Source organism: Pipra filicauda, unplaced genomic scaffold (genome assembly GCF_003945595.2).
Source record: "Pipra filicauda isolate LSUMZ 115617 unplaced genomic scaffold, ASM394559v2 scaffold318_size846807_pilon, whole genome shotgun sequence".
NCBI classification, from domain to species: Eukaryota; Metazoa; Chordata; class Aves; order Passeriformes; family Pipridae; genus Pipra; species Pipra filicauda.
Genome location: NW_024104441.1, coordinates 1,350 through 469,813, shown reverse-complemented (window position 1 = coordinate 469,813; position 468,464 = coordinate 1,350). Strand labels below are relative to the sequence as shown.

Genomic DNA, 468,464 nt, shown 5'->3' with positions numbered 1-468,464 from the left:
AAAAATATATATTTCAGTATCACATTTTCTCCTAATAATTTCTTAATGTTTGAAAAATATTCCCATATTTATCACGTGCCTGTGCTCCCAAATATTGAGGTCTCTTCCCTTCACTCTGCCTGCCCTACCCAGTGCTGTGTGACTTTGATGCACCCTTAGTGAAACTGTGATGGAGCTTCAGTGCTTGTCCTGCTGGCAGGACCAGCCAAGTTGCAAGCAGAAAAAGCAAAATAGTCTGTGTAGTCTTGCACAGGGATAAAATAATCAGATTAAACCTCCAGACTGGCTCCTTAAAAAGTAAAATAAATCCTTTTATAACAAGTAATAATTCACTTCTCATAAACTTGTCAGCACCAGCTAGAGCTCAGACTCTATATAAACATACGTACATCTTGGATTAATTACACTTGCCTTCAAATTCCGTACAAGGATAATGCAAGAAAACACTGAATATTCTGATGGTTGGTATTAGTGAACACAATCTCTTGTTTAAGGGGAGCTGGATTAATTATCTGGAGTAAAGCTGTTGTGTGTTGTAGGAGACACGCAAGCCCCCTCAAGCTGGGCATGTCCCACACCATTACACCACTACAGACAGGTTCAGAGCCTTCTACAAACAAGGTGAAATCCTGCTCTTGCCCTTTTGCTTCAGCCTTCTCAAAATAAAGGCCTTACAGTCCTACCAGTCTCTCCTCCAAAAGCAGCTGCTTCATCCCCAGAGTCACATTAAATCCTCCTTTCTGTACCTGCTCAACTTTGCTGTGTCTTTCATGAGCACTGTGTGCAGGTCTGGTCTCCACATCCCAAAATGTGGGCTCATGCTGGTTTTACACAGCTGAAAAATGATGCTGACTATTTTGACTATTTCTCTGACACTTTTCTTTGGGGTTTTTTTTGGCTACCACATCATTGTGAACTGAAGGCATCCAATCTTCATTTTAAGACATAGAGAGATGAAAAAATTCCCACTTCCCTTTTTCTGTTTCTCCAGTGACTGACCACCCTCATTGTAAAAAACATGCATAGTTTCACATTTTAAGTGTTCTATGTTTGACATTCAAACTTTGTTTTTCTACCCACTACTTTCTCCTGTGGCTGTAAATGTCCATAAACATCATGTAACTTTGTGCATAATGTACACAAACCTTCTGGATTTTTCATTTTACCAAAAGAAATAGTAACAAAAAACAAAGTGATCCCAGGCTTAGCTACCAGGATGCAGAGATCCTTCAACACAGCGTGCAAGATGAAACTGCTTCTCCTGTCTCTCTTTGGTTTTCTTCCTAGGCAAGTGCTAAACCTCAGAAACCAAACTTTGGTTCTCTAACCAGTCAGTTTGCTTATGACAGTAAGCAAGACTTAGTACGCATTTTTGTTAGCCTATAGAGTTAGTAGTTTGAGTACTGTATATTTCAGTAAATCATATAGGACTGTCTATCAATAGTACAAAGACCAGAGAAAAAAAAAAAGCTTTTTGAAGCTGACATATGTTACCTTGACACTGCCTTTAGTCCATCAAAAATATTTTGGATAATTCTTGGAAAGATACTGCTGCATTTGTTGATAAATTTCAAAGTATCGCGTTGGGAGAAACACCTGTATAAATGTCCACATTTTCATTGCCATAATTTAGTTTATGAACACAGAAAACACTGATTCTGTTGGTAGCAATTACAATTTTTCAGGCAGTAGAAAACATCAACTTTAAAGTGCCAGATTTTGTAAAACATTTGTCCTAGCTGTTACCTAGATGTAAAAAGAAATATCTCTGTTGTGTCATACTTATGACGTAAAATGGCACATGTTTGAATCTAGATAGAAGTAGTACCTGTGACATAAGATGTGTGGGGTGACCAGGTTGTTTAAACTACCCTGAGCAACACTACGTAGCAGATGTAGAGTTTATGGTTCCCACATCAGAGAAACCCTAAGCAACAGCACTTTGGTGTGTAAACAGGGGATATTCAAATAAGGACTGAGCTAAGCAGTTGGTTCGTTTTGGTTGTAGTTTAGTTTCTGCCCCCAGCACTGAAAACTTTACATGAAGAACTTCTCCACTGAGCTTGGTGTGAATTCTGGGCAGAGGGAGCTGGTGGAAACAGACCTTTGTGCACATCCTGCGGTAGCCAGTCACTCACTGGATAGCCCTGATCCTGCTGGATGGCTCTGTCAGCGGCAGAGTTCATGGACATTGCTACTAAATAATGGTAAAAGGTTTTTAGATTGTTTTGTTTTAAGAGAAGAAATAAAATTAACCTCCCTGTGAGTTGTTCAAAGACTAATCTAAATCCAAAATATCAATTACTGTCTGTGTTTTCCAGCAGAACCTGTTCAAACACAAGTTTGTTGAAGTTAAGGGGTTTGTCACACCAAGAGCTCTGACATTTATTTCTTTCTTGAGCCTTTGCTCATGAATCTGGAGCTGCCTTTTGCTGTATGTAGATCCTTGTCCCCTCCCCACCTTCTCACATTTCCACCTGACACAGTTCGGGTCATGAGCATTTCTCTACTGGATCCCAACCTGTCACTCCCCAGACACGTATTGCTCTGTCACTGTTGCTACAGCTCCTGTTTTCACATCTTCTGTTGTCACCTTTGTCCGTTGCCTGTTATTAAACATTTCTCACACTTGGCATTTGCCCATTTGTCATACATCTTCACCAGCTGCTTGTTAAATAACTGTTGCCCTTCCCAAAACTTCACCTCTGAGGTTTTACCCCAAATTCATTACCTATCTCTCACCCCATCTTGCTTAACTCCCCCGGTGGGGCACCTTCAGCCTCCTTCCAGACTGAGCCTCAATCTCTCCCTCCTCTTGCAGTGCCTGATCCCTCTCTGAAACAAGAGTAACAGCGTCTTTGCTCTTTGGCCCTCTTTTATTGGCACCACAAGAAGCCATTAACACATCTTCCTGTCTGTTCCCAGTGTTTGTGCCCTGCTCTTTAATACCCACAGATCCACCCCATGCACAGAAATGCTGTACACAAACAAGGGACAGTACTACAGTGGGTGGTACATGAAGGGCTCATTCTACCAGCTCAGCATGTTGTGTTAACTAATTACAAGTGTTAAAATTGCAGTATTAAATGTAAATTGCAACAGTAATAAATGAGCTTTATCCACCAAATCCCCAAATTTTTATATTTCTCTCTGAAAGCCCTTTTATGAGACCTATTACAGCTGTTAGCACTTGTTTTAATTAAACTCATAACGCAGCATGAAGCTCAGTTAACCAGTTTTTAGTTTTCAGAGAAAGTCAGTAAGAAGTTGGTATTGCATTTTTCTGTCATGCTTCACATCCTGTGCTTTGGGTACATAATAAAAATGTTGACAGAGGATTCTGTATCTCAGGGGAGGATAAGGGAGACATGAAACTTCTTACTTCTAGGCTGTTTTTTCCAATTCAGTTTAGATTCTTAAATTTTATAAAAGTATTTGCTGTTTGACTGCATCCTGGATGTCTTCATTCAAGGAAACGGGTGGTCTCAGCATCTAAGCCAGAGGATTATAAGGCCATCTCACCATGTTCAGATCCCTCTTTGTCAGTCTCAGTAAAAAACTGATTGGTTTGTAGAGCTGAAAAATGCTTGCTGCCTTCAACTAGGACTTAAATCACATCTGCATCGGACACTGATTGGATGGGTGTTCCGTGTACATGCTGCTCCTGAGGGGTTTTTTTGTGACTTTAATTCCCAAAGCTATCAGCCCAGAAGAGTTGCATTAGAAAAAGGAAAAGAAGAATGCGGTTTTAGAGAATGCAACGGCACTGCCTTTTGTTGCAGCTGCTTCGAAGTGTCTCTCCATTGACACCTAGTGTCCGTACGGGAAGATCTTCATAGCCGTGCTGGCAATATTTATCTCTAAATCTTTAAAGATCTTTCAACTTGTGTAGTTATTAAGAGCTCTTATTGATCAAACCGAGTCAGCCAGGAGATGAGACCGATGGTGCAAATACAGCAATCTCACTACTCCTGACAGTGACATCAGTGACATCCATACATGACTATGTTCTGAATGGCTCTAGGAGCCCATTCATTGCTTTGCAGTGCAAAAATATTATCCTTTTATAAGGTGTCCTGTGAATATATGTAAAATACCTTCAGTCTCTATCTCTTTCCTCACAGCATCATTGTGAACTAATGCATATTTAATACTAATTTTAGGAAGTATAGTACTTTGTTGTCAGGCATTATTCTATTCTTCAATTAAAGATGAGTCTTTTTCATTGATAGAAATCTCTTCATTGCACTCCATTTTATCACTAAAAGCTATTTAATAAAGAAGTGTCTTTATTTTTACAATAAGAGTTATATTCATACTTATTTATTTATACTGTAGAAATCCCAAGTGTTTGCAAAAGGATTCGTTGTTCTGCAAATCTTGAACTGTGAGCAATTAATCATGTTGTTACTGTACACTTTGCTCCATGAGCAACTCTGCCTCTGCGGTACTTCCTCCTGCTCCTTCAGTCAGCCTGAAGTGCTTATGTTGGGGTGTGCACGCAGGGGCTGTGCCAGAATCACAGCCACACCGATGTGGAAAAGTCTTTCCCTTCCCTGAAAACTCTCTGTACATTCACACTTTGATCATTTCCATTGTTATCTGTTTACAAAGGAGGTAAATTCAAATAAATTCTGTTATGAAAGCTTAACAAGATACATTGTCATATTTGCATTGCAACTTCAGGAAAAGATGACTGGATCAAGGATGCACAGCAGGCACAGCTTCTGTCCATCACTGATTCTGTGTCGTCAAGGGGCTTGTGGACTCCATCATTTCTTGACAGTGTTTTGTGATTCATTCCTTTCCAGCCTTTCCTCAAACCTCCTAAAAGAGCTTTCTCTTAAACTGGTGAAATAGGTGGCATAGAAGGATCTTGTCCTTGCTGGCAGGTGGAAGCTACTAACGTGCAAATAATAGATCTTTGCCTTGAAACAGCAGGAAACCTGCTGAAAAAGAGCTAAAACAGCCTTGAACTTCTTCCATGAAGGTCAGAGGAGAGTGAATCAATATTTCCCATCATTTCTGGAAAAGGAGCTGTCGTCAGTTTCTACGGACAGTCACATATTTTCCCTCTTTCTCCTTTCAGTGTTCTGTTATTTAAAAATACTCAACAGTCAGAGTCTGTGTTGAAAGAACTTGCTGAATCAATACATCCAGAATAGGAGTGACAGCATCACTAAGATGTGTCCTGCTTAGATTATTCATAGTTTAACTATAAAGCAAAACATGTGATAATGAGTAATAAAGGAATGTGACATAAATAATTTCATTCAGAGCAGTGCATTAGTGGGGGCACTGGTAAAGCTGCAGCAGCAGCAGCCAGAGCCCTTAATTGCAACTGCTTATAATTAGAGTTACAAATAGGTGTTTGTGTCTGTCTTTGCCGTGATCCTTCAGTCACCCCAACTTTTCATCCTCGGTAGGACCCAGTGCTTCCATCAACCCCAAATTTTCCCTCCATGGCGTCAATGGAAGGAGGCAGCAGCCGAGAGCATCGCGTTGCTGTGGCAACACAACCCACTTCCCCTGGGACCGCGTTGCCTCGGCGACATCAGGCGGGCAACACCGGCGGGTTAAATCGACTCAGAGCAGCTGCCCCCTGAAAAACAGGACAGCCCTGGCCTCGGGGAGCATGGGAGACCAGAGGTTCATCTCACCAGAGCCTGGTGAGTGTAGGACCCTGCACTGACAACGGGGTCTGGGTCAGGAGAAGGTGACTGGTGTGTGTGGTTCTTTGCAAGTGGTGAGACCAGACTACAGCCCAAAGGAGCTTCCCATCACCGTTTAGTGTGTTGAAATAAGATGGCAAGAAAGATAATGTCAGTAGGAGGGGATTAGCTGAAGGGAGCGAGTGCTGAGGCCTCTGTCCTTGGTTTGTATAATCAGGACCTGCAAACATCCCACAACATCAGAAGTTGTTTTCTCGTGTTACACAGTGCATCTATGAGTGGAGGTAAGCTTGTACATGGATTTTAGGGTTGTCCAGTGCTGCATTACACTGTGTCACATTCAGTACCCAGCATCATGTAGGCAGCAGATTAAAAATCAATTTACATAGGCAAATGCCTGTGTTAATGCTGTGAGCACAGAGCCTCCCACTTGTGTGTCTGCAGGCAGGCCAGCAACCAGCCCCAACCCACAGGAAAGCACTGACACATTCCCAAGAGCCCACAGACCCTCTATCACAATGGTGTTCTCAGATATCTGTACCAAACACCTTCTGGGGACTTCACTGGAGCCATCTGTGTAACTGCCAGTGAGGTGAGGGGGTTCAAAGTTTGATGAATGGATATCAGTTATCCACAGCACCTGAAGAGCTATTTGAAAAGCAGGAAGATGGTAAAGGACAGAAGAATTTGCAGAAGATAGGTAAATTCCTTGTGATTTGTCTGTTCTTGTATTAAGAAACCTCTTGCCTACTGTAATTAGCCCTTGAAGAGACAGCATCTCTGGAACACAAGCCTCTGTGTCCTGATTTTTTGTGTTAGCAATGCTTTACTTTTTGTTTAAGACTTACACTAATTCTTGCAGAAGAACAGAGCCTGCTCTAGGGGGTCTAGCATTACTTTTTGCCTCTGAAAATATTACTGTCTGCTGCAGTGCTATGTCTCAATGATGTTAACATATCTGACTTTAAGTAGACATTCCCTGCACTTTCAGCTACAGCCCTGCTCTTGCTCTATTCTTTGTATTTCTGACATTGGCCTTACTCTCTCTCAGCCATTCTGTGTGTATTTTCCACACAACATTAGCTGTCTTTCTTCTTACAATTAGAGCTGTGGTTAATCATGTTTACAAAGGATTTCTGAGCTGTGGGAAATGTTTCTCAGAATGTGTGGTTTTGCATCGTTTAGCCTTGAAAGGATGCTGCCTCCTCTGACCTCTTGCTGTTTTTCTCTCAGTGACTCTGGTAATTGCATCAATAGCCTTGGGAGTCACATTTTCCTTTCACATCTAGGAAAGATCCAACCTTTTCATACCCTTTCCCAGCTGAAACACATATCCGATCCCTCCTATTCTCTGTGGTTCAACCACATTAGCTTTTTTTCTGCCTTCTGTGCATACAGTCTTGTTTTATTCTTGTCTGGAATAAACTCTGCTACTTTTCTGGATCATCATTTCCACCACTCTACTTTTCTATGATCTTCTCAGTCTTCTTCTCCTCCCTGTATCAAACACATTTCTTATCTTCTCCATCAACATCCTTTACAACCCGTCTTCAGTCGAGTCCATCAGCAGTCATTCTGACAGCAAAGTCCCCAAAATTCTGACAGCATTTTGACACCATATCAAAGAGACATGTCAGTGGTTTTTCCACACCTCCCCACCACAGCTGGGCAAGAAACTCTCCAGAAACATCTGCAAAGGGAGTTTGGGACACAGAGACCAGCACAGTACCACATGCTCCCTCCACTTGAGGGGATTCATCTGCCGTGCTTCACCTTATGTTTAAAAGCAAACTGCCTTGAGGAAGACCTTTTTTTGCTTCAGAACACTGAGAAAATCAAAAATGACAGCCAGGAATGCATCCCAAACCCACACATTTCAGATTCTGATGTTACCTCAGAGCTACTCAGTCCCCACACTGATGCTCCACATTATCTGCACTTGTGGGGGGGGATTCCCTTTCAAACTCATGTCAGCGATGTCAGTTCCTTCAGGTTAATGTGCAGTCAGCAAGAAACTGGAAGCAACATGCAAAAAAACCCCCTCTTTCCTTTCTCTCTTCACACCTCTTTAAAGAGGAATGGTTTTTCTGAGTCACAGCTAACGCAAACCTGTTGGAAAAGATTCAGCCTAGAATTATACCACGGCTTAGAGGAACATGAAAGACCATTTAGTGTTCAAAGTACTATTTTGAATTATTAATCAAGCCCTCTGTCTGGCTTAGCTCAGTCAGGTCCTTCTTCAGTTTTTGTAGAGTTTATTTCTCTTGTCATCCTGAACAGTCTTTGACGTGCAGAACACAGGCTTGTTGATGAAACGAGAAGACTGCCGGCAAAGTTTGGCTCTGCCTGTGCCTTTGCAGAGAGATCTCAGTGCAGGGGATATGCAGTGCAGTTGTTCTTTTGTTCATATTTAATCATACGAGAAAGAAGAATGTAATTAAGGCCTGTCTCCCTCAACCTCCTCCTTTCCTCAGAGTATTTGAACTCTCTGAGAAGAAGGGAATGTAGCTTTTTCTGGCAGTGAAGTGCATCCCAGAGTGGATCAGGAGTGAATCTGCCCCCATCACTCCACAGCTGGCAGTGTTTTCCTGCCAAGCCATTTCCCACGCAAAGGAACATGGCCATTACAAACAGCATTGCAAGTACCAAAATCAGATCAGAGCTGGAAGCACAGTGTTTGCTCTTGGTTTTCTTTGCATGTTTGACAGCCCAGTCAGACTGTGATTGCTTCACTAACCCCCTCAAAAGCTGGATGATTTCTCTTTATCTGAAAACACCCTTAGGCGGTTACTAGATTTGAGGATGCAACATTAAATGGAGTTTGGCTCAGAAATAGACTTTTTTCCTTCTATTTAGCTATTTTAGCCATTTATTGTCTGTTTAGCTTTGTATCTCAAGTAAACTCACTTCATTTACACTCTAAACCAGGGTTTACTCTAAGCACAGGGTTACAAAAGATTTGCTGCCAAAGAATCCTGAAAATTGCAAATGTGTCATTGGAAAGGGTGTTTCAGGCTTGCAATTTTGGTTGGCCTTGGGCTGAAATGAAACTGTAACAGCAAAGACAATAAAGGACTGGAAGGGGCAGAGAAAAATGAGTCGACCCACCCGACCCCAGGACGGGGACTGTGTGGGAAGGAGATTCAGGATACTGACAGTGAGGGATGGTGTTTGACCAGACCAGGGAGAAACATCCTGGGCCTGAGCAGTGCCAGAGAGCTGCAGAAAAAAGAGTCAATGAGAAGACAGTTGATTGATGAAATTGCCTGAAATGAGGAAGGAGGGAGGAGGCTGTAATATGTAAACACTTTAATTGCAAAGTTGTTTAATCTGAGAGGTCCTAGGAGCTGACAGAATAAGTGCTGTTGCTCCTTCCCAGGCTGTGTAACAGGCACAGAGACTGACAGGGAAAGTTTCCACTTAGTGCCAGGGATATTAGATTATAAAAATGATAAAAGTTTATCACAGAAGCAATAAGCTGCTATTCTCTCAAGACCTTGCTGCCAAACTTTAGAAAAAACATTGTGGAAATCAAAGCAGAGCTCAAAAGGAAGAAATCTGCTACAGAAAAAATGCTGATTTAAATCACCTTTCAATTTGCAAAATTGTTTTTACCTACAGAGAGGCTTTAAACAAGGGGAAAATGTATTCCAGTTGCTTGGGATCAAAATCCAAGTCTCACAGACACACAAAGAATAGTCCAGAGGGAGAAGCCAATAATTAGCTGCTGAAAAAAAATGCATGGCAAATGAGGGATTCAATAGGGGTGCAAAGTGAAAAAAGGACGAAAGAATAGAAAATGTTCTTGCAGTAGCAAAAGTGCAGCTAAAATAGAGGATTTGATGATGTGAGGAATAAGGAAAAGGTTATATGGGAGGATTTCTTGGGAGTTAGCAAGTCTGAACGTTGCACAGTGACAGTGCTGGTGCTCAGAAGGAAAGTTGCAGGAAGGGTAGTTTAACTTAGGAAGAGCTATTCCCATGGTGGAAAAATATGGGCATTATGAGTTCAGGAAAGTGGAAGTTAAATAAAATTTAAGGATACAAAAATATGGAAATAGGGGCCAGTGCTGGGTGCCCACAGTGGGAGTTTGTCCAGCTGCAGCAAGGGCCAGCGAATCCCCCAGGGAAGCAGAGCCAGGAGTTGCCAGGGATGGCAGCCAAGCATGAGCCAAGAGCCTGGCCATGGTTGGGGGCTGGCTGGGGGGCAGTGGGGCCACAGCCTGGCACAGGAGGGATGCAGAGGGAGCTGGTCCAGGCTCTGATGCTCAGCATCCTGCCAATCTCATGATCCTCCTTGTCTGCTGCAGACGTCCTTTGCCACCCACTCCAGGGATGGGGCAGCCCCCTGCCTTGCAGGGATTATCTCCATCCAAAGCAGCACATCTGAAGCTTTAAAAAAAACCAAAATAATTATTAGTTGCCTTTAAACTGAGATATTTGACAATCAAAGAAATAAACAATGAAGGCAAAAATGACAAACCTGAAAATCTGTTATCATAATTCAGGAAAGTATTTGATCAAGTGCCAGACATGACAGGTCTGCTCCAGCTGCAGTTTTCTGCAGCTCAAGCAGAGGAAAGCCATGCACTCTACCAGTGGCTTTCAGACTGAAGCTGTATGTAGGAACAAGAAGTGATGGTGTCTCACGTTAAAGGACACAGTTGCTTTCCCAGTTATCCCTATCACAGGATTCAGCTTCTGCCCACAGTCAAAAGCAAATAGTTTAAAATACACTTTGAAATAGGCCAGTATGCTGGGAAAGGTCAAATTTTTGCTGGAATTTTGAGCAGTACATATTTTTACAGGAAAAGACCCAATAAAGAAGGTAAAGTAGAGGAGGCAGCAAGCACTCACTGTATCAGCAATCCAGGCTCCCAGGCTGCTGAGGCAAACAGCCCTCAGGGAAATGAGATTGTACTTTACCTCTGACATATATAGAATAACAGATTTCTCATTCATCTCTAGATTCATATTGAAACTGATTAGGCAAGAGCTACTGGGACAGGAGGAAAATCATGACCAAACCCTAGAAGCAGTATTTGTTAGCCAGATGAAGTCTCAGGGAACACTCTTTTGGATATGAATACTCCAGTCATTGGAAGGAGTTAAGAGACATTGAGGTTGACTCTTCCATGCTTCCGGTAAATGAAAACCTATTTATTTATTTATTTATTTATTTATTTATGAAAATAAGTTGCTTTTAAACATTATTTAGGACAAAGAAGGTCCTAGAAAAGAGTCACCAAGAATAAGTAAAATGATAAATAGTAAATAAATTCTTAAGATCAGATTTTTTTTTAAGCATATTTAGAATAAATTTAAGTTTAATTTCATGGCATATGACAGGAAAATCTGATATCTTATGAAAATGAAAATCAAGTGGTAAAGATCATTATTTTTAATATACGAGAATTCAGGAGAACCATTTTTTTCAGTAAGGTAGTTACATATTGTAGCCAAATGTGTACTAGTGCTGTTTACTTACTTGAAAAAGCTTTTATACTTGAGATACTTTGAAGTAAACAAAAAAGATGTAACAATTTGTCAACTGTTACATTAATTAATTGTATAAAGAATAAAAAAAAGGAAATCCCAGAGAAAAATAAGAAAAAGTCAAATGTAGAACCTTACAAGAGCACAAGTATTTAAAATTTTGAGAGGCACTTGGGTTGGCATCCTGTGTTCAACAAGCTTACATGTGAAAGTTAGTCTTTTTTCCCCAAAATATGTCACCCCCTTGTTCCCTCGTAGCCCTTTATGGTGTCTTAGAAAGTGCCATGTTCTGCCTGAGCTGGATGTTGCCCTTGAATCCCAAGGGGGTCACATCTCTGCCCACACGAGCAGTAATTTATGACCTGGGTTTAAACACGATGAGCCCAGGCTGGTTGTGATGAGCCAGGGCAGGTGCCAGGTCACTCCCATGGAGAAAGGACCTTCAGCCACATCACCAGGAGAGGTTCCTGTTATTTGACACAGAAAAGGCTCAGAAGGGCTGGGGCAGATCTTGTGGACAAAGTCCACTGCATGGAACCTTCATCCTCTAAATGATGCAGACAAAGCTCAGGCAAAGCTGCCCTGGGGCGTTGGGTCACTGAGTGACGACACGCTGGCCATACGTTCCATGGATCTAAGAGTTTATGAGTCTCAGAGTTATTTTTCATGTCCCATTGGAAGCCTCTGTGTACCTAAGGAAGCTGGATTTCCCATTTTCATGACCAGGTCACCCAGGTGAGTTTGGCAATGCATTCACATTCCTGAACACAGACATCTCAGGAAACCGGTGACTTTGGAAAGATTTTCCCCTTCCATGTCAAATTGTAGCAAATTTCAGAAGTGACACACAGTTGCCAAAGATCTTCCTTCAGGAAATACTCGTGGGCAAACATTTCACATATTTCAAGGTTCCTGGCAATCTTGTTTCAGGGAATGTAGAACAGCCATGTGACTAATGTGATTATCAGCTCTGTCAGAAAGAAAAATTAGACACGAAAATCAAGATGAGCATCTTCCATGGACACCTCACTTCAAGATCTTACCATTATTCCAAGCAAAGCTTTAGCAGGTGAGCTGAAGTGTGAACAAAAGGGACACAAAGCAAGAAGACGACCTAAATGCAGCAGGCTGGGCACTGTTAGTTTTGCCATCACTACCAACAGAGTCAGGATGGAGAAAGGGCCGTTGGTCTTTTGTTCAGCAAAACAGTGCTTGTTTATTGATGGTGTAAATGTTGCTAGGCTACGTGGATTAAATTAAAAACCTTTCCTTTCCCATTGTGTACACCACCTTCAGCAAAGAATGCTTTGTGAATATAGTAAAAGTTGTGGTTTTTTCCCAGATCATTCAAATTTAATTATAGAAGGACCTGTAGAAGACAGATTATCAGCCAGCTACTCAATAAAGAAACTTTTGAGCATATTTTGTAATCAATACCCATTTTATTAACCAGCAGTGCCAGTGCCCAGAGGAAAGTAATAGAGAATAAAATAGAAAATATCAATATGGCTGATAGAAACTATTATATTTTCATTTCAAAATGTAGAATTGGAAAAAGGTATAAAACAAGGAGAAAGGAGGATCATTGTACAGGAGCTTTGTACAAGGAGAGATTAAACAAGACATCAGCTTGGAAAAGGACCCAATGGAGAAGGGCTCAGAAAGCTATAAATTATTTCAGGAAAGTTGAAGTGGAACAATTTTACGTTATTTTTCACAAGACAAGATTTAAGAGACACCAGTGAAACCATCATTCAGGCAATCTGAAACAAAGCAGTGCATAATTAAACAGTACCACTCACTGCCATTGGATACTGTAGAGGCCAAACACAGGAAGGTGTCCGGGAGGTGATTGTATTGAAACCAAGCCTGGAGCTCTGGGTGTGGATAAAGCCTCCAGCCTAGTAAATCCCAGTCTGTGGCTGTGGATGACAGAGCTGGTGGTGGCACCCTGGGGAGGTAAACCTGGGTACTTTGTGCCCCTTCTTCTCCTCACTGGGGGCAGAGATTTGGGCTGAGAGACCCTTGGTCTGAGGCCCAATGGCCATTCGTAGAGACATAGCCTGCTTTTATCTTTTCCAGAGAGAGTAACCTTAGCTGTAATAAATTCTAGTTGCTGAGGGAGTGGGGCAGAGGACCCATGCTTCACAATCCAGTTCCCTTTGGGACATTTCCCTGCAGAGCTTCTCCACCTGCCCCTGTACCCGGAATGGGAGCGTGGAATGAAGCAAGGGGAGAGATCAGCACAGACCAGTCTTTGGGAAGGGAAGGGCTGGACTCCCAAACCAGCAGGCAGCTCCGGCATCCCTGGATGTGTTCACACTGGTGAGCAGGACAGCTACACACTGTGTTTTGCGGTCATTAATGAGAGAAATGCCAGGAACAGTCTGTGCTTTTAGGGAAAATGATGTATAGGTGCTTCATCCCGTGACCTGGACCCATGGGGAAGAAAATGGGGAAAACCCCAACAATTTATCGTAACAGAACTCATTAACATCACAAGGAATTGCTCATCTCGGGAGAGACAGACATTTCACACATGTCACTCTGCCTCATCCGTGATCCCCTGGTAGACACAGATTCACCCCAGCCCAGGGGAAACTGAACTTTACAGTCCCGATGGAGCTTTTCCTGCATGGAGGGGAGGTGGTGGTGGGGGGCAGATATGGATCTGGGAAAGCCCAGCTTCCTCCACCTGGAGACAACGGGGCTGTGGGGAAGGACAGAGATCGGGAAGGAACGCAGGGCTCTCTGCCCACACACATTCCCCGTCCCAGCAGTGGCAGGTGCCGGCCCATTTCCCGGGGTGCTGGCAGAGCAGGAGACCCTGCTCCAGCCTCCTGCCCACCGCAGCTTCAGGCTCCTTTCCAGGAGCAGCTCTGCGGCAGGAGCCAGGGTTCAAGCACATTGCAGAAGCTGGCCGTGCCTTGCAGCTGAGCACGCCTGCTCCGATGGGAAATGGGTGGTCGGGCTGGGAGAACAGAGAGTTCCCTCCACCGAGTGATCTCCTGCCGTCGACTGCCAGATCCTGAACTTTGGCTCCGGCCAGGAGGCAGTAAACGAAGCAAATAATTGCCTGGCAGTGAGTGATAGGGAGTCAAGGGTGAGCGGGTAGGGAGGGGCGGGGGATGAGCGAGAGGATTATGTTTCAGAGGGAAGTATTTTTTTAGGATTTGTCTATGCAGGCAGTCAGGAGCTTTCCTGAATCACATGGACTTAGCCCCAGGAGGAGGAGGACTCGCTGTAATTTTACACCTTTTCAGCATTTCAGCTGGTTCTGCTGAAATCTGTATAGGGATTAAAGATGTGCAGGGACAGAGAATTAGTTTCCTTGCCTTTCCTCTGTCGGGACAAACATTCAAGGTTAAATAATAATTTAGAATTTTTTGATGGCATGAGTGGTGAGAGGAAGGAGCCAGCAGCTGACAGTAATAAATAACTATTAGGAAACAGTATTAGGAAATAGTACCAAGGAGAAATATTGCTGCTGGGATATGCTTTCAGCTTTGGGAAATCCATACCCAGGCAGCTCAACATTTACTTAGGTATCCAGAGCTTGTGTGCAACTTCTCTCAGACCCAGAGCAGCAGCAGTGCTGGGGGAGAAGCCCAAGCTCAGGTCCCCAGAGAAGAAGGGAAGTCAGCTCATTGCACGGATAAACATCTCAGGCTTCCACTCTCAGTGCCAAGAGTTAGCAACAGTGTCGTGTCCTTCCGCAAATCGACACTCAAACTGTCACCTGCAAAGGGAAGTGAAGTTTATATATGACCTATTGCTGTAACTTTGATACTGATCTTTATGGCCAGGCTTCTAGTATGTCTAGGGAGAACCTGTGCATCATAAACTGCTTAAACTGAACTGTCTGAGCTTAAACTGAAGGGTCTGAATTCAGAGAAAGATGTTAGCAAAAATCCTGTCCCATGTCCACTTAACGTTTACATTTTTACCAGGTTTGAGAAACACTTGAAGAACTATTCTAACAGATTGAGGTAATGGAAAAAGTCCTCAGTTTTACACACAAATCTCCCTAAATTAGAAACAATTTTCCATTTCAAGCATCCAGCATCAGGCAGCCCATTCCTCCCCTTCACTGGGCAGCTTCCTCAGGGCAGGGTCTGCTGGGCAAAAAGACAAAGTGTGGTGTAAAATGGGGTCAGACAGAGCCACGCCTGGGGCCACAGAGCCCGCAATGTTGTGAATGAGCACAGCCACCCATGATCTGAGTACCCAAAAGGCATCCTGGAGAGCAGAGAAGAGGCAGGAATCCCAGCAATCCCTACACCCACCCTCCTGGGAAGCCCCCGGCTGCAAGGCAGGCGTCTCCCTGCCATTCTCTGGGTCAGGAGGAAAAGTCCCCAGGACACAGCTGTCAGGGCAGCCAGATCTATTTTCAATCAGGACAGTTGGGCAGTGCTGTCAAAGCCCTTCAGTGCTGAGCACACCCGATGACACCAGCACAGTGCCACAGGGTACGTGGGTCTGAGCCACTGACTCAGCAGGCATTTAAGTCCATGACCTGTACAAGCCAGCAGTGTGGTCACACGTTGTGGTTGGAAGCAGGATGTCATGAGGAACATGGGCCATGAACATGTTTGTGGCAAAGAAGGCCACCAGCCTGCTGGGCTGCTTTAGGAAGAGCATTGCCAGCAGGCCGGGGAGACGGTCCTTCCCTGCACTCACCACTGGTGAGGGCACACCTGGAATGCTGAGTCCAGTTCTGGGCTCCTGGCCTCCCCAGTACACAAAAGACATACTGGAGCAGCCCAGTGAACCACCACAGAGACAATGAAGGGACTGGAACATTTGCAATAGGAGACCAAGGGAGATGGAATTGTTCAGCCTGAAGGAGGCTCCATGAGGATCTTACCAACGTGTATAGATACCCGATGAGAGGGAGTTTAGGAGACAGAGGCCAGGCTCTCCTCAGCAGGATCCAGTGGTGCTGAAATACATGAAATTCCACTTAGACATAAGAGAGAACTGATTTTCTGTGAAGGTGATTGCATATCAGAGCAGATTGACCCAAGAGGCTGAGGAGTTTCTGTCCTTGGAGATACTGAAAACCCAGCAGGACACAGTCCTGAACAACCTGCTCTAGTGGGCCCTGCTTTGAGCAGGAGGGCTGGACTGGACCATGTCCAGAGATGCCTTCCAGCCCCAATTCCTTTGTCATCCTGTGAACTGTACAGTGGTGAAAGCCACTCTTTATGCCTTCCATAGCACACTCTACCAGCTCCCATCAACCAGCAATTTAGGAACATCTTGTGCCAAGGCTTTGCAGCCCCATCAGTTTTCAATAATTCTTAAACTGTTCTTCCATAATTTTTTTTGCATTCAGTTGCAACGACCTATATAGCTTAATTGTACACAAGATATAAAATGTACTTTTATTTTAAATGTTGCTTGATGTCCTCACTGGACAGACTATGTCTTGTCCTGTGAGAAATATGAGTAAATGCACCCTCTTCACATTACTCACCATTTGTAAGATATACTTTGCAATGTCCTTTCCAAACTGGAGAGTCTGTACTGTGTGTGCCTCCAACAGGCAGCTGCCTTTAATTAGCCAAATGTGATCAAGACTGACTTGCCAGGGATACTCCAAGGACCTTTCTGTCACTATAGCAATGCTGAGTGTGCACAAAAGCCACTTGCACGCAATGGGCAGAGAAATGCAAGCACAGAAGATTTACCTATCATTAATTACTTCTGGAATACTTCCAGGCACCTTGAATCACTGCTGAAAAAATCACTTGCATCAAAACAGAATGGGACAGGGATTTGTACAGCACAAAAGTATTGTGGAACTCTACACTGATTTTGATATCGCAAAACCAGATGCTACGAGCACAAGCAGCAAAAAGGCAAATATCATTGGTATCCTTTGCTGGTACCTAGTGTACCAGCTCTTACTGTGTGCCCCTAAATTGCAAATAGACTGCCTGAATTCCCACAACAATCTGGAAAATTAGAAAATAACATTTGAATGCAAATCTGGGCTTCTGAAAGCAAAAGAGTCCTCAGAGTGCAGGAAACTCTTTTTCTGAGGATGCACACAGAAATGGCAGGGGCAAAGAAATGGCAAATTTTGTATGGCAGAATCTTTAAAGACATAAGCAGATCTTTAAACATTTCCAGAGCGTCTTGGCTTCAGTTTTTGAACAAGCAAGCAAATATGTCTGATGAGCCTTTACAAATCTCTTCTTCTCCTGCCGCAGCTGATGGAAAGCAGCCCCTCATCCCTGATTGTCTCTTGCCATATTTTACTTAGCTAAAAGCACCAAATGAAATCAAGTATGTTAAACAACAGAATGTTATCATGCAAAACACAAAGCTCTGCAAAAACCTTGGAGTGGGGAAGAGTATAATTAGGATAAGTCAAATTGGGAAAAGGAAAAGAAATATTTAAAAAAAATATTTAAAAGGATAGTTTGGAAGAAGGAAGAGAGTTTATAGTTACTAGCAACAACTGAAGTATTAGAGAGTGTGCGGAATATTTCAGTCTTCCAGAGCAAATACTTCTTAAGGCCACGACCAGTGGGGCTCAGCTGGTGACAGCAGAGCCAACATAAGTGCTGGGCACCAAGCAAGAGGCAGCAGCTGAATCCAGGGCATTACTAGTCCCTGATTTGGTCTTCAAGAATTATATGTTTTTCATGGTCTGCAGCACTCCAGACTGATAGGACTGACATGGGAGGGAGCACTAACCACAGTGCACAGCTCATCACCAGGCCTGGGGAAGGCTCCTGCCTTCCAGCTGCCTCTCTGTCATGAAAGAGAGGTGAAACCTTTGCAGCCCAACTTGGAAAGCTGCAAGTGGCTCAAGTGACCCAGTGGCCTGCCAGCAGCAGCTGCTGGGCTGGCTTCCTAACCTCTGACCTTGCCTTTGGACCTTCTGGACTGTCCATCGCCCTGGCAGCCCCGACAGCCACCTGCTGGGCACCTGCCTCAGGAACCAGCCTAGAGCAGCATTTACAACCAGGATTCTGCTTCAGCTCTTCCCAGGTCCCAGGGAGGTTAGGAGCTCAGCAGGATGCCTTTGACAGAGCAGCTGGAATGGGCAGCTTTAAGCATCAGTGTCTGGAATTGCAAGAAAGAAGAGGCACATCTGTCCTCCCAAGAGGTGTCAGTATTTCTGAAACATGTAAGTAAAATAGAAGGAAAAAAATCCAGCTTTATAACATCTCTTAAAGCTGAAAGTTGCTTCTAGGTATCACAGTCCCAGCATCAGTAAGGGGCCAAAGCAGCCCCCAGAGCAGTACAGGGTAGTGTTTGATGGTGAGGCAGCACAGAGCCACTAAAGCAGACTTGATCTGCTTGAAACTAGCTTGGATTTAGTTTCAGTAAACCCAAAATTGTGATTAAAACCATTTAAGAGGTTCATGCCCTTTAATCACCACTTCTCCAAACCAGTATTAGCTCAGTGTTCACGCTTTAAGTATTTCATTCATCCATAGCAGCAATGACTGAGGAGGAGCAGCAGCCACTCCTGAACTCCTGAGCAATGAGGAATGGGGAAGGGCTGTAGTGGGTATGGCAGCAGCAAGAATGTGGAGGCAACTCCAAGTGGCTGAGATTTTGCCACATCAGAGGTCATCCCATTGATTTCACACCCCACACCCACATTGTAAAACACAAGATGTGGACTCTGGGGAAGGTAGGTTCCATTCTGGTCCTTCCAAAGAATTGGGAAGGAAAGTGGCATTCAAGGTTTCTCAGCAGAACTGGGTGGGAAGTTTTCAGGGCTGACCTTGCCTGTGGAAAGCCAAGGTGAAAACTGTGTCCTCGTGGTACAGGCCAACAGATCATGCCAAGTACTTTCCACAAAGTATGTGTTATTTGGTCCAAGCTGTGTTATTTAGTGTGTTGCTTTATAGTTAAAAACTTGCACCCCTGACACAGAACCTACCGGGACTCGTATGACAAACATACCCAGTGCAGAACATTTCTTTCCAGGGCTCATGTCAGAAATCCAAAAGCTAAAAGGCAAGGGGTTAACTATCAAAGTCAGCACGACACAGCTTATTTCCCAACTACATCTCAGAATTAAGAATTGGAAAACTTTTGCAAAACTAAGCATGTATGACCATGCAAAAAGTAAATGAACCTGAGCACACATTCTAGCCAAGCAGCAGTTAGCTTTATTGAGTTCCAATAACACTGCATCACAAACAAAAGAAATTAAAAGTTGTTTTTTGCTTCTCAGTATTAGTCATTTCTCAAATGAAAATGGGATTATGTTTAATAGTATTAAGAGAAAAACAAGGATCAGGAGAAAGAATAAAGTTAGACAAGACTGCAGAGCCAGCAACCCCTTCAATGTGTCCCCCTTGTGTCAGAGATATTCAGCTCTTGGATATTCTTGCTGTTAAATTTTCTCAGATCAATGTAAAGAATTGAATCCTAGGATACAGTACTTGATTAATCAAATATATCATGGGTCACTATGAACCGTGCTGTACTTTTGAAATCACATTTGGGCTATCTTCAGTGGGACAGAGAGGGATTTCAGAGAAAAGTTCAGGTTAATCAGATACATTTCCCCACTGGCTGCCTCAGTAAAGCTCAGTACAAATGTTAAGCATGATGCATTTCGTGTCCTGGTTCCACAGAAAAGATCAGTGTGCAAGACCTGATATGGTACCTGCAACACCCCCTAACCCACTGAAACGTAGCTCTGGCCTCCCCTGCTGAGTTCTGTGTTTGCTGCTGTACATTCACAGAAGATTAAAACCACTGTCAACAGAGAAACAGCCACAACTGAAAAACTACAGGAGATGAGAACACTGGCTGACATTGCTTGCAGACACCAGCATGTCCAGCTGCTGACATATGCCCTGAGAGTTAAGTACCTGCTGCCAAACAATTATTTTAAGGAAGTTTTTCAGTGTTAATAGCTACATTTTTCTTCAGTAAATAAAGAATTACATTTTAAGATGTGTCCCCTTCTTCCATGAGGAAGTACTTAAGGTAGCGTGTGTGACAGTGACAGCTGCCTGTTGTCAGTGTTACTGCCGTGGTACATTGGCTCAGAAGATGGTCTATCACCTCTAACTCCTCAACAACTCTGTTTCAGAGCTACAGCTTGCATTTCTGAATGGCACATAGCACCACCTAAAGAATGTGAGGAAGGCAAAATGGTATTAGGCAAACAATCATTCCTGAAATGTTAAGTGATCATTCATTTATTCCTTTGAGGCAGACTTGCACTCTTTTCCTTCTCCTCTCTCATTTCCAGACTTTCTAGTCTTCATAGACTGGGTGCAACCCAGTTAAGAAACTTCATAGCAACTTCAAAACCAAGGAAACACGCCTGGAAAAGAGAACAGAACAAATAAGGATTCTAAAAATCTATTCCAAACAAGGTTTTTGAAATGCAGCACTTTGAACAACTGATGTGGCTGATACAGAAGGAGGAAGGATAAAAAAAAAAATCTCGGACCAGAGGCAAGAATTCTACTATATCCCTCTACACAAAGGCAGAACTTTGACTCCAGTAGGCTCATTATTTACTGAAGGGGAAGCCAGTCCAAACTTACTGCATTTTCTACAGATGGATGTAAAATCAGTAGAGAAAAACTGTCAGAGAAAGTCAACAAAGGGTTTAATGTAAAGCTTTAGAGAAAGGTTTACTCGTTTTTCCTCCTAGACTAAAGTATATTTTTAGAACCTGGACACCAACAGCCAAAAGTGCCTGCAGTGACAAGAACCTCACTGAAATGATACAAGAGTAAACAGCCAGTCATGTCCTTTACAGGAGGCAAACATTCACTGTGAGTGGCCGAGTCCCCCAAACCCACCCAGAATGACAACGTACTCACCGCGTTAGCAGGAAATGCCCTGATCATCACAGCTGTGAAGCCCTTATACAGAGATGCAACTCCTTCCTCTCTGATAAGCTCCCTCAGCACATCTCTAAAGCCATTTGGGTATTTTCCTGCAGGAGCTGAAAGGGATGCACAACACATTAGCCAAGACGTGTGGCAGTCACAAGGGCTGAAGGATGTACCCTATGTAACAGCCCAGGATTTTCAACAAGTTCATGCTGTTCGTACTGTTACAGCAAACAAACAAACAAGACAGCTCAGTAAAGGCTCAGTAAACAGGAGATAGGTGCTTACCATCACCAAAGAATTTACATCATCAAGTCATTGGGAGAGGAAAGAAAGGAGAATAACTTTTCTCAGGGTTGGAAGTCTGAGCTGTTACTTGCACTGCTGATCACAGCTCTTCCAAGAGCTGCAGTTAGATGATAGGAATGTCAGATATAAAAACTGATGAAGCTGGTTGATAAGAAACAGAAAATTATCCTATTACATGTCCCAGCTAAGGACAGCAACAGACTTCAAGTGAAAAGTACAGGCTGTTTTAATGTTGATATTACACAGATTTGCTGAGGTGTTTTTAAAAAATTACTCTGCTCAAAGAACAATTTCTTCCTTCTCCTGACACCGTTCGGGGAAGTACTGCCTCTGCCAGCCCTCTGAGCAGGTACTCCACAAACCAACCCAGTTAAACAGAACCACCATGAACCCACATCATCCACACAGCAGCACTGGGGACTGGCTCAGTGGAACAAGGATCAGCGCTGGGATGTGTTTCACTCTCAGCTCTTGGTGCAGTACCAGATCAGCACAGCAGCCATTGCTCATAGAAGTAGTTGTTGAGTTTCCTGCACTAGATTATCATGAATTGTGACTCAGTAGAAATGGTCACTGTCCAGGGGAGAGCTGAGCCCACAGAGACTATGAGCAGCCTTAACAAAACTATTCATTGACAGGACTCTCAGAGAAACCAACGAAACCAACGAAAAATCTGTCAAACCTTGCTGAAGTGCAAGGCCTGGGGTCGTCCTCACTATAATTAGGACACAGATATTAAAGAGCAGAGCTACCAGTCGAAAAACAATGTTCCCAACAAGCCACACCCTGTTACTACAAGCTGCAGATAGCACAGGCTACAATTTATACAACTATATCTGATGTGAAATAACAAAACCTCCCAGAGAATTACATTTGTAACAAAACCTCCGTTCTGTTATTATGAGTTCTATGCTTAGGTTTCAAATCAGGTACCTCAAACCAGGATCATTATATATAAGGGAGGCAGAAATAGAGAAGTGCAGCCTGATTTGCCAAAAATTTATGAGGAAACCAAGTAAAAAGCTGTGAACACACTTGGGTTTTTCATGAACTTGTCTCAAGCAGCGCTTGGACGTGCTACTTCCTAGACGGAATCTTCCATCATTGCCCTCCATTCCCTGGAGCACCACACTGAGCGTGGCCATGACATGCTGGCATGGAACTTACCAGTCTGGAAACGGGATTTCAGCACGTCTGGTGGAATGGCAACTGCCCAGTTGAAGATGCCAGCCAGGCCCCCAGCAAAGAGGATCCTTGGCACACTGAGGTCACTCACACTGCGGCAGGATAGGGGTGGGGCGGGAGGGAAAAGTGAAAAAAAAAATTAAAAAATGGTGAAGGGAAAAAAGTCAAACTCATGTGTTTTGACTAAGATGACAATCAAAAAGACAGCCTGGCTGACAGCCAGAAGGCAGCACAATGCTGCAGACAGAGTGCAGTATCTGAGCAACATTTCTAACAATTAGAGCCCCGTGGGCAAAATGGATCAACTCCACCCTAAAGGTTCAAATCTTTTCATTCAGCACACACACAGATACTCTGGGGAAAAAAAAAAACAACAAAACAAAACTAACCAACTAACCAAACAAAAAACCCCCCAAAATCCAAGAAAGCCCCCCAGCATTTTGTGCATATACAGGGTTGAAAGTAAGAAGATATACTCTAAGTATTCCTTACTTGGCCAATAAGATCCAAACTAGAATCTGAGAGAACTCAGAATATTATTTTAATTGTCAGTTAACCCCAGACCAAAGCAGTGCCACTCAGAAGGCAAGCAACTTTTTTTTTTTTTTAATTTGTTTTGATGATACTGCTCTAAGTGTCTTCGTAACTGGGGAGATTAATCAGCAGAGTCTGGGAAGTCCAGAAAGTGATGACTGTGAGATTTCACTGACCTCTTTCCCTCAGGGGTCAGAATGTTCTTCAGCCACTCGTACGTCATGAAGTACATTCCGCTGGCCGGGACGTCTGGTGGGTAAACAACAAAGGCTGTGAGGAGTGGGAAACCAAACGAAGCCCAGAGGCACAGCAGCCCCATGCCAGCCCAGCAACACCACTAAGTACATCCAGATTCCTATTCTGAACCTCTTCTACAAACAAAATAAAATCTTCTGCTGCCCTAGAGAGAGGAGTCTGAACTTTCCCAGGGAGAGCAGGTGCTCAAGGCAAGAACTGGGAAAACATCTTTTATGTCAGCAGCCTTTCAAGCCAGGCTGTAACCTGTCTGCTGGTCATTAGACTAATGATGAAACAGCTCTAAACTGTCCTAATTACTGCACAGTATATCAGAGTTTTCAAGAGTTTTGCACACTATTAGTTCTAATGGTTCTATTTTAGGATTGTATTTTTGCAGTTGATGGGTCTTGTTCTGGGTTTTTTAAAGTTACTCCCACAGCCCATTCTTAGCTCATGCCTAAACTGGAGAACCAGCCTTTGGCTAGGGACACTACCAGAGTTACCCTGCAGGCTGCTACACTTCCGTGAGAAGCAGAGGATAGAACAAATTCCTAAACTAAGACAACAAAATACAGAAATTTCAGCTTTTCAAAGGAGGAATTACTGAAATACATAAAGGATTCAGGGTCTGGCACAATTACTTTGTTGTTGTTGTATTTGAGAGAGGGGTCATGACATCCTAGTCCAAAATAACCCAGACTTAAGTGGGCAGAAAGCATAACTGCTGCCATCACATCTTTTAAAGCAGCCAGCATTACATAGCAACAGTCACAGACAGGCACAATCCTTCTCTCAAGGAGAAAAAAAAAAAAAAAGGAAGAAAATTTTAAAAAAAGCCCACTTTTGTGTTTTTCTCTTCTCTTTGTTCTCTCTGCTCCTCTCCTGAAGTCTCTCATTCCTCTTGCCTTCTCAGATCTTAATTACTTCCTATATCCCTCTGATCCTTGTCATCTAATCTCTTCCTCACTCACTGAGAATCTCATGTTTATTTCTCAGGCCCTTTGAGGCATTGGAGTAGCTCTGCAGACTGCAAAAAAAAAAAAAAAAACAACAAACAGAAAAAAGGGGTGACATGGCCCTTCTAGCTGGCTAAAGGGATGGTGAGATCTACCATACCATGTCAGACTTCTTATCCTACAGTCCCCCCCAGAAGGGATCTGAACAGTTCTGTCTGTTACCTCTCATGAGGGTGAGCACCGTCCCCTTGTACACCCCGCGAATCCCGGCCTCGCGGTACAGCTGCTTGGCACAGTCCAGAGAGCCACTGTACTTAGTTTCACCTGTAGCTGCCTGGATCTGAAGGATTAAAGTGATAGTTTCTGACTAGTGAAGGTTTCTGGCTGATGCACAATCATCCACCTAGAGTTAGAAAGCCATATGCATGTTTCCAGCAAGGAAGGAGCACATACTCGTTCCACAGGCACTCCCGCCTATGAAACCTCTGCCTCGCTTCCTCAAGCAGCTCTCTCACATTCAAGCTGAGGATATGTTTACTGTTCCATGCAGAGAATAGATTCTCCCTTATTTTTCTGCAATGTAAACTTGAAACAGTTAGGTAATTCTACACTGACAAAAAGTACTCTTCAAATAGTTCAGGGAAATTCAAACAATTTGCATGTGTGTAAAAGCTTCCATGATAATATCCTGTCGGTCAGAACTAACATGTGACCACTCATCACCATATTAACAGAGTTCAGCATATTTTGAAATAAGCAAAGCTTCCCACATCTGCTAAAGATGGCATTTCACTTGTTTGGGTTTACATTTTCCAACAATACTTTAAAAACCCTGGAGGAGGTGCGGAGCTAACAGCCACCCAAATGTCAGAACACTGTCTTGAAATGCATTCCTTAGCTATGTACTGGGAACCATCAAAGTAACAGAAAATCTTTACACCAGAAAGAGTCTTATGATATAGAAGGTTCGCACTTTTTTTAGAAAAAGTTTCATTCAGAAAAACTGGACTTTTCCATACTTTGCAGTGGACTGAGGCATCCACCGATGCCTCATAAAACACCCCACAGCATAAGGCTATGTAAAATGAATAGAGTGCTCTGTAAAATGAATAGAGCAGTGAATGTGTACTTAAACTGTCACAGTGAGTTTGTTTAATGCTTCTTCATGACACAGATGCATTAAATGACAGTTGTCTCAGTCCTGCTAAAAAACAGAGCAGAGTAAATGCACTAACCGAAGAAATTCCTTGTATGGAAAGACAAGACCCCGAAAATTAAATTCCCATTACCACCATCCAATGCCTTACCTGTAAAAGGCACTTGATTCTCTCTCCTGGAGCCATGATTACTGTAGTGAACACTCCTGACAACATGCCAGCAGCAAACAGCTGAGGATATCTGCCTCGAGGAAACAGAAAAGACCCTAACACAACACAGTACACAGGAAACAAAGGGCAGAAAAAGCCCTGCATCATCAGATTATGCTATTCCACATGAACTTGGCAGTGGAACTTGAAACACATCCTCTGCTTTTGATCAGTGCAGAAGTGCCTCATCAATGCATAATTAGAGCTAAATGTTTAAGATCTCTAGGATTCAAAGCTCTGGTTCCCACAGCAAACCACAACTCAGCTCTTCCACTGTTATGGGCTAATATTCCTTCTACTTGCATTTTTTGCTACAGCATTCCCCATTCATTTTTATTCCCAACAGTCTCTTCCTTCTCCAGTCTCCTATATTCTTCTCAGTGACCCCAGATTCCACACATATTCCTGTTTTTGCTGCCAGGAGCCTCCCTTCTGTAAGCTCTCACTCTCTCACTCCTTCAGCCTCTGCCATCATCGAGTCTGTCCTACCAACCTGCCATTATCCCACACATTCTGCACCTGCTTTCATGTGACAAAGTATCGATGCTAGAAATCCCTTAAACAGGCTGAGTTTCTCCATCACAAACTTATTTTTACATCCAACCTCCTGCTACCTCCCCTCATAAGATGACCTAACATCTCATTGTAACTGAATTTCACACCTCTCGCTTCTCTCCACTTGCCCAAGAGATGGCATTCTATTCCAATTCTTACTCGTTTAAGAGTAAAGACTCCTAAATTCTCATTAGATCTTCCAGACCATTCAGTCCTCCCTCACCACTCCATGTGCACCTCCCGCTACAAACGAGCTTTGAGTTTTCTATCTCACCTTGGGATTATTCAGCCCCAGAAAAGATGGGAACCTGATGAGCCTGTCCTCTCCTTCTTCCTTCCACAACTTCCTTTTAAAATCAGCATGGGTGAACGATGACCATCTTGCCTGCCTCTAGACCCAGAACCACAGCACTAAGGGTCTGCACCCACAGTGCAGCACAGCTGGGCACAGTGACAGTTCCACCCTCTATTTATTCGTTCTCTCCCACTGCTCTACTTCAGAGGAATTCTACATAAAGACCCAAAAAACTATGCTGCCCTTCCCCAGCTTGCTCCTTAAAACTTCCCTTTGGTATCGTGTGTATAAAACATAAGGCACTGAGGTGATCAGGCTGCTGGAAATCAGCCCACGGCCCATTTGTTTCCTTGTGTTGTCCACTCCTGACTATTTCCCTGGCCTTACCCTTCAGCCTTTCCTGCACGAGGACATCACTGTGGTAAAACAGAGGGTAAGTGAGCAGTGCCCCAGCACCTCAGCACTGCTTCCCTCCAGCCATCCAGAGCAGAGGGAGCTTGCTCTGTGTTGGCTTGAGCCAGGTGTGCTCACACCCCCTGGGCAGCTCCTGCACAGGCAAAGCTCCAACAGAAACCAAACCACCCCTGCCCAGCCCACCACGCCTGGCTCCACACAATGGACTCCTGCTTTCTGACAGAGCTCCTACCTAGCACACAAATAATGGAATAAAATGTTGCTAAGCTACAGCCCAGTTCCTGTAGAGCCGTAAATCACAGCTTGGCAAAGACATTATGGGAGTATGTCATGGGTGAGGGGGTTTTCTTCATGCCCAAGTTGGTTTGTAGAAAGCCACACGAAGTTTTCTCAGCTTCCCATTGCTTTTCCAGAAGGTTAGACATGCCTGGGAGGAGGGCTGCTCATAAACACCTCTTTTCAGAAATAATAGTAAAATACTTCTATGGCTGTTCTTTTATCCTAATGGAGGGACACAGCAAGAGCCACAACTAATAGGGAAAAGAGATTCAGGGCTGTGAATGTTGTCAAGACTGCTTGACCATGAAGTTATTTCTCCCATAGTTTCTGTTAATAGCAAGACTGTTGTCAGGCAATAATTATATAACTCTCACTTTACTCATCTAAAACAGAATTATTCCTTAATGGCGCCTTCTTGCGTAGAAAGGGAATTGCATCGCACCTGCCCACACACTGTCTGTTTTTAGCCTGTGTTATCAATCCCACGCTTCCAGAAGCATTAAAACACGAGTTTTTTATTTTCTAGGATGATATTTATAACCTAGGAGAGGAGACAAATTTACACCACAACTCAACGTGCGACAATACAGCCACAGCCTCAGGATGCCTTTCCCAAGTGCCTGATTAACTCAGGAACTCACGTCAAAACGTCATCGGGTTTTCTCTGTTGGAGTCTTTTTCCCAAGCCAAATCCAAAGAAGCACACAGCAAACATGGGTGTCACTCCGACAATAGGAGCTGCCATTCCTCTATATAAGCCTCGGATTCCCTGCAAGAAACATTATCACAAGAATTACTTGGTTTTGCATAAACTTTGCACACAGTTCAACTTGTTGAGAAGCGGAAGGCGACAATCCAGGATAGGATCAGTCAAACTGATCAGAGGGATAATGGTGCCTATTGTTTATTTGCAGTTATACATGTTTACTGAGGCTCAGGGCCTGCTGCAGAGGGAAATTATCCTTCCTGGGAAACACTAGCACCACTGATGTCCTTCTATGGCAACACCCATCACCCTGTACATACATCTCAAGTATGAGGAAGTGAAGTTAAAAGCCACATGAATAAAAGTTCTAATAGATTATGTCAAGAGAGAACACTTTGTCTCTCAGCTACATACAAAAATACACCTGTGTTTTATTGGTAAGTTGTCAAATCCCGATAGTGAACCTGAAAATGTTGAATTGAATTCACTCTCTAACTAAAGGGAGAGCCAGGGAGAGCAGCCTGAATTCCTTCACTCCCCCCATGAATTCAGTTTGGAATGGGTTCAAGAGCAAATTGCTTTTTCCTTCCTACCCTAAGTCAAAAGTTTTTCACCACACATTGTATTTCTGATGTTTTACACATTCCTCATGTTCCCCTTCATAGACTACACAGATGAAAAAATCCTAATGCAGATCCCAGCAGTTGCATTTATTTCATTTCTCTTGCCTTTGAACCGAACTTTTTCTAATAAAAAGTAGAGTTATCTTCCTAGATACTTCCTCTACTTGCCTTAATTTTGGCAAGATGCCCAAATTAAATATTTGCTGGTCTGTGCACCCCTTTCTTCCCATTGCCCCAATAAACCAGCGCTGAGTTTGTACAGGCACAACTGGCTCTGCAATGAAATTGCACCTGGCTGACAGAGACCAGCCACTGCTGCTCAACCTCCCCATGAGCAATGGGAAGGAAAAGACTGTGGCAGAGAGGTTTAATAGTTTTCATTATAGAAATGGATGAGTATTGAGTAGGAGTGGAGAAGCAGCACTGCTTTTGAACTTCCCATCACAAGGCTATTATTATGGCTCAGCTCTGACGTCTGTGCTGCAGCAGGGGTGTTAAAAACTGCCAGGGATTCAGAGCTGGCACAGCATTCCACTCCTTTGTGGGAGAGACCAGGGAAGCAAGATTTACTTTGGTTATATAACAACCTGTTAATACCACAATGAAAGTAGATTTCAGATATGAACCAGATCTTTCATTTAACAGAGAGTTACCTAACGAGATCCAGTGGTTAGAAATTAGACTTCAGGCACAGCCATTGTTTCCAAATAGCTACCAACAGGTAAACAGCTGCAAGGAAAACTTACAAAACAGAAAACTGGGCTCTGTGTTACTTAAAAACTTTCAATCAAGGCTGTGTGCCCCTCTAAAAACAAAACAGATTAGTTCAATCACATAATATATATGATTTAGGAGTGAAAACCACTGTCCACCTTCTGAAGAAGACTGACAAAACTTCTTTACTTGATCCTCTGCTCTCAAAAAAAGAAAAAGAGAAAAAAAATCTATTAATTAACGATCCTCTGCCTTCTTATAGATGACATAACACTTTATAGAAGAAAGTAAAAGTACTAGTTGTATACACAAAAGTCATTAGCTACTTCAGGATTTTTCAGAGATGACTCCAAATAACAAGTAAGATTCCACCAAAGACAATAAGGCCAAAAAACAACTGCCAACATTCACTCCAGCCTATACTCTCAGATAATAATATCATGCTATTTTGAATCAAAAACATTTCTTAGCAAAACAAAGAGACATGTACCTGGGCCACATGGATGCTAAGCATTCCCCAAGCTTTGTAATCTGCTTAAAAAGTTTTAATTAGAGTCAATTCAACTGATAACTCAAGAATTGTATGGTCTCTGGGGTGAAACACTCCCACACAACTCCATTCCTGAGACATACAGGAACAACTGATATTTTTGGCAGGTGTCACAGTACCTCTCCAACAAGAGTCTTTCTGAAGCAGTCAAAGGTCCCAGAATAGAGTGGGGGCTGGCCAGGCTGTGGCTTAGGCTGGGTTTGCAGTCTGACCTAGTGAGAGGGGGAGGAAAACATTACTTTATTAAATATTACTGTCTAAACTTTGATTCGGAGAACACCTCTGACCATTACAGAGTATGTTTTGTGACTGGCCTTGAAGGTATCAACAGAGAGACTGACATCGTTTTAGCCCTTTACAGAAGAGAAGAGATTGAATTTTAATGTACTGAATAGTTAATGTATTTAACTAATTAATTGCTGGGATGACATTAGGATGACAAACCCAGCTCCTTCTGGACCTGAGTTGTGCCCCTACAGGGTCACTCCCGGCCTCCCTCTGGCCCAGGAGACCTGGGCCCCGCCGCAGCACGGGGCCGGTGGGAGCATCCCAGCTCCTTCCAGTGGCGGGAACACGACGCTCTTTTCCCGATTTTTCACTATAAACCTAAGGGGACTGAGGGGATCCCGCGGCCTCCGCGCCGCCAGGGGGCGCCCTGCCGCGATAGGCGCGTCCAGCCTAGCCTCCCGCGGCGCGGACGGAAGCGCAGCGCCGCGGTGCCTGCCGGGAGCTGTAGTCCCGTCGCAGTCCCCGCGCCCCCCCGCGCGGTGCCTGCCGGGAGCTGTAGTCCGCCTGAGGCCGCCCCGCACAGCACCGAGCACCGTCCAGACCCCGGCCCCGCACCGTCTCACCTTGATGGTGTCCAGCGGGTGCCCCACGAACACCAGGCAGACGCCCCCGAAGCCGCCGGCGAAGAAGTTCTTCAGGGGGCTGATGGGCTGCGGCTGCTCCGCCATGGCGGCGGTGGGCGAGGACACGGGACCGGGTGAGGAGCGCGGCCGGGACCGGGGCCGGGGCGCTGCGTCCCCGCCGAGCCAGTGCCGCCCCTCGGCGCCGCGACCTTTACCCCAGTGCGGGGCACGCCGGGAGGCAGGCGCGGGGCGGGCGGAACCGGGACGGTGCGAAGGGTCGCTCCCCGGCGCTGTCCCCGAGCGCTGTCCCCGAGCGCGGTCACCGGGCTCTGTCCCCGGGCGCTGTCACCGGCCGAGCCCGCGCCGGGGGCCGGCGCCGCTCCCGGGGGCGCGGGGCCGGTTCCCCCCGCCCGTCCGCAGTGGTTCGGCCGCTCCCCCCCGGCCCCGCGCAGTGGCCCGGCCCGGCCCCGCCCCGCCTGGCGGAGGTGACGCACCGGGCCGGCGGTTCCGGCGCGCAGGAGGAGCCCTGGGGCCGCTCCGCCGCCCGCCCGGTAAGTGCGGGGCCGGGCCGGGCCGTGCCGGGCCGGGGGTCCCGCTGGGGCTGGGGCCGGGGCCGGGGCCGGGGCCGGGGCCGAGCCCGAGCCCGAGCCCGAGCCCGGAGGGTGGGACACGCGGCCGCCGCTCCGTGCCCGGCGCTGAGCTCCGCGCTCCACCCGGGAGGAGCCGCAGCCCCGGCGCTCTCGGGCTCCCCGGAACTGTGCGGGGGCTGTGCGGGCTGTGCGGGGCTGTTCCCCCTCGGCTGCTCCCGCCAGGTTTTCCTGCGCTGTTCTCCCACGAGTCTGCAGCGCTCTGGCGGTGCGGGACAAGCGCGGGGTCTGGGCTCGCCCGCATTCCTAAAGAATGGAGCCGAGGTAATTTCTGTGGGCTGAGCACCGCTCTGCCCGAGCCCGGAGTGTCGTGGGGTACTGAGGTGCGTGAAACAACTGGTTAAAAGCGGTAGTAGGTTAGAAAGGGCAGGGATGGAATGGATTAGATGAGTTGGGAAGGACAAGGCAGTCGTGATAGTGTGAACCGAGACTGGAAAAGCAGGAGGAGAGTGTGGATGTTCACGAGGGAGTGTGATATGGCTGCAAGGAGGTCCCTGCAGAGTCATCTGTTAGAAAAGGATGGAGGATGTTCTGGGTTCTCCATCTTGGGATGAAAAAAATCCTGTCTAAAAACTCAATGGAGAAGGAATGGTGAGGTGTGCACTGCGTGTGCAAGGAGACAGGTGAGGGCGATCCACAGATTATGGGTTTGGGTGACAAAGATGAAGATGCAATTAGCATTGTTAGCCAGCATGGAGCTGGGGCTTGTGGATGGTTTCAGGGAAAAGGGAGGGTGTCAGCCCATTTAAAGGTTACAGGGATAAATAGTTCAGGAGGCAGAATTGAGTTGCACTTTGTTTCAGATAAAGAGGTGAAAGAAGAAAAAGCCATCTTAAATGGCTGTGAAATGTCAACAGAAAAAGAGGATGAGCATCCTCCAAAAGTCTTTCTAGAGGAATCCTACAGGGATAGGCACAGACGGAAAGAAATCAGAAAAGAGAGATGTAGTGGGACAAGGTATGAGGTGGGATGACATAATGCCACTTGTGGTGGCATATTTGAAGGCTTATTGTTGCAAAAGACCTTGTTAAGAATTGTGTTGCAAAGCAGGAATCAGGGAGAGGGCATCTCTGTTGGAGGTGATGGAGAGCAGAGAGTAGGGGTGGGTGTGTTCCGGAGCTTCTGCAAGAGGGGACTAAATTGTATCAGTGTTAGTGAAGATACAGAAGTATCTCAGACAAAGCTGGGCCTCATCCTCCCCTGGGTAGGAAAGCGATCTAAATATGGTTTAAAATTTTAGTGTCTGATCTTGGGGATTATAGTGATTATTTAATCTAAATACTCTTTGGTTTTTTGATCCTTTTACTTGAGCTTAACGTCTTTATTGTCTCAAAAGTTCGTGGTATCAAGTATTAGCTTTGTCCTGTTTACTTTGTATTCAGAGTTTGCGATCTGAGCACTGGACTGAGTGTAGGTGAGGTGAGTTCTGTTCCTGGTTTTCTAGTATCCTCCTTTGCTTTGTCCTCAGAGCCTTCCCTCTCCCTTCACGTGCGTCCATGTGATTTTCAGTTAAGCTGGAAGTGAGCTCTTCCCTGGAGTGCTGGGGCAGGAGGCACAGAAGTCACCCAGTCTGCAGGTTGTTTTCTGCTTGATAGATCCATTTCCCCATTTGCCTGTGCAAAGCATTCCTCTGTTCACAGAGCTGTGCTGGTGGCACAGAGGGATGTCTCTCCTCCAAGCTCTCCCCGGTGACTGGTGTGGAACTGGGAGGTACTGGGTAGGCCTTTTATTCCGCCTGGATATCTACAAACATCTCACTGCTCGGATGTGACTCGCCATGTGTTGGGATAGCAAATGGACCCAGTGTTTTGGTGGTTTGTTTTTTTTTTTTTCTCCAGAGTATGGGATGATCTGAGTGAGTTTGGGAAGTTCCCTGACCTGTGAAATTTGGTCAGGCTTTGTGATACTCTGAGGTTGGCTGAACAAAGCTGTTGCACACTGGGCTGTTGATGGCATGTTCACGGTGGGTTTAGAGTCTCAAATAAGTTATTCCTTTTAGCAGGTGAAGATCCATCACTTCTTTTATGCAAGAGATCAGTGTCAATACAGATTAAGCCCTGAACTGATGCATTAACTCTGAGTGGGGTAGAGGGAAGGACAATATAGGTTTGCCTTGTGTCTGCCAAATTAGATTTCACATCTGTCTCCTTCCAATATGGAGAGACTGTGTGTCTGTTCCTCTGAAATGCTATGGAAAGCAGTGCTATAAATTATTTGTGTGCTCTGTGTGTTGTGGATAGCTAAGGAATCAAGAGGCAAATGAAAGGAATGAAGACCAGAATTCAGGGGATAATATAATTAGCTGCTAGCCTTCATCCTCTCTCACTGGAGGTTTGTATCTGCTGAAATCACTGCAGCCCCTCAAATTAATTGTACATCACTTCTCTTCCTGGTTATTCTCTGCTGCCTGGTCAGGTTACTGGAAACAGAAAACAAATTAGTTGAGGAAAAATAATGAAAATATATGGTTGAGATTTCCTGTGCTTTAAAGTCAGGATTCTCAAAGCTTTATTATGGTTTCCCCAGCAGCTACAAATTGCAGTACTGTGGGAATATATCTGAGCAGCAGAGCTAAGAACATAGTAATGCAAAATGGGAACATGTATAAGGAACTAAATACATGGTGCTTGCGGAAAATAGAGCTTTGATTTTATGTATATTTTTATATGTGAGATTTGGTTGCAGCATTGTTTTAAGTATTCTGGATTTAATATAGTCTCTCTAAACTAAATAATTTGGTTAAATGGAAATTTATGACTAAATATGAGGTGACCAAAATTCAAGGTTGATTTTTTTGCTTTACTGCTGAACCTTTTCAAACTCAAATTCACATGGTTTAGTTACACAAGCAGATTTGTAGTTCAGATAAGTATCAGATATGTAAATTTTCCAATACAAGGGAGAATCTATTAAAAAAAGTTAGCTGTTCTGATTCTTCTTGAATAGCAGCTGTCAACACTTAAGCATAAATTTCTATGTTCAGAAGGTAATAAGTGTGTATTGAGAAGGTAATAAAATGAGAGAATTGATTTTATTTTCCCCTTCAGATGTAAGGCCCAAGTCACATGGCATCTAGTAGAACCTACTGAAAGGGGTGAAATAATTCCACCATTTCTTTTGAGATGGTATTGCAGACTGTTAAACACATACACTGTGTGTATGCGAGACATCTCTACTTCTCTTATTTTCTAAAGTCCCACCTAATGGCTGTGGTTCTGAAGCAATATGGACTTGCATAGGGCATCACAGGTTGCCTTTCTAGCTACTGTGGTCATAGCTGAGGGGTTGGTGTTTCTCCTGTTAATGAAATGCATAGGATGCTGTTCTGCAGCAGTTCAGGCTGTTGATAAAAAACTTTGTCATAAATTCAGTTGTATCTCTGAAAAGATCTGTAGTGAAGGTTATGCAGTCAGTCAGTTTGCAAGTGTCAGAAGTCTCGGGGCCAGCACTGGGGACTAGGATTCAATTTAATAACCCAATCTCCAAGGATTTGGACCTTGCCTGTAAGACCAGCCTTGGCTTTGAAGGTGCAAAGAGTTGCAATGGATCCAAACCAGGGACGTGCACAGCAGAATCTTCTTTACCTGGGCCACTGGCTCAGCCCATTCATGGCTGTTTGATCACATGTATGATGTTGACGTGGCCTCTCTTACAATTTCTTAGGCACAGAAAAAAATTGTTTTTCCTCCCTTAGGAAACAGAGCTCAGATGAAATCAAAAGAACGATAAAGTTTGGAGGAAAAAAAAGAAGCTGCGGTCGCTTTCCTGGTCTGCAGTTTGGCAGGGCATTAAGATGTCCGTGGACATGAACAGCCAGGGCTCTGACAGCAATGAAGAGGATTATGACCCTAATTGCGAGGAGGAGGAAGAGGATGAGGATCCTGGGGATATTGAGGATTATTATGATGGGGTAGCTAACGACGTGGAGCAGCAGGGAGCAGATGCCTTTGATCCAGAGGAATATCAGTTCACCTGCTTGACTTACAAGGAGTCGGAGAGCACTCTGAATGAACACATGGCCAGCTTGGCTGCCACGTTAAAGGTGAGGAAAGGTTTCTGCATTAACACAGGTGTAAAACAAGTCTGCGATTGAACAGGCAAATGCTGAGAATACAGTTTGTTATAAAAGCTCTGGCAATATTACTGTTACGGGGGGTTGGAGGAGCATTGTTGAAGGTCCCTTGTTCAAAACTGACTCAAAGGTTTCCATTTGTTACATACTGGTTTTGGGGCCTGAAAAACCTTCCTTAATGAATATTGATTCTTTTTTTTTTTTTTTACAGAGCTGAGCTTCATGACCAAAATTCCTGAGTTATAACTCTGCATTAATACAATGCAAAGAGGATATATAGGAAAAGAAACAAACCAAATCATAGATGGTGCACCTGTGTTTGAGGAGATAACTGACAAATAGGAAGACATGCTAAAACTTTGTCATTCTAGCAAAAACACCTTTCTTGGTTGTTTCTGAGAGAATAATTGTAGACTTTCAGAGACAGATCAGCTGTCATGCCAGGTATTAACCCTACTGTTGCAGTGACAGCAATTCAAGTACAATGAACTTGCCACCTCTTGTAGTGACTAATTCATCACAGAAGAGCGACCCTCTGAGTCAGCTCCGTGGTGTTATAAGACTTTTGTGAAATTTTCTTTCTCTTTTTGTAACTGGTTACTGTACTGCACAACAGCCATAAGAGGAGGTTCCCTCTCTGCCCCGTGTACTTCAGTCCCAGAGCAGGTCAGAGGAAAGCAGAGTTTTAAAACTTCTAGATGTTGACACTGGGTTGGAATTGCTGCTGCATCTACTTTCTAACAAGTCTCCTGGTGCTTATTCTGGACCAACTCCTGAAAGCAGGACAGGTGACTGCAGCATGTAAAAAAACCAAAAAACCCCGTGTTGGATAGGTTTTGATTCCAGTTAATTTTATCTGAATCAAACATAATATAAAAATGAGAGGAATCTCATGATCTTTATTTTCAAATCAGTGTCCTGGAGAAACAGTATAACTATAAAACCTGAGGACTGTGAACCCATAAACAATAGGCTCTACAAGGCACCCATAATTTGTCCATTTCATGATCTATTGTGCTTGTTCACAGAATGTAGCACCTCAGAAAATGAAGTTTTACTTTTTCTTGCTGTTAAACTTGTGTCTGTAATTACTTCAAAATGTGCAGTTTGAGCTCTGAATGCCTGCAGTTCTCTACAGATTGTCAGAAAAGGGAGGCAACAGGAGAGTACAAATGAGAATAGTTGGTCAGCACTTCTGATCCAGCTGCCAGTTGCTCTTGGTTCTTAGAGATTAAGTAAAGATTTAGAACAGCTTTTCTGCTCCTGACTGTTTGCCTTCACATGGAGCACCCTTCAAAGAGGTGACCCCTGCCATATTGTTCTCTTGAATTAAATTACCAAAAGCAATACTTTTAGTCTTTAAAATCAGGCCTCCAAAGTTAAAATAAACTTTCCAAAAGTTCTGAAGGTCTCATTGAGCAAATATAGCTGCCCAGATAATACCAACCTGCTAGCTCAAATCTTACCCCAAATATGACCTCGGGAGAGAATATTTTAGATGCCTTTTATATCAAGAATATGCCTGCATATTTACTTTTAAAATGAACTGCTACACATTTTGCTTTGTGCATGAGAAGATGAATTTAAATTTTGGGTAAAAACTTGAAAAGCTGTAATCTTGTAAACCACACACTAAGGCTTTAGCTCTTGACGTGCCACATTAACTCTCTGTTCTCTAGCAACAGTTGTGCAATAATTGCACTTTTCTTGGAAATCTGTTGTGTGTCTGCAGCACGTACCTTTTGTTTCCTGGCATACTTTCTTACAAGACTTCAGCAACCCTGTCTCTTCCTTCCCCTCTACCCCCAAGGAAACTTGTGATTTTGTTAGTTTTCTGAGTAAAAGCAATTAGTGTTGAGTTAGCAAGTACTGAGAAGAAGGAAATGGAATAGAGCATGTTGAACTATTTGTTATCATTATTTTCCATGAACTTAATGGATACAAGTAAAAAGGGGCAGACTTGTCTAAGAACTTTATTAACTTCCTTTTTCTCTTGATTTGCTTGAGCTCCAAGAACTATGTTTTCTTTTTAGACTATCTTTCACCATGTCTTGGGTTTTCTTGTATAGTGATGATTTTTTTTTTTTTTTTGAAGCCTCTAATTAATTTTGTTGATTTCACCTCCTTTACTTTTTTAATAGGCACTGAATGTGGAGGACAGGATATCTGAGAGATTTGCTATCGCGAGAAATTGGCAGATTGATACGATTCCCTAAAGCAAAGAAAAAATAAATGCAATAAATGGCTCAAAGCCATGTTTGAATGTTCTGCCACTGCGTTGCCATTAGGTGATTCACTTTCTGAAGGCTAAATTGGAGGGAGGGGGATTGTATCGAGTGTGGTTTTGCTCTGTGATATATTGTCTACGCACTTTAAAGACCAGAAATAGGATTTCGGAGCTTTAAGTCTTCATACTTGCAATCTGTGCTGTTCTTGGCTAATAACAGTCTAAATAAATAGTATTTTATTTGCTCTGCTCATTAACCCTCAATGTTTGGTTTTCAGACTGTTTTGTTCAGCTATTTCAGACTGATTGTTGAATTCCTGTTATTTAAAAGCATTGAGGTAAAGGGCGATCCTTCTTGGAAACGTTGGCTACCTGCTTTGATTCCCTGTGAGTCACAGCTGACCTTGTTCTCACTCCTGCTGAAGGCAGAGAACTGAACGAGCCTTGCATTGGCTGGTTGACTTCAGGTCAGGTGTGAACACCCTGTGAATGTTTAAAAGTTTGCATGGAACACTGAAAAAGAAACTCTCTTGAACAAAATGCTTGTGCTTTATCTACCCCAACAAGAGACAAAATTCAGTTAAAATCTGAAGTCTGATAAAAGCATGAGACCCTGCATGTAGGTAGATGGATATCCTTGTATCTTTTACTGTCATAGGAAACTTACCCTGAATTCTTCTGACTTGCTTTTTATCAGGTGGGGAATTCTGAATAGGAAAATTAGTGCAAGCAAAGTAGCAGTAGACTAAACGAGCTGCATGGCAGGCCTACAACTACAGTAGTGGTTATCCCAGCACCATATAGAAGCTAGAGGGACTTTGTAAGTGTTCCTCTGAAAGTTTCTCCTTGTTTTGGTCTTAATAAGTACTGCAAGTTCATTGGTTTTAAAGGAAAATAAGTGGAAATCTTTGCTCCTTGGTTAGTGCAGTTAATCTAAAGGTCTGTGGAGGGTTCGGTTAATACCCTGACTAAAATTAGGACAGGCTATCTGTGTTGAAACATGCCAGATGAAAATCTCAAACTAGTACCCAAAACTGTGGTTCTCTGACCAAAAGGCCTGTGAATTGAAGTAGATAATTTTTAATTCCTCAAAAGGTCACTTGACCACGGTCAACACTCGTGAAGGACAATGCTCTTGAAAGCAGAGTGACCTGTATTGCCTACAGACCAGCAAAGGGATTTACAACAGTCCGTTTTAAAAAATAAATGGAAGATACAGTATCTTTCAAAAGTAATGAATTAAAATTGTATAGTAATAAGTTTATTTTTAAGATAACTCTTGTCATTGACCGATTGTGGGTCCTGGAGTGGCATATCAGTAGATGCAAACAGTGCGATACTCAGCAGTGATGCAAACAAAGTTGACCTTGTCACTGACAAGCAATTAAATGTGTGATGAGGTCATATTGTTTTTGTTTGTGAATGACACTTCCTGGCTCTGCTGAGGGTCCCCATATCAGTCTGCAGTGTCTGTGATGCTTCACATAAGTGGCAGTAGTTTGTCTGTTTCAGTGATGAGGTGGATCTTTCTAGTGTTTACAGTTTTTTTTAACGTGTGGTATAAACCACCAGATAAAAAGTTGCAATTAGAATTTATGAAAAAAATGTTACCTTAATTTTAGGTCAAGCTGATTGTCAGTCATGAGGAAGCTATGATATTTCTGCACATCTAGCAAAGAAAGACAGTTGTGTTGTTTTACAGACAATTGATACTGATGTAGCCTTTCCACTAAAACCAAAGGAATTGTAAGACTGAAGAACTTATAATTTTCACTTTACTGATGTGAGTAATCTGCTAATATTTACCAGACAGCAAAAAGCTTACTTCCCTTTCTTCTTGAAATAACAGCTTATGATGTGGGATTTTTTAGCCCTGTCCCTTGAATAATAAATCTTGGTAGATGCAAAAAATATTTGATATCATGACATAAGTCTGAATCTATTAATCCATGTTATCACTACTGTTCTTACAGAGATAAACCAGCTTTCATATACTCTTGCTCACTGTACTGACATTACGTCTCTTAGTGCAACCAAATTCGTATTTGCTCGTAAAAACACAGCCCTCAGAGACTGCTCCACACGCTCAAATTGCGCTGACACAGAACAGTTAGTTTGTAGAGCTGCCTGGTGAATGCTGGCAGTGCTCCTTTTCAAATACCATCTTCAGCAGATCCAGAGTCATGTGTGTGGGGACTGGCAGCCTGTGTGAGCGGCTCTTCCCGAAGGAGCCAGCGCTCGCCTAACGCACGTTCCGTGTGGTCACAAACCGTCTGTAAAGAGCCAGATGTGAGGACACAGATGTGCATGTGTGCCTCGCTGTATCACTGTGCAAACCCTGACCCAGAGTGTGCTGTTGGGTGCTGCTTATCTGAACAAACCTGCAGTGCTGCATAGTCATCCTTTTGGATGCCATAATGACTTCATGAAACTTTACGTGACATTAAATGACAGTATTAAAGCCTGGCTGTGCCAAAGTACCTCAGGTACAGGAGAGGGGTTCAAGCCCCTTTAAGTATTAAAATGCATGTACATAAGAACAGGGTTTCAGAAATTTATGTTCAAAGTTGAAGTCCATAAGAACCAACATTGGTAAGTATTAGTAAGCAGTAAATATTTCAGTATCATGCATTATAAATGGTAGAACCTGATAGGCGATTTTGACTTCTCCACAGAACCCCTGTGGTGCTGTTTGGCAATGATAATTTTGAAGTACCCTTAAACCCTAGATTAGTCAGGACTTGCAGGTTTATATCTATACTGTGTTCTTTGTTTTAATACCAAGCCAACATTAGGTGGGACTTCCACCCTGAAGCTGTAACCCTTAGGAACAGTCATGTTTCAGACGTACCTTTGTCCTTTACCTGTTTTTGTTTCCAAACAAAAGGATCCTGGAAGTTCTGCTATGAGAAAGCTGTGTTGTTGCTTATCAGATCCACAGTGCCAATATTTCAGTAGAATCAGGAGGACATGAATGTGTCTGTAACTCTCTACAGTGTGAAGTTTTTTTGGCTCATAAAGGTGTTTTTGTTTTTTAAAAGTAACTTCTGTAGGCTTGTGTACAGGATAAAAGAGCTGGCTGGAGAGTCCAGACCTTGCAACCTTTGACAACTTCACGGAGTCATGTGAGGAGAGAAATCAGTTTTGTTACTGCCCAGGACTGCTGAAATTCTCAACTTGATTGGCAAAATGAGCTACAAATGTGGAGGGTGATTATAACCCACACATTTCTTTGTGATTCACACCTTAAGTGTATCTTACAGCCAGTATGACTCTGCAGTGAGCGAAAAAAACTCTGCTCGCAGCTGTTGATGAGTATGATCTTGGTGGGAGGTAGAGGCAAGACACAAGTCATTAAAAATGCCAAAACAATCTTTCAGTAACTGTTTCATGTTGCAGGCTTGCAGCTGGACAACATGATCACAGGAGCAACATGAAGCAGCTGAACACATTGCCAAATTTGTGCTGTGCCTATTAAGGATGGTGCAGCAGAAACAAACTGTGTTGAGCACTGTGAAACAGTGTTTTACAAAGCAGATGTTCCTCCTCTTTGTCTTTTTATAACAACAGGAAAATGCCCTTAGAAGTTGGTGTTGTCAAGTAAAGGACTGTCTTATTTAGAACTGAACATGGATTACTCACTGCAGAGTTACCAAAGCCCTGCTCCACTGTGGCTGTGGGCACACACCAGTGCTGCCCAGTTTGGGTTGGCTGCCCAGTGTTCTGAGCCACTGGTCATGACTATGTGGATTGGGGTTATTACCTGACCTTCGCTTCCTCCCTGCGCATGCTCCACATCATCCTTTGTCAACCAGAAGGAATTGTCCACTTCTCCTGTGTTTTGTTGGGAAAGCACCTCGACAGGGGCTGTGCAGTGGGGTTTGGCAGCGTTGAGGGAGCACAGGGCAGTGTGAGCTGGGCACTGATGCTCTCACACTGTGTCAAACTAGAAAAAATAACTGCAATGAGGACTGCTGGGGAGTCTCATGTCAATCTTATATCTGTGTGCTGTCTTACAGCTTTCTTGCTGCATTTCTTTCGCTCTAAATCTCTCAAAGAAGGAATCTCGTAGCTGTTTTGTAATAATGCCTTCTGGCATACCAGTTTGCTTAAGTGTTTCTTTTCTTTTAATATTTGTTTCTGAATTTTCCCAGGAAGAATAGCCTAACAGCTTGAGAAATACGTATGTTGAGATTTCCTAGCTGAGTCCTACTGATCCTGTTTGTTGGCAGCTGCAGCTGAAATTGTTGCTGTCCTGTGTAGGAGAGCAGATGGATTAAAACAATGTGTAAGTGTGGAGAAGGAGCTAGAATTTAACCCCAGATCCCCTTTCTTCAGTATGTGGCCAACTAGGTCATGCACTGACAGCTTCACAACCATGGTGTAACACCAGCAGTATTTGTCATTGCCAAACTGCACTCTGCCTCCTAAATATGCATCTAATCTTGCAGACTGATACCAGGTCTCTGCATGCCAGCAGGTGAGTGACAGGGAACAGATTAAAACCTTGTGATGAAGCAGAGCTCGTGTAGTGCTGTTTGTCAAGACCTTTCCATGGTATTGAGAGTGCAGCTACAGACTCTAAATCACACTTCTTTCCCTGGTGCAGCCTGCAGTCTGTAATCAGGAGAGGGCCTGAAATGTCAGACAAATTGTAATCAATCCTATGTGTGACCTAAAGGTGGATGGCTTTTTCTCACCGTTTTTTTATTTTGACTGAACCTAAGAAAGAATGCGGGGATGTGATTTTGTATTAACTTTGTCAATTTTTCCTGATAAATGAAATGAATTTAAGTTCAATTTTGAGAACGACCTTCCTATGCTCAGAAACCTGTAACAGATATGGAAGACTTTGCTATAAAACTTTGAAAGCTTGGGGTATTTATGGCAGGTGATGTGAATCACATCTCAAGCCCCTGCAACCTCCTGAGCTTTCTACTAGGATTGCATTTTGGAATTCTGCTTAAAAGAGAGGTAGATCAAAGCAAAGGAGAAAATGTGGTCCAAAAAAAACTTTTGGTTGCCCTTTCATTTTTTTATTAATTCCTTATATTTTTGCAATTTTCTGAGAAATCCTCCAGTAAAAACAGGGCAGTCGTGTAGTTTTTCCAATGGGATGTGAAGGGGGTCAGATCTACTTTCCCCAAGAGAAACGATTGTAAAGTAGAATTTTTTCCATTTGTGGGTCACTTTCCTTACCTCAGTATCCTGAAGGATACCTCAGTGTCTGAAAGGATTTTTTTCTTCAGCGAAATTACTCAATACAAATTATGGTTTCTCTTTAAGGTGTTACTCTCCCGCCAGCTCAGTTCAGTCTCTATTTTGCTGTAGTTTCTCACCAACAGAAACAGTTTCAGAGGCTTTTGCTCTGTGTGTTTTTACTGTTGTAAAGAATTTCAGTGTGTTTTTAGAGGTTTTGATGCAATGCACAAACTAATAACTTTTGAAGTTCATCCTTTCCTTGTAGAACTCACAAAAACTATTTGTGGATTAAAACAAATGCTTCTCAAGATTAATCCTATTTGCTTAAAGCTTTTTGTATAAAAACCTTTGATTAGGCAAAATACAAGAAATGGAAACTACATTTCTTTATGCCAGGTTTGTGTTCCTCTTGGCCAGACGTTTCAGTGCAACCCTGATCTAACAGGAATTGTCAGCTTGGTGCAAAGCCATGGGATGTCAGCTCCAACCAGATCCTATCATCTCCAACTCATTCTGAATTGAATCTCTTTGAGAATCACGTGATGATCATTGTTTTAAATTCCTGATACTATATCTCTGCAAAAGTGAGGATTGAAACACACCTCCAAAAAATAGGCCATCCCTTTGAGAAAAGTGAAATGAACTCCTGAGATATGCATGTGACATAAATATGCATGAGCAATTTCTGTCGAATGTAAGCTCTACAAAAGACGGTGGTTTTTTAGCTTTTAGGAAACATTTCTGTGTGAATTAACAACTGTCAGAGTGGCATGGTTGAAAAGATTTTCCTGCTGTAGAGGGATGAAGCTTCCACTCTTCAAACAACTTGGCTTATCTGGAGAACCAAGTTGAGACAGTTGTTTTAGAGCCCTCTAAACTCAGCAAAGTACCTGCAGAGATTCTTTACGAATTCTTTTGATATTGTCTTGTCTTAAAGAGTGCCAGACTCTTTTCACACTTCAGAAGTGTGAGAGTTTTGCTTATCTTGGAGGGTAAAGAACCCAGGAGATAAACAGAGATAGAAATAATAATGACCAAAAAAAGCCTGTGCAAAAAAACCTGTGCACTACTCTAGAAAATGGATAGATGTGTGTTTGATGGGATGGCATCACTACTTTATTCTACTTTCAGAATCTAATTTTGTCCAGCACTATGTAAAATTTTCAGACTTTTTTTAAAACTCTTATAGAGTCTTTCCCTTATGCAGAGCAGCTTCCTCTTGGCACCCTTGCTGTGTGCATAGGCACTGTGCCCCCTTTTCCAGTACACTGATCAACATTAGTGTTTGGTGCCCATTTCTGGCAATCAACAGCCCTCTATCACTGGTTAGTCAGAGTTAAGCTGGTGGAAGTTTGGAAGAGGCTTCTGAGGTGATCAAGTTCCTGATTTAAAACAAAGCTGGAAATTGCAGATTGGATGAGATTCGCTCCATTCAGCTTTGCTGCCATATCATGAAGAAAGAAGCCTGGTCTTCACTTGGAAATTTTCCAGATTCACATTGGGACTGAGCTGATCTTTAATATCATAAAGTTTTAAGCTGGTGGTGGGGAAATGAAAGTGGGGAGAAGAAAAAAATTTTTAACATGACTATGGCTTTCAGCTTCTACACTTTAATAAGTCTAATTCCAGATAGAGGAGTTCTGGAGAAGTCAGGCTCTGTAGAAGCATTGGCACAACTGATCAATTGCTGGCAAAAACTGAAATAGAAGTGCAACATCTAGAATATGCATTCCCTTCTGCATTGGGGTCTGTAGAAGTATTTTACTGACACAATCTGCTGCCAGCAAGACACCAAGTGGGCTGAGTCACTGCCTGTTTTGGTTCTTAGCATTCTGAAATGGGAGTAGAAAGGTTTAAACAAAGTAGACAATTTATCAGAGGCATAATGTTTTTTTTTATTTGTTTTGTGTCTGAGGCCAAGCATTATTGTTCCTGGATAAACTGAGATTCTTGTGGCACCTGGTGACTGAGAGGGGAGTTCTTTCTGAGATTTCTTTTAAGTTTGAGGTCTGTCAGTGTATGAAACTTCTGGCTGTCCAGGAAATGCTTTATTGGACAGTATCAGCTTTGGTACATTCCTTCTTCTTACTGTAAGGTAATGAATTATGTACATATGGACCGAACTTCTGGTTGTAGTGGTATTTTTCTGCACTCAGCATGTTTTGGCTCCTGATTACAAAGAAATATTTGAACTATTCTAGGGTGTTATTGTGGAAGAACTGGCTGACTTGGTACAATCATTCAGTCATTGTGAATGTACAGTCATTGAAGAGGCTCGGGGTGCACTTCTAATCAACAGAAACAGGCTTTTGTTAAACACTTGTTTTTCTTCTCATGCTTGTTTTCTGGAATCTCTTCAGTGCTGTTGGCTCCTGAAGATGTTCACGTTTGTCTTCTGAATTCCCAGCCTTGTGAGCAGGATATAGGATGTGGTGAGACTCCACTCAGCAGGCACAGCCCCAGTGTCGTTAGTTGTCTGCTCCTCTCCCATCTCTCTTTCTTACAGTTTGAATGTTATCTATTTTTAACATGTAAGAACTAGTACTTCCATGCCAAGGAGACGGTGGGTATGTTGCTACAACTGTCTGACTCTGGGACTTCTGTTTTTCAAGATCACATGTGCTGCAATCAGGTAGTATCAAAAATTTTTCTTCTTCAGATCTTTTATGAAAGTGGTCTCGTGTTATGAACCAGACTTTATGAATTGAAAATGTTATACTCTTGCATGCTTTTGTGATGAAAGTAGTAAAATTAGCACTACAACTGATCCAGTCAGTGCTTCCACTTGGATCAAAATAGGAATGGTCACAGATACTTTGTTATTCTTCTAGATCTGTTAATCTGGCATCTTTCTGGAGCGCTAAGTCCACATTTTGCCTGACACATACCTTGGCTCAAAAGTATTTGATTGTTTTAGGATAGGTTGTTAGATTTCAGAAATGTGTGTGCTGGTACTTTTATTTCTCTTTCTCTACTTCTTCATTCTTGAATGTACTTGGTTCCTCCTCAGGGAACAAGTAACTTCATGGAATCGTGATGTCGCAGGAGATGCTATACCTCAGGCTCTGAAAATCCAACGGAAAAATAGTAATTTTTATATGTTACAGATCAACCTCCCATTTAAGTCTGGCAGTTTGTTTTCTTTTGTCAGGATGGCAGTTTTTCCTTACTGCTACTGAGAAATAGCTTCACTTCTGTTAGAGAATGATTCATTACCATGTGGTTTGCATTTGTAGGAAGCCAGTCTTGTAGAGACCACATTCCTGATGCTTGTTTGTTTTACAGACTCAAATGCAGATGTTTTCCTTGTACAAACAAGTCAGAGGTGTCTGTCTGGGTCTGCCAGGCTGGGGGCTTAAGATAACAACCAGGCTGGCAGTGGCACTTGATCTGTGCAGACTGTGTGTGTTGGCAGCAGCAGCCCTATGTGCCATGCTCCATCTCATCACAGGCTTCTGTGTCGGGAGGGAGGGAGAGAGGGCAGCACTGCCTGGCAGCCTTTGTTTTCAGGGGGTCACATCACATCACTGGTCAAGTTGAGGAAGGTAATACGGCAGATCTTGCACAGCGTGAGCTAATGCTGCGGTTCTTCTAGAAAAAGGATTATTCGTACATTGAAAATACTCTTTTATTACTGGGATTTCTTAGTGGCCAGCAAAGTGGGCACATCAGAATGTAGAGATGGATAAGAGTCAATTAAACACCCTGTCTGCATTGTATGTAGGGGCTGCAGTGGTTTAGCTTCCTGAACCAAAGCTGAAAACGTCCAGCGCTGACAAATGCCAGTGCAGGACTGGGGCAGTATCATGTGGCAGCAATAGGTCAGTTGTGTTGTGAAGCTGCACCTCTTCAGCAGGGTGGACTTGGAAGAGTAATGACTGTGCTGCCCCTAGATTTGCAGAACCTGAGTGTTTTGTAGGAAGAGTGACCAGTGCTTGTGTTTCCTTCCAGGATTGTGTTGGTGTTGCTGTGTATCTGTGTTACAAGTACATCCGATCCTGCGAATCACTTGTAGCAGGATTCAAGAGGGCTTATGGCATTTCAGCTGATGATTGGAACTGACAGCTTCTCTAGGGGAAAAAAAGCACAACTCTTCCTGTACCTAGGACAGAAGGAGTTGTATTTTCTATGTGCATAGTAAAAATGCTTTGGTGATAGTTCATCTTGGAGTGCAGGAGGCAGAGCCCTTTTAATGTCAGAGAGTGTTTGAATGTAGAGTGTGCAGGCTCTGAACTTGCCCAGGTGCTTCCTAGCATGGAGAGGAATGAGGGGACATGGATCATGAGCCTTCTGAATTCCCCTGGAAGAGCTGTATTTGCAAGACACCTGCTTTGTTTGGACTCCAGGGCCTGATAAAGGCATGAAGGGGTCAAGGGGCAGGTTGAAGGTCCAGCAGCTCAGCAGATGTCTGTGATCTTGTTGGGTACAAGGCTTTTTGTGCAAGCAGATAAGTCCCTTTTCTTCTGAAATAAACTAATACACAGAAGTGAAGGAGAACTTGTTTGCTTGTGCCCTTGTAGCATGACTTTAAATGTCATGTTGCAGCATTCTGGAGGGTGCTCGGGCTAGCGCGGACTGTGCTGGTGCTTGCCAAGAGTCCACGTAATGCAAGCAGCTCTGCATGGAAGCAGTCCCTGTCACAGTAGCTTTCTATCTTCCTGTTCCAATCCAGTATGTAACTTCTCTGCAGTGAAGGGCTAGGAAAATGTTTTGTGTTTTCCCTATACCCTTTGCTGCCACAGCATCCTTGTGATTGCAGCCTGTTGCTGCTTCTCCAGCTCAGTAAGTAGTATCTGTCTGCCCTGAGGTTCTGACTTTGCACATTTAATGAGGATCCTGATCCCAGTCTGATTTGGGCCTCCCAAGTGGTGACCACAGTGAGGACTCAATGTGGGGCTTCCATGAGCAGTTAAGCTAATCCAGTGAATTCTCGATTCCTTCCTCTCTGTACTGTTGTAACTAAGTATGTGAGTTAGTTGGGGTACATCCACGCTTCATTCCAACTTTTGTATTGCAGATGTACTGGCTGTGAGCATCGTGCCTGGCAGTTTAATGTGAATTGAGTATCACTGGGATATTGTACTGAGTTTGTACAACGTAGTTTTAAACGAAAATCATAGCCCTAAGCAGAGGTGTGGCTTCAAAATGTACCAAACTTGACTTTTTTTTTTGTTTCCTTTTATTTTCCACTTAGGTATCACATGCTGTTGCAAAGCTAGTATTAGTTAGTTTCCACTGGCAAATCTCAGAGATTTTGGAAAGGTAAGTGTAAATAGTCTTATCTCTTTTGTGCTCAGTGCTTTTTTCCCTGGCTTTGCAGAAATGCTCAGGGTGCTCCATAGGTGTGTTTTTGACAAGTATCTTTGGACCTGAAAGCAGGACATGTGGTCCATTCCAGAGAGCAGAGGAAAAGCACTGATTTGTTGAGGCTGCACTGCCTGCAAGAAATCTGTAAACAGGGGAGTGGTGGTGAATGTCTTTCAGTTTGAGGAATTACTGTTATGCTTGGAACCCTGTAGATGCATTTATCTTACATTTTGAGATAACAGATTGAGAGTACTGCATCTATTTTTATTTGTTTTAACAAATAAAAAGATAACATATGTTCTGCTTTGAACATAGAAGCCATAAGTCATAAAGGAGCACCGAACCTATGCTGATGTGGTCTTTAGCAGTACATCCACATTGAAGTTTTTTCTCCTTCTGACATAAGTGATGTTTTTTTTCCCAAGCTGACTAGTATTTGGAGAGCGGGAGAAGATGGTGTGAGAGAACTGAGAACTGCAGCCCCCTTGCTTGATCAGTGTCACTGTAACAGTCCTCCAACTGATTTCAGAAGCAGGGTTCAGACTCTGCCCAAACATATGCGGGAAGTGTATCCAGAGGCACTGCTGGCTGGCAGCCCCTTCACTAAATACTGGCTCAGAACTAAACGTTGTCTGAAAATAGAGAGAACATCAGCCTGACTCATTCTGCCATGCCATTTTTGGCCCTGTAGCCAACAACTTCATCCAGAGAACGTATGGAAAATGCATCTCGTGTATGGATGTAGTTGCAGCATCTTTGGTAACTGTCTCATTGGTTGCCTGAAAGCTTTTCTCTGGAGGACAAAGTGGGTGAGATTCCCGCAGAGCAGCTCAGGTGATCCTGCAGATTAACTAATGAGATTTAAACAGGAGGAAATTTGGGGAAGAGTTTATTTCCAAAGCTATGGCTTTGCAAGTTGTTCTCTGGTTGATCTAGTCCTCAGACTTCTGCCTTGGTACAGTGACATTATAAAATGAAAGCTCGTTAGTACAACTAAGAAGTGCTAATGAGCAGGGGGGACTTACAGCATGGTCACTATAGTGATGCTGCTATTTCTGAGTTCATTGATATAAACATTCCTCTGCAAGGGAAATCACAAACAGCAAAATGTGTTTAATTCTAAGGCTGCTGATAGACAGCTTCATACGCTTAAGGGGTGCTAATCTGTCACTGAGGAAATACTTAACTAGATAATAAACTGGAGTTAAAGTGAGACTTAACCAGGCTAGCTTGATTTTTACAAAGGAATAAGAGACAGACAGGAGCCTCACTGGAGTGTGTTATTGTGGACAGTGCTTAGGACTGCTCTAGGAGTGTGGATAGAAAATATTAGCTTCAAAAATAAATGTTGTGAAAAAATAATCATCAAGAAGGATAAGGAAAATGTTAATCCATTACCAGGAGAAGTATTATTCCTGTTTTTGAAGAAATTATCATAAAGTTTTGATGAGAGCTCAGCTCTCTATATGAGAGAGCCTCACACAAGACACATTTCAATTTCCTTGTTGAAACCTACCCTACCATTTGCACAGAGCCAATTATTTATTCAGGCAAGAAGGATCAATTTAATAATGCAGAGTGTATTCAGAAACTGATTTGATCATTCTTCAATTGCCTTTTCAGGCACAAGTCTAATGCTGCCCAGTTGCTAGTAGAAGCACGAGTTCAGCCCACCTCATCCAAACATGTAAGTATGATAACTATCTCAGTCTGTTCCCTTGGCAGACACTTCTGACCCCCCTCGTGGGGGATTGCATTACTAATGGCATAGTCTGTCCCATGTTAACCCTTTGCAAACTCAGGTCTGATACCCTAATTCAGTGCTGAGTGTACTTTTTAATGAGAATGCCTTCAAGAGATGTCTAATATTTAAATAGCTGCTTTGCTATTGACTTGCAGGTAGTGTTCAAGAATTACTTTCTTCAAGAAAATTAGGATCATTTTTTGACTTGAGTGATGGTACACAATGGAAGGAGCACAGTGAACGGGCTTGGCTGCCTCTTCCAATTCTGTTCTCTGTAAAAGACACTCAAGGGAAGTTTTGGCTGCACAGAGTGAACAGAGCTTGTCTGTGGCTGGAATAGAGATTTTTTTTTTTTTTTTTTTTAATTTTTTTTTTTACCCTGCAGTGCTCAGCTTAGGGATGGTTAAGCCGAGTCTCCCAGTGAGTGGTGGTGCTGCTGAGCCAGTCAGTACTGATATGTAACCAACAACTTGTGTTTTGCAGCCAGGGCTACACAGGTCTTCAGATATTTCCCCCCACCCCCTTTAAATAGAAACATCCTGTCGCATGTTACAGATTTCATTCGCGGTGGGTGTCTTGGTGCAATGCACAGTTACCCCAAGAACACATTGCTATGTGTCAGATTTTGAGTGATAAAATACTACATCTGGGAAACACACGTTGGGCTGGGGGGGAGGGGAGATTTTAAAAGCCTGGTCTGGCATCTGAGCTGTCTTGTAACTAGCAGACAGTGAAAATACTAAAAGAGCTGACAGGAGTGACTCAAAATAAATTATCTGCCTAGAGTCCAGAAAAAAAAAATCTTTGTTATTTGACATACCTGCAATTAGTCCATATATTTTCAGATATGTCTGAATCTTTTGTCAGCTCTCACTTAAGTACCCCCCACTGCAATGGTAATTTCACTTTGGGCAGAAAGATATGGTTAAAAGGTTGATTTGAGTCTTCACAAACTTGGTTTGTTAGGCAATTCACTACAGTCTATTTGTGTGTGCTAGGGCAAGCTGCTCTGTGCTTTGGCTTCCAGTGCAGAATAATGATATTTTGGGGGCAGATGCTCATAGTGAGTGTCTGTAGAGGGACTGACTCCACAGGGAGAAGCTTTAGTGAGCTCAGAGAGGCAGCTTGTGAGGGTTTGAGGTAGCGCGTGTGCTGTTCAGGGTGAGCAGCTGATCCAGGCAATCAGTGCAGTTTCAGACTCAGTGAATCTTGTTCTGGTCCATAAGTGAGGCCACTTAGAACAGTCATATTATTTCCTTTTTCACGTGGCCATGCCATAAATCAAGCTCTGTCAGTCATGTGGCTGCATGTTGTGCTGCTGCTCCTCCACGTCTCTGGCATACAGAGCTTGGCATGGAAGCCGATGGCAGTCTCACACCAGCTTCTTAACAAGTGGCAAAGTTTTCAGTAGACAAAAAGTGATTATATGGCTTCTCTGTGAAAGGAAAAATTGGAACATAAGCTCCTGCTAACAGCTTCGTAGAGCCTTGTTTTTGATGAAGCTGTGCTAGACCTGGTTCTGCAGGTCCCAGGGGTGAGCAGAGATGTATTGAAGGCTGGATCTGTTGTCTGGGGATTAGCTCTGCACTACCCAGGGGGAGACCAGACTGCTTCTCAGTGGTTTGGTGAAGCAATAGCAGAGTTATGCCTGATTTGAAACAAAGCTTCTTAATCCTTTTCATCTGAAGGGATGATGGCTGCTTTGCCAAATGTAGCATTGGCAGAAGAGAAGAGATAGAAAATGATAGTCTGAGAATTCCCTTTCCTTTCTGTATGAACACTTTACATGCTACACTTTCAATTGCCTCTCCTGTTACCCAGAATTGTTGTCCAGTAAAAGGACATTGCTAAGCCTGCTTCCAGCTATAGCTTCTCTCCAAAGCCTGTGGAACAGTGATAGTCTGGTCCAGCTAACAAAGAATATCAGTAAATCCAGGGAATGCCTAATAAAAGGATGTATTTCTTCATTTTTAAAGAAGACGAGAGTAAGAACCAGAAGAGTAAAGGTGAGTTCTGGATAGCACTAGTTGAGAAGCAGGAACAGTTCAGTACTGTCAGCCTGTTGTGTTATGAGTTTAAAGAGGTTTTTGAGAAGGACTGACTGTTTGGGGCAGTGCAGCACCTCAGCACACCAGCTGCTTATGAACCAGTTCTGGCCTGGAGCTCCCCTGAGACGTTGTCACAGCGAAGATGAATGCAGTTGTCTGTGGATGAGGTGAAAACACTCTGGGAGAGCTGGGATGCTTTCACTGTAATGCTGATTTGTGTCTCTCCCAGGCAATGGTACATTCCTCCCACCACTGCGCAGTGTGCATGCAGTTTGTCCGGAAGGAGAACTTGCTCTCTCTGGCTTGTCAGCACCAGTTCTGTCGCAGCTGCTGGGAGCAGCACTGTACAGTGCTCGTCAAGGATGGTGTTGGAGTCGGTGAGTTCAAGGTGGACATGGTGCTGGGTCCATATTTGCCATGCTGGCCATTCTGATGAGTCAAGAACATGACTGTAACAAGTTAGAAGCTGCAAATCTGCTGCACCTTGAGTTTGCATCTGTGATGATGTACTGTTGCAATGCCCCTGGAGTGCTTGTAGATGCAAACATTTGTTCCCTTTGTCTTGGGTAGAAGCCAGTAGTTGCCAGAGTTGCTTTGGGCTTTTTGTAGCCTGTCTTTCATGCTGGCATGGCAGTAACTTACAATTTGCTGATTTAAGTGTCTGACCTTGTGAATACTGATTGAAGCACTTACTGGTTCTGGGTACACATGCACCCTGTCATCTTTCGCTACAGACAGTTGGGCGTCAGCTTTTCAGCAGCCCCTGATTTGTTTCACAGTTGTGTCCCTCTTGCCACAACAACAGATGGCACCTAGGAAACTGTTGAATGCTCTCTGTGCATTCACTCCTTGGAATAAGCTGCACTGTGCTAAGATGTTGCTTTCTTTTCTTAGGGGTCTCCTGCATGGCTCAGGACTGCCTGCTTCGGACACCAGAAGACTTTGTGTTCCCATTGCTGCCTAGTGAAGAGCTGAAAGACAAATACAGGCGCTACCTCTTCAGGGACTATGTGGAGGTAGTGGGTTTTTTCATTTTTAGGATACCCTGGCTCAAATCACCAATGACTTGCAGAAATTTTGTTTCAAGTGTCTTGCATTTTTGATTAGAACTGCAGTAACTGCAGCAAAATTGTCCTCAATAGACATGATGTGGCAGCTCCTGTAGGACAGCCTCACTGGCAAAATACTCTAGCAAGTTGCCAAAGTAAATTCTGCTGTAAGGTCACCCAGTAACTCCTTGGCTGGTGCTTCAGAATTCTCGGAGTGTTGCAGCTGAGAATTTCAAAACTTTGATCTGATTTTTTAAGTCCTTCTTGTTCTTACATAAATATTTTTAGGTTCTGAAAAATAGGTCCCTCATCTTAGTGTAGCCCAGCTGAATTGGCTTGCTCAATTACATTTTATATGAGGTATTTTGAAATTAAAGCAGCAGTTGTTAAGGCTCAATGTGCAGGAGTGTTCTGGTGACTGGCAACACTCAAGAAGCAGCGATGCAGTACAAAAGAGGGGTGTCACCTCACCTCAATAAAGTTACCCTTTGGGAAGGAATGGCCACCACAGAAGAGCAACTAAATAGCCTCTGTGAGATAAGGAGAGGATGAGAAAAGAGCTCAAGTGGAATAAAATTGTTTGTTCCTGTTGACTGTTAGTGGTGTCTTAATGGTTGTATTGCTGTGCTGACTTGGTCTGTAACCCTCCATTTGAATTCCGTGTTCTAGAGAAGCTGTAAGTAACTAATAAATGTCTTCAGCATTAGGAAAAGGAGGATCTCTTCTGTTAGCCAAGACCTGGTGACAGTTGTCAGTCTTTTTCAATAAGAAATAACTGACTTGTATGGTTTTGAGGATAGGAGTGTTTAAAGTTGAACAGATTTCTTCTGCACCCACTGCTGATCTTACCCCCTTGGTGTGCCCACAGAGCCATTACCAGCTGCAGCTGTGTCCTGGTGCAGATTGCCCTATGGTCATACAGGTACAAGAGCCAAAAGCCCGGCGAGTGCAGTGCAATCGTTGCAATGAGGTCTTCTGGTAAGGAACAGAGAAGGTTAAAAATCATGGGGGGAAGTGTGTGCTGTCCTCAGAGCTGCTCCTTTTGCTTGCCAGCAGCTTTGGTGTGTAGAAGCATGTTCAATGCTTTGCTAGAGTTGTTTGTAACTTGAGTTAGCTTGAGTAATTGGACACTTGGGGTCTGACTTCTGCAGGTGGTCAGCTGTCCCCTCGCTCCCTAAACTCCTTGGAAGTTGGGTTTCTGGCAACCAGGGAATGCAGGGCTTGAATAATCAAGGGGTTACAAATCTGGCATTCTCACATTTTGGCTTGGTTACAAATTTTCCTCCAGACATAGTGACTGATAGAGATTCTGGTAGTGAACATGGAGTCCTCCCTACTACCTGCTGGTATTAAGATTTTAAGTTTATGACAAGAGTTTGACTCCCAGAGTGTCTGGGAGACATGTTTTGAGACTCATGTGAGAATACATTTCTGCTGAACAGGAATGCTAATGTTCCTTGTCTGATGGAAGTGGATGTAGGACCAGAGAAAAAAGGTAGTTTGCAGAGCTGCTGAAGTGTCTTCTGCTCCTGGGTCTCTAGAATCACTGCTGAGAATGTCTGTGGAGCATAATGAAAACAGATTAGAGAACCAGCTTACTGGAATCTCCATGCAAATGGTCCTTACTCACCTGGGGCTGTCAGGTCATGTTAATGCGAGTACCTGATATCTGCCACTGGAGTCAAGCTACTTGTAAGTAACTGGTGTGCCCCAGGCCTCTGCAGTCATGTTAGAGGAAACATAGGTTCTAGGTAAGGACATGTCAGCCCTCAGACACATGACGTGTCAGAGAAAGCCTCAGTTCACTTTCCTCTTGACTCTGGTTTCTGCACAAGAGGGTGGGGGAGATGTTCAGCCTTGGTCTTTGCACTCTGGTAATACACAAGAGCATTTGCATCCCTTACTGGGCCTCCCAGATTTTGGTCAGGAAAACCTCAATCCTTGAGTCACTTCCTTGGAAATCGATGTGTCTTTCTCTTTTTTTTCTCCCCCCCTTAAGCTTTAAGTGTCGGCAGATGTACCACGCGCCCACGGACTGCGCTACCATTCGGAAATGGCTCACCAAGTGTGCGGATGACTCTGAAACAGCCAACTACATCAGTGCTCACACTAAAGATGTAAGGCCAAGCACCTGCGTGTTATTTCTTGTCCTCTAGCCCTGCCTGGGAAGCAGGATGCAATTCTATACATACATAGCATTGTGTTCTGCTTTTTCACGGGCTACAAATTCTCACAGCTCCCTAGGGACTGTCAAGAAGCTTCTGTCAGAAGCTACCGTCATATGTGAACTAATTATGTTCCTATGCCTGTGATATAACAACTGAGTGCCTTGGGAATGCTTTGTGTAGGAAGCCCAGCTGCCCTTCTGCAGTAAGGACCTGGTGATCCTTATTCCAGACCTGGTGTGAATGTTGGCAGCTAGGTGTGCTGTCCTCCCACAGGCAAAAGAATTGTGACTACTTTGAAATGATCAGTGGAGATGTGTTTAAAATGGAAGGAGAGGGTGTAGTAAGTGTGAAATCAGTATCAAATAAGGCATCAGTGGTGTTTAAGCCTGAATAATTGTGGAGTACTGTGAACTGGAAGGTGAGGGAGATAAAGTCATGATTTGTCAAGCACAGCAAAATGAGGTAGTTGAACTCTGTAAATTAGGCATCAGAGTATTTCTAGTAGATTTAGATCCAAGACAAAAAAATAGTTTACACATTATGCACCCTAGCCTACCTATAGAATTGACTTTAAAATTTATAGATATACTACCTTTATCCTCTAAATTAGCTGTTTGAGATTTGAACTTTTAATGTCTTGGGGATTTTGTGACCTGACTTCAAAACAGTTCTTAGCTGGCATTGAGCTACCATGGCCAGTGACAATTGTGACAGTGCTGATTAGCCTGTCTAACAGTGCTAATTCAGTTGTGTTAGATTTCAAGTTCCCTTCCTTCTCTGGAGAAGGTGTCAGCATGTGATGGCAGTTTCTGCTATCCTCACTTGTAGAAATAAGGTTCTGTTATATCAAGCATTCTTCTGGCATACATTTTGCCTGACGTGAAAATTTATGAAAAGCAGCAAAACTCACTTCTTCCACTGTACCTGTGCAGGCCAAAAAATGTAGCTGGACTCTCTAGGGTATCTGTGCAGTAAGGATGTGTGCAGCTCTCTATGGTCAGCCAGAGTCTCTACCCCTAGCTGAGTTGTCATCTGTAAGTGGCTGCTGAAGGCAGGATATAGTGTCGATTACCTGCAGTCCAAGTAGCTGTGGAATCTACTGTAATACATGAACTAATTATGTCCTTGTGCCTGAGCAAGTGTTAAGCGGTAACTCAGCAAGACCTCCAGTCTTACAAGGAGTAACAACAGCAAATTTGTTTTCTTGAGCAAATAGTTCAGTGCTGCAGTGTAACTCCCCTGGCTTTGCCTTTCTATCTTCTTTTAAATGGAGCTATCAGGCAAAGTGTAAATGTTAATATTCTCATATATGTGTATGCATATTTAAAAAAAAAAAAAGGCAGAGAGGAATAATCACACAAGTGCTGTCATTCTTCAGAAGGCTGCTAGAGACAGTTGGATCTAACAATTGCTTCTGTTTCCTCAGTGTCCCAAGTGCAATATCTGTATTGAAAAGAATGGAGGCTGCAATCACATGGTGAGCAATTCCCTGAACACGTCAAACCTCCCTTGTTCTAAGCGCAATTTTTCCCCCCCACTTTGCACTAACTAGTGCTTCTTGTCTCTTCTTTTTCAGCAATGTTCCAAATGCAAGCATGGTGAGTTGGATTTGGAAGCAGTTTTCTCTGCAATGTTTGTCAGTGGTGATGGTCTCTTCTCTTTTTTTGTGATAGGAAAAAAAAATTTGAACATTCACTGAAATATTTTCCCCCTAGTAAAAGGTGAACAGGACATTAGTTACAGACTTCTGTGTGATAGTTTTTTCCCCACTGGCTGTGATCTCAGCTGGGTTCTGATTCAGTGCTGGTTTGGCTCCTGCCCCTGACATGTCCATTGTATAGAGAAGTCTCCAGAATATTAACAGTGGAATCCATCTCAGAAGAGAGTATTAAATGCTTTCCATGGAATTGTTTTTGTCATCAGCTGAAAATACTGTCAGAACTGAGCCATTTACTCAGATGAGCTTAAGGTCTTCTTCTTACTGATGGAAATAATGAGCTTCAATCTAGATGAAACTGCAGGAGCTGTGAATTTTTATTCGTAGCTGTTGGACTTCTCAGTCCGCTCCTGTTCAATTAACAGCCTGAGTGTCTTTGGCTCACTGTGTGGTCCTACAGTGTGACAGCCTGTTTTTGTACTTACTTTTTCATGGCAGAATTAATTTCTATTGCCTTGTAGCGAGACAGTTGTATTCAGCCCTCTGAGTTAAGTGTGCCACTAGAAACTGTTACACTATCAGAACCTTATTGGGAAGATGATTAAAGATTACTGTCCTCTCTCATTTCCTTTGCTCTGGGGTTCTCAGCAGCACTGGACATGCTTTGATGGAGCTCTGTGACAAGGGTGAGCAGGCAAGTGCCACGGTACCATGGGAGCTAGCTGGTGAAAGCTGGTGAACTCTGGAAATGCAGACTTTGATTTCTTTACCATGAGTAACACAGAAGTGATTCTTATTGTAGCAACTTAATATCCATCTTTTTTCCTTCCCAGTAGAACACCCACAACCTCTCTCTGAAATCAGAAAATTGTCACGTGGGTTTTGCTGTTGCTCTCTTTTCTTCACTTTCTTCCCAATTCAGCAGCTTCTAACTTTGTGTTATAAACCCCTGACATCTGACATTACCTGGGTAGTTCCCTTCTGAAGAGAACTGAGGGAAGACTTTCTTTTGCATGAGTTAGTTCACTTTTGGATGTGACTGTTTGTTTTGTTTAGACAGAGGTTTGCATGGGGCGGTGGGCCATGGTGGGGAGGAGGCAACTCACAAAAAAGACTGCAGCCTGCCTCTTCTTTAACTTGGAGTGACAGCCTGTGCAGGTTGCAAGTATGATTCTGCCCAGTGGTCTTGGTGTACAGGATGCAGAACTTCAGGATTTACTTTCCACAGTTGCATGGGAGGCCGTACAATTAAAATCTTCGAGGCAGGCTGGTATTTTTGGCTCACTGTTGAGTTCTGTTATGTAAGATGATACAAAATGTGTATGTTTCTTGGCTTAGCAGAAATATCTGAAAACAGATGGACTGTGTCTCCTGAAGCTTTTCTTTCTCAGAGGTTTTTTTCTGTGCCTCACAGTGGGTTTTTTTGCTGTTTTCTGCAGACTTCTGCTGGATGTGTCTGGGAGACTGGAAGACTCACGGCAGCGAGTACTACGAATGCAGTCGGTACAAAGAGAATCCTGATATTGTAAACCAGAGTCAGCAAGCACAGGCCAGGGAGGCCCTTAAGAAGTACTTGTTCTATTTTGAGAGGGTAGGAGACATCTCCTTGGCCAGAGCTGCTGTAGCCTTTTAATGCTCCCTGCCTGGTGCAAAGGTCATTGCCAGCAATCTCCGTGCAAGAAACTGCCCAGAGAGAACCCGTGCAGAATTTTCAGGCTCTGTTTTTCACTCAAAATCCTGCCCTGTGAATCCCTTTCAAACCTATAATGTCATACCTAAAGAAAATCATATTTGTCCTATGTTCCCCTGTGCTAGAGAAAATCAGTATTACTTGTATGCCACTGTATCCTTTACCTGCAAGCTGAGTGCTGCTGCAGTAGATAGATATTGCTCCAATCATTTCCTTCCAGGACTGGGGAACTTCAGTTCCTTGAAATCTGTCTTTATAGAGACAAAGAACTAAATAAACTCTGCCATGTTCAAAGCTCCATGTGCTCTAGCAAAGTTTTACTAAAATTTCATGTAATCACATTTTTAAAAGTTGCATCTCTGTCCACACAGCAGTCTCCATGCACCTGGCCATGCACAGCAACTCTACAGCAGCATCTGTAGAAGAGAGTGTGGTAGAGGTTAAATACTGGTGCATTTCAGTTTCCCCATTAAAATGAGTTTATCCTTCACAGCATGAGCCAAGTCCTGTGGTAAAATAAATATGTTCATTCCTGGTTCTTCAGAACAACAGGCTTTGGGAAATAGCCATGTTTACAATGTGCACATGGAAGTTGGATTTCACTGAGCCTGTGTTAAATGTTAATTTAAACTCTTAACCTTTCTATAGAAATCCTTTAAGTAGGGAAATCGCCATGTCTTTCCATCTTGTTAGGCACAAGGTCGCTGTGTGACCAGAGGGCATTCCCACTCGGAGGAGCTGGGATTGCTCCCTGCTCTTTGCTGCTGTCAGTCTGTTTACAGCCTCTGCCACTTGCTACTGGAGGTGCTGCCTTGCCGTTCTTTCCCACAGCATGTCTTGCCTTGCTGGACTCCTGCCCCACTCCAATTTCTGCTTGCTAGAGCTTGTGCTTTTACAGCAGTAGTACTCTGTTCTCATGCCATTTTTTCTTTCCCTGTCTCCCCACCCCTTGCAGTGGGAGAATCACAATAAAAGCCTACAGCTGGAGGCACAGACATACCAACGAATCCAGGAGAAAATTCAAGAAAGAGTTATGAACAACTTGGGGACATGGATAGACTGGCAATACCTACAAAATGCTGCAAAACTACTTGCAAAGGTGGGTAATTTTGTCTTGTTTGCGCAGAGAAAATACCGGCCAGAATGCTAAATTCATAGTACTGATTAAGGAAGGAAATTTAAGGGTTGTGGGTACGTGGGGTAGTACCTCTAGTCTAGGACGTGAACTAGCCAAAAATCATCTGGTATTGTGAAGTTATGTTTCACAGTGTACAGAGCTGCACAAGTTCTTCCAAGGAAGGTGTAGGAAATTCCACCATGAAGTGTCCAATTGTCCTTGTTAGGAGGTAGCTTCTTAGCCTGTAGTGACCACACGAATGTGACTCTGCTGACTTCCAAGTCTGAGACTCTTGTCCTTTTCTCTCTCTTCCTTCCACACTTGGGCAGTGTCGTTACACCCTGCAGTACACATATCCATATGCCTACTACATGGAGTCTGGTCCCAGGAAGAAGCTGGTAAGATGTTTTGCCTTCTTTTTTGCTGATAAATTTTTGGGGTGTAGCTGGCAGCATGCTGGGCTGAATTCCAGAGCCTGGCAGTGTCTGAAATATTAGTCCTGAGTTTGAGGTAAGGACAGGACAAATAGGCATTTTTGCACCTTCCCTCTTCACTTTGAGTTGACCAGCAGCTCTGTCATCTGATGCATTACATTATTTTCCCAGGGGACTTCACTGCACTTTCACTAACAAGCCATTTATCCAGAATGTTTTGAGGCTGGAAGTGTGCGTTTGTTCCTTGGTAAGATTTATCACAGTGCTGTGGGCCATATTTCATATGAAGAGCTGCTGGAGGAGAGTTTTTCTAGCCTTGGATCAGGGTGTAGCTTTGCTTTTTATTCCTGCTGTAAGTTCCTTTGTTGCTTGGTACATCTCATGGACTGGACATGTACAAAAATAACCCTGAATTCACTGAAGAGTTTTTTGTTAGACTCGGCTGTTCTGTAAAACCTGTTGTAGAATCTCTCCTCATGGGATCATGTGTTCTCTGAGGCTGTGGACAGATGTTCTTTTCTGGATCTGACTGTGCCAGTGGAACAAGTTGCTGCTCCCAGCAGCGGTTAACAATCCCTCCACTCTGCCTGCAGAGCTGCTCATGGGAGTGTCTTCTGACCTGTTTATGGCAAAATGAGCTGAGCTAGGAGATACTTGTCACTTGCAGTGTTTTTAGGCTGACTGGGTTAATTTTGAGTGATACAGGTTGGGGAGTGCTTACACAAGAAACTCCCAGAAGGGGTGATGCTGTGTAGCTGAAGGTGGATAAGGAGGAGACACAAACCTGCTCTGCCAGCAGACCTGTCAGCAAAACACATTTGTCTGCTCCTCAAGTGTGGTGTGTGGTATGAAACTGCTCCATTAAACTAGTTTCTTGTTGCTGTCTCTAATTTTGCTCCTTGCAGTTTGAATACCAGCAGGCCCAGCTGGAAGCTGAAATTGAAAATCTCTCATGGAAGGTGGAGCGAGCAGACAGCTATGACAGAGGGGTGAGTGTTCTGCTTGCTTGAGCCTGCTGGCCAGATTTTGTTTGCTGGGCTTAACACTTCTGCAGGAGCACTAAGGTAGTCAAGTGAGAGTTCTGAGAAACTAGATCCAGAAACCACCCTTAGGCAGCAGATGTTGTAGAAGCGGAGTGCTCACTGCTTATGGAAGGGGAGGGCGGGCTGCAGGGAGTCCTGCAAAGTGAGATGGGACATACAGAGCTCTGGAAGAGGCTCCAGGTATCCCTCTGGTGAAGAGCAGATACCTTAAGTGTGTAGAGGTTTAGGGAGAGCAGGAGCCAGGCAACTGCAGAGGGAGCCCACATCAAAAGCAAGAGGATCTGGGATCTTGTGATCCAGAGTGCGTGTGAAGTGTGACAGTTGGTGCTTCTCACGTGGAGTGTAGTGTCTCCCTGAGGAAAATGAGCTCTTCTCCGGAAAATGTGTGCTGACAGTTTGTACCTTCTGTTTTACCAGGACTTAGAGAATCAGATGCACATAGCAGAGCAGAGACGGAGGACCCTGCTGAAAGACTTCCACGACACATAAGACAGGAGGAAGTGACGAAGTGCAGGGGTGAGAGCAGCGAGTGAAGTGATGGCAGCTTCACTGGGATAAGCAGGCACTGCCTCTGGGAGAACACGGCCAAGGACAAAGCCACCCCTCCCCTTGCAAGTCAGACACATGCAAACACCACATCTTAGTCCAGTTTGTTCTCTTATCTTTCTGTTTCTGTTTCTGCCAGGCTAGAGGCCAGAGCTCAGATTGGCATATTTCCTGGGCCATTTCCCTCCTGCCTTTGATGGTTTCAGAAGGGGAGGGAGTTTTTCTCTGAATGGCTGTTAATAGTATTAGATCGTTACAGTTTATGTAATTTTCAACGGTTGTACAATTATACAGACAAACCTTAGAATAACACACAACCCTTTTTAAAAATAAATTGGCAGTGGAGTGTTTTTCCTTAATCTGCTTGTAAATTTAATGGGCTTTTCCCCCTCTCCCTCTCCCTTCCTCTGACCCAAAAATCCTCCTAGGCGCTGAAGGAGGTTACAAAATATCTCAGCTAGATTTCCCGATGCTCCTTTAACCAGGGCATTGTAGCATTGGCATTGCATGAGGAGAGTGGCCGGTGTTAAGGGTGGCTGCTGCTGTGTCTGGCCCTACAGTACCAGCAGTGGCTGTTATTCAGTATGATTACATGGGACATCTCTTGTCTTGTAAATCAGCTGTGCAAAATCCAGCTACACAAACAGAAGCAAACAGAGGAATTTCAAGGGACAGACCAGGTTAACACTGGGGGATATGCCTTGAGTTTGAGAGAAATTGAGAGAAATCAGATTCTGCGTTTGATGGATTTTAGGTCTTCCATGTAGATTTTTGCTTTACTTGTTTTTGTGGAGAGGATGTTGTATTGCCAAAGCGAATGATGAGGGACTAGTAGCATACAGTTGTTAATCAAGGCTTGGGGCTTTTGCAGAGTGAAAGAATCCATGTTATAACAGTGCCATGCGGCCTGGTAAAGATTATTTGTGCCTCCTGGGTAGCATGGCTGAGAAAATTTGATTTCGTTCATTAAAATGAGACTGAATACCACTACATTATGAGGAGGAAAGATTATGTACAACACACTCCCTGGCACGTGTTGGCAATGTGGACGGGCACTTGAATTCAGGTGCATTACTTGTGCAGAGCCTGCACAAAGCCAGGCAGAAAATTAACTAGCAAAATTAATTTATTTGTATATTAGTATTGATGCTGGTGGGGACTTATCAGAAAATTGATTGTTAGGAGCATGTGGAGCTTTTTTTATTAACATTCTTTTTTTAATGTAAAATATACACTAAAATAAAAATATGAAAACCTAGTTCATCTTAGTAGGGGTTAACATGAAAAAGATTGCTTAAATGCTGATCCTTGCCTGTCTGCTGCAGGAAGCAGGCCACATGTTAGGATTTCACAGGCATGTGTGTCACCTGCACCGGAGCTTGTTGTTTGCAGCCAAAAAGGTGCAGCCGGAGTCTGACCTGAGGAAATCTTCACCTCTGTGGGGAACTCACTTCCATGCTGTATGTGGAAGTGTTGCCTTTGATCTATCCCCGTATTGTTCTTATGCAATGTGACTTGATAAAGATTAAACTGGAGGGGGGAAAAGTGCTAAATTTCTGCATGTCAGAATAAACTCACTCCACTGTTGGAGCCTCTTTCATGTGCCTGAGACACATAATCCAGGTATTTGCAGCAGGTATAATTGGGCTGATGGATTTTATCAAGTGATGCATCAGTTTAAAAAAGGAGTAGCTGCCATAGGAACTAATCCTGTCGATCTGCTTGTTGTACACAGCAGAAAATTTCAAACTGAGAGGCCTTTTCCTTCCTCCCTTCCTTCCCTGGCGGGGGATGTATCATCAGGGAACAGGGGAACATACTGCGAGGAGTGGGATTACAACAGAAGAGGCTGAGGGTAGGGAAGGGTTTTGGAGAGATGGCTGGAGCCAGGGAGTGGGGCAGGGAAGGGAGTCTGGTTTCTGGGAGCAGCACTGCTTGCTGTGCAAGAGATCTCCATAGCCATGGCTCCTTGTGTTCCAGCTCTGTCCTGTTCTGGCTCCCCTTGAGGCTGGAGCTGTAGAGGTAGATATGTCCTTGCTCCAGCCACTGTCTCCTGACTTCATTCCCTCTGCACCCAGCAGCAGCCTCTTTGTGCCCTCCTCTATATTCTAGAAGTCAGTCTCTTCCTTCCTCTCCCAAATGATTGTCAGAGTCGGGGCAGGCTGCACCCACAGTAAAGGTTTGCTGAGACCCCAGCAGTTTGCAGTGCATAGAACCCATGTTTAAACTGTTCTTTAAAAATGTAATGTGCAAAGTACTGATTAGGATAAAAGCTGGTGTTCTTGTTGTCAAACGTAACTATCTTAATACCTAATCTCTTTGCAGAACAGATATGTGGAGTTCCCTAATCCCAAAGAATTATCACTTCTGTTACATAATTGTCCAGCTTTGAGCTAGATGAGAATGGGGTTTTGTCTCTCTCCCTCCCTGCCTCCTTCCCTCCCTCCCTCTCCCATGCCCCCACGAAATGCTTTGCTATGAATCCTTGTTTGTTGACAAGCCAGGCTGTATAGCTGTGGCGAGACTTGCTGAACAGGCTGCTGAGATGCTTGGCTGAAGAATAGTAATAAGGATTGCACAGTGCACCCCCTAATTCTTTCAAATTTTCTGAAACTAGAACTTTGTCAACAGTTCCATTTATTTTTAAACAAAACAAAACACCCTTTCTGAAGGTGGTGAAAGTCCTGGGTTGCATGCACAGATCCTGTTGCTGTACTCTGGGAAAACAACAGGACTTGCTTTTGCAGCCCAGGCAGGGCAACTTCTGTATTGGTGTCGTACAGGAAGTTGTGGACTCCAGGACAAAACCTGCAGAGCACAGGGGCTGCTGGCTCCACGTGTAAGGTGGCTGACACAGCTCAAGAGGCAGGTGTCAGGAGGGAAACAGGTTCTCAACACCCGAAGACAAGGCCAGTTTCTTCCCCTCTAATAGGTACATGGCCCTCTTTGAGTCAGCAAGGTTACATGGATGTAGGTGAATAGAAAGTGGCTCAGGAGCCATTAATCCTGAGGTACAAATTTCCCTTTGATGCGTTACTGCTACAGACGTGGAATGTTTGCTCTCTTTTTTCTTTTTTGCACTTGTTTCCAGCTCCTGCGCCAGCCCAGCGCCTCTCCATCCTTGCATCCGGCACTCTTTTATTTCGGCTTCGCTTGTGTTGGTGCACTGGCTGTCTCATCTCTGATAGTCCTCAGGCTTCCCAGACTGTAACAAAACGTTTTCTACTGATACCGTAAACTGCATGACTGCTACCCTGGGTGCGGCGAAGGTGCCGTGCCCGCCCGCGGGTGGGGCAGCAGGAGGTTTCTGTACAATAGTCTTGCACTCTAAATTTTAGACTTTTTAAGCAGGTGGAAAAAAAATAGAACTTTATTTTTAAATGAGGCACTTGTTCTGGGAATTCCTTTCCTGGCCCCGATCTGGTTGGGGTTGTTGGGCTGTGTGTTTGGGGGTTCGGCGCTGCTGCCACCCCTCGCTTTTCTTCGCAGGCACCGGAGAGGGGCAGGGGCGGCGGAAACCGCCCGGGAGACGGTTGCCAGAGGTGTGCCCATGGTTTATTTGAAATAAATTGTGACTTTCTAACTTTGGCGGTGTCCTGGCTCTCCTTGGCAGCGGGATGGGGACGGGGTGGAGGGGGGGTGTGGCTGCTGTCGCTGTCCCCGCCCCGCGCTGCCGCAGCGCCCGCCGGGCCGTTGCCGCGGTGACGCGGGGCCGGCCGGGCCGGGGCGATGGCGGCGGCGGAGGCGCGGGCCGAGGGTCCCCCGCTGCCCGGCCCGCCGGGGGGCCGCCCGCGGCCCGTCTGCTCCCGGCCCTACTTCCTCGTCCTCATGGTCTTCGCGCACCTCTACGTGCTCAACGTGCTGGGGCTGCTGCTCTTCGTGCACCTCAGCGCCGGCGAGCCCGGCGGGCCGCCCGCCGCCCCCGCGCCGCCGCCGCCGCCGCCCGCCCGCGCCCTCCCGCGCCTCGAGGGCATCAAGGCAAGGCTGCGACCCGGGGGCCGGGGCCGGGGCCGCTCCTGGGGCCGCTGCTGACGGCTGCTCTCCCCGCAGGTGGGCCACACGCAGCGGGTGGAGCTGGTGCCCGGCAGGGCCCACAATGTGCGCACCCTGAGCCTCAAGCCGCTGCTCTTCGGTGAGTACCGGCCCCGCCGGGGGCAGCGGCCGAGCCCGGCCCCGGGCGCGCCGGTGGCGGGGCGTTTGCGCTGCCCGCGCTGCCCTGACGGCGGAGGGAGGGGGGTGTGTGTGTGTCTGACACCCGCCGCTGCCTTACACCCACTCGGGGGGAAGCGACTTCTCGCGTGTTTGCATCACCTCCCTGTGCTGCTGCTCCTGGGGGCTGCGTTAAAAACGCTGTGGTTTCGTTTAAGGTATTTTGATACGGTATTCCCCGTATGGATACGGGATTACTTGTTGTGGATGGTCCGCTTTGAAGAATTTGGAAGATTAACCTTTCCAGGTTTTTCAGATTCCCTTTAAAATACCCGGAATAGACAGCTGGCAAGGACCTCGAAGAAGCTGTGCAGTATTAGGAAGGGGCAAGAGATACCCAAACTTTTGGTAATAAATTATGAAAAAGCAATTTAGTGTTGGTGCTTCAGCACTGAGGAAATGAGTAACAGGGGAATTGATAGATTTCATGTCCTCCACCATTTTGCATCCTGTTCCAGATTTATTTTTGGCTGCTCTGATACACAACCACACGACATCCGTCTCTGAGATATTTTAAAACCTTCTTTACCTTTCTGTGATTTTTTTTGCTATGACTGGTAAAGTCTCATTAATTGAACTCTGTGTTCGGGAAATCCACTGAGAATATTCAAATTAATTTTTGGGGGGACAGATCATTACAAAATTTCTGCTACTGCAAAGTCAGAGAAAACCTGTTGTCTCTGAAAAGACAGCATGAAGAATCTTTCAGATGCTTTCTCAATAATATAAATAGAGGGTTCTTTTCTGATTCCAGAGAGATTATATACACTGAAAGCCTGACCATAGGTTTCTTATTAAACTCCGTTAATGCATTAAGTATCTGGAAAAACTTTACAAAATTCTTTTGTTATTTCTACATAGGTGGTACTCATGGTTTTCCAATTTCTTGGTGGATTTCTGTCTGACATTCAGGAAACAGATACACCAACCTGGAACTGATACCCCACAGCATCACAAAACCAGTGTCAGTACCAGAACCTCAGCCTGGGGCAATCACTCTGGTTTTCACTCAGGAGAACTTCTGTTTCCACCTTCCCTGCCCCACCAGTACCACTGCAGTGAAAGAGTTGGTCCTGGCCTGCAGGGAAGGTGCTGAAGGTGATAAAAGGCAGGTTAGTCCTGGCAGCAGCAATCCCACAGTTTTTAGCTTGTTGTTCCAGCACCTCCATTGGTTCTGAGGGAAGCTTTGCTCCCTGAGGATGCCATCACACAGCGACAGACATTCACCATTTGAGATGCCACAAGAGCCTGTTCTCCTTTGTCCTCTGATAAGGACTCCCTTATTTAGAAGCTGCAAGTTGCAAGACAGCTCTTATCTCTTGGATGAACCTGCCAGGAGCCAATTCTGACTTTAAAAGACTTTCAGAGACTTCTCTATCTATGCAAACAGTACCAATCTAATTCAGCTGGTTTTTAAAAAACTAATTTATTTCATCTCTGTTGCTTAAATTAGTGGAAGTTTGTCTTTAACTTGGTTGCATTTGATAAACGCAGAAGTCCTTAGCAAAGACTGTTGCGTTTCTGGGGATTTAAGACAAAGTGCTGTGGCATATGAGAGCCAATTTAAGGAAGCAGTGGCTGGTCTGTGATCCTTGCTTTCAGCAGAGCAGACTGCAGTGGGACCACAGCAGCAGACACCCATTAATGATTTAATGTGAGCTCTGGGCTTTGGGGCATGGGCTGGGCACCGTAGGGGAACTTGCGGTTTGTTTTTTAAATGTGAGTAAGTCACATCTGCATCAAACTGAAGCTTTCATTTCATGGAGCTATGAAAAAATGCCTGCCCTATTTTTTTTCCCCCTCTGGCTACAAGGCATCATTTCTAAAGCTTGTAAGTCAGACCATCTGTGCACTTTTTAGTTGGGAAACACTAGTAATCAAATAACCCTATTAATGGAAAATAAATCAGACAAAACCTTTTCAACCTTCAGAGCTTTTATGTGTTCAGTTGTGTTTTCCAGACGCAGTCTGTTCAGAAGATACTGCCGTTGCAGGGACCACCTGACAGCAGATTCTGTGGATTGGGCAGCAGTTTGTAAGACAAGGCAGTGGGGAGGAATAAGAATAGGAAATTTGGTTGGTTTTCTTCCAAGCCTCAGGAAAGAGAAGTAATCACTGCACAAATGTCAGGGCGCAGCTGAATTCCAGTGTGAGTGTGTGAGCTCTCATTCCAGCCCACATTGGTGTGAGGAGGAGCCCAGGCCGTGGATTGTTGGTGAGTTTTACGAGCACAGGGAGGCAAAGTGTCTCCATCAAACCAGGCGGCGGCCACAGCCGAGACTGCAGGCGGCACCAGCGGGGCAGAAAACATTCCTCCAAAAGGCTGGTTTCCCCCCCCTTTTTTTTTTTTATTTCGGTTTAAACCAATATAGAAAACTTTCCATGGACAGTGCTTTGTTAGGCAGTAGAAATCCGACTCGTGAGGGATTCTCATTAGGGGATTTGCTGTTTTCTGCTCTGGGGTCTGGAGCACAGAGCTGTGGCTGTGGGTACCCTGCAGGGAGCGACAATCCTGCTGGGGTGAGAGTGAGCTGCGGAGGACTTGGTGAGGCTGAGTTTTCCCACCTTTTCTGTTTCCCTGTGTGCAGCTGGAAGGCCAGGCAGCTGTGGAATGTTTCTCCTCTGCTCCTATGTCAGAACTGCAAGTAGCACCTTCTGTGCTGTGGCTGGGGCTCACCTCCCAGTCCCGAGCAAAGCTGCTGATCACACCAAAGCAGAGCTTTTAACAGCTGATGTCTCACTCGCACTCTGCTGTTTCTCAAGGCTCTTATGATATCCCTGGTTACTGGAATCTTCTGATCCAAACTGAATTTCTGATGTTGGAAAATGGTTTTCCCTGTTATGCAGAAACCCTCAGCTATCTTTGCTCTGTGCCTTTCCTGCTTGAGAATGGCTGTTTCCTTTTACCTGTGCAGATGCTCATGAGTTCTCAGTGCAGGAAGCTAAAGGGACAGCCTGAGTGACTGCTCAAGAGCAGAGTTTAGCGTGCATTTTTTAAGGGTCTGGGCATTGCTGGGGTGGGTTCTTCACCCCCTTAATTTACCTCAGGCTCTTCAAGAGTAAAGTATTTGCTCCATTACATAAAAAGTATCACTTAGCAGTCAGGGCGGCTTTCATGTAATCTCTGGATAGAAAGCAAGCAGGCACTGGAACAGCATCAATGTCTCAGGGTCAAATAGTGAAGCTGAAATACCAGCTCTGATGGCGAGAACTAGAAGGAACTGTTACTACAGGTCTTTCTAGTTTGTGCTCACCTGCAGAGTTCAGTTTTGTTGTGATGTTGGATCCTACACAAAGCTGTCCATCACACGTCCTGGATCTGCAGAGCCTCATTAGAGGAATGTGTTAAACTTGCATCCTTAAGCTCTGTCTTGGTAAAACAGGGATCTGTAGTGAGGCCTATCTGTGCACTATGACCGCTTCGAATCACCTAGAAATACTGACTGTACATCTCCAAAGCACCACTTGCCAGGGAAAGGAGTTTTCTAGCCATAGGGAAGGGAGCAGTTTCTTATTGTTGGAATTGAGATTTTTCAGACCTTCCGTCCCGCCTGTTCAGGGCAGCGGTGATGTTTCCACCTCCGCACCGCCTGGTGTAGGTTCCTGTTCCTCTTCTGCCAGGCATAGGCCTTGTTCACCACCACCTTGTCACTCTGTACCTCGCCACTTACAACAAAGACCCCAGCATGAGTGCCCCTCATGATGTTGTGGGCGCAGGTGGCATCAATGTCCAGCCACTGCTGGAGCCTGGAGGGGATTTCAGTCCTGAGGAGTGGGCCATGCTTCAGCACCTCCACCCTGGAAGGGTCCAGGTCAAAGTCCGAGATACTCGTGGTTGTGTTCTTCCTCAGGATCCGGATTTTCACTGCTGCAGGGGTTGGAAAAAGAGCTCTTAGTTCTGTTTGCTTTTCATAGCTCTCACCTACCTAAAAACAAAGAGTCAGCCCAAGGCTTCTCTGCTGTCTCCGTAATATGGGGACAATCTGCCCAATTTCTTGTAATTGCAGTGAACTTGTAAAAGTTCTCATCTGAGGTCAGTCCCCAGTACTGAACACTGTTCTTAGAGTCATAGAATTGTTTAGGTTGGAAAAGACATCTACCATCATTGAGTCCAACCATTAATCCACCACTGCCCAGTCCACCACTAAACCATGTCCCCGAATGCCACATCCACATCTTTTTTAAGTACCTCCAGGGATGGTAACTCAACCAGTTCTCTGGGCAGGCTGTTCCAGGGCTTGACTACCCTTCCAGTGAGGATGTTTTCCCTAATACCCAATCTGAACCTCTCCAATGCAACTTGAGGCCTTTTCCTTTTGTCCTACTGCTTGTTACTTGGGAGACTTCCTTCTCACTCCGTTTTCCTCATGAGAGTAGCAAAGGTTTATCAGCACCACTGCATGGGCAGAAACCCTGTGGGAAGCACAGGCATAAGCAAGCAGTCCTGGTCTCCTGCAAACTGAGTTTTCTCTGAACTGAGATTTCAGGAGGTGACATGACTGACAGCAACCTGGGATTTGTAACATTTTTTTTAATTATTAAAAATATTTTTATATGCATGCCTGAATTCAGGGCCATATATTGAAAACTTCCTCCCAGCTGACTGAGCAGAGCCAGTGCTGCTGCCTGCTTGGGCTAGGAGAGGAAGAGTCACATTACTAGAACAACAGTATTGAAGTTTGAAGTAGCCAGCATGGATTTTGCTAAAGGTTTTTGTGGACATTGATGGAAATGTTGATCTCAAAGGCAAAACCAGAGTAGTGCTTATTTTTAGCAGCCACAGACCAAAACCTAATCAGAAATAAAGCAGGTCTTCACCTTTGGTGCTGCCTGGAGCCAGGCGCTCTTGCTGCCTCACAGGTAAGGTGGGACCTGAAAATACCTGACATCTGCTGTAAAAGCTGCAATTCCTCCAAGTCAGTATGTTGTGACAAAGCCATTTTCTGTCCATGCCACTGCTTGGCTGCTGAAGGGAACAGCAGCAATTGAGAGGAAGAGGAGGGTACTCACCAAAATCATTGGCACAGAGGCTTTCCAGGATCTCCCTGGCAGTGCTGGCCTCCTCAAGCTCGCAGTCCTTGCAGCTGGCTCGGGGCACTGCTGCAACAGAAATTTGATTATAACACCCTTGTCAAGCTTCACTGGAAAACACACAATGAAATTTTGAGGTCTGCAAATGGTGGCTTGCTGCTTCCAAGTGACACTTCTTCCTGAGCTACCCAGGCCCTGCAGAGACATCTCAGACTGCCAGGGTGGGAAATGTTAAGCTCTCCTTCCTGTGACTGCAGCAGGTCCCACTTGTGCTTTGTTTAGACTTCTGTGTGTTGCTGCATTTTAAAGCAGCAATGAAAATGCTTAATGAGGATCTCCTCGCTAGGATGAAACAGCAAAGCCAGTGCTGTAGCCAGACTCCATCCAGTGATGCTGAAATGATGTTGAAATGTCTGTTCTCCCCTTAACTGCTCTTGAATCTACCCCAGTGTTCATCAGTATCTGGGTGTTTAATTTAGTCTTTCAGACAGATTTTTTTTTTGGTGTAACTCATGTCTGCAGAGGCTCATGTTCCTATGTGATGTTTCCCAATGTTTAAAGAGAAGGCTTGCAAAACATTTCTTTTTGCATGTTTTTAAACCCTGGACACAACTGAAAGATCAGGGCTGCAGCTCCATTGCTCTGCTGGAAGCACATCTCGCTGCCCTGCCGGGAGCCTGCACTCTATGAGCTCTCCTGCTGTGCCTGGGCTGGAGGCTTTACAGCCATTCCTTCCCCCTGCCCCAAACCCTGCGGGGTATGATGGCACCCAGGGAGCTAATGAATACAGCAGAGAGAGGAACAAGCCACAGTCAATGTTATGCTAATTTTCTAGACACAGTTCCCAGAGAGAACAAAACTACGATTTGTATTTTTTTTTAAAAAATACAGCTTAAAACCAGAAATATTCAGAGTAGAAACAATTCATAGGATCATCCTTTTGAGCTTTGAGTGTTACATATGGGAAAGTACGTGAGGAAAAAACCTCTTACTTCTCCTGCTGGAGGCATTTTCATCCATGGAGACTGCTGCGATGCACAGCTCATGATCTGCAGGGAACTTGTTGCAGTTCAGGATTTCAGGCCAGGGGTAGCCGTAACAAGCCATGACGGGCGCGCAGCTTCTCTTGACGGCTTCGCAGAGGCTGCGGCAGGGGTAGATGAGCCTGGGGAGGGGATGGGGGTTCAGCACCTCCAAATGCCTGGCAGCAGGCTGAGGGTGGAGCCCTGGCACCACTGCTGTCCACAGGGCTGTGTTGCACACTGCAGTGCTAGCAGGCAATTTGGGGAGCTTTGATTTTTTTGAACATTCGCGTCCAGGCAGCAAACAATGAATTTCTGAGGACAGGAGGGATGAGGTTGTTCCATACCGGCTGCTGTCAGAAGCCCTTTGCCCCACCCCAGCCCCCAGGGATCTTCTCTAGTTGTGTGAAGGCTGCTTACCTTTACAAGTGCCTAATCAGATACCCAATTTCCTTAGCAGCTCTGTACTTTGAGGGCTGCATCTCAGAACTGGGGATTTCCCTCTGCTGCTGGAACTGTTGGGCTGAGAGACATTTTTGGGGCAGGAGCTGGGGTGAGGGGCTTCATGGGAGGTAGGAGGTGATGATGGTGGGTACCAGCAGCTACTTTGGTGTGCGAGGGGGTGGCCAGGCAGCAGTGCCTGGGGTGGGAGAGCAGAAAAATCTAAAGGAGGGAACATAATATTTCTACTTCTACCAGATGAAATGCTCATGTTTCGCTTTCACCCTGCTGAGTAGTCCAGTTGCCCCTTGCCAAGAGGGACAGCACGGCTTCTTGGGGACTGCACTGATCACATCATGGGCATTTTCTGTCCAGAGGCACATGCAGTTGTGCTCTTGGGGAGAGTTAACTGTTACAGCTGAAATAACTTGTAAAAACATCTTACCTGTCCAAGCAGATTGGTGCAAAGAGGGAGCAGAGGAAAATCCTTGCATCTGGGTGGCACTCCCTGGCCAGCAAGGGCAGCCAGCTGGAAGACTGCTGGATGACTTCTGTCATGGTCTCATGCTCCAGCAGGTTGGGGATCCTCATCTCGGAGTAGCCGATATCGTAGCACAAGGCCATGCGGTGTGGGATGGGCATGCAGCTGGAGGATCTCCTCAGGTAGCTCGCCCAGGCTCCCGGAGAGCCCCAGAGCAGCAGCCACACCGTGAGACCCAGCAGCCATGGGCCACCCACCCTCGAGGGGTGCCTGCGGTGGGCTGTGACCATGCTCAGAGCGGGAGGATGGGCAGTGCACCCTGGACTGAGCTGCTCCTGACTGTGAGATGCCTTTTATAGCCTAGGAGCCACCTCTCTGTCAATCCATCCTCATTAAGTGCGGCCCTTTCAGAGCCCTCATGGGGAAGACAATGCTCCAATTTTTGTTTGCCAGCGGCCCCGATTGTTTGTATTTTAGCAGGGGTTTGGCTTAGATCAGCAGGTGTGGAAATGAGGGCAGTTGGGGAGGGATGAATGACTTGGCCCATGTGTCTTGGGGCTCTTTCAGCCAAAATTGAATCTCTGTTTGACACCAGTGCTCCAACCCATCCCCTTTCTCTTGCTCCAGGATTAGTCATTATTTCATAAACCCCAATGTTTTCCTCTCTTTTGTTTTTTGTGAAAGCAATCAAGTGTTGCTCAAAGTCAATTAGGAGGCATTTGTTTAGCTGGATCTATTGTTGAACAGGCAGGGAGATAGGATGGTCTCACAGCCAGAAGTTAACTGTTTAGGAGAGCTGAGGGCAGAGAGGAACTAATTTGCAGCTGTGGAGCCAGGTTGTTTGCGGATGGGATTGGCAGCACTCAGCTGGAAACCCTCTCACCTTGCAACCTGCATGACAGCACGCTTTCTGGTTAACAGAATTCCTGCTTCCTTCTGAAATCCTGTTACTACCACTGAAGAGCAGAATTGTCCTTCCTCCAGCACATAATTAAGATTCCATAATCCATCATTATTGTAGCCCAGTCTGGGGAGCTGGAAATAGTGGGGGTGCTGGTTGCCAGCACACACAGTTCATTTGGACCTGGTGCTATGCCACGAGGTTCAAACTGGTCAGTGGAAGCTCCAGCTCTGAAACATCCTCTGGCACAAGGACCCTGCACTGCCTGTGGCGGAAATTGCTTCCTGGGAGGGTGTTACAGATACAGCTGGCTGCATTGTGTTCCTGGGGCTTCCCAGGAACAGCCCATTCTCTACAGTGCTAGTTCTAGTCTGTACTTAGCAAGAAGCCAACTGCTTATTGACAGCTTGAGCCGATACGGTTGATTTCAGGTCACGGAAGTAATTAATTTTTTTCCCCCATTTGAGGATTGCTGCCATAATTGATCTATAATATGTCTTTGGCACATACCTGCAGGAGCTCCAGGAAGCTGCAGTTTTGGAGAGCAGGACCTTGGATCTAGGAGCACTGAAGCTGTCCTGTGTTGGTGGCTTTTCTTTCCCTTTTCAAAAATCTCAGTAGCTGGTAACAAGATCACCACAGTAGTGACAGATACCAGCCAGGAGGATCCTCTCAACCTTCTGGGCCACAGTCTAACTCTGGAATGGGACCTTGCCAGCACTTTCCAAGTATACCATGCAGCTAGAAATCTCCTCATGGTCATTGGAGGATTTCTCTGCATTTAAATTTGCTTGGGATCCTGGAATTGCCTGATTGCTGCTGGGTTTATGCTGCAAAGGAAAGCTGGTAATACCTGGATATGGAGTGTGGCATCCTCCATGTGCAGTATGTTCCCCTTTAATATTGCATTTGAAGGCCATTTTTAGTGGAGGATCAAGAGAATGAGTGGGGAAAAAGTTAGAATTTTTCTCCTTTCTGTTTGAGTTTTATAGTAGAGCACTGGACCATGCCCCCCCAAATTATATGTGCAAAAGGTATTTGGTTTTGTGCAAAGAACAAGGAAGCCTGAAACCTGGGCTGTCACCACTGCCCACTGTAAGGATTTTTGGCCTCCCTTCCTGTAAAGCAGCAATTCCCAGACTGTGATTAACATGGCACCTTTGAAATGGTAATATGCAGTGATATGCACGTTTGTTCACTCCTTTGTCCATTGTGGTATGTGTGAGAGAGTTTAAGGGCTTGACCTCTGCATCCAAACATTTAGGAACTGCTGCTGTAAAAATACCTGCCTCCATCAGCTCAGGTGTGTGGCGTATGCTCTTTGAGAGCTCTTCTGGTAGAAGGGTGGATGTCTTTGAATGTCCCAAACTTAGGCAATTCTTAAATTACACCTCACCTCTTTTTTTTTTTTTTCCTGAGTCTCCTGCCAGTGGTATGGGATCCCACTGTAACAGTTCCTCAGTCTCTGTTGGTGCTCACACTTTTGCTTTAGAAATTCCCGACTTCCTGACAGAGGAGGAGTGCAAGCTCATCGTCCATCTTGCAAAGCTGAAGGGGCTGCAGAAGAGCCAGATCTTACCAACAGATGACTATGAGGAAGCCATGGAAATGATTGAAATCAGCCAGATGGACATTTTCAATCTCCTGGACCATAATCAGGATGGGCAGCTGCAGCTCAAAGAGGTAGAGTGTTGGACAGACCAGGGGTGGTTTGCTGGGCACCCTCCGACAGGTCCCCTCCTCAGATGGTCTCTTGGTTACTCATGTGCTTGGGTAGGGCAGACCCCGGTGTATACCAATCAGTATTTGCTGGATTTTATGTCTTAAGGCTTGTGCTGGCCTTCAGCATGGAAGTTTCTGGGGCAATGTGCAGTAGTTATCATGCTATTGGGAGGTAGCAGCGGTCCTTGGCAGGACACATGTGTTTTGAATATGCTGGATAAAATGTTCCTTGTGTTGTGGGTTGCCTCTTGCCGGGTGTCCCAGGAAGTGAGTTTGTCGCCTGAGCCCTGCTTTGTGCAGCCTGTGGGAAACTCCCTGTGTGAATTCACAAGCCCCAGCAAAGCCACCCTTATTGAGGAGCCCAGGGGGGATAATGAGCACATTGTCCACAGCTCTTCAGCGCCCTTGCCCTTTATAGGAGGGTGCATCAGGGCAGGTCCTGGCAGTCCAAGGATGTCCCTCCCTAGGCTCTCATTTCAGGTGGAGCCGGGGGTCTGACTCATCCTGTGGGCCACAAGTGTTGCAGGGTATGGGAAACTGCACCAGTCACAACCCAGGGCAAGGCTCCTTTCTCTGGAGCCTGCTGGGAGCTCTTCAGGATCCTGCATCTCTCTGCACACATGAAAAGGAAGCATTTTGTTCCAAGCCCTTATCTTGGACAAGGAAAAGCATTCACTTTTATCATCAATAGCTTTACTTTCCCTTCAAGAGAAAGAGCTGTGCCCCCTCCACCTCAGGGCTGGTTAACCAAGTCCCAGCAGTCATTTGCCATGACCTAAACTGGAAATAACAGCACTCACCAGCCACACTCTGTGTGTGGCTGCCAGATGGTTCTCACCACAGTTGTGTTTCTGCGGAAATGTGCCGATGCCTGGCTGGCTCTGCAGAGGAGAGCCTGCCAGGCCTCACACAGGGAATCTGCGGGGGTTTGGGAGTACAAGAAACCAGTGCCCTGTGTTGATCCATTTATGAATTTCAGGTGTTGACCCACACTCGGCTTGGGAACGGCAGGTGGATGACCCCTGAAAACATCCGTGAGATGTACACAGCAGTCAAGGCTGATCCTGATGGGAATGGTAAGACCAGCTTTTGGGGAATCCCTGTTGCCCTCAGCACGTTGGATGCCTCATGCAGCCATGTGGGGCAGAGCAAGAGCCGTGTCCCTACTCTGGCCTGTTTCTCTAGCTGAGTTCTGCAGAGGAAAGTAACACTGCTTTAGAGACTTTCTCAGGAAAGTAAACTCAGTGTAAACCTGATATCGCAGCACTCCTGCCCCTGCATCACCAATCTAACAGCAGACTGGTCCCACCACCTGGGCTTGGGTCTTGCAGGAGCAGCACCAGAATACAACTCTGCACTCCCTCTCCCCTGTCACACCTTCCTTGGTTTGTGCCCCACAGTAGCAAGACCTTCGGGGTGCACTTTTGCTCCCCTGATCTGACAGACTGCTCTGGCTCTGACTACAGAGCTCTTGTTACCTGGGATGCAGGTGTTAAGACACACCTTCCACGCCCCCCCTTGTTTTCAGGGAGGCTTCTGCAGCAGGCTGGAAGTCCCATGTCACTGGCAGGGGAGGGTGGAATTAAGTGGCGGTGAGGATGGTCTTGTCAGCGTTTTTCGCTGACTGCCCTCTCTGCCACTGCAAAGTCCCTCCATGAGGCCACTTCTGCCCCTCCTGCCCCTGGTCTCCCTAGGGCTCCCACACTGTCCGGATGAGCACTCTAACCTCTGCTGCTCTAATTAGAGTGGCCTCAATTAGGCAGCACTCCATTTCCTAATCAAATTAAGTGAATGCACAGGCTCTGCACGCTCTCTTCCAGTGACCTGGCATTGAGAGCTGCCCAGGAGGAGCTGCTTTGGAGTTGAAACAGTACCAGTGTGAACGCATAAATATCCGGAGGGCACCCCGTGCCCTCTCCCCCAGGCTGGTGGCATTCTTGGCAGGGGTATGACTGAGTCCTCAGTGGCTTTTCCACCGTTCTGGACATTAACAAATGAAAGGTCCAGTTAAAGGCCTCTTGGCAGGACCTTGCTTCCAGAGTGCTGCTTCCCTCTGTTGTTAGATTGGTACGTGACACTGAGGGACCAGGTCACAACCTGGATGTGGCCCTGCGTCATCAGACCATGGGGAGTGAGGGGAAATGGGGACAGAGAGACACTAGGAATAATAACAGTGGATCATTTGGTCGTGACCACTGACACCTGAGGAACTGTCCCAGGCTGACCCTGGTGGCTGGTCCTTCCTGCTGCCAGGGGGTGCTGTGCCCAGGGAGCAGAGCTGGCACCCAGCAGCACTGGGTTTGCTGCCTGAATGAGCTCCACTCCCAGCCCATGGTGTGTGCTGGCTGCTGGGCAGCACAGGGCACAGCACTGCACACTGGTGTCAGGACCTGGTCCCCAGTGTGAGGCTTCCCTTCTCCAGAAAGAGGAAACAACAAATTTGAGGACTCTTCTGAAGCAAAATAAGGCAAAAGTCCACCCCTTGCTGAGTCCAGTTGAGTGCAAACAAGAAATACCTGTTTTAGGAGAAACCGCTTTTTAGCTCTCACTTTTCTTTTACTTCCACCTAGGCAAGATCATACCCTGATGTATTCCTCACTCGTGTTTTGCAATTACACAAATGCAGGAGAATGTACTGCTTGTTTTGAGTTTGGCTTTTTTTAATTAGCCCACAAGATCGTGTGGAAAATTTGTTCTGAGGTGTCCCATTCTGTCCTTAAATGCGTTTATTTAAATATCTAAGTAACGAGCCCCAAGACACTGGGTGGCACAGACTTTTTTGTGTATGTTAGAACTGTAGTGGGCTGTTTCTCTCTTTCGATGGATTGGTTTGTGTGTTTTAGGAGCTTTTTAAAGTTCAGAATAGTGCTTTGCCTGTCCCACTTCTGACCCTGCACGGTTCACGTTGGCAGGTTGCTGTAAGTCCTCTGCTGCAGGCGAGAGCCTTGTTGGGGCCCGTGATCCCGAGTGTAGGAGTACAGAGCCTGTGGTGGGCACAGGACCCTGATTGGGGTCTGTTTGAGGAGGGTAGTTTCTGCAGCACCCTCAGCTGGTTTTTCTTCCAGTACAGGATGCCAGAAACTATTACCTGCACCAGAGTCAGGCAGCTTTTCCTCTGTTCCTGTAGGTGTGCTGAGTTTGGAGGAGTTCAAACAGTTGAATATCCGTGATTTCCATAAGTACATGGGAAGCCAGAAGGTGAAGATGAGTGACCTGGTGCGCAACAGCCAGCACACCTGGCTGTACCAGGGCGAGGGGGCACACCAGGTCATGAGAGCCATACGGCAAAGGTAAGGGCCAAGCAGCCAAGGGGTGGCTGGGTTTGGGAAGGCACGAGGATCACCTGTGCTGGGAGAGGCAGGGGCAGACTTGCTAACATCTACATTTCCTAATTGTGTGTAAGTCTTTGGAGTATAAAGAGCAGTTAACACAGACACAAAATGGGAAGAGAAGGTTTTCATTAGAACAAGAATTTGTATTGTCCCGTGGAAAGGGAAAAAGAAAAATCAAACCTTTCAGCATCTCCATTCACTTTTGGGAACAGCCCTATAAAACCAGGAAGATTTGGCAGTATATGAAATACTTCATTCTAATTAGTAAATGAGCTTACTGGGAGAAGCTGCCCATTTCCAATGCTGTCTGGGCGCCAGTAGTTGCTGTCATTTGCTTTAGTTACTCATGCATTTCACTGAAATCTGTCTTAGCTACTCAGAACTGACTTTTTAACAAGCACGACTTCACCTAGAATAAGCCAAGTTAGTTCAATTCTCCAAGCACACATATTGTAGGGCAGCTCACGGCAGATGGGAGAACCTCTTACCCTTCCCTTCATCTCAGATGAAACCCAGCACTCAGACCAAATCGTGTAGCATTGGTGAGTTTCAAATAGTTGGCTGGAGACTCTCTTGTTCTTGTGGTGCTGGTCCTCACCCAGAACATGGGTGGGTAAAATCTGTCCTGAAGCTTGAAAATGGCTGTTGGCCACTCCTTTTCTTCAGCGCATTCCAGCGGGAGAATGGGGTCGCATATTGCCTTGATTAGAGCAGACTGTGGCTGCCACCTTCTCCGTGCCAACCAGCACACACACCATGTATCAGCATTCCACTTGGACGCTCCTCAGTTGGCTGTTAGGAGGATGTGAAGACACAGTGCTGAAGGAGGCTGTTAGTCCTCCCTGGGACCATGCAGTGCCTGGAGGGGCTTTGCCATCCTGCCCAGGTGCCGTGTTCTCCTTGCACCTGCCCCAAGGGCTTCACTGGTCCAGATTCTCAGAGCTCTGAGTGTTCTTTGGCAGGTCTCAAGACGTACCTGCTTACCTTGGGGATGATCTCAGATGTAGCAGTGGAAAAATCCCAGAGCAGGAGGGCTCCAGTCTCCTTGGTCACTTCCAGTGCCCCTCTGCCCTGGGGGAGGCTGCTGCAAAGGCAACAGGGAAAGGTGAGTTAGGTGACAAGACTATTCCTAGAGCTAGTCTCTCGTTCACTCTCAGCAGGGGCCCTGTGCTTTGCTAACTGTCCCTGAGGTCTGTAGGTGGTGTGCAGGAGTCCAGAGAAGTGATGACACATGAAGGCTCCAGGGACACGCACAGAAAGAGAGGATCTTGCTGAGCAAGCAAAGACTTCCTGAGAGCAGTCCTGCTGGAGATGCATCCTTCGGTTTTGTTTTTTTGGGTTTTTTTTATTAACCTTGACAAGGGCTTTCTGACTGATACTGATGGACCAACAGATCTATCAGGACTATCTTTGTTTGCTAGCTAGTCCCGTCCCTCAAAGACATCAGGAGCCACTGACCTACTGCCTGTAAACAAAGGCCTTTCAGAGTCAGGAAGCTCCTACCCAGCCGGTGACAAGAAGATTCTACAGTTCCCACTAGCAGGCAGCTATCCCCTTTAGCTGTTTTCTGAGCTCCCAGCTACAACAAGAAGATGATGGCTGTCACCTCCTGCAGTCTACCCCTCCCAATAGCCAAGTCTTGAAACAGGCCCATACCTTGGCATGCAGCCATCCGTCTCTCCGGTCTGTTGGGGAAGGGGGTTCTCTTTCTCTAGATGTATTCACTGCTTGGGAGTAGCATCTGACCAGGCTGAGGGTGCTTCCCGCTCACCTGCCTTGCTCTTCCCCAGGGTGATGCGCCTGACTCGCTTGCCCCCCGAGATCGTGGAGCACAGCGAGCCCCTCCAGGTTGTGCGGTACGACCAGGGAGGGCACTACCATGCCCACATGGACAGTGGCCCCGTGTTCCCTGAGACTGCCTGCAGCCACACAAAGCTCGTCGCCAACGAGAGCGCTCCTTTTGAGACCTCCTGCCGGTAAGCTCTGCCCTGACACAGTCTGGAACGCGTTAGAGAAGGGGTGGGGAGAGACATCTCACTTTGCCCCGCATGGGACTTGGTGCTTGGATTATGGGGCTCACAAACCAGCTCAGGAGATCACTGGCATAAAGGGGTTTGAAGGAGAAGGCAGGCAAATCCTGTGGGTCCTCGCATGGAGGACAGAGTGATGTGCAGAGCTGCTGGGCCATCCCCACCAGAGCCTACAAGCGCACTCTCACTGTTCTGGGTGGGGATTTTCTTTGTTGTCCTTGTGTTATTCTTTGAGAAAAGCTGATGGTGTAAATCATGTGCCTTGTTATGTCTTGGAGGAGCTGCTATATGTATGGTGGAGGGGCAGGATGTGGAGAGCCCCTGTGCCTCTCCTCCAGGTGTTCCAGGTGTGCCCCCTGACAGCCTCTTTGTCTTGCAGGTATGTGACTGTGCTGTTCTACCTGAACAATGTGACTGGGGGAGGCGAGACAGTCTTTCCTATTGCTGATAACAGGACGTACGAAGAGATGGTAAATGGACCTCACCTTCATGTTACCCCTGGGGATTCTGAGTCTCTCTTTGAATGTCTTCATTCACTGTGACTGCAGAAGGGGGCTGGTGTGTGAGGCTGCTGAGCGTTAGGGAAGCTGTGCTCCGCTTATGGTCTTCTCCCTCTGAGGCCGAGGGAAGAAGCACAGGGCTTTGACAGCTGCAGCTCTCCCTGCTCAGAGGTGTGAGGGGGAGTCTCTTGGCCTTGCTGCCACAACATGAGTCCTACTTGCTTCTCTCTGAGCACGTTTCCTCAGACTAAGCCTTGGCAGGTATGTTGTGCCCCTGCCAGGCGATGTGTTAAGGAATGGGCAGCTGCTCAGAAACAGGTTATGGACCTCCAGGGGACTGAAACTGGCTACTCTGGGTGGGTTGTGAAAGCCCCTGTGTCACCCTTGAGCTGTCCCTGTGGGGCAAGGAGCAGGGTGATGGCTGGTAGCAGGGATAGCCCAGTGCATGTGCCTCATTCCAGCCCCATTGGCAACACCTTCCCTGTGGTTCCTCCCCAGTCTTTGATCCAGAACGATGTTGACCTGCGAGATACTCGGAAAAACTGCGACAAGGGCAATTTGCGAGTGAAACCTCAGCAAGGCACTGCTGTTTTCTGGTACAACTACCTGTCCGACGGAGAAGGTATGGGCTTGTTTCAAGACTTGGCTATTGGGAGGGGTAGACTGCAGGAGGTGACAGCCATCATCTTCTTGCTGTAGCTGGGAGCTCAGAAAACAGCTAAAGGGGATAGCTGCCTGCTAGTGGGAACTGTAGAATCTTCTTGTCACCAGCTGGGTAGGAGCTTCCTGACTCTGAAAGGCCTTTGTTTACAGGCAGTAGGTCAGTGGCTCCTGATGTCTTTGGGGGACGGGACTAGCTAGCAAACAAAGACCTTGGCTGCACTCGCCACCGCCAGCTGCCTCCCATCCTGCTGTGCGAGCTGAAACTCCTGCTGGAACTTGGTCTGCAATTCAAAGTGTGTCACTGATGTGGTGTTGCCCAAAGGGGTGGGGAGGGGAGGTAGACAAAGGCACAGCCATCAGCTCTGCAGCACAGGCAGGCAGGGGCCACCCCACACAAGGCTTGGGGCTGACGCCTGCTTTGTAGCTCAGCCGCAACCCCGTGGTATCTGTCCTTGGGGCTGTTTTTGTCATGAAGCACAGTGTGGTTTGCCCTGACAGGCTGGGCTTTGACATGAATATTCCAGGCTGCTGGTGAGCGTGGCTCCAGAGGGTTTCGATGGCAGATTTTGAGCTGTGGTGGGAGGAAGGAGTATAAACTCCCAGGGCCCCTGGGAGCAGCCCATGTTTCCATCTCTAGAAAATCCACAGAGAGGAGGTCACAAGACCAGTGTTTGGGCTGTTGGGTGAGAATATCAAGACCATCAATGCTGCGAGTAGAGCCCTGTCGTGTTTTTATGAGCAATTTGTTCCTAAATGGAAAGTAGCTGCTGATGCAAGTCTGCCACAGAAAAACCATGGGACCTCTGTAAAGAGAGGGTAATTTAGAACTGCTGAAATGCAGTCTCCAAAATGGCTATCAGCCTCTGACTTCACAGGCCTTCTACCAGCAGCACTCATCTCTTCCATGCCAGCTTCCCTTTTTGGGAAGAGTTGAGAAAAACACCTGCTGTGATGCAGAATGCAAGAGCCCCCTTGTGCTGAGTGGAGATGTGGGGGCAATGAACATTTTGTACCCAGGAGTGAACTCCTCATAGGCACTAGGTTGGGGTGGCACTAAGATGGAGGGGTGCTAGGAGGAGCTACTCCTGTAAGATGTATCAACTCAAATCCAAGCAGGCACTGCGGGCAGGAAAACCGACATCAGTGTTTGCTGGCCAGGTGTCCCCGCACGGTCCCGGCTCTGCCTGCCCTCCTCACCACCTCCTACCAGGGCTCTGCTCTTTTGCAGGCTGGGTGGGGGAGCTGGATGACTTCGCCCTGCATGGAGGCTGCCTGGTCACCCAAGGCACAAAGTGGATCGCCAACAACTGGATCAATGTCGACCCTAACCGCCGGCGGCAGCAGCAGTTCCAGCAGGAGATGGAGCGCTATGCGGGGGCCGATGCGGGGGCCGGGGCCGGAGCCCCGGGCGAGTGGACAGTGGACAAGGCCTACAGCGGGGCGCACTTGGAGCTGTAGGCGCGGGGGGCCTGGCCGCGCGCACGTGGCCTTTTCCCGCGCTGTGCGGGGGGGCGGGGCTGCGGACCACGTGCGCGGCGGGGCCGCGTCGCGCGCCAATAAAGCGTGCAGAGACGGGCGCCGCCTCCGCGTGCTCTGGGGGCGGGGCCGCGCGGCTCGGCCAATGGGCGGCTGGCGGGGCCGTGGGGGTGCCGCCAAGATGGAGTCGGTGGCGCTGGTGGCGCCGGTGACGGCGCTGGAGTTCGCGGGGGACGTGCTGCTGGCGGGTGAGCGGCGGGACCAGGACGGGACGGGGTGGGCGGTGGGAGCAGCAGCGGCGGCGGTGGCTGACGCGGTGTCCTGCAGGCACAGGCCCGGAGGTGGTGGCGTTCCGGCTGAGTGGAGGCGGGACGGCGGCGCGGAGGAGCGTGCTGCGTGAGGCCAGCGTGCAGGGGCTGCGGGCCGAGCCGGGCCGCGGGCCGGCGGCGCGGGTGGCGGTGTTCGGCGGGCGCTGGCTGGCCGTGCTGGCGGTGCGGAGAGGGGGGCCGGGCGGGGGGCCGCTACTGGCGCTGTGCGGCGGCGGGGCCGCGCGGGAGCTCGGGGCGCGCGTGTGGGAGGCGCGGTGGGCACCGGGCGGGCGGCTGGCGCTGGCGCTGGGCGGGGGGGCCGTGGCGCTGTACGAGTGGCGGGGCGGCGGGCGCTGGCTGAGGCGGGCGAGCTGCGGCGGGGCCGGGGCGCTGCGCTGCGCCGTGCTGGCCGGGGCGGGCTGGGAGCGCCTGGCACTGGCGGCCGGCACGGCGGCGGGGGCCGTGGTGATGTGGCGGGCGGCGGCCGCGGCGGCCCCGCGGCGGGAACTGCGCGGGCACCGGGGCGCGGTGCTGGCGCTCTGCTACGCGGCGGCGCGGGGGCTGCTCGCCTCCGCCTCTGAGGACCGCAGCGTGCGGCTCTGGGCCGTGGGCGATCTGGGCGGCGGTGATGGGGACGGCGCCTGCCTGCTGGTGTGTTACGGGCACGGGGCGCGGGTGGCCGCCGTGGTGCTCCGGGGATCGCTCCCGGTCAGCGCGGGGGAGGACGGTGCCTGCCTGGAGTGGGGAGTCAGCGGCGATGTGCGGCGGGAGCGGCGCGGGCACCGCGGGGCCCTGCGTGCCCTGGCCCTGCGCCCTGCCGGCGGCCGGCTGGCCACGGGCGGCGACGACGGCGGCGTCCGGCTCTGGCGGCCCCGGCGGGCGACGCCGGCGGCTGTGGCGGCGCTGGGGGCCCCGGAGCGGCCGCGGGCTGTGGTGCTGGCGGGGCCGCGGCGGGTGCTGGTGCTGGGCGAGGCGGGCGGGCTGGCGGCGTTCGAGGCGGCTCAGGGGCGCTGGGCGCCGGTGCTGCCCGCCCCCGCCGCCGGCGGGACCCGCGCCGTGCTGGCGGCCGCCCCGCTGCCCGGCGGGGACGAGGCGCTCTGCGCCCTGGCCGGCAGCGACGGCCGCCTCCTCCTCTTCGTCCTGAGCAGCCCCGGGACCGCCGCCTCGCTCAGGCTGTTCGAGGGGGCCGTGCTCGGCCTGAGCTGGGCCCCCCGCCCCGGGCTGCCCTCCGCCACCGCTGCCACCCTCCTGGCCTCCGGTCCCGAAGGGGAGATGCTCTGGCTGGACGTCGCGCACCGCCCCGGGCAGGCACCCTGCGTGCGGCTCATGGGACGGTACCTGCTGCCCCCCTGCAAGCAGCGCTGGCACACCTGCGCTGCCTTCCTGCCCCAGGAAGAGCTCCTGGTCTGCGGCGACCGCCGGGGCTCCCTTCTCCTGTTCCCTTGCAGCAGCTCCTCGAGGCGGGCTGCAGAAAGCACCGGCATTGCCAATGGTGTCGCTGACTCGGTCGGTGAGGACTCTAGCAGCGAGTTGGAGCTGTCTTGCTTGTCACACAAAGGGGTCCTTCCCCTGGAGTCCCCGTTGTCCGTGCTCTTTGGGCTCCACGGGAAGACAGGGGTTACCTCGGTGACCTGCCACAAGGGCTACATTTACAGCACTGGCCGTGACGGTGTCTACCGCCAGCTCCACCTGCGGGACCAGCAGCTGGAGGTTCTGCGGAAGCACAGGCCCTGCAAAGGGCTGCAGTGGATCGAGGAGCTGCGCTTCACCCCAGACGGGGACCTGCTCGTGCTGGGCTTTCACGCTGACAACTTTGTGGTGTGGAGCAGCAGGACTAGCGAGAACCTCCACTGCATCCCCTGTGGGGGTGGGCACCGCTCCTGGAGCTACTGCAGCAGCCCCTGGGCTGAGGTCTTTGCCTTCATCAAGTCTGGGGATGTGATGCTGTACTGCTGTGAGGCTGAGCCCTGCGAGCAGCAGGTGCTGCTGGCATCCCTGCACGGGCGGGAGATCACCTGTGTACGGCGTCTGGGGGCCATGGAGGTGCCTGGCCATGTCGCCCTTAACGTGCTGGTCACCAGCAGCGAGGACACCACGGCCTGTGTCCTGGCACTCAGTGAGCGCTCTCGGGCAGCCGTGCCCCTCGCTCGCCTCAGTGACCACATTTCCAGTGTGAGGACGCTGGCACTGGCCGGCCCCACGGGACCTGGAGACAAGGGCTTTGGTGAGGAGGGCTTGTCTGCCCTGCTCTTCTCTGCGGGTGGCCGGGCACAGATCGAGTGCTACCGGCTGCTGTGTGCTGGGGACCCAGAGAGTGCTGTGGAGAGCCTGGAGAGCGCTGTGGCCTGCCAGGTCATCCATGTGGCCTCCCACCGGCTGGACGAGCACTGGGAGAGAAAGAAGAACAGGCACAAGCTCGTCAAGATGGACCCGGAGACGAGGTGATGCTCAGGGACTACTTGAGGCAGGGTTAGTAGTGATTATGACCTGGGAGGGTGATGAGAACCACACTGGCCTCCACTGGGGTACTGCTCTGTGCAGCTGCAGGCTCAGCTGAGGCAGACTGGGCCAGTGTGGCTTCATGTGTGCATTCCTGGTGCCCTGTGGCTCGGCCTTGAGGGGCTTTTGTGGCTAGGGAAAGGCCTACTCTTTCCTTGTGCCTTCTCCGAGTGCTCAGAGCTGCATCCAGCACTGGGCTTGGGCTGTTCTCGTGGGCCATTCACCTCCCCAGGGCCACAGGTGTCACCAAGGCATTGGTGAGCATTGTATCTTTGCTGCAGGTACATGTGCCTCTCTGTTGTACCTGGCACCAGCACCAAGCAGCTGCTGACACCCTGGAAGTTCCTGGCTGCTGCCTGCAGCGATGGATCAGTCCGGTGAGGAGCCATGGTGCAGCCTGGCAGGGAGAACAGAGCTGGGGCTGATGATGGAAGCAGAACAGGCTCTACGTGGGAAGCCGCTGCCATGGGTGTGGCCTGTTCTGCACAGGGAACAGGGCAGTGCATGGTGGGAATTGGGGCAGAGATGCCAGGAGCTCCCTCCTCCCACAGCCAACTGTCCTCTGCTCCATCGCAGGGTCTTCGGGCTGCTGGAGGCTGCTCGGAATTTGGTGCTGGTGGCAGAGTCATTTCACCACCAGCGCTGTGTGCTGAAGGTGGAGGCGTTCCTGCACACAGGGACAGGAGGGGAGAGGTGAGCCCTGAATGCTGGGCTCTGGGGAGAAGCATTTCTCCTCATAGGGATGGCAGCTCAGCGAGAGAAGGGAAGGGAGGAAGTCAGGGAGGCTGTTCTGCCATTTCCATAGATCTTAGTGGGGACCCTCAGGGCTGTGGCCAGAGGCTCCCCCTACACCTCCCTTCTAGGAGGCACCTCCTGTGCAGTGCAGCCACTGACGGCAGCATCGCCTTCTGGGACATCACCAGCCCCATCACGGACGCAACCGCTGCCCTGCACCGAGCGGAGGGGGAGATGCAGCCCCTGGGTGGGTGTCACTGCCAGCAGCCCTGCTCTGCCGCCTGAGGGTGGCCACACTGGTGGCTCCTCTGCTCCCTCTGACCAAGGTGAGCATCACTCTCCTGACCGAGCCTGTCTTCCCAGCCCTGGGTGTCCCACTGCTCACCATCATGGCCCACAGCTGCGGTGTGAACAGCCTGCACGTCAGCAAGGTGACAGAGGGACAGTACTTGGTGGCCAGTGGCAGTGATGATGGCTCCATCCACATCTGCCTGCTGGAGGTGGCCCTGGGCAAGGGCGAGGCCGCAGCAGGGACCTGCCTGCAGATCCTGGAGCGAGTGTCCAGGCCCTGTGCCCATGCTGCCCACGTCACGGGTATCCGGGTGCTGCGGCCGGACCTGCTGCTCTCGGCCTCAGTGGATCAGCGCCTGACACTGTGGCGCTGGGGCCCGGGGGGGCTGGTCCCCCTCAGCACCACCTTCTTCCACGTGCCTGACCTGGCTGAGCTGGACTGCTGGGAGGTGGCGGAGGCCGGGGGGGAACTGCGGTACTACTGCGTGCTCTGTGGGCAGGGCCTGGAGATGCTGTGCGGCACAGCCCCCTCTGAGCCCTCGCCACTAGAGGCTCCCCAGGAATGGGCAGGTGTGCAACACATCCCAGTCCCTGCCTATCTTGGGAGGGCGCTCTGCCCATCACTGTAGCCCCCAGCCTGCACACTGATGTGTCCCCTCCTGAGGGGATGGGCATGCTTGGCTCCTTCAGGGGCAGCACAGCTGCATATGGGGTGCTCAAGGCCAGTGGTCTCAGGGGTGAAGGCAGATGTGACCCCTCCTGGAGGGGCCTGTGACTCCCCAGGCAATAAAGAACTGGGGTTGTCAGCTCCCTCTGCCTGGGAGAACCTTCTCCCCAAGGTGTGAGGGACCCATGTCCAGGCTTTCCAACCCTGGTCTCAGAGAGGGACCTGCTGAGGAGGGTGCTTAGGGCCCTGCCCAGCACTGGGAGCTTGAGGGCAGCAGGAGGCCAAGAAGGGTCAGGTGCTGGTGGGCTGCAGCCTGATGTGCCAGCCCTGACCCTGCAGTGCTGAGGATGGTGCTGAAAATGCACAGAGACACTGATCCCCTGCTGTAGCACCCTGTAGGGTGCCCACACATGCCCCCCCGCCTTCAGAGCAGCCTTTCAGTACTGTGTCAGGCCAAGTGGGTTCCTGTGCAGCAGCAGGACCCAGGACAGTTGGAGCAAGGGAAGGACAAACAGCTCTGAGGTCAAACAAATGCAGTGTTTGTCCAGCAACAAGTGTATTGGACCCCAGTACTGGGGCTTGGGCCAGGTCCTGACAGGAGCCTGGAGCCTCAGGAGCTCCCTGCCAGCACGGAGCAACCTTCAATAAACAGCTTTGAGGGAAGTGATGTTGGTGCCTGGTTTTGTGGTGACTGGTTCCTGGTGCCACCTCCCTCAGTGTTCCCAGCACAGTTTGTGGGGTGCCACAGGAGCCCTCCCTTTTCCCTACACACTGGGCACAGCTGCAGGGAGCATGTGGCTAAGCCCCAAACACCACAGACGCTGGGAGGGGAAGTGCCTGCGTATGCTCAGGTGTCTCCTGCCTGGTGCTGGGGCAGCCCCTCACCCTGCTGGAGATGGCATGCCCTGTCCTCCCCTAACAGCACATTGTCCAGGTGCCTGTCACACCATGGCACAGCTCTTCAGGGGTGGCTCAGATCTGGCTGAGAGGAGGGAGGTGCAGAGTCGCCAGCGCGCTGTGGAACACATCCCTCACTGCTCCCAGCAGCCGGAGGCGGGCAAACATCTGGTCAAAGAGGTGAGGGAATGGCTCCTGTGGGGAGAGAGGCAGCAACTGGGGTTGGTGGCCAAACTGCCCCTCAGCAGGCTGGCCCTAGAGGCACTGCTGCCTCTCCACCACGGCTGCCTCCCAGCTGCAGTCCAGCCATAAGGCTGCAGGCTGGGACACCCAACTCACCCCCAGGACATGCACCCGGTTGTAGTAGGAGCTGAAATCCATGCTGAGCTGGATCAGGAACTTGCATACCTGCAAGGCAGACACATTCTGATGGCACAGCAGGTTCTGGCCAGTCTTGGGCCTTTCCCCACCCCAAGCACATCAGGAACAGCCCCAGGGGTGTTGCAGTCTCTTCCCTCAGCACCAGCTGTGTTGCTCACGGATGGGCAGCACCTGCTGGCATGGAGCTTTGCCCTGGGCTGGGACTGTAGGAGCAGCACCCATGGGTGCTATGGCATGTAGCACTTACTGTCTCTGTGTTGGCTGTGATCCGGATCCCCTTGGAGGGTGTGGGCAGCTGTGCTGCCTGCTCCAGGACTTCAGGAAAGGGCAAGAGATAGTTGAAGAGCAGGAGCCATTCACCCTGTGAAGGGATAATGTGTTTAAGGGCCAGATCCTTCTGGGCCAGTAGCATCCATCACTGGAGCTGAGGGTGTGCAGGTCCCCACATTCCCCCTCTCAGTACTTACTTCTTCTCGGAGGCAGGAGAAGTTCAGTTCGGACGCTGGTGGCAGAGGTGGGTATGTCCCTGGAAAGAAGGGAGATTGTTGTGCCTGGAGAAGCCCCCGTGGCTCCAGAAGTGGCTGCTAGAGGAGGGTGGCAGGGCTGGTGCTCACCCCGCTCCACAGCCCGCTGGAAGCTGTCGAAGAGCGTGGCCAGGCGGGCACAGTTGTACATCACAAAGGCACCGCTCTTGGTTCCCTTCGTGGAGATGCTGCTGTTCTCCAGGTCCAGGGTGATCTGAGGGCACAGGCAAGTCACAGTGCAGGCTGCTCAGTGCAGAGCCACTCTGCTGTTCCCACGGCCTGCCAGCCCTGGCTCCCTGCACGCTGCTGTCCTACCTGGCTCCGGTGAGCAGTGCTCAGCATCTCAAACCTGATGGCAGCCGCTGTCAGGGTATCAATCACCTCCCTCCAGGCCTCATCTGGAAAATGAAGGTGGCATCAGTTGGTTCCATGACACCCCCAGGCAGGACACCCCAGGTGCTCCTGGAAGCTGGCGACCACCATACTTCCCCAGCCCCGTCCCCCATCAGCACGTGCTGCTCTGTGCCAGTGCCCTGTGTGTTTAGGTGCCTTCCCCAAGCAAGGTCAGCACCTGGCTCCATCCTGGAGGGGAGAACCCTGACTGGCTGTGAATTCAGAGATGAGGGGGAGACTCATGGGAGCCATGGAGATGGGATGGAGCTGCACCTGTGTGTGGAGCCACAGAACAAACCCTCACCTTGTGCAAGCTCCCCATACTTCATCACTGAGGCTTCATACATCTGGCGCTTTCGGAACCTGGGAGAAACACAGACACTCAGAGCTAACCCCTCTGGACTGAGCTGATCCCAGAGAGGACCCCAGGGCTCTACCAGCCTTCAGGTTGCTCAGGGCTTCCCAGCTGCAGCAGTGACTCAGCTAAGCAAAAGTAGCACAAAAGCCCCAGGAGCAGAGCAGAGCCAACCACACCCCAGCAGGCCCCTGGGCTGCTGCCTGGAGAGGGCTTTTAGGAACCACCCAGCTTCTGCCACTGCCTTTCCTCTTAGCAGCCTGGAGAGAGGCAGAAGCAGCACTGCTGGAGAAGGCCACTGGGGAAGGTACCTCCAGTTCTCCTGAAACAGCCCTGTGGCCATGGAAAGCAGGATGGAGGGAGTGCACAGAGCTCTCTGTGTGCCAGCAGCTCACTCAGCCATGACTGTGGGTGCCTGGGTGCCCACGGGGCCAGAGCACAGGGAGCCTTGGCAAGCAAGGGAGCAACAGGTGCCTTGCACACCAACTCACTGGAAGTACTGGTCTGCCCTGATGGGTGATGAGGGGTTGGTCATCTTCACTGGCCCACAGACAAGGTGTTTCTGAAAGACAGAGGAGAGGCTGTCAGAGATTCAGAAGCTCCACCAAAATGCACTGCAGGAGAACTGAGTGAAATCCAGCCCTGCTCTAAACCTAGTCTGGAGCACAGGGATACCAGGGGCCACAGTGAGGAGGGTCAGAGGTTGCTCACCTGCAAAGCTGTGTGGGCTCCCGGGTCCAAAATTCTCCAGAGCAGATCCAGCTGCTGCTGCTGGAATTCCTCCTCACAGTTCACCACATGTATGATGCTGCAGCAGCTACTCTGGCCCTCAGCCTGCAACAGAGCACAGCAGGGAGTTCAAATGATATTGCCTGGCAGAAGGGAACACCACCTGGGAAGCAAGAGGCAGGCAATGCCACAGGGTCACTCACCAGGCACTGCTGAACAGCTTGCTGCAGCTCAGCCAGGGACCTCAGCATCCCCTCTGTCACTGAAAGATGGAGGGACACAGATTGGGACACAAGGGTTTGCCATCCCCTGCCATCCCACACCATCAGGTCTGCCCCAGGCTCAAACCAGACTGAAGGAGAATAAGTGGGAAAAGAAAGGAAACAGGCCTTTCACCCATTCCCCCCCCACTGCCACACCTGAGCTGCTCTACATGTGAGGCTCACCGAGAAGCACATCCAGGTTGGGGTCATAGCCCACCAAGCCCTGCTGCTCCACGAAGCTCTTCAGGTGCACTTTACCGATGACACCCTCGGGCAGCGTGGCCGTGCCCGGTCCCTGCTCACAGGCTGTGTTACAGGGAGCCCGGCCCAGCGCTGCCTTCAAGGCCGAGACAGCCTCAGGGAAGGACGAACCACCGGAGCTGGAGGGCCAGTCGATGCGGAGCTGTCGCAGGACCTCCGAGCTGCCCTCCCGGGCGAGGGCAGGGACCAGGCGCACGCCGACCCTGCAGGAGAGGGCGAGGGAGGCGCTGGCAGCGGCGGGCGAGGGGCGCGGGCAGGGCGGGACGGGGACACTCACTCACCCCTGGGCGCGCAGCAGCTGTGCCAGGTGGTCGGCGAGCAGGACCGGGCGGAGGTGGCGCGGCTGCAGAGCGCCGGGGCCGCCCAGGGCCGAACAATGCAGCACCACGGGGCCCTCCTGCGCCCCCGCCGCGGGGAGGGCTGGGCCGGGCAGCGGGCCCAGCAGGCGCTGGAAGGCCTCAGGGCGCCGCACCTGTACCGCCAGCCCCGCCGGCGTGTCCCGGCAGCCCCACAGCGGCAGCACCGCAGGACCCCGCAGAGACGGCACCGCCGACACGGCCTCGGGGGGCACCTGCGGGCGGGGCGGGGTCGGCGCGGGCGGGGCGTGTGGAGGTGACCCCGCCCCGGCTCCCAAACCCCGCCCCTTATCACAAGCCATGCCCCCAGCCCCCAAATCCCCCCCACACCGCTCGCAGGTCCCACCCCCTCCCAGTCGCCCCGCCGGGCCTACCTGTCCACCGGGAAAGGCGGCGCCCAGCGCGGCCCGCGGCGCCAGGAAGTCCCGGTGCCGCAGGTTGCGGGCGCCGCTCTCCTTCACCCAGAGCGCGCCGGGCCGCCCCAGCGCCTCGTTCAGCGCCCGCAGCGTTGCCGCTACCCCCGGCCGGCCCTCGCCCGCTTCCATGGGGGCCCGGCCGGCACTCCCGCCGCGGCGGACTGGAAGTGACATCACCACCCCTCGCCCTCAGTTCCCCCTGGCGGCCGCCATGTTGGGCGCGGCGTTCCCGGGCGGCCATGTTGGTTACGGGCAGAATGGACGGGCGGGGCGGCCATGTTGGGGGAGCGGGTGTGTGGCCGCCATGACCGGTGTGGCGAGCGGCGGCGGCCGCCATGATGGGAGTGGCGGGCCGGGGTCATGCCGGACAGAGCCGGAGCGAGCGCTGCACCCGGGTACTGCGGCGCCCCGCATGGCGCGGGGGTCTCTGCCCCACACAGCCTCACCCCAGCACGGCCATGGTGCCACCCTGAGGTGCTGAGGAGGGAGTGGTGCCCCCTCCTCTCCAGGCTGGAGCAGCCCCTGGTCCCCAACACTGGGGCGTGGGAACTGAAACTCCCAGGAACCGAGCGGGAGCAGGAGCCAGAGGCCATGCGGAGATCGGACAGGCTCAGGTTGTCCCTTGGCTGTCCCCGGGCTGCTGAGGACAGTGAGGGGCCCTGGGAGAGGGTCTGGCAGCCTGGACAGTGACAGGCAAGGCGGGGGTTTGGATGGGCTGGAGGATGTTTGGCAGACTCCATCCGTGGGCACCGTGTCCCTGGCAGACCATGGCTCACCGCAGGCCCAAGGGCTTGGCTGGGCTGTGACACGGTCGCCGAGCAGCACCAGCAGCCCCTGCCAGGTGCAGTGTGTCACCACAGTGGGCTCTGTCATGTCCCCAAGCCTCCCCAGCAGGAAGGACAGGCATGAGGAGCTGCTCTCCCACCCAGCACGTGAGCAGTGTCCTGCTTATCAGCCCCAGGAGGAAGGAGGTGGCAGTGATTATATCGAAACCTCGTGGTCTTGATTACATCTGCAGAGCTAAGGGGCTCCATGGCAGCAGTCGTTCAGCCACAGATCTGGCAGTGCAGGGCTCACGGTGCTGCCCAGCTCCCCAAACTGCACGGTGGGGGCTGCTGAACTGGGGACAGGGCAAGGGCCCAATGCACCCCCAGCCTTTTGGCACCAAGCCTGGCTGGTGGGGAGGAGGGATCCAGGAAGTGCTGAACCCTGGCACAACACAGCACGCATCCCAGGAGCTGGGGACCTCCCTCCCTGCCCTGCCCTTCCTGCCCTCCCCATGAGGCTGGGGCAGGGGGGGGGGGGGGCTCTACCCACAGGGCCCAAACCGGTTCCTCCAGGGCTTGTGTGCAAGGGGGAAGGGCGGGGGAGCAGGGCGAGGACAGATCCTGCTGCATGGGCTCTGCCAGGAACGCAGTAACTCGTTCTGGGGCCCTGCAGGCAGCTCTGATGCCCCACAGCCAGTGAGCCCCAGGGCAGGAGTGGGGACACATCCCCCAGCTCAGGGGTGGCTGCGTCCCCCAACAGTGCAGGGCCATGCCATGGTGGGGTGCTCCCTGCACCACCCACAGCCAAGAGGTGATCTGAGAATCGCTGCTCACACCAGACCAACTGCTGACTGTCTGCAGGGCAGGAGCCGCCTGGGACCCCTGGCTGGCTGGCTGGGGGGATGTGCTGGACCTTGTGTCACTACTCACAGTGGGGTCCAGGCTGGATCCATCCCCATGCCCAGTGTCCCCGCAGGCAGCCCACGTGGGCCCTGGCAGCACGGCAGCCTGGGGAGGGCTCTTGGAGGTGCTGAAAGAGCTTTGGACAGACACGACATCCCGATGGCTCTCTGGCTGCCCGCTCAGCGGGAGTGATCGTGTCATTCCAAAGCTGACTCTCTCGGGGGGACAGATCCTGCCCGCACCTGCTGGCACTGGGGGGCTGTGGGGGATGCCAGGGAGAGCTGGCGCAGGCAGGAAGCTTGGCAGCGTCTCACAGCCTGCACCGCACCCGGCGCAGGTGCCCACATCCACCCTGTGGGCACGCTCCTCCGGTGGAGAGTCCCCAGGAAGCCAGCTGCTATTTTTAGCTGTTGGGGGCACAAGACCACTGGAGAGCTTCCAGCCTAGTGCAGGGGGCTGAGCCTCGAGGCTGGGCACCAGTGATCCCCCATTCCGACACCAGCCCCCTTCTCCCAATGCGGCTCCACGCGCTGCCCCAGTCCCAGAAGGGGTTGGAGTGGGACAGCAGCTCTTACCCAAGTGCCCGGCCCGGCGTGCAGGGGTGGGATGCAGGTGAGGGGGGGGCGGGAGCGCGGGTAACGAAACCCCAGGGCAGCTGGGCACAGCAGGGACAGCTGCTTTTGGGATTCCGTTGCCCGCGCCGGCGCCGCGGAGGGAGATGGGCAGGGACACCACCGCCATGCCACCTCGACCCTCGGGCCGTCGGTGGGATAAAGGGGGGACAGGGCGACTTACCGGCGGGGACCGGGGCGGAGGAGCTGCGAGGAGTCGCCGCCGGGCCGTTGTGGCCGGGGTTGCCGGCAGAGGCCGGGGTTGTGCTGCCGGCTCCCCCCGCGCCGCGGGCCGGGTGCCAAGGGGAGGGCGGCACGGCCGAGCCAAAAGGAAACGGCTCCGAACAAAGCCCCAGTGGGGCTGGAGCAACTAGTGCCAGCCCGGCAGCCCCCGACGGGGCCCGGAAACACGAGCTGTCCCCGAGGGACAGCACCTGCCCCGGCACCTGCACCGGCAAAGCACCGGCACGGCCCCGCCAGCGCCTCCCGGCCCCGGCGAGGAGCCCTCGGCACCCGCCATGGGGGGAAGTGAAACCGCGTGGGGAACCCCAGCGGCCCCACGCGGAGCTCACGCGGTACCGCCCGGGGGTTCCTGGGATCCTGCCCTGGCCAAGGGTGTGGGGACTCCTGACGCCTCCAGCACGGCACGGCACGGAACGGCGATGGGAAATGTTCCCCCGACACTGCCGGGGAGCCTCCTGGTGACCCCCGGAGTGTCAGGCTCCGGCTGGTCCCGGGTGGGTGACAGAGGTGAGGGACGTGGGTCCCTCGCCCTAGGGCATCCCCGAGCCCGCAGTGCCACCGGCCCAACCAAGCGGATAGCACCAAGCGGCACCGGGAGGTCCCGGTGGCGGCTCGGGGGTTCAGCCCCGACTGGCAGCAGCCGCCCGCAGTGGGGCACACAGGGGGGCCGGGGCGCCGTGCCGAGCCTGGGGCAGCCCCGGGGCACCGGCGGGGCCGGGCCGGGAGCGCAGCCGAGCCCCGGTGCCGCTCCCTCCCGCCGCCCGGGGAGCCGCCCGCTCCCCTCTCACCTCCGGCCCCGCAGCCTTCGGCGCAGCAGCCCGGGCCGGTCCGCGGCCCCTCCCGCCCCGCACCCGCCGTGCCGCTCCTGCCCCGCTGCCGCTTTCGGTTTCGCTCCGGCGCCCACCCGGGGCTGCGGGTCGGGACGCGCCCGGGTCCGGGGGCGGCGGGTGTGTGAGTGTCGCTGCCCCCCACCCCGCCGGCCCCGCGGGCCGGGAAGGACCCCGGGGGGGAACCCCGCGAGCCCCGGTCCGACCCCGCTCCCCCGCTGCCGCCGCAGTCCCGGCCCCGGCCGCCGGGGGGCGGTGGCGGCGGGGGCGGGGCCGCGCGGCGGTTCCGGCGATGGCGGCGGCGGTGCTGCGGCTGCTCGGGCCGGTGGCGCGGCGGGCGCCGGGCAGGTACCGGCACCGGGCACCGCGGCTGCCCCGCGCCCGGCGGCGGTGCCGGTGGAGTCCCCTGGGGTGCCCCTGGGGTATCCGTAGGCCCCGCGTGTCCCAGCTGCTCCCTGTCCCCGCAGGGCGCCGTGCCGCGGTCACCGGCTCACGCCGGCGGACGACGAGATGTACCAGCGAACGCGGGTGACGGTGCTGGAGCCGGAGTCCCCCAACATCATGTTCATGGAGGGCTACAGCAACCGCGGCTTCACCATCAGCGGGAACGTGGTGGTGGGGCCCTGCGCCGTCCTGCCCCGCAGCATTCTCCAGTGGAACGTGAGTGCCCGGCGGCGGGGCCGGTGCCCGCACCGCATCGGGGCGACCCCGCTCAGCAACGGTCGTGTCCTCGCAGGTTGGCTCCCACCGGGACATCTCGCACGAGAGCCTGTCGCTGTTCCGGCTGCTGGAGCCCCACATCGGTACGTGGGGCAGGAGGGGCGCGGGCTGCCCCCTCTCTGGGCTCCTGTCAGGGCTGGTGGTGCCTGCAGGGAGGGCAACTCTGGGCCGAGGCAGCCCCAGTGCCATCCTACCCACCCTTGTCGTGTCCCGGTTGCAGAGATCCTGGTGCTGGGCACGGGGGACAGGGTGGAGCGGCTCCACTCTGGCATGCTGAAGCAGATGCGGGAGTGCGGGATCGCTGTGGAGGTACAGGACACGGTAAGGAGGGGTGAGCACAGGCAGCACCCCACTGGATGGGAGGGCAGTGGTCACTGGGAGACTCTCCTGGGGACGGGCAGGAGAGAGGGGGTCGTGTGCCCTGTGGGGAAGAGCTGCTTTCCTGAGCGCTGGAGCTTCACTCACTCCCTTTTCTCTTCACAGCCAAATGCATGTGCAACCTTCAACTTCCTAATGAGTGAAAAGCGTATTGTGGCTGCTGGGCTCATCCCTCCACAGGGCATTTACCAGGGGATGTAGGCACTGCCTGCCACGGCTGTGGGCTCTGTGGTGCTGCCCCTGCCTGCCTGAAGCCCCCGAGGGTCACCGCTCCCAAGGGAGACGTGCTTCAGACTGGACTGTGGAGCTGCTGGGTGGGTGGTGGCTCTGCACACAGGAGGGCTGTGAGATGGGTGGGCTTGGTTCTGGCCTGCAGTCCCGGCTTCTTGGCCTCCCTGCCCAGTCTGGGCTGGGGCTGCAGGGCACAGCACATGGCTTTACTGACAGCACCACTCCCACAGCCTTGCCAAGGTCATGTCCCATGCCTTGGCAGCAAGAAGCCCCGCTGCAAGGCAGGGTGGAGGCTGTTGGTGTCAGCTGCACACCCCCCGGGCACATCTGGGGCTCCACAAGATAAATACATGTAAATGGGAAATACAAGGAATTGTGTGGTGGTTAATGCACAGCACAGCGAGGCTGTAACATGCTAATGGGGCATGTGCTCACCCCAGGCACTGGGGTAGTGCGTGGTGCCAGTGGTGCCACGTGCCAGCAGCTACCTGAGCACAGCCACCATCAGCAGCTGCTGTGTCCCAGCTGGTGTCTGGGCTCTCCCATGGGGCTTTGTACCACCCCACACTGCTCATGTCTCTTGTGCAGCCTCAAGCTGCTGTCAGTCCAGGGGTGCTGCATCCCCTCTCCTATGATGCTCAGCTCAAGCAGGGGACATGAAGAGGGTCACTGTCCTGTCCCCCTACCTTGCACTGGTTCAGGTCAGGGATGCCACTCCTGGAGAAGGGGGTACATGTACCCAGTGGCAGCCTTGTGCCCCAAACCTGCCATCTCCACAGGGCCAAGGTGGGGGGATGAGACTGCAGGCCCAGCCCTTCATCAGGCAAGGGGTAGCTTTGTTTAAAGAGTTCATTAATGAGTTTCTGACACTGACACCAGGAGGTTGTAGTTTAAGACTGTTTTTGGCGTGTGTAAATCCAATTTGACGTCCCCAAACCACTGGGAGCGGCAGTAGAGATGTGTACATGAGTGGGACACACACAACTGGTACAGGGGAAGAAACAAAGGGTGCATGTGAGAGGACCAGGCATGGGAAAACAAAGGTCTAAGGGCCTGGTGTATGTAGGCAGCTGCACTGCAGAGGCAGGGCTGTGTGAGTGGGTGTGCACACACATACACAAGCACCCAAGTGCTTATCATTGCAGCAGCTGGACTGGGAATGGGGTCCTGCAGCACCCTGGCTGCTGCCACAGCTGGGTTTGGCAGCTCCCAGGAGGAGCTAACAGCTCTGTAAAATCATTTGCTTTCTTGCCCAGCAGCCACTTGCTTTCTGCTCTCAGGAAGGATTTTTAAAGACCCACACTGTGTTATCCACTTAGCCCTGTCTCAGGGCTGTCCCCTCCCTGTTCCCATTCACATGCACACAGTGTCCCTTCTGGGGTCATCAGCTGCTCCTGAGGCTGCTGGAAGCAAAGAGCCTAGGAAGGAGACCAAGGGACATAATGAAGGAAGAGGGGCTCTGGGCTGACACCAACTCCACATCTTTTCCTCTTTTATTGTAAAACATGGCAAACGTGTGCAAGGCTCCAGCCCAGGATCACAGCTCCTGGGTGGTGGGTGGGCCCCATAGGTGGTCAAAAAGCAGCCAAGGGACAGCGGGAGCTCCAGGCAGCCCAGAGTAATGGCACTTCTGCAGCAAGAGCGGCTCCCGCATGGGGCGGCGCAGGGCTGAGTGGCACAAGGACAGACACAGACGGATCTCCTTCAGAAGAGGCGCTTCTCGTACCTGTGAGGGGAGCAGCATGTCAAAGAGCGCTTTTACTGACCCACCTAATGCAGGGCACAGACCAAAGGCACAGTAAGAAACAGCTCCTGCCAGCCCACAGTGGGGAACAGCCCCTGCACCCTGACGCTGTGAGAGGAGTGCTGGCCCAGGCCAGACAACAGGCTGTGGATCAGCTGGGCTGCACAGGGAAGCCAGCGGCACACCAAGCCAAAGGCACATCAGCTGAGGCACAGGATGGCTGTGCCTAAACCCCCCAAAAACTCCAGTGGTACACGGGTCCTGCCAAAAGCACTTACGAGTGAAGGCCATGCACCCCTCCTTCCACCTGGGCAGACGTCGTCCTCTTCTCAAACTTCAGCTCTCCCGAGTACATCATGGCTCTAAGGGGGAAGGACAGTTGTCACAGGCCAGGCAGAGTCCAGGGAAGACAGTGCTCTGGCACATGCTCAGCTGGAGCAGCTGGGACAGGGTCACTGGTTTCTCCAGCTGCAGCCAAAATGGTCTTTGCTGTGCTCCCAAGAGCCAGGCAGGGTACGATAACCCCACCATTTCAAGCCTGGCCAGCCAAATATGCCACAAGAGACTACACTCCTGCACCCCTGGGGCTGGCAAATCCATGACACAGTGCCCACTGGAGATGAGGGAAGAGGGCTACAGCGAGGTCAAACCACCCAGAACACAGCACAGTGTGGGTAGAGCTGCTTGGGGACTCCAGATGGCAGCACTGTGACCTAATGAGAGCACAGGCACAGGGAAGCACTCACCGGACTTGGGTCAGGCTCTTGGCACCAATATCCTGGCAGGAATGCTGGATCCCAGCTATCAGGTATGGAATGAATTTGTGGATAGAGCCCTTGTCTTGCACCGCGCCAGAGACCCCCTGGGCCACTTTGATTTTGTCTGTCTCACTGCATGGGAGCACAAATCAAGGATGTTTGTGAAGCAGAGAAGCCCCAAAAGCTTGACCTGTTGCCCCAAAGCACCATCTCTGACCTGAAATATCGGTTCTGGCTGCCCAAGTTCTTGTCCATGGCATCTAGCGAGCCCATGCCACGGTATTTCTTCAGCCTGATTCCATCCGAGAAGAAATACTCGCCTGGGGCCTCCGTGGTGGCAGCCAGGAGAGATCCCATCATCACTGGCACAAGAGATCACCAGGGACAGCACGTCAGCAGGAGTGGCCAGGAAACCCTCAGGCCCTCTGGGCACAGCACTGGCTGCACCCCCTGCGCCCCCAGACACCTGCAGGTAAACACCCTTGCACCCATATGGAAACACTTCCTAGGACACTCCCTGCAGTGGTGCTCACCTGTGGATGCCCCGAGTGCCAGGGCCTTGGCGATGTGCCCAACCGTCTGGATGCCTCCATCGGCGATGACGGGGACGCCGAACCTGCGGGCGTACTCGGACACCTTGTACACCGCGGTGGCCTGGGGGCGGCCGCACGCCAGCACTGCGGAGAGAGCGGGCACAGGGTCAGCTCCACGCACAGCCACGTCCCCTCCCCAGCAGGCCCTTCCAGGCTTCCAGCACACACATGCTCCAGCACTCAACGCACAAATCCCTGGATGCTCCTTTCCTAGTTGAGTTGCGAGAGAAGCAGATGCCCAGGAGGTGCCTGCTGGGACATCCTCACAGCCCTCTATTCCAAAAAGCTGTGGGTGACCTTGGGACTGGGGTCTTTGACCAGATGCCTGGGATCAGCCGAGACTCGTGGGGTCATCCTGGTGCACGGCAGACATGTGAGGAGCTTGGGAAGGAAGCAGAGCAAACTCCAAAAGCCCCTCTCCAGAGCATCCCTTGCATGTAACCATGTTCCACTGCTTGCTCCCTTCTAGTGGTAACAGACCCAGTGGTGCCAGTCTCCATGTACCCAGCAGCTGTATGATGTGCCTCTTGCATGGAAAGACAGCTGGCTGGGAGAGAGCTCGTATGTCTGTACATGTATATATATATTTATATATATACATAAATATATATGTATATATATATACACATATACACTGCATACACACACAAACACACATGCAGCAGTGGAAAAGGAAACGAGCAGAATGATTTGATAATAATTTATGTTCCTGCCCTGCAATGTAGCAAGGAGTTCGTCAAGTTTAGCTGCCCCATGAGGAAGGAGTTATTAGCTTTGGATTTACTCGTTCTTCCCAGTCGGTAGCAGTTTACAGGCTTCCTGTTATGTGAGGAAAACCAGCACAGGGCATGTCTTGTAACACATTTGTCAGCCACAGGCATGCAAGAATGCTGAGATAAGCTTCTCTCAGGGAGACTTCCCTTCCCCACAGTTAACTGGAAGCCTTTTCTCCAGTCACGGTTAGTCCCATACGTGGGGTAAGATTAAGGCCATGCAGGATTAGTACTTTGGAGCGTGAACTCCAGGTGTGGTTCAGCCTGCCTGGCAGCAGCACTGGCAACACATCCCTGGCAGGGGCCTGCCCAGGCCGGGGGGCTGCAGTTGCTCCACTCCCAGCACTCAGCAGCAGCTGAGGGAGGGAAACCAGACTCCAGGCTGAGATCCTGAAAGAACGGAATTTAATCAAACAGACCCGTGTTCCGCTCAGGCTCAGCCAGCCAGGGAGAGGCTGCCAGCTTTATCATCAATGCCCTTAAAGAGATGGTCTCTCTCGGTGCTGCACTGCTGAAGGCCACACTGTGGCTGCAAAATGCTGCCAGGGTAGAGCTGGGGAGAGAAACACCTGATTTTGAAAGGTTTTGAGTCCAGGGTCTATGAGACTGTGCCGATGACAGTGCAGGGCCTGAAGAAACCTTGCAAGAACAACCATGGAGACCAGCCCTTTAAGGCACAGCTTGGCTCAGGGCCCCTGGGAGCATGACACCGTTCCGACCGTCCCAGTGCCCAGCGCCACAGCCTTGGAGCGCAGGCTTCCCAAGTGGAGTTGGGAGCACACACATAACACACGGTCAGGGTGAGGGTTTGTCTCTTTTAGTGTATTGGCAAAGAATGGCCCTACAAGATCATCTGCTAGAGAAAACCTTCCAGGATCTGCAACAGAAACCTTTCCCTTTTGTGTGTGTCAGAACTAGGAGAAAGGACAAAGCCTAAGGCTTGGCTTGTTGGGGGCTGCTCGATCCAATAGCATCAGAGGAAAATGGAGCAGAGAATGCTTCACCCTGTGCTGGGCAGGCAAAAGCCCCTTCTCTCCACAGGAACCAGTGGGGAAAGCTGCATTTCTGGTTCGCAGCTGCCAAGGTGGCCAGGCACAGTGACATCCCTCCGTGACCCAGGGGAGCCAGCTCCAAGGGAAGCTGGGCCAGAGCACAACTTCCCCACAACTAGGGCTACATTTTAAAAATGATTGAGGTCTGCTCGGGGATCACCTCCCAGCACTGGATCAGCAGGAGCATGCCTGGCTAGGGATCTAGAAGGGTCAGGCAGAGAGCCCAGTCAGGCTCCTAACTGGATTTTAGGGTGGAGAGTGGACAGGCCTGAGTTCCCTTAGCTTGGACAGTTCAGACTCTGCTTTAGGAAATCAGAAAGGCTTCTCAGCTTTCATTTCAGATTCAAAACCAGTATCCAAAGCCACAAAACCCCAAGTGCATCTACAGCTAAATTATTCTCAAACAAGCAGTAGGGCCATGTGCAGCCAAATCAGGGTCCTGCTTCAAGACACATAATTAGGGTTGGGAACAGGGCAAGTGACTTACTATAGGTGCCCGTGACAGTAGAAGGGCATTTGGGGCTGTGGGACTTTAGGTCTGGAGGGATCTTTGGAGCAGCTAAACAAAAACAAACACACACATTTTAGAGACAGAAGAACAGCAGCAGAACAAAGGACCCCAGCAGTGACCCGTTACTGGGCAGAGCATACGGTGTGGGACAGAGCTGACTTTGCAGACCCTTCCTAGCCCGAGCCAAGCCAGAGGCCAGATCCAAGCCATCCAGGCCTGGCTGTGCACAGCGCATGCTCGCCCTACCCCAGCGGCCACCCAGAGAGGTGACCCCCTACCCCAAAAAGCCAAAGCTCTTGCCCTTAAGAGGGGCAAAAACCTGGGGAGCTGCAGTCAAGAGTTTTGCAACCACATCTCCTGCGAAGCGCCACATTCTACCCCTGCTCTGCTCCTTCCCCTAAACCAGCACCCAATCCCACCCCCCGGGGCAGCTGGGAGGCACCTCCACAGACATTCCCCTCACTGCAGACTGGGACGTGCCTCACTGGGGCCTTTGCCTCAGAGCCAGGACAGGATATGAGTGTCCTGGCTCTGCTCTGGTTATGGAAGTGTCAGCCCAAGGATACCACTGACTCCCTAGAAAGGTGACCCAAGACAGACTGTCCTGACTGGGAACCCTGGCAGCAGGCAAAGCAGGAAAGCAGCACAGCTCCAGAGCTGCTTGCAGGCTCCACACTGGAATGGGCAGAGCTAATGCAGCCTCTTTCAGCCATCAGCTGCCCGCTTGCTGCCTCCTGTGGCAAAAGCCAAGGAGAAAAGCAGAGAGGGGCTGTGTTCTTGGGCTGCAGCACCTTGCTGCACCACCTCTCTGCACCCCACCTGAAGGGTTCAATACATGAGGACTGAGCCTGTCTTCAAGGCAGCCTTTCTCCATGCCCTGGGATGCCCCTCTTGCCTTTTAGCCAAGGGTGACACAGCCTCTGCCCCACACAAGCTGTCTAACTGCAGAGACAATGGTCAGAAATCCCATTCGGAAATTGCAAAGGCATCGAGCCCAGAAGATCAATAGTCAAGCATCACGCACACTGCTGCCAGAGGGAAAGGGAGCACAGACAGCCCGGTGCGCTTCACCCATCAGCACTGGGGACCCAGTAAGCCCTTCTCCCTGCAGAGCTGCCCACCAGCCCCATCCCACACCAAGCCAGCAGCTTCCCCTGAGCAAAGCCACATGTGCCACACCGGCTCTACTCAGTCTCGGTCAGTACTGGGAAATGCCTTTGCTGCTGCTGCCACCCCAAAGGTTGGACCCAGGTGATGAGAACGTCCTGGACAAAGGGGGTGAAAGATGGCTTGCTTTTGGACACTGCCCTCACAATGGGAGAATACTCCATCCCAGCCATGCTGCTTTTCAGCAGGGAATTTCTAATTAACAGGTGTCTTCAGCCTATTTAGGAGATGGCTGATCTCTCTCACCTTCCTGTGTGATGCAGATGGAGCCACTGCCCATCCCGACCCTCAGGGCATCGACCCCTGCGTCAATGAGGTTCTTGGCCTGAGCAGCAGTCACAACTGTGGGGAGCAGAAACTGGTTTGAAGACAGACAAGCACACTGGCACACAACAATGCTCTGCCCCAAGCTCCCCAGCTGGCTGCCAACACCCCCTGCCCAGGGCAACAGCCTGTGCTGGAGCCAGGCCTATCTGGGACCAGTGGTGAGTTTCTGTCCCAGCTGTCCCCAGTGGGTGAGGTGACACTGGACCTTCAGGCTACTCTGCAACACGCTTCCACCCAAAAGCTGAGGCAGCAGAGGTCATGGCATGGCACCAAACACTTTTTGGGCCACACCAGGTAGAGAGGGCATAGTACAGGGTAACAGCAGCACCAGGGAAAGACAAGGACCGCTGGGCTCTGCTGTCAAGGGGCAGGGAAAATTGCCATTAGATTTCCACATCGAGCAATACCCATTATTATGCAAAATTTTAAACTGGTGTGTAAAGCTAATGTGTAGCATGCTACAGAGGACTGTAGCACACTGTGCTGCAGAACAAAGGTTTCCAAATATCTGCACCAGCAGGGTACTGCCCTGTGGCTGCAGAGTGGTCTTGCTCTGTTCCACAAGCCAGAGGAAACCATTTTAAGTTCACAGACATTTACCAAGATGACAGTTCCATTCATATCCCTGCAGCTCCTTCTGTCAAAGAAACAAACATAAAGACATGAACAGTCTTCAACACATGCCTACCGTTTCCTCCAATAACTTGCAGGTTGGGATATTTCTCCTTAATATATTTTATCATATTGATCTGGAAGATGGAGTTCCCCTGAGAGGAATCCTGCAATAGAAAGAAAACCAGTTTCAACCAGAATTTCTGCAAAAGGTTAAAAGTTACAGCTCCAGAAGAGCCTCAGATCTTCATTCTGCTTGCTGGGGTCTCTGCTAAGCTGTGTCAAGGGGGCAAAACGACTCCCCAGATGGGGCACAGAGGCAGAGGAGAAGCTGCTGCCAAGATAGGAATGTACCTTCCCCGTGCAAGGCAGTTTATTGTAAAGACTTCAGTAATATCCTTCATGTTTAAATCCTGTGGCTTCTACAGATGGCAACAAGCAGAACATCTGGCTTTGGGTAAGAACCATCTGGCTCTACCACCAGGACACTGACAGCCCTGTCTCAAACTACAGGTGAAATGGAGAATGTTCCTTGTGAAGCCCAGAAGGGCTGGCAGGGGGAAGCATCTCCCTGCTGTGCAGCAGGGCAGCTGAAATACCAGATGTCAACCACTGAGTGCTCAGGCCCTGCCAGTCTCCGCGACCCAGCCAAATCCTGTCTGTTAAACATTTCCCGCTCAGCCATGCCCTCGGAGCACGGTGGACTCACAAGCTCACAATCGATGAGAAAATCATGTGTAAATACAGACAGCGATGATTGTGCCTGAAAGCTTACGGGCCAGGAGGGGAGATCAGCAGAGCAGCTCTGGGCTGACCACTCCTGAACAGCAGGTGGCTAAGAGAATAACACAGCAACAAACATTAGGGCTGAAGGGAAGCTGTAAGAAGCTGAATATTCAAAACTAGTCAGGAACATCAGAGAGGCTGGTGGTAGAGTGCAAGAGGCATTTGTAGAAGATTCTGTATTAACTGACAGGGTTTCTCTTCTCAGCCTTCAGGGCTTTGATGCACCCTACAAAGTCCCTTGAGGTCACGTAAGCCCCCAGGCAAGAGGAATCCCTCTAATTAGAGGATTCCAACCTGAAGAAGACTGAGAGGTCAACAAACAGCCATATTCTAACACAAAAGAGCATGTAATAAAGACAGTGAGTGCCATGCTGCTGCTGCTGCACTGTCAGAGCAGTTCATTCACACCAGGCCCTCAGCCCACCCTGGGTGCTCACCAGCACAACTGCGTCCACGCCCGCCTGCACCAGCAGGTCCAGCCGGTACTTGTCGTCCTCGTGGGTCCCGATAGCAGCTCCGCAGAGCAGCTGCTTCTTGGAATCCTTAGATGCCAGAGGGTAGTCCCTGTTCTTTTTGAGATCAGTACGAGCAATTATAGCCACCAGCTCGTCATCTTCATTAACAATTGGCAGTTTGCCTGGAAACAAACAGAAAGAACATCATTGCAGGTTTCTGCAGCAGTCGGACGTTAGCCCGGGTCAGTGTGGCAGACCAGGGGAATCAGGCAGGCAGCTGCTACAAGATGGAGATTCAAAGAGGTGTGTTACCCAGCCTTGCTTGGCCATGGATGCCAGCAGCCCTGGCTTGGGAAACAGAGCATGACTTTTCAGGACTGGAGAAGGACTCAAATTGACCACGGAAAAAATGCTTATTTTTTAATAATTAGACCCCCCCACACTGTTAAAAGTCAAACCACCAAACCCTAACAGAACTCAACTCAGTGCTGAAATGTGAGGGCCAGGATAGAAAATGGAAGACGTGGCTGGACAGCAAGGCACTCTTCAGCCCCTGGGCTGCCAAGAATCCCTCAACTCCAAACACATTCGAGATGAAGGCATGTGAACTCTGCACCCTGGCAGAGGGCTGCAGGCACTCTCCTCACTGTCCCCTCCTTGTGCTGGAATGCAGCCTTCCCATGTTCCACCCACACACGGACTGCGTGCCCACAGCCACCCACTGCCCTCCCAGCCCGGCACTCCCATCACTCTCCCTCGTGCCGACGGTCACAGGTACCTTTTTTACTCCTTTGCAGAATTTCATTTGCTTCTTTCAACATTACACCAGCTGGGGCCACAACAAGATCTTCCCGCTTTGTCATAATCTAGTGGGTGGGAGAAGATAAAAAGTCACAAGAACTCCTTCACACCGATCTGAAAATACCAAACCCCTCTGCCCACGTGATACGCTCCACAGTAGCCGTGCGGGAGCACTCCACACACCACAGCAACACGCCTCCAGAAACACAGGAACAGCCTCCAGTGTACTGTCCCCATGCCAGTGGTGACATCAGGACCCAAGCCCATCAGTGCACTGAAAACAGGAGATGATAGAAGGGAAAGCAAGCGAAGGGAAAGCACATAGAAACAAGGGACAACTCTCAGATGATCGTTGTTTGGGATGTCACCCAAACAGCCCTCCCTTTTAACGGAGCACAGGGAAATAAGGGCTGGAGACACCTCTAGAGCCTCATGTTGGTCTGGCAGAAACGTTACCCCCAGTCTCGTTTTCAGGAAGCATCCCCAGCACACAGGCTCTGGAAGGGCTCTGTCAAAAAAAAAACCCACTGCGGGCAAAGTCAATGGGGTAAAAGTCACTTCAAAACCAGGACAAATCCAAACACACTCACCCACGCTCACTCTGACAAACAAGCACCAAAACACAGTGGAATGCCAGGGGCAGTGCTGGACAGAGGCTGGAACAGGGGAACACCTGATGTGGTATACAGAAAAACGCTTTCACCACGACAGTGGTCGAACACTGGAAGAGCAGCCTAGAGGGGCAGTGAAATCTCCATCCTTGGAGACAGGGACACAGCCCCATACAACCTGCTCCAACTGAATCTGCCTTGAGCAGGAGACTTGACAAGAGACCGTTATGTCCCTTGCCAACCACAGCATTCTGTGATCACCAGGTTCACGTGGGGTATCCTCATGAAAGGCTACTCAAGAAGGCCAGGCAAAGCTAAAAGGGAACACTTTCTAACCCTTCAGGAAGGTAGATTAGTTGCACACAACAAAAAAAAGAGGGAACATTTTAGTTATTTATACCATAAGAACAGACATTTTGCATCAGGGAAGAGGTTGACTCTGCCTGCATCCACCCAAAATGCTGTCTGTGATAGAACCCATATCTCAGGAAAAGCCTGAGCAGTCAAAGACATATCGTGATACTCCCTAACCCTGTGGGATCCATGAGCTTCCTGTGCTACAGGAGACCTGTGTGTTTAACTGGATGGCAATGAACAGCTCAGCAAGACAACTGCTGGACTGCAAGTGGAGAGGAGATTGAGGAAACCATTCGTTTCCCTGGCCTTGCCCATTGACAGGGACAAGCACCAGACACTGACAGCAACAGGGCTTCCATCTTTGCAGTGCCAAATGATCCACATAAGAAAGAGGGGAGATTCTTATCTGGCTCCTCTAAATGGGCAGCACCACTTCATAGGGCCATGTGCACTTTTATAACCTACTCCTGGTTTACGATTCCTGTATCAGGTATTTGTAGGCAATTGCAAACCAAACAGGGATGAGCATGTGATACCAGGTTTGGTCAGCAAGAGCTAAAAATACTCGTGAGTCAAAAGTAAAACATGGCCAAGAGGCACCAGTGGTGTAACCTGACAGTGCTGTGGATCTACAGTTACATAGCCTGTGTGACAGATCGCAGGGAACGTTCTCCTGCACGAGAGGAGTCTGACGGGGCAGACTTATGAAGGCCACTCTGCCACTCTGCAAGTTCAGAGGCTTATTTTAAAGAGCAAGTAGCCCAGATGAGGCACACAGGGAAAGGCAGTCCAGAAAATGAAGCTCAGCACTTGGAGGGCTTGCTGGGCACAGTGCAGCTGTTACAGCCCTGGCCAGTGCCAGACTGCTACACAGGATCACAGCCAGCAGCCAGGAACACTGGCAATTAATTAGTGAAGCAAGGGAGAGCACCAGCTGCAGGGAGGATGGTTTCCACATCACTGAAAGATAACCCCTAGGAGTCATACAAACTGCATGGTCACTCCACTGTGTCTGCACTGCAGGAGTCGCTAAGGGAGTGCAAATGAGGGAGACAATCTCCAGGAAATACAGTCACAGATGGATCTGCAGAGCTAAGGTAAAGCTGCTCCCTCCCACTTGGACAGCATCCTCACAGCCACACACTCACCCTTCTTATCACAAGCCACACGGTTTCCTAAGGCAGTACTCACACCCATCGGGTGCTCACAAGCCCTTCTCACCTCACCGAGGGGCAGGTCATGCTCTGACTCTTTCAGGAAGTCAATATCTCTAGATGAGATGATCCCAACCAGCTTGCCCCCCATCTTCCCATTGTCCGTGATGGGAATCCCACAGAATCCGTGACGAGCTTTTGCTTCAAACACATCTCGCACTCGATCGTTGGGGCTCAGCACCACGGGGTCTGTGATGAATCCTTGCTCATATTTCTGAAAGGAAGCAAATCCAGCAGCCAGGTTGAGCAGCACTGCCAGGCTGACCAGGAGCAGGGCACGTGCCTGGAGGTCACTGCAGCCCCTCACTCAGCTCCACAACCACCCAGCCTGACCATGTGCTCACCAACAGGATGACTCCCAAACCAGCACCAAGGCTCACCCAAATAGTGTTAAACCCCAAGAGTTTCCAAGCTAACATCCTTCCTGAAATGATGGGGAATATTCCCACACCAGGAAGCCTGGCAGATCTCAAATCCCAGGCTGCGCAGGGACAGCTCTTGACACACAAGAAGAAGGTTGTGCAGGCAAACCCTGGCAGCACTACAGCTCTGTAACACCAAGATCTGGCACATTTCAACAGGGTCAGACCACGCTGCCCACCTGCACGAAGCACCACTGCTGCCGCCCCAGCCACTCACCTTCACCTTCCGCACTTCGTTAGCCTGGAACTCCGGGGTGCAGTTGTGGTGGATGAACCCTATTCCCCCGGTCAGCTGGGGACACAAAGGCGACTGTGAGACACTGCAATCCCCGCCCGGTGCCGCACCGGGAGCGATGGAGCCCCCGGGCCGTACTTGGCCCCGGGGCGGACACGCGGGAGCCTCGGGCAGCGTTTCCAGCCCCGCCACGGGGCCGCACTCACCGCCATGGCGATGGCCATGCCGGCCTCGGTGACCGTGTCCATGGGCGAGGAGACCAGCGGGGTCTTCAGGGTGATCCTCTTGGTCAGCGCTGAGGTCAGGTCCTGGCGGGGAGGCGGCGGCGGCTGAGCGGCGGCACCGGCCCAGCCCCCGGCCCGGCCCCCGGCCCGCTCCCCCGCCCCGGCCACTCACCACCTGGTCTGCCGTGAAGTCGATGTACCCCGGGAGGATGAGGAAATCGCTGCGGGGTAACGAGGGGAGACGCGTTAGCGACCGCCTCGGCCCCGCGCCCCCGGCCCCGGCCCCACAGCCACGCCGGCCGCACTCACTTGTAGGTGAGCCCATCGCCGCAGCTGAAGAGCTGCTGCGCCGTCAGCCCGTCGTCGGGCACGTATCCGGTGCCGCCGCTGATCAGATAGTCCGCCATGGCCCCGCCGCGTGCCCGCCCCGCCACACCGAGCGCACGCGCGCCCCGACGGCCGCCGGGGCCAACCCGGCTGCGCCCGCCCCGCGGAGCGGACAGAGCGGCCCCCGGCAACGGCCGGCACCGCATCGCCCCCTGCCGGCCCGGAGGGCCCCGCACCGCGACACGGCCCTGGAGCCCGCCCAGCGCTGTCGGCACCGGGGACACGCCGGCGACACAGCGGGCCCGGGTGACGCTCTCAGCCGCCGGGAGTTCCCCCTGAGCGTCTCCTCAGCACCGGCCCCGCGCGTGCCCAGCCCGGTGCCGCCGGGTCGGCGCGGCCGTTGTGTGCTCGGGCACTGCAGCCGCGTCCGCGTGTCGGGGGAGGCAGGAGGACAGAGCTCCGGGACAGCCCAGCACAGCCCTGGGCGCCGTTCCTTGGCTTGGCTGACACAGCGTGGCCAGCGCAGTGTGACACCTGCTACAGCACCGCCTAAGAAAGCCCAGCAATGGGTGATGCACACAAACACGGTGGGGTGGGAGCTGAGCCCAACACCAGATAGTCCAGCAACTTCTGCAGGAAGATGAGAATGGGCCTGTTGGGTCTGTGGTGGATGCAGAGCTGGGACACACCAGCAGGACCCAAAGCAACTTTGTAAGTCAAAGTGAGCTGCAAGAAGGATGAAAGTCAAAAAGTGGCAAGCAAGGCAGGTTTGGCACCAAGAGGGGAATGAAAGGCACGAAGGAGAGGGTCCAAAGCGATCCCAGCTAGGTATTATCCCCCTCTTGCCAAAGCCCCGAGGCCAGGCTGTACAAACAAGCACTGTGAAGAGGATGGCTGCACATGGGGGACTGTAGTGTAGCACCTTCCTGTCTGTGCTGCAGGTGGTGACTGGAGGCAGGATTTTGGAGAAGAGCAGTAGCAGGAGTAGGGAGGACTGTGCCTGGAATGGAACAGGCAAAAAAACACAGATCTGCCTTAGAGGACCCTTGAAGGAAACAGCAGTTGTTTCTTTTCCAGGATGAGATGTTCTCATGCCTGCAGGTCTGTTGGAGCATCAGGAAAAGTATCTGTACTGCAGGTTACAGAACAACTTCCTTCTCTGATGGCTGGTTTCCTTCTTGTGACATTCCAGATCTGGCCTCAGAGCAGCACCAGGGACAGAAGACAACCAGACCCCTTCTCACCCACTGTCCTAGGTAACCCCTAGTCTAACACTAACCAGTTCGGGGACTAAAGAATGGTGCTCCTGTGCCTGCAACTGTCCTACTGCAGTAGGTTAAATCCTTGTCCAAGGATCAGAAATCAGCTTCAAGAAATGTGTAACTCATGTTACCCAGCTGTAGGACACAGAAAATGTAACAGTGACATCTGCTCAGGTCTCCTGAAATACTTGGAAGCGAACAGGCTTTTTATCCTGCGAGGGTCATCAGTCACGTTCAAGCCTCTAGTTTGGACCAACATATTTTCATCTGAGGAAGGTTCTACAAAAGACAACATGGAGTTTAGAGAAAGACAGTTAGGCCAGTGACTTTTACGGAGGGTGAGAAGCCCCAAACAAGTGAACTATCTATGGACAGGAGGAGGACTCCCAAGCGACTTGTTTGGTCTCAGCAGCAGTGATCTGCAAAGGTTGTGGTCTCCAAGCTACAGTTGTTTCCCATGGGATGGTGGGTTTGTCTGTAGCAGGAAAGGAAGGTGCAAGCCTCAGCATGAGGATGTTCCCTTTGCTATGAGAAAGGGTACATGTGGCTTTCAAGGCCGCCCCAGAACTAGGAAAATGCAGCCCTTGCACAGCAAAGAGCCAGTGACAAGGATCTGCAATGGCCCTTAAAACTTTCAGCCAAGAGTGGTGGTGATGATATCGCCAACATCAACACCATCTCCTTCCCACAGCCACCCAGTAACAGTGCTTTGTTGTTATGTGACATTCTGAACTCTATAGGGTAGAGTATACAGCAGACTGTATTCCACCCTGCTGTTACCTCTGCACATAACTCCTGGGCTGAATTTCAGCTAAGAGCTCACTTCTCCTATCCACACACCAATGTCCCACTGGTTGCAGTTTGCCTGAGCTAGGGAGCTGGAAGAAAAGCACCGTCCTTTGCAGAAAATAAAAGCACCTAGGCCCACGCCACTGAAAGCCGTTCCCCGTCAAGGCACCAAGATGGTTATCCCAGAGGCAGGGATCAGAGCCACAGCGTTCCCAAGGAAAGCGCTGCCTGCCAAGGACACGCACTCTCGAGTCAGCATTACCTGTCACAGGATCAGCACAACAGGAGGCATCGTGCCAGACCAAAATCAGGCTAACAGGTCTCTCTACCCTTATTTAAAACAAAGACAGGCTAACAAAGGCTTGCTGAGCCTACCTGGGCGGCACACACTGATCTGAGCTACAGCACGGGCACAGCAGTGAACAGGCAAGTTGGCTTCTGTTCCAATGGAAACATCAGACAAAGTTTAATGGTTCTCAAACAGACTACAACAAAGGCTGCAGGGAAAAACATTTTATTTCCAAGCAGATTACAAAGAGCAGAGAATATAAGAGTAAAATTAAATTAAAAAAATAGTTGAGTGCATCTCTTTAAAATGATTTGTAGTGTGAGTTACTCACGGGGCAAAGCTACTGGAGAGTTCTGAAGGTCACTTTGCAGGATGCCAATCACATGTGCTGTTTAGACCTGGGTCAACACAGGAGGGACAGACAAGACGTATTTTGCATATAGGCTGCACACTCATTATCAAGCGAGGCTCTGGGCTGCAACTGGACCCTGCCTTTCCGAGACATCCCCTCCACCTCGTTTCTCTCCTGCAGTTCCCTCAAGTTCTAGACATGGTTTATTGCTGCTGTAAGTGAGTTCAATCTGCCTCCCCATTCTGATGAGCTCCAATGAGAAGGAAGAAGCAGGCAAACGTGTCTGCCATGCACAAGGTTATACAGGGAATGTGGCTGCAGTGCTGAGGGCAGAGCTTCAGCCACACAGCAAAGGGAACCGACAAGTAGGGGGCACAGCGAGTGCTTCAGAGATTTGGGGGCAGCATGTCAGCTAGACTTCTGGAAGAAGATTTGAGATGCTCCTTAAGGTAGGAAGAGACTCAAGTGGAGAAAAGCTCCTTCCTATGCATTGGCACCAGTGAAACAGAAGAGGCTGAATCATCATGATAAGGTGCATTCCCTGTAATATCTGAGGAGCAGCTCCAGCAGTAAGATGGGCAGAAAAACCCCATATAGGGTGGAAGACAGCTGATATCCCACTTTAACAGTGATTTAAGAGTCCAAGCACTAATTCCAAGTCAGTTACTATGAAACTCACACAAGAATGCAGTTTGGCTGGACTGTGCAGAGTCAATCAGTGTCTAGCAGCACTCAGAGCAGCAGGAGGATGTGCAACTACAGCACCAGCAAGTCTTCCACCCCCTGTATGCTAAGTGGACTCTTTTCTACCACTTCTGGATCTGCTCTGCTCTCACAGCATAAGGGGCTTGGAGGCCTCATCCCTTCTACTGTAGCACACAGTAGCCCTAATGCAGCTGAGAACAAGGCTGTCTTAATTTCTGCCCCAGGAGCAACAGTGCAGAAGAGGATTCTTATCTAGGGACCAGATTACATATTTTTTATTGCCCAAGGCAGAACAGTTCAGGGACTACTTCAGACCTTGTGACCCATCTAATAAGTCCAGACCTCTAGGGGTGAAGAAGCCAATAGATGAAAGCCCTATTAAGTTACTTGGACCATTCCCTTTACTCACCACTCTAGACAGAAGAACCACTCTCTAGTCTGCTCGTTGCTGCTTCAGCCATTACCACTCAGAAGAAATGCTTGAACTCTTGAAAGCAAATGAAAATCTAATGGTGCCATGGACAAGCGTGTTAAGAGGCTACAAGTTTCCTAAAGAAAGCAACACTGTTAGTGTCAAGAGCTTGGACAATACATGAGTCTCATGTCAGAATGTGAGGTGCTTTACAACAGTCAGTCACGCTCTGATTTCCATGGTTCCTTTCATACCCTGGCAACAAGATGGGCACAGTTCAAAACCAACATGGTAGGGTCTCTACCTTGACTTCTCAGCTCTATTTGTTTAGAGATCAATGCATTTTCAGCCTGTCTCATACAAGGCATGGGGCAGGGAGAGTTCCTGTTGAATATATACACGCATACAAGAGCGAGCAGTTTGGCACTCTCAGAGCCGAGGGGGAATGCCCTTGAAGCAGCAGTCAAGCTGGTTATAGGAAAGTGTTAAAAAGCTATTTTACATGTTTGACTGGGAACATTTCCCAGAACTCGGACAGCAACTCTAAGCCGCAGCACTCTTCTGTGCTACTCTGTGCACGTATTCCTATGAGCCCCTACAAGGGAGCAGATCATGTTCTTCACTATCAAAGAACATAGTATTTATATTCTAGAAATACTGTACCTTTTAAATTAGCTCCAGAGAGCCAGACTAGAAGCCAGGTCCAGGAAAATAATCCTTAAGTCACAGTATATCGATTGTCTCTAAAAATAGGGAATGAAGTTAACACAGTGGACATTCTGATGAGACAGTACGGAACAGTACAGCAGTCCACTTCTGCCTCAGCAGATCCCTCTCCTATGTACATCTGAACAATGAGAAAGTAATGGAGACACTTCAGTCCATCAGGACAAAACCAATCATCAGGAGATCTCCACAGCTCACCATGTGCCAAGTTTCCCTGTTACTAATCAGTATACTCCAAGATCAAGGAGAACTCTTCCCCTACAAAGACTTTAGATCATCCTGAAGTTAAGGGTTGTAAGGAAAGTGCACAGCCTAGAATTTTAAGGTAACACGGAATCCTGTTTCCCCAGAAAACTCAGCTGAAGTACCTGTTTCATCCCTAACCTGCAACTGCCCCAATGTTCTGTCATGTTATTGCAGCTTCTGGCAATTTTTAGACTAAGAGGTGACTCCCAAGGTCACCTAGTGAAGCAACTGGTACAGGGTGTATCTGACAGATGGTTTAACACCCACTGTACTTCTGATGGAGACAGCCAAGGCAGCAGGCTTTGCAACTCTGCTCAGAAGATGGGACAAACTGCCCAAAAGAAAGGGAAATCCACCCTATGCAGGCCTGTTGGGGACCCTGAGCAACAGGCACATGCAACTGCTTGAAATAGTGGGAGCCTGCCCCAGCAATGTCCTTAACCTCTTAAATTAGGGCCAAAGATGGACATTCCAGTCACTAAGATATGGTGAAGGGATTAGAGGATTCTGACAGCTGAAGCACTACTGATGATCCCAACAGCCACTCTGCCACAGGGGCAATGATGGATCCAAGCAGACAGCTGCCAGCACTACACACTACTCAGGCACCATCTTCCCAGTTCACCCACTGGGACCTGGGCACCAACCCCAGGCTGTTCTCCCCTGGCCTACCTCTGAGGGCAGACACTGAGCTAAGAGTCTAAAGTAGAGTGCAGGTTTTTTTACAAAACAACAGTGCATTGCTACTTCATCTCTCTGCACTTATTTGAGCACAGAGTCCTACAGAGGGAACAAACTGCTCATACTGACAACTAACTCGAGCACACGGGCTTCCTTGGGAACACCAACGTCAATACGAAGCATCAGGGGCTTGGGAAGTCTCTCTAAGCGTGCACGCCTCAACACTGCTCACGAGCACAAAGACAGGAAACGTTATGGCTACTCTCATTTACACTGTGCACAACCAACAGAGAGGGCAGACCTTCCTTCTCAATACAGACAGGTACTGGTCAACAGAGGCTTCAGAAAAATTGCTTGCTTGTACACAAGTTTAAGTTCTTTTACTGTAATATATATTTAAGTATTTACCTATGTATTTTGGAACAGGGAAGGGACATGAGGTGGAGAAGCAGGGAAGACAAGTTCAAGAAGCAGAGTCATCTCTCTGCATCCAAGAAGCTGGTGGCACAAATAACAAGCCTGGCAAGTGATCTCCCATTTCAAGCACAGTTGGCTACCCGCTGGGTTCAAAAGAGCAGACTATTTGTTAATGATATAAAATATCGCAACCATTTAAGATGCAGCAAGGCAAGGCTACAGGGCTGGGGTTTATGATCATGAACGATGCCAGGAGCTACACAGCTATGTTAAAAACTGTGAAAAGGCTGTTAATAGCAGGAGTAAGCCATATGCTGCTCCTGGAAGGCCTTTTCCCTCCAAAGCCCCTCCATCATGCCGTTGGTGTGATGTATTTGAAAAGGAGAGGGGGACTTTTCTAGGGGTAAAGCCACAGAACATGAGGACAGTCTGATCTGGTCTCACAGATCCCATGTTCCTAGCCTGGCACTGAGCTTCCATCAGCAAGCAGACATTCAGGTCCTTCAACAGAAGTGTATGCCCTTCTACCTTCAAAATTTGTAGAGGTGAAAGAAGTCCAGCAGAGCTGAGCTGGAAAGCACAAACAGGGATGAAAACAACCAGTTTGCATACTGATCTTTGTATAATGACCCCCCACCCTCACAGCTCACTCTTCCCCAAATAAAGACACATTGTTCAATGGCATGTTGAAAAGACGTGCTCGTCATTCTTAATAAACAACTAGAGTAAGAATACATAAGAGAAACAGGGTGGTATCTTTATATGATACACAAGTGTATGTTACAAGAATTCCATCAGGCACAGAAGCCTCAAGGTTTAAGGCCTCAATGTTAGGCCAAAAAAGAAGAGTGTGGTAAAGTTTGTACTTTTAACATCTAAAAATGTCACTTAAAGGTCTGAATAGAAATTGTTGGTTTGTTTTTTTTTTTTTGTATAAATCATAATTGCAGTTCACTCTCTCCTCTTTCTTCCAAGATATCAGCAAATTAACGTCCAAGCACAAGAAAAGAAGATGCCTGCCTCTCCTCCACTGGCTGAGCAGGTCCATCCATCATTCTGTGCCCTCTAGGCTGCACGTGCTCCAGGGAGACAGAGGCCCTGGCCAACCAGGCCAATCCTGTAGTTCATATTTTCTACATCATAAAAAAAACCCAGAGTCAACCAGCAGCTTTCCACAGCTCCCAGCTTGCAGGGGATATGCAGCCTCCAATGGTTCCAACAGTTTGGTGTGTTGGGTAGGATACACAATGGGTAGGTTTTCCTTTAGATTCTTTTAAAGAGAAGAAGCCTAAAAGGGCTTCATAACTACACCAATAAAAAACCAAAAACTTAGGCATCTCCTTTAGTGTAAAAGTCTGTACAATTTCTCTTTGCTTGTCCCTCCCCCATCACCCTGCCCCACCCCTTCTGAGCCACAAAGGATGCCTTAGTGCATGGTGCTGGCATTAGCCACGGCAAGAGCTTCCTGAATCTCTCGTATCACCAGGATCCGGGTGAGCATCTGCTCCATCTGCTCTCTGCTGATCGGCTGGATGGAATACCAGATAGGGCTGTTGGGGGCCACCACTGGCTCCGGTGTCAAGTAAAAGGTGTCATTCCGGCCTTTCACACTCTGGGGGCTGTGTGAGGAAGATCAGAAATAACCAGACTAACAGAATGCCCTAGAACGGAGAGACCACCACTGTCCTCACCCCAGGCTTCACAAATCCTGACAGTGAACATCTGGCTGATGAGATATAAAGGTACAGAGTTACACCTAGAGACAACATTGGTCCCAAAGTTTTAGGCCATGCCAAGCTTAAAAAGCCATGGTGATGACTACAAGAAAGTAATTTTTTTTCACACTGGTAAATATAACACACACATGGCTTTAGGGGTCTTTCAGAGTGAAGCAAGAATGGAGTATTTTCACATTCAGGCTACCTGCAGATCTATTTGTGCAGAGGAACCTTTACATTAAATATCAGAATCATCACAGTTTAGAGGCGAGTCCTTTGAGACTCCCTCCAATCTCTGTAGCAAGTCCTCATTTTTGTTCAGAAGATGATTTGAATAAGACCCTAATCTCATCTCCAGTAGTGGATGCTCCAAGATGACTTGCAACTCACAGGCAGAAGAGCAAGCTCATGCCAACACAGCAAACCTCCAAGTATAAGATTAGGGGCAGCCAGTTCACAAATCAGGATTTGTCTCTTTTAAATACCCCAGAAGTTCAACTTACATGCCATCAGACTAAAACCCACCCTTTCACATCAACACCCTCCCCATTTAAGTAAATTTATGCAAACACAGAAACTGTGCCAGCAATAACACACAGTCCTGAGAACTAGGCCAGCCACAGGGTGCAGCTCCCCAGTCAGAGCAGACAAGCACCACACACACAGACAAGAGCTCTCACCATTTGAAGAGGTAGAAGTCATACAGCTTTATCGGACACCTCAGAGGGTTCTCTGGATTCTCTGTCTGCTCTGCATACATGTCATCTGTAACTACAAACCAGCCCCCCGGAATTGTGTCAGACTGTGTAAGGACAGCACACTGAGCAGTACCATACAGCCTCAGCACTCTGCAGCACCTTGTCACCATGCAAGAGCTAGCAAGAGACATATGGCTGTTCCAGGGCAGAGGCACCCGGCTCTAAATGCTCAAAGCATTATATGGAGAGCTTGCTTTATCCCAAGGCTACTGAAGTTCACAACCCATCCATATACTTCTTTCCATCTCTCCTCTACCAGTGCCCAAAATGAGGGAACTCTCTCTGAGACTGCAATACCTCAGCTACATCGTGTGCTTTTAAGAGGACAGATTGTACTTACATAGGGGTTCTGGTATGGGTTCACATGAATCAAGGTAAGAGAAGCCCTCCCAAAGAATTTTCTCCGTATCTTCATAAGCACTTACACCCAATAGCCTCTTTGCCCATAAAAAAACAGAAGTAACAAAAAAGTTATCCTTAGTTCTTGACGAGTCTCATATGCCTGAGGTAAGGTATGTCCCCAGGCTTATGATTAGAAGGTACTATGCTCTCTTGGACCAGAATACATGGAAAACTCAGACTGCTGGGCTGAAGGTAACTGTCAGAGCCTTGGATTCCCTACCTGCAAACATCTCCAGGTTCATCCACTTCTTCAAGCCCAAGTAAGTAAAATATTCCCAAAGAAAACTCCTAGACACTACCTTTCTGTCCTGTCTGGTGCATGCCTGGAGCCTTCATATAGCGGATACTCGTGCTTTTATCCTTGGGATTAGAAGGGTTCTTCTTGGTCTGCCTCAGCACCTTGGAGAAGGCCAGCTTCATGTGCTGGTCTACTGTTTTCAACAGGAAATATCTGAGCAGCAAGAACAGAGCACAGGACATTTAGAGGCAAGGTAGTTATCTTTTGTCATTGTGAGCAGGCTGAAGCTCAAACCAACCACTGAGTTAAAGGCTTTTCCAGCAGCAAAGCATGCAACAGCCATAAATTAACCCATGATTTCACCCTGACCCAGTGCAGCAGTTCCCCACCAACCCTGTCAAGGCGTCTGAAGTTCTTTTATTCCCCAAAATTCCCAAAGACTTAAGTACTTACTTTGTATTGAAAAACATCAGTGTAGTGAGCAAGGTGGAAGGGGAGTGAGCTCCAAGCTGCTTACACTCCCACAGCATTTCCTCTGTTACATGACTGGAGAGGATGTAACCTGCAATAACCAGAAGTCAGCATCATGCCAAGATATAGACACAGTGTGAACACAGGCAGCATTTTATAATCTGTAAGTATTGAAGAGCATATAAATCTTAAGGGAAGGAAGAGGAGGAGATTCTCACTGATGTCAAGATTCACTGCTGTGCAAACAACTTTTTAAATAGCTGGTACAATTAGGATATAACACTTGTATACATACATCAACCTCTAGTTGAAGAGAGTGTGCTTCTGCAACAGGCCTTTACATCCCAGCCCATAGAGAAACAAATACTCACTTTAACAGCTTTTAATTAATGGCTCAACTCCAATGCAGATGCTCTTAATCCAATAATATGTGAGAGCAGGCAGGCCAGTGTAACAAATCAGCTCTTGGCCCTGTGCACAGCTTTAGTCAGCACACAGTGCCAAGTGATGTATTTGGACACGAGTAATCCTTTGATTCTCAGATATTTTTTTTTTCCTTTGTGTAGAAGAGAAATACTATACTCCAAATACACAGATATACAGAAAAACAGACAGCACTATGAACTCCAGGGCTTGTGGAATGACAAAGCACAGATCAAACAGCCAGAGTGAAAACAAAAGGATTCCAAAACTCATGGTGCTACTTAGTCATCTAGCCTGTAAACATCAGCTACTTTTCTGAACACAAGCAACAGCTTCTTCACTGATGCCCAATCCGAACAAAGGGAATGAAGCAATGAGAAACCACGTTTCCATGCTCTGAAAATGCAATTCTTGATCTAGTTCTCATATGCAACTCTGTCAAAATCTGTCTCTCCTGGAACTGCCCCGCCACCCCCACTGCCATCATCTCCTGAACACAAGGTTGAGCTGCAATTGATTGGAGGCTCTAAACACTCATTGTTTTTTCCTTTGACACTCGTTGGTCCTGCAGACAGTATCCATCTGGCTCCATGGCACCATGACAGTGCTGTATTATCTCCCAAAATAACAATACATATTAGAGGCAAGATGTACTAGTACTTCAGATGAGGAAGCCTGATTCAAATCAAGGATCAGCTGGCTTCCAAGTAAGCCAATCTCACGACACTACAAAATCCCAACAATCTGCCTTCTGATGGGTGACAAGTGATAGACAAATAATACTCAACAACAGTCAGGGCTAGAGCCTGACAAGTGCAGTAACCCCGGCATTCACTGCAGATGCAACATTTTTCTCCATGACTAGCACGAGCTGCCCTAGGGACAGCAAATACTTCAAAAGGGTTTCTATTCAGACTACACTCAAGAGGTAGGTTCAGTTTAAACATTCCAAACTCTGGAAAGTTTTGGAGTTCTTAAACAAAAGTCCTTACCAAGAGGTGAAACGCGGGGCTGTATGTCCTTGAGAACTTCATGCAGCCATTCAGTGAAACGAATATAGTAGAGATCTGAGAAGATGTCATCAACTCGGCCGTTTTCAAAGAGATACTGTAAGAGATTCACAACACGGTCCAGTACAGTGGGAGCCAGTGTGTTCCTCAGACCAGACCTTACCCTAAAGGCCCATGTACTCAGTTAGTCAAGCATTTTACAACAGAGCACTGAAGACTAATACATTTTACTTGAAGAGTGAGGACAGTTGCACCAAGGCCAGTACAGGGTAGGTAATCTCAATTACTACCATGAGAATGCCAAAACAGAAAAAGGAAAAAACATCTTACAAAGTGAAGCTGTTTGGATTTCACCTTTTACTTCAGGTGTGTTCACTCCAAGTTATTTCACATGACTGCTCTTTGGACACTACTTTTTCATGTTATTGACAGAGATGTTCAATTCCCCTGTCAGTTTACCTCTGTTCCTGCAGCTCTTCCAGAAAGCACTCTAGCATTACCAGCTCAGATTTCCCACACCACAATAAGTTCTTGCCTGTTAAAACTTCGACTAGATTAAATTTTGACGACTCCTTCAAACATCATCCAACCCTCCTCCTCCCGCTAAAAAAATTAAAAGGATTTATTATTCTCACCATGATACTGAACTCAATTATTAACAATTCAATTATTAACAATTTCACTCATAGGTGAAAGCACTGCTGCGCACTAATGACAAGTCATCTGAGGTTTGGGTTTGTTTGTTTGTTTGTTTTTAAGCAGAGATACTTTTTTCATATAAAATTGTTGGGAAGCTTAATAGAAGCCACAGTCTCCATTGTCATAACCAAGAGTTCTCCCTATACATGCTGACAACATGCATAGCCCTGCAGCACACAGAGGTGTCCTTTCCTACCTTCTGAATACACAGGAAGATATAGTAGAGCACATCTGGATCGTAGGGTTCACCATCACCATTTCGAGCTTCTCGTGTCATTAAGCACAGACCGTAATTCAGCTCGGCCACAGCTGAAGAGATGAGATCTTCCTGGAACCTCAGCAGCTGACGCCCTGGAAAAACAAAACAAAGCCATATTATTTAAGCCATAAAGCTATATTATTTCCCAATATTTCAGGAATGATTTCCTGCATCTCCAGCTTTCCCGTTCTATCTGGCAGGTCCAGTACTACCTCATTCCCCCAGTATAGTAAAGTAAGCTAAAATAAATCAAGATCTTAGGCTGTCAGATCTCCTAAAAGATAAAATGGGCAAGAGTTTAACAGCAAGATCCTCTGCCCTGCCAAAGACATGACTATTGCCTTCTATTACCGTGTTCACAATGAAATGCTGCCCTGCAGCAACATGAAAACAGCAACTCTATGACTGCTCTACCAGCTCGGCTGGCATTCACAGCCTGTTTGTTCATCCATGCACCACACTCCAGCAGTGCCTTTTTCTACTGCTACCAGGTGCTCAAGGGGGCTCAGCACTGAGCTAATATCTCCCCTGAGACATGTCCTGTGGTAGTGGGAGCACACTATAATTAGTACTGCCAAGTAAATCAAAGTTTAGATTTAAAAACAATCACTGACTAAACAAAAGTGTTTTCCAGAGCAGTAAACACCTAACATTTTAGTCATTCCTAATCCTACTTGAAAGGAAACAAAGGCCATGTTGGCATGACACTTACTTCCAATAGGTGCTAGTCTATTTTGAGCTTCTTTTTCCAGCTCTGCATTCTTGGTCTGTGCCCAGCTTTTCCACACTTCAAGACCTTCTTCTGGCTTCAGAGAGTTTGGAAGTAGAAGTTCAGGTGAAGTCTGCGGCTGTGGCTGTGGTTCAACTTCAGCAACCTGAACAGTTTGAGCCTATGAAAAAAGCACTTCAGTTTACATACACCCACTTCAATGTGCAACAGCTGGACAAAAAACAAGCAATGCCACAATTATCTCTAGCCCCAGGACACCAGCCTTCTGCAACACTCCTCTCTAACAAAAGGAGTTAACTCAAGGAACGCAACTTTTGTTGTCCAACCTGAATTGCTGCTCAAAAGAGTATCTGACTCTCCAAGAACATTTTTAGTTTGAACCGGCACATCTTTCTTCAGCTAACTCGTCACACTGAACCACCACTGAAGTCCATCTCACCACAAGAGTGGCCCATAGCCCCTCACAGACACAGCAGCTGCAGAGACCGCCAGCCCCTGGCAGGGATGAAGAGGAATGTGCCATCAGCTTTCCTAACTGCTGCTCCACACCTGGACTCCCTGAGGAGGGTTCTGGGTACAGCCACATGCTGTACATGGCTGGCATCCCTCCCCACTCAGGCTCTCTTCACTATGCAGTACATAACAGGCACACAGAATAAATACCCTCTGTTCTTATCAGATAAGATTAATTCATTTGTAGGAGATCTAAAGCAATTAGACTAGAACACCAGCATCAAAACATCAATTCAGTTGTAATGCAATGTTCTCAAAATACCAAATACTGGTACAACCCACTATTGTGTGAATACACAATATGTGTGAATACAACCCACTATGACTGATTACAGACCCTAAGACATCTCCAGACCCTTTGGAAGTTTACTTTGCAGCAGGACCTTAGGTCACTAAGAATTACTACCTCAAACTGAAACTTACTTGTCAGGCAACCAATGGCACCGACCCAAAGCAGCAATGAACTCTCCAGCTGCATCCACTCTGCATTCTTCACTACAGCTTCTCAATTCCATGCCACAGAAAGTGTTGTGGCTACCTCAATTGAGGGCTTTACAGACCTTAGTCAAGCTCTCACTGGCATCCTGAATATTACAGAGATAGCAATTCTTACATCAGGTTTTACTTTCTCCTTCTTAAAAGCTACCCCAAAAAGATACATTTCCTTTGATACTGCCAATTGTCAATATTAGTGAAAGTTGTTCTGACAGCACTAGAGACCACAAGAAAAATGGCACAGAGACTTTAAATACCTTTACCTTACTTAACATAAACAAACCAACCAACCAACTAGCTTAAGAGGCAAAGTCTGCAAGAATCTCAAGACTGGAGCTTTCCAGCTGCCTCTGGTTGGCTTTTCATTTCCTGCATCAGCTCTTACTAGCTTTTTGCTTATCAGTCCCTGCAGCAGCAGTGTGTAGTACAGCTGCAGAGACCGAAGGGACCAAGCTTTAATCAAGGCAGATGGCGACAAAGTTTAAGTTGTGAAGAAAAGCCTCTGTCTTAACGAGGACAGAGTCCAAGGGTGAACTGACACCTTGTTGTTGTAGGAGCCAGGACTGAGCCTCTGTTCTCCTCCAGAATGGTGCTCCATTACTCTCCTGAGAGCTGAAAGCTTCCCAGAGCCAAGCCCCTCCTTCAGCCCAACCCAAGGGACAATCTTCTCCCTGACCTCACAGACACCTTGTCCAGTATGAAGGTTGGACACAGTCTGGAGTTAATCTGGCAGTTGCTTCTAAACCGACTTATATTTTCAACAAATAGAGCAAAATAGCTGCAACTTGCCCAGGTCCCACGGAAGCACAATGCCAGAGGATAGTACAGGGCAGGCAGGCAACTTCCTTCTCAGTTTCACAGCTTTGAGAGGGACAGCTCCCAAAAGTTTGATGTTCACTTGTAGTAGTTTTATGGGCCTCTTACAGGAAGAGTGCATCCCTATGGAATTGCCTCTGTATTTAGAGGCTTATGCCTCTTACACCTCACACAGTACAGAACTGGGATCAGAAAACTGTCTGATACCCAAGAATTGCAGACCACTGTACACAGGAATACACAGCATCAGCAGAAACTTTACAAGTAACCATTGAAGAAATTATGGAGCTAATACCTCAGAAAGACTCCTAAGAATGTGGGTCATGCTCTTAAAAGACCCTACAATAAGTCTAAAAATCCTATTTAGGAGAAAGGCAAAATGTTCTATCAATTTAGTTTGTTTAAACAACTGTAAGTGATGAAGTGATTTCTGAATTACCCATAAGAGGAAGAGAGGAATTACAGAAGAGTCTTTGAATGTGACAAAACAAACAAACAAAAAAACCCAACCACAACCCCCCCCCATGCATTACAAGATCCATAAGCTGTAGCTTAAAGTACAGCTTTATAAAACAGGGTATCCATGATCTGAAAGTTATCTGGAGCTGTAGGGAACCCTTTTTGGTGAAGACCTCAGTGGGCTGTAGCCCATGATCAACTTAGAAACGATCAGACATGACTACAGAAAGCAATCCTCCTTGTCTCAGCGCTTACTGATAAAGCAGAGGGCACAGACACCTTTATAAAGCCAATAATGTTATTTATAAACTGGAAAGAATTTGTACCAACAGGTATGCTAGCAAGCTTGGGTATTTTTGCCCTCATCCCATTCAGCAAAAAAAGGCTTTGACAGATCAATCACTTTTCACTTTCTGGTAATAAAATAAAATAAGTTACATCCATTTGCACACATAAAAGAGACCACTAATAGCCCCAGTTATTCAAGCTTTAAAAGTCAATTCGAAATAATCTATGGCTTAAAGTTGGCAACAAAGTCTTTAAAAACACTAACAAATTTGGTTGCCACGTTTGCCACAGATTATGAAGAGGTGCTTACTTGCCACTGCTTGTTACTGTGCTCTTGAACACCAGGCACCTACTAGAAGCAGGACATGGTGTTATAGACAGCTACACTTGATCCGGGAAGTTTGCTCACAACTAGTCAGATTTTGACACTTTACCCGGGCACTAGTGTCACATAACAACAAAGTAACTGATAACTAGATGACTAGTATATATTTGCACACCTTATTTGGCTGCAATCATCCCTGCCTGTCCACTGCAACCTCTGAAACAGCTCAGGAGAATACTGCAGACCTGCCATGAAGAAGCTGGCAATGAGCATGTTATCTATTTATTTACACTACGAAGATCAAAACTGTACTTTCTCTTGGGAAGTTTTGAATCCTATAACTATTGACCAACATTAACACATTGCTGCAATCTTACACCTATCAAGTACCCTATGCCATGCCCAGGCTACTGGGACAATCACATCTCTGTTTCCCAGACACTAGCTGTCTGTTGACACGATCCCTCTCCACAACATTTGCAAGTTGTTAATCACCTGAGACCAAGAAGCAGTTTTAACTTACTGAGCAAGTGACTTGTAGTTGCTGCTGCTGCCCTTGCTCTTGGGGTGTGGGCTGCTGCTGTTGCTGCTGCGGGTCCCATATGTGCACTGTCTGTGCCGTGTTCTGGTATGTCCCTGCCACAGCCTGCACTGCCACTGGAATGTGGATGTTGCCATTCATAAACTGTGCTGGAAAGATTGAATTAGCAAGAGTCTGCACCACTTCCTCGTGAGAGTTCTTCACTACTGAAGTACTTCCCACCATCTTATCCTTGTCGTCTTCCAGCTTCACGGTAGCCAGTGTCGTTGGTGAGCCACTGACGTGGACGGCATTGTAGGCCTCCTGAGGGATGGCAATGTGGGTTATGTTTTGCTGCTGAAGGTCACCACGTGGCTGAGCGGAGTAAACAGGGATGGTCCAAGTCTCTCCAGTGGGGCTAGTAATGGTCCCAGTGGCACTGTACAGGTGGGCACTGTCCACCGTTAACAAGTCTGGCCTTAAAGAGACGTAACTTTGCTGCTGGCCCTGAGGAATGGCCAGCACTGTGGCAACCGGCTGCCCTGAAATAGCATATGACACAGTAATAGGCATATCCACTTTACGTTTCTTCACTGGCTGAAGGACACTGGCAGAGCTGATCCGCCTCTCTCCCTCTCGTGGGGAGCCTTGTTGAGAAGGTGGAGGTGACAGTGCCCCGACTGTTTGGATCTGTATCTGCTGGCCACCAGTAATGGCCTGTCCTGCCACAAGCTGGGCCTGGATCTGCTGGTGTTGTATGTGTTCCTCCTGTAGCTCTGCAGCCTGGATCTGTTGGGCAGTCTGCACATGCTGCACTTGGATCTGAGCCGCCTGCAGCTGCGATGGGCTGGGGCTCTGAAGAGATTGACTCTGTATTGTCTGGGATGCCTGCTGCTGAGCCTGGCCTTGGATCTGCACTTGGACCTGTATTGGCTGCTCCGAAGCCTGATGGACAGAGAGCTGCGGAGAGAGCTGCTGGGCGGAGACCTGCTGCGGTGACTGCTGGACCTGGACCTGAACCTGCAATGACACCAACCCAGCAGTTAGAGATCAGCAAACGTCAGCGATTCAACAGAGACAGTCCATCACCGAAGATTCACGATTCCATACATTAATCCATGAGTAAAGATCTCAGGAAAATGAAACCAAGTTATTCCAGAAATGCCTGGTTGATAACAGCAATATAGTAGATGTGTTTGCTCAGCATTGCACAAGACCACACTTCTCAGCACAGACAGAACAGCACATGAGCTACATCTCCACCCTCAAAGCTCTGTGGGCTCAAGCCAATAGATTGCATCCCTGGAAGCCAAAAGAGTCTTTCAGACCTATCTGCATTGCTAAAATGTTATTTCAGCACAGGCCTTGCAATAGCAAGACTTTAAGGTCACACACATTACAACTGCAGGAGCTCACCTCATTCTTACCATGCTCTAAAGATTGTTTTACTACTTCCCACCCCGGTCCCCAGATGGATGCAGGATCACTTACAGGCAGTAAGAAATATGGGTAAGTCAAAAACAGCAGTTGGCTCTTTCTACATAAAGCACAGGAATATTACGTCTAAACCAGCCACTAATAGTGACACCACACAAGCAGGTGTCCACACAGAAGGTTGCAAGTTCAACCTCAACCTCTGTCATGCGCTAAGGGCCAACACCGTAGCATTTGTTTTTTAAACTTCAGAAGTATTTTTTTGGCAATTATAATTAAAATCAATCTTTTTTTTCATTATTTACTTATTCCATTTAATACCATTTATTGTCCAAACTACTCAGTTGTATTTTCTAGCTCATGCACTTACACAATGAATAACACACACAAACATGTGGACTTGATTCCAAACCAGTTCCTTTCATTTTAGGGAAAAAAAAATAAATCACACCCTCTCACATCAATGGTCATTTGTCCAAGGTCTGTCACAATATCTAGCAGCAGCCCAGGGGTAGACTCAAAGCCAGGAGTCAGAGGTGAGATGCTTCACATCTCAAGCCCCAAAACCAGCTCCGTTTGTATCTTCACTCCCGGGGTGCTGAGGTCTGAGCTCTGCTCTCCTTTCCAGACACTTCTCCACTGCCTCACATTTACACAGATGCTTCGTCACATCTGCCTTGTCCTAGAAGTGATATCCCAGGTTCCCATGATCATCTGCTTCTCCAGGCTTCATTAACACCTTATCTTAAGGCAGGAAATTAATTACTCAACACCTCTCTCCAGAGCCAACACGGACTTATTTAGTTGCAAAACTGTATCTTCCTACTCACGCTCTCTCACCTTTTTCTACCTCACTCCCTGGAGCTGGGCAGGCTAACACGGCATTTGCACAGAGATGCCACACTAGTCAACCTGACAATACTAAAAAGAACTACCATGCACATCTGCACTGCACAGAATCTCACTTCCCAACATCACTTCTAAGAAGTCTTGAAAAATGTTAAGGACTCATTTACAGCCAATTAAAGAGCTGCTAAGGAAAAAAGTGAGGTTGAAAAATGCACCACTTGCGAGCCAGTTTTATAAGTCACCTCCTGTTAAGAATTAATTTATTTCCAGGAAGAATAGGGTACAGTTCCTTCTGGGAACTATGTGCAGTATACTGTAATCCTGATGACGTGGACTATCTATAATAATTTCCTGCAAGGTAACAAGAAACACGTAACCTTATGTCAGCATGACAGTTTAAAAAGCTGCATCAATGAGTGATCTGATCAGGCACTCAATTGAAAAAGAAAAGTCATCTATGGGATGTTTCCTCCATTCTGTTTGATATCATACTGCCTTGCATCATGAGTACTGCCTTGGGCAAACAGGCCCAAGCATGGATCCCAGGTAAGAGTTCAGTTTAAGAAAGTCATATGCAATCATATCCCTAAGGCAAGTATTCTCTAAAATATTCCATTTAAAAAAAAATCACTAATACAGTCCTTAGGATTAACTTAAGTCCTTGTTCAAAAGATTACCTGGGAGGCAAAGGTCAAAGACTGCACAAACTAAATGCATTACTGCACTGATTTATTTTCAGTTTCAAACCAGAAACACTTGCTTTATCTGCTAGGATTCAAAATCACAGAAACAGGTAAACACATCATTTGCCCTGTGCTTCTGCAATGTTTTCAGAATTTGCACAGGTTGACTGAGAGCACCTTAAAAGTACCCCCACCTTCTTTCCGTACACAATTTTATATTACAGTTCCTGTTAGTGCCGTAACATATATAAAGGAAATAATTTTTTTTATGCTAGCAGTAAGAATTCAAAGTCTGCTCCTGCACCGAAACAATTTTATCACAAGTGCAATTAGAAAGGTAATGGAATAGGTGAAAGCAAGAGGCATCATCAGTAAGAGGCCTGGTCTAAGAACAAATGTGACAAGAGAGCATTTGCTCCCTTCTGCTTTTGTAGAAGAGATCGTTTCAGTTTGAAGGGACTTACACGGATCATCTTGTCCAACTGCCTGGTTGCTCCAGGGCTGACTATAAGCTACAGCTCTGTTGTTAAGGGCCCTGTCTAAATGCCTCTTAAATAAGGACGGGTCTAGGACAACAACCACCTCCCGGAAGCCTCTTCCAGTGTTTGACCATTCTCTTGGTAAAGAAATGCTTCCTAATGTCCAGCCTAAACCTCCCCTGGCACAGATTTGAACAATTAACCATTTCAGAGCCTGAGCCTAGAAAGTCACAGGCAACTTCCCTCACTTTCAGTAGCTGAGCAGTCATGCCCTGGGGCCCTATGATAGTCCTCAGGACTAAATCCTATCGCCTACAACTGGGATGTCTTGCTATTGCTTTAGGGCCAACCCTGTTATTGTTAACACCCAAAGAATGAGTCCAGACTCAAACAAGATGAAGAAGTCAGACTCTAGAATCACTTGAAGTTCTCCACGCTGCAAACTGCAGACATCATGCTTCTGATGAGACTCTGCTCCTATTTAAAAGAATACTGGAGTTCTACCTACCATGCATTACACATCCCCTGTGAATTACATCCATTTTTAACAACTGTATCTTGCAGTAAATCCCTCCTTATGTTCAAGTAGGTTGTACCCAGGAGTGCTAAAAGCATTAATTTCAATTTTACAGGCTTCACCCAGTCTGAGATCAGAGCTTCTTACATTGACCTCATTGTCCTTTTTTTCCTCAGATAGCAAGTTAGACAAAGAATTACACTAAACTTCAGCAGCAGATGATTTTTTTAAAAGACTCTGTACAAAGAGGAATGTTTTAAATTTACAGGCCAAGACCAACAGGGAGGACCTTAAATCTTCACTTTATGCTGAAGATTAAAGCAAAACCGTTATGCTCAGAATTCCTGGGTTATACTGGTGCAAGACAGGAACATACCAAGTTACCAGTACTGAAAAACTACTTATTGCCAGAAGTCTGGATCCAGCAGCATGAAAAGAATCACTTCCCAGCAGACTACCATCACACAGAAATGCCTTTTCACCATAAAGTAACTAGAAGCTGGATCGAATACTAGCTGACTAGAGAATCAAAAGCATTAGAAATCAGCTCTGTATTGTAACAGGAAGGCAGCACTAAATTTTTAAGATTTCCTTAAAGGAAATTTACTGTCACATTAAGATCAAAAACATATTCTGTCCTCAACTGAGCACATGCAAAGAGTCAATAAGTAACTCCACGAGCATGAGAACAGCTGAAGCCTGGTTGCCAAAACTTTTTTTCCTCATGGTTGATAGACAAACTTTCAAGTAGGATTCATAACACATCTGCCCTGTGCAGATTCTCTGCCCAAAAAGGAATCAAACTGCAGAACTGCAGTTCTGAAACAATTGAGATTTCCTTTGCTTGGTAATTCTTTCATCTGTGGACTGACTGGATAACCTAACTCCAAATGAGCACATACCAACCCTTTCCTGCATGGATTTTCTGATATCTAGCTTGCCCTGGAGCACCTGACATGCTCTTAAATGCCTCTTTTCACAAAGAGATCTTGGTTTCTGAGGCTACATTTACAGTAGAAAGTGGTAGTACACACCAAGAACAGACCTCAGAGCAAGACTGAAGACATATTAACAATGTCCACACTATACATTCCAGAAGACTATTTCAAATTTAGGTCTAGTCTTGCCCACTAGCCAAGCTTGACAAACAAACGTCGAGACACGAGATGGTATCTTCCAGCTTAGTTTCAACTGGAAGGAACTCAAAGTGACAGGCTCCAAATGTACAAGAGGTAAGAAGGGGCAGGTGGCCAACTTGCTATGAGAAGCATGCTCCAAATCCCCCCCAGAAGTAATGTGGGTGCATCTCAAACTTCCCAAATGAAGTCAAACACTTGGACAAAAAGTTATGAGAGCGTGAGAAGAGCAATCTCAATTTTTTTAGCCCAATTTAAGGACAGAAGGCCTAAAACACACTTTCTTCAACAACAGTCCTAAGCTAAAGAGAGTTCAGCACTAAAAACTAACACTGTAACAAAGAAATCCTTCTAATATTACAAAGAAATCCTTCTAATATTACACCAGAAAGTGTATGTGCAAGTACAAAACAGATTTAAAGTATAGAGTAAGTGAAAAGACTGATCAGTGAAGTAGCAGGAAATGTTGGAACTTGTTATTTAACTACTTTACAGGAAGTCCTTTGCTATCTAAGTAAACAAGGTCTACAGGAAGGGTACAAGCTAGCTTTTCAGAACAACTGCCAGATAGATTTTTCACTCCAGATTTTTCCTCTGCTCATTCATCAATATCAGAGAGAATTCCATCAGCCAAATTGGGGGTGTTTGAACAGTTACAATATCACGATTATGCTGTCAAGCTGTACACTGGGGAGGGATTTAGGCCTAAGACAGTTAAAACAAATGAACCAAGAACCTCTCCAACAGAAGCCTGCTCCCATATACAAGTAGGTGCTACCTTGAAAACACCACTCTTGACTATAACCACTCTTTGAAGTGTCCCACTCAGCCCAAGCAAATGCTAATTAATACCTGATGCTACACTAAAAACATACTGGCATGTTTTTCAAACATAAACAAATAGGAACCCTACCTCCAAGTCTTAACTGAAAGGTATTTTACGTAGGCATTTAATCATTCCCTATACAATTCTGTGATTTGTTCACCTGTACCATCCTCCCCTCAAGCCCTGGCCAAGAAACTCTTGCCACCCAGACATCAGCCTGTTCATAAAAAGCTGAAACTGAGGATCTTCCCCATATGCTTCCCAAGCAAAGATGCTTTCTGCCCTCTGATATTACTTCAGTTAAACCTTCTCATGGAAGAGGCACAAGAGGTTCACTGACCTCTGCAGAAACACCACATTCAGTAAGCAAGTCAGCGCTGACACCTCTTCCCCCTGGCATCATCAATTCGTGGCCTCAACGCACAGGACCAACAAGCAACAATCTCATCAAAGGCAGGGCTGATAAAACTCTTACCTAACTGGAGCAAAACACAGCCCTTCCCAGCCACCCCCTGATGCAGCACAGGTTATGACAACTTGACATATTAAACTATTTCTTAAGATCACTAATGGCACCGCTGTGGTACTGGGTGTGGAAGGAGCTCCAGGACACTTGAACTGTAGCACTGACTAGTGTATATAACCCAACAGTTGCATCCACTCAGCCTTCAAAATAAACATTTGGCAACACTCTGTTGAACCTTTTAGGCAAGAAAATCTTGAGGTGGCAACTTCTTCAAACAGGAAATTTATTTTGCCAGGATAAATAAAAGCAGCAAGCAGTCAAACACTGTCTTTGATTGTCCACAGCAAGTAAAACCTAGGATGAAACCTGAGCACTGTCTCTCACTAGGATCATAAGGTTGTCATTAGCACTTGCGACCGTGAGGTCATCTGACTGGTCGTATTATTAGCCACCTTTAGCAGCACGGTCACACTGCCAGACATAAGCACAGTCATTCAAAGGGTCTTCCACTGATCTGCAATTGGATTAGCAAGAACTAAACAGATTATCAAGTCAAGTACTGGGATGACACAAGTTTAATCAAAAGCTAAGAGGCTTCGGCAGATGACCAAAATTTGTCATAATACAACACAAGCAGTATTTTAGCAGAGGGAGCCAGCTGGACCAGGTGTACTGCTCTACAGGAACTGTCACTCCCCAGAGCTACAACAAAATCCAGCTTTATTCAGACCCTGTGCTCTGCCACTGCTGCCACAGTGACAGTCCAAAGACAAGTGAACACTAAATCATGGGTTTAACGTAAATCATGTCTCAGTAACAAATCCTGATAGACAGAAAAACACTCTTGTAAGGGGGTAAAGACATTCTTCTCCACTCTATTCTTGCAGAAAAACTTCAAGATAATTCTGAGCTAGCTGCTCAAATACACCTGAGTCCAACTGCCCTGCTAATGCACAAAAGCTGCAGCCATATCTAGTACCAGATGTGCCACAAAGTGTTCTGGGGGGTTGTAACACCCTGAAGTGAGCAGCGGGGTAGGCAACACAAACACTAATTATGATCTGTACTGACAGATGGGAAAGCGGACATCTAAAAGCAGAGGCACATCAAAACCAAGTAGGAGATAGTAGACAACATTCTTTAGGAAAAATTGCTGAAATCTTGACTTTCATCAGAATTTTTTCACATTCAGGGTACAGGCCATTCAGTTTAAAAATCAGGAACAGGTGCTGGCAGCAACTCTATGCTTATTTCCAAGAAGGCCAGGTTATTTTTCTCTGGAGCATATGATATATGACCTCCCTCTCTACCTCTGTTACTAGAACACTTGCAAGGGTCAAGCCTGAATTTTGAGTAGTTCTGAAAGGAGGCAGCAGCAGGAAAAAAATGAGGGGAAACAGAAAAGAGGTTCCTTTTGACTTTTACAATTGGTTTGGGGGCCTTCCACATCTTCAAGGTTGAGGCACTCAAAAGCCAACCCTCCTAGTTCTTCCACTGAAAAACAAAACTTCTTCCAGAAAACATAGTAGCTGGCAGAACCAAAACCACTCTTGATCAGTTTTAATAGCCTCATGCAGAGATCCAAGTCATGCCTGCAAGACTAGAGGCTTTTGTTGTTCAAAAGCCTTTCAAGACAAGTTACTGTAGGGCAACAGGTTACAAAAGTTCCAGTTAAGCATTCATTTACTCAGTAGAGAGTAACTGGAGATGAGTTACCAGTGAAGGAGGTAAGTTTGTCTTTGCTGTAGGATAAAAGCACACAAGTGAGCTGTTAGCACAAGTCTACTGCACTGCACCAAGTTCACACTACCTTATCTCCAGTCATTTGTGACTCCATACCCTCATTTGTTGTAAAAGAAGAGCTCACAGCTTTACATTCTGCTACAGAGGGCAGAAGTGTATCCAAATTACAGCTGTAGACAGAGTTCAGCTGTTTGGAGATATATCATAAGAAAACCTTAGTTCTGCCACCTACGAACTCTTCAAATTACAAAATGTGTCTGATGACAAAAGCAGTTATCTTAAGTTATACATGTGGAGTTTTTTCCCCTCTGGTGTTGGATTTTCTCATTTAATATTTAATAAAATACCTAATGTAATACCTGCTAAAAAATGTAATTAAGACAACTCCCTCCACTGTGCAAAAGGATGATCTACCTTGATGCATGTGCATATATGGAGTTCCTTTCCTGAAGCGTATCATCCCCTGGTTCATATCCTAAGTTTACTCCCTTGCATTTCCCCCTCATTTAAAAGCCAGTTCAAGAAGGACAACTTTTAGAATGTTCAAGTAAAACCACTTAAAAATAACTGATTTCATAAAAAGAAAAAAATCCTGAAGGCAAGTTAGATCCCATGGCCACCCTGAACAACCAGATAGTCAGACAGGCAGAGGAGGGTGGTATTTATAGCAGCTTCACAGCACAAGGCTTCGGGAGTTGTGTACACGCCAGAACTGCCGACCATTTCTCCAATCGGTGACACCACTCCATTGCTATGTACGCCGCTCCTCCTACAGCGGGGCACGAGGGAGGCACAGTCGAGAGAGAAATTTACTACCACATTCCTTAAATGAAAGGAAAATAGTGCTATCCTATATAAAGTTAATTGGTCCTGCCTCTTAAGTACTTGTCTGAGGCTTCAGGTTAGGCAGCAGCTGGCTCTGAACACTACTCCATGGGTTAGCAAGTCATATATACATTTAGAGATGATTTCGGACACTTACCTGGACTTGCTGGGGTTGCTGAACCTGTATCTGCTGCTCTGGCTGAGTTTGCTGCTGGATACTGGTTGTCACAGGACAAGCAAGTTCAAGCAAAGACCCAGCCACCTCTGTGCTGTCCGTGTAAATGCAGTTGCCACCCTGCTGATACACCATTGTGGTGGTGGCCGTCTGCTGAAACTCCTGCAGAGCTTCTGGCCCCTTGGAAGCCAGGGAGTCTAAAAACTCCTTCATCCTGTGCTGGGGGATCGTTCGTGCCTTCACACGGATGTATTCTTCAAAGGAAATGGTGTTCTCCAGAGAATTATTCATATTGCAAGGTCCTCAGGGTTCCTTTAAGGAAAGAGAAAGTAAAAGTCTTAACTACAGCACTCCATTGACACAAGGATATTCCTAACTCCAGTAACTAATTTCTCATCGCAAGTACTGTATGAAAACTGGCAAACATGCACAGCCAGATGCCCAAGACAGATGCTTTAGTTTTATGAGGCATCTTGTGCTACTACACATTTCTCAGATTAACCCTTGGCAGCTCAGGGGAGTCTGAACGATACCCAGGTGGGACTGCAGAACTATTCATGGAGCTCACTGCCTTGTAAACTCTCCCAGCTCTGTACCTCACCCAGACCAGGCGAGTCCCGTACCACACAAATCCAGTCGCACATTCCATTTGTTTGCAGCATGCACTATTAGCAACAGAGGCTCAGAAATCAATATCTGTGGCCCTGCTTTGCAGCCACAGAGGTGGAGAACCGAGCAGTATGTTCTATCCGGCCATGCAGTGCTATTCTAGGCAGCTAATGGAAAGCACAAGGGAAGAGCAACAGATGCAGCATTCAGCCCATCGCTGTTAGGACTAGGGCAGCCTTATCGATTTGAACAGAGCAAGCAAAGGAGAGTGCTGGAATCAAGAGATTCCTCATATAGGGAACTACACACACAGAGAAGCAGAGCTCTGGAAATGACAAAGGCAAAGGCAACAGCATCATCAGTTCTTGATCTCCTTTTAATATGGGAAGAGGTTAACATGAAACATGCCATGTATGAAGACAAAAGAGACAGAAGTAGTAATCAGATGACCAAGGAGGAAGTGAAAGCAAAGAAAAAACCACCACCACCAAAAATGACTCCACCTGAGAACGTCAGACAGCTCTAGGGTATACTCTGACAGCATTCTTCTCTTATTGACTTATCTTGTTTAAACCCACAAATTGTTTTTGCAGTGAGTATACTGGTTGTTTCTAAGGCACTAATTAGCCTTGATAAAGCATAAATAGATTTGAGCTAAAACATCATCAGATACTGAGACAGTTGGGAAAAGAAGTGAAACAGCACAAGATTAGGACTAGTAGAGGTGATTCAGCACTACTAGATCAAGCTGCATAAAGGAGGAAAAATGGACAGACATAGCTGTGTACATTATGACAGTAGTTCTAAAGAGAACAGGTACAAAAGCAGAACTTTATGTATCCTTTTACCATGATTTAACAAAGCAGAACCAAGACAGAGATACATGGTTGAACGTAAGACTGCCAAAGCCTGTGTGGAAATGAGAGTTAGCTCTAGGCTTTCCCTGGCACTCAAGCAGACTGCACAAGTCCAGCTTCAATCATCATCAAAACCTGGGAGAGCTGGAGCAAATACTAACCCCTTTCTGTATTATGTGTCAGCAGTCCAAACTCATGGCAGTTTTTGTTTACATGGAGGTTCATGGCTAGTGCATTGGACCAGCCTCACAGGAGAAAAGAATTAATATCAAAGGTAAGGGGAACACACATGAGGCAACTTACGTTCTAGCTATAGTTTCTGGACTCACTAAGCTACATTTGTTGCTGTATGAGATTACTACAGAAAATATTCTTAAAATACGCAGAAATGTTTAGTAAAAAGCACCAGTTAACAGTGTTCCCTTAGCAAATCCAACAGCTCTGTAAATATCAGCATACAGAAGTTCCTGTAGAGCCCACAGCTGGACAGAAAAACAACTCTCCTGCCTTTAAAAGACACTGGTCTGACACATTTTCAAGGCAACTCTGTGTGACAGAGCCAGTAAGACTGTTCGCTCCTCCAGGAGTACTAAGTATTAAGAGTACTTTACACCACTATAGGACACGTTAATCTTTTCCCAAGTGTGAAACCAAGGGAGAACAACATTGTTAATGCATCTGCAATGACTCAGACAAGACCCACACCAAGTCTTGTGAATGTGTTTTGCATCTAACTGTGAGATGCTGTTACACGCTCTGAGGCTGGAAAACAGATTTTGAGTGATTAACTTGTCCCAATTTTTTACTTGGAACTTGCAAGCACTTGACTTCAATATTTCAGCGAGGCTTTCAGAATAGCATCATCATTTTCCATGTCCACCCTGAGGAGCACCAGCAGACACAGCTTTGAGAGGGAAGACTCTTCTGAGAAATAAGCCTCAAGGATGCCACGCTGGGAGCCCAGATGTGAACATCACAGGTGCTGTTTGAGATCACAGGCTCTCTGGCAGCCAGCTGCTGCTGAATAGGATGGGCTCACCTCTCCCAGGTCCTGCCTTCTTCCTTGCTCCTGTATTGGTGCTTATTATGTTATAACAGCTCAGGGGATAGCTATCCACCTTCTGTTAATCTTATCAAAAGAAGAGAGGGGAGAGGTCAGCAGGGCCGCTGTTTCCAACGACAGCTATCCATTATCCCTCACTTATGCTTTTGGAAGTCCAACCCTTCTGTCACAAGCTGCTCACGGGTCCATCATTCTCCTGCATAGCAGAGACCAGAAGCCACAAGAAACCCAGAAGCACAAGCAGCAAGCCCAAAGATCAAGGAGAGGTCCACCACCAAATCATCACCTACCTCTTCTAACCACCAGGAAGCAGAACAAACAGCATAAATTTCTTAGATACAAATCCTCAACCCTGCTCAGCTGCTCCATCTTAATTAGTTCTTGTTAGCATCAAAATCAAGAGCCTACTAGGTCAGTCTTCCCCTACTAGTAAATCTTCCTCTGTCACAAGGAATCTTTCTTTTCCTCTCTCCTAGCATGCAAAAAAAATCTTCCTTTATATGTGCTTTAAGTTACCACACTGAGAGCCACTAATACCTCAACCAGTGAGACTCCCACCTGAGTCCCTGCAGCGCTCCAAGTTCGAGGCATGGACCAGAGCCTCACTGCAACACGAGGCATCTGCTCCTGCCCATGAACAGCAGCGGGACCTTCCCTGGGTTTTCTCCACAGCTCTCCCACTCTGGCAATCAGATGGGAGTTACAGGCCCGGCAGGTAACAGTGCAGCTGGACTAAGCTTCTCTCAGGGTCAGTTACATCAGTTTTAAGGCTGCTTGGGGTTATTTAACTAAAAGCACTGAACCACTCAAAACTGCACTTCACAAAACTCTACACAGCAGCAGAGGTACCAGGTCTGGAGGAAGACTGAGGAAAGTAACACTGCACTCCCAGAAATTTTACTTATTAAAACTAAACCCACCTTATTTATGACATTTACAGCATTTATGACAGAAAATCTCTGTAAGGCTCCACTGTGCATTCAACAGACTTTTGTAGGGCAACATATGCAGCTTGTTGCTGCAGTTGTCACTTTTACTGTTAGTTATTAAAACACACTAATTTGTGCATTCCATTTATCCCACAGCCACACACTGGAAACTGCAAACGCCTCAGCAGATCTCAGCAGCATGTTTTTAATACTGCATTTTTAAATAAAAAAGAGCATCAAGGAAATAAGTTTCTCCAATAAAGGAAGGTAACTTCTCTCTGTGCAGCATAACTGCATTTTTTTCAGGAAATAAGTTCAAGAAACTCTTTGAAGATCATGAGCACATACGGTTAGTTGATAAAACTTAGATTGAGGTTACTGAAAACACACACACAACTTGCAGCATGTGGACAATCTGGACTCACCAGTCACCATGTTGCATGTATTTCTGCTGCTCTTGTCCTGAGCTCTTAGACTTGTAACGTTCTGGAGAAGACAGAACAAAGAAGCCCTTTCCATCCCCAGTTCCTCTTTCTTTATTAAAGCCATTTTATTTTTAATATGTATTCCATTAAGAAAAAAAAAATAATCAGGAAAGAAAGATATGATCATCCACGCAGCTAGTAGCTCCTGCTAAGGAATTGCAAGATGCCCAATTCCTAACCATCGTGGTGAGCGTTACTGGGAACGAGTGTGTGAGCACATCTGTCACAGGGCGCCGTGCGGCGACAGGCGCAGCACGGCCGTGACACCGGAGTTACTGGCAGACAGAACTTAGAACAAGGCAGCAGCAGTGACCGTATCCAGAGCCCCTCCTGCTCCCCCCGCAGGTGTTGCCGGCGCTGCCCCGAGGCTCGGGACAGACGGGAACGCCACGGGCCGCTCCGCCACCCAGCCCGGATGAGCGAAGCTCCGCATTCAGCCCATGAAGCATTGGCCGCGGCTCCGCCGCTGCCCTGCCCGGGCGGGGGATACGGAGCTCACGGGCCTTTCCCCGCCCGCGGGGACCCGGCGCTGCCCGGGCCACTCCCGCCGCCTTTGTTTCCCGGCGGGGCGGCCGGGCCGGGTCCGCGGGCGGCGCCGCGACACCGCCCCCCCCCCTCCCCCCGCCGGCAGGAGCCATGTCGGGGGCTCGACGGGGACGGAGCCGCGCACAGGCCGCGCCTTCCGGTGCCGCGCTGACCGGGGGGCAGGATGAGGGGGGGCGGAGGGAACGGGCCCGGTGCGGGGGGGGACACATGGAGACAGGAGCAGGGACCGCGCCCCGCGCGCGCGTGGCCGAGCCGCGCGCGCCCCCGCGGGCCGGGGAAGCGCGCGCGCGGCAGGCGGGGCCGCCCCCTCCCCCTTCCCGCCGGGCCCGCGCCGCCCCCGGAACCGCCGCCACCTCCCCCACGCACCAGACGGGAGGCCCCGCCCGACCTCGCCGCCGCCGCGCGCCCCCCCAGCCCGCCGGCCCAGCTGCGCCGCGGCGCGACCCGGCCCCGCCTCACCCCGGCCCCGCCGCCGCCGCCGCCTCGGCCCTGAGTCTTTTCCCCTCACAGCTCCCTGGGCGCCATCTTACATTCAACCCCCCGCAGCCAATCAGCGCGCGGCCCCAGCCTCGCGAGAGCACAGCGCCCAAGCCCCGCGAGAGCTCGACGCCATGGCCCGCCCCGCGCCTTAAAGGGGCCCTGCCGCGGGGAGGGCGCGGCCGCGGTGGGGCGCCACTGAGCGCGGGTGCGCGCGGCCCCGAGGACAAGGGAGTGACACGGAGAGACGTGGGGGGACAGGGACAGGCCCCGGCCGAGGCACCGGGGGGACCTGCGGCGATACCGGCACCGTGCGCCCTTGGGGCGACGCCGGACGAGGGTCCCCACGCGGCCGCCCCAGTGCTCCGCGCCCTGCGGGGGCGTCCCGGCCGCAACTCCCGCGCAGCGCCCGGGGCGAGACCCCCGCGCCGCCCCGTGCGGAGCGACGCCCCGGTGTGGGGGCTCCCCGGGGAGCGCGCTGAGGCTCGCGCGGCCGGTACTGGCCCTGCCCCTGCCCTCGGCGGTACCGCGGGGCGAAGGGACCCCGTGGGGATGAAGGGTCCCCCGCGCCGTGGGGCTGCGCCGGGGCTGCTTTAACGTGCCCATGTGCTCGGCGCGACCTCCCCGGCCCCGGCCCTGCTTAAGGTGGCCCGGGGAACCGGGCAGGGCCTCCCCCCGCCCACGGTAGGGCCAGTGGCACGGGCACGGGGCTCAAGGGACGGGGGACATGTCGGTCCCGCGGGGGCACCCCCCTGACCCCCAGTCCGGGGCCGGGCAGGGGCCACTCCACTCGAGTCCACCTTAAGGGGGGAGGGCGCTCGGGCGGTGTTTGTACACAGTGCGCACACCCTGCCTGCACCCCTGCTTCACCCCCTCGCACCCGGTCTGTCCTACCTGCACCCCCCGGAACCCTTCAACATCCCACCCCGACACCCTCGACCCCAGTCCCCCAGTCCCGGCTGGGGGAGCTACAGCTCCCGTGGGGACACCAGCGCTGCACGGCAGATGGGAGCAGCCTCCGAGCCCCAGGAACAGGGGAGACCCTCCCCAACCCAGCACCCCAAGGCCGAGCAGGTGAACAGGAGGCAGTGACAGCGTGGAGACAGGGCTGGGATTTCTGTTTATTGAGGCAATGCTGTGGGGTGCCCCGGGGGGCTGCATCAAGGCACGGTGGCACTGGGGGTGTGCAAGGACCCCCGGGGAAGCAACACCACGGTGGTGTGACAGCAGCAGTTCCCTCAGGCCTTGCCGGGGTCCTCCTTCAGCGTCACCGTCCGGTTGAACACCATCTGGGGAGAAACAGAGGGTCTGCTCAGAGCCGCATGGTTCTGAGCCCCATGGCTCCAAGCCCCTCTGTCCCAGCCCCTGGGCTCACCTTCCCCTCCTTGCTGTCGGGATCCACAGAGAAGTAGCCCAGCCGCTCAAACTGGAACTTGTCAAAGGGTCGGGCGGAGAGGACAGAGCTGTCGACCAGAGCATTGTGCACCACACGCAGGGAGTCCTGGCAGGAGAAGACAGCTAAGCCAGCAACCTGACCCCTCTGCCCCCTCCACAGCCCTTTTTTCCCTACCCCCTCTTCCACCCAGAGACACAGCAAGGCCTTGCCCCAGGAGGGGTAGGGTGGGTGCCTCAGACGTGGGCACGGGAGGTCCCCAGCTCACCCCAGGCCCATAGCCCCAGCTGCTGCCGCTACTCACAGGGTTGAGGTCACTCAGAAAGCCACCAGGCACCTCCGATGGGTCCTCGGGATTTTTGTGCAAAAACCTGTCACAAGACAGAGTCTCATCCCAAAGCTGCCAGACAAGGGGACATGGTGCCGCTCATAGGACCCCACTGATGCCAAAAATATTCCCCCCAGAAAGGGCTGGGCAAATCCCGGCAGGGCCTGCTGGTGCACAGCCATGCCGCTGCTCCAGCAGCACTGCTCTTGTCCCTGCCCCTGCAGGCAGTCAGGCACTCACAGCCGCTCGTAGAGCCGCACTTCACACACCAGTGGCTCCGACACCCAGTGGATGAAGGCTTTGGGCTTTTCTGCCACGTCCGACTTGGTGCAGGTCACCTCCAGCTCAATCACGCGCCCACTGACGTCCTGGGGGAGAGGAGATGAGCTGGGCTGTCAGGCAACAGTCAGGCAGCAGCCCCATCCCACAGGACAGGCCTGGGGCTGAATCCCCAGCCCTCCAACTCGAGGCCACTTTGCTGCCCACTGTATGAGGCACAGGGCTGGCAGGGAGATGCCACACAGGCAGCCTGAGCCCTCACTGTGCCCACAGTGCCTGGCACAAGATGACCAGCACTGCCGTTCCCTGCTGGAGCATGACCACATCCTGACATCCCACAGCCCAGCCTCATGTCACCAGTGCCCCGAGCCACCCACCTTGATGACATTCTGGACGGCGATGACGTAGCCAGCGTGGCGCAGCCCCACCGGCTGCCCGGGGGCCAGGCGCTTGTAGCCCTTGTCTGCCTCCTGCGAGAGAGTTCATGGTTGCAGGAGGGGTCTCAGCATGGTCAGCAGGTGCCCCCTGCAGCATGTCTCTCTATCCCCACTCCTGCTGTCCCAGGGATCAGTGATCCCAGGGCTGCTTGAACTCTCAAGCTGCTATGGGACATTCCCCAGGGCACAGGCTGGAGTGGGCACCAGTGGTTGGACATGTCCTAGCCAGGTTGAGGGCAGCCCATCAGAGCTGCTGGCACATTTGGAAGTCACAGTCATGTGCTTGACACCTGCCTGTGATCTGTGTGTGCAGCACCAGCACCGACTCCAGTGCTGCCAGGCTCCTGCTGTACAAGCCATAGCTCCGGGAGCAAGGGCAGAATGGCCCAGTGGGCCTGGCTCACCTCCCTGAAGTCCGTCTCCTCAATGTAGATGGTGGGATGCAAGGACACTTTGTGAAAACCCCGGCTCTCATCGGCTGGAAAGTTGGGCACAAGGACCTCAAGTGTCTAGGGAGAAGGAGAGGGTGAACGCTGATCTTGGGGAATCCCACTCCCACTCCAGCCCACAGCAGTCTCACCTTTGGGGCAGGGAAGTTGGTGATGGTGACCTTGAGGGGCTCCAGGACGGCCATGGCACGGGGGGCCTGCTCGTTCAGCACCTCCCGTGCACACGCCTCCAGCAGGTGTGGCTCCATTGTTGCCTGGGCCACCGTCACACCAACCTGAGGGGACAGCCTGTCATCACTATGCTGGCCAGGGAACGCATCCACCTGCCCTGTCCCACCCCATCCCAGGCACCTACCCGTGCACAGAAGTTGTTGATGGCCTCGGGGGGAAAGCCTCGCCGGCGCAGGGCTGTCAGAGTGAAGAGCCGCGGGTCATCCCAGTCCCTGGGAAAACACAGGTGTGACAACCAGGCATGTCCTGGGTGAGTCCCATTCTGGCTGCTGACCCTGCTTCTACCTCACAGCACCCGTCTCCACCAGCCGGATGATCTTCCTCTTGGAGACGACGGTGTAGAGCAGGTTCAGGCGCCCGTACTCCCACTGCACAGGGCAGTAGACATCCAGCGCGTTGCAGAGCCAGAAGTAAGAGGAGCGCCTGCAAGGGAGGTGCAGGCACAGCCTCGCTCAGCCCCACGGATACTGGCAGCTGTCAGGATGCAGCCAGCTGCTCCCAGGTCTGGCTCATCCCTGGGCCATGCCATGCATAGTGCTCACCTGGCCTGGAACTCTTTGGTGCAGAGGGAGTGTGTGATGTGCTCGATGGAGTCGCAGAGGCAGTGTGTGTAATCGTACGTGGGGTAGATACACCTGCAAGGCAGACTGAGTCAGCCCAGGGCAGAGCACAGTGCTCCTCCCCTCCCAACACCTCCCCACTCTCAGGAGATCCAGACCCACCACAGGCCCTCCCTACCACTTGTCCCCGGTGCGGTGGTGTGGAGTGAACTTGACGCGGTAGGCAACAGGGTCCATCTTCCCATCTTCCATCACCAGCTTCATCCGCAGCGTGGCCTCCCCCTCCCCAAACTTGCCCTTTCGCATGTCCTGTGGAGAGGGGGAAGCTGTCAATTGAGCCACAGATCCAGACCCACAGACATGCAGCACCTGCCCCAGTCAGAAATACCTCAAAGAGCAGAAGCGACTCCTCCACGGGCCGGTCCCGCCATGGTGAGGGTGGAGGGTTGTGGCCCTTGATCTCCTCGACCTTCTGATGGCAGACGTAAGCCTGACCCCTACGGAGGGGAAACGCTGTCACCAGACACAAGTAACCCATCCCCTGGGTGAGGAGGAGCCCCAGCTGTGGCACAGGACATCCACACCATGCTGGCACATCCCTACTGCCCCACATGCTCACCTGCGGATGAGCTCCAGGGCCCACGTGTAGAGCTGGTCAAAGTAATCCGATGCATGGGTCACCTTATAGGGCTGGTAGCCTGTGGGGATGGGGGAAATGGAGCAGGTTGGAAGCACCTCAAAGGCCCAGCTGCAAGACCTGCATGCAGAGATGTCCCTGGCACCTGGCTTGATCCTGCCCTCCCCAGCCCGAGCCGTACCCAGCCACTCCACCATATCCCGGATGGCCGTGAAGTACTTCTCCTCCTCCTTCTCAGGGTTGGTGTCATCGTAGCGCAGGAAGCACACGCCACCGTTGGCCTGGGGATGAGGGGATGATGAGCAGCTGCTCCCCAAGGGATCACAGGGCCAGGCCAGCAGCCAAACAGTGAGGGAAGGCAGTGGCCAAGAAAGCTTGGTGCTTTTTACCTTGGCATAGCCAAAGTTGAAATTGATGGCCTTGGCATGGCCAATGTGCAGGATCCCGTTGGGCTCAGGAGGGAACCGTGTCCGTACCTGCAGGGAGAAAGGGGACACCTCTGTCCTTCAGCAGGAGACTCTTCCCCTCCCTGACAGTGGTGGCACTGACATGAGCCCCTGGCAATCCCACAGAGCCCCCCATGCCATGTGGGTGCTGTCCCTGGCCATGCCCCCTGTGAGCTCTGTGTCCCCCAGCCACCCTGGCAGTGTCACCCACCGCTGGGCTGAGGGACGTGGCCTCACCTGCCCGCCTGTGATTGCCAGGTGCTGCTGCAGCAGGGCCATGGTGTTGGGTGTCACCACATAGCCCTCAGTCTTGTAGTTCTCTCCTGCAGGCAGAGATTGCTCAGGGCTGCAGCACTGTCCAAACTGAGCCCAGCCCAGCAGCTGGGGGAGAAGGACACAGGACCAAGCCAGTGCCCCACAGCAAGCACAGAGCTAGGGGAGTGGCCCCACACACAGCAGTGGCTCCTCACACATACCTGGCTTGTGGAACTTGAGGGCTTCTCCCCGCAGCTGCTCCAAAAGTGACTTTGTCTCTGTGCCCACATCACCTGCAGGGAGATGGGGCTGAGCAGGGGCCTGACCGCAGCTTTCAGGGCCCAGCTCAGAAACAGGCCCTAGCAAGAACCAAGGAGATGAGGAAGCTGCCCACAGGAGGACAGTCTCTTACCATTCTCCACCACGGCCACCTTCTGCTTCTCCACCGGGGCCAGACGGGCCTTTGCAGCCTGCAGGGACCAGCACAGCATCCTGAGTGCCCAGCCCTAGCATGCACCTTCCCCTCCTGGCCCAGCCTGCTGTCCCCAGTGCTCCCTCAGACCCATGCCCATGGTGGCAGCTGAGCCCAAAGCAGCTATATGGGATCCTGCCTGGCCATTTAGCAGGAAAATAACATCCAAGTCCCCAGCCTCCTCTTCTCCTCACCTTTGGCTTCTTTTCCAGGTCAGCTTCTGTCTTTGGTCCCAGCAAATGCAGCACCTGGAGAAGTGAGACACCGTCAGGAGTCAAAAAGGCTCCCTGTGTTCCAAGGTCTGGAAATGTCCTGTCCAGCTGCCACCCCCCTCACCCTGCCTGCACCTACCCAGGGCAGGCTTCCCCAGCGCTGGGCCCTCCAGGGAACAGGCTGGTGGGTCCCACACCAGTCACAGCACCTCCAGCACCCCCAGGGGACCTCAAGCAGCACCTGACCTGTTGCCCTTGCACCCACCTGCAGGTCCACCTCGTTCTTGATGGTCTTCCCATCTGCCCACCGCAGCCGGTTCCGTGCCTCCCCTGTGGACAGGGCACCCCGTGGGCAAGGGGCATGGCCCAGCCTGGGGGAGCTTCAGCCAGAGCCGCTGATGCAGAACAGCACAGCCAGTGGCCAGAGGCAGCCTTTGCCCCTAGGCTGTCCCTATCACAGTGCACCACGGCCCTGCCCGAGTGGGGGATGTGGCAGGACATCTTCCTGCTGGGCTGCAGCACAGCAACACAGCAACTGGGGCAGCCCGTGGCAAAGGGCTGGCTCACAGGATCCAGGGGAGCAGGCAGTGGCACTGGCAGGCAGGCACGGGGACGTGGCAGCCACCAGTACCAGGCAGGTGCTGCCCTACTGTTCCCACTCACCCATCAGCAGCCCCATGTTGAAGTGGTAGCGCTCTGCCAGCAGCTCCGCTCGGTGCTCGCTGATTACGGCCTCCACCTGGGAGCAGGATGGGGACACCAGGATGAGCGAGCTAGGCAGGAGTACAGCACTAGGAGCCAGTCCAGTGTCCCCTGCACTGTCTCCGCGGGGTCACAGCCCCACTCACCGCCTCCTCGATCTGCTCCGGGGTGATGCAGACCCCCACGCCACAGGCTTGCTCGAAGTCCGCTGCATCCAGGGGCTCCAGGGGGTGGTTCCTCACGTACTCCAGAGCGGCTGGGGACAGAGCAGGGGTTAGAGCAGGGCCCTCCTCGCCGAGGCCGGGCGGGGTCTGGGGCCGGGCAGTACCATTGAGCTGCAGGTCCGTGAGGATCTCCCTGCGGGCGATGTAGCCCACGAGGAAGCCGAGGTGCTTCGGGTCCTTGAGGCGGGCGGCCGCGTTGTACAGTAGCGTTCCCGTGGCTTTGTCCAGCGCCGGGCCCAGAGCGCTCCGAGCCTGCCGCCACCCGGGGGAGGGTCAGGGATGAGCCCCGGAGAACCGGCGGCACCGGGGCGGGGCGGGGGTAGGATGTCAAGGGCCGAGGCCTTTCGGCGGGGCTGGGAGGAGGCGGGGCCGGGGGGTCCAGGGAATGACAGTGGGACCTGGGGACCGGGGTGACACCGGGGATCGGGGTGCCGGGTCTCGGGGTCAGGCACTGGGGTGCCGGGGTTGCGGGTTTCCGGGGTGTACCGGCATACTGACGCGTACCGGCATACCGGGGTGACACCCGGGACCGGGGGGCCGGGTCTCGGGGGTGACACCGGGTACCGGGGTACCAGGTACCGAGGTGCTGGGGTAACGGGTTCTTGGGGTGCCAGGGTTCCGGGATTACACCGGGTATCAGGGTACCGGGAACGGGGGTGTGAGCCCGCGGCGGGCGCACCTGCAGCACGGCCCGGCGCAGCAGCGCGCTGAGAGCCCCGTTGCGCAGCGTCTCCCGCGCCTTGGCCTCGCTGAGGCCGATGCCGGTGAACAGCCCTAGAGCCTCCTCCGCGTCCTCTGCCGCCATGGCTCCCACGGCCGCCGCCGCCGCCATGCTGCCGCCTCCGCCGGTGCCTGCTCCGGGAGCGGGGCGACGCTCAGCCAATCGACAGCGAGGGAGGTCGGTCCCGACCAATGGGAGGGGGGAGCCAGGGCCGGCCGGGCCAATAGGCGCGCGGGAGGCGGGCCCAGCGCGCGGAGTGTTGCATCATTTAAAGAGACCGGCGGCGGCGGCGGCCACGTGGGGGGCGGGGCTGGGGGCGGGGCGTGTGCCCGCCCGGCCGGTTCTGCACCGCCGGTGTCCCCGACGGACATGCCCAAGGGCCCGGGGCGTGGCGAGGATCGCAGTGGCTGCCCCAGCCCGGTCTGTGCGAGGCCAAGCCGGCCCGGTGTCCCTCGGCTTCCTACTCCCGTGTCCCCCCAGCTGCCCCGGTACACCCCTCAACCCGGTGTCCCCAGGCTCCCCTAGACCGGTGTACCCTTGGCAGCCCCAGTTCAGTGTGTCCTCCTGCTCCCCCGGTCTGATGTCCTCTCCAGCCTGGTGTCCCCAGCTCTTCCCCGTGCCCCGCCAGCTCTCCCAGCCTGGTATTGCCTGGCACTTCCAGCCCCGTGCCCCTCCAGCCCGATGTCCTCCCCAGCCTTGTGTCCCCCCCAGTCTCAAGTGGCCCCCCAGCCCGGTGCACTCCCAGCCCAGTGTCCACCTCCTCCCACTCCCACCCCAGCCCCAGCAGCAGCAGAGACCTGAGTGGTTGGGGAAGGGGTTTTATTGGAAACACTGTCTGGGAGGAGGCACTGGCAGGTCCTGCCAGCCAGAATCACTGGACAGAAGGGGGTCCCACACCACGGAGGGAACAGAGCCATTGGCCGGCCCCAGCACAGAGCTACAGCTCCATCCTGGTGCCAGGCACTGTTTTTGTCCCCTCGGTGGCTGCCTGCTCCCTGCCTGAGGCTGGCAGTGGCTTCAAGCTGTAGCGGGCACTGACGTTGGTCCCTGATATGCTCCGGTACTCGCCCATCTCCGTCCGAACGGCCTCATTCTGGGTGATGGTGAGCAGAACTGGGACAGAGAGCGTCACCTCCTTCCGCAGGACCTGGATGCTGAGCGCTGTGCGTGGGGGAATCTTGGCCGGCAGCTGCACCTCCACGCGCTGCCGGCGGGTGCTGGACTCGCTGTGCCCTTTCTGCACTGTGAAGATGTTGGAGGCTTCCACAGTCAGCGTGAAGGAGAGCCCAGCTTTGAGGCTGGTGGCATTGCTGAAGTGGAAGCTCTGCCAGAGCGTGGTGCCGTACTCCCGGCTGCTGCTGGCTGCCAGCGCCTGCTCCGACTCTGTCTCATTCACCCCCTCGATCTCATCCACTAGCACCTCCCGCTCCTCCTCCACCCGCTTCTGCTCCCAAAGAAGACGTGCCGAGACCAGGGGCCTCCCGGGCCGCAGTGGGCGCAGGTGGGACAGCCGAGCCTGGAAGTTCAGCTCCAGTTTGTAGTCAGCGAGATACTCCCCGGGCCATGCCAGGCAGTGCCAGCCACCCCGGCCAGGATTCTGGTAAAGCAGCCAGACTCCTCGCTGCACCACGTGGGAGGCCACCCGGTCGTTGAAGTACCCATACGCCAAGTTGGTCTCCTCTGTTACCACCTTGAAGGCGCCTTGGAAGTTGGGGTGCTCGTAGAGGGTGATCTGTGGGTCCCCCAGGTCGTGGTGAACGAGGCGCAGTGCTGAGAAGCTGTTGGGCCGCTCCACAGAGGGGTACTCGCCCTCCTCAAAGGCATGCGGCTCCCCCTCATACTTGGCATCTGTGTAAGCGATCCAGGGCTGCCCCACCACTTTCAGGGAGGCGATGCAGTTCCCAAAATCCAGCTCATGCAAGTCAGGCACGTCGCAGGTGAACTCCCGGCTCAGCCCCTCAAAGTTGGCACGCTCATACACCGTGATCCGGTTCATGGTGCTGTGGTTCATGCACCTGCCCCTGCGAGGGCACAACGCAGGTCGAGTCCCCTCCTGTGGGGTCACGTGGGTGCTACAGGAGACCCGTGGGGAGAGCCCAGCCAGCAAAAGGAACCCCTGGCACCCCTTTATCCCCTGTCCTTTTCCCACCTCTGCCTGGTCCCAGTGCTCTCACCGTCTGTGCCAGCAGCACCCTGAAGCTGTGCCTTTTAGGAAGTGGTGGCGGGACCGGGGCGTGCTGCAGCACGAAGCGCAGGTGATGACAGTGCTCGCCCCCACACCCCACACCCAACCCTGTCCCTGCTCTGGTGTTGGGGAGCCAGCCAGGCCCCGCACTCCGGTCGGTGCACTGGGATGCCAGTCAGTCTCGCCAACCAGCCCTGCCGGAAAGTCCTGCTGAGCCCTGGGCATGTGGCACTCCAGCACTAACGAGTCACCACCAATTATCAGTGATGCTTCCGCCCTGCCCGCACTAATTATGGTGTGCGTTGCCGGTGGGGCAGGAACTGCCGGCTTGCCCCAGCGGGGTGAGAGGGTACTGTGGTGGGGTGAGTCAGCACCCCGAAACAAGAGCCTCTGGCACCATGGTGCTCCCAGGCACTGGACATGGACACCTGACATGACACTGCTGCTCCAGCCCTGTGCCCGAGGATGGCTGGGACAGGTGGGGACACTTTTTCCCCCTGTCCCTTCATGGGCAGGACAGCCACACACCTTGGGGTGGCCACGGTGCTGCTGGAGGTGGGACACTGGGTATGGCAGGACGCCAACACCCAGCCAGGGCCCAGGGATGGCTATCAGCCACTCCAAACACAGCATGCCAGTGGTTTCCTTGAGGCTCCATGTGGGTTCCCATGGCACAGACTGGAACTGGCCTCCCTGGGATCTGCTGGTGTGAGGCACAGGGCACGTGCACCCCGCTGGCTGGCAACCCACTGGGACAGGGCTTAGGCAGCTCAAGGGATCTGAGGCAGATTGAGCCTTTGGCTTCTCCTGGCTACATGCCCAGGCCCACGAGCTGCCTCATCCCCTTGTCCACGCAGCCCTCTCCAGCCCAGGGCTGTTCCCGTGGCACAGGGCAGGGAGCCCCGAAGTCGACACAAGTAGCTCCCGGTGGCGTACAGCTGGATCCTGACCGACCCCCGGTGACAGTCAGGACTCTCAAAGCCTCTGGACCGAAATTTGCCCCTTGGGGCTGATAAGCAGGGCCAGCCCTGGCTGCATGGAGTGCTCCAGTCCCACATGTGAACTTGGGTTTGGTACAACCTGTGGGCACCCACATCCTGTGGTGGAGGAGGATGGAGACCCCACTGCTCCGGCAGCCTGTCCCCACCATGTCACCCCAAGAGAGGAACCCAGCTGTCTCTGAACCCCTGAACCCTGTCCCCCTCAAACCTTTGTCCCCTAAAGGCCAGTGCCACCCCACATCTCACCGCCCAGCTGCCCACTGCCAGTGCCCCTCTTCCCCTGCCTGCAGTGCCAGGGCTGCCAGGGTCTCCCAGTTTATTGCCAGATGTCGGGGCGGTTGGGGTTACACCAGACAAACGCTACGGGAAGCAGTTAGTGAATGGGGGGCTGTGAGGGCCGCGGGCAGGGGCCGGGGAAGGGCTGTCCCACTCGCTACCCCGGCCCGCGGCCTCCCTGCCAGCCCCCCGGGCTGCCACGCTCCCCCTGCGCCGGGGACCCCTCCCGCGCCCCGCAGCCGCCCTGGCTCCGCGGCCCCCGGCTCCCCCCACCTCGCTGTGTTCACCCCCCTGCAGCGAGGCTGGTGGCCGGGGTGGCACGGGGGGCACGGGGCAGCGTGGGTGGGAGGCGGTGCTGGCATTATTGCTATGGCGGGCGGGAGCAGCGCGACCCTCCCCACGCTCAGATCACAGTCTCGAAGAGCGTCGCCTTCTCCTTGGGGGGCTCTGGGGCCAGCAGCTTGGCTTCTGCCTCGGGCGTCAGGTACTCCAGGTGGTGTTGGCCCCAGATCGGAGTGGTCAGGAGCTGCCAGCGCTGCGGGGACGCTGTGTCAGCCCCCGAGGGTGGCAGCACTGAGACTGCCTGGACCCAGCTCAGTGAATCCTCCACAGTGCACAGGGAGGGGACCGAGATGGGGGAAGGGGCAGGTATGGATGGGGATGGAGGTCAGACTGGGTCAGGGAGGGGATTGAAATGGGATTGAGAAAGGGACAGAGATTGCATAGGGACATGAGGCAGTGACGGGATTAAGAAGTGATGTCATCAAGGATAGGGTTTGGGTGAGGTTGGGAGTGAGACAGCCACGGGGATAGGAATTTGATGGGAGTGAGAGCGATGAGGATAGGAATGGAACTTGCATGGGGGCCAGCCTAGGATGGGAAAGGGATTAAATGGGATTGAGAGAGGGACAGGGATTGCATGGAGACAGGATTGAGACAGTGATGGGGGCGTGAACAGGACTTGGCTGGGAGTAAAGAGAGATAGGGACAGAGATGGTATTCACACAGGATTAGGACTGAGATGGTGATGTAAGCATAGATGGGATTCAGGTGAGATTGGGAGTGAGACAGCGACAGGGATGGAATTTTGATGGGAATGAGGCAGTGATGGGGACAGGGAAGGGATCTGGCTGTGGATGGGACTGAGACAGAAATGTGGACAGTGCTGGGATTTGAATGGGGCTGGGACTAGGATGGGGACAGGACTGAGAGAGGGACAGGGTTGGCTGGGGTGGAGAGAGAGGCAGGAGGGTCCCCACTGTGCCACCCTCACCTCGCGCAAGGAGCCTTTGCAGCGCAGGAGCTTGTAGATAACGGTGCAGGGGATGCAGAGCATGGAGGAGAGTGCCAGGACCCAGCCGATGGCTTCCCCCCACCATGGGTACACGTACGTCTTGTTGTAGGTCAGCGGCTTGTAGTTCACCACGTGGAACACAAAGACGCCCTGGGTGGGGAGTGGGGGGTGAGCTCCCGCGGGGCAGGGGGCTGGTGGTCCCCGCCCCCCACGCGTGTCACCCCGCGGCCCCCGGCGTGCGATCGCGCCCCACGGTCCCGACACGCGTGTGCCCAGAGCAGCCGCCGGGGGGCGCTCCGTGCCCGCGGCACAGCCCGGGGCAGCGGCACACCCGTGTCCCCACCCGTGTCCCCACGCACGTCTCCACATACGGTGCCCCTCCTTGCTCACCACGCAGACCAGGGGTGTCACCACAGCCCAGCACCACTTCATGACGGGCAGGGGCCGATAGCCGATCATACGGGCCACGTCGTCCATGAAGCGGTCGGCGCCTGCGGGGAGGAGGGTGTCAGCAGGGCTCTGCGGGGCACCCGTGTCCCCACCCCCACCATGTACCCCTTGGCCTCACCATAGACCCAGGCAATGACCACACACTCCCAGAAAGCCTGCCACAGCAGCGTGATCCCGCTGGCCGAGTAGTTGTCAAAGAGCTGGAACACGTACATGCCGCCCTGCCGGGAAGGCGCCCGTGTCACCGGTACTGTGCCAGCTGCCCTGCACATCTCCACACCGGCGCTGGTACAGCCTTGCTAGCACCGGTGCCTCACCTGGCATGGACACCCTGCACCGCCATGGGCACCCTGCTCCCACAGCACCCCCACACCACAGGGACCCCCATGTCATGGGCAGCTCCACTGCTGGGGGGGCAGCAGCCCCAGGGAGCTCCCACCCAACACTGGGACCCCATGAGAGGTGACACCCTGGGAGCAGGTGCAGGTGCCTGGTGTGGGGCTGGCTGGGCAGTATCCCTGCCATGTTCCCCACCTGTGTGACCATGGAGAGGTCAATGAGGCAGCAGACAATGCAGCAGAGCGCAGCAGTGAGCTCACGGCGCAGCGAGCCAGCCCCTGGCTGGGGGAACAGGTCCAGGATGCCCGTGATGAAACCCTCCACGCCGACAAACTGTGGCAGAAAGTGGGGCTCAGTGGGGGCGTGCCACCCATCCTCTCCCTGTCCCCCTCCCTGCCCACCACAGCACCTGGCTGTCCAGCCCCAGCACAAGGAGCATGATGAAGAAGAGCGTGGCCCACAGCGGGGACAAGGGCATCAGCGTCACAGCTTTAGGGTAGGCGATGAAAGCCAGCCCGGGACCTGCGGGAGAGCGGGGTCAGGGGTGCCACTCAAGGGGTGACGCAGGGGACACAGTGCCAGTCGGCATCTGCCGCCCGGCACTCACCGGACTCGGCCACCTTGGAGATGTCTACGCCTTGCTCAGAGGCCATGAAGCCAAGCACGGAGAAGACGACGAAGCCGGCAAAGAAGCTGGTGAGGCTGTTGATCACGGCCAGGATGTAGGCATCCCTGTGGGCAGAGCGGGTCAGGAGCTGCCAGGGGGCGCTGGGGTTCACACCGGGGGGGGGGGGGGGGCGGGGGGGGGGGGCAGTGGGACACACAGCAGGGGGATTGCATGCAGCTGGCACAGCCCTACCTGTAGCAATTGTTGTGGAAGCGATTGTAGCTGCCCAGCGCAGTCAGGGCGCCCAGCCCGATGGCATAGGAGAAGAAGACTTGGGTGCCGGCATCAATCCAGACCTGAGGTATGAGGGAGGGTGTAGGGGGATGATGAGGGTGTCAGGGGAGTGTCCAGCACTCAACCTCCTCCTGCCCTCCCCATTGCCCTCACCTGTGCCTCAACCAGCTTGGTCCAGTCGGGTTTCAGGTAGTAGACGATGCCACCCAGTGCGCCAGGCAGTGTTACCCCATGGACCAGCAGCAGGATGAGGACCACATATGGGAAGAGTGCCGTGAAGTAGACAATCTGCAGAGCAGTGGGTGCCTGTGAGACTCCTGGAGCCAGGGCTCTCTGCCATGTGCCACAGGTGTCCCAACTGGACTAAAGCTTGTGAATGCTCCCAGCGACTGGTGGCACCTCCTGGACAGACATGGGACAGGGGCCTTGCACCCCTGTAGGCTGTGGCACAGGAGGGCCGGAGCCAGCAGTGCCAGCAGTGCTGTGTGCCACAGTCCTGTTCCCCCATGCCAGTGGCCTTGATGAGTGTTCTCCCCCTGCCAATGTTACCTTCCCAGTCGACTTTACACCCTTCCAGATGCAGAAGTAGACAACGACCCAAGTGGTGACCAAGCAGAGGATCATCTGCCAGTTCATCTCCCCCGGCTCGTCAATGCCCCCAGAGAGCCGCAGCACCTTGTTCCTGCAGAGTGGGGCCATGCTGAGCACTGGTGCGACACCCTCGGCCCCAGGCAACACCCTCCTGGTTCCCACACTCACTCCCAAAACTCAATGACAGGTGAGCGTTTGTTGGTCATGTCGGCGCAGCTGAAGTTGGAGGTCCAAGTGCTGGCAGTGGCATTAGTGCTGACATTGTAGCAGAGGTCCAGGTTGAAGAGCTCCGTGCACTGGTCCGTGTTCCAGGAGTGGCCACAGGTGGCCCAGGGCAGGGTGTCCGTCAGTGAGTGCACCAGGTAGAAGAGCCCCCACACCAGAATCATGATGTAGTAGGAGTTGCAGAAGAAGACGATCACCATAGAGGCGATGCCTAAACCTGCAGCACGGGGAGATCGGAGCCCGCAGGCAGCTGTGGGCACCTGGCACCCAGCATGGGGTGGGATGCGGGGTGCTGGCAGGGATGGGGAAGGACAGAGGAGAGCTGATGGGGGACAGGACAGGGGGAGCTGGCAGCCCCGGGCAGGACAGCAGGGAGCTGGCGGGAAGAGGACAGGGGGAGCTGGCAAGCCTGGGCGGGACAGGATGGGGTGGGGACAGCTGGCAGCATGGCACAGGACCAGGGGAGAGCCGGCAGGATACTGCTGAGGTGGGGACCCGGCAGGCCCCGGGATCCAGCAGCGTGCAGGCAGGGAGCCACAGGGGCAGCAAGGCGGGCAGGGCACTGCAGAGTGCCATGGGGCACAGGTGCAGGCAGCTGCCACCCTTAGCTGGGGTGCAGGGCGGCAGTGGGACGCGGGCAAGGTGCAGGGGAGCAGGCAGGGCGTAGGCAGAGTGCTGCCGGCCCCAGCAGGCTACGGGCAGTTGAGACACAGTCAGGGTGCCGGGGGCCCTGGGCAGGGTGCAGGGGCCGCGGGCAGGGTGCAGGCAGGGCACGGGCAGGGCGCGGGCGGGTGCGGCGTTACCCGTGAAGAGGGGGGCGATGTTCCAGGCGGCGATGCCCCCCTGCTTCATGAACTGCCCCAGAGCCACCTCCAAGAAGAAGATGGGGATGCCGCCCACGAAGACGATGAGCAGGTAGGGGATGAGGAAGACGCCTGGGGCCGGGGGCAGGGGGCCGGCTCAGCCGCCGCCTCCCCTCCGGCCCCCCCTCTCGCTCCCCCCCTTCCCCGCGCCGCCCGCCCGGGCGCAGCGAATGGCGAAGGCGCCTCCGCGCCCTCCCCTCGCAGCGATGTAGGTCAGCACGGGCAGGTGGTGGGGGGCTCCCACGGCCCCCCGCCCCGTGAGTGACACTGAACACCCGCGGGGTGGCCCGCGAGCCCCTCGGAGGCGCAGGGCGAGCCGGCCCAGCGTGGGGTGACCCCCACGCATACACTCCGCGGGGGGAAGGGGGTGCCCCCCGCGCCACGGGGCGCACCTCCGCGGCGTGGGGCGAGCACGGGGCTCACCTCCGCCGTTCTTGTAGCACAGGTAGGGGAAGCGCCAGACGTTGCCCAGCCCCACGGCGAAGCCCACGCAGGACATGATGAAATCCATCTGCCGGGTCCATGTCTCCCGTTCGGGGGCGGCCTCTTTGGGGGGACCGGGGGGTCGCACCAGCGGTGCCGTCACCGTCCGCTCCTCGCCCGCCGCGGGGGGCTCGGCGCCCTCCGCCCCGCCGGGGCCCTCTGCTGAGACCGGGGGGGTGTGGGGGGATACCCACGCCGCCGTCACGCGCGCCCGTGGGGGTGGCGGGGGGGGAAGCACTTCCCCCCCCCGCGCGCCCCTCTCCGCGCGTATGGGCGTGACGTCAGATGTCAGGCCGGCGCGTGACGTCACAATGCAGAGCGGTGACTCACCCCGCGGCGGCGGGAGGGGGCGCGCCGCGGTCGCGCGTGGCCGTGGGCCCCCCTCTCTCCCCCTCCCCAAGCTCATTCCTCCCCGGCGCTCCCCGCTTACCGGAGCCCGTGGGGGCCGCGGCGGCCGCGGCACTGGCGGCGGCAGCGGCAGCAGCGTCGCGTCGCGGGGCGTCGGGCGGCTGCGGGGCGGCCGTGTCGGTGGGGACGGGGGGCATGTCGCGGGGGGCCGGGGAGCGGGGGCGGGTCGGGGGCGGCTCCGTGGCCGAGGGGGGCTCAGAAGCAATCCACGAAGCACTTGAAGGTGAGTCGGAAGAACCTCATTGAGGGCGGCGGGGCGCGGCGGGGCGGGCCGGGCCGGGCGGGCGGCTCAGAGCCGGGCTGCGGGGCCGGCGCCGCGCGGCCGCTCCGGGGCTCTCTGCGCCGCGGCACCGGGCGGCGGCGGAGGCAGCGACCGGCCGCACCGCCCCCCGAGCCCCATTGGCCGCGCCAACCGCCCGCGGCTTGACGGGACTTGCAGTCCCGACGCTCTGGCACCGGCACGGGGGCGAGGCGGGGGGCGCCGGGGGACAGAGCACAGCCGAGTGGACACCGGGCACTAGGGACAGCGACGGACAGAGTGGCAACGGGGGACAGGGGGACTAGGGAGAGCGGGGAACACCAGGGAGCGGGGCGCTAGGGACAGCAAGCAATAAGGCACACCAGGGGACAGCAGGGAGGGGGGCACGAGGGACAGCAGGCGACAAGACACTGTGCGGGGACGAACAGGGGACGGAGCACTTCAGTGCACACCAGGACTTGCAAGTCCCACCACACCAGCACCAGGGCACAGCAGGGGACACCAGGCACTAAGGCGGCAAGATCGCACCGGGGTCACGAGACAACAGGGTGCAGTCAGTGGCAGAGCGTAAGGAGAGGCAGCAGGCACCAGAGGACACTGTGTCCCTCCACTGCTGTAGAGTGCAGCCGGCAGTGGAGGGGACCAAGAAACACCGGTCCCTGTGGGACATTAGGGGACTGCGACCACCAAGTCACACCAAGGGATACAGAGCACAAGGGCACCTGGAGCAGCAGGCTGCTGGGAGTACCACCAGCACACTGGGGCCATGGTGCCCTGGGGGGAGGAAGGGGGCCTTGCCAGGGACCAGAGGTCCCAGGGGACAGCAGGCAGCAGAGGCGAGTGGAATTCAGTGAGTTTAATGAGCGCAGGACAAACCCTGACCTCCCCCCGTCCCCCCACCCCCTAGTGCCTGGCCCGGCCCGCACCCCCGGGGCAGGCACCCCGTGACACCCTAGTCGACTTCTTCCATGCTGCTGTAGGATGGGGCCGGGCGCTCGGCGGGGCTGGCGAAGCGCTCGGGGAGGCCTTCCGCAGCCAGCGGCGGGGCTCCTTCGGGGGCCAGGCCGGATCCGAACGGCACTGGGGGCAGTCCCTGCAAGCAGAAGGTGAGCATGAGAGGGAGACGACCAGGCGCGTGAGAGGGAGACTTGCACCCTGCCCACCCATCTCCCTCCCTGCTCTGGGGGGGCTGGAGGGGTGCCTGGGGGGACACAGCCCCTTGGGGTAGAGACCCCATGCAGCATGTGCAGCCCCAGGGTTTGGAGAGCAGCAGCTCCCTCACAGCAGGGCAGGGGGGAGCAGCATGCCCAGGGCCCCTGGAGGCAACCCCAACCTGCCCGCCCAAGGAGAGCCAGGCCACAGCACACTCCTGCCCCGGGCCTGCTGTAGCCAGTGCCGGTTGGAGGAGAGCCCCACAGCTCAGCACAGGCAGCAGCAAGGGGACACAGGCAGGCTGCCAGCACCTGCTGGGGGCCCGAGGAACAGCGCAGGACCAGAAGGGATTTCCAGGGCTGAGAGCACCTTTTCGGGCCTTGCCAGGGGCCACCCACCGCCGGTGAGGGCAGGCAGGTGCAGGCAGCAGCTTGTGGGCCCCAACCCCACGGCGCCAGCGCCAGCTGGAGCAGAGGTCAGCCCACCGGCGCCGGGCACTGACTCAGCCCCACGAGGCCAGCACCGTGGGCGAGTGAGGGAAGCCGCCGAGACCCAGGGCTGCAGACAATGAGGCGACTGTTCCAGGACAGGCACCTCATGACCACGGCACAGCCCTGCCGGGGCTCCCTGGCTGGGACTGGCTTGGGCGGGGAATAAACCACGGCACATGTGGAGGAGGGGTGTGGGACAGAGGTGGGGGGAGTTCGGCTCAAGCCCCAACCTAAAATGCAGGTGAACCCCTTCCCTGCCAAGCATCCTTCCCAAGCCAGCCAAGGGCACTGCCAGCAGGACAGTAGCAGAGACGGAAAAGAAAGTCACAGGACTCTGAAGTCACCTTGCACACCCAAATATGCCAGAGCTGTCTGAGCCACGCTGAGCCAAGGGCAACACGTCTCAATGTCAGACACCGCTGAAGCTGCAGCCTGTGCTCCAGTCCCAGGGGAGTGCCTGCTGCCGGCCCCGCTGGGCACCCCACGCCCTGCACGTGTCCCACAGGGCTACCGCCCCACAGCTGGGACCAGAGCCCAGCTTGTGCCTCATGGCACTGGCAGGCAGAGCTTTCCCTTGAGCCTGCTGCCACACAGGGTGCACCAGGCACCCGGCAGAGCACAAGGAACAGTCCTGGTGCCAGCTGGGCCACAGAGTGGCCTCAGGTGACCCCAGTGCAGGGTCCCTGCCTCTGTGTGAAAGTTCCAACACACAGGACAGGGATGCTGCATCTCTTTGGAAAACCTGGCTTTATTAATGCACTGAGATCCTACCTGTCCTCCCCGACCCCACGCCTCTCCCGTAGCATGGGCAACCAGTCCCCTCACAAATGAGGGGCTGCACCACACTCCCCTTGCAGAGACCAACATCCCCAAATGCTGACAGCCCACAGCCCCAAGGACTAGTGGGAGCCAACAGCCCAGAGGCAGGTGCTCACCATGGGCACCCCAGTCCAGATTGCCAGGCTCCCTCCCCAGCAGCTGTCCAGGGCTGAGCAGGGAAGCACACAAGCTCTCAGTGACAAGCCCATTCAGCCCCAGCACAGGAGTGCGGTGCACACAACTCCTGGTGCGCAGGCAGTTGGCATCAGAAGGCTCAGCGGGAGGCTGGCAGGACAGACTGGGCTGGCCAAGGAGCCACGGGTCGCGCCAGCCCAGAGGGAACTCTAGACTCCTGCAGCAGCACAGTTGAGAGGGGCGGCCAGCCAGGACCCATGTCAGGGCATCCTGCCCTTGCTGCAGCCTCTCGGCAGGTCTCCAGTTCCTTCTTGGGAGCCAAGCAGAGATAGTCGATGTGCCCATGGGGGTCCCAGGTCCCAGCTGCGCTGCAGCAGCAATGTCCCTTCCTGTGCAGCAGGTAGCCATGAGGTCTGCCCCACTCCCAGTAAGGGAGGGCAGAGGAGCTCCTGGTTCTGGGCTGTGCCTTGGCAAGGCAGCGGGCTGGCCACACAGCCCTGCCAGCTGGCACAGGAGATGCCAGAGCAGACAGGCAGGAGCCGACGGCCCCATGCTTCCCTTGGCGAGTCCTTCCCGGAGGTTTCTGTCCTGCTGCCCGATGTCTTGGTCGTGTAGCATCCTAGGACGGCGCGTGCCCTGGCGGCCCTGCTCCTGCAGCTGGCCATGCGCCTGTGCCTATCTCCAGCGAGGCTGGTAAATGAGTGGGTAGAAGACATTCAGGAAGAGAGCCACAATTGCGGCCGTGGTGGCCAGGACAAAGTATCTGATGCAGCCTTCATCAGGGTGCTGGGGGGTGCCCGGACTTCGCTTCTGGCCACGGGGCCTCCAGGAGTTTCTTGAAGGCCTTTGGGGCGCCTCAAGCTGCAGCTCTTGTTCTTCAGCCTCCAGTTCCTGCCAGATCAGAGAAGCCTGCGATGTGGAAACCTGCGTCAGCACTTGGAGAACACAACGGGCAACACCCCTCTCCATCCCCCGGGGCAGGCGGCCGCCTGCAAGCCCAGCCCCGTGCCCAGCCAGCCCGCCTCCCCATGCAGCACCGTCGCGGTCACGCCCGCCCCCGCGGCTCTTCAGGGTCTCCGGTGTGTGGTGCTCTGGTGGGTGGCTCTGCAGGAGGGAGCATGGGCAGCTGCCGGGCAGGGTCTTCATGGGACTGCAGGGAATGAAGCAGGCAGCTGGATCCCGGTGGAGCAGATGCACTGGTATTGGGTCCAGGTGGCAAGGGAGCAGGCAGCAGCCAATCACAGCCCAGCTTCTGTGATCCCAACAGGATCTTTTGGATGACAGCCAATCCAGAGCCAGCTGCGGCAGCAGGAGCAGGAGGTGCAGTCACAGCACAGCCAGTCACAGCTCTGCTTTGGTGGGTGGGAATGCTCCAACAACCAACTGCAGCCCAGCTTCCAGGAGGATTATCCACAGGCAGCCAGTCACAGCTTGGCCCTTCATGTTGGTGATCGTGATCATGCAGAGCAGCCAGTCGGGGTGGAGGTCTTTGGAGGGTACCCCGTGCCTGGGAGGGTCCAGGTGGTCCAAGGTGCTCTGGGACCTGCTGAGCCCCGGTGGGATCCAATGCATCCCATCACTGCAGGGGGATCCAGCGCTGCCAGGGGCCCACTACCACGAGGGGACCTGATGAGCCCCAGTGCCATGGGGCATACGGTGAGCCTCACTGCCAGCTGGGCCCCTGAAGGCTCCCACTGCCGGTGTGTGAGGAGCAGCACAGCTCTCCTGTTGCTCAGGCCGCCCCCAGCAAGTGGAGCTGCTCCAGGACACGTGCAGTCCCCCAGGACAAGAACAGCTCAGGCAGGTGAACACCAACATGCCAGACAGCCCCCCTGGCCTCAGGGACGGGCAGCTCCTGTCCCCAGATGGCAGAGCCAAGATGCCTAACCACCACCGGGTCAAGGGCTCCACGAGCCAGACAGACAGGGGGGCCAGGCCAGAAGGGCCCCTCAGGGCACACACGTGCAGTCATGCCAGAGATGAGCTGAGCATTGTCCTCAGATCCTGTGGGGCCACAGGAGTGCCAAGCACAGAGGGAAAGTCTGCAGCACAACGATGCAGGGGGACTGCCCAGGTGGGCACTCTACTGTGCCCCAGCCTGGGCCTTTCTTTGACATTCACACAAAGACCAGCCCAACCATTCCCTGCCACTGCACACTGAGAGCACCCTGCAGTCTGGCCCAGCCCGGCTCCCTTCCTCCTCCCCTCCCTCTCAGGCCACCCAACAACAGTTTCTCCAGCAAGTTTCTCTCCAGCACCCTGTGAAGGCTGCCAGGCCTCTGGCTCAGCACTGGCATTTGCCTTTTTTGCACCTAGCTTGGCCCCGAGCTGGGCCCCAGCAGAAAGTGTCCCCCACTCTGCCTCGAAAGTGGCTGCAGAGGGCAGGTTCTCACTGCTCCCTGACACAGCCAGCACCTACTGCACTGCTCACAACCCTCCTTCAGTGCAGACCCCGGCGGGGCTGGGCCCTTTCTGCCTCTTCCAATGCCCTCCCCGCAGCGCTCCCACTCTGATGACGGGAACCAGCTCTCTCGTGATCTCTCAGGACAGGGACCGTACCAAGCTCACAGTGACGATAAGGCAAGACAGGCTCCAATGCCTGGCTGGTGCAAGCTCTTTGGTACCAAATGGGTGCAGGCACTGCACCGCAGCTGTGCCAAGGTTCCGTGGGTGTGGACAGAGACGGGCCACGCCCTGCACATGGGCACCTGGGCACGTTTCAAGGCTCTGTAGCTCAAACAGTGTCGAAAGCGACACGAGTGCTCACCTGGCTGGCAGCAGCTTCGGCAGAGGGGGTGCGCTCAGTGTGATGGTCTGAGGGGTGCCCTGGCAGGGGTCTCTCCACGGGAGAGTTCCTCCGGCGGTAGAAGAGAACATATGCGTATCTGGTCACCACCTGGCTCTCATCCACGGTGGTGACGGTGCTGTCGTCAAAGAGCCGCCAGCCTGAGAGGAGAGAAGGGTTAATCCAACAGACAGGTCACACCTGCAGCAGCAGGGGAGTGGAAAGGGTGGCAGATCCTCACCTACGTCGCTGCGCTGGCTGTTCTTGTCGTTGGGCAGGCGGGCGTACGCCGTGTAGTGCCCCCCAATCATGCCTCCGTAGTGGTTGATCACAGCGTACAGGTCATACATAGGCAGTTGCTGCTCACCCTTCCGGCCGATGCAGAACTTGCTCAGGTCCAGGCTCCTGAGGAGAGACACAGGGACAGTCAGGGGTAATCAGCGTTAGGCAGGGAGAGGCCATGCTGCAGGTCAGCACAGGCAGTGGCCACGTCATCCCCCAGGCCCTCACCGGACAGGGAAGTCCACCATGTCATTGATCTTGTCCCTCCAAATAAAGCTGCGGAAGGAGAAGCGCTTGAGCTGGATGATGAGGACGTTGGGCAGGCGCCACAGCATCAGCTGCTTGGAGGCCTCGCGGTGCTGCTTGCACTTGGGGCAGTACCTGAAGGAAGAGTGTGCTCGTTACCGGCATGGGGAGAGCCTCAGGTCTCGCAGCACAGCCCAGCCCAGCCCCAGGGTCCCCACATGTGGGGCTGGCAGAGGGGATGCAGGAGGGCTCAGCCTTTTCCATCAAGGGCAGGCCAGCACAGTCCTGCAGAGCACTGGCACTGCTCCCTGCTGGCTTATGGCTGCCCTCCCCAGTGCACAGGGAAGGCCAGCCCAGCGCTCCTGGCTGCCAGAAGAAACAGTATGCAGGCCCGAGCAGCTCCTAGGAAACCCCCGTTGCTGCCTGGGCCTGTGGGCTGGAACCCACCCTGCTGCCTTCCTCACCACGCTTCCTCTGGGGCCAGGACTTCGGGCTTGGTGAAGAGATTGAGGCACTGCTCCAGGGTGAAGTGACCAGCCCGGGCTGCTTCACTGGCTGAGCCTGGGTCCTCCACACACTCCAACTCCTTGGATTCCACCAACACAAACTCCTTCAGGCGCTCATTGTTCTTCCACACCAGGGCGAGGGAGCAGTTGTCTGTCAGCTCCAGGGGTGTGTCACCTGTGAAGGGGCACAGACCTCACACACTTGGCCCTACCAGGCTGGACCAGGCACCCTTGCTGGGGCTCGGAGCAGTCTTGTCCATCCCAGCTCAATACAGAGATCACACAGTGATCCCAGAAAGGTAGGTGTCTCCCAGCCAGGTTCACCATGCCAGGGCAGCAGAACCCCTTGGCCAGCAGGGCGCAAAGCTGGCACAGCCCATCTCATCAACAGCACCCACACAACCAGCACTGGGTGTGGGCATCCCACTCAGACAAGAGGTGACCCAGAGATCACAGACCCCCTGTGGACACAGGTGGTTGGAAGGAGTTGACTATTTGCTGAGGAAAGCAGGAATGTCATGCCCAAGAAGAGATTCCAGGCAGAGGCTGTGTGCAGCAGAGCCCTTCCCTCCCCTGTGTCAGATGCAGTTTTCACTGTCCAGTCTGGGCCGCCATCACCTCTGGGTTCACCTTGTGCCAGGGAGGCTGTGGCACCCTGGCCAGGCAGATCCACCAGCCTGCCAGAGGCTATAAGGGATGAAGGTGGTGGTTTCCAGGGCTCACCTTTATCTTCAAGCTTGTATTCTCGGTTGGCAGCATCGATCTTATTGATGTAGAACTGTGTGGCGCGGGCACTCAGCGAGTCTGAAGTGTGCTGGTACCCAGGGATGGCAGCTGTGAACAGGCAGGGACAGATCTGTGGTGGCACTGCCTGTCTGCCCTGCGTAGGGGCCAAGAATTTGCAGTGCCCCCACCCCCACCTCACATGCTATGGCCTTGAAGGGACACAACCACGTGCCCTGTGTCCTTGACTATTTTTAGCAGGCGCCTGCCCCTGGCAAGCTGTGCTCCTCTGCCTGCCTTGCCCCTTCACTGCACATTGCTGCCATCCTGAGATGAGTGTCTGGAAACGTGACAGCCAGGCAGCCGAGCGCGAGAGGCTGGTCCCATGCAGCTGAGTCAGAGCGAGGGAAGTGCTTCGCTCACAGCCCCCGGGGGCTCACAGCCCGCACCAGCTCTGCCCTGCTCCCACGGGACTCGAGATTTCTGCCAGCCCCTGCCTTCCCACCCCTCCCACAGCAACACAGTGCTCCAGCCTCTCTCCTCATCAGATCTCTGCTCTACTCCCTGCACCTTGCCAGGGCAAGGCAGAGCGTGGGCAGGAAGGCATTTCAGGTGAGGCAACACTGCCAAAAGACAGCTCCCATGGCCTCATTTGTGTCCCCAGGAGTCTCCAGAGCAAGCTCTCAAGAGGAGAACACATGCTGTGGTGGGAGGTCACCCCAAGGAGGGAGAATTGCCTGGGCTCCTGGCACAGACACAGTTAGCACTGCAGCACCTCTTACCTTCTGGCTTGATGGCTCTCTCATAGGATGGCTCCTTCTCACAACAGCTGTCACCCTGTGACTCCATGTGCTCAGAGAAGCCCGAATCCAAGCTCAGCAGGGAACTCCTGGCTGTCAGAACCTTGCTCCGGACAATGCCAGTGTCCCCCATCTCCGGGTGTAGCTCAGGCACAGCTGGTGAGAGTGGGGGCTCCTGCAGGAGGCTGGAAGCCCTGTCCCCCTCCCCCAGCTCAGAGGCAGAGGTGGCTGCTGCACAGCTGCTCTTGGCCGGGGGCTCCAGCTTGTCCGAGTGCAGAGGCTGCAGCCCCTGCTCCGGTGACATCCGTCCTAGCTGGAATGGAGGCTGGAACACGCTGACTGAGTACCTGGGCAAGGAGGTGGGAGTTAGAGCTGGTCAGGCACAGGGCTGAGCTCAGCTCCAGGGCAGAAGCACCTTCCTACCCTCGACTCTCACCTTGCATAGCCCTCCAGCAGCTGGGCCAGGCGGGCATAGGTGAGGCGGGACTCCGGCACGCTGATGAGGAAGGGGAAACCGATGTTCTCGGGGCGGCACGAAGCCTTGTGGTCTGGCCAGTGTGTTTTCTGACATGCCCTGTAACACGTATGGCCCCTGCTGAACCCAGCAGCCATGACCAACCTGGGCAGGAGCAGCATAGGGCCAAAAGGGGTGTGCTAGGGATAAGGGGAGCACCGCAAGCCCACCTGGTTCCCTCCCAAAGGCCAGACCCATCCCACCTTCTCCCATTAGGCCACGCTCTCCCATTCAGCCTTTCAGAGCAGGAGACCCTCCCCCCCTGCCAGGCACCAAGCCAACTCACACATTGCAGTAACCGACTCGATAGCACCTCGTGCAGCGCCTGAGTTTCTCATCCTCTGGCAGCTGCTTCTTCTGGCAGGCTGCACACTTGGCGACGGGACCGCTGGGCACCTGTGGACGCTGCAGGAGAAAGAACCCATTGGACAGGGAAGGGCATGGCAGCCTCAGTGGGCATCCATTCTTGCTGCAGCTAGTCACCCTTGTGTGCAGCTCTGCCCTTCTGGCTCAGTCCCACTTGCGGCTCAGCCTCCCTGCATGCCTTCCAGAAGTCCCAATATCCCCTCTCACCTGCTGGACCTGAAGCTCCACCACCCGCTCCTTGGCCAGCTCTGGGGACAGCACCTCGAAGCAGAGCAGCAGGTCTGTCGGCAAGACCATGTCTAGCGAGTTGGACGGCAGGAACATGCGGTGGAAGTGATTCTTGATCACCTGCCAGGAAAGCAGTGGAGCATGGCTGTGTGAGGGCTGCCCCACATATCCCCTCCTCAGACAGCCACAGACCTCAGCCCCACAGTGAGCTGCGGGAACAGCAGCAGCTCAGGGATGCTGTCCTCAGCTCATCATCTCACCAGGGAAAGAGGGACATCCCAGGCCCTACTGCAGTTGACCAGCCCTCTGGAGCAGGGATCTGCCTGGCAGCACCCTGCCCATGACACTGCCACCCATGGACAAAATCCATCCCACAGACATGTTGGATATGGGCAAGTGACTGTCAGTGGCCATACTCCCTGCAGGGCTGTGGGAGCCAGGACACCCACAAAAGCAGCCCATGGCTCACTCCTATGTTTAAGCACTCTCCCCAGCTTAAGCACTCTCACCTCTGCCAGGCGCAGGTTCTCTGGTTTCACACGCACACTGTGGGCCACTGACTCGAGCACCTCCATGGCACTGGAGTTCTCCTTGCTGATACTCACGAGGAACTGCCACCGAGAAAGTGCCACATCAGTCACCCCACACCAAGGTATGTGGGCCCTTACTTAACACAAGGCTTAGCCTGTTGGCACAAGACCAGCTGGCTGGGGCACCTCCAGGAGCCTTCTCAGGCTCCATCCCCAGGGTAGGTGGTGTCCTTTACCTTGATGGGCTTCTTGTGTGGCTCTTTTGCAAAGTAGTAGACAGTCAGCACCTTTTGCTTCTGTGGGAGAGGCACGGGGAGGTACAGGAAGGGGTCAAAGGTGATAGACACCTGCAGATGCAAAAGCACACTCAGTTGTGGGAAGTCCTCGTGGCTGAGATCAGCAGGGCAGCACATCCAGTGGATCTGAGATCTAGCCTTGCCCTGTGTGCTCTGAGGGTCAGGAGCCTGCTGCTGGCACAGCATGGACAGAGACCGAACATCCAGAGCTGCCCTACCTTGGAACATACTGGGCACACCAGCTTGGATTTGTACTGGCCCTGGAAGAGGTCTACTATAAACGAGTCGTTCCTCATCTTGTGTCGCTGCCAAGCCTCCTCAGCTACCACCTGTGGGGAGAAAGGGCTCAGCACCTCGATAAACCACCCAGGCTGCTCTCCCAGTGACTTTGGGGAGGGACAACCTCACCTCATCGGGCCTCCCATCCGAGTCAACAGTCTCTGTGTAGGGCTTGTTCTGGATGCGGTTGAGGTCCTCGTGCAGGCCATCAAGCAGGAAGGCCATGAACTCCTGAGCATCGTGCTGGGCATAGCCAGTGAACTGGCTGGCCTTGCTGGCCACAATTGCCTGCAGGGAGCACAGCAGTCAGGGCTGGCCAGCAGCCCCCCGGCAGCACTGCCTGCCCCATGCACAAACCCTGGGTGCACCCACCCACACCCACCCAACTCTCTGTGGCACTAGCAGGGCAGGCAGGTGCCCACACAGGAGTTCTGGGGACTCACAGCAGCTGTGGAGTGCCAGTGCCAGCAGCCCTACCTTCAGTTTGGAGGGCTGGAAGGCATGGTGTGTGCCCTTCCACAGCGCCCGAAGCAGCATGGCAAAGCCGATGGCCAGGCGTCCCCCCGTCCCCAGAGGGTTGTTGTAGTTGATTTCCGACTCAAAGGACCGATCTGTAAGAGATGCAGGAGTGAGGGCACAGCATTTGAGTGGCCAGGCCCTGCCGGGCTCCCGACGTGGGCTCACCATGGAAGTAGTCACGCAGCTCCCGGGTGTTGGACAGGGACTGGATGACACTGTTCATGAAGCAGGTGTTGCCCAGGTTCACCAGCCCTGTGAAGCCAGGCAGGCAGACCTTCTTCTTCTCATCCTCATCCTCATCATCCTCCACACTCTCGGCACTCACCGGGCTGTGTGTCATCGGTGGCACCATGCACGTTGGTTTAGGCTGCCAAGCAGAGGCAGGTGTCAGGGTGATGTGCTCAGGGGGGTCTCTCTGGGAACACCACAGGAACCCAAAAGCCCAAGAAACCCCTCAGAGAGGGCTGGAGCCATCACAATATCTCCCACCAGGACTGGGATAGACAGGCCAACTGCTGCCCCTAATCCTGCCATCTACGACTGAGGAGTGCCACCTCCTCCTCCAGGAATACTTTGCCAGTCTCCAGAGTGACACTGTGGAGGCGGGATCCCTCTTTTCTCCACCCGGGTCAGATCCAGTGTGGCCCCACTCACCGATGGGATGTGTGGCTCTTGCTTCACTGCCACATGCTCTGAGGCTGTACGGGCTGCCACACCATCCAGACCCCCATCTTCCACACGTGGCTTCTCTTTGTCACTGGTTCGGGCCTCCTCCTTGCTGGACAGGGGGTGTTGGTTACTGCCCGGAGGGTTCTTATCCAGAGGGGTAGGGCCTGTAGGCATGGCAACCTTTGCACCACCCACTGCACCTTAAAAAGGGGGAAGGGTGGGCCTGTGGTTAGCAGCACCGCGCACTGCCCACGGCGGAGCTGAGCTGCTCAGTCCATGCTCACACACAGGCTCTCTCCTACCCCTCTATCCCATGAGCAAGGAGAACAGCAGTGCCCTTCCCCTATCACTGGGCTTGCCCTGCCCCACACCCCTCCTACCTGCACCCGCTCAGCCCCTCTCCTTCCCCACAGCCCCATGCTAGAGGATCCAGCACCAACCGGCAGCTGCCAGTGGTGAGGAGAGCCTGTGCCCCACTGGGGTGGCAGGCAGGACAAGGCAGGGTGCAGACCTCGTGTGGCTGGAGCCTCCAGCCCCCCCCAGCGCTGGCTCTGGCGTTTCTTCAGGCAGACATCGATGCGAGACACTGTGAAGTTGTATGTGCACTGATCCGGCTCAATAAGATTCCTGCAAGACACGCAGCAAGTCAGGGATGCCCCAGATCCCACAGCAGCCTCAGACATGCCAAAGCCTTTGCAAGGCAAAGCCATGGCCTCCAGGCAGTAGGGACACTGCTAGCACTGATCCCGAGGCAGCCATGGCAAAACAGGGTGGAAACCCTTGAGCCTGGCCTCACTGAGCACACAGAGGGCCCCTTTCCTGACAGACCCATTCTGCTTGGCTCCACATGCCCCCTCCTGCTGCACATACAGTCCAGAGCACACACTGGCTGGTATGGCTCTGTCCCCAAGAGCTCTAGAACATGTTGGGAGGGAACTGCAGGCAAGGAGACACTAGGATTTCCTTCCCTTCCTTGCCTTTGAGCCAGCACACAGCCAAGGCAATCCAGACTTGGGGCACTAGCGCAACACGGTGTAAGGGAAACGCCCAGGTGCAGAAACGAGCATTCCCTGCACAGAGCCACCATCTGGGACTGGCTCCTGTTCCAGCTCTGCACTCTCAGCTCCCTTGCCCTGGTGTGGATTAGAAGGACAGGAACCATACCTGAGCTTCACCTGCCACCGGAACACTGTATGGGGCCCACAGCCAGAATGGAGACGAAGGAAGTTTGTGTCACTGCAGAGAAAATGGAAGTGAGCAGAGGTGAACAAATAAGTAGCCAGCTGCAACCAGGAGATCTGCAGCAGCCTGGCATTATCCCGAGGCAAACTCGTACCTTGTCTGGAACACCAGTGTGAAGTCTTGTTCCCGGAAAAACACTTTGGATGTCTCCTTGTGGATCTCCTTCACATAGACGTGCACCACCACCAGATCATTGCCCTTCTCATATGAGTCATTCTTGACAAAGGACAGGCTCACAAAAGGCTCTGGCTCTAATCAAGGAAAGTCAGGGAGAGAGACGTTACCTTCCTTGCATGCTGAGACAGTGCTGCAAGCTGACCCAGAAGAGGTCCTGAGCAGATGTACCTTCCTGACCAGGCTCATACCATGGGCTCTGGCCACTCACCATCAGCTGCTGCTTCCAGAGCCACATCATCCTTGGACCAATCCCTCTTCTCACCATCTCTGCCCAGGGGAGGGGAGGCCACTGGGACAGCCTTAGAGCTCTCTCCCAGCACAGGTGTGCAGTCCCGGCCCCGCAAGGCCTCAGCAGGGCTGCCTGGCTGCAGGACTCTCTTCTCCACACAGGTAGCAACATGGTGGGGGAACACCTCCATGGTAGCCGCAAGAGGTGGCATCTCCACTGGAACAGTCTCCTTAGCCAAAACCACAGCCTTTCAATACAGAAGGACACAGTGAAACACAACACCATCACCCCTGAGCTGCCCTGGCCCACTCACCTTGGCTCCTGCTAGCCAGGCAGGCACAGCTCCACACTGCCCACTCCCCCCCCACATCCCACACCCAGCTCAGTCCCATTAGCACCACAGCTCAGTGACTGCAGGGCCCTCACTTTGCCCTCTCCTCCACCACAGCCAGTTCCTCACATCAGCCCTCAGAACCCCGGAACCCATCTCAATGGCAGGGACAGGTCCTGCATCCCCTGCACAGGGGCAGAGGCAGCAGGGGTGCCCCATTCTGTCAGGTCCTCAGGTACCTTTTCCAGTGGCAGTGCAATGTCCGCCAGGGCCGTGGGCGCATCGACCTGGCTGGCTCTGCCGTTGCGGCGGCTCCCGGCCCTCCCGCTGTGCCCTTTGCCGGGCTCTGTGCTCCCGGTGACTCTGGCATTTGGCTCCTCCTCCGTTGGAGCTACTTTGAGGTATACTGCCCGCTTGGCGCTGGGGCCACTCTGTGTCCCTGGGCTGGCTGGGCTTTTTCCTCCCAGGGCCTCGCTTCTTCCCGGAGCACGCTTGGGGTTGGAGGGCTCCCGCCGGGATCTTGGTGGCTCTGTGCCTTCAGCTCTCGGCTCTTCAGAGATCAGCTCTGCAGAAGCAGCCTTCTCTTTCCCATTCTCCCAGCACGTGGCCCCTTTGGCCAGCTCTTTGGATCCATCTTTCCTTCTTTTCTGTAAAAAGCCGTGCAGCACAGTGGGAAGGTATTTAAGCAGTAGCACCTTTCAGGCTCTCTGCCAGCCCCTCACCCTCACTCTCCCTTCCCAGAGTGCACCAGGACTCTGTTCCAGAACCTGGACACTATGTGGCAAGCAGAAACAGGAGCACAAAGACACAGTCCTCCCTGGGACAAAGGAAGCTGGCTCATGCAATCTGTGGATGCAAGATGTGCCCCACATTCCCCCTGGGTGGTTCAAGAGCAGGGAGCTCAGCGCTCACCCAAGCTCCCCAGCGCTCCATAAGCTCCCTGAAAAGGCACATCCTCCCCTCCTCACCAGAAGCGAAGACCAGGTATGGAGTGGGATCTTCTTCTGAAGCACAAGCTGTAGAAAATTGCCCTTCTTGCACTGGAGCTTGCTGCAGGAGCCCTCAATCTCCTCGTAGAACTGACAGCTCCACTGGCGCCCGTCTGTAAACAGAGGGGAATGGGTACCTCAGGCAGTGCTCCAGGCAGCTGTCACCTAACCCACAGCCCCCTTTCACCTGCCCCCAGGAAGAAAGAAGCACTCATTCAGAGCCAAGAAGGCTGCAGGCAAGCTGCCACCATACCCCAGGAGCCTTCTAGGGCTCCAGCCAGCTTCCCTGAATTTGCTTTGTACATCTGGCTGGCCTCCTTCCCAGAGGGAAGGCCCTGTGCCTCCTTGCCCTCAGGGGCACAGTCACTTTTCCAAAGGATACCTCGGGGCTGACTCATTCATCCCAGCAAGCAGGGGACAAAGACACACCGGCGCAGCAGTGGGCACTTGTTCCCTTGGCACCGAGGGCAGCTCCTGCCCTCCTCAGCTCTAGAATGCTCTCCTATGGGCCCTGTCTGCTGGCTGAGGCTGTGCCAGCTGACAGCAGGGCACTGCCTCTGGTGGAAAGGTTTGATGCCTGCCTGGATCAACCCCGTGCTTGGCCCAGAGCTGTGCCAAGTCCCAATGGAGAAATGCCTGCAGCAGTCGCTCCATTCCCATACCTGGTAGTTTGAGCACACAGCCTGTGTCAGAGAAATCAGCATCTACATCCTCCACCTTCAGAGCTCCACTGCCCAAGTTCAGCTTGACAATGATCTCATCGGCATTCTGTTTCCAGTCCAGTAGCAGCTCTAGGAAGAGGGAGGGAAGTGTCACCCACTTGCTGGGGCATGAGCCTGAAGTGCCCACTCCTTGGCTGGGGAATGTGGGCCTGAACACATGCTCGGTTAAGGAGGTCAGCACAGGGAACACAGATCATGCCGATTAAATGGGACCTGCCCTCGTCAGACAGGCCACAAACAAGAGCACGTGTTGCGGCAGGGCAGGTGAATCCCAGTGGGAACTGGAGAGATCAAAAAGGCAGCCCTGCTCCCGGCATTGCCACATGCAGCAGTGGCAGCTGGGAAGAAGGGGTGGCTCCTGCCAACGACAAAGCAATTACTGCTTTCTCAAGGAACGAGGAAGCCACAGAATTACTCTGGGGGATTCAAAGTGGACTCTGACCACAATCAGAAATTGCCACTTCCCCTTTGCATATGCAAACCAAGCAGCCCAGCTGCAACCATCAAAGCACTGTACTCCTGCCAGGTGAGCATGGCTAACACAACTGAAACACGGGCAGGTCGGCCAGCCGGGCAAGTACACTGCACCTGGGGAGACAACTGTGCAGCAGTGACACCCTGCTGCAGGCAGAACTTCCACTGTGTGCCTGTCAGGCTCCTGGTCTGGCCTTGTGATGCCCTGAAGTCATCAAGACAAAAAGGTGATTTCAATCACCTTGATTTCATGGAGTTTTGTTCTACCCTCTGTGGCACGAGAATGGTCTACTCTGGCCTCAAAGCAGGCTGGACTGAGACAGAAACCAGCTAACCCTGCCCACAGGGTGACATGGCTTGGGATCTTCCCAGCCCAGCACAATGTCCTGCTCAGAAACAAGCAGGACAGGTGTCGGCAGCAAGGCGTCCCAGGGCTGTGCTCAGTGGCACCACGACACCTGAGTCGGAAGCAGCCTGCCTCATGCCTAGGGCCTCTTCCTTGCAGGCAGCCCTTCCCAACCACGTGCACCTTTCTCCACCCCTGGGAAGGCCATACCCTGTTAAGATAAACGCTGAGGCAAAGGAGTGCTCAGGTTAGCTCTGCTCAATGCCGGAGCATTGGACCAGGACAAGGTGAGCGCTTCAGATCCCTTGGCAAGGGCACTCCATGGCCATGCACTGACAGCTGGAGCACACCTCGACTTACCCTCCTCTGAGTCCTTCTCCTGGGCAGTCTCAGCCTGCTCGAGCTCAGGGCGAGACACTGGTGGGCGAGAAGCAGAGCGCAGGCAGGTCTGTCATTCTGTCACCTCAGAGCATGAGCCAGCATGCTGGCACCCAAAATTGTACACATCACCTTCTTCTCCCTTGAATCTGTGTGCAGGCCTTTTGTTCTGCATGTGCTGCTCATTTCCCTCCACTGCTTCCTCACACTTCTCCTTCCCCAGAAGCCTGCCTGCAGCTCCAGGACAGCTGCTCTGGGCCACATCACCAGTTTAAGCAGCATCACAGTGAGAACAACACAATACTGCATCACACAGGTAGTGCTGCTTTGAGGCACATCTCAATGCGGAGCCCAGCTCAGTGCACCAAGCCCCAGCCTCCAGCTGTACAGACGGGTCCTGTCTTGATCTGACAGAAAGAACCTGGTGTTTGGTTGTGCTCAAACCAACTCTGCTGTAACCAGAGAACCACATGGCCCAGCTGCACTTTAACATTTCCATTCCTGCACAAGCTGCCAACATCCACAGCCAAAACCTTCTTCCAGATCAGACTGGGGAACCAAAACAACCTGACATCTAATCCCTGCTCCCCACAGGATAACCTCTGATACCTAGAAGTGTCTCAGGGCCTGCTCTACCCCCACAGGATAGTGAGCTCTGCCAGGCAAGAGACTCAAAGCGATAGCACCTTGTCCCAGAGCAGAAAAACAGCGGCAACAGGAGCTGTGGTCTCCACCCCAGAGTGCTCAGAGAGCTGTCACTGCCTCCCATGACTGGTTACAAACCAGTAGGAAACCTCTGCTGACCACCACAGCCACTGGTGTAAAGGTGCCAGTGGGGCTGGCAGTGTGAGAAGCATAGTGGCAGCAGTGCCTGGGAGATCTACAGCTTGCCCCAGCTCCTCACCACCCCCACACAGAGGGGAGAGAGGCAGCAAGGCCACCCCTAAGGAACCCTGCCACGTTCCAGGTACAGCACACCTCCCACGTCAGAGACGGCGCTGTGCTGCGCTCTGCACCATGGGATTTCCATCAGGGACTGCACCTGGATGCTCCAGCACAGACCTCAGCAGGCGTTCGTTTACCTTGGCCTACAAAACACCCTGTGATTTTGAGGTTACAACAGTCATAACGGAGCAGGCACAGAAATCAAGCAGCTTTCCAGGGCCACAGGCACACAGCCACTCCCTGCACCTGAAGCATCATTTTTTTCATTGGCTACATGGCAGTTACAGAAGGAATTACTCTACAGCAACTATTTCACCTGAGCCGCACCCTACCCTGACTCAGAAGCTAAAGCACTAGCCCCACCCGCAGGCCCCGTACACCCAGTCCCCACCTCACAACATCTGGCCTCGGCAAACCTATGGGAAAGAAGCAGCACTGCCTCCAGCTGCAAGAGCACCCATAGGCTTCAGTCCCATTCCCTCTGGATCAAGGCAGGTCACACCCAATCAAAAGCAGAGCCTAGAAACAACTACTAAGACCAACTCCAGACTTTAGCTAACAAGGCCCAACCTTCCTCACATTACTGAGGCTAAGGAGTGCCCAAAGGAAGGAGGCTACAGGTCCAGGGAGGACACTGTGTTGAAGAGGATCTCATATCACACGGGTTGCCATAAGCTGCAGGAAGTGATTAGTCAAATCTGCTTATCCTGCAGCAGATGGCTGCGAGGCTCCCAGGCTGCAGGGCCGAGACACCACGGGCCTGCTCACCACAGCGCTGACGAGGGGCTCTCACCTTCCTTGCTTTCCTGGTTGGCTCGATCCTTCTGCTTCTTCTTGTTGGTGGCATCATCCAAGCCCCGAGACACTCTCCTCTGGCCAGGGGCATTGGTGCTGCTGGACATTTTCAGCCGTTTGGAGGACACAAACGGCCCGCCGGGGTCGGTAATGGAGTCTGGGTCAGGGGTGCGACGTTTTCTTCCTGGCCCAGCTATCTTGGCGACTCTCTGTGGTCAAACTCTCTGGCAAGGAAGTAGTGGCCTAAAGAGAGGAGAGAGCAAGCGTGGCAGCAGGAGCAGGTGGAGAAGGCCCAACAGCATCAGGATTTGCTCTTTGCCCCAGGGCCAGTGCCCTCACATGACTTTCACTGCAGTGTTTATGGGAAGCCCCACGCAGGGCTCAGTGAGGAAACCTACCTCATCACAGCTGCTACAATGCTTACAGCCAAAACCATGGGCCTGTCAGAGCTCCCAACACACAACCAGGGGTCTTCTGTATGTGGCACGCATTAAAAACCTGGAAAGCAATTGTCATGCTCATGGCCCCCACTATAGCAACTCTGGCCCAGAGGAGCTGCTGGCGCTAACAACACCCAGTGGCACAGTTGAGGGCAAGGACACAAGGAGGCCTGGATTTGCAAAATTGAGCCTCTGGGGTTAACTAGGGCAGCCTGCAACACAGCTTGGAGCGACAGCTATTTCAGTCAAACAGTGCCCCTGTGTAACAGGGCCAGAACAGGAGCCAGTAACGCCCTAAGAAGGAAGAAAGGGGAGCAGCAGGAGCAGGCCCTGGGACAGACTCGAGTGACAGATGACAGTGAAGCTCCCTGGCAAAAGCAGGGCTCCTCCCCCCTTCGCCCACCAGCTGGGAGCTTAACCAGCATGACTGCACCTTGCATATTTATCTCCCAGTCAGTTTACAGACAGCGTCAGCGGGGCCTGGCCTGGAAACAGGACACCTCTACTCCTCGTGCCCCAGGGATAGGTCAGGCTGGGCAGGGCACGCAGGGCGCTCACCCCTGCCCCGTCAGACATGCCCTCCCTGCAAAGCCAGCTCCCCTGAGGTGTTTGGGAGCTGCCGGCCCAAGGGCTGGTCTGTTTGGCTCAGCAGTTTCACCCTCAGGTGTTCACAGCTTGGACACAGGAAAGCTGGAACAACCCACTGAAAACAGTCCCACTCGAGGTTCCTCCGTGCAGGCGGTGAAAGCAGAGAGCTGGGAAGGTTTCCTCCCTCTCTGCCCCGGCTGCACGCCCTGCCAGCGCTCATCAGCCTGAGGTGGTTTGCTGTGGGGAGACAGACCCAGTGGTGCGGATCGTGCCCACCCCCGGGTGCCGGCAGCCTGCCGCAGCCCCCGGTGCGCTGATTCACACACCTCCCACAGCCCGGCTCCCGTCTGAGGACATGGAGCTGAGCCTCATGGCATCTCGGTCTAGCCCAGCTCCACTGAACCTGACTCCTTCAGTGGAAGGCAAGCCGTGCCCTTGGGAACACCCTGTTCTCCCTTTACCCGTGTACCCAGCACAGACCCCACACTCCACACGGGCACAGGCGGAGGCAGGGGGCACATCTGAGGGAGGTGCTCGGTCAGAGGGAGGAAACTGCCAGCTCTGTGCTGCGGCCCCATGTTGCCAGGGCATTTTTGTTCTAGAAACGTTTGAGGCAACAAGTAGCCACAAATGTGGAGTTGTAGCCACAAGCTATGAGGGATCCCAGAGAGAAAAGCAGTCTTGTCCTGCCCTCAGCTCCGGCAAAGCCAGTCCCACAACAGGCACTGCACCCAAACTGCTTCACTTCGGGCCAACCTGTCCCCACAACCACAAGTGAAAAGCTGAGTGCAGCCCAAGCACTGGGCACAAACTTCTGCCACCCAAAATCACCTGGAGACTGGAATGCTGAGAAGGGCCCAGCATCAGTCCCAAAGAGCTTGAAAGAGTGGGGGGGGGCAGCAGCATCACCCTTAAGCTGCTATACACACGCTGCGTCTCCCCGGGATGCAGAAGCACTTATGACTGCAGAAGGAATGGGAAAGGGCCCCCATAGCAGGAAATGTGGCTGTGATTTGCCAGCCTGGGCCTCTGATGGCAGCTGCATGCTGCCACTCAGCTCCAGTCCCCAGCGACACCCAAACAGGTTGGCTACAGATGCTTCCTGGTGCTAAAGAAGGTAACCCGGGCTTGGCAAACACGTGAAAGCATTTTTTGCTGTATTTCTTTTGCATCTCAGGTGAAAACCCCAGGAGGAGTGGGAGACAAGCAGCACTGACTGCTCTGTGCAGGGCCAAGCGAGGCTCCATTGCCTCCTTCCTGCACACCCAAAAGGGTGGCACAGGGTAACTGCTGGGCAGGGTGACCCCTGAGGAGGGTCCTGGACGCTGAGAAAGGACAGGCCTCTACCCAGGAAGGGGTGAGCAGGAGAGGCAGGGTTGCGTGCCTGCTTGTCACTCCCCCAGGAGAAGCCTGCTGCTCTCATGCCTCACTGAGTGCTCTGCTCCCTCGGGTCCTTTGCCGACAGTTATTCCTCATGGCAGGCAGGAACCAAGGGGGCTGGAGCTCTGCCCAATTCCAGCTGCCAGACTGATGGCAGCCTGGGGCCACTGCAGGCACCTTGGGGTTTTGGCAGAGGTTATTCAGGGATTAGAACAGGTGAACGGGAGAGGTTCTGCCTCTCTGCCACCAGGAAACACATATTCAGGAAGGATGTTCGGCCCTCGGTGCGCAGGGCACGGAGGTTTTGGCACCACTCCTGTTGGCACACCAGGAGTCACTGCAGGGGAGGGATGGCAGAAGGCCGCCCTGGCCGGATGCCAAGTGAACCTCTGGGAAGCACCTGATGAGCTGGGCACTCCTACAAACCCTTACTCAACCCTCCGGACCAGGGGAGCCCAGCCATGCTGCTGCTGGAGGAGGAGGTGCTTCCCTGTCCTCTGCTCTCCCTGCCTTTGCACCAGGGCGAGCGCCGATGTGACTGCAGGATCCAGAGACCAGCCAGAGCAAAACTGCTCTCTCCCAAGTCTTGCCCCAGATCAGCTTCCCAACCCAGCTTGTGCTGGGACTGCACAAACATTTTCACTGGCCAGAGCAGAGGGAGCAAGAGGCCAGGGAGAAGGGCCACCCCTCCTCACGGCAGCACCAGACTGCGTTGGTGTAAACACTTGGGGCAGGACAGCAGAAGGTGTACGATGAGATGCAATTTGCACCTCATGTCTGGGGCACATTTAGCACCTGGTAGGAAGAGGCTCCCTGATTCTTGCTTGCAGCACTCCCCGAGTGCCCAAAGGCCTTTACAGGGCTAGCTGCACAGGTTGGCTATCCACTCAGCCTCATCCCTCCATTTACTTTTGGCTCCTCTACGTTCCAAAACAGAAATACATCCCTCATGTGCATTTTTGCCACCTTCTGTTCCTTGTTCCCGAGGGACAGAAATCCCAAGGCTCAAACTCATCTTTTACTTCAGTTCCTTGGCGTGCCTGACACACGGGTGGAGCCAGAACGAGCACAGAGCGCCTTGGGGCAGCTCCTCCATCCAGCACTGCCACACAAAATGTTTCCAACCCGTGTGGAAATCACCATGTCCCCAACACACCGTGACAGCAGCAAGTTCCGTGCTGGGTGGGGAGCCCGGCAGGCCCAGCTCCCCCAGTCTGGGGGATACAGAATACAAACACAGAACCACAGAATGGTTTGGGTTGGAAGAGGACCTTGAAGATCATCCGGTTCCAACCCCCGCCGTGGGCACGGGCAGTGATGAGAGCGGGCAGACAGCAGCCGGCAGGCGCGCGGCCTGCCCTGCGCCGCTGCCCGGCCCCAGGCACGGGGAGAGAGCACAGGACGGTGACCGGCCCGCGTGCACGGACGGCCCCGGCGCTGCCCCGGGCGGGCAGAGCACGAGGTCACGGCGGCGGCTCCTGCCCGGGGCTGCCGCGCTCGGCCTGTCCCTCCGCGCCCCGCTCCCGGCGCGCGCCGCCGCAGCTCCTGCTGCCCCCATGCCCTCCTGCCTCGGGCTCGCCCCAGGCCGCCGCCGCCCCCCGCCGCACTGGCCCCCTCGGGCCGCATCCCGGCCTCACACCGCCCCTGGGCCCTACCCGCCGCCGCGGCCCCCACCCCGCACCGCCCCGGGCGCCGCTGGCAGTGCGCGGGCCCCTCCGCCGCCCCGGCCCGGCCGGCCCGGCCCGCCCCGCACTCACGGCCCCGCCCGCCGCTCCGGTCTGTTTGTGCCGCGCCGAAGTTCCGAGCGGGCCGACAACGGAGACAGGCCCGAGCCCGTGACGCACTTCCGGGAGCCGCCGGGCGCGCCCACGTGACACAGGAGCGCGGCGGCAGGGGGGTGCGGTCACGTGACGCGCAGTGGGGGCGGCCGCCGGCGCGTTCCCACGGCAACGGGGGGGCCCGATCCCGGCCGTGGGTCCCGGGCCGGTCCGTGGGAGTGCCGCGTCTGATCCGCAGTGGTCCCAGGCCGGTCCGTGCCAATCCGAGTGTGTCCCCAATGTCACAGCCAGCCCCCGGCCCCACCGCCCGACTCCGAGCCCCGCAGCGCCCCAAGCCTGCAGACGAGCAGCTTCCACCCCGGGAGAAGCCGCCGTGGGCCCCCGGGGAGGACACGAGGCCCACGGCACGGGGCGGAGGGGAGGCGGTCTTGCTCTGTAAATTTATTCACACGGGGGTGCCCCGCAGCCCCCACCCTGCCCACCACTGCAGGGGCAGGCAGAGGCTGGGGGGCGAGGCTGGGGGCTCCGGCGGAGAGGTGCAGGCCCCTCCGGGGAATCACTGGCAGGTGTTGTAGATTTGGACCTGCTGGTTGATGGTGTCCAGCACCTCCCTCATCCTGGCCTCTAGCCCACCAAGCTGGGCTGCCTTGGCATCCAGCACCCGCTCGTTCCGCTCGTACTCCTCCTCCAGCACTGCAGGGACAGGGGGGACATAGGTCAGCCCGGCACCCTGCCACTGCAACCCCCCGCCCTCCTGCCCCAGCCTCACCTCGCAGCCGCTGCAGCTTGCCCTGGGCATCCTGCAGCAGCCCCGCAGCCTCATCCCGCAGCTGCTGTGCCCGGCTGCCCGCCTGCCGTGCTCCCTGCGCCCGGTGCTCCACCATCTCCTGAGCCGTCCGGTACCGGTCCCGCAGCGGCCCCTCCAGCACCTGGTGGGCAGCGAGGCTGGTCAGTGGGACCCTCGGGGTACCCCTGCTGCCCTCCGTGCCCCCCAGTCACCCACCTGCTTGGCCTCGCCGGCGCGGTCCCGTGCGATGCTCGCTGCCTCCTGGGCACGCGCGGCTGCCAGGCTGTTGTTGGCACGTTTCACCTTCAGGGCATCCGTCTGTCTGTCCAGGAGCCCAATATGCTCCATGGCGCCTGCCAGCTGCCGCTCTGCACTCCCCGTCTGAGTCTGCATCTAGGGAAGAGTGGCACAGGGGACTGGTGTGGTCAGACCGCCCGCACAGTGGGGATGGGGCCCTGAGCATTGGCGCAGGGCTGTGGTGGCGGGGACAGGGCTCTTACCGTGCCGAGGGTTCTCTCGCTGTGCTGGATGTCACCGGCAGCCTGCTGCAGTGCCTGCTCGGCCATGCCCTGGGCCTGCCACGCCTCCTCCAGCGCCTGCCGCACTGCCTCGGCTGTGCCCCGCACACCCTCTGCCCGCGACCTACAGCCGGGTGGCAAGGCCTCAGCACCAGCCTGCGCTGGGGGGCTCTGGAGGGACTGCACCCCCACATCCCTGGGCTCACCTGGCCCGCTGGGCATCCTGCAGCAGCTGCCCAGCCCGACGCACATCACCGGCTGTCTGCTCCAGGATGGCGTCCACGCTGGCCAGGCTGCGCACTCGTGTCTTGATCTCCTCGGCCAGGCGGTGGATCTGGGCCGGGGCGGCCGGGAGCGACAGCTCCAGCACCCGGCTGGCCACCACCTCGATGCTCTCAGGGTCAGCCCCCTCCTCTGTGGGTGGGAGCAGTCAGTGTGTCCCCTGCAGCACCCCAGGATTGAAGGGACAGGCAGACTGAGCGGCAGAGGGAGCAGAGGGCAGGGGACAGGAGATGGTTGGAGGGCACAGGATGGTTGGGACAGGGCAGAGACCATGCAGTGCAGTGTGGGGCAGGGGTGGCACAGCCACAGCGTGGGGACCATACAGTGTGGTGCGGTGCAGGATCAGTGCAGTGTGGTGCGGGTGCAGAGCCCCACAGCACAGGGCATGGGGCCCAACCCTCCCGGCATGCTGGCACTCACGGCTCAGGAAGGCCTTGACATGGCTGATTAGCTCCCGCAGCTCCTTGTTGGAGCTCTCCACTCGGGCCCTGGTCTGGTTCGCCTTGTCCAGGGCTGCCTGTGCTCTCATCCGAGCCTCATCCGCCTTCCCCTTGGCCTCGGCCACCTGAGCATGGGCAGAGACCCTCGGTGCCAGCCCCAAGAGCTGGGGCGCATGGCTGTGCCGCCTGCTCCCACCACCGCCTGTGTGCCACACACCTTGTGGGAGAGCTGGGCCATGTCGCTGCCAGCCTGCCGCAGCTCCTCCTGGGCATGGTGTGCCCGGTCCAGCGCGCTGTCAGCCTTGGACACGGCTCCACCACAGCTCAGACCCCCACAGCGTCGTCCCCCATCCTCATCCTGGCACCCAGCACCCCCACAGGGGCTCTCAGCGCAGGGCACATTGCCCACCACACCACAGACCTGCAAGGCAGTGCGGGATCAGGGCAGCTCTGGGAGCCATCCCCCCGGTCCCATCCCTGCATCCCACCTTCTCGTTGAGCGTCTGCAGGCTCAGCGCCTGTGCCCGCTCTGCCAGGTCCATCAGTGCCCGCCGACTGGCCGCGTTGTAGCGATTAAAGTCATCCCGGTGGCTGGCCAGGAGCTGCTCCGTGCGGTGACGGGTGGCTGCCGAGGTGCTGATGGGGCTGGGCACGGCGCGGGTGGAGGCATCCGCCCGGCGCTCGGCCTCCCGCGACTCCCCAAAGAACTGGCGGATGCTGTCATAGGCACCTGAGGGCAGCAGGGGCACTGTCAGACTGCCGGCCACAGCCCCACCACCCCAGCCTGGCTCTGTGGTGTGGCTCACCGAGGAAATTGGAGGTCTTGAGGGCATGTAGCCGCTGCTCCAGGTCCTGCAGGCTGTGGTTGAGGGAGCGGGCACCTCGGTCCACGGCATTCAGCACGTGGCTGGCATTGAAGTTGGCGTCCTGAGCAGCCGTCAGCTCCCCCTCCAACCGCGTCAGCCTCTCCGTTGCCTCCTCGATCTGCCGCCTGCAAGGGAAAGGGGTGACCACCCGCCCCTGGGGCCACCTTGGGAGCCATGCCCAGTGCCGGGTGCTCACCGCAGCCCCTCTGTGGCATGTGTCAAGTGGGCAGCAGTAGCAGCGGTGGCATTGCGGGTGGCCACCACGTCACGCACGGTGGCCAGGTTCTCCTCCAGCCGTCGGAAGGTGCCCTCGAAGGCGCCGGCAGCCCCGGTGTGCTGCAGGAGGCTGGCCCGCTGTGCCAGCGCCCGGGCACGGGCAGCCAGGTCCTGCACCACACGGTCCCAGTCCCCGAAGCAGGGGTGGCAGGGCTGACAGGCAGGGAAGGTACCAGAAAACCCTCGGGCACACTGGTCACAGCGGACTCCAGAGATGCCAGGCCGGCAGTCACAGTGGCCGCTGCTGCGGTGGCACTGGGCACTGGCTACACCATGGGGGTCGCAGTCACAAGCTGCAGGGAGAGTGGTGTCAGTGCGCCACGGGTGGTACCCGCTGTGGTCCCCCTGCTGGCACCAGCTCTCACCTCGGCACTGCTGCCGCGGGTCACCCCAGTGGTTCTCCTGGCAGTCGGTGCAAGTCCGGCCCCCAAAGCCTGGCCGGCAGGAGCACTGCCCTGTGAACTGACAGACAGCGTGGCTGGGGCTGGCACTGCTGCAGGGCACTCCCAGCCTCATCCCATCCCCCCGTCCTTTATCCCCGTTGTGTCTCACCTGGTTGCAGGCAGGTGACAGTGCGTGCTGGGGGTGGCAGGCACAGGGCTGACAGCCCTGCCTGCTGGCCAGGTTCCAGAAGTTGGGACTGCAGCGGTCGCAGCTCTGACCCTCCACGTTGGGCAAGCAGTGGCACTGCCCACTGTGCCTGTCGCAGTGGCACTGCTGGGGCCCACAGGTGCTGGCGTCGGTGCCCAGGGGGTTGCAGGAGCAACCTGGAACCAACAAGCACTAAGTGGGGACAGGGATGGGAGGAGGATTGGGAGGGGATGGGGACAGGATGAGGACAGAGATGGGGATGAAACAGGATTGAATTGGGGAAACAGGCAGGGATGGGATGGCAATGGATAAAGGTGAAGGCAAGTTGGAGAAAGAGAATGGGTAGAGATGGGGTGGGGACTGGATGGAGCTGGGAGGAATGAGAGCAGCATGAGGACCACTGATAGGGATGGAATAGAGATGTGACAGGGTTGAGATAGAGATGGAATAAGGATGGTATGGGGACAGATGGATGACAGTGGGAATGAGATGGCAGTAGGGACAAGAATGGGCATGGAATGAGGATATAGATGGGATGGGACAAGTTGGGCATGGGGACAGGGATGGGGCCACAATGCTGGGCCTGGGCAGAGGAGACAGCTGAGAGCTGCAGGGACCCCACAGCACTGTGCACAAGCAAGGGCAGCCATGGGTGCACATGGTCCCAAGGGATGTGCCAGACGCTGGGGGCAAGTCTGTCTCGATGTGGCAGTGGGTACTCACGCCTGCAGCTGTGCCGTGTGGCATCTCCGTAGTAGCCGGGCTGGCACTCGGCGCAGTGTGGCCCTGCCGTGTTGTAGAGGCAGCGCAGGCACTGCCCCGTGCGCCGGTCACACGCCTCAGGGTCTGTCACGTCGATGTTATCGTGACACTGGCAGGGCAGGCAGCGCCCACCGGGCTGCAGCGGGTCTCCATAGTACCCAGGGGCACACTCATCACAGCGGGGACCTGTGGGCACAGAGCACTGAGCAGTGCCAGGGGGTGGGGGGCTCCCAAGGGCACTGAGCATGCTGCGGGTGCACCCACCTGTGTATCCGGGGCTGCAGTGGCAGACAACCTGCTGGGAGCGGCTGTCCTGGTAGCAGGAGGCAGCAAAGTGGCGGGGAGTGCTGGGCCCGTCAGGACAGGGGCAGGGCCGGCAGTGCTGCCCAGAGCCCAGCGCTGGGTTCCCAAAGTGCCCGGCTGCGCATCTGTGGGCAGGAGGTCAGCAGGGGCCGGGGCTGCTGGCAGCACCCTGCCCTGGTCTGGGCACATACCCCACCTACCTCTGGCACCTCTCCCCATCTGTGTGGTCACGGCAGCGCAGGCAGCTGCCCGTCCCAGGGTCGCAGTTCTCAGCGTGCCCATTGCACTGGCAGGGCCGGCAGAAGGGGAAGCCCCAGTGGCCGGGTTGGCAGCGGTCACAGCGTGGGCCATGGGCACCCTCACGGCAGGGGCACTGCCCTGTGGTGCTGTCGCAGACAGTGCTCACTGAACCCTCGTGGCTGCACTGGCACGCTGGAAGGCACAGCACCCACGGTGTCTGCCCCTGGGCTGCAGAGAGCATCCCCTCCCGGCACCCCAGCCCTGGAGTGCCCAGGCTCCTTGCCCAGCTGGCACTCACGTCGGCACCCGCCTGGCCCGAAGCTGAAGGTTCCTGGGGAGCAGCGGTCGCAGCGCCGTCCCATGACATTGGGTTTACACTGGCATTGCCCACCCTGGGGCTGGCACTCAGCACTGAGCGAGCCCTGAGGATCGCAGAGGCAGGCTGCGGGCAGAGAGCAGGGTCAGTGTTGGCTGATGTGGGATAGGGCTTAGGTCAGGGCACAGGGCGGTACTCACGCAGCGCCCCGTCATGCAGGATGGCCGAGAGGCTGTGCAGGAGGCTGGAGCAGGGCTCGGCCACAGGCGAGGGCCCTGCGGCGTGGAATGTCTGGGCACAGCGGTACCGCTCAAAGGTCTCTCGGTGCTTCATGGAGTTGGGATCACCCGCAATAAACATCTCCAGTGAGGAGTAACGGGGCAGGAGCACCAGCTGGGGGGCGAGTCAATAGGATGTCATGCCCCTCTCTTCCCATGTCCCCCTATTGCTGCATCCTGTCCCCCTCAAGGGTTGCTGTCCCTCATCCCACTGCCTGTCTGTCCCTCACCGAATCAATAAGCACACTGGCGGTCGGATCCTTCCGTGCAGCAGCACAGCCCAGCTCCAGGCGGATGGTGTAGGAGACACCCTTCTCCAGACAGACAGGCTGGGGCAGCACCACATACCTGGTGGCGGCAAAGCAGAGCAAGGGCAGCCATGTGCCTCCAGTGAGCCCCAGCACAGCCCAGCCCCAGCAAGACACTCACCTGGCACCAGAGGGGAGGCTGGTGGAGAGCTGGTCATCGGCTGGGATGGTGTTTCCACAAGGGCTGCTGGCAGAGACAGGGCTGGGGCGCAGCACCTTCAGCCTCACCTCCTGCCAGGCCTCCGGGTGCTGCCGGAAGAGAAGGGGCAGTGTCAAAAAGCCTCACGGTCTGGCACTTCCCACCACCGCCTCCCAATTTGGAAATACACTCCATCACAGGCTTCACCATGTGGTGCTCACCTGGGGTTCATAGCGGATGATCACGTCATACTCGGTGGAGAAAGGCACGTCACTCACATGAAACTCCAGCCAGCCACCTTCCAACATGCGGGCAAAACCTGTCCCCGTCCATGAAGCTGGGCGGTCTGTGGGGGGTTCACGCTCCACCACCGAGCCCTGGTGCAAGTGGGGGTTGTGAGACGGGACACTAAAAATTGCCTTGGCCAGCAGACACTGCTCTGCCCTGGACAGCAAGGCAGACCACCGCTGGCTTGGGGACCCTGCAAAGGGGCACCCACTGCCTGATGTCCTCCCCAGGGACACTTTCATGCCTTACCTGATGCAGCCGAGCATCCTCAGCCTCGTAGGTGTAATGGTCCAGATTGATGTGGTAGAAACCAGGCTCCACCTGTTCACACTGTCGTCCCATCACGTGGCTGCGACACTGGCACTGCCCTGTCTCCATGGCACACCTGGTACCCCAGCAGCACCATCAGCCCTGACACTGTCAGGGATCCTCCTTGCCCCCTGCATCCCCACAAAGACTCACAGGTTGTTGCGGGCACCTCCCACATCGCAGTCACAGGGCCGGCAGCCCTGGAGGTCATGGCTCAGCCCCCAGTGCTCGGGCTGCAGAGGGCAAGGGTGTCAGGGAGTGCCCAGCTGTGATGCTACAGCACCGAGAACTGTGCATGGGCCCCAGTACAGCCCCACTCACCAGGCACTGGTTGCAGTTGTGCCCCGTCACCAGCCGCTTGCAGAAGCACTCCCCGCTAACAGGGTCACACCGGCTGCCATCGGCCACCGTGCCACGGGGGTCACAGTGGCATCCTGCACGGAAAGCCAGCATTGTGCAGCTATGCCAAACCACACACCTGCCCCCAGTGGGTGCCACCCGGGTACCTACGCTGGCAGCCCTGTGGGTTTTCGGTGCTGAGGCTGAAGAAGCCAGGTTTGCAGCGGTCACAGCGGGGACCGGCCACATGCTCCTTGCAGCGGCACTGCCCTGCAATCAGCCCCCTGGCTGGGTCATCAGCTCCGTCGCACAGCCCACCGTCCAGAGAGCCCTCAGGGTCGCAGTCACAGGCTGGGGGCGCAGAGAGAGTCAGCACCGTGACCACCATAGCACCACCCTGCAGAGCCTGCCCCACATCCACACCCCCTGGCACTGACCTCGGCACACCGCGGGGTCCCGCAGGTCCTTGGTGGGGTCCTTGTAGTAGAAGGGTTTGCAGAGGTGGCAGCGGCGGCCCATGGTGTTGTGCTGGCAGTCATCACACACGGCCCCGCTGGTGTTCCCCGTGGCCAGGAACACGGCCATGTCGAAGTGGCACCGCCGTGAGTGCTCGTTGCAGTCGCAGCCTGCAGGGACAGCACCGCAGCATGGCATGTGGCACCCCAGCCCCCACCTGGCAGGTAGCACCTGCAGTGCCAAACCTCCTCAGTTTGGACTCCCCTTACCCTGATATGCAGCCACCACAACCTCAAACCTCCCCAACTACAGCGTGCAGCACCCCAAAACCTCCCAGCCTGTCTGCAGGATGCCACTCTCCACTCAATCACATCCACCATGTAGCACCCCAAAACCCCTGGCACAGTGCAGCCTCCCAGCCCCAACACCAGGATCACTGTGCCAGGAGTTGGTGCCAGCGTGGGCACTCACGGCGACAGGCGTTGGTGCTGGAGCCCTCGGCCGGGCGCCAGGGCAGGTCGTGGTAGAAGTCCTCGCAGCGCTCGCAGTTCAGTCCCTGCGTGTGGTGCTTGCAGACACAGCGCCCATGCACCTGCCGGGATGCCATGGGTCAGGGGCTACGGAACTAGGCAGCACAGCTACCCAGCTCCAGCAGGGCACACGAGGCTGGCTTGCCCTACCATGCCGTCGGCGGTGGCAGGGGCCCCACTGAGCGGGGCGCACTCAGAGGCATGCCCGTAGCAGAAGCAGTTCCCACGCATCACCAGCTCGTAGAGCGCGTAGTAGTACTTCTCCCGGATCTCCCGCCGCGAGTCCAGCAGGTCGTCCCCCAGCGTGTGCAGCTTGGTGAGGTTCACCCGCAGGTTGGTGACACGCAGCAAGTCTGCGGCAGGGAGAGACCTGTGTTGGCATGGCATGGCTGGGCACATCCATGCACACCTCACCTCTGCCGGGCACAGCTGGGCTGGGCTGCGCATGGCGTAGTGGGCTGTGGGCGGTTCAGAGGAGCTGGGCATGGCTTGGGCATGGCTGGGGTGGGCTGTGCACGGCATGGGGTGTCTGTGCAGGGCTGCTGTCCAGGCTGGGCTGTTGTGGTTTTTTACAGCACAGTGTATTGGCCGAGGGCTGTGCATGGTTTGGCTCACAGGCATGTGGTTGCATGCGGCCAGGTTGGGCTGTATGTAACTGCGGGGGTTCAACTCCCATGCACGTGGCTGTGCACAGTCTGCCTGTGTGTGGGCCAGGGCTCTGCACACCCCAGCAGAGCCTCTGCAGAGGCTGGGACCCCATGAGTGCAGAACAATTCCCTGGGGACAGCACCTTTATGGTGCTAGGGTGGTGGGACATTCACCACTGGGGGTTGTGCCCAGGAGACAGCTGTCCCTGATGGATGCAGCCTGGAGGCCCTGGCAGGAAAGGACAGCTCCCCAGAAGTGCAGCTTCCCAGAAGCCCTGCCCTGCAGATTCCTCCCCTCCTGCTCCCAGTCTAAATTTAGCCCTGGGTGATTAACCCACTGCATCTTGTGCCCAGCATGACTCCCCATCTTGCACTGCGGCTGCTGCTCAGCACTGGGTGCAGCCATGGCACAACCATCCCCCTCCACTTGACCCAATACAGCCTGACCTTTAGCTGCTCCCACAGGGCAGGGTGCAGGAGGGGCCTGAGCTGCCGCTGGATCAGGGCTGATCGGGGCTGGATCAGGCCCTGACCCCACTGTGAGGCTCAGAGCAGGGAAAGAACAGCCAAAATAGCTGCGCCCAAAATAGAGCAGCCAGGCAGGAGCCCAGGGCTGGCGACTCACTCTGGATGGAGGGGCTGTAGGGGTCCCGGATGGGGATGGCAGGGTCCAGCACTCGGTAGATCACCTAGGGTGGACAGCAAGGTGGTGAGGAGAGAACAGGAGGTCCCTCAACCCTCCTGGAGTGCTGCCGGGGCCTCACCTCTCCCTCAGTGGAGGGCTCGATGTCAGAGTAGCGGGACTCACAGACGACATCATCGATGCGGCGTGGGGGCCCATGGGGGACGTGGGGGAAGGAGGCAGCGCAGTCGTAGGCGAAGTAGCGATAGACCTTCCAGGTGCGCCCAAAGTCAGCCGAGCGCTCCACCAGCATGGCCGCAGGGCGGAAGGTCTGCAAGACACCCAGGTGGGACGGGGGCCAGCCCCACAGCCCTCAGGGGCCTGTCTCATCCCATCCCAACCCAACCCAGCCTGGGTACCCTAAATGTTGGGACCCACCTTGAAGGTCATGATGAGGTGGGTGAAGTGGAACTCGGCCTCCAGGTCCAGCTGGATGCTGACGTGCTCCACACCTGGGGATGACAGGAGTGATTGCTGGGAGCACCCACCCATGGCTCCCTGGGGCTCGTCCCCCCCACCCGGCCGTGGTCCAGGGGTGCGGCCGTGGCCGCCGGCTGAGTCACACTTCCTCAGCGTGGGAGGAAGGGAAAGAGAGCCCCCCGGGACAGGACAGGATGCCCTGCCACCCCCACCCACGGCTCACCATTCTCCGACTGCCACCAGGCTTTCTTGGGACGGGGGGCGAAGCTGGTGACCACGTTCTCGATGCGGTGGCTGTTGGTGTTGGTGCGGGTGTCATAGGGCCGTCGCGAGTCGCAGATGAAGCACTTTTTCTCCTCCTGCGAGTGGGAGGCTCAGCATGTGTCCTCAGCCCTGTCCCGTGACCCACATCCCCGTCCAGTGCCCCCAGTCCCCGTCCCACTCACCTGGAGGTGGCTGACAATGCAGTAGGGCTGGGGCCGGCGCAGCCCGCAGGTGGAGGTGGCACTCAGGCTGGCGGCTCGCCCCACCAACAGGTCCCCGGTGGCCGGGTAGCAGCTGCCGCGGGCACAGCCCTGGGGGGAATCAGGGGCCAGCCCCCCCCCCAGCCCTGCGGGGCGGCGGGTGGCTCAGGGCGCCGCGGGGCAAAGGGGGGGGCCGGGGCCGTGGCTCCCCCCGCCGCGCCCGGGGCCCCTTCCGCGGTCGCCCGGAAACGGGGCGGCGGGGCCGGGCCGGACCCCGGCACCCACCGGCCCCGCTGGGCGGGGGGCGCGGACTCACCGGCCAGCAGAGGCAGCAGCAGGAGGGCGGCGGGGCTCCGCTTCGCCGGGCTCCGCATCGCGGGGCGCGACGGGGCGGAAAGGGGCGCAAAAGGCGCGCAAAGGGGGCGCTCGGCAGGTGCCCGGCGGTCCCGTCCCGTCCCGTCCTGACCCGCCGGTTCCCGTACTCGATCCCGTTCCCAGTCCCGTCCCCGGCCCCGTCCCGGTCCCTCCCGGCCCCTCCGAACTGGGCGGCAGGCGCAGCGCTCGGGGCTGTGCGGAAAGCGCGGGGCGGATCCCGGCCGGAGTGGGGAGCGGGGGAGCGAAGCGGCCGGGACAGGCGGGAGAATACAGGAGGCAGGAGCAGGGGGAGGTAGGAGGCAGGGGAAGGCAGAAGGCACCGGACACAGGCACACACAGTTCAGGGCTTTATTTGCAGGCGCGCCCGCGCTATAGGCGCCTGCGGAGTGGACGGGACCTCCGAGCTCGGGGACCGGAGGGGGCTGCGGGGCAGGACCGGCCCCCGGCCCCGTCGGTGGTCCCTAGCAGGTGGCATAAGCGTTGGCCCTCTCGCGGATCTCCTGCAGCAGTCCCGAGACCTGCTGCTCCAACTCCTGCAGTTGTGTCACCTTTGCTGCCATTGCCTGCTCGTTGGCCCCAAAGCGCTGCTCCAGGTCTGCGGGACAGGGGACATAGTCATGGTGCAGCCCACCACCATGTCACCAGCCCGCATCACTCCTGGGCCACCAGGTGGAATGGGCCCGGGGGACACAGGGAAATGCACGAGGAGATGGTGGAGAATGTCCCCTGCCATGTTCTCCCCCTCACCTTCCAGCTTCCTCTTGCTGTTGCTGGCCTTGTCCAGGAGGTTTCGGGCCTCTGTTGTCAGCTGTGTCACACGCTGCAGGGCCCCATCAGATACCCCATCCAGCACTCTCACCCGGTTCTTCAGCAACACGTAGCGCTGCGTCACGTGCGCCAGGTCCTGGTGGCACAAGGGCATGATAGTGAGGCTGAGCACCCCCAGCACTCCGTCCCTACTTGGTGCCACACCGCGGCCAAGCAGGGCTGGAGCTCACCTGGCTGAGTGTCCCCGAGGTGGAGGTGGCACGCTGTGCCCCGTCCTTGGCTTGCTGGGCCATGTGGCGAACATTCCGGCCGCGCTCCTGCAGGGTAGTGACGCGCTGTGCCAGCTCCCGCAGCCGCCGCTGTGCCCGTGTCTCCTTGCCGTCCAGGGCCTGCAGCTTGCGCTCCGCCTGGGCAGGCACGGACACCAGCTGTGGCAGGCATGGCAACTGCCATACCCATGGTGCTGGGCCCACTGCCCTGGTGAACACATGGCACCCGCCCCCCACCATTCACATTCCCCCAGTACCAGCCTCCCTATCTATGATGTGCCTAAGGCATCAGTCTTGCCGTCCCCAGTACCAACCCTATTGCTCCCAGTGTGCCCCCACAGCACCAACCTGGTTGTCCCCAGCATGCCCAAAACAGCATCCCCACTCCCAGCTATGCTGGTGGAATTGGCTCCACTCCCCAGCTGGTGCCCCTTACCTCCCTGGCTTTATTCTCAGCTGCCCGGATGGCATTCCTGGCGCTCTGCAGGGCACTCCCTGCTGCCGTTGCCTGTGCCCGTGCCACCTCCAGCGCCTGCTGTGTCTCCGCCAGCTCATCCCTCACACCTTCTGCTCGCTCCCTGTGGCAGCATGGGCAGCTCCAGCCCCTGCCAGGGCTGGGGGACTGACCCCATACCCTGCCCACCTTGGCATATCCCCCATAACTCACCTGGCCTCCTGTCCCTGCGCCAGTAGCCCCTGTGCCATGGCCAGCCCCTCTGCCGTGCCATTGAGCACTGCATCAACCCCCTCCAGCTGGCTGATGCTCTCCCGCATCTCCCACAGCAGCTCCTGGATCCGACCGGGGCTGCTGGGCAGGGAGATGTTCAGCACCTGCTGGGCCACCAGCTCGATGCTGCCTGGGTCAGCTCCCTCCTCTGCAGGGACAGGAGAGGAGAGTGGGCTCAGGGCGGGCACACTGAGCCCCACCATTATCACGTGCCCACCTGATGCTGGCACTACCTGCCAGGAAGGCCTTGATTCGACGGATGAAATCCCGTAGCTGGGTCGTCGCCTCCTCCGCGCGGCTGCGGGCAGCCTGTGAGCGCCCCAGTGCCTCCTCCGCCCAGCTCCGTGCCCCCCGTGCCAGCTCCTGCACCTCCTGCATCTGGGGGGCAGCCGGCTGAGCGGGGGGCACAGGGAAGCCCCAGGGAGGGGGCATGGGGGTGAGCAGGGGGCATGAGGTTACATACGCGGGGACAAGATGGGGGCCTGCAAGGGAGCATGGAAGGAGGGTGCAAAGGGACATACAGAGGATGCAGCAGTGGCCCAAGTGGGCACACAGGTGGCACAAGGGACAGTTGTGAAGGGGCATAAGAGGGACACACAGGGCTAATATCCTTGGGGGCATGGAAAGGGCACAAGGAGGGCATAGAAGGGGACATACAAAGGGACATGGAAAGGGCACATCAAAGTGTCATGGAGAGGGCACAAGTGGGCCATGCAAAAGGGTCACAAGGGGACCCCAGAAAGTGTCATGGAGCCACCACTCCTACCTTCTGTGCCACAACACCCAGCTGCCCTAATGCCACCTCCAACTGCTGTGAGGCATTACGGGCGCTGCTCAGGGCTCGAGCTGAGATGGGCAATGCCCCTGTACAACCCGTGCCACCGCAACGCCGTGTGCCCTCACTGTCCCGGCACAAGGCTCCTCCACAAGGTGCGTGCTTGCAGCTCTGGTCTCCAGGTGCCCCACATATCTGTGATGATGCCAATGGTGCAGGTGGCAGCTCAACACCACATGGGGAGAGACCTCCATGCCACTCCCACCAGTCCTGCTCTCACCTTCTCATTGATCCTGGCAATGCTGAGTCCCATCACCCGTTTCTGTGCCTCCCGCAAGGATTTCCGTGCCGCGGCTGTGCCACGGCGGAAAGCATCGCCCCGCTGCCGCAATGCCCGCTCAGCTGCCCGCCGTGTCGCCTGTGACCTGCTCAGCTTACCAGCTGTGCCATTGGCCACCACCTCTGCCTGCCGCGAGGCCTCCGCCGATGCCAGGATGCTGCGGTAAGACTCTGAGGGTGCTGGTGTCAGGGTTTGGCCAGGATGGCTGCCACCAACCCCTCCAATCCTTGCCTGATGCTCTTACCGCTGAATCCAGTCGTTGTTACGGTGCCGAGGAGGATTTGGAGATGGGAGGTGGTTCGGTTGAGACCCCCCAGCTTGTGGCTCAGCCCAGCTAGCTGGTCATGGTGCCGCACATCTGCCTGCGCCAACTGGTCCAGATGTTGTTCCAGCTCTTGGAGGTGCCTCCAGAAGTTGTCCAGCTCCATTCTTTGGGTGGGGATGGGGTCTTAAACTTTTTTGGGGGACAAAAGGAGGGTCCCCCCACACGAGCCCAATGCGCACACTTGCCTGGTGCCGTCCAGCTGCCCGGGCAGTCCACTGAGGAGGGGGCTACTGGGGTTGTCCGCTTCGCCAAGCAGTCGTTCCACACGTCCCAGGGCCTCCTCCAGCTCCCTCAGGCGACGAGGGCTGAGTGGGAGCGCGGATCCCCCCTCCCTCAGGGCCTGCACCTGCGCCCCAAGGCGCCGCAGCCCATCCTGCAGGCTGCCCACGGCCGGGTCCCAGCGCTCGAAGCAGGGGTGGCAGGGCGAGCAGTGGGGGAAGGGCTCCTGGTAGCCCCGCTGGCAGCGGTCACAGTGCAGCCCCCCAAATCCCAGCCGGCACTGGCACTGCCCGCTGTCCTGCTCGCACTGTGGGCTCTCGGCACCCAGCGGCTCACACTCACAGGCTGCAGAGACAGTCAGATGTGTGTCCCGGCCTCCCCACAGACACCCATGCCCCCAGAGCGGCACCATGTTCCCAGCATCCCACCATATTCCCCTGTGTCTCTAGAGTCCCATCTATGCCCAGGGTCTCCTATGTCCCCACAGTCCCACCATGTACTCAGGGTCCCCTGAGTCTTCCATGTTCCCACAGACCCCCCATGTCCTCAGGGTCCCACCATGTCCCCAGCATCCCACTGTGTCACCAAGGTCTTCTGTGCCCCCAGGGTCCCATCATGTCTCCAAGATCTCCTGAATCCCTTGTGTCCCCAGTGTCCCACGTTCAGAGTCTCCACCCATGTCCCTAGAGTCTCACCATGCACCCAGATTCCCCCCACAGCTCCAGCCCCTGGAGTGTGCTCCCACCTCGGCACTCCTGCTCAGGGTCTCCCCAGTAGTGCTCCTGGCACTGGGAGCAGACGCGGCCCCCGAACCCGGGCCGGCACTGGCACTGCCCGGTCACCTGCAGCAACAGTGCTGTGCTCACTGGGTGGCTCACCAGGCCCCGGGAGGGCACTGGAGCCATGCCAGGGTGCCAGGGAACTCACCGTGTCACAGACAGGGTGCAGGGCATGTATGGGGTGGCAGTCACAGGGCTCGCAGCCCCCTGGACCTCCCAGGCTCCAGAACTGGGGTGCACAGCGGTCGCAGCTCTTGCCCACAACGTTGGGCCGGCAGGTGCAGGCTCCTGTGCCACGGTCACAGGCACAGGTGCCATTGGCACAGTGGGAAGCCAGTGTGCCCCGTGGGTCACAGCCACAGCCTGCAGGAAGGTGGGCATCCACTTGGGGCTCAGCAGTGCCCTGCTGGCCCCAATACCCCAGATCTGCCTGGCCCCAAAACCCATGCACAGGCCCGACACCCCTGATCCCAACACCCCCACCAATTCCAGTCCCTGTCCCCTGCCCAGCCCCAACCCAGGCACAGCCCCAAACCTCACCTGGCCCTGACCCCCAAGCCCCAAACCCCCCAACACCGCAAAATTCTGCCCAACCCAACTGCCCTGCACAACCCCAATCACTCCACACCCAACCACAGCCACATCCCCACTCCAAGACCTTGCTTCAGCCCAATTCCCCTAACCCAAACGCCTCAGAGCCCCCTGCCCCGCTCACGCCGGCAGCTGCGCTGCAGGGCATTGCCGTAGTAGCCAGGCTGGCACTGGGCACAGTGAGGCCCAGCAGTGTGGTACAGGCAGCGCAGGCACTGCCCCGTGCGAGGGTCACAGCCCCCCGGGTCGCTGGTGTCGATGTTGTTGTTGCACTGGCAGGGCCGGCACACGCCCCCCTCCATCTCCGGAGCCCCGAAGTAGCCAGGGGAGCAGCGGTCGCAGCGGGGCCCTGTGGAAAGTGAGGGCTGTAGGTACTGGGGTCCTGCAGCTCCAGTGCTGGGTGGTCCCCGTTGCACCACGCCCGCTCTTCCCCTCACCTGCGTATCCAGGTGCGCAGAGGCAGACAATGTGGTGGGTCTCCTCGTTGGCGTGGCAGGAGCTCCCGTGGTAGTGCCGCGTGCCAGGGTAGCCAGGACAGGGGCAGGGCCGGCACTGCTGGCCCGAGCCCAGCACGGGATTCCCATAGTAACCATCCTGGCACCTGCAAGGACAAGGGATGAGTGCCCAGTGGATCCATCACAGCCATCATATACCATCCCACCATCCCATCCATCCCATCTCATTCCATTGTATCTCATACCATCATATCTCATCCTATCCCATCCCATTCCATCTCAATCTCATCCATCCCATCCCACCCCATCCCATCCCATCCCATCCATCCTATATCCAATTATATCCATCCCATCCCATCCTATACTACCCTACTGCATCCCATCTCATCCCACCCTACCCCATCCCATCTCATCCCATTCCCCCATTCCAAAATATCCCATACCATCATATCTCATCCTATCCTATCTCATTGTATCTATCCCATTCCATGCCACACCACACCACACACCACACACCACACCACACCACGCCATGCCATGCCATGCCATCCCCTCCCCTTGGCCCTGGCCCACCTCTCGCAGTGCCGTCCGTCCGTGTGGTCGCGGCAGCGCAGGCAGGTGCCCGTGCGAGGGTCGCACTCCTCAGCGTGCCCGTTGCACTGGCAGGGCCGGCAGGCAGGGAAGCCCCAGTGGCCGGGCTGGCACTGGTCACACTGCCGGCCCACGGCACCAGACTGGCACCGGCACTGCCCGCTCACTGCATCACACAGTTGGGAGACCGAGCCCTCCGGGGAGCAGATGCAGGCTGTGGGGCGGCACGGCTCCAGTCAGGCACAGGGATGCAGGGACATAGGAATGGACAGACAGACAGGCAGGGGACCAGCACCCACCCCAAGGGCTGTGGCACAGAAGGGCTCATGTGGACACACAGGTCCACAAGAACATGAGTGGACAGACAGCCAAGTGAGTGCCAGGCAGGACAGCATCCACAGGGGGCTCAGGTGGATGGATGGATGGCTGGATGGATGGATGGAGGGGGGAACTGGGATGGGCTGCAGGACAACAGAGCTGAGATGGACACATGCATGGATGGACAGATGTACAGACAAGTGAACAAGGCAGCGAACAGAGAACTGATGGCTGGACAGAGACAGACAGGAGGGACAGGGATCCCTGGCAGACACAGATCCCACCACTTACGGCTGCATCCCTGGGGCCCGAAGCCGTAGCTGCCTGGGGCACAGCGGTCGCAGCGTCGGCCGATGACATGGGGCTTGCACTCGCACTGCCCACCCTGGACCTGGCACTCGCTGCTGCGGGAGCCCTGTGGGTCGCACTGGCAGGCTGCAGGAGCAGGACCAGCATGGGGCCAGGGCTGCCCTCTCCACACCTGCCCACACCTGCCTGCACTCTGCCTGCACCTTCCCACACCTACCGATGCCCTGTCACTGCTCTCCTGCCCACTCTGCCATGGGCATGGCCACATCCTGACCCACTGCCCCGGGCAGGGCTCCACCTTGCCCACTCCTCGGTCCCATCCCCGCAGGGTCCCCACTCACGCAGTGCCCCGCCGTGCATCAGGGCTGAGATGCTGCAGACCAGGCGGGCGCAGGCCTGGGCCAAGGGGTGTGGGGGGGCCATGTGAAACACCTCCAGGCACCGGTACCGCTCCAGCTCCTCCTGGCGCGCTGCCGCCTCCGCCCCGTGGAAACCCGGCAACTCCAACACCCGTGGCAGGAGCACCAACTGCGGGAAGGGGAGAGGAGAGGGGGCTGGGGGGCACAGACAGCCCCCACTGCGGGACCTGGCCCCTGCCACCAAGATGGATTCATCTGCCCCAGGACAGCCCTGATCCTGCTTGGCGGCTCAACCACTCAGCTCCATCAACAGTTGAAGTTCCACTGACATCCCCAAATCCAATGATACTCCCATACTAATTCCTATCCCCAAAGACTTCCTTATACCCTTCCACACTGACATCTCTGTGCCAACTCCAACTCTATCAAAATCCCAGTCTCATTGGTATCCCCTTCTCCATCAACATCCCCATCCCATCTTATCCCATCCCATCCCATCCCATCCCATCCCATCCCATCCCATCCCATTCCATCCTCATTCTACCTCATCCCCATCCCCATCCCATGTACATCTCCAGAGCGGGGTCACTGCCCACCCCAGCCTGTGGTCCCCCATCTCTGCCCATTACCCTACCCCTGCCAAGCCCCAGGCATGGGGTGCAGTGGGACCCCCCTCACCGAGTCAATGAGAATGAAGGCGCCAGGGTGGCGCTGGGTGACACCAGCCCGCTGAAGCCGCATGGTCACTTCATAGGGGGTGCTGGGCTCGAAGCAGAAGGGCCGGGACAGCAGCACGTACCTGTACAGAGTCAGGTGTCAGGGCATGGGCGCAGCGGGGCCATGGGGACAGAAAGGGGACAGCAGCAGGACCTAACTGCCTTCCTTGTCCCTGTCCCCATCCCTCACCTGTGTGGTAGGATTGTACCTGTTTCCATCCCATCCCCATCCCTCAGTTCTGGGAGTGTGGTAGGGCTGTCCTTGTCCCTGTCCTGTCCCAATCCTTGTCCCCACCTCCATCCCACCCCATCCCATCCCACCCCATCCCATCCCGTCCCACCTCTGGCTGTGGGGCAGGCTCTCACGGTACACCTGCTCGGAGGGCAGCAGGTTCCCACAGCGAGGGCTGGTGGGCAGCACCCGGGAGCTGACACTGACCACGACCTCCCAGTCCTCAGCTGACTGTGGCGACAGGTGAGGCAGCGTCAGGGCTGTGCCGTGTCGTGCCGGGCCGTACACACCGTGGCCACAGCTGTGGCCGTGCTCACCTCAGGCTCGTAGCGGATGAGCAGCTCGTAGTCCATGGGGTAGGGCACGTTGTCCATGAGGAAGGTCAGGCCAGCCCCGTCCCGCACCCGGGCGAACCCCAAGCCTGTCCACGTCACCATGTGCCCAGCACCGTCCCGCACCACCTCCTCCACGTCTGGCTGGGCAGGGCACCGGCACAGCTTGGCCCAGGCTCTGCCCCCAGACTGCCCCTGCCCCACAGTGCCCGGCTGTGCCCTCTCCCACCACCCCAGGGCTCACCTTGGGGGGCTGCTGGCGGCTGCGGCGCAAGGGGGTGTGGAGCTGGGGGGCACGGGGGGAGCTGCGCTGGTGCCGTGAGCGTCCCTTCCGCCCCCCTGACTCCCTAGTGTTGTACTCCAGACAGTCCTGAGGCACCTCTGCCCGGATGGCACCCTGCAGGGACGGGGTCAGGGGATGGCGGCCATGCACAAGGACAGCCATGCACAAGGATAGCCATGCACAGGGCATGGTGACAGCCACATGCATGACAGGGTGACAGCCATGCATGGAGCATGGTGCACAGTGACAGCCATGCACAAGCACAGGGACCCCCAAGGAGACTCACCGGGAGCTGGGGGTGGCTGTGGCCATGGCCGGTGGCTTGCTCAGCCTCATAGGTGTAGTAATCGAGGGGGGCGCAGAAGAAGCCGGGTTGTACCTGGTCACACTGCCGCCCCATGATGTGGGGACGGCAGGGACAAGCCCCGTCCTCCATGGAGCACCTGGGGGCAACCATCCTGTCCCTCAATCTGTCCTCCTGTCTGGCTTTGTCCTCATCCATCCATCCATCTCTAGGGATGGAGATCCCTCCCTCCCTTACTCCATACCAGTCCCCTTTATCTTCCCAGCCCTGTCCCCATTCCTCCACCAATGTCCCCATCCCTCCCCCCATGTGTCACTCCCAGCCCTGTCCCCACTCCCATCCCATTCCATGCCCCTCCAGGTGCTGTGCTAGGCCCCACCGGTTGCTGTAGGCTCCCCCGAAGTCACAGGCGCAGGGCCGGCATCCCCCCAGGTCGTAGCTCAGGCCCCAGAACTCAGGCTGCAGTGAGGAGGGACATGTAGGGATGTGTGGGGCCAGCCCAGCCCTGGGGGTAGCCATGGGGCTGGGGAGAGTCAGGGGCATGGTGCATGGTGTGGGACAGGCTGGGGCACTCACCACGCACTGGCTGCAGGAGCGCCCGGCCACGAAGCGTTTGCAGTAGCAATCCCCACTGATGGGGTCACACGGGGAGCTGCCCATCACCGTGCCCCGCGGGTCACACCGGCACGCTGCCCCCCGCACATGCACGTGCATATGTGGGAGGCTGCCATGTGGGACCACAGCCCATGGGCTTCATGGCCGTCCTTCCCCATCCCATGTCCTTTCATCCCTCACCCCTCCATCCCCATCTCTCTGTCCCCATTCCTCCATTCATAGTCCTTCCATTCCCATCCCTCCATCACACATCCCTCCATTTCCATGTCTCTATCCCAGATCCTTCCATCCTCATCCCTCCATCACCATCCCTTCACCTCCATCCCTCCATCTCCCTCCCTCCATCCTCATCTAACCCATCCCCATTTCTCAATCACCACCCCTTCATCCCCCATTCCTGCCTCCTCAAGCCTTCATCCACACCCCTCCATCATCCCTCCACCCCCATCCCTCCACCCCACATCCTCCCACATCCATCCCTGGGTCCCAGCTCACGCTGGCAGCCCAGTGGGTCTCCATGGCTGAGGCCGTAGGCGCCGTGTCGGCAGCGGTCACAGCGGGGACCGGCCACGTTCTCCTTGCAGCGGCACTGCCCTGCGATCATGCCCAGCGCCACATCTGTGTGCCCGTCGCAGGCGCCTCCGTCCAGCGAGCCCGCTGGGTCACAGTCGCACGCTGCCAAGAGAGAGAGACCGTGGGGAGCTGTGGCTGCCAGCACCAGGAGCCATGGGGCCAGGGCTGGTGGCAACAGGAGCCATGGGGCCAGGGTCCCAGGGCACTCACGGGCACAGGCAGTGGGGGCGCGGATGTCAGAGCGAGGGTGCCGGTAGTAGAAGGGTTTGCAGAGGTGGCAGTGGCGGCCCATGGTGTTGTGCTGGCAGTCGTCACACACGGCCCCGCTGGTGTTCCCCGTGGCCAGGAACACGGCCATGTCAAAGTGGCACCGCTGCGAGTGCTCGTTGCAGTCGCAGCCTGTGGGGACGGCACCATGGCACAGCATGTGGCACCCTAGTTCCCACCTGGCAGGCAGCACCCCCAGTGCCAAATCTCCCCAGCCTGGACTCCCCTTACCCTGATATGCAAGCACCACAACCTCAAACCTCCCCAAACTACAGCCTGCAGCACCCCAAACCCCCTGGCACAGTGCAGCCTCCCAGCCCCAACACCAGGATCACTGTGCCAGGAGTTGGTGCCAGCGTGGGCACTCACGGCGACAGGCGTTGGTGCTGGAGCCCTCGGCCGGGCGCCAGGGCAGGTCGTGGTAGAAGTCCTCGCAGCGCTCGCAGTTCAGTCCCTGCGTGTGGTGCTCGCAGACACAGCGCCCGTGGATCTGGGGGTAGCACCTGGCTCAGTATGGCTGCTGTGTCCTATGGGCACAGTGCCGTGCCGGTACGTGCGTGCATCTCACCATGCCGGGGACGGAGGGCGTTGGAGCGCCAGGTGCCGGGGCGCAGTGGGCAGCGTGGCCATGGCAGAAGCAGCTCCCGCGCAGCACCAGCTCATCCACAGCGTAGTAGTACTTGTGCAGCACCTCCCGTCGCGAGTCCAGCAGGTTGTCCCCCAGTGTGTGCAGCTTGGTGAGGTTCACCCGCAGATTGGTGACGCGCAGCAGGTCTAGGGGGGCGTTGCTGTCAGGACCTGCCCTGGTGCCAGCCAGCTCCACTCCCCTGACACCCCCGGCCACACACCCTGGATGTCCGGGCTGTAGGGATCTGCCACAGGGATGGAGGGGTCCAGCACCTTGAAGATGACCTGTAAGGAGGAAGGGATGGGTGATCCCATACTACCCAGACCCCCCGTTCCCCTCTGCATCACTCTGTCCCCACGCACCTCCCCGTGGCTGGAGGGCTCAATCTCAGAGTAGCGCTGGTCACACAGCACCTCATCCACAAGCCCTGAGGGCTGGTTGGGGATGCCAGGGAAGAGCTTGGAGCAGTTGTAGGCAAAGTAGCGATAGACCTTCCAGGTGCGCCCAAAGTCGGCTGAGCGCTCCACCAGCATGGCCGCAGGGCGGAAGGTCTGCAGGACACTGAAATGGGACAGGGGCCAGCCCCACAGCCCCTGGGGGTCCATCCTGTCTCATTCCACCCCATCCCAGGCACCCCTGTGCCCAGACACACCTTAAACTTCATGATGAGGTGGGTGAAGTGGAACTCGCCCTCCAGGTCCAGGCGGATGCTGACATGCTCAACGCCTGGGCAGACAGATGGCTGAGATTGGGGAAGACCCCCATGGCCACGCAGCCCCAACGCGCACACACATGGGGCAACCCCACTAGTGCCCCAGCCTCACCATTCTCCGACTGCCACCAGGTCCGCTGGTCGTGGGGGCCACTCAGGTAGATGACGTTCTCAATGCGGTGGCTCTCAGGCAGGGATGGGTCCCGTGAGTCGCAGGTGAAGCATTTCTCTGAGTCCTGTGCCACGGAGCAGCACCATCAGGGATGGGTGACTGGAGGCTGCACCACTGCCCAGCTCTGTGGGCCTGTGCTGGAGCTGTGCTGGGGCCAGGTGGGCTCACCTGGAGGTGGCTGACGATGCAGTACTCCTGGGGCCCATCCAGCCCGCAGGTGGAGGTGGCACTCAGGCGGGCAGCTCGCCCCATCAGCAGGTTCCCAGTGGCCGGGTAGCAGCTCCCGCGAGTGCAGCCATGGCTCAGGTCAGGTTCCTCCCAGCCCCCTACTGCCAGTCCCCCTGCTGCAGAGAGCATGAGGGCACAGGCTGGGGACTGTGCCAGGGCCCCTGTGCACCCCCAGCTCCTCCGTACACTCACCCCACCCCCAGCCGTCCCATCCCGTCCCATCCCTGCATCCTGACCCACTGATGCAGCACGAAGCTCCATGATCCGGAAAGGTGCTGGCAGCAGCGCTGGGGCCTCGTGACCAGGGCAGGGAGCAGGGTGACTGGGGGGCTGGGCTGCCTGTGCTCCTGGGGGCCTGGGCAGCCCCAGGGCACCAAGCGGTGCCGGGGGGAGTCAGGAGCCGGGTCAGGCGCCTGTTAATCCCAACAGGGTTTAGCGCAGCCCAGATTCCTTGCTGCAGTGGCAGTCAGGCCCTGGCTGTTGATGGCCAGGGAACATTGCCATTGCCACCACTCCCACTGCCCAACACCCTCTGCCCAGATCTGAACCACAGCACCGTAGGTACACAGCGTGCCACTGAGCCCAGTGCTTACCCAGGAGGATAGCGAGCACCAGGAGGTCCATGGACAGCCAGGGGATCAGCCGGGGGGGACACAGAGATGGCACTGCTGCAGGGTGCAGGATACGGCTTAGCGTGCAGGGCGTCTGGCGCCTGGCCGCTCCTGGCTCTGGCACAACCATGCAGTCCAGGGGGCAACCCTCCCACCCCAGCATGATGGTGCTTCCTGGGCACAGCACTGGAAATCGGAGTCAGGTGGGACAATTGGGTCCCAAAGTCGTGTCCCAGTGCATGGCCCTGGGGGGCTGTGGCATACAGACCCGGGTACACAGCTGTGCTGCACACCCCCTGACCTGGCACAAACTGTGCCATGCCCCATCCTGCCCAGCTCAGGACGGATCCATCCTTTCGAGTGTCACAAGTGTCCTTGGGGGGTACCAGTGCCGGGCCAGGGCCAGCCTGGGAGGGGAGCCAGGAGTGCTGGAGCCGGCTGGGCGAGGGCGTCCCTGACGCTGGCTGGGGTCCCACTGTTAAATTTAGGCTGGAGCTGCCTTTTGTGCTTCCTTCTCTCCCGGTACCTCCCGCTCCCAGCCTTGCAAGAGCTGGATCAAAGCCTGGCCCCGGCTCTGCCCAAACACATCTCTCCTGTCCCTGCACGGAGTCAGCCCCGGGCAGGAGGGCTCGGGGCTGCGGCGGGAGCTGCAACACTGTCCCAGCACCCACCCCGCTCGAAGCCACGCCAGGGCGGTGGGTGAGGTGGTGCAGAGCCACGTGCTGGCACGAGGGTCCCCGAGCCGCGCGAACCCCCGGTACCTGGTGTCCTGCAGCGTCCAGCGGGACCAAGGCCAGGGGCGAGGGCGAGCAGGACTCGCTGCCCCCGAGCTGGGTGTGCAGAAATGAGCCGGGGCAAGGGCAGCGATGGGATGGCGGCTGGTGGCCCCCCTTCCCCGTGCACGATTCTTATTCAAATGGGCTGCCCGCTGAAAGGGACGGCGGTCTCCAGGCTACGGGAATGTCACTGCCGATTCCTTCTGCCTGGAGGCCCCTGCCGCCTGCCCGCCCGCGGAGGCCCGGCCGGCCAGGCGTCGGCAGCCCGGGCACGCCCCGGCCCCTGGGCGGCACGGTGGGCCCCGCCGGCAGACAATAGGGCGCCTCGAGGGCCGGCGAGCCAGAGACACCGCGTTCCCTGGGCTCCCGGCACGGTGTGGCAGGAACGCGCCTGCTGCCACTGGCAGAAAGGCGTGCGGGGCGGCATGGAGGGATGGGTGCCTGATGCTCCAGGAACCGGCTGGCACAGCTGCGCAGGGGTCACAGCACCGTTCTTTGCCCCACCTGGGGATGCCCCGTGGCTAAGGCACAGTTACGCTGCAGGGTGGAGCTGTGCCAGACGTCTGCCTCACCAGGAGCTCACCCGGACACAGGCACCATGCTGCTGGCTGGGAACATCCCTCCCAATGGACCCAGCCCTCCCCACCGCCACAGCTCCCTGGGCAAAGTCCAACATACATCAACCCCAGGAAGTGCACAGCAGGAGTGGGAGTACCCAGCCCTCCTCTGCCAAAAGACCCCACAGTCCCTTCCTTGCGTGCTGTCTCATGCCAGTTGCTGGCACTCAGGCTGTGCCATGGGGCTGTGCCATGTACCAAGGGCTGTGCCGCGAACTGGGGCTGTGCCGTGCCCAGGGGCTCCCCTCCGGCATGCTGGCTCCTACCTGTGCCTGTGGGGCCTGGGGTTCTGGGTGGGTGGCTGGTGGCTCAGGTAGGCTGCAGAGTCGAGGGCCCACTGGGCTCGGGCTGAGCTCGGCTGCTGTTCCTGGAGGAGGGCAGCCAGCGCCTGTCTCCTCCTCCAGCAGCCGTGCCAGGCAAGGGGAGGGACCTGCCCGCACCGAGCTTTAGCCAAGGTGAGGCAGAGGCCAGGTACACACTGGCAGTGGCCCATGCATGGCACAGCAGTGCCCTGTCCTTCGGCTGGCCAGGAGCTGGCACAGCATTCCCACAGGGCTGCTGTGCCCAGTTGTGCAGCACGTGGGTCTGCTGAGACAGGCAGCCCAGCTGGGACTCGCCCTGCACTGCACAGGCCCATCTGTGCCTCTTCAAGGCACATCTCCAGCAGCGGTACCGGGAGCCCTGGGGCACATGGCAGCCAACTGAACTCCCCCAACATCCATGCCGGATGGATCCAGTTCCCCCCCGAGTGCTGGCACTGTGGGCACCACCATGCCCCACTCACCCTGTGCTGGTCGGTGCTGCTCGAGATCCTTTGGACTGGCTGGGCTGGGCACTGAGCCGGCAGCCCTGGAGCCCTGCAGGGAGCACGGCTGTGCACCGGGGCCAGGATCCACAGAGAACTCACTGTCACACAGGGATGGTGCCTTTTATTAGCCAAGGCCGAAGGAAGGAAGAGGAGCTGTGTATCTCCACACCAAGGCCATGCTCTGGCCACCCGCCGCCAAGCAAGGTCACAGGCAAACAAAGAAACAGCTCCTGGCCATAGGAGTGCCAAAACCCACGCCCCTAGAGACACTCTGACATAGCCAGGCTGGTCCCACACGCCTCAGTGAGACAAGGGATGCCGTGGGCAGTACCCTGCCAGCTCCCCATGGCTGTGCTTTCAGCAGGCACTGGGAAACCTGGAGGAAGGACCAGGCTGTGCCCAGCAAGGCTCCAGCAGTGCAGGCTGGTGGCCAGGCATCACCACCTCATCAGCTGGGAGAGCTGGTGGAAGATGACCTGATAAAGAGCCATTAGCACTGGTCAGCATGTCTTCGTAAAGGGATCTTGCCAGGCAAACCTTATCTGCTCTAAGGAGATCCGAAGAGGCCTGATAAAGGGACCTGATAAAGGCGACTGTAACAGGATCTCTGGCCGTGAAAAGCAAAGTTAAAGTGGGAGGGAGGGATCCTCAGTGGCATCTGAGAGACAAGAAAGGTGTCTCAGCCCGTGTCCAGGCACCTCCAGGCTCCCTTAAAGGCTGCTCTGACTTCCCATGCCAAGCTGCAATCCCCTTGGCTGCCCCAGAGCTGAAGGTGTGGCCATGTCTGCCCAGGGAGGTGCCCTGTCCCGGGGCAGCTCCACTGGCTGGAGATCTGCCGGCAGCCCTCCATCCCCAGCATTTCAACGTGCTGAGCATCCCCTCTCCCCTGGGCACCCACAGCCTGCCTCCACCAGCACCTTCCAGAAGCCATCAGGGCACTCTTGCAGCAGTGCAGAGGGCCCCCCCCATCCTCGGCAGAGCCCCCGAGGTCCCGGGGCAGTGTCTCACGCCTGCCCAGCCCCACTTGGACCGACTTCAGTGTGCACAGCAGGCGGCCAGCACTTCCCTGAACATCCTTAGTGAGCAGAGAACTGCTTAACCGCTTCCCTTCCCCAGGAATGAGCCGCGGCACTGGAGCTGCTGTCTGCCCAGGACCACGATCCCACCACCATTAGTGCCGGGTCAGCGCACCGGCGGCCCTGCGACACAAACCGGATCCAGATCGCAGGCCGGTGAACAATGGCATTTCTGTTGAATTAGCTGGCCAGAGGGTCCTGGTGCAGAGTGGGCAGATCCAGAGGGAAAACGCAGGATGGGCAGGCAGGCTGGGGCTGGCAGAGCACCTGCCAGTGCAGTGCCAACCTGGCATGTTTTCTAGGAACTAACCAGGAATGTGGATTTATCCCAGTTTACACCAGTTCAGCACCAGTGGCATTCATATGGAGCATCTCCCACCCCACCCGCCTGGAGTATTTCCCACCCCAAGCCAGGCAATCCTTAATGGAGCTTGAGTAATATCAAACCTCACTGGGGGAATTAGGGAGAAGAGCTGGGCGTGATCTGCAGCTGAGCGTGCCCCATGCAGCAGCCAGGCATACAGGAGACACCACTCCATGGAGCTGACATGGGGCCGGGAGCAGGAGCCCAGGGAGGAGGAGTCTGTCAGGGCCCAAAGAAAAGCCGGACACACTGGGTGGTTCTGAGCACCATTTTACTGAAGGGCTGGACACCTGCTAGGACTTCATAACAAAAAGTTCACTTCATTTAAGAAAAACAACAGTCTGTTTTTTGTCCCATTCCCTCTGAAGAGCAGAATACTACTAACGCTGTCTTTTCACTAAGCAATGCCATTCCAAAATATACAACACAGAGTGTGGAACAGCCCAGCCTCATATTAACATTAAATATTATTAGAACTTCGGAAACATTCTACACAAGCAAATGAAACAGTAAAAAGTTCACTCAAGAACAAGATGGTCAGTTGTAAAATCATCATACAAAGTTTGTTACTCGCCCTTCCACAGGCTGCAGTTGCTGCTCCTCAGCCATTGCTTGGGATCCCCAAACACCAGGGAATGCCGCCAGTCCCAGCCAGAGTGGGTCGGTCATGCTGCGGGCGTGGAGATGGCTCTCTTGGAGATAATGGTTGGCAGAGAGGAGCACGAGGGGCCAGGCAGTGCCCACCCAAAACCCCCGTGTCCCTCGGAGTGGCTGCCGTGCCTCTGCTTGGGAAACCCTACTCCTCAGGAGTGGGGCACTGGGAACCAGGAGGGACGGTGTCACACACCGTGCCTCCCCCGCCATGAATGCTGATGCTTTTTGTCCTGACCCAGGCCTGGGCAGTGCAGCGGAGCGGGGGCAGGAGGGGAGGTATTTCTGGGAGTAGCTTTGCAGCACCTTCTCTTTTAAAACAGCACCATGTGCCTGTGTCTGTGGGAATCACCAGACACTCACAGGGGCTGCCTGCAACCACAGGAACACAAGAACAGAAAGGGCTAATTAAGACAACAAGGAGAGAATCCCAGAGGATAATAAGGCCTTTAAGGGACTCCCTGGGGAAGGTATTTCAGATGCCACCCATGCGGGGCCAGATTGTGCAACCGATAAAGGATGGAAACCAAGGGTTAGGAGTGGCACCTGCTGCAAAAGGACGCCCCTCACCTGCAGCACCAGTGTAGTCTGTCAGCAGGGCAGGCTCTGTGGCCAGGCAGGGGTGGAGGGGAGGCAGTGGTGTGGACACTGCAGCTCTGGCTCCTCCATTTGCACATCTCCCGCAGCAGACACAGAGCTGCCTGTCCAGGCGTTGCCAGCGTCTTTAGCTTCCCCTAAGCTTCCCGCTTTTTCACCAGACCTCCTTGATGTTCCTAAGAAAAGGAAGAGGTCTGGCCTCAGCACCACAGCTTTGGAGGCAGCAGCTGGCCAAGCTGCAAGTTCCAGCAGTGTCACATCTATAGACAGGGTTCACTCGACACCAAGGGATGACCCAGTGATGAGGGCCGGCTCTCACGCCTTCTGGGAGAAGATCTCTGTGAGGCACCTGACACCTTCCTAACGGCACCCAGCTCCAGGCAGGAATAGGCTGCGAGGAGAGGGAAACCCCAGCATGGTGCTCTCTAGCACAGAGTCCCAAATATGAGGGCCCACGAGTAACCTGCCCTGCTGCCCTCCCCACAGGTGGTGCCAGCCCACCCAGCTGGCAAAGCCAAGGGCTGCAGCACTGTCAGGAAGGTGCCAGGTGTTCCAGAGCAGCTGTCCTCTCCTCAGGCCACCTCAGCTCCCAAAAGGCCATCCCCAGGAGTAAACAGGCCAGTGCCATTCTGAATTCTGAAAAAGAAACCACACAAACCAACCAGCCTGGCTGAGCAGCCGGTGCTCCACAACTCGGCACCTGCCAACCATGGCTAAAACTAGGATTCTCCAACCTAAACCTGCGCTCTTGCCTGAGAAGCTGCCCAACTCATGTCACGCTGCCTAGCTGGAACTGAGAGACAAACCCACTCTCTGTCCCCACTCATCCCTTGAGTCATGGCCAAAGGCCCAGCTCCCAGACAGGGCAGGGAATTTGGATCCAAGGGGGAAGAACAGCTGAAGTGGCTGCACCTCCCACATGCTGCCAAAGTTTGGCCACGAACACAGCACAAGTCACAACTAAAAGGGCACAACCCCTGTGCTCAAGCCCAAAACCCTCCAGTCCCTCCTGCCATAGCTACAGCTGAGGTGGAGAAGTGCTGCTGGTGTTTGAGGAGGGCCTGGAGGACAGGCAGCAAAACGAGGGCAGCTGTGGGGCAGGGCCATGGAGCCGCATGCACAGCATCACCCACTTGTGCCGTTCAGCTCCCAATTTCCCTGCAATGCTCTTAGCTGGCAGCTGGCTGAACTCCATGCAAGGAAGCACCAGGCAATGAGGGCTCTCAGCCCACTGCCCCCCAGCCCTGTTAGTGTGAGCTGGTCTGAGAAGTGCCAGTGAGGTGAGTGCTCCCAACGCTCCAGAGAGCACACCTCCTCCTCGTACTGCAATACCACTAGTGGACTGCCAAGCAGGAGTAACAAAATAATCCCTTCTTGTTTTGCAGAAAAGTGCTTAAGAAATTCTGTACAAGGATTGCTACAGCAGCTGGCTCAGGGGGGGATGCAAATAGTTTAGAAGCAGCAGCACCACACTACAGGGCTTGCAGGAAAGAGGCTAAGGAGAAACTTCTCCAACTAAAAGCAGTGGCAGATGGTGAAATCTGATCACAGTGGACATAAGCTTCAAAACATTTCTACCAATTAACATTGTGATTTCAACTGGTATCTGATGTCAGCTTCCCCTTCAGCTGCCTGCTGGACAAGCTGCTCTCCCCACAGACCTCGCTGACGGACATCTGAAGCATGCAGGAAGCTCAAGGGCCTTGCCTGGTGGAGGGGAAGCATAAACTGCTTCTTGGCAGCTGAATAAAAGGAGAAATGATTTCCAAAAAAATCAGTCGGAAGAACAGCCCTTTGACCGCTGGCCGAATCATTTCTAGAAGCGACAGTGGCACAAATCCATGCGTTAAAAGCATTCCTAAGAGAGTCTCCAAAGCTCTCGGCTGTCATGGTGCCCAGAACAACACAGGCCAGGTTAGGCACTTGGATTCAAAGTGACTAATACAGAAACAGGTCTGGACAAGGTGCATACCACACACTCAGCAGAGACCACAGCGCTCTGGGCAACACATTTCCATGAGCCTTGCCAGTTACTGCTGCCACAAAGTAACATGGGGCAGAAGGGACCTGTGGGGGGAGATCTCTGGTTAGATCAGGTCTTGGGCAGCCCTGGTTTGATCAAACCCTTCATCTTCCCTAAACACCAGACAGCAGTGTCCATGGCACAGCCCCTCTGCAGCCTCCTGCACATCAGTGTTGCAGGCCCAGGACACCAGGAGCATCCACACCAGGAGCATCCACACCTGGGCACGAGTCAAAGGACAGAGGAGCCAACCCCCACTAGGCTGAGGCACTCGCTCTGCCAGCACCAGCTGACAGGCAGCAGTCACTGGCATTGGCACTAGGGGCTGCAAAGCCCCCCTGTGAATAACAAGCTGCAATCCTCTCGGCTGAGTTCCTGAAACACCTACCAGGGGTAACAGGTGACATCAGGAGGGTAGAGGATGGAGCTCCAGCACTGCCCCATCGCTCAGGGCCCTGTGGTCTGTCAGAGATGCGTAAGAGAGCTGACAGAGACAGGACTGGTGATGGGCAGGTCTCTGAGCACAAAGCTATGGAGTGCTCACTTCCCTGGCAGGAGTCTCGGTGACACAGAGGTGTTTCCCAAAGCTTGCCTCTCCCTGTGGAGCAGATCACCTCTTGCTGGTGGCCTGGGAAGGATACAGGGCAAGCCGTCATTACTAAGTATGTGCAGCACTCAGCTCGACGCTGGGAAAGGCATGGCAGCACTAAGGCTGGATGCTCTGCTGGATGTGTCAAGCAGCAAGTACAAGCCAAGTCCTTGACTGGCAAAGACCCAAGCTGTGAAAGACAAGAGGTGATGGAGAAGAGTGGGGAGGCAGGCAGCAATGCAGCTGGGGGAAGACACAAAGTGAAGAGGAGGGATGTGGCCTGCTAAGTTGGCCTCAGGTGCTCAACTTCCTGCTCAGGCTAGAGGAAAAGCAACCTCGACCCAAATTCAGCCTTGTTGATGCACGTTGTTTTCCCCAGAGGAGGCCAAGCACTCAGCTGGGACGTCTGTGCCACAAGAGCAGGCTCCAGACACAGCTCTTGGTGCCCTTATAAGGGTCTGGGAACAGGGGAAGCTGCTGAGCAGCCTGACAGACAGCAATACTGCAGGCAGGAGTTCAGAGCCCTCCTCGGGAAACAGCCAAAAAGAGAAACGCCAGTGCAGGACTTCAAGACCTGGCATTTGAGAGCGTGGGAATGAGAAAGGTCTGAAGGAGTGGGAACAAAAGGGACAAAGCAATTTTTGGCCAGTTGACAGTGATGGAGGGTCCCTGCTCATCCAGCATCAGGTCAAGAGAGGGGACTCTCTGCCAGGACATTTCAAAACACAGAAGCAGAAAGAAGTATTTCCTCCTCCTCTGCTGACAAGCAGCGGCATTCACAGGTCAGTCTCAAACACTGCAAGTTATGATCTCTGACAGCAACTCAGAATCTAAGTGTGGGGTTCAGGACCTGCAATCATGCCCTGAATCATAAAATCACAGAATAGTCTGCATTGGAAAGACCATCTTGTTCCAACTGCCATGCCATGGGCAGAGACACTTTCTACTAGACCAGGTTGCTCAATGAAGAACCTCCACCCTGCTCTACCTGGGTGAGAGGGGAGAACACAGACGCACCTTGGAACACTCAAATTCCCTGCCCTACTACCCCATTATGAACCTTCTCTCTTCTCTCCATGCCATGGTCTTCCTCTCTGAGCTGGAGATCAGACATTGACCCCTTTTACAAACCACTGAAATCCAACCAGGTGCTCGTGGGGGCTTAAACATAAGGAGCTGGGGCTTCCCTGGGGAGCTCATCCCTTCAGCCAATGTCCACAGAGATTACTAGGTCAGACAACTAGTATTTTGAGCTGGTGAGAGAATGAGTGGATTACAGGCTCACTGCTGCAGAGATCTGAGCCAGGTCCATGCCCAGCTCAATGCTGCTTCCTTTCCCCAAGCCACCAGGTTGCCCCTCCTATGTGACAGCAGCAGCACCTACTGCTCCAACGAGGTGTTTCTCCTGGAGCTTGCAGATCCCTTCCTGTGAAGCCTGTGATCCCATCCGACAGCATGCCCCTGGTGCTGCAGCGGTTCCACAGTGCCTCCTGGGGACAGCAGAGCTTTCACACCTGACACACACCTCCTTGCAACATCCCTGACGGCACAGCAAAGCCGCTCCCATCACAACACAGTGCCCACCTCCCCTCCTACTGCTTCACCCTCACAAACCAAGAGAAAGCAACTCTCTATGTTTAAGAGCTGGCACGTGTCCTCTCACCTCTTTCGCTTTTCTGCTTTAACTCAGGCTCAGATATCCCACTGAGCTCTGAGACCGGCAGGATGTAGCGAATACATTCAAACACAGCCTGTGTCTTTATCATGATTTAACCCAGCCAAAACCAACAAGTCTTCACTACCGGCATCTAGAACCTGCTCCTGAAACACCCAGCAACAGCAATTCAGTTATGTGGTGGGCAGGACACTTTACACAACTCCAGCCCTTTGGCTTTAACAGTCACAGTCCATGTTTTACGGCTGTATCTGGGATACAGGAGAGTGGGGCAATGCTGGGTGCTGAGGAGGAATCGCTCTTTGGAGGCAAATCCCTACCATGAGTTCAGAACTTCTGCTACCAACAAAGGGAGGAGGCACCTTCAGACGTCAGGCCCCGTGACACTCCCCCACTGCTATGCAGAGGTAATACCGAAAATAGGATTAAACCTACCAGCTGGTAATTCTCCAAATTGCTTGGCATTCTGGAGACAAACGAGTGGCTATAACGTTGCTGCCTCTGAGCTGCTCGAGGGAGCCCAGGACAGACTGTCACAACACTGAACCACAAAGGAATCCTGGCACCTTTCAACAAAAGCCTGGCTGAAGGGGAGGGGGAACAAAAGCTATTGAATCCTATCCCAGAGGGATGGAGGAAGTGCATCTTCCCACAGTTCCTGGGCCATATGCACATATATGGATATATAGATATATAGATAATAAAGTTATAAAATTTGATCAAAATAAAACCAGTAAATGTACAGCTTGAAAAAGAGCAATATCACAGTGCATCGATGTCATGAGAAAGTCCCATGTTCTCCCCTGCACGAGAGCTCAGCCTGCCACGTCCAGGGAAGCTCAGCAGGAAGTGAGCTCTCCGGCCTGCCTGGCTCGCCGCTGGCCGGAGTCACCATCCCGTGTTCCCAAACAGGGGTTTGGACTTCTGCAGCCAGTCCTGCACAGCAGTGGCAGACAGGCAGAACAGCACGGGAGCAGCTGCTCTGCCTGCAGGTTAGTCGGCATGTCAGCACCAGAGACACAGAGCTGCTCCCAAACTTCTCCGCGCTCTGGTGCCAGGCTCCTATTTACTTACTTACAAAAAAAAAGTGACAGTGAAGAAACTCAGGGGACACTGTGAGAGTGGGACAAGGGCTGAATTCGAATCACGGGGGACAGGTTGACCCTAAGAATCTTCTGTGCTCTCCTCCTCACTTCATCATCAGAGGAAGAGTTGCCCACCTTGATGGTCCGGAATTTCAGTAGGTTCAAAGTGCTCTGAGCCTGTCTAGTTTTCTTTTGGACAGGAATGGTATTTGCTTTTTTCCTCTGCGGTGCTTCTCTTGCCTCTGTGGCTCTTCTCTTCTTCTGCCCAGCGCTCTCCCGGTAACTGCTGCTGTCCTTCCACTCTGTTTTTCCTACCAGAGCTTCCTTATCTTTGATTTTCAGGGTCTTGGGCTGCGGTGCTGTGGTGGAGCCCTGGGATGAGCTGCCTGTGACCCTCCCGTTGAGAATTCCCGAGGCCTTGCAGGCGTTGCTCTCCTGCAGCACTCCACCCTTTGGTCCCTTCAGGAGGTTTAAAGCGTGGGTGGCAGAATCTGGTGCTTTCTTCACCAAATGCTTGTACCCCTTGCTTTCAGTTATTTTAGTGCTCTTGCCTGAAGGAAACTGCCTTGGTGGACTGGAATTCTTGAGAAGTTTAAGGTCTGAGGGCGAGATCCCAAGCCGCCCTCGCGTGTATTTGGACTCCAAACAGGACGTCGTGGTTTTCAGTGGCACCAGGGCTTCCAGAACCACAGACAGTCTCACGGCTGGATACACGTCGGGATACATGTTTGTAGGGAAGCCCACTGCCGCTGCCTTGGATGTGCCAGACCCTGTCTGCTTCAAAGAGTTCAACAGGAGATTCCTGGAATCCCCTTTGGAGACAGGCTGAGCGGAGACTTTCAGAGAGCTCACGGGAATGCTGGTGGGTGAAGCAGACACCTTTGCCATGGCTGTGGTGTTCCGGGCCGGACTCTGCGCGGACTTGGTGCTGACACAGCTGTGTGGGCTGCTCTCCTTCGTCTGACTTGGGGTGTCTGCCGTGCACGAGCTGTACCCGTACACATCCTTACTCCTCAGGATCGTGGGCTGGTAGCCCTCCTCCTTCAGGCCCTGGATGAAGGCCACCAGCTGTGTCTCTGTGTCCGAGAGGTCCTTGGACATAGGGTTGAAGACTCGGAGGGCCTCCTCCAGCACTTTTTGTCCGGCAGAGGAAATTCTCGACCAGGAATGGACAGCTTTTTCTTCCTCATTGTTCACTGCAATATTCATGGCATTAGGCAAACAGGTGCTTCAAAAAGGTCCAAATTACTGGAAAAACAACCCTCGACACCTCAAAAGGAGAAAGAAGATAGTTAGCTTAAAGCAACTGAAATTATCCCATGTTTCTAAGCAGGGATCTGAAACCATTAAGCCCAGGCGTGGCTGATCACAAACACCGGGTCATATTCTGGGCATAACCCAAGACAGAAGCATCATCAAGAAAATCCTGTCACTGATTTATCTCTGAAGTAAAATTAAAACATCTCTCATAGAAATCTCCAGCCTAAATAAAGATTTCAGGAAATCCCATCCAATCCATCCCAAGATGAAGGATTTCAACGATTAACTCAGCAAAATCTGCAGCTTGTTTCCAGTTTGAGTTTGACCCACCCCAGCTTTGGGTGACCAGATCACATTTTCCCTGGGTAAAGTAGTCCCTCATGGAACCCTCTCCCTGCACACACACCGAGAGCAGCACCACTGACCCATCTCAACACTAAGAAACCTGAGCACCTCAACTCCATCCCAGCGTCAACTCCAATTTCTCAGCTTCTTAATTGATGCTGCTCAAAAAATTGATTCTGAGTCCCTGCCAAAGCTGCAGCTTCCTCCTGGAGACCTGGCAGCAGGGCTGGAGGCTGTTCCAGTTGTGCTTCATCGATGCTGAATGCCGTGGCAAGGCAGCACCGCTCCTTGCTGTTCCCTTGTTTGAACAACGGTCCGCGACTTGCTGTCACAGCAAACTGGTGTTGATCCAAGGGCACTCGCTGCCAAGTGAGGAGGAAGCAGGAAATTCAAGCAGGGCGGTATGAAGGAAACACACATCACCAGGGCCAAGTGCACAATGGCCTGAGGGACAACACTGGGATCACGCTTAGGGCACTGCGCAGCTGCCTGCCCAGCACAAAAGCACCAATTATGGCTTTAAATAAAACATAGGCACTGAAGGGCAGTCCAGGCAGGACTTTGGGATGCACCCAAGAGAACTCTGGTGGCCTCACGGCTCTGCAGCTGGACGCTGTGCAGATGAGGCATAAAACCTTTAGCTCCATTGACAGCTCTCAAAATAACAACAAGGATCCAGTTAAAAACTCTTTTCAGAGAAATGCAGGAGGTGTCAGAAACACTCTTGGGAGAGGGCAGTGCATAGGGAAGGAAGCTGTGATGGAGAAGTTAGTGCAGACAGAGCAAGGAACTACTCGTGTCCCACGCTCCCCCCAGCACTCCGGTCTCCCCACGGCCCCGGAGCAGAGCCCGTGCTGCCGCCAGCTGCACAAGCAGGGGAGAAACAGGAGCCAAGAGCAGCCGCAGAAGGGGAAGCACAGGTCAGTGGGGGAGTAAGAACCTCCACATGACAGACTAATCTCAGTCAAGTGCTCTGCAGACGTCACGGCAGAAGAGGGATTTGGAGGAGGATAATGCAGTCGGTTCTGCGGCAGGCGGGGGATCTCCCACGGAGGAAGGGAGGCAGGCAGGGAAGGGATCCCACACAGGCAGGCGGGAAGGGATCCCACAGAGGCCCAGCCAGCATCATCACCACCTTCCAAAGGACCAAGCCAAGCCAGCAAGGATGTCACGTTAATCCTGATCTGGCAGGGAGGGACAGACCAAGGGAGAAGTGCAATAGCATGTTCTCAACAGGCTGCAAAACAGATCATTTTGGGGCTGCAGCAAGCCCAGGAACAGCTGGGACACCTGAAGGGGTATTCTGGCTGTGACACCTCACGGTGACAGGACTTCCCAACATCCCTCGGCTGGGTCCGGTTTGGTGCAGTGCCGGCTGTGCTGGAGGAAAGCCGGGCACGAGCAGGCACACCCCGGACACGCTGTTCCCTCAAGTAGGACACCACTTGGGGGGCCGGGGGGCCACAGAAACAGCGCTGCCGGCACAGTGCACGCAAAGCGCTGGCAGGGCCCTCCCGCACAGAGGGTTCAGAGGCCCGGCTGCCCGGGCACGGCGCTGGAGAAGGGCTCTGCTGTGCTTCTCCAGGGACACCGGAGGAAAACGCCGGCTACCAGCAGGGCCGAGACGCGGGGCTGGGGCTGCATGTGGAGCTGGAAGCCGGTGCGCAGTCCCAAGGAGCGCTCGGCGGGGCCGCCGGACCCCCGCTCAGCCTCTCCTACTGGCCCGCCCCTCGGCGGAGGCGATGCCTCTGCCCGAGCGCCCGTCCCTCGCTTCCCCTGCACCCTCCCCACGGCTCGGCCCGCCGGCCGGAGGGACCCCGGGGCGGGCAGCCCGCGCGGGCCGGCCCCTCCCTGCGGGGCTGCGAGAGGTGATTGGTGCAGACAGCGGGTGCGGCCCCCGCGCTCGGCCCGCGCCGGCTCCCGGGACCGGGGGGGCGGGGGCCGGGGGCGGGGCCCTCAGCGCCGCGGCTCCGCCTCCAGCGCCCGGGGGGCAGCGCCGGCGGGCGGCTCGGCAGCGCCCTCGCCCGGGAGCCGGCGCGGGGCCCGGGCCCGCCGGCCCCAACCTACCGGCCGCCGCCAGACCCGCGCCCGCCGCTGCGCCGCGCCCGCCGCTCCAACATGGCCGCCCGCGGGGCGCCGGAAGCGCCTCCGGCTTCCGCTTCCGGCCGCTTTCCGTGTGGCCGGGACCACGCCCGCAAAATCGCGGCGCGCGCTCGGCCCCGCCCCCGCGGTGTCCACGGCAACGGCGGGGCCGGGCCGGCAGGGGGCGCCCCGGCGGAAGCACCGCCTTCACCAGGTAACGGGGCCGGACCGGGCCCGGGCCGTGAGCGGCGGGGCCGGGGCTGGGACCGGGACCGGGGCCGGGATCGGGGCCGGGATCGAGACCGGGACCAGGACTGGGCCGTGAGCGGCGGGGCCGGGACAGGGGCCGGGCCATGAGCGGCGGAGCCGCGCAGCGGCGGCGGCGCCTGGTGCTGCACGTGGACCTCAACAACACCGTGGTGGTGGCGGACACGGTGACCGGGCAGGGCCCGCGCGCGGCGCTCAACACCTTTCTCAGCACCGTCACCTGGGGCCGCGCCGGGGCCGCCGGTGAGCGCCGGGGCTGTGGGAGCGGGGGGAGCCGGTGTGGCGGCGGCGGCGGGCTCTGAACGCGCTCCTCTCTTCTTGCAGGCAAGTGGGAGTGGCTGAGCGACCGTCCGTCCCTGTGCCCGCCGTGCCCCGGCGCCCTCAGCTACTGCAGCGCCCGCGGCCGGGACCCCTCCTTCACCGAGGCCGGGCCGGGTCGCCGCTTCCGCAGCCTCCACGCCCGCCACCTGCAGCTACTGGAGTGGCCGGGCCGGCCGCACGACGCCTTGTCCGTGCCAGGAGAGCCCGGCGAGCGCTACCACCTGATCCTGCCCTCCTTCTTCCGGCTCCTGGACACGCTGCACCGGAATGGCCGGGCCTTCGCCGTGGTTTTCAGGACCTTCGGCACCGACCTGCCCCGTGCCCTGCAGGCTGTCAGCAGTGCCCTGGACGGGCAGCACCCCCAGTTCCCCACCTTGCGGGACGTGGCGGTGAGTGGTGCCCCGAGGGTCGGGTGGGATGGGGAGGGGCAGCCGGGTGGTCCCACGGAGCCCCCCCGTGCCAAGCTGCTCTCCAGCCACTTGGCCAGACTGCTTTAAAAGCACCGGTTTCTTGGGATGAGGCTGTCAGCTGTGGGGGAGCACGTGTCTGTGCAAATCCTGTGTGGGAATGGTCTCCTCTTGGGGTATCCCGGGTTGGACAGAGCATCCCTTCTCCTGGGAGGTGGCTGCTGCAGCAGTGCAGGGCTCCCTGGCTCAGAGCTGATTGCAGCTGTGCTCTCTGCCCTCCCCCTGGAAGCACACTGGGCAGGAGCACTGGGAATGATCTTCAGGAGATGTTTCACTTATTTCTTGGAGCATTTATGGGGAGCAGAGAATGAAACGGGGGCAGTGTGCAGCTAGGAGGTCATTCTTTTCCGTCCCTGGGAAGGGGATGACTTTTGGCTGGGGGTGGTTCCACACCTCCCCTTGTCTTCTCCCCGGCACTGTCCTCCCACACTGCGGTGGTGGGGAGTCTCCACCCTGCTTCTTGGTGTCTCTACCAGTGCATGAAACAACCTGTCTGCTTTGGAAACCTTTCCTCCCTTGCTTTCTGTGGTCCTGCAGCTCCCTGTGGACCTCACCCCTGGCCAGATCCGCTGCAGCAAGCGGGAGGTGGTGCTGACACGGGGCGCGGAGCGGCTGGCCACCCGGGAAGATGGAAGAAAGCTTTACAACTATTTCAGCTCCTTTGAGGGAATCGGAGGCTTCCAAGACCACTTTGACTGGTGAGAAACAGGGCACTGAGGAAGTGGATTGGGCGTTATATTGTCTCCTGTGATTCTCTGATCTTCTGAGATAGCTCCTAGTTTTGAAGTCTTTTTGGTTTTGGGGCCCCTGTCACTTATGCACTCCCTGTTTTTCCTGTGTGTAGCCTGATGGGGCTGTCATACCTTTTCTCAGGTCTCCATCCCCTGGTATACTCCATGCTTTTCTCCAAACAACCCCTGATTTGTCAGCTTGGTGCAAAATGCCTTTCCCAGGAGGCCACAGCAGGCAGCAGGATGGGACATTCTCCATCCCACTTCCCTGGCTCAGAGGCTGCCCTGAGCCTGCAGTACAGCCTGCAGTACAGCCTGCCTTTGCCTGGGAGCTGTCACCCTCTCACTCCCTGACTGCTTCTTCTCCTGATAACTGTTTCAGGTGGGCCAGAAATAATTTCTGTTCCCGCGGTGGGAAGCCCCTGTGGATAGACCCCCACGATCCTGATGTTCACCACATCTTCATCGATGACAATATCCGGCTGGATGACGCGGACACCATTGTCCACCCACAGGTAAGTGGCTGAAGGCCACACTGGGGGTGACCCTGGTGAGGTCAGGCATGTTTTGTGTCCTTTGCATGAGCCTGCAAAGGGGGATTGAGGTATAGCCCTGATGTCACTGCACCCTGTGGCACCAGCATGGCAGTGGCCTCAACTCCTGCCCATTTCCATCTGTAAGGAGACAGTGCTGGGGGGAAACCTGCAGCAGCCAGTGAATGGTCAGCAGTGTTTGCCAGGCAGCCAGGGAGTTACGAGGCATGACATGCCTTGTGGACATTCCCTTCCATACAAGCTCTCCCAGGTTGTAGTTTTGTAGCTGGTGGCAGTTGTCACTGCCTGGACAGACCTGTCAGGAATAGGGTTTGGTCTGTGCTGTGCCTGGTTCAAGGGAGGTATTGCAACAGCCCCTGTGTGCAGCAGCTGCTGCCTGGATGTCTGCAGCAGATAGAGAATGGCTCACACAGCTCCACTTGCTGCATTTCAGCCTCAGGCTGTTTCCCTGATCAAGGAGTTCCTCCTTTTGCCATCAGTAGCTGGTATGGCTGGTCGGTTGTGCTGCTCAGCTTGTCTCAAGAGCAACCCTGCAGCCCAGCCCCAGGGCTGCTCCCATGCCAGATCACATGGGTAGGATCCAGTTATGGTGGCAGCAGGCCTCGTGGGAGTCTGGGCAGCAACCGAGCATCTTCCCAGCAGGGCTCATCCTCACTGCTGGGACCTTGTTGTCCTGCAGCCGGGATCTGTAGGTTGGATGCCATCTTCCCCTCCTCTTCCATCACCAGCTCTGCAATGCTGTCCCCATGTCAGTGATGGTGACAGAGCAGCACTGGAAGTGAAACAGATTACCAGGTGGCCTTAGGCAGAGCCATGGTGAAGATCAGAAGGTGAAGTCCCTGTTCCCTCCTGTGGCACCCAAAGGAGAGCTGTTGGCAGAGGTTTTCCTGGGGTTGGCTGCTCCACAGAGCTGTTTTCTTCCTACTGCGTGGTGTGTTCCTTTAGGGGAGCACCAGCAGCATATGTGACAAGCTGTTTTGGAACCAAAAGCATTTTCTATGAGGGAGGGGAAATCTGGAGAAAGTTCACCTTGTGCTGCTGGAGTGGAGATGGGATCCCCCTACCCTCTGACCCTGACCCATGACCAGCATGGAGGTGCCTGGCCAGGGGAGGACAGGGGCACCACAGGGCACATGTGCTTCTGCCAGGCCCTGCTCTCCCCGCAGGTGTTCTCGGAGCAGGGCAGCAGCAGCCCCAGGAGTGCACCCACCTCAGAGCTGTATGACGTGTGCCTGGTGCAGACAGACCTGCTGGAGGCCATTGCTGATGAGGACTATTTCCTGCGCTGCGTGAGGAGGTGCGAGGAGAACTATGACCGCTACCTGGCCTGCATGAAGAAGGACACTCCAAGCCGTCAGTGGGATGGACAGTGATACCACCTCGTGGGGCCAAGGGGCTCCAGAATGGGACACCCCCCACCTTCTACTACGCACAGGCAAAGTCCTGGGCTGGGCTCCTGCTTCAAGCTGTTCCCTCTCCAATGTGCAGTGTGGGCGTTCAGTCCTACCAGGAGCCTCCATGCCCAAACACAAGTGTCCCGGGAGCTTGTGTGATGGGATTCCTGGAGGAAATGGTTTTCCATTCCTTGGCAGCGGTGCCCAAGGTGCCCTTCCTGCATGAGGGCTGGGGCTCACCGTGCCCCTCTGCTCGCCAGGCAGGTCCCTTCCATCCCTTGCACCATGGCTGTGATGCAGCCTCGCAGTTCACACCTCCCTTCCCACTCCTGTGGCGGTGACTGGTGTGGAGCAGGTGCCGGCGTGAGCACAGTGTTATTGGCAGCACCCACGGGTGCCATTTCTGGTGTGATGTTCTCGGCGGATGCCCTGTCACTTCTGCCTGTTTTTAAAGCAAACCTTTTTAGCTCATTTCTGTGTGAGTTTCCTGCCTGCCCTTGCCTCTGCCTGTGCTGGTGGGTGGGAAGTGCCTTTCCTGGCATGTTCATTTGCCTGGCTCAGCCAAGTGGGGACAAAAGTGGCGGTGGAGGGTTTAAGACCCGTGTGCATCTTCCTGACGCTGCTGAGAGACTGTGGCAAGGGTGTGCTCAGAGTGGGGCTGAGCTCATACTCTGTCCCTGCAGCCCTGCAGCAGTGACGGGCCGGGGGGTGCTCTCCTGGGCAGGACGGTGGGTTCTCAGCTCTGTGAGCCCGGCGCTGTGTAGCTCCAGCACCGGCAGCGGGATCTCTCCAGCTCCTCTCCCTGCGGCGGCTCCGTCCCGACGAGGTGAACGCGACAGGGGCACGGCGGACTGGTGGCAGCGGGAGGACCGGGCGGAGGGGAGCGGAGCCCGGAGGGGGAGCCAAGGCGGGCGCGGCGCCGCCCCCACCGGCAGCGGGCGGGCCCGGAGCGGGCGGTGGCGCGGAGCGGCGGGGAGAGCGGCAGAGCGGGCGGAGAGGTGAGCCTGGTCCCAGTCCCTGTCCGTACCCCTGTCCCAGCGACGGGGCGGCGCAGGCAGTCCCGGTACGGCGGAGCGGTCGTCCAGGGGTGCAGGCGAGAGCCTGGGGAGGGCCGGGGATGCGGGCAGCGCAGCGGGAACCGGGGAAGCGCCGGGGGTGCGGGCGGTGCATCGGGAGCCCGGGGAGCGCCGGTGGGTGCGGGCTGCGGGCAGTGCCCCAGAGCCCCGTGGGTTGTGGGATGCAGGCGGGAATCCGGACAGCGTGCGGGCGGTACGCCGGGAGTAAGAGCATCGCGGAGTCTGGACTGTGCACTGGGAGCCTCGGAAGGTGCGGGCAGAGAGAGACGGGCGCGGAAGTCCCGGTGGGTACAGGCTGTGTACCGGCGGCCCAGGGGAGTGGGAGCCCGGAGTGTGGGAACTTCGGGGAGCAGGAGTACCAGTGGGTGCGAGCAGAGAACCCCAGGGAGTGGGAGCCCAGAGGGGGCGGGCGGGGAGCCCCGGGGAGCGGGGTCTTTCGCAGCGCCGAGGGGAGCTGGCTCGCTGGGGCTGGGGGAGCGGTGCATGCCTGGGCGCTGACTCGGATGCTCTCCCCGCAGGAGGCGGTGGGCAGAGCCGGGCCAGTGCCGAGTCAGGCCGGATGGGCGACACAGCGAGATCAGGACCCGGGGACCCCCGGGGCGGCTGACCAGGCCCATGGCGGCGGGCGCGGGCGCCTTCGCGTGGGTCACCTTCCCCTCCATGCCCACGCGGCGCGTGTACTGCAGCGCCGCGCACCGCGACGGGCAGCTCTTCGTGCTGGGCGGCTGCGGGGGCGGTGGGCGAGCCCTGGGAACGGCCGAGGTGCTCGACCTCCCGGCCCAGCGCTGGACCACGCTCCCACCCCTGCCCACGCCGCGGGCTGGCGCTGCTGCCCTCGCCCTGGGCAAGCAGATCTTGGTGGTGGGTGGCGTGGATGCGACGCAGAGCCCTCTCGCCTCCGTTGAGGTCTACCACGTGGATGAGGGCAAGTGGGAGAAGAAGGCGGCACTGGCTCAGCCCTCCATGGGCATCTCAGCTGTGCAGAGAGGTGAGGGATGGGGAGGGTGCCTGGCTGCAATCTGGAGAAGTGGAGATACAGGAGTCAGGGATGCTCAGGTGGGATTTGAATCCCTATGCTGTTTGGGATGCTGCATAAGGCTTTCACCCAGCAGCCAAACTTGCCACTTAATAGTAGGATCATGCTCCTGCCCCAAAAGACAGCCCACTTGCAGCCCAGAAATGAGCAATACAGACCCCCTCCAGGTATGGTTGCCTTCCCCAGCTGCCCTGGCTGTGGGCCATGCTGGGTGGCTGAGCACTCTGCTTGAGCACTTGGTGTGCTGTGCATCAAACATATTGTGACTCCTGCCTAAAGTTTCCTGAGCAGCCTTGGAGCCTTGGCACAGTTTGGCATGCTAGGAGCCAGGTATGTGGTGCCCAAGTCTGCTTCCTGACCAGGGATGCTGTGGCATGGCCCAGGTCGCAGTGGGCTGAGCAGGGCAGAGGGGATGGCAGGACAGTGGTGGGAGCGGGCAGGGGTGCCGGCCACGCTGGGAGCAGGAGCAGGATTTGGCAGAATGACTGTGTTGCCATGGTGTCTCCAGGGAGATGGTACTGCTGAGAATAATTAGAGAGGATGGCCTTGTGCTCTTCTCTGTGTCTGATGGATGGCACAGAGAGGGGGACAAGAGGGTCCCATCAGGATCAGGGCATTGCCAGGCTCAGGCCTGGCTACACCATCCCCTAGCCACCCTGGAACAATGTGTGCCCGTGGGACTCCGCACTGCCTGTGCTACCAGCCCTGGAGGGCACAGGGGCACTCCCAGCCCCATGGTGCTGCCCACAGATCTCCCTGCCTCAACACTGCCTCTTTTGCAGACGGGGCTGTTTACGCACTGGGGGGAATGGGTGCGGACACCTCTCCCCAGGCATTGGTCCGTGTCTATGAGCCGGCGAAAGACCACTGGCAGCCCCTGCCCTCCATGCCCACCCCGTGCTATGGGGCCTCCGCCTTCCTGCAGGGCAACAAGATCTTCGTCCTGGGTAGGTGCTGCTGGGGCAAGCTGAGCATCCCCTGTGTACCTCCACTGCCTCTGGGTCACGGAGTGACCTAGTGCACCCCAGGGCAGCTCCATGCTGCCCAGCACTGCAGTCAGGGGGGCCCCTCTGGCTTGCTGAGCCCACGCTGGGCTGCCCAGCACTGCAGTCAGTGGGGCCCCTCAGGCTTGCTGAGCACAGTGATGGTGCCAGCTCAGGGCACCAGCAGCCACAGCATCTCCTCTGTGCACAGGGGGCCGGCAGGGCAAGCTGCCCGTCACAGCCTTCGAGGCCTTTGATCTGGAGACAAGGAGCTGGACACGCTATCCCAGCGTGCCCAGCCGCCGCGCCTTCGCCGCCTGCGCCATGGCCGACGGCGTCGTCTTCAGCCTGGGGGGGCTGCAGCAGCCAGGGCCACACAACTTCTATTCCCGTCCCCACTTCGTCAACACCGTGGAGATGTTCGATCCCGCCCAAGGTGAGCTCCATGTCCCTGAGTGGAGTGGAAGCATCACCTACGTGTCCAGGATGACTCCTTGGATTGGTGAGGGGTGTCTGCACCTGAGGGACATGATTATGCAGGCTCTGAACATCAGCCCCTTACACCCATGTGAATCCTGCCCTGTGCTCCCTGGTCCCAGGGAGTGATTAACCTGGGGCTGTCGTGGCATCAGTGTGTGGAGAGGAGCCCCAGTGTGTGATGCTCATTCCCTCTCACCCCCAGGTGCATGGAGAAAGCCAAACCGCACCATCCGCATGAGGGAGAAGAGAGCCGACTTCGTGGCCAGCTGCCTAGGAGGAAGAGTGGTGGCCGTGGGTGGCCTCGGTAATGCTGGGGGTAGGCGTGTGGCCATGTTCCCATCCCCATCATCTGTGGCATATCAGTGACCTGCATGACAGTGGAGAGGTTGGCTGTGAAAAGCCACGGAGGTACTGCAACACTGTCTGCATCTGCATCCCTTTTGTGCCCTTCAAGTTCTGAGAAGACCCTACTGCCCTGTCCCAAAGGCTGCCCCACTGAGCCCCTTGCTCCTTTCACCTCCAAACTAGGCTTTTTCCAGCTCATGTGCAGTGTACCGGGCTCACAGCCCACAGTGGCTCAGCCCCACTGTGCAGGGCTGCAGCACTGCATCCCTCTCCCAAGAGAGTTGGGGAAAGGTTAGTGCTGTCACTCAGCAGCAGGGATGCAGCAGGAAGGGCTGTCTGGGGAGCCTGGTGCCAGCCATAACACCCCCAGCCCTGCAGTGAGGGCTGCCAGACCCCTCAGGCTCACCCAGGGTGAGCTGGGCAGGAGGAGGTGATGGGGAAGGCAATTGGTGCTGGCTGAATCCCTGCGGTGTGGCATTGTTCCTGAACCCTGCCGCTGCTGGAGCTGCCCTTCCTTATCCCTGCGGAGTGCCGGCACAGGGTGGGCAGAGCCAGCAATGCGGCATTAATGCCAGCAGCCCTCCCTGTGGGGATTTGGCTAATCCTCTTGTTCCCCCACTAATTGCCTCTGGGATCTCAGAGCCCCCGCAGCCCAAGGCTCCTGTTGGGATATTAGAGGCATGCAGAGGGGGAAAGGCAGACACTAGGGGGTGTGTGGGGGGAGATGCAGGGGGTTCTGATGCCATTCTATCTCCCACAGGGAACCAGTCCTACCCACTGGACTCAGTGGAAGGGTTCAGCCCCTCACAGAAAAAGTGGGAACCACTTCCCCCCATGCCCACGGGCCGCTGCTCCTGCTCCAGCTGCCCAGCACCTGGCCTGCTCTTCCTCATCGGTGGAGTGGCCCAGGGCCCCAGCAGTGCTGTCGAGGCTCTGTGCCTGCGTGAGGCGCCCTGAGTGGGGCCCTGGGAGCCAGCCCCAGCCAAGCACCAAGTGCCTGAAGACGGGGACAGGGTGTGTGAGCACCCATGCCTGCGAGTGACCTGGCTCCAGGGAACTGCAGTCCCATGACATTGGACATGAGAGCAACTGCAGTTTTGGAAATCCCTCTTGGCTCCTGTAGTGCTGTGGTGATGGAACCCAGGGCAAACTCCTGCCTGGTGGGACGGCCATGACCAGCAGTGTGGAGGGAACGGCGGTGGCGGGACTGTCGCTGGCCTCACTGCCCTGTCCGGCCCCGGCCGTGCCGCGGCGTGTCCGTACCGTGTGTGTAGCAGTGAGTGCTGTGTCGTCGTAGACCCAGTCAATGTCTCATGTAGCACAGAGGTGCCCTGTAGCTCAGTGCCTGGGAGGTGACGTAGCACCTTGAATAAATGAAACACGTGGAATTTTACCCCACAGGAGTCGTGTTGTCCGTGGTTATCCTACTCCAAGCAGAGACATGCTGCAGCCTGTCAGGAAAACCCCTCCCAAGGGAGAGCCCAGTGAGCCTTTCCCTGGCAGGACCTGTGCTGTGGGGTGGGGATGGCTCTTGTTCTTCTCCCCACTGCCAGGGTGAGCAGAGCAATGTGATGTTAGGATCTGGCCCCCTTTTGGAGAGGGGGAGCTGGGCAGTGGCTGTCCTGCATTGGCACAGCCTTGCTCCTGCTTGGCCTCTCCTGTGGTGGAAGGGGCTGCAGGGGATGAAGGCAGCAGCAGGAGAGGGGCTTTGCTGGAGAGAGCTGAGGTGTGAGCGAGGCAGGAAATGGAGATGGCTGCCAGGATCCTGAGAAATAAGATGAGATGCCTAGTGTCAGCTTCTGGGCCCCATCCAGCACCACGGCCCAATCTCAAAGGATGGACTGCGGCTGGTGTGTGGGAGAGTTGGATCCAGCTGTGGCCAGCTCCCCTATGCAGGGACACCACAATCCTGCTTACAGGCAATTGGGAAGTGAAGGTGGTGTCTGTGGGTGATATTTAGGGGTGTACCCTAAACACAGTGAGACCAGTGGGGGGTGACCCCCAATTACCCAGTGCTGTGGGCTCACATGAGCCTTGCTGGTCTTGGCTCCGTCCAGAGTCCTGCACCCAGAGCAGAGAGAAGCAGTAGTGGATGCAGGTGAGGGATTCGATCTTTAACTGGTACGACATTAGAAAGATCTCACAAGTCCGGGTAAATATCAAGCACAGATGCCTGACCTTTCAGAGGAGACAGCTGGCATGATCCTTGTTGGGCAGCAGGGCCGTAGAGACAGAAGGCTGAATCCCGTCGGAGTGCAGCAGCATCCGGCACACTGCTGGGGCAGGCTGAGCCGTCTGCCGCGGGCGTCACAGCGTGGGGAAAGTTGGAAATGATTCAGAAAAGAGCATTCACAAGATGTTTTCAGTGCCACTGCCCCATTGCTTCTGCTGCCCACCTGGCAGAGTAACCACAGGGTCCATCCTGATGTGCTGCGTGGCTGTTTGCGTGTGATTTGGGAGAAACAACCTGGGATACCTGGGCTGGTGGTACCTCAGCTAGAGGCATCCCTGCATCTGCCTTGGGTTGCCATAGAAACCACTACTGTGCCAGAGCCAGCATCAACAGTGAGCCCCAAATTAAAGACTGAGCTGTACCTCAGCATCCAGGAGGATGCTCTGGCAGCGAGGGGAGAAGGTCAGCAGCTCATGTTATGAGGGGAGGCTGGACAGAGGGACCCCCTCTCTGAACACAATGTGCTCCAACCTTCTACGAATATTTCACAGCACTCCCTGACCTGTGCTCAGCCCCATTGGGCTGGTCCTTCTCAGGGTCCTGGGAAGTGACAAACCCCTCACTGCCACCTCGCTACTTCTCCCCACCCTGCCAGCCCTTTCCAGAAGTCACCAAGGCATGCAATAATTCCATTCTCACTAAAACTTTAGTCATGGGGGACCCTAAATCATGGAGCTGCACTGGAAACACAGACTTGATTAATAAGCTTTTCCCTCAGGAGCATCGCATGAATGGGATAAATCATGACGCTGAGTCACCGGCAAATTGACATCCCTGCGTGCCAAGCTCCCTGCTGCTGATGGGGTGCCCTGAGCTCTTTTCCAAATTCAAGGCGATGGTGGCTGCAAGAGCCAGAGGATGCTGGAGGGGGAAGCTGCAGTTCGGGAGCTCATCACTGTTGTGGTGTTTTCAGCAGCGAAAGTGGCCGGGACAATGGCCAAGGTCATCTCAGGAATGGAGAGATCTTCAGGTAAAGGGATGAGGGTCCTCACCACTTTTGGAGACTGACACATTATTAACTGAAGAGCTCCCATGAGTTTTTAACGAGATGTGCTATGAAGAAAAAAAAGTCGAGGGACGTACCAAATATATTGCCGTCTATCTCCTGGCAGCTTCTGCTAATTTTACTGAAGGAAGGACTTTAAGTACCTGGCCACCCTCCCTAACGCTAGAAGCACAGGCTGTTACTTCAGATATAAGGAGACCTACAGTGCCTGGCAACATGGTTAATCTCCCCAGAGTGTGTTTTGGATGGGGGAGACGGAAATGGAGGGAGCTGTCAGACCTATAATTAAAAAAATATGTTTCTGTATAGAAATTTCTTTTCGTTGTCAGGAGAGATGGAAATACAAAAATCTCATTTATCATGTTCCACAAACTTGGTAGACGCTCATGCCAGAAAGCTACAGCCACATCAGAAACAGGAATAGCTCCCTATAATTACATAAAATAACATGTTGAGCCTTATCGTCGGTGAGCAAAGCACGAGCAAATCCTTTTCTGAGGGTAGTGGAAATACTGTAAATGGGTACAGGGCTCTACAGTCTCTTCTGCAGGGAGATCTGGGCCAGCTTTCCAATTGTAAGCAATAAAATGATGGAAAATCACCATTATCAGTGCAGGGCCATATAGGACCCGGACGCACAGCAATGCTCTTGACAGCAGTGCCATTCACTGGGCTGTACAACAGAGTCATAGGCAGTGCAGGAGCAGAACAAGGCTTTTATTTACTTAAAAAGTGCAATAATCATCAATATTCCTGTCAGCTTGGCTCTCTGGAGGAAGGTTTACCTTCCAGTCCACAGCCACCTTGGACAGCCCAGCCATTATCCCACCCCTGAATCACGATCCAAGCTGTGATTCCCCACTCTGGTCCTAGAAAATCAACTTGTTGGATGCTCCTCATGCATCTGAGAATTACCAAGTTGTCTTGCTAAATCCGAGCTATTTAAAGCAACCCTAGTGCTGTAATGCCAAGCAAAAACAATGCAGATAAGTCACTCCAATAAGTTTTTTATGGGTAAAAGACCAGAATTTTTATTTTCTTTTTTAAATGAAAGCTCTGTTTCTGTGGAATTTGATTAGGAAACCAGATATACACATCAGGAAAACCATTATTTTGACACTTCTGAACTCCAGGCTGCCTTTAATATGAAAGGCAAAAGAGGATAAAGGGGAATGCAAGTATTTCCTCTGATCTATCCATGACTTAATGTCTACCTTATTTTTACAGTGATTTAGTGCTTATGGAGTATCTTCAGAGCCAGCAACAAAACATTTTAACTAATATTGGGATAGTTTTGAATTAAAGGAGGAAAAATCAGGCAAACAAGTGTGCCTGTTTTACATTCTTAAAGATGGAGGATACAGAAGCACAAGGGAAAAAAATCCAGTGAAACCATATTTGAGAATCTTTCTCTGGGGAATGTTTAGATGATGGGTTATTTTTGTCATACTTCTAATGGGTGAAATTGAATCATTCTGCATTTCTGCCAGAGATATTTACACGAGAGACCACACAGTCTCTGGGTATGAAGGAAATGAGCACTGTGGCTGCTGTTCTCCCACGGGAGGTGCCCTCAGTGTCCCACACTCCAAGCTTCCTCTTCCTCCCCATGCCCTGTGATGACTCCCTGTGCCCAGGATTATGCTCCCAGGTGAAGGGCAAGAGCTGGCCTGTGGAGAGACTGGAACTGGGGTTGATCCTGGGTCCATGGCCATGAGCTGAGAGCCAGATACCCCCACCTCTGAGGTGAAATCAATCCCCAGCTCAGGGTGACCCCAGGAACCCTCAGCCTCAGGGAGAGATCCGGGGACCCTCAGCCCTGGGGTGACCCCAGGGACCCCTCCAGGACCCCAAGGCCCCTCAAGCCGTGGGGTGAGATCTAGGGACCCCCAGACCTAGGATGAGATCCAGGGACCCTCAACCTGGGGTGACCGAAGGCACCCTCAGCCCCAGGGTGACCCCAAGACCGTCTGCCTCAGGGTGAGATCCAGAAACTCCCAGCTCTGGGGTGAGATCCCAGGACCCCAGTCCAGGGTGACCCCAGGGAACCCCAGGCCCACAGTGAGATCCGGGGGCCCTCAGCCTCAGGGTGAGAGTCAGGCACCCCCAGCCCTGAGGTGAAATCCAGGAACCTTCAGCCCCAGGCTGAGCTCAGACACCCCCTAACCCTGAGGTTAAATTCAGGAACCCTGGGCTCTTGAGGCCCTCAAGGCCCCACAGGGTGGGCAGGCCCAGTGTGTGGCTGCCCCAGGCCTGTGGAGACCCTCAGACCGGGTCTGTCTTGGACCTGCAGGGCTGTGTCCTGCTGGGCTGTCCCCCCGACCACAGGACACAGGAGACGCTGCCCCAAGCAGGGCTGGTCTCTCCCTCCACGTCCTTCCTCCCTGCAGGGCACTGTGGCGCCATGGCGGCCACCAGCGGGGACAGGCCATGAGGGCCGGGGCCATGTTGAGGGCCAGGGGCTGCCCGCCAGGGTGTCAACCCTGAGAACAACATGAACTTCAACGTCTGGAATATCAAGGAGATGCTGAGCATGCCGACAGCCATGGGGTGAGTGGGAGCGTGGAGCGTGGGTTGACGGACAGGGGACGGGGCATGAAACCAAGCACATGGTGAGGGTGATGGTGAAGAGGTGAAACATGTCCAGAACTGATCTATGGCTGATTATGGGAGGCTGATGGGAGTTCATTGGTCTCCCCTGTGATCCTGTTTGTGCCCCCAGCCTGCCAGGAACTGCCACAGATCCACCATTGCTGGGGATCTAAAAGCTGACATTGTCTGGAAGCCATACCCTGGTCCATTCGGGGTGTATTTGGTGAAGTCCTGTGACCTGTCCTTGTGTCATTAGATAGGTTAAATTTTTCTGTCACCTGTGCAGAGGGCAGATAAAATGAAGTGTGATGTGCAATATTATTACACATTATGTAACTTGAAAATTATTCCATATCCTGCATTTATACGCATGGCTTGTTTTTTTCCCAGCAGGAGCCAAAGAGCAGCTAGAACTCCCCACATCTACAGCCCATAGTGAAACAACAAATATTCAGATGTAAACATCTGAAGGGCAAATATGTAAGACAGGCTGCATTTTGTACAGCAGAGCATCACCTTTCGTATCACATGACTGAAAAAGACAGCAGGATTTATCCCCTGTTTGACTCTGGAGAAGTTAATTGGTGAATTTGGTGCTCTGAGCCTCTGTTAGTTAAATAACCCACTTATATAACTAACTTGTTCAAATTCACAGTTTTAGTCATACTGTCTCTTTGGCCAGATGTTACCACAATGATGGATGATAATGAAAGCATAATAGTCATTTCCTTGCCAGTTATAAACATGCTTGTCATAGATATGAATTAATTGAATTTTGCACAGATGTAGGGGTCAAAGGGGAGCCAATTCAGGGAAAAATTGTGTTTATACCTGTCATAGTTTTGTCTTTATAACTGTGCATTACTTAATTCTATTGCGTTCTTGGTATCTGCAGATTTACTGTGCTTGTTTGTTTGTTTGGGGGGGTTGTTTGTTTTCATGAAGTTGTTTCTAAGTAGTTTGAAAACCTGAGACTTTCTTTCTGGTCAGAGACTGAGCAGGGTAAATTTAGATAAAATATAAAAATTACATATTATATACAAAATATATAATTACATTCTCATATTATATATGACATATTTTTAAATACATAAATAATTCAGTGGAGTCATGCAATAGGAAAGGAAATGAGTGGAAGAAGTACAGGTGCCTGTTTGGAAAGGGATCACTTGAATTCCTTCCTCCTCCAAAGTATCCTATCAGCTACGAATTCTTCCCTTTTAACTCGTTTATTAACGCAGGAAGAAAATACATACAAGATTTTAACACCCACTCCTCAGCATTCCACATTCTTTACAGGGTCAAATAGGGCATAAAACATTACTGGAAATGCAGCTGGGTTTTTGGAGGAGTTAAGAAGGGGGAGAAGTTCTCTGAGGACAATTAACTTTTTCATAAGGAAAGAAGAGTGTCCCATAGTAGTGTGTGAATGTGTGTGTGTATTTGAAATAGGGGAAAAAGGTGTGGATTATTTTTCCCTGGCTTATTTCTGTTACTAGAAACCTTTCCCATCACAGCAGGGTATGCTGTATAATCCCCAGAATACTGTCTTGCAGGGAGCTTCAAAAATGAAACATAAAATCAGCGTATAATCTAGGCAGAGTATGACTCACTCTGTGAGTTCTTTGCAAGTTTGAGTCAGGGTGTTACTTCTGAGAGCAGCTGCCACCAGGTTCCCAGGAAATGCAGAGCTTTGGTGATGCATTGCCCTCACGGCCACAGTTCTGCACAAGCCCGAGACTGCTCTGGGTTTTATTTGTTGTCTGTCAGCCACGCACGTGCTTCTCTGTAACCCTGGCAGCCTGAGAAATAGGGTGGGGGGAACCAAAGTCCCTCTTTCACCTGGTTTTATGTATGAATGTTGACATAATAGAGATCTTAGAAATTTATCAGAGGGAAGGTTGTCTAGTTGGACAATAATATCAGGGTGCCAGTTACTTAAGAGGGTGGGAGGGGGCCACACGACAGCTGTAATGGAAAAGCTTATGCTCAATTGAAGTGTATTGACAAACAACACGGTTTTTGTGGATCGAAATGCCAGATTTCATTAGGGAAAGTGCCGTGTTACAGCAGCGCTGCCGCCTGCCCAGCCAGGAGGGCTGATGGAAAAAGATCGCAGAGAATGCAAGAACAGCAGCCACAAAAGCAGCGATGCTTCAATCAGCCTCTGATCGACTGGATAAGCATCACCAGGGTGTGATGCTGAGGTACAATCTCAAAAACCATAAATACCTACCTTGGCCAAGGGGAGCTCACAGGGAAAGAGACACATCTTGCCTTAGCCTTGAGCTGAGCACAAGATCTACGTTCAGGCTATTTGCTCTTGTAGTGCTACCATGAGAGTGGCAGTAGGGAACTGGAGTCAGCATCTCTGCAGGAGCAGCAGAAGCCAAAAAATCCACTACTGTTAATTAAAAAAAGACACTGCAATAATAATAAGGAAGCTCATTAAAAATAAATTAAACCGTACAGCCAAAAGGGTTAAATGCTTGCCTGAGACATAAAGATTATTTAGACTTGTTTATTTAGATTTGAAATTGAAGTTATGAGAATTTTCTTGTTCCATGAGAAAACAAGTAACTTGCTAAATGCATAAAGGCTAATCATATACCAACTTCCAAATACATCAGAAGCAGAAAGCCTGCCAGAGAGTATGTAAGGCCAAGAAACTATGAAAATATTAAAGAGGCGTTCAAAAGGGATGCTGGAAGTTAAAGCCTACTTGGGTCACTACTCTCTACGGCTTATTTCTGCTGTTGAGAATAACTTCCAAATTAAACAACCTCATTCAATCCATTATCCCATGAAATTCCATCCTGCATCACAAGGTTGCATATTTTGAAGTTGCCTTAAGGTCCCAGAATAAGCAGAAAACGAAGGAGACAGCCAGGACAAAGACCAGGAGAGCAGCTGTAAAATTCCAGAACCTCTGAGGAATGAGAAACCAGGGCTGTAAGTGCAGGCTGGAAAATGGCTTCAGACTGGAGTGAGGGGTGCAAAAAATCCCCCCATCTCCAAATGTCTAATCTTAATATGTGTGGGGATGCATTTTGTGGGAGCAAAAACGGCTGCTCCGTGGAAATCTCAATCTCCTCCTAAGGAAAGGACCCTGTTGCAACTGACAACCAGCTCAGGACAAAGGGCTTATGTGGTTTCCAAGGTGAGGGACGTCTGGGCAGTGTTGAATCACAGCTGAATGAATAATAGAGTGGCTCATAGAAAGTAAAAATGACCTTGAGGAATTGAAACAAGACCAGACAGACTTTCAGCCTGAAATCTGGAAACTGGAGGCAGTGTTTGAGCTAAATAACTGAGAGGGATTTTGTTGTGCTTAATGCATTAGGGTCAGTGTCAGATTATGTTTGTAGAAATTCCTTTTAGGATATGGTGAAAATGATAGGAAGCAGAATAATAATTTTCTACTGCGACTGTTCCCAGCGAAGAGATGGCAAATGGCTGGAGGCTGCAACAGCAGCTAAAACTCCTTTATTTAAACTCCTCCAGTTCCCCTGCACCCAAAGCCAAGGCTCATCCTTGCTCATTTGCTGGGCACATTGGCAGGCAGCAGATAGTGAGGATGAGAGTAGCATAGCAGAGCTAGAGACAGTTCCTATAGATACAGGCTAAAGCCAGGAGGAAGAGCAGGTGAACGTCAGCTCCTGGAATTTCAATTGGGTTTGTTGTGATTCAGCCCTGGTCCCTAAATGAGGAGGACCAGAAAGGGCTGGGAGATTTGCTGGAGGGGAATCAGGAGAAGAAAGACTTGATGACACTGATCCTACTCAAGGTTGCTACCAGGAGAAAAAGATCTCTTCTTTGGGAAGAGGCTTTACTGCACTTTGAAGAAATGTGTCAGTAAGGTGTAAGTGAGCTTCACCCACAGCACTTGGGAAGAAGAGGGATGTTGGCACAGGTTCAGTGGAGATGACAGAACCACAGAAAATCCCTCACAGCAATGTTGCAGATAAATGTTATGTTGCAAATTATAGAAGTCTCAGATTGCTTTTCCAAATGACTCTTAAACCTTGGTGTTGGCACGTAAGGATGGATCCAAACAAGAGAGTAAAATTACCAGTTTTTAAAAAGACTGATAAGGCCTATGACAATTTATAGTTATGAATTTTTAGTTTGTCAATGTCACTAGAACATCCAAGATACACAAGAAGAGAGTATTTGTTGCATAGTGTGTTTCTGTTTGGAGAGGCAGAACCTTTGAATGAAAGGTGAACATTTGCATATGGTTGTGCTAAAATATTTAGAGTGGAAATCAGAACTTAGAAAAATGAAAGAAGTTCCTAAAAGATCTAACTCCTGTCACAGAGGGAGAATTCTAACTGACAACAGGGAAACAGAGACTGTGAAGATCTAGTTGACCCCTCAGATATGCAGAAGGCTGCAGATTTTTTAGATCACGCTCACATCACGAGAGAGGGTTGGAGCTGCCAATATTGCAATACCTGGCATAAAGCTAGGTGGAAAAAAGCAGTCGTTCCACCAGTCAGCAGCAGATGATTTACCATTTTTTGAGCTGACAAGAACGCTTCTTACATATCTAAAGCTGGTTTTGCTTTGGACACACATGCTAGTGCCAATACCATAGGAGTGTCATGGGCACAAACACACAGAGGATTTGGGGAATGGCTCGTGTTAGCAGAAAGCTAAAAGCTCTCCTAAGGTAAACTATTGCATCACTGGAGGGACTGCTAACTGGGATTGCATATCTAGGATGTTTCCTTGCTCTTTATAGGGAAGAGTTTATATTTAGGACAGAGCATGTATCCCTGCAGCTCAGGCATCCTGAAGGGAATGGTCAGGTGGTAAGAAGAGCTGCAGTTGCCTGATCATGGATCTGATCCCAGATCTGACCATGGTTGTCTGATCTCTCCATCAGAGACAGGACTGGGCCAACCATGGCTAGGCTCCTGGCTTGCCCAGATGGTCTTGTTAGTTAATTAATTGCCAGCAGTGTTAAGCAAGGGAGAAAGAAATCCATTGCTCAGGGGAATGAGTGTATTCAAAAGGGACATCTGTTTTGTCTCCTCCCCTAATTTGCAGAAGTGCCATCATTCCTAAAGCAACTGCTGAGGTAGTGGACTTAAGACAGAAAAACTGGGCTTCAGAGCAGCCAGCAGCCACCTTTGGTTGTAGTGGAGAGTAAGCCTGGGAAGTCATTTGGCTCATAAAGTCCTCTCAGCTCAATACTCCTCAAAATACTGGTCATGAAACCCTTTGTTACAAGAATCTTGTGCTTCAGGTATTAAGTGATGTGAAGGATCTGAGAAAACAAGCACATTGTGGGGTGTCATATTCACCAGTTGTAGCAGACACTTTCAAAGGGGGGTTGTCAAGACAGTAAAGCACTTAAGGATTATAAAAACCCTGCCTTAAACTAAGAGGGAGGTTTTTTGGCGAGAAGACAGGAGGATTTAGAAAACTGGTACAGAAGATGTGCTACTCACATTGCAGGCAGGGGCTCTGCCTGTGTGGGATCATGGCAGCCCATGTGCTCACATCTCTCCCCGACATCCTGGCTGTGGATTAAGAAAATTTATTTTTTTTTACAAAGCTTAGCTGAGATGGAAACAAGAAGCTGTGCTAGTAAAAATTATATTCAGATTTGGTGTCCAGAGAGAGATCAAGGGAGAAGTTTTGAATTCAGAGAGATTCATCAGGCTTTTTGAGAACCCAGAAACCCATACCTCATCTATTTTTGCCTGCGGCTCAGTGTACTCGGTTAGCTTAAAGCCAAAAGTATTAATATGATATTGTCAGTGACACCACTATATAATGAAGAAGGAGACTGAGCACTTCAAATACTGCTGCTAAATCCCTTTCCTGTTGTGTCTATGATGTTTGGGCTCCTTCCAAAACTGGGGATTAACCAAACACATCACTGCTAATAAATGTTGGGGTGATCATCTCTTGTTATACACATTAATTACTCTCCCGTTCTGTTTCCTTTACTTGTATCATTTGATATGAAAGAAAAACCGTAAGAGACTTTTTCATTAATTTTGGTCTCTAATTCCCAGCTCCAAAGGCAGCAACAAACCCCTCCTTCTTAGTAGCTCAAAAAAACCAAGAACTGAGAATATAAACCTGGCCAAGCTTTTCTTGTGTTTGGACCTAGCCTAAGCACTCTGCCAGACCTTGTGGATATGGAGCAATGGAATAGCGATAATTTAGACTGAAAGAGGGTAGATTTAGATTAGATGTTACAAATAAATTCTTTCCTGTGAGGGTGGTAAGGCCCTGGCACAGGTTGCCCAGAGAAGTTGTGGGTGCCCCATACCTGGAAGTGTTCAAGGCCAGGTGGGATGAGACTTTGAACAACCTGGCCTAGTGGAAGGTGTCCCTGCCCATGGCAGGGGCCTTGGAACTAACCGATCTTTTAAGTCCCTTCTAACCCAAACGGTTCTATGATTCTATGCGAAAAATGAAAGAAGTGTGTATTTTTGCTAACAAAAAATTGAAGGTAGCCTCCAACACAATGAGAAGCAGTGCAGCTGTGCAGAGAAACCCTTGTCTGAGGGAAGGTGGTCCTGTGCCGTAAGCCTAGTCCATAAAGAAGGAGATGACATGTCTCTGAAGAGGAGTACAATCAGAGCAACACAGCACAAAGTCAAGGCTAGCTGGGAAAGATTTATTTGGGCAATGTCCAGGGAAAAGAGGAGCACTTTTGAGTAGCGTGTTACTGTGTTTGAAATATTTCTAACAACTCAGATCAGTTTGTCCAGACATACGCTACCTATTTATTTGTTGTTCAAGTGTGTCAGACTTAAGGCATCTGGAGAATAAATGCCCAAGAAATGTCAACTATTAGTCATAAAGTTTTATTCTGTTGGAATAGCCTTCCAAATACCCAGCGCCTGAGTTACAACAGAATTTATTATCCAGAGTAGTTGAAAGAGAGAGACCCAGCACTGGCTAGGAGCAAACCCCAAGGTGTCTCTTTAGCTAAGACTGATCGGCATGGCAGGTAGGATGAGCTGCCCAGTCCTGGCTTTTTTAGTTTCCTGTCTGCAGGACTTGCTGGAGAAATACCTTCACCCCTGCAAGGTGAATGTGGAGCTACAACACTGTGTTTGTGTGGATGTGGCAGTTTAAGATAAGCCAGTTTGTTTATCTTAGAATTAAACCTTATGCCATTATAGGAATGGTTCTTTCCGAGTGGAGAGGGAAAATTAACATGTTGGGGTGGGCCATGATTGAGCGGTTCCAGCAGGCCATGTAGGGAGTTCCATTTGGCCTTTTAATTCCTTCAGGCTCATTCACACCCCTCTCCACCCCATTTCAGGCCTAACAAGTGTTCCATGAGGAGCAGCACTGCCAGTGACTACTCGAGTTTGAGCGACTCTCAGCTGCTCTTCGGCTCCCAGTTCTGCCCGGAGAACGTGCAGTCGGCAGCGGCACTGCTGGAGCTGGGCTCGCAGCCGGGACAGCAAAACTCCCAGGACGTGAGTCTCGCTCTCCTTCAGCCCTGTTCAGGCACACAGCCACCATTCAAAGTTAATGGAAAATCCTGAGACGTCAGGTGGTAACATTTGCAAGTGTCAGTAACTGCTGGAATCAAGTTATCTTCTTGCTACATATATATATTTACTGTGACAAGACAAAGTAGTAGCCTGGTAGGATGAAAACCTGATATTTATAACAGATTACTATAAATTGTTATTGAGATAGGTATTATTTTCTTGAATCACATTTTGAAAGTTACTAAAATAATATGAAATTATTCTTGAGCTAAAGTCTTTAGACCACCTACCTAGCCAAGCTAGAATATTACATCTATTGCTCGTTGAAAAATGCTGTGTTTCTCTTCCTTAGTTTTCTGCAAGAATGACAGAGCTGCTCAATATTTATTTCCTTGGACTGGCAATGACCTTCCTGTATTGTTGTTATGGGAGATGATGAGTGATTTTGGGCTGGGGTGAAGAGCTTCTATGCTTAAAATCTTTCTCCCAGAGCACATGGTTTCTGATGTTACTAGGCTCACTGAAATAGGTCCTGCGTTGCTAACAGAGAGCACCAGATCTGAATAAATACACCTGAGAGGAAAGATTAGGAAAGAGCAGTGGTGCCAGCTTGGTGGCCCCAGGCTGTCCTTCAGTTCCAGATGCTGTCTGCTGTCCTCTGCATTTTGCTGAGGAGCAGCTTTTCATCAGACACAAAAAAGGAAATTCACTCTTTACAAAGGAAAAAATGAATGGAATTTGCATTTTCTTATGTTTTAAAGAAAAGGCATTTCCATTTTGGTCACAGTGTCTGGAAATTTTGTAGAATGAAGCTTTCATAATAACATTAAATTTCTTGTTCTGAAATGTGTATTGAAGCATGTGAAAAATTCATCTACAGTCTGTCGATGTTGCTATTTGGCAGCAAAATTATGTCATCCACCAGGAAATTCAATGGGATTTTCTTTAGATTCCTGTATAGGGTGCTTCTTCTGACAACTTCGACTTTTCCATAATTCCAGGAACACTGGAATTCGTTTATAGTCTCTGTGTTGAACAGAGAGGGGAAAAATCTACACACCTTATGATTGTAACAAACTGGAAATCCTCAAAATGAGAGAAAAGCCTGAGTCTGGAGGAGTTTGGGCTGAGTCTCAGTTCCAGAGGGAGTCAATCTAACCAGGCACACTAAATGAACCATAATCTCATGAAATTCTTAATCTCCCTGTCCAATCTAATCTGTCACGTCCAATCACTGTGATCTCTGTCTGCAAAGCATTAGGCACACAAACGGGTTTTTCTAATTAATGCTCTGATTATTTTTATACTTCAACATTTTTCTTTTGTTTGTGCAACAGAGTGAGCCCAGTATTTTTACCAAATACCAGACAAAACCACAGTTATTTGATGAAGAAACAAGAGAAAAAGGTTTACTTAATCTTAGCACAGGAAGAGTGAAAAGTGTCTTGGAAAATTTTGAAGTGAATAAGAACAAAATAAAGGACAAATATGACCGGTATGTAGACATCCACTGGAAATTCTTTCTGTGCCGATGGTTATCACTCCCTGCAGCTCCTTCTTCCCCTCTTACAAATCATACATGACAAAGCTGCATATTTCTCCAAGAAAAGTATCTTTCCAGGTTTTAAATAATTTCTGATTGGAAAGAGTCACAGGATAAGAGAATAGGGTTTATTTACAATGTGATTTATGTAACACAGTCAACCATAAGCCCCGAGGAATAACAAAACACTAACCTGAATTTACCTTTGTCCTTCTTTTTTTAATCAGTGGGGGTTTTTTTCTTTATTGATTCTCTGTGAAAGTCTTTATTTCTCAAAATTTCATAGACTGTATGAGGACTGATCAAAAGGACTCTGAGGCCAACCTTCACATTTGGCCCAAGTGGGAGGATTGCCAAACACACCTGTGTACAGATTGCACCTTTATAAACCTGTACATATCTCTAGAATTGTATTTGTATACAAGGTTTTTACGTGTTGGTGTTTTTTTTTTTTTGTAACAGACAAGTGTAATTTGCTAATGTAATTTGCATCTGCTCTTTGTTAAATGTCAAGAATTAAATGTACATGTAGGTCCTAGAGGACTTTAAGGAACAAGCTAACCATTTGAAGCTCAAAAATTAAAGATGGCAAACTCCCCAGTGCACCTATAAATAATTCTTAGCACATTAGTTACATTTTATAATGTACCATCCACAGTGAAGAGTGTTTTTATTAAAAGCCTTTGATCAAATCAGGCTGTGTATCTCTCTCGCCTTTGCAATGGGCACTATGCTTCTGATAAGGCAAAACTGACTCTCTAGTGCCTATTAGAGAAGAGGAGGATTTTTGTAAGTGAATTATACAAAATGAAAAAATAGTTTTAAATGTTTAGGCAGCATTCATAATTACCCTTTATTTTTTCATTAAACGGATTATGCTCCTTCCTACACTCCAGGCTCACTCCCAGATTAGAAACCTGTTTGTAGAGATAGCTATATTATCTTTGCAAAGATAAGCGTCTAATTTATCAATTTGTACCCCCCGCAAGTTTGACTAAGAAAATTAGTATCTTCCTTTCCATAAAGCTAGAGAGGTTTCAGAAGCACTGCCTAATTCTCATAACTAGAATCTACCCGGCCTCCATCTTTTTGGTTGTTGTAATTTGCAACACTAAATGATCGACTTAAACTGACTGGAACCTTCAGAGAGGAAAAAGGTTATCACTTTGCTTAGCAACCACCCGTGCATTCGGGTGTGGCTGGTTAATCATGAATAAAGCCTGGTTCCTGATAGGCTCGCTCAGTTTAAAAGGATGGATAACAGAAACCACAGGCTTAATCTCAGGAGAAAAGGATTTTCAGTATTTGTTCTTCCTGACTTGGGCTTTGTTGAGGCTGGAGCTTTTCCTGTGTTTTTCCCACAGTTGTTTTAGTCCAAATATAATACCATGTATCACAGCAACTGGCACATCACCTCCGCCCAGGCTGGGTCCTTCCGGAGCAGATAACACAGTGATAACACCCCAGGAGCTAATGGACAGTTGGGTAAATGCCAACTAAAACTTCTGAGAGAGGCATGAATGCTAAGGCAAAGTATCAGAGAGTAAAAACCCCATAATTTCATGTATATTACATATTTGTGCATGTGTGTCTATGCATTTTTTTCTTACTCCACATAGCAGAGCCCACGCTTTCCTAAAACAACTAAGGTGACTTTGAAGGATTATGCCTCCTGAAGTAACCATGTTTCTGTGCTTTCATTATACACTACACTGTGCCTTGCAGTGTTTCATGTCTCATTTTTACTATGATCTTTTCAATTTCTGTACACTCCAGTAACTTACATGTCTGGTTTATACTTGTTGGAGTTTTTTTTCATTTTAGTGAGGTCCTAAGCGCCTTTATTTCCAGTACCAAAGACAGGCTTCAAGGGGTAAGTTATTTCAAATTCAGAATGTAGAATAATGAAGAGTTAGAAATGCTGCAGAATGTTCACTTTCTCTCCTTTACTGTGATGATATTTAAAATATATATCTTGAGCACTCAAATACTTTAAACCAACAATTGGAAATTTTTTTTTGCATACACCATTGTCTTTGTGGCCTGTCCTTAGGATTAAGGTCTTTAGGGTCTTCCCTCAGAGCCAGCAGTGGAATTTCTCTGGGTTTCATGAACAAAAACAAACTGTAGTGACTATCTGCAAATATCAGCTCTTTTTTCCTTCTACCTGAAGAAAGTAGTCTGTTCTCAGGATTAGTCAATGTGTTCTGAAGGTGAAGGTCTGTCCCTCAATATTTTTATAATTAATTTGATTAGTTATTATTAATGCTATTTTACAGACCATTATCTCTTTTTTTTTTTTTAAATCTGTTAAGATTTCATGAGCCTTTTGAGCAATTCCAGATCTCCTTTGGGATTGCAACCAACAGCTGGACAAATTGTTTCAAGATAGATAAACAATCATTTTCAGACTGTTCCATTCCATGAGTTGCTGTCATTGTTCTCTGGCATCTGGTGCTGTGATTTTGCAAACAAACAAAAGGCAATGCATTCATTTTTTCATTTACCTTTGGTTTTTTGCAGCTGCAAGCACGCTTGGACAAGTTTGAAGAAATGTCTGATTCCAGATACAAATCCATTTTGGTTCACCTAGAAACCCTTTCCAAGAAAAGTAAGTCCTTCCTGTGTTTCTGTTAACAGCAGAGGGCACAGTCAAACGGCTGAATGTCAGCCTGTTGTCTCCAGGCTGGGGTGAACTGGGCAAGTCATGCCACCCACAGCTGCTCTCCCTAAAGGAGGAGAGAAAATAGAACTTATCCATGGTATGGACTTGTGTATTTTTCCATTTTTGCTCTCTTATTTTCTCCCTTTCTCTGCTCTCTTGTACTTAGACACCGTACACGCGTAAATGAACACACCTCTCTGTTTTTGTATTCTGCCCTGGAGTATGATCATTTTTAGACTATCTGGAGCACTAATGGAACATGCAGTAAAAATAACTTAGATATTTATATCCTGAGTATCCAGTTTCAGTTTTTAGGGCTTTCTCAGATTTTTGTGTGTTAGTTTGAAGTCTTCCATCGCTCTTCTGGGCTTGAAATGACTGTATTTTGGCTGTGAGCAAAAGTAGTACTGCTCATTTCTTGAATGAGAATCACACAGTGAAGCACACTATTGCCATGATAAAAAGGTGACCCCCAAAATAGCCAATAATATAAAATACTTTTGAACAACTCTGAGGTGGATAATCACAGAAGCCTTTACCGAGGGAAAATACTTCAAGAAATTGTTTCTAATTTGGCTTAGATCTGAATCTTTGAGAGTACGTTAATTTTTAATGCTGTTGTGATGCTTTATCGACACCCTGTCAGGACTCTGCTCAGAGCTTGCCTTGCTCTGTACAAGAACAACAGGCCAGTTCCAATACATGCAAGAAAGGTGAATTGAGTTATACCTTGTGAGATGAAGGCAGCAGACCTTCACAAAAGCACGATAATATTCAGTGTGGGCAAAATGTGGCTTGCACGAAGCACATCTTTGACAGATACCCTTTAAGTCAACACAGCCCTTTCAGGCAAAAGGAGTGGAGCCTGGTGCATTCTGCTGGAGGCTGTAATAGCCTGTACATTTGAAATACCAATCTTGTTGTACTAAGAACACTCCTTTGCTCTGCTTGGCAAGTGCTCTTGGTGGGACCCTAAAGTAAGCAAGAATCTGTCTGCTTTGGCCAGCACAACAAGTTCCCTATTACACATTTTCCCACCCCCTAATTACTTCAGTGCCTCAACTTGTCCACTCTGCAGCAGGACTTTGCCTAATTTCACATACCTCATGCACAGAAATTGTTGTCATGGCACTGAAAATCAAATCTATTGTTCACAACTCCCCCTCTTCATTCCATACCATTTACTCAGCTGTCCTCTTTCTTCTCCATATCCATTTTAAATAAATGTGCCTTGAATGAAATGAGAAACCTCCCAGAGGTGCCTGCTACTAGATTTTCAAGGCAATTGAAAAGAAAAATTGGCACTTTCTGTAATGCATCATGCTGCAGAATGTTGAATATATAATGAAAATCATCACATGCTGCACAATGTTGTTCTTTTTTTATTTCTGGGAGGTTCATCTGTCACTGCTTAATTGCTGATAAACACTGTCATTTGACTGGTATCACAGTGATGGATAATTAAGTTCCCACTAAATAAATACCTGCATTAGTGCCTTGAAAAGATCCCAACTGAAGCTATTCCCTTGAAAAACTGGTATAAAATTCCAAAACATAGGTGATAAAGAGCTAAATTCAGAGCTGATAAAGCTCTTAATGTCAGTGGCTGATGACACAGTACCTGGGGATGTTGGTGACACAGCAGAGACATGGCGACTCATTGGAAGTGGAGGGTTTCACATGTAGGAGAGGAATGCAGAAGAGAAGAATGAAGAGAACTATTGCACCAGGACATTCCAACAGCTTTGAAAAGCAAAGAAAGGTGGAACTGGAAAGCAAGTCTGTCTTTATTAAAAGCTTATAAGGAGTATCACAGGCTGCATTTATAGCAGTGGATAGCAAGCACATTTGGCACAGTCTGCATAGCCATGGGGTGAGGAGAAAACAGAAAATATTTTTCAAAATGTATTTCCAAAGCATTTCCAAATGCTGTTGGGTTGGCATGCTCTGTGCAGGAAGATTTTTAAAAAATGTTTTCTTTTGTCCATATGTGCTTGCACACAGTGGATAGAGCTGTGTCTGGCACCGGAGATGAGACAAGATTTGCCTGAGCAGCTTCCGCACACAGCTGCTCTGAGCCTTGCTCACATCTTGGTGTGCAGTGCACAGGGATGTAAAGAGGAAGGCAGACCCTGTGGCCTCAGTTCTTCCACCTTATACACAGTTTCTTTGGTTGACTTGCCCGCTCATCATTTGCTCTTTCCTTCTGGTTTCAGCTCCTGTAACTCGTTTCTTTTCATATTTTTCTCATTTTAATTTATATACCCAGGCTTTTATCAAAGCTTTCTATTTTTTATACAAACCCAATTTTCACCACTCAGCCCTCTCTGAACTGCTTTGCTGTCCTGGTATCTGATAGTTCCAGCTGTGACAGCTCCTAATAGCCATATTCTCTGCACCACCTTGGCTCCATTGCACATGAGAGCATCCTTCCAGCCAGCACACCACAGGCAGTCCTCTGACGCACTGCCAGCAAGGGTGACAGAATAATGTGCAATGTGTCACTTACAGAGGCACGAGCTGATGCAATTCTCTGACAGGATCCAGTGCCTGGTAGGCAAATTTCAAACATGATTTGTTTCCAGACTCCCCAGGCCCAGCAGTTGCTGGCAAGATTTCTAGGGCAAATCACTGTGTTTAGAGCGATGCGATTTGAGCTTGTTTACTGTGAACAGTATGGTCCAGACTGGGACATCCAGTCCAGAATACCTTACATTCTGTGTGAATTGAAAAGTCAAAAGGTTTGAAACTGAATAAAGAAATGGGTTTTTTACATGTAGCTGCTAACTAGATGTGCACTGACGGACAAAGTTGTTGATGTGAGGGACTTTAACCAGAGTCCAAAACACTTCAGCGTGGATGGTGAGAGGAAGTGTGGTTGCTCTGGTGGAAATTGAAACCCCTCATTGTTCAGGGCCTGGAGCACTGTGTGCTGTAGCACAGGGTGAGGTCAGGGGCAGCTCATCCCACAGTGCACTGATGCAGGTGCTGCCTGATGCGCTGTGGAAGAGAACTCAGGCTAAGCCAGCACAAACCTTCCAGCTGACTGCTCAGAGTATATCCAAGCAGGATACAGCTGTGACAGCCCAACTGTCCCACCCACTGGCAAAGCTCCCTTGCTGCCCAGGGAGAACACACAGGGCTCTGGTGAGCTGCAGAGCTGCCTTCCCTGCTCATGCCTCACCAGGTTTATAAGACCTCCTATTTCCCCTACTGAACCTGGGCGTGGGGGAACCAACCTCTCTCCAAAGTGTTATTTAAAGCCTCTGTGCTGTCAGTGCCAATCTCAGGATGAGCTGCACAGAGGATGATAGATAGGCATCAGAAGCAGTTGCTGTTTAATATTCCTAGGCTGGGAGGCTGGCACTCCCTCCCTCGGCTGCTCAAGCTGTAATTTTCAGCTGCTGGGAGTGCAGCTGCATCTGGGTGCAGGCTGATTTGCAGGAAACCCTCTGCAGCACAGGGTGGCAGCCCTACCCCGAGGTCCTACAGCCTTTTATCTCATGCCAGATTTCACATTCCAAATGTTATTACTGTAAACCAGTAGCATCTGAAGAAAATGGTACAACAAATCAAAACACAGCGATGTTCCAGTTCGTAAAAAAAATGCTTTGTTTTAAATTACCTCAAGAGAGGCACAAGTCTGTGCATGTCACCCATTAACTGAGTAAAGATTTTCTCTCTATGATCAAGTTATTCAATAACTATCTGCTGCAGGGTTTATTTGAAGAAAACCTCCTCTGAAGCAGCCATTCTTGATCATTCTCAAAGGCAAGACATTTGACTAACAGAGTTCTTGATCTGATCTAGTTTGGCCGTCTCAATGCCTATTTTTTTAAGTCTCTATTAACATCCATTTTTATTTTGTTTGCTACTGTTTGACAAGTCTGAACACTTCTCTGGTATGGAAGTAGGGAGGGAAGGAGAGTGCCCCTCCTCTGTACTGAGGTTCCTTTTCTGCAGAATACTCCTACACGTACAAATGAAACGCATTTGAAAGGCTGGCTGCTGGTTGCTTGCCTGCAGCATGCTGTGCTGAGTCAAACGTTGTGTGCAGATCACAAGCCCAGTGGATGCAGGACTATTTTTAGACTGAGGATACTATGTTGAAGAAGAACAGACAGACTAGGGAAACTAGAAAGTTTTAAAAATAATTCTGAGCTAAAATTAAGCATATGGAGAAGAGCAGCAAGCCGTGGTAGGCTTGCAGATGCTGCCCTTTCTGTGTCTTCACTATGCAGAGATGGAAGGTGATAAAGTGACATGAAAGGAGTTTCCTCCTTGAGTCACTGCTGCTTTCCCCCTCTTTGTAGGCTGGCAGACTCCCCAAAAACTTGTTCTTGGATTGAAGGTAGCCCTCAGGTCTAATCAGGGAGATGCAAAGTCTAAAAGGCCCACTCAAACATTCACTCCCCCATTACAAACCCATTCTGCAAGTCATAGCTTTCTAGATTTATAAAACAGTCTAAATCTGTCAGAGCAAAAGACTAAAAGCTTAAAAATGACAACCAAATTGCCTGCAACAGCAGAAAGCATATTAGTTGAAATATGTGCAGATAATCCTCAGAAATCAGCCACGCTCCTATGGAGAACAAGGCAAAGCCATGTGGTGATGGGCATCCTGAAAAAATGGAGAAATTCCCCTCAAAACCAGATCTGGGAGGTGGTTTAATTCAATGTGTGTGAGGAAGACACATGGATGAGGCAACCGCGGGTTCCTTCTCCCTAATGACAGCACTGTGCCCGAGCAACACCCATTTGGAGGAAGGCAAAGTTAAAAATACAGCTCGGCACAGGAGTTCCCTGGTACCGGGAGGCAGCTCTCAGCAGCACCCCATCCCAGCATCTCCAGCCTCGTGCCACCACACACCTCTGCTTTGCGTGGCTGAATGAGACCAACATTTTCAATCTCCTTTCATAAGAGGAGATTACCATGTAAGCACTTAATTATCCTGGAGCTTTTCTCTGCCCATGTCTCAGTTGAATCTCTTTTTTTTCCTTGCACAGCTGGGACTGTATGCAGGCTTCCAGACATCCTGGGGTCCACAGCAGTTTTGTCAGCCAGAGCCTGTGCACCACCACATAGCACACTGCCCTGTCTCACCTGTAACCCCTGGTGCTGGCGTTTGCATCTTTGTGTTGCCTGCTAATTACCTGAATGCCCTCTGGCTTTTGCACCCAGGTGACTACAGCAGATTTTAAGTGTGTTTGGCTCATGAGCAGGCCTCGAGAAGCACCTTCCAGAGCCACCTCGTCCCCTCATGCTACCCCGAGCAAGAGCTGATGTTTTCCCTTTAAATTAGGGTTATTTTTTAAGTTTCCTGTTATTTTTTTCTCTCTTTTTTTTTCATAATACATGACAATTTCCACTGAAAAGCTTTGTCTGAATCTACAGAAAGCCCATTGTGTTGCCTTTGTCTAAGAAGTCACCTACCTTGTGACTTGTGCATTGTCCTAGAGCATTACATTAGCCTGATACAATCCACTTTTTCCAATCTTGTTCCATTTTATTCCATTTCCTTCCATGTCTTTGAGTACTTTTCCCCTTAAAGTCTGCTCTAAAACCTTAAGATCAAACTACTAAGCCTATAATTGCTCAGATTTCTTTCCTTTCTTCCTTCCCAAATGTACCTTTTTTAAATGTCCCTGTTTTGTCACAGAAGCAAAGCCTACAATTATTTTCTGCCCGCCTCTCCCTAATAGTTTTTAACTCTTTAACCAATTCCATCTACAGTTTGACAGAAGGGCACAGCTCACTGAGATAATTAAGTCCCTACAAGCTTAATGAAAATAGCTGAGCATGAGGAGAAGGGATCCCAAGTGCCCTGTGGCTCTGCAGACTGTGAGCACAGCTCTGCAGGGTGAGAGGTGCTGCATTGAGGAGCTGAGATAAACACTGGGTGAAGAGGAACAGCCTTCATCCAGGCTCTCAGCTCCATCGACACCAAAGTCAATCAAACACTTTGGATCTGTAGCAAAAGAGGATTCATTAATTGCAGAGCTCTTGTAGCCACTTGTTTAAAATGTAGGCTTTATTCTGCTTTTTCCTCAAGTGTGCAGTGCTAGTCCACGAACCAGGATTTCAGTTATCCTGGCCCATTGGTATGGCAGTGCTTTGCTTTAGCAAGAATGCTTTGGATCCTATTTTTCCCCAACCAGCCAGCATTCCACCCTAACCACACTGGCTGTACACACCTTTCTGCACCCTTCACAGGAAAGACCAGACATGTTTAACTCTTTCTCTCTGCTCTTTCTCAGCTCTTTGTCCTAATTTACAATTTTAAAGGAGACTTCTATAAGATTCCTAAGGAGTTTTCATTTCCACACACACTGCAAATTGTGTTCCCATTCTGTAGCATATTAGGCACGGCAGTGGTTCCTGTAAGAGTAATTGCAGCTGCATAGGGGGAGTTATATTCTTATCCAATCATATAACCCAAATTCCTGGGGTTTTATCAGTTTTTCCACAAGACTGATAGAAGAAGAAGCCAAGAGCATCTTGCTCCAATTTAGTACCTTCCCAGGGAGCCTATGCCCCCACAGGACACTGCTGGGGCCCCCATTACCAAGTGTTGAGTGCAGCTGCCTGGTTCAGGCAATTTCTGACCCTCTCTCTTCCCTTGCCCAGCAAATGGAAATCCCAATTCTTTGCTTCATCATTTCCCACTATCCCTTCCAGCATTTTCCCCTCAGTTGTCAGCCTCCTGTGCATTTCTGAAACAGTTTCTCTGGTTGCACTTCTTAGCCATTAACCTTTCACATCTCCATTCTGTTCAAGCTCCCACTTACCACCAGCTGGTTGCAGGAAAGAGTTGGTTACGCTGGGATGGGTCAGCTGTACTGGGTCCCCCTGCCTTGGCTGTGCCTGTTGTGCAGCTGGCAGACAGCTAAGCCTCAGCCTTCCCTGCATTGAGCCTACCAAGTACTGTGGCTTTGCGTAGCCTTTCCTCTCCAGCTGCCACATTAACAGAGCACAGTAAATGAGGTTTGGCCTATGTGCAGCATCTTACAAATTTCAAGTGCCTTGCGTTAAACATCCACCCCATTGTTCATGGCCCGAGGCACGGGGAGATCGCAGCGGGAGAATCTCTGTGGTGATTCATGCCAAGACGTGGAGGAAGCAGCAATAGTATTGATAGTACTTTATTCACATTTACAAATGAAAGACCAAATGTGTTTTTTATTGATTTCCCTGTTTAGTGGAAGATGCTCTTCAAAGTCACTGTGACTCTGTACTGAAAGCTCTGAGAGATAGAAGCCAAATGGAGCAGGCACTGCTGGAGATGGAGAGGAGACTTGCAGCCGTAAGTGCAAAATTAATCTTTTATTCTGAATCCCCATTCTGAATTTCTCCCACTTCTTCAAAATACTAACTGAATATTAAATTGCCTTCAGGTGGTGGATTATAAAGCTGACTGCTCTAGTTATAATGAAGGGGGAAAGATGTATTAAAATGCTAATTCTAGGCCAGATACTGATGGATGCTTACCCAACCACTGGCTAACAGTGCTGTAAGCTCTGATGAAGCCCTGGTCAGTAAGACAAGAGCCCAACAGTGCCCTGTCGTGGCAGGCCACGACAGAGCACTCACTGCTTCCTCACCTGGCACATGCCTTTGCTGGAGGAGGTGGTGCAGTGCATGCCCGTGAGGGGAGAGCACCTTGCAAAAGTGCAACACCTTGTCCCTTCAGTGAGGTGTTTCCCAGGGAGAGGGAAAAAAGAGGTGAAAACAGAAAAAGTGAGTGTCAGAGGCATAAGAATTAGTTGTCAGAGACCTCCTGGACAGGTCTGGTTTCTCCAAAGGCCCTGCTGTAGGAATTGCTTTTGGCAAGGATGTGTCACACCAGTGCATGAGAAGGCAGTGCTCCTGGGAGAGGGGGCACACAGTGGGTTAGGGGTATGCTTCTGTTCCAAACCTCTCACTTTGGTGGGACAGTTTGAGGATACACAGGAAGATACAGATTGCTGATCTTTGAATCAAACTGACACATGGTACCTGAAACTTTCTTATTATTGTGCCTTTTCATGTATTGCTTACTGCTTCTGCTCTGCTTGCTGCTTCCCCAGAAAGATGCAGAGATTTCAGATGTGAAATCCAGTGTTCAGCTGCTGAAAGAGGGTCTGGAATCACTGCCAGCCCAGCTGAATGACCAGCACCTGAAGCTGTGTAAAGAACTAGACTTCGTGAAGCTCCCTAATGCCTCAGCTGAGCAGCACACACCTGTGCCTAGTGCCAGACTGCCCCCTCACATGACAGATAACTCTTCCCAGACCTCCCCTGGCCTGTGCCAGCTTCGTGTCCTGGATGAGAAGCACCCATGCCAGCCCTGCTGCCAAGGCAGCAGGGTTTGCAGCTGCTCAGGCTGGTCTCATTTCCACTGTATGACAGTGGGGGAGCAACACAGACACTCCCCTGGGAGGAACCAGATCACTGAGGATGGCACCTCTAAGGGTGCAGCCTCAGGAGGCAAAGCCATTGCTACAGAGGCCTGTGACAGAGCAAACACCTCTTTGCAGAAGATGAAATATGGCTTGGAGACACAGAGCTGTGCTACCCATCCTTGCATGTGCTGGGCTGACAGTAACTTTTTGGGGGGCAGTCAGAAGAAACACTGTCCTGTACCATTGGAAGCGCCTCTACCAACCCCACGGAGGAAGGCGTTCAGGAGAGGCACTGGAGGGTTTGAAGCCCTGACACCGTCACAGCAGCAGCAGCCTCAAGGTTGCCACCAGTCTGTATGGAAAGCTCCACCTGGGCAAAAAGACAGCAACGGGTCCACAGGCCACAAGGTGCAGAAGGCAGCTGTAGGCAACAAAACAAAACAGAGTCCAGGAAGGATCCCCTGGAATAAAGCTGTAGGGAGGAAGAAAGCATACCCTGCTAAGAGGAAAGGCGAGCTCTCTCGATGTGCTGACAGTGGGCTGAAGCAGAGGAAGGCAAATGGGATTATTGAGTTGGAAAGCTCCAGAAAAAATTGCTTTCCCAGATACTTGGTTGATCTCAATTCAGAAAGCTCTGACCCGGTTTTTGCAGCTCGCCATCAGCAGATCCTCAGCAGCGCTCAGCCAGGGCTTACAGAGAATTTCCCATCAGTGCCATGCTCTGATAAAAGCCTGCAACAACTTGCAAGCAGAAGAAAGAAAAGTCTGGAAATTAAAAGAAGAGTGAATGTTTCCACCGTAAAAACGTATATCTTGGATTCCTCTCCTGAGGGGAATATATTATCCCTATGTAGCACAACAGGTGTAGAGCAGATGAGCTGCTTCAACCTCCGAAGCCCCTCAAGCTCCAAGAAACCACATCCTGCCAATCTGCTGGCTCAGAAGAACCCAACCTGTTGCTCTTTATTGTTTGATAGTGATTCTTCTGATTGAAGGGGACATGTTTGGAGCCCTCAGTGCAGGCTTGGCCATCTCAGTTGCAGTTTATTCTTCTAGGTGTGTTACCTGCTTAGCCAGAGGCTCTAAAGTGTTATTGCCCAGTTTGAGATATTGCAAGAGACTATGTGAGGACAGCTCTCCCCTCTCCTGGAGCTGTATTACTTTATCTCCCTGCTCCCACCAGAGGTGCCAAGGGCTCCAGTTACCATCGTATTTACACGCTTGCAGAGTCTGCTGAGACATTCCCAGGGAGGAGAGATTTGGCAGAGCACAGACGGGCAGCTCAGATTTGGCATTGAGATTTACTGGAAACTTTTCAGCTTTTCAATGTAATGCTATCTCTGTGGCCAGAGGCTTCATTCTGTTTCTCACCCATAGTCTCTATGTTGGTTTGTTGTGTAAAAGTTCAGGTTTTTAGTTCTGGAGGCAGTAGTAGTGTTGTTCTGGTTGATTTCAATAAGGTTCAGATTTGTCCCAGGAGTTGTTTGTGAACTTTGGACGGGGACCAGTTCAGCTGAGGAAAACCAAATCCCAATGTCTCAGGTTCATCGACTATTGAATTTCTTCTCCTTTTAGGCTGAAAATTTCTTGGCCTCAGAAATTTCAGGAAATTATTTTGTTTCTACTTTTTTTGTATTTGTATCTCTTGGCTGATTAAGGAATTCTCCAACGTATCCTTTTCAAGGGCAGTGGTTCTCAAACAGAGGCCAAAAGATACAATGTTCAGATCCAGCAGATGACACGTTGGACAGCCCCTATTCCCACAGAGAACTCTTTCCATAGTACCCAACTGTGACTATCAGTAGCTCCCACTGCTTCAGCCATTTGCGTCAGGTTTGATTTCCGATTTGAAATCTTACCAGCAAAAAAGCATTTTGATGTTCACAAAAGCAAATTTGTGGTGTTGCCACAAATCTAAATGATCCAGCTTTGTCATCCCGGCTTTAATAAACTCTTTGTGCTGTCACCAAAGCCCATTTTCTCTGTGTTGGTTTTTCAGGAGAGTCACGGTCCTGTTCAGTGGGAGAGTGGGCGGCTCCCCTGGAGCCGTGTTTAACTCCCCTGGATCGTGGAACTGGGAGGATTCCTTTCTTCAGTTCCTTTCTTTGTTTAAAGAAGGAAAACTACACCCCTCCAGTTTAACATTGGTCCAGTGATGTTAATTAGCAAGGAGGAGGAGGTGGGGGTAGGTGTGGGAGTTGGTCAGGGAAGGGGCTGGGTGACGCTGCCGGCAGCAGTGGCATTTCACATTGCCCTCATGTATCCGCCTCCCCGTCATTCCCTTTACGGCCTTCGCTGGGCAAAACCTGCTCGGGGGGGCCGAGGCTGCATTTTCACGACCCCCTGCATTTTGGGGCCGGCGGGGACGGGTGCAGGTCTCTGTGCAGCCCCCGGCCTGGGCGCAGGGAGCTCGGCAGCACATGGCTGAGCTTGGAGGGACCTCTGGAGGTGTCTGCCGCAAGCCCCTGTGCAAAGCAAAGCAGGGACTGGCTCCTGGGCACCCCGACATGGAGCACCAGTGCCGTGGGGTGCAATGCGGGGCTGCCCTGGGGACCCCGCAGCCCCTGCCACACACATGTGCTGGCACACAGCTCAAAACAAAATCTCTGGAGATGGAGGTATAACAGCAACAGCAGCCAGCAGTGCCTCCCCACGTCGACTCACAACTGATTAAGGGGATGCAGCCCCAGGGTGCCACACTGGCCCCCATGGCCCCTCCTGTTCCCACTCAGGGTGTCCTCCAGGATTTTAGCTGCCAACAAGGGTATTTGTCCCAATACGGCTGTGACGATGGCAGCTCCTCTTCCAACCTTGCTGGACAAAAATGGAAGCATGTGTGCTGCATGGCAGCAGAATTCCCGGGCACCCTGCTTACGTCCCAAGGGAGCAGGTCCTGCCTCCCAGCCCATACTCCCAGCTCACTGTCACTGGCTCCTTGCCAGAGCCAGCCATGCCCTAGGCATGTGGGGCCCTGCATCCACAGTTTCTCCTGGACTTTGCCTCCATGAGGCTGCCAGTGGGGCTGTGTTTGTGGGGTCTCATCCCACCCTTTACCCAGGGAAGGTGTCAGGGTGGTTCCTCCAGCAGCACAGCCAAGGGAGACTGCGGAGGGCATGGGACAGGACCATAAAACATGCACAGTGGTCAGAAAATAGCAAAGCTGGGCTCCAGACTGTTTGAGGGCGCTTAATTGGGGCAGTTTCCTCTGAAACTGGGGTTTTGTCCTATTATCTTTGGGGAGAGCCCAGGAGAAGGGGGATTACAGTGGTCAAAAGCCTGTGACACCCAGGTAGCCGCAGGCATAGGGGTGTGAGAGCACTGGTCACATCCTTCACCTGCTGCACAGAGCAGGGGGCTCAACTTTTCACCTGCCGGTGAGTCACTTGGCAGAAGAGGAAACCTCTGACGGCACAGAGGATGTGGCTGCTGTGCCCCTGCCTTGTGCAAAAGGTGCCCCAACGGCTGTGGTATATAGGGCACAGCCAGCTCCCTCCCCACAGTCCCACTGCACACTCAGCACTGTGGCTGCACCAGCCACGGGATGAGACCATCTGGCCGTGGTGGTGCTGGCAGTGCCCCCTGCAGTGCAGGATCACCTCCACTCTCCCCCTGGGCGGCCTCCCCAGTGCTAATCCCCAGACTAACTGCCTGCCCTGTCTGTGGTGTGGGGCCCGGCACAACGGCATTGCCCACATTCCCGGACCCTGTTCTCAGCTGGCTACCACAGCCTCCCAACCCCACAGAGAGATGGACTGGGGACCAGAAATGCCCCATGCACTGACGGTGAGCCCAGCCCAGGCACGATGTCCCGGGAATGGAGAAGTGGCAGGAGCAGGAGTGGGGCACTGTGTGGTGCTGCCGGCACAGTACTGCCGTGGGGACCTGAGGTGCCACACGGCCCCGCTGGAGCGGTGAGAGGAGAGTGATGGTGATGACAGGGCTTTGCCAAGGCTATGGTGGCTCAGGCACTGCTGAGGTGCAGGCTGGGAGGAGCAGGGGTGCAGGCAGGGACATGGAGTGCAGGTGTCACCGTGCAGGACAGAGCCCTGAGCTGGTGTGATTTTGTGGCGCCGTGGTCGTGCCAATGTCAGCCCAAGCCCGGCAGGGCGGGCAGCTCTCCAGACGGACATTTAAGCAGATTAACTAATTACCTGCACTTTGGCAGGGTCCCACGGCCCAGTGGCTGCTAGGGCGCTGTGTGCCCATGGTAAAGCAGCTGGGAGGCAGGTGTGGGACAGATGGGTAACAGGGACCCCCAGACCTTCCCCAGGACCCTGCTAGGCAGTCCGGCAGCGCCCCAGCCGCCCCGCGCCTACCCCTTGGCGGCCGCGGGACCAGCCTCGGCCACATCCCGTGCTGAGGTGCCACCGCACTGCTCGCTCCGGGCGATCCTTCCCGTCCCGCGGGCAGCATCTCCCCTCTGCCGCCCCACCGTGTCCTGTCCTGCGGGGACGTGTCCCGGTGCCCCTCCAGAAGCCACGTCACAGAGACACCCGCGCCACGGGGGACCCGACCCCGAGAGCCCACCCTGGATGAGCCCCAGGACTCGCCCGCCCCCATGCTCGGTCCCGCGGGTCCCGTCCCGACGCGGCGGCCCCGGCCGTGCCCCGCGCCCCCCCTCCCGGTGCAGGCGGGCTCCCGCGCGGGTGCCCGCGGCTCGGGGCGGCGCGTGACCGGCTGCCGCCGCCGCCGCCGCCGCCCGCTCCGCTGCAGAGCCCGGCCCGCCCGCACCGGCACCGGCACCGGCAGGTCAGCGCGGGGGGCTGCGGCCCCCGGGGCACCGGCACTGGGGCCGCCGGGGCTGTGGCGGGCGGCGGGAGGGGGCTGGCGCCACCACGGCCCGCGCACCGGGCACCGAGCGGCGGGGCCGGCCCGGCGCGCTGCGGGCGGGGTCGGCGGGATGCGGCGGCCGAACCGTCCCCGCTCTGGTCCCGCACCGGCCGCGGCCCGGCCCCGCAGCGCAGCCCCCGCCGGCTCCTGCACACGCACCGCGGAGCCGCCGCGGCAGCAGCCTGGCGGTCCCGGCCCCGTTCCCGGCCCGGCGGGGCTGAGCCGCGTGTGCGGCGGTGGCGCGGGGCACCGGGCCGGGCATCCCCGGCGGGATGCGGCCGGGACTCGCCAAGGTGAACGGTGCGTGGCAGAGCGGGGCTGCCGCCGGCGGGGACGCCGGGAGAGGACACTGGGGACGGAGAATCGGGGAGGGGACACCGGGAGGGGAACCGGGGATGGAGCACCGGGGAGGGGACATTGGGGATGGAGCACCAGGAAAGGGACATCGTGGACGCTGGAGGTCGGGAGCACTACACACCAAGGACCACCCGCACCAGAGACACTGCGATGGGGAGCACCGGGGACACTGGGAAGGAAAAGACTGGGAATGGGGCCACCGGGGATGGGGACAGCTGGGAACAGGGCTCAGGGCTACTCGAGAAGGGACAGTCAAGCCGCTGGCTCTCTCGCTGGGCAGTGGGTGGCCACGGGCACAGCAGCCCCACGGCCAGTTGCGCGAGTGCCCCGGGCGGCTGCTGTGGGTCCTGGCTCACCAGACCCCCATCCCCGCAGGGCCAGCTGGGTACTCACCATGGCTGCAGCACAGCTCGTCTCCTGGGGGATGCTCCTGGCCACCGTGGTCCCCGCCGGGGCCCAGGGTGGGCTGCCGGAAGGGATGTCTTTAGGCGAGGACCCCTTGCACAGCGCTGCCTGGGGACAGCAGTGGCCGGGCCCATCCCCCACCTGGGAGGCATCAGGGGAGCCGAGCGGCACGGGGGACTCCAGGAGGGAGCGCTGGGGGAGCAACAGCCCCGTGCACTGGTCCCCACCGCTGCAGGCAGGGCATGGCACAGGGGCACCCCTGAAGATGGAAACCACTATGACGGGCGCTGATACCAGGGCCTGGAGGGACGGCAGCACAGCCCTGGCTGTGACAGAGGAGCCACTTGTCACCTGGCGAGGACATGAGGCTGAAGGCCAGGACAGCCCTCTGCCTCACAGCTCTGCACCAGGCACACTGGGCCCTGGGGTGCCCACGGACACAGGGCCACCCTGGGCAGGGCAGGGTCTGTCCCTGTCAGGGCAGAATGCCACAAAGACAGCTGGCACTCCCAGCCCTTGGCCAACCGTATCCACCATCGCTCTGAACCCCCTGCCGGCAGTGGGAATGGGGACAGCAGATGCCCACACAGGGGGACAGACGGTGGAGGGACCCACAGCGGCCCTGGAGCTGCCTCAGGATGCACAGCTCGCTCCAGCCAGCAGCCAGTCAGTCCCACTGGGCACTGTCCCTGTCTCCCACTCCACAGGCACAGGGCCAACCCATCGTCCCCACACCAGCCCTGGCTCTGCACAGCCGGTGAGCAGCTGGGGGGACACGGGAGGGCCCTCCAGCCCCTCCCTGGCTCTGCCAAACTCTGCCCCACAGCTGCCCCACACAACCCCATCCTGGGGACTGGCTGAGCCCTGGACCAGGGGGCTCCCGTCCCACCAGCGCAGCACCCGGAGGGCCCCGCTCAGCCACACCACCACCAGCCCCGGGGATGCAGCACCTCGCACGGACCCCGGGATGACTGGGCAGCGGGGACCCCAGCCCACCCCAGGGGCTGTCCTCAGCACCAGTCCTGCCCTCAGCACCAGTCCTGCGCCTCCACCCGCCTCCAGCACGGCCACCCCCGGCACCTCCAGCACAGGTAGGATCCAGCACAGTGCAGGGGACTGCCACCATCCCTTGGTGGCAACCAAACGCCCACAGATGCCAGTACCCTGCTTTGCCCTCTCTCACAGGGCTGCTGCCTGAGGAGGACATCGGCTCCCCACAGCGGGTCCGGGGTGCTGTGGGCGCTGTGAGCATCCCAAATGCCACCAAGGCGACCCCACAGCCAGCAGCACATCCATCCACCACAGGGACACTCTGGACTAGGCACTCAGGTGATGCAGGGCTGCATCCAAGCCCATCCATTCTGCAGATGCTGTGGGAGCCCATCCCCAGGGCATCAGGGCTGGTGGGGAGGATAGCAGCTATCTTGGGCTGCCCAGCCGGGACACTGTGACACCTTCAATCAGGATTGCACCTGACGACGGCCCTAATCTATTCCTGCCTGCAGGGATTAGTGCTAAGTGCTCGGCAGGTGGGGGCTTCCTGGGGGGGGGGGGGGGGGGGGGTCGGGGACATGACCGGGGATGTGACACCCCCTGCACTGTGGGTCCTGACAGAAAACCCTGGGAGGCACCAGCGTGTAGAGCCCTGGCCAGCACAGAGCATCCCCCACTGCACTCCTGGGGTGCCACAGCGTGGGGTGCAGGTGGGGGCTGGATGCGACCAAAGCCCCCACTCCCCACTGACTGTACCCCTCTTTCCTGCCTGCAGGCACCCTGGGGACGCAGCCCCCCACCCCAGGCACTGCAACCCCCTCAGCCACGTGGCGACGAGCAGGGGTGACGCCTCAGCCAGCCCCCCGAAATCCACCCTTGCTGCAGCCACAGCCACAGCCCAGCCGTGCCCCGCCAGTGCCAGGGGCCAACGGGACTGGGCTGCGCTGGACCGAGCTGCAGCACGAGCTGGGCTTCTCCTGGGAGGCCCATGTCTATGGGTTGGCTGCCATCTTCCTGCTGCTGGCACTGGGATGCCTGGCGGGGCTGGCAGGGACGGCCATCCTGCGGCCCCCACACCTGCCCCACACTGTGGGGGCCCATGGGCTGCTGCTGGCTGCCTGCCTGCTGCGGGCCACCTTCCTGCTGCTAGACCCCTACGGGGCACGGGGCCGCCTGCCTGCCCCGGCACTGCTGCTGCTCAGCACGGCTCCCTTCCCGCTGCTGCTCGCCTCCTTTGCCCTCCTGCTCCAGCGGCTCCAGCGCCTGGCCCAGCTGCGGCTGCTGCCGGCCCGGCTGCGGGGGCTGCCAGCGCTGGGGGCTGTTGCCGTCCTGCAGAGTATGGTGCTGGGAGCCGCCGACCTGCTGCCGCCCCGGCTGGGCCCCGCCACGCTGGGGCTGCAGGTGCTGGGCTGTGTGGCAGGAGCCCTGCTGCTGCTGGGGGGGCTCTGGGGGTGCTGGCGAGTGCTGCGGGCGCCCTGTGAGGAGCCAGGCCCAAGGCCAGGGGTGCGGGCGCTGCTGGCAGCAGCAGTGGCGGGGTTGCCGGTCTGCGGGCTGCAGCTTTACAGCGCTGTGTGGCTGCGAGGGGTCCTGGGGCCCCCTGGGCGCTTCTCCCGGCCCGGCTGGGTGGCACAGCTCTGGTTGCGGATCGGTGAGCTGGGCACAGCCCTGGCGCTGCTGGCAGCCACCGCCGAGCCTGTGTGCTGCCAGTGCCACCGCCAGAGCCCCACTGGCCACTCCTGCTGGGCCAAGGCGCTGCGGTACTTCTGTGCTGGCCACAAAGCCGAGGCACCCGAGTACCCCAACAACTGCTACGACTGGGCCGGTGGGAGTGCCAGTGGTACCAGCGCAGAGCGGATACCCGCCAATGACATCTCCAAGAGCCTCATCCGCAACCCGGCGGAGCAGCTGCCCCTGCGGGCTCTCAAGGACAGCAACGAGGCCTGGGCGGCTTGCGCTGGGATGCCAGGGCTCAGCCCCAAGTGCCCCAACCTGCTGGCCGCCCGCTCCTGCGCCACCTTCGAGCAGGGCTCGTCCCCCTCACTCGGGGAGCTGGTCTTCCGCCCGCCGTCCCCCATCGACCTGCGCCGCAGCATTGACCAGGCGCTCTGCCGCCGTCACCTCCTGCAGGACAGCCTCTTCAGCCGGCCCCGCCGTGGCTCGGGCACCTCACTGCATGGCTCCCCAGCCCCCAGCCCTGGCCTGGGGCGCATGGTGCGGTGCAGCTCCCTGACAGAGCTGCCCGGGCCCCGGCAACCCCCCGGTACCATCACCGTCACTGTCACCGCCTCGGCCAGCTCGCTGGAGAGCAGCTCACTGAAGATCAGCTGGAACCCCTGGCGCCACGGGCTGTCCTCACCTGACAGCCTGCCCCTGGACGAGGCTCCCAGCCGGGCCCCTCTCCTGGTGCCCGCCGGACCCCCCGGCTGGGAGCGCGAGGGTCCCCGCAGCTTCCCAGCCCTTGGCAAGGCGGTGGACTCCCGCAGCCTCTCCAGCGACACCATTGAGCTCTGAGCCAGGGCCGGGCAGAGACTGAGGGTGCAGAGACTGAGGGATGAGCCCAGTGTGAGGGTGTGGGGGTCTGATCTTGCGCCCCTGCAGGGCCAGGCAGGGGCTGGCTCCATTTGTGCCAAATGAGAGAAATAAAGAATTTATGCTGGGAGGAGCTCCTGTTGGCATGTGGAGGTGGATAGCAGCACCTCCAGCCCCGCCTCGATCCCGGCCCTCAACAGCTGAGCTGGGTGTGCAGAGCTTTATTTCCTGAGATATGGACACACAGACAGATGGGCACACCCCGACGGACAAATGCAACGGCCACACTCATGCATCCAGCAGGGCCCCCCCTTGCCCAGCATGGCACCCCCAGCAACATGGGGCCCTCGGCCCATCCAGTCTGGGAGGGGAGATGGGCTCTGCCCAGGGACATGGGGAGGAGGGGTGGGATGGGGGGGCAGCTCTCCCAGCCCCACAGCTCAGGGCAGAGGGGGGGCCTAGCCCTTCACTGCCCCACAGGGAATGGCCTTATGGGAGGGGGGTCCTAACAGGGCCAGCAGCCCCAGCCTGGGGGCAGGTAGCAGGATCACCCTCTCACCTGCCCCCCCACCTCCACCTGCCACAATTCCAGGTCTCTCCTTTAGAGTACGAGGGGCTGGAGGCAGCATGCTGTGCCCCCCACACAGTGCCACACTGCCTGGCATCACCCCTCCAGACAGAGAAGGCTGTGTGGGAGCCCCTGGGATCAGGTACCCCTGGCTCTTTCTGCAGGGGGGAGAAAACGAGATCCTACGCTAAGGCGGGGCTGGGGGACGCATGCAGGGCACAGCACTGTGTGCAGGATGCAGCCTCGTCAGCCAGCCCTGCTGGGGGGGGGCCCCACACCTCAGGCTGAGCCCGCCTCCCCATTCATGCCCAGCAGCCCCAGAGCTATCTGCCCTTCATGAAGCCATCGAGGACACGGTCACTGCGGTCAGAGAGCCAGTAGCCAGCCATGGCAGCCACGGCACCGATGAAGATGGCGGTGAAGACCATGTCGCCCTTGGCAGCCAGCGTGGCGAGTGCACAGATCATCACACCAAAGAACATCTGCTGCAGCACCACCACCTCGTCGTCGGTCACGTCGTCAAAGAAGCCTTTCTCCGGGGCATCTGCGTGGACAGTGCTCGTGGAGAGGCACAGTCAAGCAGCCAGAGCCCCCCCATTGCCACCCACACCCTCTACTCATCCCCCCACACTGTGTGAGCCGTACCAGGGGGCTTGTCCTCGACACACTGCCCATCCCGGCGGACGTGGCCTTGGGCGCAGACGCAGCGGTAGCTGCCCTCCGTGTTCTCACACACCTCCTGTGCTCCGGTGCACACCGGCTCCTCGGCGCTGGCACACTCGTCCACATCTGGGGGGACACAGCACTCAGGCAGGGCTCGGGCAGTGGGGAGGGGGCAGTACAGCCTGCCAGCCTATGGGAGGCACTCACCCAGGCACTTGGCTCCATCCCGCCAGTAGCCCTTGTTGCATTTCTTGCAGCGAGCTGGTCCGGCACCCATGCAGCCGATGCAAGCCGTGGAGCAGTCTGCCATGGGGAAAGGAGCCAGGGTTGGTGCTGGAGTCCCCTCCCATCCCAGCCAGGGCTGGCCTCGAGCAGGGGAGAGCCACCTGCACAGAAATCCTCCACCTCCTCCTGACCTCGGCACTCGTAGGAGCCCTCCGTGTTGACGCAGTACTGGTTGGCTCGGCAATGCGCCATCTCTGTGCCACACTCGTCGATGTCTGTGGGAGAACTGGGGACTGTCCTGCCGAGCCCTTGGCTCCTGAGACACAGCCGCCCACGGCCCCAAGCTCCCCCCCGACCCTCACTCACCAATGCAGCGGTGCTCGTGCAGTACCCAGCCCCTCTTGCAGCGAAGGCAGCTGGAGTCCTCGGGCCCCGTGCAGCGCCCGCATGCCTGGTAGCACTCTGCGGCCAGGGAGAGCCAGTGTGGGTGCAGGCAGGGGGAGCTGCCTGCACCCAGAGTCTGGGCAGCACCAGGGGAACCCCGGTTGCACAGCCCCCCTGGCCCCCACCTACCAGCACACATCAGGTGGCTCTTGTTCCGCGAGGCCTCGTAGTAGCCATCACCACACTCGGCGCAGAAGGGGCCGCCATAGCCCGGGCTGCAGACACAGAGGCCGGTGCCGCGGCGTGTGCCGTCGCCATCGCATCGTCCATTGCCGCTGCAGGGCTGCCGGGGCCCGCCAGCGCAGGCTACACGGGGAGAGACCAGCCGGCTGACAGCTGGGGTGGGGTGGCAGCCAGGGGGGGCCCCTCCAGCCCCAGCACCACCCCACTCATCCCACAGCTACTCACGCCGGCAGTCCGGGCCGTAGGTGCCGGGTGGGCAACAGAGCATCAGCCTGTCCACACACAGCCACTGGAAGAAGTCGGGGTGCTGCTGCTGCCTGGGGAGCGGGGACACAGTGCTCAGCCCCCTGCCATCCCCCTGCCCCCCCATGTCCCCATCCCCAGACTCACTCATGGAACCACCACTGCTCCACATGCTCCTCGCTCCGCTCCAGCAGCTGGTGGCAGGTGAAGTCCGAGGGAGCACAGACGCCCTCCAGCACCTCCAGGAGACGGGTCTCACTGCAGGGATACAGGAGTCAGTGTGGGGACACATCCCCTGGGGCAGCTGGGCTCCCCCAGTTGTCACTGGTTGGGGTCACTCACCTGTGCTGGTACTTGGACAGCTTCTCCTCCTCCCAGGCTGTGTTGCCCCCGCCAAAGCCCTCATGCTCTGTCCGCTCCAGGCCCTGGGCACAAGGCAGGGGTGGCAGCACAGCCATGGGACCCCCCCGGTAACCTCCCTCCCCCTAAAGTCCCACAGAGCTGTGTCCCTCTCCTCCCCACAAAGGACACACCATCCCCCAGGATCTGCCACCCTCTCCTCTCCCTAGAACCCAGTCCCTGTGCCCCGGGACTCCCTCCCCTCCCTAGCGATGCTGTGGGAGTGCTCCACCTCACCAGAGTCCCCCAAGCCACCCTTGTAACCACCCTGATCCTCCCGGCCTGTGCTGCCTCTGGCCTCCCTCGGCTACATCCCCCCTCCAAGAACCCGCTTCATCCCTGCTCACCACCACTGCCAGCCCGTGTCCCCCACGTCTGCCACCCGTGGGTCCCCCCCTGCACCGCCCCCTGGCCCCCGGCTCCCCCCCAGCAGGGGCTGTGTCACCCATCGCCCCCGCCCCGCACCCTGCTGAAGCTGTCAGCGAGGCCGCGGCAGGCTCGGCACGGCTCGGCCCCGTCCCGGTGGGGGTCGGGGTCGGCGCGGGCGGCCAGCAGGACCCCCCCGAGCAGGGCAGCCCCCAGCAGGGCCTCCCCGAGCCCGGGCCCCCCGCGCCGGCCCGGCAGCGGCGCCATCGCGCTCCCGCCCCGCCCGCACCACGTGGGCCGCGCCCGCTGACTCAGCGCCGCCGGCCCCGCCAATGGCCGCGCGCCGCCGCCGCCGGCCCCCCGCGCCCAGCCAATCCGCGCCCAGCCAATCCGCGTCCAGTCAATCTGCGCCCAGCCAATCCGCGCCCAGCCAATCCGCGCCCAGCCAATCCGCACCGCCCGCCCGGCCCGCCCCCCGCGCCTGCAAGGGGCCAAGGCCAAGAGCACCCGGCGCGGGGGGCGCGGGTGGGCCGCAGTCAGTGACCCCGCTCGGGCTGGGCGAGGCCCTCAACCCCCGATCCAAGGGCACACTCCCCATCACCACCCCCGCCCAGCCAAACCAGTCCTGTTCACCTTCCCCCCCCCCAGTCTAACTGGTGCAGCTCCCACTCACCTCCCCAAACTGGCCCAGTTGCCCCTTATCCCACCTAGAACCGGTCCAATTCCCTCTCCCACTCCCCACTCCAAACTGTCCCAGTTCCCCCTCATCCCACAATGAGCTGGTCCAGTTCCCCATCACCACCCCAAACTGGTCCAGTTCCCCATCCAACCTCCAACCAAACCAACCCACTTCCTCTTCACACTCCAGCCAGCCCAGCCCCCCTTCCTGCCCCCATCCCCCTATACCTCCCAATCATCCCTCTGCAACCCATTCCAGTCCCCCTGTCATCCCTCCCCAAGACATCCCACTCCCCACTGGACTCAGAGCTGGACTCAAGGTCAGGAAAAGCACTGTCACCCCTTTATTCCCCCACCGCCCGCCGCAGCCCCTCAGATGCCGCTGCCACATATGGCTCTGGCCACCGTCCCTGCCGCCAGGCTGGTCCCACCAGTGCCCGCAGGAACCCCCCCATCTCAGTGGGCAGTGCAAAGGCAGGGGCTGCCTGCAGTGCTGGGGGCACTGCCGGCACCAAGGCCTCCAGCTGGACCACCATGTAGCGCCCAGTGCCCGCCGCCAGTGCCGGCATGGCACAGGACAGAGCTGCCGCAAACACCTCACAGGGTGCCACGGCTGGGACATCAGCAGGGCCAGGGCTGTGCTGGGGGATGAGGCTGCTTTCAGCAGCCCCGGCCTCCAGCACAACCCTGGCCCCCGTGTCCCACTGTTGTGCAGCAGCCACTGCGGCAGGAGAGAGGAGGAAGATGATGGTGTCACCGTCACGCAGTGCCCTGCGGTGCTGGGCGTGCAGCCAGGGCAGCGGTCCCCACGCCGCTACCCCGCTGCCACCCCCTGGTGCTGCCACCACCAGCAGCCCCAGTGGGCGCAGAGCTGCCATCAAGGCACACGCCGCCCGCTCCGCTGCCGGCTCCGCCGCGTGTACCAGCAGTGCCCGCCGGCCTTGCAGGGGACCTGGGGGGGATCATCAGTGTCTGGATCCCTCTAGGCACCCTGTACCCATCCTGTGGTGGGAGGTATGCTGGGAGCACCCGTGATGGGAGGAGAGCATTCTTTGCCTCTGTCCCTCAACCTCCCATACCCAAGCTAAGGTACAGGCACGATGGGAAGCAGCTAAGACCACCACTGACGTGGGACCCATCCCCTGCTCAGTCCCCCGGTCCCCTTCCCAAATCCCCTTACCCACCCTAAGGGACAGCCATCATAGGAGACAGGTCATAGGAGACACAACCTGTCTTCCCATGGCTAGGATTGCCACCCTCTTCTCTGTTCCCTACACCTCTACCTACCCTGTGGGGCAGGCAAGCCTGGACCTGTTGTGGTAGGGGAGGCTACCCTGCTCTGGGTGGGCTCCCCTGACCCCTATGTCTGCCCACATCCCTCAGATCCCAGGCTCACCCCACACTCACCCTCAGAGCCATAACCAGCCCTCAGTGACTTCAGCCATCCTGTGAGGAGGAGAGGCAGTGAGGTGGGATCCTGGGAGGGGTCCCAGGACAAGCATAGCCCCCAGGGGTGCACCACTCACCTTTCACGTCCTCCTTCTTCAGCACGAGCAGGAGTAGGAGACAGGCAGCCGCCAGCAGCACCCCCATCCACACCAGTGCCCAGCGGGCACGCAGGTCTGTGGGGCAGGATCTGCATCCACCAAGGGCCCCCGGCACCCAGGAAGGTCTCTGGTGGCTACACAGGTGGGTGCCCTCCCTCAATTTCCCATTTTTCCCCCTCTCCCACACCATGGCCATTGACACTCACACTTGTGCATGGGACAGGCCCAGAGCACGACCTCGGTGCTGTTTTCAGGGTGCCAGATCTGGGGGAACACAGGGACATGTCAGATGCTGCCCAGTCCCTGACCACTACCTGCTGGCTGCCCACACTGACCTGCCAGCACTGCCCTGCTGCCACATCCCGCTGCAGATCCTGCTCCAGCAGCCCGGGGCGCCCCCTTCCCTGCAACAGCACAGGGAGTCAGGCAGCTGTGCCACCACTGCTGGCCACAGGCGTCCCTGTGCCACCACTGCCATCGCCACCAGGACATGAGTGTCCCTGCCCTTTACCGTGCTGGTGAAGCTGGCAAGGGGCGTGCAGGCATCCTGCTCCACAGCGCACAGCGAGGCATTCCCTCCACGCTCCAGCAGCAGGAGGTCATCGGGGTGGCCGGGCAGCGCTCCTGGGGATGTGCCAGGGGGCTGGGGGGGCGGCAAGGGGAGGCCAGGGCGGGCTTCCCCCCAGCTGGACCCACAGGCTGCCCCTGCCTTCCCACCCCAGCAGTACTCACGGTCCCGCAGGCACTGGATCAACCGGACCTGCCCACCACTCCACACCTGCCCCAGAGAGCGGGTTAGCAGTGCCTGGGGCTGCCTGTGGGGCTCCCCATGGGGCAGCTGTGGAGCAGAGAGGTGTCCTACCTGCACACAGAGGTTGGGGTGTGGCCGCAGCCTTCCAAACTCCTGGGGTCCCTGGGATTGGAAGGGTTGCTCCATGAATGCCACCTGCACCCTTCACGAGCCCCCAGCATCCCACAGAGCCCCACTCACCTGCCCTATGGTGGGCTGCTGCAGGCCAGGGAGGGGTTGGCAGGGCCCGGAGGGCACTGGCTGCCAGCAGGGCACCAGCTTGGCTGGGAGGTCGCAGGGGGCTGAGAGGGAGCAGGTCAGCACCTGCCCCTCAGTGTGCAGGACCAGGTGGCTCTGCATCCACAGTCGCTCCCAGGCCTTGGCATCTGTGGTGGCACCAGGAGAAGGGTCTCACCCCATGTAGTCTCCCCTCAGGTCCTTCTGTGTCCCAGCAACCCCACACCCCAGCCCCAAGGTGCAGCTACCATGGGAGAAGGGGCACAGGGTGGCCCTCAGTGGGTCCTGGGTCTCCAGCCAGACCTAGGAGCAGAGAGAGAGACATGAAAAGGGAGGATTTGGGATATCCATGCTGTGACTGTGACTCAGCTGGTCCCCTTGGGACACGTGGAGCCTGGAAAGCCTCTTTTTTGGTGGCACCCTGCCACTCCCACAGTGCCCCAGCTGGGTGCCCACCTGCAGGCAGAGGCAGGGCAGCACCTCATCGGCAGGCAGGCTGTAGTTCATGGGTCTGCTCTGCTAGCAGCAACCAGATGTGGGTCACCCCGTGGCAAATCGTGCCCCAGCAGGGTCACCCAGGGGAACCTGCTCCCAGGGAACCCTCTCCCAGCACACTGCCTGTAACACAGACACGGCTTCTCGGGAACAGGGAAGGGGGCAGCAGCCAGGGATCAGCCAAGGTGGGGGGTCAGGGAAGGGGGTCATACTCACCACAGTCACTGCATGCCCCGGCCCCCCAGTGCTGTGGCTCCGGTTGTGGTAGAGCCGGAGAGTGTAGCTGTGCCCCGCCACAGCCCCTTGCACCTCCACAACCACCTCCTTCTGCCCTGGGGAGATCCGCAGCCTGGGCACTGCACCAGAGCCGGCTCAGGTCACCCACCTCCTGGCACTACCCATCCAGCCACATGGCACAGGGCATGGCACCCACAGGGTCACTCTTGCCCCCAGCATCCAGCATCCCCCAGTTCTCCCCAGGGGATGCAAACCAAGGTGGGGTGACACCAGCACATACCTTGGCACTGGGGGACAGCAGCCTGTGCCGGGGGCCATGAGCAGTCTGTGGGGACAGGGAGTCAGTGGGCAGGGGGATGGGACCACCGCAGGTGGCACGCCGGGGCTCACCTGGCACCCGCTTCTGCCGGCTCAGACTCCGCTGTCCGCGTGAGTTTGTGTACGCTGTGACGTGGAGCTCGGAGCCCAGCGGTGCCTCGAAGCACCGGAAGATCACCCAGCCCTGGGCAGGAAAACCACCACCCCTCTGCGGTGAGGCACCGGCACCGCCAGCACCCACCTCCCCGGGGCACGAGACCCCCGTGCCATGGAGATGCACCGGTGCCAGCGCCCACATCCTCAGTGCCCAGGGACTGACAGTGTTGGGACACCCATTGCCAGTCCCCGCACTTACGTACCAGGGTTCGGTTGCGCTGTGTGGGGGCCAGAGGTGCCCAGACCTCCACGGCCACACAGTGGGAGGAGGCAAATGTGTGCCCTGAGAGCAACAGCAGCCCAGTGACATTGGGCTGGGACAAGGTGACCCCAGCCACTGGTGACCACTGTCCCCCGCCACTGCCATCCTCTGCCCCAGGGATCCCTAGCAGCACGGAGTGGTGGGTTTCGGTGGCAGTGGTGGTTCTGGTGGCAGGTGCCAAGGCCAGGCGCACACGCGCCTCCAGACAGGGCACACAGGCCGTGGGCTCACTGCAGTGCAGTGCCGGCTCCAGCCACAGACGAGCCAGGGACAGCCCATGGCCAGGCCCCGGGGGCTCCGTCCCACACAGCACGTCGGTGTCTGGGGAGACAGGAAGGGCAGTGTGGGGGTGGGTCCCCATGCCCTGGGTGAGCTGGGGGCCATGGCGTGGTGGTGGCACTTACCCAAGAGGCGGCAGGCGAGGCCCTGGGGGAGGCGGGAGTGAGGCCGGCGGTGGTGCTGGCTGCCCAGTGCCCCCGTGCTGGTGACATCGACCCACCTGGGAGCAGGCCAGGCTGTCGCGGGGGCCCCCACGCCCACCCGCCGCCGTCACCACCAGCACGAGCAGGAGCTGCCCCAGCGTGGGCATGGCGGGGCCGGGGCCGTGGGGCGCCCCGGCCCCACACTGTCTGCTCCCAAACAGCCCCACTCCCGGCTCCACCGGCCCCGCCGCGGCCGACGGCTCCTGCTTCCTGCTCTGATCCCGGACACCCGGGTCCCTGCGTGGCGTCAGCAACCGCCCTGGGGTGGGGCCTCCTGTTCCCGCACCGACCACGGAGGGATCCGTGCCCCGGCACCCCCGGGAGGGTTTGGGGCCCCACAGGGATGAGGTTGGCCCCATGGCATGGGCACGGTGCCCAGGCTGGAATCAGGCAGCCCCAGCGACTGTGGGATGCAGTGTGGCAGTCGTGCCGGGACAGGCTGTGCCCAGCCGGGTGCGTTCTCTTGCCCCTGCCCCGTGCTGCAGAGGGGCATGGGGAAGCCTCTACCCCCCTGGGGGCACCAACAAAGTTCCCCCGGCACACCAGATGGACAGCAGGGCAGGGTGAAATGATGCCTTTATTGCTTCCACCACAAACCAGGTCCTGCTGGCAATGTCGGAGCAAGAAGGGCCAGGCTGTGCCCAGCGCCTGCCCCTCCAAGCCCCCTGTGCCTGGGCAGGGAGTCCCCCCACCTCTTGGCTTCTTCCAGTACCACCTCGACCCCTCGCTCAGCTGTGTTGTCCAAAGGGGCTTCTACAGGCTCTCCTCTGGAGCAGGTCCCTGTATAGGAATAAAGCCGTCCCTGCCCAGGACAGCATCTCTGCTCCTGGCCCCAGGTGACCAACTGGATGCTCGCTCCAGCCACTTCAGCCCATTCCATCGCTGAGGCCAATCCTGCTTGGACTCCCGCGGCCCCTGGCTGAGGCACCCATGGGCACCCCTCCTGCGCTGCAGTGGACACGCTCACCTGAGCCCTGCCCCTCCACGGCAGAGCCCCTGCCCTCACCAAGGCTGTGCCCAGCCCTGCCCGCCCCGCAGCCATGCCCAGCTCAGTCCCAGCTCGGGCATTCACGTGCCAGCAGCTGCCCCAGGGGGCCGGGGCGGCCGGCTGCCCTCCTCAGCCCCCGCCTCTATCAGTCGATGCAGGAGCCCCCCAGCCCTGCCCCGGCGGCAGCAGCGGGGGGCCGGGGGGCTGCCCCGCAGGGCACCCAGCAGACCAGGCAGCTGCCGGGGCAGGCGGTAGGTGGGCAGGGGCCGGAGGGGCCGGGGCACGTCGCGGGGGCTGCAGAGCCGGCTGAAGTAGGCCAGGACCCACCCGCCGCCGCAGCCTGCCGCACCCAGCTCCCCGTGCAGGCAGGCCATGGCTGCCCCAAAGATGTCGTGGGCATCCCCAGGCATCCCACTGGCCACCCCGACCTGCCACCGACGAAAGAGCCGGGCACTGCCCCGGCTCCAGAGGAGTAGGACGGTGCCACGCTGGCGGCCCACACGGCCCCGCTGGGCATAGAGCCAGGGTAGGGTGCCTGCCTGCCCCAAGCCACCTGCTTCCCACAGGTCCAGGCGCACGTCGCAGCCCAGCCCCGCGCGCAGCCGCTCAGCCAGGGCGCACACCAGCCCCAGGTGCTCCTCCGAGTCCGGCGAGTACAGCAGCAGCACAGGGCGCCCGCCCGGGACACCTACAGAATGGAGGGGACAGCACTGACAGCCCAGCCCCACATCCCACTGATATCCCCTGGAGGAAACCCTGGTATCCACCACCATCCAGTGCTCCAGGACCATCTGCAGCCCAGGAGCCAGCACACCCTGACAATCCAGCCCGATGACCATCGTGGCTGCTGGCCCCATCCTGCAGGCCCCCAAGGTGCCCCTCACCATTGTCCGGCCTCCAGGCACTGCAGCAGTTGAGGAGCAGCACGGTCACGACCAGCCCCAGTGCCAGCACCAGCCCCAGCAGCCCAAAGTGCCTGCGGGAGACTGGGAGAGAGGCAGTAAGGGGGGTGTCTGCCCATCTCTGCTGCCCCCTGCGTCCCCCCAGGACCTCCTCTCACCATCGGGACAGAGCAGCTGCTTCCGAGCAAAGTGCACGTCCGAGCGCCACACCTGAGGAAGGAGCTGGGTGAGGGGGGGGCCGTGTTGGGATGTCCCCGATGGAGCAGGTGCAAGCACAGGGGTCACCTTACCAGCACACAGCTGCCCAGGACCTGCACTGGCAGCAGCAGTGCCAGCTCTCCTGGGGCAGATCCCTCTGGCTGCAAAGCAGAAGTGTATGGTCAGCGCAGGTCTGTCCCCACCGTGTCCCCCCAGCCCTGCACCACTCACCTGTGTGACAGTGTAGAGAGGGGCCTCAGGTTCACACTGCCCACCCCGGCGCTGGCACAGGGCTGCGCTGAAGGCCGCGGGGATGCGGGAGCTGAGGTGCAGGCGCAGCTGCAGCCCCCAGACACTCACTGAGACGTTCCAGGCGGTCTCTGTGGCCACCGGAGAGAGAGGGGAGGTTGCAGAATGCGCAATGGGATGAGGGGTGTGAGGGACCTCAGTGAGGGCTGTGCTCAGCTCAGGGGTGCCTTCTGCCGGTGGGGCTCACCTGGCTGGTGGGGACACTCCACATGGCTGCTGTTCCCATAGGAGAACTGAGGGATCAGCAGAAAGAGTGGGTGAGCTGCCATTGCCTACCACAGCCCCCCAATCCCTTCCCAGGTGGTGCCCACCCACCCACAGGGGCTTACTCGGAAGCAGAGCTGGGGGTGCACGTCCACCTTGTCCAGTGTGTAAACCTGGAATGCGCAAAGTGTGCGTCACTGTCACCATCCTTGATCCACGCAGTCCACAGACACCTCAGTGCTCACCTGCTGCCCTCAGGGGACTGTGGGCAGGGACCCAGCCAGGGGCATGGTCCTGCATCCCATGACACCTTGGGACTAGGACCCCTCACCTGCTCCTCCTCGCTGGCTGTGGAGTTGGGGATGCTGTGGCAGGGTGCAGCTTCATCCGCTGCCTCCCTCCAGCACAGCGTGGCCTGTGGGTGCAGGGGGCAGCTGGTAGTCAGCGCCATTGCCATCTGGTCCTTGCTGCTGGCACTGTAGTCGTGGAAGCGCACCGAGGACCACAGCTCAGGGCCATCTGTGGGACACTGCATCAGTGGGCTGGGGATGCTGGGGGACACTCTTGGGACCCAGCTGCCCTCCCCACAGGCACTCACAGGCATCCGGCTGATCACGGAAGGGGCAGCGCTTGCTCCGCAGGCTGTCGTGGTGAAGGTAGGAGGCCTAGGGGAGCAGAGTAAGGAGCGGGGGGCAGGATGTGCCCCCACTTCTCCTGTGAGGGCAGACAGGGGCTCCAGTGGCTGCAGGGGGAAGGTGACCCACCTCAATGCACAGGCAGGGCACCAGGAACTCATACGGCAGCGAGACGCGGTGGCCGCCTGGCACCCGCACCTGCAGCAAGGAGGGAGAATAAGCTGGTGGGGAGTGTGCCCTTCAGTCTGAGACGGGGGTATTAGGGGCAGAGCCATTACCTGCTGGTGGAAGGGCTGGGGCAGCTCCTCACACTCCAGGGCCAGCTGATGGCACAGCCGCACCATCAGGGCAGGACCCTTGGGCACCCACACCTCAATGGCCCGTGCCTCAGGGACCCACGCATGGGTGAAGACGGGCTCTGCAGAGTAGGCAGAGGGTCAGCTGGCACCAGTATCCCCCCGAGACACCCCCCGGGACCCCTCATTCTCACCACGTGGCTCAGCGGTGACCAGGCGGCTGCGGTTGAGGGACAAGCCCCGGTCTGGGATGGTGCGGAGGGAGACGAGGACCTGCTGCCCACTCTCAGCTGGGAAGCAGTCGAACTGCACCTGCCACTGCGGGGAGCAGGGAGTCAATGGGCACCACCAGCCCCGGTGTCCCCAGGCCCTAACACCCACCCCAGACTCACCGTCGAGCTGTCCAGCACCCGGCGCCGCTGCCAGACCTGCAGCCAGCCGGCCCGGTTGGAGCCCAGCTCCAGGAAGGTGAGCAGCAGCCCACGGACACCGCCGAGCTCTGCAAGAAATCGGCGTGGGGTGTTGACACAGGTGGGAGGACGGGGTGTGTGTCCCCCACCGTGGGGATGCCCGGCCCCGCCACCCCCGCCCGTACCTGCGGCGGGGAGGGCCAGCCGCACCCGCAGGCAGGGCTGGCAGGGCTGTGCAGGCAGGCACAGCCGGGCACGGCTCAGCGACAGTGCAGGCGGCTCCAGCGGCGGCACGGGGCGGGACGGGCGGCGGCAGCGAGGACGGCTCAGCGTCCTGTCGGCTGCAGAGGGAGAGCAGAGAGGGAGCTGCCGTGAGCCGGGGGTCCCGCAGGCACCGGGAGCCCCGGGGATTGGGAGCCCTCGGAAGAGGAGAGCCGGGGGAAGGGGAGTCCTGGGGAGGAGTACGCGGAAGGGAAGAGCCCAGGTGATCTGGAGTCCTCGCAAATGGGGAGCCCCAGGCATCCGGAGTCCTCGGAAGCGGGGAGCCCCGGCGGCCGGGGAACTCCGGGGACCGGGAGTCTTCAGAAACGGGGAGCCCCGGGGATCCGAAGTCTTTGGAAGCGGGGAACCCCGGGAGCCTGGAAGCCCCGGGGATCGAGACTCCTCGGAAGCGGGAAGCCCCATGCCCCGGAGACCGGGAGTCCCCCATCCTCCAGGACCCGGTAGCGGCGGGCGGGGGAAGCCCCGCCGTCCCGTCGCACCCCGGAGGAGCCAGTGTCCCCGGGCAGGGGCAGCCCCGCGCGGGCAGCCCTGCCCCTCTCCCGGCCCCGCCGCTACTCACCGGTGGCCCGGCACTCCTGCAAGCAAAGACACAGGGGTGAGCGCGGCGCCGCCCGCCCCCCACCCACCTTCCCTGGTCACCTCCCTCCCTTTCCCCGGCGCTCACGAAGTTGGCGGAGACCCTGAGGCGGGTGACGGCGGTCCCTGTGCCGGGCGGCAGCAGCAGCAGCGCGGCGGCGGCGGCGAGCAGCACCGGACGCCCCATGGCCGAGCGCCGCCGCTCCCCGCCCCGCCCCGGGCCGGCCCCGCCGCATTCCTGCACCGGCACGTGCGGCCCCGCCGCCCCCCCCCCGCTGCCGGGCGGCGCTTCCTGCGGCGCAGACAGGCGTGGGAGCGCGGACGGTGCTTTATTTCCATAGAGCAACACGCAGACGAAGGGGAACGTACCCCAGGGAACCCTCCACGGCCCCAGCCCTCGGGGATTCCCCCCCTCCCCGTTACGTGCGAGCCCGGGGCCGTGGCGTGGCTCAGACACCCACAGCTTGGTCCCCGGGGGCCCCCCACCCACCGGAGCCGCACCAGCGCCGCCCCACAGGACTGAGCTGCAGAGCTTCAGCACCTCACGGAGCCCACCCATTCCCACTCATTTCTTCTTCTTTTCCTGCGTGCTAGTGAACCAGGAGTCCAGTAGCTTCTTGCTATAGTAGAGCTGCCAGCCATGGACCTGCGCGGCCACCACCACCACCAGGTACATGACGGAGACGGCCGAGAAGCCGAAGATGAAGCGGTAAGCTTTGCCATGGCGGTAGAGCTGCTGCGCCATGGGGAACATCTCCATGGCCCCGTAGATGAGGGGAGCCACGGAGAAGAGACCGGTGCTGATCATGGAGAGCACCAGGTAGCTGATGTTGTTGCGGGGGAAGGAGAGCAGGCCCAGGAGGGAGGGCAGGATGCTGAGCAGGTAGGGGTACTCCCACTGGTAGGGCATGGCCACCTGGTCGTGGGGCAGCAGTTTGAGGTGCCCCACGCACATCTGGGCCAGCAGCAGCAGCCAGATGACCACGTGCGTGTAGATCAGCTTCTTGATCTCCGACTTGAGGGTCACGCTGGGGAGAGAGCGCAGGGCCGTCAGAGCCTGCTGGGGGTCGCGTGTCCCCCCCGGGAGCCCCCGGGGGAAGGGACACCTACCTCATCTGGTAGTGCGAGGCCACGCGCTCCCGGTGCTGGAAGTCGCTGCCGTCGGTGCCGGGGGCGCGGGGACCCCCGCGGGAGGCCATGGTGCTGTCCTGGGGAGGCACAGCGTCAGGCGGGGCCGCTCTCCCTGCCCGCCTCCCCAGCGCAGCCTCGGCCCCATCCCTCCGGGGAACCCCCGCTCCGGGCCTCCCTCCCACAGTGACAGCCCCGGGGCCCCTTCCCCGTAACCGCCCGCCCGGAGCGACCCCGGCGGGTGCCGCCGCTCCCCCCCGTGCCGCACCTGCGGGCGGGACGCTCTACCCGCGCTTCCGCCGCTCTATGGCCGCGGCCGCGGGCTCTCCGGATGCCGGGGCGGCCGCTCGGCGCAGGCGCAGTGGGGCCGCCATGGCGGGCAGCGGGAGAGCCGCCGCCGCCGCCGCGCGAGGGCTGGCGCGAGCGGGAACGGGGGCGCGCGCCGCGGGGTCAGCGAGCGACGGGGGAACGTGGGGGACACGGGGAGGGTGTGACGTGGGGCGTGTGTGACACGGAGCGCATGGGACGCGGGGTGTGTGACATAGGGGGTGTGCACAGGGGATGCGTGTGCACATGGGGTGCGTGGGATACGGTATGCGGGTGTACACAATGTACTTGTGGCATGGGGGCTGCGTGTACATACATGGGGTGCTTGTGTGAGATGGGTGTGTGACACGGGCTACATGTGATATGGGGTTCATGTGATATGGGGTACATGTGGACATGGGGTGCGTGGGACATGGGGGCGCTGTGACACGGGATCTGTGTGACACGGGGGGCGTATGACACGGAGTGTGTGTGTATGTGCATGGGGTGTGTGACATGGAATGCACATGTACGTGACACGAGGGGTGCGTGTATGTGAGGTGCATGTGAGACGGTGTGTATGACATGAGTGCACACATGTGAGTGCAGAGGGGTTATGGGGTGGGTGTGGGAGTGGGGACACTTGAGGTTGCAGATGTGTGAGCACGGGCTGGGGAAGTGTGAGGGTGCAGGGACAGGCAAGGGGGTACAGGTGTGGGTGCAGGGGCACACCTGGCAAAGCAGGGTAGTCAGTGGAGGAGTGATTTATGGACACGTAGGGGAGGGTCAGGGTAGGCAGCTGGAGGAGTCCCACCCATGCTCCCCCCTCACTCCATCCCCTGCAGGCAGAGGCGGCCACTGGGCCCCGAGAAGACACTGGGGCTGCTGGAGGCTTCAGTGGTGCACCAGGAAGGTACCGGGGGGAGAGGGAGATGGGGGCAAGGGAGACAGTGCGGGGGCACATCCTGACCAGGTTTCCCCTCGCCAGGAGCCCTGCTGGCACTGAACAAGCCCCCAGGCCTGCCTGTCCTGGGTGAGTATGGGGCAGGAAGGGAGGTCTGCTGGGGGTACCTACCTCGGGGGCTCAGCAGGTGCTGACCCCCCAACCTCTCCCCAGGACAACCTGGCGAGCTGAGCCTGGATGCACTGCTGCCAGTGCTGAGGCGACGGCTGGGCCTCCCTGCTGACCTCCATGTGGTGAAGGCTCCTGCCAGGTATGGTGGGAAGTTCCAGGTTGGAGGCCCTGAGGCGGAGCCAGGGGGGCCTTTCCCCCTCTGGGGCTTAGAGCTGCCATATTCCATAGGGAGTGTTCTGGCCTCGTCCTCCTGTCCAGCTGCTACCACACCACTAAGAAGCTCCAGCAGTTCTTTGCCAAAGCCCGCCAGAGAGGCCAGTACCCTGCCACATACTGGTAAGTCCCTGGGCCCCTGCCGTGCTGGCATGGGGGTCCTGTCCCCTCCTCACCACCTCTCCCTGCAGTGCTGTCACTGTGGGAGTCCCGGCAGAGGCAGAGGGCAAGATCCGCACTGGGCTGCGCTGGCAGCAGCAGGGTGACACTGCCATGGTAAGAGGGTGCTGGGGGTGTGGGAGGTGCCCTGGGGAGTGCTGAGGGATGTGCTCCACAGGTGGTGCCAGTGCCAGCCCCAGGACGCCACAGCCTGGCCAGGAAGGAGGTGAAGATTACCCTGACACGCTACCGGGTGCTTGGTGCCAGGGGGGGCTGTGCCCTCCTCCAGCTCCAGCCCAAGACAGGTGAGTGGCTGCACACCCCATGCTGCCATGCTGCCCCACCAACACAATCCCATCTTCCCCCTGTGCCTCCCCAGCCTTCCCAGAACAGCTTCAGGTGCACCTGACGCTGCTGCTATGCCCGGCACTGGGTGACCACGAGCACTCCTCCCGTGTGGGCAGTGTCCTGGGGGTGCCCTTCCTGCTGACCCCCGAGACCGCCCCGACCCGCACACAGGTATGTGGCCAGGGTGGATGCTGGCTGGGGGATTCAGCATAGCCCCCAGGATCCCACTGAGCTACTCACCCTCATTGCAGGTGCTGGACGAGGAGTTGCTGTCCCAGCTGGGACTTTCACCGCAGCAGCTCCGTCACCTCCCACTCCACATCCACCTGCAGGAGCTCGTGCTGCCCGAGGGCCCCCTCTGTGCACCCCCACCACCCCACTTCCTGCGGACCCTGCGCTGCCTGGGGCTGCCTGAGTGCCCTACTGCTGCAGGGGGATCCCCACCCCACAGCGCTCTGCCAGCCCATTAAAATCCCCACCTGCAGCTGGGGTGGCTCAACACCCAGTTCTTTTCTTGTCACACACAGGATGTGTTTCCCCCCACTGTGCCCCTGGCATTGCCGGGGGCACCAGCCCTGCCACCCCTTTGTGCCCAGCCTGGTTCCCAGTGCCAGGGCGCAGCGGCATCACCGCCACGAGAGGTGGTGTCTGGCATGTCTGCCCCTGCTGTGTCTGGCAGGGGTGACTGCAGGCAGGCAGGAGCAGAGGCAGCTTTTCCTGCCTGCTCTGTGCCCCAGCAACCCCAGTTCCTGCCTGCAGCCCCATCCCGGGGGCAGCCCACAACTTGCACACACAGAAGGTCCAAACCAGGCTCTTTATCGCAGAAGTATTTTGAAGTGCATATGAGGGATGAAGTGAGGACCATGACACAGCAGTAGGGGTGCACTGCAGTGGGAGGGAGCCAAATGCTGCCATGCCGGCCTAGTAAGGATGGGCAGGGTGCTGTCCCCTCCTGGGAATGTCTCAGTATCCCAGGACACACTTCTGTGTCCCATTGGGAACTGCCATATGCTTCTGCTCTGGGCTAGGGGTGTCAATGATCTGTGGAGGCAGAGGTAGGCGCGGTGGCCTGGCAGGAGGGAAGGAGGGGACACAGCCCAGGGCTAGCCAGGGGTTGCTGGGGGCTCCCCAGGGCAGCAGCATGGGCACCCTATCCAGGGGACAGACATTGATCAGGGGCTGAGCAGCCTGGGGCTGCCTGTGTGGGTGACAGAGCCATGACAGCCCCTGGCTCCCAGCAGAGCGGCTCCAGGGCTGTGGCAGTGCTGAGGGGCCAGAGCTGGGGCAGCACCATTGCCATGGAGGAGGCAGCTTCCCTGTTGCTGCTCTGGGCTTGGGCACCTGGGTGTCTCTGGCTCCTGGGGGCACAGGGAGCTTGGGGGCACTGAGCACAGTGGTGGGGGGTTGATGACGTGCTTGCTGTGGCATCCGGGTGTCTCTGGCCCTTGGGGGCACAGGGAGTTTGGGGGCACTGGCCATAGCAGTGGGGCATCGATGCTGTGCTCGCTTGGGTACACGAGTGTCTCTGGCCCCTGGGGACACGGGGAGCCTGGGGGCACTGGCCATAGTGGTGGGAGGCTGATGCTGTGCTCGCTTGGGTACACGAGTGTCTTTGGCCCCTGGGGACACAGGGAGCCTGGGGACACTGGGCACAGTGGTGGGGGATCGATGCTGTGCTCGCTTGGGTACACGAGTGTCTTTGGCCCCTGGGGACACGGGGAGCCTGGGGGCACTGGGGACAGTGGTGGGGCATCGATGCTGTGCTTGCTTGGGTACATGAGTGTCTCTGGCCCCTGGGGACATGGGGAGCCTGGGGACACTGGGCACAGTGGTGGGGGGTTGATGCTGTGCTCGCTTGGGTACACGAGTGTCTCTGGCCCCTGGGGACACGGGGAGCCTGGGGGCACTGGGCACAGTGGTGGGGGGTTGTTGCTGTGCTCGCTGGGGCACCTGGGTGTCTCTGACCCTTGGGGGCACAGGGTGCTGGGTGGCACTGGGCACGGTGGCAGGGGGCTTGACTTGGGCTTGATGCTGTGCGGACCAGCACTTCTTCAGGGAACAGCCTTTGACTATCAGCTTCACGCGCCCGGACAGAGGCCTGGGCATAGCTGCCTGTGGGGAGACAGCAGGGAGTGGGGACACAGCAGGGAGTGGGGACTTGGGGTGCCCAGGGTGTGCCTGCCCCCCAGCTCCCCAGCCTACCTCCTTGTAGATGAGCTCAAAGGCTCCAATGGAGCAGGTGGGGTTGTCCTTGCGGTCGAGCACGAGGCGCAGCGTGTCCCGCTGGACATTGGCGCAGAGTCGTCGGGTCACAGCTGAGGAGGGGCTCATGGTGGGGCAGGAGTTGATCTCCAGCAGCCAGGGCTGGCAGTCCTCCCCCACGAGAAAGTCGGCCCCATAGAGCTCAAAGCTGCTCTTGCGGAAGCCCACCTGGTCCTGGGCGCTACGTAGGGCGCTCAGTATTGCCGCCTTCATGCCAGGCACTATCACCTGATGCCAAGCATCTGCCTGCCCCAGCCATGCCAGGTATGCCTGGAACTGCTTGCTGGACCAGACCCTGTCAGAGGGCACGCGGGGGTCCTGGTCTGGTGATGTCTTGTACCACTTCTGGACGGAGACATTGCAGAGGTGCCTGGCACTGGGGTGGGGAGAGGGGTACTGGGGTCAGTCTGGGGGGCTGGGGTCAGTCTGGGGAGCTGGGGTCAGGCTGGGGGACACTCACCGCTCCAGGCAGTGCAGGGAGAAGGGCCGGGAGCAGAAGCGCAGGTAGCAGTCTCCATAGAACCAGACGGTCAGCGGCTTCCAGTCAGTCACCACAAACCACTGACGGATGTCGAATTTGGTGCCGAAGATGGTCAGCAGCCGCTCCAGGTACTTCTGCACCACCCACTTGCCCTCCTGCACCGAGGGGGCTGTGCAGCCCCGCGCCAGCCGCAGCACCTCCTCCAGCCGCGTCGCACAGACGATGCCTGGGGAACAGAGGCACAATGATGGTGGGACCCCTCCTCGGTGGGGAGCCTGTGTGTGTCCCCCACTTCCCCCAGCCTTACCCCTGCCTTGGGATTCAGCACCAGGCTTGAGGATCCAGACGTTGAGCTTGCCCTCCATGCTGAACTGCGGCAGCTGCTCCGCCAGGCGCCGCAGCAGGTCCTGGCACCGCTCCCGCTGTGCCCCACTCAGCACCAGCCCGGCCCCCTCACTGTGGGGAGACATGGGGAACTCAGCACCAGCCCCACCACAGTGTCCCCTGCCCCCTGTCCCACTCCGCACTCACTGTGCCACACAGTAGTAATCCTGCAGGAAGCGGTCCCAGTCAATGCATGTCCTGCAGGGGAACGGGGTGCCCCTGTCAATGTCCTGGTGCCCCAGAACACCCAGGTGCTGCTCGCAGACTTCCAGGGCCTCCTCCACCAGCTGGGGGTACAGGGGAGATCCTGTCCCTGCTTTGGATGGCATGGGGTGAGAGACATGGCTAATGTGCCAGCCTTGGAGCCAGAGCAGCACAGAGCCTCCCTCTGGGACCTGTGGCTTTGGTAGCATGGGGATGGGGTGGGGGGCAGAGCACCCATAAGGTGGGTTTATGGGAGGGAGCAGGGGATCCCAGGCCACAGCCACTAGCAGAGACTCAGCCTCCAAGCTCAGCCCCCGGACATGTCCCTGCCATCAGCTCCATGCACTCACCTGGCCCCTTGTCAGAGCTCGGGGGCTGCTCAGTCCCCATCAGCCTGTCCCCAGCCTCTTCCAGGGCCAGTTTGAGCAGACTGCGAGCTGCTGTCAGGCGGAAATCGTCTGCAAGAGGGAGGCATTGTCCCCAGTCAGTCCTGCACAGGATGTGGGAAGAGTGGGAGCACAGGAGGGCAGCACCCCTCTGCTCACCGATGAAGGCTTGCCGCTCATCTGTGGTCCCCAGCCGATAGCACCGTGGGAAGAAGGTGTTGGGGTCTGCTTGCTCGATCCAGGGCAGGTTTTGCAGGCTGAGGCACAGCCCCTCCTGTTTAGAGAAGGTTGTCAGTCCCTAGTGAACCCACCTCTCGTGTCCCCCCCTCTCCAAGGGCTCCGGGTTCCCACCTTGGTGGTGAAGGCACCCACTCGGGCATAGTGGTTCACCACATGGTCCTGCTCCAGCAGCCGAGGGTCAACAGCACCGAGGTAGCTGGCCCAGATGAAGTTTGGCACTCGGTGCCGCACCAGGTAGGACTGTGAGGGAAGGGACCAGCGTGGGACATGGAGCCCCCATCCCAGGGTGTGCCCCATGCCTGGGAGTCCCAGGGAAGGGTGCTGGGAGCTGTGGCAGAGCTCAGCCCTCTCAGCTAACCATGAGGTCATGGATGCCACTGGGGTCCTCTTCGCACTGCTCTTCCTCTTCCTCCTCCTCCTCCTCAGTGGGTGGCCAAGGGGAGTGCAGCAGCTCTGTGATCTCCAGGGCAGGCCGTGCCCCACCACGTGGGTTCAGCACTGCCTCCCCCTGCTCCTCGCCATCCTCCCTTGCCTCTCTCTCCAGCTGCTGTTTCTGTTGGTTGCCACGATGCTGCTCCAGCTGTCTGCCCACGCTGGGGGGCTTCCTCTCCACCCAGCCCCGGGCCCGCAGCAGCTTGCGGATGGTGGGGTAGGGGCCCTGCACCATGAAGATCTTCTTCTCCTGCACAGAGACCAGAGGGCTCAGCCTGCCCCAGTCCTGGTCCCTCCAGCTCAGCTCTCCTGAGCCAGACATGCAATAAAGCCAAGCACATCGCATTTGGGGAGGTGTGAAATCAGGCCCCTAACCTTAATGGCTGTCTCCACATGCAGCTTGGCCTTCTTGAGGAGCTCAAGGTCAAGCCAGCACTGGTGGCCATCCTGGTGGCTGGTGGTGGTGGCTGATGCCAGCCGTGTGAGCACAGCCCCGTCTGAGCTCACTGGCCCCGTGTCCCCAGCACGGGGTGGGGCAGAGTGAGGGAGAGGGCGCTGCCCCGCCTGCCTCTGCCTGGTTGAGCCTGGGGCCCCTGACATGGCATTGTCTGACCTGCCAGGCTTTGCACCAGCGCCCCGAGTGCCCTGCACAGCCCCAGGACGTCCTACTGTACCCTTGTCCCCAGCCTGCTGGGCCCGGGGACTGCTGGGGTGTCCCCTGCTCCAGCGCTGCCCCTGGCTGGGGGGCTGTGTGCCTGCAGTGCTGCTCTCTGTGCTACATTGTTCCATGGTAGCCTAAGAGCGAGGGGAGCTGTGGGTGGCTCTGCCTCCTCTGTGCCAAGCAGGTCATCCTAGTCCCCTGTCCTGCTGGGGACTGGAGCAGGTGCCCAGTGCAGGATTGGCCCCTCAGCCCCAGCACCACTGATATCGAAATGCAGGCTGTGGCCCCCAAACCCCAGTGTCACTGCAATGTCAAAGTGCAGGATGTGGCTCCCCCCCACCCCCAGCAGTGCTGTAACGTCACAGCCCCAGCCCCCACAGTGGCTCTACTGCCCTCAAGGGGGGATAAACAGCCCCCTGTGCCCACAGCCTCCTGCCCCCCCCCTCAGACCGCACACCCCCCACAAACCCTTTTGTGCCTCACACCCAGAGGACCCCCTCAAGCCCCTTGGTGCCCCCAGGCCCCCTTCAAGTCCTTTCATATCCCCCCATTGCCCCAATGGTCCTCCCCGACACCATCAATCAACGTTTGCTGTTGCCATGGTGCTGCACTCCTCCAGTTTCACGCTCTTCTCATTCCATGAGCTGCACCCCCTCCCCCCGGCCGCGGTCCCCCCATCCCCCGGTGCGGCGGGAGGGAGGAGTCGGAGGCGGTGGATACAGCAAACGAGACCGTTTAAAAAAACAAGACGAGACAATGGCAGCACCGGGGCGCGCTGCCGCAAGCGGGGGCTGCTCCCACCCGGCCGCCCCGCCCAAAGACGGGCAGGTGGGGCCCGGCCCGGCCCGGCCCGGCCGTTCTCAGGGAGCAGGAGCAGGCACAGGCACGGTGCCCGGCGGGCACAAGCACGGGGGAGCCACGGGGTCCTGCACCACGGCCTAAAACTGGAAAGGAGAGAAGACACACAGCTGTCAGTCCCTGCCTGGGGCACTCACCACCCTCCTGGCACCCGCGTGGTGCTCACAGAGATCCACACTCAGCTTCTCCCGCTGCCTCCCCCAGGCACTGCACATCCATCACAGCATCCACCGAAAGGACCTGAGACTCCAAGGCTGCTGTTGCCCCTGAGCACACTCGGGGTCTCAAAACTGGCACTTCGTGAGCACCAAGCCTGACAAAGTCCAAGAAGTGTTTGGACAACACTCTCAGACACATGGTGGGATTGTTGCGGTGTCCTGTGCAGGGTAAGGGTTGGACTGGCTGATCCCTGTGGGTCCCTTCCAACTGAGAAATTGTGTCATTCTCTGAAAGGAGGTACAAGTACCCTTGGCACCCTCCCCTCTCTGTTCCCAAGATGGTCCTTGGGTAGAATGTCACCGCTGTCCCCACTGAGGTGACAGGGGGGCTCTGGGCACAAGGGTCACAGTGGCTTTGAGTGCCACACCCCACTCCCAAAATCAGGGACCTGCCCCCTCCCATTCCAGAGCCTCACATTCTTGAGGAACTCCTCTGCCACAATGCGGGCCCTGGCATTGACAGAGAGCTTCATCTCGCTGATTTCCTTGTCGATCTCCTCCATGAAGTGGATGACAAAGTCCACCAACTTGTGCTTGTACATCTGCTCCGTGTGGAAGTTTGTGATCAAGAAGCTGATGTCGTAGCCCTGGGAAAGAGAGAAGTGCCCTGGGGATCAGCACCCAAGTCACTGACATGCAACCTCACATCCCAGTTCTGCCCTGGACACCCTCCCAGTGCCAGGAGCATAGCTGGGGGCTGCTCTGCCCCCTCTCTGCCCCCTCACCTCCACGGGCTTCCTGCGCAGGATGAAGAAGTTTTCAGCCCTCATCATCATGAAGCGCATGAATTTGTGGCACAAGATCTTCTCGATCTCGTCGGCCTGGGGAGAGAAAAGGGAAGTGAGGCTTCCTCCGAGGCAGGAGCTGCCAGCCCCTGCCCACGCCCCCTCACCTGCTTCACAGCGATGCTGACACGCACGGAGTTGATGGAGCCCTCGATGAGTACCTTCTCCTTCTCGTTCCTGCTGATGATCACCGGCTGCAACAGCAGCTCTTTGCTGCTCCTGCAGAGGAAGGGCAGGGGTGACTCAGAAGGCAGCATTCACTGCGAGGTATAGGGAAGCGGAGCCGCGGGGATCACAGAGATGGGGGGGGTTGCTGCAGGATGCTTCCCGCCCCCCGAGGACGTCCCTCCCTCGTCCCCAAGCTGGATCCCCTCCTCCTTCCCGCAGCTCCCCGGCTCCCTGCCGGCACCAGCGCTGTGCCCGAGGGCCAGGGGGTGCCCGGAGCAGGGCAGAGACCGGCCCGCGTCCCCCGGGGCGGGCAGCGGGGGCTCCGCAGGGCTCCCCCGGTATCCCCCTCCCCCTACCTGACTTCCACCTCGGGCTTGTTGTGCCGCTCCACCACTTGCGAGGAGAAGTTCTCCAGGCACAGCGCGGCCTGCAGCGTGGCGCGCACCGCGTTCAGGTACGGGCGCAGCGTGGCGGTCTGCGGGGACACGGCGGTGCCGTCAGACCGCGCTCCGGGGACCGTCTGCTCCCGGGTCCCGCCCTGTGCGCCAGCCCCCGACCCGCAGCCCCCGGGTCCCGATCACCCCCCGCTAGTGCCGCTGCTAGTGCCGCTGCTAGTGCCGCTGCTAGTGCCGCTGCCAGTCCCGGTGCCAGTGCCGTCCCCCCGCCCATCCCGGTTCCCCCACCCTACCATGGCGGTGGCGGCGGCGCTCCGGTCCCGGCAGGCGGAAGTAGCCGATCACCTCTTCCGGGATGCGCGGCACCTCCCACTGCGGCGGGCGGGAGGGGGTGCGGACAGAGAGCTCCCGCCCTGCGGCCCGGCCCCCCCGCGGCGCGGAGCGGGGTGGCGGCGGCGACAGCCGGCGCGGCTCCCCCCGCGCCGCGCCACACTTGGTACGCGCCTGTCAGCTCTTCCATATTAGGGCAGGGAGATGGAGGGCACGCTGGGCCAATGAGCGTCGGCGCGGGGCGCGGCGCGGCCAATGGGCGGCGAGGGGCGGGGCGGCCGCAGGGCCGGAAGGGGCGCGCGGCCCAGGCCCGGGGCCCCCCCCTCCGCGTCCCCGCCGCGCCCCGTGAGCCCACCCCGGGATCTCACCCCGGGATCCCGCCCCGTGAACCCACCCCGGGATCTCACTCCGGGATCCCGCCCCGTGAGCCCACCCCGTGATCCCGCCCCGGGTCCCCGCAGCGCCCCAGTGATTCCTCCAGGTTCCCCCCGGTGATCCTGCGCCCGGATCCCTCACAGCCCCGATGCTCCCCGGCCCCCCGTAGCCCCCCGATCCGCCCCCCTCTCCCCCGGGTTCCCCTGTCCCCAGCGCCGCTCGGTGCCCCCGGAGCCCCCCGGTGCCCGGTGTCCGCCGCCATGAGCGAGCTGAAGGACTGCCCGCTGCAGTTCCACGACTTCAAGTCGGTGGACCACGTGAAGGTGTGCCCCCGGTACACGGCCGTGCAGGCCCGCTCGGAAGATGACGGCATCGGCATCGAGGAGCTGGACACACTGCAGCTGGAGCTGGAGACGCTACTCTCCTCCGCCAGCCGCCGCCTCCGCGTCCTGGAGGCCGAGACACAGGTGCTGGGACTGTGTAGGGTCAGGGACAGGCTCCCTGTCCCGCTCCTTCTCGTCCAGGGGCTGCCCCCGGCCTGGCCCTGCCCAGTCCCGGGCATGGGACCTGATGGGACATGAACTCTCTTCCAGATCCTGACAGACTGGCAGGATAAGAAAGGCGACCGGCGGTTCCTGAAGCTGAGCAAGGACCACGATGTGGGCACATCTGTCAAACATGGGAAGCCCAAGAAGCAGAAGCTGGAGGGCAAAGGGGGCCATGGGACTGGGCCTGGCCCTGGCCGGCCCAAGTCCAAGAACTTGCAGCCCAAGATCCAGGAGTATGAGTTCCAGGATGATCCCATTGAAGTGCCCCGCATTCCCAAAAATGATGCTCCAAACAGGTGTGTGGGTGTTGGGGGGCATTGGGATTATCTGTCTCCTTCTTTGGAGCATCCAGCACAAGAGCCAAGGGATAAGGTACCCCGGGGAAGGGGGACGTGTGTCAGCTCCCACGTGCTCCCCTGAAGCTCTCCCTCACAGTCCATCCGTCCCTGCAGGTTCTGGGCATCAGTGGAGCCGTACTGTGCCGATCTCACTAATGAGGAGGTCAGAGTCCTGGAGGAGCTGCTCAAGCCGCCAGAGGATGAGGCTGAGCATTACAAGGTGAAAAGCTCCCGAGCCCATCCTGTGTCCTCTCTCCCCATCCTCTCCAGTATCTCACAGCAAATGTTCCCGCTCGGGATGCTGCCGTAGTTCTGGGGAGGTGGGAGGCAAGGTGGAGGCTCCAGGAGCTGTGCTGAGCCCTGCTCTCGCAGATCCCGCCACTGGGGAAGCATTATTCCCAGCGCTGGGCACAGGAGGACCTGCTGGAGGAGCAGAAGGATGGAGCCCGGGCAGCAGCTGCTGCCGACAAGAAGAAAGGTGTCCTGGGGCCACTGACTGAGCTGGACACCAAAGGTGCCCCCATCCCGCCCCTGCCTTTCCCTAGAGGGGCTGGGAGCACTCGTGCCCAGTGGAGCCAAGCCCCAGCCCCAGGGGCTGAGGCTGCCCTGCCCCACTGCTCACCTCTGTTGGGTCACCTTTGGGGTTGTTTATTTCCCTCTCCTGCTTCCTCCCAGACGTCGATGCCCTCCTGAAGAAGTCGGAGGCCCAGCATGAGCAGCCAGAGGATGGGTGTCCCTTCGGTCCCCTGACGCAGCGTCTCCTGCAGGCCCTTGTGGAGGTGAGGGGGCTCTGTGGGGCCATGCCCTGGCCTGACCCCATGGGGGGCAGCACCACCACAACCCAGAACTAACTCTTACCTTTCCCTCATGCTCCCTTTGCTAGGAAAACATCATCTCCCCCGTGGAGGACTCCCCCATCCCCGAGATTGCCGGCAAGGACTCAGGAGCTGACGGTGCCGGCACATCTCCCCGCAGCCAGAACAAGCCCTTCAGGTGAGTGGCTGAGGCAGGCCCGGAGCTGGGCACTGCCCATGGGTGCACTGAGCACAGCGCTGGCTCCCTGCCCAGTGAGTCGCGGGGAGCAAAGGGTGTGTGGTGGGCAGCAGCCTCTCTCTGCCCTGGCAGCGTCCCCCACACCAAGTCCCTGGAGGGTCGGATCAAAGAGGAGCTGGTGGCCCAGGGCCTGCTGGAGTCAGAGGACCGCCCGGCCGAGGACTCGGAGGATGAGGTGCTGGCAGAGCTGCGCAAGAGGCAGGCGGAGCTCAAGGCCCTCAGCGCTCACAACCGCACCAAGAAGCACGAGCTGCTGCGGTGAGAGCGAGCGGGCAGGGATGGGGGCGAGCAGGGGGCTGCCCGGTGGGGACTGACACCCCCGTGTGCCCCCTAGGCTGGCCAAGGAGGAGCTGCACCGGCAGGAGCTGCGGCAGCGTGTCCGCATGGCCGACAACGAGGTGATGGATGCCTTCCGCAAGATCATGGCTGCCCGGCAGAAGAAGCGCACGCCCACCAAGAAGGAGAAGGACCAGGCCTGGAAGACCCTGAAGGAGCGGGAGAGCATCCTCAAGCTGCTGGATGGGTAGAGGGGGCCGAGGACCCCCCTCTCTGTGTGGACTTCACCTGCAGGGTGCTGCCCTGCCTGTACTCTGCCTGTACCCTGCCAGTGCAGGATGGAGTGGGCACAGCCTCCTGCATGCCCTGGGCCTGCTCGGCCTCCCCGCCTGGGTGACAGAGCCTACCTGCTGTCCCGTCCCTGCGTGGGGCTTTCACTGATTCAGGCTTGGGACCCCGTGGAGTTGTGGAGATCTCTCCTGTGGACAGCCTCCCCCAGCTGGTGGCTTCTGCTCCCATGTCACCCCGTACTCCCCCTGTTACTCAGGTGACATCAGCCAGGTCACTGCAGGGGCCAGATGTGGTGGCTCCTGTGGTGTGGTTCCCACAGTCCCTTGTCCTTCTGTGACCAGGGGTGGGGAGATCCCAACACCCACAGGGGAGCTGGAGGATGTGGGGAGGGGAAGGGGCTGGAGGGGCGGGGGACCCGGTGGGTGGGTGGCCAAGCTCTCCATGTACCGGTGGCTTCTATTGCCACAACCGCGGGCAATAAAAGCAGCTGTGTGCAGGTGATGGTGTGGTGACATCGGGGACACCGTGGGGACTGGCCCTGCTCGGGGGCGGGTGTGGGCGGGGGAGGGCCCTGCTGGTGCTGGGCTCAGCTGGGGCGGGGGGGCTGAGGCGTGGCGGGGCTGGGTCTGTCCTGCAGCCCCACGCGTGTCTGCCCGAGGCATCCGTTCGCTCGCATCCCCACAACAGACACAGGGCGGGTGTCGGGGGTGTTGCCGCCCTGCGCGCGCCCCCTCCCCGCGCCCCCCCGCCTGTCCACGCGCGCCCGCGGTCACGCGTGTCCCCCCCGGCCCCCCCGGCGGCCGAACCGCCCCCTCCCATTGGAGGCTGCCGGGCGCGCGCCCGCCCCCCGCCGTGACGTCAGCGCTGTCCGGCGGCGCCGCGCCGGGAGGAGTCGCCGCTGCTCCGCCGCGGGCCCGGGGCCGGGGCCGTCGGTAAGGGCGGGGCGGGGCGGGGGCGGCGTGCCCGCGCGCGGACACCATGCCCACGCGCGGCTCCGAGTGGCGGCGGCGGAGCCGCGCGTCACCACCCGCGCTGCGCAGCTCCGGCTCCCACGCGTGTCCCGCCCGGCGCGGCTGTGCCAACTGGCAGGCGTGGGGAATGGCGGTGGGGACCCCCGCGCGCACTCACGCGTGTGTCTGAGACCTTCCCTCTGCCCGCCCGCCCCACGCCCGCCCCATGGGCGGGCAACTGGAGGGTGCCTGCCTGTGTCCCTAGTGGGACATCCCGCGCCAAAACTCCCGCACGGGCACAGCTTGTTCCCATGACCCCACGATGAAAACCACGTCCCCTTAGCACCCCGTCACCCCCCCGAGTCCCCACACCATCCCGACATGCTGACACCCTGTCCCTACCCTGTCTCTCACTCGTGTCACAGGTGGGAGTGGGTGGCCCCACGGGGCACCATGCCGCTGGGGCAGGATGGGCCCAGCTGGAAGAAGAGGACCGAGGATATTCGGCGGATCTACGACTTCCGAGATGTCCTGGGCACGTGAGTCGCAGTCTGGGGGACACACCGGTGACAACACTCACCGTGATGGGTCTGGCCCCTCCAGCTTTGCCAGACCTGCCAAGTGGAACCGGCTCAAATCCTGGCCTGAGGTGGGGCTGGCACATGAGGGGAGACACTGTGTGGCACAGGTGCAGGTGCCACCTCCCACTGGCGTTGGCTGGTTCCTCCTGCTGGCGTGGCTGTGCCATGCCCAAGGATAGTCCCCCAGCTGGCAGAGGGGTTTCCACTGGTGCCCACAGCACCGTAAGGCTCTTAGGCTGGATTAGCATGTTAATTACGTCAAGGCTTAGGGCCCTTCGCAGTGCAAACATGCTGCCTGTCACTTCCCCACTTGGGCACTGCCAGCAGCTTTGCCCGGCTACTAATGGGCACCTCAGCCCTTGAGTGACCCTGGGTGCTGTGGGATGGCATGGCACGGGGCTCAGCCCCAGCATGGCTCATCCCCAGCAGCATCACAGCCTTATCCTGTCTGATAGGATGGTGCAGCCATACCGGGAGGGACAAGTGGTGCCAGGCGCTCTATTGCTGGCACTCTATTGCTGTCCAGCCATCCCAGTGGACGGCTCCCACTTGCTTTTCTCCTATAAATAGCTGGACTTTCTGCCTGTCGCCATGACAGTCATGGCATAGTGGTACTGACGGCTCTGGCTGGCAACCCCCCCCCGCCCTGCTTATCCCTTAACCTCCCCCTAGGGGGGCCTTCTCCGAGGTGGTCCTAGCGGAGGAGAAGGCGACACGGAAGCTGGTGGCCATCAAGTGCATCGCCAAGAAGGCACTGGAGGGGAAGGAGACCAGCATCGAGAACGAGATCGCCGTCCTCCACAAGTAGGGGCTGTCCCAGCACCAGGGTGGGAGTCCCACCCCATGGCACCCCCACAACCCGGCACAGCTCCCCACTGCCAGCATCCATTGCCGCATGTTATTGCCAGTGCCCAAAATAGCTGGCAGCGCGTGATGCCCTGCAGCACGGAGCCTGGCTGCTCTCTGTCCCGTGGGGGCCGGAGTGGGGGCAGGTGGGAGCCCCCTCATGCCCCTGCAACTCCCCCTGCAGGATCAAGCACCCCAATATCGTGGCCTTGGATGACATCTACGAGAGTGGCACTCACCTCTACCTCATCATGCAGCTGTGAGTGTTGTTGGGGGGCTCCACAGAGGTCTTGGAGGGGGGACTGTGCTGATGGGTGCTTCCCATCCCTGTAGGGTCTCAGGGGGGGAACTCTTCGACCGCATCGTGGAGAAGGGCTTCTACACCGAGCGGGACGCCAGCGCCCTGATCCGGCAGATCCTCGATGCCGTCAAGTACCTGCACGACATGGGCATCGTCCACCGCGACCTGAAGGTGAGCAGTTGGGGGTGAGGGGGACATATGCAGCACCCTCATGGTGGTGGCAGGAGGGGAGCCCAGTGTTGCCCTTCCCTGAACCCCCTCTCCTCGCAGCCCGAGAACCTGCTCTATTACAGCATGGACGAGGACTCCAAGATCATGATCAGCGACTTTGGGCTGTCGAAGATCGAGGGCTGCGGCAGTGTCATGTCCACGGCCTGTGGCACCCCTGGCTATGTGGGTGAGTGCCTGCTGTGGGCCGCCACCACCCTGGGTGTTGGGTTGGGGTATCCCCACAGGTTGGGGTCCCTCCTCACCCCTGCCATCCCCCCCAGCCCCTGAGGTGCTGGCACAGAAGCCTTACAGCAAGGCAGTGGATTGCTGGTCCATTGGGGTCATCGCCTACATTCTGTATGTATCCCCCCTCCTACCCCTTCCTATCCTGGGGGCCTGGCCCCCAGGGCTGCCCAGGGCCAGCATCCCTCTCCCCCCACCCCCAGGCTCTGCGGTTACCCCCCTTTCTATGATGAGAACGATGCCAAGCTCTTTGAGCAGATCCTGCGGGCCGAGTATGAGTTTGACTCACCTTACTGGGATGACATCTCGGACTCGGGTGAGCTGAGACCACCAGGGTGGTGAGGGCTGGGAGCCTGGCACAGTGTCACAGAACCCAAGGGAATGGTGGGCATAGAGACTCACAGCTGCTCAATGCCCTGTCACAGCCAAGGACTTCATCCAACACCTGATGGAGAAGGACCCCAGCAAGCGCTTCACCTGCGAGCAAGCACTGCAGCATCCCTGGTAAGGGGTGACCTGCCACAATCTGCCCCTTCTCTGGCTCACCCCACAGCAGCCATGGGGTAGGGGGGCCCCAGCTGACCCCCATCTCGCTTCAGGATCGCTGGGGACACAGCCCTGGACAAGAACATCCACCAGTCAGTGAGCGAGCAGATCAAGAAGAACTTTGCAAAGAGCAAGTGGAAGGTGAGTGGGGGTTGCTGCGGGGTGCTGGGGGACACAGAGGTCTCCCAGGCACCCCATGTCAGGTGACAGACACTGTGGGGTTGACAGCAAGCTTTCAACGCCACGGCAGTGGTGAGACACATGAGGAAGCTGCAGTTGGGAACCAGCCAGGACATCCCTGGACAGACAACTCCCACCAGCCCCGGCGAGCGGCTGGTAGGGGGGACCAACAATGGTGAGCCCTGACCCCCTAATCCCCATCCTGCACCCCCCAGGGCTGCTGCCAGGATCTCACCCTGCTCCTCCCTGCAGGGTCAGACTGTGGGCGCCCACCCACAAGCAGAGGTCAGCGCCTCCCTCCAGACTGAGCACGGCCCCACATAGCCACATCCAGGGGGGACCAGGGGGGCCCAGCCCTCCCATGGGCACCATGTGGGGTGGGGGGCCCTGCAGTGCAGGAGCAGGGGGGACAGTGTGAGGGCACCCTGCTGTGCTTGCTCTGGGTTTGTGGGGCTGCCCTCATTGCAGGCTCACAGCAGAGATCTGCATCGGGGCAGGGGCACCCCACGGAGCACCCCCAGCTTGGGGCTGTGTCGCAGGCCCCTTCCCACATCCATTCCCTCCCTCCGTCCACGCCTGGCCTGGCACTGTCCCACACCCCCACCCCCAGCATGTTCAAGGAGAATTTTCCAAATGGATGTTTCTATTTTATTGCTTGTAATAAAGGCAAGAGGCCAAAGGTGCTTGGCTCGGCTCTGCCCTGGGGGAGCTGGACACAGCCCTAATTCCCCCCGGCCTCACTGCCCAGAACAGCGGCTCCCTCCACACACACAGTGGGCAGGGGACAGGCACAGCCCACCCCCCTCTGTCCCAGGCTGGCAGCACGCACAGTGTCGCACTCAAGCCACTCTTCCTCCTCGGGTGTCCCTAGGGGGGCCCATCCCCATGGTGGTCCTGGCTTCGGCTCTCCCAGGCCTGATCCCGGCTGCTGGTCAGCTCCTGGCCCTTGCGGAGGTCAGCACAGAACAGTACCTGGAGTGGAGAGAGATGATGGGGTGGGTATGGCCAGGATGGGGGTAAGGGCTGAGCCCCAAGCTGCCTGGGACAGGGGTACTCACCGCTTGTGCCCAGCCAGCGCGGGGGCCCCACAGCCCCCGAAAGAAATCGCCTGCGGAGAGAGGGTGAGTGCCAGCATGGGGGACACAGGCACCATCCCTGAGGTCCCATGTCAGGGCCCAGCCCTGCCCTCACCGATCTCCTGGTAGGCCCGGGGGGTCAGGCTCTTGCTGCCCACCGCCACGCCGTAGCGCTGCTGTGCGATGTGCCAGACATGAGTGTCCACTGGCACCGCCTCAGCCTTGTCCAGGGACACCAGGCAGACACAGTCAGCCACCTGCCACCAGCAGCACTGTCAGCCCCTGATGCTGGACCCCATTCCCCATCCCACCCCCGCCCTGGCACCCACCTTGGCACCTACACCGGGCAGGGCGCACAGCACCTTCCTGGCCTCGGCGTAGGGCGCGGTGCGGAGCTGGCGCAGCCCCTCAGCACCAAGACCCTGGGCGATGGCCTGCGCACTCCCACTGACAAACTTGGCCCGGTACCCAAAGCCCAGTGCCCGCAGCCGGGCCTCGGCATCAGTGCCTGCGTGGACACAGCACAGGGATGTGGGTGGGCGCAGGCGAGGTCATTGTGGAGTGGAAGTGGTGGGGCGACAGCAGACCTGTGAGTGCTGAGAGGGACGGGAAGGCGTGGAACGGCCGGGCGTCGATGGAGCAGAGGTGGCGGCCAAAGGCCTGGCAGAGGCGCTCAATCATGGCAGTGATGCGGGAAATGTGGTTGTTGGAGGTGCAGATGAAGGAGAAGAGGCACTCGATAGGGTCCTGCCGCAGAACCCGCACCCCTGCAGGCAGGACACAGTGAGGGGATGCCGGGCAGGTGCTGTGGCCATCTCTTGTGGCCCCATGGAGCCACCTCACCTGGGAAGTCCTCGGCCACCTTGCGGAACAGGGGGTCGGCCGCCTCCCACTCACGATACAGGGCCGACAGACTCACGTCCAGCTGGAAGTAGTCGCGCAGGATCCGGTCTGTCTCCGCACCGTCCAGCTTGGCTGCTTTGGCGGGGCACCCACCCCGTTCCTCCTCCTTGTGCTCATCCTCCTCGCCGTACACCGTGTACCAGAGCCGGTCCCGGTCCTGCCGCAGTGTCCAGACGCGCCCCTCCAGCACGCCTGTCCAGGCCCCCGGGCTGCTCTCCCACCACCTGCCGCACACGGGCACGTCGGGGCGGGCCCGGGCACGCAGGGCCGGGCCGGGGGGCGCCGGGACCCCCGTGCTGGCTCACCGGAAGCTCTGTCCCGAGGACAGCACCAGGTCCAGGCGCAGCTCGGCCAGCGGGCACGGCAGGCAGCGCCACAGCGACGGGCAGGCGGACGGGGCGTCCCGCAGCTTCATGGGGGCCGGCTGCGCGCCCCTGCCCGCGGGGGTGGCGGGGTCAGGCACCGCGCGGCGCTGAGCCCCCGGCCGCCCCAGCCTGGCCCGGCCCCGCACCTCCTCACCGCCGCCCGGCCCGTGCCCCCCGGCCCCGCAGCGGCCCCGTCGCTCCCCAGCACAGACAAACCCCGAGCGGGCGGAGCTCCCGCCGCTCCCCGCCCCGGTTTCCGCCCGCCGACGGAAGCGCGGCCGGCGGCGCCACACGTGTCCCCCCCGCTCCCGCCCCGCCCGCAGCGGCCGCGGCTCCGCAGCGGAGGTTTATTTTCTAAGAATCAATAGATTTTTCTTCCTTCAAAATAAATACAAACAACGTCCAAGCGCGGGGCCGGCCGGGGGGGCTGGGCCCAGGGGTTGGGGGCAGCACGGGGGGTTGGGGGCGCGGGGGCCGCCCTGGGGCACGGCGGCGGCCAGAACAGCATCCCGAGGAGCGGCAGGCTGGAGGGAGCGGGCACCGGGAATGGGAGAGTGGGGGGGGCGCGGGGGGGCCGGCCCCACCCCTCCCGGTCCCCTATCCCCCAGTGGGTGCAGGCCAGCTGCACGGGGGTCCCCGAGCCCCGTTTGCCCTGAGATTCGGCGGGGGAGCGGCCGGCGGGGCCGGCTCAGTCGCTCTCGCTGGAGTCACTGCTCTGCTCGCCCTGCACCTTGTTGCGGTGCTGCATGGCGCGGTGGTAGGCGATCTGCACCGACTTGCGGATGTTGGACTTGCGGCCCTCCAGCATCTTCTCCTTGTCCAGGTCCTGGTTCACCCCCAGAGGCACCAGCTTCGTCCGGGGCAACCACTGCCTGCGGGGAGCAGGGGGCCACCTCGTTTGAGGGTTACAATCGTCTCCGGACACCCCCCCCAAAGCCCCCGGCGCCCCGGCCTTACCAAGTGCGCTTGTTGTCAAAGAAGAGGACAAGGTAGAGGTGCTCGCGTGCTTCCTGAGTCATCTGCTCCCCCAGCTTCAGCACCTCCAAGGGGGGCACGGGGATGGGGACGCCGTGGTGGAACATGCCTTCCCGCGGCATCTTGGGATCAATGATCTGCCAAAAGAGCAGGGGAAGGCTGAGAGGGGAACGGGGACCCCAAGAGCCAGTCTGCAGGAAGGGGACATGGATTTTGGAGGCCCCGATGATGGGCAGTACTCACCAGTGCTGGGTAGGAGGGGTACCCCCGGCACTTGGCCCACACCAGATCCAGGGCGTCCAGGGAGGAATCTTCATCCTCAGAGAGCCACCCCGCGCCGCGCCCCATGCCCTTGCGCACCACTGTGCCAGAGGAGAGGGGAGAGAGGGGTCAGCTGCGTCCCCCCAGGTGACGGTGCCAGCCGGGCACGTGGCTGCACAGCCACAGTACTTACTGCCGTGCCCCACGCCTCGTCCAGTGCCCACAGAGTAGGACTCATTCTCCGTCCCCGACGTGTCCTCACTGCTGTCTTCCGGGAAGTTCACTCGGGAGAAGGAAGGTTTCCCTCTGCCCTGCTTGGAGGGTGTTGTGCTGCAGAGACAGGGAACAGAGCCATCAGTAAGAGTCATGTTAAGCTTTCAGAAACTGCTTCTGGGAGGGCCAGCCTGGTGGGACACCAGGGCTTGTGGGCTCCAGCTGCTGGCCTCAGCACTGGGAAGGACCTGGAAGGGGTACCAGGCAGAAAGGTGGGATGGTGCTTCTGCCAGGGTGCCAGCCAGACCCCCACCCAGTTTCACGCAGGAAGACCCAGAAGACGTGCACTGATCAGAATTAGAGGCACAGGCAGGAACCTGATGGTGCTGGCAGCTGGAAGGGCAGTGACAGAGCAGCTGCTGTGCCAAGAGGGAATTCCCCAGTTCATGCTCCTTGCTAGCCCTTTGGTGCACAATCACACCTTTAGGTTTTACATTAAAAAAGGCACAAACCCTGCAGATTTCTAGGGATTAGCTGGGAGCAGCAGGAGGGTGAAAGAGACAAAGACCATGAAATGGGCTCCTCGTCTGGCAACTCGAGGCCAGGAGCCGCCCACTGACACCCCGAGCAGCACCAGTGTCTCCAGAGCTGGGCCAGGGACAGTACCTGGTGCGGTCTGAGGCAGCGCTGCTGCTGCTGCTGCTGCTGGACTCCGAGTCGGAGCTGCTCCGGGGAAGATTGCAGTCGTTGCGGTACACCAGGAAGCTTTTCTTCACAGGCTGGTTCCCGCTGCTGAAACCGTTGGCTGGCAAGTCTGCAAAACACCCCATGAGAAGAGTGTTACCACTGCGCCAGCCCCTGCCATGTGCTGCCAGCGGGGCCATGGCCGCCCGGCTGCACCCACCCATGGGAGTGTCCTCCGCAGACTTGTCACTGTCACTGTCCGAGCTGGAGCTGGGCCGTGGGCTCCGCCCTCGCTTCCTCTGCCGCTGGGAGGACCCCATTATTGGGAGCTGGGGGGGCCCAATGGGGCTGTTCCCATGCCCAGGAGTGATCTGGCTGTCTCGATTCTTTGGAGGGCGTCCCGGACGTTTTGGGGGCCCTGCAGTTTTAGGGTTCTTCTTGGAGAAGAGCACTGAGGTCCTCCTGCCAACTTCATGTGCTGGGGTGGAAGAAGAATTGGGACCCAGACCTGGAAGAGGGAGAAGGTGTCAGCTGCAGCCCTGCTGGCAGGAACTGCGTGGCAGTGGTGTCAAGAAACAGCTTCATTTCTTGAGAACATTATCTTGGAAGATCCTCCATCCCGAGTGCTGCCACACCTGTAACTTCAGGGTCAAACTTTCCAGTCTGCTGACAGTAAAAGCTAGACAGGGATATCAAAGAAGGGCCTGAAAGACAAAGGTCCCTGCTTGCAGAAGAGCCTGCTTTTCCTGGTGATTAGTGGACAGGACTGGGATGCAGAGGTGGCAAACCCCCAGTGACACCTGGCAGCTCTGCCTGGAGCTTTTGCTGTGTCCCCACAGACCCCAGCTCAGCATCTCTGTCCAGGGAGCTGGTAGCTGGCCTGTGTTTGAATCCCAACCCGAGAGAGCATTTGGAGCTCGGCAGTCAGTACCATTGCAACTCCCTCCCGTGCCCCCAGGCAGGAAGGGACGCTGAAGGCAGCCTGCTCCATAATGCCCCTAGAGAACCCCACAGCATGGCTGAGCTGGCAGGGCCTTGCAGGACAAAAAAATCCATCTCATGCCCCACATCACACAGCTGGAACTCTCAGTCTCTGGGACAACATCCAGTTCCTTGACTGACGAGGAGACGAGCTCACCAGGTGAGCACTGACTGTGCTGTGAACACCAGCAATCTGCCAACCCTCCCCAGGGGCAAACACACACTAGGCTGCAGCTGTTCCAGACACTGAATGTGGTCTCCTTCAGCTGCCAATCCCCCCTGCTTGGCTGGCATGGCTCACTACAAACTACTCAGTGTGTACCATCCTCAGAGGGGCACACTGGGAGGGAGCCCAGGAAGGCACAGACAGCATACTCTGTACCCACCTCTTTGGGAGAGATTACAGGAAATGAGGAATCCCTGCATGGGAATGGGAGATAAGGGACCATCCCGCAAGAGGCCACCTGCCCCACTCACACAGAGGAGTGAAGAGCGAGGTGTGTGTGAGGAGCTGCCCACACAGCCCTCCAGCCTCAGGATGCACCTGGCAGGGAAGCTGCTCCCCAGCCAAGCCAGTCCAGAGGCAGCTCTCCACCGCTCCCCGAACTGGCAGTGTTTTGGAAGGAGCATTACCTTTGCCAGTCTCCTGGCTGCTGCTCTCCTCTGCAGCACTGTCCGTCTGCAGGTCCTTCTCACAGGGGTTGTGGGACTGCATGACTCCCCTGGCAGAGGAGCTGTGCCGCTCCAGCCCGTCCCGGCCCAGGTCCCGCGGGTGCGCGAGCTTCCGCCGGAGGACTGTGATCTCCTTCTTGATCATCTTGGCCCGGCGGGACCGTCCTATGCTCTGCTTGCCCGCGTTGACCTCATCCAGCCGCTCCAGCAGGATCTTCAGCTGCTCCTCCAAAGGCAGGTGCTTCTGATTCTCCGAGAGCAGCAGCCGCACATCTTCTGGGGAAACAAAGAGGAGCAGATGGATGAAAGAAATCGGGAACTCATTGGAGCTCCTCTACATGAAAGGGCATGAGGCAATCTAGGTTCCCTGCAGAAGGGAAGTAGCTGACATGCCACCAAACACCTGTGAACCCTTTAGGGAAGTTACCCTAAAAGACCTGAGAAGGGGAAAACCAGCTAGTTGGGACCATTGGGGAAAGCAGGCTGATCAGCAGTATGGAGGATACCAAGGTTCTCATTGGCTGGAGAAAGGACACAACAGGAAAAAAAAAAAGGGAACTGTAACAGGAAAAAACAGAAGTCAAAAGGATCCTGAAGCATTACAGAGCAGGGAAGTTCCCCTGTCTGAGCCTGTCTTGTGCTGAAGCAGGGACACGGGTACCCTAAAAGGACCCTTCTCTAACAATATGTTCTTGGCAGTGCTCCCCAATGCCCAGAGACAAGCAGGACTACAACCACAGAGTATGGGGTATCTGGAGCAGTGTGGCAGCCAGCAAAGCCCACAGCTGGGAAGAGAGGGGGGAATACACAGCTCTGACCAGGGGGAGTTCGTCCTTCTAGCCAGGCAGCACAGCAAGAGCCTCAGCATCTCACGACTAGTGCTGGGGCCGGGTGAGTGACTGTACCCTGACATGGGCCAGAGAGGCCACATCCCGGGCATACCCCTGCTCTGACCAACAGGAGGACAAGGGACCAAGGGACTGGCAGGACACACAGAAAAACTATTGCCTAGAACCAACCTAAGAGAGCCAAGAGGTACCTGGCTAGCAAGGTCCCCACCTCTCCAGGAAGTGGGGACACACAGCCCAGCATCCAACTGAACTTCCCATGGGAGGCAGCTCAAACAGACTCTCGGGTGTCCTGGCTCTGCCCAGCCTTTACCTCCGAGTAGCCCTCGTACCATGGGGCAGGGGACAAGTACCCACCATCCTCAATGTCTTGGATCTGAGCCTCTTCCACCGTTACGCAGTGGGGGAAGTGCATGCCTGTCTCAAAGTCAATGCCCATCTTCTCGGCCTGCCGGCGAGCCTGCCGGAGCACGGCGCCTCCCTGCTCCCGCAGACGGATGGCTGCCCGGTAGAAGATTGTGTCTTTGGCATTGTATTTCAAACAGTTGTTGATGATCAGGTTGAAATCCTCCTCAAAGTCATCGAAATTCAGATAACGATAGGCTTCCAGGTTTTGTTTCATTGTCTGAAAATCCATTGGCTTCTTGATGTGATCCAGGTAGTCTGGGACCTGCATGAGGAGAGAGCCAGAGCTAAAGGCCCAGGAGACAGTTAGCAGTACCTGCTCCAAGAAAACAGTTGTTAAAGGAATCAGGTAACGCTTCCTGTGCTCTGCCCAAATGCACATCGGGGAATGCCATCTGCTTTTGCAGCTTGAGGAACAGTAACGCCTCCGGATTAGGGAGCCCATGTGCTGTCTCAACCTGTGGATACACACTCTGAAGCGTTTTTACAGGTCCAGCACAGATGGCAGCACCCTGTCCTCTCCTCCTGCCTGCAGGCAGCTGGGATCCAGTATGCTACATGGTGTTCCGTGGGGACGGAGCTGTAAGCGCAGCCCCTGGGAGTGAGGGTGAGTGCAGACAGGAAAAACAGAGCCGTCCAGGTGGCAGCACTGGCTGCAGGTGGGACACAGCCTTCCTCCCTGTTCTGCCGAGATGCCTCTGTGCTGACCCGCTGCCAGCGCTGTGCAGAGCCAGCATGGCCCTTCCCTACGTTCCCAGGCTGGAACTTGATGAATCTCAGGAATCATCTCCCCTGCCCACAGCAGTGACAGTTTGGGGAGTGTGAGTCAGTCACCTGGCAGAGGCCTTCACAAGAGGACAGGTAAGAGCACGCCAACTGACAAGGGCTGGCATTTTGCCTTTCCCAGTGGGAATCCCCAACTGCTCACAGACCCCAGGGTGTCACCAGTAACACACACAGAGGAAGAGCCAAGTGCTGTGCTCCGAGCCAGCACCGGCTTGGCTGTTCTGCATTTGGCTCACCCAGGAGGAGCATTGCTGCACACCCCTCTCGGGTGAGTGAAGGGTGCTAGGATGTGTGAGCCAGCACCAAGCTGCTGAGGGAGCTTCTGGACCAGAGCACACCCTGGGCAGCCCTTGGCACGAGCAAGGGACAAGTTTGAGTGAAGCAGAAATCTGGGGGAGAGGGTTCTTACTTCGTAGATTTCTGTTACCTCAGACAGAGGGACCGGCTCGCTGAAGATGTTGCCTGTGTCTTTCTCCTGCAGCTGCTCAAGCGTCTTGCGGAGGAGGATGAGGAAGGGGGTCAGCTGCATTTCCAGTGCCACCTGCTGGACTTTGATCTGAAACAGAGGAACAGAGCGGGGCTGAGCCCCTGCCCCCACCCAGACAGAGGGGACTGTCCCCAGGGAGCAGTGGTGCAGCCCTGCAGGACAGCAACCCCTCTCCTCTTCTCACGGAGGGGCAGGGACTGCCCCTCACCCCCATCTCTGCGGATCGGAGGTGTAACACCAGCTCCAGCACCTGCGTGTCCCACCTGCACCTTGCAGAGCAGCCACCTTTGCTCAGAGCCGCTGGGACAGGGCACAGCATGGGCGAGGGGACCCTGGCACACACCTACAGCACTCTAAGGAGCCCCTACTCACGCCCACCCCAACGGCTCCCCAAGGAGGGGCAAACAATCGTTACCGTCTCTCTCTTGAGCTTCTCCCGCTTGCGTATCAGCTCCACCAGCAAGCGCGCGCGCTCGAGGTCATGGCGGAGGCGCTGCCATGACTTCAGCTGCTCCTTCAGGGCCCAGTTCTTATCCTCAGTGTCTCTCTGCAGGAACATCAGAGACCATGAGCTGATAAGAGATGTGCTCCCATCTCCACCTTCCTGACCATGTGCTGGGGGTCTTCCATGGCAAAGGGAACCAGCCTGACCCTGTTGGTTCAGCAAAGGTCCCGGTTCCCTTGCTGTAACCTAGGCAAGTGACTCAGGAACAGTCTCACCAGAGCTAAATACCTGCCCCTTGGTCACCACAGCCCTTAGGATGCCACAAAGCCACACCCCGAGCCTCTGGAAATACTCTTCCTAACATGACCGACTGCCTGCAGCTGCCCAAGAGGTCTGTGCTGCTGCTCAGAGATCCAGCAAAGTGCAATAGGGCAAAAAGGAAACACAGCTCTGTTTGATTACACTTCTGGAGCACCAAATAAACGACATATTTATATCTTCCTGTAGCCGAAGATGAGCAGAAGCAGTCTCAACTCTTCTCCAGAAAAAAAAAAGAGAGGGGCCAAAGGCAGGAGAAACCCCTGTCCAGTCATAATCATCAAAGGGCTCAGAAAGACAGATTTAGAGCTGAGAAGGGGAGACAGAAGAAAAATCTTCCTCTCTGGCACCAGAGACTTCACATCTGTGAATTGCTGACTATGGGCTGAGGCAGACACTGGGCTGGAAGCAGCACCCAGAGGGAGTGCTCCTGGAGTGGTATCAGAAACTGGGAGTGAAGCCTTGGTTCCTTACAGACTGCTTCCGAGATCCCCAGTCATCTCTCTCAATGCTGACTGACATAGCAGCCTCATACTAGAGCCATTTCTGACAGGTCTGCCATTGCCACCGGCCAAATGCAGGCACGAGAAAGGAGCTACCTTCTGCGTGGCAGCTGGAGAGTGCAGGATTCCCTCCCCGTGGCAGGCTGCCAGCGGCCTCCCTGTCTGGCAATTCTCTGAACGCCGAGAGCGGAGGAGAAGGTGAAGCAGCAAAAGCAGCTGGGGCTGCCCTTTCCTCATCTGAGAGCTCAACACCCCTGACCCCCCTTCTGCACCTGCAAGCACCACATGCAGCAAAGGCTGTGAGCCCGCAGCTCTGAAGGTGAAGGAAGCACACGCACAGCCAGGGTTCCCTGCAGCCCCACAACAAGCCCCAAAACAAGCAGCCCTTACCTGGTCGCAGTTCCTCTGTGACTGCAAGTGCGTCTGAAGGCGGCGGAGCAGGGGGACACCATTGCGGGACTGTCTCTTTAGGGTCCAGTAGCTGTGCAGCCTCTGCATGAACTGGCTCTTCCTCTGGATGGTTAAACGGTTTGTAATCTTACTGAGCCTGAGGAAAGGAGAGGAACCACAGAGCCCATCAACACGGCAAGCCTGGATGCTACAGGAGAAGCCCTGGCTGGGGGCAGCTAAGAGCAGCTAAGAAGCTCCTCAGAGAGAGAACACCCTTTCCCATGGCAGGAATTTCTGTGACACCAAGTCACACAGAGTAAACACAAGAGAGGATGCCAGGAGACATCCAGCCTTGCCTCTCCATAACAGACTTTCCTTTCTACCTCCTGTCAACTTATGGAGAAAGCCTAGGGCAGGCTGAGCCAGGTTGGGCTACAACACAGCCAAATCAGGGGCTGTGTTTAATCAGGGGAGTTTAACAGCTCCCACAGTCCCTGAGACTGCAAGTGTTATGGTGCTACCCCAAAACCATTATTTATCTGTCTGAGGGTTGCTAGCCATGATAAAGGGCCTGGCCAAATGTTACAGAGAAACTCAAGCCTGGCAAAGCATGAGGAGGAAGCAGGTGGCATGAGCACAACAGAGCTCCCATCCAAGACTACCCTAAACAGCCCAAAACACCACAAAAGGGATTTCTTACTCCCCACAACAGCAGAAAGTCTGGAGGGGCTGGGACAACCTCATTCAGCAAAGTCAGACAGAGACGCCCTGCTAGCATGGAGCCGAAGGGACAAACCCCCAGTATCTCCCTGTCTCACAGGGACAGCTCTTCCCATAGGATGATCCAACCTGCCTCAGCCTCAGGTGAAGAGGCTGGGGATGGCAGTCTCATGTGCCATCACCAGCCAAGCACAGCTCCCACAGGAAGACATCTGGCATTCTGGCAACAGCCCTTGAAGAATAATTAATCCCAACAGGAAGGCCTGGGGAGAGGTTAATAGCTTCTAGCTCAGTGTGGGTTTCACTGTGAGCTCGATAGCAGCAAGAGTCTACAAACTGCCTGCCAAGGTGTCCGCAAGTAGGAAAAGAGACCCTGGCTATGGAGCAAGCCCCGAGGGAGCAAAAAACATAAGGCTAGGACACAAACAGACTGTGGAGAAAAGCCAGCAGCCTTGTGGCAGAGACCTGCCTCCTCAGGTCACCAGAACATTGCCCAGAGAACACAGCCCACGTGTGCTCCCCGCTGACTGCAGAGGAGATAGTCTTGAGGATCCGAGGGCTGGATGGTGTCCTGTGGGGAGGAGGAGAGCTCAGCAGCTCAGGGGGTGGCTCAGCTCCCGCCATGGGGAGGAGGATTTTTCAGCAGCTCAGGAGGCGGTTCAATCACCATGATGACAAACAACTCTGTGCCAAACCTGCACTTCAACCGTGTGATGCCTGCTGCAGGGTGACAATGAGATCCAAAAACACCCTAAGATGCCCTGACGTGCTTTTACATGCTGCCGAGGACACCAAGAGTTATAAACTACACTGACAAATTCTGGCAAGGCTCTTAAATGCTCATTTCAGGATTTGTATGCCAGCCCAACAATCCAACCAGAGCAAGACACACAGCAGTTACACCTGTAACAACAGGGTGTTTGCACCCCTGTGAGCCCACAGGGTTTGGATGTGACAGAAACACAACCCCTGGCAAGGCTTCAAGTACCTTTCCAACAGCCCTTGTGCTGTGGAACCAGCCTTGGGACCACTGTGCCCCTTGGCAGGCAGGAGTCCTGGTGCTCTCCAGCCACCCCTCCTTGCAGGCAGCCGTGCAGAGGCTTTCAGCATCCACAGCTGCACAGCCCTGCTCCAACAGGCAGCCCCGAGTAGACACAGCTGTTACTGCACCTGGCATGAAACACTGAGGAAGCCCAGCAAGGGGTACACGGCTGCTGGGATGCATGAACTGTGCTCAGCAGGGCACTGGGATCCCAATCCCAGACCTCTCTGCTCCAGAGCCAAAACAACCCCTGGGATTAGCCCGTTTCCCAGGCCTGAGTTGCTCCCGCACTTCTGTCATTTGCCTGGCACAGCCTCAGGAGAAAATGGACTTCAGCAGAAAGGAGAGCAGTCCCCTCCTCGCTGCCTGATTTACTCCAGTGCCTGAGGTCAGCACAACAGGAAAGGAGTGCTGGGAACCTCCAGCTGCTTCCTGACGCATCTAGCCAAGTTCACTCTCTGCTGTTAAACTAATAGCAGCTATTTCCTGCCCCACCAAGGGCCCAGACACCTTTGTGGGGTAGCGCATCGCACAGCCCTGCCTCTCTGCAGGACTCCCAGAGGAAACCACCACAGCCCTCTGCAACAACGAAGTGAGAAACACCTGTGCAAAAAGCCAAGGAGAGGAACAGGGTAATGTCTACATGGAAAGCAGGACAGGAGGCATGGAGAAAAGGAGAAATCTCTCCCCGGTCCATGGAGGGCGGTGGGTCGTACCTGTGAGGGGGGATGCAGGGCACAGAAACCACGGGCGCTGCAGCCCGTTTCTCTGCCAGAATCTTCCGTGCCTTCTTCATCTTGATCCTAGACTTGGCCTTCGCTTTTTTGACTTTCTCAGAGCTCCAGCCCTTTCCCTCCTCTTCCTCCTCCTCCTCCTCCTCTTCCCCCTCACTGTGGGAGAGGGCGGGAAGCCTGCGCACAGAGCCCGGCGGTGTGTGGATGTCGCAGTAGGCGGTTTTGCGCACGCTGAAGGAGGTACCATTGGCACCTGTCTCCCGGACAGGCTCCATCTTCATGTACAGCCCGGCCTGCTGGGCGCAGGTGACGTGGAAGGCAGTGTAGCAGTTGGCTTTGTGACACTGGATGCAAGCCCCGGAGCCACGCTGCTTGCAAATGTAACAGGTCAGCTTCCAGCGTGCGGGCGGGATGTGCTCGATGCTGTCAATGGGCTCCAGGAAGACGGTGTTGGCAAAGCACACCTCCGGGATCCAGAGGGCACAGACCACGTGTGCCCAGCGCCCATCGTCCGTCTGCTTGAAAGCCCCCCCCTTGTTCGGGCAGAGGGCGCAGTCCACAGCGCGCGAGGGTGACTGCAGGCACCGTCTGCAGAGCCACTGTCCCTCGGGGATGTAGGGCACCCCGTAGCACTCCTGGTGCACAGCCAGGTTGCACATGTCGCAGAAGAGGATGACGTTGCTGTTCTGACACTCCCCGTCGTTGCAGATGCAGCAGACGGCGTCCTCGTCCACCAAGGCGTTTGGGTCCCCCTTGTTGTGGCTCTCGAAGTACGACTCCTTTTCCAGCCGATCCATCAGGTACTCAAAGATCTCCTGGGGAATAGGACTCACACCTTCGTTCTTCCGCCGCTCATTCATGATGTCCAGCCAGATGTAATCCTCCTCATCCATGTCATACTCCACCTCCTCATCCAGCTCCTCTGCCGACTTCTCGATGTACCTGGAAGGACAGCACGGGAGAGTGAGGGCATGTTCGGCACGGTTGGAGCTGCTGAAGCCCAACTCCAGGGTTTGGCTGTGGCTGAGGGAACATTTTAACGCTCCAGCCAAGCCATAAGTCAAAATAAAGAAACAAGGACAAGGCAGGAATGTGCAGAAGTGCTGCTGCACCCTGAGCACTGCAGCGGCACAGCGGCACCTTGCAGACAAAATAACACTGGTCTAAGGAGCAAGGTCAGGCCTTGGAGACTTGTCAGCGCAAGGCAGGGGCCTGCACAAGCCACTCAGAAGGTGCCAGTTCTCTGGAGACAGCAGCCTCATGACCAAGACATGATAACCAGGCAAGGACGCATCACGTTTTGTTAATTCTGGAGAGGGGGCTGTGTTAACTCCTGCTTGAGGTATTACCTTGGGCAACTGCACTGACCAAACCTCTCACAGAAAACTGTAGGACGAAAATTAAGAATTAAGCCCCCAAACAGATCTACAGGTACATCTTGGTGCTGAGGGGCTCTGGAGCTCTCCCAGCATATCTCCAAAGAGCAGAATAGGAGGCAAAAGGACACATTTGGGTTTTGTTATGACCGTACATGCTGTTCCAGCAAGGAAAGAGAGCAGCAGTCAAACTGCTGACAGTGACCTAAGCAGCAACTGAGAGCTCTGTAGACACACAGACCCCTCAGAACTGGGAGGTGATGCCAGGCAGAGCCCCAAGAGCCTGAAGCCATGGGACAGCGAGCTCCACAGGAGCTGGGATAGGCCATCAGAGGCCATGGGCAAGCCGCCTGCACAGAGCCGGGCCAATTCCACCTCCAGACCCAGGGCACAAGCCTGGGAGCCTCCTCACACCCCAGCCACGGGCAATACCTGTAGTATGAGGTGGGACGAGGTGGGGCATCGGGGGTGTCCTGCTCCAGCTCTCGGTACACCACCTCGGGCAGCTTGGGGGTGGTGCTGGCCGAGGCATTGTGGTGGTGGTGGTTGGAGTCCTTGCGCTTCTCCTTGTTCTTGTGCTTGCCAGATTTGGGAGGGACGCTCTGCGTCTCCGTGTTCTCCTTATTGCTCCCGTTCTCGGGCACCTCCTCGGGAACGTCCTCGTCCTCGGACACCACGTCGAGGTTATCGAAGATGCTGATGCGGTGGACGCGGCCGTGTAGGTCCACCTCCACCATGCGCTGGGCCTGGGCGTAGGTCATCACCTCTCGGCCGGGCGACTGGGAAGTCTCGGAGGGGCTGGGCGACTGCTTGTTGGCGGAGCGGGCCTGGCGCCCCTTCTTCTTGTGCTTGCGCAGGGGGGTGTGCTGGGGCGGGGGCGGGTTGTCGTGGTCATAGTGGTAGAGGTGGTACTCGATCCCGCTGTAGCTCTTGTAGATCTTGCGGCAGGTGCCTACCGGGCACTCGTAGGGCGGCTTGGTGGCCCGCAGGTTGTGGCAGAAGGTCTTCACGTCGAAGTCTACGCCCATGGCGGGGCCGCGGGGGGCCGAGGCCGGGCCGGGCCGGGCCGGGCCCCCGCCCCGCCGCCCCCTACCCGGGCCCCGGCCGCCCTGCCCTGGCTCCCCCCTGCCCGCTCCCTGCCTGCGGCGGCGCTCCCGGCGCGGGGCCGCGCTCAGCGGGCGGGCGGCTCCATGGGCGGCGGCAGCGGCGGCGGCGGCGGGCCCGGGCCGGCCCCAACAATGGAGCTGCGGCGGCGCCTGGCGCGGGGCGGCCGCTGGGTAAAGCGCCGCGCAGTCCCTAGCAACCGCACTTTCGCCACGGCACGGCCGGGCGGCGGCGGCGGCGGCCGAGAGGACAGAGGGGACGGCGGCGGCGGCAGCGCGGTGGGGAGGCCACGTGGGGGCGGCGGGGCCGGGCCGGGCCGCTCTGAGCCGGCGGTGGCGAATCTGCCGCCGCGAATCACAGACCCCGCCGCCGCCCGGCCCCGCCCCGGACCGGCCTCCCCCCGCACTCCTCCGGTCCTCTCGGTCCCTTCCAATCTCCCCGCTCTCCCCGGTTCCCCTGAGTCCTCCGACCCCTCGGTCCCTCCGGCCTCCTCGGTACCACCGAGTACCCCCGATCCCTCCGACCCCCTCGGTACCACCGAGTACCCCCGATCCCTCCGGCCCCCTCGGTACCCCCGGTCCCTTCGCCCCAGCACGGCAGCAGACCCGGTTGAGCAGTTTATTTACAGTCGGTAATGCGGTACAGACCCGCCTGCCCTCCGCCCCGGCACCCCCCGGCTGCGGGACCCCGGGCCGCGGGGCGGACCATGGGGCAGGCGGGGTCAGGCCGCGGGAGTGGGACGCAGGCAAGAGAGGGGTGCAGGCAGGAATGGGGTGCAGGCAGGAACAGGGTGCCCCAAGGAGCAGCAGGGTTGTGACCCCTGGCAGGCACCCAGGATCAGCCTTGCCCTGGGACAGGCGCCAGGCTGCCCTCCTGGGACACACACACACGCACTGTGGCCCCCCAACCGCCCGGACTCAGGCATTGGCCCTGCCCGAGGGATGGGACTGCGCGGTCCGAGCCAGCCCCACCGTGCTGCTGGACATCAGGGCAGCCACGGACATCCAGCCCTGTGGTCTCTCTGCCAGAAGAGGGTCACAGCCCCGTTTTCACCAACCATTTTCACCAACTGTAGCAGCTGATTATCTGCCTTGTGGGGCCACATCTCCATGGCTAAGCCCTAGCCACTGGCAGAGGAAAGATGACACATCCTTGCCCCACCAGCTTATCCCATGGCTCTTGGAGGAGCTACTCAGGGTCTGCCCGGCGGGGTTTGATGTCACGGGTCTTCATGTAGGAGAGCAGCTGCTCAGGGATCTCAGCCAGCACATCCTTGGCCAGGCGGGCCATGCTCAGCACCTGGTTGCCCGAGTCATCCACGTAATCCCGAAATGGCACAAACTTTGAGAGCAAGAAGGTTGCAGCCCAGTTGGAAACAACCCTGTTGCTGTGGGGGATGAGCGAGGGGGGCTGAGCATCTCTCACCCATGGGGGGCTGGGCTAAATGCCAGTGTTACCTGTACAATGTCCCTCTCAGCGAACCGCCCGCGGGAAGACAACCGGACCTCATCACCGTCCAGCTCCTCCATGGCTGAGGGTGACAGCTGGTGTCACCGAGCCTCGGTGGGGTGAACACCAGGGATGGAAACACCATCCCTTTGGATGCCAACACCATCCCTTTGGATGCCGTTGGGGTCCCGGAGGAAGGGACATGCTTCTATTCCCCTTCCAAGGTGTCCCCAAGTCCCAACTCACCCTCAAACTCAGCTGGACCCACTCCCACAATGATGATGGACATGGGCAAGGCGGAAGCCTGTGGAGCAGAGGCAGGGTGTCAGCTGGGGTAGTGCCCAATGTGGGGTGAACTCACAACAACGACGGTGCACTTACAGTGACAATGGCCTCCTTGGTCTGCAGCATGTCAGAGATGACGCCGTCAGTGATGATGAGGAGGACGTGGTACTGCGAGCCGTCAGTCACCTGGGCAGCTGTCCTATGGGGACAAGGGATGGGGTCCCTCCAGCATCCCACTGGCGTGGGGCAACTGTCCCTGCTGCAGGACTGATGACATTTGGGGATGGCAAAGGGGAGAGTCCCCTGGTGCTCACCCTGCCACCTGGTTGATGACGGGGGCAAAGTTGGTAGGACCGTAGAGCTGGACGGTGCGCAGGCTCTGGAGGTAGGACTCCAGTACACCCTCAATGCCACAACAGCTGGGGTTCTCTGCATTGTTGTTCTGGGGGACAGGGATGGGCTCTTGGAGGGGAACCACAGCTCCCGGTGTCCCCCAGGCTGTGGGATTCCAGGGCAGGATGTGGCCAGGGTGCTTCCCCTTCTCGCCAAGCTGCTGTGGGCACCCCACAGCCAGCCCTACCCCACAGCCGGGAGGTCTGGGTTCACCCTCAGCCCTGCCCCACAGGGAGGGCGCACCAGGGGGAACTGGTGGGAGATCTTGCCGTCGGGTGGGACTTTGGCACCGAAGCCGTAGGCAGGGAAGAGCTTGTCACTGTCGTAGTCCTGGATGACCTCCCCCACTGCCTTCAACGCCAGGGCATAGGCGCTCAGCTGGTAGGGGCTCACGTAGTGCAGCGAGGTGGGCTGTGATGGCAACCCTGCAGCACAGTGCCCGTCGCACCTACCCCATGGCCAGCCCCACAGCGACGGGGACCCCCCAGACACAGGCTGCACTCACCGTTGGAGGCCGTGAAGTCGATGGCGACGGTGAAATTCAGCTGTGTCCTTGGAGGGGAGAGCGAGGGAGGCTGCCGGCCCCACGGCACGGGGATACCATCTTCCAGCCCCACAGTGTGGGTGTTCCCCCATCTGGACCCATCATCTAGGCCCCCCTGTCCCCAGCCAGCACCCACAGCCCAGTGCCACCGTCCCACACCCCCTCCCCAGCCCCACTGTCCCCTTGTCACCCACAGGCTGCACCTTCACTGTCACCACCATCCTTGCCCTGAGACCCTCACCCACGGGGGGTCTCGAGGAGCCGGAGGGCTCCTGGCCCCCCACTCACCCGCCCCGGATGTAGTCAACGAAGGTGAACTCGGACTCGACCGAGAAGGAGAGCAGTGTCACCTGCGGGCACAGGAGATCAGACCCACTGGCCCCTGACCCCGGCAGGCGCAGCAAAGGAAGCAGCCCCAGCCCCCCGAAGACAGGAGCCCCAGGAACGCCCCACTCACGGTGCCGGAATTCACATATTTCTTCTTCTTGCATTTCTTCCGGGGATTCAGCACCTGCGGGCACAAGGGCGGGTCAGTCACAGCGTGGGCTGTCCCCCGCCCCCGCTCCCAACCCACAGCCCTACCTCATACACTGTGAACTGACTCTGTGCTCGAGACAGCTCCCGGTAGCTTGTGGCAAATTCCCCAATGAAGTCGTGGCTGCGGGGGGAATGTGGGGTGGGCATGGCCAGGCGCCCTGGTGAGGGGCACCCCGGGAAACAGCAGCAGCACCCCAGTGTCCCCTGCCTCACCTCCCATCCCGGTCCCAGTCGTACACATCTATCTTCACCGTCCTGAAAGCAAAGGTGGGCAGCAGGTGAGCTGTCAGCCTGGCTGGCACAGCCCCTCTGACCGCTTGTCTGGGGATACCCAGCCCCTCAGCCCACCCCACAGCAAGCACCCTGCCTGCCAGCTGCCAGCAGAGCTGCCCTGCCTGCCCGGCCTGTGGCTCTGCCAGGAGGGAAGTGGGAAATTTGGGTCGTGGCAGGGGCTCTGGAAAGGAGAGGGATGATTCTATGTAATTTGGGTTGCAAAAGAGGAAAAAAAAGCCCAGTCAGGACCCAATTCTGAGCTGCCTGTTGCTGCAGTGGAGCAAAGCCCACAAAGAACTGCTCATCTCCTGCTCTGGCCCCACAGCTGCCCCTGTCCCTATCCCTGTTCCCATACCGGTCGTAGTCGCCGTTGCAGAGGGCACGCACGGGGATGGTGAAGGGCTGCCACACCGGGTTGAGTGTGTTCTTCACCACCTCTGTCTTATGGCAGATGGTGAAACTGTGGGGACAGGGCAGGGTTGAGGCACACCTATTGGTGATGCCAGCACCCTGCCCACCCTTCCAGGCCCCTGCGCTCACGTGCCATCCTCGTTGCTGCGGTAGAAGACGAGGAAGGGGTCAGATTTTCCAAAGAAGTCCTTCTTGTCCAGCTTGTTGGCACACAGCTGCATTGTGATGATGTCCTGGGGACAGGGACTGTCACTGCCAGTTACCTCCTCACCCCAAGCACCAGCAGCTGCCTGTGCTGTGGCCATGCAGCCCCCTCCTCACCAGGACACTCACCCGGCAGTTGCTCAGCTCCTCAGCCAGCAGCAGGATGGTCCCACACCGCTTTCCTGGGACCCCCCTGGGGCCAGAGGCACCCCATCAGCTTGGGGACAAGGAGGACAGGCCAGGGGCAAGAGGTGGGGTCAGGGTTGAGGCTTGTGTCCCACAGCTGGTGCTTGGCAGTGTGACCAGAGTCCCCAGAGTGCAGGACATTCAAGGAGGGGTCTCATGGGGCAGGTAGTGGGGGGACAGTGTGGGACCCAGTCCTCACCCCACCACAGGGTGTGACTCACGTGAGGGGTCTCTCCAGGCGTCCCCGCTGGGCCCCAATCACCTCCCCCAGTGCCACAAATGCCTGCCCCAGGAAGTCCTGTGCCCCAAACACAGCATTGTGAGACCCCACAGGGTTTTGTCACAGTCTCTCACCACCCACATTCACCCTTCACCCTTCTAACCCATCCATGGGACCTGCCACCAGTTTGTCTCAGGGCCACCTCAAGTGTCCTAAATCCACCCTGTGTCCCGAGAGCCACTTCCCAGCCCAGGACCCATTGCACACCCCCAGGACCACCCCAGGTGCCCGCTCCGTGTGCCTTGCACTCATTCTGTGCCCCCAGGGCCAGTCTACAGCCCTGGACCCATCCTGGACTCCTTGGGCCACCCTTCATCCATCCTGCCCTCCAAAAGCCACTCCCATAGAGTGCCCTGGCCCCATCCTGCCCCACCAGGCATCCCCATGAGGGCTGGGTTACCAGGGCAGAGCAGGTGCTGGTACATGACGGGCACTTACCTTCTGCCAGTCCCCATGGGGCATGGAGAGATGGAAAGTGGGTTAGAACCTTCCAAGGGGCACCTGTTCCCCCTGGGATAGCACCCACACTGGGCGCAACCTCAGGTGTCCCACCACATGTCCCTCCCGGCACAAGCTGTCCTCACCTGCTTTAAGGCAGAGCAGCTCTTGGAGTCCACGTTGTAGCTGGTGTGGGAGAGCAGAGCCCTGAGCTGGTGACTGCGGGGGTGCCCCGGCACACAGTCCAGCTTCCCCACCCATCTGGGCTTTTCGCCACTGTATCCTTATTTATTATCTTTATTTATTTTCCTTACTTATTATCCTTATTTATCACTGATTTGGTGCTTTATTACACCCTGAGTGGAGCCAAGCCCTTCCTCAGCCACCCTACTCACACATCAAAGCGGAGGTTTTGCTTCTCCTCAAAGTAGTAGTCGAGGACGAACTTGCGGACAAAATCGGGGTTCAGGGTGTTGTCGATCACCTCAGTGCGTCCAAACTGCAGGGAGAGGGGTGAGAATGGCCCCCCCCAGGACCCCTCCCCATCGCAGCTGCCTCGGCGCTAATCCCGGTGGGGGATTAGCGCTGCTAGCGGGGCCGGATCATTAGCGTGGACGGGGAAGGATCATTAGCGTGGACACGGGTGGCCATATGGGCCCGTTTAACCCAGCCAGGGATTAGCCAGGAGCAGGGGCCATGCTCACCTCCTTCCACTCGCTACTCCCTGAGCCCTGCACAAAAAGGACCACCACTGCGGAGAGAGGAGCAGAGCCAGGCTGCCGTGCCATGCCGTATCTGTGCCATGCCATGCCCCCTGCTCAGCCCTGCCACCCACCTGGGTCAGACTTGGAGAAGGTGTCCATGTCCAGCAGGTTCCTGGGGAACAGAGCCAGGTGTGAGCCACCCTGAGTGCCACCCACCCGGCCCCGCAACGGGTCCCCATGTCCACCCCCCGATCATGGGCCAGCACAATGCCAGAAGCCCGTGCTGGCACCCGTGGCTAAGAGCCCCGGCACTCCAGGGAGACACGCTGGCTCCCACCGCAAGGTTCGGTGGGACAGCGGGGCGAGCGGCGAGCAGCGTCTCCAGCGCTGATGATGATTGAACATGACAGGGAACCCATTTACAGGATGAAACCTTCCCCGGTGCCGCCGGCGCCGGCTGAGTGCCCGCCGCGCCCCGGCAGCAGGAGCGTGGCTAATGGCGGGGTGCAGAAGTGAGAAGAAAGGAGGCACTTGGAGCAGGGGCCGGGCAGCCGGAGGGCACCCCCCGACACAGCTACCGGCAGAGCGATTGATCGTCATCCTGTGCACGGTGTGACGCCGGAAAGTGCCGGGGGCTGCGACCGGCTCTGCTGGGATACTTCCCGCACCCCCGAGGTGTCAGCACAGGGTGGGTGCACGGCCAGGGACTGCGGGCTAAGCCAGCTCCCCTGGCCCCAGCGCGCAGGAGAGAGACCCCACCCTGCTCAGGGCTGAGCCGTGGGGCTGCGAAGCCGAAGGCTGCCCCTGCCCTGGACTGTCTCCAGGTGCGATCCCCGGTCCCTGCCCGGAGCTGCCCGGTCCCCCGGCCCTGCAGCCCCTCTGCCTGCTGTCCGTGGGGCTGGCAGCGGGAGCCGGGGCTCAGCCTCAGGGAGAGGGTAGGGCAGCCCCTGGCCCGGCCCAGAGTTTGCAGGATGTGCTAGAAGTGCCCACCCGGGCAGGGCGCTCTGTGCCACAGGAGCCGCCCAGGAGGCTCCTGGTGCCGATCCCTGCGGGCAGGACCCCCGGCCGCGGGTAGCGGTGCCTCCGGCTATATTTAGCCGCTGGCAGATCGGCTCAGCCACGGCCGCTTGCCCCACGGACCCCGATGAGGAGCCAGGGCACCGAGCAGCCCCTCTCCCGCAGCCCTTGTCCCGCCATCGCCAAGGCTGCTCCGCTCCCGGTTCCGTTGCCTTGCACCGGGCTCGCCGAGTCGGGGAGAGCCGGGCAACCGCTTACAGCCAGCGCCGGCACCCTGCGCTCCGCCAGCATCACCCAGGTCCCACAAACATCGCCCCGAGCGGGGCCGTCCCGCGCCCCTGCTCCGGGTGAGGGCAGCAGGTCGCTCCACGCAGCCGTGCCCGGGGCCAGCATCCTGACCTGTCCCCACGTGTGGCAGCAGGGCAGAGGAGCGCTGGGCACACACCGCGGCACCGAGAGCTACCCGGAGAGCGAGCACGACCCGCAGCCCACAGCCCCCGGAGCCAGGGGCTGACCTACGGGTAGCGGGACGCGGCAAGCAGCCACGCAGCGCACCCCGGTACATTTCGCACCCACTCCTGTCCAGAGACCAGCCACCGCCCGCCCGCTCCCCCGCCCCGCTCCCGGCTCACCGGCAGGACACGGTGAGCTCCACCTTGGTGCCCGGCACGCTGCCGGTCGCCGGCTCCAGCGCTCCCGGAGCCGCCATCCCCGCCCGGGCGCCGCCGATGCTCCGCGCCGCCTCCTCCCGCGCCGCCGAGGAGGCGCGCCCGGGGGCGGGTACGGCACGGGCACGGCTGGGCACGGCTCGGCACGGCTCGAGCACGGCACAGACACGGGCACGGCTCGGGCACGGCACCGCACAGCTCGGGAACGGCTCGGCTCAGGCACGGCTCCGCAGAGGAACGGCACGGGCACGGGGCGGCTCGGCACAGGCACAGCACATCTTGGGCACGACGGTCCTCTCCCGCCGGCACCGCCCCCCCGGGCACCGGGGGCGGCTCAGCCCCAACTCCCGGCCCGGCTCCCCCGGGACCTCCCGCCCGGGGCTGCGGCCTCAGCTCTGCTCCTCAGTCCGGGGCAGAGGGGGCTCAGCCCCCATCCCGCCCTCCCGGTCCCGGCTCGGCGTTATTTCGGTGCCGCCGCTACCGGAGCGTGGGCCGGACTATTTAGAGTGAGCAGCGCCCCCGGCAGAGCGGCTCCCCCCACGCCGCCCCCCGCACGGCCACCCGCAGCCCAGAGAGGAGGCAGGAGAGGGCACAGCTCGGGTCATTTACTGCAGAGACTCGCCGAAGCCCCCGCACCCCCCAGCCCCAGGCAGGGGGGGCCGGCGGCGGGCACTGGGTGCAGCAGGTGCCCGCACCGAGAAGGGGGTCCCAGGACTCTGCAGGGGGACTCGCCAGTCCCGGTTTTCCAGGCAGTGGTCGGGGAACGCTGTGTTCAGAGGGTGCTGCTGCCTCTCAGTCCCACGCCCCTTGCGAATTGCTCGAGGAGGCCACCGATGGCCCCTGAGGGGCTGGGGGGCACGGCCTTCAGGCCGATGGTCCGGCTGTAGCTGGCCAGAAAGGCGGAACGCACTTCCTCCAGCCGGGACTCACGGTCGCTTGCCGACACCAGCCTAGGAGAGAGAAGGGGAGGTCAGTGATTGCAGCCATCCCTCCCCACTTCCCAGCTCTTACTCCTGACAAAGGGCTGGCAGCAGGGCTGGATCTCTGTCCACAGTGCCAGCAGGTCTGTGGTGCTCAACTGGCTGCAGTGGCTGAGGCTGTGCCAGCCCCAAAAAGCTCTGTCTACAGCAGCTGGTCCCACTGCCCCCTCATCCAAGCCATGGAGCTGCTCACAGCTTCCTGCTCCCCCCAGGTCTCCTCCTTCACACACACCCCCTCCCCACTTTCTCCCACCACCATGGTGCTCACAAGTTCATACACAAAGTGGTGCTTTGGCCAAATGGGTGGTGATGTCAACCCCTGCGCCAGCTCCCTCCTCTCCTCGCACAGCGTTCCCAGATGGAGCCCGTCCACACGTGCCATGCCTGGACAGTTGCTTCCAGCCTACTTGCAACCATCCCTCACTGCCACTAGCCTCAGTCTCTCATGCTTGTTCCAGCACAGACAGCTTTGGGGAAGGGGGGCTGAGAGGGAGCAGACAAGGTGACAAAAGCCCCAAGGAATGCTCCAGCCGCAAGAAGAGAAGACCTGAGCGGCGCTTTACTTCTGCTCCCTCGCACGGCTGCTCTTGGCAAGCAGGAGCAGAGTAGGGCATGGCTTCCCATGGGACCTGCTCTCCTCTCCAGCTGATCCACACACCTGGTTAGGGGTAGGGGGAAGATGGCAGAGGGAAGGCGAAATTTCAGCTGAGGGAGCAGGGGAAAGCAAGGCTGGGGCTCAGAGGCAGCTGTTCCAAGCGCTCTGGCCTAAAACAGTCCTTGCTGTGGTGCCTCTGCAACATGCCAGTGGTTCCCAGAGAGATTAAGACATTCCTCAAAGGTCACTCCAAGGGCACAGCGCGAACCTTCCCCATAAAAAATTCTCTTTAATCTCTCCAGTGCCTGGGCTGGCTATAAATTGGCACAGCTCATCTGAATGGAAGTGTTAACCACCCACAGCCAACAGCTTCGGTCCGGAAACAGCAGCAAGAGGATATGGTGGGAGGCCTATAAACAGCAAGCGATGCTGAGGCAGCCAACCAGGCCGCTGTTTACTGTGTCTGATAATAAAGAGAAGCCAGAGGGCAAAAAAAAGGCAACAACATATCTAAACACATTAAAAAGATGCTTTTTGGCAACCTAATTAGGACGTGGAACTTGAAAACCTGCTAGCATTAAAAATAAGCTCCACGAAGGCAGGACTTACTTGCACCCGAGTGCAGTGATCTTAGATGTCACGTGCAGAGGTAAGCGAGGGTGTGCAGCAGTTAGGTCCCGTGGCTTGTGGCTCTCACACGTCTTTACAGGGCAGATTTTGTGTTTGGATTTTTGGGGTTCTTTCACGGAATAAGACGCTCCAAGGCACAGGGTCAAGCAGCCGGCCACTGCTCCACAGCAAGCCCTGCAGACCCAGCTGCACCACTTCACCCCGAGCAGTTCCCTGCGGAGGCAGGTCGTGCTTCCTTGCCAAATCCACGGCACTCTGCCCCGCTACACTTCCTACAGCCTGCCCGCTCGCCTGCAGCTTGGGGTGCAGCATGAGAGGAGGCTGTCAAAGCCCCAGCTCAAAGTAAGCCCTGACAAGCCCCACACAAGCACAAGAAGTAGGCTGTGAAAAGCGTACCTTCATCGAGCTGCTGCCAGTGGAGATGCAAAGTGGGAACTTAAATGGAATTTTTAAAAAAATCAACTGTGCCAGGCTGAGAAAAAATGGGATAAAACCACAATGGGGTCCTGAGCAAACAGGGCTGATGCAGAGCAGAAGGAGGGTGGAGGCCTCAGGTTAAGCTCAACACAACATCCCTGGGAACTCTTCATCCCTTCCACATGGTGGCTGGTTCCAGCACCCGCAGCAGACCCCAAGCACCCCACAGCTCTAGTGAACAGCTGAAGGGGCAGAGCACCCATAGGAGAAGCACCACCACTGTTCCCCTTCCTTTGAACCCACCTCCCCAAGCAGCCACCCTCCAAAGTGCATGAGCTTAAGGCCTCTCAACTTTGATTCACGTTTCTCTACTGAATTCCCCATTCTGACATTGGATCCAACTCCAAGGGCAGCAACAACTTGCTGGTGTTCAGCAGCCAAGCACAGCCAGGTTTGGGGCACAGTAGTCACTATTCAGATGCCCATCCTTCAGTCCCTTCTGCTCCCTTGCCCATCTCCAAAGAACTAGAGGAGCAGCTCAGCATGTCCTCAGGAAAGGAGGAGTGCAAACACCAGCCAGGCCATGTTCGACATCTCTTGTGATTTTTTGATCTGTCAATTCATAGGTCTTGTAGCTTCACCGTAACTTGAGGGCACCGTAACTGCTCTGCTCTGTTCTGTTCAGCAGCACAGCACGCAGCCACACGAGATAGTGAGCCAGGGCAGCCAGCCTGTCTCACAGGAGATGGGTTTCATGTCGCTTGCCCTCTGCCTCCAAAGCACGTACACAGATCTCGGTCAGGGACTGAGTGTCTGGCAGCACAGCTCTCGCACTGCTTGCTAGCAGCAGCCCCTGATCTGCCATTTCAGCTTCTTGATGGAGAGTTTGCAGCCTGAAGGCACAAGCCAAGGTTCTCCTCTAACAGCAATTAAAGCACATCTCCAGCCTTTCAAGCATCCAGAGGTGGCTTTCTATTTGGGGAGGAACATTTGCCTCCCAGCCATTTTACATGGCAGGATGTGGCAGGATGCAGGGTCCCTGTGGCTCTGCACTGGCCAGATGCAGCACCTGCAAATGATGCTGTGCAAGGCCAGACAAAATCAGGGTTACAGAAGGAAAGCCCTTCTCTTACAGCAGCAAGGATCTGACCCCAGTGGGGAGATGTAGGTGAGCAAAATTCAAAAAAGCAAGAAAATCTGGGTTACCAGTCCTGTCCTGACAAACATGCATCCTCGAATGCACTCTATTATGCCCAAATTCAGCATCTTCGGGGAAGAAAGAAAAGCCTCTTCTTCCTACAGAAGGCAAAGTGCTCCCCCATCATTAGGCAGAGAAAGTACCAGCTTCTTTCCATGTTCAGCATAAGTAAAGAGTGCTCAGGGACTGAGTTTGCAGATGGAAAACATCAAGGCAGAGAAGATGGAACGGTTTGTTATGGGCTCCCAGGCTTCTCTGAAAGTGCCAGGGTGATAAAGTTCCAGTGCTCGCAGCCAGCCAAGAGACCCAAGGAGAGGTCCTGCATTTGAGACACTTACAGGCAAGTGCTAGGGAACTCATCCGGGAAGCTGCAAGGGAGAGAGGCGTCTGCGCTCAGGATTGCCTGCTCCCGAATACTGCCACACCCTGTCACCATCTGCCAGCTGCCAAAGTCTGTGGAAACGGAAGATCCGGGCAGAGAATGGTCCGCCGATCTGGGGCAGAGAGAGAGGGAGATGGCACGATCAGTCAGGTCATCAGCCACATGCCTTTCACGGGCGCTGGTGCCAGGGACCTGCCGGGCGGACGGCCAGCAGCGCCTGTGCCAGCAGCGTTGACACTCGGGGACCAGGGTGCAACATGCAGCTCTGGCTGGGCCCCAGGCCAAGCTTTTCCTTTGAAAGCGAGGGCAGAGCCAAGCTGGCTGGGGCCGACAAAGCTGCAGGAGCACAACAGGAGCCGGGCAGGAGAGAGCCAGCAAGAAGCAGATGGCCATGCAGAACTGAGAAATCCATTAGTGAGATGCAACAGCACGTCTTGCCCTGAATCCCTCACAGATGTGGATGTTGCGCTGTACAAGGGGCATTTCCCTGTTGCTTGTTGTAGCTGTTAGCACATCCCAGGGCAGAACAGCGAATGAAGGTTGTGACTTGGTTAGTGCTGAGAAAGATTTAAGAGATCCTTGTACCGGCAGCAGTTAGAAAGCAGATCTCTCTTGAGGCATCCCCACCAAATCTGAACAGAGCAATGCTCAAGACACCCCCAGAACACCTCCCTCCAGCACCTGAACTTTTTATTCTTATGTTAGAAGAAAGGACTGCGCCAGAAACCAGGTGACAAAACATCTTTAAGACAGGATAAATAGCCAAGGGAGAATAATTGTTTGATGTACGCAACCTCCCACCAGGAAAGAAGGAAGCATGAAACACAGTAAGTAAATCTGAGGCGTCCCTCCAAAATCTCGGAGAAGAGGGCACAATCACTTGAGACAAACCCAGAGCTCTTGGCTTCCAAGGGAGCAAGCAATTACTGTGCCTTGCTGCACAGCAGAGTGTACATAGCTGGAAGCACAGCCTGTGGCAGAGCTGCTCAATTACACACTACCAAGATCTTCTGGATAATTTATCTGAGTTCTGCTGGGCAGAGAGCAGTGCACCAGCTCCAGCTCTGCTGGGCCAGGTACTCGCACGCTGTCTTCACAGCTAAGAATAGCAGTGGCGCACTGCAGCTGCTCCCCAAGGGACCAGGAGAACAGCCAGGAAGACAGGATCTCCCACAGCAAGAAAGACCTGAGCAAGACTGGAAGGCAATGGCGGGAAGAGATGCACAGCAGGAAACCTATTTGCAACCTCGATCTAATTCCAGGCCTGCCATTTAACTATTCTGATCAATACAGCCAAGTTTGAGTAGTCTGAAATATGGTCCTAACTTGGCTGTGCAAGCAGAGAAGGGGAGTCACACAGCTCCCTGCATGTCAGCTTCCCATCACAGCTGCAGTTTGGGAGTAACACCCCTGTCTGGTAGCTCAAGCTCCAGAAGGGCATCACAGCAGAAATCAGGAAGGGCAGAGCTTCACCTGTTCTTGTTCTTTGGCTGCTCAGTGAACCAAGGAGTGAGGGTCAGAGTACTGGGAGAACCCCTTCTTGCAAAAAGGTGTCTTTCCTGGGGCACATAATGCCAAAGTAAGAACAAGGGCATTTCACTGAAAGCAAAAGTGCAGCATATACCCTTAGAAAGACCTTGTAGGAATCAGACAGGGATAACCTTCCCTGGAAAGCAAAGAATTTGTAAGGGAGAGGGAGCAGCTCTTCAGTGACATCTACACCTCTCCCTGCCTTTGGAAGATAAAGTGGAGGAAGTCAGTGTGAAGGAGAGCAGGCAGAGCATTTGGGCCAAGAGCACAGTGCCATGCTGGGAACAGTGCAGGAAGCCAGGCAGAAGCATAGAGGAATACTGCCTCAGTGCAGAGGAAGAGGAGGATGTCACCTCCCTGACAGTACAGCACAGCCAGACAGCGAAAAATGGGAATGTCACGCGCAGTGACAAGAAACTGAACTAAAGCAGTGAAGTCTATAGGCAACGGGCTCAGGCTGAAAGCAGGCAGGGATGGGATCCTGCTAGAAAAGTAATGAGCGCTGAACAGAGGACAGGTTTGTAGCCAGGCAGAAACAAAGGTTCTGGAGGGAGCGAGTCTGAATGGCAGAGGAGGGCCTGGGCTACAGCAGGAGCTCCAGATGAAGGTGAAAAGAACTGAGCAGAGCTCTGCAGCTCTTGCAAAGGGAGAACAGTATCCAGAGCCTGCCCAGGAGACTGTGCCCACATGGGAAGTCATGATTGAGGGCAGTAGGGACAGTAAAAGTGTCCCTCTGCCTGATATCAACAACCACACCAGTCAGGTAACTCTGTGCTAAACAAGGTGAACAGAAAATTGTTTCCTGGTTTGGGTGTGTGGTCTCAGCTTCCAGCTGCTGGTCACCTTCCATGGTTGTCAGCTAAGATTAGACTGATCTTACACCACATCTTGGAGGTGGATGAAGTCATCTCTTGAATCCTGTCTTGAACAGGCTGATAAAAGCATCACGTGCCTCCCACAGGACTGACTCTCAGTGACTCTCTGGCCCTCCAGCCCTTGCCAGGGTCCCCAACCCTGTCAAGCAGCTGTGCAAGCTTAGTAAGGTTACATATAACCCAACAACACTGGGGTCTAGGAGTTCAAGGCAGCCAATTCCTTGTCTTGCTTCCAGGCAGCAGAATAAACACTTGTCAATTAAATGAATAAACTGATTGACTCTGCAATGAGTCCAGGTCACCTCTCTCCCGGCATAGACATCTGAGCCTAGCCAGCAGGGCTAACATATCGTGGCAGACTTTCCCCTTTATTCCCAAAGTCTTCTCCAGGGAGGCTCCTGAGGAAGTGTCACAATCAACAAGCATCTTGAACAGCCTTGAGAGACAGCAGAGGCCAAGGCTGAGAAGGCAGGGCATGGGAAATCTTGTGTTTGCACTGCAAGGGCAGCAGAGCTTCTTAAAAGCTGAGCTTGGCCTGAGATCAAGACCAGATTTCTGGGGTGACTGCATCTCAGTCAATGCTAGAGGTGAAAGTTCTTCCTGTTATTTCTACCCTGAAGGCTCTTTGGAAAGTCTCGCTGCAGAGGCCCTTGGAGCAAACTGGAGCTGCTGGGACACCAGGACCAGACCCCAGGTCTGTAAGAACAACATGTTTGCAACATTTGACAGCCATGGCAGAGGCTAGCTAGATGTGAGGGCAGCATGGAGGGTCTGGGGAAGCAGCAGGACAATGACAGCAAGGCTGACATGGATGTCAGGAGGAGATGAGATACAGCAAGTCTTCAAGTCACTGTCTCTGCCACAGACATCTAATGGCAGACAGAAAAAGAATCAAAGTGAGCTTCACACACCCACCTCTTCAGGTCCATGAGTGGGAAGAAACTCCCTCAAAAGTGCAAGATTAACAAAATTAAATTAGCAAAACAGAGATGAGCTGCAAGCTGTTCCTTCACACAAGGAAGGACCTCTCGCAGGCCATAAACTGGCAGCTCCTAGCCTGCAATGGTTCCTTTTAATTAGGTCAGTGCTTCCCATGCAACATGCTGCACAAGGCAGAGCATTTCAGAGCACGTGGACACTCGCCTGCCAGAGGAGAGCCAACTCTGGAGGCAGAGCAACATTCAGGGATCCTTCTCTTTCTTAATACGTCACTGAGATGGGTGCCAAGTGCCAACAGCTAGGCTCCCATCCTGCCCCGTGCTGCCCCCGCTCACCTGACGTACTTCTACACACCTAGGACTATTTGGGAAGCAGCTCATTTGCCAGCATATGTTGTGTGCCTCAAACCGAAGCGTTAAGTAGGCTCCGTACGCGCGGGCAGACTGTGGCAACCTGGAGTAAAGGGCAGCCCTTCCCACCTTTGCGTGGGAAATGCTGGCAAGGAGTGTGGCTCTCTGCCAAGTACTGAGAGCCCTGGCTGAATCCCAGGCAGTTATCTACAGGCTGATATCGCCCGAGCAGCCCGTCCTCTGCGAGCACAACCATTTCTGATTGCAGAACGTCATGTGCCAGCCGGCAAGCCCATGTTGTGGCATAGTCGTGCAATAATTACTGAAAACATTCCTGTAAACAATTCCTCTCCTGCTGTGGTTACTATCCCAAGCTGTCACATCACAGATAAACCTTCTGAGCAAGGTGGCTGTAAGGAACAAGACACACAGTGCTCACGCAGTCTTCTCACTACTAACAAAACACCCAAAGTCAAGGGGCAGCAGCTTCTCTCTCTGGCTCTGTTCTCACTGGACTTCCAGACCCACAGCTGAGCCATCTGCAGCCCTTAAGTAAAATAAGGGAGTTCTCTGTGGCTGTTGGTCAAAGCAGATCCTCTGCGATTTAACTCCTGCAAATCTTGACTCTCCAGATCACAGGACTTTGGGTTTTGTTTAATTGACTTAGCAAAAGCACATTCAACCAAAGATTATCCAGCTGCTAATCCACATTAGTGCCATGTACACACACGCTAAATCCCTGACACAGATACAGATTTTTTCTGCAGTGTCATGGGACACTCAGACTGTGTCAAATGCAAACAGAGGACATGGTTTGCAAGCTGTTACCCCCTCGCATGCAAGGGGTTTGATTCAAGGCAAGCTGTCTGCCATACTCAGAGCTCTCTCTCTCTGTAGAACTAGCAGCACCTTGTCCTACTCTGCAAATAGTCTGCATAGTATCTTCCTGCACGTTTGTCCTCAGCAGATGTGATCTTACCATCGCGTTGGAAAAAAACAGAAAGATTGTCAGGAATTTGCCTTTGTACTGCTTTGCCTAACAAGAACCATCCTGGGATTTAAAGGTACCCAGGACCTCTGGATCAGAGAAGAATCCACAAGATGGGCTGGTGAGGTGACAGCAGCAGCAGCCTGTTAACTATGAGGCCATCCTGGTCAGGAGTGGGGCTTGGCTCCCACTGCCTGACTGGGCATTTGTGACCCCTTCTTTTAGGACAGCCCAGTTCCCCTCCCAGGCCCTGCTCACCTCTCCTGCTTTCCTGTTCCCTCTGGAGCTCCCCTGCTTGCCAGCACCTGAACTGGGGTGTTGACTCGAACTACCTGAAGGATGCCTGCTGGCATTTTACAAGCAACCATTCTAACCACTGCAGCAGCAGTTGAGAAAAGTGGTTTGTTGCTATGGCCACACAAACAGAGGATCAGGAAGTCAAATACAGTAGTTTCTTCATCTCAAGAGCCTTGTGTGTTAAGTGCGAGCAGCACTGCAGGGATAAAGGTATTTCTGGCAACCTGATCAATCTCTGTGCTCCTGCTTTTTCATCTTAGTCCCACCATTTTTCAGGAGGTGAAGGGACAGAATTTACCTCTTCTTTCCATCACAGATACACTCCTTCTCCACCCAAAATGGGACTCACTCTTTTCTTGGAGGGGTGGAGAATGGTGACTGAAGGTATTGTGATATCCAGTACCTGCATGGAGCTCACCAGACTAATTCAGACTAACATAGTCCAAGCAGGGAGATCAAGCCAACTGGAGTAAGAGAGTCTCTGGCTCTGGAGAAAACATAACCATGCTCATGCCCCAAAAAGTGCACTGACACCTGTGTCAGTGTCTCACAAGGCAACCCTAACCCCTCTCATGGTGCTCTTTTGCCTCCTCCGTTTCTCCTCTTTGCTCTTTCAGAGCAGAATTTGGCTGAAGCATCATAAACTACTTCTTCCAGAGCACTGCTGCAAGCTTGCTGCCAGCCCTGAACAGCCTGTCAGGCCTTGGGAATGGCATGAGACCACACACAGGAACTGCGGCACTACCATCGTGAACAAAGCAGCTCCCAAGATGAGCTGTTTTGTCTCCAGTATTTTATTCCATTCCTGGGAGATTCACTTCATCTACAGAGAATGTAGAGGTGGACCCCAGCAACAACTCAAACCCCTCCTTATTCATGTCTTTCCCCGGGGAGAACAGTTAGCATTATTTATGAAAACTGCCAGACACTGGTTTTCCTCTGAAATCAAGAAATTAGTTAAGAAAGTCTCATAAATTTTCAATGCTTGTTTGTCATTTTATTTTCCATATGACGAGAAAGCCCTAAAATTTGGCTGGTGGCTGTTTCGGAATCACTAGAAAAAGACTCATCGGAAAACCTGCAGAGACTACACAGGCATTCGATGCTGTTAACAGCAACCTCTTATCTAAGAGCCTCTTTATTCCCTGTTGGCCTAAACACATGGTGTTTGCTCCACAGGCTCTGCTCTTTCTTCCCTAGCCTAGCTCACTGCTCGACTCTGCCCTATCGCAGCATCAGTCTCCGGAAGGGTGCCAGAATATCCTTTGTTACGGCATGAGATTAGGCTCAGGTCCAGGGTCCCCATTCCCCAGCTGCCCAGCAGGAACACACAGCCTTCCATGCGGAATCCTTTGCACCAGCACGGCACTCGCAGCTTGCTCCCAGCAGACTCCTACCTCTGCTTGCCACCAGCACCCAGAGTTTTTTTCAACCTGCAGTGTCAGGAGGGTTAGCAGGTGGAAAGAGGGACAGGTTAGATGCAGAGTGAGGTCTGCTTGGTTTGAAAAGCTTCCTTCCCCAAACACCACAGCCATTTCAAACCCCAGTGAGTGCTTTAGAGAAAGTGCTGTGAGCTCCAAGCATGCAGGATGCAGAGATGCCAGAGCTCATGGACTTGAGGCATGCGCTGAGGACAGGCAGAACAGACAGCTGGCTGTTACCGGCACAGCTCCTCACTCCTCCAGGGGCTGAGGCAGGAGTGTCTGTACTTAATGGCCAGCAAACCAGACAAGGTCAGGATAGAGAGGAACAGGCCTCCTGAGGCTTGTTTGTAGATACAAACACATGTGCTCCTGTGTTCCCAGAGCCACACAAGTGCAGCCCTGCACTCCCTTTATGAGACACTCATTTTGTTGAGAAATGCTCTGTTCTGTCCCATCTCACCTGGATCGGGGCACTTCTAGTGGGCTGCTTCCAATCCTCAGGAAGTTATCAGAATGGGTTGATGAGGAGGAGCTGGAGGACTTGACTTCAACCACCCCTGTGGAAGGTAACCTGTCTTCAGACTGCTGTGCCCTGCTCCAGAGCACAGCCTGCGGTGACGATGCACAGCTTTTCCTCCTGTGGGATGGAGGACATGGGTGAGAAAGCTGGCTTTTCTATGTACTCCAGCTAGGAAGCCTTTTTACCACAGGCTGGATTTTACTCCAGCAGCTACTGGTTCTCGTTCCCACTGGACCCGCCCTCCTCCCTCCCAAGGAACCATGAGTCACCCCACTCAGTGAGGGGGGTACACTGAGCTCAACCCATCTTAGCCCATTCTTTTATAGATCACCATCCACGTGACCTGGAAATCAGAGATGGGAGAATGCATCAGCCCACACACACACAGCGATTTCTTTGTTTAGTCTAGCGGTAAAAGTGCCTCAAGCAAGGGGCCTCCCAGCGGGGAAAGACCATTTCAATCTGCTCCAGCTCTACAGAGCATATCAGCCCAGGTGGGCGTTCGTGCGCACCGAGGGCGACAGGGACACACAACCAGGGTTGTTTTGCCTTTTAGAAATTCCCTTCAGGCATCACTGACCACACTTCTGGCCACGTGCGCAGAGCTGACAGTCACTCCATGTGTAGGTGCACTTCAGTCCTCTCCTTGCCTGTGCTGACAGCCCAGAACTGCTCTGGCTGCTTTCCTAGCCAGCACATTCAGACTTGGTCATGATTCACTGTTCACTGCTGCACTGGGCCTTAGCTCACAGAACAATCCAGCTACACGTCAAACAGGCACACGTTTGTGACTAATTCACATCAGCGCTGCTCTGTGTTCAGAAGATTTTCTTTCTTACATCAGTTGTTTGTTTTCTTTCTGGAAGAGTCCCAAGAATATTTCTCCTTTCAAGAACACACTGAATTGGACAAAGCCCTTCCTATGTACACAAGTAAAAAAGAAAAGTCTAAAGCAAATGAACTCAAGGAGAAAAGATGTTATTCTTTCTGAAAAATGGAAGGGCATCTCACAGCTTCGACTGAGATCTTGAGCACTGTCAGCAAGTGCAGCTAAAGACAGGCTCATTGTACAGTGGAAAGTGCAATATCTTCCCTTCATTTCTTGAAGGGTGTCCACCCTCAAACATCACACCACAGCCTCTCTCAGGCTTTATTCATCTCATGTTATCATAGCTGCCAACATCTCCAAGCATAGCCTGATGGAACAGGTTTGTACAGCTAAAAATCAAATGTCTCTCCCTGCACAGAGACCTCGAGGGCACCTGTTTTCAGGACAACTCAACAGAGCACATCCCCTCCTCTCCCTACTCATGCTCTGCACAGCCCAGCTCTTCCAGCCCTACATATTCTCCAGGCTACACAGCCACAATAGCCTGCAGCAAGACATCTGTGACCAGTCCCCCCACTGAGCACTCATGGCAAGGCTCACAACCTTCCCCCTTCCCAAGCTCTTGCCCCACAGCACAGGCCAAATTCCCCATGGAGCAGCAGACACAACACAGCCTGATGTCTCCCACAGAAATGAATGTAAACCAGAGTTAGAAAACACATCACAAAATCAAGCCCTGATCCACATGAGTGCAAAGGATCTCTTCCAGCATGCTCTGGTCGCTTCACATATTGTGCAAATCATGCTTAAGTCCTGTGCAGCAGAGTCGAGTCTGTATGACCCAAGCACTCAGAGCAACATAAATGCTTCCATTTCGCTACCCTGCAGCACTGCAAGTGGAAAGTTGTCCTCTACTTGCTGCAGTCACTTTGCTGTGGATAGGTAGGCCCTGTGTGTTAGAGGATGCTGTGCTCATTTGGCAAACAGTTTGGGACTCCCCATCTCCATTTTGTGATTCTTCAGGAAGATTCTTCCTCTCACTTTAAATTACAGAATCATAATGTGCTTTAGAAAGGCTTCTGCCACTAGCATGGCTGCAGGCTCAGTCTCAGAGGACTTCAACTGCCTCCAGCACAACCCAGATTTAATTTAAAATAATTGCAATATAAAATAGAGTCTTCACATGTGCTAAGGGAGAGGAGAGAAAAATTAAACTGAGAGGGGCAACCCTACAGCAAGGTTCTGAAATCCCCAAACAGCACCAGAAACTCCAGAAGAAAGTAAAACACCCGTCCCAGAGCAGCAGAGTTGCCAGACACCTTCCCCAACTCCAGACAGCCACCAGCATCCCCAGGCAAGTTCTAGGTGACCCTCTGTCAACAGGGAGCACTGAGAATTTCATATTCTCCCACAGAAGTACCTCTAAGCAGTGCTGTGGGCAGGAACCTGCTTTCAGCTCGCATACCTCATGCTGTTAGAGGGGCTAAAGCTTAGAGCAGCCACCCAGCCTACCTACCACTAACTGCAGACACTCCCCATTTGTAAACTGATTAAACTTCATTTTAGGGCAGCTAAACTGTCTCTACTTTTCCCTGGGGAGGCTGCTGCCAAATGTAATTTTTCTGGTAGTTTGGAACCATCTTTCAAAAGTAATGAAGTCCTTTCTGGGTGAAGTTTTAACAGTGAAATTGGTGAAAATGAAACAAAGTTGATTTACTCTCATCAATGGACAAACAGAGAAGCACCCCTGCCTGACAGCCTTTAATATGGTCTCCAATTTTTCCTGCAGAAGCTCTGTAGAACAAGTTGCAGCAAGCCTCTGGCAGCCAAAATTCCTCCCTCCACTCTAAGAAACCCATGCTACAGAGAGCAGACCTGGAGGGCAAGACATTTCAGAAATATCTTTTGTACTGTGTCCAGAGCCTGCTCCTTTTGCTCGGCAGCCCACTGAGTGGTTATATGCTCACCATGCCGCTTGAGCCTGTGTTCCTGCTGGCATCAGCTCCACTGCTTCATAGGTGAAGCTCCCAGATGCTCCAGGGGAACTTTCCATCCCCAGGGAGAAGTCACTGCTCAGGCTTGTGGTGCTGCCTCGGTCTTTCTGCTCTAGAAAAAAAGAAAACAGAGCTACCTGAAGACCAGCTTGGTCTCACTCACTTTCTCTCCCTTTAGGCAATAACATGTGCCCTTGGGGCTGTGTTCTCATGGGGCCTCAAGGGAAGCACACCCATTTGGGGTGTTGGGAACCCAAGCCCCCAAGCAACGAACCATTGCCACCCCCAGGGGCACTGATGCTTGGCAGCAGCACTCACTGAGCATGCAGATCTCTTCCAGGGTGAAGCCGGGTGGCAAACTCTTCCTTCTGGGGAAGGGAAGAAAGTTACCTCAGGTACACTTCAGGACTGCATGAAGGCTGGTCAAAGCCAGGTCTCTGTCACACACAGCTGATCAGAGCAGTGGGAAATGAGCTGTGCAGGGTCAGAGGGGAGGGGATGGGCCAGTGTGCAGTATTTGACTCCCAACAGTCCCAACTCACACACCCTACGCTTTGAGAAGGTGGCAACAGGCAACCCTGCATGTAACATGTGCTTACTCAGAGCTTCCAGGGTGGGCTTTGTTTCTTTGTGCCCCTCGTGAAATAAGAAGGGGTTTACGCTGAGCAGTTGGTCAAAACCCAGCCATCCCTCTCCCCCCAGCAGCGCCTGATGGAGCTCACTGCACAGCCTGCTCGAGCCAGAGCACACATCTCTGGGCTCATCTGTGCTAAAGCAGCCACGGACAGGCATTAAGCAGAGAGCACATTTCAGCATGGACAGTTTTTCAGAGCACAACGTGGCACCTCACAAGCCTCGGCCCCATTTTGCAGCCTTCAGAGTGCAGAATAAATTAAAGAAAACTGGGCCAGGACACCAGGGCTTCTATCTCCCCAAAGAAACAGCACTAACAAGCTCCCTGGCTCTGTAGCCCATGCAGCAGCAAGCACAGGCTCCTTACCTCTGTGACTTCAGAGCAGAGAACTCCTCAGAGGTGATGTGCTTCAGAAAATTGAAGCAGAAAAAGAAAATCTGAGCAAAGGGAGAGAGAAGAGCGGTTCAGAAATGAACCCGAGGCTCCATGCAGCCTCTTATCTTGGTGGGGAGGTGCTGGCAGGAAGGAGATAGCAAAAAATCTGCAGCTACCAGCCTCCAGTGTGCCAAGGGCTGCCCCCATCCCATCCTGGGCCTTCTCTTCCATGTTAAGCTGACTCTCTGCTCCCTGACATGGGGAGGCCCAGAAAGGAAGGTGTACAAGTCATCTCCTTATCAATGCCTTGCACACATGCCACAAGCACATGGGAGGTACTTATGCCATCACTGCAGAATGGAAAAGAGATGGCCTCCAGCAACTGCTTATACACCCAGGCAAGCAGCAAACCCAGCAGGACTTGCAGGGTTGGAGCTGCATGCTGCTGCTTGGCACCACAGCTGTACCACATCTGGACCACATCTGGAAGCACGAGGTACCTGCAGTGTCTGTGGCCCCAAGCTCGTGCCCTGCCATGCTCCAGTCTGCTCTGCATCACTCACCCTGCTGGGCCTCTGCCACCCCTGCACTGAGCCGTGCAGAGCTGTGCCCTTCTCCTGGGAAAAATGGGGAGCAGGGAGTGCTACAGGCAGCCAGACACCCCCACTCCTGCTGCAGCTACCAACTCCACCCATGGCCAAGCAGGCACCAGAGCAGAGCTGCCAGTCTTAAGCCAGCAGAACCCCAGGAAAGGAATGAATGGGAGGAATGATACTAATATAGGGATTCTGTGCCTCTGAAAGATGGAAAATAGGCCAGGGTCTTGGCTCTGCTGTTTGAAGGCAGGGGATTCCCTAGTGAGGTGAGAGTTTGAGGAGCAGGGGATTAGCAGCAGGGTTAGACACTCCCCAACTCTTGATTTCTATCCAAAAATGATATTGCACTATATTGCAACTACAGTCAGAGCAATCTTTTTTGCTGTTAGACAGTAAAAGATTTGAAGAGAATTAGTTCAACTAATCTCAACTGCCTCCCAGACCCATCTGTGTACCCACAGACACACCCCACCAAATACCTACACTGGAACCAGCACAAGCTGCTCCATGAGCGCATGATGACATGCAAGCCACATGCAGCTGGCAGCACCCAGGCAGGAGGGCTGGCATTCAGGACAAGCACACGAGACTATCCAGCTTTATTTCCAAGCTCCCAGGAGTCACACACCTTAAGCATCCTTCTCATTGCTGAGCTGAACAGCAAGTCCTAGCACCCTTTCACCTGGGGCCTGAACAGTAATGGCACAGCAGGGAAACTGGCAGGACTGACACCCCCAACAAAAGTGTAGCCTGAGAGAAAAGGAGCCCCATACCTTATGCATCAGAAATGACGGGGCAAGGCTCCTACCTCGTATTTTCAGCACCTGAACAATCTCTTTAGAGCCCAACCACAGATATTACTAGAGGCAGGGAGTGAATGCTGCTACCGTAAACAAGTTTTCTGAGAACACAAAGCAGTGCTCAGTCACTGCCCCAGACCTGACACTCACCTCTTCTCCTTTACTGAGTCGATCAACTAACATGTGCCTGGAAAGAGAGCAAGGGAAGCTCAGTCACACACCAGAATCAGCAGAAGAGCACAACCTGTCAAGGATGGCCAGATGCCTAAGATCTCAGGTAAAAAAAAGGGCATTAGCCCTTCTTGTCCCAGCTCATTGGGAGCTGCCCAAATATCCACCTTTGGTTGCGAACAAACACCAAAGAGGACCCCTGAAGGCCTCTCCCCTGCTGTGCAGGGATGTACACGTGAGTAAAACTGATCGTGCCTACCCAAAGAGAAACCAGTCATAGGCCACTGTCAGGTAGAGAATCTCAGAGGGCTCCAGGGACGTGTGGATCAACCCATCCTGCAAAGCAAACAAGAACAGCCTTCAGGCAGCAGCCCTGGGGACTGGGCCTTGGGAATTCAGGATCTGATGAAAACTGTCACGGTGATCCAAGACGCCCAGCTTCCTCCACCTGCCTGTGAAAGCGTGTCTGAAGGAACATTAGGAACATTAACTGCTCCATCACTGCTTCCTGGTGAAGTCACTCATCCTCCAAGCAATCACCCCCAGAAACAAAGGAGGTCAGCCAGGTACTCACAGCCCATAAGGAGAGGCGCAGTAAGGAGATGAAGAGAGGAGTTCGATCCCAGCCAGATATACAGTGCACCAGGAGCCCGCTGTCATCTGTTCCACACAGGGGGAGAAAACAAAAAGACAAAAAAGGATGTTGCAACGAGAGCAATGACTTTTTTACGGCAAATCTGTAGAGACAAGTTCCCCTCTGTCCCCACAGCCCAGGCTCAAGAGTAGAGCTCAGCCACCAAGCCAGAACATTCTGTCTTGAATACGGCAGCCAACAAATTGCTCGGAGTGTCCTGGGTTATCAGCAGCACCAGCTGATGTGCTGTCCTGGTCCTGACAGCTGCTCAAGACATGAAGTCATTAATGTAATTCAGGTCGGTTTCTATCTATGACAAACTTTCCCTAGTACAAAAAGACCAGAAAAGTAAGACCAATGCTACAAGCACACCTTCTCCTCAAGTAATGAACTCGACTGAATTACCAATGAACATCACTTTACTACCCAGAACATACATCTACCCAGTTGCAGCCCACATCAGCAAGAAATCTGCCCCAACTGAACATTTTTTCAGTTTCACAAGACACAACTCCTATGCCCTCCAGAAAATCCACAGTGTGTCCCAACACAACTACTGCAGGAGAGCCTGTAGTTGGCCATGCTGGGAGCCCCAGCCATGGCTCCGTCTATCCAACAGTGCTAAGTAGAAAGTCACTGGAGGGAATGGGAATGGGATGCCACATGGGGCAAGAGACACTTTTCAAAAAGTTGGGGTGGCCACGATGAAAGAGAGTGGAAGGGGCACTTAAACAGGCAACAAATGAGACCCTGTGCTGGGGGGACAAAACACAGGTGTCTAGCAAAACAAGAGCAAGAGTCAACAAGGAGAGGAAACAAATGTTTCTTCTCTTCGGGTTTAAAGTAGTAAAACATCAGGTTAAGTTTTCAGATATCCCTTCATGCCTGGGATGAGAGAGTTTTCAAAGAATCAGCAAGTCCCTCTCTAAGAGGGAAGCTGGACGTGAGATGGTAGGACCATCAGCCTGTTTTGATGGGAGAGAAGTGAAGCTCTCTATAAAATGACTCTTCTGTATTTGGGGCTGATCCACAGTGGCACTAACACCATGAGCTGTTCTTCCAGGGACAGTGATTGCCCCAGCTACACTGCTGGGAGCAAGGAGCTTGCCTTACCATCACTATTGATGATGGAGATCAGCAGCTTCAGGTAGTTCTGTGTCTGTTGTACGAGGTCCCAGCTCTGCAGAAAGAGAAATGTTGAGGGCAAGGGTCTGCCCACAGCAAAAAGCTGCTCTGCAGTTCAGAGCTGCTCTATCCAGAACAGCAGTGAAGCAGAAATAACCACATAGCCATTCCTCAGAGTGACAGACCTTCCCCTTGGTATCAATTCCCCCCATCCTCTGCAAAAGGCACTCAGGGACAAGATACCAACTAGGCAAATAAAACAATGAAAGGCCATCTCTACTGTCTGCCCGGCTGGCACAGGACCTGCTTGCCTGCAGCCCCAGAGCTCCAAGCAGACCATGCTCAGAGAGGCAGCAAACACCTGTGAAGCACTGACCCAGTTCTGCAGCCCATGCACATGAGCACTTCACCAAGTGGCTCAGCCACGTTACAGCTGTGTATGGGATGCAAGCAGCATGATGGGGTGTGCAGGCCAAGGTCTGCAGCCTGTTCCCACAACCCAAGCACTTTGCTCAAAACTCTTTGGTCCTTGAAAATGTCCCCAGCAGGCTGCTGGCTGACCCTCTCCCACTGCTCCAGACAGGTACTGGATTTCTGCAGTAATCCCCAAGTAGCAGCAGCACCACAGAAGGGCTCTGAACTCAGAGACCTCCAGCACTACAGGACACACAGGTGAAAAACATCAGAACAAGCCCAAGCTTGTCACTGGACCACTGTGTCATGAGAAGATGCAGGGAATTTCAGTGGTTTGATCAGTCAGAACTAGCTTAAGGAAAATAGGATAGCACTGGCAAGAAAAGGGCGAGGAAAGGGATGCATTTCATGGTAAAAATGTTAGTGGTACAAGTGACATCTTACCACCAGCAATGGAACACTTGCTGTGTGCTTGCATGTGTGCACATGTGCATGTAAGCACACTGAAGAGCAGTGTCAGACAAAGAACATACTGCTCTGCCATGAAATCTGCACAGCCACAAAAGAGTAGGGAAATGGGGAACACATTCAGCCTGGGGCAGAAAAACACAGAAGCCTTTTATCTGCCCAATTCAATCCTATCTTGTGCTTATGTCAGAAGGAATCATTTAATTATCCAGTCTGATCTCTCTATACCACAAACTAGAAAGTTTTGTTCAGTTGCCCCAAGTACAGCCTGAAGCTTGCACTTGGCAACATCTTTGCCCAGAGAAGCACCTCAGCTAGGGGTGACAGCTCATTCCTCCTTTGGCAGCATGTTCCAACAGATCATCTTCAAAAATAACATGCGAGACTGCTTTTCCTTATCTGAAGGTCTGATTTCAGATTGCAGATATTGCTTCTTGTGCAGCTCTTCTTCCCCAGACTGAAGAGTGCTTTAGAATCAGTATTTTCTCCCTGCAAATGTACTTACACATTAATCAAGTCAACCCTCCATCACCTTAGTGATTAGCTAAACAGACTGAGAACTTCAGCTTTGAGTGAAGCACCTTCTCCAGTCCTCAAATCATTTCTGTGTCTATTTATGACACCCTCTTCAATTTTTAATATCCTTTTTAAAATACTGGCTGCTCAGTATTCTAGTGAACAATTTCTAGCCATACACAAGCTGTAGTTCTATTAGTTCTGCTTCAACACTGCCAGGCATTTTTCTGTGATTCTACTTATGCTGGCACTTAAACAGTATTTACATCACTGACAACAAATACTGGCCCTGCAAGGGGAGCTCTGCTGGTTCTGTGGTGTTTCCAGCCACAGAGCACAGCAATGTGACACTTTCCAGCACAGTCAGTCATCACAAAACCTGGTAGGTCCACTGATGTGTGAAATGGAGTGCACTAATCAGCAGTATAAGGTGATACTCCCTGGTGTGAACAAAGGTAAACCTCAAAGCCCAGGCAAACATAAGAGTTCAATTACCATTTGCCATGCTGTCATAGTAATCAGGAGTGGAGACCTGCCACGGTCAGTTAAGATTTTCTACTCGTCTCCCATAGGACAGGCACCTTGCACACCTGTGAGGAAGGTGTCCAGTCACTCAGCTCTGCTCACATACAGGAAGGCTGACCTCTCTCAAGACTCCCCACAGACAAGGAAGTATGCCCAGTGTAGAGCTGAGATTGAGAACAAGTTCCTGTCATGTCCCTTACCTTTGTTAGCAACCTATCTCCCTAATGGATTGCAAAGTTTCGAAAGCTACAGAAAGAGATTTGACTTTACAGAGCTTTTGGGTAGAGAATTTCCATTGCCGTTCTGAACAGCCTCGCCCCCACTGGGATGGTATGAAGTGAGACAGATTACAGCAATAGGAGCAAGCTAGACTTCAGATCTTTACTGATCCTTCCTGAATACAACTCTGACCTCCCACAGAGGCATCCGCTTTGCTCACCTGGTACTCACTCCAATCAATATTCAGAGACTGGGTCAGAGAGACTGGGATACTTAATGGAGCATCTACATAGTCCTGCAAAAAACCCAAACACAGCTGGTCAGAGAAAAGTCATGACTTGAAGGGACTGAGTTCCAGAAGAAAAAACAAGACAACAAATGCCAAATGGTTGGCATTAGAAGAAAACACCTCAGCAAAGCATCTTTGGATGCAAAAACTTGAAGAGGTAAGAATTAACTCATAAGACTCTTGGAAGGACTAATGGACAAGAGGAGCTTTTATGAGCTCCCAATGGCGCAAGTCAGGCATATTAGTTTCTGAATTTCTGTAGGGCTGCTCCACTCAACCATCTTCTTCAGTAGGAGACAGAATATGAAGAAGGAACTGAGAACAGAAGCTATCAATAAAATATCAAAATTTAAAACCAGAAGCAACCCATACCTTCCATCAGAGGTCAAGCACCATAGACTTCAGCATAATGATTCATTTATTTTACATATGAATTTTCAAATTAATAATCTAGCATACCTTCATTTAGATAATTTCACTATCTGTTTTGTTTGTCCTAGTGGTTTCCTCCTTGTGATCAGAAATAGGTACATGACACAGACAATTGCTCAAAAACCGTGAGGCAAGACTTAGGCCCAGTAAAGCCCACAGCTCTCCATTTTGTAACATCCACGTACCTGTTTCCAGTTAAATATGAGACCTTCAGCTGTATAATCCCGGTCTTTGTAGTCCTTAAAAAATTCACAGCCTGCAAGAAAAAGAGATAATGAACAACTGTTCAGATAACTGGTATCTAACAAGTGAAGTGCCCTGTGGGACTGGAAGTGCTGGCAGCCCCGGGCTCCAGAATACCAAACCAATCAAAACTGCTGCCTGTGGGAAGAGAAGAGCAGTAATCATCAGTACAGTGTGCAGCACTCCCTCCAGCAACAACAGCCCAGGGCACTCAGCAGCGAAGACACTTACACAGCAAAGGGCAAACTCCAAACACAGCAAACGTGGAATCTGAGGGACTGATTTTGTTCTTTCCCAAACAAGTGGTTTCACCAAGGGAGCTATGCTTTGCAGAGCCATGGACTTTTGCACCAATCTAAGGCATCAGCTTGACATGCTGAGTGAGAAGGAACCAGCAAAAGAAGGTGTTGGCAGAGCCCTGGGGAAAGCCAACTTTCACAGGGCACTGCTGCAGGCAACAAGAAAGGGCTCTGTCAGAGGTGGCTGTGATTTCTCTCGCATTTGAGTCTCTTCTTTCAAACACACGATTTGCCCCATCTGAAGGAAGAAGGTACATAACCACTTCCAAGCCCTCCCCTAAGCCCTTCCCTCCTGAAATGTGTCCTTTGGCTCTGCTCCTCTCAACCAACCATTTGAAGTCTCTGCTGCAAACTGCAGTCACTTAGTCACAGCTGAGCAGCACCATTAGCACTGCGGCTGCCCGCAGGCTACACAAAACACCTCTCCCAGCACGCTGTGTGTGCCCCAGCAGTGCTACAGCACCAAGACACCCCTGTGCCAGGCACAGAACACAGACAGAGATTCCCACCCTGCAAGTCTCAAGTAACTCCAATGGCAAAAAAAAAACCCTCTTTGTGCAAGGACAGGACTAATCCTCAGAAACGCAGTCAGGATACAATCTGTCAGTTCAGATTTAACTCCAATTGAACAATGGCTTAAAGCAAAAAATGGGGGATTATGGCAGTAAGTGTTGGCATCTATAAACACCAAAAGCTTCTGCAGATGTGCCATTTTAACCCAAGTCTTTCACTCCAGACAGTTCTTACTCTTTGCTCGGTGAAAAACTGTCTGGATGGCCAAGCCCAAAGAGTGGTGGTGAATGGAGTTAAATGCAGTCGGTGGTTGGTCACCAGTGGTGTTCCCCAGGGCTCAGCACTGGGGCCAGTCCTGTTCAATATCCTCATCTATGATCTGGATGAGGGGATCGAATGCACCCCCAGCAAGGAGTGGAGTCACCATCCCTGGAGGTATTTAAAAGCTGTGTAGATGTGGCACTCAGGGACATGGTTTAGTGGTGGTCTGGGCAGTGCTGTGTTAACAATTGGATTCAATGATCTTAAAGGCCTTTTCCAACCAATACAATTCTACGACTCTCTATCTGGACACTGCCTCACCCACCTAAGACAACAGGATCTCAGAATATCTTCAGAAACAAATTACAAAACAGAAATTCTTCCAGTGCAACCCTGGAAACATAAGCAAGAAGGTATTTGGCCAGTCACTAGAGGGGTTGCTGATCTTAAGATGTGCATGACAACATTCCCCCATGGAGCAGCACTGCTGAAATCAGGCAACATCTGCAGGGAGGATTTCCAGTTTTATAAGGTTTACTTCTAGTGTGGCAGTGAAGAGCTGCTACAAAAAAGCAGCTGTCCCAGATGGCAGAAGAGGAAGGACCATCTGAATATTGCTTACCATATGCAGATCCTCATACAGTAACAACTCTGCAGCTTAACTCTATAGTCACTTCTTCCTCATTCTTTACAGCCCTACAAAAGATCAGTGTACACTGTCTCTCTCACGTTCCAAGTCTGGTAAGGTGTGCAGCAGCAACATATATCTGTGCTATTTACTACAGAAAGCAGGAATACTCTTAATTCTGTGTATCTTGGCAACCTGCACATCAATTTCTAACTAATTTCTGTATAAAAGGAAATACACTTTTAAAAAAAAATGTTTAAGGGCAACAACAAGCAATCAAGGAAAGGTTTGGGAACTGGATCATCCACAACAGTTTTGCTGGGTTTTGTTTTTTATTCCCTTCCCTTTCTTTATGCACAAGGGAAAAAGAAGAGTCTGCAGACAGACCTCAAGCACAGCAGCCTCGCATCCTATCCTACTGCTCAGCCTGAGATCAGCAGGCAGGCAGCAATATTCAGTTCATCTGTAAGAGTGCAAGTGACCCAGCAGTGGTTGCTAGGCACGGGGACAGATATAGCCAGGGAGACAGGCTGGATTGGGCTGAATCTGTCGTATGCTGCAGGCTCAGGTGAACTGTTCTGCCTAGCACTGAGGATTTCTTACAGTGGAGCTCTGGAACACTAGACTAGAAATTACCCTTAAGAATTGGGTTTTTACATAACACAGAACAAGATATGTATTTTGCATCAAGTAGTATTTTGTTGCTGCAGAGATGTCAAAGGCCACCTTAATCGGCTCCACCTCTGGGACTTTTTCTCCGTGCCTGAATTAATAAGAACTGCTGAAAAATTATTTTGTCACCTCAAAGAGCGCCTAATGCTGACTCACACTGCCAGAGCATCCAGAATCATTGCTCTGTTCTCAGTTTAAAAGAGCTTCTCTCCAGAGGGAGCATAGGAAACATTCAGCAAGCCAAAGTCACTTCACCACACACACACACACAGAGTTATTTCCCAATCCTCGGAAACGGATTGTCACCTGTCCCTTGGGATTCCCTCTGGACATCATTCCTGTACCTGGGTATGGGATGGAGAGAAGCGTGAAATCAGCGTAACGTTGAGCTTTGTCCACCTTCTCAGAAGACGTCACACTGCACAGGACAAGAGGAGAACAGCAGATATTTGCGGAGTATTTTTCACACAGACACCAGCACCCAAAAAGCTACGTGTCACATCTCCCTGCACGATGACTTGACTCAGCAGTGAGCAGGGGCAGAACTTACTCAACACATCCAAATAAATAGGTATAGCCCAAAATCACTAAAGGTTTTCTCTGAAAGAAGCAGGAGAAACATCTACCTCTGTTCCTATACACAAGCAGAGGGTTCCTTTGCTCTCCCCCTTATGAAGGGGTGACTGTCTCATCACTGTAAGTCCTACACAAAAAAAGCACTCAGACTGCAGAAGACAGAGGAAGGCAGCTATCTTGCCCATTGATACGGCTTTCTCTGGCTTAAAAGCCTGGAGTTCTCTTTAAACCATCAACTAACCAATCCTGCTGTAGTACTCTTTCAGGGAGTGCTTCCAGGATGCTGAGTGCATGCCTGACAGCAATTCACACCTAAGGGCTATACTACCTGCAAACCAAACCCCGCACAAAAACAAATGAACCCAGACTCACTTCAAGCCAAACTTCACCTTCTTGTTTTCCACCATCAGGTCACAGATGTATCGGACAGACAGGTATCGAAGCAGCTTGATGTCGTGCCCTCTGACCTTGTCAAACAGCTGGGAATCTGCATTTCTGCAAGACAGAATGAGGCAAAGCAAGGTGAGCATGGAAGACCGACCACATTGAGTCTGATTCTTTGCACAATACTGCCACAGTTCTTCCCAGAACCACTTCTAGCCATAAGCTGCATAGCACGAGCCTTGCCTCCACAGGTCTGAGTCAGACTCTGCAACGAACTGACACTGTGAACTTTGTGCTTATGGTCCCTTCCCCCACCTCACTCTGTTCTTCAGAAAGCACATAAGATACAGAACAATTTATCCAGCCTGGAAATGTACTTTTCGATAAAGTAAACATGTCTGCGCAGTTCAAACACCTTTTTAAATAGCTCTACATATTCCTGTCTCCAGCCCTTCCCTCTGGCAATAGATTAGCAAGCTTCAGTTACACTGGGTTCAGCCAGACGTTAGAATTCAAGACTCTTTCAAAAGATGGTGATGGTCTCAAGCCCGCGCCCAAAGCCCAGACTAGAAGAGAGCAGAACTGAGTGGCTGAGCCAGTCAGCTTATGTACAAATTCCCTTTTCCCCATCCCACTGATGCATACAAACCTAAGTGCAGGATCTTCCTCAGAAATGTCTTCTGCATCTGCCCAAGCATCATCAGAACCTCCTGCAAGCAAGGCAACAAGAACTGAAGCTTGTGTAAACCAACTCAATCCCCAATCTGACAAGATATGTACACACATGAAAAGGTTGTGGCTTGGTGCCCTCTCTTCACATCCAAGTGCTCCCAACGGTTCCCCACATTTCCTCTTCCTGAAAAGCCTGTTTTCTAATGTAGCCCACTCTTCCCTTGTCATTGCAAAGCACCTAGGCAGGTCAAATCCATTACTGACAGCCAGAGAACACCCCAAAAATGTTACAGCACTTTGTTAAGCCAAGCTTCAGCTTCCACACTACAGACACACACTACTCCCCTAAAGAGTTTTCCCTGGAGTTCAGTATATCTCACCATTAGTAGGATTTGAATCCCAATGATTAGTCAAGCAACAGCAAATTCTAATCCTCTTTCTTCCATTACTCCCATCCCCAATATTTGGGAATCAGTGCCCTGAATCCTGTGGGATGCCTTACTTGCCTACATGCTCCCTGTAACTCACTCTTCAGCCTCAAGTTCTTTGGTCATTGTTTCTTATGAGCTGTGGTGTTCTGTCCTGTAGTACTGTGCTTGGAAATAGGGCATGAGGTTTCAGTCTTTGCTCTGTTATGCAGAGCCTGATACAAGCAGGTCCATGCTAGAGCTCTTCATCAACTCTTGGGAAGAGCTTGCTTTGTGTATGTCACTGTGCCAGCACTGACCAGTCTCACCAGGCAAATGGCCCCTCACTCACCTGAGAAGATATAGTTGTAGCCAGTGCGCCCATAGAGCTCTCCCCAGCCGGCCAGAGTTGCTGATCTGCAAATATGCTGGAGGAAGATTTTGTTATTAACCACACAGGCTCCAGGAGTCTTTCCCTCATCAGGTCTCTGGCCTATCTGCTGACACGTTACACAGAAAGGTTGGCACTTACAGCTATCGCCTCTCTGCAGTCTCCCCTCCACCCTGGTCCAGATAGAGTTCTCTGAACACATCAAACTCCCAAGTGCCTTTATCTGTAGCTAGTTTTTAAATCACATTTTCATCTCCAGATCTCCAATTCACTAATACAATCAGTTCCTGTCAAGTTAGCAACATCCATGCTCTCTTAATACCCTGCTTGAGCCTTATTTCCACATTCCTCTGGATGAGATTACGGAACTCTGGGCAGTTCACTCCTGCAGAAAAAGGTCAGCAGATGCAGCCCACAGTGGCATCAGTCAAGCTAGATTAAAATTGTCACAGGTATGATTTCACTACTCATACAATGTTTCTAAATTGAACTAGGAAAACTGAATTAAGCTACTTAAATTCTAAATGAGACTATTCCTACAGGGCTTCCACATAGTTTAAGTAATTCACATAAAAATGAATCTCATTTCACTTTCTTACAGATCCCCTTGCAGGGAAGCCCACACATTCATAAGACCATTGCAATCTTGCTTCTCCAGGGAACGGACAAGGGAAGCTTCTTTCTAGAGAGAAAAGTTATTCAAAGGAAGCTCACTGCTGGGAAGTGTAAGAGGCTGAAAGGGAAATAATTATCCTTCCCCTCCCAAACATCAAATATCTTTAGTCCTTCAGAAGGGACACATATATGGAGAAAAAAATCTTAGCTCTTTGGTGCAAGGCTTGGTGGGGAAAAATAGCCCAAAGTCCCCACAGATGACTTATGCAGCCTAGACAGCAAATGCTACCTACTACTACAGGCTGCCTGCTTGTACCTAAGCACAGATTTTTACAGCCTTTGGAAAGGTGGCAACTGACTGAAGACGTGGCCACACAGTTCTTACGTTGGGAAGAAAGGTCATTTTTTACGTAAAGACAGGTAACCCACAAAGCTTTACCTTTCCCTTGTACAGAATGACAGGGCAAACAAAGCGTCCTCTACACCTCGCCATCTTACTCCGATTGATGAGGTCCTGCAGTTTGCCAACCTGCACAGTGCTCTCAAACCTAGTGGGCAGAGATTCGGGTCAGTGCACAGAGCATCTCCTCACACACCCTTCAGCAAAGCTGCCACAGACACCCTGGGCTGCAGTCCCCACCCCCTTCCCCTAGAAGCCAGCTCTGAAGTTCGCAAGCAAGAGGACACCTCTTTGAGAACTGCTTCTGCTGCTGTACAACACATAGAGACACTTTTCTGTCACCTTTTCTTTATTTTGAAAGACCAGTGCACAGTACATGACAGCACCATCAGGGGCTGGCAATATCAGCACCATCAGAAGGGTCTGATGCAGACTAACATGTGGATTACTAGTGAAGGACTGCCGGAGTGAGACAGTGCCTACAAAAATACATGTTCTGCTTTCCTCCCCATCACCTTTCCATCAAAGTAGCTCAGCACTACCATCCCAGTGAATTCGCTATCAGATTGATAGCAATTTTTCAAGGAAAAATAAATAAAATAGAGAATCAAATCTTGAATGCTCCATGAACCTTAGTTCTGGTCACTCAAGTACTTGTGTTGCCAGTTAATTAAACAACGGTCTGTAAATCAGCTAGTGGGCTGAGCAGGGTCCTTAGATTAATGTCAGCTGCATCTGTATAACTACATTTTGTTTGGTTTTCTGCTTGAAGTCAAAATAGAAGTGTGTTCCATGTTGGGAGACAATCTGGAAACAAATTAAAATTGCTGCAATTTTTCCTGTAGTGTCTACATTTGATAGAAATCCAAACCTAATTCTGAACTACACAGACCTTCAAAACAGCAAATCAATGTAGAGAGGACTAAAGTTGCCATAATGAATTGGAGAAGCATCCAGACTGACATAATAGAAACCAGGTGAAGTCTGGACATACAGAACTGCATGGCCATGCACTTAGAGATGTTTAACAAGAATCTCCAGTAGCCCTTCCCAGTAGTGGAGCACAGTAGAACAGTCTAGATGAACTGGTTGTCTCTGGATCCTCACACATTATCAACATGGTAAGTCTGAAAAAAGGGAAAAATAAGATCATAGGAAATTCCCCAGAGGGATGGAGAAGTACCAGCATTACTGTGCAGAGCACAAGCTCTCACCTAAGGCATCTGATCCTGGTGACCCACCCCTGCACGAAAAGGCACAGCAAGATGAGTAGGATGGCCAAGGGACAGTCTATGCTGCAAGAGAAACCACCAGGGAGTGACTGGCAGAGCAGACGAAGCGAGGACACAGCTCTTCAGGGGGAAGGAGAGAACAAGGGAGGAGGAGAACTCAAAGGCAAAGAATAATGCTGGCCTAAGAACAAATTAATACCTTTGTGCCAGAAGTTAAAAGAAAGTTGCTAAACTTCAGAATCAGTGAGAGTGTGGAGCAACATACCAGCAGCTGCCATTCTGGGAAGGATTTAAAAAATTAACCTATTATTAACAAGGAAATTGATCTGCTTGTGGAAAAGATTATACAAGGTGGTGGCAGTGGAAGCAGAGAAACAGCAAACAAGACCTTCAAGTCCTACATTAAAAAAAAAAAAAAAAAAACGGAAAAAAAAGAAAGGAAAGAAGGAAAAAATTCTCAGAATTAATGGAGGCTTAAGTTTATTCACATTTCCCTGCACACACAACTATTTTACGGTCCAGCTCCAAAGAGCTTTGACATGTACCAGAATTTAAAGAATAAGAACCCACGCTAATCTTCTTTAAACGCTGTGAATGTGAGGGTACTAATTGCGAAGACAGGAAAACGTGAGCAGTGTGAGAAGAGATGCCTTTGTGTATAATTCCCACCACCAAACTATTTTGAAACTTGGAGACTGTGACGCACAGATTTGGTTGTGGGGTTGTTTTTAAATGAATGCACGCAATCAAGAGACATATCCTGCACTCTGCTCCAGTTGCCTTTATGTTTCCTTTGCAAAAGAGAATACAGATGGAAACAAGAACTTTAATACAGTGTAACCAGAATAGCTTCATGGCACTGCTTTTAAGTCCAGAAGGGGTTCTGCAAAAATGCAGCGCCTGAAAGATCAGAAATTGTAAGAGAAGTGCATCCCCAGGGGCTGAGACAAGACAACAGGCTTCACCTCTCAGCACACTCACTGCACTTCCCTGGAGAGGCATCACAGCACTGGGGAATGATTCTGAGCAGCTTGGCAAGAACCCAGGGCATGGGGCAAGCAGGAAGCTAAAACACCCCACTGGGGACACAGAAGGATGAGCCCCTCTCCCAGGCACACCACGCCTGCACACGCTCTGGAGAGACCTGCTCTGCTACCTGTTATGGATGTGCTACAAACAGGGCTCTCAGATCTTCTCATCTCAATAACCATCATCAGTAAAGCGAGAGATAACCATGAGCTAGAGGTAAACACGGTAAACAAACACAGTTGTACTGAGACTACTGTAGTAAGGGGAGGGTTGACCTGCTCTGAAGAACAGGTGTAATGCTTTTACAGGGACTAGTGATTAAATGCAATGTAAGTAGGAGTAAAATCTACTGAAAAAGGTTCAAAAAGAGTACTCTTCAGCAACATGAAAGAGCATCATTAAGGCTGTTTGGCACAAGGCAGAGAATAAGGCAGAAGGAATAACGTGTGACTTTTTTTTTTTTTTACCTTTTGGTGTTTGGGGTGGAGGGGTGGAGGGGATGTTGTTCTTCAGAAGTTTGTTTTCCAGAAGATACTGCTGGGCAAAGCTTACTTCTTGACCTCCCTCCACCCAAAATCAGACGCCAAACCCAAAGTAATCTTTTTAAACGCAAGGGAAACATGTCCTGTAAGAGCAAGCAACTGTTTTGGCAACTATTTTAGATAGGCCTGAAGCAGAGATGCTCCTCTTTGCATGACCATAACAGCACTGGAACAAAGTGTTCCTCTTATGTTGCTACATTACACACAACTGTGATCATATTCATTTGGAGTGCAGACACATAACAGGATCATCTTGTAAAACCAAAGATGTGGTCTGTGACTGAGATTTGGACATTTTCATTAAGCACAATCACAGTAACTGCCAAGTTGTGTTGGGTCTGGAAAGCTGCTCAGCGGAAAAGGACCTGTGGGTGCTGGTTGAGAGCAAGCTGAACACAAGCCAGTGTGTGCCCAGGTGGCCAAGGAGGCCAAGGGCATCCTGGCTTTTATCAGCAATAGTGTGGCCAGCAAGATCAGGGTAGTGACCGTCCCCTTGTACTCAGCAGTGCGGTGAGGTGATACCAGAAATTTCCAAGCTCAGGGAAGGACTCCTGATATCAGACACACTCTGCTACTTTTTGTGACTCCTCACAATCAGCACCTGATCAAGGGACATGGAGACTAAAAACACACATGGAATTCCTCCTGCACCTGCCTGGATTTCAGAGTAGTATTAGCAAACTTTGACCAAGCAACATCCTTTCTTCCCCGAGCTGCCCAGCCACAAAATGAACAGGATCGGGAAACTGATCTGGGTTAAAAGTATCCATTTTTTGCTGGTTCCCCACATGCTCCAGAAGCGGGTGTTCCAGCAGAACCCACAGGGCAGCAGTGTTTGCACAAGTGAAAATTGTTTCCGAAACACCTTAGTATTCTCAGAGGTGTGAAGCCTCAAGAAGATCTTAGCAGCTGATTAAGAACGTTACAAAAACGAAAGCAGAACTGTCCAAGGCCGGGCTAGATGGCACCCTGAGCAACCTGGTCCAGTGGAAGGTGTTGCTGCCCCTGGCATGGGGGATAGAACCAGGGATCTTTAAGGTCTCTTCTAACTCAAATCATTCTGTGGTTCTACGAAAGGCAGCCAAAGACACACAGTCCTAGAGGGAGTGTCCTGCTCACTGGAAGAGGTTCTTGTGTTTTGTAACACAAGAAGTGCAACAGTCTCTATGTAATAATTATTCCACAGCCATACAATGATGAAACTAAAACCTGAATTTGTCTAAAGATCACTTAGCAGCTTTTACAGAGAGTATTGCCCAGAAATCAGGAGAGGGATGATAAAATGTAGTCTGTTTCCATGACTCTCTGGGACAGCAAATCAAGACTTGGAGAATGAGTTTCAAAAAAGTTAATTGCCACTGCTGGCTTGCACAAGTCACAGAAGAAAATGGGGCATCACGTGTGAATACTCTTGTTTCGAATACTTGTCAGAAAAATTAAGCACCCTTTCCTCTTGCAAGAGCAGGAAAGCAGAAGTATTTGGTTTCTCTTCCCTAGTTACATTTACTGCTTCAGACTTCAGTTTCCTGTTTTTTGCAGCAAGGGGTTTAATCTCTTCTAATCTAATCCAACCATCAAGCAGAAATTCTCCCATCTGACAGTCAGTTGTGACTGGTTTCCAAAGGTCCTCTCCTACAGCACCCAGCCCATGTGCCAGCACAGCAGGTAAAGGTTTGCCTTCCTCAGGCAAAGCAGCTGGACATGTGAGGGGGACTTGGTGATCATTCTTTTGAACATGTTATGCTTATCATGGGCATGCAGTTAAGACTGCAAAACTGCATTATGTCTTGCTGGAATTAAAAATAAAACTGAGATGCTGTGGTTGGAGCTGCAGGGAGCAACGTGAGACCAACGTGATCTTGGGCCTGTGGGTCAAAGTCCAGAAATACGTTGGCTTAGACATGCATCAAACTGCCAGGAAGCATTTCCCGTTAGCTCACTAGACCTAAGTGCCCACTGACCCGCCCTTTGCGGTGGGGAGAGGTGAAACAGCCTAGAATGACAGAAATATCTGTCCAAAATGCCTCGTCTGCCTAGTCCTTATCAGACCCCGTGCCCCGAGATGCTTTGCAGACTAAAATTCCCCACATCAGAGGCCTTGCAGTGAGACCACGGGCACCTCATCAAGAGAGGGTGAGCATCGCACAGTCTCACTCTCAGCCTCGAGCCTTCGGACGAGCTGCAGCAGAGCAACCACCAGGACCCAGCGCTGTGCTCGCCTTTACTCCAGAGCCACATGCAGCGTTGCTGGCGCTGCCCTGGAGCACCGGCGCTTCCTTCACACCCCTCCTTACAGGCTCGGTTTTCACCGCGGCAGCCCAGGAGCCCCGGGGCGCTGGGAGGAGCCCCACGGGAGGGCGGCAGCCCCGGGAGGCAGCGAGGGGAGCCCTCGGAGCGGTGACACCGCCGGCTATAATTAGCGCGGTGCAGGGCTTCCCCCGGACAGCAGCGGCGGGCGCGAGGGCTCCCCGGGACAACGACAACAACAACAACCACCACCGCTCCGGCGGGTGTGAGCCGTGCGGGGCGGGACACGGGCACCGGGGGCCTTACGGGTCGCGGCCGGCGTCGCGCTCCAGGAGGACGATGTAGCGCGGGTAGTGGGCGCAGACCTCGCCGTGCAGGTTGGGGATCACGCTGTAGCGATAATCGCGGCCGAAGAGCTCCAGGCACCGCCGCTCGATCCGCTCCACCTGCGCAGAGCCACCGCTCAGTGCCCGCCGCGCCGGGACCCCCGAACCCCGCTCCCCCCGAGCCCCGGTGCCCTCACCTTGGCGGCGGCGGCGCCGCCGCCGTCCTTGGCGCGGTACTGTGCCCGGGAGAACTCGAGCAGCAGCTCGGCCAGAGCGCGGTCCCCGGAGCCCGCCGGGGGGCAGCCGCGGGCCGCCGCCGCCATGGCCGCGCCGCTCACCGCCGCCGCCTCGGGCCCATCGCCCCGCCCGCCGCTTTCCGCCCGCCGCCACCGCCCCTTCCGCCCGCTCCGCCGTCATCGGTGAGCGCCGGGACCGCTCCGGGGGGAGCGGGCTGCGCTCCGCACCCGCGCGTAGAAAGACGGGGCAAAGGCTGTCTAGGCGTGCGCAGGGCGCTGCACTTCATAAAGAACCCCCTCCTGAGGTGTGGCCGCGCACACCGAGCCGGTGCCGGTCGGAGCTGCGGGATGAGCGGTACCGCGGAACCCTGGTTCTTGCAGGGGAACACAAAGTGGTTTTCATCCGCGTTTGTCTGACTTGCAAACCAGCTGCGAATCTTGACAAGAGCTGAAAGAGAATGAGGCCCCTGGAGCATTTTATGACAGCCGAGTTTAAGTGCAGCTAAGGCGGTGCATCTCGGCACTCTGAGAAAGAAACTGGGCCGAGGTGGTCTGGTTTCTGCTGGGTTTGGGACCAGTGGGAGGCTGCCGGGGCGGGGGCAGGACTTTGGAGGGCGCCTGCCGGCATACAAGTGCCTCGGGGTGACAGCCCGACACACCTGACCTGGCACAGCCGTGTACCCTGGCCCTGTCACCACACCTGACCTGGCACACCTGACACACAGCCGCGTCCCCGGCCCTGTCACCACACCTGACCCAGCGCACCTTGTGTACCCTGGCCCTGTCACCACACCTGACCTGGCACACCTTCTGTACCCCGGCCCTGTCATCACACCTGATCTGGCACAGTCATGTAACTGGCCCTGCGCTGTCACACGAGAGGTTCTGGGTCGGGTCCCGCTGTCCCGGTGCCACAGCGGCGGCAACTCAACTTGCTCCGTCCCCACCAAGCGGGTGGGGAAGCTCTGCTCCCCGCCCCGCGGGCTACGCCGGGCACTCGTAGGGTCGCAGGGGGTACGGGAGGATGGACGCCTCCGGCCAAACGCACCCCCCGGGGACCCGCCGGCACTGACCGGGTCGTGCCCAGGTGCTGCCCCGGGCAGGAGGGGACCGGGGAGCGGCCCCGGGGGAGCGGGGCGGGCGCGGCGCCGGCTCCGTCCCGGCTCGGCGACCCGACCCGAGCCGTGCCGAGCTGAGCCGTGCAGAACACTGCCCGTCGCGAGGCGATCCGAGCCCGGCCGAGCCCGAGGCGGGCGCAGCCGGAGGCGGCCGGAGCAGCCCGATCCCTGGGGGGCGCGCGAGGCGGGCTCGGCTCGGACTGGGCTGGGCTCGGCTGGACTCGGCTCAGCACGGCCGGGCTCGGCTGGGCTCGGGCTCGGCTCCGCAGTGGCGGGGGGCGCGCGGCCGCGCGCGCGCGGCGGGAGCGCGCGGGGCGCAGAGGCGGCAGCCAAGATGGCGGCGCGGGTGTCGCAGGGCCCGGCAGCCCGCGGGCGCTCTTAGGCCGCGGCCCCCCCCCGCCCCGCCGACCCCGGGCGGGCCCCCCGCCGTCCCGGCCCCTCCCGCCCTCCGGCAGTGGCGGCCGGCAGGATGCTGCCCTCGCAGGAAGCCTCCAAGCTGTACCATGACAACTACGTGCGGAACTCGCGCGCCATCGGCGTGCTCTGGGCCATCTTCACCATCTGCTTCGCCATCATCAACGTGGTGGTCTTCATCCAGCCCTACTGGGTGGGCGACAGCGTCAACACGCCCAAGCCCGGGTACTTCGGGCTGTTCCACTATTGCGTGGGCAGCGGGCTGGCGGGCCGGGAGCTGTCATGCCGTGGCTCCTTCACCGACTTCAGCACCATCCCCTCGGGCGCCTTCCAGGCGGCCGCTTTCTTCGTGCTGCTCTCCATGGTGCTGACGCTGGGCTGCATCACCTGCTTCGCCCTATTCTTCTTCTGCAACACCGCCACCGTCTACAAGATCTGCGCCTGGATGCAGCTGCTGGCAGGTACACTCCGGCACCGGGAGCACCGGCACCGGGAGCACCGGCCTGCCCCGGGCCTGGCGGCGGGCGATGGGCGGGGGGAATGTGGGCAGCGCCGGGTGTGGGGCACTCCGGGAGGACCTGGCACTGGTAGTGGGGTCCCTGGCTGCAGGGAGCACCGAGGTTGCTCAAGGAAGCTGGGCTGGGTCCAAGCACTGCGGGGCCGTGGTTCCAGGATCCAGCCTCATGGCTTCTTGGGACATCCCAGGACTTCCTGAGAAACCCAGGGCAGGCACTGGCACTGACAGAGCACCAGGAACAGGTGCTGGCACTGGTGCCCGGGGCTCCCCAGGCAGAGGTTGGCTTCAGGGAACACTGGGGTTGCTCGAGGAAGCTGGGCAGGGTACAAGCACTGTCGGGCCATGGGGCATGCCAGCCAAGAAGTGTCTTCAGGACACTCTAGGGCTTCCTGGGACACCCAGGCCAGGCACTGGCACTAACAGAGCACCAGGAATTTGCACCTGTTCTGGGCTCTGGAACCTGCGATTCCCCAGTAAGGTCTGACTCCAGGGAACCACAGGACTCACTGGGACACAGCAGGAAAGCTGGATCAGGGACCCCCCTTAGGGGATCCCAGAACAGGCACTGGCCCCGGCCACCTGGGCAGCCTGGAGTACCTCAGGAAAGCTGAACCAGGCACTGGCCTTGGAGCACCTCGGGACATCCTGGGCCAGGGGCCAGCCTTGGGACACCCCAGTCAGGAACCAGTGTTGGGACACCCTACAACAGGGACTGACAGAATCAAGGACCAACTGCAAGATGGCCTAGGACACATTGGACCTGGGATCAGGCCCCTGGGGATGCAGACACCCTGGGACAGTCCACATCGGGGACTAGCCTTTCTGTCAAACCAGCCCCAGGGACATCCCTGAGCAAGCCTGTCCCCAAGGGATACTCACTTCAGGGGAATCCCCAGTGCCTGAAGGAACCTCATCACTGGCAGGAACCCATGCATCGATCTCCCAGCCCTGTAAAAGCACCTGTGCACAGACAGACCCTTCAGCTCCCCCTTAAAGACATGTTGTGCCCAGGCCCCCTCCCTCCCACATCATGAAAGAGCTGTGAGGACAAGCCTTTCTGAGCTCTCTCCAGTGCTTCCCATGGGGGAACATTATACATTTACCTTGAGGTCTGCTCAGGCATGACCACAGGCTCAAGCCCAGTCATTGCCCCCAAAAGTGTCCCTGTCTATAGATTCTCCTTAGCTCCCTCCACAAATTAAACCCCATTGTAGATGTGCCCCAAGACCCTCATAGACTCACTCCTCAAAGTGGCACCATACAATAACCCTTTCTCCAGAAGGGGACCTAATGCCTATACTAATAAAGGATCCTGAGTATCCCTTGTGCACAGACCTCCAAGCTGTCCTAACAGGGAGTCTGTCCTTTTTGGAGAAAGACCCTGAGAACTGACGCTGAGCTTTCCCTGGTAGGGGGATCCCTCACTTCCTTCTCTGTCCAGTTTTATGAACTATAGACAGACACTGTTACTCTCCACTACGTACAAAGTGTGAATAGACCCAGAGCTTCCACTGGAAGGACCCAGAGCAGCCCTTATTCCTAATGAAAGGACCCAATCTGTCCCCTCTGTGAGCAGGGCCCCAGTCATTGATGTGGAAGGATATAGCCCCTCTGTGCTAGGGCCTTGCAGCCAGCCCAGCTCTCTCCCTTGCAGCTGGCTGGGGCTGGAAAGCCTGACCTCTCGTCACCCAGATCAGGACCACAGCCAGACCAGGAGATGCCTTGGCTTATCAGGAAATTCCCTCATCTTTAATTTTCCCTGTCCTGAAGATTTATCAGTTTAAAGCAAGCTCAGAGCCCAAATCCTACCGATGATTGTCAGCAGCTTAATCAAGTGGTTTGGAGCAACCCGAGTGCTGCTGCTGCACAGGGAGCTGTGTGGTGGAGGGCACTGCACTCGAGGCAGCTCTGAGCTTCCTCCCCATTGCCTCCTGTCCTACCCTGGCTCAAGTTTGGGTGGCCACAACAGCACCCTGTGCTGCCAGCTCTGGATACCCCTTGTCCTGTATGGGGCTTGTCCCTGCTCACACTTTGCACCGTGTTGTTACACATGCGTTGCTCATAGCGGCACTTGTGAACCCCAAGCGTGTGTCTTGCTGGGGCCATGGATCAGCTCCTCTGGCTCCAGCTGGGCCAGGCTGGCTCAGAGCTCTCCCACAGCAGCACAGCTCCGTGGCCTCTCTGTGCTGGGGAAAGTCCAAGGCAGCATTAACAGAGATTGTCCCTGCACTCTGCCCTGAGACTAGACAGCACAAGAGAGCTCCTGTCCTGCAGGACAAGCTGGTGTCCCTGTCAGGGAGGGCTAGGACACAGAGGTGGTGGAGTGGTGTGTCCCAGCAAGGAGTCTCATCCTGGAGCATTTGGGCATGGCTGAACTTCCGTGGGCATGTCAGAGACAGCTGCAGGTGGATGTGTTACCTTGTGCATGGAGGAGGAGTTGCTGTGACCCATGGAGCACACACAGGGGCCAGATCTCATGAGTAGGGCAGTAGGTGGCCTGATGCAGGCTCTGGCACAGCATGGTGGCAAACTTCGGAGATTCATCTGCCTGGGAGGTTGAAGGGTTGTGCCAGAGGAGAGGGCTTGGAGGGGCAGAGAAGGGAAGGACGTTCCTCCTGCCTCGATGAGGCTTTAGCTGAAGGAGGACTTCCACTGCTACAGCAACAGTGAGACTCAAAGTCTCTTGGTCTCACTGGTGAAAACCAGGTAACAAGGGGACTGGCAGAGAGATGGGGCAGAGGTGTCCCCACCCTGTCCCTCTGGAATGTCCAGTGCAGAGTACAGGGCTGCTGAGTGTGGGCATGGATGGGCTCGGCAGAAGAGAAAAATCGAGTGCAGGAATGTGGGGAAAGGGGATGAGGAATTCAGGATCTCTTTCAAAAAAAAAAAAGTTTAAATCATCAATGTCTAATTAGTGGGCAGCAATCAAGGCAGAGTTTAATTAGAGCTTGACAGAAAGCTCCAGCTCAAAAGCCACTGCCCCCCTAGGAGGAAACTGGATCTAATTAAGAGGAAAGACTCTGCTTTATCGCAAATAGAACGTGGCCATCTGCCCTGTTCGAAATCCCAGTAACGCAAAACGAGATTTTGCTAAATCCTTCTGTTACAAAACCAGAGATGGGCCCTTAACATGAGCACGTCAGCAACTGTGTGACTGACAGCACCTGATGCCACCCCAGTACTCAAAATTAGTGGAGGAGCTCCTTCAGAAAGTCCCATGGGATGATGCTTACTTGAAGAGAAGTAGGCTGTGACGGTAATCCCCCTTAGGATCCATCTGCAGGAGACTGGAGCATAGGAATACACCCTCACCACATACTGGGGAGGCTTCCCAGGAGTCTGAGCATTTCCTCTGATTCCCTGATCCTCTGCTGTAGCATAAGGCACAATCACCCTGTGAGTTAACTCCAAGCTTTGTCTTGGTGCCCACAAATAATCCGGAGTAAGAGAGCCCAACCACCTCTGTGTGACTCTGCATCCACATGCTTCTCGTCAGGACAGTCACTCCGAGTGGGTCCAGGGTTCTGTTTCCAGGGGGTCTTCAGTTTTGTACTTACAATCTACTGAGGGTCAAAAGAGGCAGCCAGCTGAGCACACCATCCCTCTTGCATGTAGGAATGGACTGGCCACATTTTAAGGTGTTTCCCTGTGCTTCAGGTCCAGCAGTCAGTGTGGTGAGACCTTCCAGCTCCCCTAAGGATGCATGATGTCCAGGGCCATGCCTTTGACAGTAGGGCTGGGGTTTGTCCTTATCCATAGCACTTTGGAGTTGACTATGCCATGTCCAGGCACCTTACCTGATGGACAATCTGTTAATACATATCCATCTGAGCTTTTTTCTCCTTTGGGAGACTCCCTTCAGAGCTACACTCACCTCTCGGATGGGCCCTTCCGAGGGCTGGGAGCAGAGGCAGAGGCAGAGCCCTGAGCAGCGACTTCATCTTCTGCATCTCAGCCGTGTTTGCCACCTTCTGAGTGGGGACCCCTTGCAGGGCATCATTCTGGCATGTCCAGGAAGAGGAGTGCTGAGGAAGCCCATTGGCAGATGCTGGGCTGTGTGTGGCAGGGCCGTGTGGTGTGGGGATGTTGCCTCAGCCCCAAGGGAGAGCAGGGTCTGGCCCCAGCACCACAACCCTGAAATGCTCCGTGGTGCTGGCAACGATGTGGTGGCTCTGCCTGTCCACATCAGGACAGGCTCATCTTCCTGACTGGGACTTGCTGGAGAGCCAACTCCTCTCAGAGTTCGAGGTTTCAAAGCAATTGTTTTCATGGATATAAAAGTCATTAATTGATTTTCGTAACGAAAAAATTTGAGGCAGATTCCACTGCTCCAAACCAGCTTGGAGTGTAACTGGGACAGCTACTGGGAATGAAACTGCCCAGGGAGGTCATGGAGTCTCCCTCTCTGGAGACATTCAAAACCCGCCTGGATGCATTCCTATATAACTTGCTCTAGGTGACCCTGCCTCGGCAGGGGGGTTGGACTGGATGATCTCCACAGGTCACTTCTAACCTTAACTATCCCGTGATTCTGTGATTCCATCCTGTATCCTCAAGCCCTTTCTCTGTCCAAGGGAGAAATATTGCCAAAAATATGATCTTTCAGGTGAACCACTTCCACCTGCCGACCTTGCAGCAAAAATTACATCACCGCGAAAAAACTTAGCCTTTGATCAATTACCGTCTTCTGGCCCCCAGAAAAGCTTTCCTGAAGACTCCCCCCTCCTTCCACTGCCACTCCTGCCTTGCAGCGGGGACAGGAGCAGGGATTCAGCCTATTCCTTGCATCCAGCCGGCGCCGTGTGCTCCGCGGCAGCAGCCCCGGGGTTTGCACGGCAGCGCGTCCCTCCCGTAGCGGCTGTTAATGTGCCTGTGTACTCGCAGGGAGGGGCTGAGCCGCGCGTTTCGGAGCCGCTCGTGTCCTGGAGCTTACATCCCTTAACTGTTGTTCCAGATAAAGTAACTGTCAGTTCTGATTCATACAAACTCATAACTCTATTCTGAATCCTGCTGATTTTTTGGCACGGAAACAGCCTGTGGAGCAAAATGCCGTAAGGGAGCTCGTGTCTGTGTAAATGGCCGGTGCTACTCGTCCTGAGCACGCTGCCCTTAGTGTTCATTTATTTTTGAGGGATTTCAGTTTTTATGGGAAGGAAGGGCGGCTATGTTTGTCCCCTTTCCCTTCAGTGATCAGCTCTCAGGAGGTTTTCTAGTGAGAAGCAGCCACTCCAGACCCCAATATCACAGCCCAGCCCCTGTTCCCCAGAGGCTTGGGGCTCACTGTCCCCACAACAGGTTTAACAAGCCCCTTTGGGCCCCAGTGGTTGCTGGTTTCCCCCCTGTTACCCTACATTTTCCAGTTTGCGTGTCCTGGGGCGGTGTCATGCTCTGTGTGCCCGTGCTCAGGAGGAGGCCACATCTCTCAGCTGCAGGTCATGTCCTGAGCTTCTTCTACCCGTGGCAGGCAAAAGCAGTAAAAGCCAGTCTTCGCCCACACCTGCAGACTAAACTGGACAGAAAAAGTGATTAAAAAATCAGATTTTAATGCTGCAGGCACAGCTGCTCAGGGCAGGTGCAGTACTGGGATAGCCGTGGTACTCAGCAAACGTGGGGCTACTCAGACAAATTAGCTAAATGCACCTTGTACCAGGAGATGTTATCCTGCCGGGAGGAGCTTCCTCTTGTGTTGCAGCCTGAGTCATAATGTTACATTCCCTTTGATTAATTTCTTTTGCAAGGATATCAAAAGCCCTTGAGATGCCTGTTTCATTTCTAGAGGACCTTGACAAGGGAGCACTGAGGAGGGGGAAGCCATGAGCCGGCTGTAAAACCAAGCCAAGAAATGCTAGTTTTTCCGGGGCCAGAACCCCATCTCCAGCAGGATCATCCTCCCTCCGCATACACCCTCCCCCAGCGATCACTGAAATGCCTTTCCAACTGGGAAAACTCTAGAAGAGGGAGTTGGAGCCCAGGGCCTGGGAGAAGGATGGCAACTGTGGGGTGTGACAGAGTAGCCAGTCATCCTTGGTGCCACTGGCAGTGAGGACTTGCACCACACCCTCAGAAGAACAGGAATTAAAAGCAAAATGGATGGGAGTTGGGTTATTTTTTCCTCTTTAATAGCGGCTCTAGTAGGAGTCATCACTTGGTATTTTTCATGTGGTTGCAAGGTGTAGAAATAGGTTGTTTTAAACAAAAATCAAGGTTTTCCTGCGGGTCTGCAAGGGATCTTGGGGCATTGGGAGGCAGGTGCAGGCAGAGCCCCAATCTTGCACCCCTCAGAGCTGTTGCAGAGAGCAGTGCTGAGGCCTGTGGACCATGTGGGGATCCCCTCCTTGTTCTTGCTCTGCTCTTCAATGTCACTCCTTGCTGCAGGCACAGGAAGGTGTTTCCAGGACATCAGGCGGGCTGGGGACATGCAGAAAAGGGAATTGCTTGTGACAGAGCAGAGGACTCGGCTTGCTGCTGGGAACATGTAGGACAGATGGGAAGAAGAGAGCACTGAGCTGCTCTGAGCTGCAGGGACAAACCCACCCCCTTGCCAGGGATGGCCACAGAGCACCTTAGCTTGTTTCATACTGCACTGCACTGGGAGCTCAGTGGATCCTAAAATCCTCTTAGCATCTTGCTTTCACAGGAACAGTCCCTGGCACAGGTTTGCTGCACCTGCTCCCCTTTATTTCAGGGCCTTGGCTGAATTAATGCCATCCTGCCTCAAGTTGCCCAGGTCAGCATCAGGCCAGGCTACACCTCACCATTTACCACGCAGAGCACGGCATTGGTGCTGATTGTACTTCCTTGCAGAGGGATGGTTTTGGGCTGGCCCAGTCCCAGCAGGCAGGGAGCTCCCCCAGACACGCTGTGCTTGGCTGGGAGTCCCTGGTGACGATGTACTGGAGGTGCCAGCTTGTCGGCTCCTGTGCAGCCATGCAGTGCCAGGGTGGAACCAGGGCTGTGCACGGCCCTAAATCAGCATGCAGGGCTCACCACTGCCTGCAAAGACACTTCTACAGAGCAGGTTTGTGATGTGGACGGAGGAGGCAGAGACCAGGCAGCAGCTGGCACGTGACATTATGTACCAGAGCACAGACTACTCGCCTCAGTGTCCCTACTCTTTTCTGGGTGCAGCTTATCAGGATGCGAGGGCAATACCTGCTCCTGGTGTGATGCCCTGCATATGCTTCCCTCCCTCCTGGGATTTTCCTTCCCTCCTGAGAGCAGTTCAAAGCACGTGCCAGCACCCGGGCAGCTTGTGCCAGACCACCAGCTGCCCTCCCCTGGGGCCACTGCTACAGCACTCGTGCCTGCAGGGTGTTTGCTGTCCCTCCAGCGGTAAGGGATGGGGAGATAATTCCTCACTGGTGCTGGCACAAGCTTCTTGGTTTTTCCCTAACTCAGGGCAAAAATACCTGCAGGGCACCCCAGCCAACATCATTACTATTTTTAGCCTTCCCAGCTGATACGGACAAGGAGCTTTTATACTTGCTGTAGTTAGAAAAAACGTCACCTTCTTACCTTGACAGTCACAGGCTTTGTGTTGGCATTTCGCTTCGTGTGTTCCCTGATGTCTCCTTGCTCAGCATGGAGCGTGCAGGATGGAGGCACACTGGGAAGGTGACCCCTCTGGGAGCGGTGCTTGCAGGATGTGTGGTGGTTGGGTGCAGGGGCTCCTGGGGATGACGATCCTCTCAGCACGCAGCATCCCTGCCCGCAGCTCTTGCCTGGTAGCTCCTGCCCACATGCAGGGAGTCTGCAGTGATGAGGAAAGCCCATGGGGAACCACTGATCCTGTGACTGATGCTGGAAGAAACCAAGACCCTGAAGTTCCCATTTGTGCGTGGGCAAGATTTGGGACAGCCACGTGGAAACCCAGTCCCTGGGGCTGCTGGGGCAGTGGTGGCTGTCTCCTGCCACATCACCTGGCTGTCATGGGGCCAAGGTGGGCTTGCTGACAGGTGTGGGCTGCACTCATGCACTGACTGGGGGGCTCAGTGCCTGGCACTGCCACCCCATGTCCCCTCTGATGCCTCCCCTCCTCTCCCCCTTGCAGCGCTCTGCCTGGTGCTGGGCTGTATGATCTTTCCTGATGGCTGGGATGCAGAGACCATACGGGACATGTGCGGGGAGAAGACAGGGAAATACTCCCTGGGCGACTGCTCCGTGCGCTGGGCTTACATCCTGGCCATCATCGGCATCCTCAACGCTCTCATCCTTTCCTTCCTGGCCTTTGTCCTCGGCAACCGGCAGAACGACCTGCTGCACGAGGAGCTCAAGACAGAGAGCAAAGGTGAGAGCCATGCTGCCGAGGGTCCCGGGGCCCTGGGGGGATCCTGGGTGGGAACAGCCTGGGGGGCTTGGCCCCTCCAGCATCCTGAAGAGAGTCCCATGGGCTTAACTGCCACCTACAAAGCGGAGCAGGCTGGGCAGGGTGGGAGGGGAGCGGGCTGCCGAGCCTCTGTCCTGCCTGACGCCCGTCTCTTCTGTTTCCACAGATTTTGTTGGCACTGCGGTAAGTCTTGAGTGTCACTGTCCTGTCCCCTGGCCCTGACTGTGTGGCGTGTCTGGGTGTGTTGTGTGGCTTGGGATGGGGGAACCCTGTCTGTGCGGGCAGCGAGGCTGGGGACAATGGGGAAGGGAGGCAGCAGGGACGGGGTGGGACGCGGCAGGGATGGGGACAGGCATGTGCTGATGGCACGATGGTGCACTAAGACCTGCCCAACACCGTCCTCGACCCGCTGTGCTCTCCCCACAGAGGATATAAGGCCGACCGTCCGCAGCAGGACCCTCTTCCCATGGCCGGCAGCCTGGGCGCTCCCTCCCTCTCTTGCCCTTCGTCTGCTGCCAGCGGCCACACAGCGTCCCGCGCCGCCCCCCGGGCCCCGCCGCCCGCGCCAGGGATGCGCCGCCCGCCCGCCGCATCCACGGCCACCTCCATGTCCACGCCGGCACCGCCATCCCACGCATCCCGCCAGCTCCGCACCCCGCGCTGCCCGCGGGCCGCCGCCGGGGAAGGATGCCTGAAACGCGCTTCGTTCAAGAACAGCATCCAACTGCGGTTTTGTTTCAAGGAAAAAACAGTCTCGGAGTTTTTAACAGATTTCTACATCCCCAGGACTCCTGACCTGCTGCCTCCCACCCGAACGCGCACCCAGTGACGCCCCGTGCCGGCTGCTCCGGGTCCCGGACCCCTCCCCACTCCCATTTTGTACAGCTCCGTGATCCTGTCTCCACGGCCAGGGGACCCGGTGGCCGGGATAGGGCCCAACCCCTACTTTTACATGTAAATTCATATTCTCTAAACAGGGTAAAGTGACTCGAACCCCCTCGCCCCCCACCCCGGGAGCCCGGCCCCAGGACGCGGTGCTTCCTGGCGTGTGGCCGGGGCCTCGCTGCTGCCGGCCATGGGACACCCGACACGCTCCGCCGCTGAATGTAAGCCCTGGTAAGTGGGAGCAGCTGAACATGCAAAACCCCCTGGGCGGGTGCCTCCCGCCAGACCCCTCCCCGAGCCGGCCGCGGGCTGTTGCCAAACGCCTTCCCTCCCCATACGGTGCTTTATCTCCACTGGTGACGGCGTGGCCGGGGGTACCCAAGCCCTCCTGTGCCCACCCGGCCTCCTGGCTGCACCCTCGCTGTCCCGCGGGGAGCCGGGGGCAGCTGCCCGGCTCCGATGGCCCCCACCCAGCACCCCAGAGCCGGCACCGACACCCCGGCGCGGGCGGCCGCAGCCCGGTTGTGGCTCTGCTGGCCAGACCGGTGTGTGTGGGCTTCCCCTGGCCACGGGGCTTGGGTCACCGCAGCCCTCGCAATGCAATAAAGTCCTCAGCACTGGCCGCATCTCAGTGCGAGCAGCCGGGGCTCCTCGCGGGGCCCCGGGAAGGGGCGGGCCCACAGGGGACCCTGGCAGGGCTGGACCCAGGCACTGGGCAAGGCCGGGGAGCAGGGAGCAGAGTGGGTCTCGGGATGGGGCCACAGAGCATGCAGGCTGCTGAGGGACGGCATCAAGTGCTCTGCAGGAACCATCGCCTCAGCGGGCACCAGGGGCTGGTGGGAGCAGGTAAGTGGTGCCCTGAGGCCCTGCAGGGTGGCGGTGAGGGATGGAGCTGTGCCGAAACACCATCTGGATCTGGGAGCCAAAGTCACCCGGGACGGCGTGGGTGCCATGAGCCTGGCGGTGCCCACCTCCCTCCGGCAGCTGCCCCCCTGGAACGAGGTCAGCAGGAACCCCCTGCGCCTGGCAGCACCTGGGCCTTGCCAGCTTGTGAGTGCTGTTGCCAGCTGAATTGGAAAAACAAATCAAGAAAAATCAGTGGAGAAAGGAATACAGTAGCTGTAATATATCTGTATTTTAGTACAAAGTTTGATACAGTGTTTCACAAAACCTTATTGAAAAATATAATTCAAACCAGACAAGCTCGGAGCCCTGTGGTATGGGGAGGGTTGGGATGGGCTCCTGCCGGCACTGCCTACACAGAGGAGGTGGTCTGCAAGGAGGTCAAAGGACCCCACATGAGTGTCTGAGCTGTGGTGGGGAAGGAAGGGGTGGGGAAGGGAGGGTGGAGAGCTCTCCCTGTGCCCAGTGGGGTTGAGCCTCCACCCGCATGGCCAAAGCAAGTCCCCAGGGAAAGGGTCCCACTCTATGGCAAGGCAGGAGGTGGGGCAGGGATCCCATCCATCCTTAGGAGCTTTTGCGCCTGTCCCTTCTGCCATGAGTGGTCTGTCAGCTCACAGGCAGACACAGGCTGATAGCAGCCTCCTGAAATTCATCTAATGTGTCTTGATGGAAAAAAAACAACTTACATGGCTGGTCGTTCCAGCGGCGTGCTCTGGTAGAGGAGCAGGGATGTATTCCAGGCTGGTGAGGGCAGCATGGGGAACTCTTGGACATCTGGAGAGCTTTGGCCAGCTCTGGTCTCGCTGGTACAGGACGTGCTTGGAGCCCGGGTGAGCCCTGCACTGGCAGATGGCTGAGGGGCGGGCTGGGTCAGCTGCTGGGAGAGAAGTGGGGGGGTTGGTGCTGCCCACAGTTGCTTTTGGGGAGGCAGTACAGGAGATGGAGTCAGACTCTTCTGAGGGATGCACAGGGACAGGATGAGCCACAACAGACACTGTCCCACAAGGTGTCAGGGGGAACGTTCTCATTATGAGGGCAGTCAAACACCGGCCATGGGCATCTCAGACCAGCACTTGCAGGCAGCACCTGGTGGGCCCCCCTCCAGGCTCAGCCCATCTCAGGCTTCCTAAGGAAAAGGCAAACAACATGAAAACCCTGGCTACCAGCACACCAGAAACCAGGTTCTGAAGCAGGTTGCAGTGGTGCAGGGGACATCCTCCCCACCATCTCCTCCTAAGATGAGCAAGAACAGCAGCACAGCCACAATCTCACAACCCCAGCCAGAAGCTCAGGGAATTTTCTCAGGAACAGCAGCTCCTGAAGCAGCCCCTGGCTTCACCCAAAATGCTGGCAGAAGGGAGGTCTGCAGGGCTGCTCCTGTGAAGATCTGCTTACCCTGCAGGGACAGGAAAGGGAGACCAATATGCCCCCACTCCCTCACCCCACATCCTGGGCACCAGGGCTCAAGGTGGTAAGGAAACAGAAAGAAATACCGGTTTTCAAGTTAAGTATTTTTATTATCAAAATTATTACATCTCTTGTGAAAGTTCAAATGTTACAGCATGGTGTAAAAACTCCACTAGAGTAAGAAGCTACAGCCCCCACCTTTCCTAGAGCTTTCCAGGGTCCCTCCCTCCTGCCCCCCTGCTGCGCCCAAAGGTGCTGGAGCCTCTGGGCAGGGCCCCCCGGCCCCCTCTCGCCGCCTGGCAGGGCAGAGCCTGCCTGCCCCGTGCTGCTCAGAGCACGAAAGGGGAGGCTGCACCCCCAGGGCTAAGCCAAGTGAAGTTTACACCTATTTTATACAGTATACAGACACCCAACTGCGGGGTGACAAGTTCCATCCCAACACGCTCACAGCCAGACAGTGTGAGAAAGTTACTCTTTGTTTCAATATTTTAAAAGTCTCCCCTAGGCTGAACAAACACCTGATTTCAATTGTGAATTAGAGAAACCTGTAACAGTCCTAAAAAAAGAGGAAGAAGACTGTGCATCTGAAAGGACAGGGGAGACAGACTCACAGCATTATGTTATCCAAGAGAAAGGAGAAGTTCCACTGCAGCACCAGGGATGACACCTGTCATATATTAGCTAACCTACTATGGTTATAACTGAATATAAAATTAGATAAATAAAAACACGCCCGATATTACAGTAAACAAGTGAGAAAGAAGCTGGCAATCGTATGGAATTGAACAGACAGCGCACTGTGTCTGGGCTGGCTCTCCTGCCACGCTCGGCGGGTGACGGCGGCTGGGAAGGACCCCACACGGCACTGCCCCAAGAGCCTCTGGCTCGGCACAGACCGGGGTCTGCACCCAACACCCCAGCACCGCCCCTCGGCAGCCCCCGCTCCTCTGCCTGCAGCCCCCTGTGCACTGCAGCATCACTTGCCTGATCAGGCCCTCGGTCACCCTCCACGTGTCTCCACACCGGCAGCCAGAGACCCCTGGCACGGCGGCGTGTGACAGCACAGCCTCGGCCGTGCTCCTGTTCACAGACTCCTTAAGCGACCTTAGAACACTCGTTCAAGATAGCCCTGCAAGGAAGCAGCACATGACAGCGCACCCCAGACCCTCTGCAGCGACAGGCACACTTTCCAACCCCCTCCCTCCTGTGCTAGTTCACATTTGCGGAGACTCTGTTGTCCTGGAAAAAGCTCTGACAGTGGCAGTGGTGACCCAGGCCCAAAGGCAGCCGTGTGCGCTCATCTGCTTGTGACTGGAATGATCGTAACGGATTAAAGCCCTCCCCAGAACGCACTGAGAACCTGACCTATAAAGAGATTGGAGTTAACTTCCCCCAACGTTTCCTTTAAACTGCTTTCAAATTCAGAACGGTGTCCGTGCTGCATGAGTGACTATGGCCATGGGCACGGACTAGAGACAGAGGCTGTGCCACAGTCATTGCACTTGAACCATTTGCTTTTTTTTTCCTTTTTTTTTGTTTTTGTTTCTGCGATGTACCCACGCATCAGGGAACTGCTTTGCTACAGTCTCTGCCTCAGAGAAATCTGCGTTCTCCTACCAGGCCAGAGGCCAATACTGCTCACAAATCTCACCCGTGCATTTCAGACCTCAGCCTCTGACCCCTGGCACCCCAGCATCAGGTGCAAGCTCCCAACACCGGCCCAGGAGCCACTTCCAGAGGTGACTGGAAGGAGCTATGGGCAGTTTTGTCCTCCTGGAGTCCAGGCAGCCCTAGGAAAGTCCTGTTTGAGTCTTTACTCCAGAACCTTGAAGCTGCTGCAGTCTGTACTGGTGGACACTGCCTCCCCCGCGGTGTGGATAGTGTTGTGCACTGGAAATCACTGCGCCCCGGGAGCCCTGGTAGAGCACAGACTGCCCGGAGTTGGGCAGACTGATAGTCCGCAAGTCTGACTGTAGTGAGCGAGCACTTTGGGGAGCGGAGGAGGAGCCCGACACACCCGTGCAGGGCTGGGAGCCCGACTCGGAGGAGAGAGAGTCCACAGCTGTCTGCTGTGCCGGGCTGGCAGCCGCGGGGCAGCTCTTCCTCAGGAGGCTGCTGCTGACGCTGCCAGAGTGCTGCTGGCTGCTGAAATACCCCGAGGTCCCTGCAAACAGGGCAGAGCAGTCTGTGGAGACCGAGTGGGCAGGGCTGGAGTACGAGGTGGAGGAGAGGGATGTTTCTGAGGAACCATGGGAGAGGCCGTGTCCTGTCCTCTGTGCTGCTGCTCGGTAGCTGTATCCAGGAGACGGCGCGAGGTGCCCTCTGTACGGGGAGGAGCTCTGCTGGAGCAGGGTCTGTGATTCTGCCTGGGGACTGTCAGACTGCAGCAGCTGAACAAGGCATGGGGAAAAAAAAAGAAAAGGCATGTCAGATTGACTTTCACATTTCCTACCTCTTTCTCATGATGAAGGTACTTAGTGCAGCAGGACTGGGAACAATTGGCAGCCAAGGGCAGTTTCCCCCTTATCTCTTTAAAGGTTTTATTTCAGAATGTGCAGATAATACATGAAAGCATTTACCTGATAGCTGTACCGAGAAGGACTGTAAACTGCTGGTCCTTTGTGGGCTTCTGGAGTGTCTCCTTCTGCTGTGTCTGCAATGTACAGGCAGCACGTTAAACCTCACCCTCTGGACTGAGGCCGGATAGCAGCTCCCTCTCAAATGGCACCACCAACAGCCCAGCCCTCATGTTCTGCATCCAGCAGCAGCTGAGACCAGAGCAGCCTCCCCAGCCATCAGCATTCCAGAAGCTGAAGAGTCCCAGCAGAAGACAACTGGGAGACCTTAACATATACAAACAGCCAACAGTGTGAAGAAGGGCTACTCCCCTCACCCCAGTGCACTCTGGTTCAGCACAAAGCCCACCTGCCTTGGACCAGCCTGTCTGAATGGCCACACCTGGAGACTCAGCATGGACACAGCCTGGGCTCCCCTGGCTCCTCAGCAGGATACCAGAGGCAGAAGATGGTTTCTAAGATCTTGGCAATTTCCCATTCAGCCTTGGTTACAGGAAGCCACAATGGATACAGTTACAGCTCAGGAGACAAAACTGTCCCTTCTTGGAGGGCTGTCAGCAGGATCCTGTAGCCAGTTTTCCTCAAAGGGTAGGCAAGAAGTACTTACTGCAGCGACCCAGCCCCTGAGCCACGTGTATGTTCCAGCTGCTACCCTTGTAACCGTGGCTGGTGATCCTGCTTTCTTCAGGAGGAAGCTGCTGGGACTAGGAGACTTCCCATCAGAGTTCTGTTGCAGACTAATGACAGAGTTGTTTATCTGCAGCATCTCAGGGATTCTCAGCAGCCAGATTTGAAATGCCTTGGTGAAACACTGTTGGTATTAGTATCAAATTTATATGACAGATGTGTCTCAGTCATGAAACAGGACACGTTGCCTCAGTCCGCTCTGTACTTCTGCCAGACAGGTCTGGCTTTGGCCCCAGCTGCACTGGCACGAGCACCAGTGCCAGCAGTGTCTCTGGCTCTGCTGCCATTGTCCTCTCTGTGCTGCACTACAGTGCTGGCTTAGCTAACAAGGATCTGGACAGAGCTCATCTGCTCTTGAGGCTCAGGAGCCTTTTTCCTCAGGGCACAGACCTGCACAGAAACTGGGGCGTGAAGCTTCCAGCACGTGTCCTGTGCCACCTTCCATTTCTGAAATGACATCGATGCAGCAAGTGGCTGTTGGACTTGCTGTAGGTGACATTCCCAGTACTGCAGAAAGGCAAAATTTGGAAGTTCGGGGCATGTTTTGTTAAGCAGTCACGCACTGAAGAGACTAACTGTTCAATCCAGGAGATCGCTGTGATTCACACAAGTTGAGTATGAGAATCAGAAGAAATCTAAAGACTGTTTTTTAAACAGCCGGGCATGCTGGCAGAGCTGCACAATTTACTGCCAGTGCCTGTTCTTAGAAAAATCCTCGACAAGTTAAAGACAAGTTGAAAGACTAAATTACAAAGGCTAAATAAACTATGACCTTCCTGAATTTGCTTTATGTAAACTTAAAAGCTAAAGCCAACATTTCCCTTCCCCATTTCCCAATACCTGCACTAGGAATGACATGAAGAACTGCTTTTCTTGGCAGTACTGGCCTGTGTCAACCTAAAACATATATGAAGTGACAGCTTTAGCTGGGAGCAGCTGCAGTTCTCAGAAGCGTGGAATGCACACAAATTCCATTTCATTCCTACATGCCTCATCAGCAAACCTCCAAGTTTGGGATTTTTCAGTTCCCCTCAATATTATCTGTTACAGCATCAAGTGAACATGTGCATCTTCACCATTCCAGGTGCTACCAGGAACGGCACGGACTCAGCCACCCGTTTGTTTCACGAAGAAGCAGAGCAGCAACTGGGGGAGGGAAGGTGGCTCACAAAATCTAAACGAGAATATAAACTAGAATCTAAACAAGCTGCTGAAGAAATTGCCACAGTAAGCAAAAGAAGAAAAAACGTATTTTGCTGCGGTGGGATGAAGGAGACAAGACGACTTTTGTCAGCTGCAGCATTAGGTTTTCACAGCTCAGAGTGGGATGGGGTTTACGTAACAAGAAAGAAGAATGTACCACTGCAGATGAAAGTTTAATTCCAGCCTAACTTTAGGGTGAGACTGAAGAGCCAGAGATGTACAGGTTAGAGTGGGCAAAGGCCTGTTGCAGGAGCCAGGATTTTGCCTACCCAAATAAACACCAAGAAAGCTACTTCCAATGGGACGGAAAGACAGGGAAGAGACTCCCAGTGGGGTTCCATGAAACTGTGACATTTTTGATAGGGAAGAGGATTTCCTCTCAAGACTGGATGAAGGAAAAGAATTGAAAAGATGTGCCTAGGTGTACAAAACCAGGAAAACCCTCGATGAGACACCAGTTTTCAGAGGCTGGTCTCAAATACACCTTACTGCAACTGGAGGGGAAAAAAGTCTGATTTGGAATGAAGAAAATACATACTTGCCCTAAAATGCTCAGAAATATTACATTTGTGTGAATGTTCAGCCAATGAGAATTAAATGATAGCACCTTCTTAGCACATCTGTCCAAGGACAAAGAAGCTGTCCCTGTCAGAACCAAGATGCAGGCAGTCTAGAATCCAACCCTGGAGAAACCTAGTGGTCTTCCAGGTCTAACAGAAGAGGGATACAGGCTCAAGCAATATGTGAATAACAATAAAGTATGGTTTGCAGAAAGGAACTTCGATAATGTTAAAGATGAAGGTACAACTGACAAGCTGGCCATCATTTCCCACCAACCAAATGTCCAAAAGTTTCACTGTCCTACCTGCATCCTTCTCAACAGCACTGTCACAGGTAGGTGAGGATTCGTGTCTCTGGGACACCTTTGCACCACTCCTCAGCACCTTCTCAAGTATCCCCCGGCCCTCTCGGAGCCTCTCCACCGACGTCGGGACCATCCTGCAACAAAAAACCAGGAACAGCTGAGGACTGCTATTACACAGCCAGGAACAACATGACCAAAGCACAGGGGCTGTGGGCTCCTTGGTGTAACCACACCATGGGTTTGTCTTTAAAGTCTCTGCTTAAGTTCACCGGTACCATGTCAGTGCAAATAGAAACCCCTACTGCAGCAAGGAAGGATCAGAGACTATCGGGTCTTTAGACAGATGAGGAATAAACTTCTGAACTGCTTTTGCCATGTAAAAAACCTCCGGTGGGATTTCAGACTGCCAGTCCCTGGCTATCATGACATCACTGCTCTCAGAAAACCAAGTCCTTTATCAAAAACATGGTATAAACATCCAGTTCAGTAAATCACCTGATTACAGAAAAAAACTGGTTTGAAATCCAACAGCATTTTGAAAATCCTGGTAGATTAAATACAGTTTTTTCCATAATTACTTTTATTCAAACTAAAAAGAAGGAAACTCAATACCTTTATGATAATACAGTGCCAAGACAACACAGTTGGATAATGCAATGTTCCTGGAGCAAAACTTGCTTGGCCGTTTTGCCTATTAATGACACTCTGTCCCGTTTATTTTGTAGTGTGAAAACTCTCCACTCAAGATTAGTGCTAGATATTGTTCCATTATGTGTCTTGTCTGAGGGTGAAAGAGAGGTGAAATGGCTTTCCTAAAGCCAATCTGATGAAGAAAAACAGAGCTACAGACAAATCCCAGACCTCTGGGTCAACATTCCATCTACCATGCACAGGACCATCCACATCTCTATAGAAATATGTGGTTCAACATATAAGACAACATCACCTTGACCAGGGATTTACAACACCTTTACCCTGGGCACTGAAGAATGTGTGCCTTAAAAATGCCTGAATTTAAATATTCAGATTACATTAAATGCACTGCATACCATGTAAGCATGCAGTCTAACAGCATATTAACTGATTTCTGTACTTATTTTTTTTAATATTTACTGAAAACTGTGCTTTATATCATGGGGTTTTTTATTATTTTTGTTTGTTTTTTAAATAGATAGCCCAAGCATTGAAGTTCACCCTCACTTAAGGAGAAGGGGCCAGAGTTCACACCTCATGGAGGTGAATGGGGTGAGGGGGTGAATTCACACCTTCCTTTGCTGTTATTGTTTTGCTGGAGACAGTTTGCTGCCAGGCTGGGTTTACTGGGCAGCAGCACATCTGTTTACTTTGTGACGTCTATCTTGGCAAGTGAAGGAGACAAACTTCCTATTTCTTTTAATGAAAGCTATCAGCAATTAGTGCAGAATTCAGCAAAAATCTGGAAAACTCTAAAAATTAAGGTACGGAATTTTAGTTCCCACCATTTTCTTCTGTTCCTAATATTATTGTGACTATCTGGAAATGTATCTGACATGTAAGCATTGAGAGTTAAAGATGAAATTGGGTCACAACTTTAGCTCAGAAACATGCAGGTTCTAATATATTTCTTAAAAGTAGAAGGTGACTGTACATTTGTCAGCCTTGCCCATTAAAACACAGAAACCCAAGAATTTAAAGGGCAGCAAATCTACTTAATCCCATTTCAAAACGTTATCAGCATGGTTTCAACTTTATATCCAGTGTCCCATAACAATAGGATCTTTATTCCCACACAATACTTGCTCCTGAATCCACATGAGAAACTGAAGCCAGAGCAGCACCTGCTGAGGAGCAGCAGATGAAGCTCACAGCACATAAAACATGCTACTAGAGCAAGGATGCCACACTGACACCTCACCCTGAACTAGTTTTAGCTCATTCAGCTGTTTTGCTTTCTTTTTCTGCTCTTTTACAAGCAGAAGGAAGCAGCACAGGAGGGGAGGGGAAAAACGGGATATTATTACTTGTATAGACTATTTGATAACAGAATAATGATGGTAAACTAATCATTAGCAGACTGCCTCTGCTGTGGCCAGTCCCAGGATCTGGCAGAAGGTCATCTGGTAGATAGAGAACTGTCAGAGAGATACAAGACAATTGTTTCTATTAATCTCTGCTTGAAAATTGATGGAAAAAGGAAGGAAACAGATCTTATTACTCCTGCAAACTCATCCAAGTACCTAAGCGCTTTCAACATAAACTTCATACTTCTCACTGCCTTCAGCATTGCTTTGCATCTCTCCCCTTGCCATCCCCCTGCCATTATCCGAGCAGTGACACAGCCACGCACGTGGAGGATCAGCACCAGGAAAGGTGTGTGTGCCTTTCTGCCTGTGGTGTGCACGAACAGAACCTGAATGCAGAACAGCAGAGCCAGTGTCCTACACAGCTCCAGTCACAACATCCCAGCCATCACTGCACAGGCACTACAAAGCCACACTCAGCATTTCAGTGCTGCAGTACTTAATGGTTTGGACCAGACATTACTATCAGGTTCAAGTGTTTTTGAAGATGAGCCTTCCTCCTTATCAAACCTGCTCACGGTAACACGATAAGGGTGGTTTTTCTGTGCCTTTGGCAAGCCACCAACCACAGTCAGGTAACTGTTCTTCAAGCTGTATTTACAGGGCATTAGGAAAGCTGAAGTTGTTGCTCTGTCTCTGCTTCTTAAATGCAAAGTTGGAGAGGGCTGCGAGCTTCCCTTCAGAGTAGGAGTGGACTTAGTATCGCTCATGTCCAAAAAGTATGGAGGTTCATCAAGAAAAGACCTGGATTACATTTTCATTGCATGGGCAAGACCTTCCAACCCAAGACCTCAAACGGGAACTGGTGGAATAGCAACAACTGCTTAACTTCATATGTTTCAAGACAGATTTTTGATATCTAAAGGGCAGGCGGGGAAGGCTGCTGGTATCCTTCACGGTTGTTTAGCAATTAAGAAAGAGAACAATGCCAAGAGACCCAACCGAATCCATCCCACTGCGCATATTGTTATGGAAATACCTCCTAGAGAGTTCAGTCCTTCCCTGTGGAACAATCTCAGGCTGGCTTGGAAGGATGACACTCACCACCTACTGCTGATGCTCTCCTGGGATTTGCTGAGTGATGATGAAGAACCACAGCCCCTGGAGTCCGGTGGGCTGACGTCCTCTACGTGAGGCAGGGAGGGATGAGAAGGGGAGAAGCCACTTTGTGGGGAGGACGGGGTTCGCGCTGCAGAGCCCGACGGGCCGTCTGTGTCAGTCCCAGAGGAGCTGCTGCCCTGCCGGGTGGGGGTCCCTGCCCCTCGCACCGAATCGCCGCCCTCCTTGGCCTCCTGTTTCCGCTTGCGGTATTCCAGTAGGGATACCTGGGAGAGACAGCACAGCACAGACATGACTCAGGGAATGCAGTGGACTAGGACAAGGAGGAGGAACGTGCCCACACACCACTTAAAAAATCTATTTCCCTGGGTTTGCAGATAAGACTTGATGAGGCAAAGTGGGATTATCAACTCTTCCTGAATCTGCAGAGCTAAGTGGTACAAATTTGGACTGCCATGCCATTTTACTTTTTATGACCATTATTTCAGCGGAAACATCCAGCTAGTTTGCTTCTCTAACAACCTGGATTTTCACATTACTTCAGGACATGCATGCGTATTCAAGCATCCAGCCTCTATATCCTTCCTTCTCTCAAAATCCTTCACATTTTCAGTTTGTGATATTATGTAAATTTTTTTCAATATCTGTACATCCCTGGTAATAAGAGCCTTCTTCACAGAACTGGCATCTTCAGTGCCCCATTCATGTGTATTAGTTCAGCCACATTAATGACAAAAACTCAGTGAAGCCTAGCACAGAACTTCAACTTGCTTAGAGCAGGTTCCTGCTATGGAGGCATCGCAAACTTCCAGCACTGCCACCTAAACAAACTGCTTTTAGCAAAGGTAGAACGTATTTTCTGCAAAGCAGTCTCACATTTGTCAAAGACACCAACCAAAGATAACCCAGTCCTGCAACACAGGGACAGCAGAACCAAAATATTTCCAGCTGAGCCTTTATCTTTCAGTGTGTGTTCCCTCAGAGTTGTTATAAGGCACAGAGCCATAAAGGACTCACAGAAGGCAGCTCTGATGAAGAATTTATCAACTATGACTCAATGCCCATAGAGAAGGCTTTATAATGCTAAAATACTGAACAGGCTATTTCCAAAAGTAACTCAACATATGAAGGTTTTAAGATAAGTGTAACTTTAAAAGAAAACCAAAGGAAAATAAAAATCAAGAGCCCTCAGAAATGGAATGGAAATAAGATATTCCATCCAGTTGGACCGTTATACAAGTGATCTGAGTTACCACACTTGCCATAAAAAAGAAATCCAAGCACAGGAAAAAGCACCAGTATTTGTCCCACAAGTACCCTATTTTATCACAGCACCACCTTGACTCACCATTTTCACTCAGTTTTAGTCCCATGAGGGTCACTGGCCTGCTATTAGAAACCAATAGGTATTTGCTTTCTTTAAACCATATTCCTGTGGTTTTAGTTTCAAAGAGCTAACTTTCAAGTAATGACCTTCATCTACTTTCTTTGCAATGTTATGGAAATGTTCTAATATGTTCTAATAAACAGACTATGTTTTCTTTTGAAACATTAGATCCTCTTACCTACTAAGGACCCTTTTCATCCTGATAAATAACACCTCCACCAGCTGTACAGCTGCACTGTATTATTACTCTGGGTCTTGTCTCATTTTAACAACTGTTGATGGAAGCTGCCAGCATCCTGCTCTACTTTCTGTGCTCCCAGAAGAGGTATTTTCACTGTGGTCTTTTTCTTCCACCTCTCACATCAAAATCTTGCCTAAAGGGTAACAACTCTCTTTTAACAACTGTTTTCACCCAGGCACTGGATGCCTGGATTACTCGCCCAGACTCTCTTCCTTTTGCCTGTAAGTCTTTCCCGTGGTGTTTACGGTTCCCACAGAGGTTCCTGCAACCTAAGAATTTCTTTTTCAGGAATACTTGCCTTCTTCCTTTGCGGTGGATTCTGGGGAGCAGCTCTGACGCCCTCGCAAGCCCTCTCGCCGCAGGGAGACATGGATCCGTGCGCTGCCTCTTTGAGCAGCCCCGACTCGTGTCTGCTGAAATACCCTTCGGCAGGAGATCTGCAGCATCCCGCTTCCGAATTCATGGGCTTCCTCTCTCCCAAAGGAGGAGACCCCCGCAACAACCCATCTACACGTGGCATAGCGTTCAATGGGGAGAAGGCATACATTAAATTAAACTCTGTCCGAAAAGCCTGATCAGAGCTTCGTAGCAGCATCTGTGCTTCCCCACTTTTCCCTGGGAAGTTCATCTCTGAAGTAGAGTTTATGGAGGGCTGTGGAGCCACATCAGAGGATCCAAAGCTGAGCAGCGATGGCCGTTCTTGGTTTGCACTGGAATCCAAGTACCCTCCCTTCGAATCCAGGTCGGATCGGAGGCAGACCTGGAAAGTCCGAGAAGGATATAGGCAGGGGGGCAGGAAGTCAGGAAAAGTGTCAGGCAAGGGTGGGGAGAGAAATTTAAGTCAGAAAGTGCTCTGTACAATGCTAGCTTCCTGCTTCCCAGTTCCTTTCTGATTACCCCATAGGGTCTTCTCTCCTGCACTGTTTTGCTCATTCCACAGGGGAATGACAGACTAAACAATGATCAGTTCAGCTGTCCAGAATGGGATGCCCTTTCCCCTTCAGCAGTCTTTCTGCAACAAGAGGATAAGGCTTGGCATTATCCCCAGGCAGTCAGTGAATTCAAAACAGCATTTTCAATTGCCTCATACGTCCCCAAGCTGATGTTAACACATAGCAGTAGCTATATTAATTATGGAGAGAGAACAGAAAACTTCTGCTGTCCTTTTGCTGTTATATTAGCCAAGTTCTTGACTCTCTCAAGTCAGCCACTACTAACTTCCTAACAATAAAATACCCAGGACATCTAAGCCATTTGTTTTCACTTATTGTGAGCTTTGGAAATCTCCAACAATAGTACATTCATTTAATTTTTACTGCATTTCTACATTTTACAATATCCAACAAAACCACAATGGCATCATCTTTGTGCTGTCACAGTTTCTGGAGCACTAGGCACTGATACAACAGTATATCCATTTATCTGCTTGAAGTGCCAAAAACCCTCCAGGGCAGCAGAATAATAATCTCCTTCACCACGTTAATATGTCAGGATCTCAGACAATGAGTATAACTGACAAGATTTCATCCTTTTTGCAGGACTACAGTGCAGAGGGAAAAACGCAGCAGCACCAGGCACCAGCTCTCCTCTTCTGCTGTCGTTGAGAACGCTTCCCCTGCTGTATTACAGCTCCAAGTAATCCACCACATTGGAGATGAGCACAGATTTTCTACTATGAAACAGTCTCTGAGCAAGGCAGTTCACCTCATATTTTACAACAAGGCACTAGGTAAGCAAAATACTACTTTGTGGCATCTCCTCAACATTTTCAGTCTGCAAGTGAGCGGGTTTAGATACATCAAGGCTGAAGAGAGCAGGTCAGGTGCACCACTGTGTGCTCGTAAGTCAAAACTAGTGGTGAGTGCTTTCCCTTCCCCAGCAGTCATTTTGGCACTGCTGAGTAAATATCACAGACCACTTATCTGCTGGGCTGGGTCTGACATTGACAATGACATTTGCAGAGTGCCCAGATCTCTTGCCTTCACCTCAACAGCTGAGACATACCAAGTCTTCCCACCAGGGTCAACAAGTGAATCAAGAATTCCAGTCTTCAATTTGTTTGCTCTCTTGTGACAACCCTGAAAACTCTCCTCAGCCTTGCTGTGACTAACGCTCCACACTTATTCCCACTGCCTCCATGCCCCTCACCCCTCCCCTCCCAGCACACACGGGCCCGGGTGCGGTAACTACCTCAGGTGACATGGACTCGGGCCTATGCGCAGGGGAACTCTCGGGGGAGGATACGTTCTAGAGGAGGGAAAAGCATCTAGTTATTCATCTACTTAAAAAGTCAAGAAGCAAAATACAATGTACAAAATACAAGCACAGAGGTTAGCAATGGCTATTCTAAACAAAAACCATCCCAGGAACTGGCCCCAGCCTGGACGGCAACGTGGTTGGTTAAGTGGGTTCTAAAGCTTCCCAGAAGCACAGATAGGACTGGGTTACTGCATCTCATGATGCAACTTAGAACCCAAAACAGCACATGAACATTAAGAAAAGCAGCATTTTACTCTTTATATTTCTGATGCTGTCAGACAGAGTTTGCACCATGAAATATAGAGAAAGAAATGTATGGTGTTTATTCTGAGAACATGGGAGAGATGGAAAGCCTGGTTTAGCCCAAAAAGTAAACTAAGATCCCTCAAACACTAAGGTGACCTTTCACAGACATTACACTAAAAACCAAAACAGTCTCCTTCAATCCACTGTGGGTCACCTTTCCAGACAAAGTCAAGAGAAGAGGTGTGGACAGCCAGCTTTATGAAATGTCATATCATTTGAGCACCTATCAGTGAGGCAGTGTATGCCCTTGACAGCAGTTAAGGGCTCCTTCCCAAGCACTTCCCTTTCCATGCTAATGAGAAGGCCTAAAATAGAATCAAAGAAGGTTTCCCAGAGAAATATGGCAGCAGTCACTGTCTTGTGCAAAGCAGAAAACCTTAGGAAACTGAGGAATCTCAAATTTGTTAGCTAAAAAAAAATTCTGACAAACTCCACAGAAAAAGCAGATGCATGTCCTCATGCTTCTATAGTCACTCCTATGAATATGCAGGGCTAAGCATCCTCTAAATTGTTTCCAGTCTAAAAAGGTCACAAAACAGTCCGAAAAAACTCAATCTGTAAAAAGCCGACAACCAGAGCTTCAGAAGGCTTATGATACAAGTTTTTCAGAGAGCAGCTAGGAAATCAGTCAAGAAGGAACTTTCTTAAAAGCCTTCAAAAATGTATTTCTAAGAAGACAAGCTTCCTTGAGGAAGCTTGTGAACTGATGGAAGAATCTTTCTGTCACTCTCTTCCCACAGGGCCACAGGACTGAAGCATAAAGCTTTATACTTGGGGAGATGCATTCCCTCCAGTTAGAACTGATGACAACGAAATGAAACAGACGTGACATTAAAACAATGATATTATGAATGAGGTGCACTGGAGGAAATACAAAAGTTTGAATGGAGAAGCCTATGGTCCAGTGAGCTGTTAGACTCTTTTCAAGAGGAAAAAAGGAGAAAGACAAGTAAGTTATAGATACCCAGTGAAATCAAGGCTAGTTAACTAACAATGTGGTGGGACAGGAAAGGGATGATTAGACTGTGGCAACACTGCCCTGAGCTGCCTCCTTAACCACTGCCAGGGAAAGGATCACTTCCTATTGAGCTCTCTGCCTGGAACAGTCTTTTATCTCTCTCCTCAGTGCTCCACAATCTTCCCTGCTAACTTCTAGAGAGCTGCCCCTCAAACAACTTACAAGACAGGGCTCTCAAAGAAAATAATCAAAGCACACTAAACTAAAAATACCACAAAAAATACCACCTGTTGCAAAATGGATGAGGGATTCCTGCAAAACAGTCCCTAGTGTGGAGCAGTCCATCACTGCACCATTTTTTTATAATGGTTCTAACTGGCAGAGTATGAGCAGCTGGCCTGAAGAGTTCCACAGGTTTTTAATGAAAATATGCAATGCTAGAAAACAAAACTAAACCTGCAAACAGCATGATCCCTACTCACAGGCACAGAGCAGCAACAGAAAGTGGAAGGTCCTGGTGGGATGAATGCTGGTAATTCTCCCACAGAGTTTAGAGCAATGGAAACCACCTACAGAGCCTGCTCACTACTAGTGCTGATTTTTGCAAAAGTAAAGTATTAAGAAATCAAAGGTATTACAGTATTTTCTTTCTACCCAATCAAGGTAAAGAAAAACCAAAGGATACAGTGGAAGCTGATGTAACGTATTTCTACCACACTTGGGGTTACTGAAAGCTGTTTGGAGAAAGAGAAGATGAGAATGGCAGACAGCCTTTGAGAAATGGAACACTACTGCACTCTTTGGAGGAGGCAGGGTTTGGAGGCCACATTGGCACAGAGATCTGAAGTGGGAAAGATGATTAACGATCACTGAAAAACCTCCAAAATTCGGGAGCTACTCTGAAGAAATAGAAAAAACAACGTAAGACTAATGTTACTCACAGCTACAAAGTGAGGTTTGACATTTAACACAGAAGGAGATTTGGTCAGAAGTGGAGTAGGGGAGAAAGGCAGCAGTGCTCTTGAGGCTGACACTGTGATGCTGGCCAGCAATATAGCCACACACTCCAAAAGGAGGGTGTCCCAAGTGTCGCCCTTGCTACAAATATTCCCATTCCTCTTTTTAGCACCCTCAGTGCTGGGCAGATTTACCTCGAACTGTAGTGGAGTATTGCAGCGACTGGCAGCCAGAGAGGGGATTGGTGAGAACATCACGCCATAGCCGTTGCGACTCTCCTCCTCTCCGGGCAGTGAGGAGCAGGGTGTAGCCAGCTGTGGGCTCGCTGAGCCAGGAACTGAGGGAATGGGAGGTGGAGGGGTCACGGGAGACAGCGGCCGCAGCAGCTTCTTAACATTCTGCTCCATCAAGTAGCGAGACTTCCACTTCTTCAGGGGACTCAGCAAGTCTGAAAAGCAAACTGAGCTGAGGACAGGGCTGAACCATTAACCTTAACCATTACCCATGAGCAAATCCCGTTGTCTCCTTCCCCAGCCAAATGAAGCCCATGAGTCTTCAATGCAATTACAAAAGATTCCTACTAATGAAGTACCTCTGAATTACTTCTTTAGCAATGTCTAGATACTGCTAACAGGACAACTCATAATCAGGAACATGCAGTGAATAAGGAAAGGAAATATTTCAACTAGAAGTATGCACAAGAAGGAGCTAGGGGAAAGGAAGACAGGAAAGGATAAAAAGAGCAGAGAAGAATGAAGAAGAGGGGTCAGAGGACGTGTCACTGTCACTGCTACAAACAAACCAGACGCAGCTCAATTATTGCTACCTGAACCTACAGGCTACATCAATACAGCCCAAACACATTTCAGTTTCATAAAGGATTAAAGCCTTTCCCTCAGGGCTACTCCTCTTTAAAATCTTTTCTGATGCTCAGGTTAAAAAAGAAAAAATAAAAAATCAGTAAATTCTACAGTTCAGTTGTTTGCTTCTTCAGTTCTTGCTCAGGATGTACATTTATTGCTTGTGGCATTCTGTTTATTTTCTGTTTATCTAACTTTTCAATAGTCAATTCTGTATAATGTCTCTGTTGTCTAGCCTCCTGCCATCCTTGGAAAACTGATCCCTAGCTGGGCAGATCTTCACTCTCTTTCTCTGTAAAAGGATTCAGACACAGTATTTGACCATTCTGTTCCTTTACTCATGGATTTTTAACTTCTCCATCTTTGAGACTTAGTCATTTGCCTATTACATATGTGCCTGTAAGACTTTCCTGTATCTTCCTGCAGTCAGCAGGTATTTAATTGCCCATCTAACAACATCCTGCTGAAAAAAGATAACACTGTACTGACTTCCCCCCCCCATTCCTTCTATTGTACAAAAGATCACACAGCACTGAGGCTGATGATGCAAGATTAAATTATTATCTTTTTACAAAAAAATACTGAGAAACTTTGCACATGCTCAAGCTAGAATGGGTCTGCAGAAATTTCAGTGAACAACAAAGCAACATTCTCACCTACCACAGAGCTGTGCCATCAGGCAGCAGCGCACACTGAGATATCACTTGTACAGCTGCCTTTGCTACTCGGCAACTCCCCCAGTTTGACTCCAGAGCCAGCGCTGCCCTGATGGTGCTGAGCACTTACCTGTGTCATCTTTGCAGATGCTGGAGGAGCTGCTGTTCTCGTTACTTTGGTATAGACACTGGGCTCTGTTCTCTTGAGGAGCTGGTGAGGTCTGAGTCATCCCCTCTTCCAGGGCTTGTTTGATCCAGCGCTGAAACAGAACGAGACTACATAAACGTGAAACTCCTCGGGTACTTTCTATGTCATCTTGCAGGATGCACTCAGACTCCTACGCTCTTGTGGAGCAGGGCAGGCTGCTCAGAACACCGGGATTACCTCCCTCGCGTGCGCTCAGGCAGGAGCTGTTAGAACACAGCTGTCAGCACCGAGCCCACCACCTACTGTGATGGGGCTGACTGTGCTCTTGATGGGATGTGTTCTGGGAGCAGCAATCCTCAGCAGTAACACAAAGATAAGTAAAGGGCAAATTATAAACATAAAAATGCAAACCACTGGCACCTAAAAATTAATAAAAACAATCGTAATTTAAAAGAAAAGGGACACGAATGTGATGGACTATCTACATCCCCTGGTTTTTGCAAAAAAAGCTGTTTCCTGCCCAGGAAAACAAACACAGGAGACCTCTGCTCCACTAAGGCATATTAGAGCTTAACATAGATTCTGCTTTAACAATTCCAGCAAAGAAATGGCTGAGTTTAATCACATTACAATTCTTTCAGGACTGTGCTTGCTGCCAGAGACACAGAGCAAAAAAATCTGATAAAAATATAGGAAGCAGTTTTCAAGGAGGGCAAACCAAGAAAAAAACCCCTTTTCTTCAGCTACTATTAAAAAAGATAAAAGTCACAGTGGTCTTCTGAACATGGACAATAAAGAATGTATCAGACCTCATACAAGGGAACATGAATTGAAGCCTCAGCAAATCAGCTGCTGCAGCAGGTGCTACCTCTGTATCTTGATACAAACTGACTCTTTATGGCAGGCAGGAACTATCTTTACTATAAAAATAACTGCCGCAATATAAGGGAAAACACTCAGGTGATTCAGTAAAATGAGAGCAAACTGCTGAAAAAAAGCAAAGAGCAATTTTCATTTGTGCAGTTTACCCAGGGGACTCACTTTACCAGACTTTTCTTCTCCCAGAGAGGTTTAAAATTGTAATTTTACCTTTCAGCAATCCACAGTTCATCTGCATGCCAGCAATGTGTATCCCATTAGAGATACACGTGTATGTCTTATGATTCCTCAAAGCTATCGTGAAAGTGCATCAGAAACTCAGAGGCCACAATCCTCAAAGTGAAAACTTCAATACGAGGATGAAGAGCAGGTGACAGGATCTACTTTGATGGCCTTCACTACTGTACAGCAGACGCTTCTTCTCTGTTCAAATGTAACTCAATGGATTCCACTGCGGCCACCAGGAAAAGTGAGAAGTGCCAGCCAGTCTGGAGCACCACTACCTCAAACGTGGCATCTGATCTGACAGCCAAGTCACTGTACAGTGTGTGATTAACGTGAGAGCAGGTTACAGTTCAGTTTCCTTGCGAGGTTCAGACACTGCCATGCTTTGGATGCAAACTGAGATCATCAGCTGAATTTTTGGCACAGTTCTCAGTAGTTTAAGGATGAGGCCTGCTGACAATCCAAGAAAATATGTGATCTATTTCAACAGCCTTTATAAATCAACCTCCCTGGCTGAGTAGTCAAAAGTAGACAAGACAAAGATCAGGTCTTGAGAGACCAATGTCATCAAGTTCTGGACCATTTCTAGACCTCAGCTCGCTGAAAAGGAGGTGTTCTCTGTGAGTTTTCTAAACATTCCCAAACATGAGAAGCAGATTTCTACATCTCCAGACTGTTAAGTCATAAAACCACCAAATGCTAACAAGCATCTTCCAAGAAAAAGCTATGGATCTCCTAACAAAGTGGACAAAACCCCTCACTAGAACAGTTAAACATTTACATTCAAAAAGCAGAAATCTAACAAATTATTTCTGCAACATCTGTTCTGGAAAAAGCAGCTTTCAGTATTTTATTAATTATTTAGATAATGGAATAGACATTGTATTTAAGTTTTCAGATTAAGAAACAGGAACATGCTGGATGACAGCATTCACAATTTTCCTACTATATTGGGAAATGGACAAGCAAAAACAGTGCACACCTTAGCACAGGCTAGAACAAAGTACCATATAAAGTCAAAACCAACCACTTCTAAAATTACAAGCTAGAAAACTAATGGGTTGTTCTAACACGCTAAATCATGAACTGAACATGAGTTTAAATCAACCTGTCAAAGAAAACTCCATCATACTGGTATGCACAAAATGTACTAACAGGCTAAAAGAAACCTGCTTTGAAAATGTCCCAGCTGTAACACAAGGTTTGGACATTCAGCTTTGAGGAAGGTGTGGACTAAATGAAAGTCATCCGTAGTGAAATTAGTCCATTCCCCCTCCAGCACTGAAAATTATCATTTGACTAGAAAATAGTCAAATGTAGCAAAAGATCAGAAGACTTGTTCCATCACAACAGTTTTCACTCAATTGTGAACTTGCTGGTAGTTGCACAGCAACTACACTGAGCAGAGAACTCCAAATAACTGTGCCAGCTTTGCTCTGGATGCTTCTCTCTTCCCTGAGGCTCAAAGACACTGTTCAAGTTCAAAAAGCAGCTCAAACCTTGCAGTTCTCAACTTAAAGATGCTTGAGGAGGTTGCCCAGGCACACAGAAACAGACAAGGTTTTGTTCATACATCTATATATGAACCATGAAGAGCTTTACCTAAAAAAGTAAATACCAAAGAGACACCTCAGCTTCTTTTTGTAGGTGCCTGTTAGGGCATGACAACAAATTGGCTGAAGGTGGAAACAGTAAAGTCCAAAGATTTTCTCTGGAAAAACACCTTCAAACAAAGGAAGACAAAGAAACCAGGACATGGTACCTGACTCTGAAAGCTACCAAGACAGTTTGATCAGAAAGGATTTCCACATAATTGTTCTCAGGGTCCCACGAACTGGAAAAGTCTCTGAGCAAAGCCAACAGCAAGATGGATTCTGATACAAATCTGATAAAGCAAACTAACCTGGCTACTGTTTCCCTGTGGATGGGTAAATACTGGCATTTACTGGCCATCTCTGGAGGAATCCACAGCTGTGCTCAGTTCAAGCTTCCTGCATGGCCTCAAGAACCTATTGCAGATAGGCTGTCTAGGATCCAAATCAAAGAGCTGTGGACTTGCTCTTGCAAATAGGCAAACTCAAAGCTTTTAAACCACACAGGCTCTTCCAAAGACAATGGGTCTTGACTGGGGCACTGTTTTCTTGAGGTCCTCTGCAACACTGTCCTATCCCCACAATGCCAACCATCTGTTGATGGAGTAACTGTGAAAGTAGTAACATAAAATTTTCTAAGGGCAACAATTGAACAAAACACCCTTTGAATCGCATATGTTGGATAATAAACAGCCACTGCGTATCTGAAAGTACATGTTTCTAAACGTACATGTATCCGAAAGTACATGTTCACTGTAACAGAACAGTGACTAGGAGGAAGTCAGCAGTCATAGTCTGGACACTGCATCAACACACCAGCTCAGCAGGAATACATGGAAATAAACTCCAAGAGGACACAACTGTTTTACAAGGGGGCCAGTAAGAGCTGGATGAGTATACAGCCCATGAAGGTAAGACATGAGCAAACATACCTTTTTACAGGAGCTGTAAATTCCATCCAACAGAAAGGGCCTTCGACGTCTCTCTGGGTTGAAAGGTGAACCAAAGCGAATGTAGTGTTTAGGTGTGGTACAAATCAGCGGGGAGTGGATGAGACCTGGCAACATATTTAGGGTAGTTGCCAAAACTGTTGGGTCTGTAGTAATGCGCAGAGGACACTCAATAGGACACTCCTGCTTTTCTGCCTTGTCGTTCAGCCATTCGGTAACAAGATACTGAAGGAGAAAACACACACGTCAATGCAACCAGCACAGGTGAAGAAGAAGGGCAATGTGCCACAATGGTGTATGGGGAAGCAATGCTCAGGTAGAACATCTTTCCTCCTCCACAGGAAGAACACAGGCAGGACTTCCTGTGTCAAACCCAATTTTCACTTGTGGCAGGCACAACAAGTAATCCAGTGTTACAAAAGTAGCTTGATTTTATGCTCCATTCGTCTTATTAAAAGGTTCTCGGAGAACTTGATCACCTTGTTCAAAACTAGTTTCTAACACAAACCTGTAACACCTAATTTATGCCCAGTATGTGGCAGCTGCCTGCTATCTTCTCCAATTTTTCCTCCTTGCCCTTACAAGTTTATCCTAGCTTGTACACTACAGTTGCAGCCACACTCCCTCTTGGTCTTCAATTCTAGGTTGAAAGCCAACCTCTTTGCTCTGTCCTAAATGGATACCCCCCAGCCTGCCATCCCACCTTTGAGCACTTGATCATATTTACCTTTTTAGTTTTGGGGTACTTTACTGCAGCTCGATTAGACTGAGATCCCGCAGCCAGGACAGCAGCTGGGTCAGATCCCGTCAACTGTCTGCCTTCTCCTGGCCCTTCCACATTGCTGACATCTGTTGTGGTTACCAAGCTGGCAGTGCTTCCTTCCTCTGGGACAGCCTGCACGAGTTCAGCTTGCTGGGAACTGGCTTGTTTCTGCCTTCTCAGTCTTTGTGCTGAACTGGTCCGGTATCGAGAGAAACGACTTTTTGGTCGGGGCCTGGAGGGTTTTGCTGGAGCTGGCTTAGTCACTGGTTTCTCAGGGACAGCTTCCTACAATATAAACTGTCATTAGTCCAAGCACCTCTAAGGGTATTCCTTTTCTCTGCATACAGGATCAAGAATTGAGATTGACACTACCTGACTCTCAAAATCTTGTTGGACTCTGTGTTGGTTCATAAGATGGCCTTGGGGACCCTTCAACACTGGCAAATTATCGTTTTGTCTTCTGCGTTCTTAAAAGGATCAACCAGAACACGGGTCTTTAGGAAGAAAGCAGCAATATGAAACTTGCCGCTTGTCTCAAGGTAACTGCTCTTACTCCTGACCTGAGCTGACATGGAGCATTCCAGGCAAGTGTCTGGGCCCTGCCATAAAATGGGAACACATGCATCCAAAGTAGATTGGGTAAAGAACTCCATCACTGCAGTTATGCATCCAACTTAAGCTCACGCCAGCACAGAAGGGGCCCACCCAGTGAAGGAGCTGGGCTTGTTCAGCCCAGAGAGGACAGAAGGGGATGTAACAGCAGTCTTTCTACAACCAAAGCCTGAAGTCACCAAGAAGATGCAGTGGTGCATCAATGTACATACACTGAAATGAGAGGCTCAGACTGGATACATGGCAAAATTTTTTCACTATAAGAACAGTTACGAATTTGAAGAAGTTTTCCAGAGGGCCTGTGAATCTCCATCCCTGGAGGTTTTCGAGACTGGGTAAAACCTTGGCCAGCCAGGTTTGATCTCAGAGCTGACCCTACCTGACTCAGAATAGACTAGAGAGCCCACAAAGCTCCTCCCAACCTGAACCATCTTATGACCAGATATGCTCTGAGCTTGGTAGAAGGTATCAAACAGTCCTATCTTCATCTTACCGCTACTTGTGAAGACCGTCGTGTGTTAACTCCAGTACTGCTGTTACTGTTAGGAACGTTTGTGGGAGGAGCACTTGGTGCTGAACTTCCATCTTCAGTTTCAGGAGTCTCTGTTTTTATTTCCTCTGGCTCAGGAACTTCAGAATTGACGCTGATTTCAGCGTCAGTGCTGTTACGGTCTGAAGGTTGCTCTCGTCTCCTCTTTCTCTTTTCCAAGTTCTCAAACATGTGCATGATGGCTTCTACCTTCCTGTCTTCCCGTGACTAGAACACAAGAGTAAATTGAAGTCAGCATGGTGAATTATGCACAAAAGGAAGAGAAGGCACAAACAGATATGGGAAGCAGCAGAGGATGGAGAACAACTGCCAAACAGCAATGACAAAAGCCAGACAGGGGACAGAGAGAAGCAGTTCTTTTCAGTTATTTGCATTTTTCACCATGGCAAATTTCCCAGAATAACAACAACATAATCATGTGTTCATAGAGTAACTAGAAGAACTCGACTTTGTTCTTAAATAGGACCACTTAGATACTACTGAGTTATATTTATAAAACAGCCACGAGGAAACGCGTAATTTTGAAGAATTAAAAACCGCAACTTGGAAACAAACAGAGATACTTGCTAATGACCAAACGTTAGAAGCAAAGAGAAGCCAGAGGCAACAGAAGTGATTCAGTAATTTGCAGCAAGTATAATACACCACACAAACTGACTAAAGTGATCCAGATTCATTCCTTTCCTGATGTCAGGAGATGACCTAGCTCAAAAATAAAAGCTTTGGTCTAAGCAGCTTACATAGTGGATAAGAAAAACAGAACATGAGAGAATAGAGAGGCAAACCAGACACATTTGTTAGGAAAACAGAAAGGACAGGAAATCTTATCATCTAGCTGTGTCAGAAATAATTGGTAATTATGCATGTAAAAAGCCCACTACAATAATGTTGCAGTGACTGGCAAGAAACAGGATGAATCAAGTGGATTTTAAGAAGTGGGGTCAAGTGTCTCCTGAGATTTTTCATGAAGGAGAAAGTATCTTCAAGCACACAGCAGTACTCAGTCACAGCAGCCTGGCCTTTTACAGCTTTCTGTTCGAGAATATTCAATAAACACACACACAAAGAGAGACAGGGGAAACTATAGATATGGGTATTTACCTGGTGCCAAGTATAGAAAACTGAATCGCATTAAAGCAGATTAACTGGTGCAACCTACAGGAACAGGGCTTACAGGCTCATGGGAAACTAACACTTCACTTAGACTTATTGAACTATTCTGTCCCAGAAAGAGATCAGCTTCCCTGCATTAAAATGAGATCTTTCCTCCAAGCTAAAGGCCAGTCTGATGGATGACTGCTCTCATTCAAATTTCAATGGAAATTGACTGCTTTATCTCATCTGTTCTAAAAAAATCCATGAGATAATCCAAGGATCTCTGGATGGCCCTAGGCTCTGCAAGTTGCTGCACTATTTTAACATTTAAAGCAATCTCAGGAAAATTATACTTAGAAGACCCATATCTCTGATTAGATGAAGACAGGTGGTGGCATTGGTGAGCAAAGAAACACAGGGAACTGCTAGTTCCAATATATTTGTTGGCTGGTAAAAGGATGGGAGTAATTTTTCAGTTTTTCTTCCTTGGGTTTTTGGGTTGGTTGGTTGGTTTATTTGTGTGTTTGGATTTTTTGCTTATTTATTTAAATTAATGGATTAAGTAGTACCAGAACGGCTCCATTCACAAGCATAAAACATTCTAATCCAGGCGGCAATCCCTGGAGCCATAAGAAGCACAAGGAAAAAACCCACCACTCTACTCAGTACAGATGAAAGCTGAAAAAGGACTGTGTTATCAAAGATCCCAGAGCACCAAGAAATATTTTGATCAAGATGACTGTTTAAGACAACAACACCTTGGGAGCACAAAGATATTTCCTAGTAAGTGTCAATAGCCCTGTTGGTGGTCTACCCCTCTAATAACATTTGTCACTTGTTCCCACCTTTTTGCCACATGGCAATGTGTTTATAAACCCATACAGGGAACAGATACATGTTAACAAATCTAACTGAGCAAAACGGGTTAAGTTTTAACAAAAATCAGGTTCTGGTTCATGATATGACCTAGTTGAAAATGTCCCTGCCCATTGCTGAGGGATAGGACTAGATGACCTTTGAAAGTCCTAACTCAAATTACGCTATGATTCTATATCATGCCATAAATTCTTGTATTGGCAATAAGGAAGGGCAGAAGGTACAATTACCTTTTTTAAATCTGGTGCTGATAGTGTTGCTAATGGTATGTCTTAGACTACAGAACAGCCCTGAAAGTAGCAGTTAAACCTTTCAATCAGGAAACAAATCTGCTCTATATCTCCTAATCTGCAGCACCCTAAAAGAAATGCTATGATGTAGAGTCAACCTGGGTGGTTTCTTACCACTTTTTTTTTCGCTGTTGTTAATTGACTTACTGAAGACCACTAATAGTTAGGATTCATGCTGAAACAAGTGAAATAATGAACTGGATCTGTTGGTCACTGCATGAAGCAAGTCCTAAGGGGGATGATACCCAGACAGAGAGAAGTACTTGCCCGTCGGCCATGGACCAAGGCTCCCTGTTCATCTGCAGGCTCCTCTTTCTCCCCTTCTTGTTTCTCCTCCTTCTCTGGCACCTGAAAGAGAAGCCCAGTCTTAGTATATCAACAACATCCAGTACCATTTTAAAGTCATGAACTTTCTGCGCAATTTAAGGTGCTAATGACTTAAAAAAAGGCTTCCTGCAGTTTCTGTTCTTCAGATTCCAGCGCTATGGGATCAGATTCCACAGCACTGAATGGTAACAATATACATAACAAGGGGGCCAAAGGTTTTACCTCATTGTCACTGACTGCTGCAGGTCCCTCAGGAACTTCCTCCGTTTGCTGACTGCTGTTCTCATCCGATGCAATGCTCTGCTGTTCCATCTCTAGCTCCTTTCGACGGGCTTTTCGCCGGCGTGTTTCTGCCCCAATTAGTGTGCCTAAAACAGGTGGAGGTAGGTGTTCTGCAGCATTTGGGCTACGTTTCTGCACAGGGCAATTCCGGTTCCCCTTGTGACACGCACAGTCCACTTTATAATTGCTGCTCCAAAACACAAACATAATTCGTGTCACTCTTCATTTCTCAACCCTTGTACAGAGACATTCAATGCATCTCCTACTAAACATCTCACCACGTGCCAAAGCAAGGACAGCAGGCTACCTTATGGCCTCTATTGTAGAATATGCCAGCAGAACTGGACAGAATAGCCGGGAAATGCAATTCAGTAGAAAACGGAGCAAAATGTAGAATGCGAGGAAAGGGCTGGAGGAAGATGTCCAGTCCAGGAGGGCAGTGGAGAGCTCCCGGGCGAGGTGAAGGACTCACCAGATGTTGTACTCATAGTCAAAGGCGATGGTAACCTCTGTGTCCTTGGCAATGGTGGCAACAGCATAGATACATAGGTGGATCATCCCATCGGCAATCACATGTCGAACCTTGTTAAACAAAGTAAAGAGAAACTAACATCTCCACACCTTGCATTTCCTACTTCCAAGAGGAAAGCCTCCTCCTGCAAAGCAGCTCTTATCTGCTCCATGAACAACTATTCCAAATTCTCTGTTGGGAAAAGCCTGCTTCACTGCTTGTCTCATCCTGTGCTTTTCCACTTACACCTACTCCCACCTGCTTACCCTAAGTATCATTCTGAAGCCAAAGCAAAGACATAAAAGAAACATTTCTCTTCCAAAACCCCCTCTCATGTTCCCAAACTTTCTCATATTCCAAGTATAAACCATCAAACGAGCAAGAGACACAGAGAATTTACCCCATATACTGCATTTTAAGTTAGAGAAAGCACTAAGCTTATGTAAAACATGTATTTGCAGTTACAGTGACGGTGAAGACAGAATTTACCTCTGCATTCGGGGTGCAGGAACGCCTGATGAACCTGGCATCATTGCCAAAGGTGCGGGCATCAACACACATTTCAACGCCATTGAACTTGGAGTAGAACAGCACGAAGGGATATGGCCTGGAGAAACAACAGAACACCTCAATCCCAAAATACCCAATTCCCATGGCACTTATAACAGGTATCCCCCACTTAACTGGAAGCAGCACTTGCATCAGCGCTATTGCTCTGGGTGCTTATGCACTTCCATCAATTTAAGAGATCTATTTCAGAGGGTTTGGTCCATAAGCTGAGCATCAAGCTGAGGTGGTATATTTGATTTCACATTTCTATGGATGGCACAGCTGACAAGGCCCTGCAAGTGAACATTATCCCATAGAGACACCAGTCTCTCTGTGCCACGATGCTCTCACATTAATCACTTCATAGTACTCTTACTTTTTGAAGAAATGCCCATTGACCTCGAATTGCTGTCGTAACATAACCTTCCCTCGATACTCAATTATAAGGGTATCTAGTGCCAAGTCTCTTGCTGCCCTCAGGATCTTCCGGTGCTTCTGAACTCGAGTCACCCTTCCCAGCTGCAGCTGTAACAAAAACCAGAGCAAAATATGAGAATTTAAACCAAATGTCTCTAACTCATGAATATTTTACCCACATGAAAAGAAAAATTACTCTGATAGCAACACAGAGAAACTTCGCCAGTGAATATATTGTTTATTCTATAACATTTTAGTAATGACCAATGACCTTGATAATATTTATCAAAAGCCAACAGTATTTATTCCTTTGCTTCAACACCAAGTCTGACAAATCTATCAGACCGAGTATTTCAGTCTTGCAGCAGGAGGCATAACCAGACCTGTCACTTGCTGCTAACAGGGAACTGCTCTGCAATTACGGCCACTCTCACAGCCAGAATAATTCAAATCTTCCCTAAATTGTGGGTTGTCACACATTTAGAAGAAAAGAATGCAAGCTTTTCCTTTTGCAGAGGATGTAAATTCTAGCTAACTGGTCAAAGAATTAAGATAGCAATTTCCATCTCCATCCAGAAACTTCTCTACATCTGTCTGCTCAACTAGTGCTGTTGATTTTAATTTTTTTTTTTTAACATGAAACAAATTTTTAACAAAGTAGTGACAGTTTGTTGAAACATCTTCATGTTAAACTCTACAGATCTATTACAATGGATTTTCGCAACAATGTATCTTGACAGTATAAACCCACAACATTCTTTAAGTACAGACATCCAAACATGACACATTTTATGGAATAATGGAAGGGATATTATAAGCACTAGGGCATAGGAAAGACTTCATAAAAACAAAGTACTTCTCTTACTTAACAGATCAAAGTTCTCAGCAAGTAAAAATTACATGAAGGTGATTGGCTGCTTTGCTACAAGTGCTGTGCCTGTTCCTTCCTAAGCATTCTATTCACTGCTCAGAACGACCCACTTTTGATACTTTTCCACAGTGAACTGAGGCATGAGTGTTCTTACTTCAGTAATAATGACAGTCATGCATCTAAATTAGAAGTAAAACACAAGATTTTATTACAGGCAAGTTCCCAACTTTTCCTGATAGAACTCTGGCTAGAAACAGCTACTGAGCAGTCTGCTCGAATGGGTAAAACATTAGGTACTTTTTGTACTATACAACTGTGGTAACAAAGAATAAATAAATGGGACTAGATTTCTTACTGCATGATAGAAGATAAGGAGTTAAGGAGATAAGAAGATCTGAAGTTATTAGATGAATTAGGGTTGAGACAAGTTTGTCTCCAGTTGAATAATTTTGTTTTTATATTACCACTCATTTGCTGTTACATTTTCTCATCTTGGCCCTACACAGGAGGGTTGGACCAGATGACCTTCAGTTGCTCCTTCCAACCTGAACTGTTTTACTACTCTATCAATACTGTGAGTACCAATAAGATCATATCTTTCAGAGATGCACCTTCATGTCCTCCACTCTCACCTCTGCCCCATGACTGCCTGCATTACTGTTCTCCTCATGCTGGAAAACAGCTTGAGGAACATGGGTGGGCTAAGGTGGGGTGGTGGGAGGAGGAGAAAGTCCATGAAGGAAAGAGAAGCTCTGCATCTGCAAAACTTATTTATCTGGGTTTGGCAAAACAGGAATGATCTCACAGCTTTTCTGATAAGACCCTAGCTCAGCTTGTTTTCATTCTCTGAATTTAGAAATATGAAGAGGATTAGCTGCCATGCTTTCATGTGTGAAAAGAACAAATGATTTTATTCATGTCATAGGCTAGGGATTGCTGACTGCTAATCAGCCAAAACCGTTCTGATATGTTTGCAGAGCAACATCTGCATAATACTCAGTGGCTTTATTTTATAAAGGCCCTTTCACTCTTCACTTCAGAATGTGAAATCAATCAGGGGTTTGAGCTCAAGTCAGCAATTATCAGAGGCAACAAAGGGCAAATACTAACCCTGGGTTTGGTTTGGCAACAACAGGCAGAAAAGTGATTCACAGCTTTCAGTCTGTCAAGCAACTGGCAGTAGCCAGGACTAAGATGATTTTATTCATGACGCTAAACAGCTTTATATTTTCAAAAGTCTCCCTTTGCATCATTAGGACAGTTGAGAATTGGCTTACCATATAATCACCAAATCATTTAGGTTAGAAAAGCCCTCTAAGATCACTGAGTACAACTGTTAACCCAGCACTGTCCAGTCCATCACCAACCTATATCCTTCAGTGCCACAACCACAAGTCTTTTAAATGCCTCCAGGGATGGTGACTCCACCACTTCCCTGGGCAGCCTGTGCCAGTGTTTGATAACCCTTCTAGTGAAAAGATTTTTCCTAATATCCAGTGTAAACCTCCCCTGGTGAAACTTGAGGCCATTTCCTCTTGTCTTATCCAAAACATTCCAATGACCAAAATCTCATATTCTGCATGTATAACTCTTAATCCATGCTTCCTTACTCCTCCTGGCTTTAGGAAGCTTTTAGGTCACACTTCTTCTCTTTGTCCAGATATTTTTTTTTTTTTAAAGTATACACTTGCATCACTGTTGACCCAAGCCAAACACCCCTCTCAACTGTCAGAGTATGCATGGTATATAAAACATTATTTTTATTCCTTTCTCCACAGTCTTCCTGGCCAAAGAGAGTAGTGATGATACCCATCTACACACAGCTGCCAACTGCATATTGACACAGCCTCCTGATTTTCTTCTAGTTAAAAGTACCTATTACCTGTTATCTCGCAGAAAAGCTATTTTTACATTCAATAGTAATATCTAGTTAAAAGACAACGGATGCAAACCAAAAAACCTCCTCACTTTGTCTAAAAAAAGGAAAAAATGAGCACACACTCCACACCTGTGCAGGCTGCCCCTTCCTCACAACACTCCACAGTCACCTGCTGAGCAGAGAAAACGGGACATAAGAGCTGAGAAGCAGCAGCCCAGGACAGCCACCAGGTCTCTCCTCAGTATCCAAGAAGAGCTACAAAGCCAGTAAGTTCCTTTACACCTTCTCTGCACACACAATTACAGGGACCTACCAACAGCTTGTTTAGGGTAACTCCAGATCACTATTAAGTTTTGTGACTTTCTACCCTTTTTTTTCTTTGGGATATATCACATTTGGAGTCTTCTCATTTGGAATGCTGGCCATTTTTCCCTATGGGAAAACCTAGGTCTGTACTGGGAAGGGAGAGGCCACAAGACCATGACAAGAACAAGCACATTTATGTATGATATCTTTTATAATCTTCTGTCCCGCTGTACTCTATGAAGGTGATAAGAAGAAACAGCGTGTTTTATTACTTATTTCGGGACTTTCCCTAAAACCCATGTGAGGGACGTAGAAGAGGATACATTTAGTCTCAAAAAATACTGAGATTTCTAGAGAAGCAGAACTTTTTCTTCTCTATATTTCCTGAACTGCTCCCTTTAGGAAGGCTACTCAAACAGCCAACAAGAAGTGTTTCTCCCCAACCCCCTTAGAAGTATTACTCATTGCAGAACTAGAGGTAAGAGTCGAAGAAAGTTGAGTCCAAAGTCCTCTTTCTGCACTCTCCCTTACTGGCAATATCTGTGCTCTGCCTGGAAGTGCTTCACCTGCCTGAAAGCAGAGGAAAAGGTGGGAGGGAGCACATGAACTTCACTGAGTGGTGAGTCACTTGATATAAACAATGAATGATTCAAGCACTAACATATACCTGATATTCAGGTTCCTGACTTTGCTCCCCTTCTACAGAAGAGGTGCCCCACTCGTGTTTTGGAGCCCATCCTTTCAGCTGCACCTATCTCCATTCTCCTGGAAGGAAGCCCCACAAAGCCTGAACTGGGTGGGAATGCTGTGCTCTGTTCAATAAAGCACAGACCAGACGAAACAACAGATAAGAGTAGTAGTGGGGAGGACATACACCACACAAACATATTACTTTCCTGTTTCTCCTTGTTTACATGAACTCCATAAAGATGGCAACATGGAAAAGCTAGGAAGAAACAGCTCACTAAAATCAGTTGTAGTTGTGCAGTATTTGACAGTTATCAAAATCCAAATAATAATCCAAAATACTGAAATAATGTTGAAAGGTTCTTTCAAATGGCCTTCCCCACAATATGAGCCAAAAAAAAAAATAAATAAAGGGGACTGGAAAACTCAGGTGGAAAGCAGGAAATTTTCTATCTCCAGTAAGTGATAGATCTGGTTCTGCCTCAAGTCATTCAGTGACCAAAAGTATTTACAGTAAAATAACTGTGAACCGTATCAGAAAACTGTACAAAATATCCCCAAGTTAGCAACATTGGTCAAATGCAAGTACTTCTGAATCTTAGCACTGGCATCTCTTCTGAATCACTGTGTATCAAACCTATGCCTACTGGTCTGAAATGACAGACCAGCTGGGACATTGCTCACCATGCCCATGCCTTACAAACCAGAGCACTGACCTACCCCACCCCTCTGTCACGCTGGTTCTTACCTGCATCTGGGACCCGATGACAGTGTTATTGCAGGCCAGCTCTGTTTTGTTGATTGTGTCCAGCATAGCAGTTTTGCCCACATATTCTTTATTAGAGTTGAGGTGACGCTCCAGCAAGTTCTGCACATCAGCACTGTACTGGTTCGTGAAGGCTTCCTCGTACTGGTCTGTCCAGAGGCGTATTCGATTCTCCCACCCTTCAGCTGTGTTTTCATCCAAGGCATGTGCTTCAGAAGGGGAATTCTGCACCAAACAGCAAAGAATGAATGGCTAGTACACAGCAGGAAAACCCATCCCCAGTGCTCCAAGCACATGAATATGCTACAAAAAAATGGCGAATCTGTTCCAAGCTATCTAAGTGCTGGCGATGAGGACACACTTTTCAGCACCTGCACCCTCCAGAACACTGTACAACAGTTCCACTTAGGAATTTGTGGAGAATTCTGTGCAGGACTAAGCCCTCTTGAGAGCTAGTACTCTGCACTGCTATATAAAATAAAATTAGGCTAGTACATGGCCAGGAAAAAAAAAATTAAGTCACTTTAGAAAAATAATTAAGTGGATTAAAAAAGCAAAGGAACAGAACACACAAAGGCAAATAAATCTCATGTAGGCTTGTCCTACAGTCGACCCACTCATGCCCAACATAATGCTAGATGATGCTGACTGCATCTCAATCTTCACAGTGACTGATCCAGAAATAGTTCCGAACCTTGGAGCTAAACGGTCAGTTTCAAGAAACTGAATGTAGAGCACAGGCTAATACCCAGAGGGTTAAAACTGCAAGTCCTAAGCAGAGTAAAGAAGAGAGGGCAAAATCAGGTAATCCGTTTACACTGTCTTGTAAGGGAGGGGAAAACAGAAGCTGATAAAAATAATATTTAAGCTTCATTCTTTACTCCACAATAGTTGAAGAAATTCAACAAATATTCCAGAGGTCAATAATTCAACTGGTTTCATAAGGGACTGAGGCAAGATCTTAGTGACAAGGACAACCGAAGAGCAATCATTATTTTCATCACATATATAAAAACATTAAGCGTTCTCATGCATTTTTACCCTCTCAAGGCACTTGCATACTATTGAGATGGTGCATACAGACACCACAGGACTGTACTCTTTCTTCTGAGCCACTGCTAGAAGCCACTACCAGCTACAGAACTGGGGTCAGGTGGAACTGAGCAAACTTCAAGGCACCACTTGTGTTTCTGGGAACACATTTAGCTCAAAGTGCAAGTAACTTTTTTTTGTCAAATAACCTTCCTATTCGATAGCCACACCTGCCACTACTGCAGGAAGTCAGAGATAAAGATATTGTCCCATCCACCCCTTGTAAGAGAATGTGGAGAGAAACAAGGTGAGGGACTCCCAACATTAAACTTGTGAACTCCTTTGATGTCCAAGCCTGAAATATCATTGATGCAATCAAACAATAACTGCCCTCACAGAAGAGCAGCCACAACCAGTTCTACATCCCTTACATCAAACATCTCACTCCCAATGCCATGAATCAACCATCTTTCAGAACTGGGTAACATTATCTTACTGAAAGCTATCAGAAGCAAAAGAAAGGTTCAAGGGGCAACTGCTGTGATACCCTTTTATAGACCTGGTTGTGGTGCATGGTAAAGCTTGAGTTTATTCCAAGGTTGGTCCCACAATCAGAAATTCCCCAAGCAAACCAAGAGAGGCACAATATATAGGGAAACCCTCCCCAACCACCATCACAGAGGGTTGTCAGTTTTACTCACCTTCATCCTCAGAGACTTCCGTGAGCCCTCTCGAAAGGCCTATCCCCCAAAACAAGGAGAGAAAGAGAAAAAACACAGTATTGTATATTTCCTCAGAATTAGCATCCCAGAACCACACTCAATCTTACTCCAACAGAGTAACACTAAATCTTACTCCAGCCCTTAATAAAAGACAGCAAGAACTGCAGGAAAACCTACACGAGAAGCAATAGACTTGAACGAAAAGACTCTGCAATGCAAATCCGGTGGAAACTGCTGAAAAGTTTCATGGCCAGGATTTCTGAAGTAAAAAAGCCTGCCTCACACTTAGTAAAATGTCAAGATCAAAAGCAAAACTGTCTGGACTAAACCCACTTGTTTTGATATGAGAAAGGTCCAGAAACAGAATCAAGCTGGTTTGCAACAAAAAAAAACCCTCAAAACCTCACATGGGCTCCTGCCCCCAGCCTTTTATTTAATCAGTGCCTACCAGAAGAACTTCAAGAGAAACCTAAACTGTAGAAAATTATGGTAAAGCTAGCAGATGACGGGAAAGAACCAGCTGCTCACACACTTGCATTCCAATATAAGCAATTCAAAATTATTTCAGTCTCCAAACACTCACAAACAAGACAGTAAAGTCATCCCTCAACAAATGTTCATCACTACCTACATAGTTTTCCACACAAGCACTATCTCTGTCCCCGAAAAACAGTGCCAAGAAGCTCTGCAGCCCAAATTCCTCAACAAAGCCTGCTAAGAAATACCATGCTCTCTTCATTTTTCATTCCATTCACAAACTGACCCTCTGCCATAAACAGACTCCAAAGGCTGTTTTCCCAAATCCTAATACAGAAGGGAAAATATGTAATTGAGTCCAAGCTCTGAGCATGAATGGACAGCATTAGGAAATAAGGGTGGAGTTCCAGTAAGGCAATTTTTAAACCAACAGCCACATACTCTAGCAGGTCACAAATACAAGGCGTCACATTATTGCACCAGAAAGAGCAATTCCTGACAGGACAAAAGTTTCTTGTCTACTGCCAGCTTGTCAGCCTGCTCCTAACAACACTTCACACAGCATTTGGTAGGAACTGCAGCAACTCTGTCTCACTCCACATACCTTGATCTTTTTGGCCTTTGGAGCAGTGCGAGCTTTTTCTGTACTCCTCTTCCTCTTCTTGGGTTTGGTCCTGCGGACGCGGTTGACGGTCAGCGTGATGCTTGTGGGAGTGTGCTGAGTGGCCGTGTACAGCACCGTGGAGGGAGAGAGTTCTTCATCCCAGCTCTCGGTTGCACTGCTGTCCCCGCCTAGAGACAGAAGTGCTTTGTTAGCAGCGGCTTCTCATCCCCGAGAGCGCAGCTGACCCTTATGCCCATTTCCATCAAGACGACTGGCTGACCCTGCATAACTCTTCCCTGAGAGAACTATATCACCTCAGTTTTCCCACCCAAACTGGGAACGGGTCTCCCAAACTTCTGATATGTCACAGAATGACACCGATGAAAATTTTCCTTTTCTGTTCACAAGATAATCTGATTCTCCCAAGTGCTAACTGAGGTGAAGGGTAAGGAGAGGAGAAAATCCCAGCGATTGGGAGGCAAAGAACATTAGCGGGCAGTGATCACAGTTAGATGATTACAGCATCCAAAAGACAAAGGTCTCATAGATAGAAAACAAAAGTCACCATCATCAGAATCACACCCTCCAACTCACCTGACACGTTGTCCTGCTTCCGGCGGCGGAGTCTGATCACCTTCCCCCTGCTCATTCCTCTGCCAAAGGAGAATGCACAATTGAAGCTGGTTTGTAGGAGTAAAGTCACTTGAAATTCAACAGGATGTCACAAGATGCGTGCCCTCAGTGGGGCCCAGGATGATAAGAACATCGATTTAACATCCTCATCTCCACTCCTGGTGCCACCAACACTTGTCAGGCTGACAACGCAAAGGAGCAGGGTCAATAGTGGGTAAAGCACTGGAAAGAACTCTCCAGTTAGCAAAAGGAAGTCTGTCCCACAGCCCAAAGGTGACACGGTTCGGTATGAGAAGTCAACACAAGGAGCAGCCCAGACCTGCACTGCACCAAAGCTTACCTGCACTTTTCACACTTGAGGAGGAAACCATCTTGGGAGACACTGCAGTGGCACCAAGTGGGAATTGATTCTCCTTCTGAGGAGCTCTCACTGTCCCCGGAGTTCTCCTCATCAGGCGAGTGCAGGCCATTCAGTTCTGCACGAGGTATAATGGTCTGGACAGGAGGAGAGGCTGGCGGCGTTGGAGGAGGAGGGGCTCCGTAATTATGATCCTGAAAACGAGTATTTGCAGTACTACTTTTAACGTGAAGATATGATGCCTAGAAGCTGAAGTCCCAAATCCACAGTTCCCAGGTTAATATTTAACTGGTGTAAAACAGTAGCCTGAATTCCTCAATCTACCAAGAAGGCAAAGCAATAGCTCTGAAAGATGTGAATGGTCTCCTTCAGCACCAATGAATTAAACTCAAAACCTATGAAAACAACCAGGCTATTTCGACATTAACTGTTGTACTGCTAATAACCTGAGATTACATCAGTGTTTAAACAGCGGAACCAGATGCCTTGAGATGTTGTAGAGTTTCTGCCTGTTGAGATATTCCAAACCCAACCGGACATGGTCCTGGGCAACCTGCTCAAGCAGAGTCAGCTTGAGCAGGGAGGCTGGATTATGTGATCTCAGAGGCCCCTTCCAACCTCAGTGATTCTGTGACATCCTGTTCTTCCCATAGCTTCAGGTTATACTCCCATTCTTCCTGACTGTTCATTGATTCTCATTGTTATAAGTTACCACTATGAAAATCTGTGCAGTTGAAATAAGTATAAATAGTGCACAATAAACCAAATGGGGCATAAAATTACCATCAGGAAAATGTTATATATTCATATATAGTCACACTTCATTCATATACTTCATTCAGTTAAAAATCTATCACCTAGAATGCTAATAAAGCTCGCTGTAGAGTATGCAGGACTTCACAAACAATAAACACACAAATGAAAAATGTATGGCAGAACTCAGCTGTAACTCGGTGTTTGTTCCCTAATAAGTAAGCCAAAACTCCTAAGGCTTAACAGGCAAAGAACTATGGAACAAGGAAAAAGAGTAAAAGTAGACAGTAAAGAGCTGATTCACTGCAGAGAGAGTACTCACTGCGTAAGGCAGCCCGCGATAGCTGTGTTTCTGGGTGGCCCCATAGCCGTGGCTGGAGTACACATTCTTCTCACTGACAGCTGGACTAGCTTCCACAGACTCTGGGCTGCAGAAAGGGCCAGAAGTAAAACCCATCAATACAATATCATTTTTTTAGTGACAGTATTTCACTGCTCTATTCTATTGAACACATGAGCTCAAAATGAAGAAACTTCATGAAATCGAGGTGTTATTACACACTTCACCAAGCATCATGTGTGCAAAAGTTGTACAGGATGAACCTGCTTTCAGAGGGGAGGAACTGAGTAAGGGCCACCCTAGATAACTCATTAAACTGGGTCTCAATCTGGGAAGTTAAAAAGATAATTAGCATGTAAGAAGCTCAGTTTCCTTATGGTTGAGGAAATTGGGTCTGGTTCAACATTCACATCTGAACTCAGCCAGCCTAATCTCAGAGCCACTGAACAGTACTGCCATTTTATCTCTGCAACAGCTTATTTCAACTGCAGTTAAGCAGCTTTCCTGCACCTGCACTTGTTTCTCTCTCCCTCAGATACCAATTGTTAGCTGAGTCCAATGTCCTGTGATAAAGCCTGCATGAAACCTGCATCTATCCTGACAGCAACTACCAGGAGTTGGAGACTCCTGTTACAAAGAGGCAACAAATCAATGCCCTGGATAGGCTACAGACAGATCAGATTCACCCTGTGCTTTCTATACAGCAACCTCCAACGAGCAGAACAGGAAATGTGCTGCTGAGGTACAATGCACTCTTCCACCACAGGGTGGTGAAAAAAAACAGCTAAAAATGAAAGGTATATCCTCAGCAGAAAGCTGCAGAAACCCTACTCAGAGAAGGGATAGCTGCAATTCAATGCAGGGGATATTAGATAATGAGGCTACAGACAGAACACCTGCAAGAAAGCACGCTGTTACAAGCAGAAGATACAAATCAGATAACCTCTGCACAGAGCAGAAGAAGGGTCCGTATCAGAATACTGCAGAGTATTACTGGATCGTGTCTGCAGATGAAATCTTTGTCAAAATTATAGCACGGAGCTGAGCAAGGAGGAAAGAAATATACAGAAAAGGAGAACTTTACCTCGGAACTCTGCTGCTATGGTGAGATTTTGCAGGATTCTCAGTGGGTTCTACATGGTCAGCGTGGATCAGGCGGCACTCAAACAATGGCCGGCGATCACGCGTGGGGCAGTGTTTAGGCACCACCCAAGAACACTAACCCCTGTGCCCTTTGGACTTCCTATTAGCTCTTGAAATCACTGCTGCACTGAAGTTTGCCCCACCCTGCCACTAAACCTCATCTGTTCTCCAATGGCACCAACCTCTGAGCTTCTGGCTTACTCTGGAGTACAGTGGACCTGTCTTTGCAACATAAAAGAGCAATAAGTTCTTGTACAAAAAACTGCAGAAAGTAGAAGGCCTTACACCTATGCAAATGACACTTCTGTAGCTCAGGATTTAGGAGCATGACATGATAAATTCAGTTGTTTTTCAGTGTGGCTACAGCCAGCTAAACTGTGAAAAGCAGGAGATACAGGTGGTGATTCCTCTCAAAGGATATACTTCTTAATAAAAGGCACCTTGTAAAGCTTGCCACATAATCCAGCCTTGCTGGATCTTTGCAACAGTCCTCTAGGACTTCCAGATTGGTAGTGTTAAATCCATTTAGGTTTAATCGTATTTTCAGAAACAATATTAGAAGGAAAAGAGCCTAAACAGTCTAAGGAGCAGATAAGTCCTCTGTCCAAGTCACCCACATTCCTAACCACAGTCAGCCTGGAATACCAGCAATGCTGCCGCAAGCATTAGCAATAAAACTTCAGGATTGTTGGTGCAACGGTGTCCAGGGGCAACAACACCGGGGCCCCAACGCTTCCTCAGCAGCAGCGTGCCAAGGAGCTTCCACAACTTCCACTATGCAGTCAGACTAACACAGCAAAACTACTCTGCAGTGTCCGTATCACCCTCAGGTGAACACCAAGACTCTTCACCATTTTCACCTCCTCTCTATATCAGAGGCCGAGGAAGACGCTAAAGCTCATCCTGTAAGGAGGGCCAGCTAGTTTTCCTTTTACCATCCTATCGCCTTCATGATGCACATCTTGGAAATCAATCCCTTGTAAAAGACAAGAAGCTCAGGTACTCCAGACTTTACTCTTCCAACTAGTAGAGTTTCAAAGGCAAAGTGAAGGATAGCCTTAGCTTTGAACAGACCCACAAAGGACACTTCAGCAGTAACAGTGCATCGATGCAAAGACAGGAGAATAAAGTGCTGGCATTCCCAAGTTTTAGAAAACAGAGAAACCAATTCAGAAATCTTCAAAAGCCTTTTTTCAAAGTACTCTAGCTTAGCCTCAAACTGGACCTACAAATTTCTTACAAGGGAAAAAGAAAATGCTTTGCAGATGGTTTACAGTCGGTCTGTTTGATACTGAAACGCTACAAGGGACATGCGCAGATATATCTGGCTCTTCTCTCTACCATGCTCAGCTTTGAAAGCAAAGTACATGACCAAACTATTTAGCACTCTTCCTCCTGTCATAAACAGTTTAAAATTCCTGCATGTTGAGTCTTCAAAGTGCTGCTGTGGGAGAAGCAGGGTGACAAGCAATACTGAATGTCAGATCTTGAAAAGTGAAGGATCACGTACCCACTGCAGATAAGTGACTTCTGATTCCTTGTTTAAAAAGAACATATAAAAATGTGGGCTTTAGGATGGAATGAGGCCTCGCGAAGGAGAATACCTAGAATGGGGCCAGTGCCAAGACAGACAAAAAAGGGCATTAGCAGTCTTGCAGAGAGTGCGACTGTGTAGTCAAACGTTGTGCACAGTCAAATCAGGGCAAGATGGAAGGGAAAACCAGTGATTCGTACCTTAGCCCACTGCTCTTACAGCTCAAAATTTATAGTCTGGAGCAATTTCTGTTCTACAGTGATCAACCTGACATGCAGGTATTTGCACAGTAGGTAGTTTTAATAATACATGGGGAAAATCTGTCTCCAAAATGCCATTTGTAAATTTTTGTAAAGGGATACTACAGCTCTTATTTCAAAGAAGGATGCAAGAAAGCAGGGGGGAGAAGAAAAACACAGGAATAACTTGAGCCCTCCCTCTCACCCCCGACAAAAACACAGTACTCATCCGGGCTGACATCATTCTAACAAGGATTTTAAGAAGATATCACGATGCTGTATTTCCTGAATTTGAAATGTTCTTGACGAGTCTTTTAAAAGAAATGGTAAGTCTCCTCCAACAGGCCTCAGAGGTATGGCTGCAGTGAGAGCCCTGCACAGCATACTGTGGTGGAGACCCTGAGGGATGCTCACTGAGTGTGCTTCTTGGAACATGCTCAGGGGCAGAAACAAAATGAAGGTGTCCACGCAGGCTGATGCTGCCTCACATCTCTGGTCAAGCTCCAAAGGTGTCTGGAAATCAGTCATATAAGACTGGTAACAAGTCTGAGCCAGTAGGCTCTACTGAGAGGGAGGTTCAGCATGCTGATCTCTCACATTACAGCTTTTGGAAAAGGAGCTGGCTTGTACCTTGCCAACGCCAAGCATGGGTAGAGCAAACGCACAATTGCCTGCACTTCAGTACAGACTTACTAGTCAAGCTGATATAAAACCCATAGTTGAGTGCCTCATACTGTTGGAATTCTCCTTTTCCCCATCTCCTCTGTCAAACTTAACAATTTCCGTAACACTTCATTTGTTTACACCCAGAGTCTGTCTCTGTATTCTGCCCTCATACAGCCAGTGGACCAGCAGCCCCTTTCTCCCAGGTGCAGAAAGCACCAGCACCGATCCTACAGCCCCACTCCAGATCAGCCCTCTGACACCCGCCCCTCCTCCTTTCTCCTCCTCTCTGTGGGGTAACACTCACTCCGATCCTGCAGCCATGTCGGAGTAGGACGTATCTGGTGTGGTGACTCCCAGAGGGATTGCAATGCTCATGACGCCCGTCGGGGATCACGGAGTCCAGAGGGCAGCGACTGGCCGCTCCGAGGGCGGAGAGGAGCCGCAGAGCCTCGGCCAACACGTCACGGACATGGGGAAACCTACCAGGGTAGAAACAAAGCATTGCATCGCCGTTACAGCATGAGGTGTCCCTGTGTACCCCTAAAGAAGGCTTTCACAGCAAAAGAAAAGCAGAAATGTTTCCATCAGTGACGTGACACATCAGTTTTACTTCATTTTCATATGTGGGGCCAGGGAAAAGGTAGATGGTAGTACTTTGGTGGGGTTTTGGGGGAGTTTTTTTGCAGTGTTGGACTGACATACAATGAGCTGCTCTGCCTTAAAGCTGATAATGATAGTTCCCCCCTCCCCCAAGTAAACTTAGGACTAATTATCAGATAAGCAATCTATTAGCTCCTTCTGCATATAAGCAGCAGCTGTCACCTATCACCCACAGCCCTCCATCAGCATTTCCTAACTCCTTCCCTAAACAAGCTGCAGGCAAAGCGCCGTCTGGGAGGACAAGGAGGCAGAGCCGGGGTGGGCTGAGCTGACCCGTCTCACCGCAGATCAGTTTGCAATGTGCATTCACCGGGCCCGCGGCACGGGTGAGTGTGACCTGCAGCGTGGCTACTCCCACGCCACCGACGCTCCCCTCGCCCAGCGAGGCCCTTATCCTGGGCTCTGCACCCACGGCTCGGTGCAGGGAGCCCCGACACCGCGGGGCCCGACCTTGCTCAGCCCGGGCTGACACCTCCCCGCGGCAGAGCCACGTCAGACGTCTGGGCGGCCGCGCATGGGCCGCTCCGGCCGGGAACACGGCGGGACCATTGGCTGGGAGCGGGAGCGAGTCACGGCGGGGCCCCGGGGGAGCCCGGGCTGCGCCGTCCCCGCCGGGCGCGGCGCTCGGCTACGGCACCGACCGAGATCGCCGCTGAACGCCACCCTCCAAGGGTCGGATGGCGGCCGGAGGTGAAACGGGATCAGCTCCTCGTTATGTAAATAACCCCAATAGCACACACGAGCATAAAGGAGCTATTATTCTACACGGCTCGAAAGAAACTCCCCCACGATACAGAGAAAGGCTGCGTTTCCACAGGCAGCAAAGGTAACTCCAAAACCAAAGAGAAACGGTGACGACTTAACCACTCTCTCTGCACGTTAAACTTTAAGGGCAGCTTGGAATACTTTCCGCAGCCTTTCCCGGCTCCTGCTGTCACATGCTCCCCGGCATCTCGGGGGCTCTGCCAGCAAACCCTCTTGGGCTACAGAGAGGCCGCCAGCCAAGTTTTCCTGTGGGTAGTGAATTTCTCACAGGGAACTGCCTTTGGACACCACAGTCCAGCCATTGTTTAAAACACAAAACCCCCCAGAAACACCAAAACACACACTCACTATAAGGGCAAATGAAGGAAGAACTAGAGTCAAAAAGTTTAAATGCCACACGCTATATTGCCTTTTCCTGTCTTAAAAGACAGGCCACTTCTCTTGGCACAGGGAGATGCTTTCCTTCTTCAGTATACATCCCTATGAGAAATCTTTCTGACAGTATGACAGGCATACAGCAAATTACAGAAGTAGAAGGTAAAGATTTCTAAGTGGTCTGTGGCAATTCCCTGTTATGCCCCAAAGCAATGGTCTCACAGGGAGGTGGGAGATGAAAAAGAGGGAAGACTAAGCTCACAGGCAGTTGCAACACAAGACAGCCTAGCATTCTTGAGTGTGTTTTCTGGAAAAATATTAAAAGAAAAATAAAAGGACCTTTCGGAAGTGTCTTATTTACCCTTTCTCATGCTTGTGATAGAGTTGTGATTTCTACACTGACACGAAATGAGACAAATTGCTGCTAAAATACAGCTAAAAGCTACAGACATCAATCCCTGCTTCAATCTAGTCACATAAAACTCTGGCACAAGGTTAAAAAAAATAGGACAAGCTTCTCAATGTCTGAAGCACCCTTCCCTTTAAGAGACATAGAAAGCTCTCCCCCCCCGTAATATTTTTAAATACTTGTTTAGATGTTTTTTCCCATATCGATCTTTTGCCTTTGCCATGACTATACCCAGCTGGCAGCAGCCCGACATTTCATCAGGACAAATTCCAGCCTCCCGCCTGCTCGTGACTCAGCAGAACTGGAAGATTTCAGGTGCAGCTTCTGGATACCTGGTCAGTCCTGGAGCAACTGGGACAAGATTTCAGGCACTTCTCATAGGAAACCCTCTTTCCATCAACAGTGTACAAAGGCTGTTGCACTGAAATGGTCTGATAACTCCCATTTTTGGGAAGGAGATTACTGGAGAAATATGAAATACCAAACTGAAAGGTTAGACAAGGCAAATTCCAGTTCAGTCACATTTGTGTTGACCCAGCAATACTTGCTCAACCATCACCCCTGCTCGGATTTTACTGTTTGTTGCTGCTATTTTATGTGTACTTTCAACTCCGACAATGTGACATTCAAAATGAATTGCCGAGACCAACCTAAATGTTGTCCAAGACCACATCACCTTCAGGCTACATTACAGTCTGGTCTTCATGAAATTTGGCCTGGTAACACCCAATACCATAAAATGCTGCAGTTGAGATCAAAATGTTCACCCATCAAACTGGCTAATTTTCTGTATATACAGTCCCCAAGGACCTTCCTACCTCTCCCCACAAAAATACGGCCATGCAGGAAAAGAAAAAATATCACACCCACTTCTCTCTGGTGCCACTAGAATAAGTTTTACTAAAATTCAAAGTCTTTAATTTAAATCTGATGATCTTCAGACCACTGCACAAACCTGTCTCCCTTCTGACACAATTCTTTCTTATATAAAACGGAAACAGGAATTTTGATGGCCTAACAGGCAAATAATACTTAGCTGGTTTTGAAAATGCAGCATTTAAAGATACTTTAAAACTAGGTTTAAGCCATTTTAATTTTCAGAACTCTGTTCAGGACACAACAGCTGCAGCACTGCATTGGCTCACTTCCACTACCACTGCCATCCATGTACAAATAAAGCAGATGCAGAAAATTTACAGCTGGAAACTCTCTTCATTATTATAAAAGTCTGTACTAACAGGGACAATCAAGCATGCTGAGTCAAAGAGCTCACTAGAGCTTCCTCCTTCATGATGTGGTTGTTACTGTTTTCACTTGTGTCCCAGTCACATAGTCACCCCCTGGCACAGGTGTCCAAGACTTGGTGACAGAGTCTACAAAGGATTTGTGAGGATTTTGAATCATGAAAGATTCACCCCCAGACAAAAACCCCTGGGCACAGCCCCACAGCATGTGTTACCTAAATTCAGACTCCATCACCATTTGGTGCTGGCTCAGGTGATGCTGTACAACCTCAGGGGGACAGAACAAACCCCCTGCACCCTCCCACAGCCACAGACCCAAGGGCAAAGCAGTTACCAAACGGGGAGCACAGAGATTCATCCTGTTCCTCTGCAGGGTCAGTGCACCTCTGTGAGTCTGTCCACAGAAGGCCTAAGGTATTTTGTTATCCTGCATCCAGTGTCTCATGCGTGGCTGAGAACGGTAAGAATGTAACGCCGGTACAAACACATCCCAAACAAACTGAGAAAAGCCTTCTCTGATTATACACAACTTCAACATATGAGCCAGGGCAGGGAGAATAGTGAAATCCCCTGGGTGCACTGATGGTGACCACTTCTCACACATCTCTTGTTCGCAGATATCAAAGGACAGAAAAGTGCTTCCTTTACCTCTCCCCACACCTCCAGTTATTGAAGTCCCAAAACTGGACACAGATTCAAGACTTTTGACAACTCAGGATTGGTAGTGTCCAAACAATAACCATCATCACCTTCTCTATGCTCAGCAATGGACCTATAAGTCACCTATATAGGATAAGCTCCTTGTATAACGAGTTGCACATCTTTAAGCTCTCGCACCATTACCGGTCACATCGAATTCAAAGCATGTTTTTCTCCTGCATCTCATACTGCCACAGGCCAGTCCAAGCTGGTGGAAAACTGGTAATAGCAGCTCTGCCATGCAGCCTTCCTTGGCATCCAGCCTCACGTGGGACAGAGGCAGTGAGTTTTGACCAGTTCATACTTACACTGTCATCTGCACCAGCAGCAAACCACTTGGCAAGTGGAACAGTGTAAGAAGTGTAGCATTTTAGATCTTCATTCATCTTTTCCACGTGAAATTTCAGAATGACCAAAATCTACGGGACATCTAATGTAAACATAAGTGCTTCCATTACCATGCTAAAAGCTCCTCTCTCATCAGCCAGTGCCACTCAAATACAAAAACAGTCCACCTGAGTCCAATCAAGCACTGCCTGTTCGTTCCAGCACACCCACAAACCTCACGTCAAGGGCAGATCCTCACAGAAGGGCAAACACCTTTAGGGCAAACAGAATCACATCAAGGTTTTTTGTGTGTAAACCAGCTAGCTCAAAAAAATGCATCAAATTCCCCTGATTACAGTCATGTTGTTCTATAAGGACACCTACACAGAAGCAGAGAAATCCTTAAATCATTTAGCTCCAACTTACTCTGAAACATACAGATTGCTAAAAGTACTTGAACTGTGCCTCAATCTACCAATACAAATGCGTGGCTCTGCTCTGAAAACAAGCTGCGTTCTCTAAGCAGCAAGAAAACAACTCTGCCAGTTTTAAAAAATGAAATATTGACATGAGTATTCACTATTATCATTAGATCCATATATCATCTCTCAGTGGGCTGACAAAGGAAGACAGCAATCCATCCATCCATCTATCCCACGGGGTCTGGGAGAACTCAGTCCCAGCCTACAGCAGAAAGGATCAAATTATTAGGCAACACAGGTATTCATTGCTAGCTATGCATGCCATGATAACCAAATTATTGACAAATACAGTGCGATGGTTGGAGATTTATCTGTCTTAGAGCTTTCTCAAGACTGTCCCCTGGTTTATATGTATGTAACCATATGGAAAAAGAAATGAATGTATGCATGCATTTGGTTCAGAGTTCATTTTGCTCTCTGGAATCTAGAGAACCTTGACAAAGAACCAACATGCTCCTAGAAGAAGAATGACAACATTTCAAAACTGTAAAATGTCAAAAAGCAACAACACAGCGAGACCTGATCCTGCTCACCACTCTGCACAAGATCTGGAGTCGAGAACTGGGGAAAGGCGGGACTGCTGCTTTTAGGACATGGGTGATTTCAAACACCTTTTGGTATCCACGGGCCTATGCATCAGTCAAGTTGATCCACACAAGATATGAAATCATATTAACAATTCCCACTAAAGTACTCCATGGAAGCACTAGACACTACCTCAACACATGTCTATGAATACACCTACTTAGCTAAAATCAGCGTGATAAAGCTGTCCAGTGAAGGCTATGGAAGTCATGTTTAAAACTGAGGTACAAGCAAGTTAAATCGATTTTGATAAAATCTGGAAACAGCTGGAAACTAAGTAAATTTAATTTAAAAAAAAAGTAAACTAGGTTTCAGCCATTTTAAGACAATTTTCATCATGTCCATCCACAGGATTCTGTCATTTTATCTGATGAAGAAAACATCAATTTTAGTTAAACTCCTCTGTGAACTACACCCTAAGGGACTACAAACAATGACAGAGAGCAACTGAGAGAAATTAAACCATCAAGCAGAGAAATTACAAAATGCATAGTCAAGTACTCTCAGCAACTGACCCAAGACTGCAGAAATTACTTGGAAAAGCAAAAGGAATAACCTCAAAACTTTGCTGCTGCTTCAGCAGTCAAGACATTATGCAAAACTTCTTTGTTTTGCAGACCAAAAAAAAAAAAAGAAAATCTTGTGTTTTTCTTTCAGAACCACTAAGGATTTCAGGTATTATGATAAGAAATAGAAATCTCATAAGAGAAAAAGAGAGGGCAGATAAGACTTTGCCTCCAGAAATACCTTCTCCTGGACAATTCAACTGCATTCTTGACAGTCCAAAACACTCCAGAGCTGGAGATGTCAGAAAAGGGTTTGTTTGGACTTTCTTAAGACATCCAATTTGCATCACAGAACCTTACTGGAAAGTTTAATTCCTATTGATTTTAAATTGGTTGAAGAGTTCATACATAACAATAATTCCATAAACATGCCATATTAGAAAGTGGAAGCAAATTACAGAGTAGCAGCGATCCGTGGCAGACCAAATTATTCCACGGTAAGTTTATGGAGAGGTGGCAAGCACACACCAGGAAACTCTGTCTGCACCCCACACTGACGAGAAGGGACCTGGCAGCATTTGTGTGGTCTGTACACACAGTCTGCTGAGCAGGAAGGTGACAGAGATGATGTTTTAAAGGAATGACAGCCTCAATGTAAAGGCAAAAGGACCATCCCAACCAAAATATGAAAGTCCTCACAAACCTAAGGGTCATAAACAGAGGAAGTCTTCAAGAAAACCTGACAATACTATGAAACTCTCCTTAACAAAAAGTTAACCATCAAAATAAAATTTAAATAATAATGGTACCATAGACTCAAAAAGAATCCTTTCTATGCTTTAAAAACATTATTTTACACAGCCTGTATTTCACAGCATTAAAAGTTGTTGGTGAAGGTGACAAATCCTTCCAAGTTGAAGCACTTAAAATTATATTTTCAAAAACTAAACGAAGGTAATTCCCTGAAAATACTTCTTTTTGCAAATACTGTTTTTCCTATTTTCTGAAAGATATATAGCAATACAAGAGGGAAAAAAATTATAATAAAATGCCACAGAGTTGAAGATACAAAAATTACTAAAATAAATGAAACAGGAAAAACATCCCTCTTTCAGTTCCACCAACTTTTGATTTTGTGACAGTCATGGGGCAAAACTATTCTGCAGTGACAGGAACATTCTAATTGCTATGCTGGTCCTATACTGTGAGGTTGTTGCTCTTTTTTCCCATGAGGTGAATGAGAACAGTCAAATGTCTGTATGTCACAAAAATAAGAAAATGCAAACAAAAAGGTTCAGAACAGATACTCTGAGATTAAGAGCTTGACAACTAACCTCCAGTGAATCCAGCTGTGGCAGCTGATGTTACTGCTGTGACTGTCTCCTCTAAGCCTTTGCCAAAACAGGTGGCAGGAAGGAAACGTTGCCATGTCTCATCAACTGCAGTTGATGCCAAGAAGACTGGACTAAAAGCAGAAACAGGTAAAATACATATATTCCCTTTTAGACACTGTTTTAGGGGCAATACATTTCTGCAATAGAGCAGAAAATGAGGAACAGCAATACTGAAATCACCACTGCTCAGTCTACCACACCTTGTCCATATATATCCTATGTTTTCAGACTCAATTTAAGAAGCCTGCCTACACTAGAAAATGGCTACGGATAAAATAAGACTCAGGATTAATTTAAATAATGTAAATAACATTCATTTAATCTTAGCAGACCAAAGTGCTTCCTTGTTCTAAATTTTGTTGCTTGTGGATGTAATAGTATTCACATGAATGATTTTACCTGTGTAACTATTAAACTTTCCTAAGTAGACAAAAACCCTAAATTAAAAAGGTTGTCAGACAACCCCCCTCAAAAAGAAAAAAACCTTTAGACCTTGAAATTGTGTTTTGAAGGTATTTCAGAGAAAAGCCTATACCACATGCGAGGTCAGAGGGAAACACGGCAATAAAGGGCAATAACTAGGATCAAATCCAAAGCCAGACAATTACAGTTCCCATGAGAATCCAGACAGTCCAGAGTCATGGGAAGTCGCTGAATATAGAAGGGGAATCAGCAGAATTTACTGGCACAGAGCAGCGTCCCAAACTTACAACCAGTGGAAAGCTAACCACTAACAAGTTGCCAGGAGTAGGACTGCAACCTCCAGCCCTAGTATTGGAAAAAAGATTTCTCCATAATCCCAACTAAATACTCTCTGCCTTGCAGGTCTCGCTGTACGTCCTTTATACATCTATTTAAGGCCCCCCACGTGACAAAGGCTGCCTGCCTGGCCACTCCCTGCCGGGGCAAACAACCCAGCTCCAGAGGAGACTCCAGCAGCCGCTTCCAAGGCAGACATTGCATCAGCCAGGTGTGCAGGAAGCGGCGGAGATAAAGCAGCTGTTGACGAAGGGGCTCTCGGACGGAGGCTGCTTCAGGAATCTCATGGAAAGGACGACAGGAAGGAGAGAGACGCTCCACACACAGAACAAGCTTCATCGGCTTCAGAAAGCCTTTGTGCTGGGGCTCCGGACCTGGCCTTTCTCCCAGAGATGATGCAACACTGAAGAACAAGGTCTGTGCCAGAGAAAACTATTCACAGGCTATGCAGATGGCAACGCAGCCAAAGGCTCTCGGATCAAAACATGCCAGAGTCCCCCCAGCCCAGCAAGCCCCCCCAGGCCTTCCTTCGTGCCCCTCAGGAGCCTTCATTTCACCCTGACACCTCAGTCCCAGCACGACCCTGGCTTAGGGCAGAACGAGGGACCTCACAATAGAGAGAAAGAACTAAAAGGGGGTTTTAAAGTTCTGCAAAAAAATCACAGCTTGTCCTCCGATCTGTTGGGAGGGAAGAGATGGGGGAGAGACTGAGCTCAAAGCCTCCAGTCTCCCACACAGGGATCCTCCCGTCAGCACGGCTTGCCAGCGCACGCCTGAGCTCCCCAAACACGTAGGGCAGCCTCGGCCCCGCTCTCACACACCAGGAAACCACGCAGGGACTGCCCGGGCAGCCATGGCAACATCACACAGTGTGGCAATTATGGAGCCGCAGCTCCCACGCGAAGGTTCAGCCTTGCTTTCCATTACAGGACTCGTTTTGACCCTTCCCCCCCTGCCCAGACCATCACCGAGTGCCCTCCCGGCTCCAGCCTGGCCTCTGTGGTTTGTGACTGGCAAGTTTTGCAGCCTTGCACCTGGGTTCGAGATCATGCAAATACATTTTTCTTCGTGTTGTAAGGAAGTTATTCCAGGCTTATGTAATGCTCTTGTGCCACGTTCCAACAAACACCGGTTTGTCCCATGTGCCTCGAGTGGGAAACCGGGCTACAAAAACACCTGCAACCTGTGCCGCACACAGCAGGAGTCGGATCCATTACTACTTCAGCTACATAATCACTATTAAGCATTAAAATTCAGTGAATTTTACAGGATTTCAGCAATCTTCCAGCATTGTGACAGGTTTCAAAGCTCAGCCTGCTGCACTGCCCCACCACAGCCCTTCTGTAGGAAACATCTTGGAAACATTACCAACTGTTGCATTTGCCCAGGCACCTGTACCCAGTGGCACGCTTGGTCATCTAAGATGGTTCTGGGACCCATAAAAAATTCACACATTTCCTGCAGATGTGTTTTTCCCAGCATAAAACCTGTTAGACTGAGTCAGTAGGACAGTGGTGGAGAGCAACCATGAAGGCCCAAAGGCAGCGTATCAGCCAAAAAGCCTTAGTTCCCCTTCCGGGCATTCCAACTGCTTGATGATGCTGAATTATGTCCAAGAAATGTTCTTTACTTTTCTGGCTTACTTGCATCTCACATTATATTGTATTTTGGCACTGGTAAGATTTGCACTGATCCCAAAATGCAAGTACTACTACGTCACCATGGCATGTCCCAGCTCTGCATGTTGGATCCTCTGTGTACGGTAGATGTTCACCCACTATTCAGATTTACAAAATAAGCCACCAGCCAATAATATATTGGCCCACCAAGCTTTAAGGAATATAAATTTTGCTAAGATCTTTGGATAAGTTTTTGATAAAACAAGATAAGCAAAGACTTGCTCTTACAACCACAGAGGGGAAAGTAACGCTTATTCAGGAAGCTCCCAAATACCTAATGCCTAACTGCTGGCAGGAAATGCAAAGCTCAGTGGGACAGACAGTGCTGAGAGCCACGGTCACTTTTTTGAATAGCCCATTTTTTTATTAACAAGATTAAAAGCGGATAATCCAGTGGAACACAGTTTCAGAGTAAATGCAGACGAGCAGAAATTAGCAGTCAAAAATCTGCAACCAGTGACTGAATAAAGACAAAAGTCACTTAAACCTGATTTTTTTCTGATGACTTGAAGATAAATTAGTAATTCTTCCTTTGAGAAGAGCTTCTCTGAGTGCACAGCACACCACCAACCACCTTAACTGCTTGTGGGTGGTAACACAGGAGTACTGACATCAAACAGTTGGCCAAGGGTGCTCACGTAGAGCTCACAGGAAAGTGATGCTGAGTGAGTAGTTCTGTAACACATCTGTGTAATGCTATCTGCTACCTCCATCAGTGGCTTTTTTGAATGTTGAATTATGAGCAGAGGAATACATTCAGGACATTTTTCGTGATTATCATAAGTGCAACTAAGCATATGTATGTACAACCACATTATGAAACTTAAGAGGCTGAAATGCAAGAGTTGCTGAACAGACTCACAGCCCTCCTCCTGCAGGTCATCTCCACCAGCCTCTCAGTGCTGGGGAGAGGGGGACAATGACACAGGCAAGAGAGAAGGCAAGGAAGGGGGAGATTTCTTTACTTCTAAACTAAGCCTTCACAACCTCTTTTGAGTGCAGCACTTCCTGCGAGTCGCTCCTGCAGGTTAAGGCAGATAGGGCTGTCTGGACAAGGTGAGTAGCAGGGGTTGCTGCACTCGATCTCAAAGCTGGAGGCCTTTGCTTTGCTGTGTAGTGCCCCAACACGTTTCTGCAGTTTTGCTATCCCTTTAGCCCTGAGCAAGGAAACTTGCAGCTGCCAGACAACTATTTTCCCACCTCAGAACCAGCACAATTTATGTGACAACTTGATAAGATTTAACTTTCAAAAAGCTAGAGAGTTTTGAGCTTCCTCTTCTTCCACAGGACACAGAAGCATTTTCTTACTGCACAGCTGCAGAGGTGACAGCAGTGGGGCTCCTCCCTGGCCGGACCTGGAGGAGGAGGAGAGGAGAGGCAGGAATGCAGCCTCGCAGGAGAAGAGAGCAGCCCGGGTAGCTTCAGTCTTCCTCTGCATAGGCAAGGACGAGCATTCACACAGGCAGGACCGGCCGGGACAGCTCCACCTGCACAAAGCAGCAGATTCTGAGAGCTACCAGAAGGGAATTTAAGAGCTCTGCATGTCTGCAAAGGCATCTGGAACAGGGAATATGGAAATATAGAAACTTGGCAGCCACCAAGGGAGTGGTGGAATGGACAAATGCAAATAAAAAGTAGAAGCACGATCTAGAGCCATTACCAAACTGAGTCACTCAGTTCCCCAGGTGAATTTACAAAGTGAAGGACAAGTGAAATTGCTGAAGTACTCTCATAGGGATGGTGTGAAAACCAGCAAAAAACCACCATTAGAACTCTACTTCTGACAATTATTTAGAATTGTTTCAAATGTGAATAAACTTTCTGACTAAATCCAGTTAACTTGAGAGATAGAAAATATCCTACATTCACTTAAGAACGAACCCTACCAGGAGAGCTTGTGCTTACTCTGCCTCTCAGAAGAATTGTAATCATATTGCCATTGTGCCATTTTTTTCCATACTGTTTCTAAAAAAGGATGAAAAAGATTTACAGACTTCTGCTGTGGTCATCTGGAATTCGGGAATGCTCATCTGAATACAGTGACTGTACACAGTTACATCAGGGTTTCTCTGTAGGGGCTTTCAGAAAGCCTTAACCATATCTTAAAACATCTGAAGCAACGCAGTATGGGAAAGAAGTGAGTTCCAATGATGCAAGCCACAAAGCATTAAATTTCAAGAGTTCCCTTCACATCTTATGTGTGTTATGCAAGGCAGTCTTTTAGCACCAGCTTAACTATTTCTCCTCTAAATTCATCTTAATTTCACGATCTTGGCTGTGAATGCAATTTCATATATCTGAACTTGCACCAACTGATCATGGCATGAAACCTTTAAATAAACTCCAGTGTCAGGAAAGGAGTATTATCATCATTAAAAAAAAAATCACAATATATTTTCTCCAGAAAGAAGCAAATTGGGCCTATTTTAAAAGACAAAAATGAACATTTGTTACTTTCCCCTTCCCTTTAAACAATTCCAGTGTTTAATTATTATCATTGCTATGAAACTGTACTTCAAAATTGAATTTGTCTAACCTCAGTTGATATTGCTATGCCTTTGTCAGCAAATCTCACAAGTCCTTTTAGAGAAAGATCAAGTCCTCTCTCAATTGTCTTTTCAATAAGCTGAGTAAGTTGAGCTCCTTTAAACCTCACATCATGAGGCTTATTTTCCAGTCCCTGGATCATTTCTGCAGCTGTCCTTTGAATTCTCTCCAAATACACTGGCATTCTTCTTGAAGCAGGGAAACCAAAATTCAATTCCAGTATCAGTCTCAACACTGCTGTGTTTATAACATTACTTATTTTTGCTTCACATTCCTTTCCCCCACTTTTTTTTCCTCCCCAATACGCTCAAGAATCACATTAACCCTTTTAAATAAAATAATGGCCCAAGTACAATGTAAAGGCAACTAGCTTTAAAGACCTTAAAGCCCTTTGAGCTACTGCTTTCCAAAACGCTGTTTCCCAATTTATAGGTGGGTTTGCAGTTTTGCTAACAAATGCATCACCTTGCAACTGGATGGATTCATATCTTTTGTTGAAATGTGACAAAACAATTCAGAGATCCCTAAACATGCTTTATTATCCCACTAATGTATCTCTGATGAAGAATCATCAAATCTTTTATGCTATCCAGATAAAAAGAATCTAAACAGCAGCAAATTAAAATCTGATTTCATCCCACAACCTTCTATAAAGCTGGGTGTGTCCTTGCCAAGTTCCAATCTCAGATATTTCAGGTCTCCATGTTAATGCAATTTCTCCAGCACAACCATTTCCAGTATCAGAGTATGCTGCCTTCCTCCTCCTACCTCTTGGCCTCTCCACCCAAAACAGGCATGTCCCCCACACCTCCTACACCCAGTCCAACTTCCACTGAACTACAGAATAATCCAGGTTTAAAGGGATCCCTGAAGGTTAAACTGACTGAAACAGTCTTCCCTCCCCCCAAAGCAGGGCCAACTTGGATCAGTTGCTCAGGGCATTGCTCATTTCTTCTCCAGGGCCACTAAGTCTTTGCATAACTATGTATTTTAAGGCCAAAAATAACCTTCTGATGATCTGACTTTCCACCTAACAAAGACTGGAAAATCTCACCTAGTCATTTTTACACTTGGCACTGCAGCTTACAAGTGAGCTAGGCCATGTTTGTCAAGCACAGCCTAAAAAACAGTGTATAGATTTACCTCAGTTCTTTGGGGGGAATTTAAAATCATGCCACAGGTTGCAGCCCAGAGGTCCCTGGGCAGCATCAACCCAAGCCATTCAGTCCTCACAGTGAGCACAGTACATTTGTAGCTCTTACGGAAAAAAGTGTAGAACTTCTTTTAGAACTAAAACTACATCAAACACTTTCTCAGAAGCCTTTGAAGAATGCTTCATGTTACCCAAGTGAAGCTCAGCTTTAAGTGCTCCTCCAAAGGAGACTGTTTTTCCACTGCATATATGTGACTGAAGACGCCAGCTTCCCTAGTTTCATAAAACATGTATTAGTGGCAAATGTATTGATAGAATTTTAAATGTTATCTTCCATGTCCACAGTGGTAAGATTTATCAGCACCTCTCTTTATCAATACATTTATTTAACAACACGCTCACGGCATCAGTTTCCTTGACTACCCAAACAAGGCTGTCCATCATCCCTGAACTAGCACAGAGCATCTTAACTCACACATGCCAGTTCCTACAAAGCTTACAAGTTCCTGCCTGTCACAAACAGAAATCTCCCCCACCCCTCCAAAACCTCCATAATTATATAAACAAAAGACTAATGTGGACATACACTTATCCCATAAAAGCTTGTCATAACAGTCAAGTTATCCCCCCTTCCTTAAAAAACAGCTATGTGAAATCAAAGTGACTTAGAGCAGGGCTGGATGTAATGTAACAGCATGAACTACTACACTGAAATTAGAGATGTTAGCCAAGATCCTCTGATCTCCTCACCTTACATTCTTCCTCAAACATCAATTTTTGGCCCTGTGAGAGATGAACAAAACCTTCAGTCTGATTCAGGAGAGTCACTCTTGTTCTCACGTTACGTTCTCTGCTCTCCTGTCTGGAGTTATTAGTGCTGTATTCCCTGCCAACAGCAAGGAATCTCTTTAAGCTTGAAAAAAACGTGGAACAGAATAAAATAAAAAAAATCCCATCACATGAGTAAATGAGGCTTGACAGTATGATGGATGCAGCAGGTTCACAAGTATGAAGGTACTCCTAAGATGATGGCTTGTGCCTGTTACAGCTTCACATAAGCATAAAAGACGCTGGTTTGCCGCATTCAGGAGGGAGATGCTCAACTATTTAGATTGGACGCATTTTATATAAGACTGGAGATGACTAAGTCACAGCTGGACAGATTATGTTCTAGAAACAAGCTATGCGTTCCTCCCTTGTACCTTAAGCAACAGCGTTTCCTCATCTGCATCTTTTCTCCTTTCTCTTTCAAACACAAGATGCTGAATTCTCCCCAAGAAAACAAATAGCCAGGAAATATTCAGGGCAATGTGCTTTAACCGAAAGGAATTTCACATGCACCACTCATCATAGGGCTAATTTGATTTTGTCATTATGGAAAAACTGAGAACTATCGAGACCTCAGCTGGGTAACGGTTGGATAGGAGAATGATCTCAACGCAGGAGGAAAACAGCACAGACAGGAATTATCTTCCTGAATAATGCAGAGAGATTTTGTGTGCACTAAACATCCAAACACAGTTTGCCAAAATACTCTGAAGGCCCCTTCACATAGCTTATCAGTCCTGATGGCTACAAATCAGTAGCAGCATTGTTCATAACCCAAACTACCTTGTAGCATTACAAAGCTAGTGAAAACAAGCAGGAAAAATTCCCTGGCCCATACTACCACAGCTTTCCCATCATCACCTCACACAGGAGATGTTTTCACCTGTACCCACTACATAATGCACTCCCCACCACACCTACTAACAGCAGTATTAAAGTCACCAATGGCTTTACTGAAAGGAACTGAAGATACAGACAGAAGCAACATAGAACATGGACATGTGGGCAGAGGTGAGAACTGGTGTGGGTGAGAGAGCTACCTAAAACAGTCCAAGAGAAGCAATTTGCACCACTAGACCAGGAGCAAAAAAAAACCCCTCCCAACTCTAGCATGTTTTACCTCCACACTGCCTATAATATGTCCTACGCAAGCTAATTCCTTTTTTGTGTCTTAATTTTCCTATCAGTAAAATCAGAATACCACTCCTGAGATGTCACACACAGTGTTTCTAGACATGAAAGCTAGGGCTAAATCTAGCTCTGAGCAGAACAGGAGTGGAGACACACTGTCCTGGCAGCATTGCATGGACTTTCAGAGGGAGTGGGGGAGCAAAGCACCTGAAAAAAATTTCAGTCACCATTTCACATTTCGTTCCTGGTCAGTAAAGGCTAAGAGCCCATGCACATATCCCGGGTAAGAAGCAGACTCCCAAAACCAGCAATGATCAGTCTAACTGGAGAGATTTTAACCTAAGCTAAATCACACCTTTTCAACACTAACAGAATTCCATAGAATCTCCCATTGTTCAAGATGCATTTTTACATTTTACGTTCACACACCATTTCAGTAACAACCATCTCTCTCTTAACAACGTTGGAAAAAAGTTTCCATCAATTTTTAAATATGTGTCAAGGCCATTTATTTCCTCCTTCACAACTTGCTCTTCATATAGAACTTAAAATTTTAGAATTCCTTGCAAGCGTTACCCCAACACAGTGACTCTCATGGGAACAGACTGTTTCACTATTACTCAGACAAAGGAGTGACGCCTGAACTCTGACACTGGAAGAGCAACAGAAAGCTACAAACTTTGCTTACAAGAACAGCCTGCTCCTAAATCACCCCACCTATCTCTGCTGTGTGGCATGGTTTAAAAAAAAAAAAAGAAAAAAAAGATTTTTCAGTCAAGAGATTTCACCAAGAGGATCCTGGTTACATTTTCATACAGTTCTGCAAAAAACAGAGAAGTTACATCAGCATTTGGACATGCCATTTCGTTCTCCCTGAGATCCTCTTCTCCATGTGATTCAACAAATTTCTGCTGACCTGTTTCAAGCTGACAGTCCCAAGCTGCACCCAAGAAAGGCCTAACTAATGACTGCAGGTTTCACTGTATAGTCTCACTTTTAGAACATGCTAGTGCTTTATTCTTTATTAATTTATTACTTCTGTCTGCGTATGTAAGACTTAGAAATGCAGGAGCAGGAAACAGGAACTGTGACACATCAATTTCAACTCTTATGTTCCCTGGCAGCTTGAGGTGAAAATCTTTTCCCAGTTTCTGAATTTTTCATCTTCTTACAAATTCTGTATTTGAATGGTTCCTGAAGGATACTCTGAACCTGCAGTGGCCAAAGAGAATCCACCAAAGAGTGGACTTGTGCTGTCAGATTTAAGCACTTCTGTGCTCAGCTTCCTGACTTCCTCCAACTGACACACACTGTGCTCCAAGTGTTTCAGGAGCTAAGCTGGAAAGGTAACAAGCACCAGTCTTTTAGCAGTGCTAATGGTGATTTCCATAGGTGTGTAAAAGAATGCCATAAGCCTGGGACTTGGGCATCCCAGTGCCTCCCACCTCAGGCAGAGAACTCAAGAACAGCCCTTCCAAACAGGACCACTGCAGGGCAGCATTAAGGTATTTCCTTCACACATCCCACAAGTCACAGTTTTAACTTCAGCAGAGATCTTCCTACCGATAAGTCACATATCTAAAGAGACAGATTTGGGATGGCATACCCCAAAATGCAACGTCTTAGTAAAGCTTTCCACCTTCTGCCCAGCCACCATCAGATAAAGGATGTGTTCCAACCCTAGGTGCTTATGCGGGGGGGAAGCGAACACAACTGTTCAAGTGGAGTCCACAGGAACTCTTCCTACACATCACCCCACTGCTCACCTGGGCGTTCAGCTGCCATCCTGCAAAGTCAGAACAACTGCTGTCAGCTGTGAAGGTAAGACAGCACATACACTGCTTGGTTCCCTTATGGAGAAGTGATTGGTTTGGGGCTACTTGCAAAGGTTTTCATTAAACAAAAGATTACCCTCACAACAGATGAGATTTCCTGCTTATGAGACATACTGCTCACACCCATCACGAATTTTTTCGCACAGCAATACGCATTTGGAGATGTCATGACATGCTAACATTTAAATAACTTTATTCAAACACAAATAGACAAAATGCTGCCTCAAGTTCTATTAGACCAAATAGTCTCACTAGGTATGAAACAAAGCCTCAGCTCACAGTGAGCAGACAGAGCAGCACACACTGGGATCTGCAGTGCACTGACGATTGCTTTATTTCAAATATATGCTGCTATAACCAAGTTTTCCATATTAAAGAAACAGGATTCAAATTTCTGCTGCAACTGGCCTTGGCTGAATTAAATTTTTGTGTTGTTTCAGTCATACTATACATAATTTTATATAGTTCTGTGAAATTCATATCATGGTTTTTTAATACATTTAACTGACAGCATATCTTCAGTATTTTTTGCATGTCTTGGTATCTCATAAGCCATAATGACTGGCAAGTAAATGCAAAATAAAGACTTCCTAATTACCAGGTTAAAAAAAAAAGGATAAGGAACATGGTCTGGTGCATTTACTTACACAGATTTGTAATATTTTTATAGTAATTAACTTTTTGCCATCTTCCAAAATGAGCTTTTTGCTGTACTGACCTTCTGCAAAAGTATACCTACCAGAATTTGCTATTTTGAAACAATTAAGCACCATGCTTAGGCTGTGACACGTTCTCTACCATCATAGATCAAGCCTACGTTAAAACTCACATCTGGCAAGCTTCTCAAGCAAATGAGAGCAGATGAAGGCAAGACTACACTGCCGATTTTCAAGGGGAGAACTAAAGGTTTGTCTAAAGAAAGCACTCCATGCACAGCGACCAAGGGCACAAACCCAAAGCACGGCACAGATTTGTCAGCACGCAGTGGATGGTGGCTCACTCTCCTTTAAGAGGAGTGAGAAGTTACAGGGGGACAGCCTGAGCTGGCCAAACTGGGTGTGGTACCGAAAGGCGGAGACCCTGCTCCCCTTCTCTGGTCCCCACCACATCCTCTGCACTTCCACCCATATGCTCCCCCCTATTTATTTTGTGAGGGCTCTGGATGCCTGACAAATCTCTCAGTGAGCCAATTCAGTTCACTATCTTGGCGAAAAAATAATCCAGCAAAAACCAAAACATAAAATAACCCCAAGACAGCTTTCTGCTGGGTTAGCAAGCTGAAGGAGTTCAGAAAAGGAATCCAGCAGGAACCAGAGAAGGCAAACAGAAAAGGCAGAACTCCCCGTTGGGTGGGAGAGCAAGGGGGAACAAAACTTCCCCCATTCAGCAGCAGAGCTGTTGGATGTGCTCAGCTGTCTCGTGTAACTTCACCCGGAGTAACCTCGCTTGCAGGGTGCAGTTCTGCAATAGTTTCAAGCTGACTTCAGCTGGCACAGCTTCAGTGCAGCCTCCCATCCCTCCCTGCACTGGTGCTAACCTGACCCCACAGTCGTTCCAGCAGAAGCCAGAAGAAAACTCTTCCTTCCAAAAATGAAATGCACTTGTTTTCTGCATGGTAGCCTTCCTGAACAGTTCACTTCTGGGATAGGTGTGGGCCAGAACAGAAGCAAAAGTGATGGTGTGAAGAGCAGGACTGTCAGCTGGAATTGCCATGAAAAGCTGCCGTGCACCAAAAACCTGCACAAAGCTGTACAATGAATATACAGTGTCACAAACACCCATTCCAGTTTAACACACAAATTTCCATATACAAGCAAACCCTGAGGTGGAAATTAGAAGAACTGCACAACAAAGTGAGTCTGTGGCAAGCTCGGAACCTGACTTTCACCCTACAAGTATCCTTGTTCCCTCTTAACTTCCAGGCCATCTTGAACCCCAACATCCTTGAAATTCATGAAACTGCAAGAGAACTTTGAACCAGCAAGCCAGTCTCCTCTACAGTCAAGCAGAGCCTACTTAACTCGATCAAGCAATCATCTTTTCTTCAAAGGTTCACTTTAGCTGTATTTATACAGGAAGCTTCCAGATCTTTGCTGTGGCAAAAGTTAATCTACAGCCACATTACTGAAAGCATTCTTGTAGCATGATTATAACTTATTCCAACTTAATGCCACAGAAACACAGGAAATAATTTGTTTTAGTGTCTTTAGTTAAAGGCCACATGAATGCAAAAGGCTCATATACTCTTCCAAGTATCTATAAATTGATAGTGCAGCTCAGGTTGAGACATGCTATTTTAAGGGCTCCACGTTGAACCCCAAGGGCACTTCAGTTTCCCAAATCACTGGTTCTCAGACTCTTCCCAGTGTATTCCTTCCTGCCTACAAGCAAGGATACGTTCTCACCTCCTTACTCTCTCTCATAAAACATTTGAGAATTGCTCCATGGGAGCAGTTTCCACACCAGCATGCTGCAAGTCTACCAGTCCTAGAGTCCAACTGACAGCATTCCCAGAAAGATGTAATTTGGGCAGAGGCAGCGCTGGGAAACAGGGCTACACTGAAAAATACTCCTGTGCTCCTATTGTCTGCACTACCTGGAGCTGTGATGAGAAGTCTCAGTCTTCCTGGTCCCATCCTCCCACCACTTACAACCTCTGCAGCTTCCATATTTTGCTCCCGGAAGAAAGATGTGACTTTCTGCCCTACAGTGAGCAACACTGTCATATGTGGGCTTCCTTATCCAAATATTACCATCAACACAATCCTCAAAAAACCTCCAGCCACTTATTTTCATGATTCAAAGTCTGTGTAAAACCAAGAGACTGCATTATCTGACATCCACAAACTAAAACTCCAAGCCGCATCCTGACTTTTTTTTTCTCTATTACTGAATCAGCAGCAACAGGCACATTCTGTTAATAATTTTGATGGCAGGGTCTCACACTCCTTCCCTATCAACAACTCCCATTTCAAACTGCTCACTTCAAAGTCAAGAGGATTCTTCTCAGTATCAGAACTTCAAACTGTTTTCTGGGCTGTTGGCACAGTCACTGAAAACATTTTGTCCTGTAAATCAACAAGGCTGCAGAAGAAAACCCTGGTATGAGCTCCGGGAGGACAACAGGAATAAGTCTGAGTCACAAAATGAGCAGCTACCAAATCCAGACAATATCTTCTTGTCAATGTGTATGATTGCAATTGTAATCATGCTCTAAATATGAACACATCAAAAGCACCGTGACCTTTCTACTATGAAATTACTTTGAAATATTTTAGGGCTTGAACATTTTGGTTTTAAAGCTAACTCACAATCTGCCTCAAAAGGCTGCTTGTAAGTGAAAAAAAACCAACTAAGATTGTTTAGAACACGTTGAAAAAAAACAAAAAAAAGTTTGCTGCCTTGAAAACTGCACAGATCCAAGTGTTTGAGATACCTCCCCTTTGCTAAACTTAGCCCTTCCGTGACCCTCAGGGAGGAATGCAGGACCTGTCTACGTTATCGAGTTTATAAGGATTAAACTTTAGCATAAACAACAGATCATTTCTGAACTTCACTCTAAAAGCTAAATTCCTGACTATTTCTCAATGCTACTCTTCTGTGTTCCTCTCTCTTCGTTCCCCTTTTTTCTTCATGTTTGGTGAATGTGGGACTATTAGATTCCTGACCACAAATTACTTCTCCCGCTCACTAAGAGCTTGCCACTCAAACTGCTGACAAGTCCTCCCACATTTTTCCACCTTTGCGTCTGAGCACATCAGTACACTTTCCTGAATATTTCCCATATTGCTCATTAAAATAATTGGGGTTTGCGTGTGTTTGTCAGGAGGAAAATAAAACTCAGTAAGAAAGATTTTCTTTCTCAAATATATTATTTAAAATATAATTTGTTTGTTCTACTTGTTTCAGCATTTAAATTAGATTTAAGGATCAGAATGTTGCAGATTTAGCATTTAAACAACAGTATTGATGCTCCTATAGGGCTTGTGGCAACAAAAACCAGCAGTAAGGCTATTATTCACTGAAGATTTCTTTTTCTGGGCTACAGCTTTTCAAGTTCAGACTCATCAGTTGAAGTGAGGGAAAAATCCCTTTAGCTATTTTTGTTACAGGAAAATAATACTTCACCACTAGCTCGGGGGGGGGGGTGGGGGGGTGGGGTGGGGAGGGGGGGGAAGGGGCACGATGAACCAGAACCTCCTGATTTGTCCTGCAGATCATCCTTCAAGACAAAGAGCATCTTTGCTAATTATAGAAGAAAAAAAAATTTAAACTAGGAGCAGTTGAAAAACTGTTTCTCAGCATGCTCAGTGGGCATTAGCTGCGATTTCAGCAGCTTAGCAAGTCCCACCCCTGTGTGAGCTCAGCAGGGAGGCCTGGAGCACTGCACATTCTCCCTGCTCAGCAGGGACAGGGGCCGCAGCTCAGCTGATTTGCTACAGGAATACTGGAAAATTGCCACCAAAAAAGCAAATCCCGTGGAAAAAAAATACAAGAACCCCCCAGCAACTTCAATAAGGAATTAAGAGGAAAAAGTGGAAAAAAAAAAAAATCTCAGCTCCCACAGTTTCAAGATGTTGAACTCTCGCTGCATTATGGTCTGGGGCTTTTTCCATGATCAAAATAAGCAAAAGGTTTAGGTTAAGCCAGATTTATACAAACCCGGCCCTAACAATGTAAGTGCAAACTTACTGTGCGCTAACTCTTCCCACAAGTCCGTCATGGGAGCCAAGGACTGGCTGTAGAATCTGTAACAGCTGTAATATCCACAGCTATTTTTCTTTTAATTTGGAAGAGGAAAAAAAAACTAAATAGACAAGTAAAATGCAACAAAGTCTTTATTTTAAAATCAAACAGCAGCTTAAGTTTCATAGGGGCAACTGAGACTTAACAGCTCACATGCTCTACATTTAAGCACACGTTTAATGCTTTCAACCGAAGCAACTACTACTACATGTTGTACAAATAAAGAACACTTTGCCTATTGCAATCTCTCTCATACACTGCACATAACACAAGATTACATTGAGAAAATTTCAGAGTTACACACACAAGCAGCACCGGAGTAAAAACACAAATGTGCTTTTGTAATACAGCAGTAATGCCATGAGAACAATGATTTTTGAATTTTCAAACCTCTGAACACTCATTATGTTTGTTTTAGTATTGCCAGAATAGATAGAAACATTTTTATCTCATCATATCATTCAATACAAGTTTGTAAAAGTCTGCTCATCCAAAATGGGAGAAAGCATAGACTAATAAGTTACATGGCTGGGACATCACACATTCAATTTTCCCTTGCACACTTTGCACCTGGAAGTTTGAATTAAAAGTGTTGGGTGGTTTTTTTTTTTACTTCAGGGAACATTTGGAAAATTTAAATCAATGATTGCTAGTCGGTTTTATCCCCCCAGAAAAAGAGCACAAACTTTTGCATGTTCTAAGATGCCAGTTCAACACCGTCTCTTTTCTGCATGTTTTTTCAACTTTGACCTGTTAGTTTTCAAAATAAGATCTGGCTGTAACTGGGCCTCTTTCTAAAAAGCGATTTAAATGTACATGGGATTTCATCACCCCACCTTGCAGTGGGGAAATCGCAGACAACATTAGCTAAGGAATATTACTTTCAGGTCACTTGGGATATGACAGTAAAACGAAGAGCCAGGGCCTTGTCAAAGCGGTGCCAGTTATCCAGCAGAATGTGAGGCAGCAGACAAATTCCCCATTATAACATACAGAGAGACTGTAAACAACCTACAGAGAGACTGTAAACAAAGACTAAGGGGCCATGAAGATCACTTTCTGTATTTCATTAAACCGAGGAGCTAGTTTTCACACTCACAAAATCCAGAGTTCACTACTGTTATATCGCTTCATGTTAGGCAGCAAATGACACCTTCAGCCCCAAAGACTGAAGCATTTTAGGAGTTAGAAGTTGCTCACCTCACCCTGTGAAACAATTTGGGTGCTACAGATCCTCAAATATAAAAGCTACTCAGAGTCTGGCATTTACCACATGATTGCTGCCAGTCAAGCGGATTTAAGGGCATATTTTAATCTCTCTCACATTATTCTGTCCTGGAATTTTTGCTTCAAGCTCACAGTAATTCTGAGTTGGGTAACCCGGGCCAGGGCAAGGGGCTCCCCATGATAGGTGTTAGTTTACAGAGATGGCAGTGTTTTCTAATGCTAATGTATTCCCATGCTGCATACCTCAACTAACAGTTTCACCTCTAACAAACTGCACTGAAATATGCTGATAGCTCCAGCTCAACAACACAATATCATACAGACAGTGGCCAGTGCCAAATGGTTAGTTAAGCAGATAAGAAAGGCACTCATTCTTCTTTAAAAAAAAAAAAAAAAAAAAGGAAGCTATTGCAGTCAGGCAGACAGAGTGTGGATGGGAGCTGGCAGATTCCACAATACAGAGTCACGTCAAAAATGGCCTCCTGCAAACTGTTCCTTCATCAAGCATTTGAGTCAACCGAAAGGGAGGAATCTTTCCCATTATTCACAGGAGTTTCACCTTCCTATTCCACAGCAGAGCACCATTTTCTGTACATTTTGAGATACAAGCATATAAGAAGCACAGAGAATAGATTTCACTAAGCAGCAGAGGGAAACTCTTCTCCCCACTTTCTGTTTCCAGTCCCAAAGTTGAGCCTGGCCTTTATTTTGACTGTTCCCTGGTCTGTGAATGGAAAATCCCTCCTCAGCACTAGCAGGCTGGTGTCTGCTGCACACACCCACTGCACACAGCAGAAATTCCAGTCAATAAGGCAAGTGGGGCCCAGGCGATGGAAGGGGAGGAAGGAGACATACAAACAATAAGAAAAGCATCTGGCTCTGTTACTGGCTGAGAAGGAGGCTGGAGTTCAAAAGAGACACGACTGCAGCCTTCACTTCACAGGAAGATCATATCAATTCTCGCTGTCCTACTTTTCACACAGACCAAAATATGTGGAAAGGGTAACTTGGGGTTTTCAGCCCACACTTTAATGCAATTCCATCAACTCCAGAACAGCGACAAAACCCACCTTGGAGGTTTTTGTCCCACCAGACCAAAATATACCCCTGCTTCTGCTTTGGGCCTGTGGAAACGGCCTGAAAAGTAAAGCCCTTTGCTGAACGTGAGCCAGCCATCCCTCCACCACCACACTAATGGAGGCTGCTCTGCTGTCCTTCCCTGGAGATAGCAGCCAAGTCTAGTGAAGCTTCTCTCATAGCAACCAGAGCTCCACAGCCAACAGCAGCTGCTGTCACTGCCTTCAACGCTTACCCACAGGATCCAGAGCACAGCAACACCCTCCTCCCTGCACCTCTACAGCAAAAAAAAACCCCAGAAGGCTGGCGACAAGATGACTTCCTAGGTCAACCACAAGAAGCAGAAAAAAAGAAATCCTAGTATTTCCTATACAAGTGAAAAGAGGAATCTCTGATTACTGAAGAAATAAGAAATTCCTTTTCTGGATTTGGGTTTCTGGCAGCAACACCCAGCCGGGGTGGGGGCAGCCGCCTGAAATCCGTGATGTACCAGCACACCAACGTCAAGTTCTACGAGGCTCAGCTGCATCCTTCACCCAAGGAGAGGGATTCGCCCCCTCGCCCCCGCCGTGCCCCCAGCGCTCCCATTACATCATGGCCCGAGCCCGCAGCAGCCACCGCAGCCCTGCAGCGCCCCGTGCCCTCTCCAGACCCGCAGAACACCACGCTCACCCCCCTAAAGAGAACCCCCAGCATCTCAGCTGGTGTCGGAGGAGCGCGGGGACACGGCCGGGAAGAGGCTGCGAACCCCCCTCGCTGCGACACCCGTTTCCCCGCTCCCCCCGGGCCACACGCGGCCTCGCCGCCCTCCCTGCCCCCGGCACGGCCAGACGGTGCTCGGCGCCGCTTCCCCGCCCGTCCCGGCGGTGAACTCCGGTCACCGGCACCCAAGGACGAGCCGCCGGCCGGCAGTGACCTTGCCGGTGCCGGCGGGGGTGGGAGGTGGCCGGGGCGAGGGCAGGGCGGCGGGGAACCCCCCCCGCACCCCGCGGTGACGGGCGAGGAAATGCGGGAGAATCCGCGCTGCAGCCGCCGGCGCCGGGAGCGCCGAGTTACGGGGGAAAGGCGCCGCGCGGGCACCATGAGAAAGCAGAAAATGCAGGTCAAACGCCGCCTCCCCCGAGACCCGGAGGGGCCGGCGGTGGGGGCGGGCAGCGGCGGCCCGGAGGGGGCTGCCCCTGGCCGGACAACGACCCCCGCGGCCCCGCGGGACAATGAGGGGACGAGGGGGCGCGGTGGAGGCCGGGCTGCAGCGGGGCTTCCCCAGGCTCGCCTCCACCGACAAAGCCCCGCGGCCACCCCAGCCCCGGCCCTACACCGGCCCCGCACCGGCCCCCAGCAGCCCGAGCCCGCGCTCCGCCGGGCCCGCCATGATGTCCGCGCACCGCGCCGGGCCGGGTCAGCCCGGGACGGGCCTCCGGGGGCACGGCGGGGCGCTGCCGCCCAGGGCGCCGAGGCAGCGCAGAGCGCCGAGCGGAGCGCGGAGCTACGGCCCGCGCCGGGAGCCCCCCGCGACCGCCTGCCCCGCCGCCCACCCCGGCGTTCCCTCCCCGCCGCCGGGCACGGCCGGTTCCCGCCCACCCGCGCCTACCTGGCCGGCCCGTTCCCCGGGCCCCTACGCGGCACCAGGCCCGGCTCGGCGCCACGGCGTGTCCCGGGCAGCCGGCGGCAGCGAGCGCTCGGCCGCGGCGGCGGCGGCCCCTCCCCCGGCGGCGGCGGCGGCTTCTCCCCGGGCCGGGCGGAAACGGCACTGGGCGCACGGGGATCCCCTGCGCCGGCGCCAGGGGCGCCCCGGCCACGCCCACCCCGTTCCCCGTTGGCTGCCGCGGCGCCGCGCCCCGCCCCGCCAGGGCGCCCTCCTTCGTCACCGCCCCTCCCGCCCTCCTTCGCTATTGGCGATCCGCCCGCGCGGCTCCGCCCACGCCGCAGCCTCATTGGGCGCTGCACGCCGGCCCCGCCGCTCGTCCCACGGTCGCGGCGCCCCATTGGCGTGCGGGGCCGCCCGTCAGGCGCGGGGTGGGCGGTGGGGGGCGGCCGCCGCCGGAGCCGACGCGGGGCGGGGCGTGCGGGCTGCGGCAGCGCCCGGCGGGCGAGCCGCGCTACGTGCCGAGGGGCGGGGCCGGCGGGGCGCGAGCGCGGCGCGCGGGGCGACTCCCGCGTCGGGACACGTGGCAGAACGAAGGGGCGGTGCGGGGGGCGGCCGGGAGGGCTGGGGAGGAGGACGCGGGGCGCATGCGCGGTGTCGCCGCGCGCGGGGCCTGCCGCGCGGCACGTCCGCGCGCGGGGGGCGGGGGTCCCGGCGAGGGGTCCCGGGGGCAGCGCCCGGGGCCGCGACCGGGACCCGCCCCGCCCGGGCCGGGGCGGCGGGGCCAGCGCACCCACAGCCGGCCGGACCCCGTCCCAGGAGCCCCGAACAAAGGCCGCGGGGGCCGTGAGGCGGAGGGGCGGCCCCTCGGCGGGAGGAGGGGCCCCGCGGCGCTCTCTGCCCGCGCTCGGCCGGGGGGCTCCGCCCGGTGCCGGTGCGCGGAGGGAGCGCTGTGTGCCGTCCGTAGCGCTGCAGGGACGCGAGAGGAAGAGAGTGGAGCCCGGGCGCGGCGGGATAACGCTGGGGATGCTCAGCCGGGGCCGCTCGAAGGAGGCCGCGCACCGGGGGCGGCGGGAGGGCAGCAGCTCCCGCCGTGGCCTCGCCGCCCCCGCGGGAGGGCGGTCTGGCCCCCGCCGGCAGGCCCGGTCACGGCGCGGTGATCCAGGCGTGCCGCAGGCTCTGCGCGGCGCTGGCGCGGCGCTCGGGCGCGTAGTGCAGCGCGGGCAGCAGGAAGGCGGCGAAGGCGGCCGCCGCCCGCGGGGTCCAGCCGTGCCGGTCCGCCAGGGTGCCGGGGAGGCTGCGGGGGCAGAGCCGGGAGAACCGCAGGAGCGCGCCTGGCGGAGACAGCGCGGGCGCGGCGCCTCAGTCACACCGGCGCGGCTGAGGTGGCCGCACCTCGGCATTAACCCAAAGCGCCCTGAGAGATCCCTGCCTGCGCCTTGGAGTCGCCTCTGTGAGCTCCACGTGCGCTGCCCCTTGCAGGTTTGGCTCTCGGGTCTTTCTTGGGAATCGTCTTCCCAAGCTAGTGTTTGGAGGCTCCCCGTTCCCGAGCGCTTCCTAGGCGAGAACATGCCAAGAGTGTGCAAAGTATTCCCAGAATAGCCCTGCCAGAGCCATTGCTGCTTGTTCCCTGGGCCTGCCCACAGGCACCCGGATGCATCTGGCTATTTCAGAGCTCACAAGACACTAATGTTGAATTCGCTTCCCGTTTACGAGCTCGGTGGGGCCTGGAAAGAGTGTACGACTGACCGAGGAGCTGCCCTCGTCCCCAGGAGCCCGTGGTGTAAATGCAGGGATTCAGGTTAAACGTGTGTGGTCAGGCCAGGTTGGTTCATGTGGAGAGTGAACATAGAACTAGTTCTGACTCATTTCTTTTGGGTACCATAGAATGAATAAGTGTGAGCAAAGCGTGTGGATGTGCAGGGAGGTGCTTGTTGGATTCCAGCATGGCACCAGCACTCAGCACTGAATGAGCTGTTGGTAGGCTGAGGCTATGGGACTCAGTGAGTGTGAAAGCAGAGAAAGGATTATAGCCCAAAGTGCAGAAGGATGGAGTCATGTGATGTGGTGTAGTCAAAGACAAGAATTTCAAGACTGATGAGTCAAAGGGAAAGAAAGCGGGGAGAATAAAACAAAAAAGATGTTACAGTTGGGTCAGAAGACTAAATATAGCAGCCATGCTGGAAGGATGTGAGTGTCCCATCCCTGGTCATCATTGTTCTCTGCCAGTGAACGGGTGAAATCCAGCCAGTTACACACTCTTCAGCCTTCCTGGTGCGTAGCTGTTTCCTGCCTGTATTTCCATTCTCTCCAAATCCAAAGGAGAAAGAATGGAATTGTTTTCCCTGTTGGGTGTTTGCTGTAACTTTTTCAGGATTTTGTATTCATCCCTGGAATGCTCATGGGTTGCAGAGGTAGGCAGGGCAGGGAGTGTTACTGCTCTTTATGAAATCTCTGTCTTGTGTAATGTAACATTTGGGGTGTTTCAGTGTGAGCTGAGTAGGAGTGTGTCAGAGATCCACTGTGATTTTTAAAGTAAACTTCCTTACTCTTGTTCTTACCTGGCCTGCTGAAAAATTTTGTTGACTTGTTCCATGAGAAAGCAATTTGAGGAGGAATTCTTCCCAGGAGTTCGATAATACGAGCAACATGATCTAGACAGAAGAGGGAAAACACATCTAGATACAATAGTTGTGACACTTCTGTCAGTGAAATGAATAAAACTGATGGAGTCCTACCATCATCTCTGGAGAAATATTTCCCAGGTTGAGGATCAAATAGACACTCCCCAGTTGCCATTTCAAATGCCTAGAAATGGAGTAGCATTGTTAATTGACTAACTGTTTTGGAGTTTTTCTTCCCTGCTAACTAATAGTACCGATTTCCCTTGCAATCACACAAACCTGATCCTAAAATATGGAAATACACTGGCACACTGGCTTGATGTCTACCACAGTGAAACAGCACCTTTAGCTCTGTCAGGATGAAAAGCAGCATGTGCCTGATTCAGTCTGACATACACAGAGTGTGAATTGCCTTAGAGCTTAAACTAATTAGGAGTGGTTTTTATCAGCAGCACGCTTTCGGCCCAAAGCGAACGAGTGCAGACAGCCCCTTTTGCCTTCTCAGCAAGGAAGCTTTGCTTTACATGAAAAGGTGGGTACCAAGGACATACTGCCCTGACCAGTTAGTGTCTGTCACCTCCTTGCTTGCACAGCATTGTCCCCAGTCCTACCAGGCAGGCTGTGCTCCAGATATCCGCAGGAGTGCCATAGTCTAATCCAAGAAGCACTTCCAGGGCACGGTATGGCTGGGTCTGTATCTCCTTGGAGAAGGGCTTGTACTGAAACAGAAACAAACTCCCTTTGGTTGGCGTCCCTAAGCCAGTCAGAGAGCACTGGTCGTCACAAGCTTCCCGCACAAGGAGGGGACACAGGACAGGACTGAACATGTGTTCTCAGCTCTGCAAAGGGCACAGCCAACACATTCCCAGCCCCACTGACACCAGAGGGAGTCTACCTCCCAACATTTCTCACTGAACATAGTTTTGAATTTCTAATTGCAGGGATTGAGTGCAAACTGGAGAAATGTCCAAAGTTGACAGTGTCTTTGGGAGCACAGGGCCCAGCTCAGAGCTGGGAGTGCTGAATATAGCACCTCCCGAAGCTGGCATCTCTTCAGCACACTGAAATAGCTATTCAGCTGTAATGGGATGGACATGCAGGGTGGGATGGAAAGGAGCACGCAGCCTCCAGGGTTGTTACAGGATTGAGACTTGGAGCAGACTCACTGTCCAGCATGCGCTGCCTAGATCTGCAATTTTCACTTCTATGCTCATTAAATCAGATTCTTCCAACTGATTGCCAGGATCACCTCCTAGATGAAAAGAACAGAGAGAAGTCATGTCTTTCCAAACCAACAAGTACACATCACTTACCATAGGAGAGGTGTGTCTGCCTACCTTTAAAGTTTCTCAGCCTAAAAGGTCCTAAAATGCTTTTTATCATCAATCAAAGGCCACCTCTGGTTTTTGAGGAAATGCAAAGGAAGCACTGATATTCAGTGAAAACAAGAGGATGTTTGGGAAGATGGTAGCTTGGAGTTGAACAGTGTGATGTGCTCCTGTCCTGCTGCAAGGTTCCTCTAGCACCAAGGTTAAATTACTGTGGGCCCAGAGGAGAGCACATCCTACCAGCACTAGTCTGAACCAAAACATCTGTAATTCCTCTTCAGCCTTCAGCAGCGTGGCTCTCACAGACCGTGGACACAGCCTGCTTGGCAAGCACCGTGAAGGTTACATTTTCATATGACCCTAGGAAACAGTAATTCCTCCTTTAGCACTTTACAGTGAGCTGTCAGCCTATGCCTAATACTGTGCTTTTCTGCTCTGAGCAAAAGACTCAGTCACTAATTTAGGATTCCCTGATTGCCTCAGAGTTTGAGAGACAAAACAGCACTGTCATGGGAGAAATGCTCATGGGAGAACACAGTGCAGGGATAATATGAAAGGTCTCATGGCTGGGAGATGAGCTAATCTCTTGAGAAATGCTCCAGCCCTACATCTTATTCAATATTCACACCATTCTCTGCAAATAAATTATGTCTCAAAAGGCCTTGAAGATTAGCAGTACGTACAAGTCTCCCACAAACCTAAGAAATATGGGAAATAAAGAGCAGAAGTGTCACACAGCTTTCTGATCAAACCATTTTGTATGCAAACCTTTCAGTGGCTGAAAACATCGGACACGGGGAACTGTCCCTGTCCGGACACAGGGAACTTAAAGCCAACAAGAGTGAGCTCCGATGCTGCAGGGGGGGGGCTGTTGACAGATACATGTGACCAGTTTTTCTCCACACAGACTCACCTGCAAGACCACATTTCTGTTGGTGCCTTGGGTAGTCGTTCAGCCTGATGTTTGTCTTAGGCAGAGATAGGAGAGGCCTCTCAGCAGCCCAAGCTGGCTGTAGTATTTTGTACTGGCTGTTGCAGGAGATGGGAACCTTTCCTGAGGTATCCGTAGCTGCTGCCTCTGTTTCCCTCCCAGCAATAAACATGTAAGTCCCTCTTCTTGCTGCAAACCCCCTGGAGTGCTCACCTGCTCCCTTCAGCTTCACATGTGTTCTCTGGCCACAGTCAAGCGTATCCATGAGAAGCCTTTGGAGGCTTTTGTCGTGTCCATACAGTAGGATATTCTCCGGTTTGATGTCCGCGTGGATGATGCGGCAGCGCTTGTGCAGGAAGTACAGCCCTGTCAGCACCTGGGAGAGCAGGGAGCACGTCACACCGGCCACACGAGGGGTCCCACCAACCCCCCCTGCCCCAGCAGCTCTCAGAGCAGCCAGGCACAGCGGGTAGGGTAGTTGTGGGCATTCTGGTACTGACGATAACTATCAGCCGTAAGTTATTTCCTGCTGGGGTGGCCCTGTGGGAGCAGGTTCCAGGGGTTCCATTGCACAACACAGCAGGAGGAGCAGGTGCCAGAGCCCCACGTGCCCAGCGGGGGCCTGGGGAGCCCGGGGGGACAGGGCTGTTTGGGGTGACACGCAGCAAAAGGCAGCGCGAAAATCCACAGACACCACCATGGGTGGGCAAGCCCGGTGAGATGGGAGGAGGGTGGGGCAATGAGGAGGCATTACAGTAATGGAGCTGAACTTTCTTCTGAAAAATCATTCCTGCTTGTACAGCTGTTATGGCCTAGGACCACTGTGCCTTCCTGCTGATTATAACCAGCCCCCAACTTCCATCTGAATGACAGTGACATGGCATGGGAGGGTGTCCCATCATACAAGGAAAGAAGGAGGCACAGCGTAACCCAGACAGGAGGTGGGAGAGACCATGAGTGAGTGCTTAGAGAGGATTTCAGGGCCCTGCAGGAGAACCATGTAGGGAAAGAACAGCCTACGATGGAGCAGGGAAAGCCTGGCCTGTCACGGGGGAGAGATAAACAACACCTACCAGAGAAGAACAGTCACTATCAGAAATCAATAACAGCAGAAATGCTACAGGGAGAGTTACATTTGTTTTTTAAACACTCTGGACAGTCATAAAGGGCTGGCAAATATTCTCTGTATTATCAAATTCTATTCTGGGATGAATACCAGCCCCAGGGAAATACCAACCTTAAATGGTAACTGTGAAACGCGGGGAAAGATTTAAATAACTAAACTGGAATGAATCAGAAGTAAATACTGCTCCAGTGCTGATCTGAAGGGGGAAAACAGATCTGGGATTTTACAATTAAAACAGATAATGGATCAAGCAAAAGGCCTGGGTGTAAAATGAGTCACAGAGATGAATGCCACTACATTTTTGTGTAACTTATTCAGGTGTTAGTGGAGCTTCTTTAAAGAAAGAAGAGGCTATTCCAGAAAAAAAGTGATGGAGGAAGCAGTTTTCTTTCTTATTGTCCCTAGAAGGGCACAGGAATCAGGGTAGCAAATCTTCATCTTGGCAAGTGTGCAGACTTCTGATAAATCTCAGCATGAGAGGCAAAATGTAATTTTAACTCCTCTAAGGCCTCACTCAGGTTCCCTATGCCTTAAGCACAGCCAGTGCATAAGAAACTCAGTTTTCACAATCTGTTTGAGCAGGACACCACATCCTTGCAGGGGATGAAGGAGGAGTTGGCTCTGTGCGGGAAAACCTTAACATGGGAGGAGAACCAGCCAACCACATCAGCAATTTAGAAATTCCTGGAAGGATGGGAGGGAGACCTTGAGCAGCCTTCAGTGGTACCATGCAGAAAGCTGCTGGAGCTGACAGTGCTACCCGTGGCTTGATGCCAAGGCAAATGCCAATGGCCTGGCATTGCTGCCAGAAGGGACTTCTCAGGGCAGCAGGAGGGCAGAGATACACGTGTTTTGCGCACAAGAAGCAGACCTATGGCAGGCTGTTTGCCCCCTGCTATCCCTACGAGCAGCAGAACTGCTGGAGAACTCCATGATTACTGAGATGATGGGAACAGAAGTGCTGGCCCTGACACCCTGGTGCAGGTCTGCTGGAGCTCCATGGTGGTGGCCCTGACTTCTTGCCAAACCCAAGGAGGCTGCAGCTTGGGCAGTACCACTCAAGTAAGGCCCAAGTAATGCCCATGTCCTTGGGAAGAAGACTATGGCATGTCCCTTAGCCAACAGTCCCTTGGTGCCCTCGCCCAGTTCCAGCTAAATTCTCACCTGCTGTAAAGATTTTTTCACAAAAGGCAAAGGCAGTCCCTGAGTTGTGTAGTTTCCCATCAGACATCGCAGGGAAGGACCCAGCACCTCAAATACCAGGCACATATGTGGGAAGGAGTCAGGGATTCACTAACAGGGAGAAGATCCTACCACCAGCCCTTTGCCTTTCACCAGAGCAACCAAATACCTCCTTATCTCCTCAAAAACCTCTCCCCTCCAGCCACCTCCATGTGCCCAGGCTTTGCTGGCTCAGAGCTGCAGCACTCTCCACAAAAGGATATGGAAGCCATTCTCTCCAATCATTCTGAAGTCATCTAACAAAGAGATGATATTTTCTCCTGCCCGATCCTTCTTCTTCATACAGTTCACCTGAGGGGGAGGATTCCAAGAAAGCTGCAATTAGAGGTATTGTATGCACAAGGACACCTTGCACCTGTTTTATCCTGTTCCCAGACTTTCTCTTCCAGGAATTGGCACTTCATGACAAATCCCATGAAAACACCATCAGAAAAACCAAATGCTCCAAGCACACAAGCAGAGTCTGCTACCAAAGAATGAGTTTCTGCATGTTGTCCCACTCTTGACCAGGTGGGACCATCACCCTCACAGTGTCAAAATAACTCACACTGGTCCTGCTGATAGTGTCTAGCAGACTTTCTGCTGCTTATTCTATCCATGCAGGCCCATAAAGTGCTCCTACTTGTGCTGGGATGGGATTTCCCCAAGAACACAGCTCCCTGCTCTCAGCAGCAATGGCGATTTCCTTTGCCTTTCTGCAGCCTTTGCTCCTTGTTCCCAGAGCTAAGAGTAGCAGGCTGGGACATCACCTTTTAAAATTCCCACCATCCCTTCAGTAATTTCTCTGAAAAAGGTTTGTGCTGGCACGACAGGGGTGAGCAGCCCTGGAAGCCACAGGGGCCCAGATCGCCTCTCTTGGCAGCTCTGCAGGCACTGACCTCCCTGTGCTGGTGGGAACAGCCCTGGGAACCAGCTGTATGCTGCTGAATGGGCAGGCGTGTCTCTCGGAGACAATTACTAATAAATCAGGGGGAAGGCTTGGTCTGTATGCAGGGTTGTGCTGATGTGTAGAAAAGCAGCCCTCTGATTACATTAAATTAGTGCCACTTGGTACTTCCTCTTACATCACTGCATCTGGCTCATGTCCCTTTGGATAGGGCCTGCAGATTTACAGGTGTGAACTAAACCTTTCTCAAACCTGTTGGAGAAAGGCCGCAGAGTAATTTAAAATGTAAAATTTAATGGCTTTTACTCATCTGACACTGATGTAACTTTGTATTTGGGCAAGCTTAAAGAATTGTAACCATGAGCTTTCTAGAACTAGCAGCTCAAGCCCAAGCACCTTCAAAGGCCACTCACTGAGAAACAGATACAAACACCTAATTACCACCTTCATTAGCAAAGACAGGAAGAAGCTTTCTGACTTCAGACGTTTATTATATTTTTGCTACATCATACTTTTTTCTATTGCAGATATTGCCTTTTACAGTATCAGTATTGGGATAGAGCAATGTCTCCTGAGCTGGGAATGGCAGAGACACAGCAAACACACTCCCATCTCCTTCTTAGGAATGTTACCATCTTCTTCTGTTGATTAGCCACCTTATCGTTCTGCAAGTTCCTCCTATTTGCTGGATTTCAGTCTCAGCTAAAAGAAATGGGCCAACAGGACAAGTGGGACACAGCCAGCGTGTCCAGTATGACAGGAGGAAGGAGAAGGTTCATGTTTCAGAAACCAATGCTACACCAGGGTGATTTCTATGAATTTCCTAATTTTTGTGGTTTTTTCCTGTTCTCCACCTAGCTCCTCGTACTGAGACCTGAAGGGAGGGGATGGTGAGGCTGATACTCAGACCTGAACTCTGGAGCAAAGCACAGAGCCCCAGAATTTACTTACACAGCGGAGGAGAGTGACCTCATCCTGGGCAGTATCAGCAAAGCCTTCCCTGCTTTTCAGGACCTTCACAGCTACTTGTTTCTTCCTCCTGGGAAATGAACCACAGCTGCCAGCCAACACATGTCAGAGTGGCCCTAACATGCAGCACCTCCCCTTCTCCCAGTCACCCAGCCCTGGGCTTCCCAGGGAGAGTGCTGCCCTTCTGCAAGCACCCTTGGCCTCAGTCTGCAGCACGCCAGGCCCATGGGCATCTCTTCTGCTGGCATCTGGCAGCACAGCTGTCCCAGGAACCAGCAAGGGACTGGAGAGGAAAAGGCAGAGCATGGATACTGCAGGGTCTAAATGAGAAAATAAAATGCAGAGCAAGGGCTGATCCCACCTCATTTATGTTCTTTGGTTTCTGGGGACCAGCTCTGCTTATTGCACCCCACTGATCTCTCTGCCAGGTTTTCCCTTTGTCCGGGGATGCTGATATGCTTCCAGGCAGGCAGCTGTGCTCTGCTGCTTCTGCAAGAGGGGCTGGTCCTGTCCAGGAGATCAGCCACCCATTCCCACCTCCCCAAAAGGCAATTCACCCCTCACCTCATGTCCTGGCACAGCCAGACGGTGGCAAAGGCGCCGCAGCCCAGCTCGCGCAGTGCCTGGTATCGCGTGTTGAACACCTCTCCCTCCTGCACGGGGTGGTGGCCTCCTGCAGGGACCATGGCCAAGAGACATCAGTGACATCTCTAAATGCTCTTAGGCTGAAGGAGCAGCTAAGGACAGCCAGACAGGTCCCAGTGACCTCCTCTGGCCTGGGAAGAACCTGGCACGATCTCAGCTCTAGAGCTACATGCCCAAGGACTGACCTGTGTGCTGGGCTGGCGGCATCTCCTCCTGCACCTGCTCCTCCATGGCCCAGCAGTGCAGCAGATCCTGGCACGAGGGGATGGAGGCAGTGGGGAACCAGGTTGTGGGGAACAGGCAGTGTGATCTTCAGCACTTTACTCCTTTAAAGAGAGCTGGAGAGCAGCTGTACTTCTGCTGCACACTGTGCACATTGATTCCCTCTTCTACTCCTGCTGCCCCCTTGCTCCTTTCCTTCCCATTCCCTTCACCAGCTCCTGGAACCAGGCTTTAAAAACACTTTTGGCACTTCATGGAGACAGGGATTATTTTAAGAGTTCAGAAGAGGAAAGCTGGCAGGCTGGGGCTGGGCCAGGGCCAGGTGGGAGTCTCAGGTTTCCCTGTGTCCAGTATGGATTTTCAGGGGCTTAGCAGGGTCTATGGGATTCCCTCCCACAGTCAGGGAAAGCATCCCCTCCCCATTCCAGCTGAGGAGGGAATGCATTTGGGCTTTGGCTGTCAGGAGGAGCCCCCAGCTCCAGAGGGGTGTGAAGCAGAACCTGCATTTTAGACACTGCAGCACTGCTCCTCTGCCCACAGCCCAGCCCCAGGGCCAGAGCATGAGTTTATCACTGACCATCTCGTGACATCCCAGCAAGAGGCTGCTCCCGGGGTTTGTTACTATGACAGCCCAAGGTGCAAACACTAAGACAGTACAGACAGACCAATCCAGCTGCTGTCCCCCCACGCTGCAGCACCAGTGTAGAGCTGGCTTCAGCACTGGTCCTCTGAAATAGCAGCCCAGAGCCCCTGTTGCTAATGCAATACAGATGTAAACTGCCATAGCTGGGGCACTCCCAACCCAGCCTTTCAAAATTCGGAAATGTCACTTGCTGTACTGCCAAAGCTTCAGGCTAACACACACTGTCAGAGCTCGAGACAGGTGATAATAATCCCCATAGACCATTAGCACAGGTAGAATTATTGACCTTTAAATCCTCCAAATCCGGTTGCTTAAGCTAAGAACTCTTCTGAACCAGAGGATTTTCAGAAATAATTATAGAGGGCTGGTGGTGCTGGTGGCAGCAGGAGCCACATGACAGGGAGTACTTTCTTCCAGGTGCTGAGATAGAGGCGTGACTTCCTCAAAATGCTAAAGTTTCTTTCCACCTGCTGATGCTCCCTCCCAGCGCAGCAGCCAAAGGCACAGCCTGCCTTTGGGCACCCAGTAGGCTCCCAGCTCAGTTTTATTTAAGGGTCAGACTGGGCTCAAAACTCCCATCCTGTCAGGGACAACCCAAAGTGCCAGAGCTGACGTTGCTCTGTTCACTCAAGGCTATAAAGAAGTCTGAAAGGAGCTCAAAATGCCTCCCCCTCCTTACATTTCTACACCTCTAACCCTGGCATTTACGCTGTTCGGAATCAGCCTCTTTAGGCATAAACCTCCAGCATGCTGCATGTCTGCACAGCCACTCTTCTCAGCAAATACTTGATAACATCTTGGCTATGAAACAGAGCTGAAATCAAAATTTTCCATATTTGTGAAAAGACTAGCAGTATCCTTGCAAGGTCCTGCACCATCACTATCTGCCCAAGCCCTCTTCACTCATGCCACGAGGACAGCAGGGGCTGAGCTGAGAGCTGGGGAACAGCTGGAAAGATTTAATGATGCCACTCACTATTCACCTGTCAAAGGAAAACTCATGAACTTGGAGAGATGGCAGTTAAACAGCATCTTCCCTTAGTGGAGTGTTATGGTAATAGGAAAGACTTCAGTGAGAAAATAGGACCCAGAGATAGTCAGTGTAAGACTCATCCTAGCACTAGGGCTGATGGACCTTTTGGGCAGTTCACTGGGCCCTGGTGCCCTTCTTGCTGCAAAGACAAGACGAGTCCATTCTTAGGCATGCAAGGCTTTACCTCCATCCACCCTAACTGGATGGGAGTACTGGCAAAGGATGAAGAGTGTTGCTGTGCAACTTAGTACAGGAGAGGGAAACATACTTTTCTAGGCTTTGTGATAAAGGACAATTGGTGCTTCTAAGTCCTTCATTAACCTTTATGTTAAATACATAAATATCTTGCTTTTGTCATTCAAATTATTTTGTGCAGAACCCACTGAATTGCTGCAGGCCTGGACTAGCTCAGAGAACTTCAGCCCAAAAACTGGTTCTGCCTGGTTTGTGAGAGCCATGGACAGGGAGCGATGATGCTTCACCTCTGGCCTGGACACCTCCACCTGAGTTGCACAGAACGGCACACAGAGCTCCCCAACACCGGTCATGCCTTATGACACCTGGACATCCAGAGTGGCAGAGCTCACCAGAGAAACACACACCTTCATCTTCTGCACCAACACAGACCTACAAGCCCTTGTTGGGCGCAGCATCCCTGCAAGTCACAACAAGTACAAGCAGTACAAGCAGCCCCGTCGGCGCGCGGGTCGCTGAGCCCCAGGGACCTGCGCAGACTCACCGTGCAGCAGCTCAAGGGCAGGGCACGCCGCTCCCTTTGTCATCTGGCTCCTTCTGGAGCTTCCCAAAGTGAGATACCAGCTGGTCCTGCTCTCCTTTTAGTCTGTGCTGCCCTGGGAGGGGTGTCCTTTAGCAGACCAAACTCTTGTGCATCGCTGGATGGACGCAGTGAGGAGCGGGGCAGAGTATCGGATCACAGCACTGCTTCTGGGAACAACTTTGGCTTTGGGATAGCAGGAGACCTCAGACAGCTGCGGTGGATTCACTTTACTGCTGGCCTCTCCCTGCCTCTCTGGCAGCAGGTCTGTCAGTTTGCTGTGGATCCAGAGTCTCCACAGCAACTATTTATAGCGGGAAATTCACAGCTCTACTGAGATGGAAACAGAGAAATCCTCCCCCTCTGCTCCACCATCCCCAGATCCAGAAAACATAGGGCTGCCTCAGTCTTCCCGTTGCTCCCAGTATGTCGGCAGAACTTGCTACTGCAGCACCATCTACCTGACACAGCCATCCCCAGCCTGTGCCTGGCACAGCCCACCTGTGTGCCACACTGCCAGACCTGAGGCACCTCACCCTCCCCAGCAGTGCCCACATGCAGCCAAACACCATCACAGTATGGTGCTGGTGGCCACAGAGCCCACATTTCCCCTGTTCCTGTCTCTAGAAGAGCAACTGCAGTAACGTCCTCCCTGCAGCCCTGGGGGAACCCGAGCATCCCAGCACCATGCAACACTGGGGAGGAAAAGGCCACACACGGTAAAAATCACATTTTTTCCCCCGCTGCCACATGCCGTAGCCTCACACCGGAGCTGGGCATAGTCTGGCCTCCCCCTCACTGGGGCCCTGGGCTCACACAGCTCAGGTTTCCTGGCTGAGGCTGCAGAGACCAAGCCTCAGCCCCGCAGCGAAGGGTTAACCGTGCCTCGCAGTAGCTCTGCTGCAGTTCCAGGCTGCCAAACCCAGGCCGGGGCCTCCCAGAGCGGTTCTCCCCCTGCCTGTGCCCCTCCGCTCTCACCTGCCTTCCCCCGCACTAAAAATATCAAGGGAGGGGGCAGAGGCTGCACCAGGCTGGGTACTGAGCTGTGCAGGGCAGCACGGGGGGGACAAGTGGTGTGTGACCCCTAAAAGGCAACAAGAACACGCAGAGTACAGGGAGGAGGGACTAAAAGAGAGGGAGAGGCAGACTCTATCCAAAACTCTGCTAGTAAAGGAAGTGGGGGGGGAAGAAGAAAAGAGGATAGATGGGCCAGGAGCCAGCTTTCTGTCTGGGAAGAATTGTGTAATTCATTTAGAATTAAGTTGTTTTGGTAATTTAGGAACACTGGTTTCTGCCTCATGCTGGTGGACAACAGTGACCAACATAAACTGTAGCTTCAGCGACCCTTACCCATGGTGGGAGACCACAGCCAGAGCTGCCACATGCCCTCAGTATCAGCCCAACAGAGTGTCTGTGGAGGGAGGCTGCCTCCTCCTGTGGGCAGGGATGGTATTTGAGCTCTGGAAACTGCAGAAGCACTGGGATCTAGGTGGAAGGTGGCACAAGATTATCTCGAAGAAACACAGCCTACGGAGGGGGCAGGACGGAAAGGCCTCACTTTCCTCACACAGCTCCCAGGTCCTGGTGCTCAGGAGTACATGGTTTCCACTTGGGATGAAAAAAGAGGCAAATACATTCCGGGTAATTGCATCATCATGCAACACAAGCATGACACAGAGGTTGTATATTAAAATTTATTGAATTATTGTGTAAGAATTCTCTTTATTAAAATCATTTGGACTCTAAACTGATTATTTACAGACAAAACCTCTTATATCACCAATAGATTCCTACATCTCAGAACAGTATCTACAAACAGTTATTACACTATGTAACAAAATTCAGATTTTTTTCAAGCTTTTTATATTAATTATTAATTCCAATTTGAGAAAGACAGTACCTTGGGTGCTCTGAGCAGAACTCAAGGTGTGGCAGGGCATAAATGCAGGTCAGGCCATACCTTAACAGACAGACACCAAGTCACAAGGCTGGGAGAGAGCAGAGTCACCAGGACAGAGGACTGGGAAAAAGACTAGAGCAAATGCCCTGGGTGTTCTGGAAACCAAAAGAATCATCCCCACAAGAAAGGCACACACACACAAAAAAAAAAGCAGCATCTGGCTGCAACTGGGGCACACCCTGAAAAAGAAACGGCATTCCACCGAGGCAGCAGCATCCGAGAACCCTCTATTTTCATTTAAAAAAAAATTAGCCATCATTTCTACAAACACACAAAACCTTTCAGGTACAGCCTAAATTTGCCACCAGACAGATGAAAGCAAGAGCTCTCACATCTACATCACGTGCGTGCCAGCTACGCTTCGTCATGCCAACAGGAGAGACATTCAATACACTAACGGAGATTTATCTTAATACTGATCAGTTCTCAGCCTTTCACCCAGACCAGGGCAGAAGCAAGTTCCTCTCTCTGACTGCAGTACTAAATAAAGCTGGATGCCTGCCACTCATCACTGTTCTGAGGGTCCCATTAGAGCAGCCACATCCCCTCACTGTGCCCGTATCCCGCAGGAGGGGACTGGCCGTGGTGGCAGGGCTCTCCCTGCTGGTGCCCACAGAACTTGCTACCTGTAGTCAAACGGGAACACCCAGTGAGAATTCTCTGTCCTTGAGCAGGAACGTTCATCTCCAGAGTGTCTGACACAAGCTGGTTGTGGAATCAGGCAGAGACTGGAGAAAACTTAGAAGGATCGCAAGGAATAAATAAATAAGTCTTCCCTGCAATAGGGAATTTCATAACAAAACCTGTTTTGTGCAAATTTAAATGCAACAGAACCCTGTCGTAGTAATGGATTTTGCCACAGGAGAGGGGCATGGACGGAGAGAAGAGGGGCCATGCCTAAACACCCAAGTTGATCTCAGCGAGGGGCCTTCAGTGCACGTCTGCAGGGGAGGAGGATGCTGGTATCGAGAACACCGAGGACAGATGGAATGGGAAGAGATGGGCACTACCAGCTTTCCACCCTCACTGCACCTGTGCCGGGCAGTGTCTCCTATCCAGCCATGCAAGGACAAGCTGAAGATGTTAAATAAGTCAATCACCTATGTTTAACTCTATTTTTAGCTCTTCATTATTGCTCTAATAAAAGCAGACTTTCACAGATACACTGGGAGAAAGCAGATCACTTCCAACATCCAGAAGCACTACTGAGAAGCAAGGAGGATGTGGATGGCAGCGTGAGGTGGATTGAGAATTAAGCCTCAAGCCACCCTGTTCTGGGAAAGTGCAGAGATAATTCTGCAAAAATAGGGGCAGACATTACCAGTCTGCAGAGCCAGAAATCCAGCAGAGAGCCTGTGGCTCCTGCCAGACACTCAGTGAGCTGGAGAGGCCAAAAACTAGGCTTTGCTGCCTGGGGCAGAAAGTCCATCCACCAACACACAAGGGGATGACACTACTCCACCACTGTACCTGCACCTGCCTCAAACCAGGGAATCGTCTCCTGCAGTTCCTAATGGAATGGGCTTTACGTGCATCGTGTTGGCTTTTTCCGATCCTTTCCTCCACCCAGCTTTTCTGGGGCCAATTAAACCAGATTTAGTCAGGACAAAGGTTTTAGAGATGCTAAGTTCCCGTAAATTTTGTGGAAATGGGTGGTCAGGCAGGAGTAAGACTCAAGCTGGTCATCACCTCAAGGAAGAGAGGCAAACTCTGACCCCCCCTTTCTGCTTGGCAGCAGCCAGCCAGCTACCCTACTGCTCTGTACAGCAGGATGGAAGCAGAAGGTGACACAGGGATGTTGGTCATGCTCAGCACACAGAGTACCTGGGAATACTGCTGAGAGAGGGTCACAGGAGAGCTGGCTGTATAGGAAGAGAGGCCAGCATCAGCCTGTTTTATACTGCTCCAAGAACAGTTTTGCAACTGCACGGCCCTTGCACAAAGCCACAGGGCTGATGGGACAGGCCTGGAATTACTGCTATATGCAATGTAAAGAGAGGCAGGGACATGATCCTACCCTATGCTAGCTCTGCTATCTCCTGGCCCACACAGTCACCACCTCAGGGAAGTGACAGAGGAGTCAGACCTGTCTACCTGCCCTAGGAATGCAGGACATCAGTGTGGAATTAGCAGCAGAGGAGGAAGAGAATGAGTAGGGCACCCCTATAAATAGAGATCAACTCCCAGAAGGGCAGAGGACTCTCTTCACAAAGTGGAGGAACTAAGGAAGGAGCAGTAAGGAGCTGCCCCATGACAGCTGCCAACTAACTGTGCTTGCGCCTGCTCCAGCCTCTCCTTCCATACAAGAATCATTCCCATTTGCAGGACACCTGACCCTCCTTGGGAACAACGCAGTTGTGCTTCACAGCTCCTTGAAGTTTACAGCTCCCCAAATAACTCTTGTATGTGCCATGATAGGAGAGTTTGGGAAGTGGAGCTGAGAATAAGGTGTAAGGCAAGCCTAACAGAAGAGCACACAGAGAGTCTGGAACTGATCCATGGGGAACAGCGAGCTGCTGGTACGACAACGGAGACACCTATGAGTTATCCCTGCAGACAAAGCAGTGGAGAAAACTGCTCCAGTGCTGACAGACGTTTGTCAGTAGAAGTGCACAGAGATACTTCTCCAAGAAAAGCTTTGTCTCAAAGCCACAAAGTTAAACATTCTCCTTTAGCATTTAAATACATTAACTTTCTGAGGGTATTTACAAGTCCAGTTCAGAGCAGCAGAACAGCTGGACACCGAAGGAAGGGGGAGTGGCACAAGGAATTTGTTGTGCTTTTCCAAAGAGCAGGGCAACCTCTGACCACAAGGAACCAGGAAGACAGATCCGAGTTGGGTCAGTGGAGACCGAGGCAAGCCAGGCAGCAACTCTCACATGCTGAATTTGTCCTGAGGGGAAGGGTGAGGGGGTGCTGTTCATCTACAGTGGCCCCCTGGGCAAGCGCACATGCTGGGGAGCATGTTACAGCCAAGCAGGTGCCACACGTGAGCTGTCAGAGACCAGAGCACTGGGGAGCAAGAGACCTTTGCCTTTGGACATCTCCTTCCCACATCCAACATCCGGAACAAGCAGGGGCATTGCTGTCAGGAGTTTCTCAGGTAGGACACCACAGAAGTGCTCGCTAGCTGGGGACAGAGGTTAGCACAACAGTCAGCCCCGGGAAAGCTTCCTGATCCCCACTGAAGCGAGCAGGTGCAGCAGGGAGTGTCCCAGCACTGGCAAGGGCATCCATGGACTCCACAGACACAGTGCTCGGTGTTGTCACCTGGCTCTTCAACAACGTGGTTTGGAAACTTGGCACATTCACGTAACATCTGTAGGAAGGACCTGTGTGGCCCCGCAACAGTCTCTGCCAGGGAAAAAACAAAGTTTGTCCTTTTTTGTTTTGTTTTGCTTTTAAAAAGAAAAAAAAAAGCTGTAAAAAAATATTCTCTGAGATGCAAGGACGCTTGTACTTTGTACTGCCTTGGCCATCCCTGCTAATGTCACCCGCAGGTTCCTTGGACAGTCTGGTTCCAATGGCAGCAGGACACCCTGTGTATAAACTAGGATGAGCACTGTCCCCGTTCAGCCAGGGGAGAGCAGTCTGTCTGTGCCTGTCACAAATCTGTGACTTTATTCTCCACAGCTGCTGCAATCTGTTGCAGTCTATATCCGAGCTGCATCTTCTGTGCCGTTGGGTCTTCTTCCAAGGCAGTAATGATCTGCAACGAGACAGAGCTCACTGGCAGCCTTTCTCCAGCACACAACACTCAACCAGCTCAATTCCATGCACCGTGGAGAGCCCCAAGCTGGAATTCAGCGTGCTCAAGTCCAGAGCAGGTATGTAGTAATTAATCTCAAATTAACCACAGAATAGGTATTCTAGATTAATTCTAATGACTTATAAACATCACAGGGCAAAAAGAACGCTAAACTTCTCACCTGAAAATTAAGTCTTCAGTAAATTAATCTGAACTAACTGCATTTCATTTTGAAGTAGAGTTTTTGAGTATTGGAGTCAAAAAAAAAAAGCGTACATGAAATCTCAACAGCCTCCAAGTTACAGATAAGTTCTTTTTGGTGATTTCCTCTGTCTCTCTTTGATAAAAATTGATAAAGTGTTAAGTGATAATTGAAATGATAAGTGTTACTCATGACATGAGTTACACATGCCAATGAAACAATACACAGTGTTGTAATAGTTTGGCTGCTCTTGATTGTTAATTGTTTTGTAGTTTTTTTGTTTGGATGGTAAAAGGAGAAGGGCATGTTCATACCTGCTGAAAACACACACTCACCTGGTCATAGTACTTATTGATGTATTTGTACAATTCATGTAGAGCCACCAGGGAATTGAGGTCACCTGAGTAATTCTGTGTACAAGAGAGGAAATGAGACAAAACTGTGAGACACCTAACAATTGTTCATCTAAATTCTGTGTCCTCACAACTCATTAGGAAATGTGCCCATTGCACAAAGCAACAAGAAAGGGAACTCACCAGCAGATCCTAGCAAAGGAAAAATCATATGTACTCCTTGCCCTGAACCCTTGACTACACTTTTCTCTTCAGGGGCCCTTGCCTTCCCTGTGATGCAGAGCAGCCACTGGGAACAGTCAGTAGGTCTGAGCAGAAATGTACACTCAACCGGAGTATCTCTCATCCTTGCATTAATAACTCTCTCTTAGATGCACAGGTGAGAGGCCAGATGACTTCTGAAATAATTTTATTTACCCGTGATAGCTCAGCCAGGGCAGAGTTCATCTCCTGGTCACTGGCAGAGATGGTCTGACGAATGTCCGCATAATACCTAGACAGTGGTACACAGGCAGTTAGTGTGTGGTTCCTCCTTCTCACTGCTCAAACTACACCTCCTCACATCCATCACTTACCTTTCCACCATCTGCTTGTAGCGAGGAATGTCCCGGGCATAAAGCAGCTTATTGATCGGAGAGTCCTTGAATATCCAAAACCAGAATTGATTATGAAAAGCTCCTTCATCATGCTGTGGACTAATCTCAGCAGGTAACACCATCACTATTTTCTGTCATTTGTTCAGGATCAGGAATTTTTTGTCCTCTGCATGGAGAGGCACTTCAAATAGCAGGCTCTCTTCTAATAATGCAGTCTGAGGAACCCTGAGATGTGCCGGTGAGATGTGTCTGGGATCCCTAGTCCAGCCTTCGAACTTGGAGCTGGGTGATCACCAGTATGAGATCACATTGGCTATAGCTTTGCATAGCTGATGCCTTACATCCTCCAGAGATCCACCCATCCCATCTCTGGTGACCTGTGCAGGACTGTTCCACCATAGGCACAGGGTGAGTAGTGGTGGTAGAAAGTTTTTCTAATGGCCACCCTGAATGTCCCAAGCTGCACCCTGTGACCCCTACTGATTGCCACAGCCAACTAGAGTTCAGCTCTGTCCCCCAAGTAGCTCTAAGCTGCAAATAAAGAGCACTTCTCAACAACTTCTTGTTGATAAACAAAACCAGCTCCTCCCTCCTCTCTTCCCAGGAGTCCCCATTATTCTCCAGTGGCACATGGAAGCAAAAATGAGCCTGGCTTGCTGTTTCCATGATGCAACATAAACATTATTGCCTTCCTGGGGCAGCACTGCTCAACTCTCTGTGCCTACCGTGCTCCCTTCTCCCTCTGTACTCACCCGCCCTAACTTATGGTCAGCTATCGTACAGGAGTCCATGAAGGTCTGTGCAATGACCAGCAGCACAGCATCCACATTATCCGACGTCTGCACATCAAAGACAAACTGGGGATTCTTGATGATGTTGATCCAGAACCGCAGGGGCAGGCTGCAGACAGAAGTGCAACAGGGCATCAGCAAAGGTAGCAACTACAGTGCCAAAAGATGTCCTGTGTGTTACTGCATCTTTCAGCTTTACTCTCCCACCAAAACTAGCTCTTTACCCCAATGCTCTTCTGCCCTGCACTCCCTTTTGCTCCTCCTCAGCAGGCAGAGGTGGCTGTCACTTTGCAAGTGATCAGCTTCAGGCAAATTAGTGGTGCCTCCTTTGGGGCCCTCAGGAGCACCCTACCTGTTTGTCTTCCAGATATGGATGGTTTCAGGGTCTGAAATCCCATAGTGTATGGCCTGCTCATCTAAGAGATCAAAGAAGTATTTGACTGCCAGAGGGACAGAGCGGTTGGTGCTGAGGATCACCTGGAACAAGTCATCCACAAACTTCTGCAAAGTGCCCTGTGAAGAACCGAGCAGGACAGAGTCAGAACAGAGGAGAGTGGACAACCCAAGCCTCACACAAACGAGAGGTCACCCTCTTCTGCTCAGTGACCTCCCCTCACTCATCTAAAGGTACCTCAGACTCACTGCAGAAAGGAGGCCCCAGTGGCTTGTGGAAGAGAGGGCAGGGAGAAGCTCATGAGCAAAGCAAAACGTGGAGGGAAGTCAGATGTACTGCAGGTAGGGGGGGCTGCTTCATCCTCATACACATCCCTGCAATCTCTCCCAGGGGATACGAAGGGAGGCAAGATCCCAAGCACAACACAGTCTGTGCTTCTTCTCACCTTCATTGAGAGCAGACGTGTCAGATAGATCTCCGGGATTGCCTTGGCTCGCTCCCGATCTCTTAAGCTCCCACGCCGATGCTTGGGAAGCTCTGGCTCTTCTGTTGGTTTTACGAGGTGCCAAAGTTTGATCCCACCTTCATCTGCATCCTCCAGCATTGGCGTTTCTAAACCAACCAATTATTTACAGATCAGTGTGGGTCCTCTCACAATGGAGCTTGGCCAGGTGAGCCCCAAGGAAGCAAGATTTCCCAATATGACAGAAACACAAACAGGAAGAAACCTCTGGAGGCCTCTATCCAGCCTTCTGCACAGAGTACAACCAGTGCTAGCACTAGCAACTAGAAGGTTGCCTTTGTCCACCCAAAACCTTCAAGGTCTTGGAAACTTCCCCAGACAGAGATCTCCCACCACCCCAATGGTTTGTTTCAGGGTTTGTTGAAGGTTTTTTTCCACATCCAATTCGAATCTCTTAAGCTGTAGACTGTGGCTATTGTCCCTCGTGCCACAGAGGTATCCATGGAGCTGTTTACTCTGCCAGGCAGTAAGGGAACTGCCTGGTATCCCATCACCATCCCATCCCCGACCCATGCCGAGCACCTGAGGATATTAAGATTTCTACAAGTTGCAGACTACAGTAAGCCCTGGTGAGTCAGAATTAGAGAATTGTGCTTGTCCTGCATTTCCACACCCAGACCAGCTTTCCTCTGCTCTCACAGTTTTCTGCTTTTCTCTCATCTCACCTGCCCAAGCTCTCACATTTCCTGACAATCCTATGAGGGTCCAAAGCATGTGTCAGCCTCCTATAGCAGCATAAAGCTGGGGCTATGGCAGGAGACTTATCCCACTAAAATGCTCTAAAATCATTTTATGAGAACAAGACCTCAAACTCACTCTCTCCTGGGATGTAATCCTGATTCTCCCTATGGATGTGCTTTGTCAGGCGTGGGACCAGTGCTACTGTTGCTCCATCAGGCACCTGCACACAAGCAAAACAACGACTTTCAAAACAAATGGCATGTGTTCCTCATCAGCACAGCAGGCAAGTGCTTGTAGACCAAAACAGACCATACCATTACTAGAAAAAGGAACAGAAAGAGGAATTTTGGAGCACCATCACTGTCTTTCCTGATGGTGAGAAAATCTTGTCTGTACCAATTAAAAAACTGACTTGCAAAGTACAATGAAGATAATACTCAGGGACTGAGATTATTTACATCTAGAACATGTTGATGACATATTGGTGCAACATGTGACATGTTGGTGCAAGGTAATTAAAAGCTCCCTCTTTCCATTCCTAGAAGCTACTTTGCAGGCCAGTGCGTCATCACCTGCTAACTGATCTGGACTGGAACATGAACAGATCCAGCACATCACTGCAGCAGCCACCAGGCGTGAACTTGTGCATCTCCTTCCAAGCTCCACACCTGCCCATGTCTCAGGCACAGCTTAAGGACAGGGCTGCGCTTGCTTAAGTCAGAGTTCAGGCCACAGCATTAACCTAATTTGAATACGAGAAGGTATTCAAAGGTCCAGCCTTTTGACAGTGACCACCCACCAGGAGCCAGAGCCACAAATAGAGCATGACAGTGATGGAAGATGAGAAGAGAGACAAGGCAATGGCAGACTGAGTTCTGACCTTGTAATGCTGAAGAGTGTTCAGACGTTTCCAAGTCCCTTGAACAACAGATGTCACATCCTCATCGGACAGTATCAGATGACCTGCCAGCCCTGATCTCCACTCTACAGCCACCGAAACACAGAAAATGAACAGATTAAGTGTTAATTCGAGGCATCATCTGCTTCAGCCTGGCTGACCTCATTACACACCCTCTGATTCTCATCAACCTTTACCCGTGGTATTTCACAGACAACATAACCTGAGCAAGTGCCTGCAACAATGCTGTCCTGCAGTCACAGGACAGTCTCTCTCTGAGCACGGGGACAGGCGGCCTCATGGCCTCCCAGGTTCCACCTGTCAAGTTCCTACAAATTCTGTCAGATTGTGACTCTTCAAGCAGGTGGTTCAAACGACAAATATGCACCCATAGTTCTTATCAGCTACTATTTCCTCAGTACCTTCTCATTTATAAATGTCACCACTATTCAGCAACAGCAAAGAATGAAGAAGACGGAAAACAGTGGTTTCCCTCACAATGTAAGTTCTACCATTCATTAAGTACTGTGGGCAAAACCCTTGCTGACAGATTACTGAGAGGCTGTCATTGACTTCACTGCCAGGAAAGCCAGTCTCTGACCACAGCATCTTTGCACTGCACTCAAATCCACCTCCTCTCCTACACATTTTCTGTACTTTTTTTCTGTATCTCCTTGCCCAAGCTATTGCTATGGTCTGAGTCTGGCAAAGAACACCATGAAATGGAATGGGCTGAACCCAACTGCCTCCTTCTAACTCCTGCTTCTTGCTGTTACAGCCCCTTTCCTGCATCATGCCCTGTTGGGTCCAGCCAGAGCACGAGATCCTAGGTCAGTGGCTCTGGACAGCCAGCAGAGAACAACAAACATCACTGTGCACAGATACCCAACCATCACTCCTCCACTTCCTCACTGATTTTTGGCACCAAAGAGTTCTGCTCACCGAGGTCCAGGGTGTCTGGGTCTGGCCGGTGGCAGTATGGTGTCCCTTTGTAGATCTGATCTAGGATTTTCTCCTTCACCTGTGTTATGGTATCACAGTCCAGCACTTTTGCAGAAATCCCTTGGGAGTCTTCTGCCCCTCCTGCACCAACTCCTGCTTGTGTCAAAGCATTTAAGGTCTGTGGAAGAAAAGGTCACAGCTACTCAGCTGATAAGATTATATCTGGCACATTTACACCTTTGGTGGTTGGCATTCAGTCAAGTTAACAGCTCGTCCTTTCACTGAGAGTTTCAGAAAAGAAAACATTACAAATGTTAAACACCCTGTTCTCAGTCTTGTGTCAAGAGCTGGAAGCCAGTTCAACATCACTGGGGAGGAGCTTCAAAGCACCATCAGCAATGTCATCCCCTTATTTCCAGACACAGAGCACAGCACATACACCAGATTACTGTGGTGAAGGTTCCTATCAGCCTAGGGCAAAAGCACCAGATTTAGCAGAGCTCTTGCTCAACTGTGGACCTGTGCTGCTGGGACAAACCTGGCTCCCAAGAGACAGCATCAGGATGCTGCACTTCCACCTCTGTAATGGGAGCGGAGGCATTCAGCCCTGTCATACCAGAGAGGACAGAAGATCTGGTGCTTACCAGAGTCCGGTACTCCAGGTCCTCTCTCAGAAGGCGGTTGTCATTCAGGGTATATTTGGCTTTCCCTGTCACCCAGTCAACTGGCCCTTTGTCCACCTGGTGCTTGATTCCTCGAAATAGCATGTAAAGGGGCTCCCCAACAGAATCCTGGCAATGGAAAGGAAGGAGAGAAATTCAGCTTGCTCCTCCCAGCAGAGTCCAATAGCTTTGAAACATGGACACCAAGCAGAGGGGGATCAAGACTGAGGATACAGCAGCTGAGCCACAGCAGGCAAAGACAGAGCCTGTGGCAACAGCTCCTGCTTCATGCACAGGGAAGCGTCAGCTACCAGGGAGATGCACACAACCAGAGCACTGCTCTGCCTCTGTGTCACTCATCTGAGTGCCACCCCCTCTCCAAGAAAAGGAATTAAACCAGCATCTGTCCTCTCCATGCACAGACCAGCCTATGGTCAGTGTGTTTCAAAATAAAGGAGCTGCACTGAGCCCTCCATGACCTGGAGAGACATCCTGGAAACAATGAGTGCTATTAATGCTTATTTAAGCATCCCTGTTCCCAGTGAACAGCCCAGCTCTCTTATTCCTCACCCTGAAATACAGGGTGACTCTGGCACTGCTTCAGCTGAGTGAGGCACAAAGCAAAGCTGTAGCTGCCTGCCCTCTGTTGGCCCCTCTACACCACAACGGGACAAAGAGCTCACCCTCACAAAGGCGTACAGGCAGATGGACATCCAGTTGGTTAACAGCTTCTCTACCACTGTTTCTGTCCTGAAAGAGAGCATCAGGTTGGTCACAGGAATATGGTGCAGAGCAGGGGGAGATTTGGAGATAAAGATTCCTCCCTTTGAGAAAAGAGCACACGAAATAATGATACAGGGTGAAGGGAGAGAAAAAAAAAGATGTTAGAGACCAGTAAGGTTAATGCTTTTGACATCACTTATTGAAAGCTCTTTTCAGCCTGAAGGAGGCACCAAATGACAGAAGAGGAGAGACATGAAGCAGGAGACAGAGGAAAGCCTCTAGTAGTTCCCAAACAAGGGAAATTTCTTCAGGATGGACCAGACAAGGGGCTAATGGGGATCTGAACATGGGAGATATCTCAGTTTAGCTTCCAAATATGGCTTGACCGCGAACCCAGGGACCTCTAAACAACGAAGTGGGATCAGCAGACTTGGCAGAGCCCTAGTACCTGAACACAAGGTATACAGCAACTTCAAAAGAAGAAGGATTTGGGGCAGGCAACTCCAGCTTCCTACTCTTTCTACACCTTTCTTGCTCTATTCCCTGCCTGGAGAGAGGGGTGTCATTGTTACAGCTTCCTCCCATTCAATGTATGGTCTCACAGCCGCAGCCCATGCCACGATGTTGTCCTACTCATGGGGGTTTCAGAGCTGGACAGAAAGGCTCCATCCCCTCGGGCAGCTGGTAGCCATGGCTGGCTCACTCACCTCCGCAGCATCAGCTTGGGGTTCTTGGCCACGTACTGCTCCACGAGGTCATTCAGGAGCGTTTTGAGGATGTCAGTGAAGTACTCCAGCTTCCCATGCAGTGACACTGTGAGCAGTGATGCCACATAGGCCCGGTCTCTCGGAGAGAAAGTGCGCTGGATTTCCAGAGTGTGGATGAACTGGTGGGGAGAGAGATAAGCCAGTGTGTGAATCTGCTGAAAACAAAGCAGTTACAGCTGCTGGCTCTTGGAAGAAGTGACGCTCCAGGGAGCTATTGAGGAATGAACCTTAATAGACACTGCCCACTTTCTGCTGGCAGTGACGTGGCCCTGGTGCCAGAGAAGGCTGCAAGCAGAGAGAGGGACATTACCTTGGTGAGGAAAAGCTTGCTGTTGAGCAGGTTGGAGAGCTGGACCAAGCCCTGCTCCACTGTTTGCCGCCGGCACTCAGGGATGTCCAGGTCCCTTTGCAGCGGTGACTCACGATGGCCCGGGAAGAAAATGCGTTCTGCATAGGACTTGTAGTCCAGGAAGGGGATCCCTGTGCCCACAAGGTCACTTGTGAGGTCCATCATCTCAGTCATCAGGTCTGAGGGAAAGGAAACGCCCATGAGGTTGACACAACTGACAGGATCACGCAATTGGTGGTGCAGAGCATGAGGTGAGTGCAGGAACCGGGGCCAGCAGGATGGGACTGAGAAAGAGGAAGGATGTTTCCTGTCAGGAAGAGGCACATGGGGGTCTCATTGCTAGAACATTTAAAACTAGAGTAGGCAGTGGGAGAAAATGCATGAGGAAAGTTCCAATCAAGGGCTGGCTCCCAGTTTCATAACGAGGAAGCCACTGTTCAGCACACATCTGTGGTTACAGCCATAACCTACAGTAGAGAGTATTAGACTTCCTGCTCCTCACTACTTCCCACATTAGCTGGGATTACAGTTGGAGTCACCTGCAGAGCTTCAGAGCCCCAGGTCTCCCACAGCTGTAAGCAGCTCAAGTACAAGGTTTGCAGGCCCAGAACATGGGCTGCAAGAGACTGGGCTAGTAGCTGTCATTAAGATCTCTTCAAGAGTGCTGCCTTGACCTTTAGCTCTTCATCTGAGTCTGGAGGATGAACTGGAGAATGAGAGGGGTTTGTATAGATCATTGTGCCCTGAATTAAAGAAAAAATAGGGAAAAATTTTGCTATATGTTTCAATGCACTGGTGCAGGTATTGCCTGCCCTGCGTTACGCAGACAAGTACACAGGAATGGGAAGAGAAGTAGGGCTGAGTGGTTCCTTAAGCTTCCCTGAAGCTGCAAGAACCTAGGAGCTCAGTGACTGACCTGTGAATTCCTTTTTGCATCTGTCCCGAACACTTGTTTCCAGATTTTCCAGCTGGATTTGAACTTTCTTGTAATCCCTCAGAGCCTGTTTGCTCTTCCTCCTGCAATAAGAAGCAGAATTGTTCCCAGTGGCACTGACCCAGGGACTGTCCTTGCCAACTGTTGTGTTGCTGCCAAAGGCTCCAGGGCAGTTGGTGCTGAGGCAATTTCTACCGAACATCATCTTTGCAGGATGCCAAACAGTGTTCCATAAACTAGATGTGTCTCTTGGAGCACCCATTAGGTGTGGGCTCTGAATAAACCACGCTGCAGGCTGTGACCAACAGGTGCCTGGTGCCTCCCACATCCAACACCATCAGGGGCTCAGAATTTGGCACGAAATAAAGAGAACTAAGACCTTGTTTAGGCCCAAGATGTACACGCTTGGCCACATCCACTGAAAAATGTTGTGAGGAACTTATACAATGCCAGAGTTTCTTACCTGTATATGAAGACGATGACCAGAACAATCAGAGCCACAAAGGAAGCACCAACACCCAAACCAATCTGTGCCTCCAGTGGGAAGGTGAGCTGGCTCTCCGTGTCGTACTGCACTCGGCCCAGGAGGAAGTTCAGGTTTCCCATCTGTACCTATAAGAAAGCGTGTGACACGATGTAAGATCAGTGCAGGAAGGAAATACAAAGTCACAGGGCTTCTCCAGAATGGGCACAGGTGGCACACAGCTCCCCAGCAAAGCTGTCCCACAGCACAACTGAATCCAGCTACACTGTTTGCTTTCAGGGAACATTGGGCACGTAAGATTAGCGTTGAGAACAAGAGCAGCTCCTTGCCATCCCCCCTGTCCTTCACCAGGGCTTCTACCTTTCCTCACTTCCCACCCCACTCCCACTTCCCGCTTGTGCTTCAAGAAACAGGATTTCTTGTAGTGCTGCTGATTCCCTACCGTGAACTCTGGGAGCAAGTCCGTGCCCTCCCGCTTCGTGCGGTGCCGCGGAGCTGGCTGCTCGGAGGGGGGCTCACAGTAGAGATGATTCCTTGTTAGAGTCTTCACCACACAGATTCCTTCCCCAATCATAGCCATAACTTCATCCTTGGAAATAGCCAGATCTAGATTTTCCCCCTGCAATGGACGTGGAACAGCACATCAAAACAGGGGAAAAAACAACTCTGTATTTCCATGGCTCCAGAGAAGACAGAGAAAACCACTACTATGGGATGAAAGCAGCCTTTTTTCTTCTCTGATTAGGCTCACATCTGAATTGGCTGCAGGAGTTAATTTTGTAAGCTAAAAAATTCACTTGCATACAGTTTAGATTACAGCTTTAGGACCCGTAGCATGCTGCATAAGTACAGTTATAAATAGCCTGTCCTCTTAAGGCTCTTCAGCCACATCACAGCTAAGCTCAACTCTTCCCTCTGTGTATGTATTTAAAAAGATAGTCTCATGTCAGTTAACCCATACACCCCGGTGAATCAATCAATGCCTTGCAAAGGTGTAACACATCTATGCCACTGCTCTTATCTGCTTTAGTTTTGGGGGCTTAAGACTCCTTTTTTTAATAAAACCATGCTAACCGATGTTAATTACATTCTTATGTTTCAATGCTTTCTAAACCCACAGCTCCGTCAGCGTATTCCAACAGGATGGCAGATCAACCTCCTTGCTCTTTGGAAGTTCTTTTTCAGTCTTCTCAAACTGCCCTACTTCTCCAATGTGCATTCAAACCCCAATGGCAGCAGTCTAGACATTTCTAGACTCGTACGTCCTCACAGTTTTTACTTGTGCAAAAAAGAGCAAGTGGAGAAACTGCATCTCCAGCTGTAGCCATCAGTTTTCTTAATGAGTGTTGGACTAGAAAGTACCTTTCCATACAAAAGAAAACTCAGAGATTTTTTTTTCCACATGTACAATAAAAACAGCAGCCACTCTGCACTTCCATGTCATATTTAAAGAGTGATTTTCCTGCCTGCACCTAGTAAGGTCTTCCCTACTGGCAAGATTCTTTTACTCCTAAGTTACTTCTAGAGGAATCTGAAGTAGGTACAAAAAAGCCAGCAGCTGAGAATAGGATGTACAGATAATTTAGTACTAACATCTTATATACAAATAGTTTACTAGAATTAAAAATAAAAAAGCACAAAAGTTTCCACAAGCCCCATGAAGCCCTTAACAATGTTTTATGGGCTCAGGAGGCTTTTTTGATGCACTCTTTTCCTTCCTCTTATGTACCATTTCTCACAGGCCAAAGCAGATGTGCTGTGACAGGCTGTAACCATGACAAATGCCTTAAAAACCCTGGATACTGCATGACACCAATTTGAAACACTCAGCTTAGAAACAACTCCATACAATAAACATTAATTCCAGCTAGTTTTTGTGTTACCTCCACAGAGATGACACTTCCTGGCTTGTGACGATATGGTTTGGCAGGATCCTCAGCATTCAGTGGTTTTAGGACAGGATTGACTTCATAAGAGAAGGGTATGGGATGCAGTGAATTGAAATCAAAGCTCAGATTATCCAGAATAAATTCCAGTTTGATACGGACACTCCTCAACAGCAGGTTAATGGCTGGAGTTTTGCACAGGATCAGGTAAGAGGAGTTAACAAGACATGGCTCTTCAAACTAAATGTAAAAGGCAAAAAAAGTGTCAGTAGTGGAACACCAGTGCTTCTCCTGCAGCTTGGCAATACTTCTCATTCTGAGCAATCTGGGGCCAGTCTGCATTCCTCTCATCTGGAACAATGCCAGAGGAACTCTGCTTAACTGTAGAGGGAAAAATCCAAGATCTGAGGAATTCCCCATGTTCCTCTAAGGAAGGTTTTCATAGCACTGGTTTTGTTGGAAGGTCTCAGTGCTGAGAATCAGCTTTGATATCCCCCTGGCAGCAAATTTTGGAGAGAGACCTGCTTTAGATCTCCCTGCTCTGACAGAATGGGACCAAACACCTTCAATGTAAGGCTGATTTCCCAGTCTGAAAGCTTCTCTGTGAAAGTGTTCCCGTGCCTGGCTGGATACATTTTATACATTTGGTGAAAGTATTAGTCTGGGTTTTTTCTGCCCTACAGCCTCAAATGCTTTCCCAAGAACATTGGTAAAACCAGCTGTTATTTATCCACATGCATCAGAAGCACATTCTCTCAGTTTATGTAAAGGAAGCCCTCCATCATGTGCACTAGTAATACAAATCCTTCTTGTACTTGGGCTGCCAAACACCCTCTACCTCTGTGAAATTCTGCTGCATGCTCTGTGACCTTGGTGACCACATCAATACCTCTGTGGTGACCCAACTCAGCAGACTGGCAGCAGGAGAGTAGAAAATGTTGGTCGCACTGGTAATTTAACTGAACTCTGCCTGGTTTTGGATCTCAGACTGAAAGAGAGCCCAGAGACTATAGGAATGGGCTGAACTGTGCAAAAGGAAGAGTCTGGAGCGCAGACACGCTGAGCCACACAAGCTCTCTGACTCAGTTGTAGATTCCTTTATCTCCACACTGCTGCCCTGCTATTTCTGTCCCACGTCACAATCCTGCACATCTCTAAGCAGAAGCAGACCCAACCCATGGAAAGGTTTGTGAAAGTGCTTAACCTCTCAGTCTGGCAAAGAAAAATTTCACTCGGCCAAGACTGTTGATACGATCCATGCAGGTAACAGCAACTAGGGGGGGAAAAAAAGCCCTATGGACAAAAAGTCCACCTGTCCAGAAGCAGACACATCAACCTGTGTGCACCCACATCCACACTGAGCACTTTGCCATGCTACCTGCTGGATGCTGCACAGAGCATCCTCAGGGCACTCCGAGTCTGGGATGATTCTGCGCCATCGTCCGGCTCCTCTGCGCCGGCGTTCAGATGGAGAAACTGTAACTCGGATCTTCGGTTTCTGTACAACATCTAAGTTGTATCCATGAACTCTGAGCACTCTCCCTCCACTGAAAGAGAAAAGTAGCTAATTTCACCCACCTGTTATTCATTAGCTCCACTTTGCCCATGCTGCCACCCCTCTGCTTATGCTTTTTCCTACAAGCCTGGCTTTACCCCAAAGTGCAACTCAACAGACAGAGGCTGCTGGTGCTGGAGTACCTGCCTGGAGCACCCAGGGATGGTGCTGGAGTACCTGCCTCTGCACAGAGCCCCAGGGAAGGAGCATTCAAGTCTTTCTACCTGAGGAAGCTTTTAGGTGGCTCTGCAAAAGTGATGTTGGGATCCAGAGTATATCTGAAGAGGGATCCTTCCAGTCTCCGCTCTTGGTCCCCATATTTGATGGTGACTGGGAGTTCTGTGGACACATTGCTGGGACTCGTCTGGCATGCCAGCTGATCCTCTGTCATCTCAGAGAGGCTTAGAGAGACAGAAGAGAGAACAAGGGATTAACACAGCCACTGCAGAGACAGATTTTATAGTACTATGCCTTTCTCTTTGCAGACAGTCTGCAAACCTCTGCTGAAAGCTCTCGTGCCTTATCTAAGCAAGCAATAACTGCTGGGCACTTGTCAGGCAGCAGCGTATGGACAAAAAGCAGGTATAGTCACTGTCCAGATTGAAGAGACTGGACACAGCTACCAAGGCATGTGCCCCTTCTCACCAGCAGTGAGGTGAGTCAGGGGTACATGTTCCAGGGTGCAAGAGAACAAGCAGCTCTTAGGGTCAGGCTGCAGGAGCCAACTGCAGCTCCCCATCAGCAAAAGCAGAGTGTCAGGATGGGGTACAGTCCTGTCAAGAGACATGCAGAACAGAGGTGTGTAGCACTGCTCATGTCCAAGGGATGTGGGCAGGAATCTAAGATAGTCAATGTTGTTGCCATGACCCTGAAAGGGAAGATCCCCTGGAACACGGAGGAGAGCAGAACTCCAACTGCTTGTGCTAAGGGCTGAGCCAGGCAGCACCACACCCTGTGGGGCTCTGGGAAGGACTCAGGACAGTGCACAGCCAGCACATGGGTAGGGACTGATCTTACATTTGGCAAGGGAGGTCTCCAAGCAGGACACTGATCTCGTTAGGATGCCCAGTCAGCAGCTTTGAGCCCAGAAGGGTAAGGCAGGTTCCTCCTGCTTTGGGGCCCTGAGTTGGAACAATGGATTTCAGCTCTGGGTTCTAGAAGAGGGAAGGAAAAAAAAAAAAGAAGTGAGTGACAAGACCTCAAAAGACAAGACAAGAAAAGGAAAACAGCAGAATATGTTCAGTGACCTCCAGTGCTCTGGAAGTAGAAGCTACAGTTCCCAATCACAGGCAGGCCTCAGCTAGGCTCCAGCAGCTACCTTACAGAGCAGAGATAACAGAGGAGGGATCAATCACACCAGCAAGACCCAGGAATTCGGGACCTTTCCACAGACTGCCAAAGGCAGATGGATGCTGCAACCAGCAGAGCTGTGAGCCTCACACACAAACCCTAGGATTAACAGTTCAAAGGGATTGTTCAGATCAGTAATTGGATTAATAACTCAGGTTAGGAAAAACAAGGTAGCAAATAAATTGTCTGTTTGTCTAGCAGATGAGGAGATTACCAGCAGGGAGCCCTGAGAATTTGTGTTGAGACCTATGCTGTTAAACGTACTTGTAAGTGACCTGGAAAGGGGAAATGAAATTTGATAAATTATTCAGAGTAACAAAAAAACTTAGTACCAATGAGGAGATATAGCAAAATTTAGAGAAGCCAGGCAGGGTGGCACAAGTAACTCACTTCTGATAAATAAAAAGCAAGATCCATGGAGTGAGAAGGAACAAGGAGACTACAGAAAAAAAAGCCAACCACATGTACAAAGTTGTGAGTCTCCAAGTAATTCCTGCTTATTCAAGAGTGCTTTAGTACCTGTACAACCCTACCAGCTGTAAGCACAGATCTCAACAAAAACACACCAAGTGGTAGGAATTACTGGGAAGTGAAGTAAGAAAAAAAACATTTTTATGTCACAGTAAAAATTCCTTTTGCACTTCTCATCAGTTCCTCAAAATGGTGATAACAGAACCAAAAGCAAGAGAAGAGCAACAGCATAGTTCAGTATATATATAAGGTTCCATAGAGCCAAAAATGGAAAAGCCCAATAGTTTTCTGCATCTCTCTCCCCTTCCTATGGGAGAGGGAGACAAGCAACTAGATACATAATTTGTAACTTATGCAGCAAGGACAAAAAAGGAATAATTGTACCTAAAAATTGCTTAAATATTATTTCATAGTTGCTGGGTTTAAGATATCAAAAAGTTAACAGAAACATGTTTAAAAGTAATAGGAAACATTTTTCCATACAACGCACAGGAACTCTGGACTTACTGCCAGCTGCTGAAGGTCACAAGCTAAAAGTGTGTTCAAACAACCATTTGCAAATTAACAAAAGCAAAGTCAGAAGTCTTAGTAAGATGTTAGGCCATCAATAAAAAAAAAAAAAATCTTCAAACTGAAAAGATACCCTGTATTTTTCCTCTTTCTTTATGCATTTGATAGTTACCATTGTAAAAAAAAGCTATGAAATCACTTGACTACAGGATCTTTAGTATTACCCAGTACAGCTGTTCTTATAATCTAAAGAGAGAATGGGAGGAGAACAAAACGAAACAAAACAAATCCCAACACACCACACACCACACCAGAAGTGCCTGGTAGAGTCCCAGAAGTTCACACAGCAAACAACCAGGGATACTTGAAACACAGGGGAGGTATTACAGTTATGTTACCTGATAGGTGAAAACATGCCCAGAAACGCCTCGTCCTCCTCCGGGCACTTCCACCACAATATGCCCGAATCTCTCTGTCCAGCTCCCGCCAGTGACACACACGATACTGCAGGACAATCCAAGAACAGTGTCACACCAGGGAAAAGCAGGTGAGGTGCATCCATGACATCATGTCCTCAAACCATCCAGCAACCACTGCTCCCTTCTTCCAGCCTTATCTCATGCTCAGAATATACAACCAAACACCGAGAAACACCTCTAAAAGATGGATTAGGTGCAGCAGAAAAAAGCAAGGGCCAGTTCCAAACAGGCCCATCCTATCTAAGATTGTTCTTTCTGGGACAGACAGGATGACATCCACTGTAATACAGATGCATGAAGAGTCCAAGAACTCTGCCATTGTCCAGGGCTGATCAAAATCAGTCACATCTGGAGGGACCCTAGGCCAGCAGTGGTCAGTGCACAGATTAGTGCTGTGTCTGATACAGGAGAAGACTCAAGACTGTGGGTTCAGATGGCACTGGTCTTCAGCCAGTGGCCTCTAGAACCAGGCAGATCCCCTGATCTGCACCAACCATTCTTCCCAGCCCTTTTTCCAGACATAATTTAATGTGGGAGATGCTAACAAGGTGAAAAGTCAAGTTAAATTAAGAAAAGAGCAGCAAGGAATCCCATGTTACAGCACTGGTTTGCTAACAGAAAAGCTACTCTGCAGGAGACTTCCCAGCCTTCCTGCACAGCATGAGATTAATTTTGTCTGGGCCTTGCTCAGGAGTGGGTTCCAGCTTCACAGCTATATCCCCTCAACTAAAGAAGCTCAGGAATTTGAACTTAGGCAGTGCAGTCCAAGCCAAGCTGCTGTGATGCCAGGTGATTTATAGATACAGAACACAGACAGTGCTAACCCCAGGAAGATTACGCTCTAATTCTAGGATGCAAACAGAAAGCAGATGGATCCAGACAAACAAAGCACACAGACAGGACAACAGTGCTCGACACAGCAGGCCATTCCCAGCAGGATCTTACCTGGCTCCTAGAGGGAAGGGTGCTACAACTGTTGCTACCACAGAATGGAAAACACATTTGTGATAGCTCTGGCAAGAGATTACTCACAATTGCTCTCCTCTTCTCCTGCTGCTTGTTTGGCTCCTCTCCCTTCCTGGTCCAAGGCTCCCACCTACCTGCCCTGCCACAGGCCAAATACACAGATATCTCTTTCTCCTTGGTCCCCCAAATCACACCTCCTGAAACTTAATTATTGCCTTCTTATATGGTTCTCTCCTGGCCAGACACACCAGCTATGCAGTTCTCTATCACTGACATGAGCTGGATTCAGCAGGACAGGTCTTTCTGCTTCACATCCCTCTCTTTGCCACTACTTTTACAAGCATTGTGTGACCTGCCAGGCACTCCTGGTGACCAGAAGGGTGGCACAGGGCCCACCAGGACTCCTTCACCTGTCCCTGGTCGAGAAGGTCTTTTCATTGGGTTTGTTCCTGGCAGTGGAAGTCTAGCTGGCAAGTGAAGACTGACAGTATAGGGGTGTGCCTCCAACCACGTGTTCCCATCCTCACCCTGTGTTAACATGGTCAGGATATTTCCCTATCAGTGACACTTGCACAAGCCACATCCTTTGCTCTATTGAAATCACCCTGTGGCTGGGAGAGACATCCATGAACTGCAGGGCTCTGAGCCCATGACTCCCTGACCTGGCTGGACTGCAGGCTCTGTATGGGCAGCACGGTCGGAATACGGCATCGCCGTTTGGCTGTCGCCTCGCACACAACCTTATTCCTCTGAGGTCACTGCCTAAGCAACTACTCAGATAGAGACCTTACTCAGGGCACTTCCTGGGGAATGGGCAAGGCTCAATATCTGCTACAGCAAAGGCAAAGACATCTCAGGCTGGGTCAGCAGCCAAGGGAAAAGCCAGCGCCTGCCTCTGGGAGGAGGCTTCACAGATACTCTACCTGCTAGAGATCTCATACTCTTGAGCATCTACGGCACAGGGAATTCCTGCAACAGTGACAGTTTCTGCAATGTCTTGATGTTTCTGCCCGAGGTTTGAGCCAGTGATGGTGATTCTAGTGCCACCTTCCACTGGTCCAGACAGGGGGTACACCTGCAAAGACATCCGCGCATGTGTAAATGTCACAGTATCTCAGACCTCTGCAGTCTGGCGACTGATCTACAGCACAGGGCCCTTCAACTCTGCCTGCTCAGTTCACTGACTCTTTTTACTGGCTTGGACTAGTACCAGGTCGCAGCCTCACCAGAAGAAAGGCCTTAAAGAACATCACAGTTGGAGCCTTCTTTCCCGTACCTTGCTGTTGCCAGCAGTCCCCACCCAGAGGTGATAATCCACTTGGAAGGCAAAGACTGCCCTGCTTTGCCTTCCCATTAACATGCTGACCACTCCACAGGGCATTTGTGCTGAAGAGTGGGAATGCACAAGCCAATACACGTTACTAGTATTGAAGCAGCAAGCACCATTCCCCCCTCAGCATCAGGACGACAATGAATTGCATGCTGCACAAACGTCAAAGCTCTGTCCCTGAGCAGCATCCAAGATAAACTAAGACAAGATGCAGCACATGGATGTTGTGTGCCACTGGAGGGAGGACAAGCTGACAGCAAAAGGGACACATGGCTACAGACACTTGTCATGTGGCAGTTAGCAAGAAACATTTAAAATAAACAGACAAAAATAATTAATTCCAGTAACCTCTCATGCCTTTCCCATCTTTGCTGTGCTGTTATCATTAGGTTTTGCTCTCCTTTGCCCCAGGCTCAGTTGGGCCGACCTGTTTCAGGGTCTGGTTGGGGACAGTTGGAGGATCCATCCTGTGGATCCTTTCCCAGCTCCTGAATGATTCTGCTCTTGGTGTACCATTTTCAGCTTGCATGAGATACAAATGCATCTTTCCCCACTATTTTCTATCAGCAAACTGAAAGCCCAGCACAACAGCCTAGAATCCTCACAACACTGAGGGATCACAATTGAATAGGACCACCTTGCTCTTCAGATGGCCAATGTGTTATCGAGCTGCACTGTTTGCACTCTGGGTTCACAGCCCTTTGATTTCCACTGCAGAACGGAGCCCTCCTTGCCCCGGGTGCAGTACACTAGCGAGCAAATTACTCACAGAGTGAATGAGAGGTGCTGGACACAGGTCTTCAATTTCTTCCTTGCAAGAGCCCCTGAAGATACAGCTGGGGTTGTCACCTCCACACCACACGCAGTTGTACTTTGAGTCAGCTGTTTGGCATCGGCTACAATCAGTGTGTCCCACAGAGCAGTTGTAAAAAGTCACTGCAAAGGAGAAAAAGTCAGAGGCATCTGCAAACACCCCCATAGGGCACAGAACAATCCAGGAACTTGGCACCCTATACAGAACCTGCTCCTCCTCCTGCCCCTGTGACAAGCAAGGGAAGTGAGGCTCTATGTTTTCCTTCTGGGAAGGTGTTGCACTCCTACCATGAAGATCTGCAGCACTGTCCACTCGAAGGTGTCGTCGCCTCTGTACAAACACCACAGCGTTGAATTCAAGTTGAGATGCCGTGTAACTGTACTGAAAAGACAAAGACCATCAAGAGGATTTAACAGAGGCACAACAAAACAGCTGAACAGGCAAAAAGCATCAGCATCTGCCCTGCAGAGTGCATGGCACATACAGCCTACACAGAGCTTCCCATGCATGCAGACAAGGCAGTGTTAGCTGGGGCAGTGGCAGCACAGGCCTGTCCTCACTGATTCCTAGAGCCACAATTCTGCTCTAGAAAAAGCAGCAGGCTTTGGTTCACTAGGATGAACGCTGAAAACAAATGTGTGCTCACAACAATACTTGTCAAACTTCCTAACTGCATTCCTAAATGGTGTATTCCTATCTACAAGCCACTTGCTCAGAAAATTGCTCAAGCTGGCATTTATGCCATTTCAGTAGAGCTAAAGATGTAAGATTACAATTGGTCTGTAGGGCTCATGTGCACAAGAGCCTAAGTTGTTCTTCTCCTTTAACTACATGAGCTTGTGAACTAAAAATATCACCTCTGCTTGCAAATCTTGCCTTAAGCAAAATTCACACATCATCCAGAAATGTACATGGCTGTTTTAATTTTGCCGGTAATCTTACAATCCACAGGCTAGCTTCTACTGCCAAGGAAGAACATTGGCATTGACAGCAGTTTTCTTTTCACAGCAGAACAACCATCACAGAAGTCACAATCCAGAGAATGACAAACAACAGTGCCTCAAGCTAAAGCAGGAGAAGCACTGCGCTGGCCAGTTCAGAGACAGCATCATCCCCTGCTACAGCCAAGGCACCAACAGGTTGTGTGGCTCAGACTGCACAACCTTCCTGCAAGTTGAAGATACCAATACTGCTGGGCAGCAGCATCACAGATGAGGGCCCCATAGTGCTAAATATCCTACAGATATTTTTGCAAAACATGCTCTTTTCCCCAGAGCTTGCCTTCCAGCCTGCTGAGCAAAACCAGCACCAGTGTGAATTCTGAAATGGCACAGTAATCCGAGCACTCACCTGGTTCATCTGGCAGGTGATATAACAGAGAGACCGGTTTGTTTCATCTCCTTCCACATAAGCATCCATCACCACTGTCCTCCCCTCCACATTCAGGACACACTCATAGTCCCACTGCTGGTCCTGCAGAGAAGAGACACATGGCACCACTTCTCCATGACACAGCTTCAGGCTGCACAAGTGTCGTCCTGCCTCTCCAGTTCAGTACCTTTTACCAAGCCACCTACTGTGCCAGCAGTGTGCTCCTCCCATTCCCTTCGTTATGCCAACTCTACACTACATTCAAGGCTTCTCTATGCTATCACTGCCTCCATGTATGAAAGGTAAACCAACACAAAACAAAACACCTAGAAGGGAGAACATGCGTCAGTGTGGGGAGAATTCAGCACAAAGGAGGGAATTAAAGGAAAACCAGTGGGACTGTGAAGTTATGCTTGTTTGTCTCTGTAAAACACCAGCTTGGAAGTGAAGAGTGGAGTACACAGATTAGGGCAGAGCATGTGAAAAACACTAAGTGTCTTTTTTCCTCTCTCTCTCTCTTTCCTGAAAACCTACCACTGAATTGCTTAGATACTTCTTGTAAAAACAATGGATATGCATCTATCTGTAACCAGCTCTGCTACTCTGAGCAGTGCAGTATGTCAGGTTTAACGTATAAAGTAACAATCAGACTGTGGGCTGCATGTTCCGAGGCAGTTGTTTGTAAAAGGTTACTAAATCATCTTCCGTCTTGAGAAGCAAAGAGAATTTTTATCAAAGCCACACCCAAGAAACAGCTGTCAAGGGTGGTTTTCCCCACTGCAGAAGTTTCAGGTATGACAGGAATAGCCACATTAACTTGAGCATGCCAGAAAGGAAAGGGAACAGATGACTTATCTTTAGTTTATGGAGACACAAACAATCAGCAGGGATTGAGCAGGAAGTTATTCCAAAAACTAGCATCTGCAGTGCAGCACAGGTGCAATTTAATCCAAACGCATGCAGATCTTCTCCAGTAGGTTGGTGCACACCTGTATTCTCCCTTTTTCTGTGTGACTTTCTACCCACCAATAAATCCAGCTATGGAATTCTTTATGCACAGAAGTAGGTCATTCCTCTAGGAGAAACCTAGGCAAAGCCACAACTGTGTCTTACACATATTTTCAGCAGTTCAGTGGCCAGGTTGCCCAAACAGTGCCCTGTAATAATACAGTTTCTCAAAGGTGATGGTGTTGAGCTGACTACCTGATAGAGGTGGAAGTTCTTTCCCAGCAGAGTTATCTTCCTCGCCACGTTGACTGGAAACAGTGAAGATCCCTGGATTCCCTGCACACAGGGACATGCATCTGGACCCCAGCTAGGCTCTTCATTCTGAAAAAAACACAGGGCAGAACCTCTCCTGAGTGCTGAAATACTAGACTGGCAATCTGCATGAAAATATCAAAGAGTTACAAGCCTTAGTCTATGAATTCCAAAGCCCGGTAACTTACCTCCTCCCAAAACTCAGGGGCATCATACTGATAATCAAGGTCAGGGTGAAGGATCCGAGGAAAGTCAGGGACATCCCTCTCTGAAGAATCGCCATCACCCGACAGAAGAGTAGAAGCAGAGAAGAGAGATGTGTCATTCTCAGCCTGCAGCAAATCCATCCAGTCCTCTGTGTCCTGGAGTTCTGTGCCTTCCTCCAGCAGCCACTCCGGGGGAGCTGATGGTGGGAGCTCTGAAGCAGATAGTTCAGTTCCCAGCAATCCAGGAGAGTCATCAGAGGCAACAGGGCTCCCTGGCACCTGGCTGGGGGTCTGGGGAGATGGGATGGCAAATGTCAGTGCTTCTGTGGTAGGAAAAGGACTTGGAGCCCACTTGAAACTGGTGACAGGAGAGGAAGGTGTTACTGCAGCTGCAGACGTGTGCAGGGGGCTACCCACGGGGGTGGTGGGTGGGTCGGTGTGCCGTGGCTCCTGGGCTGTGGCTGGCCCTTCAGTGGGCAGGGCTGCGTGATCCACATTTTTGGATGGGCTGGTGAGGACAGATGCAGCGGGAGAGGTTGTCTCTGGCACAGTGACAGCAGGTTTGTCTGCTGGTGGTGGGAGCGGGGATTCTGTGGCGGCCTGGAGAGGGGCGGCTTCGGTCGACAGAGTCAGGTACGTGTAGCTGAGGGTTTCCACAGGCTCAGTCATCGGATCTGGGGCTGCAGAGGGTGTGATGTGGATGGGCTCTGTGGGGGCCTCAGTGCTTGGTCCCACATGCACAGGGGTAGTGACGGGTTTTGTGGCCATGGTTGGGGCTGTGGTAGAAGACTTGGTGAGGGGAGCGGCTGAAGAAGGATACACACTTGAGGATGGAATCTGGGCCTAGAGAAAAACAACATGGTGGGGGGAGAAGAGGGAAAGAAATGAAACAATAAAACCCAAGCAGAGAAACACTCTGTATCACTTCTCATAGGCAAGAAGCTGCTTCACCCTCTGGATTTTAATGAGAGCTGTATCTTATGCTGTCTTCTTGGGATGGGGCTGGGGAATGCTCACAGTGCAGAAAATCCAGCAACATTCCCTCTTCCCACGGGTGCCTGCTCTCACCTCCTCTCAGAGGGAGGTCTGCCAGTCTTCATCCCCCGCAAAACTGCAAGGCCACCTGTGGCAGCCAAAAATGGCATCTGTTCCACCTCCCCACTTGCAGCCTCCCGGTCAGCTTGCTCTTGTCCCTCACTTTGAAAACACAGGCTGGATAGCCCCAGGATAAGTGTGACCTGCTTCAGCTGATGGCATTTCCCCAGAAATCTGTAGTATCAGGGATGCAGAGCCTCGTGTCACTCCAAGGGGAGCTCCTCCTTGCTCACCTCCTTGCTTGATGTTACTGACAGCTGCTATTTTACCTGAGAAGAGATCTGACTCACTGAGGCTGTTACAGCACACAGGACTAGGACTGAGCAGGAGACATACCCTTTCATTGTAGATAATGGTTCCCTCCTCACAGGCTGCTTTGTGGGTGCAGAGGTGCTGCTGGATGCACCAGTTACATCCCCAGAGACTGCTCACACACTTCTGACACCTGGGACAATGACAGAAAAGCAGCTGCTAAGAAAAGACGACCCAGGAAGGTACAGCCACCCTCACTAGAACTACAGAACAGAAAAAGCAGGTTCTCACGGTGCCGATTTCCACAGCAGGGCCACTGCAGCACAGTCATAGAAAGAGAAGTCCACAGAAGCAATGAAGATGTCATGGAAACGCACTACGAGCTTTATGGTGACATGATCTGAAAATGAAAATAAAAATTTCTTAGAAATGGAGCCCCTATAATAGTTTGCCATACTGTTAGGAGATACAGCATGCTTTAGGAGAGACACTGTCAAACACAGAGACAGATCCCCTTCCATGCTTCCAGCATCTCAATCACTGGATTATCCTACAGACACTAAAAACAGGCTGGACAAGTCTGTCAGGTGTAGTTTGTGACAGCTCTTGCCAACCCATGGGAAGGAAGCCTAGTCTTTTGAGGAAGATCCCTCAGTCTTTATAATTCCACTGCCATCTCTGTATTAGAGGAAGATGTAACACTGAGGCTCAAAGCTGATTGTCTTTCTTTGTCATCCAAAGGAAAATGAAACCCTTAGAATGGACATGGCCCTTCACATACTGCCTTCACCTTGAGAGCTTTGTTCTACAACCAGACTGAGAACTGAGTCAGTGAAGAAGTTTATAAGAGACTTGTAATCTCAGCTGCAATGACTGAAGGCTTATCTGCTTTCAATCCAGATCTCACGTCAACTACAAGCCTCAGGATAGCCCTGTTTTCTTTGGGAAAAGACTGTCACTGTTTTCTGTAGACCAAACAGCTGCAGAGATGGTCAAAACTTGCTGCAGCTGATAGCATCAGCCTAAAGGAGATATTTTGCATATGACAGTACTAAATCAGATAATTAATCTTGTTCTAGACAAATGCCTCTAACCTCAGAGTTGGTTATTAGTTCTTCAAATAATGGAGAACTGCTCCAGTCCAGGAGCTGTCATTTCTCAAAGGCAGTTGGCTACAAAAATAAGTAACAAGAACCTTGTCCACTGTTCCTCTCAGACTGAGAATTCAGAGCTCCTCTTGCAAGCAAGCTCTAGTCACAGCAAAACAATTAACATGTGAAGAATCAGTCAGGCCTAAGCTGGGTTCCTGAGAGGACAACAAGTCAAGCAGTATGCTAATCAATCAGTTAGTAATTAGGGGTGTATGGAAACCTATGATTAGGAGAAAATAAGGGTATCCTATGCGGCTGGAGGCTGGAGTCACCGCAGTACTGCCAACTCCTATCACTGTCATAGAGGTGATTGCATTTGGCAGTGTTGGAAGGGATAACACCTCCCAGCATTTCAGGGTTATGACACCATATTTATAAATATTCCTTTCTTCAAAGAGGCCATTATTTCCCATGATGCCAATAATGCTGTTTGACAGTACAGAAGATGAGGTCGAGCACTTGCAAATTGAGAGTAAAAGTTTGTCACTTGTAGCTGTTGAGCCCCAAGCTGGTAGCACAGATAAGCTGGTATGCAACCTTTAAAAGAAAGCTGGAAAAAGGCAAATACTTTAGTGTGCTGGGGAAAGTATTATAAGTAGGAACAGGAAAGTGCTGGTATCTAAGGCCCTGATGACATCTCACATAAAAAGCAATGTATGAATCTAGTTACCAGCTTCAAATTCATCTTAGCAGAGTACAGACGCTGTACAAAGAAGGACTAGCAGTAGAGTGAACTAGAGAGGAAGTCTAAGGAACAGAAGAAGAGTTGGCACAGTTAACATGGCAAAATTCTACGCTAGGAATGCCCGTCCATCAAGTGGGAGAAGAGCTGCGGAAGCAAAAGGACAACACAAATAGATCAAATAGACAGAAACCATCCACGAGCAGGTTTAGGCCACAGAACAGGAGCCGCTGGATAAGCCTCAGAGATGCAATATGAAAATAATGTAGGTAAAGCATCTTGGATTAAAAGCAAGACTGACTTACAAAGGAGTTGATAAGAATATCTGAACCCCGGAATAATGAGAACTAGACTGTGGTTTTAACTACACTGATTTTCACAACTCTGTTTAAATTCAGGCCCACATTTGCACAGCTAAACAGGGAAGCCAATCCTGCCCACTCTGCCTGCAGTGGCAGTCCATGAGGCCCTTTCCCTCTGTTTCTGACCACCCTGGTTGTTTTCTTCCAGGCTACAGTAGTGTGAAAGCCAGATATTATAATACGGTAAATAATATTGAAAATGTAGGAGTTTGAGATTGAATGAGTGTGTTAGCTGTCATGTTATGTCCATGGAGATTGCTTCAGACCTATTAGCCAGCTGCATACTTGCTTGGAAAATCCGTTCAGCCCTTTAGGTGAATTGTGTGGAACGTTTCCCAACTGGCATCTGCCTTTTACATCAGATGAACAAGCTCTTTGAAGAGATCAGCTCATCAGAGCTCACACTGACAGGCTGGGTAAAATCCAATGAGAAGAAGATAAACTGAGAACTTTCCAGGTCCTTTAGAGTGGCCAATCAGCAATACTCAGCCAGCTATTGTTCACAGGCTGACTAAGTATCTTCTGAGGTTATGCCGCACTGCAGCTTTATTTCTAACTTTAAGGACTGTGGGTCTCTTCTTGCCTTTCCTTACATGTATTTCCTTCTCCCACTACATGGATTTTGAGAAGGTTTGCATTTTGTTTGCTTTAAATAATACAGCATTATTGAAGAGAGTTCTCTCTCCTGATTTATGACAAAGCTGCCAAACCAGTCACCCCTCGAGACTGCATTTCAAATAACACTCAGATTTGCATACAACCCTTCAAACAGGATCTCTTTTCCAACTATCAGAATTTGGCATTGGAATTTGGCAACAGCCCAAAATAGCACAGGATGTGTGTGACACACAAGCAGAAAGTAAACAGATATTATGAGGAATGAAATGAACACCTGCTGACAGTCCACATACGCTCATGGCTGTTAATCCTGGCAATCTAATGGACCTACAATGTACTTTCTCCCAACAATGTTATCAGAGCTATCATGCTCCATTTAAAGCATTTCACTAACCTTTTCCTGTTGGCAAAGCTGGTGCTTGGCTGGGATCTGGAGAAGGACACATGATTCCTGACTCTGTCAGAACTGCTGGGCTTTCATAATCTTCAAAGTAACACGAGTAAAATTCTTCCTCACGCAGAGAAGGTAAATCCAAGATGGCCAAGAATATCTGCCAATTCAATATTATCCAGTAAATAATTTGCCCTCTAATAATTTGCCCTCATTTCATCTAATTTTCTGGTTCTGCTTTTTCAAAGGAAGAACCTCATAAAGTAGTTATCTACACATACACTCATTTTCCTATAATGTCTCTTAGGACCGACTGTTCCATTCATCATCTCTTGCCATTCCCAAACTGAACTTGGCATTTCTCCAGTAACTGACAACTTCCCCCTTTGCCCCAGCCTCTAGCAAAAGACAGGTTCTTGCCACTTCCTGACACAATGACAGACTTCAAATCACTCCAGCACCTTCTTAGCTTTTCTGCCAGCTCTCACATGCCAGACTGGAGATGTAATTTTGGGTAACTCCTTTCAGAT

At 52.8% G+C, this 468,464-nt stretch overlaps 38 protein-coding genes and 3 long non-coding RNA genes across 76 annotated transcripts; 15 read left to right on the top strand and 26 right to left on the bottom strand.

The window, feature by feature from the left end:
- Positions 1-5,604: 5,604 nt before the first annotated feature.
- On the top strand, positions 5,605-12,467 carry LOC113984155. Its single transcript, XR_005564408.1, has 3 exons — positions 5,605-5,669; positions 10,640-10,815; positions 12,098-12,467. It is a non-coding gene; the product is annotated as an uncharacterized LOC113984155 (long non-coding RNA).
- A 6,818-nt stretch (positions 12,468-19,285) lies between these two features.
- SLC25A20 (solute carrier family 25 member 20) lies at positions 19,286-30,980 on the bottom strand. The gene is made up of 9 exons (XM_027713941.2): positions 30,576-30,980; positions 29,844-29,936; positions 27,773-27,900; positions 25,529-25,619; positions 24,444-24,561; positions 23,205-23,277; positions 22,477-22,586; positions 20,989-21,113; positions 19,286-20,480 (listed from the first exon to the last, which is right to left on the bottom strand). Exons 1-9 carry the CDS (start codon positions 30,678-30,680, stop codon positions 20,418-20,420), a joined length of 906 nt encoding a protein of 301 aa, XP_027569742.1. The 5' UTR covers positions 30,681-30,980; the 3' UTR covers positions 19,286-20,417.
- ARIH2 (ariadne RBR E3 ubiquitin protein ligase 2) lies at positions 30,591-65,112 on the top strand. 2 transcript variants are annotated; one of them, XM_027713937.2, is made up of 15 exons: positions 30,591-30,709; positions 34,917-35,264; positions 47,918-47,985; positions 49,654-49,717; positions 52,052-52,199; positions 52,717-52,838; positions 53,740-53,849; positions 54,871-54,988; positions 56,466-56,516; positions 56,616-56,637; positions 58,136-58,287; positions 59,342-59,485; positions 59,833-59,901; positions 60,843-60,926; positions 61,398-65,112. In XM_027713937.2, exons 2-15 carry the CDS (start codon positions 35,016-35,018, stop codon positions 61,467-61,469), a joined length of 1,473 nt encoding a protein of 490 aa, XP_027569738.1. In that variant the 5' UTR covers positions 30,591-30,709; positions 34,917-35,015; the 3' UTR covers positions 61,470-65,112. The 2 variants fall into 2 exon arrangements, with proteins under 2 accessions (XP_027569738.1, XP_027569737.1); XM_027713936.2 differs by lacking the exon at positions 30,591-30,709 and adding an exon at positions 30,980-31,126.
- Positions 65,113-65,221: 109 nt separating this feature from the next.
- P4HTM (prolyl 4-hydroxylase, transmembrane) lies at positions 65,222-83,432 on the top strand. Its single transcript, XM_027713848.2, has 9 exons — positions 65,222-65,504; positions 65,577-65,658; positions 75,104-75,294; positions 76,313-76,409; positions 78,461-78,623; positions 80,456-80,641; positions 81,075-81,165; positions 81,694-81,817; positions 83,087-83,432. Exons 1-9 carry the CDS (start codon positions 65,256-65,258, stop codon positions 83,314-83,316), a joined length of 1,413 nt encoding a protein of 470 aa, XP_027569649.1. The 5' UTR covers positions 65,222-65,255; the 3' UTR covers positions 83,317-83,432.
- Positions 69,269-73,000, bottom strand: LOC113984111 (secreted frizzled-related protein 5-like). Its single transcript, XM_027713849.2, has 4 exons — positions 72,675-73,000; positions 71,759-71,931; positions 70,746-70,835; positions 69,269-69,603 (listed from the first exon to the last, which is right to left on the bottom strand). The coding sequence occupies exons 1-4, from the start codon at positions 72,998-73,000 to the stop codon at positions 69,269-69,271; spliced, it is 924 nt and encodes a 307-aa protein (XP_027569650.1).
- WDR6 (WD repeat domain 6) lies at positions 83,432-88,501 on the top strand. The gene is made up of 6 exons (XM_039383588.1): positions 83,432-83,582; positions 83,662-86,083; positions 86,423-86,518; positions 86,718-86,834; positions 87,005-87,123; positions 87,240-88,501. Exons 1-6 carry the CDS (start codon positions 83,480-83,482, stop codon positions 87,794-87,796), a joined length of 3,414 nt encoding a protein of 1,137 aa, XP_039239522.1. The 5' UTR covers positions 83,432-83,479; the 3' UTR covers positions 87,797-88,501.
- DALRD3 (DALR anticodon binding domain containing 3) lies at positions 88,369-92,829 on the bottom strand. Its single transcript, XM_027713913.2, has 13 exons — positions 92,368-92,829; positions 91,919-92,208; positions 91,560-91,840; positions 91,317-91,375; positions 91,096-91,218; positions 90,876-90,946; positions 90,334-90,392; positions 89,952-90,034; positions 89,727-89,850; positions 89,580-89,638; positions 89,360-89,473; positions 89,071-89,139; positions 88,369-88,926 (listed from the first exon to the last, which is right to left on the bottom strand). Exons 1-13 carry the CDS (start codon positions 92,581-92,583, stop codon positions 88,807-88,809), a joined length of 1,668 nt encoding a protein of 555 aa, XP_027569714.1. The 5' UTR covers positions 92,584-92,829; the 3' UTR covers positions 88,369-88,806.
- A 3,238-nt stretch (positions 92,830-96,067) lies between these two features.
- On the top strand, positions 96,068-97,458 carry NDUFAF3 (NADH:ubiquinone oxidoreductase complex assembly factor 3). The gene is made up of 5 exons (XM_027713932.2): positions 96,068-96,108; positions 96,228-96,420; positions 96,497-96,563; positions 96,701-96,801; positions 96,964-97,458. The coding sequence occupies exons 2-5, from the start codon at positions 96,271-96,273 to the stop codon at positions 97,057-97,059; spliced, it is 414 nt and encodes a 137-aa protein (XP_027569733.1). The 5' UTR covers positions 96,068-96,108; positions 96,228-96,270; the 3' UTR covers positions 97,060-97,458.
- Positions 97,459-98,554: 1,096 nt separating this feature from the next.
- IMPDH2 (inosine monophosphate dehydrogenase 2) lies at positions 98,555-110,384 on the bottom strand. 2 transcript variants are annotated; one of them, XM_027713911.2, is made up of 15 exons: positions 110,041-110,384; positions 109,904-109,952; positions 109,714-109,815; positions 109,490-109,564; positions 108,858-109,064; positions 106,646-106,733; positions 105,850-106,049; positions 104,703-104,793; positions 103,934-104,029; positions 102,497-102,568; positions 100,125-100,268; positions 99,809-99,953; positions 99,580-99,723; positions 99,112-99,195; positions 98,555-98,815 (listed from the first exon to the last, which is right to left on the bottom strand). In XM_027713911.2, exons 1-15 carry the CDS (start codon positions 110,262-110,264, stop codon positions 98,794-98,796), a joined length of 1,743 nt encoding a protein of 580 aa, XP_027569712.1. In that variant the 5' UTR covers positions 110,265-110,384; the 3' UTR covers positions 98,555-98,793. The 2 variants fall into 2 exon arrangements, with proteins under 2 accessions (XP_027569712.1, XP_027569713.1); XM_027713912.2 differs by lacking the exon at positions 102,497-102,568 and having other exon boundaries at positions 110,041-110,383.
- Positions 110,068-117,273, top strand: LOC120323691. 2 transcript variants are annotated; one of them, XR_005564410.1, is made up of 2 exons: positions 110,068-115,842; positions 115,947-117,273. It is a non-coding gene; the product is annotated as an uncharacterized LOC120323691 (long non-coding RNA). The 2 variants fall into 2 exon arrangements; XR_005564411.1 differs by having other exon boundaries at positions 115,922-117,269.
- On the bottom strand, positions 116,617-140,237 carry QRICH1 (glutamine rich 1). Of its 2 annotated transcripts, XM_027713890.2 has the most exons (11): positions 140,143-140,220; positions 139,078-139,138; positions 135,177-135,506; positions 126,065-127,081; positions 122,628-122,805; positions 121,853-122,007; positions 120,940-121,054; positions 119,507-119,615; positions 119,115-119,266; positions 118,336-118,426; positions 116,617-117,556 (listed from the first exon to the last, which is right to left on the bottom strand). In XM_027713890.2, the coding sequence occupies exons 3-11, from the start codon at positions 135,483-135,485 to the stop codon at positions 117,364-117,366; spliced, it is 2,319 nt and encodes a 772-aa protein (XP_027569691.1). In that variant the 5' UTR covers positions 135,486-135,506; positions 139,078-139,138; positions 140,143-140,220; the 3' UTR covers positions 116,617-117,363. The 2 variants fall into 2 exon arrangements, with proteins under 2 accessions (XP_027569691.1, XP_027569692.1); XM_027713891.2 differs by lacking the exon at positions 139,078-139,138 and having other exon boundaries at positions 116,624-117,556; positions 140,143-140,237.
- A 1,024-nt stretch (positions 140,238-141,261) lies between these two features.
- Positions 141,262-147,617, bottom strand: QARS1 (glutaminyl-tRNA synthetase 1). The gene is made up of 24 exons (XM_027713889.2): positions 147,465-147,617; positions 146,890-147,037; positions 146,708-146,817; positions 146,523-146,598; positions 146,125-146,189; positions 145,842-145,895; positions 145,588-145,645; positions 145,397-145,468; positions 145,158-145,243; positions 144,864-144,950; positions 144,656-144,755; positions 144,457-144,535; positions 144,226-144,334; positions 144,016-144,146; positions 143,820-143,912; positions 143,563-143,700; positions 143,402-143,489; positions 143,178-143,321; positions 143,002-143,106; positions 142,538-142,630; positions 142,122-142,249; positions 141,858-141,924; positions 141,536-141,661; positions 141,262-141,449 (listed from the first exon to the last, which is right to left on the bottom strand). Exons 1-24 carry the CDS (start codon positions 147,615-147,617, stop codon positions 141,399-141,401), a joined length of 2,361 nt encoding a protein of 786 aa, XP_027569690.2. The 3' UTR covers positions 141,262-141,398.
- A 691-nt stretch (positions 147,618-148,308) lies between these two features.
- On the bottom strand, positions 148,309-150,899 carry LOC113984140 (epidermal differentiation-specific protein-like). Its single transcript, XM_027713921.2, has one exon. The coding sequence runs from the start codon at positions 149,515-149,517 to the stop codon at positions 148,444-148,446; it is 1,074 nt and encodes a 357-aa protein (XP_027569722.1). The 5' UTR covers positions 149,518-150,899; the 3' UTR covers positions 148,309-148,443.
- A 95-nt stretch (positions 150,900-150,994) lies between these two features.
- On the bottom strand, positions 150,995-156,846 carry SLC6A8 (solute carrier family 6 member 8). 2 transcript variants are annotated; one of them, XM_039383612.1, is made up of 14 exons: positions 156,545-156,846; positions 156,055-156,276; positions 155,572-155,703; positions 154,712-154,985; positions 154,502-154,634; positions 154,106-154,240; positions 153,911-154,014; positions 153,659-153,783; positions 153,461-153,573; positions 153,247-153,384; positions 152,831-152,933; positions 152,653-152,753; positions 152,242-152,412; positions 150,995-151,503 (listed from the first exon to the last, which is right to left on the bottom strand). In XM_039383612.1, the coding sequence occupies exons 1-14, from the start codon at positions 156,657-156,659 to the stop codon at positions 151,372-151,374; spliced, it is 1,998 nt and encodes a 665-aa protein (XP_039239546.1). In that variant the 5' UTR covers positions 156,660-156,846; the 3' UTR covers positions 150,995-151,371. The 2 variants fall into 2 exon arrangements, with proteins under 2 accessions (XP_039239546.1, XP_027569695.2); XM_027713894.2 differs by having other exon boundaries at positions 156,055-156,273.
- A 776-nt stretch (positions 156,847-157,622) lies between these two features.
- USP19 (ubiquitin specific peptidase 19) lies at positions 157,623-179,001 on the bottom strand. 8 transcript variants are annotated; one of them, XM_027713874.2, is made up of 28 exons: positions 178,915-178,991; positions 175,148-175,247; positions 174,748-174,992; positions 172,992-173,048; positions 171,752-171,880; positions 171,069-171,202; positions 170,340-170,747; positions 169,749-170,016; positions 169,458-169,614; positions 169,286-169,357; positions 168,633-168,748; positions 168,107-168,321; positions 167,618-167,819; positions 167,411-167,544; positions 167,063-167,221; positions 166,873-166,983; positions 166,595-166,705; positions 166,338-166,439; positions 165,808-165,948; positions 165,521-165,639; positions 165,157-165,294; positions 164,703-165,067; positions 163,921-164,031; positions 163,156-163,372; positions 162,674-162,826; positions 162,405-162,568; positions 162,146-162,324; positions 159,155-160,287 (listed from the first exon to the last, which is right to left on the bottom strand). In XM_027713874.2, exons 3-28 carry the CDS (start codon positions 174,854-174,856, stop codon positions 160,054-160,056), a joined length of 4,305 nt encoding a protein of 1,434 aa, XP_027569675.2. In that variant the 5' UTR covers positions 174,857-174,992; positions 175,148-175,247; positions 178,915-178,991; the 3' UTR covers positions 159,155-160,053. The 8 variants fall into 8 exon arrangements, with proteins under 8 accessions (XP_027569682.2, XP_027569683.2, XP_027569675.2 ...); XM_027713881.2 differs by lacking the exons at positions 159,155-160,287; positions 178,915-178,991 and adding an exon at positions 157,623-157,874 and having other exon boundaries at positions 175,148-178,527; XM_027713882.2 differs by lacking the exons at positions 159,155-160,287; positions 178,915-178,991 and adding an exon at positions 157,623-157,874 and having other exon boundaries at positions 168,107-168,315; positions 175,148-178,527.
- Positions 179,002-179,361: 360 nt separating this feature from the next.
- LOC113984119 (laminin subunit beta-2) lies at positions 179,362-189,704 on the bottom strand. Its single transcript, XM_027713871.2, has 33 exons — positions 189,493-189,704; positions 189,159-189,322; positions 188,936-189,071; positions 188,671-188,744; positions 188,375-188,563; positions 188,236-188,299; positions 187,114-187,316; positions 186,905-187,025; positions 186,415-186,603; positions 186,149-186,328; positions 185,960-186,072; positions 185,792-185,871; positions 185,579-185,714; positions 185,263-185,418; positions 185,024-185,151; positions 184,825-184,942; positions 184,517-184,709; positions 184,299-184,442; positions 183,961-184,192; positions 183,722-183,885; positions 183,419-183,643; positions 182,657-182,871; positions 182,470-182,566; positions 182,025-182,397; positions 181,769-181,953; positions 181,451-181,692; positions 181,180-181,383; positions 180,943-181,087; positions 180,447-180,654; positions 180,223-180,364; positions 179,939-180,115; positions 179,705-179,864; positions 179,362-179,628 (listed from the first exon to the last, which is right to left on the bottom strand). Exons 1-33 carry the CDS (start codon positions 189,548-189,550, stop codon positions 179,492-179,494), a joined length of 5,352 nt encoding a protein of 1,783 aa, XP_027569672.2. The 5' UTR covers positions 189,551-189,704; the 3' UTR covers positions 179,362-179,491.
- A 181-nt stretch (positions 189,705-189,885) lies between these two features.
- On the bottom strand, positions 189,886-204,276 carry LOC113984118 (laminin subunit beta-2-like). Of its 5 annotated transcripts, XM_039383601.1 has the most exons (36): positions 204,227-204,276; positions 203,709-203,809; positions 202,032-202,106; positions 201,379-201,554; positions 201,151-201,274; positions 200,979-201,052; positions 200,689-200,877; positions 200,547-200,610; positions 200,267-200,472; positions 200,068-200,188; positions 199,642-199,830; positions 199,354-199,533; positions 198,820-198,932; positions 198,623-198,702; positions 198,226-198,382; positions 197,901-198,053; positions 197,642-197,800; positions 197,434-197,555; positions 197,055-197,175; positions 196,359-196,545; positions 196,000-196,143; positions 195,373-195,604; positions 194,782-194,945; positions 194,469-194,693; positions 193,902-194,116; positions 193,720-193,816; positions 192,941-193,319; positions 192,675-192,859; positions 192,371-192,600; positions 192,082-192,285; positions 191,549-191,708; positions 191,256-191,463; positions 191,025-191,166; positions 190,550-190,726; positions 190,299-190,455; positions 189,886-190,146 (listed from the first exon to the last, which is right to left on the bottom strand). In XM_039383601.1, the coding sequence occupies exons 3-36, from the start codon at positions 202,060-202,062 to the stop codon at positions 190,013-190,015; spliced, it is 5,499 nt and encodes a 1,832-aa protein (XP_039239535.1). In that variant the 5' UTR covers positions 202,063-202,106; positions 203,709-203,809; positions 204,227-204,276; the 3' UTR covers positions 189,886-190,012. The 5 variants fall into 5 exon arrangements, with proteins under 5 accessions (XP_039239535.1, XP_027569670.1, XP_039239533.1 ...); XM_027713869.2 differs by lacking the exons at positions 203,709-203,809; positions 204,227-204,276 and adding an exon at positions 202,811-203,686; XM_039383599.1 differs by lacking the exons at positions 203,709-203,809; positions 204,227-204,276 and having other exon boundaries at positions 202,032-202,737.
- A 1,668-nt stretch (positions 204,277-205,944) lies between these two features.
- CCDC71 (coiled-coil domain containing 71) lies at positions 205,945-216,023 on the bottom strand. Of its 2 annotated transcripts, none has more exons than XM_027713918.2 (2): positions 215,983-216,023; positions 205,945-213,580 (listed from the first exon to the last, which is right to left on the bottom strand). In XM_027713918.2, the coding sequence occupies exon 2, from the start codon at positions 213,517-213,519 to the stop codon at positions 212,329-212,331; it is 1,191 nt and encodes a 396-aa protein (XP_027569719.1). In that variant the 5' UTR covers positions 213,520-213,580; positions 215,983-216,023; the 3' UTR covers positions 205,945-212,328. The 2 variants fall into 2 exon arrangements, with proteins under 2 accessions (XP_027569719.1, XP_039239551.1); XM_039383617.1 differs by lacking the exon at positions 215,983-216,023 and having other exon boundaries at positions 205,945-207,114; positions 212,446-215,861.
- Positions 216,024-216,308: 285 nt separating this feature from the next.
- On the top strand, positions 216,309-220,202 carry LOC113984142. Its single transcript, XM_027713923.2, has 5 exons — positions 216,309-216,507; positions 216,589-216,974; positions 217,590-217,750; positions 218,166-218,298; positions 219,504-220,202. The coding sequence occupies exons 1-5, from the start codon at positions 216,351-216,353 to the stop codon at positions 219,708-219,710; spliced, it is 1,044 nt and encodes a 347-aa protein (XP_027569724.1). The 5' UTR covers positions 216,309-216,350; the 3' UTR covers positions 219,711-220,202.
- KLHDC8B (kelch domain containing 8B) lies at positions 219,945-225,044 on the top strand. Of its 4 annotated transcripts, none has more exons than XM_027713897.2 (6): positions 219,945-220,729; positions 221,326-221,795; positions 222,626-222,790; positions 223,038-223,262; positions 223,509-223,610; positions 224,412-225,044. In XM_027713897.2, the coding sequence occupies exons 1-6, from the start codon at positions 219,954-219,956 to the stop codon at positions 224,606-224,608; spliced, it is 1,935 nt and encodes a 644-aa protein (XP_027569698.2). In that variant the 5' UTR covers positions 219,945-219,953; the 3' UTR covers positions 224,609-225,044. The 4 variants fall into 4 exon arrangements, with proteins under 4 accessions (XP_027569698.2, XP_027569697.2, XP_027569701.1 ...); XM_027713896.2 differs by having other exon boundaries at positions 223,509-223,622; XM_027713900.2 differs by having other exon boundaries at positions 220,729-220,794; positions 223,509-223,622.
- Positions 225,045-228,392: 3,348 nt separating this feature from the next.
- IHO1 (interactor of HORMAD1 1) lies at positions 228,393-251,518 on the top strand. 4 transcript variants are annotated; one of them, XM_027713902.2, is made up of 8 exons: positions 228,393-228,636; positions 229,281-229,440; positions 236,780-236,939; positions 238,295-238,452; positions 240,325-240,373; positions 241,024-241,111; positions 248,366-248,469; positions 249,233-251,518. In XM_027713902.2, exons 2-8 carry the CDS (start codon positions 229,385-229,387, stop codon positions 250,538-250,540), a joined length of 1,923 nt encoding a protein of 640 aa, XP_027569703.2. In that variant the 5' UTR covers positions 228,393-228,636; positions 229,281-229,384; the 3' UTR covers positions 250,541-251,518. The 4 variants fall into 4 exon arrangements, with proteins under 4 accessions (XP_027569703.2, XP_027569706.2, XP_039239547.1 ...); XM_027713905.2 differs by lacking the exon at positions 228,393-228,636 and adding an exon at positions 228,780-228,898; XM_027713903.2 differs by lacking the exon at positions 228,393-228,636 and adding an exon at positions 228,925-228,979.
- A 2,729-nt stretch (positions 251,519-254,247) lies between these two features.
- On the top strand, positions 254,248-258,865 carry PRRT3 (proline rich transmembrane protein 3). Its single transcript, XM_027713887.2, has 4 exons — positions 254,248-254,296; positions 255,110-256,230; positions 256,325-256,468; positions 256,908-258,865. The coding sequence occupies exons 2-4, from the start codon at positions 255,129-255,131 to the stop codon at positions 258,641-258,643; spliced, it is 2,982 nt and encodes a 993-aa protein (XP_027569688.2). The 5' UTR covers positions 254,248-254,296; positions 255,110-255,128; the 3' UTR covers positions 258,644-258,865.
- Position 258,866: 1 nt separating this feature from the next.
- On the bottom strand, positions 258,867-262,021 carry CRELD1 (cysteine rich with EGF like domains 1). Of its 2 annotated transcripts, none has more exons than XM_039383615.1 (10): positions 261,852-262,021; positions 261,330-261,412; positions 261,135-261,245; positions 260,970-261,061; positions 260,691-260,867; positions 260,484-260,579; positions 260,279-260,392; positions 260,100-260,195; positions 259,875-260,018; positions 258,867-259,773 (listed from the first exon to the last, which is right to left on the bottom strand). In XM_039383615.1, exons 1-10 carry the CDS (start codon positions 262,017-262,019, stop codon positions 259,553-259,555), a joined length of 1,302 nt encoding a protein of 433 aa, XP_039239549.1. In that variant the 5' UTR covers positions 262,020-262,021; the 3' UTR covers positions 258,867-259,552. The 2 variants fall into 2 exon arrangements, with proteins under 2 accessions (XP_039239549.1, XP_039239550.1); XM_039383616.1 differs by having other exon boundaries at positions 260,309-260,392.
- Positions 262,022-262,745: 724 nt separating this feature from the next.
- IL17RC (interleukin 17 receptor C) lies at positions 262,746-267,414 on the bottom strand. Of its 3 annotated transcripts, none has more exons than XM_039383609.1 (17): positions 266,972-267,414; positions 266,877-266,898; positions 266,414-266,793; positions 266,127-266,238; positions 266,017-266,061; positions 265,716-265,855; positions 265,461-265,520; positions 265,253-265,307; positions 264,969-265,153; positions 264,840-264,890; positions 264,710-264,755; positions 264,489-264,601; positions 264,313-264,381; positions 264,184-264,241; positions 263,957-264,052; positions 263,838-263,876; positions 262,746-263,382 (listed from the first exon to the last, which is right to left on the bottom strand). In XM_039383609.1, the coding sequence occupies exons 1-17, from the start codon at positions 267,311-267,313 to the stop codon at positions 262,775-262,777; spliced, it is 2,421 nt and encodes an 806-aa protein (XP_039239543.1). In that variant the 5' UTR covers positions 267,314-267,414; the 3' UTR covers positions 262,746-262,774. The 3 variants fall into 3 exon arrangements, with proteins under 3 accessions (XP_039239543.1, XP_039239544.1, XP_039239545.1); XM_039383610.1 differs by having other exon boundaries at positions 265,716-265,831; XM_039383611.1 differs by lacking the exon at positions 266,017-266,061.
- A 98-nt stretch (positions 267,415-267,512) lies between these two features.
- IL17RE (interleukin 17 receptor E) lies at positions 267,513-271,991 on the bottom strand. Its single transcript, XM_027713934.2, is given in 17 exon segments — positions 267,513-268,630; positions 268,827-268,928; positions 269,003-269,054; positions 269,135-269,203; positions 269,274-269,422; positions 269,539-269,584; positions 269,681-269,728; positions 269,887-270,074; positions 270,154-270,220; positions 270,320-270,388; positions 270,469-270,608; positions 270,681-270,804; positions 270,879-270,985; positions 271,082-271,237; positions 271,738-271,753; positions 271,843-271,948; positions 271,950-271,991. Coding segments are annotated over 17 exon segments (2,088 nt in total). The 5' UTR covers position 271,991; the 3' UTR covers positions 267,513-268,022.
- Positions 271,992-272,064: 73 nt separating this feature from the next.
- JAGN1 (jagunal homolog 1) lies at positions 272,065-273,259 on the bottom strand. 2 transcript variants are annotated; one of them, XM_027713930.2, is made up of 3 exons: positions 273,151-273,259; positions 272,865-272,962; positions 272,065-272,782 (listed from the first exon to the last, which is right to left on the bottom strand). In XM_027713930.2, the coding sequence occupies exons 2-3, from the start codon at positions 272,951-272,953 to the stop codon at positions 272,320-272,322; spliced, it is 552 nt and encodes a 183-aa protein (XP_027569731.1). In that variant the 5' UTR covers positions 272,954-272,962; positions 273,151-273,259; the 3' UTR covers positions 272,065-272,319. The 2 variants fall into 2 exon arrangements, with proteins under 2 accessions (XP_027569731.1, XP_039239552.1); XM_039383618.1 differs by having other exon boundaries at positions 272,865-273,175.
- Positions 272,377-275,488, top strand: RPUSD3 (RNA pseudouridine synthase D3). 2 transcript variants are annotated; one of them, XM_027713925.2, is made up of 9 exons: positions 272,377-272,463; positions 274,034-274,101; positions 274,177-274,221; positions 274,306-274,402; positions 274,492-274,599; positions 274,668-274,752; positions 274,814-274,940; positions 275,015-275,154; positions 275,235-275,488. In XM_027713925.2, exons 1-9 carry the CDS (start codon positions 272,429-272,431, stop codon positions 275,451-275,453), a joined length of 924 nt encoding a protein of 307 aa, XP_027569726.1. In that variant the 5' UTR covers positions 272,377-272,428; the 3' UTR covers positions 275,454-275,488. The 2 variants fall into 2 exon arrangements, with proteins under 2 accessions (XP_027569726.1, XP_027569725.1); XM_027713924.2 differs by lacking the exon at positions 272,377-272,463 and adding an exon at positions 273,233-273,331.
- Positions 275,489-275,783: 295 nt separating this feature from the next.
- Positions 275,784-280,346, bottom strand: LOC113984124 (tubulin monoglycylase TTLL3-like). Of its 3 annotated transcripts, XM_027713886.2 has the most exons (10): positions 279,748-280,346; positions 279,299-279,622; positions 279,052-279,180; positions 278,860-278,974; positions 278,665-278,772; positions 278,258-278,426; positions 278,034-278,182; positions 277,706-277,952; positions 277,186-277,621; positions 275,784-277,095 (listed from the first exon to the last, which is right to left on the bottom strand). In XM_027713886.2, exons 1-10 carry the CDS (start codon positions 280,159-280,161, stop codon positions 275,947-275,949), a joined length of 3,240 nt encoding a protein of 1,079 aa, XP_027569687.1. In that variant the 5' UTR covers positions 280,162-280,346; the 3' UTR covers positions 275,784-275,946. The 3 variants fall into 3 exon arrangements, with proteins under 3 accessions (XP_027569687.1, XP_039239541.1, XP_039239542.1); XM_039383607.1 differs by having other exon boundaries at positions 275,784-277,621; XM_039383608.1 differs by having other exon boundaries at positions 275,784-277,621; positions 278,258-278,423.
- Positions 280,347-280,750: 404 nt separating this feature from the next.
- On the bottom strand, positions 280,751-282,909 carry ARPC4 (actin related protein 2/3 complex subunit 4). Its single transcript, XM_027713931.2, has 6 exons — positions 282,751-282,909; positions 282,419-282,537; positions 282,002-282,113; positions 281,835-281,930; positions 281,526-281,696; positions 280,751-280,977 (listed from the first exon to the last, which is right to left on the bottom strand). Exons 1-6 carry the CDS (start codon positions 282,751-282,753, stop codon positions 280,972-280,974), a joined length of 507 nt encoding a protein of 168 aa, XP_027569732.1. The 5' UTR covers positions 282,754-282,909; the 3' UTR covers positions 280,751-280,971.
- Positions 282,910-283,073: 164 nt separating this feature from the next.
- TADA3 (transcriptional adaptor 3) lies at positions 283,074-286,073 on the top strand. Its single transcript, XM_027713916.2, has 8 exons — positions 283,074-283,629; positions 283,756-284,006; positions 284,163-284,268; positions 284,421-284,562; positions 284,724-284,827; positions 284,932-285,041; positions 285,174-285,359; positions 285,436-286,073. Exons 1-8 carry the CDS (start codon positions 283,423-283,425, stop codon positions 285,626-285,628), a joined length of 1,299 nt encoding a protein of 432 aa, XP_027569717.1. The 5' UTR covers positions 283,074-283,422; the 3' UTR covers positions 285,629-286,073.
- LOC120323692 lies at positions 283,361-286,151 on the bottom strand. Its single transcript, XR_005564412.1, has 3 exons — positions 285,785-286,151; positions 284,907-285,586; positions 283,361-284,818 (listed from the first exon to the last, which is right to left on the bottom strand). It is a non-coding gene; the product is annotated as an uncharacterized LOC120323692 (long non-coding RNA).
- Positions 286,152-286,524: 373 nt separating this feature from the next.
- On the top strand, positions 286,525-290,208 carry CAMK1 (calcium/calmodulin dependent protein kinase I). The gene is made up of 12 exons (XM_027713919.2): positions 286,525-286,600; positions 287,044-287,157; positions 287,872-288,003; positions 288,230-288,304; positions 288,379-288,517; positions 288,617-288,743; positions 288,838-288,913; positions 289,003-289,115; positions 289,225-289,303; positions 289,399-289,486; positions 289,574-289,700; positions 289,778-290,208. The coding sequence occupies exons 2-12, from the start codon at positions 287,072-287,074 to the stop codon at positions 289,831-289,833; spliced, it is 1,098 nt and encodes a 365-aa protein (XP_027569720.1). The 5' UTR covers positions 286,525-286,600; positions 287,044-287,071; the 3' UTR covers positions 289,834-290,208.
- OGG1 (8-oxoguanine DNA glycosylase) lies at positions 290,151-292,057 on the bottom strand. Its single transcript, XM_027713922.2, has 7 exons — positions 291,810-292,057; positions 291,445-291,728; positions 291,189-291,368; positions 290,931-291,109; positions 290,717-290,858; positions 290,584-290,633; positions 290,151-290,497 (listed from the first exon to the last, which is right to left on the bottom strand). Exons 1-7 carry the CDS (start codon positions 291,917-291,919, stop codon positions 290,393-290,395), a joined length of 1,050 nt encoding a protein of 349 aa, XP_027569723.1. The 5' UTR covers positions 291,920-292,057; the 3' UTR covers positions 290,151-290,392.
- A 145-nt stretch (positions 292,058-292,202) lies between these two features.
- BRPF1 (bromodomain and PHD finger containing 1) lies at positions 292,203-304,807 on the bottom strand. 4 transcript variants are annotated; one of them, XM_039383605.1, is made up of 13 exons: positions 304,142-304,807; positions 302,316-303,275; positions 299,838-299,994; positions 298,597-298,728; positions 298,104-298,250; positions 296,861-297,173; positions 295,617-295,931; positions 294,223-294,510; positions 293,985-294,132; positions 293,299-293,435; positions 293,088-293,206; positions 292,827-292,981; positions 292,203-292,741 (listed from the first exon to the last, which is right to left on the bottom strand). In XM_039383605.1, the coding sequence occupies exons 1-13, from the start codon at positions 304,735-304,737 to the stop codon at positions 292,558-292,560; spliced, it is 3,651 nt and encodes a 1,216-aa protein (XP_039239539.1). In that variant the 5' UTR covers positions 304,738-304,807; the 3' UTR covers positions 292,203-292,557. The 4 variants fall into 4 exon arrangements, with proteins under 4 accessions (XP_039239539.1, XP_039239540.1, XP_027569685.1 ...); XM_039383606.1 differs by having other exon boundaries at positions 295,617-295,928; XM_027713884.2 differs by having other exon boundaries at positions 298,122-298,250; positions 304,142-304,806.
- A 610-nt stretch (positions 304,808-305,417) lies between these two features.
- CPNE9 (copine family member 9) lies at positions 305,418-312,566 on the bottom strand. Of its 2 annotated transcripts, none has more exons than XM_027713914.2 (21): positions 312,167-312,560; positions 310,649-310,689; positions 310,518-310,564; positions 310,209-310,312; positions 309,960-309,999; positions 309,814-309,816; positions 309,317-309,393; positions 309,039-309,102; positions 308,835-308,938; positions 308,650-308,754; positions 308,235-308,276; positions 308,067-308,142; positions 307,942-307,995; positions 307,773-307,834; positions 307,446-307,492; positions 307,184-307,365; positions 306,862-306,989; positions 306,644-306,746; positions 306,509-306,566; positions 306,271-306,344; positions 305,418-306,154 (listed from the first exon to the last, which is right to left on the bottom strand). In XM_027713914.2, the coding sequence occupies exons 1-21, from the start codon at positions 312,241-312,243 to the stop codon at positions 306,002-306,004; spliced, it is 1,641 nt and encodes a 546-aa protein (XP_027569715.1). In that variant the 5' UTR covers positions 312,244-312,560; the 3' UTR covers positions 305,418-306,001. The 2 variants fall into 2 exon arrangements, 1 of the variants encoding a protein (XP_027569715.1); XR_005564409.1 differs by having other exon boundaries at positions 306,064-306,154; positions 306,271-306,357; positions 312,167-312,566.
- A 221-nt stretch (positions 312,567-312,787) lies between these two features.
- MTMR14 (myotubularin related protein 14) lies at positions 312,788-345,167 on the bottom strand. Of its 2 annotated transcripts, XM_027713907.1 has the most exons (19): positions 344,983-345,167; positions 344,766-344,905; positions 339,449-339,557; positions 338,356-338,431; positions 337,574-337,634; positions 336,913-337,035; positions 336,309-336,382; positions 333,534-333,604; positions 332,848-332,922; positions 330,474-330,540; positions 329,301-329,386; positions 328,986-329,062; positions 328,706-328,742; positions 327,151-327,221; positions 326,469-326,518; positions 326,124-326,262; positions 323,268-323,444; positions 316,361-316,516; positions 312,788-313,152 (listed from the first exon to the last, which is right to left on the bottom strand). In XM_027713907.1, exons 1-19 carry the CDS (start codon positions 345,106-345,108, stop codon positions 312,975-312,977), a joined length of 1,893 nt encoding a protein of 630 aa, XP_027569708.1. In that variant the 5' UTR covers positions 345,109-345,167; the 3' UTR covers positions 312,788-312,974. The 2 variants fall into 2 exon arrangements, with proteins under 2 accessions (XP_027569708.1, XP_027569711.1); XM_027713910.1 differs by lacking the exon at positions 316,361-316,516 and having other exon boundaries at positions 344,983-345,161.
- A 1,275-nt stretch (positions 345,168-346,442) lies between these two features.
- Positions 346,443-357,480, top strand: LHFPL4 (LHFPL tetraspan subfamily member 4). The gene is made up of 4 exons (XM_027713928.2): positions 346,443-347,014; positions 355,121-355,357; positions 355,563-355,579; positions 355,823-357,480. Exons 1-4 carry the CDS (start codon positions 346,609-346,611, stop codon positions 355,829-355,831), a joined length of 669 nt encoding a protein of 222 aa, XP_027569729.1. The 5' UTR covers positions 346,443-346,608; the 3' UTR covers positions 355,832-357,480.
- A 1,200-nt stretch (positions 357,481-358,680) lies between these two features.
- On the bottom strand, positions 358,681-423,868 carry SETD5 (SET domain containing 5). The gene is made up of 24 exons (XM_027713872.2): positions 423,761-423,868; positions 398,046-398,220; positions 394,142-394,247; positions 393,049-393,260; positions 392,670-392,728; positions 392,076-392,263; positions 390,974-391,012; positions 389,223-389,465; positions 384,691-384,839; positions 384,255-384,372; positions 383,727-383,836; positions 383,195-383,441; positions 382,913-382,993; positions 380,328-380,591; positions 379,187-379,507; positions 378,442-378,684; positions 374,796-374,925; positions 373,344-373,597; positions 370,860-370,916; positions 368,968-369,429; positions 367,027-367,307; positions 363,923-364,056; positions 361,171-361,244; positions 358,681-360,981 (listed from the first exon to the last, which is right to left on the bottom strand). Exons 2-24 carry the CDS (start codon positions 398,114-398,116, stop codon positions 360,382-360,384), a joined length of 4,443 nt encoding a protein of 1,480 aa, XP_027569673.1. The 5' UTR covers positions 398,117-398,220; positions 423,761-423,868; the 3' UTR covers positions 358,681-360,381.
- Positions 422,654-424,772, top strand: LOC120323689 (translation initiation factor IF-2-like). Its single transcript, XM_039383597.1, has 2 exons — positions 422,654-424,192; positions 424,722-424,772. Exons 1-2 carry the CDS (start codon positions 422,654-422,656, stop codon positions 424,770-424,772), a joined length of 1,590 nt encoding a protein of 529 aa, XP_039239531.1.
- Positions 424,773-424,900: 128 nt separating this feature from the next.
- On the bottom strand, positions 424,901-433,736 carry LOC113984105 (SRSF protein kinase 3-like). The gene is made up of 11 exons (XM_027713838.1): positions 433,691-433,736; positions 433,425-433,533; positions 432,843-432,930; positions 431,209-431,296; positions 430,928-431,034; positions 428,851-429,013; positions 427,545-427,630; positions 426,990-427,097; positions 426,493-426,562; positions 426,316-426,408; positions 424,901-425,088 (listed from the first exon to the last, which is right to left on the bottom strand). The coding sequence occupies exons 1-11, from the start codon at positions 433,734-433,736 to the stop codon at positions 424,901-424,903; spliced, it is 1,146 nt and encodes a 381-aa protein (XP_027569639.1).
- A 4,118-nt stretch (positions 433,737-437,854) lies between these two features.
- PLXNB1 (plexin B1) lies at positions 437,855-468,018 on the bottom strand. The gene is made up of 30 exons (XM_039383590.1): positions 467,938-468,018; positions 464,815-464,923; positions 463,366-464,226; positions 463,121-463,246; positions 461,897-462,019; positions 460,834-460,927; positions 460,502-460,668; positions 459,326-459,477; positions 457,356-457,461; positions 455,644-455,780; positions 454,851-455,027; positions 454,450-454,618; positions 453,069-453,311; positions 451,628-451,804; positions 451,165-451,313; positions 450,684-450,784; positions 449,729-449,946; positions 449,359-449,537; positions 448,612-448,678; positions 447,911-448,057; positions 447,267-447,444; positions 446,307-446,410; positions 445,562-445,646; positions 444,668-444,834; positions 444,181-444,341; positions 443,790-443,937; positions 443,017-443,081; positions 442,859-442,934; positions 442,424-442,498; positions 437,855-441,847 (listed from the first exon to the last, which is right to left on the bottom strand). Exons 3-30 carry the CDS (start codon positions 464,149-464,151, stop codon positions 441,743-441,745), a joined length of 4,482 nt encoding a protein of 1,493 aa, XP_039239524.1. The 5' UTR covers positions 464,152-464,226; positions 464,815-464,923; positions 467,938-468,018; the 3' UTR covers positions 437,855-441,742.
- Positions 468,019-468,464: the final 446 nt, after the last annotated feature.

Bases quoted from the DNA above. Each gene is read 5' to 3' on its own strand.
- SLC25A20 (XM_027713941.2), bottom strand. From the start codon at position 30,680: ATGGCGGAGCAGCCGCAGCCCATCAGCCCCCTGAAGAACTTCTTCGCC. The intron at 29,937-30,575 runs GTGAGACGGTGC...CCCTCTCACTAG, and splicing joins ACCCGCTGGACACCATCAAG to GTCAGACTGCAAACCCAGCC. The intron at 20,481-20,988 runs GTGAGTACGTTG...TCTCTTTTCCAG, and splicing joins GGGCATTTCCTGCTAACGCG to GCGTGTTTCCTTGGTTTTGA.
- ARIH2 (XM_027713937.2), top strand. From the start codon at position 35,016: ATGTCCGTGGACATGAACAGCCAGGGCTCTGACAGCAATGAAGAGGAT. The intron at 47,986-49,653 runs GTAAGTGTAAAT...TTGCCTTTTCAG, and splicing joins ATCTCAGAGATTTTGGAAAG to GCACAAGTCTAATGCTGCCC. The intron at 52,200-52,716 runs GTGAGTTCAAGG...TTCTTTTCTTAG, and splicing joins CAAGGATGGTGTTGGAGTCG to GGGTCTCCTGCATGGCTCAG.
- P4HTM (XM_027713848.2), top strand. From the start codon at position 65,256: ATGGCGGCGGCGGAGGCGCGGGCCGAGGGTCCCCCGCTGCCCGGCCCG. The intron at 78,624-80,455 runs GTAAGGGCCAAG...GCTCTTCCCCAG, and splicing joins ATGAGAGCCATACGGCAAAG to GGTGATGCGCCTGACTCGCT. The intron at 81,818-83,086 runs GTATGGGCTTGT...GCTCTTTTGCAG, and splicing joins CTACCTGTCCGACGGAGAAG to GCTGGGTGGGGGAGCTGGAT.
- LOC113984111 (XM_027713849.2), bottom strand. From the start codon at position 73,000: ATGGTCACAGCCCACCGCAGGCACCCCTCGAGGGTGGGTGGCCCATGG. The intron at 71,932-72,674 runs GTAAGATGTTTT...TCCCCTCCCCAG, and splicing joins GCACCAATCTGCTTGGACAG to GCTCATCTACCCCTGCCGCA. The intron at 69,604-70,745 runs GTGAGTACCCTC...CAACCCCTGCAG, and splicing joins CCTCTGTGCCAATGATTTTG to CAGTGAAAATCCGGATCCTG.
- WDR6 (XM_039383588.1), top strand. From the start codon at position 83,480: ATGGGCGGCTGGCGGGGCCGTGGGGGTGCCGCCAAGATGGAGTCGGTG. The intron at 86,084-86,422 runs GTGATGCTCAGG...TCTTTGCTGCAG, and splicing joins AAGATGGACCCGGAGACGAG to GTACATGTGCCTCTCTGTTG. The intron at 86,519-86,717 runs GTGAGGAGCCAT...GCTCCATCGCAG, and splicing joins TGCAGCGATGGATCAGTCCG to GGTCTTCGGGCTGCTGGAGG.
- DALRD3 (XM_027713913.2), bottom strand. From the start codon at position 92,583: ATGTCACTTCCAGTCCGCCGCGGCGGGAGTGCCGGCCGGGCCCCCATG. The intron at 91,376-91,559 runs GTGAGCCTCACA...TCCATCTTTCAG, and splicing joins CAACCTGGATGTGCTTCTCG to TGACAGAGGGGATGCTGAGG. The intron at 89,140-89,359 runs GTAAGTGCTACA...TCTGCCTTGCAG, and splicing joins TCACAGCCAACACAGAGACA to GTATGCAAGTTCCTGATCCA.
- NDUFAF3 (XM_027713932.2), top strand. From the start codon at position 96,271: ATGTACCAGCGAACGCGGGTGACGGTGCTGGAGCCGGAGTCCCCCAAC. The intron at 96,421-96,496 runs GTGAGTGCCCGG...GTGTCCTCGCAG, and splicing joins GCAGCATTCTCCAGTGGAAC to GTTGGCTCCCACCGGGACAT. The intron at 96,802-96,963 runs GTAAGGAGGGGT...TTCTCTTCACAG, and splicing joins CTGTGGAGGTACAGGACACG to CCAAATGCATGTGCAACCTT.
- IMPDH2 (XM_027713911.2), bottom strand. From the start codon at position 110,264: ATGCGGTGCCGGCCGTTGCCGGGGGCCGCTCTGTCCGCTCCGCGGGGC. The intron at 104,794-105,849 runs GTGAGCACCCAG...TTTCTATTGCAG, and splicing joins GCGTGGACGCAGTTGTGCTG to GATTCCTCTCAGGGGAACTC. The intron at 99,724-99,808 runs GTCAGAGATGGT...GCTCCCATGCAG, and splicing joins AGCCAGAACCGATATTTCAG to TGAGACAGACAAAATCAAAG.
- QRICH1 (XM_027713891.2), bottom strand. From the start codon at position 135,485: ATGAATAATTCTCTGGAGAACACCATTTCCTTTGAAGAATACATCCGT. The intron at 119,616-120,939 runs GTAAGGACTTTT...TGGTTATTGCAG, and splicing joins GCCCCGCGTTTCACCTCTTG to GTTACATCCTCTCCAGTCAT. The intron at 119,267-119,506 runs GTAAGTACTTAA...CTTGCTGCTCAG, and splicing joins CTGATGTTTTTCAATACAAA to ATATTTCCTGTTGAAAACAG.
- QARS1 (XM_027713889.2), bottom strand. From the start codon at position 147,617: ATGGCGGCGGCGGCGGCCGTGGGAGCCATGGCGGCAGAGGACGCGGAG. The intron at 144,335-144,456 runs GTGAGCATGTGG...TCCCCTCCGTAG, and splicing joins GCCCTGGAGCTCATCCGCAG to GGGTCAGGCTTACGTCTGCC. The intron at 141,925-142,121 runs GTGAGTGCCTGA...GTCTTGTGACAG, and splicing joins GTGCGGCTCTACGAGCGGCT to GTTTTTGCACAAAAATCCCG.
- LOC113984140 (XM_027713921.2), bottom strand. From the start codon at position 149,517: ATGAACCACAGCACCATGAACCGGATCACGGTGTATGAGCGTGCCAAC.
- SLC6A8 (XM_039383612.1), bottom strand. From the start codon at position 156,659: ATGCCCCCCGTCCCCACCGACACGGCCGCCCCGCAGCCGCCCGACGCC. The intron at 154,241-154,501 runs GTAACATTGGCA...ACTGCTCTGCAG, and splicing joins GTGTAAAGTCGACTGGGAAG to ATTGTCTACTTCACGGCACT. The intron at 154,015-154,105 runs GTGAGGGCAATG...CTCATACCTCAG, and splicing joins CCAAGCTGGTTGAGGCACAG to GTCTGGATTGATGCCGGCAC.
- USP19 (XM_027713876.2), bottom strand. From the start codon at position 174,856: ATGTCCAGCAGCACCAATGCCCCTGGCCAGAGGAGAGTGTCTCGGGGC. The intron at 170,017-170,339 runs GTACCTGAGGAC...CTGTATTGAAAG, and splicing joins TTGCACTGCCACTGGAAAAG to GCTGTGGTTTTGGCTAAGGA. The intron at 162,827-163,155 runs GTGAGGAAGGCA...CTCTTCCTTCAG, and splicing joins CTGGCCCCAGAGGAAGCGTG to GTACTGCCCCAAGTGCAAGC.
- LOC113984119 (XM_027713871.2), bottom strand. From the start codon at position 189,550: ATGCGGAGCCCGGCGAAGCGGAGCCCCGCCGCCCTCCTGCTGCTGCCT. The intron at 186,073-186,148 runs GTAGGTACCCGG...CTTTCCGTGCAG, and splicing joins AAACCCACAGGGCTGCCAGC to GATGCCACTGTGACCCCCGT. The intron at 185,872-185,959 runs GTGAGTGGGGCT...TGCCCTCTGCAG, and splicing joins ACAACTGCAACCAGTGCCTG to CCCGAGCACTGGGGGCTGAG.
- LOC113984118 (XM_039383599.1), bottom strand. From the start codon at position 202,212: ATGCTGGGGTGGGAGGGTTGCCCCCTGGACTGCATGGTTGTGCCAGAG. The intron at 200,473-200,546 runs GTGTGTGGCCGG...ACGCCCCCCTAG, and splicing joins CTACAGCCCGGACATCCAGG to ACCTGCTGCGCGTCACCAAT. The intron at 197,176-197,433 runs GTGGGACGGGAT...GACTCTGTACAG, and splicing joins AGCCTGCCCCACAGCCAGAG to GTACGTGCTGCTGTCCCGGC.
- CCDC71 (XM_027713918.2), bottom strand. From the start codon at position 213,519: ATGAATATTGCAGTGAACAATGAGGAAGAAAAAGCTGTCCATTCCTGG.
- LOC113984142 (XM_027713923.2), top strand. From the start codon at position 216,351: ATGAGCGGCGGAGCCGCGCAGCGGCGGCGGCGCCTGGTGCTGCACGTG. The intron at 216,508-216,588 runs GTGAGCGCCGGG...CTCTTCTTGCAG, and splicing joins GGGCCGCGCCGGGGCCGCCG to GCAAGTGGGAGTGGCTGAGC. The intron at 217,751-218,165 runs GTGAGAAACAGG...TAACTGTTTCAG, and splicing joins TTCCAAGACCACTTTGACTG to GTGGGCCAGAAATAATTTCT.
- KLHDC8B (XM_027713896.2), top strand. From the start codon at position 219,954: ATGAGGGCTGGGGCTCACCGTGCCCCTCTGCTCGCCAGGCAGGTCCCT. The intron at 220,730-221,325 runs GTGAGCCTGGTC...CTCTCCCCGCAG, and splicing joins GCGGCAGAGCGGGCGGAGAG to GAGGCGGTGGGCAGAGCCGG. The intron at 221,796-222,625 runs GTGAGGGATGGG...CCTCTTTTGCAG, and splicing joins CATCTCAGCTGTGCAGAGAG to ACGGGGCTGTTTACGCACTG.
- IHO1 (XM_027713902.2), top strand. From the start codon at position 229,385: ATGAACTTCAACGTCTGGAATATCAAGGAGATGCTGAGCATGCCGACA. The intron at 229,441-236,779 runs GTGAGTGGGAGC...ACCCCATTTCAG, and splicing joins AGCATGCCGACAGCCATGGG to GCCTAACAAGTGTTCCATGA. The intron at 240,374-241,023 runs GTAAGTTATTTC...GGTTTTTTGCAG, and splicing joins CCAAAGACAGGCTTCAAGGG to CTGCAAGCACGCTTGGACAA.
- PRRT3 (XM_027713887.2), top strand. From the start codon at position 255,129: ATGGCTGCAGCACAGCTCGTCTCCTGGGGGATGCTCCTGGCCACCGTG. The intron at 256,231-256,324 runs GTAGGATCCAGC...CCTCTCTCACAG, and splicing joins CCCCGGCACCTCCAGCACAG to GGCTGCTGCCTGAGGAGGAC. The intron at 256,469-256,907 runs GTGATGCAGGGC...TCCTGCCTGCAG, and splicing joins ACTCTGGACTAGGCACTCAG to GCACCCTGGGGACGCAGCCC.
- CRELD1 (XM_039383615.1), bottom strand. From the start codon at position 262,019: ATGGCGCCGCTGCCGGGCCGGCGCGGGGGGCCCGGGCTCGGGGAGGCC. The intron at 261,062-261,134 runs GTGAGTCTGGGG...CCCGCTCCCCAG, and splicing joins GAGCAGTGGTGGTTCCATGA to GCAGCAGCAGCACCCCGACT. The intron at 260,019-260,099 runs GTGAGTGCCTCC...GTGTCCCCCCAG, and splicing joins GGATGGAGCCAAGTGCCTGG to ATGTGGACGAGTGTGCCAGC.
- IL17RC (XM_039383609.1), bottom strand. From the start codon at position 267,313: ATGGGGCCAACCTCATCCCTGTGGGGCCCCAAACCCTCCCGGGGGTGC. The intron at 266,899-266,971 runs GTGGGTCGATGT...CGCCTCCCCCAG, and splicing joins ACAGCCTGGCCTGCTCCCAG to GGCCTCGCCTGCCGCCTCTT. The intron at 265,856-266,016 runs GTATGTGCTGGT...GCTCTGGTGCAG, and splicing joins TGCTGTCCCCCAGTGCCAAG to TGCCCAGGCTGCGGATCTCC.
- JAGN1 (XM_027713930.2), bottom strand. From the start codon at position 272,953: ATGGCCTCCCGCGGGGGTCCCCGCGCCCCCGGCACCGACGGCAGCGAC. The intron at 272,783-272,864 runs GTAGGTGTCCCT...CTCTCTCCCCAG, and splicing joins GCCTCGCACTACCAGATGAG to CGTGACCCTCAAGTCGGAGA.
- RPUSD3 (XM_027713924.2), top strand. From the start codon at position 273,255: ATGGCGGGCAGCGGGAGAGCCGCCGCCGCCGCCGCGCGAGGGCTGGCG. The intron at 273,332-274,033 runs GTCAGCGAGCGA...CATCCCCTGCAG, and splicing joins ACGGGGGCGCGCGCCGCGGG to GCAGAGGCGGCCACTGGGCC. The intron at 274,222-274,305 runs GTGAGTATGGGG...ACCTCTCCCCAG, and splicing joins CCCAGGCCTGCCTGTCCTGG to GACAACCTGGCGAGCTGAGC.
- LOC113984124 (XM_039383607.1), bottom strand. From the start codon at position 280,161: ATGGAACAATGTAGCACAGAGAGCAGCACTGCAGGCACACAGCCCCCC. The intron at 279,623-279,747 runs GTTAGGGGCCTG...GTCTCTGTGCAG, and splicing joins ATGTGGAGACAGCCATTAAG to GAGAAGAAGATCTTCATGGT. The intron at 277,622-277,705 runs GTGAGTGTCCCC...TCCCCACCCCAG, and splicing joins TCCCTGCACTGCCTGGAGCG to TGCCAGGCACCTCTGCAATG.
- ARPC4 (XM_027713931.2), bottom strand. The intron at 282,114-282,418 runs GTAGGGGGAGGG...CTTCCTCTGCAG, and splicing joins AAGCCCGAGGTGGAAGTCAG to GAGCAGCAAAGAGCTGCTGT. The intron at 281,697-281,834 runs GTGAGGGGGCAG...TCTCTTTCCCAG, and splicing joins TGCGCAGGAAGCCCGTGGAG to GGCTACGACATCAGCTTCTT.
- TADA3 (XM_027713916.2), top strand. From the start codon at position 283,423: ATGAGCGAGCTGAAGGACTGCCCGCTGCAGTTCCACGACTTCAAGTCG. The intron at 284,563-284,723 runs GTGCCCCCATCC...GCTTCCTCCCAG, and splicing joins GACTGAGCTGGACACCAAAG to ACGTCGATGCCCTCCTGAAG. The intron at 285,042-285,173 runs GTGAGTGGCTGA...CTGCCCTGGCAG, and splicing joins AGCCAGAACAAGCCCTTCAG to CGTCCCCCACACCAAGTCCC.
- CAMK1 (XM_027713919.2), top strand. From the start codon at position 287,072: ATGCCGCTGGGGCAGGATGGGCCCAGCTGGAAGAAGAGGACCGAGGAT. The intron at 288,305-288,378 runs GTGAGTGTTGTT...CCATCCCTGTAG, and splicing joins CTCTACCTCATCATGCAGCT to GGTCTCAGGGGGGGAACTCT. The intron at 289,701-289,777 runs GTGAGCCCTGAC...TCCTCCCTGCAG, and splicing joins GGTAGGGGGGACCAACAATG to GGTCAGACTGTGGGCGCCCA.
- OGG1 (XM_027713922.2), bottom strand. From the start codon at position 291,919: ATGAAGCTGCGGGACGCCCCGTCCGCCTGCCCGTCGCTGTGGCGCTGC. The intron at 290,634-290,716 runs GTGAGGGCAGGG...CTCTCTCCGCAG, and splicing joins CCGGGCCTACCAGGAGATCG to GCGATTTCTTTCGGGGGCTG. The intron at 290,498-290,583 runs GTGAGTACCCCT...TCTCCACTCCAG, and splicing joins GCGCTGGCTGGGCACAAGCG to GTACTGTTCTGTGCTGACCT.
- BRPF1 (XM_039383605.1), bottom strand. From the start codon at position 304,737: ATGGGCGTAGACTTCGACGTGAAGACCTTCTGCCACAACCTGCGGGCC. The intron at 303,276-304,141 runs GTATTGCCCGTG...CTGTCCTTCCAG, and splicing joins CGTCCCACCTCATACTACAG to GTACATCGAGAAGTCGGCAG. The intron at 292,982-293,087 runs GTGAGTACTGCC...CTCTTTTGGCAG, and splicing joins ACCCCTCCTACCCAGCACTG to ATCATTGATCCCAAGATGCC.
- CPNE9 (XM_027713914.2), bottom strand. From the start codon at position 312,243: ATGGCGGCTCCGGGAGCGCTGGAGCCGGCGACCGGCAGCGTGCCGGGC. The intron at 306,990-307,183 runs GTGCGCCCTCCC...CCTGTCCCCCAG, and splicing joins TCTCCCACCAGTTCCCCCTG to AACAACAATGCAGAGAACCC. The intron at 306,747-306,861 runs GTGAGCACCAGG...TTGTCCCCATAG, and splicing joins GTCATCAACCAGGTGGCAGG to GACAGCTGCCCAGGTGACTG.
- MTMR14 (XM_027713907.1), bottom strand. From the start codon at position 345,108: ATGGCGGCGGCGGCCCGCGGCTGCCCCCCGGCGGGCTCCGGGGACCGC. The intron at 337,635-338,355 runs GTGAGTGAGGGG...CCTTGCTTGCAG, and splicing joins CTACAACTATATCTTCTCAG to GAGGTTCTGATGATGCTTGG. The intron at 330,541-332,847 runs GTGAGCAAAGCG...CTCTTTCTGCAG, and splicing joins TTGATTGGAGTGAGTACCAG to AGCTGGGACCTCGTACAACA.
- LHFPL4 (XM_027713928.2), top strand. From the start codon at position 346,609: ATGCTGCCCTCGCAGGAAGCCTCCAAGCTGTACCATGACAACTACGTG. The intron at 347,015-355,120 runs GTACACTCCGGC...TCCCCCTTGCAG, and splicing joins CTGGATGCAGCTGCTGGCAG to CGCTCTGCCTGGTGCTGGGC.
- SETD5 (XM_027713872.2), bottom strand. From the start codon at position 398,116: ATGAGCATTGCAATCCCTCTGGGAGTCACCACACCAGATACGTCCTAC. The intron at 374,926-378,441 runs GTATGTTTGCTC...GTTCTGTTTCAG, and splicing joins TTTACAGCTCCTGTAAAAAG to CGCTGGATCAAACAAGCCCT. The intron at 367,308-368,967 runs GCAAGTATTCCT...TGTCTCTCCCAG, and splicing joins ATCCACCGCAAAGGAAGAAG to GTATCCCTACTGGAATACCG.
- LOC120323689 (XM_039383597.1), top strand. From the start codon at position 422,654: ATGTACCAGCACACCAACGTCAAGTTCTACGAGGCTCAGCTGCATCCT. The intron at 424,193-424,721 runs GTGGGGGGCGGC...TGCCGTCCGTAG, and splicing joins CGTCAGGCGCGGGGTGGGCG to CGCTGCAGGGACGCGAGAGG.
- LOC113984105 (XM_027713838.1), bottom strand. From the start codon at position 433,736: ATGGAGGAGCAGGTGCAGGAGGAGATGCCGCCAGCCCAGCACACAG. The intron at 432,931-433,424 runs GTGAGGGGTGAA...TTCATTTCCCAG, and splicing joins TGGCTGTGCCAGGACATGAG to GAGGAAGAAACAAGTAGCTG. The intron at 429,014-430,927 runs GTGAGAATTTAG...CTGCTCTCCCAG, and splicing joins TGAAAAAATCTTTACAGCAG to GTGCTGACAGGGCTGTACTT.
- PLXNB1 (XM_039383590.1), bottom strand. From the start codon at position 464,151: ATGGCCACAAAACCCGTCACTACCCCTGTGCATGTGGGACCAAGCACT. The intron at 457,462-459,325 runs GTAGAGTATCTG...ATTGTCCTGCAG, and splicing joins GAGTATGAGATCTCTAGCAG to TATCGTGTGTGTCACTGGCG. The intron at 447,445-447,910 runs GTAAGCACCAGA...TTTCTTCCACAG, and splicing joins ACCTGGAGTACCGGACTCTG to ACCTTAAATGCTTTGACACA.